General features: G+C 45.0%; 3 protein-coding genes across 4 annotated transcripts; all 3 read left to right on the top strand.

Moving 5' to 3' along the window:
* Window positions 1–67,216: 67,216 nt before the first annotated feature.
* On the top strand, window positions 67,217–79,662 carry PRDM8 (PR/SET domain 8). The gene is made up of 4 exons (XM_081207089.1): window positions 67,217–67,599; window positions 70,785–71,005; window positions 72,846–73,077; window positions 74,812–79,662. The coding sequence occupies exons 2-4, from the start codon at window positions 70,787–70,789 to the stop codon at window positions 76,311–76,313; spliced, it is 1,953 nt and encodes a 650-aa protein (XP_081063215.1). The 5' UTR covers window positions 67,217–67,599; window positions 70,785–70,786; the 3' UTR covers window positions 76,314–79,662.
* Window positions 79,663–128,525: 48,863 nt separating this feature from the next.
* Window positions 128,526–156,793, top strand: FGF5 (fibroblast growth factor 5). 2 transcript variants are annotated; one of them, XM_081207427.1, is made up of 4 exons: window positions 128,526–129,143; window positions 144,218–144,321; window positions 155,192–155,295; window positions 155,597–156,793. In XM_081207427.1, the coding sequence occupies exons 1-4, from the start codon at window positions 128,783–128,785 to the stop codon at window positions 155,724–155,726; spliced, it is 699 nt and encodes a 232-aa protein (XP_081063553.1). In that variant the 5' UTR covers window positions 128,526–128,782; the 3' UTR covers window positions 155,727–156,793. The 2 variants fall into 2 exon arrangements, with proteins under 2 accessions (XP_081063553.1, XP_081063552.1); XM_081207426.1 differs by having other exon boundaries at window positions 155,192–155,739.
* A 21,290-nt stretch (window positions 156,794–178,083) lies between these two features.
* CFAP299 (cilia and flagella associated protein 299) lies at window positions 178,084–519,572 on the top strand. Its single transcript, XM_081207447.1, has 6 exons — window positions 178,084–178,249; window positions 189,213–189,343; window positions 292,555–292,645; window positions 470,779–470,921; window positions 514,807–514,936; window positions 519,280–519,572. Exons 1-6 carry the CDS (start codon window positions 178,130–178,132, stop codon window positions 519,373–519,375), a joined length of 711 nt encoding a protein of 236 aa, XP_081063573.1. The 5' UTR covers window positions 178,084–178,129; the 3' UTR covers window positions 519,376–519,572.
* Window positions 519,573–524,355: the final 4,783 nt, after the last annotated feature.

Here is a 524,355-nt window from a genome sequence, read left to right as displayed (position 1 = left end):
GAACTGCCTAGGATAGAAAGTCCTGAGAACTTGCCAAGCAAATGCTCTGCCGTTGCATTACAGACCCTCTTTTAATATTTGCCATCATATTTTGTCCCCATCACACTGCTGCTGTAAAAAGCTAAGAGTGTGTAAAAGCACACAAGTATTTCCTACACCAACCCCTGTGGTTGCTTGTGGTGCTCATCACACACACACACACACACACACACACACACACCCTTGTGCAATTTCAGACCCCTTATTCTGGGGATTTTTCCAGACTCCATTTATGGCAACATTTTTTTACTTATTGCACTGTACAGTGGACGCTTGGGTTTCAAACGTGATCCGTGCGAGATGCAAGTTCGCAATCTGCAGCGGTGCATCTGCGCACGCGTGGGTTGCAATTTGGCGCTTCTGCACATGCGCTACTGAGGCATCAGGCATAAGCCTGCATTTTATTAATGTTTGATCAGGACTTGTATATTAAAGAGGGCTTAGATTTTCAAATGTTTCATGCCAGGCAAGAAGGCTAGCTGCTTAAGAAAACAGTGCTTTCTTCCTCTTAGACAAGGGGCCTCTTTTGATTGATAGCAGAAAGCAATTCTCAAAGTCGTAAAAGCTGAAATTACAGACTGAGTAAGAACACTGACCCTACATGTTATAGAAGATAACAAAGGCAGAGATAAATATAATTAGGAATGGGCAAATAGTAAAATGATACCATGGGCCTCTCTTAAACCTTGAGCTGTATTTTCTAAGGCCAGAGGCAAATGGGGAAAAGCATCTAGCTGGGAAGTCTTTTTAAAGCTGTTTTTTCCTTAAACAGATAATGGGAAAAGCAGCTTGCTGAAGGGGGGGAGATGTAAACTGAAGAGCCTTCTTCTGAAACTGTTTTAAACTGAGTTCTTTTTTTTCTTTCTCTCTCTACTTTAAAAAGGCCTTATTCCTTTTAAAAGGTTACCTATGATAATGTATGAAATATATTAGCTTAAATATATTGGCTTAAATGTAACTATGCAAAGGATTTAGAAAGTAACAAATTTAGATGTTAGATTCTTATTTCATAGAATCATAGAGTCCTAGAGTTGGAATAGACTACAGGGGCCATTGAGCTCAGCCTCTTGCCAGACAAGAAGACGCCATCAAATGCTGTCCAGATATATTAGCTGTCAGACATTTGTTTAGAAACCTTCAAATGAAGGATATCTTTCAATGTTGATGTGAAACTCAAGATCCTTGACATATGTTTAAGATAAAAATTTAAGATTAACCATTTGTTTTAAAAGGCAATAGGGCAGGGAGGGCAAGAGGTGAGCTGGTAATTAAGATTCCTTGTTGAGACACATGTAAGATATATTACTACTTATTTGTCATTTATAGATGTAACAATATATAGCTCTTTGTGTTCCTTATAAGGACAGGAGGATGTGGGTGTATCTTTTAGGATTGGATATAGCAATCAGCCAATAGGAAATCCAACTAGGCTGATTGGACAGAGGCAGCCACAGGAGGAGCAAAGGGGGGCTGGATTAAGGGAATATAAGGGCTGACCATAATGGCAGGAGCCAGGCCAGAGCTTGGTAACCATATACCACTGTGCCTCTCATTTATTTGTCTGACAAATAAATAATTATTTTAATTTCTCTATTGCTGCGTTGAATATTTCATTCCAGCTAAGCGTTAACCACAAGCAGGGTGCTACATTTTATGGTGCCTGCGACTCGGATAAGTGGTCTGCTGGAACGCAGCCCCTTCGCTCTACTGAGCAGGGTACAAGAGAGAGGATCTTTAAACTGCTTACCCAAGCGCGCACTGGTAAATTTTTCCAGGGGGAACGCAGAAGTCTCGTCTGTCTGATACCCTGCTCACTGGCGGCGACGGACCGGGGGGGAAACGGAACCAACCAGGGGTAAGTGCACAAAGGGATTTTTGGCCCTCCAATTAATTGGGAGGAAGAGAAGTCTTGATCAAACTTCTGCGTCTCAGTAAGTGGGAACTGAGTACGCTAGGTGGTTGGATACATCAGATGGTGATCTGGTGGGGGAAAAGGGAAGAATGGGAGGTAGTGTGTGGTGAAGTATCTAACGCATTGTATGTGTGAGAAAGTACAGAGCAATCTGTAGCTGACCTGAGTGTGGAGTGGGTAGTACTTCGGTTCCCAGTGAGGCGACTCCATCTGGGCAAGGAAACCCACGAAGCGTGTGTGTGAGTGACTGAGTGGATACTTCACAGGGCCATACAATGGGAGTTGGGGGTTCAAAAGGGGAAAATACACCTCTTGAATGTATGTTAAATAATTTTAAGAAAGCCTTCTCAGGGGCGTATGGAGTCAAAATGACGCCAGAGCGCCTGAGAACGTTATGTGAATTAGAGTGGCCGAAGCAAAATACTGAATGGCCATCTCAAGGAACCTTTGATATAAATTTAGTAAGCAAACTTTGGTCTAACATCGCCAAAGAAATTGGAGGGTGCCCAGAACAATTTTCATATATAGATTCCTGGCTGAGCACATTAAATAAAAATCCTCCATGGATAAGGGAATGCAAAGTCCAACGATGCAAATTATTGGCTGTAAAAGCCGAAGCTAGGAAAGGAATCTTGCCAAATAAACTCAAACCCATTTTTGAGGGACCAGAGGAAGAGCTGCTTCCACCTCCACCTTATGCTCCACATCGAAGGGAGCCTAATCCAAACACTCCACCAGTTGTAACCCCAAGGCAAGAAAGTGGAATGAATAATGGGGCTGGAGTCACAGAACTTGATTCCTTGATAGATTATGATAAATATCTTCAGGAGGCATTGGAGGCCTATAATAAAGCCCAAGCAGAAGTGGTTATTCCATCTGTGAGTCCCAGTAGAACTCCATCTACAGTCTCTTTTAGTGAAACAACTGATTGCCTACCCCAAACCCCTGTACATCCAAGTCCTAGAGAATTATTACAGAAGTTACAGGGAGACCTTAATCGGTCAGCAAGCAATACAGCCAGGCGTATAAAGCTGCTAAAAGAACGCCTTGGGACAAATACCATCCCCTATGATTTGAGGCCCCTAGAGCAAGGCGAAGAGAAAGATCACGTAGTAGCCCCTCTCAGAAGAGTATTTGATGCACTTGAGGAGCCTGTGCTGGTTAACGGGCTACCTGGACCACGGCCACCTCGAACTTCGACCCTGCAATATATTCCATTCACGACTACAGATCTGATGAATTGGAAAACACACACCCCATCTTTTGCAGAAAAACCTCAGGCTATGATGGACTTGGTGACTTCAATAATAAATACTCATAGTCCTACTTGGACAGATTGCCGCCAGCTCCTGAATACTCTGTTCACCACTGAGGAAAGGAGAGACATAATTGAAAAGGCACAGATATATTTGCGTGAGCAGGCCAGAGTGGGAAATATTTATAATATTGACCGTCATCTCCAAGACAACTTTCCCTTGGAAGATCCTAATTGGGATCCAAACAATGTAATTCACCTGGCCAGACTTACCACCTACCGCCAGACGCTTGTGCAAGGTATCCGCAGGGCATGCCAGAAGCCCACTAATATGTCTAAAGTCTCAGAAGTAGAACAGAAACCAAATGAGAGTCCAGGAGACTTTTTAGAGAGGCTGCAAGAAGCCTATCGTATATGGACTCCTTTTGACCCTGAAGCCCCTGAAAACAGCAGAATGATTACTGCTACATTTGTGGCCCAGTGCGCTTCTGACATTCGTAAGAAAATTCAGAAATCCGAAGGATGGGAAGGGATGCTGATGAGCCAAATTATGGCCATTGCACGCCGAGTTTATCGGAATAGGGATGAGGCTGAGAAACAAGAGAAGAAGAAGTGGCAGAAGGAAAAGATGGTAATGCTAGCCACAGCAGTGAAGCAAGACTACCGCCCCTTAAATGGAGGAAGAGGGCGGGGAAGGAATCCACCACTGGGAAGGAATCAATGTGCAAATTGCAAGAAGGAGGGTCATTGGAAGCGGGAGTGTCCTGAACCCCTGAGGTTGGAAGAAGTACGCCCAGGCCCAGGCTCCGGCCCAAGAAACCAGGGACGGGGACGGGGAATGATCCGAGATGGAAGATATCAGAGACCTGGACAAGGACGGAGTAGGGACAATGTCATTGGACTGGCAGAGGAGGATTTTACCCAAGACTAGGAAAGACCGGACTCCATAAAGTTAGGCTTCCAGGAGCCCACGGTCACGATCCAATTAGGAAGCCATTTAATAGACTTTATGATTGATACTGGGGCTGAATACTCAGTACTCCCAGAACTATTGCAGAAAAAGGCATCCAAAAGTGTAGTCATTAAAAGTGCCACTGGTCAGTCAGCTAAGAGGTCTTTCCTCCAACCTTTGGAATGCCAGATTGGGGGACATCGTTTAACCCATCAGTTTTTGTATATACCTGAGTGTCCAATACCTCTCTTAGGTAGAGATATGCTGTCCAAATTGCAGGCCCAAATCACCTTCACTCCTCGAGGTCCAGAAATGAAACTGCCATCAAAGGCAGCAGGAATAATTTCCCTCTCAGTACCTAAGGAACAATCATGGCGCCTAATGTCAGCCCTGCAAGTCCAACCCACATTGGATACAGAGTTAAACAAGCTCCTCCGAACTCTACAGGTGCCACCAGGAGTATGGGCCGAAAATAGCCCACCAGGAATGGCCAAGAATATAGCTCCAATTGTAGTAACCTTAAAACCTATGGCTACCCCTGTATCTGTAAAGCAATATCCTTTACCCCGGCGAGCAGCAGAGGGCATCCAGAAACATTTGGACCGCCTATTAAAATATGGTCTGCTTAAGCCCTGCCAATCAGAATGGAACACACCCCTTTTGCCTGTTCGAAAACCTGGGACAGATGAATACAGGCCAGTGCAGGACTTGAGGCTCGTAAACCAGGCTATCGAGACCTTGCACCCAAATGTACCAAACCCATACACCCTGCTGAGTTTGATCCCACCAGAAGCAACATTTTTTACTGTATTGGACTTGAAAGATGCATTCTTCTGTTGCCGGCTGGCACCACAGAGCCAACCTATATTTGCCTTCCAGTGGGAAGACCCTTTAACAGGAACAAAAGGCCAGCTAACTTGGACGAGATTGCCCCAGGGATTCAAAAATTCCCCAACTTTATTTGGCACTGCCTTGGCGAAGGATCTAACAAGTTACCCCTCAATACCTGGAGAAAAGGTGGTTCTGCAATATGTAGATGACCTTATACTAGCAGCAAAGGATTTTGATACCTGTAAAGAAGGTACAGAGGAACTGCTCCACTTGCTCTGGGAAGCTGGCTACCGAGTTTCCCAGAAAAAGGCACAGTTATGTTTAGAAAAGGTCAAATATTTGGGCTTTGACATCTCACACCAACGAGCATTGAGGCCAGAGAGGAAAGAAGCTATTTGCCTTATCAAGGAACCTACCACAAGGAAACAACTCAGAGGATTCCTGGGAACAGCAGGGTTTTGTAGACTATGGATACCTGATTTCAGCAGTCTGGCCAAACCCTTACATGAAAGCACTCGAGGTGCAGAAAAGGACCCATTCGTATGGGGACCTGAGCAGCAACAAGCCTTTTTAGTTATCAAACAACGACTTATGGAGGCCCCAGCCCTTGGACTGCCTAATTCGGAAAAACCCTTTCAGCTGTATGTACATGAACAGAATGGGATTGCAGCGGCAGTCCTGACCCAGAGATTAGGAAGTTGGAACCGTCCAGTAGCTTATTTGTCAAAACAATTGGACTCAGTAGCAAAAGGATGGCCTCCATGCCTAAGGGCAGTAGCGGCCACTGCCAGCCTTGTCAAAGAAGCTGATAAATTTACCTTCGGCCAGACGATGTATGTGAATGTACCTCATGCTGTTCTGACACTCATGGAATATAAGGGTAGTTATTGGCTAACGAACCCAAGGATGGCTAGGTACCAAGGCCTATTGTGTGAAAATCCCAGGATTCATCTACGAGTAGTGAATATGCTCAATCCAGCGACTTTGCTGCCCCTACCAGAGGTAGATGATGAAGAATCACATGATTGTCTCCAAATAATGGATGAAGTTTATTCCAGTAGACCCGATCTGAAAGATGAACCATTGAAAAATCCAGATGTTGTATATTATACTGATGGTAGCAGTTACCTGCATGAAGGTGCCAGACGAGCAGGATATGCTGTGGTCACCAATGAGGAAGTTGTGGAAGCTGAAGCTTTGCCTGCTGGCACCTCGGCACAAAAAGCTGAACTTATAGGTTTAACTAGAGCTCTGCAATTGGCAGCCGGATGTAAGGCAAACATCTATACTGATTCTAAATATGCCTTCTTAACCCTGCATGCACATGGTGCTCTATGGAAAGAAAGAGGTCTAATAGGAGCCCACGGGAAAGCCTTGAAATATGGACCTGAAGTAGAAATCCTGTTAGAAGCAGTATGGGCTCCAGAACAGATTGCTGTAATGCACTGCAAAGGTCATGGACGAGGAAGGGATCCAATAACCAGAGGAAATCATGCTGCTGACAAAGCAGCTCGAGAGGCAGCCCAAAAGCCTGTGGGTGGATTTATAGCAGCCCTCATACCAGAGGTAGTTCCAGAAGAAGTTAAACCTCACTATACCCCAGAAGAGAGGAAGTGGGCTGAACAGGAAGGAGCAGTTGTGAAGGACGGTTGGATGATCCTGCCAGACAATAGGATTTATGTACCTCATCATCTAGCAGGCACAATTGTAAGAAATTATCATGAATCTACTCACCTTGGCGGTACTGCAACCAGAGAGAGTCTCAGTCGGAAGTTGTATATTATTAACCTATCACAATTAGCAACTTGCATTTCACAGAAATGTGTTCTTTGTGCTAAAAACAATCCCAGGCAGGGACCGGTACAACCTCCTGGAATCCAACATGTGGGATATGTCCCCATGGAAAGCCTAATTGTGGACTTCACAGAGCTGGTCCCTTCTAAGGGATTCAAGTATCTCCTTGTGTTTGTAGATACTCTTACCGGATGGGTTGAAGCTTTTCCCACCCGAACTGAAAAGGCACGAGAGGTAACTAAGAGACTCCTCACTGAATTGATCCCGAGGTTTGGATTACCTAGATGCATTGGAAGTGACAATGGGCCAGCGTTCATTGATCAAGTAGTACAAGAAGTATGTCGAGTCCTACAAGTGAAATGGAGACTGCATGCAGCCTATAGGCCTCAGAGTTCAGGGAAAACTGAAAGAATGAATCGGACTCTGAAAACCCAATTGGCAAAATTAACCCAGGAAACGGGATTGGGATGGGTAGATGTGTTACCCATAACACTGTTTCGTGTTCGGTGTGCACCCACAAAAAGACTTAAGTTGTCACCTTTTGAGCTCCTGTATGGGAGACCGCCCTCCTTTGTTCAGGATATTTCAGCTGATCTTAAACAAATAGGAGACCATGTGACACAGGGACAAGTGCAATCTCTCTCCCGTGTTTTTGTTTCTCTTAACAGGTGGGCCCTCGAGCGCACGCCGTGCAGCATTGCCGAGCCGATTCATCAGTTCCAGGCTGGCGATAACGTATGGGTGAAAGAGTGGAAACGTGATCCACTTGCACCTAAGTGGCGTGGACCTTACACCGTCTTGCTCTCTACTCCAACAGCGGTGAAGGTAGCTGAGGTGACCCCCTGGATTCATCACTCCCGTTTGAAGAAGTCCGAAGGCAGTTGGACGTGCAAAGGTGACCCCTCTAATCCTCTTAAACTGACTCTCTCCAAAAACCCCTGTATCTAGCCCTACCGGGAACGGGCTAGGTCACGGGCAACATTTGACGACCGGCCTGCTGCAGCCACAACCTGGAAGCTGGCTGACCTGCGCACGCCTGAAGCTTGAGGAGCATCTGAACCAGCGATTGTGAAAGGAAAGATTCTCTTATACAATTAATTGACTGCCCACCCCCTTGTGGAACAATTATCAGATATTACTCATTGGGGATCCTCGGGATATATGTTTTGGTCTTGGTGGTTCCCCATTCCTGTCACTGGGGGAATTATATTGGGACTAATATTTATTTGCTATCACAATAAGGTAATCTTTTGTGGAAGGAATGCATATGCTAGACATCAACATGATTCTATTAATCCTGATCCCTTGGGAAGGGGAAGGGTCCTTGAATCTGGCCAAATTGACTAAATATGGATTCCACCATGACCACAATATGTGGGTAGGTTTAGCTGAAATGGTAGCCAATGTTGCAAATAGGACCAATTGCCTTGTTTGCTCTCTCGGGCCAGATGATTCAGAGGGAGGTATGCCCTTATTACCGATACCATTAGATGCCATTGGTATGGTAAGCGAAATACCACAACAAACAGAAGTACAGAATTTCCCCGGATGGAACTCAACTAAACCATTACGAGTTATACCTGTACAAGGGGAATTCTGTGTACATAGATCATCAGATGCAGCTGATTCTACCATGATAGGCTCTTCTCATTGTCACTATACTTGGGATAATATTAAGAATACCTGGGCACACGATACTACCTATCGAACTCGGGATGCCTTGCCCTGTGCACCTCCTTTTATTCATGCATGGAAAGTGGTATGGAACATAACTGTGACAGAAAAAGGCAATCTAACATACTGCACTGTGAACTCTCTACCTCTTTTGCTATTTCGCCTTCTGTACTCCACGTACCAAAGACCTCAGACACGATGGTTGTGGTGGATATGTGGAGAATGGGCATACAAGAAACTCCCCTCCAAATGGAGTGGGACTTGTTTTCTGGGATGGGTATTGCCACCAATGTGGATTATGCCCACTAATTTGGCCAAGCGTACACGAAGAAACGCTGATATTTCTCATATAGCAGGAGGAAGTACCCAAAGTTGGAGCGGTACTGATGATTGGCCACCAGAGCGCATTATAGCCTATTATGATCCTGCCTCCTGGAATCCTGGTGAGCTCATACAAGGGGCACGGGATCCTATTTATAATCTAAACAGAATAATTCGATTGCAAGCAGTAGTGGAACTTGTAACCAATGCAACGGCCAAGAGTTTGAGACTTATTGCACAACAGTTGGATGAAAGTAGAGCCGCCATTTTGCAGCTGAAAATGGGAATGGATTATGTACTTGCCAAGCAGGGAGGCCTATGTGGAGTCTTGAACTTGACAGGGAATGCCTGTTGCTTTAACATTTCAGATAATGGTGAGGCAATCCGTGTGTTGGCCACAAAGATGGAGAATATAGCACATGTCCCAGTACAAACATGGGAAGGATGGGATATGGGATGGCTCACCAATTGGTTACCTAATGTCACAGGACTCAAAGGGATACTATTGTCTTGCTTGTTTTTCTTGACAGTAGTGGTAATGGTTTTATGTATGATGCCATGTATCATTTCATGTTTTAGAAGTACAATTAGCAAGATGGTTTCAAATGAAACTCTACCTCATATCATGGCCCTATACAGAGCTTTACCTCAGGAATATGATGAAGGTCAAGCTATCAAGGACACTTGGGATGAAGGTCCTTGAGCTTGAAAGGGGGGAATGAGGCATCAGGCATAAGCCTGCATTTTATTAATGTTTGATCAGGACTTGTATATTAAAGAGGGCTTAGATTTTCAAATGTTTCATGCCAGGCAAGAAGGCTAGCTGCTTAAGAAAACAGTGCTTTCTTCCTCTTAGACAAGGGGCCTCTTTTGATTGATAGCAGAAAGCAATTCTCAAAGTCGTAAAAGCTGAAATTACAGACTGAGTAAGAACACTGACCCTACATGTTATAGAAGATAACAAAGGCAGAGATAAATATAATTAGGAATGGGCAAATAGTAAAATGATACCATGGGCCTCTCTTAAACCTTGAGCTGTATTTTCTAAGGCCAGAGGCAAATGGGGAAAAGCATCTAGCTGGGAAGTCTTTTTAAAGCTGTTTTTTCCTTAAACAGATAATGGGAAAAGCAGCTTGCTGAAGGGGGGGGAGATGTAAACTGAAGAGCCTTCTTCTGAAACTGTTTTAAACTGAGTTCTTTTTTTTCTTTCTCTCTCTACTTTAAAAAGGCCTTATTCCTTTTAAAAGGTTACCTATGATAATGTATGAAATATATTAGCTTAAATATATTGGCTTAAATGTAACTATGCAAAGGATTTAGAAAGTAACAAATTTAGATGTTAGATTCTTATTTCATAGAATCATAGAGTCCTAGAGTTGGAATAGACTACAGGGGCCATTGAGCTCAGCCTCTTGCCAGACAAGAAGACGCCATCAAATGCTGTCCAGATATATTAGCTGTCAGACATTTGTTTAGAAACCTTCAAATGAAGGATATCTTTCAATGTTGATGTGAAACTCAAGATCCTTGACATATGTTTAAGATAAAAATTTAAGATTAACCATTTGTTTTAAAAGGCAATAGGGCAGGGAGGGCAAGAGGTGAGCTGGTAATTAAGATTCCTTGTTGAGACACATGTAAGATATATTACTACTTATTTGTCATTTATAGATGTAACAATATATAGCTCTTTGTGTTCCTTATAAGGACAGGAGGATGTGGGTGTATCTTTTAGGATTGGATATAGCAATCAGCCAATAGGAAATCCAACTAGGCTGATTGGACAGAGGCAGCCACAGGAGGAGCAAAGGGGGGCTGGATTAAGGGAATATAAGGGCTGACCATAATGGCAGGAGCCAGGCCAGAGCTTGGTAACCATATACCACTGTGCCTCTCATTTATTTGTCTGACAAATAAATAATTATTTTAATTTCTCTATTGCTGCGTTGAATATTTCATTCCAGCTAAGCGTTAACCACAAGCAGGGTGCTACACTACCACCGAAACCCAGAAGTAACCTGTTCCAGTACTTCCGGGTTTCGGCGGTCCATAACCTGAAAAAACGCAACCTCAAGCATCTGTAACCTGAGGTATGACTGTACTTCCTCTGGTAGTGTCATGTAAACCTGCCATGTGGTATTGATGGGAATGGCTTTGATGTGGCAGAAATTGTTTGACACCCCACCATCCTGGGGCGCCCATTCCAACTCAACAATCCCATGAACCACACCTACACCACTTTTGACCTCTGACCTCAAGCATGTGGGTGTGGCATTTGAAGGAAATGCTGTCTGGGACCTTGGAGAACTTTTAGGTAACAAGTGGCCAATAAGTCCAAATAATAACAATACCCACCATCTTATTTTACTCATGAGATTGTCAGGTTTTTGGTTGCTTTTTTAAGTGCTATTTTCAAGAGTGCGCAACACAGACCTCTGCATCTGTGCATAATGTCAAAGTCCTTTTCCTCTTCATCATTTTTTTTTGGGGGGGGGATCTCAGTAGGGCTTTCTCAGCAGTGGCACCCTCCCTGTGGAACGCCCTCCCATCAGATGTCAAGGAGATAAAGAACTACACAACTTTTAGAAGACATCTGAAGGCAGCCCTGTATCAGGAAGTTTTTAATGTTTGGCATTTTACTGTTTTTATATGTGTTGTAAGCCACCCAGGGTATAAATAATATAAGTATTATTATTATTATTATTATTATTATTATTATTACTACTACTACTACTACTGCAGTGGTACCTTGGTTCTCAAACACCTTGGTTCTCAAACAATGTGGAACCCAAACACTGCAAACCCAAAAGTAAGTGTTCCGGTTTGTGAACTTTTTTGGAAGCTGAACATGCTCCGTTTTGAGTGTTAAGCTTCCGTTTTGAGTGCCACACTTCCGTTTTGTGTGTTCTGTTTTTGCTATTTATTTTGCGTTTTTCTTTTTTTGTGTGTGTGTGAGACTGTGTGGAACCCAGTTCAGCTACTGATTGATTGTGTAACTGCAGTACATTGTTTATTGCTTTCATTTTATGGATCAATGGTCTCGTTCAATAGTAAAAAATATGTCAAATTGCTGTTTGGGGGGTTGTTATTAAAAGTCTGGAACGGATTAATCCATTTTGCATTACTTTCTATGGGAAAGTGCAGCTTGGTTTTAGAACGCTTTGGTTTTGGAACGGACTTCCGGAGCGGTATAGGTTTGAGAACCAAGGTACCACTGTAATATTATTACAGATACATATCCTTCTAATTTGGAGAAGGTGGGTTTTTTGTCCTTGCTTTCATCCTCCATTTTGGGGGATGTGACATCCATCGCCTGCTGCATGCTAGAAACAGAAAGTGTTGCCATTCTAGTAGCTGCCGATTCATTGTTATCCAAACCACTATTTTGATGAAGAGGAAAAAGGGGTGACCGTGCAGCACTGAGACATAATTCTTCAATTATACAGCCTCCCACCACCACTGTATCCCTCGTAAGTAGAGGAAGATGACAGCCTTCTTTAATCCTTTTCCCAGGAGTAAGATTGCAGCCAAGGTCCACTGTTGAGCGCTTCAGTTCCACTCCCCAACATCTGTTGTTAGTCTTATTATCACATTTGTTTTAGCCATTCAGCGCCCACTAAGAGAACAGCCCTCGGTTAAAATTCGCTGCGCATATGTAGGCAAGCAACAAGTCATGTCAAGAAATACAGCTGTTCTGGAATGGAAGAAAAATGTGGCATTGCTTCATGTTAGATGGCTCTTGGTGACTTGAGCGTGCAGCAGATGTTCTGTGATGCAAAAAATCAGCTGCATGTGATAGTTTATTGCACCTTTCCCTCCACCACCTGTCAAATTTCAGCACAATTGGATTCAGCTATTGCTTTGGTACCCCAGTCTGAATTTTAAAAAACTTGATAATGAGACATCCTGATTGTGATGGGACTTTCTTCTGTGTAAGCAAGCTCAAGAACTTCATCTGAGGCTGCAGTATGCCTAAGGTAAATGTAAAGGGCCCCCTGACTGTTAGGTCCAGTCATGACCAACTCTGGGGTTGCGGCGCTCATCTCGCTTTATTGGCCGAAGAAGCAGGTGTACAGCTTCTGGGTCATGTTGCCAGCATGACTAAGCCGCTTCTGGTGAACCAGAGCAGTGCACGGAAATGCTGTTTACCTTCCCGCCGGAGTGGTACCTATTTATCTACTTGCACTTTGACATGCTTTCAAACTGCTAGGTTGGCAGGAGCAGGGACCGAGCAACGGGAGCTCACCCCGTCATGGGGATTCGAACCGCCGACCTTCTGACCGGCAAGTCCTAGGCTCTGTGGTTTAACCCACAGCACCACCCGCATCCCTCAAGCCTACCTCAAGCGTCCCACATGCCTGCCAGGAAGCAAATCCTATTTGACAGAATGTCACATACTTCCAAATCACCAAATTCAGGCTCAAGCTACTAATCTCATGCAGCATACCTACTCAACATATATCAGGTGAACACCTTAACTATCATGGCTTCCCAAAAGAGAATGTTAAGGTTTGAGGAGGCAGTGGGAGATTAGCGCAGTGCAAGTGTAGCAGCAGAACCAATCTGACACCGTGGCCACACTGCACTGAGCTCCCTGCATTTTGTCCTTCACCCTCTCAGTTACCAGCAGTGACACTGGGAATCTGGGAGAGCAACACTGCCTTGTTTGCACCACTATGCTGACACCAAGCAGGAACAGGCCTTCGGTTGGCCCTGATCTCAACCATATCTGTTGCATGCTGCAGCACAGCCAAAGGGCTCTTTAACCTCTTCCCACCCAGTGTGAACTGCAAGTTGAGGCTCCTGCCAGCGAGCTACAACAAACTGCTCGATCCTGTACTCAAGCCAGGAAGATGAAGAGGAAGAGTAGTGAGCAGCTAGAAGGAAGAGTTCCATTAAAACCTCCATTAGGTTGGGAGATAGAAGCATAAATGGCCTTACAGCTGGTGAGGGGCTATTTTTTTCAAGAGCAAATCAGTAGGTGAAGCACATGCTGTTGGCTCTTCTTAGAATCAAAGAGTTGTAGAGTTGGAAGGGACCCCGAGGGTCATCTAGTCCAATCCACTGCAATGCAGGAATCTTTTGCCCAACTTGGGGCTCCAACCTATGACCCTGAGATTAAGAGTCCTGTGCTCTACTGACTGAGCTATCCCAGCATTTGCTCAGCACTTGACAATCCAATAATCTGTACTCCAAGTTTTGTTTTGTTTTCTCAGTTGCGTTTGTGATGTTACTGTTAAAAACTAATAAAATACATTTAGAGGAAGAGGGGGGAGAAAATATGGCCCCTGTTCAAATGGAGTCAACGGCCAGAGATCTACAAAATGACTTGCAACCCGTAACATATCCTAAGGCCTCCACAATGGCCAGCTGTACTGTCTCTTAAGAGCAATGTACCTTTCTGAAGGTAATGGATGACAGCCAGTGCCTCTGAATGCCAAAACAATTTCCAAAGGGGAGGGAAGCTCATCTTTTACATGATACTCTTGCAAGTTTTGCAAATCCGTCTTTCAAAGCTTCTTGGCTTCCTTGAAAAGGCAGGGACTTCTTAGCAGAATTTCATCTGCTTCGATGTCCGAACATTGAGACATAACTCAAGAAGATCCCGACAGTCTAAGATGAATGTCACCAATGGATTATTTTGGACAAATATATTGCTTTACGGATTAATTGTTTAATTTAATTTTACATTTTTATTTTTTTTTACCCTTGTTAAACCTCCTCCGCTCTTTGAATTAAGATCTTTCTTGTTCGTACATGATAAAACACAAGAAGAATTGAGCAGCAGTTGCACCGGTGATAAGCTAGCAGAGTCAATATTTTTAACATCCGTCATTTCCTTGACACTTCTAACAAAATTCTTTCCCCAAACTGAATTGACAGTAAAAAAGAAAAAGGAGTGGGGAGGCACACCGTAAGACTTCACACAGAATTTTAAACAATGCGCTTGTTAGATTCAATCGCAACACCATTCCAATCTTGTGAGATCAAACACATCATTTCTGTTTTCCCTGATGTCGCCTTATGAGCAAAAGCAGCCATTTAAGCAAGAAACATACAGTTTCCAATGGAGCTATGAGCCCTTAGAATGCTTGGAGCAAGTGTTTCGGTTGCCAGAAACTTTCTTTGGGTGGTCCAAGGAGAAAAATGATTTTAAACAGCTGATGTGTGGCTAAGGTCTGCCCATCCAGATCTGCTATGCTAAAGAGCAAAGATATAAGGAGGCTCAATTCCTGGTATCTTCAGGTGGGACTAAAATAGACTCCAGCCTGAAACTCTAAACTCCTGCTACCAGTCAGGGTCAACTGTACTTGGCTAGATGGACAAGTTATCTGAGTCAGTAAAGGGAAGCTTCTTCTGTCCTAAATTGGAGAAGACATCCAAGGAAATCCATACCTGAGGGCACAGTCACATGGGGAGGAAGCAGAAGGATCTCCCGCATCTTTAGGAAGTCAATAGCAATCTGCAGAGAATGAAGCCTAGTATGGAGGCAAGCTGTGCTGGTCCCATGGGTTACTCAAGAGGTGAGGTCCAAGTCCAGTCTGTGGTCAAAGGTGCAACATGAAGGCAGTCCATAGTAGCTGAAGCTGGGTGCAGGGCAGGGAGTCAGGTGAAGTCAGGGAAAGGCATGCAAGCAGGGAGCCAGGGCAGGTCAGGAGCTCAGGCAGGTAAGCAGGACAGGGTTCAGGCAAGAACCAGCAACCAACAATGTTGCTCCCGCAACTTGGGACTGGGGCTAGCCGGCTTTTATCTGCCCGAGGCATAGGGCGGCTCTGATCCTCTGGTGACTCGTCTCTCCTGGCCTGGAGGCGAGCACTCCTCCTGCAGGAACTTAGTTCCCTCCACCTCTCTGCCCTTAGCCTCTGTAGCTCAGGAGAGGCTGGAGGGTTACCAGACCCAGAGGCAACCTCAGCTTCCCCTGGCGGGGCTGAGAGTGGAGCACCTGCAGGCAATGGGTCCTCAATCACCTCAGGAGCCAGAGCAGACTCAGCTGATGCCTGCACCTGAGGACCCAGCACAGGTGAGGACCCTTCAGGCTCAAGCCCCAGCCCCGGCTCAGTTGGTTCTGGAGGCGGGAATCCTGTGCAGGCTGGGATCCCTCAGGTTGAGCCTCCGAGTCTGAATCCAGGCCATCACACAAGCAGAACTTAAATTGGGTTGTCAACATGATGCCCTAGAGATGTTAGACTCCAACTCCCATCAGCCCCAGCCATCATGGTCAATGGTCAGGGATGATGGGAGCTGTAGTTAAATAACATCTAGAGAAGACAATGTTGGTTACCTCTCACTTAGTTCAAATCTGCAATTCTATGATTCTATGCCATCTGCTTATGTGATGTAGTGGTCAGAACATCAGATCCAGTCTGGGGAGCCCAAAGTTCAAATCGCCACTCAGCAATGGAGCATTTTGGGTGGCCATGGGCCAGTCATCTACTCCCAGCCTAACCTATCTACATAGTTATTGTGCAGAGGACTGTGTCTGCCACCTTGAATTATAAATGCAAGGAATATAAATGTGGCTTTGCATTGCAGAAAAATTGGTTGCAATCTGACCACCATTAACTGAGAACCCATCAAAGCTTCTGAGAACGTTCAGGGTTCTTGAGAATAGAGTTTGAAAACCACTTCCATATAGCAGAACACATTGAAAGGAATTATCTGTAGCCTGAGTACATCAAATGATTACATGAGGACTAGCCTCAGTGACTCATTTCCTGTGTTTTACAGATTTCAAAATCTGCTTTTATACACATTGTTTTTTGTAACTTAAGTGATGAGCCAAGCATCACTTATCATTTGCACCCTGGTGTTATCTGGTATGTCAGAGTTTATTTATCATTTATAGTTATTTACAATACATCACTTTTATTGCCGCTTTCATGTCCTGAGTGATCATTGCCTTGTTTATCCTGATGAAAACGGCTGAGGTTTGAGATCTTTTTTAAAAAATTACTGCTGTCTTTCACAGGCTCTGAAACTGGGAGATAGTGTCTTCATGAAAGCCATCCAATGGGTACACAAATAGGGGATAGTTTGAACCCAGGTTTTTGAGACCAGAGACTAATGCTACCCATAAAACCAAACTGGCTACAGTGGTACCTCGGGTTAAGTACTTAATTCGTTCCAGAGGTCTGTTCTTAACCTGAAACTGTTCTTAACCTGAAGCACCACTTTAGCTAATGGGGCCTCCTAATGCCGCCGCACCGCCGGAGTACGATTTCTGTTCTCATCCTGAAGCAAGGCTCTTAACCCGAGGTACTATTTCTGGGTTAGCGGAGTCTGTAACCTGAAGTGTATGTAACCTGAAGCGTATGTGACACCTGAGGTACCACTGTACTTTGGCCATATGAAAAGGTAGCTTTGAGCTTCTCTTGCACTTGTTTTCATCTGATGAATGATAGAAAATATCCCTAAAACAGCATCATAATGGAGCAACCCGGGGGTAGCTACTGTGATGTTGTTGGACTCCAACTCCCATCAGGCATGGACAATAATCAGGGATGTTAGGAGTTGTAGTCAACCAACATCTAGAAGGCACCATACGGTCTAGTCTTGTAGTAACCCTGCCTCCACCATTCCACTGAATGCCAGCTGCTGAGCAGAATGCTATTGCACTCATGTCCACCTTGTGGGCTTCCCACAGGAATCCGGTTGGCCACCATAAGGTTAGATGGTCCACTAGCCTGATCCAGCACGGCTCTTATCTTCTTATAGCTTTAGCTCCCCACAAACCCTGCAGCTTGTCGCCCTAGTGTGAACTCCTAGAGGAAGTGATGTTTGCATCATCCTCTCCCGTTCCTGGCCACACAACAAAAATGCTGGCTGGCTCTTCCCTGAACCTGCAAAATGTGGGGATTGTTCTGCCAGTCCTCACTCGAAAAGGAAACTGCACTGAGCCAGGATGTGAAGAAGATCAGTTCCAGGAAGGAGGGGAGAGCAGCCGTTGAATGAGTGCCTCTCCATTTCCTGACACTCTCACAAATTTGCACGCCACCTTGACTCTGCTCCTTCTTGATCTCAGAGACACAAGAAGCAACTGGAAACAATAGGTTTTTATTTTGCTTTGCCAGCATTCACAGTCCAGGTAAATGGAGGCTGGAGGAACATCGTCCGGCTGTGGGGCGTGAAGGCCGCTCCCTGCAAGGCCCTTTCCACCTGGCCTAGGGGGCAGAGCCCACACTCATCAGCCCTACTATGTTACGTAAATATGTATTCTGTAGTTGACCTCCTTTGTAATGTTTTATTTTGAAATCTTTAAGATAATATTTTAGTTTTCTGTTATGTTGCTTTGACTGTGTACTCTACTTTCTTCAGATTGTTTTATCTATGTTTTATTGATTTAATATGCTGTAAACCGCTTTGAGATTTTTCTTTAAAATATAAAGTGCGATAGAAATTTGAATTATATAATCTATAATCTATAATCTATAATCTATAATATACCTATCCATTTTTAAGGAAATCAGCCCTGAGTGCTCACTGGAAGGACAGATCCTGAAGCTGAGGCTCCAATACTTTGGCCACCTCATGAGAAGAAAAGACTCCCTGGAAAAGACCCTGATGTTGGGAAAGATGGAGGGCACAAGGAGTAGGGGACGACAGAGGACGAGATGGTTGGACAGTGTTCTCGAAGCTACCAGCATGAGTTTGACCAAACTGTGGGAGGCAGTGGAAGACAGGCATGCTCTCGTCCATGGGGTCATGAAGAGGCGGACATGACTAAACGACTAAACAACAGCAAAATATAAATGGGCCATCTTTGTATTGCACTCTCTGGGTGTAACACTGATTTGAACACTCTCCTTTTTAAATTCCACTCTTTTGGACCCCTTCAAAACCATTTCTCCTGACTGACAACAGAACGAGAAGGTGAGTAGTCAGAAAGGATTTGGTGCTATTTTTCCCAAGCTTAGTTTCAATTTTTGGGAACAATAAACATACCCTGGGTGAAATCCAGCCCTGCTGTGCCATTCACAGAATGGCTTTTGATCCAGCTGGGGCATCAGCTAGCACACAGTACCTCAACTTTGGATGCCCAGACTACAACACCCATCTTCCACAGCCAGATTAGCCAATGGCCAGGGACGAAGAGAGTTATGGTCCAACAGCATCTTGGGGCCCAAGGTCAAAGGACTATGCACTAACATAAGAGGAAAAACAGTTTCCTCCAGTCCCCCTTTCCATTGCAGTCCTCTGTGCCTCTGCGCTCCCTGAAATTCTATACCCTAGGATTGGGTTAAGACAATGTGGAAGGTGGCGTGGGTGGCATGGGGGTGCAGTGGGGAGGGGAAATCAGAGAACCTTGCTTCTCCTCCTCTTCCATTAGTGCTTGCTGTTGCTGGATCACCAGTGTGGTGCAGTGCTGTAGAAAGTTGGACTATGGTTCAAATCTCCAGGTGTTCAAATCTCCAGGGTTCATATCTCCATGAAATTGACCAGGCGACCTTGAGCCTGTCTCTGCCTCTTAGCCTAACCTACCTCACAGGGCTGTTGTGGGTATTGGACCAGTTTGTGAGGATTGTACACCACCTTGAACTCCTCAGAGAAAAGGTGGGATATGAAACACAAACAAACAAACAAACAAAGCAGCTGTTCCATAAGTAGGGCAGCAGCTCTGGAAGTGTTTCATGCATATTATCTCAATAACTCCTATTACAAGCCTATAAACAAGCCAAAACACAGCCATCTTTCGAAAATTCGCACTTCTTCAAATTTTGCAATGCAGTTCTCCAGTCAATTCGTGTTTATCTTTTAGTGAAAATAGCATACATAAATGCATTACATCAGGGAGCATTGCTTTGCAAAAAGGTGTGTAGATTGGGGAGAATTTCATGCAGACATATGCACATTGGGATTAAATTAACACTGAAATGTTGGTGAATTTCCCTCAGGACTGGTTTTAGTTTTTGTTTTAATGAAAACTGATATTGAAATGTGAAGCTAAGATTTGGGGGGGGGGAGTGGGAAACAGAAAATCCAAAATGATACTCCCATTCCTACCTGTAAGGTAAATCTTTGCTATTATCTCCACATGATGGGTTGAGGCTGCATATATACCATACTTTTAAAGTGCATGATACACGCATCCCAAGGAATCCTGGGAAGTGTAGTTTGTTAAGGGTGCTGGCAATTTTAGCACTGTGTGGGGTAAATTGCAGTTCCCAGGATTCTTTGGCAGAAAGTAATGTGCTTTAAAAGAGACGCGGGTGGCACTGTGGGTTAAACCACAGAGCCTAGGGCTTGCCGATCAGAAGGTTGGCGGTTCGAATCCCCGCGACGGGGTGAGCTCCCGCTGCTCGGTCCCTGCTCCTGCTAACCTAGCTGTTCGAAAGCACGTCAAAGTGCAAGTAGATCAATAGGTACCACTCTGACGGGAAGGTAAACAGCATTTCTGTGCGCTGCTCTGGTTCGCCAGAAGCGGCTTAGTCAATCTGGCCACATGACCCGGAAGCTGTACGCCGGCTCCCTCGGCCAATAAAGCGAGATGAGTGCCACAACCCCAGAGTCGTCCGTGACTGGACCTAATGGTCAGGGGCCCCTTTACCTTTTAATGTGCTTTAAAGGTATGGTGTTCAGGCAGCCTGGAGCCCAATGAATTGCCAAGAGCCTTCTTGCTGAGGTGAGCACATCATGAGGCAGGGACTTTTTACACCTCATTTTCATAGTCACTGCATTATGGCAGCAGCTGCACAGGAATGAGTACCAAAACTGCATGACCACGTTGGAGGTTTGACAGTTGTTTAATTTTTGTTTCGCTCTCAAGGATGTGATATACCACATCTGGGTTCAGTTGACCACATGTGGCTAATATGTTAAATATGGAGGCAAAGGAAATACCATAAAAAAATATTACAGAGATGACTGAGGTTCACAAGGCAGGAAGTTTGAAGTTTTCGGTGTGGTTGTTAGCAAACTGCTTTTAAAGGGTGTGGCGGGTGTCCTATCCTTTGATACAGTTCAGTTCTCTGAAACAAGATACAGCGCAGGAGAATTTGGCAATTGTCTGTGGTTCAAGGTTTCCAGAGCAGAATGCCTGAACCCTCATATCCCAGCTAGATCATTGAGATCATCTACAGGAGCAGTAAAAGGTAAAGGACCCCTGGACGGTTAAGTCCAGTCAAAGGTGACTATGGGGTTGCGGCGCTCATCTCGCTTTCAGGCCGAAGGAGCCGGCGTTTGTCCACAAACAGCTTTCCGAGTCATGTGGCCAGCATGACTAAACCACTTCTGGCGCAATGGAACACGGTGACAGAAACCAGAGGGCACGGAAATGCTGTTTACTTCCCGCCACAACGGTACCTATTTATCTACTTGCATTGGCATACTTTTGAACTGCTGGGTTGGCAGGAGCTGGGACAGAGCAACGGGAGCTCACCCCATCATGGGGATTCGAACCGCTGACCTTCCGATCAGCAAGCCCAAGAGGCTCAGCGGTTCAGTCCACAGCGCCACCCCTGTCCCCTAACTGCAGGAGCATTGTTGGTTGGACCCCAAATTATCGAAGCCCTTTGGACGGCAACAAGAAACTGAGACTTTAGTGTCATCAGCTGAATTCTCTGGAATTCACTACCAATTGAAAGTCAGCAAACACTTTCTGCTTCAATGTTTAAGTGCCTGCTGAAACCATATTTTTATTCACTCTGGCAATTAAGAACACATCTTTCCATAATACTGTTACAAAGTGTGTGATGCAGCAGCAAAAAAGCTAATGCCATTCTAGGCTGCATTAACAGAAGCATAGTGTCCTGATCAAGGGAAGTAATAGTACTACTCTACTTTGGTCAGACCACACCAGGAATACTGTGTCCAGTTCTGTGCGCCACAATTTAAAAAGGATGTTGACAAGCTGGCATGTGTGCAGAGAAGGGCAGTTCATGGAGGAAGAGAGTTCACAACATTACATCTCAAACCTTTGCTAATTGGCTCCTCCCCTTCTCCAAATCTTTCTGTTTTACAAGGGACACATTTTACCTGTATGACCCCATGCCCCTGCCCCTTAACCCTGACAATCCCTGTTTTGCACAGATCTAAGGATCTTTCTTTGCTGTTGAATGACCATTGTTTCATAATGGCTTGCACTTAACTAGCCCAGCCAAGCTAGTTTGCATAAGCTAAATCCAGGAATTTCCCCAGTGTTTGGCACAGCTCAGGAGAATTGCTGCAGCCTGTATTTTCAATACCCCAAGTATTAGCTAAATGCTGACATTCATTAATTTCTATCGTTCACCAACTTCCCAGAATTATGAGTGCCTTTGCACTCCCAGACTCTGGTACCACAGAGCTATAACAATACAGTAGTTAGCTGACCTCTGATTTTAAAATTTTATATGGTTTTTACTGTAGGGCTTTATGTGTGACTTTTGCAAACCACTCCGATGTTTTTTTTATGAATAGTGGTATATAAATATTTTTTATAAAGGCAGAAGTTCAAAAGGAGAAGGATCTTCATCACTGTCTCCATCACTGCTGGAGGGAATACACCTGTTGCATTTCTGCAAGACACATTCTTGTGGAACAGAACAGAGCCCTTCTGAAAAAAGACATGAGTTCCATGAAAGTGCCCAGCAATTCAAAAGCACCAGTGTTTTCTTATTTCCCTACAGGAAAACAGACAATAAATGATTAGCAAGCCTACACTATAATGCTAGAAACATCTGAAGATGCATGTACACACCAGAGTATAAGGCCACATTCAGAGCATACCTTGGAAGCCCCAAAGCACTTTGAACACTCATAGCTTCCTCCAAAAAATTCTGGGATCTGCAGTTTGTCTGGGGTGCTGGACATTGTTCCCCTCTTGGAGCTACAGTTCCTAGAATAGTTCAACTATCAACCCCTCTTCACATGGGGAACATCTGGAAAACCTTCCAAAAACTTGGAAAACCGTCTGGGGACATATCCTAGCCAGGCAAAAACATTCAAGGAAGGTGCCAAGCAGTGCCAGTGAGTCACATAGTCTTGGACAAGAAGATCTGGAGGGCCAGTTGGAGGCCTAGTGAGCTGCATTTGGCCTCCAGGCCTCAGACTCCCCATTCCTGCTCTAACCACTACACTGCACCAGCACTTGGGGTGTCAATTGACCATGAAAAGAAAACACAAGCCAGACTAGCCCTCATGCAGCAGCAGAAGTTACTGGCCACCAAGACCATATAACACTGGTCCTGAAAGACCTACACTGGCTCCCAGTACGTTTCTGAGCACAATTCAAAGTGTTGTGCTGACCTTTAAAGCCCTAAGTGGCTTCGGCCCAGTATACCTGAAGGAGCGTCTCCACCCACATTGTTCTACCCAGACACTGAGGTCCAGCGCCGAGGGCCTTCTGGCAGTTGCCTCCCTGCAATAAGTGAGTTACAGGGAACCAGGCAGAGGGCCTTCTCGGTAGTGGCACCTGCCCTGTGGAACACCTTCCCATCAGATGTCAAAGAGAAGGTAGCCCTGAATAGGGATGTTTTTAATGTTTGATGTTTCATTGTGTTTTTAATATTCTGTTGGGAACCGCGCTGACTGGCTGGGGAAACCCAGCCAGATGGGCAGGGTATAAATATTATTATTATTATTATTATTATTATTATTATTATTATTATTATTATTATTATTATTTTTTCTATACTGCACTTCATCCAAGGATCACAGGGCAGCTTACAATATAAACACACTCAAAATATATATACCATGATAATGAACAAAACACTACCTTTACACACACAGTTTAACAGGCTATACAGATTGTTTAATTAGCCAAAGGCCTAGGAGAACAAGAATGTTTTTGCCGGGCGCCTAAAAATATGTAACAAAAGCACCAGGCCAGCCTCTCTGGGGAGAACATTCCACAAGCGGGGAGCCACCACAGAAAAGGCCCTGTTCTCAGGAAAAAAGGCCTCGGGTGAGGAGAGGGTCTGGGTCGGTTCATATGGGGAGTTCTACGGAGTATTCCCATTGCATTGAGGAAAAACATCTGCCAACTGCTCGTGACTGCGTATCAAGCTACGGGAGCTGTTTGAAAACTTGGCAACCCTAATCCACCACGTGGCTGTCATGGACCACAACAGCATGTTTTGGTATCAGTCCTGCATATCCTGCCGTTTGGAGGTGAAAGGGAACAGGGTTAGACATGTTGAGTAATATATGACAGAGCAGTTGAGTAATATATGACAGATTAAAACTTTTTTTATTATTGGGGCAACCAAACGACTTAAAGCGGTCTTACGCAAAAGCAGTAGTCATACACCTTCTAGTGACTAAGTAGAGAAATCCTGTTGATCTCAATAGAATTTACTTTTGAGTAAGCACCCTTAGGGATTGTGCTGTTAGATTATTATTATTATTTTTAATTTTTGCCTAAAAGCTTTAGATAGACACCAATCTTCCAACAACAACAAAAAGAACCTATTTTTAAAAAACAGTATTCCAAAATGTCTGGAAAATAAATTTACAGAGGAAGAAAATATATTTGTATCCCCCAAGAGGAAATGCAAGCCCCAATGAAAAGAGTTTGTCTTATAAGAGTTTGAAAGATAAGTCATACTGGAGTTTCAGAAATATGGCAGGTAATGAATATCTGTCTAGAAAAATCAGGTGGGGCTTATGCAAGTTTTTAACTTCCCCACCAAGCGGTCTTAATGTGGATGATTAAAAATGTATCTATGCAGAGAACGTTTCATTAATTCATCAGATATTGTAGGTGGGGAAGTTCTCTACATGTTAAAGCCTGCTTGAAGAAATGGATTGCGGGGGGGCGATACAGCAACATTCTGTAGATCGTGCAAACTGATGGCCTGGAATACTGGCAACGCCTTATATACTTATCCAGCTGTTCCACACCTGGTGCCTCCAGAGGGTTTGAGGTTGCAACTCCCATCAGCTTCAGTTATCATGCCCTGATGGGAAATGTTGTCCGAAACATCTAGAGGGCATCAGGATGGAGAAGGCTGAAATAATCATAGAATCATAGAACTGCGTGGGTCATCTGGATGAGAGTCATGAAGCCCAACCCCATGAAATTCAGGAATCCTGCACACCCATCCCTGTAAGATCTGGGGCTGTAAGATCTTGACTCCCTCCATGCAGACTGAAGGCATAAATAGGTGAATAAACCTTATTTATTAAAGCTATGACAGTCTCCACTGTGTTTTGATTCTCCAAAGGAATACAGACTTCGGATAAGTGCCTGGAACCCTCATGGATTCTTATTCCCGCTTGGCAGAGAGAGGGGCACCCCAACTTTTGTAACAGTATGGAACATGTCATGCACACAGCTGACAGTGGTGGACTTGGGTATTATGGCACCCTGTGTGAGGCCAAAAATTAGCTGTGGTCTAAACCACAGAGCCTAGGACTTGCCGATCAGAAGGTCGGCGGTTTGAATCCCCTCAACGGGGTGAGCTCCCGTTGCTCGGTCCCTGCTCCTGCCCACCTAGCAGTTCAAAAGCATGTCAAAGTGCAAGTAGATAAATAGGTAGCGCTCTGGCAGGAAGGTAAATGGCATTTCCATGTGCTGCTCTGGTTTGCCAGAAGCGGCTTAGTCATGCTGGCCACATGACCCGAAAGCTGTCTGCGGACAAATGCTGGCTCCCTCGGCCTATAGAGCGAGATGAGTGCCGCAACCCCGAGTTGTCCGCGACTGGACCTAATGATTGGGGTACCTTTACCTTTACCTTACTCCCAGACCAGGGACTGCCTTCCTAAAGGCGGGTAAGAAGGTGTCTGGCTTTGGGAAGGAGGAGGCAGGGCTCTGGCAACCCTAATTTCGTCCCTGCTGCTGAAGTGTATACAGTGGTACCTCAGGTTAAGAACTGAATTCGTTCTGGAGGTCTGTTATTAACCTGAAACTGTTCTTAACCTGAGGTACCACTTTAGCTAATGGGGCTTCCTGCTGCCACTGCGCCGCTGGAGCACGATTTTTGTTCTCATCCTGAAGCAAAGTTCTTAACCTGAGGTATTATTTCTGGGTTAGCAGAGTCTGTAACCTGAAGTGTCTGTAACCCGAGGTACCACTGTACTGGTGTATGTGCAGAAATCATGTTTGCTGCGTACGGTGCAGAACTGCCTCGAGTTTTGCTCGAAAGTATCCCAGTTAAGAATAAACCAATGTTAGATTAACAGGGAGGGCATTCTTCCAGGGAAGGGGGGAGAGAGAGAGAGAAGTGAAAGTGAGAGAACAGGAGAGAAGGCAAACATTGGAATGTCAAGTAAGTTACTCTTTCTCAGGAACAGGGGAGGGGAGAGAAAATTGCACATGGGAAGAGAAGTGTTAAAAACAACTGCTTCTAGCGCTGCTGCCTGGAGAAAATTATGTAAATATTTATGCAGAGACATCTTTGCTGAGCACATCGAGTGGCATCGTCTTGCCAGGGTGCACATTCAGCAACACAGTTGGAGCAACAGCCTGAAAAGCAGATGTGCCAATTTCCTGTATCTGATTATGATGCTTCCTAACTGCAGCAGAGCTGTGGCAATGTCCTTTTCCTGGTGTGACTCCCCACCTTATTCCACTTTGGGCCATTGCTGCTGCAGTCAGGGCCCAGTTAGCTAGGAAGTCTTGCATTCCTAGGGGGAGCCCCATCAATGACGTCATCCCTTAGCTCAGTTGCTTCCAACTGTGTTTTGGAGACCCTCCATGCTTCTTCAGAAACTTATTGGGGGCTTCTCAATAAAAAGATCGGGAGTGTCAGAAAAGCTTCCCAGAAGACAGCTCACCACTACTGATCCTTCCCTGCAGTGTGCAGCCACATGAAATGCTGGGCATGTGCCAATGTTGCACCGCCTGTTCACATGCAGCAACGATGAGGCTGAACGATGAGTCTCAGCTAGAGCTCTGTGTGGAATGACTGTGTGCTGCAGGAAAAGGATGGGGAATCTGCAGCCAGTAGCTGACAGCATGGTAGGTCTGTCTGTAGGGATGTGTAGCAATAAATGCTAGGAGAAGATATGTTTACAGTATTAGATATTATCCTTCCTTCCTCACATTTGTGAGTTCAGCAGAGTGATTCCCTCTGCAGCTTAAAGGAAGCTTAGATAGGCTAGTTTTAGCCTTGTAGTTTAAGTTAGGGGTAGGCAACCTAAGGCCTGCGAGCCAGATGTGGCCCAATCGCCTTCTAAATCCAGCCCATGGATGGTCCAGGAATCAGCGTGTTTTTACATGAGTAGAATGTGTCCTTTTATTTAAAATGCATCTCTGGGTTATTTGGGGGGGCATAGGAATTCGTTCATTATTTTTTTCAAAATATAGTGCGGCCCACCACATGGTCTGAGGGACGGTGGACTGGCCCACAGCTGAAAAAGGTTGCTGACCCCTGGTTTAAGTAATCCAGGATGCTTTGAGGCAGGCTGGATTCTCCTGGTATTTCCCCCTTTTCTTCTCCTTGTAAAAGGTCAAAGTAACATTTGTTGAAGAGTAACAGATACAGCAGCTTTGTTCAGACAAGCTGAATATGGTAATTCAGTTGCAAAGGCATGCTTACCTCGAGTTTAAGATGGAGTCTAAGCTGTGGCTCAGGCTTAGCCTATTGTTTTCACATTTCTGGCTTGGTGGTGAGGTGAAGAGTGAAAAGAAGCCGAAAAGCAAAGAGCAAAGAGGAAGTGCCTGGCCCGGTGAGGGGATTATATATGGCTATGCCCTCCCCCTGTCAGGGCACAGTGGGAATGGCTCTCAGAGTTCTCTCTAGAAAACTACAGGGGAAAAACCTCTGTGAGCTTCAGCTCCTATCATGTGCCTATCTAGCAAACATGCATTGTTGGTTTGACTGCATGGTAAATATCCCACAAGGGCTTCTTGACTCACCTGATCTCCCATCAGCTGAGTTGCTGCTCTGTACCAGAACATGGAGGGAGAAAGACAAGGTCAGCATGGTGCAAACACACAGGCAGGAGTGTGGCAATCACACAGGGTCCCCGGACATTTCACCGTCTATTGATCCCTGTGCCACCACTTTATTTCTCGCTTCCACCACCCAGGCCCTACCTGGTACAATACTGAGTCCAGTCACGGTTAAATTGGAACATAAGCTTCTGTTTATTTATTGCAGTTTAACAAGCGTGTAGTTTCATAAAATGTATCGGTCAATTACAATCATGGGGTGCCTATCCAGACCTATAACTTCCTCTACCTGCTCTCCCTCACTAAACCACCTCTCAGATGTTTACTTGTCTTCCTAGCTCCTAACTGTTCCTGACTCAGCTTATTTCTCTACACTAACTCAACCTACCCACAGACTCTATCCCAATTCACTCCCACTCTAACTAACCACCCAACTCCCAACGAAATCCTCCCTTTGCCCCTCCCAGAGCTGGTTTTATAGTCCCTCTGACTCCACCCCCCGGGCTCTGATTGGGTGACTTGTTTAACTATTTCACCTCCAGCACTCTCATATGTTAACGTCACAAGGAGACCAGAGTAGAACGGCAGCCCCTCTCCATTCTGGTATGCAGCAATGACTCAGTCAGCCAGAGGTGAACTGTATAACTCCACTCCACTGTCCATTGCTCTCTGCAACCCTCCATATTTAGGCTTCACTATACACTATACCTTTAAAGTACATTTTATGCTCGTTCTTTCCTTCAAAGAATTCTGGGCACTGTAGTTTCTTAAAGGCTTCTGCAAATTGTAACTTTGTAGGGGGTAAACTTCAATGCCCAGAATTAATCGAGGGAAAGAATGTGTTTTGAATGTGCTTTAAAGTTACAGTGTGTCTACACAGGCATGGCTGGAGTACAATTCCCACCCCCCTTGACCATTGGCCACACTACCATAGGCCATCTTGGGCATACAATGTGCTACAAAATACTCTGTGATGTATAGGAATTATTGAGTAGACAAAGCAATGTAGACACTAACCTTGAGTTGACACCCTTCTTTGGAAATTAAACCAATGTCCAGACTTTAACATTCAAAAACTTTATTTGCAGAAATTTATAGCTACAGGTGAATTAAAACATAATATTTACAGTCACATGCTTGTTCAAGCATGGGCTCACAGTCTCTTCTTCTAACTTCCAAACAACTGTATCATTTCCTCTCTTTGCAGAGCTCAGCACTCAGCCGTCTGTATCTCAGTTAGACCATGCCTTGCATCTCCTGTGGGAGATTTCCACTTCTACCTTCTTCTGCAGCTTCATTCTCTTTCTTTCAAGCAGAGAAGAAGCACTCCAACGCTCTGTTCAAGTTAGCGGTGTTCAGAGTGGATTCTAAAACACAGTCAACTTGCTTCACATAAAATGGAGTCTCTCCTTCTCTAGATCACCTCCCAGGTGACCAGCATTAGCCAATCACATGAGAACTACTAGAGAACTCTCTAGAATTCAGTTACCAACATTCCAGTTTAAACACATAGCAATGCATACAAGCATTTACAAATTCAGTGAACTAAGTTACTATATTTAACAAAGATGGCCCAGTTGGCACACCATAAGCCAAGAGACGTAAGCCCAGAGTGTGCTTCTAATATAGGAATAAATGCAACAAGTAGGTGGCTCAACACAAATGCGGTATATGTAAACTCTGTGAATGGCACAATTCCAAGAAAGCGCAGAACAGCACAGGATGTGGTTAGAGGATGCAAAATTAAGCTTCCTTGGACTCCCAGCTTTCATTTTACAAAGCAAGAGTCTACTCCTTGCGGACAAGAGAAAAGAGAATGGGCATCAGATATGAGAGTGGGCGGGGCAAAGGGGAGCAACGAAAACTCTGCAAGTGATAACCAGGGTATACTGCAGAAGCACAACCTAACACATGGAGAAACGTCTGTCTCACATATCATGGAAATAAACGTGTTATGCCTTCATTTCCATTTTGTGGAGACAGTGCATATTAATTCTCCCCAGCACCCTAGGACTCCCCACTTCCAGGCACTACATCCCATCTGAGCAGAGAAACTCTGACAGGAGTGTGGGGGCGTGGGGGCGTTTAGGAGTGTGTGTTGTGCTAAAGTCACAGCAAATGTGCAGGCTTAGGAGAGGTGGGGGAGACTGGAGAAGGCCTGCAAAAAATAGATTGCCCCTGAATCTTAGATGCAGAGCCTGTTGCGGTCCTAGCCTCCCATCCATTTTGATTCTGCAGCATGTATTCCTTTGTGCTATGAGCGTGAGCGTGTAGGAGTGGCCCAGATGTCTTGACAGGGCTCCTCCTCCTTACTTTTCTCCTTGAGTACAGAAGGAGAAGCTCCACTACTTGGACCAATGTCACCAGAACATCCACAAAACCATGAGAGCCAGCGTGGTGCAGTGGTTAAGAGCAGTAGATTCGTAAACTGGTGAACCGGGTTTGCATCTCCGCTCCTCCACATGCAGCTGCTGGGTGACCTTGGGCTAGTCACACTTCTCTGAAGTCTCTCAGCCCCACTCACCTCACAGAGTGTTTGTTGTGGGGGAGGAAGGGAAAGGAGAATGTTAGCTGCTTTGAGACTCCTTCGGGTAGTGATAAAGCGGGATATCAAATCCAAACTCTTCTTCTTCATGGATTGCCTGTTTCCATATTCACCTGCCCAGACTTTACAGTCAAGTAGGGGCACCCTCTTAACAGTGCTATATATGTGATGGGTGTGACATTATGTATTTGTTTTATTTATTTCAATAAAATTTATATACCGTGTGACTGTTTTTTTATTTAAAAAACTCTCAACGTTGTTTACAAGGAGAATAAGAAAATAAAAGTATCAGTAAAAACAGTTAAAAGCAACTATTTAACACATTTAAAAAATCCCAGCAATAAACTAAAAATAGATTAAATATACAACATGCCTCTGGGTAGGCTTGGCAAAACAAAAATGTTTTTAGGAGGCACCAAAAAGAGTACAGGGAAGGTGCCTGCATGATGTCAATAGGCAGGTACGTTCCAAAGTGTACATGCCACCACACAAAAATATTTATTTATTACAAGCACAGAACAGGTATCATGGGGCACCTGTAGCGCTGCTAGTTCCGCAGATAGAATCATAGAATCATAGAATCCTAGAGTTGGAAGAGACCACAAGGGCCATTGAGTCCAACCCCCTGCCAAGCAGGAAACACCATCAGAGCACTCCTGACATATGGTTGTCAAGCCTCTGCTTAAAGACCTCCAAAGTAGGAGACTCCACCACACTCCTTGGCAGCAAATTCCACTGTCGAACAGCTCTTACTGTCAGGAAGTTCTTCCTAATGTTTAGGTGGAATCTTCTTTCTTGTAGTTTGGATCCATTGCTCCGTGTCCGCTTCTCTGGAGCAGCAGAAAACAAACTTTCTCCCTCCTCTATGTGACATCCTTTTATATATTTGAACATGGCTATCATATCACCCCTTAACCTCCTCTTCTCCAGGCTAAACATGCCCAGCTCCCTTAGCCGTTCCTCATAAGGCATCGTTTCCAGGCTTTTGACCATTTTGGTTGCCCTCCTCTGGACACGTTCCAGTTTGTCAGTGTCCTTCTTGAACTGTGGTGCCCAGAACCGGACACAGTACTCCAGGTGAGGTCTGACCAGATGGAGGTGGTCAAGCTGGCATATATGGGGAAAGGTGGACTTGCAGGTGTGAGAGGGCTTTCTCAATACCTGCATGGTTGTGGAACGTCCTCCCCTCACAGATTTGACTGGTCCTGATGGGCCTTCAGTACCAGATAAAACACAATCATTCACCCAGACCTTTGGCTGAACTGGATGTGGAGTTGTGTAACACACACCCCACATCCACACTGTAAATTTCAATCACTTTTATACCAAATAATAATAATAATAATAATAATAACAATAATAATAATAATAATAATAATAATAATAATAATAATAATAATAATAATAATTTATTATTTATACCCCACTCATCTGGCTGGGTTTCCCCAGCCACTCTGGGCGGCTTCAAACAAAACACTAAAATACAATAACCTATTAAACATTAAAAGCTTCCCTAAACAGGGCTGCCTTCAGGTGTCTTCTAAATGTCAGTTAGTTGTTTTTCTCTTTGACATCTGGTGGGAGGGCATTCCACAGGGCGGGCGCCACTACCGAGAAGGCCCTCTGCCTGGTTCCCTGTTACTTGGCTTCTCGCAGCGAGGGAACAGCCAGAAGGCCCCCGGCACTGGACCATCATGCCCCCCCCCAAGAATCCTGAGATTTGTTAGGAGACCCTTCCCCCCCCCCCACCAGAGCTACAATTCCCAAAGTTCCCTGAGAAGAGGGATTAATTGTTTTAAACCACTATGGGAATTGTAGCTCCCGCCAACAGGGTTGTTGTGCTTGCCAAGAAGGATGAGGCAGTGAGGAGGTTGTTGCGGTGCAGACACGGAGGCGGGATGGTGCCAGATGTGGGAATATTCAGGGAGGCAGGAGAGAACATATTGTGATTAATATCCTTCCTAACTTGCGCTAGCAAGTTCTATAACTTAGCAGAGTTTTAAACATTCCCCCTTAAATGCACAGCGGGTAGCTGGTTGCAAGCTTCTTTAAGCTTCTCAATATAGATTCCTGGTAAGATCCCTTATTTTCCCTCTTAAAAGAATGAACACACAACAATCTTATTTAAAGATATAAAAGTAGTTTACTCACAGCATCAACAGCTCACAGTTGGATCCCTGAAGGCAGACTTAGTTACAGATATATACATGTGAGTCTACCCCATATGGAGATAGTCTCTTTGTCCTCTGTTGGCTGAAAGCCAACAGGGCATCTCTAGCTAAAAAAACTGCCCCAACACTGAGAGGAAGTCAAAGAAGAGAGAGATATGGCTGCATGCCTTGTCCTTTTGCGTTACCTGCACAGGTAAAGTCATGCCCACCTCTAGTCACATGCAAGAGGAAGTATGCTCCAGGCCAGGAGGAAACAGGAAGTTTTTGACTGGCTGGAACAAACATCAGCAGCTCCTACCTAATCTCTTAAATCTTCTCTTTTCTCTGAGTTCCTCATTTAAATGTATACAGCATCTCACAGGATGCAGCTCTTGAACGATGATGAATGCATCTGATCTGTAAACAATATCTTGAAAAGAGGATGTTAGCAGATGTTTGCGAGGAGCGCGAACTAATTACGCTGCTTCTAAATCACAAAGCTGCTTTGCCACAAAAAATCTGCTTATTAGTGTAATTGCACAAAAATGCAAAGCAAAACACAACAAGCCACTCTAGCCAAACTTGTGATGACTTCACTAAGGCATGGAAATGTGTTTGCCACCTTGAGAGCAGCGGGTGTCCTGCGCTTTCATCGGCAGCAGGCAGGAATTCAGTGGATGAAGTGCTTCCCTACAATGGAGATTCAGAATGCTTTACCTATTGACTTTCTTCCTGGTATGCAGATCGTGGGCACAGGAACCTCCCCTGCATGTAAAACTCTTGCAAGATTTATACTGGATGAGAGCAAATAGGTGCAGATAGGAATGGAAGAATGAAGCATCCAGCCTTGCAATTTAGGCTTAGGTTTCTTACATTTATGTATTGTATGTATGTATTCTTAAATTTATGTATTAAGGAAGATTCAACAGGACAAAGGCATAACACTGGTGCTGCATTTGCCCAGGAAAACAAAAATGTATTGCAAGGTACCAAAATGATGGCAAGGTTGGTGCCAAACAGGCCTTCCTTGGAGGAACATTTCATAAATGGGGACCATTTCCTTATCAGCATCCTGTGGGCTTCCACTGGAGACAGCACACAAGGATGATGATCAGGTGATGATCTCAGTGTATTCCCCAAGCTACAACTTGCAGAGTTCCCTGGCAAGAGGGATCGATTGTTAAACCACTCTGAGAATTGCAGCTCTGTGAGGGAAAACTGGGTCTCCGAACAATAACCCTTAACAAACTACAATTCCCAGAAATCTTTGGAAGCATGACTGTCCAATGTGGTATGATACTGCTTTAAATGTAAAAGGTAAAGGATCTCTGGACGGTTAAGTCCAGTCAAAGGTGACTATGGGATGCGGTGCTCATCTTACTTTCAAGCCGAGGGAGCCGGTGTTTGTCCACCAACAGCTTTCCAGGTCATGTGGCCAGCATGACTAAACCGCTTCTGGCGCAATGGAACACCATGACGGAAGCCAGCGGAAATGCCGTTTACCTTCCCGCTGCAGTGGTACCTATTTATCTACTTGCACTGGTGTGCTTTCAAACTACTAGGTTGGCAGGAGCTGGGACAGGAGCTGGGAGCACACCCCGTCGTGTGGATTTGAACCGCCAACCTTCTGCTCGGCAAGCCCAAGAGGCTCAGTGGTTTAGACCACAGTGCCACCCATGTCCCAATGTATAGTACAGATGGAGCCTAAGTCTGGGGCAAAGAAAGCTTCACCACACATTGGACATTTTACCGTATTATTAAAGTTCTACATCTTTCCCCACCCCTTCCAGTACCATTTTGAGGTTTGCCTCCCTCTTTTTGCTGTCATGTGTTTGTCATTGCCAATTCCTACTCTCTGCCACCTCTCTTATTGCTAGCAGCTGCTATCTCATCAGATCCCAGGCTTCCTCTCAGACCTATTTGCATGGGTACAAAATGGACAAAGAGTATCCGTAAGTTTGGAAGCAGAGGATACATAAACAGCTGTGTGCAAATGCACAGCTGAGCCACCGCTGCCACAGGGACTCTATTGACCTCTCCTCACTTTGCTGGGTATCTCACCAGAATGATGCAGAAGCAAGACAATGAAGCTGAGATTGTGCAACAGTGTAGCCTGCATAGCGGATGCAACTTTACGAGGGAAAGCATTTAAAATCAAGCACTATCTGCGCACACATCTGGCTCCAGGTGTCAGCAAAAGTTCCTGCTGCACTCAGACATCTTTTAAATACCAGCGTGCAGCTGACAGAAACAACTTTTCAGCCAATCGGGTGTTTTGGAGTTGGCTTTCAAACTTTCATCTCACTCCACCTGCTGCTATTTATAGAGAATTGCATGTAAAGGACAATTCTGTCGTGTGACCGGATCTCTCTGTTTTTCTGCGTGGAAAGTCTGCTGCCATTTGAGCGTATGTTTGTGCACGCTGCATGGAACAATTTCTAGATGAATGAAGTGAGGCCAGTTCTTCTAATTTGGGGGGGATCTGTGTAGAAGGCAGTATAAATATGTATCGCACCCCACCCCAGTCAAATGTTATTAATAAGATCCACAGGTGTCAATTGAAGGTCTTTGGCTTAGTGGGGCAGAAGACATACTTTGCCTCTAGAATGTCTTAGGTACAATGCCTAAGGTTCAATGTCTGATATCATCAGGTTGGGAAGGGGAAGAGTTTAGATATATTGTTTTGAGCTTTTGTTTCGTTTGTTGCTGTGTTACGTATTTTTGTGTTTTCATACTGTAAACCGCCTTGTGATCATCGGATGAAGGACAATAATATAAATTGAATAAATAAAATAAAATATATATCCACAGCTTTATAGCAGCAGCCCCAGAACTGGTGCAAAGAATTTCCCTCCCATTGACTTCAACATCCTGCTTTAAGGTAACCACAACTCTTGATAACCTTTTCAGTGCCAGACAGATTAGGGAAATTATATATATACCCCTAAATGTTTTGTGAATCTAACGGGAGAATAAACTTTTTTAATAAAATAAAATAAATCAGTTTCTTCTCTAGCACGGTGAATTGTCCATTCCGTTGCTACCCTCAATGGTGACCTTTTGTCCATTTACTGTATTTTCCCAATTTGAACTATAAAGTGGTGATTTTCTTGAGTCAAAATGAGAGTACCCCTAAACATTTTTAAAAAGAAAAAGCACTGTATATATAGTGTTTTAAATGTATTGTTGTTATTATTATTAATACTACAATTTATCACCCACCCTTCACCCTAAGGTCCTAGGGCAATTAAAACACCACATTAGTCTAATGAAGGTGCCAAGTGCACCTCTGTGGGAAGGGAGTTCAACAACTTGGGGGCTACCACAGAGAAGGCCCTGTTCCTGGCCATTACACAAACACCCTGAGCTTCTGAGAGAGGTGGAACAACCAAAATGGCATCCTCCATCAATCTTAGCACCCAAGATGGTTTTTAGGGAAGGTCTGTCAAGTTTTTGGGGTCTGAGTTAGCCCTAAACACTAACATGAGCACCTTGCATTGGGCCTGAGAACAAACTGGCAACTGGTGCAGCTGGGTTAGATGAGATTGGAAGGAAATCTCAGCCAGCAACTTGGCCACTGCATTTTGGACCAGTTAAAGTTTCCATGTCATCTTTAAGGGCAGCCCCATGTACAGTGCATTGCAATGATCCAATCTGGAACTTACCAGCGCGTAGACTATAGTGGCGTATCCAACAGGGGCCATAGCTGTTGGTGAATTGGCTGAAGCAGAAAAAAGACAAATACAAAGAACAACACAAGATAAAATGCAGAAGAAACAACAGTGACCATATCAACCGTAATGACAACAGATGCCTTAGAAACAAATAAATCCAGAGAGAAGAGCACATCCGTATCGAGAAATTGGGAAGTATGGCACAGTTACGCTGTTGTATTATATACTATCTTGATATTGTCTTGTTCCCTTGCTATACTGACTGTAAAACTATTTCTATAAAAACAAGAAATCATCACCAGGCCCATAGGTGAGCAAACGCTGAAGGCAGTGAGAGGCCATGATCCACATGGTTAAAATCAGACCCAATGGATTCAAAAGCATTGTGTTTCTTTTGTCCTCAGGCTAGTGTCCCTTTTCCTTCTGGGTTACTCTATAATAAAGCCATTTGCCACACTTTATAATGCAGCAGCTCCAAATCTACCCTTGTTAAAGTCTTTCCAGCTGCAGCGATAATGAATCTGGATGCTGACAATGAACAGCAAATCTGTTCCTTCTGTGTCAAAACAAAATTGGGTCTGAGAGATGGGTTTAATGAGGCCAGCTGAGGAGAAGGGAGTGCCCACTTCCCATAATGGAACTGAATTCTTGAAAAACACCGAAGGCAGGTATTGATAAGCTGGTACCTCCAAACTCAGTATCTAGACAGGATACATCCTTTGCAGCATTTGCACTTAGCAGTTGTATGACCATTCCAAAGCAGGCTAGGGAGTCTCAGGCCTGCGGGTTTGAATGCTAGCTTCCAGGCTGTGGGATGTGAAACACAAGAGCAGTCAAGTACAACATTCCTAGAGGGAACAGGTTTACACATGGGGAGGAATGTTTGTCCAGCCAGCAGGTAAACTTCCTGTTTCCTTCTGGGCTGGGACAGACTTCCTCTGCATGTGACTAGAGGTGGGCATGGCCTCACCTGTGCAGATAATGACAAAAGCACAGGGCAGGGCAGCCATCTCTCTCTCTTTGACTACATGCATCGAAGAAGCAACATCTGCTTAGCCAAAGATGCTCTCTTGACCTCCAACCAAGAGAGGACAAAGGGACTGTCTCTTTATGGGATAGTTTCCAGGTGTATGTAACTTTTCTAAGCTAAGTCTGCCTTCTGGGATCCGACTGTGAACAGAATGTGAGTAAACTCTTTTTATACTTTTATAGAAGACTGTGTCGTGCCTTATCTTTTATGAGGGAATAAGGGGAAAATACCAGGACAGTTATTATAGAGGCTTTAGCGAGCCTGAGCAAACGCATCCGCTGCGAGTTTTAAAAGGTGAATGTTACTCTGCTAAAATTGTGAACTTGTTAACACAAGTTGGAAAGGCTATAATCAAACAATATATCCTCTCCTGCATCCCCGAACATTACCACACAAGCATCCCTCTCTCTAGCCCTCAGGAGCCCTCTAGCCACACGCCACCCCCGGCTACAACCCTCAGTGGCCCTGGTGGTGTAGGATAGTGGCAATGGGTGCAATTCTGAACACATTTACTAGGGAGTAATACCCATACCCCTGAACATTTTGGGACAGAAATTTGGGGCACCACCACCACCCCGCCATCCCGCTGACCCCATCATTTTCCTCCTCCCTGCCACCAACCCCTTCCTCGCCTGCTTGCTCATCACTGCAACCTGCTTGCTCTCGATCTCCCCTCCCTCCCCTCTCCTTGCTTTGCTGCCTTCCACCTCCTGCTCCCCAGTCTTGGGAGACGCTGTATGGATCAGACCTCCTCCTCCTCCTCCTCTTCCAGCACCGCAGACAAACTTCCAGAAGTGCCTCAGCCTTGGCCCACTATTCCTGAAGGAGCGTCTCCACCCCCATCGTTCAGCCTGGACACTGAGGTCCAGCTCCAAGGACCTTCTGGCCATTCCCTCCTGCCAGAAGTGAAGCTCTGGGAACCAGGCAGAGGTCCTTCTCAATAGTGGCGCCCACCTTGTGGAATGCCCTCCCACCAGGTGTCACGGAAATAAACAACTATCTGACTTTTAGAAGACATCTGAAGGCAGCCCTGTTTAGGGAAGCTTTTAAATGTTTAATGTTTTATTGCATTTTTAATATTCTGTTGGGAGCCACCCGCAGTGGCTGGGGAAACCCAGCCAGTTGGGTGGGGTATAAATACTAAATTATTATTATTATTATTATTATTATTATTATTATTATTATTATTATGAAGAGGAGTGGTAATGCACCAGGTCAAGGTAAGTTTCACTTCTGTCTTTTTGATCCTGTGCTCTGGGGTGAGCCAACTGACTCACACCACAGAGCTGAACCCCCCCAAAATGGAGGAGTTTGAGGAGTTTGGATTTGATATCCAGCTTTATCACTACCCGAAGGAGTCTCAAAGCAGCTAACAATCTCCTTTCCCTTCCTCCCCCACAACAAACACTCTGTGAGGTGAGTGAGGCTGAGAGACTTCAAAGAAGTGTGCACGGGAGCCAAAATGAGACACTGGGATCAAAAGCCTAGGCAGCTTCTGTCAATCAGGTATTGCCCCGGTTAAATCAGGACACCTAGGTGCTATGTTATTGTTCATGACTGGTATGAATCAAGAAGTCCCTGGCTTGGATATTGCCTGCCATGAGGCCACCAGGTGACCTTACACAAGCTGCATTCTCTAAACCTTATTCCTCCATATACAATAGGGTGGTGATAATAATAGCAACAACTTCACAAGGTTGTTGAAACTATTATATCGGTCGCTAATGCGGAACCCATGGACACGATGGTACCTTTGAGGTCTTCTCCTGGCACCAAGAAAGCTTCTGAGGTCCCACCCCAGCCCCTCAGTCATGTGATGGTAAGAGTGGTTACCCCTTTTCTCCCTTAAAAAGTAGAATGGAGGAAGTTGGAAAAGCGACGCTCTTTCCCACTTCCTCTTTCAGCTCTTTGTGCTCTCCAAGGCTCAGATTAATTATACCGGATCTGATTCTTACACAGATCTCTCGCAAGAGCAAAGCATGTGTGGTCTCTCTGAGAGGCGTGGTGGCTGATCTGAGGGAAGGTGTGAGAAGCGACTTAGGGCCTATGGGTCTAAAGAAGATTGCTGACTCCTGATCTAAACAGTGCATCCATGAAACACTCTGAGTACTCAAAAGCACTATCCGATTGTTAAATAGCACAGGCTACATCTGCGAACCACTAGTTTCTGGGTGAGCTGTTGCTGATTACAGCACATAAAAACAGGTGCTCGCCCCTATGAGAACACTCTCGCGTCCCAGCTTGTTTATTTCAGAGTATTTGTCTGTGAAAGAGTGGAAAGGAAACGCAAATGACTATCAAAAGCTTCATAAAAAGAAAGTGTCCCCCCCCTAAAAACACACACACATATATCCCAGAATTGAAGCGAATGTGGCTTAGTAGCTGCACTGGTTACAGAATGGACAGCATATTGTATGTGCTGTGTTAGGGTATGTTATGAATAACAAAATCACTGGAGCATTTACATATTTGTTTTCAGCAATTCTGGCAGTTGGGTTTCACCAATCCACGCCTCTCTGCCAGAATCGCTAAACAGCTCTACATATGGCTTCTGAAGTACCATATGCCCTGGAAAATGTTAGCTGATGCCTAATGCTGCTGCTGCTGGGGGCTGCAGCAGGCCACAGTCTTTATTTAGATTTGCATTTGCCGTTTCCGAACAAAGAATATCCCTGAGCAGGCAGCAAAAGAGCCAAAGTATTTGCTGCATACTCAGAAGGCACCAGAAAAGCAGGATGTGTGGGGTTTTTTTAACGAATTAGGTTGCACGAGTGACATTCGTCGTGTTAGATGCTAAGAGCTCCATGCTAAGCAGAGCAGATCACTGCCATTGCAAAGATGGCCGAGATGGCTCTCTGCCTGGCATCAGAAATGCCACATGCAAAAATGAAACAAGGGGAACATACATTCAAAATCCTGCAGAAACTCAGCTGTGGAGTCCGGCCACTCATAACACTGCAGCTGGGTACACAGCACCCTCTCCTTTACAAATGAGATGATCTGCAAAGGGGAAGGGGGGTCTTAACCCCTTCCATGCCAATAGGTTTGTCGTAAAGCTCTCCCTCCCTGAGCTGCTTTTACCCCCATGGGGTTCCAGATCTGTGTTCTGTCCTAATATGTATGTCAAGGGGAGAATAATGTTGCTACTTGCACAGCCAAATGCTTGCTCGTTTCCTATGATTTGGAGCACAACACTATCCATGTCTACCCAGAAGTAAGTTGTTGTTGTTTGTTGTTGTTGTTTCTAGAAGAAGAGATGCTGGAACTCACTATGAATGCCTCCCTTGTTCTCTTATACAGTCATATCTTGGGTTACAGCCACTTCAGGTTGCATTTTTGGGGGTTACGGACCGCCGAAACCCAGAAATACCGGAATGGGTTACTTCTGGATTTCAGCAGTCACGCATGCGCAGAAGCGCTGAATTGCAACCTGCGCGTGCGCAGATGCGCAGACGCAGGTTGCGAATGCTGCGGGTTGCGAACATGCATCCCAAACGGATCATGTTCGCAACCCGAGCGTCCACTGTAATAGCAATGGCGCCCACCTGAGAGGTTTCAGAGTGGAGTTTCAGCAAGTTTCAGCTGAAAAAAAGCCATGGTGATGATGAAAATTTCTATACAGACATTCATCTGAGGATCACAGGGTGGTTTACAATATAAAAACACAAAAATACATATCATAGGGACAAATGAAATTGATAACCCCACATGCATACCGTTTAAAAGGCCATAAATAAATAAATAAATAAAATCATTGCATTTAATGGGGGTTACTACCAGGTAAGTGAGTAGAGAAGCAGAGCCTAATTCAATTTTTAAGAACATAAGAAGAGACCAGGCCAGATTTAGGTTTGATGAGGCCCTAAGCTACTGAAGTTAATGGGGCCCTTCGTATGTCCAGCTGTCCTTTGTCAACAACAAATTGTTGCTTGTTTTTTGTCTTGAATATATGCTATATGGTAATTTATGGACCTAATAGGTATCTAAAGCCATTTGCGCATGTTGCCCTGCAACCAGTCCATGCAGAATGTAGGCACCCTATATATAGAAATGAGCAAACCCGTGATATTTTAGGGAGCAGGCTAGCAGGTGGGGCCCATTACTTACATCACAGGAGCCTACCCAACACAAAACACTGTTGCTGTATGTAGGTGTCAGAGCTGCTTCCAGATCCTAGCTCACAGAGGATCACGCTAGCCAGCGTTCACTTTATAAAAGTCTTTATTGAGTTACAGTTTCCATTCTCAAGCTGCTGCGTGCAGCTCTACATCTTATGGGTTAGACCGGCGAAGCTCCGTCTGAGTCTCCGCTTCCTGTACACCAGCTTAATACCCTAGCCTTACTCCACCTTTTCCGCCTGACCGTTCTTCTCTGGGTCCCTCTGCCCCCCGCTGTCTCTTCCTTCCTGGACTCTTCTGACGCGGACCCCCCGGACCCTTCTGTCTCCTTGCATCGGGCTTTAGGACCTGGCTCCCTTTCCGGGCTGCTTACTGCGCCACCTTCCTGTGCATTTGAACTTGGCGCGCGCGCCCAACCTTCCACTTTCCGCTTAACCGTTTCTTCGCTCCCCGATGGAGGTGTGGCCACTCCTGACTCATGCCCTCCTCCCTGCTGCGAGCTGCCAGAGCTTGGTACCTGGCGCCCTTCCTCTCCACTGCGCTCTGTTGGTGACGCTGGCCCCGATTTCCAACTGCTGCCCTCTGAGCCCCCTCTGGACCCTTCTTCCTGGGGTGTCCCCCTAGGCTCCCCCCTTGCTCTGGCCACTGGCGCTCCTTTCTGTGAATCTTCTGATTCACTGGAAAGACTCGGAGATCTCGGGTCGTCGTCATCACTCATCTTTTCTTCGGCCTCCTCCCCCTCGCTCTCTGTTTCCTCCCTTGCCCTCGCCTCTGCTCCTGAACCCCTGACAGTAGGTTTTATTTTATTTGTTTTTTTATCTTATATTTCGGAAATGTACACTCCGGTTTCCCCCCCTTTAAATGTTTTTTTTGGGGGGGGGGCCCAAGAGAGTGGGGCCCTAAGCTACAGCTTGTTTAGCTTATACGTAAATCCGGCACTGAGAAGAGACCTGCTGGGTCAGGTCAAAGGTTCAACATCCTGTCCACAGGAAGTCTGCAGGCAGGACCCGAGCACAACAGCATTTGACTCACCTGTGATTCCCAGCAACTGGGACTGAGATGCACATTGCCTCCAACAGTGAAGTGAGCACACAGCCATGATGGCCAGTATCTATTGCTAGCCTTAACCTCCACAAATTTGTCTAATTCTCTTTTAACGCCACCCAGTTTGGAAGCCATCGCTGCATCCTGTGAATGAAAGTCTGTTATGTTCTGAGGATCCAAACTGCAGCAGTCTGATTGGTCCTAGAACAATAGGATCCAGAATGCAGCAGTCTGATTGGTCTGCAGGAGCCACCCAATCCAACTCCAGGTGGAAGTGAATCTGCAACCTGATTGGCCTACAGGAGAATCCCGGAATTAGCCAATCACGTGGGGCCCATTGTGTAAATAATGTATATGAAGGAGACATTCTGGGGGAACTTCCATTCCTCCTCACCACTATGAGCTGAATAAAGAGCATGAAATCCACACTCGACTCTGAGTATATTTCAAAGTCCATAGTTTAAATATGTGCCATTGTGTACAGTGCTTCCTTGGGTTACAGACACTTCAGGTTACAGACACTTCAGGTTACAGACTCTGCTAACCCAGAAATAGTACCATGGGTTAGGAACTTTGCTTCAGGATGAGAACAGAAATCACGCGGCAGTGGCAGCGGGAGGCCCCATCAGCTAAAGTGGTACCTCAGGTTAAGAACAGTTTCAGGTTAAGAACGGACCTCCAGAACGAATTAAGTTCTTAACCCAAGGTACCACTGTATTGCTTTATAGATTATGAATGCCCCTCTTCTGTAGAACTTTCCTGCAGCATTACCTCTGCTCCCCCCAAAACCCCCACTTTGCACTCCTGGCAACAGCCATGCCTGGGATTTCTCCATCACCATATTCAGTGTCTGGGAGCTGTTAAATAAGTGCATGTTCCTCTCTTGGTGACCGCAGCATGAATGGCCCACCCAAGGCATCATGCCACAGGGACAGGACTTGCATTGTTGTAGGCTTTTGAATGGAGTTAGCTGAGATATTTAGCTGCCTGTTATCAAACATACAGTAACCAAGTGTTGAGAACAGGGGAGGGAATGGGAGGGAATTTGCGTGCCAAATTGGTATGAATAGGAGTACTAAAGTTGATTAGTACCCATGTATTACTCTAGGAATGGGGGAGAATTTTGGTTCCGCTCACATTTATAGGCAAACTCTGTCCGAAACACAGCCATCCTTCAAAATTCACACTTCTCCAAATTTTGCAATGCAATTCTCCAGCCAACTAAAGTGCACAAGATTGTAAACTTTAGGCTGAAGTGTTCTTGAAAATCAGTTATATATATATATATAGAGAGAGAGAGAGAGAGAGAGAGAGAGAGAGAGAGAGAGAGAGAGAACACGCAAAAGTGTGTCAAATTTTGGGAAATTGCTTTGCAAAAATTAGTCAAAAATTGCATACAAATATGTGCATATCTCAGCACAAAATGCTGATGAGCAGGTGTGCCAACTTGGATAAAATATTGGATGGGTCAGGTAAGCCCTGCCCCACATGATCAATCACCAGATGTGCTGCATGTACACTATTTGAATGGCAATGTCCACCAAACTGTCCTTCACAGGACCCATTTCTGCCCCCTGCCGGGACCTTAAAACAGGGGAAATGCCCAGCGTAGAATATGCTCAGCTAGTCCTGATGCGCCCTGAGCCAAGGTGTGGCAAGACGCCATCCCCAAATGGAATGGAAGCCTCTGGATTGGCAGAAAATGGGTGATTGGCATCGGGGACAATGGCTGTCAGGACTCTGGCTTCTTCGCGAGTCGAAAAACCCGGGCTAATGAACACTCTCTGCACCTCGCAGATGTGCCACCATCTGACATTCCAAATCTTTGACACACTAGAGCACAGCTGGACAACAGGCAGATCTAGGAAAGCATGGCAGTCTTCCACCCTGTTTTAATGGAGCTCAAAACTCACTGCAGGTGGGATGGGGGGAAGGGATGTACAGAGCAAAGGCACAGGGAGCAGGAATAAAGCAATAGCTCTCGCACCCTCCCACCCATAACTTCATGCTCTGCATAAATCAGATTAGCGTCGCCACCACACATACCAATAGACTCCCTCCAACCCCACAAAGCAAGAAACGTAGAATAGCAACACGCTTGCAAAACTGGCCTAACACCACGCCTTTTCTGGAGCAACTCCTACCAGTAGCTTCCTTGCCAGTAGGAATATTTCCGCTTTTGATGTTTTGCATGGATGTGCGCTCATGAATACTTCCTTCAGGCAAGTTGCTGAATCACAACTTATTACTAAACTAAAAACTATGGAGAGACCTGGTCTGAATAGAGATATTGAATTCTTGTCTCATTACATATGCTAAAGCTATTTTTGGTCATCTGCATACTATTCCATGCTTTTTCCTGTATTCCATGCTTTTTCTTCTGTTTCAGTGTATCTGAAGAAGTGTGCATGCACACGAAAGCTTATACAGTGGTACCTCAAGTTACAGAAGCTTTAGGTTACAGACTCTGCTAACCCAGAAATAGTATGGTTAAGAACTTTGCTTCAGGATGAGAACAGAAATTGTGCAGCGGTGGCAGCAGGAGGCCCCATTAGCTAAAATGGTGCTTCAGGTTAAGAACAGTTTCAGGCTAAGTACAGACCTAAGGAACAAATTACCGTATTTTTCGCCCTATAGGGCGCATTGGCCCATAGGGCGCACCTCGGGTTTTTTGGGGAAAATAAATAAATAAATATTTTTTCCCCCAGCCGTGGGGCTGGGGAGGGGGAAGCCCAAGCTTCCCCCGAGCCCAGCCCCCAGAACAGGCTGCTATCCACAAGCCTTGCGAGCCCGGCAGGCACTCCCGCAGGGCTACCAAGGCTTGCGGAGAGCTTCCTGAAGCCTGGAGAGCGAGAGGGGTCGGTGCGCACCGACGCCTCTCGCTCTCCAGGCTTCAGCAAAAGCCTGCATTCGCCCCATAGGATGCACACACATTTCCCCTTCATTTTTGGAGGGGGGAAAGTGCGTCCTATAGGGTGAAAAATACGGTACGTTCTTAACCCGAGGTACCACTGTAGCCAGAACAAACTTATTTGGTGTCTAAGGTGATACTGGACATTAAAAAAAGGAAAATTTCATTATTTTCCTCCAGGCAAGCAAGAGAAGTTGTCGCAATGCAAGGACACATTCCGTCCAGGCGAAAAGACTCGTGGAGAGTGCAAAACATGGCCTTTGTTAGGTGTGGCCTGGAGAAGATGCAGAGCTTACAGAGAATCCCGAGAGCCTTGACCTGATGCTCCAGAACAGTTTTACAGATTAGCGAAAAGCTTGTGGGTTTCCGGTTGACCACTGTGAGAACAGGTTGTTGGACCAGATGGGTCTTTGGCTCTACCCAACTGGGCTCTTCCTATCTATGGTCCTACAGTTATTTCTGACTTCTCTGAACAGCAGTGGCTCTCTGAGTGTACGTAACCTGTGAGCCTTCATTCAGAGCAGAGCTATAACTATGGCTAGTGGCCATTGATAGCCTTCTCCTGTGTGAACTGTGGGACCAAATTCCATAGTTTAACTTTGGTGATCAAGTACTTTCTTTCGCCTGTCCTGCACCTTCCAACAAGAAGGACGTGTGGCTTGACTCAGTATAACTAAAACCATGGAAGTATTTTTAAAATAACAACCTCAACCGCAGAGGCAACCATAGAATTTAGCCTGCAATCCTACATCTGTTCACCAGGGAACAGGATTCACTGAACTCTATGGGACTTTTCCCCCTTTTACTAATGGGACTTTTTGATTCATTAGAACACTCATCAGTCAATAGCCACATCCACATGCAATGGAAAGCCAAAGTTCTTGGCTTAATAAACTGTACCGTACATGAGCTACAGTCTAATGCAGCCCAACCAAACCTTGGCTTACTGTAGCATGTGGATGCAGGCAGTGTGTAGAATCAATCATTGGGCTGGCAAGACATACAGCTATTCTTGATGTATAGCCTGAAAGACTGGAGAAGGGACTTAGCTCAGTTTTTGTTTGTCCCAGGTTCACTTCTTAGCATCTCCAAGTAGGGTTAGGAGAGAACGCTGTTGGAAAATCTTGACAGCTGCTGTCAGTGAGTGTGAACAATACTGAGCTTCACAGATTGACCCAGTAGTCCTAAGGTTGTTGTTGTTGTTTAGTCGTTTAGTCATGTCCGATTCTTTGTGACTCCATGGATCAGAGCACGCCAGGCACTCCTGTCTTCCACTGCCTCCCGCAGTTTGGTCAAACTCATGCTGGTAGCTTCGATAACACTGTCCAACCATCTCGTCCTCTGTCGTCCCCTTCTCCTTGTGCCCTCCATCTTTCCCAACATCAGGGTCTTTTCCAGGGAGTCTTCTCTTCTCATGAGGTGGCCAAAGTATTGGAGTCTCAGCTTCAGGATCTGTCCTTCCAGTGAGCACTCAGGGCTGATTTCCTTCAGAATGGAGAGGTTTGATCATCTTGCAGTCCATGGGACTCTCAAGAGTCTCCTCCAGCACCATAATTGATCAGCCTTCTTTATGGTCCAGCTCTCACTTCCATACATCACTACTGGGAAAACCATAGCTTTAACTAAGGTTAGCAGACACTTTTCAACTTCAATGGATTTTGTATGGGGACTGATTTGTAAATCCAGGGACTGTCCCCAGGAAACATGGACATCTGGTAACCTTATCTTAATAAGTCTGCTTCCTAAGGCCAGCTGGGATGATTCAGTCAGTAGAGCACAAGACTCTTAATCTCAGGGTCATGGGTTCAAGTTCCACATTGGGTAAAAACTCCTGCATTGCAGGGGGTTGGAGCAGGTGATCCTTGTAGTTCCTTCCAGCTCTACAATTCAATGACTCTATGTTCCTATATGGGACGTGGGTGGCGCTGTGGGTTAAACCACAGAGCCTAGGACTTGCCGATCAGAAGGTCGGCAGTTCGAATCCCCACGACGGAGTGAGCTCCCGTTGCTCGGTCCCTGCTCCTGCCAACCTAGCAGTTCGAAAGCATGTCAAAGTGCAAGTAGATAAATAGGTACCTCCAGCGGGAAGGTAAACAGCATTTCCGTGTGCTGCTCTGGTTCACCAGAAGCGGCTTAGTCATGCTGGCCACATGACCTGGAAGCTGTTTGCCAGCTCCCTCATCCAGTAAAGCGAGATGAGCACCGCAACCCCAGAGTCGGCCACAACTGGACCTAATGGTCAGGGGTCCCTTTACCTATGTTCCTATATGAGTGTCTAGAACATAGGAAGCTGCCTTATACAGAGTCAGACTATTTGCCCATCTAGCTCAGTATTGTCTACACTGGCTGGCAGCAGTTCTCCGGGATTTCAGGCAAGTGTCTCTCCGAAACCTAGCAGGGGATGCCAGGGATTGAACTTGGGCCATTCTGCATTCAAAGCAGATGCTCTCCCAGTGTGTGTGTGTGTGTGTGAGAGAGAGAGAGAGAGAGAGAGAGAGAGAGAGAGAGCGCACATCCATCTTCCCTAAATGGAGCTCCTGAAGCTAGTTCACTAGTTTTTCATCCCCCACCCCCCAAATCCTCCAGTAAACATTAATCAAAATGGATAGTGAATACAAAATATGTCCTTTGCTATATCTGCTTCTTAATCCCAAGAGTAATTCTGAAAAGCAGCATTATACAATGCCTCCATTAATCCCTTACACGAGCAAATGCCTTTTTCTGACCTACTACATTTATGTTAGCAGGTCTTTAAAGTCTGCCCAGTTGTTAGGGAAATGCCCATATGCAAAATAAGAAGGGGGAGGGGAAGCAAAGGAGGACCATTAACATAATCTGATGCTCTGTGTTTTCTACCAAAACCCCTTTCCCTCTTATGGAAATGGATAGCTCAACACTTAATCCTGTATAATTACACTAGAGCGAAATTGAGAATATGGCTTGCATTGTCTTTGGGAGGGTGTCTTTGTGTGCCTTGGGTTGTTGGGTATGGTGGTCATGGAAAGTTTTTGTCAGCCTGGTGCCCTCAAGAGGTGCCAGACAACACTTGTCTTGGCTCAAACTGAAGGGAGTTGTAGTCCAACGGACTTTTGGAGGGATCCAGATTGGCAGAGGCTGCTTTGGAGTGAAAGTAGGGTGCCCTCTGGGTTTTGAATAGTGGTGGAGAGGAAGGAATATGAAATCATTGGGCTTCTTTGCAAGGGGATCTGGACACACAAACTAAGTGTGCACCCAAGAGATTTTCACCAAGTTGGCTTCATGCAAGTGAGCCAACTCACATGGCTAACTCAGGACGGACAAGAGAAAATACAAATGCACACAACAAATATTTATTAATAATAGTTTACTTATTAATTAGTAATGATTAACGCTGGAACTCATGGGCATCCAATGAACCAGAATGTCTCTTCCAACTCTATTATTCTAATAAGCCCATCCACAAACTCTCCTAAAAATAAACCAGATTTCCCCGGTTTGCATATATTATCTTTATATATTGTTTTAGCCTGAGCATCTGACACGAAGTGTTAACGGTACTTTCACCAGCTGCTCATCACTTTGTGGTTAGGAGCAAGCAAAATGGCATCCACAAGTGACTCAGGATGCCATCTCACGTGGTTCAAGTTTTGGTTCTGGTGTGTAAGCGCAGGAAAGTGCAGCCTGCTTATCATGCTGAAGTCTTCCAGGCCGAGAATCTGTTCCCAACCCAGCAGCTCTCACTCCATTCCAAGACTGGTCCTTTCCCAGCAGATACCCAGGGTCCCAGCTAGGATGGGGTGGGATCTGGGAATACTTCTATCTCCAAATAGCCCTCTGGTAGCCCTCATTCAACCCTTGCCTCTTGTTAACTTCAATTGATTGATTCATGTAGAGCAGGCATGTCCAACTCTATACAGACTGTGATCTACTCCCAGTATAATCAAACTGGCAGTGATTTACCCATTGTCATTGCCCATAGTTGTTGAGCTTTTTTTTAGGGGGCAGTGACCTGTTGAGCCTTTTTTAGGAAGAGAAACGTTTTGTAGGGAGAGAAAACGCAAAAACGCAAAAACGCAGGAGCACCAGCGGAGGAAATGGGGCAGAGCATTGGGGCATGTGAAGATCACTCAGGAAGTAGCGGGCAAACTCTTTCTTTACTCCCATGATCGACCTGGAGAACCCTGGAGATCTACCTGGAGATCACGATCGACCGGTTGGACATTGCTGTCATAGACCATAGGTAGCCAATGTGATGACCTCCAGATCTTGTTGACCTTTGACTCCTATTAGATACAGCGTGACCAATGTCCAGGGATGGTGGGATGCCATGCTGGCTACACTTGATGTAGAGCATCCCTTCCTTCAGGATGTGCTGCTCTTTCTTTTAACCTCACCTTTTAGAACAGACTTCCACCTCCCATGTGCTTTCTCTCTATCTTCCTATATACATAAAAATGTAAGGCTGTCGCTGTGCAGCCCCCATTGGAGGATTTTAGTACTGCATCACAGTGCTGCATTTACATGGACTCAGGGTGGGATAGGGGAGCAAAAGAGAAGGGCAGCTGCACAACACCAGTGACCAGTGGCGTAGCGTGGGGGTGCAGGGGGGGGCCGGCCGCACCGGGCGCAACATCTGGGGGTTAGGGTTAGGGGGCGCAAATCCACGGGTTAGGGGGCGCAAATTACTTGCCTTGCCCCGGATGCTGACAACCCACGCTACGCCACTGCCAGTGACCATGACCTGGGAGTGAGGAGGGAGAAAGGTGGTGGTTTAAACTAATGGTAGAACCTGGGAGATAGAGGGAACTGAGAGTTATGATTGTTATTAAATAAATATACCACTTACATGCACAAAATTGGCTTCCAAGTGGTTTACAAGTATGAAATCAAGTCTAAAATATCCACATGTCATAAAGGTGTACAATGAAACAACTCCATCGCAACATTAAAAACATCTGCAATTGAAACGTGATGAAGCAAGCCTGTTAAAAAGCATAAGAATGAAAACAGCTAAAAGAACAACTAAAACAATTAGATCAGAAAGTTCAGGTTCAGGAGAATGCTTGTCTGAAGAGGTATGAAAAAGCCCTTCAATTGAATTTGCTCATGCACTGCCTGACTGTAGCTCTGTGGTCCAGCCAGTCAAAACTTCCTGTTCCTCCTGGCCTGGAGCATCCTTCCTCTTGCATGTGACCACAGGTGGGCGTGACCTTACCTGCCCAGGTAACAAAAGGATGAGTCACAAAGCACGCCCCCCCTTTTTTTCCTCTTTCTCCTTTTGCCTGCTTCCAGCTAGGACTGCTCTGTTGGCTTTTAGCCAACAGTAGCACTTAGATTGTCCCCCATATTTGTAACTTTAGGTTTTTAAGCCTGCCTTCAGGATTGATACTGTGTACTGCCTGAATGTGAATAAACTTACTTTTTGTTGACTATGAATAGGATTGTGTTGTCTTTATTCTTTTAAGAGCAATTCAGGGGAACTTACCAGGAATGTAATGAGGCAGATTGAATTGCCTAATAGTAATGGGACGCTGTGGTCTAAACCACTGAGCCTTGGGCTTGCCAATCAAAAGGTTGGTGGTTCGAATCCCCGCTACGGGGTGAGCTCCCATTGCTCAGTCCCTGCTCCTGCCAACCTAGCAGTTCAAAAGCACTCCAAAAAGTGCAAGTAGATTAATAGGTACCGCTCCGGAGGGAAGGTAAACGGCATTTCTGTGCGCTGCTCTGGTGTCGGTGTTCTGTTGTGCCAGAAGTGGCTTAGTCATGTTGGCCACATGACCCGGAAAAACTGTCTGCGGAGTGGACAAGCACCAGCTCCTTCGGCCTGTAAAGCAAGATGAGCATCGCAACCCCAGAGTCATTCACAACTGAACTGTCAGGGTTCCCTTTACCCTTTACCTTTAAGAGGTTGTAACGAGCATGCAACCAGCTTTCTGCTGTGTTTAAGAAGGGGAATGCACTCTGCTAAGTGAACAAACTTGCTAGCGCAAGTTAGGAAGGATATTAATAAACAATATATCCTCTCCTGCCACCCTCAACATTCTCACAGCCATATTTATATGGTCCATTTTTAATGGCAGTTTTGAACAATGGGAGAGGTTTGAGTACAGAAGCTCTAGGGCAGTGGTTCTCAAAGGGGGTGATGCCCCTCACTGGTGTGGCAGGACAGCATGGCAACTATGGTGGGAAGGTTTAAGAACAATCAAGGAAACATTTAAACATTTCAGTGTAGTATGGATATACAACCAGAAACAGTATCCATGCCTCTCTTCAAGAGCATTGGCTGTTCTTCTACAGTTCTCCATGACATTGTTGTGAAGAGGGATTTTCAACTCTGACAAACCTAAAAGATCAGAAAAGAGAAAGGCTAATATTTGTGTTGATGTGGAGATGAGAGGTCTTTTGTGGGTCAAATTAGACCTAACATAAATGAGATTACCCAGCAAAAACAATTCTGGGAATGATTCGTGTTCTTATGTAGCTGCATCATTTTATACTTCCTGGATGTCTCATGATCATATTATAAAGTAGTTGTGTTCTGTGTTATAAATCAAGCACTGCTAGGAGTTGTCTGCCCTCTCGAGATATTTCTTATACAGTCATACCTCAGGTTACAGCTGCTTCAGGTTGCGTTTTTTCGGATTGCGGACCGCTGAAACCCGGAAGTGCTGGAACAGGTTACTTCTGGGTTTCGGCGTTCACACATGTGCAGAAGTGCTAAATCGCACTTTGCGCATGCACAGAAGTGCCGAATCACAACCCACGCGTGCACAGATGCGCCGCGGCGGGTTGTGAACATGCATCCCGCACGGATCACATTCGCAACCCAAGCATCCACTGTACATAAAAAAAATCTGGTGTGGCACATGTAAATTATTATTCTGAAAGTGTGGCCCAATGAAAAAAAGTTTGAGAACTACTGGGAGGGTGTAATGTAAGGGGAATGGCAAGTGGAGCAAGCAGGGGTCCAGCCGTTAATGTATACATACATACATTCAAGATCTTTGCATTCCAGTTTGTGCATCTCACAAAGTAGGCTATTGCCTGATGAACTTCATTGTCACACAAGACATATATTAGTCTCCCAGGTAGCATCAAGCTTTTGGTTTCTTTCTTCTTCTGTTTCATATCCTCTTGGAACTTGCGTAAATTTTGGATGAGAGAGATTGGGGTGGAGAGAATGGGAGCCCCACTCCAAACCAGACAAGGGGCACTTAGTCACAAAAAAAAAGGAAGGAGGGAGAGAAATTACTGGCTGCCGCTTGAATGGAGCTCGCACTGGGCTGACGAATGTGAAACATTTTGCCACTCTCCTCTGTTTTGCTTCAACCTCTTTATCTTGCGATTGAAAACCAATTAAAGGTTTCTATAAATCTGTTAGCCCCCCCTTTCACGCGGGGACCTCTGATGCGCGCTCCCCTTGCCCTTTCGATGCCTCGGCCCTTTTTGTTTTTTTGTTTTACAATTGTTGTATCAATATAATGCTTCCTTTCTTCCTCTGTCTCTATAGATACAGATTTACAAGGAAATCTAAAGGGCTTCCACTGCTATTCAGAGCTTCCTCGTTTGTGTGTGTCCCCCCTCCCAGCCCCAAACACAGTAGTGTCCTTTCTCTCTGGACTCCTTTCCCCCTCCTGCTTTGGGAGCTGCTGTTACGGTAGAAGCAGATGGCTCCTGATTGGGTGAGCTTTGTGGCTTTAATACTGAATACTTTATGGAAAAGGACTTTATCATGCTTCGTTGGGCAGAGGAACAAAGAGACAAGATTTACGACTGGAGAAAATAAATCCTTCTCCTCTTTTTTAAGGAAAAGAAGTTTCAAGCAAGTGCCTTCCACTTTTCCCTAGCAAGGCCACATCTCAAATCCTCTTCCTTCTGTCCTCCTCTCCTTTCCTCCTTCCTTCACCACCTTCCCCTTCTCTTTCTAACATGGGGAGGGAAAGGTCTGGACATTTTTAGGGCTTGCCAACAAGCTTCCTCTACTTGCAGCTGTCTGGGCCCTCCGGGCTGCTGTGGGGAGGCCATGCCAGCAACATAAGCTGCTCTGTCGTGGTGAAAAGCAAGGAAAAACTACAGCATTTGGGGGGTTGAGTTTAGAGGAGTGGACGGGGGGAGAAGACCAAACGGAGGCAGGAAAGTGGTTTATAAAATGATGCATAGTATATATACCCTCCAACATTTCTCCCATGAAAATAGGGATGTTCCTATTCCATAATAACAGTACAGTGCTACCTCGGGTTACATACACCTCGGGTTACATTTGCTTCAGGTTACACACGTTTCAGATTACAGACTCTGCTAACCCAGAAATAGTTGTTGATGTTGTTTAGTCGTTTAGTCATGTCTGACTCTTCGTGACCCCCTGGACCAGAGCACGCCAGGCACTCCTGTCTTCCACTGCCTCCCGCAGTTTGGTCAAACTCATGCTGGTAGCTTTGAGAACACTGTCCAACCATCTTGTCCTCTGTCATCCCCTTCTCCTTGTGCCCTCAATCTTTCCCAACATCAGGGTCTTTTCCAGGGAGTCTTCTCTTCTCATGAGGTGGCCAAAGTATTGGAACCTCAGCTTCAGGATCTGTCCTTCTAGTGAGCACTCAGGGCTGATTTCCTTAAGAATGTATAGGTTTGATCTTCTTGCAGTCCATGGGACTCTCAAGAGTCTCCTCCAGCACCGTAAATAGTACCTTGGGTTAAGAACTTTGCTTCAGGATGAGAACAGAAATCGTGCTCTGGCAGCATGGTGGCAGCAGGAGGCCCCATTAGCTAAAGTGGTACCTCAAGTTAAGAACAGTTTCAGGTTAAGAACAGACCTCCAGAATGAATTAAGTACTTAACCCGAGGTACCACTGTAATTTTATTATTTATACTCTACCCATCTGAATGGGTTGAGCCAGCCACTCAGGGAAGCTTCCAAGATATATAAAAACATAATAAAACATTAAACTTTTTTTGGAAAATAAAAAACCCTTCCCTATACAGGGTTGCCTTCAGATGTCTTCTAAAAGTTATATAGTTACTTATCTCCTTGGCTCAGAAGTTGCATAATTCCAAACCCTCCAACATTTCTCTGATGAAATTGGGATGTCCTAAGGAAACGTCGAAAGCTCATACCAAGAACTAACTTAGTTGGTCTTTAAGGTGCTACTGGAAGGAATTTTTTTATTTTGACTATGACAGACCAACACGGCTACCTATCTGTAACTAAGGAAACGTGGGGCATTCCAGGATCAAATCAGAAACTGGGACAGCTTCTATAAATCTGGGACTGTCTCTGGGAAATGGGGACCCCTGGAGGGTCTGATAGTATGGCATAGGGTTTTTTTGTACATTATAGTTTATTTATATACCACTTTTGGGGGCCCAAAACTTTCAAGGCATTGAATAGCATATACTGCAAGAGAAATATGCTGGTGGTGATGGATAAGATTTAGGAATGGCTTCACTCACAAATGCTACCCAAAGCAACTTACCAACCGAGTATACAAAAATAAAATAAATACAGTGGTGCCCCGCAAGACGAATGCCTCGCAAGATGAAAAACTCGCTAGACGAAAGGGTTTTTCGGTTTTGCGTTGCTTCGCTAGACGAATTTCCCTATGGGCTTGCTTCGCAATACGAAAACGTCTTGCGCTTTTTTAAAAAAGCCGCTTGAAGAGGCGCAGTTGCGACGGACCGTGCTTCGCAAGACGAAAAACATCGCAAGACGAAAAGACTCGCGGAACGAATTATTTTCGTCTTGCGAGGCACGACTGTACAAGCAGTAAAAACCTAAATATATACAGTAGAAATGCAATAAGTACGACACAACAATCAAAACAAGGGGCTTTGTCCAACCAACTAAGTGTTATTCAAAGCAGAAATCAATAGACCTAGGTTAGACATGTCCTATAGAACTTATGAAGCTACTATACCCTGATTCAGCTCTGTGGGAATGTTCAGGGAGGCAGTAGAGGATATATTGTTTAATAATATCCTTCCTAACTTGTGCTAGCAAGTTCTATAACTTAGCAGAGTTTTAACATCCCCCTCTTAAATGCACAGCGGTTTGCTTGTTGCAAGCTAGTTTTAGCCTTTCAATATAAGATTCCCTTTTGTCCCTCTTAAAAAGAATAGACACGACAATCTTATTTAAAGTCAGTAAAAAGAAGTTTACTCACAGTATCATCAGTTCACAATTGAATCCCTGAAGGCAGACTTAGGTTACAAAAGTATATACATGTGGAATCTATCTCATAAGGAGATAGTTCCTCTGTCGCCTGTTGGCTGATAGCTAACAGGGCATCTCTTAGCTGAAGAGCTGTTGCTTCTTCAACGAAATCAAGATGGAGAAGGGGAGGTGTGCTGCCTGCCTTGCCCCTTTTGTTACCTGGGCAGGTAAGGTCACACCCACCTCTGGTCACTTGTAGAGGAAGTTTGTCCCAGCCCAGGAGGAAACAGGAAGTTTATCTACTGGCTGGTGCAAACATCCCTCTTTATGTCCACTCTAGGAATGTTGTACTTGACTGCTATGTGTTTCACATCCCGCGAGCTCATTGGTCCATTTAGCTCAATACTGTCTGCACTGACTAGCAGAGACTCTCTAGGCAGGATTCACTCCCAGCTCTTCCTGGAGATGCCAAGGACTGAATATCACCACCATCATCTATTATTCATACCCTAGAGGTCCCGGGCCCTAAGAAAGTCAGATTAGCCTCAACCAGAGCCAGGGCCTTTTCAACACTGGCTCCAGCCTGGTGGAACACTCTGTCTCATGAGACCAGGGCCCTGCGGGATCAGATTTCTTTCCGCAGGGCCTGTAAGACAGAGTTGTTCCGCCTGGCCTTTGCCTTGGAATCAATTTGATTCCCTCCCCCTCTTTCTTTTTCCTTTCTCCTTCTGTGTTGGAACTCTTATTTGGGGACTTCCCTGGCTTTTTCTGGCCCATGTAGGACCAGTCTGGATAGCTAGCCTTGGTGAAGACTTGACGTTTTCATCCCCCCAAAAAAGTTTTTGACTGAGTTTCCACTGAAATGAGGCTGCATTTTTATGTTTTAATGTTGTATTTTAATCTTGTTTTTAAGCTGTATTCCAATCAATTGTCTTTATATTTGGTGTTAGCCGCTCTGAGCCCAGTCTTGGCTGGGGAGGGCGGGGTATAAATAAATTATATTATTATTATTATTATTATTATTATTATTATTATTATTATTATTATTACCCTGCCTATATGGCTGGGTTGCCCCAGTTAATCTGACCAGCTTCCAATACAATATAAAACACACATCAAGCATTGAAAACTTCCTAACACAAGACCCTCTGCCTGCTTTCCTGTAGCTTCACTTCTCACAGTGTAGGAACCGCCAGAAGGCCCTCGGAGCTGGACCTCAGCATCGGGGCTGGAGACGCTCCTTCAGGTATACAGAGCCAAGGCCATTGAGGGCTTTAAACATCAGAACAAACACCCAGCATCTCCAGTTAAGTCTGGGCCCGTCAATAAGCCCATCTAGTCCAGCAACCTGTTCTTACATTGTCCAATCTGCAAGCAGGACCGAAGTGCTAGAACACTTTCCCCTCCTGCAGTTCCAGCCAGTGGCGTAGCGTGGGTTGTCAGCACCCGGGGCAAGGCAAGTAATTTGTGCCCCCTAACCCGTGGATTTGCGCCCCTAACCCATGGATTTGTGCCCCCTAACCCTAACCCCCAGATGTTGCGCCTGGTGCGGCTGGCCCCCCCTGCACCCCCCACGCTACGCCACTGGTTCCAGCAGCTGGTATTCAGAAGCAGCATCACTGCCTCTGGCAGTGGAGAGAGAGCTTTTTATTATTATTATTCCTGCGTTGCAGGGCGTTGGACTAGATGACCCTTGGTGTCCCAACTCTACGGTTCTGTGATTCTATAGCCATCATAGCCAGTAGCCACTGATAACCACATCTGCCATGGATTTTTCCAACCCTCCTCGGAAGCCATCCAAGCGGGTGGCAGAGACTTTCATAGTCTAGCTTTGTGCTGTGTGGAGAACCACTTTAGTAGTTCTCTCTCTGCAATCCCAGGAAGCCTCTGTCAGTCAGTATAGTGGGCTGTCCTGATCTAGATAGGCCAAGGGTCTGTCTTGGTATGTTTCCTATATTCCTCTATCCCTCTCCACAGAAGTATTTGTTCTGGCAGTCCTGGTGCGCCTGTGCGCGCGTCATCAACCAGCCACACACACATCCCACCCATTCCCAGCGCGTGCCGAGAGGTTGGATTAAATGCTCAGGGCAATTAGCTCCGGCCATAATGAGCCAGTGCTGGTTCCAGCAGCTCCCCGGCCATCCACGTGGCCCCGGCTCGCTCTCCCTCCCCCGGGGCTGCGTTTCCTTTCTGCTCTCTCCAGCAAATCAGCTCTTCTCCACGCAGAAAGAGGGGCGCGCAGAGAGCACCCCCAAGGGATGGAGATCAGCTCCCGGTTGCGCCCTCCTTTCCCCCCTCTCCTGCTGAACTCCAGGACCAGCCGGATCCGGCCCCTCCCTCCTCCGAAGCGTTGCTAATGGCGCTTCCCCGGGAAGCGTCGCCTCTCCCACAATCCGGAACAAAGTTCCCATTAAGGAATTCGCCTCGCTCTGGGCTCTCCCTGGTCGAGGGTGGGGGCAGGGATGGGCGCCTAGCCAAACAGCTGCTGGGGCGGAAATGCCAGCATTCATGCCAGCCTCGGTGGCAGAGGGGTTTGAATGAATCAGGGGCTGGGGGCTGCCAGCTTTCAGAGACCCCTCTTTCCATTTGCAGCAAGGGAGGCGGCGGTGTCTCTGAGCATGTGCAGGGTACTTTTCTACCGCTGCGCTGCATACCAAATACCTGATTTTAGGCACACGCCAGCCTGCCTAACTATAAACAACTTTTATGCAACTATATAAAAACAACATTTATCCAGGGAAGAAGTAGCCAAAGACCTTTACACACAAAGCCTTAAGAATGCTTCCATTGTAGAACCATGGAATTGTAGAAGAGTCGGACACGACTAAATGACGAAACAACAACAAAGAGCTGGAAGGGACTCCTAGAATCATCTATTCCAACCCCCTGCAATGCAGGAATCTCATCTAAAGCATCCATGAGAGATAGCCATCCAATCTCTGCTTAAAAACCTCCAAGGAAGGGGAGTCCACAACCTCCTTTCATAAGTTACTCCTCATAAAATGTTACATGGGGGAGGGGGGAATATACGAGAGAGACATTGCACACACTTTTGTAAATCAAGAAAATCTTTATTAATAAAAAGAAAAAAACTGAGGGAAGGATCTGATGCTCCTGGAGGCAAATGAGATGAACCATGAACTTCCCTTTTGCAGTTACCTCCCTAAATATCCTCTAGTGCCTTTTTTGCTTATCTTAACTGCTATTTAGTGTTAAGTCTTTGCTTATTGTAAGTCTTTACAATGCTACCTCGGTTCTGGAGGTCTGTTCTTAACCTGAAACTGTTCTTAACCTGAAGTACCACTTTAGCTAATGGGGCCTCTTGCTGTTGCTGCGCCGCCGGAGCATGATTTCTGTTCTCATCATGAAGCAAAGTTCTTAACCCGAGGTACTATTTCTGGGTTAGCGGTGTCTGTGCGTATGTAACCTGAAGCGAATGTAACCCGAGGTACCACTGTATGTTGTAGAGCTTATTAGACTCTATTTTGTAGTATCATTATGTCTTACTGCTAATAATTGTCAGTCAATAAACCATTTTCTTATTCAAAAAACAAAACAAAAAAGTTATTCCATCATGGCAACTCTTTTCCCAGTTGGGTACCAGCTTTCCTTATAGACCAGGGGTGGAGAATGCTTTTCAGCCCCTAGGGCCACATTCCATTCTTGGCACCCCCTGTGCAAGTGGGGTCCAAGGCAGAAGAGGGTTGAACAACAACTGTACAATTTTAGCTGGGCTCATTTCTACATACACTGACCCCTCTCCATAGGAGCCAACTCCTAGGAGGCGAGGTCCCTTTTGCCACCCCAATAAAATATTGGAGGGGGGCCTGGTTCTCCCAAAATGAATGGGCCTACAGCAGGGGCCAGGAATCTCTGGTCCTGGGAGACAAATGCAAGCCCAAAGGCCTCTCTGTCTGATCATCAATGCTCTCCCCAGGCTACAGTCCTCATGGGTCTTTCTTTGCACCCCAAAGAAAATGTCCTTCAACTGTGATGATGCTCTTTGCTTGTCTGGATGGAGGATAAGAGAGGGGCAGGGGTGCCAACTTGAATAAAATATTGAGGAGGCCCAGGTAAATCCTGCCCTGAATAATCAACCGCAAGACAAGGTGCATGCATGTGGGGTGTGAAACACAAGAGCAGTCAAGTACAACATTCCTAGAGTGAACATGTTTACACATGGGGAGGAATGTTTGTCCAGCCAGCAGGTAAACTTCCTGTTTCCTTCTGGGCTGGGACAGACTTCCTCTGCATGTGACTAGAGATGGCCGTGGCCTCACCTGTGCAGATAATGACAAAAGCACAGGGCAGACAGCCATCTCTCTCTCTATGGCTCTTTCATCAGAGAAGCAACATCTGCTTAGCCAAAGATGCTCTCTTGGCCTCCAGCCAAGAGAGGACCGAGGGACTGTCTCCTTACGAGATAGTTTCCAGGTGTATGTTACTTTTTGCCTTCTGGGATCCAATTGTGAACAGAATGTGAGTAAACACTTTTATACTTTTATAGAAGACTGTGTCGTGTCTTATCTTTTATGAGGGAATGAGGGGGGAATACCAGAACAGTTCGAAGCTACCAGCATGAGTTTGACCAAACTGCGGGAGGCAGTGGGAGACAGGAGTGCCTGGCGTGCTCTGTTCCATGGGGTCACGAAGAGTCAGACACGACTAAACGACTAAAAAACAACAACAACTGGAGACCACAGGAGGGGAGAGGGCTTGTGTGGTCAGATCTTGCTTGAGGCATCTGGGTGACCACTGTGAGAACAGGATGCTGGACCAGATAGGACTTGGTTATGGTCCAGCAGGCCCTTCTTATGTTCTTATGTCAGCCTCTCCTCCCTCAACCCACCTGGCTGTCTGTACTGCTGAGTGCTCATTTGGCCTTCTTTCACCCCAGCCTCCTTTCCTGCTATTCCCTACACTGCACACCTCAACCCCCTGTCATGGCTGCACAGGAGCTCTCCATGGTCCTGCCTCCATAACCTTACTGGTGCTTTTCAATCTCCATGTGCTTCAAGGTCAACTCTGAGACGGCTGTTCCAACAGAGGCTTATGACCAATTCAAGGCCAACCCTACCATTAGGCAGAGGGAAGAAGCTGCTTCAGGTAGCAGACTCAGGAATGGTGTGAGGTGTTGGAGGACAGAACTGTGTGTGCCATGCAGCCTGCCCTGTGCCCCTTAAGCTAGCCTGCTGCCAATGACATTGCCCCATTGCCAATGTTGGAGTAAGATTCAAATGCCCACCCAGTCAGCTTCTGAAGCTAGCACTGAGGGTAGCCCCACACATAGTACATTGCAGCAATCTAACTAGGAGGTTACAAGAGCATGAAACACCAGACTGTTTCTGTCCAGAAGCTGCCACAGCTGATGAACTAGAAATAGCTGGTAAAAAGAACCCCATGGGACTCTAGCAGCAATGCTGGAACCCCAAGCAGTGAGCCTGTTCTCTGATGGGAAGTGCAACCTGATCCAGAATAGGTTGAAGACCATCTCTCTGGGATCAACAACCAACTACCCACATCATCTCCACCTGGTTTGGCTTCATCATCAGTTTATTGGCCCTCATCTGAACTGGCCCACTACTGAACCAAGACACCAGTTCAGACTTCCACAGCCTCACCTGATGCAGAAGGCACAGAAGGAAAGAATCTGATGGTGATAAACTCCAAATCCCCAGATGACTGGATAAGTCATCTAACATCCTGTTTCCTTCAGCAACCAAATGTGTGCCTCTGAGAAGCTCACAAGTGGGATATGAAGTCCACACTCCACCTGAGCCTGAGATATACTGCCCTTGCACATGGAGGTTCTGTTACACACCATGCCTAATAACCAAGTTTGTCTAATACTTTAAAACTTCACTTAAGCCAGTAGCCAACACCACAACTCCTAACAGTGAATTCCGTGATGTGAGTTAGTTATGTGACTGGTGAATAAGCACTTCCTTGCATCAGCCCCAAATCTCAGAACAATTCAATATAATTGGCTGGTCCCAAGTTTCTAGTGGTCATCTATCCCATTTTTATCCCACCCTTCTTGCAAGGAGATCAGGGCAATATGCATTGTTTTCCTTTCCTCCCTCCCTCCCCCCCATCCTCAGAACAACCCTCTGAGGTAGGTCTGGCTGAGACAGAGCTCCTGATTGGCTCACCCAGTCAGCAGCCTGGCTGATGGAAGATTTGAACACAGAACTCCACGTTTGTCCTCTGACATTCCACCCAGTATAGGATACTTTTTCTCTGGTACATGGTGATATAGATCTATGTCCCCACCAAAAAATCTGGTTTCTTGTCGTTCATTGATTTCAATAAGAGGGAGTCAGCTTGATCTGCAGCTTTGCTTAAAAGGCAAGACTCACTTAAGCGTGTCTATTACCGACCTGTTGCTACTTTTAACCGCCTGCTTAATCCTCCCGTTGAAAGTCACGTAGGGTTTGCCAGTGCTAAACTTTGACTGAATCACTCACCTGTAGAAATGAAACGATTAGCCTCTCGAGGCAGCCAGAGAAAAAAATGTGTCTTTTTCTGCCCACTTCTGAGACTAAACACAATGGATAGAAATAGTCTCAGCAGTACAGTGGCGCTTAGGGATTTGGGGTGCCAACGCTCTCCAAAGCAGTTGCGTCTAAAATCTGGGCGGATGTAATTGCTATGGAGAAGCTCCCGCATCGCTCTCCTCCAGCAAGATTTACCTGTGCGTAATATTTATTTTCCTGACTTTTCTCACAGTCACAACAACCCTCCGAGGGATCTTAGGCTAAGGGAGAGTGACTGTGCTAATGTTATCCAGTGAACTGGGTGAGTGGGGATTTGTACCTGGGTAACTACGCACCATGTGAATTCATTGGGTGCGAGTAACAAATCTCGCATCATTAAACATACCAGGAAAATAAAGGCAGGAGTTATTTGGAGTGTGTGTGTGTGTGTGTGTGTGTGTGTGTAAACAGACATGCTTTGCTTAAAAGGCAAGACTCACTTAAGACTCACCTTTCTCTTAACAAAATTAAAAGACAATGGGTTTTGTGCATTTAATGAGATAAATGCTGCTGATAGCATATTATGGGGTCCTTAATCCTAATGCAGGGAGGGAATCGCATTTATAGGGAAATATGAGTGGTTTTTGAAATCCTTCCAGAATTCCCTGAGTGCAGACTGAATTAAAACAGCAGTACTGTAGTATTTTACAGCCCAACCGTAACCATGTCTACTCTGAAGTAAGTCCTACTGAATTCAACGAGGCTTACTCCCAAGTAACTGGGGTTAGGAATGTATGTTTTAATGCTGTAAATCGCTTTGATATTTTTTTTAACAAGTAGCATTTAGGCACATTCCTCCAGGAAGTTATCTAGTTCTCTTCCCCACCCTCAATGAGGCTTGCGCAAGAGAACTTCCACGAGGCTTGTCCCTTTGCTGACTTGCAGGGAATACACCAAGACTTCCGATGGAAGAAAAGGGAAAGTGAAGCGGCGGGTGCAGGAATCACCTGAGAACTTCGTGATCCCCCACCCCACCCCAGAAAGTCACCGCCCCTTTTAAGGATGCGTGCGTAAAGCAGAACTGTTTGTTGCCAAGGATCCTGGCGAGGTCCTGGCCTTCACCCATCACCCCTGCTCAAAGGTCACCCTCCATCTGTGCTGCAGCAGGCCCGCTTGGCCAACCCAATGCCTTCCAGATGTTTTAGACTACACCTCCCGCGTCAACGTCAGGGAAGGGACGCGCCAATGGCAGCCCCGCCAGCCAGTTTGCGGGTCGCCTGTATAGAGACTAGCTGCTTGGGGAAGTCTCCTCCGGCTTTCATCCATTCTGCTGCTGCACAACTCGAATCTAGATTCCAGAATCTCTTCTTCCCATCACCTCTCCCTCTTTCGTCATCTCAGTCTAACGCCAGAGATTCCAGCCTGCCCCTGTTGAGATGGAGGTCTCTGCTGGTGGAGGGAGTCCGTCCTTTCCGCCCCATCTTTCTTTCCACCGGGAAAGTCTCGCTCGCCTTGAAGGGGGAGGTCTGAAGGAAAGCTCTGTGACAGAGCAACTGCTTTCCATGCGGAAGATCTCACGTTCAACCCCCCAGAATCTCCAACTGTGGGGACGCAACTCCTGTCTACACCCCTGCAGAGCTACTACTAGTCCATTAGACAATTCTGGACTAGCTGGACCAATGGTCTGACTCAGTATAACATGCCCAACCAACATTATTGCAGCATATAATACACTCATACAGTTGTGGGTCCTATTGTTGGTTGTACGGGCCATATAGGGACCCACGTTGCACACTGTAGTGCCTCGCTATAGGGCAGCTTCCTGTGGTGCTAGGAGAGAGAGACGGTCTCATGCTCAACAGATGAAGCTTCTCCCAGCATATCTGACCATCAGAAGAGCCTGTTGGATCAGGCCGGTGCCGGATTTACGTATAAACTAAGCAAGCTATAGCGTAGGGCGCCACTCTCTTGCCCCCCCCCCCAATTTCACTATTAATATACTTCTTCTTAATTGTATTTCAGTTCCACAATTACTTTGATAAAATACATATTTTGTTATGTGCAAATGGCTCTAGATACCTATGAGGTCCATAAATGACCATATAGCATATATTCAACACACAAAAACAGGGACAATTTGTTGTTGACAAAGGACAGATGGACATATAAAGGGCCCCATTACCTTCAGTAGCTTAGGGCCTCATCAAACCTAAATCCGGCTCTGGATCAGGCCAATAATGGTCCACCATCCAGCTCTCAAAGTAGCAAACCCTCAGGCAAGACCGGAGCACCAGAGCACTTCTGGCTTCCTGTGGTTTCCAGCAACTGGCGTTCAGAAGCATTCTTGCCTCCAACGGTGGAGACACAGAGCATAGCCCTTGTGGCCATTCATAGCCTTCTCCCACATGGATTTGCCTTGCTTTGATAAAGCGGCTAAATCTTGCCTGCCAGCAGGCTGCCAAGGTGCCCAGAAGAAATAGTGACTGTTCAAGTCGACATGCCCAGCGCTGTCTCACAGAGAGGACTCCAGCGTCTTAGATTCCTCTTACATGGAAATTCCGCAAGGCGTGGAACTGATAAAGGAAGCGCCTCGCCCAAGAGGACTTCAGAGGCTCAGAACCTCTGTAAGCTGCAATACTGTGCATGCTAACCCAGGAGAAAGCCCCATTGATTCAAAGGGATTTACTCCTGAGTAGTAACTACGTCTACTCAGAAGTATGTCCTGTTGAGTTCAATGGCGTTTACTGAGGGGTGTGTGTGTGTGTGTGTGTGTGTGTGTGTGTGTGTTAGGATTGGAGCCTCAGTTAAGTTCCATCCTTCCTTGGGAATAATTCCTACTGAACGCGGTGGGACTTACTCCCGAGGAAACATGCCTAGGTTCGATCTATAGCTTTCCGTTCAGCTCCATGCGTGTTTTCAAAGAGTCGGACTCCTCGTAGCCTAATAAGGCGAGTGCTGAGCGGCTGGTCAACTTTATTTCGGACAGAGACGTTTTGCAAAGTTTTGCGAAGACACCTTGGAGGATGCGGGGAGATGCCCTTGGCCCGGAAGGAGCCGCAGAGGCCTTGAAGAGGACCGCCACGTTCTTTAGACGTCCTGGGGGTCCTCCATGCTTTGACAGGGAAAAGCTAAATATTGTAAACTGTAAGTATTGTAATGAAAGGGGGGGGTTGAATATAAAGTATGCAATTAAACCCCGAAGGTAGTGTCGATTCGCGGTGGAATCCCAAGGGTCCCTAAAAAGATAAGAGAGCTAATTTTAGAAAGAGGAGTGGATAAAGTATTCAGGGGACCTTAACCAGTGCAAAGAAGGGAAACATCAGCAAATAAAATGAAACCAACTTTAAAATGCTGTGTATATTCAAAATGGGAGTGATTAGTTATAATCATTTAATGAATTTAAGGGAGGGGGTTATGTAGTATTAATTGTAGTATTAAATGTGCTGCTCCATCTGGTTCCATTGTTGCCACGAGCTTCAGCTAGACTTGCAGAGAGAGCCAGTGCGTGTCTGCTCAGAAGTAAATCCCAGTGGACACAATGGTGCAGACGTCTCACGTTAACCTAAACACATTTGCTTGGAAGCGAGTTCCATCACTGGGACGCAGGAAGCTGTTTTATGCCGAGTCAGTCCACTGACCCTCCTGGATTAGTATTGTCTACACGGGCTGGCAGTGGCTCTCCGGAGTTTCAGACAGGAGAAACTCCCAGTCCTGCCTGGGGAGGCCGGGGATTGAACCTGGGACGTTCTGCGCCTGTAGGCGGATGCTCTAGCACCGACCTTCCCGGTGGATTTGAATGGAAATCAATTTCAAGTCATTGGCCCCGGTTTAGAGAAAGTTAATTACCCATAAGGTTCCAGTCCTGTGCACATTTGCAGTACTTGGAAATAAACCCTTTTGAATACAATACGGGGCTCAGGTGTATAGGATGGGTCAGTGCGTCTGGCTGTTTACCAGAAGGTTGGTGGTTGGAGCCCACCGCGGGCACGTTTCTTGGATTGCAGGGGGTTGGACTAGATGACCCTATGGACCCCTTCCAACTCTACAATTCTATGAATTCAGCAGTCATAACTTTCAGTGGACCCAGCTTTCTCAGGGCCGGAGTTGAAGGACTCCAGGGCCAGAATCTGCAAGGGGACATGCAATGTTTGCATGCTTTATAACATGGCGAGGGTTGCAGAAGCAATGGACGCGTTGCAGAAGCGACCGTGCAATGGGAAAGCAATAGACGGCGCAGGTCAGGTGAGTAGTAGAGAACATGCTGCGAGCGCCGGAGGCCTCCAGTTCCACAGCTGGCACCTCCAGTTAAAAAGGACAACTGGGAAAAGACTCAGGCCGCTCCAGATATCTGCTGACAGTCAGAACAGAGACCCAAAACAGACCAGAGATAGAGCTTTTGGTGTGAAGGGGCTTCATGAGTCAAGAGGCCCCATGAGAACATGCTTAGAGGACCACACAGAGAAGAAACATGTGCGCCCCTCAATTCATGACAGCTCCCGCCCATTTGAGTCCCGTTTTCGTAGTAGACCAACCCTTCTTTCCCAGGAGTAATTCTATCGTATAGAGAGAGATTTGTGGGTGATGATAGCAGACAGTACAAACTCTCTGTGTGTGATTCAAACAGAATATATTTGCTCGTGTTAAACAGCATTGCTTTCTATATTTTCTCAGTTAATGCAAATCAAGAGCAAAGCCTCTGCTCCTTGCTTCGCTTCCCTTTCCCTTGGAAATCGCAATAACGCTGCAATCCCGTAAGTTCGAGGGTGAGCCGCCTCCTCGAACTTATTTGGGATCAAGCGGATTTGAGAATGAGGCTGTGCAGCGCGAAAGGCAGATTCCACCGAGAAAGTCTCCTGCGCAAATGTTTACAGGGAGTTTTAAGAGAGAAGGGCATTTAAAAAATCAAAAGAATTTTCACTGAACACCTATGGAGAAATGAATGGTTGCAATAGGCCATTTCTACCAGGAAGGAGTCCTCAGAAGTCCATAGAAATGAATCCGGAGTTTCCCAAGAGCAGGGCAGGGCAGAGCTCTTGGGTGACTCCTATTCATTTACATGGATCCTGGCCAAAGTCAGCCTCCTCTTAGATCCCCCCAATTCCAACGGAGCGGTTTACGCACCTCCAGTGACCTCATTCATTTCTCTCCCATTGTCCTCAATGGGGTTCCTCTCTGCCTGGGATCGCGCCCTCTCCCCCCTCCTTTTCCTTTGGCGCGCTTATTTTTACGCACACCCTACAAACAGGGCTCCGCAGGACCTGCTTTTGAGGTGTGGGGCTCTGAGCGAGGGAGCCAAAGCGCGGAGGCGAGCGGAGGGCGAGGGCTGAAGAGAGAGGGGGAAGACCTCTCCAAAATGTGCTCGGAGTGAGTAAGCGGGTGGGGGGGGGGGAGAGAGAAGAAAGCAGGCGAGGCTGGCGGCGAGAGGAGCAGCCGCTGGCGGAGCCCAGGAAAGAGTTAAAAGGGAAGGGAGGTGGGGCTGTCACGCGTCATTGGGCAGATTATGTGCAGCAAACAAAAACGGTGTGTCTGGGTGCCAGTCAGTCACTGCATCGGGTCCATCTGCACAAGTCTCTCTGCCTGCCTCCCTCTCCCTTCCTCCTCCTTCTCCTCCGAGCTCTTTTTTTTTTTTTTTTTTTTTTTGCACCAAGCCCACCAGAGACAGGGAGCGCTCCCAGCATCTTCTTCCCCACTGCCATGGAAAATATACACTGATACAATAGATCTGGGTGCTTCCCCCTTTCCCCCTCACCCCACTTCTCCAAAAAAAAAAAAAAAAAAAAGAACAAGGGGATCTCTCAACTCGTCATTTTTTCCTCTTTTTTGCCACTTTGTGCTGGGGATTATCAATTTTTGGTTTTGTTTTTTCGCTTTTGCTTTTCAATCCCCTTCCTCCTTCTGTCTTTAGGATTATAATCCTGACCTTATTCCTGGTAAGTAAAGATGCATGCGTCCTATTACAGCGCGGGGGAAAAATTGTTTTGGGGTTATTTCTTCCCTCTCTTTCCCGATCGTCCGTCCGCCGACAAAAAAACCAAACCCACCCCTTCTCTCTCTTCCCCTTCCTCCTTTCGGTTTTATTTCATGGCACCAAAAGGGGGGAAAAGGTGGTGGATGAAAGGAAGATGCCACGCCAGGCGGATCAATACAAAGGGTAGAGTTATAGGATGTGTTTGGGTTATTATTTTGGTGGACAAGGCAGGCGGGCAATGACTAGAAGTCGCGGTTGCGTGTGTCCTTTTTTTGTTTTGTTTTAGCAAACATCCCTTCCTTTCCCCCCGCAACCCACCCAAAAAAGAAAGAAAGATCGGAGCGCAGAGAGAGGCAGAAACAGAGGGGATGAATTTGGTGGCTGCAGATACGGTCCTTTTTGAGGTTGTGAGTTCGTAGATTTCAGAGAGACAGAATGGGTTGATTCCAGTTTCTTTCTTTCTTTCTTTCTTTCTTTCTTTCTTTCTTTCTTTCTTTCTTTCTTTCTTTCTTTCCTTGAGTTGCGTCCACCGGCTTCTTTTCCCCTCCAGGATGGCTCTCTCGTATTGTTAGACCGAATTGCATTTTAATGACCGTGTCCCCGCTGCTGCGCGTTGTAACGCGACGACCTCCAGCACAATTATTTAAAAAGGGATGCTGTAGAAAAAAGGGAAGCGTGTGTGTGTGTGTGTGTGCGTGTAGGATACATATAATTATTCACACACACACATACACACATACTGGCGTGAGGGGGTGCAGATTATCTCAGCTAAATGAAAAGCAGGCGAAAATAAATACACAAGTCTATTCCGCAGAGAGATTTGTTTCTTCTCTCAGTGCTTGATTTTTGGTTTTAAACTGGGGCGGGGTGGGAGGACGCCACCCAGAAACTATGACCTTTCAGCCGGGTAATTAATGGATGAACTTGGCACCAGCCGAGGGAAACTTCCCCCACACCCCGATCGCCTTCGGAAGACTGTAAATGTGGGGTAGAGGAGCGGGTAGTAACAGTTACATTGGAGCCCAGAAAGGATGGAGTATATTATTATTATTATTATTATTATTATTATTATTATTATTATTATTATTATTATTATTATTATTTAAAAATCCAGTTGATTTGCCTGTTTGATCACAAATAACGAGAGGGCAACAAGCAAGCCACCATAATGATATTGTTATGCAATCACCCATTTTCGGTAAATTATGGGGAATCTGCTGTTTCCTGCTTCCTCCGCCACTCCGAGCCAGTTTGCAAAGCAGTCGGGAGAACAGTGCCTTGTTACACTGCTCATGAAGGGAAGAATCAAAGACTTGATCCCTGTAAAATAAAAAAGTAAATTAAAGGTTTCGCGTGCAGTCCGAGTTGTGTGGAGGGGGGAGTTTTCTTTTAAGCACTGGGCCATCCCCGCTCGCCTTCCTAATAATGCACATAAGCCCCCTGTGAATGGGGCGACCCCATTCTCCGCCTGGTGGCCACGATCCGGGGGAGGGGGTAGTCTCCTGCGCACGCCCCACCGAAGTGAACGCCACCTCTCAGTCCTTGCCGCCGCGGGCCTCGCGCAGGAGAGCTTCCAGTGTAGTGCTCCCTGGAACGGCTTCTTTAAAACGGATCTATTTCCTACTATCCAAGTTTCCTTTTACCCCCGGGCAGATTTGGGGACAGCCCTACATTATTCATTTCCTATCCAATATCTTTTTCTTAAAAAAAGACAAGAAACTTATTTTATTTTTAAGGTTAAATTGGAAGCGGTTGTCGTTGCTATTCGCATTGGCCACAAATGCGTCCCCGCTTACCAGTTCCCAAGCCCGGCTGGCGTCGGGCTTGGACGCGTCCCCGTGTACAACAAGGGAGCTGGGATTCGCCCGCCTCCCATAAATAAGCGTGCCGAGGTAAGAAATAATTACCTCTGCTCGCTGCTTTTAATTAAAGTCTCCGAGGGAAAGTGCGGGATTATGGTAATGAGCAGACATACGTTCCCTCTTGTAGACTCCGGCGAAAGGTTAGCTGACATCAAATCAGCGACACTGACAAGGCACTCCAAATCCATTTGCCACGCCGGCCCGTCACCAGCCTCGCGCGGGGCGGGGAAAGGGAGCCCGGACCTTCCCAGGGACTGCTAGGGCGAAGGAGGCCCAAACGGACCTCTGCACTATTCTGGGACGCGAGCTTTCGAGGCGGGCGGAGGGGGGGGGGACGCGGGGACGAGGCCCTCCTGCTGCGAAGTTCCAAGAAATGCGTGCTGAATCAAAAGGAAGGGAGCTGAGAAGCGTCCGGGGAGTTTTGCCGCTGACTTTCAGTGGCGAAAGGCCGGGTGTGGATTTTATCTACATGACACAGGGCTGAAAGAGCTGCGTTAGATAGCGAGCCTGCGCTTCTATCTGTCTGTCTTTGCCTGTGCTTCATTCTGTCTCGATAAGACATCTCCATTCAGTCGCTAGGATCCCTCGCGTTTTGGTTTTCCCCTTTCCTTCTTTACTTTGCATCACCTAACCATTTCCTTCGCGTGAAGTGATATACCGACCCTGTTTTACTTCACCTTTCAGCCGACGCTTCTTTTGAAAGACGGGAACGTTACTTTCAAGTGACAGAGTTTAGTATAGGGCATCAAATAAGTTATCTTTGGGATTATTGTTATTAATGCTGCTGCTTTGACATTGTTTATCCGGTCAAAGTTATGCTCTTTTAAGTCCTGCTGATTTGAGTGAGACTTAAAAGAGAGAAGCTGATTTGAGTGAGAGAAGCATCACCCATTACTAGGAAAAAGTAAATCTTATTCTGTCCAGCGAGGCTTCCTTCCGAGTAAGCTTGCACAGGATCGCAGGTTTAAGCATACGATTAAATGAAATACATAGGACTTCAGAAGACATATCTGGGTGAATTACGTGTTGTTGTTGTTGTTGTTGTTCATACGATGCAATTCAATATGAAGTTCCTAACTGCTCCTTCCTTCCAAACGAGAGTGTTATTGTGTATGCGCGTCTAGATCTTTTGTCTCTTGGACATATTAGCTTAGGACAGACTTCCTTCCAGATAGTACCATCCTTCGGGAATGTCCCTCGGAGCCACCGAGGGCGCCCCTACCAGTTGACTGAGCTCTTTATCCTTCCTTCTTTCCTCCCTTCCTTCCTATCACCCCGTTTCCAGTGATGGAGGACAGCGGGATGCACAGAGGGATATGGGATGGAGACGCCAAAGCGGTCCAGCAGTGTCTGACGGACATTTTCACCAGCGTTTACACCACTTGTGACATCCCGGAAAACGCCATCTTCGGCCCTTGCGTGCTCAGCCATACCTCGCTCTACGACAGCATCGCTTTCGTCGCGCTCAAGTCCACCGACAAGAGGACCGTGCCCTATATATTCAGGGTAAGGGGGTGGTGAGGGGAGGATTGCTCTCTTGCCGACGCGAAAAGCACCGAGATCCACCAGCCCGCTAACCTTGGCTTTAAGGCAGCAGCTAGTCCTCCAGTCCTGAACATTATCTCCAAGTCAGGAGAATTGATAGGATCGCGAATCAGCATCCCTTTATAATCCTAATGCACATTAATTCGGAAGTAAATCAAATTGCATCTAAGGGAGGTGGGGTTTATTCTGAACATCCCAATCCTACATTTCTTATGTGGAAGTTTAATCGAAACGAACGAGTTACTTCTGAGCTACTGTGCTTAAGGACACCGGGGTCAAGGTGGCTTAAAACTGATGCGAAGCCAAACCGATACGCTTTGCTTCGAATAAAATCTTTAGGATCTAGGCTGCCAATCAGCTTAATCCAAGGATTGTGTCTTCATTGGGCTGCGGATCGAGAACTGTATGCTTTTCTCCCGCTTAGGGACACAGAAGCGATTTTAAAAAAATAAAAAAAATTAAAACATTTTAGCAAATGCCCGGGTGTGAATTTGAAATATTGTAAGGAATGGAGGATTCGGAGTGAACATTTCACCTGTTTAAACAGGACGTTTCCTTCCAACCCAAAACACCTTTCAGCTCTTGCGAGGGGGGTGGGGTGGGGAGAATAAGGGAGGGGAAAGACAGGGTCGAATCCTGCTGGCGTTTGCTCCGTGCGCCACCTGCCATGGAATAGTTCAAAGGAAAGGATCCGTAGGATTATTAAATCCCGAGGGACTTTGGTCTCCCTGTCAGCTGCTCCTTCATGCGCGCACCCAATTCATCGGGAAAATTAGGTGAAGACCAGTCGCATCCAGCCTCTAAATTAATCCAAAGTGCCTGGATTTCATTCAAGCCTATTTTAGGCTGCGACCTTAGACGGGGGGTTCCTTCTTAGTGCGCTTCATGAAGAAATAAATGGGGACCAGAAGTGCAAATGGTATTGACTTCGTGATTATAGAGAGTTCCCATTCATTTCAGGGACGATTTCTGAGTGATCTGTTTAGGGTGTGCGTATGCGTGTGAACTGGACAAATGTCCGAGCTGTGCTTGGTAATTGGTCTGAATACAGTGCGCGTTTCTCCTCATAATCGCTTTACCCCTAATGCCCAGACTTAAGCTCATTCAACAACTTTTGGTTTTTTTAAAAGAGTCTAGACTAGGAGGAACTGATTCGCATCCGCATCTGCACTGCTATGCCAATGATGATTTAGCAGGCGTTGAGGGGAGCCGCCCCGTTTTAAATCAATATACTTGTTAATGAGTCGAGATGGTTTGAAAGCGATCCTTCTGAAAACCTGTCTTTCAGGCTGGGGGGGGGGGGGCTTCACCGCAGCGCGTTTAGGAGCGCAGAGAGGGCTTTGCTTTCGCCTGCGAAATGCAGTTAAATGCAGTATAATTTTCATCTTATTAGCTCGATTTATTCACCACCACCCCACCTCAACCGCTCTCAGGGCACATCCGCCTCCTGAGCCCACGAAATAGGTCTAATAATGAACCAAATTTGTCACATTACTTTTTTTCCCCGTGCCTAGACGTCACGTAGTTTACCTGAGATTTTTATGCATAGGGACGTCGCCAGTGTGCTCAGGATTGCAGCCTAAGACTTAAACTCAGAGGGTCGTGCGCAGGTTTGGGCCGAAGCAGAACTCCCGTTCGTTGAAAAGCGGCAGGATTGGACCTTTTGGTTTTTAAGTCCATCACTCTGGAAAAGCTGGGGCTGCTGATCCAAGCGCTTTCTTCATGGGGGGAGTCTGGATTTGAGGAGGCTGGTGGGCGGAGAGTGTGCTGTTTTAATCGCGTCGCCGTTCCTCCCTTCCAGGTAGACACCTCGGCAGCCAACGGCTCCTCGGAAGGCTTAATGTGGCTGCGGCTGGTCCAGTCTGCCAGAGACAAAGAGGAGCAAAACCTCGAAGCCTACATAAAAAATGGACAATTGTTTTACCGCTCCCTCCGACGGATTGCCAAAGACGAGGAATTATTGGTTTGGTACGGGAAGGAGCTGACGGAGTTACTGCTGCTGAGCACCGCCAGGACGCACAGCAAAATGAATGGTAGGTAAAGGCTTGTTCCTGTGGGGTCTGTCGGGGGACGGGGAACGAGGGACGGGGGTTAATGGTTCTAGGTTTGCCTAGAACAGAGGACAGGGAGAAACCCCAAAACCAGCCACAAAATGGGGCCGAGCCAACTTAGCAGGGGCAAATAAAGGTTAGTTCCTTGCACTCTACCGCGTCCAACTTTGCACCATTTGGAAACACCAGATTAGCTGGAAGACTGCTAATACCCTTAAATTCCCACAGCATTAAAAAGGATAAAGGGAACTAGGGAGGGGGGCAACCCCCCCCCAAAGCTTCCTAAAACTTTGGGTGCTGAAAGGTTTTAGCAATATTATCCACAACACTCTGAAGAGAGAAAGGGAAACCTGATGTTTCTTTCCCTTCTGCTGTTCATTATAGTTACACTGGTCTCTCCTTCCCTGTCTCCTTGGAAATGCAGTTTGTAAGCTCCTCGGGACAGGGCCTTCCTGTTGGTTGGACATTCCAAACACACTGTCTGAGAGGAAGTCCCATTTAGCACAGTGGAACTGAGTAGACAGTGGCTTCAATATTCTTTCATGTGCCACTGTGCCTTGATACTGCTGGATTAACAACAGCCAGTTAGGGGGAAAAGTTGATCCTGGTGAAGGACTAGCTGCCTGCATGTTGCTGGAAATCTTGCAATGCTGGAGCAGGCAAGCCTTGATGTGTCCTGCAAGACAGTACATACCTCCTTCTCTAAGGAAGCCGACTCAGGAGCCCTTAACACAGATGGGTTGTGTTGGAAGCCCTGTGGCTTGAGGTATTTGATTTTGAGCATGTCCTGTATAAATACGAAAACATCTGTAGACCTCGGAAATTCCTGCAAAAAATGTAGGTCAAAAGGATGAAGCCATCTCTCTATTAATTAATAGTAATAATAGTCCAGGTCTATTCCTGTTTGTTGGGTGGAACTAATGCCCCAAATAGGAATGCTCACCATCTCACGAACTCATTCAATCTACATTCCTACTCAGATGGACACTTGTGTTACTCAACTGATCTCTTGATGGATTGAGATAAGTAATAAACGAGGCTGTTGGGGTTTTGGCACTGTAGAACTTAAAAGAGGTTCTATTAGTCAGCCAATGCTAGTCCTTGCACTGTTCTTAAAAACAACTCCTAAAGACTGGTTGGTCTCCTAAATTGCCTTAATTTAGTGCGACGCAGCAGTTGGCTTGGCAATAGAAAACAGTGTCCACTCCCTGCAAGAGAAAGCCACAACCTTGCAGGGTGGGGCTTTGTGAGAGTAAAACAGGCTCTGAGCTCCTTGAAGTTCAAGGCAGCTTGCATTTCCACATATGGAAGTAGCTGTGTGCCAATGATTTTTATTTTGACCATGGGCATTTTGTAGACTTCAAGGTCTATAAAATCCTTCGCAAGAGATTATCATGGCAAATGTTGTAGAGTCTTAAACATAACTCAGAAGACCCTCTGAGTCTGTTTCCACAGATGCTAGGTTTTCTGTGGATGCAAAAAGTTTCCTGCAAGGCACTGCTATCTCTGAGAGGTTATAATTCTAGGTGGATCCTAAAGGTGTGTGGATCCTAAACGGAGGTTTTAGATCAGTCGCTTGGTGGGGTCGCCCTTAGGTACAAGTGAGCGTTGCGCGCTATCTCCCTGCAAGGGATTATTTGGCGAGTGGACTTGCTGGAGCAGATGACTAACGGACTCTTTTCCTGTACGTCTGTGTTGCTTCCTCCGTCGCTCCAGAGTCGCCCCCTTATACTTGCATCGAGTGCAGCCAGCGCTTCCAGTTCGAGTTCCCGTATGTGGCGCACCTGCGCTTTCGCTGCCCCAAGCGACTGCACGGCGCAGACAGCAGCCCGGCCGACGACTCCAGCACTAAGGACAGCAACACCAAGGAGCAGGAGGGCGCCCTGGGGCCGGGAGCCACCAAGTTCCACGGCAAGCCCACCGGGGGCGCCACGCCTCAGCACCCGCCGCCCCAGCACCATCGCCACCACTACCACGGCGCTCAGGACAGCAACGGCAACGCGGGCGTGACCAAGCCTTCCACGGACTTCCACAACTTGGCGCGCGAGCTGGAGAACTCGCGGCACAACAGCAGCTCCCCCAGCAGCCGGGAGCAGCTGGAGGGCAACCCGGACGCCAGCCAGAGCCACGGCAGCAGAGCCAAGAGGAAATACCCGGCCGGGGAGCAGCTGGCGGAGGAGAGAGGAGCGGCGGCGGCGGCAGCGGCTAGGGGGCGCTTGGAGAGGCCGGTGCCTTCTTCGCCGAAGGAGGAGCTCGTGTGCACCCCGCAGCAGCAATACCGGCCGGCGGGGAGCTATTTCGGCCTGGAGGAGAGCAGCCGTCTGTTCGGCCCGCCCAGCCCGGAGACTGGAGAAGCCAAGCGGAGCGCCTTCGTGGAAGTGAAGAAGGCCTCCCGAGGGCTGGAAGCAGGCGACGAGGAGAAAGAGCGAGGCTCCCCGGGCAGCGCGCAAGCGGGCGGCGCGGCGGACAAGGCGCCCGGGCACCTGCTGGGCGCGCGCTCCGGAGGCAGCGCCTTCTCCACAGTGCCCTCCTCGCAGCCTTCCAGCGTGGGCAGCCCCGAGGAGAGGAAGAGCGCGTTCTCGCAGCCCGCGAGATCCACTTTCTCCACTTCGTCGGCCTCTTCGTCGGCCCACGTTACGCAGCTGGTGCTGGGCCAGAAGCTGAGCGCGCTGGTGGAAGCCGGCTGTCACGCGGGCGCGGAGGGAGGCGCGCGCCTTTACGCGCCGGACCCGCTGGCGGTCAAGCTGCAGGGCGCGCCCGGGGAACTGAACGGCGGCGGCGGAGTAGGCGGAGCAGGAGGGGCAGCCGGGGCTGGAGGAGCAGGAGGAGTTGGGGGCACCGCGGGAGGGGGCGGGCTGCCCAAGCAAAGCCCCTTCCTCTACGCCACCACCTTTTGGCCCAAGAGCTCGGCGGCGGCCGTGGCGGCGGCAGCGGCGGCAGCGGGTCCCCTCCAGCTGCAGCTGCCCTCGGCCCTCACGCTGCTGCCGCCGTCCTTCACTTCGCTGTGCCTGCCGGCGCAGAACTGGTGCGCCAAGTGCAACGCCTCCTTCCGCATGACCTCCGACTTAGTTTACCACATGCGCTCCCACCACAAAAAGGAGTACGCGCTCGAGCCGCTGGTCAAGAGGCGGCGCGAGGAGAAGCTCAAGTGCCCCATATGCAACGAGTCCTTCCGGGAGCGCCACCACCTCTCCAGGCACATGACTTCGCACAACTGAAGCTGACCTGACTCTGCGCGCCGAAACCCCAAGCGCAGCGCAACTTTCAGGGCCTCCTGCCCAACCCACTGCCACCCCTCTTCCTCCTCCTCCAAGGAATTCTGGGAATTGTAGGTTCTGGGAAATCTCTCTCTCTGGTGGAGAGTTTCCCGGACAAACGTTCAACTTCCCAGAATTCTTTTGGGTATGCTGTGAAGGCGAAACCGGTCTCAAGCTGGTCTGCATTTGCAGTGTCCAGGTTTCCAAAGAGAGGGGGAGCGCAATACGGCATATCCATGTGCACACACACCTATAGGCCTGCATCCCTGGGGTGAGAGACACACTCACGGGCACTTAAAATGTAAAGTAGCATCGCAGCATCAGCAAGGAGAGGAGCAGGGTGATGGAGGCTACGGATCAGGCATCCCAGAATAGTTCTGGAGTAGCCTCCTTGATTCCCACCAGGGCTTCAAGGAAGGCTTTAAAAGGCCCTTAAAATGGAAGTAACTGCAGAGTCTTTGATTTTTTACATGATACCTCCAGAATATTCCACAAAGCATTTCATTCTGGCATAGCTTCATCAACTTCTGATGAATTCACATTCACAACTTGCATAGTCCTACGTCATGCCACTTTTTCTGATTTATTTGTTTTTTTGGAGCAGTCACAAGATTTCAGATATTATTGTCGTCATCATTACTGCTACTACTATTGCTGTTTTGAGTGACTGGGTTGTAACCAGAGGCAATAAACCATTTTCACTGGAATAGCTCTGACTCCAAGTTAAGCTGTTGTGGGATGGGTCTTAAGCATGCCAGAGCCCTAAAATAATCTAATTAATTTTGGAATGAGACCTTCAAACCTAGGGGGATTTAGGACTACATGTGTGCAATCCTATGGAAGTCCCACTGAACTCTGGGAGCCCTTCTTAAACATGCATAGGATGTGACTGTAAAGTAGAATGGTTTTAGAGCAGGGACAGAACACCTTGGGCCTGTTGCCTGAATGCAGCCCCCTAGGCCTCTCTCTGGCCCTCAGGCCATGCAACCGAGGCCACGCCCTTCTCTGCAAACCACACCCCTCACTTGCCCTGCTGTGAATGTTCCTTGAGAACTTTTGCCTGGCTGGGATATGCCATTGAATGGTGATGGTGCTTCTTGTCCACTTACATGGAGAGAGATGTGATGTAGCTTAGCATACAAAGGTGAGCTGCTGTATCTGTTGCTCTGCTCACTATTGCTTCTGGTCCCACACACTTTTGCCTCTCCCCACTCTGGCAATATGGCGTGCCAAAAGCTGGAAGCCTGCCGTGCCAGGATGTGGCTTTAAGGAGGAAAAGGGTTTCCCAACCCTGAGTTGAGAGTGAGCCACGTGGCTGCTGTGTTCTTTGAAGGCATTCTTAGATAAGAACCGGCAGCACTATGAGCATCTCAACCCTCTCTTGGAGCTGACGGAAATGGAAATGTAATGGAAGATGTAAGCCAAGCTGGACGGGACATGGGTGGCACTGTGGTCTAAACCACAAAGCCTAGGGCTTGCCGATCAGAAGGTCGGCGGTTCGAATCCCCGCGATGGGGTGAGCTCCCGTTGCTCGGTCCCTGCTCCTGCCAACCTAGCAGTTTGAAAGCACATCAAAGTACAAGTAGATAAATAGGTACCGCTCCAACGGGAAGGTAAACGGCATTTCTGTGCAGTGCTCTGGTTCACCAGACATGGCTTAGTCATGCTGGCCACATGACCCGGAAGCTGTACGCCGGCTCCCTTGGCCAGTAAAGTGAGATGAGCGCTGCAACCCCAGAGTCATCCGCGACTGGACTTAACGGTCAGGGGTTCCTTTACCTTTAAGCCAAACTGAGGCATGCATGGCACCTCACCTTCTCCAGTACAAAACTGGGCATGAATTTTATCACCATATTGACTGGTGTTATGTGTGCCTGCTTCTGTTCTGATAGGTGTGAAGGTGAACAACGTGCCAACTGGTCCTCCTAAACAAATAGTTTAGGAGCGGATGATGAAAACAATGGGATATTTCATACAATACAGGTAGAAACGAGAACAGGTTGCAGACCCAGCCAAGAAAATCTGAAGCAAAGAGTCACCTAAGAACCCTTCATTTATTTATCCTTTTTTAAAGGATAGAATAGCTGCAGAACCTTGGAAGGTTTTTTCCACTCCAAAAAGAAAGGGAGGGCACTCTTGCTAAATCTGAAATAAAATAAAATGGGGAGGAACAGGACGTCGCCTTGATCTCCTTGGAGGAAGGGCAGGATATAATAAATTAAATAAAAGCACTTTCTCATTAGTAATCCCATGGCCATTCCAACAGCTGGAGCATTGCACCACAGCAGCACCAGAAGTTGAACAGTCACAGCTTCTTCTTCTTTTGGCTTATATTTTTTTTGGCCTCCTGTTGCCCTGCACATTTTCATGGTCTCTGCATTACTGCTATTTTATTGGAGTCCCTTGCAAATTTAAGCCTGAAATCTTGTACATGCTTACTCAGAAGAAAGTCCCATTTGGATGAACTGGGCTTGCCTCAGAGTACACACCTTGGCTTGCTTGTGCATTTAGGGTTATTACGGTCACTCTGTCTCTGCATATAGAGAGCCTTTCTGCTTCTCTTGGGCACCGAGGCCAAACACAAATGAAGCAAAACACCCCAAATCACTGTTGAAAATCTTATGCCTGTGCATAATATGTTTACCTTGCATAATTTTTTTTATTAAAAAAATAAAAGGTGGTGGGTGGGTTTCTTTGTTTTTTTCCTCCTTTCGTTTCAAATGCACGCATTTTCACTTTCCAAAAAAAGTAAATAACTTTTAATAGTACATTTTTAAAATGTCATATATTGCAACATATTGATGCATTTGTCATACGTTTCTACTTAAATTATTAAGCACTTATGGTTTAGCTGTAATAATAACTATATGTAAGGGTAAAAATTTTATTTTAGATATAAAGCAAAATTTAAAAAAAAAATACTGAAAGAGGATGCAAAGCTTTTCTTCTTTATTTGATGACAGTCTCTCTCTCTCTTTCTCCCTCTCTCTCTCTGCAAAAATAATAGTAATAAAATCCATACTTGAATTCGTTTTATGTTTCCAATGGGAAGAGTGCATGTTCCACATTAAAAAGGTTATGGACTTTGATGCAGAATGTCATCAATTCTGTAAATACGGGATTTCCTTTTAATACAAAGTGTAATTTTGTGCCAGTGAAATGAAGTCTGAATAACTAGTTAGGTGTTTCTTTTCTCTCCTTTTCTTGAACAACAACCACAACAACAACAACAAAGATTTATTAAACTTTATAGTTTATCTGGGTATGTTGGATGCTTTGACAATAAATGACTTTATTTTCTTCAAAAGCACTTGGATGTGATGAAGGACTTTTTAAGAAAAGGTGGGGGGAGTGGGGAGGGTCGAATGCTACAATTTCTTTGCAAAGCAGAGGTTGTGAAGAAATATAACTTCAAGTTCAGAATACCAAACAGTCAGGCAGAAGTGGAAATCGCGGTGTGGAGTTTTTCTTTCTTTCCCAAATTCTTGAAGGAAATCTGATCTATAAAGTGGAAGGAGAAGCCCATTTCCGGGGTGTTGCGATGGGCCAGTCAGAGTTTGCAATATTTCTGCTTCCCTGCGGATTCCTCCTCCCCAAACATCAGCGTCCCAGCGGATCTTTGAAGGCAAACGCAACGCGCAATCTTCGAAGGGACAAGCCACAGAACTGCTGCAGAGTATGGCATTTGATTACTTTAGCTTCGCGTTTCTAGCTGATGCGCTTGGCACATCCTTGCACAAGCTATTGGCGACTGTACGCGCTCTGACTTCCAGGTCAGCATGCAGAGACTAGGACTGCAATTCCACACGGAAGGCAGATCCCATTCAACCCAGTGGGACTTTTAAATAAGCACGCATAGGATCAGGCTGCGTTCCTAGGTGGTGGAAACACCTCCTGTTGATTAAAACCAGAAGCGGAACTAAGGTCCAAACCACGCGGTAGAGAGGGAGGTCTGTGACTGGGTCTTCTCGGCTTTCTGCTGTTACTTTAACGCACCCGCGATGGGACTTTTGCCTAGAGCTTTTAGATTGCCCTAGTTTGGCTCCTTGCTGCATACTAAGGTACTAGAAGGTAACAGCGCAATCCTAACTGTCTACTGTACTATTGAATCCAATGGCGTTAGGAATGCTGAGACCTACTGAAGTCAGTGGACATTTCATTGGGGTACCTTAGGATCACCTTGCGTGGCCGAAGTCCTATGCATGCTTCCTTGAGAGTAACGGCTCCTGTACGTGTCTACCCAAAAGTAAGCCCCACTGAGTTCAATGGAACTTGCTACTAGGTGTGTATATATGTAGGATTTGTCGCTGGGCACTGTAGGACCTGAAGTCTGATCCTATGCTAAGAAGCAAGCAACTTATTCCTAGGAGAGACTGCATAAGATTGCAGTCTTTCCAAGCCAGCTTGCATTTGGCTCTGGCTGCCGGGACACATGGCTTCAGAGGGCTAGAGTGCTACAATTCTGGCATTTGGTTGGCAACCCGATCTAAAAATACATTATGTTTGGAATTAGTCCCGTTGGCTTCAAAGCAAGGTTGTATTTTGGGCGTTTAGAAATCTTTGTCACACGACCTTAACTAGGAAGCAGTTGCCTCCGGTTGAAACCCTGTGGCACTTCGTCCAAGAAAGTAAGCTTAATAATTATAGCATTATTCTCTGCTATAAAGACCTGCATGGAGGGATCCTATTAAATTTAGAAACACTTAACTAGTTGAAATTTAAATGTCACCGTATTGGAGCCTTTATCTGAAATAGCCGCAGTGAGGTTACCACATAGCTACGGAATATCACCTATTGTTGCTTGTGTTTTCAGACGTTGCCTTAAACACGCGTGCCCAAGCCATTTATCTCATCCTATGCGAAGTGTAAATGCTGAGGTGTAGCCTAAGCCTGTTTATTCGCAAGTAAGTCCACTCATTTGCACCAACAGCTGCAACCCTATTTTTACTTACTGGGGAATAAACTCCATAGAACTCAATGGAACACTTCGCAGTAAACGCGCAAAGCATCAGACCGCGAATGCGAATCTAAGCACACTGACTTCGGAACAAGCCTCCATTCAGCTCCGAGGGACCTGCTTCCCAGTAAACCCAATAAGCAGGAGGTTTATTATATATTTGTTTATTATATTTATTGTTTATATGTGTGTGCTTGGTGCAAAGAGGCATTGTGAGTTCAGTCTTTGTGTCTGCTCTACATGTGTAATCAACTGTCAACCCCCAAATCATATCGGTTTGTGTTGGGAATCAATACCGTCCTTCCAAAGCGGCACATACTAATCCCGATTCACAGGTCCAAGCGCTAGATTGTAAACCGGATTCGTTCTATTAAGCAAGGCAGGAAATGTCAAAACGCCACCCCACCCCCGGCACCCAATACGCTAGACTGCGCGCATTGATTCCATTTCATGAACGTCTAAATCTTATGTATATACAGTATATTTTAAAAGCAAGCACAACGTATGCTTTTAAAATACACTAATTTTTAACATATCTAAGAGCGGGGCTTTGACGTTTGCCATCAATTCTTGACTGTCACTTCGACACCTGAAATTGCGCCCCCGGAATGAGCCACGGGTACTGCAAGCTAGGGCGGAAAAAAAGAGGCGCAAAGCCCGTATTTATTTGGATCCCAGCGGGGCTGAGGGATGGGTAAATGGGCACTGTATCGCCAGTTAGAGAAGTAATATGAAAGCAAAAGAAAAGGGGGAAAAGAACTGGGGTGGGAGACCAAAGCAAACCTTACACCGAGTCACACCGTTGCTTCATCTAGCTCAGGGACTGAACCTCGTACCTTTGAGCTTCGTGCTTTCACCCACAGAATCCTGCACTGAATGTGGATCCTGGTGCAAAACTGAAAAAATTAATCAGTCCAGTTAGCAATAGAAAACGGTAGGTTCCTTCTGGTGACGGTTTTAGGCTGCATACAAACTATATACCTTTAAAGCACAACTCGAAGCAAACTCTTCCCCACCGAGAATTCTGGTCATTGTAGTTTACCCCTCGCGGAGTTACAACCCTTAATAAATTACAGTAATTTCTGTAATTTATGAATTGGGTTGTAACTCTGCGGCTTGACAGTGCAATCCCAGAATCTCTACTTAGAAGTTAGTCTCCTTGAGCTCAATGGGGCATGGTCCCCGGTAACTGGATCTAGGTTCTTACACCAATTTGGGAGCAAGCCTCGTTGAGTTCGGAGGGTTTCACGGATGGATATTTACTCAGGAGTAGGTACGAAGGGATGCAATGAGACTTTCTTTCTAAGGGAATGTGCATTGGGTTGCAGTCAGGCGGTTCAATCCTACTGGTGTTTACTTGGAAGTAACTGTCTCACGGTGTACAGTGCGATTGAAAAGTAAGCGTGATTAAGACAGTCCTCGAAGAAACGTGCGCAATGCGGGTTGCGTGACTTGCAGCTCCGTAGAAAGCTCAGAGTCCTTAGACTTTAAGTTCAAAGTATTAGAAAACGTTAATGGGAAAATCCAAATGGCTAAAGGGCTTGTGGATTTATGCGTTTTGTGGATCGGACGCCTTCTCAGTAGTGGAATGATTCCCTGGACGATTTTTAAAGTCCTGACTTGTTTTTGCATGAATTGGAGTCATCTGGTTCTTCAACTCCATTTATTGAACTTTATTTCCCCCAATACAAACCGGAACAAGGTGGAGATGTGGGAGGAAGGCCCTCATCCATCTAGCATCAAAGAAAGTGTTATTTGGAGTTGGTGGGGGGGAGGAAGAAGCACGTGCTCCAAAGAGGATTCCAGCGCCCATGAATCTTCAGTTCGAAGGTTCCATTTGGGGTGTTCGCGACGTTCCATTTGGAACCTTGGCAGCAGGGTTCGAACGTCCCGCGTCGCTCTTTGCCCTCCCTCCCTTTTCGAATGAATGAGATGAATCGCAACAGTGCAAGGCTGCGAGCCGGCGCTTGCAACGACGGTGCCTTTTCAGGCAGGCAGCTGCGGGATTCGAGTCTACAACGCACCTCCGTCGAGCCCTGTTCGTTTTGCCAACCCGGTTGAAGCTAATGGAAGAAGTTGCATTGATGGCAACTCCAGTTACCAGTCAATACTCCATATAAAGAGCAAGTGAGGGAGTATCTTCACAAAAACATTCCCAGCGCGCGCATACACTACACACATGCAAACAGGTCACGTTTAAAGTTCTCTCTTGTTCTGGATTTCTTCCTTTGCTTCTCACGTAAATGCATTGGAATTTCTGCATTTCTGAAAGGAACATACTGTATTCTCGTGATTAGGCTCTGCATGCCTAGCACAATCCAGGCGCCTGTCATGGCTAGGGCTACAGAACCGAAGCAGCAGCTGTGAAATCTTGACATCCCGGAGGAAGGGTAGGTGCACAAAGCATTATCCCCCTTCCGCCAATTTCCCATCCCTCTCCCTGCTTCAGAAAGAAGTTCCCGTCCTCCAAAAATTACTAGTATAGAAGGGGTTTGCACCCGAGGAAGGGAGTGCCAACTGCAGCCAGCTTCCCCATTCACCTCTATGGAGCGAAGATGTAAGCGGAGGTGGGGGGGCACCTGTAGCTTTCCAGATGTTGCTGGACTAAAGCTCCCTCCCTCCGCTCCACTGGCCAAGCTGGCTGAGGGGTGATGGGAGTTGTAGTTCAGCAAGCCAGCGTAGTGCTGTGGTTAGAGAGGGTCAGACTAGGACCAGGGTTCAAGTCCCTAGTGGGCCATGAAGTACGCTGGGTGACCTGGGGGGGAGGGCAGTCACCACCTTTTAGTCTAACCTACTTCACAGGGTTATTGTGGAGCTTATATGGGGGGGGGGTTGAACCATGTATGCCGCCTTGAACAAAAAAAGGTGATATATAAATGCAATAAAATAAAGAAAGAAACCAGTGGAGAAGGGCACACCCGTTGGCTTCGCTGCTTAAATTTTACTGAGAAGAAAAGGCTCCTTCCCCCAAGGATATGCGCAGGAGAAGGCAAGACAGCAATAATTTCGGCCTAGGGCAGTAAAAAGCTGAATACACATGAACACAAATACAAGGGGAGTGAAAGTAAGGTGTTTGGGGGTTTATTGTTAAAGAGCACTTGCAAATCAAAGCGAAGCTGGGTGTCTACCAACGGCGCTGAAACTGTATTCTACAGCTCATGTTAAGGGACTTGAACCCATTTCGACAATAAGAATTGGATTTATGCTTGTTTTTTGACAGACCAGTTCGCAAGTCCCTTAAACATGAGCTATGAAGATCGCAGCCTTTTTACAGGTCACACGGTCTATAAAACCGCCAGAGAAGGCAGCAGCGCATCCCTCAAACAAATACTCCTTCACCTTTTCCCCACAGGAGGCTGATGCCTGTTTCCAGCTCCTCCTTTCTAAGAAAAGTCCAGAGCAGAGGCTGAATGAGCAGTCCCGAGGATGGACGGGAGTTGAGATGTTCCCGCGCAACAGTAGACGCTTCAGGACGCTCCCCGTGTATATTTTCATGACTGGGTGGGCGGGCGGGCGTTGTTCCCATCTAGTCCCATTGCAATTCACTCCCACCCAAACTCTTGTTTTTGCGCAAATGCGCTTTAGGTGACAGTTACCGCTCAGGAACTGGGGACCGCCTTCTGCAGGCGATTTTGCGCACCGCCATGCGGAACCTCTTGAGTTCAATGGGGTTAGATTCTCAAGGGTGTCTGGGGAAATGTTCCTAGGGAAACGTTCTTAGGGTGTTCCTAGGGAAATGCTTTCCTTATGGGAGTTTGGGGGCGGAATGCTGGACTAAAACACCTCCGAGGTTAATTGTGAATAGCATTTTTAAGGCGGATGTGTTCATTGATTTGATGAATGACTTGCCCAGGCTTTATGGGAAAAAAGTGTGTGTGTGTGTGTGTGTGTGTGTGTGTGGGCAGAGAATCAGCCGATCTTGTCTTCCAGCGCTCAGCTAGGGTCAAAAATGAGTATCAACGTTAATATTATTTTGCGCAAACGCTTCTTTCACTCCATTCAGGTGAAACAATTCAAAGCAGCCACCACGCCCAATTTCACACAAAGGTACTTTTCACAAAGAACCTGGGCTACCTCCTCCCACCCCCCCACCCGCTTCCAGAACCTGTCAATCAGATGCCGCCCATTCACCACCCAGATTGTGGCCACTGCAGTGGAGGCCAAGGAGCGTTCATCCCCGTAAAGTAAGGGACGGGCAGCCAACTCAGCGGGAGAGCAGCTGCCTTGCAAGACTGCCAAAGGCCTCAGGTTCGAATCTCTGGAGAGCCGTTGCCAGCCAGTGAAAGCAAGACTGAGAAGGGTGGTCCGTTGGTCTGACTCTGCATTAGGTATTTTCCTAATTCTCTCTCTCCTCCCCGTTCCAAGTGCAGTTTCAGCATCTTAGACTCCTACTTTTCCCTAAGCAACTTCAAACTCCATCCCTGGTAAAATAGGGGGGGGGGGGCAGAAGCTGCCTTCGGGAACCAACTTTTTATTTTTCAAGACTTCAGAAAAGTCCCCCGGTATCAACTGGTTTTGGGTCAGAACAGCTGCGACCCGTAGGTCACACCTAAAACTCATTCTTGGTCTGTACCTGAGGCCCGTTTGCCTTCCTTGCTCAACGTTTGAGCGATTGTAGATCGCCTTGCTGCAATTCCCAGCACGCTTAACAAACTACAGTTCCCAGGTGTTGTTGTTTTTTTTGGGGGGGGGTATGCTTTGAATGCATGGTGCGCACCTGTCTGTCTTATTTAAGGGCGAACCATTCACAGGCGCTTGTCCAATGACTTTTATTTCCCCTCGGAGTAGGGTAGCTAAGCTGTCCTGAAAGTGTGTGCGCGCAGTGAGAATAACAAGGGGAGACTCCAGGAAAAGGAGGGGTTAGGAACTAAATCCTGGATATAAAAGAAAACTCCGGAGAAGACCTCATATTTCATTTACAGGCGCAGCGACTAAGGCGCTTGGTTGGATTTCTTAACTTTGCACAGCTAAACGTGAATTCCCGCAGGTCATCTAGCGCTAGGAAGGTTACAGCGCCCTCTTGTGTCCGCTAAGCATATCCTGAGGCTGAATTCAGCCTTCAAAAAAACAAAACAAAAAACAGGAACATTTTGAGAAAAGGTGTTTTCAGTTTCTTGTCTCTTACACATCACGGACTGAAACTAGATATTCCCTTTCAAACTGGGGACGGACAATACTTCCATTGGGGAAGTGGGGTTGGGGTGGAGTGGAGTGGAGTGGCTAAGGGCTCTCTAACAGAGATATCAACATCCTCATCAAATTATTTGTATTTTCATCTATTTATTAAATGTGTATACTGCCCTTCAACCGAAGATTTCAGGGCAGAGCCTCCCCAGGATTTTCAGAAGCTGTCCCGGATTCTGATTTGATCCCAGAATGTACCACTTTTCTTTACGGCGTCTCTATTTTCATCAGAGAAATGTTGGAGGGTATGGAGTTATAAGACCCCCGAGGCATCTGAGGGCAACCCTGTAAAGGATCATAACCAGCACTTTGAATTGTGCCCAGAAACAGATCAGGAGGAACTGGAGGTGTTGTAACAGTTATCATAATGTAGTATTATTATTGTGCAAAATGTGTGGCCCACTTAACATAAAAATACCAAACACCAAATCGGTGCACAGAGAAGTGGGGAAATACGTAAAATAATAACATTACTGTGGATGTGAAACACTGAGCAGTCAAATACAACATTCCTAGAGTGGACATAAAAGGGATGTCTGGACCAGCCAGTCGGAACTTCCTGTTTCCTCCTGGGCTGGGACAGACTTCCTCTGCATGTGGCCAGAGGTGGGCGTGACCTCACCTATGCAGGTAACAAAATACCTCAGGGGAGGCAGCCACCTCTCTCTTTGACTCCATTCCTTGAAGAAGCAACATCTTCTTAGTCTGAGATGTTCTCTCCTTATGGGATAGATTCCAGGTGTAGATGTTTTGTAACTTAAGTCTGCCTTCTGGGATCCATCTGTGAACAGAATGTGAGTAAACTATTTTATATACTGTTATGCAAGACTGTGTCATGTCTATCTTTTTTTGAGGGAATAAAGGAGAAATTATCAGGAAACTTACTTTAGAGGCTTATACAAGCCTGGCAAACGTTATCCGCTGTACAAGTTTAAAAAGCGGAATGTTATTCTGCTAAATTATATAGAACTTGTTAACACAAGTTGGGAAGGATATAATTTAACAATATATCCTCTCCTGCCTCCCTGAACATTCCCACAATTACAATATCAGATAGAGAGATAGGATGAAATTCACATGATCACAATGCTAGTTGTGGACAGAAATTAGCAATACTAATACAGTACAAAGCTGGGGAAGCCTGAGTGAAAATAAAAGTTTTTAGCACACACCTGTTCCTACTGGTTTTGGCTTAGCCTTAGTGCACAATCAAAGCCTGTGCACCATTACTCTGAAGTAGGCTCCTGAGCCTGAATAGGATGAACAAGAGCAATGCTTTGCACACCCTGGTTTAAATGAGGCTGCAGTCCTATGTACACTTGCTTGGGAGCAAATCCATCAAAACTCAGCAGGGCACATGCCTGAGTAAATAAACATTGCTTAGGACAGCACTAAGCATGGCATGACTTGAGCTGACTTTGGTGTAACTTGAATGCAGGATCAGGTCCTGAGATGGGTGATCTGGATAGAGAGGGTAAGAATCAAACACAGTGGCCTCCCTTTGCTGAAACTCCCTTCATATAATTTCTTTCCACCATGTGAAAATCTTTCTCTTCTCCTTTGCCACTCTTTATTTCCTGGGGTGAAACAACTTGTCTGGCTTTAAGCAGCAAAGGGCTGGGGGAAAGGAACCCGGGGGGGGGGGGGAGAGAACCAAAAATAGCCAAACAGCGACACCCAGCACAGAAAAATGTGCAGCTCACTCAGCTGGGAAAATCTGCCTGGCTGAATACAAGGGCTTGGCTGTGCTGAGATTGCTAGCTCAGCAGTGTTTTCAGTCAGAGGTTTCTGCTGGTTAGGAAGCAGAGAAGACAGGACTGCTGAGATCCTTAGTTTATGACCCAGGAGAAAGGCTGGATTGAGTTTCCATTTCCAGCCCTTGTATTTGCAACTAGAAGAAGAAGAAGAGGAGGAGGAGTTTGGATTTGATATCCCGCTTTATCACTACCCGAAGTGGCTAATATTCTCCTTTCCCTTCCTCCCCCACAACAAACACTCTGTGAGGTGAGTGGGGCTGAGAGACTTCAAAGAAGTGTGACCAGCCCAAGGTCACCCAGCAGCTGCATGTGGAGGAGCGGGGAAGCGAACCCAGTTCACCAGATTACGAGTCCACCGCTCTTAACCACTACACCACACTGGCTCTAAGAAATGATCACCTTTAAGAACATTCTTCAAGGTGAGGAAGAGGGCTTGAACCCTGACATCTCCAACAAAAAGAAACAGGCAATAGATGATGAGAAAGAGCTTTATGCCTTAAAGCCTACCAATCAGAGTAGATGATTGTCACAGCCATGCCTTGCATTTAAAGCACACGACTCCCCCCCCCCAAAGAATCCTGGGAACTATAGTTCATTAAAGGTGCTTAGAATTAAGAACAGCCTGCCAGATTAAGCCAATGACCTATCTAGTCCAGCATCCTTAAAAATGGCCAGCATTTATAGTCAGTTCAGGCCAGACTCATCTCCCCTTGCTTGCAGTCTGATCAAGTAACACTTGGTGGACGTTGTGGCTTTGGGCAACCAAGGAGGAAATGGTCCAGAGAGTCTTTTCTGCTTGCCTCCTGCAGTCTCAGGGCAACTGGCAGTAGAAGTAGAGTGTTCTCTCTGGTCGGAAGATGGGAGGGAGGTTCTCTGCAGCTGTTGCTGCTGCTTCAGCCAATGGCCAGGTTGATCTTTTCCTTCCTATGGTGTCCTTCCTAGGAGGCATGGGATATCCCATCCCTCTGGACCTTGGTGCCCTGGCTGATGGTAGAAGCCAGCATGTGCTGCCTTTCAGCTCTCCAGCCCCAGAACCACTGGAAGTGTCTGTTCTGTCATGGAGGGAAAGGATGCTATTCTGATGGTGATATATAGAGAGAGGAGAACTAGCCCTGCTGTACATCTGGGAGGGCTGTGTGGAGAGAGTCTCTTCCTTTAAATTCCTAGGCCTTTATCTCAGTGAAGACCTTACTTGGAAAATCAATACAACCCAGGTGGTTAAGAAAGCCCAACAGAGACTCCATCTCCTCAGAGTATTGCAAAAGAACAATGTCAATCAACATTTGATGATCTCCTTCTACTGGTCCACAATAGAAAGTGTCCTTTCATACTGCATCACGGTGTGGTACGCTGGTTTGACATCAACTGATAGGAAGTGCCTACAGAGGGTGGTGAATACAGCACAAGATATTATGGGCTGTCCCGTGAATCCGCTGGATGACATCGCGGGAGAACGTTGCCTCAGGAGAGTGAGGAGAATTCTCAGGGATGATTCGCACCCTGGCCGGCACTTTCTTGATCTCCTGCCCTCAGGCAGAAGATATAGAAGCATGATTAGTGGCACCAACAGGGTAAAGAATAGCTTCTATCTGTGGGCTGTTAGGCTGCTGAATGAAAAGATAACAACAGGGCAACTGACTTTCGGGTTGAGGGGAATTGAGACTAAGAGAGCTGAGTGGGGGGTGCTCGTGTAATCTCACTGTATACAAATTGTATAAGTGACAATCAAGTATTTCAATATCAATATATTGCCTACAGCTGAGATGGTCTGTTCTACAGCAGATAGCAGTCACTATTACATAGCTTTGGAGTGCTTTTTTAAAAAAAACAATTTGGGTTGGTTTGCCATCACCACCCGCTCTTGAGGACTGGTGATTCCAGGTCAAACCAGACGTGTTTGCATTTTACCCAGAAGTTTTTAAAGACGAAAATGACAACAGCTGGAGTGTGCTTCGTTATCAGGATCACAGCAGATATGGAGCGGCAATTGAGCTCACCCCTCCCCCACCTCAATCTGGAGGGAAATACCCTCCCATTTGCATTGAGAGGTAATTCCATATTACCTCTGGAATCTGGCACCACTCAGGTGACGGGTATTTCCTCCCCCCAGCAGTAGGATCATAGAATTGTAGAGTTTGAGCAGCCAGAAGGAAGAGCTCCATCAAAACCTCCATTATGTTGGGAGATGGAAGGATAAATAGCCCCATGGCTGGTGAGAGGCTGCTTTTTCAGGAGCAAATCAGTAGGCGAAACACATGCTGTTGACCAGGCATAGGCAAACTCCGGTCCTCCAGATGTTTGGGACTACAATTCCCATCATCCCTAGCTAACAAGACCAGTGGTTAGGGATGATGGGAATTGTAGTCCCAAACATCTGGAGGGCTGGAGTTTTCCTATGCCTGCTGTTGACTCCTCTTAGAATCATGGAACTGTAGAGTTGGAAGGGGCCATGAGGGTCATCTAGTCCAACCCCCTGCAATTTAGGAATCTTTGGCCCAACGTGGGGCTCAAACCCGCAGCCCTAAGATTGAGAGTCTCATGCTCTGCCAACTGAGCTATCCCAGCACTGCTCAGAATAGACCCTGGCAGGGGTGGGACATTTGTCAAAGGATTTTAAGAAGTGTGGATGTAGATTATGAACTGGGTAATCCTGAGCTTCATCAAAACAACATTAATTTCCTTCCTTAGGAACAGAGGAAGCTGCCTTATACTGATTTGGACCATTGACCTATCTAGCTCCATATTGTTTACACGGACTGGCAGCAACACTCTTTCCTCTGCCCTACCTGGCGATACTAGAGACTGAAACTGAGGCCTTCAGCCCAGTGAGCAGATGTGCTTCCACTGAGTTTCCTTCCTTCCCTATGTTAGAGTTAGCAGCATAGCACTGGTCTTAGAGAGTCTCTACATTGAAGAAACAGAACAAAACAGTTAATTGTGTCTTCCTGTCTCTCCCCGCCCCCTTTCCTCTTTTCCCTTTGGTCAGAAATTGTAGTATGAATGAAGACATCAGTCTTTTCTGGTAACATTCCGTTTCCTGATACATGTGAAAAATTATATGCTGCCCTAAAAATAGCTCACTCATGTGCTTATAAGCTCAGTGTCACACGCACATATATCATAATATAAATAGTCTTCAGTGTTCCTGTGTGTGAAGTCACCCTAGCCAGGAAAAATCCGGGCATGCAAAAGGTTTCTAAGTTTACCTTTTTGTTTTCCCAGCCTGTTCAGAGAATTTTATTCCCTGATGAAATTGGTTTTCATGCCTCTTTTAACCTGCTGTCTTCATCTGCTGTTCATTTTATATAGCTGCGTTTCTCGCTATTGGATGCATCCTTTCCTTTGATTGCTTTGTAAAGATGTCCTGGAACATTTCTTTTTGAAGGGCTGGATAAAAACAAACAAGCAACAGGTCCTTAATTAATTAATTAATTAATTAATGCAAATGGGGTAAAAGAAAGGAGGAAGGATTGCTTCAGTTTAGGGCTGACCTTTGGCCAATTCATGATTTGTAAACTAAAGAGAGAAATTCCATATATGCACTATATACTAATATTGCATATACTGTAGAATATTTTATAATAACGAACTTTTTTAAAAAATGTATTTTTATTAAAGATTTTCTTGATTTACAAAAGTATGTGTAATCTCTCTCTCTCTTTTCCCAAGTAACATTTTTTTTACAGATCGGTTTTGTTTGTTGAGACATTAGGAAGAAAAGGGGGAGAGAGGTGGAGGGGGGAAAAGGTGAGTGGGGTTGGGGTTGGGTGGCAATGTTTCTATTTTACTTAATTTATGTGGGGTTTCGTGTCAGCGTCGCTTGTACAGGTTCTCTGCTATTCACTTGTGTTCCTTTGGTGGTGAGAGAGGTTGGGGTTGGCCTAGGGTGTGGGTGGTTGTTTGTGGTTGGCTCTGGTGGTCTTTGTTTTCATGTGTGAGTGGAGTGGGTGATAATAACAAACTTATTCTAAGCATAGATCCTTATCGGTGCCGGATTTACATATAAGCTTAATAATAATATAAATAATTTATTTATACCCCGCCCATCTGGCTGGGATTCCCCAGCCACTCTGGGCAGCTTCCAACAGAATATTAAAATACAATAGTCTATTAAACATTAAAAGCTTCCCTAAACAGGGCTGCCTTCAGATGTCTCCTAAAAGTCTGGTAGTTGTTTTTCTCTTTGACATCTGGTGGGAGGGCATTCCACAGGGCGGGTGCCACTACCGAGAAGGCCCTCTGCATGGTTCCCTGTAACCTCACTTCTCGCAGTGAGGGAACCGCCCGAAGGCCCTCAGCGCTGGACCTCAGTGTCCGGGTAGAATGATGGGGGTAGAGACGCTCCTTCAGGTATACTGGACCAAGGCCATTTAGGGCTTTAAACAAGCTATAGCATAGGGCCCCCTCTCTTGGGGGCCCCCCAAAAATGTAAAAAACCCAAAAACCTGGATGTACATTCCCAAAATATAAGATAAAAAACAAATAAAATAAAACCTACATACAGCAACAGTGTTTTGTGTTGTCTAGGCTCCAATGATGTAAGTAATGGGCCCCTGATCATTTTAAGTTAGAGCTTGATAATTATTTCACTATTAATATGTGTCTTCTTAATTGTATCTCAGTTCAACAATTACTTTGATAAAATAGATATTTTGTTATGTGAAAATGGCTTTAGATACCTATTAGGTCCATAAATTACCATAAATTACCATAAATTGCTCATTGTCTAACATTGTGTATGCCATCAAATGCCAACAGTGTCCTTCAGCTCTCTATATTGGACAAACAGGCCAAACCTTACGCCAAAGAATAAACGGACATAAATCTGACATCAAGAATCATAAAACAGAGAAACCAGTAGGAGAACACTTCAATCTCCCAGGACATTCTATACAAGATCTCAAAGTAGCTGTTTTACTACAAAGGAATTTCAGTAACAGACTGGAAAGAGAAGCTGCTGAATTACAACTCATTACCAAACTTAAAACAATGGAAAAACCTGGGCTGAACAAAGACATTGGATTCTTATCTCACTATACATGACTAAACCATTTCTCACCTCCTCACCCCTTGCCTTCTCCTGTAAGACCTATTACAGTCGTTAAGAGTCGTCAACAGGCTCTCCCAGCTATCTGCCTATCTCCCATTCCCACCACCCTTCTGAGTAACACCCCTCCCCACCTTCTCACTATATAGAAGGATCTGGCAACTTCTGTTTCAGTGTATCTGAAGAAGTGTGCATGCACACGAAAGCTCATACCAAGAACTAACTTAGTTGGTCTTTAAGGTGCTACTGGAAGAAATTTTTTTTCATAAATTACCATATAGCATACAGTGGTACCTCAGGTTAGGTACTTAATTCATTCCGGAGGTCCGTACTTAACCTGAAACTGTTCTTAACCTGAAGCACCACTTTAGCTAATGGGGCCTCCTGCTGCTGCCGCGCCGCAGGAGGCCAATTTCTGTTCTTATCCTGAAGCAAAGTTATTAACCTGAAGCACTATTTCTGGGTTAGCAGAGTCTGTAACCTGAAGCGTATGTAACCTGAGGTACCACTGTATATGGTATATAGCATATATACCATATAACAAATATTCAACACAAAAAACGGCGACAATTTGTTGTTGACAAAGGATAGCTGAACATATAAAGGGCCCTATTACCTTCAATAGCTTACGGCATCATCAAACCTAAATCCGGCCCTGATCCTTATGCATAACAAAGGGTGCAATCCATCAGCACTCTCAGGGAAATCCCACAGCTTTCAGAAGCACAGACTTATTTAGGTGGAAGGACCCCCAAAAAGGTAATGAGGACTGCACACGCTCAGTGAGTGTGGAATGCTTAACGACAGTTTTGTGGGGAGGAATCTGAAAACCAGGGAGGAATGAATGGTGTACTGTATCTTGGGAAAAGGCATCGCTGGCTGGCTGGAACCCTGCACAGGAGCCCTTCACGCTGCAACAGTTTATTGCCAATTTTCATTCATTAATCCTCTGTTCTTTAAGGATCTTTATACAGGTGAGAATTCAGCTCTTCATTCCTCACTTAAGAAGTTCACTACGGACCTGAAAAGAGCCAGCATGTGGTTTGGGGGCAACTCCTACCTTAGGGAATAATATAATTCAGTCAACCAATGTTCACACTGTTGTTTATGGCACTGCTTTTTTTAGCAAACGCAGATACTGCTCAGTGAGAGAGCGGGGAGGGAGAATACACACACAGAGAGACACACAAATGCTCAATAAAGACCAGACACAGGCCCCTTCTGAACGGTGCATTTAAAGCAGGGTCCTGCCACTTTAAGCACCCGTGGTTTCCCCCAAAGAATCCTGGGAATTGTAGTTTGCTGAGGATGCTGCGAGTTGTTAGAGGAGCCCAATTCCCCACACAGAACTACAATTTTCAGAGAGGCTTAGCAATCAATCCCGCTTCCTCCAAGAATTTGTCTAACCAATTTGTCTAATCCAGATTGGTGACCACTCAGTTTCACTTGCGATACTCGAACCATATTTCCTGTGATGAAATTCAGAGTGAAGTGCTCTTCCTTAAGCGAACTTTCGATACGAATTTCAAACTTAATTCTCCGTCACTGAAAGAAATTGCCGATCAGATACTAAACTTGAATTTGGAAAACGTTTTTCCAAATCTTCTAATTGCATTACGCATTTTCTTATCATTACCAGCTACAGTGGCCTCCAATGAGAGAAGTTTCAATATATTAAAATGAATTAAGTCTTTCTTTCGATCAACAATGGCTCAAGAATGCCGAAATGGTTTAGCAATGATAAACATAAACCACGATAAGGTGGAGTTGCTTGATTTTTCCTGTGTAATTCAAGAATTTGTAGAAAAGAAAGCTAGAAAGAATTTTTAAATGTAAATACTTAAAATAATCCTTTTCCCTATGTATTTTTAAAAAGCACTATTGTATATCTATATTTTCCATTTTGTCTTTATATGCAGATACGTTCAAGCCTTGAAATAAAATTGTCAGCATAACTTTTGTGAAAATTATTTACCGTATTTTTCGCCCTATAGGATGCACTTTTTCCCCTCCAAAAATGAAGGGGAAATGTGTGTGCGTCCTATGGGGCGAATACAGGCTTTCGCTGAAGCCTGGAGAGCGAGAGGGGTCGGTGTGCACTGACCCCTCTCACTCTCCAGGCTTCAGGAAGCTATCCGCAAGCCGTGGGAGAGCTGCGCAAAGTCACGCAGCTCTCCCACGGCTTGCGGATAGCAGGCTCTTCTGGGGGCTGGGATTGGGGGAAGCTCGGGCCTGGGGGGAAATAAATTTTTTCCCTTTATTTCCCCCCCAAAAAAAACTAGGTGTGCCCTGTGGGCCGGTGCGCCCTATGGGGTGAAAAATACGGTATATACTTATTTATTTATAAGACTTCAGTTATCCCCAGGGTAAAAAAGGGGGGGGCGCATTATTTACCTGGCCTGGGCCTCTGCCTGGCTCTGCAAGGCCCTGGTGACCACTACCCCACATCTTGTGGCAGTAAATTCCCTAATTTAACAATGTGCTCTGTGATAAAGTAGCTCCTTTTGACTTCCCTGAATCTCCTGACATTCTGCTTCATAGGAAAACCCCAGATTCTTGCACATTAAGAGATGGAGAGAGACCACATTTTCTGCATTATGCATAATGACATGTACATGCATATATACATGTAATTGTGCATATATATTTCCAGAATCTTATCTTATCTTTCTTCACAGGGGAGTTGCTTTTGCACCTTACTGATCATGGTCACTCTTTTCTGTAACTGAGTAAATGAAGGACATTACCACATTTCCTGTGCCTTCTGCTCCTCTGAAAGGGGACGGGGAATTGGAGAGTCAGCATAAAGTAAGCCACTGGATTTGAAAATAAATTGATGCAGCACCACCTTGTGGAAAGCAGCCGACATTTCGTCCTCTTCCCCCTCTGTTGTCAATTTGTTAAATCAGCATGGGCTTCTCCTTAAAGCTCTCGCATTGGAAAAGGTTGTGGCTGCATCTGTTGGCCGGCACCAAACATGCTGGCATATTTGTTAGCAAATTCTGAGCATCGTTATCAAACCATGGCGGAAAAAATTCAGTGCACCTAGTGTTTTGCACTTTTGCCTCCTTCCAATCTTCAGCACTTTTCAGTGACAGGCTTGTGCTCACGCTAGTCATAATGTTTTGTGTGTGTGTGTCACAAAATATTCAGCAAAGAAACCGTGGGAATGTTCAGGGATGCAGAATTCTCCCACTGAGCAAACGCATCCGCTGTGAGTTTAAAAAGGGGAATGTTACTCTGCTAAAATTGTGAACTTGTTAACACAAGTTGGAAAGGCTATAATCAAACAATATATCCTCTCCTGCATCCCTGAACATTCCCACAGAAACCTCCTGGTTTCAATACCTGAGAAGGTCTGGAATAAACGGGACTGTACAGTGCAGGGAGGTCTAAGACATTTTGGCACCTGAGACAAGTCATGAAATTATGCCTCCCCACACACCCCAGTTGTGAGAGGGAGGGGATAGTGTGGAAGAAGTTTTGCTTCATTTGAAAAAAGGGCTGTAATGAAGCAGACTTCTAAAAACAGTGCTTTTAAGAATTCGGAGCACATCTCATATAATAAATAACATGGTATTTGAAGAATCAGTAGTAGATGCAGAAAACTCCACTATATGCAGCATGGAATGAAGTCAAGCTCTGTGTATATTCTGTGAAACACTCACATCATGCAAGTACTAGATCTGGAATTTGGCAGAGAACCCAGCACCCTGAAACTATCTTGAAAATACTGACTTTTATTATTATTTTAAAAAAACAAGATTCCAGTCTTCATTGGCCTCAGTGCTCTTCACAGCCATCAACCAACAAGGCAAGCTGAGTATCATAAGCAAAACAATTTCCTGCCTCACCACATTGACCGTAGGGAGGAAAGGAAGAAACAAACTTGAAAACATGTGGGTGGTATTTGCTGAAACCACAGAGATTGGCTAGGAAAGAGCTGGAGTGATTTGAGGGCAAGGCGCTACTGCATGGTAGTCGAAGTCACGTGAAAACCTTTTCAGATTTAAGTAGGCGATTTACATCACAGAAATGGGACTACCTTGTCTTAGCATGAAATGTAGGCTTGATTGATTGATTGATTGATTGATTGATTTTTTGCATGCCTCTCAGTGTATGATGATATCTGGAGCACTAGTGACTGATACTAGTTTGGACCAACGCTTTGTGTGCTGCTGCTGTCGTTTTTCTCCCAATGGAACATGCTATGTTTGTATACAGTGAAACGGCCATTACCACTGACAAAATTGTAACTGACAGGTCTGCAGGCTGCGAAGGAAGTGGGGATTATCAGAGCATCCCTTGCCTATTTCCTTGGCTGAACTTAACTCTGGGGTGATTCATGTTGCAGAGTACAGTTTCTGATTACACTCCCCAGACCTAAATATACCGACTGCATAAAAATATCCGCCGTGTATGTGCAACTAGATTTGCCGAGCCTTGTTATTTATAATGGCAAAGGTAAGAGAAACTGGTCTTGAGCAGGCGAGATGGCTATTTTGAGCCAGAGTTGTGACCTCTAAAGGTACACACAATTTAACCATCAGCTTTTCCTCTTGGGTCTCAGTCAGACCTGAAGAACTGCACTCTTAGAAATTATCCCTAAGATTCTTTCTGGTATGATCCTGAACATTTGCTGGATATTCTGTTAGCATTTGCTAAAGATTCCCACTAGTGATCGCCAATTAGATTTGGTTTCAATGCTTTTTATATTTGTATTTGATAGCTCGCATGCAACATATTTTATCTTTGACAGCAGTCATGTAGCAGCATTTAATAATTAACCACATTTGCTAGTACGGATGCAGTTTTATTTAGTATCTATTTCCCGGCAGCTTACAATGGCTCACATTTTATATCACGTATTGTTTTCAAAAGCTCCAATAATCCCCACTTCCTTGGATTTTTATTTATTTATAATATTTTTATTCATTTTCAAATACAAATTTATATAACCAATATCAGAATTTATCACATAATCTTCTTTTTTTTTACTTCCCCCAGTTTCTCTGCCAATCTTTCATTTTGTTTATTTATTGACACATTTTCTAATTTTAATATTGCCTTTAAAATATAACCTCCCCAATCTTATTCCCTTTTTTACAATATTCCTCATATTTTCACAGAACATCTTGAAAGCCTACAAGCGTTGTCTGTTCATCACATATACTTTTCAGATAATCTGTAAATTTTCCCCAGTCCTCGATGAACTTCTGGTCTCGCAAATATCAAATCTTCCCCGTTAGTTTATCCAGTTCTGCAAAGTCCGTCAATTTCAATCTCCATTCTTCATTCTTCCTTGGATTTTCTTGGGGTTTTTTGTACACTGTTTTGAGGTTCTGCTCTTTCTTTCTTTCTTTCTTTCTTTCTTTCTTTCTTTCTTTCTTTCTTTCCAACCAAGCGGTATATAAATTTCATGAAATAAAAAAAGAAATAAACAATATTGTTTCCGAAAATGCAAATCAGATACCTTTGCATTTAAATACAAATGGAATCAATTGTTTCCTGCATCGCTACAGATCACATTTGCTCATCAGATCAGTATGAAAGGAAACCAGGGTTTGCTTCCTGAAGCTTGTGCAGTAGAAAATAGTCAAGGGCTGCAGATTCTCAGACATTTCACTGGTTTAATTGTTTGTGTTTGTTTTTCTAAAATGATCTTCTTTGTAGGTGGTTTTTAGCCACAAGAATGCCTAATTAAGCATTCCTGGATGCCTTCCGGTCCAGATCATTCTCTTTGTCTCCACCTGGCTGAATAGAATTAATACATGACAACTGGGCTCTCGAGAATGACAACAGATGAAGCTTGCTCAGGGGTCCCCCAGAAGTCCCAGCAAGTTGCTTTCTGACTGACTAATCGGAGATAAAATGAAATCAGTTCCAATATGCCTAATGCATTCCGATGCAAGGCTGGGGTTCATCGGCATTCTAAACGCATCATGTTTAGAGTGGGACACCAGAAATTATCTATCCAAGATTTTGACCTCTTATACCTGACAAGGCACAAAGGTATGTTAGTGGTTTGGGAGAGTAGAATAAATCCACAGAGCTGGGTGTTCAATGTGTTTACAAATATCACTGGAATTAGAATCATAGAATCATAGAGTTGAAAGAGACCACAAGGGTCATCGAGTCCAACCCCCTGTCAAGCAGGAAACACCATCAGAGCACTCCTGACATATGGTTGTCAAGCCTCTGCTTAAAGACCTCCAAAGAAGGAGACTCCACCACACTCCTTGGCAGCAAATTCCACTGTCGAACAGCTCTTACTGTCAGGAAGTTCTTCCTAATGTTTAGGTGGAATTGTGGGCCAAGGTGAGCAAATTCTGCACCAGAATAAACCAGTTCTGAACTTAATCACTAACTTTCTCAGTTATCAAAGGAAAAGCAAGACTACATTCTGTGGAATGTTCAACTACACAATAGAATCTGATAAATCACATGCCAAGGTACAGAGTTTGGTATTTCTGTAATAATTTTTATAATAGTCTATCATCAAAACAAAATACTTTTAGCAACTTAGTACTGCAGGGGGTTAGACTAGAGCAGGGGTCAGCAAACTTTTTCAGCAGGGGGGGCGGGCCACTGTCCCTCAGACCTTGTGGGGGGGCCAGACTATATTTTGAAGAAGAAAAAAGAACGAATTCCTATGCCCCACAAATAATCCAGAGATGCATTTTAAATAAAAGGACACATTCTACTCATGTAAGAACACACTGATTCCCGGACCGTCCACCGGCCGGATTTAGAAGGCAATTGGGCCGGATCTGGCCCCCAGGCCTTAGTTTGCCTACCCATGGACTAGAGCCTGTGTTTCTCAACCTTGGGACCCCAGATGTTGTTGGACTACAACTCCCATTATCTCTGAGTTCTGGCCTTGCTAGCTAGGGGTGATGGGAGTTGTAGTTCAACAACATCTGGGGACCCAAGGTTGAGAAGGGCTGCCAGATCCTTAGGTCTCTTCCAACTCCACGATTCTATGTTAAATCGGGTGTGTGAGGAACCTGTGGTTCTCCAGATGTTGCTGGACCACAGCTTCCATCGTCAGTGGCCCTCGGTCCAATATACCTGAAGGAGCGTCTCCACCCCCATTGTTCAGTCCAGACACTGAGGTCCAGCTCTGAGGGCCTTCTGGTGGTTCCTTCACTGCAAGAAGCCAAGTTACAGGCAACCAGGCAGAGGGCCTTCTTGGTAGTGGCACCAGCCCTGTAGAACGCCCTCCCACCAGATGTCAAAGAGAAGAACAACTACCAGACTTTTAGAAGACATCTGAAGGCAGCCCTGTTTAGGGAAGCTTTTAATGTTTAACAGACCACTGTATTTTAATACTTTGTTGGAAGCTGCCCAGAGTGGCTGGGGAAACCCAGCCAGATGGGCAGGGTATAAATAACACATTATTATTATTATTATTATTATTATTATTATTATTATTATTATTATTATTATTATTATTATTTATTGGCTATGGTGACTAAGGCTGATGGGAGTTGGGAGTCCCACAATGTCTGGAGGACCACAGATTCTTCACCCTGTTTCACAAGTAAATAAATGCACAAGCTTGGATCTGTGGAATGTGTCACCTGGAACAGCATACAACAGGACTATTGACATCTTGGCTAAGGAAAATTCCATTGGTTTCAACTGCAGGTCATGGCCAATTAAACAGTTTATGGCCTTTTAAATGTGTTTGTGTGTCATTGGTTTTTGTTGTTGTTGTTATGCATTTTGTGTTTTCATCTTCTATTTTTATCTTGTAAACGGCCCTGTGAACTTTTGGATGAAGGGTAATACTCTAATTTAATTGATTGATTAATAATAGTAATAGGAATAATTTTCAAGCCCACCATAGAAAAACAAGCAGGGAAGGAGTGGAGGAATTAGAGAAACCAGTTTCAAATCCACACCTTCGAAGAAAATGAATGGGGTTATAAGTTCTGGCTGAATTAAAATGCACACCTGTTTCTATAGCAACTATTAATTATCCTTACGTAAGTTTCACTTCAAGATAAAAAAAACCCTGAAAAACTTAAAAATGATAATGTGTGTTCTTGACAAAAGTATACCATTCTATTTCGGCAATTAGCAGCCTGCTGTGAAAAATTCCAGTGGAAATTGAATACATTTTGTGGCATTGATGTGATTGCTCTCCACCGCTTTTAATAGGAAGCACTGAGTCTTTCAGCTGAGGGAAGTTCCACCTGCAGTACTTGTACTTAATTAAAGGCAAATTACAGTTGATAAACAGCAGTCCCTCTGGCAAGAAGTCTGTGATAATGTTCTACAGTGAAACCTTCAGCAGAAACTCCAGTCAAACTGCAAGAAACCCCTGCCTAAGTTCAGATTTTGTCTCTGTATTGCATCCACCATCAGGAGGGCCAACTTGGACCCACAACTGTGGGTGCCTAGGGTCATGGTTGCCATGCAGTGTGCATGCCCCTGGAACTTAAATTTGTGGGTGCCCAGCCCCTTCATGGGGAACTTTTGGGTGCTCAGATACCCAGGGCCACAGGGGGTTGGCACCTATGCGCCATATCAAAGATGGATGCATTTTGCAAAGGTTGTTGATTGGCTGCCGGTGGAACTCCATTAAATTGTGGTATGCTCCAAGTAATCCATACGTTCTAATCTTAGGGGGCCAACCTTAAGACATTTTCTTGCCTGAGGCACAACAGCGAATGGTGCTTCCTTGCTTGCACACATGTCATGGTTCACAGAATCCATGTCTGACCAAATTATCTGGGCACCTGAAAAAGAAAATCCCACATCTTCATTTAGCTGTCTGTGATGACTCCAAGATTTCATTTGTGACATTAATTTGACGTTGAAGGGACAGTGACAGAGGCCAAACCAGCTACTTCTCCATTTTTCATTAATAATAATAATAAATAACAACAACAAATTATTATTTTATTTATTCCCCAAAAACAATGGGCGGCTCCCCACAGAATATTAAAAACACGATAAAACATCAAATATTTAAAACTTCCCCAAACAGGGCTGCCTTCAGATGTCTTCTAAAAGTCAGGTAGTTGTTTATTTCCTTGACATCTGATGGGAGGGCGTTCCACAGGGTGGGCACCGCTACCAAAAAGGCCCTCTGTCTGGTTCCCTGCAACCTCACTTCTCACAGTGAAGGAACCACCAGAAGACCCTCAGAGCTGGACCTCAGTGTCCGGACTGAACGATGGGGGTGGAGATGCTCCTCCAAGTAGAATCATAGAATCATAGAGTTGGAAGAGACCACAAGGGCCATCGAGTCCAACCCCCTGCCAAGCAGGAAACACCATCAGGGCACTCCTGACATATGGTTGTCAAGCCTCTGCTTAAAGACCTCCAAAGTAGGAGACTCCACCACACTCCTTGGCAGCAAATTCCACTGTCGAACAGCTCTTACTGTCAGGAAGTTCTTCCTAATGTTTAGGTGGAATCTTCTTTCTTGTAGTTTGGATCCATTGCTCCGTGTCCGCTTCTCTGGAGCAGCAGAAAACAACCTTTCTCCCTCCTCTATGTGACATCCTTTTATATATTTGAACATGGCTATCATATCACCCCTTAACCTCCTCTTCTCCAGGCTAAACATGCCCAGCTCCCGTTCCTTGACATCTGGTGGAAGGGCGTTCCACAGGGTGGGCACCGCTACCAAAAAGGCCCTCTGCCTGGTTCCCTGCAACCTCACTTCTCACAGTAAAGGAACTACCAGAAGACCCTCGGAGCTAGACCTCAGTGTCTGGACTGAACAATGGAGGTGGAGATGCTCCTTCAGGTATACTGAACTGAGGCCGTTTAGGGCTTTTTAAAGGTCAGCACCAACAGTTTGAATTGTGCTCGGAAACGTACTGGGAGCCAATGTAGGTCTTTCAGGACTGGTGTTATGTGGTCTCAGCAGCCACACGTCAGACGAATCCTGAAAACGTGGTCCCATGTGGGGCTTTGCCTAGCTTTGTGCACCTTGGCAGTTTATGAGGGGAACTCACAGCCTCCTGTTGCAGCTGCTGGTTGTCATCTGTCCCTCCCTGCACCCCTCCTTCCCCATAGCCTAGAGATGTGCAATCCAATCTCTTTCCCCTTCTCCTGAATGCTTTGTTTAGGCTCTACAAAGCCCCGGAGCTTGGACCGCGGCTGATCAGTCTAGAGGCTAGACTGATGCATGGACTACAGCGGATGTCCTGTGATGGTAACCTGAATCCAAGACCCAGTTAATTTGTTTGAGAAGAGCAGACAACTTGATGCTGCAAATTTATACGCCCTGAAACCTGCCCCCCTCCCCTTGAGCACCTGTTAGAAGCCACAGAAGATGAAACAGCCTTTCAGTGATTCCTCTTCTCTCTAAATACTCTCAGCAATGTCAGGAATCTCGGGTCAAAGAAAAGCAACGAAAACAACAGACCTGTGGTCTAACATTACAAAGCCAAGCTAGTTGAGGGAGATGAACCTGCTGTCCTGGGGCAGGACTTCTGCAGCCATTTCAACTGCTTAAAGGATTTTTACTTGTCCAAAGAGCAGAGAAATGAGGCTGTAATATGCAGAGTATAAACCAGTCCTCTATCAAGCTGTCCTGCTGCTAGAATCTCAAGACTTCAGTGATGAGAAAAGGTAAAGGTAAAGGGACACCTGACCATTAGGTCCAGTCGTGACCGACTCTGGGGTTGCGGTGCTCATCTCGCTTTATTAGCCGAGGGAGCCTGTGTACAGCTTCCGGGTCATGTGGCCAGCAAGACCAGGCTGCTTCTGGTGAACCAGAGCAGCGCACGGAAACGCCGTTTACCTTCCCGCTTGAGCAGTACCTATTTATCTAATTGCACTTGGACGTGGTTTTGAACTACTAGGTTGGCAGGAGCAGGGACCGAGCAATGGGAGCTCACTCCATCACGGGGATTCGAACCACCGACTTTCTGATCGGCAAGTCCTAGGCTCTGTGGTTCAACCCACAGCGCCACCCGCGCCAGTGATGATAGACAGATGAAAAATGGAGGGGTGCAAAATGAGCATGCAATAGTCATTCTTTTCAGTGTGAAATCTTAGTCATACTTTCAGTATGAAAAGTGAGGTGACAGAGGCTTAGTGAGGGCAGCAGGCCAGGCGGAGAAGCAATTCTGAAGGTTCTCCTTGGCTTTCCACCTACCAGCCTATTACAGTGAAGAAGTTCATCTACTGAACATAACAGTGCGTGGAATTTCCCCCTTTAAAAAAGGCGTTTGTGGCTGGAATCCTAGCCCCATTTACCAGGGAGTAAGTCCCACTGAATTCAATAGGACTTGCTATCAAGTAGGCATGGTTAGGATTTCAAGATGATGAGGTCCTCCTGCACTCCAGAGTCACTCCAGCTAAGCAGCTGCCCATTATTTTCCAGTGAGCTGGCAGAGCTATTAGAAAGCTTCTGGGTTATATATGGAGTTTGCGTGGACACTAGTTGGCCTCTCTAGACCTTCTTTTCATTGTGCATTTATCATGATTTCTGCTCATGATGCTGTCGGGGCAGTGAAGCCTTTGCAAAACTGTTTGCCACAGCAAATGTTTTTGGGCAGCCAGACTGCTTTGTTTCCAACTGGTGACTTTGCAAAGCTGCTGCGGCATCCTGCTAAAATCCCATAACCTTTTAATATCACCAATGCTCCAGGATTTTCTTCATCCCCCTTTTTTAATTTTGATTATTTATTTCAACAGCTCATAAACCACTTAAATACAACTGTCTCTAAATGTAACTCAATATATAATGGGGGGGGGAATCTGTTAAAGCCATAAAATCAGAATTTGATTAAAATGTCAATAATAATAATAATAATAATAATAATAATAATAATAATAATAATAATATCTTCTTTGCCATGCTGATAGTGAATGCAGATGGTTATTGGGTAATCTGTGTATGGTGAATGATCTAGAGTAGGGGCATTGTTGTATGCATGCAATTGTGCATTCCCAGTGTCAAAGCAATGATTCTTTAAAATCAACTTCATTGGACTGGTCGTGTTGTGCGGATGCCTGATTATCGTCTTCCAAAGCAACTACCCTATTCCGAACTTAAAAATGGAAAGTGTAATGCTGGTGGCCAACAAAAGAGGTTCAAAGACTCTCTCATGGCAAATCTTAAAAAAATGTAGTATAAACACAGACAACTGGGAAACACTGGACTGTGAGTGCTCCAGTTGGAGAACAGCCTTTACCAAAGGTGTCATGGGCTTTGAAGATACTTGAACTCAGGATGCAAGGGAGAAACGTGCTAAGAGGAAGGCATGTTTGGCAAACCCTCACTGTGATCAGCTCCCACCCAGAAACCTATGTCCCCATTGTGGAAGGACATGTGGATCCAGAATTGGCCCCCATAGTCACTTACGGATTCACGGTTAAAACCGTGTTCATGGAAGACAATCTTACTTGGCTATGAGTGATCGCCAAATAATTGTGTGTTCCCATTAATCTGCACCAATGGCATAAATGCACAGAAAACTCCTGAGGCTTGGGACGAGGGTCTGTGGCTAGCCCAGGAATATCCTTCAATCTGGGCATGCCTGTTTGGATTGCTTAACTAAAGAGATTCAACCAAATCTGCACATTAGCTTTCTGCACTCCCTAGCGTGAGTTAGGAAGGATAGAATTTAATCAATATATCCTCTCCTACTATCCACAGCATTCCCAGACTGGATTTCCTGGTATTTCCCCCTTTACTCTCCCTTAAAACAATACACACAAAAACGGTAAAGATAGATTTACTGCCTCAGTTTCTCAGTACCAGTCTGGAGGCAGGCTTAAAATGTAGCTACAGACATACCGTACTTTTCTGTGTATAAGACTATGTTTTTTTCTTTAAAAATCATGCTAAAAATTGGGGGTCGTCTTATACACGGATAGTGCATAGAGTGGATGTTTGATTGGTTGCTGCCGTGGCTTTCAGCGGCTATTGTGCGTGTTGGTTGCTGTGTCAATGGGTGGTGTTGATTGGCTGACGCTCCGTCAGTTGAGTGGGTGATTGACAGCTTCTGCTGGCAATGAGACTGACAGGAGGCGGATTTTGCAACGCGTGCAGGTGTGCGATTTTCGGCAATCCCCCCTTCAAAAAGCTGAACAACCATGGGTAACCCCCCCAAAAAAGCTCAACAACTCTGGACCATCCTCAACTGCCCCCCCCATTTTCTTAAATTTGAGTCCCCCAAAATAGGGGCCGTCTTATACATGGGGGCATCTTACAGGTGGAAAAGTACAGTATATTATAGTTTAGATTAGGATTGGAGCCTGCGTTGTGACTCAGACTCAACACATGTCCTACATCCCTGGTCATTGATGAAGCATCGAAGAGAAGAGAGCAGAGAGAGAGCAGGCTGGGGACATGACCAGCTTATATAGTGAAATATACTTGGGAGTTGAGAGTGGATTTCATGCTCTTTATTCAGTTCATAGTGATGAGGAGGAATGGAAGTTCCCGCAGAATGTCTGCTTTATATACATTATTTACACAATGGGCCCCACGTGATTGGCTAATTCCGGGATTCACCTGTAGGCCAATCAGGTTGCGGATTCACTTCCACCTGGAGCTGGATTGGGTGGCTCCTGTGGACCAATCAGACTGCTGCATTCTGAATCCTGTTGTTCTAGGACCAATCAGACTGCTGCATTCTGAATCCTGTTGTTCTAGGACCAATCAGACTGCTGCCTTTTGGATCCTATTCAACTCAATACATAACATATAGGTTGCACCCCTTTACCTGGCTGGACACAGTGGGAGTGGCTCTCACAGGGTGGATTTCCTGCAGACCCTGTGAGATCCATCTTCCTCTGTTGTGTGTGGCTTTCTAGCAATCAGAAGTAGTGGCTTTGACTGCCCTATTTTAGATATCCCCCAGTTTGTTCCCTGGTTTTCCTTGCCTTTCCCCTGATGTTCCATTCATTCGCGGTACATACAAGACAAGGAGGACTGCCAACAAGTTAGAAGACTTTTAATCAGTTAACTCCCTGGCTATTAATCACAGAACAAATTAACGACTCAATTGAATTTCATGAAATGTACATCTATTAGAATGTCAGTACAAATGCTTTTCTGAGGACTTTAAAGGAAAGAGAAGATTTGTTTCATTTAAAAAGAAAGGAAGAAGCCAACACTCATTGCTTCTGGTGCCTTTTTAATCAGATTTGTAGAAATGAATAATGTCCTTTTCGTAGCAATATGATGAAGCAAAAATGACTTTGCAAAAACACAAGGAACTGCAAAACCTAACAGTGTTGTGGAAAATTCAGATCTAGAAGATGTGCTGACATTGGTTTCAGCTGAACAATCTTTGATTGCATATCATTCTTATGGCTGGAAGAAAAGCCACAGGCCCCAATCCAGAAAGTTAGTCATGACAAACTCCTACTGAAAGTAATCAAACCGAAGTTGGTTATGACTAACTTGTTCCAAAGAAAGATGGAGGGCACAAGTAGAAGGGGACGACAGAGGACGAGATGGTTGGATAGTGTTCTCGAAGCTACCAGCATGAGTTTGACCAAACTGCGGGAGGCAGTGGAAGACAGGAGTGCCTGGCGTGCTCTGGTCCATGGGGTCATGAAGAGTCGGACACAACTAAATGACCAAACGACTAAACAACAACAACTTGTTCCATCAGCTTCCATGGGAGTCACAACTAAACAGTTTGAAGAACTTTCTCGTGGTATGCAAGAGCTGTTCAACAGTAGAACAGACCAAGATAATGATGCCCACTCACACCATAAAGAGCTCATAACCCACCTCCTCTCAGCAGCCAGGAACGTCATAGCCAGACACTGGAGAGACCTGTCAGGAGTAAGCATGGACCAATGGTATCAAATAGTATGGGAAACAGCCTTATTAGAAAAACTAACCAGTAAACTGAAACTGACATGGGGACAAACAGAAGAAGTAGCCTTCACCCCAGATTTAGGTTTGATGAGGCCCTAAGCTACTGAAGGTAATGGGGCCCTTTATATGTCCTGCTGTCCTTTGTCAACAACAAATTGTCCCTGTTTTTTGTGTTGAATACAGTATATGCTATATGGTAATTTATGGACCTAATAGGTATCTAAAGCCTATTAGGTATCTAAAGCACATGTAGAATGTAGGCACCCTATATACAGAAATGAGCAAATCAGTGATATTTTATGGAGCAAGCTAGCAGATGGGGCCCATTACTTACATCATAGGAGCCTATACAAAACAAAACACTGTTGCTGTACATAGGTTTTATTTTATTTGTTTTTTATATTATATTTTGAAAATGTACATCCATTTTTTTCCCTTTAAATTTTTTGGGGGCCCCCAAGAGAGTGGGGCCCTAAGCTATAGCTGGTTTAGCTTATAAATAAATCTGGCACTGCCCAGTATGGCTCCCCTTTATCACATACACAACCCCACAAGACAATGGGGAGAATTTGCCAACAGTATGTGAATCAATCTGGTTAACCTGATTCAAAAACACCCACCCACCTACCTCACTCACACATGAAAACAAAGTTCACCACAGCCAATCACAAACAAACAACTACACCCTAGGCCAACCCCAACCTCTCTCACCACCAAAGGAACACAGGTGAATAGCAGAGAACCTGCACAAGCGACGCTGACACAAAAGCCCATATATATTAAGTAAAATAGAAACATTGCCACCGAGCCCCAACCCCACTCACCTTTCTCCCCTCCACCTCTCTCCCTCTTTTCTTCTTAATGTAACACTAATGTCTCAACAAATGAATCTGATCTGTAGAAAATGTAACTTGAAAAGAGACATTGCACATACTTTTGTAAACCAAGAAATCTTTAATAAAAATATGTTAAAACAACAACAGTAGAACAGACTACTTGGGAATGTTGTTGGACGTAATATGATTCTATGGATGAAGCCATTGTCTTTCTTGCTGTATGATCTACTAGTTTAGGTGCAACCTGAAAGGCAACATTGTCTAAGCTGATTTTCTCTTTGATCCAAAATGTGAGTGCACTGAAGCCAGGGAGTCACAACACAATAGTATCAAGCTTTTTGTGCCCTTGAACCACAGCTTGTTCATAGAATCATAGAAGGGACCCCAAGGGTCATCTAGTCCAACCCCCTGCAAGGAAGGAATCTCAGCTAAAGCATCCATGACAGATGACCATCCAACCTCTGCTTAAAAACCTCCAAGGAAGGGCAGCCCACAATCTCCAGAGACAGACCGTTCCACCGTCAAACAGCTCTTGTTGTCAGTCCCCATGAAGCAATGAATCATGGGTCAAATTTTAGCCCGTCAGAGTTAAAACATTGGGTGGAACGATTTCACCAGTTAAAACCTGCAGACCCAAGATAGCGATTTCCTTTTTCTTAATGCAGCTTTCTCCAGCTGATGCCCCTCAGCCTTTACCACTCTCTCCCCTCCAAAATAAAATAAAAAAGCCCCTCTCCTAAAAGGATCTGCTAATAATCCGCAAAGCATATGAACCGCTAGATGACTGGCAATCCTCAAATCCGTTCCGCTCTATTCTTTTCCAAAGGAATGTCTCCAATCTGACGGCACTCATTCCCCTCTTAACAGATGTTGGAGCCGCGGGCTGCTGGTCCTAAGGGGGGAAGAGGCTGGGTTGTCCTTTATTGACATCCTCTGTCAGAAGTCAATAAACTGTCATTGGGTCTTCAGTAGTCCCAAACAGGTGTTTTCTTTTCCTCTCTGTCTCACTAGCAAAACCTCCTAAGATCTTGCCTGTCGATGGTCCCCCGGTTACCACTTACCGCTCCCAATGACAGGTGTTCCTCTCTATTACCAGACAACAGGTGCTCCCTTTCTGACTACTGCCAAATGCAAAGAAGACTTGGTGGCAAACAAAGCCCATTTGCAAAAACTGATTGCTGTAATTAAAAGATGCAGGAAGTCCATATTGCGAAAGGTAGGAGCATCGGTGAGGAGACTTATAGGCCACAGATTGTGTTGCTGCGCATTTCTCCTTCCAAGGCAGATAACATCTGAACGCACATCTTCCTTTAGTTTGAAAAGGATGGGTTTAGTCGGAAGGGAGCACTTAGCGATGGGGAGGGTCCCTCGCACCCTGAAATGGAAACAGAGCTCGTTTTCCATCTGTTTGCAATGCTCCTTTCATAAGCTTTTTTTTTGCATTGTGTCGGAAATTGCAACCGCAGCCCAGCATTAGACTCTAATAGAGTCTTAGCAGGGGTGATGCCAGACTGAAATTGTATCTGCACAGGGCACTTGTGCCAGTTTCTTTTCTCCCTGGGAAGTTACTCCCACGTAGCACTTGCCTGTGCTTCACTTTCATGAGGATGCACCAACCACAGACCATTTATTGCTAACTAGCTAAAGGCCTGTCAGGTTTGTCAGCCAGGGATGCGGGAATGGGGTCTGGAAATAGAACAGCTAACTCAAAGCAAAAACAAAAACTACGGCATGATAATGATTACTTCCAAGCTGTGAAAGCTTTGCATGCTGATTTCTGCAGATCAGACTTCTGTTAAGAGCATAAGGGAAATGAAAGAGCCTTTGCTCTGCCCATCTAGATGAGGAACTGTATAGCTCAGTAAAGGGCAGCTTGAGGTCTGGGGTTCCCATGAGGTCCCCATCTCAGTTTCCCAGAAATAACTTTTTTTATTTCTTTTTAAATGTCTAACCTGGTTTTTCCTCAAAAAATATAATCCGAAGGGCACTGGCGGAAGAAGAGGAGTGCGGGGGGAGCGCATTGCCCCCGGCAGCGCAATCCCGGTGGGGTGCCATCGCGGCTGCCCCCCTGTCCGCACTGAGTGCCACGCCCCCCAGGACGGACGCCACACCCCCAGGATGCGTGCCAGCCCCGCCCCCGCCTGCTCTTCACACACCCTCGGTGCCAAAGCATGAAGCTCCGCCAATGCTGAAGGACTTGTAAAGGTAAAGGGACCCCTGACCACTAGGTCCAGTCGCAGACGACTCCGGGGTTGAAATCTTTAAGATAATATTTTAGTTTTCTGTTATGGTGCTTTGACTGTATACTCTATATTTATAGACTTTCTTCAGATTGTTTTATTTATGTTTTGTTGATTTAATATGCTGTAAACCACTTTGAGATTTTTCTTAAAAATATAAAGCAGTATAGAAATTAAATAAATAAACAAATAAAAGTAGATACAATATAGGTAAAGGTAAAGGGACCCCTGACCATTAGGTCCAGTCGTGGCCGACTCTGGGGTTGCGGCGCTCATCTCGCTTTATTGGCTGAGGGAGCCGGCGTACAGCTTCCGGGTCATGTGGCCAGCATGACTAAGCCGCTTCTGGCAAACCAGAGCAGCGCACGGAAACGCCGTTTACCTTCCCGCTGGAGTGGTACCTATTTATCTACTTGCACTTTGATGTGCTTTCGAACTGCTAGGTTGGCAGGAGCAGGGACCAAGGAATGGGAGCTCACCCCATCGTGGGGATTTGTTTTTGTTTTTTTATAGAATATTTATTAAAGTTTAAACATTACAAGAAAGAAAAGAAAAACAAGAGGAAAAATATACAAGACATCAACCATACCAAGAAAAAAGAAAAGAAAAAAAAACAAAACATTAGGGGAAAAAAACCCAAAAGAGAACAGACAAACATACAAAAGAGCCCCATATTTTCTTATCCTTATCTTTCATTAGCTTATTTCCTCGACTTCCTCACACCTCCTTTTTTGTATTCTAGTTCAATTAAATGTTCTAGCAAGTCCTTTCCCCCTTTCACAAATTTAGTTCCATAGTTTAATTTAACAAAGTTTTAAACTTAAATTTACATCTTTACCCAATGTCAGCTATTCATACTTAATTCTTTATAATATTTCTACTAAAGTCATATAACTTCTTTCCAGCATCTTTCTAACATTCATTAATTTTAGAATATTTCTGTAAATAAGCTTTAAATTTCTTCCAATCTTCTTCCACCGACTCTTCTCCCTGGTTTCGGATTCTGCCAGTCATTTCTGCCAATTCCATATAATCCATCAGCTTCATCTGCCATTCTTCCCTGGTAGGTAGGTCTTGTGTCTTCCAGTGCTTTGCAATGAGTATTCTTGCTGCTGTTGTAGCATACATGAAAAAACCTCTATCCTTCTTTGGCACCAATTGGCCCACCATGCCCAGGAGAAAGGCCTCTGGTTTCTTTAAGAAGGTATATTTAAATACCTTTTTCATTTCATTATAGATCATCTCCCAGAATGCCTTAATCTTTGGGCATGTCCACCAAAGGTGAAAGAAAGTACCTTCAGTTTCATTGCATTTCCAACATTTATTATCGGGCAAATGATAGATTTTTGCAAGCTTGACTGGTGTTATGTACCACCTATAAATCATTTTCATTAAATTCTCTTTTAAGGCATTACATGCCGTAAACTTCATACCAGTGATCCATAACTGTTCCCAGTCAGCCATCATAATGTTATGTCCAACATCCTGTGCCCATTTAATCATAGCAGATTTCACCATTTCATCCTGAGTATTCCATTTCAGTAGTGGGGATTCGAACCACCGACATTCTGATCGGCAAGCCCTAGGCCCAGTAGATTAGAACAGTGTTTCCCAACCACTGTTCCGCGGCACACTAGTGTGCCGTGAGATGCTGCCTGGTGTGCCGCGAGATGTTGCCTGGAGGGAGGCGGGCGAGTCGGGTGGCGAGAGGCGGGGCGGCGGCGGCGAGGAGAGGCCGCCCAGCGCGGGGCTCTCGCCGTCTGCCTGCCTGGCTGCCTGCGAGCTCGGCGGGCAGCGCCTCCGTCCGCAGCGCCCGCCTCGCGGCTCTCATTCCCTGCCAAAGCTCACCCAGCCAAGCCGCGCTCTCCTTCCTGCCTCGCTTTGCTGCTTCCTCCCCCCCCCCTCACCCCCAAAGCTTGGAGGTTCCCCGGCAAGGGGGAGGGAAAAAAATTGAAACTTACACTTTCGTGCGTCCCTCCCGGCGTGACGCTGCGCGCTGACCGGGGCTGTAATGGTGGTGTGCCTCGAGATTTTTTTCATCAAACAAGTGTGCCTTTGCCCAAAAAAGGTTGGGAAACACTGGATTAGAACACAGCGCCACCGTGTCCACCAGCCTCTCTGTGTAGTCTTGGCACTGACTCCTGCCTGAAACCTTGAGAGCTGTGGTTGTGAGTGTACAGAATCCTGAGTTAGGTGAACCAATAGTATGATTTAGTATTTCTCAGCCTCTCAGCTCTGGTTCGCCAGAAGCGGCTTAGTCATGCTGGCCACATGAACTAGAAGCTGTATGCTGGCTCCCTCGGCCAGTAAAGCCCAGAGTCATCCTCAACTGGACCAGATGGTCATGGGTCCCTTTACCTTTACCTTTACCTTTACCTTTACCTTTACCTTTACCTTTAACTTTAACTTTAACTTTAACTGTAAGTTAGCCAAGTGTTTCACTCTCTTTCCCTGACTTGCAAGCGACCTGCTCTCCTGCTCTCCCTGATATGACCACATCTCCTGGTGGCAAATTCCATAGTTTAACTGAGGACTGTGTGAAGATTCTTTCGTCTGTCTTGAATCTCCCAGCATTCAGCTTCATTGGATGGTCTTGTTCGGTTCCAGTGTCATAAGAGAGGGATTAAACTAAAACCTATCTCTGTCCACTTTCTCAATGCCGCGCATCATTTAATAAGCCTCTCTCATTACCTGCTTGCTCACCTTTCTACTAAAATAAGAAGCCAGTAACATTGCAATCTTTGCTCGTACAGGTGTTGCTCAGGGAACGGGAGCATAGGAAGCTGCCATCACACTATGGGTCCATCTAGTGCAGTATTGCCTGAAGTATTCAGGCAATACCTGAAGGAGCGTCTCCACCCCCATCGTTCAGCCTGGACACTGAGATCCAGCGCCAAGGGCCTTCTGGTGGTTCCCTCACTGCGAGAAGTGAGGCTACAGGGAACCAGACAGAGAGGGCCTTCTCGGTAGTGGCACCCGCCCTGTGGAATGCCCTCCCATCAGATGTCAAAGAGATAAACAACTACGTGACATTCAGAAGACATCTTAAGGCAGCCCTGTTCAGGGATGTTTTTAATATTTAACGCTGTACTTGTTTTTAACACTTGATTGGGAGCCACCCAGAGTGGCTGGGGAAACTCAGCCAGTATTAAAGTATTCTTATTATTATTGTCTACACTGATGCGATGTCAATACAAACTCTTTAAATAATCTATACAGAACATTGAACAATATGAAATATATGAAATATGTACTCTCTGCAAAACCAAATAAAAAGAAATCTTCTAAATCTGTGAAAGTTACAGAATGTGACACTCTTGATGGATTCTCTTGAAAACATAGAACCAAATAAACATAAGTCTTATAGGTCTCTGAAAGTCTTTGTGGGCTATGCAAGTCTCTGAAAGAAGCAATAGGCCAGATTCTTATCTGGAGAAAACAAGCCGTAAAGCTTTGTTTTATGACATCCAACACTGCCGAAGTGGTCCGCAAACAGACATCGTGAACAGTGATTCCCGATATACCCACTGTTTCATGGAATTCTTCTTCAGCGCAGCAGAAGGATACAGAAATGCTTCGAAAACCCATCTATATGGTGAATGGAATTGTATGAATAATTGCTATGGAGCTCTACTCACCATGGGACTGTCCCCCCCGCTTGGGGTGCGGTTGGTTGGGTTTTATCTTCTAGGGATACTTACCCTATCAGACCTCCACCTCTTTCTCATACCATTTTGACCCAGGAGTCCTGGCCCAAGGATGACTTGTTATTGAGAGGATGTTACCCATCTATTGGGGAGGCTAGTATGGGATCTAGGATTTCCACAATTGAAGGGCTAGGGAGGAATGGCGGTAGGGCTAGATATCTCTATCGGCGAAGGGTTTCGAGATGCAGTGATCCTCGAACCCCTTCCAATCTACGCCCCATCCCAAGGGATGAGGGTAGGGAGAACAAGGATTACACACCTCCGTCATTGGTGCTGTGCAATGCCAGGTCCATAGGCAACAAAACTGCCACCATGCGTGACTTTTTTGTCTCGCAGGGGATTGACCTGGCTTGCGTGACGGAGACCTGGGTACGGGAAGGCGAAGTAGTCTCCCTACATGAGATAACACCCCCAGGTTTCTCTGTCCTCCATCAATCGCGGACTGTAGGTCGGGGGGGAGGAGTAGCATTGTTATTCCGGGAGGATTGCTCTTTCAGAGCTCTGCCATCACCGGCAATCTCCGGCATTGAATGTGTTGGTCTCGTGTGGGGCACCAAGGAGAGCTTGGCTGTCTGGCTGGTGTACCGACCACCCAGCACATCTGCAGCCACCCTGTCAGATCTGCTGGAGGTGGTGGCGGGCTGGGCCTTGGAGTTCCCAAACCTACTGGTTTTGGGAGACTTCAACGTCCATGCCGATGCCGCTCCCTCCTCACAGGCTCTAGACCTAGTGACTTCCATGGCAACACTTGTTGGAGTTGGAACTTAACAGGTTAAGTTGTTCCCATGATGCCTCACCATTCTGACGTCAGCTTTAGAAGCTGGGAGGAGTTTTGGGAGGAGTTTGTCAGTCCCACTGTGTACTCTGTGGGGAAAAGACGCAGTCTTGGTATGGCTGCTAACAGTCCTGGAAATTCCTGAGAAATGTTGGAATAAATGCTGTATATAGACAAACGGGACTCTGTGTGTTTGTCTGGAAGCTGAATCAAGCTGGTGACAGTTTTACACCGCTGTGCGAAGCTCTGCTGAGTCGTGACGGAGAGGAGCAGGGGCGGAAGCGTGCCGGGCAGCCATAAAACGCTAATCGAGGTTCGTAAATCAATTAGCGGGAGTCACGGCTGATAACGAGGTGTCACAGGTTATGGGTCCATAAATCATCGCTTGTAAAACTGTCACGGAAGATACTGCCGGGAGCTTTGATCTGCGGTGTCGAGCAGGGGGCCGGCAGGAGGCGGAAGGACTTTTTGCCTGGTGTTAAGAGGCAAAGGAGCAGCTGCGGAGTTTGAAAGCAGCTGGCTGCAAACCGCAGAGAGTGCCTGTGTTGCGAGAAAAGCCAGAGGAGCTGAGAGCAGCAGGGAATCGTTTCTCCGGACGGGTGCTGGATGAGCTGGTGATCTTGTGAGTACAGCTTGGGGCCCCTTGGGAGAACGGAAGAGGATGGCAGGCTGCCAGGTCTTGGAGGACTGTGGGAGGCTCACTTTAAGAAGTTGGGCAACCTGGCTGCTGATCTAAAGTCTACTGTTCTGGGTGCCAGGAAGCCAGAGGCCGTTCAGCGCTCCAGGGTGTCTGTGAGGCTGGAGGCGGAGAGCAAGGGCCGGGAGATGGCTGCTACAGAACAGAAAGACAAGATGGCGCTGATCACCTATGTGAGAGCCGGTGCACAGCTGGGAAAGGCTGTGGGCCCCAGAGGGGGGGGCAAAGGGACTATTGGCACTTGGAAATGTCCTGCTGTGTTTGCTGTGAAGCTGCAGCAGGAGGCCAGAGCCCTGGAGAAGGAATACAAAAGCCTAAAGACGGCTGGAGCCCCTGTCCCTGATGCTTTAGCCACAAGGAGTGCTAGTGAGCATGTCGGGGGGGCGGAAAGTTCCAAAGGCAAGTTTGAAAAGTTTTCCACTGTACGTGCTGGAATGAAGTGGAGGTTCAGAGGGGGCGGAGCTGGCAAGGAGTGCTTTTCCGGAAGAAGGAGAAGGAGGCCAGCTGGGAGGAGCCCCGGAGCAGTGTTTTTCCACTGGAGTTCGTCATTGCTACAGGCTTCAAGGCCAGCCATCTGCTGCAGCGGGAGATAAGGCCTGCAGAGTTGTCTGGGAACTCTGAGATAAGTCCAGTCTTCAGAGCAACGCAGGATGTTGCGGCTTTCGGACGCTGCCGAGGACTGAGGCAGCGGGACGTTTGTTGCTTCTATGGCAACTGGGAAAAACAACTCCAGCCAGGACACGATGACACGCTGGGTGTTTTGGTTTCTGCTATCAGGCAGCACCTGATAGGCAAACTGCGGAACTGCAGGGCTGTTTTCAACAGGAACAATTGTTTTATTCACAGACGGAGCACACAAAAAGGCAGTCTGTGGTGTGGCTAACGTGTTTTTTCTCTCCTTCACAGGAGGAGCTAGAGATCTGCGTTGTGCCGGGACTGAATAGTTGTCAGTTATCTGTATCTGCTCTAACGAAGCAGGGGTTCAAAAATGTGCTTTGAAAATGACACCTGTTCCATTTTCAGAGGGGGGCGACAACGAGTCAACATGGCGAAGAGCAAGAACAATGTCTTTGTTCTGGAGTCACCTAAGGAGGGTGGTGGGAATGCTGGAAAAGCACAGGTGCAGTGTGCTAAGGTTCCCAAAGATGTGCAAAAGTTGCACAGGTGCACAAAAGGGTGTAAAACCACAAAATGTGGGAGGAGGTCCCAAGGGTGCAGGGCATGCAAAGGTGCAAAGGTGCTTGGTTTTCCCGGGTTTGGGAGGGTAACCAAAGAGCCCTTTGAGCAGGTTCACACAGATCTGTCAGGACCCAAGAGGTCTGAGAGTCTGGGTGGGGCCAGGTATGTGCTGTCGCTGACAGGTAACCACAGCCAGGTTGGCTGGAGTTTCTCTCTCAAATCACAGGGGGAGGTGGCGCAACTGATCCAGGATTGGGTTGCGGAGGTGGAACGCAGTTTCTCCACCAGGGTGCAAGGGTTCAAGAGCGACCGAGGGTCACAGTTTACTGGGTCTGCTCTGAAGAAGTTTTTCAAGGAAAAGGGAATACGTCACCAAGTGACGGGTGCAAAGTCTCCTCAAGGGGAGGAGAGGGAGGCTGTGGCTGAACCCAGTGATGGGGATAAGGTCCAGAATCAGGGTTCAGATCCCGGTGATGGGGACCAAATCCAGGGTCAGGGGTCAGGGCAGGTTTGGGCATCTCCAAGGGTTGTGAAAGGAATGTCCAGGTGTGAGGCTTCATCTCCGGTAAACGTAATGGAGAAAGCTCACGGACGGGTTGTCAAGTCAGAGGGGGAAACGTCTAACCGAGAAGACACAACTGCTGGCCCAAGTGGGTCAGGGGGGTTTCAGGTCACGGGTGCGTGGAAAAGTGTCGCACAGTGTGATTCTGGGAGTGTTGAAGGGGTTCAACAGGTGCCTGGGAAAGATGCCGGGAAGAGGCTCAAGTCAAAGGGGAAGGTGTTGAACTCAAAAAGGTCTTGTCAGAATGTGATGCAAGAGGGGGTGTTGGAGTTGGAACTTAACAGGTTAAGTTGTTCCCATGATGCCTCACCATTCTGACGTCAGCTTTAGAAGCTGGGAGGAGTTTTGGGAGGAGTTTGTCAGTCCCACTGTGTACTCTGTGGGGAAAAGACGCAGTCTTGGTATGGCTGCTAACAGTCCTGGAAATTCCTGAGAAATGTTGGAATAAATGCTGTATATAGACAAACGGGACTCTGTGTGTTTGTCTGGAAGCTGAATCAAGCTGGTGACAGTTTTACACCGCTGTGCGAAGCTCTGCTGAGTCGTGACGGAGAGGAGCAGGGGCGGAAGCGTGCCGGGCAGCCATAAAACGCTAATCGAGGTTCGTAAATCAATTAGCGGGAGTCACGGCTGATAACGAGGTGTCACAACACTAGGGCTCTCCCAGTTTGTTTTGGGCCCCACTCATCAAGCAGGCCACACGCTGGATCTGATCTTTGGGGCTGGCATAGATGTGATCATGCTCCCCGCTGTGAAAGTGCCATGGTCTGATCACTACGCTTTAAAAGCCAAGATTGACTTCCCGCTCCTCCCCGGCTCGGGTGGCGAGCCTATTTGGGCTCGTCCGCGAAAACTGATGGATCCTGATAGATTCCGACAAGCCTTGCGGAACCCTGCTCCTCCTGGCGACTCATTAGATGACCTTGTTGAGGACTGGAATAACCGGCTCTTGGCAGCCATTGATGAGATCGCGCCTAAGCGCCCTCTGCGACCCCGTCGAAACCGGGCCCCTTGGTTTACTGAGGAGCTCCGGAAAATGAAGCGGGATCTCAGACGGCTAGAGCGAGTATGGCGACGGACTCGTGACGGAGCCTCAAGAACATCTTATAGGACGCTTATGAAAGCCTATGAGATGGCTATGAAAGCTGCTAAGAAATCTTACTTTGCAGCTTCTATTGCATCCGCTAGCTCTCGCCCGGCACAACTTTTTAGAATAATTAGGTCAATAACGTCCTTAGGAGGACAACCAAATTTAAGCACAAATTCGACCCACAGCTGTGAGGCATTCACGAGCTTTTTTGCGGAGAAAGTCCTGTTGCTCCGCCGTGACCTCCCTGCCAATTTAGATACAGTGACTGAACTGGAGGCCCCTCGACTGACTTCAGGTCCAGTGTTGGACCATTTCGATCGGATACTCCCTACTGATGTGGATAGATTCCTCCAAGTTGGTAGGCCCACCACCTGCCTCCTTGATCCGTGCCCGTCTTGGCTGATTAGGGAGTGTCCAGATGTTGCGCGGACCCCCCTGGTTGAAATTATCAATTTGTCCCTTGACACGGGGACATTCCCAGGGGAACTGAAGGAAGCAGTGGTGCGTCCACTCTTAAAGAAAGCTTCATTAGATCCCTTAGACCTATCCAATTACCGCCCAGTTTCAAATCTTCCATACCTGGGTAAGGTAATTGAGAGAGCGGTTGCTGAACAGCTTGGTAGGTTTCTGGAGGAAACATCGGCATTAGATCCATTTCAGTCCGGTTTCCGTCCTGGTTTTGGGACGGAGACGGCTCTGGTTGCCCTAACAGATGATATCCGTAGACAACTGGATCGAGGCGGGTCAGGACTGCTGATCCTTTTAGATTTGTCAGCAGCCTTTGACATGGTTGATCATGATCTTCTGGACCATCGCCTTGCAGACGTGGGGATACAGGGCATAGCCCGTAACTGGTTGTGCTCTTTTATCTCTGGTCGGGGACAGAGGGTGGCACTGGGGAGGGAAATGTCGTCACGCCACTCCTTGGTGTGTGGAGTGCCGCAGGGCGCAATTCTCTCCCCAATGCTTTTTAACATCTTTATGCGCCCCCTTGCCCAGATTATCCGGAGCTTTGGGCTGGGCTGTCATCAATATGCTGATGACACTCAGCTCTATCTACTGATGGATGGCCACACCAACTCGGCCCCTTACACACTGACTAGATGCTTGGAAGCTGTGGCTGGATGGTTTCGTGGGAGCCGATTGAAACTAAATCCTTCGAAGACAGAGGTCCTATGGCTAGGTCGGGATAGCATGGGGATGAGGGACCAACTCCCTTCTCTTGCGGGGGCCCAATTAGTGCCATTGCCTTCCGTTAAGAGTTTGGGTGTAGTCCTTGACGCCTCCCTTTCCATGGAGGCGCAAGTCACAGCAACAGCCAAGGCGACATTTTTCCACCTTCGCCGCATCAAGCAGTTGGTCCCTTACCTTTCCCGCCCCGACCTGGCCACAGTGATCCATGCGACAGTCATCTCCAGGCTTGACTACTGTAACTCGCTCTACGCGGGGCTGCCCTTGAAGCTGTCCCAGAAACTCCAGCGGGTACAGAATGCTGCAGCGAGGCTCCTCACAGCGTCTCTGCCATGGGAGCATATTCATCCAGTGCTTTTCAAGCTGCACTGGCTCCCGGTGGAGTACAGGGTCAGATTTAAGGTGCTGCTTTTGACCTTTAAAGCCCTTCACGGCCTAGGACCCTCGTACCTACGGGACCGCCTCGCCTGGTATGCCCCACGGAGAGCCTCAAGGTCCATAAATAACAACACCCTAGTGGTCCCAGGCCCTAAGGAAGTTAGATTGGCTTCAACCAGAGCCAGGGCCTTTTCAGCACTGGCCCCAACTTGGTGGAACGCTCTGTCTCATGAGACCAGGGCCCTGCAGGATCTGATCTCTTTCCGCAGGGCCTGTAAGACAGAGTTGTTCCGCCTGGCCTTTGGATTGGAGCCAATTTGATTCCCTCCGCCCCCTTTTTCTTTTTTCTTTTCCTTCTCCTGCAATGAGGCTCCATTTTAATATTTTAATGTTCCATTATTTTAATGTTGTATTTTATTTTTGTTTTTAAGTTGTAATCACTCATCTTGTTTTTATTATTGCTTGTAAGCCGCTCTGAGCCCGGCCTTGGCTGGGGAGGGCGGGGTATAAATAAAAAATTATTATTATTATTATTATTACTTCCTTGGAGATTTTTAAGCAGAGGTTGGATAGCCACCTGTCATGTATTCTTTAGCTGAGATTCCTGCATTGCATGGGGTTAGACTAGATGACCCTTGGGTCCCTTCCACCTCTACAATTCTATGACTCTATTATTCTAACCCTGACATTAAGCATGTTGGTTATATGAGGTCGGTCACCCACAAAATGCCAGAGCATCAAAGTCTCTTTCCAGCATCCGAGAATGTGCACAGATTTGTGGACAGCAAAGGAATGGTGAGGGTTAATGGGTTCCTGTTATTGTTCCTATTGTAAAAAATGTCACGCATGAGTACTTTGGAATCCAGTGTGTGCAACGTATATCTGTATATTGGGAAAACATAGATAAACCTGTTGAAAAAGAAGAATGTAAAGGAGAGATTTGGGGAGATGAAAACAAGGACTATCGTAATAATACGCCAGTGATTTGCTTTCATTAAGACACAACATAATGACAAAGCTATAATGCATTTCATGGATCATTGAAAGCAAAATATTATGTATTAGAATGTGAATAATGAATACGTTTGCCCACAAGTACTATTAACGCTGTGATGTTGATTGATGTTTCAGTTTAAATGTAATACATGGTGGTTTTAGGAGCTGCTATTGTTTTTTTAAAAAATATTTGAAAGTATTGATGATTAAGTGTATGTATTTTGATTGTCCTCTTGAGAGCGGCTTTTTGGTGTATCGTTGTTTTCAAAATGTATAAAGAATTTTATTAAAGGAGAAGGTTGTGTTTCTGAAGGAAAGCCAGAGAAAGGAAAGTTGGAAGAGGAGATGAGTAAGGGAGAATCACAGAATCATAGGCTTGTAGAGCTGGAAGGGTCCTGAGGGTCATCTAGTCCAACCCCCTGCAGTGAAGGAGAGTCCACCACCTTGCGTGGGAGTCCATTCCACTGTCGAACAACTCTTACAGTTGTTTTTCCTGTTACTTAGTTGGAATCTCCTTTCTTGTAACTTGAATCCATTGGTTCAGGTCCTGCCCTCCAGAGCAGGAGAAAATAAGCTTGTGCCATCTTCCATGTGACAGCCTTTGAGATATTTGAAGATGGCTATCACATCTCCTCTCAGTCTCTTATTTCCCAGGCTAAACATACCCAGTTCCCTCAACCATTCCTCATAAAGCTTGGTTTCCACACCCTTGATCATCTTGGTCGCCCTCCTCTGCTCACACTCCAGCTTATCAATATCCTTCTCAAATAGAGGTGCTCAGTCAGTTGAGAGTGGATCTGTCAGCAGTGCAGACAGCATGGTGGAGCAGAGGAGCCAAACTGATGTCCCGGCAGGTGAGTTGCTGCTGCTTACTGAGAGGGTGAGGAATGAGTTGACAGACAGTCCATTGTGGTGCAAACACACCAGTTGAACCAATCCAATGTTCCTGCCATTGCATTTCCACCTTGAAGCTCTCACTAACCCTTTGCTTCTCCCCTTTTCCCTCTCAGTAAGCAGCAGTGATTCACCTGTCAGGAGGTCAAGGAAGCACCTCCTTCCCAGCTTGCCACCTGCTACTCTCAGTAGGTAAGTGCTAGAATAGTGACATATGAGACCTCAAGATGGAAACCTGTTTTACTTTCATTGTTTGAAATTCCAAACAGTGAGGGTCCCTGAGGAACCCACTGGCCTGTTTTGTCTGCATTTCTTTGTGCTGTCATTCCCCCTCGCCCTTAGTCATGTCAATTTGTTACTGTGGTTTGTGAAACACAAGAGCAGTCAAGTACAACATTCCTAGAGTGAACATGTTTACACATGGGGAGGACTGTTTGTCCAGCCAGCAGGTAAACTTCCTGTTTCCTTCTGGGCTAGGACAGACTTCCTCTGCATGTGACTAGAGGTAGGTGTGGCCTCACCTGTGCGGGTAATGACAAAAGCACAGGACAGGGCAGCCATCTCTCTCTCTTTTTGACTACATGCATCGAAGAAGCAACATCTGCTTAGCCAAGGATTCTTTCTTGGCTCCAGCCAAGAGAGGACAAAGGGACTGTCTTCTTATGATATAGTTTCCAGGTATATGTTACTTTTCTAAGCTAAGTCTGCCTTCTGGGATCCGATTGTGAACAGAATGATATGTGAGTAAACTCTTTATATACTTTTATAGAAGACTGTGTCGTGTCTTATCTTTTATGAGGGAATAAGGGGAAAATACCAGAACAGTTATTATAGAGGCTTTAGCGAGCCTGAGCAAACGCATCCTCTGCAAGTTTAAAAAGGAGAATGTAACTCTGCTAAAATTGTGAACTTGTTAACACAAGTTTGAAAGGCTATAATCAGACAATATATCCTCTCCTGCATCCCTGAACATTCCCACAGTTACATCATTTAAAGGCCAATTGTTTTTCTTTTTTCTTTTTGTAAATACAGTTTCACTTACAATACACGCTGCATTGTGGGTTTTGTAGTCTTAAGGGCTGCATAAACAGTCCTTCTTGCGTATGCATCTCTTGCTCAAGGGAACAAAAATGGTTTGTTGTGAAGGGTTAAAAAAAAATCACACCAACACAGATGGTTTGGCACAAAAGAGGTTAAAATAGCATGAGAAAGCGCAGATGGCTTGGTGCAAAAATGTCAAAAAAAATATTGCGAGAATGCAGATATTGCAAGAACACATGATGGTTGTTCTTGTAAGCACAACTCGTAAGTGGATTTGTCAAAGGCATGGTGGATTTCTATGAACAGCTGCCAACTTTTTTGGATCTGGGGTTCAGAAATGGCAGAACTGCTATATTCAACCCAAATTCCACTGTTTTCAAATTTCAAGAGCAGCTCTAGGCTAAACTGTTCCAGGAAGAACTTTTATGGAGTGAAGGTCTGGAGAAAAAGCCTTGCAGATTGGAGAAAAACATACAGCTGCTCCTATATATGGAAAGTATCATATAGAACTGTAGTCCCCCACCCCACCCCCATAGACCACTTGAAGATAGCTGAAGGTTTTGGTGGACCACTTAATGATTTTTCTGCCTGTTTTAGCACTTGCAATGCACTATGTAAGATGCTGGGTGATTTTTAATTACGGTATATGCTTAATGCTTCTACTTTTTCTTGCATATTGTCTTTTCTATTGTATTATATTGCATTTTCTCGTGGGTATGGGGGCAACCCGGGCAACCCGGGGTGCCAACTTGAATAAAATATTGGGGTGGCTGGTAAGCCCTTCCCCACATAATCCATCACACTACAGGCACACTATTTGAATAGCAATGCCCATCAACATGGGAGAGGGGCAGCCTCCTCAAAAAAAGATAATTTATGGGTGACCAAAGACCTTTAGGCCCCTAGGATTTGAAAGCTATGAATCGGTGTGTGGCTTTTGCACTTCAAAATACCATTAAAAACAAACGCCAAGACTTCAGGTTGACTTGAGGCCTAGGGTGTCGACCCCTCACTCTACCCCCTGCTTCTAGGGTGAGATGCTAGTCCAAGAATATCAGCAAAGTATATATATATTAGGGGACGCGGGTGGTGCTGTGCGTTAAACCACAGAGCCTAGGACTTGCTGATCAGAAGTTCAGCAGTTCGAATCCCCACGATGGGGTGAGCTCCCGTTGCTCGGTCCCAGCTCCTGCCAACCTAGCAGTTCAAAAGCACATCAGAATGCAAGTAGAGGTACACAGGGACGCGGACTTAGAAAAAATATTGGGGGGGGGGGCCCGGGAAAGCTCATGAATAATAAATAAGCTCATGAATATGCAAATAAAGTGGCTCCGGCCCTAAATAGGGCAAGCCACGCCCCCAGCCAGCCGATTGGCTGGCTGGGAGGTGTGGCCAGTCGGGATTCCCCTGTTCTCACGGGATTTCCGGCAGTGCCTCCGATTAGGGCGCGCGGCTGGCTGGCTGGCGAAGGAGCAGGTGAGGAGGAGGCGGGGGACGGCGGCGGCGCTCTGCTGAAAGGGCGCCCGCCCGAGATTATTGGGGGGGCTGAGCCCCCCCAAAAAAAATTTTGAGGGGGCTCGAGCCCCCTCAAGCCCCATGGAGTCGGCGCCTATGGAGGTACAGCTCCAGCGGGAAGTTAAACGGTATTTCCGTGCGCTGCTCTGGTTTGCCAGAAGTGGCTTAGTCATGCTGGCCACATGACCCAGAAGCTGTACGCTGGCTCCCTCGGCCAATAAAGCCAGATGAGCGCTGCAACCCCAGAGTCGGTCACCTGGACCTAATGGTCGGGGATACCTTTACCATACACACACACACACACACACACATATTACTTTACCATATAGATAGATAGATAGATAGATGATAGATAGATAGATAGATAGATAGATAGATAGATAGATAGATAGACATATATATTACGATCAGTCAGACACTCTGTGTTTTCGCATTCTGGAGAACATTCGCAGCCGCGCTGGGATTATGATTATTTTGTTAAGGTAGCGCGCAACTTAATGAATCATATACATCAGGGAAAGGAGAAAGTGGAGAGCGCGTGGGACGGGATAATTCCCGGCTTCTTGCAGGCGAAGAGACAGCCAAGGTCTCACGCACAGGCGTTGTCCTAACCGAAGGGAGTGAGACTCCTGGTGGCGTCGGCGGTGTCTGGATGGGAGCGCGCGCGCGCCTTGAGCATCGCACACGTCGGGTGAATAATTCATTGGCCAGTCAGGTAGAGGCGGGCGGGGTGAGGCGCGGCACGTAGCAACCCCGGGCCAGTCTTGTTCTGGAGGAGACTCTCATTTGCAAAAAGACAACGTCGGGCGCTCGAATCCTGAGCGTCGCCAGGACGGCCCATTGACTTCACTAGGGCCACCCGCGCCTGCCAACACACCCCACAAGGCGGCCAAGGAAACGGAAGTTTGCCCAGTCGGTTCTTAACGGCGTGAACATACATACACACCTGGGGAGGGGGTTTGATCCCTGGTGGTTTTAAGGAGGAGCAATGACTTCCAAGCGAAGGGGTTCAGCTAAATCTTGTACATTATTTTAAGATAATTTTCTCCCGAGGCCTCCCGATCCGCAACTGCGTTGGAGGCAACACGAAGGCCAAACAGGTGATTTCTGTCCCCCGAGGGTTCGATCCCGGATCCCGTTTTGCAACGTCATTCCTTGCGGATAGGAAGAGCGTTCATCTGGGCATGTACAGAGCAGCATCTCTCCTGTCATTAACCACAGCCAAACTTAATACTTTTTGGAGGTAAAGAAAGGAGGTTGGTTGTTAGTTCAGAGAAGTCACGGTTCTCAAAGTTTGAGCCTATGTATCCTTTTTTATTTTTACAGCAATTCTAGTTTTAAACAACAGTGCTTATGATAAATAAGATTCTGAATTTGGGTTTAGTTTCTTTTCCGTGAAGATGCCACTTTAAACACAGCCGGTGGAGCGTCTCACCGATTTCAGTGGGAGCTGCTTCGGAGTAAAGTCCACAAAGACCTGGCATTTTCCCAGTAGTGATGTATGGAAGTGAGAGCTGGACTATAAAGAAGGCTGATCGCCGAAGAATTGATGTTTTTGAATTATGGTGCTGGAGGAGACTCAAGAGTCCCATGGACTGCAAGAAGATCAAACCTATCCATTCTGAAGGAAATCAGCCCTGAGTGCTCACTGGAAGGACAGATCCTGAAGCTGAGGCTCCAATACTTTGGCCACCTCATGAGAAGAGAAGACTCCCTGGAAAAGACCCTGATGTTGGGAAAGATGGAGGGCACAAGGAGAAGGGGACGGCAGAGGACGAGATGGTTGGACAATGTTCTCGAAGCTACCAGCATGAGTTTGACCAAACTGCGGGAGGCAGTGGAAGACAGGAGTGCCTGGCGTGCTCTGGTCCATGGGGTCACGAAGAGTCGGACACGACTAAACGACTAAACAACAAGACCCGGGCTGCTTACAGATTGGGCGGACAGTGAAACGGTGGAAGGCCTGCCTAGTCCAGCATCCTGTTCTCACGGTGGATAAGCAGATGACCATGGGAGACCCGCAGGCAGGATCTGAGCGCAACAGCGCTCTCGCCTCCTGCGCCTCGCAGCAAGTGGTATTCGGAGGCGAACTGCCTCTGTCGGTGGAGGCAGAACATAGCCACCGCAGCTAGGAACCAATGATAGCTTCGCCGATGCAATCCAAACATCAGGGCTTCAGTGGTACCTGCGCTGGCCTGCCAGAAACATGCCTATTCCGAGACTCTTCTCCAGACCTGAAATAGCTTTCCACCTGGATTTTCCTTTCCTTCCAGCGAGGAGGAGCGTCCCCTGCCCTATTCCGCAATCTGCAACCGGATCCACTGCCTAGTTAAACCAGAGTCATGTCGCAGCCCTCAACACGCACACACAACACTCCTGTCCGTCAAATGTTGTTGGACTACAACAGCTCCCATCGTCCCTGACCATTGGCTACGCTGGCTGGGGCTGATGGGAGTTGGAGTCCAACAATACCTGGAGAGCCACACAGGTGTCCCCCATCTCCTGCACAAGGGCGCAAGTAATCTCCACTTCCACACACTGAGGCTTACTTCTGAGTAAACATGTTTAGGGTGGCGCTTCCGCGCGCGCACACTTTCCGCCTTCCTTCCTTATTTTATTCTTCATCCCGACCTGCCAAACCGGAGTGAGCTATGCAAGACCACTGGACGACTATTCTTTTCTAGAAGAAGGTTGCCCCAAGAATACAACACCCTTGTTACATTTTTTTTAATATTAAAAAAATCAACGTCAGCTCTATTCCAAAGGTAGACTGCCTCTAAAGGTGGACGTTTAGCTATCTCACTTACTGATCGCTCCTCCTCAAGGTGGCTCTAATCTTCTCTAATCTAATGGCCATCGCCAGTACTGGTGGCAGGGAATTCCAGGGACCCCGCTCGGCGGAAATCATCCCGACCTAAGTGGTTTGTGAATTGAGCTGGCTTGATCCTTTTCCCCAACATCACATGAGTATTGGATCCATTCTGTCCCACTCCCGTTCAAGTTGCCTCCAGAGAATGTGGGCTGGCTGGGGGTGGCTATATTTCCCCCCTCCTCTGGGGAGCCCCTTTCGCTTGTCTCCGTTTATGAATTATTCGCAACCCGCGAGCCTTGACGGGGGCGGCGCGGGGGGGGGGACCCGGAATCAGCCTGCTGGTGCGTAAAAGCGCTGCTGGCGCCGAGGGCCGCGCGTCCCTGGTGCGCTCTGCGCTTCTCCAGCGTGGCCAGGGGTGACCCTCGCCTCTCCGCCGCCGTCTTCTTCCTCCTACGTTCCTTCTCCCGCCGGGGGTCTTGCGAGGCGTCCTTCTCTCGCCTCCCCCCCCCCAGCCCAGCCTCGGAAGGGCTGGAGAAGCGAGCCTCGTTTAGACTCCAGGCATGTAGGGGAGAGCTGTGAGATCACCCGGGTTATAAATATCTCCGTGCCAGCAGCTCCGCGCTCTCGGATCGCGCTCTCCCTCCAGCGGGCCGACGATGCCTTCCCTGCGCGCCGGAGCGCACGCCCGTTTGCCCCAGAGGTGCCGCGGCATTCGCAGCCGCCTCCGCAAAATGCCCTGCGCGTCCCTCCCGCTGGAAGAATGAGCTTGTCTTTCTTCCTCTGCCTTCTCTTTCTCAGCCACCTGATCCTCCTCGCTTTGGCACAGAAGGAGACGTTGCCCCCCAGAGCGCAACTTGGAGACGCGGCTTTGCGTGCCAAAAACAGCAGCAGAAGCAGGTTTCGAAGTAGGAATACTTCCTCCTCCTCCTCCTTTTCAGCCCCTTCCCCTTATTTCGCCCCCTCTTCGGGAGTTCAAGGCAGCGGTTCCGAAAGGAGCAGTTTCCAGTGGAGCCCATCCGGGCGCAGAACCGGCAGCCTCTATTGCAGAGTGGGCATCGGTTTCCATCTCCAAATCCACCCCGATGGGCATGTCAACGGCTCCCACCAAGGCAGTATCTTAAGTAAGTGCGTTTCGCTCCTCTCTCCGCCCCTTGCCTGGGGAACTGGGGCCACTCGGGGACATAAAATTCAATGTTGCAGTTCAGGGTATTCATTCTTTAATTTTTTTAAAAAAAGAGCATTTTTGCTGGTTGGTTTTATAGGAATCTCTGTGTAGATGCTTATTCCTAAACGTTCTTTTTAAAAAACAAAATCGTACACATTTTTAGTCTTGCTCGGTGTAAGTGCGGCTACCTACCTGCCCAGATCCCTTGGGACCCTAAGACTAAGAACTTTATGCATTTGATGTAAATTCGGTTATAATGAAAAGCTTGGCTTCTGGGTACACGCTGAAGTCCCTGTGTTGCAGCCCAGAGCCGTTCAGAGGGGCGCAGCTCAAAGAGATGGAAAATTCGCCAGTGACTTCGACAGCAAGTAGATTGCTTCCATAGCAGGTGGAGATCCTAATAATCTGTCTTCAATTTGCCCTCTGTAGGGAATGCAGAGAAGCAAGGTGGACTTCCCCACCCCCCACCCAAAACCCCCCAACTCCCTGGCTTGTTGTTATATTGTTGGTCCTTCTTCATAGAAGTTTACAGCCTGATTGGGGAGAGCTGGGAACAGAGGCCATTCTATGCGGGTGTCTGCATGTGGGATACACAGCATTTTGTAAATGGAAAAGTGCCATTAATAACTTTATTACTACTAATGATGGTGATAATGATAACAACAATAGTGATGGCTTTAAGCAGGGCACAGACTACTGCAGGTTTTTCTTTGCACAAATCAATGTTTTGGTGTCTTCTTTGCTTTTGAGTGCCTTGCCTCTGCTCACTTCTATTTGAATTGTGGATTCAGACTGCAGTCTGATAACCCTTTATCTGGGAGTAAGCTCCTTTGAACACGTTGGGCCTAGCCTCTGAACGGACAAGTTTAGGATTGCATCACACTTCCTCTGCACACTTTCCCAGAATTAAGTTCCGCTGGGATCTACTTAAAAAGTGAAACAAGCCAGTATCAGCTATAGTACAGTCGCATGTGAACAGCTGAATAACACAGCATGTCATGTTCACCTGTTGGTGAATATTTTATGTTTGGCTGATAGGAACCATCAGAAACAGACTGATAATTCCAAATGCAAATGGGAACAGTGATGGGAATAGTGGGAAAGGTCGTGGCTCGGGAGCATACACAGTTTGAATAGCCAATGTCCAGCTTATATAGCCAGCAGCCAAACGTTAAATGTTTTTCCAGGGCTGTGGCAAGAGGGAAGATCATGTATTTAAATGTTCCCACCATCCAAAAATCCTTGTACGTTGCATGTCAGGAAGGAAGGTTTAGATTAGCTAAACTGTATTTCTACATAGAACCCCCACTTTTAAAAGCATCCCCCACTTTCTCAGTTATGAAGTTATGAAATATGCAGTTCTCTGTCAGCAGTCTGATACAGGACAAACTATACTGCTCAAGTTTCTGTTGCAACTGATTAAAAAAAGGTGTGGGGGGGGGAGCAAACTACTGAGAATAACAGTGCTTCTTGGGACTTAGCAGAACTGAAACTATTTGCAAGGAGTGGTTAGATTTCTCCAGCAAATTCTAAATGACAATAGGTTTTGTTGTAATATGAGACCATTTTGGCACATTAAGTGGTATTTTTAAATAAAATAATTATGATAAATTTTATTAGGATTTCCCTCTTCAGCATTACTGAAGATGCAAAATCCTTGAATTTAGTAAAATGAAAAGATTACTGTCATAAAGTTTATCGAGAGTTTTAAGTTTTCCTCCTGCAGTGCAAAGGGATTAGTGACTATCGCTGAAAGTTTAGTTTTTAAAAAGGAAAAATAGTAATGTTTTAAGTATCTCGCAAGTCCTATTGAGATTCTGGAATGCTGCTGAAGTATCTGATTTCCATGAAACTTTGTTTTGGCTCTATTGCCTAGTGCAGGTGTCCTAGGCCTAATTCTCACTGGGGTGGCAACTTGTATGTCACTCCAGACTGTAGGTTGGAGAAGATTGGACAGCTTCTCCCTGCCCCCCCCCCCAAAAAAACCTCATTGCACGTAGAGATCTAGCATATCAGGGTGATTGCTAGAGTAGGACCCTTCTCCCTAACCTGCTACTTTTCTGTATACAGAGGCGGAGTTATAGCAAAGAGCCACTCCCTGCAGTCTGGAATTGTGTATCCCTAACTGAGGGATGCGGGTGGCGCTGTGGGTTAAACCACAGAGCCTAGGACTTGCCGATCAGAAGGTCCCGTTGCTCGATCCCTACTCCTGCCAACCTAGCAGCTCAAAAGCACGTCAAAGTGCAAGTAGATAAATAGGTACCACTCTGGCAGGAAGGTAAACGCCGTTTTCGTGCGCTGCTCTGCCAGAAGCAGCTTAGTCATGCTGGCCACATAAAGCCCTCCATCCTCTCTATCTGACCTCTCAAACTCTCTTGAGGCCACACACCCCACCAGCCATGTTCTGTGCTTTTCTCTGGCGGCTAAAATGTGTCCTTGAACTATCACAGCCCCTCTAGCCTGAATGGAGAGATGCTGGGATGGTGATACAGAAAGTCCTGTTGGCTCTTGCATAGCTGGGATGTAGCCTTCCTGTCTCTTTTGTTGCTCCACCCACTTTTGGCTCCGCCCCCACCCATCACTTGCACAAATCAGTGGGCCGCAAATCAGCCTGGTAAAACAGGGGTCAGCAAACTTTTTCATCAGGGGGCTGGTCCACTGTCCCTCAGACCTTGTGGAGGGCCAGACTATATTCTGAAGAAGAAGAAAAATGAGTGAATTCCTATGCCCCACAAATAACCCAGAGATGCATTTTAAATTAAAGGACACATTCTACTCATGTAAACACATGATCCGGCCCCCGGGCCTTTGTTTGCCTACCCATGCAATAAAAGGTTAAGTTCATAACCATGCTCTCCCCACTGACTTCTAGGAGAATAATTCTGATTTAAGTAAGATTAGATTAGATTAGAGGATCTAACCTGCTTACCTCTGGCTTCTTGTCCTCTGTGCTCACACCTCTCTCCTAGAATACCTTTGTGGCTCCCTCATTCTCTTTTCTTTATTACTTGTTAATCATTGGAACAAAGACGATGTACTTGCGACATCATTTCCTTTGCATTCAGAAGGTCCCAGGTGCAATCCCTTTACATCCCAAATAACCAAAATCCTACCACTTATTAATTTCTAGGATTTATTGTACTCAGGTTCTGCTTTTGAGCTTCCCATAAGCATCTGCTTGGCTACTGTGAGAAGAGGATGGGGGACTAGATGAGTTTTCAGTCTGATCCTGCAAGGCTTTCCTTGTTATTAAGAAATAATAATGAATGTTCAGGAAAGGAGCCTGGCAGCCGACTGATGGTGTTGACTCCTGCAGAATCAAAGTTGTGCATTGGTTAGTGTTGGGCTAGGATGGAGGAAATCTGGCTTGAAGAATCCCTGCATCAGCCATGAAGCTCACTGCATGACCTTGGGCCAGTAACTATCTTTTACCCTAACCTACCTCAGAGGGACACGGGTGGCGCTGTGGGTTAAGCCACAGAACCTAGGACTTGCTGATCAGAAGGTCAGCAGTTCGAATCCCCGTGACGGGGTGAACTCCCGTTCCTCGGTCCCAGCTCCTGCCAACCTAGCAGTTTGAAAGCACATCAGAGTGCAAGTAGATAAATAGGTACCGCTCTGGCAGGAAGGTAACCGGTGCTCTGGTTCGCGAGAAGCTGCTTAGTCATGACCCGGAAGCTGTACACCGGCTCCCTCGGCCAATAAAGCGAGATGGGCGCCGCAACCCCAGAGCCGGTAACGACTGGGCCTAATGATCAGGGGTCTCTTTACCTTTACCTTTACCTTTACCTCAGAGGGCTGTTGTGAGAATAATGTGTGTGTGCAGAGGTGGGGGAAAGCTGCATATATCTTATTGAGCTTCATGGAGTAAATATAAAATGAACGAATGAATGAATGCAGCTATGCACATTATTGTTAGGGAAAGGTCATTGGTCACATGTATTGCTGCCATGTATTGCTGAAGTGCTTTAGCATTGTGGTTTCTGAGCTATGGTTTGTTTGGCCTTAGCCCAGAAGTTCTGGGATAGGAGCAAGTCAGGCATTGCTTCCCTATAGGGCTAGAGATGGGGTCAGCAAACTTTTTCAGCAGGGGGCAGGTCCACTGTCCCTTGCACCTTGGGGGGGGGGACCAGACTATATTTTGAAAATAAAAATAAAAATGAACGAATTCCTATGCCCCACAAATAACCCAGAGATGCATTTTAAATAAAAGGACACATTCTACTCATGTAAAAACATGCTGATTCCCAGACCGTCTGTGGGCCGGATTCAGAAGGCGATTGGGCCAGATCCGGCCCCTGGGCCTTAGTTTGCCTACCCATGGGCTAGAGTTACAAGGAAGCCTTGGGGGGGGGCTGCTTCCTTTGGGGATATTCCGGCTCCCCCACCTGACTCTCAGGTATTTTCCTCTTTCTGTTTAAAAAGTAAGTTCCTAGACTTTACGTGTAAAAAGTAAAGAAGGACAACACACAGGCAGCAGTTCTAACCAACTGCCAACTAAGAAGCAAGAGAGCCTGTGGTGCAATGGGTCAGTGCGTCTGGCTGTTTACCAGAAGGTTGTTGGTTTGAGCCCACCCAGGAATGGTGAGGGCCTGCATTGCAGGGGGGCTGGACTAGATGACCCCTGGTGTCCCTCCCAACTCTATGATTCTATAAGCAATGCAACTAAATAACTTTGTGCTTGCTGTGCTGCCTGTATTTATGTTCTGACCATTCTGCAATAATTTCCAGTCCATTAAAGCCCCTTTGTGATACAATTCCTGGCTAAGGGTCTTGCTGCTTAATTCCTTCACTACCAGGTCCTGGGCCCAGTGCACTTTAAGTGGATTGGGTCCCTTGGTCCACTGCAAAAGAAGGTGCTGATCTGCATAAGATTTGTACCTGCTTTGTGTCCTGTTTTGCAGATTTAGGAGTAAGTACCTTTAAACACAAAGTGACCTGAATAGACATGTACACCATTGTACTGTAAGTTAGCTATACAGTTAATTCTTAAGAACGCAGGTGGCGCTGTCGGTTAAACCACAGAGCCTAGGGCTTGCCGATCAGAAGGTCTGCAGTGCGAATCACCGCGACGGGGTGAGCTCCCGTTGCTCGGTCCCTGCTCCTGCCAACCTAGCAGTTTGAAAGGACGTCAAAGTGCAAGTAGATAAATAGGTACTGCTCCGGCGGGAAGGTAAACGGCATTTCCGTGTGCTGTTCTGGTTCACCAGAAGCAGCTTAGTCATGCTGGCCACATGACCCGGAAGCTGTACGCCGGCTCCCTCGGCCAATAAAGTGAGATGAGCGCCGCAACCCCAGAGTCGGCCACAACTGGACCTAATGGTCAGGGGTCCCTTTATCTTTACCTATTCTTTGTATCCTGCACAGTAGGAAACATGCCTAAGCCTCTTTGCAAAGTTTTCACATTTTGCATTTAACTTTTTTTTTGTGTTGGGGGTTGGTTAACTACCACTTGTTCTTCTTGTGTTTGGCAAAAATGACATCTAGGGAGTACCTGATCTCAGGAGAACCCACCACAGGAAATATACTTCTTTGCTGCTAGGGGAGAAGGAAGGGGAAACTATGGAGTTTCCAAGTATTTGAAAATGAGACAGAAACAGGAAAAGTGTACCAAAGGGTGAAACAGAAACTCATTAGGACCCCACGGATTCCTATGGCCCGGTATCTAAGCCACTCGCTCATCAAACACAGCTCTGACTTCACTCATTGGTTAAAAACACTGATAGGCAGTAGCAGTCAGACTGACTCATCTCACAGAAATTGCATAGGCGGTACCTGCATATTTTGCTTCACAACCTTTCTTCCAGGAGAGCTAGAAACTTTAAAAAATGAGGCCCATTCTGGCTATGAGCCTAGGCTGATCTCAGTACCCCTGTACCCTGTGTGCAGCATTGGTGCCGGCCCTACCATTAGTGAGTGTCATGAAAGGTCAGCATATTGTTATATTATCCCATTTGTGATTGCTGTTGCATTCTGAGCGCACAGGAGAGGTGCTTGTTGGATTTTCTGCCTTGGGTTCCAAAATAACATAGCTGGCCTTGGGTACAAGGCAGCACGAGTTAGCAAGGGGTGGGTTGGTGCCATTTGCTGTCCTGGCTCAGGTGGCAAAATGTCTTGGGTCATTCCCTACCCATTGCGAAGGTGTGTTTAGCATGAATTTGTAGAACAGGGTTCTGCAACCCTGTTCCCATCATCCCTGACCACTGGTCCTGTTAGCTAGAGATGATGGGAGTTGCAGTCCACAAACAGCTGGTGTGAAGGATCAATTTTAGGGCAGAGATTTGGACTATATGAGTTTCAGGAACGTTCTCATTCTGAGGATGCAATGAAATTACTTCCAGAATAATGGGCTTTGGGGTAACTTGCTAGACAGCTTTTATCTCTGTTACAGAAGCATCCTTCTAAGTTGCACTGGTATCACTGCTGTTTAACCAAACCTTTTATTTACGCAGCAAGAACTAGAACATTTGAGTCGCTGCTGAGCAGTTCCTGCTGGAAAAAAAGTGCTTATTGTGTCAGCAGTTTACTGCGATTCATCCCACTTTCCCCAGCCTCTTTATTTCACTGCATTGTTCGCCTCTCCTTGAGTGCTTAGTTTGAATTATCCATCTGCCTCCAGCTGTTCCTTGTCAAATCTCTCTCTTTTTATTTTTCATCTGCTCATTTTCTTTCAGTATCCATAAATATTTACACAGTGACAATGAACTATAAAGATAGTAAGGACCAGGCAAAAGCAATCGTTCACAAATGGCAGCATCTATTGGATTCCCTCCCCACAAAAAAAACCCCACAACCCAAAGAAACATGAAAAAAATAAAGAAAGGAAAAAGGGGAAAGAGGAACATGCCCTCTTCCATGTTTATTTATGCCTTTGGCTATGCATGATTCCCGCATTCCAGGTGCCCAGTTTAATGGCCTCATGGACAGTCAGTGCCATTCCATAAATAGTTATCTGGTACTAGAATCACATTATGAGGGTTCCAGTACTGTGTCACTTACAAATTTCCATGAACAAATCATAGGGGCCACTTCTGGACTGTCGTTATTTTGTAGGTGGGATTCAATTTCATACAAGTAAATTCAGGTTGTGCAATTGAAGTGGATCTGGTGGTCTTGCACAAACCTTTTCAATCATTACCACCTCTTGTGGTCAGGAAAGTGACAAGGAAAATCACTGGAAACTGTGGGGGAAACCATTGTTTGACATGACATGTCCTATGTGTGTACATTTATGGGTCCGGGGGGGGGGGGTTAGTCTGTGTGAGAGAGTGTGTGAACAGGGTAAAGGTAAAGGGACCCCTGACCATTAGGTCCAGTCGTGGCTGACTCTGGCATTGCGGCGCTCATCTCGCTTTATTAGCCAAGGGAGCCGGCGTACAGCTTCCGGGTCATGTGGCCAGCATGTCTAAGCCGCTTCTGGCGAACCAGAGCAGCGTACGGAAACACCGTTTACCTTCCCACCAGAGCGGTACCTATTTATCTACTTGCACTTTGACATGCTTTCAAACTGCTAGGTTGGCAGGAGCAGGGAGCGAGCAATGGGAGCTTACCCCGTTGTGGGGATTCGAACCGCCGACCTTCTGATTGGCAAGTCCTAGGCTCTGTGGTTTAACCCGCACCACCACCCGCGTCCCTGTGAACAGGGTAGCCACCGCCAATTATGGCAATATGTACTACTGTTATGAGACACACAAACACCCTGGAACCTGGGAAAGGGTTTAAACAACCCCAACTTTAGCTCCAGATTTCCAGCCTCAATGGCCAGGGCTAAGGGGTTTATCTATCCTTTCACTTGACCTGTGTTTTGGACTAGGATCTTATCAAAGATGCATGGAAAATGCAAAGAGAGATTTTGCTTAACCAAGCTTTGATTAGGAGGGCAATATCGGATTTTTGCAAGGCGGAGCCACATAAGAAGAAAAGCTCTTGGACCTGGGGGAATTAATCGGGACATAATATGAGCAAAATAAAGGTTAAGCGGGACTGTGGATCAGCCCCAGAGAAACACCCTTTGCACCCACCAGCACTGTACAGAATGGTTTAACAACCAATCCCCCTTCACAGGGAACTCTGAATGCTGCAGCTCTGGGAGGGGAATAGAGGGTCTCAGTACCCTTAACAAACTACAGCTCCCAGAATTCTCTGGGGGAAGCTGTTTAAAGTGGCATGATGCTGCTTTAAATATGTATAGTACAGATGGGGCATTTTCCAGCATACGTCTTCTCTTTAGAGAAGGAGAGGTGTGGAGCAGAGCAGCCCATAGCTGCTTTTGCTTTAGAACGTTCTGCATCAAGTAATAATATGCTTTTAACAATTTCAACCATTTTTCCTTTTGCATCTCGTCTTTCATGTTATGACCCCCTAATAGCTAGTGCTTAGATTGTTCTTTCCAGGCTTTCGTAGCCCTACAGGGGAGATTCAGAATGTGCACTGCCATGTAAAAATAGTACCCGCTGCACTCCCTCGCTCTCTCCTTTTAGAAAGAACTGATCTTTTGATAACCCCCTGAGCCAGAGCAACAGAAGACAAGAGGAAAACGTGCTCTCTTCAAAAGCAAACCACCAAAAGATTTGAGAGGCAGGATGAAGCGAGGACAGCAGCAGGGAAATGGAAAGGCAGAGATGGGCTTCTGATGTCGTGGTCCATCACAAAGGAGGGACGCGGGTGGCGCTGTGGTCTAAACCACTGAGCCTCTTTGGCTTGCCAATCGGAAGGTCAGTGGTTCAAACCTGCGATGGGGTGAGCTCCCATTGCTCTGTCCCAGCTCCTGGCAACCTAGCAGTTTGAAAGCACACCAGTGCAAGTAGATAAATAGGTACCACTGTGGTGGGAAGGTAAACAACATTTCCGTGCGCTCTGGCTTACTTCACAGTGTTCCGTTGCTTCAGAAGCAGTTTAGTCATGACTCGGAAAGCTGTCTACGGGCAAACACTGGCTCCCTCAGCCTGAAAACGAGATAAGCGCCGGAACCCCCACAGCCGCCTTTGACTGGACTTAACTATCCAAGGGTCCTTTACCATCCCAAAGCATTCAGTTCAGGATTTGACCACACTTCTACTTGTCCCATGCCTAGAAAGCATGGGTCTGAGCGGTTTCCCACTTGCCCTGCTCCTTTTTCAGGGAAAATCCACTCTTTAGTTCCAAATCAGAACAAACAGCTATCAACCAAAAGCCCAATTGCCGTTTGCTCCGACTGAGTGCTAAAGAGTAGTTTTCCCTGCAGGAAAGCGGTAGGAGAATCATAGAGTCATAGAATGGTAGAGTTGTAGATCTGGCCACTAACTTGTTAGCAGGAATGCGGCAGTCAGAATATATTGCATGGATATTATACCAACTGCATTGCTTACATAGAATCGTAGAATCTTAGAGTGGGAAGGGACCCAAGGGTAATCTAGTCCAACCCCTGCAATGCAAGAATCTCAGCTAAAGCATCCATGACAGATGGCCATCCAACCTCTGTTTAAAAACCTCTGAGGAAGGAGAGTCCACCACCCCCTGAGGGAGGCTGTTCCACCATCAAACAGCTATTTCTGTCAGAAAGTTTCTCCTGATGTTGAAGAATCTCCTTTCTTGTAACTTGAAGCCATTGGTTCAAGCCCTGCCGTCCAGAGCAGGAGGAAACAGACTTGTTCCCTCTTCCATGTGACAGCCCTGGAGATATTTGAAAGTGGCTATCCTATTTCCTCTCAGTCTCTTCTTTCCCAGGCTAAACATACCCAGCTCCTTCAACCGTTCCTCATAAGGCATGGTTTCCAGACCTTTGATCATCTTGGTCGGCCTCCTCTGCACACGTTCCAGCTTGTCAATATCCTTCTTAAAATTGTGGTGCCCAGAATTGGACACAGTGTTCCAGGCGTGTTCTAACCAAGGCAGAATAGAGTGGTACTGTTACTTCCCTTGATCTGGATACCAGACTTCTGTTGTTGCAATATGAGAGCCCAAAGTCCGCAGCTGCAGAGGCTGCACCATACCTGCCAGTTGCATGGGCCAATGTTCTGTCAATGTAGTAGAGTGATCAGAGTGCTGGCTAAGGCCTGGGAGACCAGGGTTCAAATCCCCGCTAAGCCATGGTGCTCACTGCATGACCTTGGGCCAGTCACCATCACTCAGCCAGAGTTGTTAGCAGAAGAAAAAGAGGAGACTGGGGAAACACCTCGAGCTCCTCAAGCAAAGATGGGGTATAAATTTAACAAATAAACAAAGTCCTGACTCCTGAATATAGAGAGGACCAAGTAGCCCAGTGGGCTAGATCCCAGCATCGGGAAAAGAAGCTAAATGTTTGGGCTATTGTACATTGGCCTCTTCTAGTTTTATGTTGAGCAAGATGTGATTTAAGTGCTCATTTCATCCTTCTTCACTGCTTTAAGGAGAGGATGGTGGAGCTACAACTCAGGATGTTAAACCTGGGCTGTTCCCCAGAGCCACCAGAGATCCAGTTTCTGCTTTTCCTGTGTTTGGAATGAGTGTCTGGGATGAGTTCAGCATTACTTTTCTCCTGTTTGGGATAGCTCAGTCAGTAGAGCATGAGACTCTTAATCTCAGGGTTCAAGCCCCATGTTGGGCAAAAGATTTCTGCCTTGCAGGGGGTTGGACTAGATCAAGGTTACCAGATTTCCCCCCCAAAGAATCTGGGGACCCTTTTTTTAAAAAAAAGAGAAAAAAGTTATTTTTAAAAAATTATTATTATTATTACTTTTAAAAAAGAAGTAATATCTTCTCTTCTGTGGCCTCCTCTGTTGCACAACCTTCCTCTGGGCCCCGGCCTGCTCTCTAGGAGCGCTAGCTACATGGAGTAGGCTCGGGTCAGACATGGGCTTGGCCACGTATCCTTGCCCTCCCGGTGCTCTCCTACATCTCATCAGTGGCGGCGGTGGCAGCAGCGTGGCAAGGTCGGGGCTCCCCTCTTTTTTCTCCTTCCTCTTTCTCTCTCTTCCTTCTCCTTCTCCTTCTCCTTTCCTTCTCCTTACGTCGGCTCTGGCATTTTCCTGGCCCTGGAGCACCACTGGAGAGTCGGCCGGGTGGTCGGGCGCTCTTGCTTCCGGTTCAATTTGGGTCATGGGGGGTAGCGGTTCCCCCAGTTGACGCACTGGGCACCCCTGGTTCCTTCTTGGTAGTGGCGGCAGCAGCGGCAGCCTCAGCAACCCGTAGGCAGCCTGGTAGCACAGTTGGCTCTGGCTGGCTCCAAGAGCTACTCACTGCCATGGCGCCTGCCATTTTCCCTCGCCAGAAGTCCCCATATGATGTGTCTTGTGCCACTGAACCAATCACACAACATCCATTCCCTGATAATAAATCTACAACACTTAAAATATGAATCCGGGGACATTAAATGAAATCCGGGGACGGATTTTGTCCGGGGACATATTTGTAAATCCGGGGACTGTCCCCGGAAACGGGGACGTCTGGTAACCATAGACTAGATGACCATTGTAGACCCTTCCAACTGTATAATTTTGAGAATGCTATGAATGCATAGCCAATGAAACTGGGTAATGACAGCAGGGTGCTCCTTGTTTTCTTCAACCTAACAGCTGATCGGGGTTCCAACAGTCACATCTTGCTTCTCTGCATTCTACCAACAGACCATCTGTCACCAACCCTTGTGAGCTTGCAGTTGTCTCTCCTCATGAGCAGTTAGAATGACCATGACACTTCCATGGTGTCCCACAACTCATCCATCTGCTGGGGAAAACTGCATTTATTTATTTTTTGCGGGGGTTGGAGGGGGAGTGAAGCTAAAGCTCTTCAGCTAATTGCTAGGGAACTTTCAAAGACTGAAGTCAGCATGCAACCTTGGTAAGTTTCCTAAACTCTCCTCCAGAGGCTTGCTTCCTTTCAGCTGCTATCGATAATATGAATGTGATGGCTCTGTGTCAATATAGGGTAGGAAGGGGGTGGCATAGCGAAGAATGCTTATCTTGCTTTCATGTATCTGATGAGCAGAAGGATCCATTGGTCTTTAGCTGCAATCAGGTGGAGCTTGGGTAACCCCAGGCTGCAATGGTAGATATGCTAGATGCATGCATTATAATCAGGAAAATTCCTTGCAGGCATGTGCATCTTAGCCGAAATTGCATACCATAATGTGTATATTAGGAGAAAGTCATGCTAAAATGCTAAAGAATTTATCATTTTTTAAAAAAGCATTTGCAAACTGATTTGGAGAACCGAACGTAAGATTAAAAAAAAACAGCAACGAGGAAGTGAGAGACCAAAGCAGACAGATTTGCCAGTCCCTAATTGCACTTGGCTTATTTCAAATGCTCCTGGCTGCTTCCAGATCTGCCTTTAACATGTTCAGGGGTGAATGTCTTCTTCTGCAAACAATATGCTTGGTGATCAGTAGAGTCTCAGCGCTCCCCAGCACTGTGCAAAGCAGCTGGGTGTGTGTGTGTGTGAGAGAGAGAGAGAGAGAGAGGTCCGGAGTGTGTGTGTGCATGTGGTTAAAATCATTTGCAACGGATGCAAAAACCTTAGGGTATTCTGGAGGCTCCAGCCTGCTGGGATAGGGTGCTCTTTATTCTGCAAGAACTGCTCCTAAACCCAGATGTATGGAAGCAGCTGCGTCATGTTATGGTTTATTTATATACCCCCAAGTGGTGAGCATCATATCAATAGGAAAGAAATACGGTATATACTAAAATAAAAAAATTCCTTCCAGTAGCACCTTAAAGACCAACTAAGTTAGTTCTTGGTATGAGCTTTCGTGTGCATGCACACTTCTTCAGATATACTAAGAGTACCAATAGATGCAGTCAATCAAAGTGATATAAAATAGCAAAATTACAACATACCCACCTGGATATGTGTTAGGAACACTAGTTAACCTCACAGCAAGGAAACAGAAAAACCATAAGGCAAGCCAGCCCTGTCTCTCACCTGGGGTGAACACACTCCCTTCCCATCTCTGACCTGGGGTGTGTGTTTTACTAACTGAGGTTAACACCCACACCATATATTTAAAGCACTCTTCTTATTCTTTAACAGTCACGGCTTCCCACAAAGAATCTTGGGAACTGTCGTTTGTTAAGGGTGCAGGCCTGCCGTCCCCAGCACCCTTAACAAACTATATTTCTCAGGATTCTCCACGTCTGCTAAAGCGGTGTAAGAATGATGTACAATGTATGTTGTGGGTGTGACAAGACTTTTTCTCTGGCACAGAAACCACTTCCCCTCTCTGGCTGCCGTCAGCCAGTCAGCTGACTCATTAACCCCAGATTATAATTGCCAGAGCCTGGAGGAAAAAATCGGAAGGAAATCCTACAAGCCTTCTGTCTCCCACCCTAGGGACCCACAAAACGCCGTGGTTATCTGCTGGCAAGAGAAACGCACTCTGTACATCCTCAGAGATGCTCTCATCTATCTAACTATGTCACTTGTTCCAACGTTACACACAACCACTGAAAACAAGTTTCCAGGATTGAGCCCAGAGGCTACAGGAATCAAGCATGGGGGCAGGGAGTGGTCCTGGCTTAAACAACCCTTGCCGATTTTGAAGGTTTGTTCTCTTCCCCCCACACTGGTGGTTCTCAACCAGTGTGCCGTGGCACCCTGGGGTGCCTTGAATAATAGTCAGGGGTGCCATGGGCAACACTGGCCTCTGTCCCTCTTCCCTTCCCTCCCTCCTCTGATGAGCAGTGGACTCGTAATCTGGTGAACCGGGTTCGATTCCCTGCTCCTCCACATGCAGCTGCTGGGTGACCTTGGGCTAGTCACACTTCTCTGAAGTCTCTCAGCCCCACTCACCTCACAGAGTGTTTGTTGTGGGGGAGGAAGGGAAAGGAGATTGTTAGCCACTTTGAGACTCCTTAGGCTAGTGATAAAGCAGGATATCAAATCCAAACTCTTCTTCTTCTTCTTCCTCTCTGCCTCCCCAAGGCTTGCACAGCTGTTTGTTGCAGAAGCCCTGGCTATAAGCTCTCCAGGCGAATGGCGCCTCTGGTGCTGGCCAGGGGGTGCTTCCCAGGCCCCTGTGGGACAGTGCAAGGAGGCACATCTCTTTGGGGCAGGAGGGGGCAGCTGAGAGACTAGGGGTGGCAGCTGCAGATGCCCAGAGGACTCCCAAGAAAAGGGGAGAGGAGGTTGAGGGCACACCCCACAAGGTAGGCTGCTTGAAAAAGGGTGAGAGGCTGCCAGCTCTGCAGGCAAAGGGCTCTTGAACCCAGGCCCAGACAGGGGGGGCATATGGGCCTCCAATTCCAAAGGGGCCTCGGTCAGCATATTTATCCATATTTATCCGTATTGTCTTTATATGCAGATACGGTTCAAGCCTTGAAATAAAATTATTTGTCAGCATAACTTTTGTGAAAATTATTTATGTACTTACTTATTTATAAGACTTCAGTTATCCCCAGGGTAAAAAAAAGGGGGGCACCTGGCAGTGGCGTAGCGTGGGGGGTGCAGGGGGGCCGGCCGCACCGGGCGCAACATCTGGGGGTTAGGGTTAGGGGGCGCAAATCCACGGGTTAGGGGGCGCAAATCCACAGGTTAGGGGGCGCAAATTACTTGCCTTGCCCCGGGTGCTGACAACCCACGCTACGCCACTGGCACCTGTCCCAGGCCTCTGCCTGGCTCTGTAAGGCTTTACTTGAACCCCACAGAGGAGTCACAGAAAGAATGTAGTTGGTCAAGGTAGCCGTGGACCCAAAAAGGTTGAAAACCTCTGCCCTAAACCGTCTCCTGATGCCTTCCTGTTTGAGGGCAGGTGGATAACCCCAGAGTGAGCAGCCATTAAATTCCACTCACACCAGTTGTGTCCTTTAAAACCTCAGGACGTCTATAAATAAATGTATATTCAGATAACCCGAGCAAGCAAGCAAGAAGCAATCAAGCATGAAATCACAGTTTAAGCCTAAAATGACAAAGCTAGTTTTTCTTCTTCTTCTTCTTCCTCCTCTTCTTTTCCCTCCCCCCTTTTTTAAAAATAAAAAAGACCTGACAATGCATAAGATTTCTTTCTCTCTTCTTCTTTTCTTTGCAGTGCTGTGAAAAAACGAATTGTGTTTTATTTTGGGATTTCTGTCATCCTAGGTATTTTGGAAATATTTGCTGTGTCTCAGGGGATTGTAGGAATACGAGGAGTTTTCAGCAACAAATTTTTAGCGATGTCAAAAAAAGGAAAACTCCACGCAAGTGTAAGTAAAAAAAACAACCAAGACGAAATAAAATACTGCATTTCCAGGGTATGTGAAAAATGTCTCTTGTAGCTTGCAAAAGAGTGAAAATATTGCAAGGTCATCTGCGCTGCACCTTGTGAGATTTGAGTCCACAGCTCTACATATCACTTCATTCATTTCCCACCATTTCTTCCAAGGGGTTCAAGGTGGTATATGTGGCCCTTTCTCCTCATTTAATCCTCACAACAACCCTGTGCGGTAGGTTAGGCTGAGAGACAGTGACTGGGTTCAAGGTCACCCAGTGAAATTCATGCCTGTGTAGCGATTCGAACCCTGGTCACCCAGGTCCTATTTCAACAACGCCACGCTGGCTCCCTGCTTATGAAAATAGAGAAGAATGAAGTCCCCCTTGACCTTAAATTCCTCATCCCAGTCCAGCATAATTTTTGACCCAGCGTGCTGGGATAGCTCAGTGTGAGGTTCCAGTGGCGTAGCGTGGGGGGTGCCAGGGGTGCCGGCCGCACCAGGCGCAACATTTGGGGGGGCGCGTTTGGCCGGCCCTCCTCGAGGAAGCAGGAACCCCACTGTCCTCGGACCTCCTCCGAAGGCTGGCGGTGGGGCGGAGAGACCTTCTCCCCGCGCCAGCCTTCGGATGGCTGCTCCGAAGCCTGGCAGTGGGGCGGAGAGACCTTCTCCCTGCGCCAGCCTTCGGATGGCTGCTCCGAAGCCTGGCGGTGGGGCGGAGAGACCTTCTCCCCGCGCCAGCCTTCGGAAGGATGCTCCGAAGCCTGGCGGTGGGGCGGAGAGACCTTCTTCCCGCGCCAGCCTTCGGATGGCTGTCCTGAAGACTTGTGGTGGGAGCAGTGGCGTAGCGTGGGGGTGCAGGGTGGCCTGCTGCACCTGGCGCAACATCTGGGGGGGGCGGAAGAGACTCGAGTGCTAAAATCCATGGGTTAGGGGGCGCAAATTACTTGCCTTGCCCCGCGTGCTGAGAACCCACGCTACGCCACTGTGAGGTTCTTGATCTCAGAGTCATTGTAACTCACTCTACATGGGACTGCCCTTGAGACTGACCCAGAAACTCCAGCGGGTGCAGAATGCCGCGGCGAAACTCCTTATGGGGTCCTAGCCGTGGGATCACATTCACCCAGTGCTAGACCAGCTGCACTGGCTCCCAGTGGAGTACAGGATCGGATTTAAGGTGCTGGTTTTAACCTTTAATGCACTATATGGCCTAGGACCCTTGTACCTACGGGACCGCCTCTCCTGGTATGTCCCAAGGAGGACCTTACAGTCTTCAAACAAAAACATCTTGGAGGTCCCAGGCCACAGGGAGGTTAGGCTGGCCTCAACCAGAGCCAGGGCTTTTTTCGGCTGTGGCCCCGATCTGGTGGAACACTCTGTCACAAGAGACTAGGGCCCTGCGGGACTCGACATCTTTCCGCAAGTCCTGCAAGACAGAGCTGTTCCACCAGGCCTTTGGCCAAGGGACAGTCTGACCCCCCCCCATAGAACTCTAGCCCAATGGTTGCCATTAATTTGATTTTGAATTGATTTTAGAATGAATTGATTTTAGAATGCTGTGTTACTTTTATTGTTGTTAGCCGCTTTGATCCCAGTTTTGGCTGGGGAGGGTGGGATATAAATAAATTATTATTATTATCATTATTATTGTTGTTGTTGTTGTTGTTGTTATTACATCGAGTCCCATGCTGGGGGAACAATAGGATTCCTGATCTTGACTAGATGACCCTCCATCAACCATGTACGGCGGCAGCCCATCAAGGATTTTGTTTCAATATCCCAATGCTGCTGTCTGCCCAAGCTGTGTTGCACCAACTCTACTCCAAGGGTTCAGGTTTCAAAGCCCTAACAAATCACTGAAGTTTCGTTGTCTCTTACTGGATCCATATAGGCATACAGCAAAACTACTTCTACTTCTTTTGCCAAATCCGACATGGGTGGCGCTGTGGGTTAAACCACAGAGCCTAGGACTTGCCGATCAGAAGGTCGGCGGTTCGAATCCCCGCGACGGGGTGAGCTCCCATTGCTCGGTCCCTGCTCCTGCCAACCTAGCAGTTTAAAAGCACACCGGTGCAAGTAGATAAATAGGTACCACTCCAGCGGGAAGGTAAACGGCGTCTCCGTGCGCTGCTCTGGTTCGCCAGAAGCGGCTTAGTCATGCTGGCCACATGACCCGGAAGCTGTACGTCGGCTCTACTTGCACTTTGACGTGCTTTCGAACTGCTAGGTTGGCAGGAGCAGGGACCGAGCAACGGGAGCTCACCCCGTTGCAGGAATTTGAACCGCTGACCTTCTGATCAGCAAGTCCTAGGCTCTGTGGTTTAACCCACAGCGCCACCCACGTCCCAAATCCAGGTCATAGGCCCACCCTATTCATACACAAATATGCCCTTAACACAGGATTTGCAAGCAAAAAGACAATGGGAAGGCTCTCAACCATTTGCCTCCCTTACTGCAGAGTAATATTTGAGGAGAGTCAAAATGGCTTCAGGACTGCTTTCCCATACTATGAATATTTATTCTATATTTGAGACCTTAATTTCTTATAACAGTGGTATGTGAGCATGTGTAGAAACTAGCCTCCCGAATAAGGTTAAGTTGTACAATAATTTCCCACCCACTTTTGCCTCTGGCTGTTCCCATCCTGGCATGTGGCCCCATGGAGGTTACCCAGAAGAGAATGTGGCCCCTGCAGAATTCCCCATCCCTGCTGTACTGGAAGAGTCCATCTCAAGTGCTGCCTTGGCTGATGCCCATACAAAGATGGCGGCCTTCCTTTGGTGTAGTGGCCCACAAGTTGAGCCGTTCCGCGCCCCCCCCCATATGAAATCGTCTTGTTATTTCATGCTATGAAATTCTGACGTGATTCAGCGGCTGCCGAAATTAAATAAGCCCCCTTCCTTGGCTTCCGGCTAATTGCTGGGAGCAGGACGTGGTTAGTTCCAGGAGGACCAGACATGATGACCTACTTCAGACAGGTCACCAGGAAAGGTTAAGACCCCCAATTCTTCAGCCAAATCAGCGCAAGAAATTAGTTGAAACCCGAGCCAAATGTCTAAAGTCCACTGGGCTAAACAATGCCGATAATGTAAAAACAGCATCTGTTGTTCTTTGCTGCTTTGGCAGGGCGCGTTTATTTTGTGGGATAATGAGTTCGAAGAGGCGCAAGGAAGTGCTGTGCCTGTCACTCAGGGAAGCTCTTTGATTTTAACGGCATTTTGATTACTTCTAGCTGAACTAGAGATAAAATCAAGTCCCACTGTTGTTTTTGGGTTGGGGGGGAGGAAGCAGAAGCAATTCTGTGGGCTGTAATAGGTTTCCCCTTCTGTATCTGAGGTCTGGCCTTCCATTTCAAGTGGTAATCTAATTAAATTATAAAGCAGTTTATTTTTTATTTTTTTTAATAAGGAAACTGGATTCAGGAGCAACATTAATCCTGGCAATTATCATCTTCCCAAGCAGATGGCTCAATTTTTTGTTCTTAAAGGAGCACCCATCCACCCCTCCTGTTATAATGTTTCAGGCTAAAACCCAATGCCCACATATACGAGGAGCAAGTTGCAGTGAATCTGAGGACATTTTTCTCCTGAGTAAATATGCATGGGGTCAAACTCAACATCATCCTGCCCAGTGGCTTTTCCTTTTGTGAGGTTGTGTTCTCAGCAGAAGCTTTGCCGTTTGAGGAAAATATGTATCTGGAAGAGGACATTTCTTTCTCTTCTTTTTACACTTAAGTTTGCGGGTGGCGCTGTGGGTTAAACCACAGAGCCTAGGACTTGCCAATCAGAAGGTTGCCGGTTCGAATCCCCGCGACAGGGTGAGCTCCCGTTGCTCAGTCCCTGCTCCTGCCAACCTAGCAGTTCGAAAGAACATCAAAAGTGCAAGTAAATAAATAGGAACCGCTCCGGCGGGAAGGTAAATGGCATTTCCGTGCACTGCTCTGGTTCACCAGAAAGCGGCTTAGTCATGCTGGCCACATGACCCGGAAGCTGTATGCCGGCTCCCTCGGCCAACAAAGCAAAATGAGCGCCGCAACCCCAGAGTCGGCCACAACTGGAGCTAATGGTCAGGGGTCCCCTTTACCTTTACCTTGCAAGCAAAAGTGCGAAAACAGACGAGACACCCGTAGGGCAGTTAAGGGTTCCCTCAGTGTGCTCGGTTCTAGCAAACCTTTCCCACTCGTATATAAGATAATAATCTGTGGGGTTTAACAACGCTGAACTCAGTTGTCATGCTCGTAAGGGAATACCCATTAGCAAGAAAGAGGCTGCCTTGCTGATGTTCCCAACTTGCACAAAGGCAAAATTGACAGAGGCATCTTCAGTGTAGCATCCAGTTTTAATAATTCTCTCCTCATTGATTGCAAAGGCAGCTGAGCAAAATTAATGCCCCGTGAGACAAAGGATTTGCTCTTCTGGTTGACACAGATCTTGGCAGGAAACAGAGGACCTGCTTCAGTAGCTTCAGACAAGATCGCATCGATACTTTTTCATCCTTTTGTACTAGCCCGGATGGCCAGACATAGATTAGAAAGGAGGAATGACCTTCAGAAGAGACATCTGTTCTATTGGATGTATCCCACTGTTAATACTCTCTCGGGATCCATCCGTCAAACTAGTATAGTGTTAGAAATCCCAGAAGTCAGTCTCTCTCTCTCTGGAGCTTATGTCTAGAAAAAAACTTTGCAAAATCTAGACACCCCCTCCTGTCATCAAATAGCTGAAGGTAGATAGAGAAAGAAAGTGATAAAGAGCAGCAACAATGTTTCTGTATGCTCCAGTGGCATTGCGGCTTTTGCTGCTGCCCGGAGCATACATGCACATGCTGAGCAGGGCATGGAGAGTGAACAGAACCCACCACGCCAGCCTGGTCCTTGCCACCGACACCAGTGGGTGGGGGCCAGGCATGGGCATAGCCAGGATTTATGTTGAAGGGGCAGGGTTCATGTTGGATGGGAGGGCAGAACCTCAGTTAAGTATTTACCGTATTTTTCGCTCTATAAGACGCACATTTTTCTTCCTAAAAATTAAGGGGAAATGTCTGTGTGCCTCATGGAGTGAATGCGTGGTCCCTGGAGCCAAATTGCCCAGGGGCGAAAAGCAGATCGTGCGGTTTTTTGTTTTTTGTTTTTGAAAGAGGGAAGTGGGTGTTGAAACAAAGCCGCTAATGGGCAAGCGATCAGGGAGGGAGATAAGGGACGCTAGAGATAAAGGAGGCTGCCTGGGAGTGGGGAGGCAACGACAGCAAACTTACAAAGGGGGGAAACAGGAAAACTAAAGCAAAAGAGAGAAATTAGAAGAAAAGGAGGAGCAAAAAACTGCTCCAGCTAAGGAAAAGACACTAAGGCAAACAAGAGGGAAGGGAGTGTTGAAAGGAAACAGCTGATCAGTGGGATCAGAAGAGAGATAAGGGACTCTAGCAGCCTCTGCAGAGGCTGCCTGGGAGGGGGGAGGTAAAAGCCCATGGATCCCCTGGATTTTTACATTGGGTCACCCCAAATTCACCATCAGATCACATAGCATGTCCATGGCTACAGCCTTCACCAAAAAAACACGCATCCAGTTTCCTGGGGCTGCAATGGTGCAAAAATGTGGTTACAAAGCACGGATCCACATGGTTCTTCAAGATTTTTGCATTGGGTCACCCCAAATTCACCATCAGATCCTCCTCCAAAAACTAGGTGCGTCTTATGGTCAGGTGCGTCTTATGGAGCGAAAAATACGGTATGTTGATTTGCTTGGCTACGCCCATGGGGCCAGGTGCAGAGGGTTCAGAGAGCCCACTGTGCCTGTTCAGCCATCACCACCAGAGCCAAGTGGGGCTGCAAGGAGGAGTGTGGCCGGCTGACCCGGCCCTTGGTAGGTGAATTCCCCCCTGGTGCTGACTGGGCAGCCATTCAGCAATGGGGCTGGGGATGTGGTGGCAAGTCCAGGCAGGGCTCCAGGTCCCAGAGACCCCTGGTGGCAGCCATGGCAGGCCTGCATGGGGGTGCCTGGTTTGTGCCCCCTCAAAATTATTCACCCAGGGCTAAGCCCCCCCCCCAGCCTCCCCCACTATGCCTCTGGTGTGCCCTACAGTCATGTTTGAACTATCTCTTAGGTTGTGCATGTATAGGAGAGTGAGGTTTGGGTGTTGCAGGCTCTGGGAAGGTACCTACTGTGGGAATGTTTGGGGATGCAGGAGAGGATATATTGTTTGATTATAGCCTTTCCAACTTGTGTTAACAAGTTCACAATTTAGCAGAGTAACATTCCCCTTTTTAAACTTACAGCGGATGCGTTTGCTCAGGCTCGCTAAAGCCTCTATAATAACTGTTCAGGTATTTCCCCCTTATTCCCTCATAAAAGAGAAGATGCAACACAGTCTTCTATAAAAGTATAAAAAATGAGTTTACTCACATTCTGTTCACAATTGGATCCCAGAAGGTAGACTTAGCTCAGAAAAGTAACATACACCTGGAAACTATCTCATAAGGAGACAGTCCCTTTGTCCTCTCTTGGCAGGAAGCCAAGAGAGCATGTTGCTTCTTTGATGCATGTAGTAAAGAGAGAGAGAGAGATGGCTGCCCTGCCCTGTGCTTTTGTTGTTACCTGCACAGGTGAGGCCATGTCTACTCTAGCAAAACAAGGAATGTTGTATATGACTGCTCCCAGTGGACTACATCCCACATTTATACGGGGAGGGAGTTCCACAATTTGGGGGCCACCGAAGAACATGCCTTCTCCTGCTCTATCCCCTGCCCATCTTCTGAAAGTGGCAGAGGCAGCAAGAGGGTCCTCTTTGCCAATCTTAGCACCCAAGGGGGGGTCTGTAGGGAAGGGGGCAATCTCTCAGAAATGTGGGACCTGAGTTGTTTAAGTTTTAAATGCTAACGTGTGCACCTTGATTTGGTCCTGGAAATGAACTGGCTGCTGGATTTATATGTGATCGCAGTGAAACCCTGGCCAGTAATCTGGTCGCTGCATTTTGGACCAGTTGAAGTTGCCAAATAGTCTTCAAGACCAGCCCCATGTACGGTGCATTGCACTAATCTAGTCTGGGAGTTTCCAGTTCATGGTGACCGAATCATTTCTGTCCAAATAGGGCTGTAGAGCAGGAATGGAGAATGTTTTACCAGCCCAAGGGCCACACTGCCTCCTGAGCAACCTTCCAGGGGCCACATGCTGTTGCTGGGCAGGGAAAGAGACAAAAAGTGGGTGGAGCAAGAGTTCTGGCTCTTACATTAGTACACTAGTCTACATTCTAGCTATGCAAATATCAGTGGTTTCTACACAAACACACCCCTCTTTATCCTGAGGGCAAAGGACAAGATGGTGTGATCCCCATTCTGTGCACAAAATCTAGATAGACTAGTGGTTGACTCTGACTTCAGCATTGGTGATGGAACAGGGTAGCAGAGTCTTCCACCACTACCACACATTTCTTGCCACTTTCAGCCCCTTAGAACTTGCCGCCTGAAGCAAGAACTTGTAAAATTCTGCCTCTTGGAAGGGCCAGGCTTGTGGTGAGGCCTGGGGAGAATCATAAGGGCCCAGCAGAGAAGTCTGGAGGGCAGCCTCTGAGGTTCTCCACACCCAATATGGAGAGTGGGTTCCCCAAAGCCAACCAGCTCCAGTCCATTTTTCAACCCTAGAGATTCCATGGGGCGTCACAAAATCCATGATCCCCAGATTACTGGGGCAGGGAGCGAAGAGGCGGATTGTCACAGGCCAAGACCTCATTGTAATCAGAGAAGGAGAGGAAGGCCATTCAGCTGCTAACCTCTCCATTACTCTTTCCTCCTCTCCCTTAATGAGTAGACCCTTGACATCAGGACCCTCTCCCATCTACCCAGACCTATTGATGGATGAGACACGCATTTCCGTGCCAAAACAATCCAAACTCCTTTGGGAGGCAATCATGTGGAATTGTGTTCTCAGATTTATAGTGAGCAAGTCAGCAATGCTATCGTCTTTCAGCTCCGCTATATTGTTAAGTAGCTACTTAGCTCAATCTCTCTCCTTTTTTGGTGGGGAAGAACAAGAGGAAAAGGGAGCAAAAATGGTTCTTCTTTTCACATGCAACCCATTGCGATGGAAATTTTGAAAGTGCTTCATTAAAACCATTGTCTCCCTTTCTCTCCAGCAAAATGTTAAAAGGAGATGAAAGGTTGTCAGGAAAGTTTTGTTTTTTTAAAAGACTCTCTGAGGGGAAAAGCTTTTATTATTTATTTTGTATATTTATATTCCACCTTATCCTCCATTGGGAATAAGAAGGCATATCTGTGTTTCCGCTGCCCATGTTAGCCTTACAACAACCTTGTGAGGTGGGCTGTAAGACACTGAACTAGTCCCAGGTCAGCCAGCGAACTTCCTGGGCGCATCTGAATTCATTACAGTCAAAGAAGGCCCCCTAAACCAGACCTTTCATATGCACAAGCGAATACCAAATGCCACTGTTTAACAAAAAATATAATTTCTGTCCATGTGCCCATTGTTTCATAGAAGCATAGAATCATAGAGTTGGAAGAGACCACAAGGGTCATCGAGTCCAACCCCCTGCCAAGCAGGAAACACCATCAGAGCACTCCTGACATATGGTTGTCAAGCCTCTGCTTAAAGACCTCCAAAGAAGGAGACTCCACCACACTCCTTGGCAGCAAATTCCACTGTCGAACAGTGTCGACAGTTTTGGACATCAGCTTAAGAGATTGGATAATTCTGGATAATATCACTTTGATCACTGGACTTGGGCATTTTACAGCACTTTCCCCCACCCACCCCAAGGCCTGCTGGACACCTGATGCGAGATTTTATGGCCTATATCCATTGATTTTCCCCCAGGATCTTGAACAGAGTGGCCATATGCTCTCTTTTGCAGAGGGCATTCCTATTCGAGTAAACCCTCTGCTTAAAGGACTGCCTGGTCCAAGTCCGGTTGAAAGATAAAGAACTCTAAGGCTGAGTAAAGCACAATACACCGTCATGTGATAGACAACAATCCCATGACTGCAATCATGGAGCAGGAATTCTAACAGTTTACCCCTTACAGACCTACAATTCACGGCACCCATAACAAACCACGGTTCCCAGTATTCTTTGGGGAGAAGTCATGTGCTTTAAGGAAGGAGAGCAGGGAGGTGGTCTTCAACTTGCCCATCACAGGTCACCTGACCACAGTCTTCCCCATTACAGTATTTTATACTGTTGCACGCTCCACCAGGAGCCCCATACACACTGCCCAGGCTTGCACCCCAGGAAGGTCATTGCTAATGCAGCGGTTTGACTTCACCCCCAGAGGCGCACTCCATTGTCTCCTGAGGCAGATGGATGCCAACAACTCCCAGCAAGAGCTGCATACCACCCATCATGTCTAAATCTGCATCTGTACAATGATTAGCATTTGCAGATTGTATGCAAAACCATGTCCACCCTTTGGGGAAATGCTTAAGTGGCTATCCTAGCCCCATGTGAAAGTGGGGCTGGTGTGTACTCTGAGTGGCCAGATGAGATAAGACTAAAAAAAACAACCCAATAGATTTACCAACCCTTTAGATTCAGGGCTTTTTCATCTCAGAGTAGCCTGTGGGATCAGGCCAAAGGCTCATCTGCCTCCATATACGTTTCCCATCTATGGACCAGCCAGAGATGTCTCTGGGATTCTCACCAATAAAGCATGAAGGCAAGAGCACATCCTTTTTTTATTTCCACCTATGGCTTGCCACTGGGTATATAGAGCCCTGTGGATGGGCTCCAAAAGTACTTATCTTCAATAAATCAAACCTATCTATCTATCTATCTATCTATCTATCTATCTATCTATGACCCCTGACCATTAGGTTCAGTCGTGGCCGACTCTGGGGTTGCGGCGCTCATCTCGCTTTATTGGCCGAGGGAGCCGGCGTGCAGCAGTCATGTGGCCAGCATGACTAAGCCGCTTCTGGCGAACCAGAGCAGCACACGGAAATGCCGTTTACCTTCCCGCCGGAGTGGTACCTATTTATCTACTTGCACTTTGATGTGCTTTCGAACTGCTAGGTTGGCAGGAGCAGGGACCGAGCAACGGGAGCTCACCCTGTAGTGGGGATTCGAACCGCCGACCTTCAGGATCGGCAAGTCCCAGGCTCTGTGGTTTAACCCGCAGCACCACCTGCATCCATATATGTGCTTAGCATCTCACTCAGGTTACAGTTAAGTTGCACATTATTTCACCTCCCTCCCCCCCCCCCATGCATCTTAATAGTTCAAGACATGCAAATAAAATGAATGATTATGTGTCACAATGGCCAGCTCCCCTCCATTAGGGGGGAAAAATACTCCAATCCATTGTATTCTCACATAGGGTAAAATTAGCTTTACTGGTGACTTGAAGCATCAATATGGTGGACGTGTGCACTCTATATGCCCTTTATGGTTAGTTAAGTGACTGTTTCTTACCTTGCATTATGCTAGTCATGCAAAAAGAAAAGGCGTTTCTGCAGCCTCATGAGAAATTTCAGGGAGCTAATCAGGAAGTGTGGACAAGAGAGAGTCTAAGGAATAATTTGAAAACGGGGGGAACACGTCTATAGTAATAATAATGATGATGATAAAATAATAGTACTTGCTGGGGCTGATGAGAGTTTTGGCTATGCAACATCTGGAGACCCAAAGGTTCTCCACACCCTGTCTAGATCAATAAAATGGGCTTAGAAGTCGGGTTGTCATTTATTGGTGTTTAAATCATATTGTGCATTTATATGCCATAATCCACTTTGAGACCTTCAGGCGAAGGTTCGATAAGAAAAATAAGAAATAATAATTATATGCCAACACAGGTACAGTGACAACCCTTTTATAAAGCCAGCATTTGCTGCTATTGTCGTTTCCTTCTTCTAATTCCCTAGGCCAAATTCACAGACGACTGCAAGTTCAGGGAGCGGTTTCAAGAAAACAGCTACAACACGTATGCCTCAGCAGTTTACAGGACTGAGAAGACGGGCAGAGAATGGTACGTGGCCTTGAACAAACGGGGCAAGGCAAAACGAGGGTGCAGCCCCCGGGTGAAACCCCAGCACATCTCGACGCATTTCCTCCCGAGGTTCAGGCAAGCAGAACAGCCGGAATTGGCTTTTACTGTCGCTGTTCCTGAGAAGAAGAAACCACCTGTCGCCATCCCAGCAAAGCCAAAGGTCCCGTTGCCGGTGCCTCGGAAGAACTCGCCTCCAGTCAAATATAGACTCAAGTTTCGCTTTGGATAGTAATGGCCCAACTCTCTTCCACTGAGGAATGATGTTTTCTTTCTTTCTCAGGAGCGGTTGCTGCTTGTATGCGACACCACAGGGCAGAATAGCGGATGGGATTCTGCTCTGCGTTTCACTGCGCCGGGAGGTCCTTCTGGAAAGCGTCGTGTTCATTTGGGTCCCTAGCGCCCGAGTTTAATTCACTTTTTTCCAGTAGCTACAAATGAAGTGGAATTCTCCAAGTGCTCAAATGCGTAGGGCGCCAAAGATGAGCGGAAAGGTTGTTTGGGGCACGGGTGGGGTGGGGACGCCTTAATTTTCAGTCTCATCTCTCTGCTTTCCAACTGCTGAGCATGGATTGTGCTTAAAACGGCTGTTCAAAACTGGCAGGCACTATTGCTGCAGTAATGTGTTTTCCTGCCTCGGCAGGGATTGGACGATATGGCCTTCGGGGTCCTTCCCAAATCTATGGTTCTGTGACTGCTGCAAGATGTGAAAGATTACCTCATATGTTGAGTCTATTTTTTCTTCAAATTCCTGATAATTGTTTTCTTACTGTGATCTTTTCCTGTGAGAAGGGGGAGGAAATTGCTTGTGTCATTTCCATGACCCCCCCATCACCTTTTTCTGCACTTTTAAGATTTCCCCACCCCCGACATACCTCAGACAAACAGAAGGTGGAGTCACCCAACTGGTTTCTCTCATGATTTTGATTTTAAGGACAACCATTAACTTTGGAATCCAGCAGGGGGGAAATAGTGGCACAGCAAATTTGAAATAGTGATGCAATAAAAATAAAAAATAAAAAGGTTCTATATGAACCCACAAGGCCAAAGCTTGTGGTTTTAACATTTGCACGGTGTTTTGTATACACCTGCTCTCTCCTGGAAGTCCTCAGTAGCGGAGTAGCCATGAATTTTTTTAGACGAAAGCAAAATTTAGAACCAAATTGGAGTGTTCCTCTTCAGTCAGAACAGCCAATGAATTTCAAGGGAAGCCAAGACAGTTGGCTAGCAACATTTCATGAATGGGGTGAAATTGTTCATTCCTACTTCATAAACACCATGGGCTCCTCCAGATTACCATTTTGTTATTAAGCATTCATCCTGATTTGCTCGGCCAGTGGATATAGGTCTTCCTGTTAGTCATTCATTTATCCTAAACCTTTCGGTGTTCCCCTCATCACTTTCCTAACAGCAAAAGGTCATTTTGCAAAAAAGTGGGTTTCTTGTGCCAGGATAACAGAGGGTCTGGCCTGGCCCACTGATGAGGGGAGGCAGCAGAAGTCTAAGAAGTGGCACCCAGCTCACCTCTCCCACCCATTCGCCCCACCACCCCTGCTGCCAGCAGAGAGCTATCATTAGCAGGGTGTGCAAGATCGCATTGAAATTTCACGAGATCTCACTGAGCACTTGAGATCTTGTGAGATTTCAGCGAGACCTTGTGAGATTTCAGCAAAAGCCAGCAACGTCATGCCACACAGGTAAGAGATGTGGGAATGTTCAGGGAGGTAGGAGAGGATATATTGTTTAATAATAACCTTCCCAACTTGTGTTAGCAAGTTCTATAATTTAGCAGAGTAACATTCCCCTTTTAAACTTACACAGTGGATAAGTGGTTGCCAGGCTTGCTTTAGCCTCTAAAATAAGTTTCCTGGTAATTCCCCTTTATTCCCTCCTAAAAAGAATAGACACGACAAAGTCTTGTATAAAAGGTATAAAATAGTTTACTCACACAGTCTGTCCACAGATGGATCCCCGAAGGCAGACTTAAGTTACAAAATATATACACTTGGAATCTATCCCATAAGGAGATAGTTCCTTTGTCCTCCCTTGGCTGGAAGCCAAGAGAGCATCTCAGGCTAAGGAGATGTTGCTTCTTCAAGGAATGGAGTCAGAGAGAGAGAGAGATGGCTGCTTGCACTGTGCTATTTTGTTACCTGCACAGGTAAAGGCAACACCCACCTCTGGTCACATGTAGAGGAAGTTTGTCCCAGCCCAGGAGGAAACAGGAAGTTTATCTACTGGCTGGACAAACATCCCTCTCTAGGACTGTTGTATTTGACTGCTCTGAGTTTCACATCCTACAAGAGAGGCACCAGCAGTGGGGCACCAGCACACCCCTGCTTTGTGGGGGTTGGACCCTCACAATTCTGTGACCCCCCTTTCACCTCAAGTGGTGAAATGGGACAAAGCACCCTTGCAAAGGACTTTGGTCTGCTTTAATTGTCCAAACCTAAATTTCCGGTATGCACTTGAAACCTTAACCTTTTCTGCAAAAGAATCTGGAGGAGACCTGGATGAATTGGTTGCTGTTGCTTTGCTTTGATAGCATATTTCCTCAGATCAGCTGATTGGAAAACCTCATTGTTCCTGGTAGGTCAGATGATCAGCGATGTGCTGTGCTCCAAATAAACATATGTTCACAACATCCTCATGCCTCTCACCATCCTGGGGAAAAGCGTGGAACACCGAGGCTCCACATTGTGTTGAAATTTGTTCCCAGAAAGTAATGAGTGGACAATGTCAGAGATTCCCCCTCCCAAATAAATATGTACAACTTTCCTAAAAGAGGACAGGCCAACCATTGCTCCCCAAAGTTCCCCATGCATATATATGTGAGCCCAGGGGAATTTTGGGCAGCGCTCATAACGTGAAGAGGGTAGAAATACTGTTGTGTGACTCCATCCTTACTTCTGTGTTGTTATTGTGTTGTTTTATTTTAATTTTTTTTTTAAAAAAACAAGGATTTATTCCACTCTTTGTAAAATTTAGTTCATGTTTCTTTTTTTCTCTAAAGAAAATAACAGTACCTACCTTTGGATTCCATGCTATCGCATAGATTTCTGTCTGTCCAGATCTTTTGCTCTCTGTCTTTATTCTCCCCCTCCCCACCCTACGGAGAGGCAAATGAGGGGATCAAGATTGAGGAAGCAAAGCTCTTCCGTTCCAAATGACCCTGATTCCATTCCCCCTCCCGCTGTTCCTTAGACAGCTGGAAGGACAAGTCTTATTCTGTCCATCAACCTCATCGCTTCAATGTCTGCGTTTAAAATACCTCTGCCATGAGCCTCTGGAATTCCTGCTATTATAGGTCCAAAGAGACTAAGCTGCTTTAGAGGAGAGAGATGGAGGGAGGCGAGACCCACCCCAAAGGTGGATCAGATAACAACCGCTGCTGTCTCCTCCTCTTAACAAGTGTTTTACTCAGCGTGAAAAACACCCCCCTGAGACTCCTTTTCCGAAGGTGAATAGTCCTTGTTGCTCTTCCTGCTCTCCTCGCGACTATTTAAAGGCTGCTCATGTGTCACATAGGATCAGACCACCTCTGAAGATACACTGGGCTGCTCTTGACACCCAGACAGATTGAACACACACACACACACATACACAAAGAACCGTGTGTTAACATACGGGTGATTTATTGCTGCGGCTTCAACTTTAAGCTGAGAACCATCTCTGTAAAATAGGGATTTCCCCCCCGCCCAGTGAGACTGACTCAGGGTCCCTTCCAACTCTACAATTCTATGTGCAAATAACGATCTGGTCACAGTTTCTTCGTTTGCCTGATCAAGGACTGTATACAAGCATGCACTTTGGCAAAGAAGGATAAAACTTGATGCAGCAGTACGGAATAAGTTCTGCAGGAAGACAATCTGCGTTATGTGACATGCATACATTATGCAAATCTCTCCCCACTTCACATGGTTTATTCTGCTTTTTGAGGAAGGGGTCTTATATGTTTTTTTCTGTACAGTGGTACCTCAGGTTACATACGCTTCAGGTTACAGACTCTGCTAACCCAGAAATAGTGCTTCAGGTTACAAACTTTGCTTCAGGATGAGAACAGAAATTGTGCTCTGGCAGCGCGGCAGCAGCAGGAGGCCCCATTAGCTAAAGTGGTGCTTCAGGTTAAGAACAGTTTCAGGTTAAGAACAGACCTCCAGAACGAATTAAGTACTTAACCCGAGGTACCACTGTACTCCTGTTGGTCATGGCGAAGGAGCTCTAGAGAGCACTGAAGCAAAGCCAGTGGGAACTTTAACTCCTGAAGCCCCTCTGGCTCTTGAGATTTTAACAGGTGTTTCCCGCACACTTGTAAACCCATCATTCCATCTGTAAGGAGTAGAAACCTGAGTGCAGGCTGAGAGCAGGATTTGGTTCCCTGTCCTGCTCAGTCGTAGCCTGGGACTGGTGTAAACAGCTCCAGCTCCGATGGAGAGTCACTTTGCTGCCTTTACACCAAGGGCTCAAGGGAAGGAATATTCAACCCTGCGAAGCATACTTCTGCCAGCTTCCCAAATGCAATCCGTAGGATGCTCATATGCCTTTGAATCGCCTGCTGCAGCAGAACAGAGCATAAGAAGAGGAGTCTGCAGGATCAGGCCTATGGCCCATTAAGTCCAGCATCCTGTTCTCACAGGAGCTAACCAGGTGCCTGCAGAAAAGCGGCACGCAATGCCTGAGCGGTTCCCAACAACTGGTATTCAGAAGCAACCTTAAATACTCCTCTGTTTGCATTACGATTGCCCTTTCCATAACCTTTTCCAGCTCCTACATCAAGGGAAGTAATAGTGCCACTGTATTCTGCTCTGGTCAGACCTCACCTGGAGTACTGTGTCCAGTTCTGGGCACCACAATTCAAGAAGGACACTGACAAACTGGAACGTGTCCAGAGGAGGGCAACCAAAATGGTCAAAGGCCTGGAAACGATGCCTTATGAGGAACGGCTAAGGGAGCTGGGCATGTTTAGCCTGGAGAAGAGGAGGTTAAGGGGTGATATGATAGCCATGTTCAAATATATAAAAGGATGTCACATAGAGGAGGGAGAAAGGTTGTTTTCTGCTGCTCCAGAGAAGCGGACACGGAGCAATGGATCCAAACTACAAGAAAGAAAGAAGATTCCACCTAAACATTAGGAAGAACTTCCTGACAGTAAGAGCTGTTTGACAGTGGAATTTGCTGCCAAGGAGTGTGGTGGAGTCTCCTTCTTTGGAGGTCTTTAAGCAGAGGCTTGACAACCATATGTCAGGAGTGCTCTGATGGTGTTTCCTGCTTGGCAGGGGGTTGGACTCGATGGCCCTTGTGGTCTCTTCCAACTCTATGATTCGATGATTCCTTTTTTAGGAGAGGCGACCAGAGCTGTCAGGAGATAAGCAGGAAGTAAGGCAACTCTTTCCCTACCGAGTTCCATCATCTGCCCCTCTTGCAGATACTGTATTTTTCTCTCTATAAGACGCACCAGACCACAAGACGCACCTAGTTTTTGGAGGAGGAAAACAAGAAAAAAAATATTCTGAATCTCAAAAGCCAGAACAGCAAGAGGGATCGCTGCGCAGTAAAAGCAGCAATCCCTCTTGCTGTTCTGGCTTCTGGGATAGCTGCGCAGCCTGCATTCGCTCCCTAAGATGCACACACATTTCCCTTTAATTTTTAGGAGGGAAAAAGTGAGTCTTATAGAGCAAAAAATACGGTAATTAAGGTGTCTGGAAAAGAATTGGAAAGTGGGAGCAGTCGGCGGCTGCCTTTCCCCCCTGCTGTACTGAGAAAATTCAGATGCATCGTATTCTCTAGACTGCAAACCTGGCAAACCAATTCTGAGTCCTCAGAGGTTAGAAGGGAAAGGATGAGACCCAGTGGAAGAAGGTGGGACACCTACAGCTTTTCAATATGTAATCGAAGGTGAAGTGTTTTTATATTATTCTTTCTCTTAAAGAAGAACAGAACAGCCAGCGGAAATGCCCAACTCTACTCAGATACAACTAAGTGCAGGACCAATTCACACGTTCGTTTGCTCTGTGATTTCTAGTCATGGGTCTGATAGGTTTGGGGTTTTTTGCTGTCCCATTGCTTTCCTCGGGAAAAAACCCTGTTCACTGCTGAATTGGAACAAACGCCAGTCAGTTTTTCTGTGGGCTGACGTTTGTTTTAATTCAGACAAACAATAGTGTGGGCGATCCCTTAGTGACTACACTCTATAACAATAATACAGTTGTACCTTGGTTCTCAAACTTAATCCATTCTGGAAGTCTGCTCCAAAACCAAAGCGTTCCAAAACCAAGGAGCGCTTTTTCATAGAAAGTAATCCAAAATGGATTAATCCATTCCAGACTTTTAAAAACAACCCATAAAACAGCCATTTAAGATGAATTTTACTATCTAATGAGACCATTGATCCATAAAATGAAACCAATAATCAATGTACTGTACTATAAAATAAATAAAACAGTATTGTAGATGATAAAAATGAAAATTATTATTATTTTCTTCCCTGCACTGATGATAGTCATTGTTTGGATGGGGGGCTTTTATCCATTTCTGCAGTCACACAATCAATCAATCAATCAATCAATCAGTAGCTGAACACAGTTACAAAAACAAATTAACCAAAAAAGCCTCAAAAGCAAAAACACAAAATAAATAGCAAAAAACAAAAGCACCAAACTTAATCCATTCCAGAAGTCCATTTGACTTCTGAAATGTTCAAAAACCAAGGTGCAGCTTCTGATTGGTCCAGGCGCCCTGGAAACAATAGCCAACAGCTGCATCAGATGTTTGGCTTCTGAAAAACATTTGGAAATCGGAACACTTACTTCTGGGTTTTCGGTGTTTGGGAACCAAAGTACCAAGGCATTTGAGAACCAAAGTACCACTGTACAAAAAGATTAACTGGAAGACAACCTGGATGATGTCATCAGGAAGGGACCGCATTGTTAGTGAGTTATGATAAAGCACTTGGAAAAGCTGGGCATTTTAGGAAATGAAAAGAAAAGAAAGCTGGGATAGACCTGGCTCTTCTGAGTGCCTTTTTACAAGAAGGCATTTGGAAATGAGACATAGGCTGTCATAGAATCTTAGCATGCCTAAGATTCAGGTTCAGTCCTTGACATTTCCAGGTAGGGTTGAGAGAGACCCATCTGAAACCCTAGATGGCCTCTGAGCTGGGTGGACCAATGGCCTGGCTCCATATAAGGCAGCTTCTTAACTCATTAATTGGATACAGGGCTCTATAGTCCATGTTGCTTGCAATGCTTGCTTTTGCAGCAGGGTCAGGGATCTAGGTTCACAGTCATCACATCACACCTCCCTTGAGTCAAGATCTACAGTATACGTTCTCCCCTCTCTACTTTCCTTTTGGAAGTTAAATCATTCTAGTGCCATACATTCAACCCCAACTGGAATTTATGCTCAGTTGCACGAAAGAGAACACAATTTGCTGTGACTTAGCACCTATAGGATTCATCAACCTGCCTGGAGGTCAACATGGAAGCAACTGAGGGTGTGGCCTACATTTGCTTGGCAATAGCATCATGTTTCATCCCTCATCTCCTAGGCCTTGTGCGAAACCAGGGCCGATATGCAAGGTTAGGGCTGCGGCTGAGAAAGGAGGCTGCTGCAAATGTCCCACGGTGTCCACCATTTCCTTGATGGATGAAGGCATGATAAGTATTAGAGAGCAATGCATAGATCTTGAAACTGTGATGTTCACTTTGTTTATGGAAGGCACGTACAGTAAGTGTCATGTTTGGAGAGACATCCTAAACTTGGCAAAGTCCCATATTATACTAAAAGGCCTTTTGAAATGTTGGTAGAAGAAAACCCTCTAATGCTTTAAAAATAATAACAAATGTGAGATCTGCTTGATAATTAAAGGAAGCGATGTTCAAGAGCAATATACCTCTTCATACCAGGTGGTGGAGCAGATGACACAAGGATGGCTTTCTTGCATTCATGTCTTGGCTGTGAGCATCACAGAGGCATCTGTTTGGCAGCTTCTGCAGGAAAGAGAATTCTGGGCTCAATGGATGCTATTTGAGCTGATCCCCTTTGCTGTCTTGCAAGGAAAGTTGTTCCATGGACAATCATTAATTTGTGTGATTTTTATCATGTATTTATAATCCCTAACACTGTGTATGGAGAAAATGCGATTTATTTTATTTCCAGCAAGGCATTTTGGGCAATGAGAAGTGGTGCTGGTATCTGAAAGGCCTTTTTCCAAAACCCATGGTGAATCTGTGCGGCTTCTACATTTCAGTGGTGAAAGCATTTTATACAGACGTTCGAAGTAAATAATTATGCATAAAACCTCGCTGTGTTGTATAGGTCAAATGAATATCAGAAAACGGAACCAATCACCAAGTAAGCCTTAACAAATTTCCTTTTTTTTAAAAAAAAGAATGGTTTGAAGTTGGGATGATCAGCTTCTGAATAACCGGTCCTTTAACAGCAGTTTGATCTGCAGCGAGTGAAACATTTAACTCTGTGCCATTGAAAGCTTCATCAGCTGAATTTGGCAGATCGGACCTTTGCTAAGGCAAAGGGCAGGACTATGACTGCCTCTCCGTGTCCCCTGACCAACCAGCAGTCGTGTTTGCAATAATGGAACATACGCTTCAATCTTGTTACTCATACTAATATCTTTAAGTTGCATATTGGCAATAGCAAAAAGCCATGTGGTCCATTTAGAGGTTGACTGCGAAATGGAAAAATAAATGTGCAAAACATTACCACCAACACACACTTAGGAAGTGTGAGTTTTCTCTCTCTTTCCTGAATGATGACAACCCCCCTTTTTCTAACAGTGTCTCATTTCATACCAAGTTTAAAAAACAACACACTGTTCAGTGTTCCTATTAATAATGGATGAAAAGAGGTTTCCCTAAGCTTCTCCACCACTAAGAATATTGCAAATAACAATGATGCCATAATAAAGTACACACCTATGCTGGCTTGTAAACAACACGGTATGGTTTGGGGCCTTTTCTTTCTAAATTACTACAATACAATTGTGCTTCCAGTATGTGTTTATAGTTGTTGTTGTTGTTTAAAACCCGCATGTGCAAGTCACACATCTTAATCCTTGCAAGTGGGCATAGTATTGAGCTTTCCACAGGTGGACATTTGCTCCAATTCGGGGTGGGTTTTCCCAGGGAAAGTGGCGGGGCAAACGGAAAACTGCTCAGACCTGTGCTTACCAGGTGCAGGACAATCAAAGAGCGGGTGATCCCTTAGTCCAGGCTTCCTCTAACTCAGCCCTCCAGATGTTTTTGGCCTACAACTCCCATGATCCCTAGCTAGTAGGACCAGTGGTCAGGGATGATGGGAATTGTAGTCTCAAACATCTGGAGGGCCTACAGCTCCCATGATCCCTAGCTAGCAGGACCAGTGGTCAGGGATGATGGGAACTGTAGTCTCAAAACATCTGGAGGGCCGAGTTTGAGTAAGCCTGCCTTAGTCTATCACCCTATCCCTTTCCCTAGGGAATCCAAGGAAAATATTCTAGTCCCTCTCTTTCAAAATAAAACCAACTGTGAAAAATATACAGTGGTACTTTGGGTTACAATGGACGCGGGTGGCGCTGTGGGTTAAACCACAGAGCCTAGGGCTTGCTGATCAGAAGGTCGGCAGTTCGACTCACCGCGACGGGGTGAGCTCTCATTGCTCGGTCCCTGCTCCTGCCAACCTAGCAGTTCGAAAGCACGTCAAAGTGCAAGTAGATAAATAGGTACCGCTCCGGTTTGTGGAAACACTAATTGAGGGGTAGGGAATAGAGAACATCATTGCACACTACTTTGAAAACATGTCCATCGGCGTACAGACGAAATTCATAGCAGCTGCAACTTTAGATGACATTATAGACAGAGGTGCCAACTTGTGAGGGACCTGTGGGACACACGTCATGTGTGTGACATCCTGGCATTGAGTCAGGACGTCGGGAGGAGCTAAGGGGCAGAACTGAACATGGCGGCAGCAAAACTTCAACGGCTGGCAGCTCCTGCTGCTCCTGCTGCCGCCACCACCAGCCAGGGGTCGCTTCCCCCTCCTTCCCCTCTATAGCAGGAGAGGAGGAGGAAAAGGACCTGGGCACTGAAACCACGCTTGGCTCCATGCTTGGCCCTGATTCTTTTGAACATTGCCCCCCCCAAAAAAAATATTGGGGAGGGAAAGGGTTGGGGCCCCAGGCATTGGCCCCCCTGCACAAAGGTGTGTACAATTGCAAACTGCTATTTACAAAAGTGTGAAGGAAATGATAGGTTTACAAAATACAATTACCGTAGTTTGCTTGTTATATACATAAGATGGTTAAGTTCAGTCAAAGGCAAGTATGGGGTTGCGGCGCTCATCTCGCTTTCAGGCCGAGGCAGCCGGTGTTTGTCCACAGACAGCTTTCCGGGTCATGTGGTCAGCAGGACTAAACTGCTTCTGGTGCAACGGAACACCGTAACAGAAACCAGAGCTCACAGAAGCACCGTTTACCTTCCCGCTGCAGTGGTACCTATTTATCTACTTGCGCTGGCGTGCTTTCGAACTGCTAGGTTGGCAGAAGGTGGGACAGAGCAACAGGAGCTCACTCCGTTGCAGGGATTCGAACTGCCCACCTTCCGATAAGCAAGCCCAAGAGGCTCAGTGGTTTAGACCACAGAACTCATGCAAGCATGCCCCACCCCTTTTGAGCTCCATGATCTCACACGGGTTGCATGACTTCTGTGGGAGCACAGCCAGGACGATGTGATTCCCAGTTTGGGGACTCAAGACATTGGAGGATATGCGACTGAACCTCTGCATGCAAAGCAGAATTAATCAGCCAATTAAAACTAATCAAAGTTTTAAATGCACAGGCTTTCTGCACCCCAGAGACACTGGCAAACATGCAATCTCTAGTTAATTACTCATATCTCAGGCTGTGGCCTCAGCCCAGAACAAAACACAGGATATCATGAGACCATCTGGAACACTTTGTACACCACCTTGGATTCTGTGGAAGGAAGAAGGGATATAAATGCAATAAATAATTATTTTCACTTTCGTCATTTTCGCCTTTGATAGGAAAGGAGTTAATTTTCCAGACTTCAGTGCAGCCTGGTGAGATTCTGCAGAAGAAGCAATATGCCTCTTTCCCTTTTTCATCTTCATTTTCTTCCTCCAGGGTACAATTAAAGTAGTGCTCCCTTAGCATTATTTTACCTGACTGCAGGTTTCTTTCCGGTGCTTTAGAATTCCGAAACCTAGCCTGACACTTTTGTGCCTCTCTTTGAAAGAGGAACACGGAAATCTTTTCCTAATTGGTACGTGCGTTACAAAGACGTGCCATCCACACAATGCGTCCCTATGAAATCTCATTGGGCTGCAGAATAACAAGGCTCCTTTTTTCTGAAATTCTGCTATTAGGCTGGTCTGCCCTTGGCAGCAGATTTTTGAGGTACCATTAAACAGCAGGAAATTGGCTATCATTTAGTTTATTCTTACAGTTTGTTAAAACCAAGGAGAGGGAGCATTTGGCTTTTCTGCCTCAGGCACCAAAATGTCTTGAGCCAACTGAGATGAAAAAGATGCACCATCTAACATAGCAAAAGACTACTGGAGACAGAAAAGTTGAAGACTGCAACTGGGGAACAGAGGAAGACTGGAAGTGAAATGGATTGGATGGTCTTAGGCAGGGGTCAGCAAACTTTTTCATCAACAACATCTTGAGGGGCAACGCTGACACCAAACCCTACATACCGTATTTTTCGCTCTATAAGACGCACCAGACCACAAGATGCACCTAGTTTTTGGAGGAGGAAAACAAGGAAAAAAATATTCTGAATCTCAGAAGCCAGAACAGCAAGAGGGATCGCTGCACAGTGAAAGCAGCAATCCCTCTTGCTGTTCTGGCTTCTGGGATAGCTGTGCAGCCTCCATTCGCTCCATAACACGCACACACATTTCCCCTTACTTTTTAGGAGGGGAAAAGTGAGTCTTATAGAGCAAAAAATATGGTACATTAAGCAAAATAGAAACATTGCCACCCGACCCCCCCCACCTTTCCCCCCTCCACCCCTTCTCCCCCCCCCCCAATGTCTCAACAAATGAAACTGATTTGTAAAAATGTTACATGGAAAAAATGCGAGAGACATTACACATACTTCTGTAAAACAAGAAAATCTTTAATTAAAAAAAACAAAAAAGACTTCGGCCCTCCAGATGTGTTTGGCCTACAACTCCCATGATCCCTAGCTAGCAGGACCAGTGGTCAGGGATGATGGGGATTGTAGTCTCAAAACATCTGGAGGGCCGAGGTTGAGGAGGCCTGATCTAGGCAACACTGAGATGGACCCCAAGTCTCCGTGTATAAGGAAGCTTCTCGTTTCAGTGGCCTTTGGCTGCCTGTTGAGGGTGCTTAGCTGTGTCTTACACTTGTATATTTGAGTAAATAAATAAAAATGTTACAAAGCAAAAAAAAACCCAACAAAAAAACATCTTGAGGGCACCAGGTTGGGAAAGGCTGGTGCAGAGTATACTGAGCCAGATGGAACAATGGTTTGACTTGGTATATAAGGCAGCTTCATAGAAAACCAGATTCTGCCAAAGATGGACATTTATTTTGATCTAGCAGGTCTTACATCCTTAGGCTGTTTGGGAAACTGCAGTTACAACACGCATATTTGATATTACTGTAATGGGCTTTTCCCTCCTTTCGCATTAGCCGTAATGACCCTATCTCAGAACAGCTGCCATGGCAATTCAACGCATAGGCACCCATCGCTGCAGCTTGCGGCTTCTGAATAGACACAAGGCAAACAACCATGGGATTTCATGTTGGGAATGTGGACCGTTTGATCTTTGAAGCCAGCTGGTGAAACGCTTCCATATTGTTGCAGGATATAGAATGCGCTCTGTCAGTCTTCAGACTTTGCCAACCGGGTGCCCTCCAGATGTTCAGTTCTGCAGCTGGCACCAGCCTCAGCCAGTGCCAAGTTGGTGAAGGCAGAGTTTGTGTATATTAGAGGAATGTGTGCAGGAAATTGCATATAGTAGCAGAGGCAACATTTCCCAGTAGTGATGTATGGAAGTGGGAGCTGGACCATAAAGAAGGCTGATCGCCGAAGAATCGATGCTTTTGAATGATGGTGCTGAAGGAGACTCTTGGGGTCTGAGAGCGGGTGATCTTCATAAAGGGGAGGGGGAGGGAAGAGAAGGGAAAGGAAATAAAAGATCAGGCTGAATTCAAATTAAAGGCCAGGTGGAATAGCTCTGTCTTACAGGCCCAGCGGAAGGAGGTTAAATCCTGAATGGTCTCATGGGACAGAGCATTCCACCAGGTTGGAGGCATCACTGAAAAGGCCCTAGTCCTGGTGGAGGATAGTCTGACTTCCTTAGGGCCCAGTACCTCTAACCTAAAGATATATAGCAAAGGAACAAAGAGCATTCCTGGGAAGAGCATTGCATACCCTCCAACATTTCTCCAAGGAAAATAGGAACGTCCAGTGCTATTTTTCTAGAAAAAGAGGTAGAAGAAGAGTTTGGATTTGATATCCCGCTTTATCACTACCCTAGGGAGTCTCAAATCGGCTAACATTCTCCTTTCCCTTCCTCCCCCACAACAAACACTCTGTGAGGTGAGTGGGGCTGAGAGACTTCAGAGAAGTGTGACTGGCCCAAGGTCACCCAGCAGCTGCATGTGGAGGAGCGGGGAAGCGAACCCAGTTCCCCAGATTACGAGACTACCGCTCTTAACCACTACACCACACTGGCTCTCTCACCATGAATGTACCAGAACTCACCATGAATGCCTCTCCTGTTCTCTTATAATGACAATGGAGCCCACCTGAAAGGCGCCGGAACTGAGTTCTGGTGAGCTCAAGCTGGAAGAAAAAAAGCCCTGGGCATTGCACAAGAGGGGAACCACCGCAGAAAAGATCCCTTTTCTGGAGCTCTTGTGGACATGAAGAAGAGCTTCAGAGGATGATCACAGGATCTGGACTGGTTTATATGGAGAGAGGTGATCCTTGAGGTATTGCAGTCCTGAGCCATTTAAGGCTTTACAGGTCAAAACCAGCACTTTGAATTGGGTCCAGAAACTAATTTTGTCACCAGGTGAAGACTTTTCTTTCTTCCCAGGTCTTTTAACAGTGCAATCATTTTCACAAATCTGACTGGCTCAGTGTTTCAGACACCATGATGTATGCTGTATCCCTGTTGCACACTGTTACAGTATTAAGAAGTATGCAAATAAATAATAGGTAATAGATAAATATCAATAAGCAGATGAGGCAGCAAGCCAACCTCCCAGCCATCTTTTGCATTTCAGGGTGGAAGTCCAAATGGAAATATTCCGAATAACTCAAGCGTCTCATCCTGGCATTTGCCGGTGTCTTCTAAGGTGAATCATTCTTGAAGCTGAACTCATTTTCAGAGCCAGCTGCAAAGAACAAGCAACAATCTGAACATGTACGGGGAGCCACAAACAGACACATTTGATGAAACAGAAGTGCTCTGGGAGGGGCTGCTGTACAAGGTTTTGCAAAACCCATGAACTGTGATCAAAAGCCTGAGCCGACGGAAGAGACTCTCCCGCTATCGCATTTATCCTCAAGGACAGATAGATTGCCAGGACTGCATTATTTAGGGATGCACAGAACCGAGAAAGCGATGAGGGATTCAAAACGCAGAACCTCCTCTCAACTCTGAAGGCGGCAATAATAAAAGAGCCTTACAGGATTGTTTCTTTGAGAATCTTAAGTTGAAAATATATTGTCCTTTTCACGCTTGCAAGACTTTGCTCCCCTAAGGTTACACTGCATTTAACTTTAATGGAACCAGGTTCTGGAAGGGTGGGGCTCAGGATCTAGGGTCCCAAATCACTAGCAGGGATGAATGAATCTGTCAGTTTCTCATTTTCATGCCCCCCCCCAAAGTCTTAAGGTCAGTTCTCCACATATCTGCGTCAGGTTGCAATTCTTTTCCTCGTGAAATTTCGTGAGCATTTTATTGCAAATTTTTCCTGATATACATATTTTTGCATGGACTTTTTCCAAATATGCATGTTTTGGCAAGCAATTTTTCCTCATATGTTGCAGTTTCCTATGTTGCCTCTGCTTGTTGTTGTTGTTGTTTAGTCGTTTAGTCGTGTCCGACTCTTCGTGACCCCATGGACCAGAGCACGCCAGGTACTCCTGTCTTCCACTGCCTCCTGCAGTTTGGTCAAACTCATGTTGGTAGCTTCGAGAACACTGTCCAACCATCTCATCCTCTGTCGTCCCTTCTCCTTGTGCCTTCCATCTTTCCCAACATCAGGGTCTTTTCCAGGGAGTCTTCTCTTCTCATGAGGTGGTCAAAGTATTGGCGCCTCAGCTTCAGGATCTGTCCTTCCAGTGAGCACTCAGGGCTGATTTCCTTCAGAATGGATAGGTTTGATCTTCTTGCAGTCCATGGGACTCTCAAGAGTCTCCTCCAGCACCATAATTCAAAAGCATCCATTCTTCAGCGATCAGCCTTCTTTATGGTCCAGCTCTCACTTCCGTACATCACTACTAGCAAAACCATAGCTTTAACTATACGGACCTTTGTTGGCAAGGTGATGCCTCTGCTTGGGGAACCTTATTTATTTATTCATAAAGGGTATTTACAGACTTCCCTCTCAGAAAACGTCAGGGTGGAGTAGCACAGCATCGTAAAAATCTTTTAAAAACCCATTCAAAACAATCGTTCTGTATTGACCAGCTACTCCAGAAAGATTTCAAACTGCACGGACCAGAATTTATGGTGCAGATAGATAGATATATGTGGGAGGAAGCAATCTTCTGGGTGACATCACAAAGAGCTCAGATCGTGAACTGAATCAGCATATTGGATGGTACAAGAGAGATGTAAGAAACACAGCTGTCATTTCCTCCTTTTTTTGATTGATGCAGAGAGGCTTCTAATGGATATAGCTCAATCCGGCCCGTGGACAGTCCGGGGATCAGTGTGTTTTGCCATGAGTGGAATGTGTGCCTTTATTTAAAATGCATCTCTGGGTTATTTGTGGGGCCTGCCTGGTGTTTTTACATGAGTAGAATGTGTCCTTTTATTTAAAATGCATCTCTGGGTTATTTGTGGGGCCTGCCTGGTGTTTTTACATGAGTAGAATGTGTCCTTTTATTTAAAATGCATCTCTGGGTTATTTGTGGGGCCTGCCTGGTGTTTTTACATGAGTAGAATGTGTCCTTTTATTTAAAATGCATCTCTGGGTTATTTGTGGGACCTGCCTGGTGGTTTTACATGAGTAGAATGTGTCTTTATTTAAAATGCATCTCTGGGTTATTTGTGGGGCCTGCCTGGTGTTTTTACATGAGTAGAATGTGCCTTTATTTAAAATGCATATCTGGGTTATTTGTGGGGCCTGCCTGGTGTTTTTACATGAGTAGAATGTGTGCTTTTATTTAAAATGCATCTATGGGTTATTTGTTCGTTCACAGGAATTCGTTCATTTTTTCCCTTCAAAATATAGTCCGGCCCCCCACATGGTTTGAGGGACAATGGACTGGCTCATGGCTGAAAAAGATTGCTGACCCCTGATATAGATGTTTGCTTGCTGCTCCAACTGTGCTCAACATATGCTTCTTGTCCTTATAGCATCATTTTTCATGTGACCTATTTTTCTCTTTGCTAAGACTAGAATTCTGGAGTTAAATGCTGGTTCTGAACCACCAGAGCAAATACACACACACACACCCTCTCGGAGCACTGTGTGGCTGTAACTAAGAACCTACCACAAAAGGTGGCCCTTTTCCTAAGCTTGTTAGTTACCTTACATCTAGCCTTCATTGGGCTTTCTCCCATATTTTTGAAGAAACACTTCCAGCGTGAGTTACACTAATAATAGGAAGAGAAAGCTACAAGAGAGAAAGTCACATCAGGTTATCCTCGCCACATGCTTCCAGACCATCAGACGGTGAGAGAAAAATCTCTCCGGTACTGATCAGGCAGGGCGAAGATTCAACTTGCTCCTTAGGGAACCTCTTGGGAAGGCAAATGGTGAATGCTGTCACTCAGTAGAGCTCCTTGAGACTTTGAAATTAGATTGTTGAACGGTTATGCACTGGTCCTGAGAGATCTGCACTGGCTCCCAGTACATTTCCAAGCACAATTCAAAGTGTTGGTGCTGACCTTTAAAGCCCTAAACGGCCTCGGTCCTGTATACCTGAAGGAGCATCTCCACCCCCATTGTTCTGCCCAGACACTGAGGTCCAGAGCCGAGGGCCTTCTGGCGGTTCCCTCACTGCGAGAAGTGAGGTTACAGGGAACCAGGCAGAGGGCCTTGTCGGTAGTGGTGCCCGCCCCGTGAAACGCCCTTCCTTCAGATGTGAAGGAAATAAGTAGCTATCTTATCTTTAAAAGACATCTGAAGGCAGCCCTGTTCAGGGAAGTTTTTAATATTTAATGCTGTATTGTTTTTAACACTCAATTGGAAGCCGCCCAGTGGGCTGGGGAAACTCAGCCAGATGGGCGGGGTATAAATAAATTATTATTATTATTATTATTATTATTATTATTATTATTATTATTATGCTGGAAGAGCACTGTGTGTGAGACTTCTGATGGCCCCTCCAGGAAGTTTGCATCTGGGGAACAAAGCTGGCCCTACCATTAGACAGGCTGCCTCCTAGAGATAACAGATCTGGGGAATAATTGAAGCAGGGGTGCCAACTTGAATAAAATAGGTAAAGGGACCCCTGACCATTAGGTCCAGTTGTGGCCGGCTCTGGGGTTGCGGTGCTCATCTTGCTGTAGTGGCCGAGGGAGCCGGAGTACAGCTTCCGGGTCATGTGGCCAGCATGACTAAGCCACTTCTGGTGAACCAGAGCAGCGCATGGAAACACCATTTACCTTCCTGCCGGAGCGGTACCTATTTATCTGCTTGCACTTTGACGTGCTTTTGAACTGCTAGGTTGGAAGGAGCAGCGACCGAGCAATGGGAGCTCACCCCGTCGCAGGGATTCAAACCACCGACCTTCTGATCGGCAAGTCCTAGGCTCTGTGGTTTAACCCACAGCACCACCCATGTCCCAAATACTGCCCCACATAATCACATGCCATGGCACACATACATTTGAATGGCAATGCCCATCAGCTTTGGGGGCCCCTGGGCCCCTCAAATATTTAATTGGGGGAGGCAAAGGCCCCTAGGAGTTGGAGGGTGACTTGTGTTATCTGCATTTTTGTTTTGTTTCACTAGAATCCCTGTAATGGTGTTTAAAGGTTTAAGACCAGAGTGCATTGGATCTCTTCATTGTTAAAACATACATACGTCGCTTATCTGTGTTGAGTGATCCAGAGGATGCAGCTTTTCAGTTTTAAACATCATGTGTACCTTCCTGAATCAAACTGAGCTCCACCTGGTCCATCTCTAGTTGCAAGAACCCCAGCAATCAACAAGCACAATGGATTCTATTCTATGCTAGTCAAGCTCAGAGGATACCCATTGAAATAAATACTCGGAGTCCATTAACTGGTATGCTCAAAGTATAAATTAGTTGGATATTTCACCCAGTTAAGGTCTACAAAAAATGGAGCCAATGGACCACAATCCAGCTACTCCCCCATCCATGTTATTATTATATTTTAACCATCAAGCAGTGTGTGTGTGTGTGTGTGTGTGTGTGTGTGTGTGTGTGTGTGTGTGTGTTGGAATATTTTTTTTCTCAGGCTCTGGCAATATCATCTGTGTGTAAGACACTTGTTTCTGGTGCCTAGCCTTTTGGTTTTATTCTTTTAATTTCTAGAGAGAGCTTTAAAAGGAAAGAAAGGTGCATTATGGTATCTTGATAAAGAACTAAAATACCTGGATGTAGACTAAGAAGGTAACAGGAAAAGGTGCCACACTTAAGAAGGATCCGGGCACCTCACCAAAATTGGGGATGCAATCCTATACCCCCTGGCTTGGGAGTTAACCCCATTGAATTCAATGGGGCTTACTTCTGAGCTTTGAACTCTGAATTAGGACCAGCCCAGTAAATTTCGGCACCTTAGGCAAACCACATTATGGCGTCCCTGCCAGGGAAGAAGGGATGAGTGAAGAAAAAGCAGAGCAGGAATCAAATCAACCTTACCCAATATTAAAGTGGAAATCAAAGGTCATTGCAAGGGGGAAGGGGAGGAATATACACAAAGTATCAAATGTGGTGACAGTAATAATAATGCAACAAAACAACACCACCACAAACTGGCTTATAACTATAAAACCAAATTTACTAGAATAATAACTAGATTAGAGATAGACTTGTAACTATTCAATCAACAAACATACTAAGGTGCCATGTGCAAAACAAAGCCTGGAGATACTGTAAACATGGAGTGGATAAATGTACAAGTGCATCTTAACAAGTTACATGTGCAGTAAAAATTATACAGACTGGATAAATGGACCATTCAACAAGTAGCGTAAATCCAATCACAGAACGGCAACCCCGTGCCTCCACAATGGGAAGGCACTGGAGAATATGAAAAAGTTTTTCAAAGCTGTTTTTCAAAGATTGAACTGGCTGAGATGTTCTTCAATGGGTCTTGAGTTGGAAACACAAAGCCGTATGCATGGATCATTCACAGGAAGGCAAATCAAAACCACCACCCTGGTGAGAATAACGCAAGTGGGCAAAAGGAGACCTTTTCTTCGGATATATTACAGGTTTCGCTACACGCTTCATCAGTCCGAAAAGCCAGTCATACAAAACTTTGCTCAGGATAAAGAAAGTATTCACAGGCACAGGGGGGAGAAGGGGCCTGCTCTGAATCAGAGTCCAGGAGACTCCAGAGGGCAGCCCCTGTTATTTCCCCCCTGGGGTGGGAGAGCAGCAGCACCTCCTATTCGCTGAGAGGCCACTGTTGAGGCGGCACATGGGTGGTGGGGGGGGGGGGGCGCCAAGGAACTGGCAGATCCGGCCTCCAGGATGTGCATTGCTGGTGTTGTTACCACCGCAGTAGCAGTGCCAGGCAAAGCACTTTTGAAAGCTAGATCTGCTGCCCCTGTGGCTCTTGCCACCCGAGGCAGTTGCCTCACCTTGCCTCTTGGTGGGGGAAGCCCAGCTCTGAACCACGATGCGGGAAACTACAAAAAGTTCCCTTAATACTTCAGCGTCAGCAAATCAATTTTAATTGTGCTCTGCCTTGGGAATCTTCGATTGAGAAGCAGGTTAAAAATAACCTTATTAAATAAATAAACAGCCAACGGTCACAGCATGCTTTGAGCTAAGCAGTTCTCCAATATGGCACAAAAACTGATGATCTTCCGTAAGGAATTGGTATGTCAGTGATGAAGCCTGACACTCAGTTTTTACCAGGGATCGGCAAGGTTTACCTCGCCTGGGCCGGTTCACTCCAGCGGAGATCCCGCTGTGAGCCAGATTGTGTGCGCACATGAGCGCCCGCAATTTCCAGTGTCTGCGTCTGCGCAGTTGCGATTTTCGGCGCCGCGGAAGCAAGTCCCTGTGCCGTGCTGGTTTAGCGCAGTGCATGGGGAATCGCTGAGCGGGCGGCTTGGTTCGGGGGCCGGTTAAATGACCCCCGTGGGTCGCTTGTGGCCCATGGGCCTTAGGTTGCCTACCCCTCGTTTATGCATTGGGAGGTACCACTCTTACATAGGCGTGTTTACATAGAAATGATATGGGATTTGTGGGTTAAACCACAGAGCCTAGGACTTGCCGATCAGAAGGTCAGCGGTTCGAATCCCCATGATGGGGTGAGCTCCCGTTGTTCGGTTCCTACTCCTACCCACCTAGCAGTTCGAAAGCACGTCAGAGTGCAAGTAGATAAATAGGTACCGCTCCGGCAGGAAGGTAAACAGCGTTTCCGTGCGCTGCTCTGGTTCACCAGAAGCGGCTTAGTCATGCTGGCCACATGACCCAGAAGCTGTATGCAATCTCCCTCAGCCAGTAAAGTGAGATGAGCGCCGCAATCCCAGAGTCGTCCACGACTGGACCTAATGGTCAGGGGTCCCTTTACCTTAGTATACCAAGTAAGTATGCGGGTGGCACTGTGGTCTAAACCACTGAGCCTTGGGCTTGCAGATTGGAAGGTCGGCGGTTCAAATCCCCGCGATGGGGTGAGCTCCTGTTGCTCTGTCCCAGCTCCTGCCAACCTAGCAGTTCGAAAGCACGCCAAAAAGTGCAAGTAGATAAATAGGTACCACTCCGGCGGGAAGGTAAACGGCGTTTCCGTGTGCTGCTCTGGTGTCGGTGTTCAATTGCACCAGAAGCAGCTTAGTCATGCTGGCCACATGACCCGGAAAAACTGTCTGTGGAGCGGACAAATGCTGGCTTCCTCAGCCTGTAAAGCGAGATGAGTGCCGCAACCCCAGAGTCATTCGCGACTGGACTTAATTGTCAGGGGTCCCTTTACCTTTAAGCATGCATTGGATTGCAGCCTTTCAGGCAGGTTGTTTGCAGGGTAAGGTGTGTCAAAACCCATTGATTCCCCCCCATAGGTTAGGTGCACCTGACTTCCATAGGACTGAGCTTGAGTGCAACCCCCATGAAGACAGTGGGCCCTATTCTGAGATTCACTTAGCTATGCATTGGCTCAGGCTGCTAAAGACATAAAACTAAACATCAGTAATAACTTTCTGACAGTAAGAACTCTTCTTCGGGAGGTTGTGGGCTCCTTCCTTGGAGGGATTTTAGCAGAGGTTAGGTGGCCATCTGTCATGGATGCTTTTGTTGAGATTACTGCATTGCAGAGGGTTGGTCTAGGTGACTCTAGGGCAGGGGTCAGCAAACGTTTTCAGCGGGGGGCCGGTCCACTGTCCCTCAGACCTTGTGGGGGGCCAGACTATATATTTTGGGGGGGGGAATGAATGAATTCCCATGCACTACAAATAACCCAGGGATGCATTTTAAATAAAAACACACATTCTTTTATTTAAAATTAAATGTTAAAACAGAGAAATCCTAAGGTGATGATGAAATTCTGTGACAGAGATGTTTCCACTTCCCTGTACCAGGCAGGGCAGAAACACCCCGCTCCAACACCTCAATTTTCTAATTCTTTCTATTCAACCTTATTTTCAATTCCCCTCCCATTGACACCAAGAGGAGGAGAGATACCTGCACAGCTGCAGGTGTGCCATATACTAGTTCGGCCTTTGTGTGGGTGTGTCAGGGGAACGGGTGGAATCTGGGTCTGGCGGGTCCAGTTTTTAGGTTTTGATGCATTGCAGTATATGGATAGTTTAGGTTAGAGCAGAGGTCAGCAAACTTTTTCAGCAGGGGGCCGGTCCACTGTCCCTCAGACCTTGTGGGGGGGCCAGACTCTATTTTGAAAAATAAATAAATGAACGAATTCCTATGCCCCACAAATAACCCAGAGATGCATTTTAAATAAAAGGACACATTCTACTCATGTAAAAACATGCTGATTCCCGGACCGTCTGCGGGCCAGATTGAGAAGGCGATTGGGCCGGATCCGGCCCCTAGTCCTTAGTTTGCCTACCCTTGCTCTAGGCTAGGGGTTCCTTTCCAGCTCTACGATTCTATGATATACAGGTGGGAGGAAGGTCCACTGAAGGCAGAATGGGGCTTACCGCGGGGAAAATAATAATTGCGGAGAACAGAAACTGCTACAGAATCCAGCCCCTAAAAACACCGGGGAGCTGAGTGCTCAGACCAAATGCTATCAGACTGCCTCTTCGGGTTCCATTCATAAGAAGAGCGCTGGCGAGCGATTGGTCGCTTCGACGCAGAGGGCGTGGGCAGCCACCAGCGCCGCCGAGCCGATTGGCTTCTCGGAGAGAGTGGGCGGGGTTTCCCCGCGGCAGGGAGACGGTTGCCAGGGACGCCGCGGCCTCTGAGCCTGCGCAGCGTCGGCGATGGCGGGCATCGAGGGCGAAGACGCCAGCGCCACTTTGGACCACATCCTCACCCAGTTCAACACCTACGAGGATTACCTGGATTCGCAGATCACCACGCAGGACCTGTATTACTTGGAGGCGAGTGTCTGTCTCTGTATGTGTTTTTTGGGGGTTGGTGGCTCGCATTCCTGAGAGTCGAGAGGTCGCCCGAGCATGTGCAGAGTGAATTGCAACCCTGGAGCCCGGGCGGGGTAGGGGAGGAACCCCAGCAGCTTGAGGAGCAACTGCAGAGCAGGTTAACATTTGCCCCTCCCTGCTCTGCTTTTGCTGCAGTTCTTCTCCCTGAGGGGAAGGAAGACGGACTATCTCTTGAGGGCTAGACCCCTCTGATACGCAGTAGCTGGGCTCCACGCCAGACTTTGCAAAACGCCCCCCCCCCCCAACGCAAAAAAGCCCTTTTTATTATGGGTGAGGTGATTAAAAAGCCAGTGAAAAAAAGAAACACGCTGGGATGACTTGAATTATTTTGGGGCTATTGAGGGAGCAAAGTCAGTTTTGGAATTTTTTTTAAAAAATTGCAGGATAGTGAGGACAGGGGTATCGTTCCATTTACTGTGAACATCCTGCTTGAATGTTTTCTATTGATGTCATAGTAGCCAACTTTTAGGGATCTTCACTCCCCCCCCCCCAATTTTTGATGGGCATGGCCAGGCCCTCCCAAAACTGATGGGCATTGCCATTCAAATGGTGTGCGTACACCGTGTGTCATTTGATCAATTATGCAGGGCGGGGCTTAGCTGCTCCTCCGCCTCAATTTTACTCAAGTTGGCTCCACTGATTGCTGCAGTGGGTGGCTGGCTGGCTGTGTTAATATTCTATCTATATTGTATCTAGGGACGCGGGTGGCGCTGTGGGTTCAACCACAGAGCCTAGGACGTGCCAATCAGAAGGTCGGCGGTTCGAATCCCTGCGACGGGGTGAGCTCCCGTTGCTCGGTTCCTGCTCCTGCCAACCTAGCAGTTCGAAAGCACATCAAAGTGCAAGTAGATAAATAGGTACCGCTCCAGCGGGAAGGTAAACGGCGTTTCCGTGCGCTGCCCTGGTTTGCCAGAAGCGGCTTAGTCATGCTGGCCACATGACCCGGAAGCTGTACGCCGGCTCCCTCAGCCAATAAAGCCAGATGAGCGCCACAACCCCAGAGTCGTCCACGACTGGACCTAATGGTCAGGGGTCCCTTTACCTTTACCTATATTGTATCTACTTTTATTTGTTTATTTATTTAATTTCTATACCGCTTTATATTTTTAAGAAAAATCTCAAAGCGGTTTACAGCATATTAAATCAACAAAACATAAATAAAACAATCTGAAGAAAGTCTATAAATATAGAGTATACAGTCAAAGCAACATAACAGAAAACTAAAATATTATCTTAAAGATTTCAAAGTCAAACATTACAAAGGAGGTCAACTACAGAATACATATTTAACATAGTAGGGCTGGGTGAGTGTGGGCCCCGCCCCCTAGGCCAGGTGGAAAGGACCTTGCAGGGAGCGGCCTTCACACTCACAGCCGGGCGATATTATATACTGCCATCACACTATATCAAGCTTCTGTACACTATAAAGCCTGGTTTAAAATGTAATAAACAAACAAACATGGATAATCATTCAGGCAACTATTGATTATTATTATTCAGTTTCTTTATATCCCACTTTTCTGCATATATAAAATAATACAGTTAATATGTATTTTTAGGGCGGGAAACGATCAGTGTCGATAAAAGCAAATAAAACAGTAGGGAAGGAACAGTTTTCAAAACCAATCTTAAAGCTGGAAGAAAAGGAGCCTGTTGGATCTTTCCATGGAGGTAATTTCATAGTTCTGGAGCCACCACCAAGAAGTTTCTGTCCTTTGTATCTGCCAGTCGAATAAAGATGGCTCAGAGAGCAGCCTAATCTTGCAGGCCAAGCAGTGAGATAGTTCTTAAGATCACCTGGCGCCAGGCTATTAGGACTTGGCAAATACCAGCACTTTAAATTAAGCCTAGAAATTAATATGTAAGCAATGCAGTTGGTATAATATCCATGCAATCTGTTCTGACTGCCACATTCCTGGTAACAAGTTAGCAGCCAAATTTTATACCAGTTGTGGTTTCTGAACTGTCTCTTTAGGCAGCCTCATGGGGAGAACATTGCAGTACAGTGGTACCTCTAGATACGAACGGGATCCGTTCCGGAGCCCCATTCGCATCTAGAGGTAAACGTATATAGCGACGGCATGTCTGCACGTGTGTCGCTTTTCGCCGCTTCTGCGCATGCGTGTGACGTCATTTTGAGCGTCTGCGGCAAAACCCGGAAGTAACACGCTCCATTACTTCCGGGTTGCCACGGAGCGCAGCTCGAACGCGCTCAACTCGAAGCGTATTTAACACGAGGTATGACTGTAGTCCAGTCTAGGTATAACCAGGGCACAGCAACTATAACGGTACACAAGGTGTGACACAAACTGCCTAGCAGGGCCTTCCCCTGCTTAACTGTGCCTTTCTGAACAGCCCAACCCTTTCAAATGCTTTTCTGCCTTTCTAGCGGAAGTTGCCTGTTCACCTTTTGTCGCGCATTCTTTCCTGAACTTAAGAAAAGAGTAATCTTCCCCAAAGAAAGTCCAGCTTTCAGCAGCAGAGACTAGTCCTGTCCCCTTTCCATTCTGTAGACTTGATGAAAGTGCAGCTTCTGACTTTTACCAATAAAATGCTAAGTGCAAGACGCATTATCCTCCGGGGGCGAAAGTCAGTTTTTGGAAAAAGTCCCGACATAGTTTAATCCTGCAGGTTTTTATTATCTCCTCTCTCCTCTTCTGACTGCACATCATATCTCGTCCTTGCCCTTCATTAATCTCTTTTTGTTCCCTTGTTCCCTTTCCTGTGGCTTTCCTTTTTCGTTTTCTCTAATATGCTATGCCACGTGCTTTGACAATGAGACTCCAAGGGCGAGCATGTGGTGCAAGCGTCTCCAAGAGATATTTAAGAAGATTGCGGAGAATGTGGAGGAAATTTGGGGCAGGCAAGGGACTAGAAAGGGGGAAGAGATGAGTCATAAGACTGACAGGACAACTGACAGCTTAAATCAGGTGTGAGGATGTACACGGGTTAGTCTTAGAATTAGATATATTAAATATAATTAGCTGCTTCAGTGGAGCAGTGAATTAAGAGCTCACTGCAAAAACAATCTTTCCGCGTGGTTCTTTATGAAGAGGAATGCTAAGCTCTGCTCTTGAGATTAAAAATGTGGGAATATGAAGGATAACAAAATTGGAAGGCAGTTTTGGAGCCATGGTGCATTGGCATTATTTTTCTCCATAACAGTAGAGTTGGAAGGCATACGCAGTTGTCCCGTACGGGGATCAAACCTGTAACCTTGGCATTGCCAGCGCTATGCTCTAACCAGCTGAGCTGTCAAGGAAGTGTTTGCTTTAGGCCAGGTTTGGGGGACCTGTGGCCCTCCATAATTTGGTGAACTCCAACCCCCTTCAGCCAGTGGTCAGGGATGGTGGGGGTTGTAGCTGAACAACTTCTAGAATGTTGCAGGTGAGCTGGAATGTGTCCCTTTATTTAAAACAGCTGGTGCCCAACCACATCTAATTTCCATTTCCCCAAATAGCTTGTGTCATTTCACTGATGGGAAACAGAAAATGCCATGCCCCATCAGTGAAATGGCACCAGCTGTTTGGGAAAATGGAACTTAGATGTGGTTGGGCATTGGGGTAGACAGTTCAGGGGTCAGCAAACTTTTTCAGCAGGGGGTCGGACTATGTTTTGAAAAAAAATATGAACAAATTCCTATGCCCCACAAATAACCCAGAGATGCACTTTAAATAAAAGGACACATTCTACTCATGTAAAAACATGCAGATTCCCAGACCGTCCACAGGCCGGATTTAGAAGGCGATTGGGCTGGATCTGGCCCCCAGGCCTTAGTTTGCCTACTCATGGGGTAGAGGATTTGTAACTGAATCATTCTGGTCTTCCCGAGTGCTTTTTTTACCTGGAGGTAGAAGAAGGGTTTGGATTTGATATCCCGCTTTATCACTACCCGAAGGAGTCTCAAAGCAGCTCACAATCTCCTTTCTCTTCCTCCCTCCCCTCACAACAAACACTCTGTGAGGTGAGTGAGGCTGAGAGACTTCAGAGAAGTGTGACTAGCCCAAGGTCACCTAGCAACTGCATGTGGAGGAGCGGGGAAGCGAACCCGGTTCACCAGATTACGACTCTACTGCTCTTAACCACTACACCACACTAATCTGCCCTCACCCCCAGCTTTGGTGTCATCCCCCTCCCCCTCAGGCACCTTTTTCCTAGAAAAAACCCCACTTGTCTTCTTGTAGCTCAGACCATACATTGCATTTGTACTGTGAGTAGTGCGTTATCAGTGAGGCATGGATGTTAGGATCTCATGGACATATGCCACTCTCTGCCCCCTCCACAGAGGCTGTTCACGTTCTTGTGGAAAGTGCCTACTGTGGGATGTGAAACACAGATAGCAGTCAAATTCAACATTCCTAGAGCGGACATGAAAGGGGATGTTTGCACCAGCCAGTAGAAAACTTCCTGTTTCCTCCTGGGCTGGGACAAACTTCCTCTACATGTGCCCAAAGGTGGGTGTTGTCTTACCTGTGCAGGTAACAAAATAGCACAGTGCAAGCAGCCATCTCTCTCTCTGACTCCATTCCTCGAAGAAGCAACATCTCCTTAGCTTGAGATGCTCTCTTGGCTTCCAGCCAAGGGAGGACAAAGGAACTATCTCCTTATGGGATAGATTCCACATGTATATACTTTTGTAACCTAAGTCCGCCTTCAGGGATCCATCTGTGAACTGAACGTGAGTAAACGTCTTTTATACTTTTTACACAATATTGTGTCGTGTCTATTTTTTTTAAGGGGGAGTAAAGGGGATTACCAGGAATCTTATATTGAGAGGCTAAAACTAGTCTGCCACAAGCTAACCGCTGTGTATTTAAAAGGGGGAATGTTAGAACTCTGCTAAGTTATAGAACTTGCTAACGCATATATTGCTAAACAATATATCCTCTCCTGTCTCCCTGAACATTCCCACACCTACGTGATCCAGGGAATCCACAGGATCCAAACATACATATAGCGTTGATGCAGCTGCAAGCAGGATATTTTGAGGCAGCAACCATGCTTCTAAGATAATGCGTGAATTAGAGCCACGTTTGCATGTGAGAATAGCCTAGAGTTCCTGGGGTACCATGGGTTGTTGTGTATGAGCAGTGTGCTTGTGCATACTGCCTGCTCGCTCCTGGTTCTCTCCTCCCTTGGTGTAATTGGGAGAAATAAACCTGGAAGTTATAAGTAAGCTTTGCATACCATTGCACCTGGACCCTGGATTGTGGCTCCCTAACGAGCCAAGAGATGTAAGCCAACAACAGACCATGGTTAAAGGCTGGCTAGCTATCCTAACTGGGTAGGAATCAACCAATCGGCAGCCCAGCAAAAGTTAAAGCAGTGAGTAGATAGGATGGAGGAAGTGATACAGTTTGCAGACTGATATGGGGAAAATGAAAGGCAAGTTGGCAGGAGGGGGGAGGAATATAAAGAACCTGCTACAGGGTGCTGTGGGGTAACTGAAGACAGCAGTGCAGATTGGTGCTGTCGACAAGGGAAATATCTATGGGGAATGTGGGGTTTCTCTTGTAAAATCTCGGGGGACAGACTTAGTGGGGCTGATCTGAAGTGAAGTCTGTGGAAATGAATTGCTTCTGCTAGCCAAGGTGTGAAGTTTTGCATCTTTGCTAGATGACGTGAACATAAGATTTGCATAAATTATGGATGCTGACTTATGGTATTATCCAATATATAGAAAGCAAAGGGTGACTGTGCGGCCGCCATGCTCACAATTTATTTCCTGTCCTTGGTGATAACCCATAATTCCACCTTGGCTGCCTTTTGGCCCCTGGATTAGCTAACTGGGGAGTGAAAGAACTTCTGGGTGATTGGAGCAATCCTATTTTAGCCTACGTTGCATAGTCTTTATTATTTTCATAAGTCTATTTGTAAGTGCGTGCTCACGTTTAGAAGTGCCTAGAACAAAGACTTTAAAAGGTCTGTATTGTGCTAGGCTTTATGAATAGCTTAAAATCAACCCACCACTTTTGAGTCTTATTTCCAGCAGGGAGCCATCAAATCCCAAATTGCTCCTGCAATCAAAGTCAAATCGGCAGGCTTTTTTGCTGAGCTTTGCCAAGTACAGTATGCAAGTCTTCTCAATGGGATGGAAAGCAAGCCAGGCATTCACATTTCAGCTGAAGTTTCTTGGGTCACACTATGCAAAGGGGGGATAATGCTTAGTGTGTTGTCTGAATCCAGGGTCATGGTCCTTAACCACAACCTATAAGCACAGGACAAACCATGGTTAGTTATTGGTTATGGAGGAGAGATCTTAACCACATCTTGGCTTCAGACACACTAACCCAAATCTTAGCATAGTTGCTGGGCTGACCTAACAAATCTGGGGAGGAGTAAAATGGCTGCAGTCTTCTTGGGAGTCAGTGAGTTTGAACTAAACCATGGTTTGTCTGTTCAGGGAAGTTTTTAATGTGTGACATTTTGATGTATTTTTGATCCTTGTTGGAAGCCGCCCAGAGTGGCTGGGGAAACCTAGCCAGATGGGCGGGCTACAAATAATAAATTATTATTATTATTTGTCTCAGCTTGACATGTGACTGTGGCACCTGCCTGTTCTTTGTTCATGGGCCTTCATTTAAAAAAAAATAAAAATGTGCAAAGCATCCATATCCTGCTTGTCCAAAATATTCAGGGCAGTTAGCAAAAAAACCAAAGCAAAGAGATACAATAGGTAAAGGTAAAGGGACCCTTGACCATTAGGTCCAGTCGTGACCGACTCGGGTTGCGGTGCTCATCTTGCTTTATTGGCCGAGGGAGCTGGCGTACAGCTTCCGGGTCATGTGGCCAGCATGACTAAGCCGCTTCTGGTGAACCAGAGCAGTGCACGGAAATGCCGTTTACCTTCCTGCCCGAGTGGTACCTATTTATCTACTTGCACTTTGACGTGCTTTCGAACTGCTAGGTTGGCAGGAGCAGGGACCGAGCAACGGGAGCTCACCCTGTTGCAGGAATTCGAACCGCCGACCTCCTGATCGGCAAGTCCTAGGCTCTGTGGTTTAACCCACAGCGCCACCCGCATCCCTGAGAAATACAAAAGACTTAGATTAAAAAAAATAGCAATACTTTTGTAAAAGGCTCCTTCTTGGGTTCTTATCTCTGGCGGTTTTTCCTCGACTCACAGTAACGACCCCGATCCAGCAGTTCTGTGATGCTGCAGGAAAGGGGTGATTGCCCTCCCCCAACTCTTCCTTTTGTGATTGCTGGGTTGCCGAAAAATTGTCTTCAGTGCCCACATGCCACAAGCTGTAGCATCTCTAGAAGGCTAGATCTTTTGAATTAAACTGGAGTGGTTGTTCTTCAAGGTTGCCACTAGGTGGAAATGTTATTTCACTTTTGTTTAAATGGAGCACTAAGAAGGTTGGCAGTAGGAGAAGATTGCTGTGGGTTGCAGAAGTGTGGGCTTGATCAGTCTTGCCCTATAGCACTGCTCCATAGTCGGTGATTGACAAGCCATATCATGCCTGTCAAACCTCACCCACTGTTGCCCCTTCTCCTTCCTTTGGATTATTGATAGAGTGCTGTGCAGTCTATAGACCTACTTTTCAGAGCAGCAAATGCAGAGCAAGTTTTCTGTACTTGGGACATCACCAAAGTAATTTTGAGGTGTGGCAGCTGCCCTCCTCCACCCCCCCCCCCGAATCCTACCTCTTAGATTTCCCTGTGATCCTGCACATATCACAGGCCACAGGGCTGTGGCAGCCACTATGAGCAGCAAGATTAAAGCTTTGACCACCATTAAGCTGCCTCATGCATAAGACTTTAATTAAACATTAGGAATAGCTGCAGAGATAGTGCAGGATAGTGCGCACCCCGGAAATGATCTCTTTCAGCTTCTGCCTTCTGGAAGAAGGTACAGGGTTATAAAGACTAAGGACTAGCCGCCTGAGAAACAGTTTCTATCCAAATGCGATTTTGGTTTTAAACGCAGTGTAAGGTAGTCTCTATGGGAGTATATTGTATTTAATTATGGGGTATCAGAGTTTTTAGGGGGCTAACCAGGCTGGGATAGCAGGCATGTTAGTTTTTGAATGTCTGATGTAGATTTTTTTTATTTCGTTTTTCTGTATGGGACAATGACAATAAAGATTATCGTATCGTAGCTGGCAATGTTAAGGAATCCATAAAATAATCCATTTTAACAGCAATTTCTTTTTTAAAAAACCAGAGTAAGGTTGTATTGTCTACAAAGCCAAGTGAGTACAATGCTTGACGTGGACAAAGGAGATGCAAACTGAATTCCCAGCTCTGCTGTGGCCTTTGATAAGCCACCATTTCACAGAATCATAGAATTGGAAGGGACCCCGAGGGTCATCTAGTCCAACCCCCTCCAGTGCAGGAATATGTAGGTGGCCCATATTTCTCAGCCTTTGTTCCTCATTGGCAAAATAATAGGAATAACAGCAGTGCACCCCATGTTGGGTGAAATATTCCTGCCTTGCAGCGGTTTTGACTAGATGACCCGTAGGGTCCTTTCCAACTCTACAGTTCTATTATTATTCGACTATTCATGTGAGGGGGAGAGAGGCAGCGACATGCCAGCTGCCCCAGGTAGGCAAGGATGAGACTTCATTTGTTGTCTGTACAAATGTAACTTGGATGTTTCCTAGACCGGGGCCCTTGTATTTCTCTTTCTAGGCGATTTTTTTCCTGTGGCTATGCTTTTTAGTTTATCTAAGCTGGCATTTATTTCCCTTTTTACCACACCCTTTGATCACCCAAGACTCTTAGGGCAGCCCACAGTTATAACAAATGTTACAACAAGAAGAATTTGCACGTGTTTTTTAAAAAAACAATCCATTTGAAAAACAGCATTATAGCTGCACAATTGAAAGTCTACCAGAGTGCCTTAAAATGGCACATATTTAGAAAGATATATTTTGAAAATTGAACAGTGTAATGACTATAATTATTGCATATATCATATACAGGTATATAAATTGAAATTCTCTATTTTCTGCTTTTTGTTTGCTTGTCTGTATAACTTTGCTATTTGAAAATGAACTTTATATTAAAACAAGAGAGAGAGCAAGCTAGGAACCACAGATAACGCTGTTCCTTATAGACAGCAAGCTAGCCTCTGATGCCAGCTTTGGATAAATGTGTGGAAGATTAGAAATGATTTTTAAAAATTACTGTAAAACTTTAAAACTTGCATGTTCAGACTTAGTGGCAGAAATTTTCAGCAGACCACCAGGGAATCAGCTGAGAGGCCATCAACATGGGATAAAACATCCCCTACACTCTTTGGAAACCATTTGGATCCATTAAGTGGTCCTACTTCCCTGTGGAGGGAAAGGGTTGCAGAGAAGTCTAGTTGCACCAGGAAGTGATCTGACCATGGCACTTCTTTTGTTTCACTTTTACTTAATGTCAGTTCACCCACGTCCATAGAAGTGAACAGCCGGTCTAAGGCATGTTCGCGGCTATGGGTTGGGTCAAACTTATTCAGGGACAGCCCCATGGAGGCCATGCTTTCCACGAAGTCCCCTTGTAAAGTTGTGTCAACATGGATGTTAAAATCCACTAGGACAACCAAACTAGGTGTCTCCAGGAGCACATCCGCCACGACCTGAAGCAGCTCGGGCAGGGAATCCATGGTGCAGCGGGGAGGTTGGTACACCAAAGGGAATCCTGTACTGCCCCTATCACCCAACTTCCAGAGCATGCACGCAGAAAACTGGGTCTCCCCGATAGGATGCCTGGTACAAGCTAATGACTTCCTAAAAATCACTGCACCCCACCTTCCCTGCCCATATGACCTGAGTTACTGTGTGTAAGAGAAACCTGGTAGACAAAGCAGTGGCAAGAACAGGCCCATCCGCCTCGTCCAACCAAGTCTCTGTTACACATGCCAGGCCAATTCCCTCCATTCATGATCAAGTCATGGATGGCAGCGGTCTTGTGAATCAATGACCTGGCATTTCACAGCAGCAACTTAAGGTCCTGTGGGTCTCCCTTGTTGATTCTAGCATCCTTCCAGTCAGGACCAAACTTGGAGGCAGGGACAGTCTTCAAACGACGACTAAACCTGCCTCCTCGGTAATAACACGATCTGGTCCTAGCGTAACTCCTCTTCCTGTCCGTGATCACTGAGATCGGGTGTCCCAATGCATAACATGCCCCCCCCCCGATAGAACCTGCCCCAGCCATCCTATTGGCTAGGGCCCACTTCTGGGGCAGCCCTGAACCTATCCCTTAAAAAAACGTTTTCTTCTGGCAACAACAGAACTAAAGAACCCACTAAAACCACGAAACGCAATTTACAGTTACAGACAGATTAAAATAACCTCCACCCCCCATTAAAAACATTGAAAACAACCCCAAGCTAACTAAAACAAAACAAGATAATATTTGAAACCTAACAGATTAAAAGGTGCTTAAAAACGTTTATAAAACACATTAGACACTTGGAGCAGTGAAAAGATATCAGAAGCGCCCCACCTCACCCCAGCTAGCAATGTCCCAAGAGTTTGGTCCAGCGAGTAAGGTCCCGCTCCCTAGGCCAGCTGGTGACAGCCTTGCAAAGAAGCAGGGCTTTCAAGAAAGTAGGTAAAGTCCTTGCAGGGAAGCAGGCCCCACAGTCCTCGCCATAGACACGTAGTGCGCAAGCAAAAAAGGCACGAAGGTTATTTCAGTCAAAGCAAGATGAAGAAAGTGAAAATAAACCAAATGAGGCCTAAGTTTCAAGAGCACCTTATAATGAGTCATCTGCATAAGATGTTTTTATACTCCACCCTTTAGCCAAAACGGCCCTTGGAGCAGCTTTTCAAAAACCAGTATCCGTAAGGTCTGGCCATAAGTGACCCTTCTGCAGCTCTCGCCTCAAAACATTGGTGACTTGCTAAGTTCACAGTTGCTCCTTCCAATTCAGTTGATCTGCCGCTTTTTGCTTCTTCAGAACGAAGAAATGGCTCGCCAGCTGGTGGAGCTGGGCTTCCGAGGAAGCGGCGAAGTGCTGAAGAGGGAAGATTTCATAGCTAGGAAATTGGCCGCCGAGGCTTCGAGGCTCTCAGAAAGGCAGCAGCAAAAGTAAGTGTGCGTTTGTGTGTAAAATGAACCGTATCTCAAGTTCAGGAAAATGGAAGTAAGAGAGGATTCAATGTAAATTTTAAAGCACAACCTCAGACCCTCCAAGTGTCCCTATTTTCCAGGGACAGTTCTGGATTTACAGAAGCTGTCCCGGTTTCTGATTTGATCCCAGAATATCTCGCTTTGATCCCAGAATATCTCGCTTTGATCCCAGAATATCCCGCTTTCCCTTAGGACGCCCCTATTTTCATTGGAGAAACATGGGAGGAGGGTATGGAGTTATGCGACGCCCCGAGCCAAGGAGATAAGTAGCTATGCAACCTTTAGAAGATATCTGAAGGGAAGCTTTTAATGTTTTATTTTGTTTTTATATATGTTGGTAGCTGTCCAGAGTGGCTGGGGCAACCCAGTCAAATGGGCAAGGTATGAGTAAAATAATAATAATAATAATAATAATAATTGTGTTACGTATTAAGATTAACTGCAGTTCTCACTCAGGGCCACCAGTATGCAAATGAAGGATTGAGAACTGTCGCTCACTGATAGGTTAGTTAGTTGCAAGTTGTTACTGTTACAAGTTACTTAGTATTATATAAAGCAGCCAGCTAGGCCGCAGTGTGTCAGACTCTAGGAGCAGTTCTAACTGCTGTACTAAAGAGCTGTGAATCTAACAGAGCTGTGTCCTTTGTCCATCTTCCCCACTATTTAACAAATCGAATAGGTAAAGGTAAAGGTACCCCTGCCCGTGCGGGCCAGTCGTGTCCGACTCTAGGGTTGTGCTCCCATCTCACTTAAGAGGCCGGGGGCCAGCACTGTCCGGAGACACTTCCGGGTCACGTGGCCAGCATAGGCGCCGACTCCATGGGGCTTGAGGGGGCTCGAGCCCCCTCAAAAAATTTTTTTGGGGGGCTCAGCCCCCCCAATAATCTCGGGCGGGCGCCCTTCCAGCAGAGCGCCGCCGCCGTCCCCCGCCTCCTCCCCACTGCTCCTTCGCCAGCCAGCCAGCCAGCCGCGCGCCCTAATCGGAGAGCCCCGGCCGGAAATCCCGCGAGAACAGGGGAATCCCGACTGGCCACACCTCCCAGCCAGCCAATCGGCTGGCTGGGGGGGCGTGGCTTGCCCTATTTAGGGCCGGAGCCACTTTATTTGCATATTCATGAGCTTATTTATTATTCATGAGCTTTCCCGGGCCCCCCCAATATTTTTTCTAAGTCCGCGTCCCTGGTGGCCAGCGTGACAAAGCTGCTCTGGCAAGCCAGCACCAGCGCAGCACATGGAAACACACATGGAAACAAATCGAATAGGACCTCACTATTTTCATCAGATAAATGCTGGAGGGCTGTATAAAACCAGTATGAAAATATGTTGGAAATGGCATCTAGGCCTTGGGTAAGATGTTGAATAAAGCCAAATCCATAACCACCCACACTAGCTGCTTAGGCCAGTAATTCCAAACTGTGTTGCAACAAAACCATTTATTTCCATTTCTTCAGACACACCAACAGTTAAAGGTTTCTGCCCACTGCAACTTTCCATGATTCATTGCTCTGTGTGCAGGTTCAGTCCCCGGTATCCCCAGGTAGGCCTGGGAGAAACTCCTTGCCTGAACTGTTATGTACTGAAGTTCTCACCCTGGGCCAGCAGGGGGATACTGTAGATAGTTTTCACTCAGGTCCACATATGCAAATAAGGGATTGAAAGTGACGTTCAGTGTTGTAAAACCAATAAAAATTTTATAAAAAAAGAAAAGAAAGTGACATTCAGTGATTGGATAGTTAGAAAAAATGGCGACTGTTGCATTCTAGTGGAGCTCTATATAAGCAGGCTGGCTGAACCCTTCAGTTCAGTTCTGTTCTGGCCTGTGAATAAACAAGAGCTGTTTGAAGAATCGCTGGGTTGTCTGATATGTTCACCCACAACTTAACATGAACCCCTGGAGAGCCACTGCCAGTCAGTGTAGGCAATATTGAGATAGAGGTATGCATCATCTCACTTGGTCCATGTTCCTATGTTCCTGTGAGTCGGAGGTGGAAAACTCTGTTGCATTTTTCCATTTGGTGCAATTGCACCTTCACCCCCATCATTCAGCCTGGACACTGAGGTCCAGCGCCGAGGGCCTTCTGGCGGTTCCCTCCCTGCGAGAAGTGAGGTTAGAGGGAACCAGGCAGAGGGCCTTCTCGGTGGTGGCGCCCGCCCTGTGGAACGCCCTCCCATCAGATGTCAAGGCAATAAACAACTATTTTACTTTTAAAAGACAACTGAAGGCTGCCCTGTTTAGGGATGTTTTTAATGTCTAACGCTGTATTGTTTTTAATATTCGGTTGGAAGCTGCCAAGAGTGGCTGGGGAAACCCAGCCACATGGGCGGGGTATAAATAATAATAATTAATAATAATAATAATAATAATAATAATAATAATAATAATTATTATACTGGGCTTGTGCTACACCCACCCCATGCACTTGAAACACACTCCCAAAGAATTATGGGAACTGTAGTTTACCCCCACAGATTATTAGTTCCCAACACCTTTAGCAAACTACAGTTCCCAGAATTCTTTGGGGGGAAAGACATGCTTGAAATGTGTGCGTTGGGTGCAGCCATAGCTACCACCAATGGTTTTGAGCACGCCCTGTGGTGGAGGTTTTAGGCTTTTTCTCTCTTCCAGTTTTTTTTCTTTCTTTTTTTGCAAGACTCTTAGTTTGCTTGGACAGCTGTCAAGCATATGCTATCACGTTAGCTGTCAAACTGAAGCATGTGCCAGAGCAAAACATTTTCACTTCTTTCGGTCCATATCTTTGCATAATTGGTAATTGACCTCTGCCTTTTGCATACTTTGGGAGAACACAGAAATAAACGCTCGAAACCATGACCGCCAAAGCATTGCTCTTAAATTTGAGCTAACAATTTAAGGAACATTTTTTTTAGGTATTAAAATTGGGTTGTTGTTGTTTTCTAAAGGAATTTGTGTCGTTTGGGCAATTCCCGGGCTTTGGCTGCTGATTCTGGTTTCCATGCCTCCTTATTCTGGATTCACAATTTGCCTCCCAAAATGCGTTAATATACCGCTTGTTCAGACAAGAGCAGTTGTGGAATTCAGATAAATGAACTGAATTAACATGATTTTTAAGTATTCATATTTTTCTCCAACGTTGCAGTTCCTGTTCATGCAGTGTGCAGCTACTCTGAGTGACCTCTAATATACTTGCTTTCTTTCTCTTTTTATTTTATTTTTAACAACAATTTGAGCTCAATTCTCAATCCTGCACATTCCTGGATTCTCTAATCTGAGATGAATGGGTTTGTGAAGTATAGATACACTTTACAAGATGGTTTAGTAACCAGTGAGCTCATATAGGTGGTGACAACATCCCCCCAAGCAGAAAAGGAGACAAAATCTGCTTGGGGTAAGCAAGTCAGAGTCAAAACATTATGTGAATGTGGTCTTTCCTTATTTCTAATCAAACTGGGTACAAAGGATGAGGAGATAACCTTACACAGGGCCTACAGTCAGGAAAGCATATCACGTATTGCGTATGGATTTCATATAGCTGAGCCAAAATAAGCTGACTAATCTTTAGTTGCAGGTCTCTGTTTTTTATATATATATAAAAATGCCAGAAATGTACCTTCTTTCTTTTTGTTGCACACATGGGAGGCAGTTCATAACTGCAGCCTCCCAGTTATCTAAACCTTGTAATATTATTTTGCTTTTATTGAAAACAAAAATGACAAAGAAAAACTAACAATGAAGTTATTTGGGGATTTTATCACATCTTCATGTATTGTGCTAGCTAATGAAAACATTACTAAAACGGTTGTAGTTGTGCACCATCTGTACCTACCCTTGCAGAAAGGGTTTTGCAGTGTTCTCTAAAAATGCATACCGTATTTTTCCATGTATAAGGCTATGATATTTTCTTTAAAAATCATGCTAAAAAGTGGGGGTCGTCTTATACACGGATAGTGCATAGGGTGGACGTTTGATTGGTTGCTGCCGTGGCTGTCAGCGACTATTGCGCGTGCTATTGGTTGCTGCGTCAGTGGGTGGTGTTGATTTGCTGACGCTGCGGCAGGTGGGATTGACAGCTTCTGCCAGCAATGGGACAGACGGAAGGCGGATTTTGCGGCGCATGCAAGTGAGCAATTTTTGGCAATCCCCCCCCCAAAAAAGCTCAACAACCCTGGGTAATCCCCCCCCCAAGCCATCTCCCCCCATTTTCTTAAATGAGAGTTCCCCAAAATAGGGGACATCTTATACATGGAAAAGTACGGTAATTTTACCTACTTGAATAACTACGAAATGCAAATGTGCGTTCTGACTAGTAGCGGCCTGTTTTAACCTGTTTAATTGAGAATTAAAAAATTGTCCTTCCTTCCATGAGATGAGAGATAGTTTTCCTTTTCCAAGGGGGTGGTCTTGTTTATAGGATGTTTTGGCTAAAAAAAAACCTTTTCTCGAAGAGGCTGCCAGGTTGTGCCTTGTTTGCTAGATCTCATGTTGTGCAGGGAACCAGCTCCTTTGCTGTAGCAACAAAAAACCAGAAGAAGAGGAGTTTGGATTTGATATCCCACTTTATCACTACCATTAGGAGTCTCAAAGCGGCTAACAATCTCCTTTCTCTTCCTCCCCCACAACAAACACTCTGTGAGGTGAGTGAGGCTGAGAGACATCAGAGAAGTGTGACTGGCCCAAGGTCACCCAGCAGCTGCATGTGGAGGAGCAGGGAATCGAACCTAGTTCACCAGATTACGAGTCCACCGCTCTTAATCACTACACCACACTGGCTCTACACCACACAGGGTTTGTTCTCCGCCCTTCCAGTTGGTTTACGTGGTCCTGCTTACTTACTGATGACCTTAATGCTTCAGGGGTGCAAGGAAGGACCCAAGGAACAGATCAGCAGAACAAAAAGCAAATGGTTGGAAAAACATCTGGGCCTTGGAGTGGGTAAATGCTAAGGGCAGAACATTTTTGTGTGACAGAAGTTAATCAGACATTTTTTTCTGGTGGGATAAAAAAAGAGAGCAAAACACACGAGATCGGTTGCTGGTTCTTCCTGTCACAGGACTTGTGAATCAGCTGCTTATGTCAACATTCTTGCATCTTTCTACATGCCTGGAGAACACCTGGATATTTGTGTTGCCGTTTTCAGAAACCGTGGATCTCTGTGCAGTTGCCAAGCTGCTTTGCGTAGTAAGGTTTCGATGTGGACAAACCTTTTCTGATTCAACTGATGATTGATCCTGTGCCAGTGCGTTGCCCAGGAGAGGATTATTTCCGAGCTCCTTGTATAAGTGGCTGGAGAACAGAGCCACTGAGCTCCTACAAACCGGTGCTTCTTCCTTTCCCCTGTAGGCCTACGTACATCTGTCTGCACATGCCAATTCAGCCTTGAGATGCTGTCTGCCTCTTTCCTCGTCCCACTGTGCCAACACAATTCCCTAACCCTAAAGTCACCACTGCATACCCGGAATTGGGGTGGGGAGACCTCCATATTTGGAACTATTGATTCCAAGGGGTCTTGAGTGCTCACCTGTCTCACCTTTTAGAAAATAAATTCAAGCAATTGTTAATTAGACCTACTCGCCAGGAACCAGGGTGGATGAAAATCAATGATTTTTTTTAAAAAAACAAAACACAAAAAAGATTCTTTGATTTAAATCTGATTTTTAAATTTAAATTGGATTTTTAAAATAAAATGCTTTGGGAGGAAAAATCTTTCTCAAGATAGTTTTCTATTTAAGTTATATTATAGTCCAAAGGCTATTCATCAGGAAATAAGGATTTGTTTTAAGTTTTTCATGTGTGCTAAAACTCAGCCTAAGTTTTTTTAAAAAAACAACCCTGTTTAACCACACCAGTTAACAAACGTGGATACATATGCTATAATGTTGTTGTTTTAGTTAAATAAATTGTTTAAATTAAGGAAATGATTATTTTTCTCCTTCCAATAAAGTGCAGCAGAAAAGTTGTCCAAATATAAATAGTTAACTTACTAAACTTCACAATAATTTCATAATTATCTGTCTATGTATTTCTAATAGTATAACCATATCAATAATTTTTGATACAACTGTAAAAACTGCTCTAAAAATTTATTATTCCAAAAATGAGACTTTCATTTGCTTGTAAATATTAAGATTATGCCAACAAGAATGAGTCTTTTTGTAAAAAAGAAGATTTAAATGAAGTCTTACTGACTAGTGATTTAAATCAATTTGATTTAAATCAAATCCACCCTGTCAGGAACATTCAACTTGGCTTTAGTGAACACCCATCAGCTTTTTGGAGTTGTGATGCCAGCTATCCTGGATTTGGAGTTGTGATGTCAGCTATCCTGGATTAGCAGTACCTCCTGTCGTAATTGCAAGCCCAAAGTTACAGGGCCACTTTACATATTACACCATGGCAAACATGCATGTTCCAAGGTTCTGTGACAAATCTCTGCTTCTAGGCGTGTGAACCTCTATCATACACAAGGTTAAAACTATGTTTAAATGCTAAGCTTGTAGGAGTGCATATAAAATGCTTTCGTATGTATGTGGTCTAAACCACAGAGCCTAGGGCTTGCCAATCAGAAGGTCGGCGGTTCAAATCCCCACGACGGGGTGAGCTCTCGTTGCTCGGTCCCTGCTCCTGCCAACCTAGCAGTTCGAAAGCACGTCAAAGTGCAAGTAGATAAATAGGTATCGCTCTGGCAGGAAGGTAAACGGCGTTTTTGTGCGCTGCTCTGGTTCGCCAGAAGCAGCTTAGTCATGCTGGCCACATGACCCAGAAGCTGTACGCCGGCTCCCTTGGCCAATAAAGCGAGATGAATGCCGCAACCCCAGAGTCGGCCACGACTGGACCTAACAGTCAGGGGTCCCTTTACCTTTATGTATATCTATTGGCCTAGTACTAAGATGAAGGTCTACCAGGCTTGTGTGCTGAGCACGTCTTTATGAAAGTGAGTCGTGGGCAACTTAACACTCATCAGGAGCGTCGCTTCAATGCCTTCCACACGCACTACATCAGGAAGATTTTCGGCATGTCATGGCAAGACAGAATCTCAAACAAGGATGTGCTCTCCCGAGCCCATATTCCCAGGACCTTCTCACTCCTGTCTCAGCGACGTCTATGCTGGCTTGGTCATGTACACGGAATGGAAGATGGCAGGATCCCCAAGGACGTTCTCTGGCATCAACCACTAAGCCTGCTGGCAGACCAACTCTGCTTTACAAAGATGTCTGCAAACGTGAAATGGAGGCTGGACACATGAGTCAACAGTGTGATGCAGCAGCAAAGAGAGCTAACGCTATTCTAGGCTGCATCAACAGAAGTATAGTGTCCAGAACAAGGGAAGTAATAGTACCACTCAATTCTGCCTTGGTCAGACCATACCTGGAATACTGTGTCCAATTGGTGTGTGTGAGTGTTAATTGGGTTATTGTTTTTACTTTGATTTTATATATTGTGATCTTTTGTGTGAGACCTCTGGGTATAGGGTGGTATATAAATTCAAATAATAATAATAATTCTGGAAGCCACAGTTTAGGAAGGATGTTGACAAGCTGGAATGTGTGCAGACGAGGGCGACCAAGATACTCAAGGATCTAGAAACCAAGCCTGATGAGGAACGGTTGAAGGAGCTGGGTATGTTTAGCCTGTAAAAGAGGAGACAGAGAGGAGATATGCTAGCCATCTTAAAATATTTTAAAGGCTGTCACATGGAAGAGGAAGCGTGCTTGTTTTTCCTGCTCTTGAGGGTAGGACTCGAGGCAATGGCTTCAAGTTACAAGAAAAGAGATTCCGACTAAAGCTTTGGGAAAACTTTTTGACAGAGTTGTTCGTCAGTGGAACAGACTCCCACAAGAGGTGATGGACTCTCCTTCCTTGGAGGTTTTTAAGCAGAGGTTGGGTGGCCATCTGTCATGGATGCTTTAGCTAAGATTCCTTCATTGCAGGGGGTTGGACTAGATGACCCTTGGGGTCCCTTCCAACTCTACAATTCTATCATTCTATGAACCCTGCTGTATGGAAATCCCTTGCAGACGATTGCAGTGCCTGGAGACAGACAGACAGGGCTTGTATCCATAGCAGTGACCAGAGGAGGAATGACCAGTGGGAGGAGCGCAGAGAGAAGAAATGCCATGGTGCTCCTGTCCATGATGCCTTCATCTGCCCCGGCTGCAACAAAACATGTCTCTACCCTATTGGTCTCTACAACCACAACATACACTGTAACTCTCCGGCAGGGTGAATTTACTCTTGAAAGCACGCTCCCAAGACAGATGGATGGCAACAACAACAACATATTTAACTAGCTTCTATTTTCCTCTGATTATATTGTCCTAGTGCTTGCTTGCTTGCTTGCCTGTGAATTAGTTGTTTTCCCCCTGGATGTTATTGTAGTTAGCCATCTTAGGTTTTTTTTTTAGTGGAAAGGTGGTGTATACAGTGGTACCTCGGGTTAAGTACTTAATTCATTCCGGAGGTCTGTACTTAACCTGAAACTGTTCTTAACCTGAAGCACCACTTTAGCTAATGGGGCCTCCAGCTGCTGCCGCGCCGCCAGAGCACGATTTCTGTTCTCATCCTGAAGCAAAGTTCTTAACCTGAAGCACTATTTCTGGGTTAGCAGAGTCTGTAACCTGAAGCGTATGTAACCTGAAGCGTATGTAACGCGAGGTACCACTGTATATGAAACAAATAATTAATACATTCCACACATACAGTCTGTTGATGAAGTATGCCAGTTCAAGTTGATCCATATAAACATGTTAAGACCAACTCTGTGATCCCAGTCCCAAGTTTCTAAAGTAGGAGGCAAAGTTATAGCATACAGAACTTACCTCCGGTACTGGAAAGACAATTTAGATTTATCCGCCATGCATCTGTTGCCTAGCCCTTGCCAGGCTTCTATAGCGTTGCAAATAAGTCTGCACAAGTTGCTGCCCACAGAAAGTTTCCTAGTTTGCCAGTTGGTACACAAGTATGCTAGTTGTTTGTGATATATTGATGTCCTGAAAAGAGGGGGCAAATATCTCCTTCCTAATTTGCAAATGTTTTCCTTCTGTCTGATCAGCCGGAGGCAGTTCTGACTCCCTGGAAGCAACAAGGCAAGGGCCGTATTCAAATCTGCCTTATAGCAAAGCAAGCAAAGGGTAGTACAGTCGTACTTTGGAAGTCGAATGGAATCTGTTCTGGAAGTCTGTTCGACTTCCAAAATGTTCAGAAACCAAAGCGTGGCTTCTGATTGGCTGCAGGAAGCTCCTGCAGCCAATCAGAAGCTGCAGAAGACCTGTTGGACATTCGACTTCCAAAAATTGTTCACAAACCGGAACAGTCACTTCTAGTTTTGCAGCGTTCGGGAGCCAAAATGTTCGAGAACTAAGCTGTTCGAAAACCAAGGTACCACTGTATGGGACTTTGGAAGGGAAGGTCAGAGTTCAAATTTCTATTCAGCCATAAAGCTCACTGGACTTGGACCGATCATGCATTCTTTCAACAGCCTTGCCAGATATGTTAGGCTATGAGGATAAAAACCTGCATCTATGTATGCCACCCTCGTGAACCCTTTAGAACAGTGTTTCCCAGACTTTCCCAAACAGCAGGGTCTCCTGCTGTTTTCGGACTACAAGTCCCATCATTCCTGACCACTAGTCTTGCTAGCTAGGGATGATGGGAGTTGTAGTCCAAAGACAGCTGGAGAGCCAAGTTTGGGAAACACTGCTTTAGAAGAAGTACGAATACAAATGTGTTTATGACGAGGGCACTATCTTAGTGTCCTTAGCCCCAACACTGCATGCATTTTTCAGTCTTAGCGCTCATGTAGGGCACAATACTTTAAGCTGAGCACAAATGAGCGCTTAACTTAAAGACACAAATGCAATAAGAAAGGAACTGGATACGTCTTCACACTAGGTCAGAGTTATGTCTTTGAGTTTCGTCTTCCATATGTAAAGTATTTGAATATAGCCTCCAAAGAGGAAAATTGAAGGGAGGGGAAAGAGGATGTGTCTTTTCTAAACATCGCCTTTTGGTTTTGGTGTCATAAATTCACCCACCGAAATACAACGGAAGGAATTAAGCACCGAGGATCTGAAGTTTCTTATTATTCTAACCGTTTCCATGTATTTGAGCGGCTGGGGCTACAGGAAATGCCAAGTCGTCCGTCCCCCCAAGCAGTTGTGTACGCAGTAGAGAGATAAGATATCTCCAACATGATTAGCTTCATGTGAGGGAAACTTTGCCTCCTTCTGCATATGTGTGTCTTGAAGGCATTCCCCTGGCAATCCAAAAGGGAGGATGAATTGCAGAAGACTCAATGCAGCATTAGAAACAGAGTCTTTGAACACCCTCTGACTTTGAATCCCACTCGAACTGGAGCATCCCTGACAGTGTATATAAGTTCGCATTGTCTTTAGTTATAACTCTGTGTACAGTGGTGCCTCGCAAGACGAAATTAATCCGTTCCGCGAGTCTCTTCGTCTTGCGGTTTTTTCGTCTTGCAATGCACGGCTATTAGCGGCTTAGCGGCTATTAACGGCTTAGCGGCTATTAACGGCTTAGCGGCTTAGCGGCTATTAACGGCTTAGCAGCTTTAAGAAAAAGGAAACAAACTCGCAAGAACTCGCAAGACGTTTCGTCTTGCGAAGCAAGCCAATAATAATAATAATAATAATAATAATAATAATAATAATAATAAATTATTATTTGTACCCCGCCCATCTGGCTGGGTTTCCCCAGCCACTCTGGGCGGCTTCCATAGAAACCAAAAAACACTAAAATATCATACATTAAAAACTTCGCTGAATGTCTTCAGATGTCTTCTGAATGTCAGGTAGTTGTTTATCGTTTTGACATCTGATGGGAGGGCGTTCCACAGGGCGGGCGCCACTACCGAAAAGGCCCTCTGCCTGGTTCCCTGTAACTTTGCTTCTCGCAATGAGGGAACCGCCAGAAGGCCCTCGGCGCTGGACCTCAGGGTCCGGGCAGAATGATGGGGGTGGAGACGCTCCATAGGGAAATTCGTCTTGCGGAACGACTCAAAAAGCGGAAAACTCTTTCGTCTTGCGCGTTTTTCGTCTTGCGAGGCATTCGTCTTGCGAGGTACCACTGTATTTTGCATCCCAATTGGGTGGCTAGGAACAGATGGAATCTAGCATTTGGTACAGGCATCGAAACCTCACGACCATGGCTCTTTGAGTTTTTTGGTTATTTTTCTTTTCATACCCTAAATTTCTAAGCCCCATTTGCTCTGGAGTTGGAAGCCAAGCAGCTGCTCAGGTGATGGCATGGAAGTTTCAACAGGTCCTGAGCAGCTTTCACCCTCAAACTCAGCATGTCTATCTGGTCGTGCAAATTGCCCCTTTGTTTGTATCAGGAAGGAGACGTAATGTTGAGATTCACTGCGAGCTGTTTATTTGATTTTTGGTCAACGTGAGCTTTTGTAGGCAATAAAGCCCTACAAAGGTTTTGACATATGACACTGAAAATGTCTTGGAACCTCTTTTTGAGCTCTTAGTACACACATGTGAAAGTTATTGCAAGTGGGCCAGTTTTAAACTAAAGGTATATGTTGATCAATGGACCTTCTCCGTTTATGGCCCAGTGATAACAGAAGTTGCCTTTTGGCATTGTATTCTTGCTTTTGAGGATAACACATTGCATCTTAGTTGGTAAATACCATCTCACAAGTGGGACCTAAAACCAAATACCGTGCTGCCTCGGGTTACAGATGCTTCAGGTTACAGACTTCGCTAACCCAGAAATAGTACCTTGGGTTAAGAACTTTGCTTCAGGATGAGAACAGAAATCATGCAGCAGCAGTGGGAGGCCCCATTAGCTAAAGTGGGACCTCAGGTTAAGAATAGTTTCAGGTTAAGAACGGACCTCCAGAACGAATTAAGTTCTTAAACCAAGCTATCACTGTACATTCTCATCTCCTAATAGGAGCGCTCCTCTTCGAGCTCTCTGCAAAGCTAGCCATGGCCTCCTTCAGCAGGCTATGCCAACCATCTGCACCCCCATCGTTTAGCTCAGACACCGAGATCCAGCACCGAAGGCCTTCTGGCGGTTCCCTCACTGTGAGAAGTGAAGCTACAAGGAACCAGGCAGAGGGTCTTCTCGGTAGTGGTGCCCGCCCTGTGGAACGCCCGCCCATCGGATGTCAAGGAGATGAGTAACTATAGAACCTTTAGAAGACATCTGAAGGCAGCTCTGTATAGGGAAGCTTTAAAAAGTTTTATTACGTTTTTATATCTGTTGAAATCCTCCCAGAGTGGCTGGGGCAACCCAGTCAGATGGGTGAGGTATAATAATACAGTGGTACCTCGGGTTACATCCGCTTCAGGTTACATCCGCTTCAGGTTACAGACTCCGCTAACCCAGAAATAGTGCTTCAGGTTAAGAACTTTGCTTCAGGATGAGAACAGAAATTGGGCTCAGGGAGCATGGTGGCAGCAGGAGGCCCCATTAGCTAAAGTGGTGCTTCAGTTTAAGAACAGTTTCACGTTAAGAACAGACCCCCGGAATGAATTAAGTACTTAACCCGCGGTACCACTATAATAATAAAACAATAATAATAATAATAATTAATAATAATAATAATAATAATAATAATAATAATAATAATTCAATTCCAATTGACACTCAACCTTCTATGCCTACTGAGGGTGCTCCGTCCCATTAGACCAGGGGCCAGCAAACTTTTTCAGCAGGGGGCTGGTCCACTGTCCCTCAGACCTTGTGGGTGGCCGGACTCTATTTTGAACAAAAAAGGATGCAAGAGCACCACGAGCCCTGGTGACTGCTTACCTGTGTCTTGTAAGCGGCAGGGGCTGGCGGGGGGGACGGATGATGAGCAGTGCATGCAGGGCTCCGGAGAGGGGCTGCTTAAAATGGCGGCCACTGCTGCTGCTGGCACCAAGAAGGCCCAGCCCCCTTCCTCCTCTAGGCATGGCAGGGAGAAGCCAGGAGGAGGTGCCGCCTCCGTGTGAGGGAGATGGAGGGGGAGGGAGAGGGAAAGAATGCATGTGCGCTGGCGATCCATGCGGCGATTCCCGGACTGTCCATGGGCCGGATCCAGAAGGCAGTTGGGCCTGATCCAGCCCACGGGCCTTAGTTTGTCGACCCATGCATTAGACCAGCTTTTCTCAATCTGTGGGTCCCCAGATGTTGTTGAACTACAACTCCCATCACCCCTAGCTAGCAAGGCCAGAGCTCAGGGATGATGGGAGTTGTAATCCAACAACATCTGGGGACCCACAGGTTGAGAACCGCTGCATTAGACTGTTTATGCTCCTTTTAGGGTGTGTGTGTTTTTTTTTGGGGGGGGGGAGGTATTTCAGTAAACCCTGGTGCTCCCTTGATCATGCTGACAGCTCCCTCTTCCGTTGCCGCTGTTTGGCTTCTATGTGCTGTCACTTTTGTTTGCTGTTGGAGGGAGTGACAGTCCGTGGGATTTTCCTTTTTCCCTGGGGACATGTGGGCGACTGTTTACACAGATACATTGGGTATAACTATTTCGGAGATATTTTCTACTTGTGACGTTCGCAAAAGGGTTATCAAAGTCTTCCATGTCTTACTGCTTTATGGCCTCTGTCAGGGAGGGGGAAGCAAATGGTGAAATCTTAAATGGTTTGCTGTTTACCTTGAGCAGCTCAGGATGCTTTTCGGTTTGTAGCACAAAGAAGACAAGAAAGCCCTTCCTTTTAAATAGCGTGTGGGGGCCAGGAAATTTTTTTTGATGACTCCAAACGTTCTTGTCCTTAACATGTTTACTTTAATACAATATTAAGCAAGCTTTTTTTGAAAAGCTTGCGGGGGTGTTTGGGTAGCTTTCCACTCTGTGCAAGTGAATTTGTTACATTAACAGAAATGTTTTTGCACCTGGAAATAGGCAGTGATAATCAACATGCTCAACCTTAAGAATAAATTGCTCCTGTTCTTCCTTGACCCCCTTCTGCTTTTAAAATTCTGAATGGTTTGGTGGAAATACCCTGGGAAGAAAGGAAATCTGTTTAGATAGGTATTGCAAAATATGTCTGTTTTGTAAAGAAGCATTTGTGGGGCTGGGTTCTTTTGTCTGTGCTTTTGGTAACAGTTTTCAAGTGAGTTAAGCCAGAGTTCAAATAGGATGTTTGTAAAAGATTGGAATTCTTGTGACCTGTTCTGAACCTTTTGGGGTAAGGTAGGATAAAAAAAAGCAGAGACATCACCTTGCCAACAAAGGTCCGTATAGTTAAAGCCATGGTTTTCCCAGTAGTGATGTATGGAAGTGAGAGCTGGACCATAAAGAAGGCTGATCGCCGAAGAATTGATGCTTTTGAATTATGGTGCTGGAGGAGACTCTTGAGAGTCCCATGGACTGCAAGAAGATCAAACCTCTCCATTCTGAAGGAAATCAGCCCTGAGTGCTCACTGGAAGTACAGATCGTGAAGCTGAGGCTCCAATACTTTGGCCACCTCATGAGAAGAGAAGACTCCCTGGAAAAGACCCTGATGTTGGGAAAGATGGAGGGCACAAGGAGAAGGGGACGACAGAGGACGAGATGGTTGGACCGTGTTCTCGAAGCTACCAGCATGAGTTTGACCAAACTGTGGGAGGCAGTGGAAGACAGGAGTGCCTGGCGTGCTCTGGTCCATGGGGTCACGAAGTGTCGGACACGACTAAACGACTAAACAACAACAACAAGGATAAAAATCTAAATAATACTTGAATTTGATCAGTGACATTGAAGTATGAACTTCACCACAATGGGAGTAGGAGAACTCAGTGTAACATGTAGCCCTGCATTCCTTTTTTTTGATAGAGTTACAAGCATGGTGGATCAGGGGAATGCTGTGAGGGTTTTGTAGCTGTTGACTGACCAAACTCAAAGAGTGTTCACCCATGGTTCCTGGTCATCCTGGCAAAAAGTGGATCTGTCCTGGGCCCATTGTTGTTCCAAGAGGTACAAATGTAAAGTTCTGCACCTAGGCAGAAAGAAGCAGCTGCACAAATATAGGACGGGGGCCCTGGCTTGCCAGTAGCAGATGTGAAAAGACCACAAACTTAACATGAGCTAACAGCATGATGCAGCAGCAAAAAAAGTGAAAGCTATTCTAGGCTGCATCAACCAAAGTGTAATGTCCGGAGCAAGGGAAGTAATAGGACTATTCTGTGTTGCTGTGGTCAGGCCGCACCTGGAATATTGTTTAAGAAGGATGTTGACAGGCTGGAATGTGTGCAGAGAATGGCAACCAAAAGGGTCTGGAAACCAAGATTTATGAGGAATGGTTGAAGGAACTGGGTATATTTAGCCTGGATAGGAGGAGACTGAGAGGAGTTCATATGTGTTACCTGCCCCTCTGCCGTCGCGATACTGGTGGCCCCAGACATGGCTCTGATGGGTTGGTAGCTAGTCTACAGTGCTGGATTCCCTCTTTTCTCCTTTGGCTTTTCTCATTCCTATGTGAACTGTTTTCTCAAGAGCTACTAGTAGTAAATCACTTGGACAGATCTGAAGTGAAGCTGTCACATTATTTAAAGCCTGTTTTTTCTGTTGTTGTTTGTTTCTTCCTGCTGATTCTACAGCCAACTTTTTTTTTAATGTTGGCTAGTTTATGCCATTGTGCTTGTGTATGTATATATGCATAATTCCTACAAATGTTTTAAGCTACAATGCTAAAGGCAAGCTCTTGTTGTATATACCTTTAGGTGTCATTGCATTAAACCTCCTGGAAGGGGAAGAAATTGTATCTAGTGGCACTAAAATATGTTCCTCTTCTGGGCCTGGAGCTAAATTTCTCTCTCTCTGTCTCTCATGATGGAGCTAACTATTTCCTTGTTTTGGTCATTGGTTTTGGAGCAAAGGCTGCTTATTCTTTGCCGCCAGACGTTTTGCTAAAGATAGCTGTTGCATATTTGAGAGAAGCCGCTGATCCTAAGTTAAAATGCAGAAATGCAGGAAAAAAAGAACCAAACAAAAACCGGACATTTGTATTTCAAAGCTTCAGGTGAAGAACAACCGCCAACTCAATTTGTCTTGCCTCTTTCCATTTTTAGCAACTGCAAGCAAGAGATTTTGCTGATCTTCTTCTGGCTAGAGTTGTGTCTTTTGTGATTCTTGTTGTGGCTGCCTTTCACTTTGTATTTATGTAATGCTAGGGGCTGCTGCCCCTGCTCAGGCCGCTCTCCAATTCCCTCCCCCCATACCTGGACAACCCCTCCTCCCTTTGCACCTCATCCACCACCTCGCCTATCCCAAACTTCCCTTCTGGCTCCTCTCACAGCTCACCCCAAACCCTTTTAAACAGGCTTCCTCAAACTCAGCCCTCCAGATGCTTTTGGCCTACAGCTCCCATGATCCCTAGCTAGCAGGACCAGTGGTCAGGGATGATGGGAATTGTAGTCTCAAAACATCTGAAGGGCTGAGTTTGCGGAAGCCTGCTTTCAAAGGATGGTGAAGGTGCTTCAGATAACAGTTGGGCAAACTGCTTTCTAAAGCTTTACACCTCCTCCATTAAACAGCTTTCCTAGGCTGCCTGCTGTCCTATTCTTCTCTCACCTACCTATTATCCTTTCCCATGTGAGTCTGGAGTTCACTAATTTGTATTGTATTGACCCTCTGAACAAACCCTGTGATGTAGACCACTGCTGTCCCCATTTTAGGGGTTTATGTGTGTCCAGGGCTTTTTCCCCAGCTGGAACTCAGTTCTAAAACCTCTCAGGTGGGCGCCATTGACATTATAAGAGAACAGAGAAGGTGTCCATGGTGAGTTCTGGCACCTCTTTTCTAGAAAAATAGCACTTTCTGTGTCACATTTGGATCTGGGCTTTTTACGTAGACTAGAAAAGGCTTCCAGTCCTCCTTGAAAGATTCTAAATCTGCGTCTCTTCTTGTTGCTATCAGTTTTCCCATCTCAACATATCCCATGATTTTCATCAGCCATTTATCCTTTGAATGTATTCTGTTCTCCTTCCACTTGTGTGCATACGGATTCCCCTGTGGAATCTACTCCTGAGGAGGCATACATAGGATTGTGCTGTGAGTGGCTTGGTCGCACCCACTCACAAATGGCTTAGGAGGGGGGGGAAACAAATTATTTTAAGTAGTGTAAGACTCTTGAGAGTCCCATGGACTGCAAGAAGACCAAACCTATCCATTCTGAAGGAAATCAGCCCTGAGTGCTCACTGGAAGGACAGATCCTGAAGCTGAGGCTCCAATACTTTGGCCACCTCATGAGAAGAGAAGACTCCCTGGAAAAGACCCTGATGTTGGGAAAGATGGAGGGCACAAGGAGAAGGGGACGATAGAGGACGAGATGGTTGGACAGTGTTCTCGAAGCTACCAGCATGAATTTGACCAAACCTCAGGAGGCAGTGGAAGACAGGAGTGCCTGGCGTGCTCTGGTCCATGGGGTCACAAAGAGTCGGACACGACTGAACGACTAAACAACAACAACAATGTTCAATAGAGCAGCCCATCACTGAAAATTCAGTCCTTTATCTCTCTCACTCTCTGTGTATTATTACCGCAGGTGCACGGCAGCTCCCAATCAGAGGCATGCTGTGGGCAAGATTGCTATTAATTGAAAGCAATTCTATTTATACACCTGCCCCCCCAAAAAAAAAGATTCCAAAGGTAGAGCGTATGCCAGAGGAGGGGAAGCGCAAGAAAACAGCCCACACAGCATTGACACAGTTATAAATTTAATCTCCTCCTTAGGGGAAATAGATTGGAAGGGTACAAACAATTCTCCAAACCAGCTTAACTACTACTCCAGAGGAGCAGGTGTTCGAAAACCATTTCGAGGATGTTTACCCATCGATCCCTGCAGCTGCCAGAAAGGTTGCATCCAAAATCGTTTTGGAATAAAAAAATGTTTAGAAGCAAGCAAAAGTGCTCAGCTGTAGTTTTGCTGTCTTTTCTATTAGGGGAAAGGAAAGGAGGAAGAGATGTTTTCTGCAGTGTGGCTGCCATTTGTGATTTCCCTCGCAGTTTTCAATTGCACATTTCAACCATTTTGTCTCCAGTCTCGAGTCATGGCATGTTCCAGTGCCTCACATCGTGTTTTAAATATGAATTAAAGCTGTAAATTTTTCCGTTCTGGCAAGGTGACAAACTTTTTCCAACCATTCCCAAGGAAGTAGGTGAAATGTCTCCATAATGTTGAAATTCCCATTCTGACGATTAAGCTGCTTATTCAGCACTCCCCGCAGTACAGCCATGGCGTTCTTTTAATGTTATGCCCAGTTGCTTGGTGAAAGTAAATGAATCCCAACACTTTTGACAGGAAAACACCCTTCCCCCCCACACACAATTCATATCTAAGACTTAGTCTAGATTAGCCATTGCCAACCCTAACCCTTACAGATGTTTTGAACCACGTATAGCCCCCATCAGCGCTGGGCAACACAGCCATGCTAGCTGAGACTGATAAGAACTATAGTCCGAAACACACCGTTTAGACTTTGGATATACATTATGAAGAAACCCTTTCTGGGACCCCACATTTAAATTCTTCCCTGGTCTCCTTGTAGGGCTAAATGTAGTAGGACCAACTTGGACAGTTAGCCCTGGTGATCATTTGATATCTCCTGGCTGGGTCCCCACCCACCAAATGACCCCTGAATTTTTGAATTTTATTGATATTGATGCTGCATTTTATGTTGCATTTTATGCTGTTTTTAAGTCACATTTTAATCAGTGTTTTATATTTGCTGTTTGCCGCCCTGAGCCTGGTTTTTAAACTGGGAGTGGTGGGGTATAAATAATTTTGTTATTATTATTATTGTTATTGATCTTGTTCAGCCATTGCAGTGTTGGCAACTAGTGAAATGGCACCTTGAGTTGAGATTAAAATAATGTTAAGCCCATGATTCTATGATGGAGAGAAATGCCCATTCATCAGAATAATTCACCCTTGGCCACATGAACCACTTGGGTTAAAACTAGTCAAGTTCAGCGTTGTGGATGAGATATGCCATTATAGTCACTAGACCAAGCTCTGTGAAATGGTATTGTTGAGGCGGTGGTCCTAGCTCTCTTTCCCACCAAGACCCCATTACCCCCTGGCAAAGGACCTCATTGATCCAGAGTGGATTAGTTGGGTTGTCTTGCACCCTTATTTTCCCTGCATCACCCCGATAGGATTTGAAAAGAGGAATATAGCAGGGAAGCATTGTTCTGGTATTTATCCACATTTTCTAATGCAATTGTGAGATTACCGCCCCGGTTTCTACCCACAGGTTGTATGCATGCAGGCAAGTGCAACAGTCTCTGCATGTTCACCCTTGGAACAGAGTAAATTTATACAGGGGGACCTGAGTTTGAAAACTTTGAAAGAAATACATATAAAGTTATTGGTAGGGAGTGTAGCCGCATTTTAAGGAATGCCACAATATAGCATCTGCTTAAATGAGTTAAAGCCCAAAAAGGTTAAAGGACTTAAGTACAGTGGTACCACGGGTTACATACGCTTCAGGTTACAGACTCCCCTAACCCAGAAATATTACCTCGGGTTAAGAACTTTGCTTCAGGATGAGAACAGAAATCGCGCTCTGGTGGCACGGCAGCAGCAGGAGGCCCCATTAGCTAAAGTGGTGATTCAGGTTAAGAACAGACCTCCAGAACGAATCAAGTTCATAACCCGAGGTACCACTGCATACTTAAATCAGGGTTGGTTATGACATGAACCTTACTTCATCATTATTAGAAACTCAGATATATAAGCTAGGTGCCAAATTGTTCCTTAAACCTGGGTTACAGTTGCCAAAACAGAACGCCTAGTTTCCATTTGGGGACCAGATGGCTCGAAAGTCGTATTTTTCAATACGACTTTTTGGTTCCTGCAGTTCATTCTGATTGTGCAGATAAAATATAACAGACAGGATTCTACAGGATGTGTTGCTAGTGTGTGAAAACAGGCAAGGTCCAAGGATCCCCAGGCATGCACCTCCAGATGGTGGGGACGTCTGACACCATCTTGGCACCTGGGCATCATCACTTGGTCGCAAGTGGCCGATAGCCAGGTGCAGAATTGCGCCAGGCCAACTTCAAACACTGGATGTGTCTGTGTTGTTTTGCTACAACAAATTAACACGTGTATGCATATTTGCTCGGAAGTATCCAGTGGGGCGGGACGCGGGTGGTACTGTGGGTTAGACCACAGAGCCTAGGACTTGCCGATCAAAAGGTCAGCGGTTCGAATCCCCTTGACGGGGTGAGCTCCCTTTGCTCGGTCCCTGCTTCTGCCAACTTAGCAGTTCGAAAGCACGTCAAAAGTGCAAATAGATAAATAGGGACCACTCCGGCGGGAAGGTAAATGGTGTCTCCGTGCGCTGCTCTGGTTCGCCAGAAGCGGCTTAGTCATGCTGGCCACATGACCCGGAAGCTGTACACCGGCTCCCTCGGCCAATAAAGCGAGAGGAGCCCCGCAACCCCAGAGTCGTCCGCGACTGGACCTAATGGTCAGGGGTCCCTTTACCCTTTACCTTTATCCAGTGGGGCATTCACTCATGCGTACAGGTGCACAGAATTTCAATCACAGCCTATTGGAATTATGAGATCCAACATATACGAAAAACCTACCTTTCCCCTCGTTGTGTAACTGGGGCCTCGGATATATAAAAAGAAATGATCTCTGCCTAACCAGAGATCAAAACCATATTCTGTGCCCTAGATATATCAATAATCTGCTTTGAGCGTTGTGATATGTGGTTTCTTTGGAAACCAAACAAATAAACCAGCAGTGCTCATCCTTTGTTAACCACCAGAGTGTACTTCAAATGATTTTTAACAGGTCCTTTTCTGAGTGTTTTCTTTTTAAAAAAACAAAAGGATCAGCCAGCGTGGATTTTTTTCTTCTCACCTGAAGCAACTCTGTACCTGGAGTTCTTTACTTGGGGCTGTTTTCATAGCAACCTAGCGGGGAGGGGGTTTTAAATAAACTTTGCCGCTCAATGTGGAACCCCTCCAAGAGAGTTTTGCTACTCTTTTTATGGGAGCTTTTTTGGCTTTCCTTGAAATTCCTCAAGCTGTCTTGGCAGATTTTGCCTTAGGTGAAATTTAGGCGGCTACCCTAGCGAGCAGCAGCAAAAGTTTTGGCAGAGCCCATCATTACATACATCAGCAGGTCACTCCCAAGACACGAGGGCAAGGGCACTTCCCTCGCTCCCCATCTCCTCCCACCAGTGTGAAAAGCAACAGAGGAAATGTCAGAATTCTTCCCTCCTGTGTGCAAAAGGAAGCAAGTTGATGAAGCAGAGAATTCTGACCAAACCTCTGCCGCAGTGGATGGAATACAGTAAAGCATTCCATGGAGAGCCAGTGTGGTGTAGTGGTTAAGAGCAGTGGACTCGTAATCTGGTGAACCGGGTTCGATTCCCTGCTCCTCCACATGCAGCTGTTGGGTGACCTTGGGCCAGTCACACTTCTCGGAAGTCTCTCAGCCTCACTCACCTCAGAGAGTGTTTGTTGTGGGGGAGGAAGGGAAAGGAGATTGTGAGCCGCTTTGAGACTCCTTCGGGTAGTCTGGTTAAGAACAGCTTCAGGTTAAGAACGGACCTCCAGAACGAATTAAGTTCTTAACCTGAGGTACCACTGTATAGCACAACTTTCAGGACCAGCAATTCCTAGCATCTTTGTAGGCCTATCTGCATAGCTTTTATCTAGCATGGGGATGGGGAACTTGTGGTCCTCTAGATGTTCCTGGACACTGACTTCCATCAGCCCCGGTCAGCATGGCACATTTAAATGATTTGTCCATGCTGTGGGTCTGATCCTTGCAGGCAACATGCTGAGAACTTCAGCCTGACCTACACAGAGCAGAGCTCCACATTACCACAAATTTGCATGATGGAAATGTGCCTCTTCAGGAGGAGGAGATTTGAAACTAAGAAATGGGGTCCCTGGTTTTCTACTGTATCTCCATCTGCGTAGCTTCCCACCCCATTGTGGCTTCTCATACATATTTATTGCATGTGTTACCAACATATTGTTCAGCCCTAAGTACTATTAACTATGTGATTTTGCTTCATTCAGATAAGTGAGTTTGCTTTTTCTATCTAGTTCTCGGTGCCCAGCTGTGAGGTTGCTAGGGTGGCTGCTGTCATATGAATGGCTTTTTTTTGAAGTGCCAACCCTAGAACTTCTTTCCTCACTTGCAGTCGCAGACTCACAGCTGTCCATGGAGTCGCAGGTCAATTCTGTATCCAGGGCAGCTGTCTACCAGCTCCACCTGGTACGCAGGCTGAGACCCTACCTGCCCACGGACTGTCTCACCAGAGTGGTGCATGCTCTAGTTATCTCCCGCTTGGACTACTGCAATGCGCTCTACGTGGGGCTACCTCTGAAGGTGACCCAGAAACTACAACTAATCCAAAATGTGGCAGCTAGACTGGTGACTGGGGGCGGCTGCTGAGACCACATTACACCGGTCTTGAAAGACCTACACTGGCTCCCAGTATGTTTCCGAGCACAATTCAAAGTGTTGATGCTGACCTTTAAAGCCCTAAACAGCCTCAAAGGCCCAGTAGACCTGAAGGAGCGTCTCCACCCCCATCATTCTGCCTGGACGCTGAGGTCCAGTGCTGAGGGCCTTCTGGCGGTTCCCTCATTGCGAGAAGCAAAGCTACAGGGAACCAGGCAGAGGGCCTTCTCAGTAGTGGCGCCCGCCCTGTGGAACACCCTCCCATCAGATGTCAAAGAGATAAACAACTACCTGACATTCAGAAGACATCTTAAGGCAGCCCTGGTCAGGGAAGTTTTTAATGTGTGACATCTTAGTGTATTTTTGGTCTTTGTGGAAGCCACCCAGAGTGGCTGGGGATACCCAGCCAGATGGGCGGGGTACAAATAATAAATTATTATTAATATTATTATTACTTGCAATAGCATTATAAAACGCACGAATTCAGCATGAGTACCCACAGCAGGGCATTTCCACAGGCGATTATAAAATCCAGTGTTTCCCATTACTGGGATATATCTGAGCTATGAGATTGTTTCAAACTGGCAGTGTGTTGTGCACATCACAGATGATCTGCAGGATTGCAGCCCAAAATGGCAGGCTGTTCGTGCAGATTTACTGCGATGACTTATTATTTGCAAAGACAGACTTGTCGGCATGATAAAACATTCCCCTTGCGCAGCTCAAAAAGCATTTTTGATGCAGCACCATATGATGTAAACGTTGAAAGGCTTTATAAATGACCTTCCTGTGCAAGGACTACCTCATGGGAAAATCACCCAGTATTTTTCAATTTAAATAATAGATTTCCCCCCCTGAAGAACATGTGTTTCTGTGATCTGGTACCACGAAAAATCAGCTGCCTTTATAAACAACTTAGGAATACTGATCCCATGCTATGATTTATGATCTCTTAAGTCATGCCACTCAAAAAACGAAAATACAAAAGGAATCATAAAGCTAAGTTACTTTCTATTCATTTCTTCGTTTTTATAGCTCCAAGTAATGTTGCTTGCTTTTAGTTGCATTATCTGAAATAAAAACACTTCAGAGCAGAATGATACCAATGTTTCACTTGTTGATGCAAGCATTACTCCGTGCAAAATTGTGGTATTGGAGCCTTTCTACAGGACTAAGTCTGTGCTGGTGCTCACCAGAGCTGAACTGTAGAGACTCCTTTTGATGTTTGGGAGTGTCTCTGAGAAAGAACAGTCAGATTTCTTGCATTTGAGGTTAGAGCACAGGTTTCCAAGGCTGAGGTCATGACTTCCAGGAAGGCTTAAGATCTTGAACATTTCACCTCTATCCTCTTTTCAAAACTTCCACCATTCCCTTCGTTGGTGATGCCATTTTAAGTCACTTAACTATAGTTGTGGAAATATGATTAAGCTATCCAAGTAAAGCACAAGATCACACTGATTTCTTGAATGTGAATGACTTTGGCGACTTGCCACAAAGGATTTATAGAGGAACAAACAAGGGCAAGACCTTTGTTTCCCTCTCTGTAACCTTTTGTGGCAAGTTTCTCTTTCTCTCCTATAATACTGGAGCCCGGAATGAAAGCTGAAAGTTGGAAGATCAAGAGCAGATAAAAGGAAGTACAGTGGTACCTTGGTTGTCAAATGCCTTGGTTCTCAAACTCTGAAAGTCCAGAAGTAAGTGTTCCAGTTTTCAAACAATTTTTGGAAGCCAAATGTCCGATCCAGCTGTTGGCTATTGTTTCTGGGGCACCTGCACCAATCAGAAGCTGCACCTTGGTTTTTGAACATTTCGGAAGTCAAGCGGACTTCTGGAACGGATTAAGTTTGGCGCTTTTGCTTTTTTGTTTTTGAGGCTTTTTCTGTTAATTTGTTTTTGTGACTGTGTGGAACCCAGTTCAGCTGCTGACTGATTGATTGTGTGACTGTGGAAATGGATAAAAGGCCCCCCCCCATCCAAACAATGACTATCATCAGTGCAGGGAAGAAAAAAAAATTAAATTTTCATTTTTATCATCTGCAATGCTGTCTTATTTATTTTATAGTACAGTACATTGATTATTGCTTTCATTTTATGGATCAGTGGTCTCTTTAGATCATAAAATTCATGTTAAATGGCTGTTTTAGGGGTTGTTTTTAAAAGTCTGGAGTGGATTAATTCGTTTTGCATTACTTTCTATGGGAAAGCACACCCTGGTTTTGGAACGCTTTGGTTTTGGAACAGACTTCCGGAATGGATTAAGTTTGAGAACCAAGGTACCACTGTACTTCTCCATGGAGCACATATTCAGCTATGGAATTCACTCCACTGGGTAGCTCAGTTGGTTAGAGCATGGTGCTGATAATAGCAAGGTCACAGGTTCGATCCCTGCATGGGACAGCAGCCTATAGATGATCCCCAAGGACCCTTCTATGACTCTAAGACAGCCTTTCTCAACCTGTGGGTCCCCAGATGTTGTTGGACTACAACTGCCATCATCCCTGAGCTCTGGCCTTGCTAGCTAGGGATGATGGGAGTTGTAGTCCAACCCAACAACATCTGGGGACCCACAGGTTGAGAAAGGCTGCTCTAAGATGTAATAATGACACCAGCTTGGATCACTTTAGATGAGTATTAGACAAATTCACAGAGGATAAGGCTATTCATGGCTACAAAACATGATGGCTCTGTTATTCCTCTAGGGTTGGAGGCACATGCTGGCTAGCTTTACCTTTCCTGACTGAGTAGGACAAGGTTGCAGTAATGCCAAGCTGAGCTTTCAGGATCAGGGCCTCAGAAAAGTAGCTAGACTTTAGAGGGCAATGTAAGAGTCATACATCTACTCTTCAGCCTGGAATCAATAAATAGTGGGATTCCTCCCTAATTATGACCTTTGCTGCCATGTGCAGTTGGGGAATGATCTGTGTCTTCCTTTTAACAAGATATCTGTTGTTTGTCTCTCATCGGTAGAGGTTTGTAGCCATATCCGTTTCCTCTCATTGCAAACAGGGCTTTTTATGGCTTATGTGCATTCATCAGCTGTTCGGTAGATTTTTGTGGAACGAAGCCCTTCCCACACATTTCTTTACTACAAAAGCAAGCATCTGGTTCTTCCTAAGTATCTAAACAGTAGTGGTTTTGCAGGAAAGCTTACCATCTGTCCTCTTAGTGTTCAAGACTGTGTCTTGCAGGAGTAAACTAAGATGCAAAAGACTGCTGCATCTCCATTATAAACAAGCCCTAACTCAATTTCGACCTGAATTACGTCTTGCATCTTTTCAGAGTAAGATGGTTTTGCCTTTAGATCAGCCTTCTGCTTCTTCTTTTCAGGTTTATAGACCTCATCGCTAGAGCAGTGTTTCCCATCCTTTTTTGGGCAAAGGCACACTTGTTTCATGAAAAAAATCTCGAGGCACACCACCATGCCAGATGGGGAAAGGTCACTTTTTACTTATGTAAAAAAAAAAAAAAAATAGTAACAGCATAGAAGGTAATGGTTAGGCTAGCATCCCTCTTCCAAATATGCTAGGTTTTTATTTGCAGGGACTGTTCTACATGGGAAAGCATTCAGCACTGTCATTCTCCCATCTGCCATCTGAATTGGTACTATTCTGGGTCAACTTACTCTGCTGCATGTGTAGATGAAAATGGCACCAAGTGTGCGGGAGGGGGCAGAACAGGTTTCAGATACAGGATATTAAGCATACACGTACTTCAGATTGAACTGGTTGCTTGCTTTGCAAGTTTTCATTTCCCAAATGACTGCCTTGGCAAGCGCAATACCTACCAGGCTCAACGCCGGTCTCGCGCTGCCGCTTCCCGCGCTCTCAAGGACCCGGGAGGAGGAAGGCGTGAAGGGAATCCCGAAGGCGCGAAAACCTCGCGCATGCGCAGGCCTTCCGCCTGCGACAGCCCAGTAGGCCGGCCGAAGCGAGCGGCGATGGGATGTGGGAGCTCGCTCGCTCGCCGCCCCGCGTGTGCCTATGTGGGGCACGTTACAGCCCCGTGACGTCAGCGCCACGCAGGCAGCCAGGCAGGCAGACGGCGAGAGCCCCGCGCTGGGCGGCCTCTCCTCGCCGCCGCCGCCCCGCCTCTCGCCGCCCGACTCGCCCGCCTCCCTCCCACGGCACACCAGGCAACGTCTCGCGGCACACTAGTGGGAAACACTGAGCTAGAGACCCAGTACAGAGTACTCTGCCCTGCTGGCTTTTGACTTCTTCATTTACCGATTAGCAGTGTTCTGTCTGCTAATCATGGTGCTTTTTTCAAAATAAGTTATATTAAGGTTTTTGTGTGTGTGTGTTACATAGCAAACAGATAAAAAAGGAGCAATACACCTATTGTCTCCACTACTCTTTTTCACAGTTCTTGACACCTGAGAACGCCAAAAGTAGTTTGCAATACAGATTTAGTTATTGCTCTTCAAAGCAGAATGTCCAGTCCCACTGAATGTTGGACAGTCTTTGCCATGCTGATGAGAAGGGGTCTTTGGAAACATTGGCCATCATATAAAGCAGTGTTCCCCAACCTTGGGCCTCCAGCTGTTTTTGGACTACAACTCCCATCATCCCTCGCTAGCAAGACCAGTGGTCAAGGATGATGGGAATTGGAGTCCAAAAACAGCTGGAGGCCCAAGGTTGGGGAACACTGATATAAAGGACCCACACATCGGCAATCGCTTGTCAATTGGACCTCCTGTGTTGCCACCTCTTTGGGAAATTCAAAACAGCTTCTGATATGCCTAGGGCTCTTGACCAGGTTCCATGAACTTATGATAAACTGCTGGCCTTCCTTTGTGGTGGCATGGAGAAAATTGCCCTGGCCACATGTTGAACTGGAGTGATTTAGTCGAAACAAAATATAAAATTTCTTTCCAGTAGCACCTTAAGATAAAGGGACCCCTGACCATTAGGTCCAGTCATGACTGACTCTGGGGTTGCGGCGCTCATCTTGCTTTATTGGCCAAGGGAGCCGGCGTACAGCTTCCGGGTCATGTGGCCAGCATGACTAAGCGCCTTCTGGCAAACCAGAGCAGCACACGGAAACACCGTTTACCTTCCCGCTAGAGCAGTACCTATTTATCTACTTGCACTTTGATGTGCTTTCACGGGGATTCGAACCGCCAACCTTCTGATTGGCAAGTCCTAGGCTCTGTGGTTTAACCCACAGCGCCACCCACATCCCTAGTAGCACCTTAGAGACCAACTAAGTTTGTTATTGGTATGAGCTTTCGTGTGCATGCAGGGTATCTGAAGAAGTGTGCATACACATGAAAGCTCATACCAATAACAAACTTAGTTGGTCTCTAAGGTACTACTGGAAGGAATTTTTTTATTTTGTTTCAACTATGGCAGACCATAGTCTCGTAATCTGGGGAACCGGGTTCGCTTCCCCGCTCCTCCTCATGCAGCTGCTGGGTGACCTTGGGCTAGTCACACTTCTCTGAAGTCTCTCAGCCCCATTCACCTCACAGAGTGTTTGTTGTGGGGGAGGAAGGGAAAGGAGAATGTTAGCCGCTTTGAGACTCCTTAGGGTAGTGATAAAGCGGGATATCAAATCCAAACTCTTCTTCTTCTTAACAGATGTGTTGACTGATTATTCCTGCATTGACTAATACATTTCAGTTTTCTTTGGGGAACCTTCTCTCTCCACCCCGTTCCTGGTTTCGCATCCCTTATCTCTTGCATCATGTCATACAGGTGAATTTGCATGTTAATCACTCAGCAGCAGATATATGGCTGGCTAAATGAGATTGGACAAGTCCTTCCTGCAACATGGGTCACAAGTGACCTTATTATTTCTTCTCAAGTGCCATTTTGGACAAGGTTTCTATATAGGTTATGTCACCTCCAGGTATGTCATTCAGTATCTGTTTTATAGCCAACCTGAACGGACCAAACCAGATGAGAATTTTAGGTGTTACTGGATGGCACGAGGGAGCTATGCTGAAGCTTCCCTGTGATTTCAAAATTAGATCCACAGTTCATAACACCTTACGATTAAATGTATTAATCTTACCCTCCAGCCCCCATAATAAAACTGCATTCTTGGTCCGTAGTCTGATTTGCTTCTCTAGTGGAAGAGTTACAAAATGCTTCATATATCAGTGATTTTTTATTTGTTATTTGGACTGAAATCCCATCACTCTCTTCCTTCGGTGGTCAGATTATAAATCTAGACAATTGTATTATTATTATTTTAAATAATGTTATTACCCAGGATCCAAAGAGTCTTGGAACCAGTTCGTTAAGCCCAAGGGAGCCGTAGACTTGCTTTTCATTATACTCATCTGCTCCTCCATGCCACATGGCAAACGGTTTTTGAAATCTGAAGGGAGTTTCAAAAGCACTTTGTGATATGGCATCGAGGTGGGGGAAGAGCGTTCAGCTGTTCAGAGGGAAGAGAACGATAAAACATTCCACCCTGCTAGCACAAGTCCCTTGCGTGAGCCTAAGCAACTCTTTGGACACTGGCCTAACCCTTATTTTAAACCTTTTTTAAGAGATCTGGGTATTGTTCTGCCAGCAGACCAAAAGTATTGGGAATTACAGTTATTTGGAATTGCTTTCTGTAATTATTTCTGTACTGCGTTCCAGTATTTTTTGCTCCATGCTTCGCTTTCAAGATTTTGAATGAGTCTTGTGGCTTTCATTTCACTTGTAAATTTATGGTTTAGTCTGACCTGCTCCTTACTTTGTCAAAAATAAGCAAGTCACTTTTTTTTGTAAAAAAACCCATACCCAAATCTTCATTGATATTTTTTATTAAATTTCTATACTGCCCTTCATCTGAGGATTACAGGGCAGTTTATAGTATATATGAAAATACACAACATAGTAACAAACAAAACAATAATTCCGCTGCTACAGTTTAATTAGATTGTTTAATTAGCCAAAGGTCAGGGAGAAGAGGAATATTTCTGTCTGGCACCTAAAGATATATAATGCGGGTACCTGATATATAAAGATATACAAAGGTGGTATCTGACTCGGTTGCCCCAGCCACTCTGGGTATCTTCCAACAGACTATACAAGAACACAACGGAACATGACACATTAAAAGCTTCCCGATACAGGACTGCCTCCAGATGTCTACAGAAGGCCATATAATTACCGTATTTTTTGCACCATAACACTCACTTTTTTCCTCCTAGAAAGTAAGGGGAAATATCTGTGCGTGTTATGGAGCGAATGCCTGCAGGTGGCAGGGGGGATCTGCTGCAGTCGTGAGCAGAGGATCCATGGTTCCCTTTCCTTCCCTCCTCTGGTTACAAAGCATGGATCCACATGGATCCTCAGGATTTTTGCATTGGGCTACTCCAAACTCACTGTCAGATCACATGTCTGTGGCCACAGCATGAACCACAAAAATCATATATCCACTATTTCGTTTAGAATATTTTTTTTCTTGTTTTCCTCCTCTAAAAACTACGTGCGTGTTATGGTCTGGTGCGTGTTATAGAGCGAAAAATACGGTATTTATCTCTTTGACATCTGACAGGAGGGCGTTTCACAGGGTAGGTGCCACTAGCGAGAAGCCCCTCTGCCTGTTTCCCTGTAACCTCACTTCTTGCAATGAGGGAACTGCCAGAAGGCCCTCGGAGTTGGACCTCAGTATCTGGGCTGAATGATGAGGGTGGAAATGCTCCACCAGATATACAGGACCAAAGCCGTTTAGGGTTTTAAAGCGTCTCATGTTGTCACCCTCTGGACCTCTGTATCATAGCTGTCAACTTTTCCCTTTTCTTGCGAGGAATCCTATTCGGAATAAGGGAATTTCCCTTTAAAAAAGGGAAACATTGACAGCTATGCTCTGTATGAGGGCAGTAATGCTGGCCTACCTCACAAGGTGGTTGTAAAATTGCAGAAAGACAGTGCATGTGAAGCTCCTTAGAGTCTTCAAAGTGTTTACAGATGCTAAGTATTATTATTTTGAAACTAATATTACAATGGAAACAGCAAATGGTAAATAACAGCATAGAAGAAGTCATAAACCTTTTTAATGGATGTTATGTTATAGGAAATATTAATGTATTATACCATCCCCACTTTCCCCTATGGTTTTATATATTGTATATCTTCTCTCTTTTTTTGCTGAAAGTCGCTCGGAGACTCTTGGGTGACAAGCGACTAAAAAGCTTAATAAATGAAATGAAAATAAATGAGAAATATCTTTAAATGTGACATTCCAAAATGTGTCAATCTTCCAATGATTTCCAGTCCATGTTTCTACAGAGCTTTTGTACTCCTATTCATTTTACTTAGATATGTTTTCCACTGTATTCAGTTTGATTTACTCCTGTGTGATTGTGTACAAAATCGCAGCCTCTGAGAAAAAGTCAGTTTTGACCTTAAAGAAATGGTCCAAATTGTTTTGAACCAGTCAAGGGTGGTCTTGCACTATTTCACTGAGTAGCTGCTGTTCTTAATAACTTTAGAATTAACTATTGTACACTGATATAAATGGAAATTCTTAAATAATGCTGCGAAAACTTTACAGAGTCATGAGGAATTAAATATCCCGATGTTCCCTTAATTATGCCAAGTATTTTCTTTCAGATATAATTGAATAATTGGGAACATTAACCTTATTATTGCGGTAGTTAGATAATTGGCCTTATTTGGGTTAAAGGAGCTCCTTACATATTCAAGCATGTTTTATTATCTTTTGCTTACTGCACTTTACCACAGGAATTGCAAATCTCTGCCAAATTCACTGTTGTCCTGCTGTGAAACCCACTGACTTTCATTGTAGGGCAGAAACCTGCAGAATTTCTCGGACTTGATTAAAAGCACTGTCTTGCTGCCTTTTTCTTTTCTTTTTTACAGCTGTGATAGTTTTTTGGAGGTCATCGATTTGAAAATATGGCAAGGTTTGTTCAGCGTTTGGAGATGTTTGTGTGTGTGCAATTTAAATTGTTTTAGACCAAAAGGATTAGAACAGGTCAGGAAAGGAATCTGTGATTCATCTAATTCAGCCAACCTAATGACATGCCCCCCTCTCCATCCAGTTTTCTCGATATCCATTGGGAAGATCAACTTTCTTTTAAGACCTCGGTACTGATGATATTAAACTGGCATTGAATATCAAAGCCAGACATTCCCCCCTATTCCTTTTTCCATCACACGCTTGTTCCTGGAGGTGTCTGATCTCATCCTGGCACCTTTAAGGTCCTGCCTTCGTTGCATAAAAGCGAAGGAAATAAGTGGTCATCCCCGGCTGGTGCTGAATGCAGAGAAAGTTGATGGGCCATGAGCTTTGGGAACTGCAGAAGCCAAGAAACAAAGTCGCATGCAATAAACTTCTTTTCCAAAGGGGAAAGAGAGATCCAGCAGAGTCTTAAATACAAAGTCCTCTGGAGACGCTATCAAAAGCCTTTTCAACACTGAGAATATTGGCATAACTCGGCGTATGTGGGGAATGTTGCCCGACACCTGCCTACATTATGCCTCAGCCCAGCCAACACTATTAATCTCTCGCTTTCAAGTATACTAAACTTCTCAGAAATGATCGGGAAAAGAATTTATATGGGGGGGGGGGGGCAAACAACCAGGTTGACCAACCAGGTTTGCTCATCTGTGAACCACTGATAAAGAACATAGTCTTCATTTTTGGCCTAGCCAAAAGCTGTTGCCTTCCCTCCTCATTCATTGAGAACTTAATTCTAACTGAAAGCTATTGATAGCTTGACTGGCAGGTGTGTGACTAGCTTACATCTGATTTGCATGGCTCCCCCCCCCCTTGCTCCCTTCCCCCTACTTTGGAGGGAGATTTGTGCAGATTTTTCCCATACCTGCACAGGGCCAGCCCTTCTGTTAGGCGATCTGAGGCAACTGCCTCAATCGGTGGACTCATGGAGCAGCAAATTGGCACCCCTGGCCCCCTCTACTTGCTACAGCTGGGCTTTGCCTGCGCTGCTGCCTGCCTGCTTGATAGCAAGCCTCTCTGCCTTTCCCTAGGAAGGGCCATTGCAGACTTTAGTTACCATTAGCCTCAGCTACAGAACAAGCACTTTCTTAGCCACTGGGGCGATCACACAGGGTCCCCGGACGTTTGACGGTCTATTGATTCCTGTGCCGCCACTGTGATTGCTTCCCTGCTGCCACCAACCTGTTTCTCTCGGGTATACACGGAGTCCAGACAGTTGTTAACATTAAACCAAATAAACAAGTTTATTTTATAAGCATTAACAAGCTTATGGTTTCAGATAATTTTTCTTGTCAGTTTTCTTAATCTTAGTTTCTTTACCGGCCTATACCTTCCTAATAACTTCTAACTGATTGTCCCAACTGTCTACCTGACTCCTCTTAACAGATTCTCTCACTCTCTCACATCAAACTATCCCAACCCATAGACTTATCCTCCCTCTCTCTTCTCTAACACCCTGACTCACCAACAACTCCAACTCTAACTCTAACTCCTCCCCTTGGGTTCCCATTGGCCAATCACTTCACACTCATTTAACCCTTTCCTTATGACCCAGCATGATATCACACACCCAGGAAGGCAAACGCCATAGCCACCCTGTCCAGAATGAATCTAGTGTGGTGCTAGATGTGAAAAGCTTCCCAGCATTTAGTCTGGCTTTTCCTTTGGGCTGCTAGTTTTCCATGCACAGGGAGGCCTTGTGGGGTTAATGTATTTTGTGTGCATGCATGTTCTCGCCCTGTGATTTGTGTCTCGGTCTGAAGTGGTATAGTAGCCCACGCAGACTTGAGCCATGTGCCGTTTCTGCGCTTCTCAGATGGCTCCTCTGTTGACTTATTTCAAAAACATGTATGCGTAAGAAAATACACAGCCTCCTGACATTTAGCAAAACTGGATGCTCCAAAAAGGCAGGCGAGGCTTCAGCCTCCTACATATATAAAATAATCTTTGTTAAATGCCAGTAAATGAGGTGGTAATAACCTCAGACAACTTTGCAGGGTACGAAAAGAGGCCTTGTGGAGAGGAGGAAAAACCCAGTAAGGCGATCTTGGCCTCTCTCATAAGCAACAGAAATGGCCAGGTGGCTTTCGGAGCGTGGGGCCACAGGTATAAAAGCTGATTTAAAGCAATAAGATTTGAGGTATATATTTTAACACCCTCCCTCCCCTCCTTTCTGAAACTAGCATTCAAATTCAGCAGTGCGGCTGCCAGTGTTTCCCTGGCTGCTGGATGGAGTAGCCCATCCACTTTCCTTCCACAACACCTGTGTTTACATTGAGGCCTTGGCAGTACACGACCTTGCCGCAATCCTTCACTCACAGCTTTCAGTTTGCTTTCAGCCATGGCAAGAAACGCTGGCCCGGCACTTTCACTAGCTAGTACCGTTGGCATGTTGATTTAGTAGTCCTAAGCTTGGAATCTGATATAAATCAGTTTGCTGGAAGCTCCCTCCCAGCGGAGAATGCTGCCCAGACATCTCAGATGGGAATAAAAATTTGTCTTGTAAACCTGGCTGAACTTATTTTTTTTATATGATAGGCTTGTTTTTCTGGGGTTGTTTCTCATGCTCTGTTTTTGTCTTTTCTTTCGGGGGTCTTGAAAGCTTGGTTTACCTATTTTTGCTTCCCCACGCCCTTCAGATGTGGTTACAAACACTACTTTTTTTAGAACAAGTCATATGAAACAGTTTTGGTGTGTATTCAACAGGAAAAGAAACAATCCAGTCAGTTCTAAAGCCACAATAGGGGGAAGGAAGCTTTGTTGACATAGAAGGGGGTACCCTCTGAATGTTGTGGACCATGACTTTGCCATCATCCCTGACCATTGACCATGCTGGCTAGGCCTGATGGCAGTTGTGGTCCATAGCATCTTGTGGGCACCAAAATAGCTCCCCCACCCACCTTGAATTTTCAGGTTTTATTTAAATTTTTAGCCTTCCTTGTTCTTGAGATACAAGGAAACAAATGCAGGCCTTTTACTACTCAACTGCTCAGTAAGAAGCAAAGCTGCCTTGCCTCCCACTGTAAAAGGGACCCCTGACTATTAGGTCCAGTCGCAGACGACTCTGGGGTTGCGGCGCTCATCTCGCTTTATTGGCCGAGGGAGCCGGTGTACAGCTTCTGGGTCATGTGGCCAGCATGACTAAGCTGCTTCTGGCGAACCAGAGCAGCACACGGAAATGCCGTTTACCTTCCCGCTGGAGCGGTACCTATTGATCCACTTGCACTTTGAGGTGCTTTCAAACTGCTAGGTTGGCAGGAGCAGGGACTGAGCAACGGGAGCTCACCCTGTCGCGGGGATTCGAACCGCCGACCTTCTGATCGGCAAGTCCTAGGTTCTGTGGTTTAACCCACAGCACCACCCATGTCCCTCCCACTTTACTGGTCAGTTAATGCCAAGGTACTGCAATTATGACAGGTGTATACAGTGGTACCTCTGGTTACAAACTTAATTCGTTCCAGAGGTCCGTTCTTAACCTGAAATCATTCTTAACCTGAGGTACCACTTTAGCTAATGCGGCCTCCCGCTGCCCCGCTGCCGCGCAATTTCTGTTCTCATCCTGAGGTAAAGTTCTTAACCTGAGGCACTGCTTCCAGGTTAGCGGAGTTTGTAACCTGAAGTGTTCGTAACCCAAGGTGTTTGTAACCCGAGGTACCACTGTACTTAAAAATAATAATATTATTAACCTACAATATAGTTCCATTTCAGTTTCAGACACTGCTTAATTTATAAGCAACCTTCGTCACCTGGCAGATGAAGTATGCTGGAATTAGGTCCCTGTTGGGTCAGTTCATATGGGGAGAAGTATTTATTTATTAGATTTATAATAAATAATATAGATTTGAAAATAATAATATCACTTGTTTATTTATCTAATCTGAATCAGTACCTGGAAGATCCACACCTTCTGAACTGTCACTTTGAGTTTAATGGAGTTCAGAAAATGAAAGCTTTGCATGCATTCAGATATGGTCTTCAACTCTTTTCACATGTTATCTTGATTTTTGATTGCATGTGCATTTTCAAGAGTCTCCCACCCCACTTCTCCCCTTGATGTAGAGGAATATGAGGCAGGAGAGAATCTGTGGTGTATAAAGGCTTTGCAACCACAATTGCATGATGTTTTACAAACTCTCAGATTTCAGTATTACACCAAATACTTGAAGATGTTGTCTAGGTTGCAACATTTTAAAAGGATCCCCTAAATCTACATCCACAGGCCCACCCTAGCTCTAATGTGTCTCTTCACATGTGGGAAAGATGGTAACCAGCTCAACGGGCAGCTTAGTGAGAATAGCGTTTTGAACACAGATCTCAAGCCAGCAATCTGTTTACTTGACTGTACTGGCTCAGCAGCTAATTATTAAAATCTAGCACGTAGAATTCCTTGTAAAGATCTTCCCACACCTGCTGCTGCTTTTTCTCCCAAATGGTAGGGATGGAGGAGTCATCGCTTCAAAATGAGGTGTGTTCTTCCAACCTGGGGCTTCCTGGGGAGTCAGCCAAGGGCACTGCTGTCAGTCATGTGTGGTCAATAGTGGGCTTGGTCAATCAGTGGTCTGATCAGTATTTAGGACAGCTTCATATGTTCATCTGTTGCCTTAGTCTGCTTTTCATTCATAATGTGATGGCCTGGGACTTGGGCTCGGGCTCAGAACCAGAGGAGACTCAGTCTGCACCGGATCCTTTGCCTCAGGCATCATCTGAACCAAGTCTGGGGTCTGATCCTGGAGAGTCCCAGTCTGCACAGGTTCCGCTGCAACAAACACCAGTTGGGCCGAGTCAGGGGCCTGAGTCTGCCCTGGCTCCAGATGTGGGGATTACCTTGTTTCCTTCAGCTGGGCCATCACTTACAGCTGCTCTACTACCAGTTTGGTCAGGGGAGGCTGAGGTGGCCCCTGGGTCTAGTAACCCACCAATGTCTCCCAAGCTGCAGAGACTCAGGTCTGAGAGAAGGAGAGACCTGAGTACTCACAGGAAGAGTGCTCGCCTTCGGGCGAAACAGGGAGGTGAGTCTCCGGGGGATCAGGACCGGCCGTTACCCTAATAAAGATAAAAGGCTGTCGGACCCTGCCCCAGGGTTGCGGGAGCAACATTGCTGTATGCTAGATCCTGTCTGAGATCCTGTACCTGTCATTGTCTGGTTTCCTGCCTTGTGTCGGACTGACTCCCAGCGGAACTTCGGATTCTGGACTGGTCCTGGACCGTGTTTCATGGGTTACCCCCGGGCCCAGCACACATAAACAGCTAAGTTTCCCCTTTGCAAATATTGTAATGTTTAGTGCAGAAGCAGGCAAAGTTTGGTTCACAGCCCCTCTGTTGTGGCCCATATGTTCTCTATAGCAGTAGTATATTATTCCACCTTAAAGTCTCAAGAACCGTATGAGAGAGGTTAGGTGGAGATATTGTGACATGCTAAGTACCATCCAGCTACCCTGTTACCATAGCTGTACTGAGAGTGTTGGTGATCATTGGTGGTCTTCTCATTTGCTCATACAATTTAGAATAGCTTAATAGTGAGGCGGGTTTTGAACCCATTGTGGGGATAATTCAGAACAATGCAAACTGCCCTGCCTGCATTTGTTTGAGGTTTTGCACCTGGTCTTGGCAGCCTGGGAGCAGCCATGAGAGTAGTGGCTCTCACACAAGTACAGTTAATTTATTTTAAATCGAGCCTAATTTACTGTATAGGACATTACAAAGAGGAAGCATCTGTATCACCTGATTCATCCTTGAACCAACCAACCACATGTGGCCACATTTGCCTGACATTATCCCTTTCTATTGCTGCTTCTCACAAGAAAGTGTCTTTGTTCAGCCTCAGTTCCCCAGAGCATTTTCGGAGATATCTGAAGTTGTGACTTGAATCGGGTGCAAAGCCAGGAGCAGAGGATTTGGGACCCATTCATCATGAGGGTGGAGATAAGATCAGCTACCTGCGGTTTTATAAATATGCCCCGAGAGCAGGCAACTAATTATTTTCCATGTTTCTTTCCTCCAACCGTAAAGCACTCAGGGCATCTTCTCCTCACAACGAACTTCTGAAGTATATTGGGATGAGAGTGACTTGTCCAAAGCTACCTAGGGGGGGGGGGGGTTTAAAAATTTCTGCAGCAGTTGGATTTGATGTGGGCAACATCTGATGATGTTAACATGAGATGCTGGCATGGGGGGAGCCAGGATCCAATTTGGACTTCTGGTGTGCTTAAGGATGCATGCCTGTCATTCACAGTTTTAGAAGTGTGGGGCTGCTCTCAATGAGCTTCATGTCTACCAAGGAATTTGAACCTAGTGTCTCCAGCCTGCATTCTGTACTCTTATCTAGTATACAACACTGCCTTTCAGATGTGATAGTTAATTTGTGTTAAATGTTCTTGGCCCTGTGTTCCGATAATCTGGGTTATTTTTTCATTTTAAGCTTCTATTGACAGTTGTTGGGAAGTAAAAGGGATGCGAGTGGCGCTGTGGTCTACACCACTGAGCCTCTTGGACTTGCTGATCAGAAGGTTGGCGGTTTGAATACGCACAATGGCGTGAGCTCCCGTTGCTCTGTCCCAGCTCCTGCCAACCTAGCAGTTCAAAAGCACGCCAGTGCAAGTAGAGAAATAGGTACCGCTGCAGCTGGAAGGTAAATGGTGTTTCCGTGTGCTCTGGTTTCCCTCATGGTGTTCTGTTGCACCAGAAGCAGTTTAGTCATGCTGGTTCCATGGCCTGGAAAACTGTCTGTGGACAAACACCGGCTCCCTGAGCCTGAAAGCAAGATGAATGCCGCAACCCCATAGTCGCCATTGACTAGACGACTATGGGTCTTTTACCTTTTTACATGTCGGGGAGTCATATAAAGATTCTACCAAAATCACCTGCTTTGGTGATGAGAATCTAATATGTCTGAAGGTCGATCACAGTTGTGACAGCTTATGAATGGAGAAACAGGAGTTTAGCACATAAATATGAGAAGTTGTGATCTGACTTCAAAAAAGCAACCACACTTCAGAGGAAATGAGAGCAAATAATTCAGCGAGAACGGGCTTTTGTATTCCACCCACTCTTTAGAGTTTGGCTGACTAGATGAGGCATATCGCTGAGCCTTATTTATCAACCCCTTTGGCCAGGGTGGAACCCAGTTTCTGTCATGGAACACTCATGCATTAGAATTGGCTGCCTGGAGAAGGGAGTGTCCCGAGGCCATGAGATGGGATGGTTTTTCCTCAAATGCTCTTCTTTGGCACCTGATTGTTTTGAGAAACATCACAGCATTGGATGAGGCTCATTATCCAGGTGTGTTAAATTAGCCTTGTTGATGCAAACTTTCCAGTAAATGTTTCAATTAACTCTTTTGAAGTTTAGAGCCTTAGTTTCGTACACGGATGCGCTTGAGGTCAGAGTTCCCTTTTAGCCTAAATGCCAAGGGGCGAGGTGGATCGCCCCTCCCCACACCTGTCTTCTCCAAGCCAAAAGGGTAATGCATCCAGGGACCCTAAGTACAAGAGTCAGGTAGCCCCCCCTTGTCCTTTCAATGTTCTTACAGTCTCCCTCTCCGTTCCTAGTGTCATTCCCTGCTCCCGTTTGCTCTCTGTGTGCCTGCAACCCTAAAGTGGACATGTGCCATGGGACCACATAGCAAACTGTGCCTCTACTGTGTGCCCACCAGCCTTGTGTTTTTACAGACTCTGTTTTTGCAGCCACTGTTTTGCACGGTGTCTGTGGTGGAAAATGCCAACGAACATGCGGCAAACATGCCTGCTCTGTAAATTGTGGAATGGACTTGTTTGTTTGGTGCCCTGTAAACAGAAATAAAATATTTCAGGTTTCTTGAATTTATACATGGGCTTTACCCTCAAGCTTCATGAGCTACACGCAGCCCCAGCTGCTGAAATGTTTTCTGCCCTGGGTGACAAAGCACCAAGGCAAATTAAATAGCAGGGTGCCACTCTCCCAGGATGATAGCTCCCCTGATGTCAGGAACTATGAGAGTCTCAGAGAAGGAGGACATCATCTGAGGAAAAGTGCTGGAAGTCTTTTTTTTTTAATCATAATATTTTATTAGGTTTTTACAATAGAAAAATTTAGAAAAACACAAAGACAAAAAAGATACAAAATTACAAAATACAAAAATACGAACATTAAACACGAAAAAGGGAAAAAAAGAAAAAACACACATAAAGAAAAACAAAAATCCCCTCTTTCTTAATTTCGCATCTTTAGTTAACTTATTTTCCTGACTTCCTCACGTCTTCCATTTTTGTATCCCTTTTAAAAATTGATTCAGCAAATTCATGTCCTATTAGTTTACCTGTTATTAATCCAATCTTACATTTAACCTTGTTGCTAGAACCCCTGCAATTCATTTCAATGTCATCAGCATTCAGAAATTTTACAATATTTCTGCAAATAAATTTTAAATTTCCTCCAATCTTCCTCCACCAACTCTTCTCCCTGGTCTCGGATTCTGCCAGTCATTTCCGCCATCTCCATATAGTCTATTAGTTGCATCTGCCAGTCTTCCAAGGTGGGTAAGTCTTGTGTCTTCCAATGCTTTGTGATGAGAATTCTTGCTGCTGCTGTAGCGTACATAAAAAAAGTTCTATCCTTCTTTAACACTGATTGGCCAATTGGAAGTGTTTATTTGCTAATGCTAGAATCATCTCTGACCATTGGTCCTGCTAGCTAGGGATGATAGGAGTTGCTGGAGACCCAAGTTTGGGAAACCCAGAGCATATGCACAGCTCAGCCAGTAGCAGCCAAAGACCTGACATGTGGAGAGCAGCTCCATCAATAGGAGTCAGAGACAACTCACATATCCTGCCCTATGTGATAGTAGAACAATGGTGAATCTCACAGTCATTTCCATGAACTTTATCTTGACTACCATTCAGTCTGATCGCCAAAGAATTGATGCTTTTTAATTATGGTGCTGGAGGAGACTCTTGAGAGTCCCATGGACTGCAAGAAGATCAAACCTATCCATTCTGAAGGGAATCAGCCCTGAGTGCTCACTGGAAGGACAGATCCGGAAGCTGAGGCTCCAATACTTTGGTCACCTCATGAGAAGAGAAGACTCCCTGGAAAAGACCCTGATGTTGGGAAAGATGGAGGGCACAAGGAGAGGGGGACGACAGAGGACGAGATGGTTGGACAGTGTTCTCGAAGCTACCAGCATGAGTTTGACCAAACTGCGGGAGGCAGTGGAAGACAGGAGTGCCTGGCGTGCTCTGGTCCATGGGGTCACAAAGAGTCGGACACAACTAAATGACTAAACAACAACAACAAACAACAACAACCATTCAGTCCCTTAATACATTACAATGCAGAGGGGTTTGTGTGTGTGTGGTTCATGTATATTTTTACCAACCAGTCAACCCAGTTTTTCCTCCCTTTTCCTTTTTGTGGTAGAACCCAGCTGTGTCAATTTGTTGTGTCTGTGGTCTACCAACCAACAGAAGCTGGTTGATTTATCTTTTTGTTAGTCTTCTGTGCTTTGAACACTTGGGGAAATAGCCTCCCCCATGGAATGAACAGGTGCAAAAGACCTCTTCCGCTGAGCCTTTCCCTCCCCTTCTATTAAAAGCAGTCAAAGCCCTTCTTGTTGTTGTGTTAGGTGATTTGAAATGCGAGAGGCCTGCCCAGCTCTCAAAATGAGTGCAACCTTTTATTACTTGGTTTCCATCACTTGACTTGTTTGTAACTAAATTTGTCCCCGGCGTATTTTCTTAACCTGACGAGGGCAGTTTTGTGTGGTTGGCGAGGGCGTTTTAGGGTTAGAAATACAGAAATGGGATGGCTGTCAAAATAAATAGGCCCAAGTGTGATACAGGATGCTGGTCTGAAGCTGTTGCCATGTAACACCTCTGCAGCAAACAAACAGGTTGGAAGGTTAACAATAGCAAACTGACACATCGGTGTTGAGCGCAAGCAACCCAAGATGCAGGTGCTTCTTCTGCGTTCATCCCGCGTGTGGCTGCAAATATAGACAGGTGTGTCCAAGTCACAGTTCCTGTGCAAAACAGGCATGTATTCACGCCACTGAAGTTCCTGCTGAAAATGAGCACTGCATTCTGTTTGGATGCTACAAGCCTGGTCTACCCAACTTGTGTGATACACAAAGCTGAATGCAGCCCCCTTGGTAGGTTTTGCCAGATACTGCAAAAAGTGGGTGGGGGGAGTTTTGATCAAACCGGGATACGATCCTGGCTTGTGATCTTGGGTTTCTGGAAAAGCTAAAGTTTACTGCATATGAACACATTGATATACTGAGGTTTGCTGAGAACCAGGAAGTCAGTTTAGAAACTGCAGTATGTAGAGGGAGGCAGGAGTGGAACGTGAATCTGAGGCTCACTGTTGCTCATGCATGCATTGTGGGAAAACTCCACACTGCTAAGCCCATTTCTGGGTGGGACTAACACAGATAGACAGAGACCAATCTATAAAGCAATGGCATGCATGAGGGTGGTCTTTATTAGTGCTCCAGCAGGACCCCCAGTCCACCCAAAGTATGGTGAGCAGGCAAGAGAAGTCTTCAGTAATTCACCTAAGTTGAATTCTGCACCAGCGTCAGAGAAACGTCTGCCATGGCTTGGCCAGGCACAAACTGGAAGCATGGTCCAGGTATTTACTGGCTAACGCCTAACGAAACATATTGGGTTTGCGGTACTTATGTGTAGCTCTGGTTGCCCCATGGCGAGCGAGGTCGTTGCTATCTGAGATTCCTTCGGGTAGCATACAGAACAAGGGAAATTATATCCAGTAGTGAGATTTTAAACTGGTGAACCTAGAAAGGAAAAGTGGGTGTGTTCAACGTGTCTTTCCTTCACTTACTGCTTTTAGCAGCTCTCTCTAGGGTTTAAGGGACGTGGGTGGCGCTGTGGGTTAAACCACAGAGCCTAGGACTTGCCAATCAGAAGGTTGGCGGTTCGAATTCCCGTGATGGGGTGAGCTCCCATTGCTCGGTCCCTGCTCCTGCCAACCTAACAGTTCAAAAGCACGTCAAAGTGCAAGTAGATAAATAGGTACCGCTCTGGCGGGAAGGTAAACGGTGTTTCCATGCGCTTCTCTGGTTCGCCAGAAGCAGCTTAGTCATGCTGGCCACATGACCTGGAAGCTGTACGCCGGCTCCCTTGGCCAATAAAGCGAGATGAGTGCCGCAACCCCAGAGTCGGCCACGACTGGACCCTAATGGCCAGGGGTCCCTTTACCTTTTACCTAGGGTTTAAAGCTGGCCGGATCCAGTTCGGCACCCTTCCACCAGACTGCTGTGCTTGGTGATTTGCTGCCTATAGGTGAGCTCTTAAAGACCTGGCACTCATCCTGCTTCACATTTGAGCTCTTGTGTGGTGTCAGCTAAGCGAAGAACTGGAATTCAGGTCAATGTAGTTGTGGCATATAAAACTATCTCACAGTAGCTTGCTAAAATACCCATTGCATCCCAGCCGTAATGAGGAGAACCTACTTCTTTTATCAACACAATGCCTGTCCATGAAGAGTATAACTTAACTGAGATTCCCAGCTGTATCTCTTGATAACTACCACCTGCAGAATCACTCTGTGTGTGTTTATTGGGAATACCCCTGATCTTACCGGGGCTTGCTAACAAACAATTGTTCATAGGATTTGTTCCCTGCCGACCACAATAATATTGAAAGTCAGCTCTGAGGACTTTTGTTTTTCCTGTTTTCGCACCATCATAGATTCTTTCTATTACGTGTGTGTGAATTCACCTGAGGTCAAGCAAATTTGCTGCGGAATAGAGTCTTTACTAGGCCAGTCAGGCGGAACTAGACCCAAAACAAGCTGTAGTCTGCAGCCCATAGACTTTAATGGCGAGGAAGATGTCAGAGCTGAATTGTCTTATGTGGACTTTGACATCTGGCCCGACAAGAGCTTACCTGGTTGTTTCAAGTGCAGATGGGCAGATTGCTGCTAAGTTTTAGCTTTCCCGAGCTACGGTTTGCATTTGAGATAAGAAGTGTCCCACAGCTGGAATTTTTGCATGGGAGAAGAAGCACAGTGGAAAACTGGATAGCAGTAAAAGTAACTGGTGGGGAAAGCAACTCCAAAAAGCTTATAAAATGGCTCAATAAGTGCACAGGTGGCAGCTCTGTCTGGGAGTATAGAATTTGAGGCTGTTTTTTTATGGCCCGTGAAATCCCTTTACCAGAGGGTGTTGTGTGGGGAGTGAGGGCAAACGATACGTTTTTTCAAACGCAGAGGTATCAGTCCACCCAAGTTAAATGGCACCGTCCCTCTTCTATTCTTCTCTCTTTTTTTGCATAATATAAGAGGAACGTAGTGGGGAAGTCCCAGGGAAAGTGTGTCTTTACCGCAGCACACAGTCATTTCCTTAATTAGCAGCATTCCCACCATTGTGATGGGTGCAGGGGGAACGGGCGTTTTTGCATGCAGCATGCCTGTGTACTTTGTTTAAAAACACTTCGTCCATAGCTACAAAATCCTTTCTAGTGAGGCCAAGCCCCTTATAATATCAGGGCGGGGGACAGGTCTTGCTCCCAGTTGTAGCACTTTTATTTCCTCACATGGGAATAACTACAGCCATTCTTTTATATGGGCGAACGTAAAGGGATGCAATTGCAGATGCCATTCAGGAAAAAAAAATTCCAAATCTGTTTCCTGCACCTGGAACTTGAGGCTTTGCTCCCTCTTAATTCGGTCCCAGCCTGTAGCTTATTCACTTTGTATGGGAACAATTGAAAACCAAGTACACATCTAATACAAAGAGAGAGAATGTTTTTATTGACTTGGTAAAGACTGGGAGTGGTCACCCTGCTACAGGAAATGATTTGCCCCTTTTAGGTGTGTGTTTATGGTATTTGGGGGTTTTTTCATGCTGGTTCATCTCTGCAGCTTCCAATTGGGAGTAGCTCACACATCTGCTCTGACTGAATGTTGCATCTGATTGGAACTCGAAATCATTCTCTGCATAATATTGCGGACAATGCTATCTCTTGTAGTGCCTGGCCTTTTGACCTCACCGTATATGAATCCATATGTTTCCTCCCCTGCTGTCATCTTATATAATATAAGAACATACCGTATTTTTCGCTCTATTGGACGCACCGGACCATAGGACGCACCGGACCATAGGAGGGGGAGAACAGGGGAATTTTTTTTTCTTGTTCTCCCCCTCTAAAACAAGGTGCGTTCAAGGTACATTCACCAGAGCTTGTGGGGCTGGCGGTGGGGGGAAGCGCTGCTTTCCCCCACCGCCAGCCTCAAAGATCCCTGAAGCCTTTGGAGCGCAGCGCCCCGCTGCCCTGCAGAGGTTTGCGCGCAACCATCCCCAAGCTAGAACAGAGAGACGGAGCCCTCCGTCTCGCTGTTCTGGCTTGGGAACAGCCTTGCTAGCTTCTGCAGGACAGAGGGGTGAAGGCACCCCGCTGCCCTGCAGAGGTTTGCGCGCAACCATCCCCAAGCTAGAACAGAGAGACGGAGCCCTCCGTCTCGCTGTTCTGGCTTGGGAACAGCCTTGCTAGCTTCTGCAGGACAGCGGGGTGAAGGCACCCCGCTGCCCTACAGAGGTTTGCGCGCAGCCGTCCCCAAGCTAGAGCAGTGAGATGGAGCCCTCCGTCTCGCTGTTCTGGCTTGGGAACAGCTTGCTAGCTTCTGCAGGACAGCGGGGTGAATACACCCCGCTGCCCTGGAGAGGCTGTGCGCGCAGCCATCCCCAAGCTAGAACTGCGAGGCGGAGCGCTCCGCAGTGCTCCGTCTTCCTGTTCTGGCTTTGGGCTTAGCGGCGCAGCCTGCATTCGCTCTATAGGACGCACACACATTTTCCCTTAATTTTTGGAGGGGAAAATGTGCGTCCTATAGAACGAAAAATACGGTAAGAAGAACTCTGAGGAAAGCCTATCTGGTCCAACATCCTGCTTCCCATAGTGGCCAACCAGATGCTTAGGTGATTAGTTTATGCAGTTATTATTTATTCAGTTTATATACTGCTTTTTATCAAAAGAATCCAGGGCCGTGTACAACATTAAAAACATATTACATTGCCCCTTGTATTTCATTAATAACAGGATTGTTACCTGAAAAAGAAAAAAGAAGAAACACATTATAGAACATAACTGATGAAAACACAATAAAAACATTATAAAAAGCATAAGGTAAAGGTAAAGGGACCCCTGACCATTAGGTCCAGTCGTGGCCGACTCTGGGATTGCGGCGCTCATCTCGCTTTATTGGCCGAGGGAGCCGGCGTACAGCTTCCGGATCATGTGGCCAGCATGACTAAGCCGCTTCTGGCGAACCAGAGCAGCGCACGGAAACGCCATTTACCTTCCCGCCGGAGCAGTACCTATTTATCTACTTGCACTTTGATGTGCTTTCGAACTGCTAGGTGGGCAGGAGCAGGGACCGAGCAACGGGAGCTCACCCCGTCGTGGGGATTCAAACTGCCGACCTTCTGATCGGCAAGTCCTAGGCTCTGTGGTTTAACCCACAGCACTACCCGTGTCCGTATAATAAAAAGCATACTGAGAGCCTAATAATAAAATAGTCATCATAATAACAGTCCTCTCCCCCATGCTTTTAGAAGCCATAGATTATTCAATAGCCACAGGCCTGGGTAAAGAGGAATGTTTTTGTCTGGCATCTGAAGACATGTACTGATGGTGCCAGGCAAGCATCTCTGGGGAGAGCATTCCACAGTTGGGGAGCCACCACAGAAAAGGCCCATTTCTTCTGTTACCACTCTCCAAACCTCTCTGGGATGGAAGTCATAGAGAAGGGCCTCAGACGACAAGTGCAGGGTCTGGGTCAGTTCTTATGGGGAGAGGCGATCCTTAAGGTATTGAGGTCCTGAGCCTTGCAAGGCTTTATAGGTTGACACTAGTACAGTTGGCTTTGGCCCTCCATACACATGCCTCTTTAATATTGGTCTTTAAGGTGCCGCAGGACCCTTTGTATGCTTCTTTCTCTGAGTTACATGAAGCTTTTAAAGGCAAAGGGACCCCTGACCATTAGGTCCAGTCGTGGCCGACTCTGGGGTTGCGGCGCTCATCTCGCTTTATTGGCCGAGGGAGCCGGCGTACAGCTTCCGGGTCATGTGGCCAGCATGACTAAGCCACTTCTGGCGAACCAGAGCAGCGCACGGAAACGCCGTTTACCTTCCCGCCAGAGCGGTACCTATTTATCTACTTGCACTTTGATGTGCTTTCGAACTGCTAGGTTGGCAGGAGCAGGGACTGAGCAACAGGAGCTCACCCCGTCGTGGGGATTCGAACCGCCAACCTTCTGATTGGCAAGTCCTAGGCTCGGTGGTTTAACCCACACCGCTATCCACGTCCCTTCGTGAACCATTTACTAGTCAACAACAGCAAAAAAACCATAGATGGATATCGTGGGAGGATGTTGCTTTGCCATGTCATGCCAGGAATTATTAGGTCAGGCTACAGTCAGGCCAGCTTCAAGAGGTGAAGCAGACTCCATTTCAAAAAAAAAAGAGAGTTAAAATTCACACAAAGAGCATCAAGCTCTTACTTTTGCTTGGAGTTATTCCTTGGGCTCCCCTCCCTCTGCTCAAGTTGTGCAGAATGTCTGGCTTAAGTACAGGCATTCAAGTTCTTCTACCCCTAATTTCTTTTTCATTTTTTGGTGTGTGTTTTTTTTTGCTTTGGGCTGCCTACTGTTTGAATTGGCTGCATTTGAAAGTGCTTGCTTTTAATAAGGCCACTTCTTTATGTTGTGTCGGTGTATAACTCTCGCCCTCCATGCGTCCTTCATATTTGGCTCTTGGGCTGGGGGACTGTGAAGGACATACTTTTTTTGTGCCCTGCGAGCACGACTCTCCCTTTTGTGCCCCTCTTAGGCAGAGTATTTGTTTTGACACGCTAATTTTGGGATGAGGTAGCTTGACACTTCTAAGTCAGTTCATTTGCTTGGCACACTTTTGGACGAGTTGGTCTATTATCCTCGTCAGTCATGGCTGGCATAGGCTACTTCTACGTCAGCCAAAAGCAACTGTATGACTGACTTCTGGCTGATCCTGAAACACTCTGGCTGCGGCTGACCTAGTAAAGAAGAGTGCAATGTTTAGGGTGCTGCCAGCTTCCATTCGTTCTGAATGTTGTTTTATCTCATCAGATTTCTGGTGTTATAAACAAAAATCTGCCCTTTTTTCCCTTATGGGGTATCCAAGAGCCCATATATAGAGTCCTTATGCACCGTATTTTTCTCTCTATAGGATGCATCTGACCATAGGACACACATTGTTTAAGAGGGGGAGAACAAGAAAAAAATAATTCTCCCCCTCTCTGCTCAGCGCCCCTTCAGCGAAGCGGCAGGAGAAACGGAGCCCCTTCCATTTCTCCTTCCGTTTCACTGAAGGGGCGCTGCGCAGCTCTCCCTCTCTGCTGAAGCCAGGAGAGTCTTGCACTCCCAGCTTCAGTAAAAGGAACCCGAAGCCTCCAGAGTGCTATCTCTGAAGCCGATCCTGGCTTCAGCGAAAGCAACACAAAGCCTCTGGAGCGCGGAGGGAGCGCTCCCTCTGAGCTTTGGAGGCTTCGCGTTGCTATTGCTGAAGCCAAGGAGCCTGCATTCGTTCCATAGGATGCACACACATTCCCCCTTAATTTTTGGAGGGGGAAAAGTGTATCCTATAGAGCGAAAAATATGGTAGGTTCCCTATTGGTAGGAGAAAATAAGAGGCCAACCAGAGAATACTGAGAAGCAAAGCAGCTAGTAAGCCTGATCTTTATTGATCTGTTGCAACAGGGTCCTCACTCACCACACACAGGAGGGAGGAGGAACCCAGAACAAAAGTGTGCCTGCCCTTATATAGACATTTTAAATTCCCTCCCTGGAGTCCAGGACCACCTCCAGATACATCATACCTACATCACAGAAAGGGCGGTCTACAGCAGAAATCTGAGTGCTTTGTTTACCTCCTGTCTGCCAGGTTACCTGTTTAATGGTCACTTGATTGGATTGCCTGGGGAGCCTGGTCAGTCTTTTGTAATGATAAATAGTTCCTGAGCCAGGTCACAGGCTCACACCCTATTCATATATTAAATGTGCCCTTAAGACAGGATTTGTGAAGGAAAGACAACGGGGAGGCTTTTCCAATGTCCTTTGACCTTGCAGAGAAAACATTTGGTCAGTTTGGGAATCAAAAATGGTTTCAGGTTGGTCTTCCTGTGCTGACTATTGTTACCTTTGAAGCCCTGTAACATGGATGGGGAACACGCTGAGCTTCCCTACTTCCCATGGGAAGGAAGGAAGGACTGCTACCTGTCAATCGCCATGTGTCAGGGACTGGCTGGACAATGAGGAGTGGTGGGAGGCAGTAACCAGGGACCCTCCGAGGGAAATCCCAGAGGAAGAAGGCTCAGAGCCCGAGGATTGGTGGTGGGACACTGAGGAGAGGTCAAAGGGGGAAGGTGCACAGACACAGTTGGTAATCTTGGAATCAGTAGGTCAATATTTCCCTGTAGTGCATCAACCCAACATCCTGTGCTTCCACACTGGTGAACCAAGTGCCGATAACCAGGACACGAAGAAGAAGAAGAAGAAGAAGAAGAAGAAGAAGAAGAAGAAGAAGAGTTTGTATTTGATATCCCACTTTATCACTACCCGAAGGAGTCTCAAAGTGGCTAACATTCTGCTTTCACTTCCTCCCTCACAACAAACACTCTGTGAGGTGAATGGGGCTGAGAGACTTCAGAGAAGTGTGACCAGCCCAAGGTCACCCAGCAGCTGCATGTGGAGGAGCGGAGACACGAACCCGGTTCACCAGATTATGAGTCTACCATTCTTAACCACTACACCACACTGGCAGTAGTAGCTGTCTTGCTGCTATTTTCCAGCAACTAATGATTCAGAGGCTTCTGAATCTGGAGATTGTAGTCTAGGTTGGTTCAGCTCCCAGCATTTCCCATTTCCCTCCGGAACTGAACTTCTGCCCTCTACTTCTTTAATCCCCATTTCTTGTCTTCTGCCTGGATCTAAAGCTCAACGTCTGCCTGGAAATGTGTAATTGTAGCAAGCCATAGAGCAGCATGGCTAAGCAGCGTTCAGGTGGAGGCTTTGGCTGAGCGCAAGCCAAGCTACCACTCTTCCAAGAAGCCAAAATATGTTGCACTGGAACAATTTTTCACCTGGTTGTTCTCAACCTTATTTCCAAGAACAGTTGAATGTCTGAAATTTATTTCTGATCTCTGCAACATTGTCAAATTGATGGAAGTTTAATAATCGGTGGTGCTTGAGTATTGTCTCAGAAGCAAAGTAGCCAATGACTTCCAGATGTGCCTTTTCTTGTGTACCTCTCTTGCTCATCTTCTTGAAGATAGCTATTATCCAGTTTGAATTCTTTGTTGTTTTCTTTTAATTTTTAACTGCATTCTGGTGGAGCAGAGTGGAGGGAAAACTGGGTGAAATATCAGAGATTAAATTCTATGCTATAGATGTCAGTTGCGATCAATGTTAGTGGCAATCAAAGTTGATATCAAAGGTGCAACACTTTAGGATGTAACACCTTTTGACTAATGATGGAATGAAGCAATACTAGGCAAAGAATATCTTGATGGCCGGGGATGATGGGAGTTGTAGTCTAACAACATCTGGGAACCCAAAGATGAAAAAGTAGACTGTTGTTTATTTTGGCATAAAACAAGTAAGTTAACATAGAGTAACAGGATGCTCTGGAATTGCATCCATTACTGTAACTAACTTTTTTTGTTCCGAAGGGTTGCATCTAAAGCTAGTCCTACTTTGGGACTAGAGTAGACCCATTGAAATGAATGGGCATGACTAACTTAATTCATTTCAGTGAGTCTGTTGTGAGAATGACTGGCATTGAATGCAACCTGAAGTATTTTAAGACCACTTTTCTATTCAGAATACTCAAAAGTGATGATTCTCATTTCACATCACATAATAACCATAACAACAAGCTAATCGCTTTGCATACAGCAACGAAGAAATAATTTCAAGCATATCAACCAACCAGAGGATAAAACAGCAGATTTGGCATGTTGCGATTGAAATCCGGCATCTAATTAACTGATAAATATTATGAATGCCCAGAGGTTGATGTGATTTTACTGCCTTTCCAAAGGCAAATGGACATGGAACCAGGTGAAGGGTGGATCTCTAGACATTATGAGGGAAACATGGGGTTTGGTTCAGATGTGGAAAGTGGTGGTGGCAGGTGTAGGAGAGAATTGACAAGTGGGTAAGGTAAAAAATGTAAAGGACCTCTGGACGGTTAAGTCCAGTCAAAGACGACCTTGGGGTTGCAGCGCTCATCTTGCTTTCAGGCCGAAGGAGCCGGTGTTTGTCCACAGACAGCTTTCCAGGTCATGTGGCCACCAGGACTAAACCGCTTCTGGCGCAATGGGACACCGTAACGGAAACCAGAGCGCACAGAAATTCCGTTTACCTTCCCACCGGAGTGGTACCTATTTATCTACTTGCACTTTGATGTGCTTTCGAACTGCTCTGTTGGCAGGAGCAGGGACCGAGCAACAGGAGCTCACCCCGTTGCGGGGATTTGAACCACCAACCTTCTGATGGGCAAGCCCAAGCGGCTCAGTGGTTTAGACCACAGCGTCACCCACATCCCTACTGAGAAGTGGACAGGAATGCTTTTATTGCCCCCCCAAGCTTGCAGTTTCTATCCTGCAAATGCCTCCCTCCCCCGGGTATTTTCAGATGAATTTTTTTTCCACCCAGTTGGGCTCCAAAACCAGAAGCAAAAGTGGGAGCACACAAGCCTGCTTGAGCTCATTGGCTCAGCATCACAAATTTTAGCTGTTCCTCAAAATGTGAAGGTTGGTGGTCTCTAAACTGTGTGTGGAAATTACTCTTTTTGAAGATTTCTCCCACCTTTATGTATCAAAGGATGCTACTTGGGCTGTTTCTTGGAAATGCATTTTAGTGATTTGAGGAACCTTTTGATCCACTGTAAAAACAGTGCCGTGCACTTTATGAATTAGTACAGTTTGAGTTTTATGTTCAAGTTGTTTTATTTATCGTCAGCCAAATAGGTGCTTTTATATCCAAATGGACGCATACTTTTATATCAGAATGGACATACAATGGTACCTCGGGTTAAGTACTTAATTTGTTCTGGAGGTCTGTACTTAACCTGAAACTGTTCGTAACCTGAAGCACCATTTTAGCTAATGGGGCCTCCCCCTGCCGCCGTGCTACCGGAGCACAATTTCTGTTCTCATCCTGAAGCAAAGTTCTTAACTATTTCTGGGTTAGCAGAGTCTGTAAGCGTATGTAACCCGAGGTACCACTGTATACTTTTCGATTACTAAAAAATGCTACTTATAGAACTTAATGGAAACAAGTCCTAGAAGGGTCCTGCGTCACCTTTAAAACTGGTCCACAAAATCTTATGCCAACAAATATACTAGTCCTAAAGGGGCCACAAGGCTGTTGTTTTTGACATCTGATTTTGGATTCTTCAGGTACCATATTTATCCCCCCCCCAAGTTGTTTGTTGAACATTGAGTTCTTTTGTGCCTGAAGCAACGTTAACATTTTTGCACCAAGTCTGTGCGCATCAGAGTTGAGTAATTATGCAACTGGATGACTTGAAGGCCAATTTCCACCTTGCATTTAAATGGTACTAAGACTGCCCATCAAATTAGGTGCAGCAGAAACAACACACATGAAAACAAAGACCATCACAGCCAACCCCAAATGAACAACCACACCCTAGGCCAACCCCAACCTCTCTCAACACCAAAGAAACACAAGTGAACAGCAGAGAACCTGCACAAGCGACGCTGACACAAAACCCTACATATAGTAAGTAAAATAGAAACATCGCCACCCGACCCCCCCATTTCCCCTCCCATCTCTTTCCCCCCTTTCTTCCTAATGTCTCAACAAATGAAACTGATTTGTAAAAATATTACATGGGGGGGGGAAATAATAATAATACGAGAGAGAGACATTGCACACACTTTTGTAAACCAAGAAAATCTTTAATAATAATAATAATAATAATAATAATAATAATAATAATAATAATAATATTAGGTGCATCAGCATCCCGAGCATGTTTACTCAGAAGTGGGTTGCAATGAGTTCCAGGAGCTTTTCCTCCCTAGTAAGTTCCTTTGGCATTTTGCAGTCTTTGCAGCATTGCTATTTATTTAAAAGATCCTTTTTATTCCGTACCTCCATAGTTTTAGGCAGCTTATTTAAAATCACAATAAATAAATAAATTAACCACTACGTTAAAACCCATTCTTTCTGAAAAGAGCTTGGAAAGGATAATTATAAGTATTCAAAACTAAATCAGAGGACTGGGAAATAATTACTGTGAGGAAGCTAGTATTTAATGCAATACAAAGCAAACATACAACAAAATTAAGTTCCTAGAGGCCACCATTACATTTGAATTTTGAGAGGTAGGACTGCTATTACTGGTATTTTCACATAGGGGCTGAGGCAGCAAGTGTGAGTTGCTTTGTGAGTCTGCTGATGAAACTGAATATAGTACAGTGGTACCTCTGTTTGTGAACGGGATCTGTTCCAGAGGCCCGTTCGCAACATGAAAAGAGCACAACCTGAAGCGCCATATCTGCGCAGGTGCGCGTCACAATTTGGTGCTTGTGCACATGTGCGAAGCGTGATTTAGTATTTCTGCGCATGCGCGAGTGGCGAAACCTGGAAGTAACCCTTTCCGGTACTTCCGGATCACTGTGGGACGTAACCTGAAAGAACGTAACATGAAGCAAATGTAACATGAGGTATGACTATACTTCAAAATCCAACACTTCACTAGGCTGGAGAAATATGGCTGCTAATATGCCCATTAAGATATATTAAGGATTCCTGTTTCTTCATTATTATGGACAAGTAATGTGTGCATGGGTCAGTACCTCACCATGCCTAGCTGTGGTGTAATAAAGAACCTTGAAATAGATTATAGTGTGCCTTTTTTGTCACTTTACGTAAACACAACAAAACATTGTTCTCCATTTCAAATAGTTCATGTTTGGTTTTATTTGTTTCGAAATTGGAGGTTATATGAATTGAACCGATCGAAACATGTTAATATTTTGACTAAATAATATTTTGGGCTTAATATTGGGTTAGCTTCAGATAGTTGAGCTTAGGTCCCATTGAACTCAATAGGACAAATGAGTCATAACGTGAACCCCACTGATTTCAGTGGGAACTTCCTTCCACTTAGCCTGCATCTAACTCAATATTATTATGGCTAGGGCTGTCCCAATCAATTTAGTAATGTAAACCAGATAAGAGTTTTAATCTATCAAAATAACAATCTGCATTATTTGTTTTTAGATGATATACGTGCATGTCTCAGGCATTATTGTAGAAGAAATATTTTGTCTTCTTCACTTCTAAAACAGTGCATCATATTTGTGGTGTGTGTGTGTGTATTGTTAAAAATTAAAAACTTGATGCCTAATTAATTGGGAGTTTCTTTTTAGACTTCAGTCCCATGCAAACTTACTGGGAGTAAATCCATTGGACTCAGTGGCCAATGCGGTGTCAGTGTCAGGATTAGATTGTCGGACTAGGATTTGGGAGACAAAAGTTCAAAACCCCACTCAGCCATGAAAGCCCACTGGGTGAACTTGGGCAAGTCACTGTCTACCTCACAGGGTTGTTCTGAGGATGAAATGAGAATGTTGGGAACAATGCACACCTCTTTGAGCTCCTTAGAGAAAAAGTTGGGATAGAAATACAATAGTAAATAAGTAAATAAATAAATAATCATCTCATGGTAAATCAATCAAAGTGTTTTTAGTGATGAAACTAATTGATTGACTGAAGATTTCGGCCTTTACAGTGGTACCTCTACTTAGGTTCACCTCTGATTATGTATCCTTCAGGATACGTACACGGCAAATGCAAACCCAGAAGTATCTTTCTGGGTTTCGCCACGTGCACATGCACAGAAGTGCTCTATCACACTGCGCACATGCGCATAAGTGGTCCCTTGGGTTGCGGAAACCTCGGGATCCGACCGGAGCTCCCAAACGGATCCTGTCCGCAACCGGAGCTACCACTGTACTTATATTACTGGTATACAGAATAACCCTACCATAAGTGGTTCTTGAAATTGAGAAGAATTTGTCTTGTCTGAGAGCTGATTGTAGTCTTCATGTCAGAGCTCTCAGAAAGAAACTGAGAGCTCAGAAAAATGCATATGTTATATCCAATGTATTTGAATAGTAACACTAATGCGTTGGGATCTTTTAAGATAATTTAGTGTTCCTGGGGAGTTCTTAGCTCTGTTCCTAAAGTGATGTGGAAGATGAAGGGGAGCATCTATTGGAACACGTCTGCAACGTTCACCTGAGGGTGTGAAAACTATTAAAGGCTTTCTTGGCCTTCAGGCATGTGTAACGTGGAACACGGCCACCTGGGAGTTTGCGAATTAAATTCCTGGGTTATTTTCTATCAGAGGAAAGGAAATGTTTGGTGTTGAATGGCAGATCACTACAAACTAGCCACAAGTTTTTGCTGTAGCTCTTCTCAGATCTTCTTGTAATTGCTGTTTGAAGCTTGAGGGGTTGACAGCGTGCAGGTCAATTGAAGGTATAAAGAACTATTTCTCAAACCGTTTGTTGAAGTGATCCATCCTGCTTGTGAACTCTTTTCTCGATGAGCCAGAAACCCTACAGCAAAATTAACTCTTGTTTATGTTTGGATGCTTTTCATAAACTGCTGATTGCAAGGTAGTTTTGAGTTACATGTCTGTGAGGCTGTTCCAGTTGGGAATATTCTTCTTCTTTGGCGATCACTCGTAAGATTGTCTTGCATAAACACGGTTTTAACAATGAGTCCGTAAGTGACTGTGGAGGCCAATTCTGGATCCACACGTCCTTCCATAGTGGGGACATTGGTTTCCAGGTGGGAGTTGATCATGGTGAGGGTTTGCCAAGCGTGCCTTCCTCTTAGTCCGTTTCTCCCTTGTGTCCTGAGTTCAAGTGCCTTCAAAGCCCATGACACCTTTGGTAAAGGCTGTTCTCCAATTGGAGCGCTTGCAGGCCAGTGTTTCCCAGTTGTCAGTGTTTATACTATATATTTTTTTAGATTTACCTTGACATTCTTTAAACCTCTTTTGTTGACCAGCAGCATTACTCGGAATAGAGTAGTTGCTTTGGAAGACGATAATCAGGCATCCGCACAACATTACCAGTCGAGCGAAGTTGATGTTGAAGAATCATTGCTTCAACACTGGGGATCTTTGCTTCTTCCATTACACTGGTATTAGTTTGCCTGTTTTCCCAAGTTTTCCCAAGTCTGTTTGCTAACAAAAAAGTTCTTGAGGGTTCAGTAGAGCATGCTTGAGGGAGAGTGTGCATAGGGTTGGAGCCCTAGGACTAAATATAAATGTTTATTTAGCCTTTGAAGGTTCAAATGTACATGACAAACCAAACATGATGTAAGAAAAGGCCAATGGTTTGTTTCTTTCCTATCTTTTAATACGACTACTAATTAATTTATACGCTGCACATCTGGCTGGCTTCCAACACACATAAAAATAATAGTAAAACATCAAACATTAATAGTAACAATCTGATCCAATATAAAAAGTCACAATAACTTTAAAATAAACACCTTATATGAAATAAAGCAGTATCCATTAAGCCACTGGAATCCAAAAGTAAACAGTAAAATTAAATATCAGCAAATAATTATTAAGCAGGAAGTGATTTGGAGTGAAAAAGTTGCATGGAGTTACAGTGGACATCGGGTTGTGAACGTGATCTGTGCGGGATGCACGTTCACAACCCACAGCTTTCGCAACCCACAGCGGCGCGTTTGCACATGTGTGGGTTGCAGTTCGGCGCTTCTGCACATGTGTGACCACCAAAACCCGGAAGTAACCTGTTCCGGTACTTCTGGGTTTCAGTGGGTGCGTAACCCGAAAAAACGCAACCTGAAGCGGCTGTAACCCGAGGTATGACTGTACTTACATCTTTCCCAAACTGAATTTTAATGCAGAAGTAAATGGGTCCCTCAGCTCTTTGATGTCTGGGAAACAGTGGAGTTAAGGAGGTCTACGCAGGCATTGGGACACGGGTGGCGTTGTGGTCTAAACCACTGAGCCTAGGGCTTGCTGACCAGAAGGTCGGTGGTTTGAATCCTCACGACGGGGTGAGCTCCCGTTGTTCGGTCCCTGCTCCTGCCAACCTAGCAGTTCGAAAGCACGTCAAAGTGCAAGTAGATAAATAGGTACCACTCCGGCGGGAAGGTAAACGGCGTTTCCGTGCGCTGCTCTGGTTCGCCAGAAGCGGCTTAGTCCTGCTGGCCACATGACCCGGAAGCTGTACGCCGGCTCCCTCGGCCAATAAAGCGAGATGAGTGCCACAACCCCAGAGTCGTTCACGACTGGACTTAACTGTCAGGGGTCCTTTTTTTTTCTTTCCAGGAATTAAATGCAGTGATAAGACCAGAGATTTCAATCCACCTCATCATCTGCACTCTGAAAATGAGCAATGGCTGCTCCTGAACAAGTAGATGAATAGCAGACTTTCACTTTGCATGCAGACTTTCACTTTCTTTTTCGTTAGATTGGTAGTCGTGTGGATACTGCCAGAGTGCAGATTTCTAAGGTACATAGAACTGGATGAGTTTTCAATCTATTAAAAGTACATCTGCATTTTAAGAGTGGACAGCCTTAGCAGGTGGGTGGTGCCACTGTGACTTTCTGTTCCTGCAAATGCAATATTTTCAATTGGTGAACATCCTAGATAAAGCGATGCAATGGGAGGCCGGGGAGAAAGTCCTAGGAATTCGCCAAATGATCATCCTAAGTGAAGTTTCTAATTGTATGGAGTGGCTTCACATTTAAGGTAAGTTATTTTTGCTGATATGCTTGGCATGAAGAGGGCTTCCTTCTGCCTACAGGGAAGAAGAGAAATTGCCTCTAGTCTCTCCATAGCGCTGCATGATAACCTCTGGCTGACCTCATTTCTTACCCAGTTAGGTGAAAACATGTGTCTTAAGATAACTTGGTAAGAAACGTTGGATGGGGTGGAGGGGGGGGGAATAATTCAGAAACGATCCCCTTACGACACTACTTTTAAGACTTATAAAACAAAGTCCTTTGCATTAACATTACCTCCAGGGCTTCACATTAATAAAAAGAGACACAATGATGAAGACTTCACATTCCTGAAGAGCTGCCTTGAAATTTATTAGGAGACAAAGATTAAATACTTGAATTTCAAGAGTTTTGCATTTGCACTTTATAGCCAGGTGGCTTGGATTGGAATTCTCATGGTGGCAAGTATCCAACCTTGAGAAGATACAGCCCAGGATGTGGAACTCAAGCTGGAAAATGATAGAGTATTCTAGTGCGTTCCCAATATGATTTCATCTCGTGAGCTTCGAGTACCTGGCTAAAACCGCCTATGCTTTAAGCCTGTGCTTAGATAAATTCAATATTAAATTGCAAAAAAAGAAAAGAAAAGAAGGGGGAAAGCAGTGCATTTAAAGAATTTTTGAGGTAGTTCTTTTTAATATCTCATAAAGCAATGACAATCCTAGACAGCATCTTAAAAAACAGAGACATCACCTTGCCAACAAAGGTCCGTATACAGTGTTACCTCAGGGTAAGTACTTAATTCGTTCCGGAGGTCTGTACTTAACCTAATGGGGCTTCCTGGTGCCGCCGCGCTGCCGGAGCGTGATTTCTGTTCTCATCCTGAAGCAAAGTTCTTAACCTGAAGCACTATTTCTGGGTTAGCGGAGTCTGTAACCTGAAGCGTATGTAATCAGAAGTGTATGTAACCTGAGGTACCACTGTAGTTAAAGCTATGGTTTTCCTAGTAGTGATGTATGGAAATGAGAGCTGGACCATAAAGCAGGCTGATCGCCGAAGAATTGATGCTTTTGAATTATGGTGCTGGAGGAGACTCTTGAGAGTCCCATGGACTGCAAGAAGATCAAACCGATCCATTCTTTAGGAAATCAGCCCTGAGTGCTCACTGGAAGGACAGATCCTGAAGCTGAGGCTCCAATACTTTGGCCACCTCATGAGAAGAGAAGACTCCCTGGAAAAGACCATGTTGGGAAAGATGGAGGGCACAAGGAGAAGGTGAGACAGAGGACGAGATGGCTGGGCAGTGTTCTCGAAGCTACCAGCATGAGTTTGACCAAACTGCGGGAGGCAGTGGAAGACAAGAGTGCCTGGCGTGCTCTGGTCCAGGGGGTCACGAAGAGTCAGACACAACTAAATGACTAAACAACAACAACAAATGATAGCAAGATAATAGACAGAGTTCACACAGTTGCGTGTACGTATTTGAAGATAGCAGTGGATAGCTCACTTCTTTCTCAAACCTATTATTGGCAGTGCATACAAACATCCATAGCAAATCAATACAGAAGTACCACCTTCCCAGTGACACAAAACATTTGTCAAATGAAAGAGGCAAAGCAGTCTAACATTACATCTCTAGGTCTCCAGGGAGATCAGACGTCTGCAATGTGTTTTGACGACAAAAAACCAGATAAAGATATTTAGCCACTAACTTGGTGAGCTCCTGATTATTCCCCAATAATAGAAAATGTATGACCTCTAACTCTGGTTTCCATTTGGGGATGCAGATTTGACCTAGGAACTGCTGGCAGAGATCAACATGTAGTTTACATTTAAGAACCATATGTGTAAGAGTTTCCACCAGGTGGTCTTCACATGGGCAAATTCCTTCTTCCACCATTCCCAAGAACCTTCCCCATAGGAGGTTTGAAGGATTGGAATTAAACCTGGCCAGCGAAAATGCCCTTCTTTCTTGAGGATCAAGCAAAAATTCAAGATAATTGTGGTTAATTTCATGTGCCCAAGAAAGCTGAAAGTTAAGAGGGGAACATGTTTTCTGATAGCTCAGTTGGTTAGAGTGTGCTGCTGATAACACCAATGTTGCATGTTGTATCCAGGGCTGGATTTAGGTTTGGTGAGGCCCTAAGCTACTGAAGGTAATGGGGCCCTTTATATGTCCAGCTGTCCTTTGTCAACAACAAATTGTCGCTGTTTTTGTTGTTGAATATATGCTATATGGTAATTTATGCAATCTAAATGCAACCAGTCCATGCTGAATGTAGGCATCTTATATATAGAAATGAGCAAGCCAGTGATATTTTAGGGAGCAGGCTAGCAGGCAGGGCCCATTACTTACATCGTAGGAGCCTACATAACCTGTAAAGGTAAAGTTAAAGGGACCCCTGACCATTAGGCCCAGTCATGACCGACTCTGGGGTTGTGGCTCTCATCTCGCTTTATTGGCCGAGGGAGCTGACGTATAGCTTCCGGGTCATGTGGCCAGCATGACTAAGCCACTTCTGGCGAACCAGAGCAGTGCACGGAAACGCCGTTTACCTTCCCGCCAGAGCGGTACCTATTTATCTACTTGCACTTTGACGTGCTTTCGAACTGCCAGGTTGGCAGGAGCAGGGACTGAGCAATGGGAGCTCACCCCGTCGCGGGGATTCGAACCGCCGACCTTCTGATTGGCAATTCCAGGGTCCAGGGTCCTTTCCAACTCTAGCATTCTGTGCTTCTATACTTCCTCACACACCCACATTCTTTTAGTATAGGGATTTGTTACTTTGGCCATAGACTAATACCCATCTGCTCTAGAACCAGCGGATGGATGGAATTCTCCACTGCTCTCTTTAAATGGCGCCCATGGATGAGATATGGCCAACTGTTTGCTGCATAGTGACTTCTCTTAACTCAGCGTGGAATCACTGCAGCCAAAAGAGAAGCCTCTTTCTGGGGGTTTGTTGTATTTTTTTTTAGTTGTATAACTAAATATACAATATGGAAATGGCAAACACATTTGGGAATAAAGAGCCAAATGCAAACACGTAGATCAGCGTAAGTGTACAATCGGTGGCAAACCCAGGGCTGCTTTTGTGTAACGTGTGGAATTGTTCACAGCTGTGTCCTTTCAGGTTCTTTTTGTTTGTTTTTATAAGATATTTATTAAAATTTTTAAGATATTACAGTAAAAATGAAAAAAAAATACAAGAAAAAATACAAAATAAAAACAGTTAAAAACACCTTAATTTTCCGTTGCATATTTTTCTTACACTTATTTCCCCGGACCTCCTCATACCTCCCTTTTTTGTATTCCACTTCAATTTGTTAGTTCAGCAAATCCTTGCCATTAAGCTTTTACCCATTTATAAACCTTTTTTTATGCCTCTTAAAGCATTGCAGCAGGAAACCACTTAATTTCTATCCAACATCATTCTAACATTCATTAATTTTACAATATTTCTGTAAATAGTCTTTGAATTTCTTCCAATCTTCTTTCACCGACTCTTCTCCCTGGTCTCGGATTCCGCCAGTCATTTCTGCCAATTCCATGTAGTCCATCACCTTCATCTGCCATTCTCCCAGAGTGGGTAGGTCTTGTGTTTTCCAATACTTTGCAATGAGTATTCTTGCTGCTGTTGTAGCATACATAAAAAAGTTCTGTCCAGGTTCTTTTTGAAACACAGTTGGATGGGCACCTTGTTCAGGACTGAGAGACGAGGAGCAGCATAAGTCAGAGGACAGCGTATTTCCATATGCTTCCATATTTTGGCTCCATGTGGTTTAACATAAATTGTGTATAATCATGGATTGAGGTTTCTTTTTGCCATTCCTGCCAGGTTCTGAATCTCTAGCTACTGCTTTTTTTCAAGCTTATTCCTGCATCCATGAATACAAGAACCCTTTTAAAATGAAAGCTGGTATTCTCCAAAATTGAAGAAGAGCCCAGTGGCCACACAAACAGCATGTTGTCTACCAGTTCATATGTTGTTCTAAGAAAAAGAAAAACTTAGGTTGATTGGCCACCGTTTTCAGACAACATATTCTGGGAGCTGTGACTAACAGTAATTAGCTTTGCCTTCTAGAAGGGATGAGTAAACTGTTGCCCTTCAAATGTGGTTGGAGTCCAAGCTCCCATCAGTTATAGTCAGCCTGGCCAATGGTCAGATACTATGGGAATTGTAGTTCTGCAATATGCGGAGGCCCCAGCTTCCCCATCTCTGCCTTTCTACATGAAAAACTCTGGGCCAACCTGACTGCAGAAGTTCACCATAGAGCAGTGATGGCTAAACCTGGCCCTCTAGCTGTTTTGGGACTACAACTCCCATCATCCCTAGCTAACAGGGCCAGTGTTCAGGGATGATGGGAATTGTAGTCCCAAAACAGCTGGAGGACCAAGTTTGGCCATCACTGCCATAGAGTGTATTGACACTTCATCAGCACAGAACAAAATTAGATTATTTTATGTTCATTAAGGGAGCCAGAGAGTCAAATATGGACCAAAGTTATGTAAGTACCTGAACTTTAAGATTGTCCTTGGAGATCCTGCTCCAGGTGCAATCAGGGAGATGGTCTTTTTGGTCGAAGCACCTAAGTCACAGAACAGAGAGGTTCACCTTTGCGATCTTTTTGGTGACAGGTGGACATACCATTCTGTTTACTCAAGAGTCCCCTGTGCATAGTCTGCGCCCTTCAGCTTTTTAATTCTGTGTTTTCAGTCTTGCAGATGATGCACGATTTGCTTCTGTTGTATCTATTTAGTTTTGATTTTATGCTTTTGTGTTGTGTTTTATATTTACATTGGGGTTTTTTTATTTACTAAAAGCCCTCCCAGAAAACCTTGTGTTATGAGGTAGTATACAAGTGCCAAAATTAAAAAAAATAAACAAGCGCTCTGAGTTGAAATACCTACTTATCCATAAAAAAACCACTAGGTGATCTAAGACCACTCACTCTTTGTCCACCTAATCAACTTTCCAGGGTGGTTGTGAGGATTAAAAATAATAATGATGATGATATAACTTTGTTCATTACTTTGACCTTCTTAAAGGGATATAAATATTATTTTGGTTATTGTTGAATATTGTTTGCCTTTCTCTCCTTTGCCAAAACTTTATTAGTCCATCATAAAACACCCGTGTGTAACATTTTGAAATATATACAAATAAACAGCCATGTAAAATATATAACAATGAGGTATTTCATTGGGGTTTCTTCCCACTAAATTGTGCCATTCACCACTCTTAAGAGATACTATTGACAAAAACTCAGCAATGTGTAGAGCCACCTTCGCCAGTCTGGTGCCCCCCGAGGTGTCCAATGCAGAACATCTGGAAGATGGCAGATTGGCAAAGAGTATTAAAATATCTGGGAACATATTAAAAAAGCTTTTGCCTGGCACCAAAATGGTATCAAAGGAGGTGCCAGGCAAGATTCCCTTGGGGAGAACATTCCACAGTCAGCATGCCACCACCAAGTCTTTTTATGTTGCATCTCACATTGAAGAGGAGCCCTGATGGATCAGACCAAAGACCTATCTAGTCCAGCATTAAAAAGGTAAAGGGAAAGGACCCCTGGACGGTGAAGTCCAGTCAAATGTGGCTATGGGGTTGCGATGCTCATCTCGCTTTCAGGCCGAGGGAGCCGGTGTTTGTCCACAGACAGCTTTCCAGGTCATGTGGCCAGCAGGCCTAAACTGCTTCTGGTGCACGGAGGACTGTGACAGAAACCAGAGCATGCAGAAACGTAGTTTACCTTCCCGCTGCAGCGGTACCTATATATCTACTTGCATTAGCATGCTTTCAAACTGCTGGGTCGGTAGGAGCAGGGACCAAGCAATGGGAGCTCACTCTGTCGTGGGGATTCAAACTGCCAACTTGATCAGCAATAATAATAATAATAATAATAATAATAATAATAATAATAATAATAGTAATAATAATAATAATAATAATAATAATAATAATAATTTATTTATTATTATTATTTATACCCCGCCCATCTGGCTGGGTTTCCCCAGCCACTCTGGGTGGCTTCCAACAAAATATTTAAATACAGTGGTCTGTTAAACATTAAAAGCTTCCCTAAACAGGGCTGCCTTCAGATGTCTTTTAAAAGTCTGGTAGTTGTTCTTCTCTTTGACATCTGGTGGGAGGGCGTTCCACAGGGCGGGTGTCACTACCGAGAAGGTCCTCTGCCTGGTTCCCTGTAATATCTGTGGGATATTCAGATTCCCTGGATTAGTTGTAGTTTCCAGGTCACATTCAAAGGTAGCCCCACACAGAGCGCATTGCAGTAGTCCAAGTGAGAGATAAATAAGAGCATGCACCACTCTGGTGAGACAGTCTGCAGGCAGGGAGGGTCTCAGCCTGCATACCAGATGGAGCTAGTAAACAGCTGCCCTGGACACAGAATTGACCTGTGCCTCCATGGACAGCTGTGGGTCGAAAATGACTCCCAGGCTGCGCACCTGGTCCTTCAGGGGCACAGTTACCCCATTCAGGACCAGGGAATCCTCCACACCTGCCCGCCTCCTGTCCCCCAAAAACAGTACTTCTGTCTTGTCAGGATTCAACCTCAATCTGTTAGCCACCTTCCATCCTCCAACCCAGGAGGCTCAGTGGCTTAGACCACAGCGCCACCTGTGGCCCCTAGTCCAGCGTAGAAGCAGGGTGTAAGGCTAATAATCATATCTCACAGTTGCTTCCCAGTGGCAGGGATTCTGAGGCGTGTGGTCTCTGATCCTGGATTATACAGCTGCCATTACTAATCCCCTTTTAAAGACATCCAAGTTGGTGAGCATCGCTCCATCTTTTGGCGTCAAATTTCACAGTCAACTAACTGTGTGCTGTGTAAAGAAGTCCTTTGGGGGGGGGTCTCTCTCCTGAATCGTCCACCCTTCGGTTTCATTGGATGACAATAGGTTATAGTTTTATTATGAGGGAGCGGGGAAAATTCTCTCTGAACGTCTTTCATGTTCACTCTTACTTGCCCTGCTTCCTCCCCCCCTCCAAGAAAACCACACCTGTTGTGTACTGAGTTGAATAGGATCCAAAATGCAGCAGTCTGATTGGTCCTAGAACAATAGGATTCAGAATGCAGCAGTCTGATTGGTCCTAGAACAATAGGATCCAGAATGCAGCAGTCTGATTGGTCCACAGGAGCCACCCAATCCAACTCCGGGTGGAAGTGAATCCGCAACCTGATTGGGCTGCAGGAGAATCCCAGAATTAGCCAATCACGTGGGGCCCATTGTGTAATTAATGTATATAAAGCAGACATTTTGGGGGAACTTCCATTCCTTACTACTATGAGCTGAGTAAAGAGCATGAAATCCACACTCGACTCCGAGTATATTTCAATACCTCTCCCTTTTTAGTTGCCACAGCCCTCTGATCATTTTGGTCGCTGCTTTCTTCAGCTTTTCAGTACTGAGGGCACTTGAAGAAGGGCCTCTCTTGAAGATTTTAGACACACAAGGAAACAAATAGCACTTCACATTCCAAAGTCTGAGGCTGGGAAGTGCCTGAAAAGGTCATAGCCAACACTTTGAATGGTACCCAGAAAGAATGGAGAGCTAAAACCCTTTCAGCTGTGCTTTTTGCTACTATTTTCATGTTCTACTGTATGCAGTATGTCATGAACTGTCAGGACAATGGGGAGGAGGAGGGAAAAGATCCTGGCAAGGGGTTTAGCCGGGACTGGGGCAAGCTTGGGGGTCAGTGCTGGATTACCAAATCCAGAGTAGGTATGGCCTATGGGCCCCATGGCTTTTTAGGGGCCCCATGGGACCAGATCAGAACAATATTGATGTGATCTTGTTAGTTGATAAGAGCTAATTTTTTAATTTATACTTTTCAGGTTTATACATTTCACTGATTTTACAATCATTTTGACATTTCAAAACTTGACTTCCTTCCCCTTCTTTCTGCAGTTCCTTAAAATTATTTTTAATCACTTCTGCATATCCAAATTAACTTAGTTTGCTCATTTTTTCATCTTCTTTAAATATATACTCTTATGAAACTGCAGGTTATTGCAATAATCCTGCCAATATTCTTAAAGGTAAAGGTAAAGGGACCCCTGACTATTAGGTCCAGTCGTGACCGACTCTGGGGTTGCGGCGCTCATCTCGCTTTATTGGCCGAGGGAGCCGACGTTTGTCCTCAGACAGTTTCTGGGTCATGTGGCCAGCATGACTAAGTCGCTTCTTGTGAACCAGAGCAGTGCACGGAACACCGTTTACCTTCCCGCCGGAGTGGTACCTAATTATCTACTTGCACTTTGACGTGCTTTCGATCTGCTAGGTGGGCAGGAGCTGGGACTGAGCAATTGGAGCTCACCCCGTCGTGGGGATTCGAACCGCCAACCTTCTGATCGGCAAGTCCTAGGCTCTGTGGTTTAACCCACAGCGCCACCCGCGTCCCTTGCCAATATTCTTACCTGTTTGCAATTTATCTGTAAATATTCAATAAACTATTTCCATTCTTTTATATAAAAAAATTTATCATCTTAATTTCTTATTCTTCTGGTAAGTTTCACCATTTCTGCATGTTCCATAAGTTTTGGTATCCATTCTTCCTTTGCTGGGATTTCTGCTTCTTTCCACTTTGGGGCAAGTAGCATTCTTGTCGCTGCAGTCATATGCATGAATATGTTTCTATACTGTTTCTATACTGTTCTGTCCCTATAATTCCAAAAATCGGAAGCCGGCCTTGGTTTCCAAACATTTTGGAAGTCAAACAAACTTCTGGAATGGATTCCATTCACCTTCTGTTCACCAACTGTAGTCTGTCGTCTAACATTTGTTTGTGTTCTGCTTTTTAAAGTAATATCTATACTATCTGTTCCAGAAATTTCCCCCTCAGCCTAGTACTGTTACTAGTTGTTTCCCTACTAGTTTTAGCTACACACAGCAGGGGCTTGTAAGGCTAAATAAGGCCGGAAACTTGTTTTGTCCTCTACCAGTTGGACCAACCACACCTGTTTTATGTCAGAAATAATATAGTTTGCCAATAAGTATAATACTGCCAACACAATTTTGGCCACAGTTTTAGAAAACACAGTACAGGAACCGTCATACAGGGCAGGAAACGTTCCTGATCTGAAAGCTGCTAATGTTGTTTTCGTGATCTTTGCAGTTGTAGTGAGTTGTAGTGATTGTCTGCACAGAAATATTAAAAATTGGATAAATTCAAGGAGGATAGCCACTGGATAGACATGGTTCCAGTTACAGGTAGGTAGCCGTGTTGGTCTGCCATAGTCAAAATAAAAAAAAAATTCCTTCCAGTAGCACCTTAAAGACCAACTAAGTTAGTTCTTGGTATGAGCTTTCGTGTGCATGCACACTTCTTCAGATACACTGAAACAGAAGTTGCCAGATCCTTCTATATAGTGAGAAGGTGGGGAGGGGTATTACTCAGAAGGGTGGTGGGAATGGGAAATTGGCAGATAGCTGAGATGAGCCTGTTGACGACTCTTAACGACTGCAATAGGTCTTCCAGGAAAAGGCAAGGGGTGAGAAGGTGAAAAATGGCTTAGTCATGTATAATGAGATAAGAATCCAATGTCTTTGTTCAAACCAGGTCTCTCCATGGTTTTGAGTTTGGTAATGAGTTGCAATTCAGCAGCTTCAGAAATAGACTGGAAAGAGAAGCTGCTGAAGTAATACCCCTCCCCACCTTCTCACTATATAGAAGGATATGGCAACTTCTGTTTCAGTGTATCTGAAGAAGTGTGCATGCACACGAAAGCTCATACCAAGAACTAACTTAGTTGGTCTTTAAGGTGCTACAGGAAGGAATTTTTTTATTTTGGATAGACATGGTAAGAGTAGACCCTCCATTTACAGAGGCAGTCTGACTCTGGCTTTCTGATACTCAGTGCCAGCAGCTGGAGGTGCCTCTGACAAATCATGGGTTGGTTTTGAACATCTCTGGAGTACAGTGGTACCTCGGATTAAGTACTTAATTCGTTCCGGAGGTCCGTTCTTAACCTGAAACTGTTCTTAACCTGAAGTACCACTTTAGCTAATGGGGCCTCCCGCTGCCGCCGTGCCGCCGGAGCACGATTTCAGTTCTCATCCTGAAGCAAAGTTCCTAACCTGAAGCACTATTTCTTGGTTAGCAGAGTCTGTAACCTGAAGCGTATGTAACCTGAAGCGTATGTAACCCGAGGTACCACTGTATCTGGCTGCCTGCTGTTGGGAAACTAGTAGGACAGTTTTTGTCAACTTTGATATACATCAGACAGACAGTTGGGTCTAAAATGTGTTGAAGATGTTTTTGAAGCCAGCAGTCACATACATTGTAAGCGTTGTTAGTTTGCTTGATACCTGAATCCAGGATTTGTGTAAGCCAAAGTGTGGGCCAAGTCACACAACCATTTGTGTTTGCGCGTGTTGGAATTTGTGCATTGGAATTTGCTAGAAACGGACAGTTTTCATTGGATATCAGCATGCTAAACTTGTTTACCCTAAAAAAAATATTGAAGATTTTCCAGTACTTGTTGCTTTGTGGGTATGGGCATTTTTAATACCCATTCAGCAGTTGCAAATGCACCAAGAAAGTTAGCTAATGTTGACTTCAACATTAAAATGTTTATGTGAGCTGCCCCTATGTCTTCTGATTTAAATGAGCGTCTTTCCATGTGCATAATCGAATTGCTGGCTTCCTCCCTGCGCAGACTGGCTTTGGTAAGTTCTTTGTGTTCAAGATGTTGTTGTGTTGTGGTCGAATTATTAGCTTCCTTAGTGTGAAGAGTGCAGGTATCCTGGGAGACCATTCCAAAGTTGGGGCGCCATAAAGGAAAAAGCCCTTTGACTTCTGAAAGTGGGGAACCTAGAGAAGCTTCAGCAATGGTGTTTTTCCAGGGCAGTTTTTGCACTTGGTGTGCAGTTACCCAATGACACATGTGTTCCCAACCTTTCAGTGTTATCCATATGAAAATGGGCCGCAAGCCAAAAAGTTAATACCGGCGCCTTAATGAGCCAAGCTATCGCAGAGGCCAAGATAGGCAGTGAGGCATTGCTTGAGCCCAGAATTAAAACCAGCGTTCATGCTGCCAAGGTTGCAAAGTTTTAATCCTGATTGTAGGCATATGGGCAGCCGTCATCACATGTTACTTAAAATGAATAACTGTACATAGCCACAGGTGCCGATTGAAAAGAGGCTCATGCGTTTCCATATGCAAGTTTTTCTTTTGAAAATTCAGCTGTCGGATCCTATGTCATTGTTTCTAAGGGAAATGAACCATAGAGAAGTATGGGGTTCCCTTAGCCAAGTGTAGAAAGAACTTGTGACTTTTGGCAGTTAGGAAAATGAGAATCTAATTATTTTGAACATAAACTTTCAGTAATCACTTAATGCATCCTTTGTGCTGCAAACATATGGGGCAAATGTTTCTGCATTATTAATACTCAAGGATATATCAGCTAATAATTTTCCTCATTCTCAGTCAAAATATTTAGATGGTTGATTTTTAAACTGATGTCCCTCAGGGATCAGCATGATCAATTGGGTTTATTTTGAGGTGTTAGAGGGTCTCACAGATGATGTCACAAAACAGCTGTACTGAGCTTCACGTTGAAGCTATTTATTGACCTTTGACATTTTGCAAAACAGCGGAGAAAGAAATATTAGGATTCTGTTTCTGCTCCGTTCAGAAGAGTGAGAACCTGTGCCACAGACAATCTGAGGACTTTAAAAAACTCATTAGAGGTTGCTCATGATTTTGGCTTTGGACCACTTGAGAGCTTTGACACTAGGGCCAAATTTGTTGCTCTAAAAATGAGGAAAGTTAAAAACTTACTCATAGGTCGGACTGCAGAAATTTCTGAATGCCTCTTGTGGCTTGATGCCTCATTGATCTTTCCAAGTTAGTTTTGTAGAGCTCCTTCCTGCAAAACTAGGCACAGAGGCCAGGAGCAGTCTTCAGTCACAAATATTTTTGGGGGAGTTCTTGAAAATGAAAGTGTGCCAAGATTTGCACCAGCAGATTAACTGTCTAGTTAGTGTCTACTTGCTAAGAAGTTCTCTTTTCTGCAACTCGTGAGAGGAAAAAATTGTGAAATGACATGGCCTGAAATGCCTTAGGACCAGGGGCTAAACTGACATGTCAAGCCAGATGCACGTAATATTCTTTCCTGGTGGTGATGATGAAGAAAAGCATCTGTGGGATATTCAGATTCGGGTAGAGGAACAGAAAGGGAGGCAGGTTTATTAACCCCAAACTTTTTTTCTGCTCTGTGAAAATATATATACTTATATTAAAGGTAAAGGGACCCCTGACCATTAGGTCCAGTCGTGACCTACTCTGGGGTTGTGGTGCTCATTTCGTTTTATTGGCGGAGGGAGCCGGCGTACAGCTTCCGGGTCATGTGGCCAGCATGACTAAGCTGCTTCTGGCAAACCAGAGCAGCACACGGAAACGCCGTTTACCTTCCCGCTGGAGTGGTACCTATTTATCTACTTGCACTTTGACGTGCTTTCAAACTGCTAGGTGGGCAGGAGCAGGGACCGAGCAATGGGAGTTCACCCCGTCACGGGGATTCGAACCGCCGACCGTCTGATCGGCAAGTCCTAGGCTCTGTGGTTTAACCCACAGTGCCAACCGCATCCCCAATACTTATATTAGGGTAATGCATACTCTGACATACTATAGGGTCAGTTACAGCTTTTCGAGTTCTTGCCTTGTTCTCATCTTTTAAGGAGATTTACAATTGTCCCTGGGCAAGATAAAGTGACTAACAAATTTAAATAATAATAATAATGACGACTCTGCTGCCTGGGGCCGATGGGGGTCCAACAACATTCAGAGGGCAGTGGCAGACCTTAAAGTCTCAAATTTCAGTGGTGCCCTGTGTGATGCTAAAATTTGGCACCTCTCACCTTCCAATCTTCATTGTAGTTTTGGTGCCCCCTGAGGCTCCATACCCAGTGCGTCCAAACCTGTTGCTCTCCCCTAAATCCATCTCTGCAGAGGGCCACAGATTCCACATCAGTGTAGTGGAAACATCAGAGAAATCTTTGACTCTTCAGGCATTTTCCTTGACGCCCTCCTGAAAGTGCACGCTTGACAACAGTTTGATAAAACACCACTCTGCAACCATCTAGCTGGGCATCACTTTATCATAGCCTCCAGCTGTTTCTGATGACAACTCTTTGACTAGTGTACAAAAGTTCTGCTTGGTTGGTCCCATTTTTTAAGATCTGTCATTTGGGGAAGATAGTATTCCTTCACACATGGGTCTCATTTCCTGGATTTATGTGTGGAGTTCTCTTGTAAAATCCTGTTCAGAGAAACTATCAGGGATAGAATATATATGTTGGTGTCCTGAGAGTCACAGCTTTATTATGTTTCTAATGTGTAGCCCTGTAATAGATGAGCTTTACACCTGATTTCTATTTATATGCACGATCACCACTGATCCTTAAGAATGCAGGGATTGTTTGAGGCTGATTCTTGGAATCCTGCTAGTTCCAGTGTCTCTGCTTCAGAAAGTTTGCATGTAAGCTTAAGATGTTTCAGGTGCACACCAACAAATCAAAAGTATGAATGCAACAAACGTGTGTCCGCAGGATTGTGCATCATACAGAAACACTCATTGTGATTGTCTGCATCTCCCTGTTAGGTGTATATAGCCAAGTGAGACAGGACGTTAATTGCATAAATGCAGTTTAATGTACATTTTTTAAAATATGCAATCATCAGTGGTGGAAGAACCAGAGTAGCCCTGGAACCTCAGGGGGGTGAGGAGCGAGAGTTTAACCCTCCACCCAATGAAAGTATCTCCTGGTGACTTTTCAAATTCCACAATTGTGGGGCCACCACTGAGAAGGCCTTGTTCTATATGCTGCTAACCTAATTATCTTTGTCAGTGGGCACCTAAGCAGGGCCTCAGAATTGAATCTGAAGGCATGGATGTGCATGTGAGGCATAGAGGTGCATGTGGTCCCTCAAATAATCTGATCCCAAATTATTCAGGGTTTTAAAGGACATCGCCAGCACTTTAAAACTGGGCCTGGAAACGCACTGGCAATCAGTGCAAGTGGTAAGATATAGATGTAAATGAGCTCCAACCAGCCAGCTCCAGCTAGCAGCCAGGAAGCTGCGTATTGTGTGAGCTGAGGTTTCTGAACCATCTCTAAAGGCAGCCCTACATAGTACATGCAAGTTCCTAGGAGAAGACACAAAGCAGGGAGAAAGATGCTGTAATGGTTCTAGGGGTTGCTCGTGCGTAAGCCGGTGCAAACACCTGGCTGGGTTGCCTGAGTGAACCCTTTCTGTCCGGACAGCCACTCGCCCATGGCTGTCTCAATCGCTGGCAGAATCCGTCAGTGGGCGTTTCTTAAACTTCTTCCAGCGAAGAAGCTCTTTGACGCCCAGTCTCCTCCTACTCTCTCTGCACGAAAGCCTTCTGCGCAAGGAGGGCGTAGGCAGCGGAGGACCTCTACTCTCCCCGCTGGTCCCTGGCAAGGAGTCATGGGACCGCCTCGCCGCTTCCCCCATCTGCCCCCCTTCTCCACTGGTGCTACGCTGATTCTCTTCCCCAGAAGATGGGCTGCCTCTCCCACTCCCGGGATGCTCTCTGGAATCCCTCTGGATTTTGCTCTCTCCCTCCGGCACTGATGGCAGTTCCCTGACAGATGCCTACTTAAAGAGACCCAGTACAAGGTATAGAAGAACTTGTTGTAACCTAAAATAAATTGTTGAGCCCGATGAAGAATTCTGTGAAAGGCCAGAGCTAGCATATTTCTCTGTCAGTTTGTTGTTGTTGTTTAGTCGATTAGTCGTGTCTGACTCTTTGTGATCCCATGGACCAGAGCATGCCAGGCACTCCTGTCTTCCACTGCCTCCCGCAGTTCCTCAAATTCATGTTGGTCCCTGTTGTTGTTGTCCATGGAGTTTTCTTGGCAGGGATACTGGAGTGGATTGCTGATTCCTTCTCCACGTGGATCACATTTAGTGTAAACTCTCGGCTATGACCTGTCTGTCTTGGGTGGCCCTGCACGGCATAGCTCATAGCTTCTCTGAGTTATTCAATCCCCTTCGCCACAACAAGGCAGTGATCCATGAAGGGGATATCAGTTTGTAGAGTCCCCCAAACTTATAGGTACCACAAATAATCACAGCAAATGATTTTTAAGATTAACCGCTTTGATATTTTTTTCTGCAGTCGAGCACTATATAAGTTTTAATAAACGCATAAAAGGGTGGTGTACTCTCATTCCCTTCCCTTTCTAAAGCACATGAAAACAGTCACCAAAAAGAAAAGTCTCTGGTGTGGATTGTACTGTGTCTAATCTCTGTGAGAAATTGCTTGTCCAAGTCTGTAGGACTATGTACGAATTACCGTATATACATACATAAATACTTTTATTTGTATGCCACCTTTGTACAGTTCATGCTCAAAGCAGTTTACAATGTGAAAAGAATACATAACTACAACATAGTGAAAGTATCCATAAACAATAAATGAAACATTAAAAAACACACAACCAAACTGAACAATTTCTGTATAAATCATAAGATACAAGATAAAGATACAAAAAAACACACCAACAAACAGTCCCCTGCAACGAAAAACCCCAAACAGTACCCTAACCCAAATGAGATGGACTTTGATTATAGAAGGATTCTACTTGCCTTTGAACTAAAAAAAACCCCCACCTATCTGTAGTTTATCCTGGCTGGGGCTGATAAAGCATGGGATGGGCACCAGGTTGATGAAGCCTTGTCTGGCAACACAGGGTTTAAGCCAATGACACTCCGTTACAATGAATAATATCCATTTATTTGGTTGCTATTTTCCAATTGAAAATGCCTATGTATGTTTCCATTATCCTAAACATCTGAAAAGCTATAAAGTGCCTAAGCAAAATGTTACACTGTGTCTCTAGGGACAACTTAGTTCTGTTAGGCTGTGGAATTTTTCAGAAGGCTTGAAACTGCTTAACAGCAGTTATCGGCCAGGCATCAGTTTCTAGAGAGCAGATTTTTTTTTTACTGTAATAAACACAAAGCTTGAGGGATTCAATTTAGTACTTTTAAAAACCACAAAATTTGTCTTGGACGCAGGGTCCTGGGGTCGATGGTGGTTGAATTACAGGTCTGCTCAACTTGTGACCCATTAAACCAAACATGGCCACATATTGTTACTCCTCCATTTTTGCAGTTCTAGGCAGGTAGCAAAAATATGGTTTATTGTGTCTCCGGAGGGATGCCATAGATGGTGTGTCAGCTGCACTGGTCTATTGTACTATGTCAAATCAGTAGAACAGTAACAGAGAAATTATATGCGTAGGGAGCTGAATTGATGATTCAAAAGCCCAACAGCTGTGCAGCCAATCCTCTCCCCGCCCCCTTAGTGTAGCATAATTCTTGGGTAAAGGTAAAGGTAAAGGGACCCCTGACCATTAGCCCGACTCTGGGGTTGCGGCACTCATCTCGCTTTATTGGCCAAGGGAGCCGGCATACAGCTTCCGGGTCATGTGGCCAGCATGACTAAGCCGCTTCTGGTGAACCAGAGCAGCGCACGGAAACGCCGTTTACCTTCCCGCTGGAGCAGTACCTATTTATCTACTTGCACTTTGACGTGCTTTCAAACTGCTAGGTTGGCAGTGTGTAGGGGCAAATTAATAGGGACAATGAGCCTCAATCTACTGTTGTTTTGTGTTATGAGAATGGCTGTCTTCCTACAACACACTAAACCATGGTATAGCATGGCACGCTGGAATGAGTCAGAGCATTCCTTTCTCTTCCCTTAAATATCATCTTGTTGTGTCTCCCAGACCATGGGTTGTGGTGTGAAACAAAGAGAAGGCTATCTGAGAGGTCAGGTGGTGAGGTTTCGCTAGGAAGTTTACTGCCTAGGTGTGGCCTCAGTGAAGAGAGAACTTCACTAGAAGTTCTTCATGAGTGACCAGCTTCATACACAATTAAGGCTCGTGTAAAACCAACAGGCTCATATAGAATTAAGAATACCACTCTCTTATTTCATGTCTGTTAGATTATATGACATTGTTTTAAAATTATAAAACTTTAAATAAACAACTTGTTTTGCAATGGACAGCTAATAGGGCATATGGTAAAGGTAAAAGGTAAAGGACCCCTGGACGGTTAAGTCCAGTCAAAGGTGACTATGGGGTTGCAGCTCTCATCTTGCTTTCAGGCCGAGGGAGCCGGCGTTTGTCCACAGACAGCTTTCCAGGTCATGTGGCCAGCAGGACTAAACCACTTCTGGTGTAACAGGACACCGTGACAGAAACCAGAGCGCACGGAAACACCGTTTACCTTCCTGCCACAGCGGTACCTATTTATCTACTAGCACTGGTGTGCTTTCGAACTGCTAGGTTGGCAGAAGCTGGGACAGAGCAATGGGAGCTCACGCCATCATACATATTCAAACTGCCAACCTTCTGATCAGCAAGTCCAAGTCCAACCTTCTGATCAACAAGTCCAAGAGGCTCAGTGGTTTAGACCACAGCACCAGTCGCATCCCTTTTACTTCCCAACAACTGTCAATAGAAGCTTAAAATGGAAAAAATAACCCAGGGCCAACAGCACAGGTTGGCAGGAGCTGGGACAGAGCAACGGGAGCTCACTCCATTGCAGGGATTCGAACCGCCGACCTTCCAATCGGCAAGCCCAAGAGGAACATGGTCTGGATTGCTCTCATCGTTCATGTGGGTGCAAGTGAAACCCAGTAGACTTGGGTGTATGCTGTCGCTAAGAATCCTTTGTGATAGCTCCTCAGCAGACATGGCACCATAGCAGACAGAAGGCATCAACATTTCCAGAATTTCAGGACTGTACCACTCCTAGCAGAGGTGCCGAGTTCTGCCTAACGGGGGGGAGGGCTCGTCGCGTGTGTCTGGTGTCACATGTGTGACACACATGTGACTTCATGTGCGTTGGGAGGAGGCTTGGCCCCTCAAGATTGGGGGAAGGGGCTCAGCCCCATCCCTACATACTTTAGGGTCGGGTGCTGAGGTGTCCTCAGCCCCATACAGTTGCAGCAAAGGTACTTTTGCAATGTAATGCAGCGTATTCTAATTTCACTCATTCATTTGCTTGCTCTTTCATATACAGCTTATGTATTTTGTTTTCATCTTATCTCTGGAAGTTACAAAACATTAGTCAAAATTCAAGTTGAAAGTCAAACAAAAATTTGAAAAAACAGCTGCAAAATCAATTTGAAGTGACCACTACAGGCCTGAGGTCCATATTATCTGCTCTGAATGCTTTGCCACATAATGCAACTGAAGAGCTCTCTGAGCCTAACTGATGCAAGAATGACTTGAAAATGTTGCAGGCCATTTTTTAAAAAACTTCACTTTTTAATAAGAATTCTTAAACATTATTTAGGGGGAATGAGGAGTACATTTAAACCAATTTAAGGTTTGTCTTTACCTTGGCTTTTTACCTCACATAATTAGCTCATGAGTGCTGAAAAGCAGTGGTAAATTTGTTTTTTGCTTCTGGTTGTTCCACAAGACCAGCAAATTAAATGGGGAGGCTTATTGAAGTAAAGATTACGTAGACAGGGGGAGGGGGGGACAGCCCCTGTATTTTTGATTGAATAATGAAGCATTTGCTCTAAGAAACTCCATCACCAATGTAGCCTATTTTAATATGTTTTAATGGGGTAGAAGTAAAGGAAAGACCTCGGAAAATCTTTGGCTCTTTGCTTCAGAGACGCATTACATATTATTTCTATAAAAGTTTTGCATTCCAGATGGAGTTGCTTGCCTAATTCATGTCACAAACTTTGACCCTTGAGTGTGAGCTTTGGTTTTGTATATAGTGTGTTCTTTTAGAAACTGCTCGTTTTTGAAACTGGGTAACTAGCAACACAGTTTATCAGGTAATAAATTATTGGAGAAACTTTACTCCGCGAAGGAATGTAATTAATACTGCTCCACGTAGAATTAACTGTTGCAGATGTTAATATTAGCAAATCGGCAATGGAGCAGGCTTCATATTTTTCTGGAGAACGAAAGGGATTCTTCTGTCAAATATAACACACACATTTCTTTTTTGGGTTTGAGTGGTCGCTCTCAGAAGTTCTGAGTTCCAGAATCTGATAATTTCACCGTGGATTTTAAGCCAATTGTCAACACATCTCTGCCTTGCTGCTGTCTTGAAAACACTTGAGAAGCGCCATTCACTAAGAAGCTAGGGCTCAACCCATCAAGTTTCTCCTGAATAAGCTCCATTAAAATGAATGGGAGCAACACAAAAGCAGGGCCATTCCCCTGACAGGATGGACTCCAGCGCCTTACAACTCTTGCTGTGGAGGGTTTATTCGTCTTCAAGTGTGTCGCAGCCAGTGAGTGTGTCTTGAGAGAACTACAGTGGTACCTTGGTTCTCAAACGCCTTGATATTCAAATACTGCAACCCCAGAAGTAAGTGCTCCAGTTTGCGAACTTTTTTTGGAAGCCGAACGTGCTCCATTTAGAGTGCTACTCTTCCGATTTGAGTGCCACACTTCCATTTTCAGTGTTGTGCTTCAATTTTGAGTGTTACACTGAGATCTGTTTTTGCTGTTTATTTTGTTGTTGTTTCTTGACAGCTCTTTTTGTTTTGTTTTTGTGACTGTGTGGAATCCAGTTCAGCTACCGACCGACCGATTGATTGTGTAACTGCGGTACCTTGTTTATTGCTTTCATTTTATGGATCAATGGTCCTGTTAGATAGTAAAATTTCATGTTAAATTGCTGTTTAAGGGGTTGTTTTTAAAAGTCTGGAACGGATTAATCCATTTTGCATTACTTTCTATGGGAATGCGCTTCTTGGTTTCGGAACGCTTTGGTTTTAGAATGGTCTTCCGGAACAGATTAATTTGGAGAACCAAGGTACTACTGTACTGGTATGTTAATAATAATTAGAGGGAGCTGACAGCTATGTCTCTACATGATTCACTGTTCTGCCCTTGCCACCTTCCCGTTTCCTTCTGCTAGGTAAGGGCTATTGACTCTTTTCATCTCCGTATTGGGTGTCCATGCACTTTCAGTGCAGAGATGCTGCAGCTTAGAGCAGGCTGCCTCGTTGTACAGTGGTTCTGTGATTCTCTACGTCTAGCGGTTTTTTCGTCTTGCGAAGCAAGCCCATTGAAGGATTAGCGGATTAGCGCTACTAGCGGCTTTTAGCGGCTTATCTGCTGATCGGATCAGCTGATAAGTGGCTTAGCGGCTTAGAAAAAGGGGGGGAAGGAAAAAAAACCAGCAGGAACTCGCAATACATTGTCGTCTTGCGAAGCAAGCCCATAGGAAATTCTTTTTGCGAAGCACCTCCAAAACGGAAAACTCTTTCGTCTAGCGAGTTTTCCGTCTTGCGAGGCATTCGTCTTGTGGGGCACCACTGTACTTACACATGTTAATACTCCGGGTATATGTCATTTAAGTCTAAGTGTAATTTCCATTGCAATTCTAATGTCATCACTCTGTAAATAAGTGGAACCTAGGGCTGGGCGATACCTGTTTTTCAACATTGTGATACATCAGCAGCTAAATATCATTATGTACTGATATATCACAATGTCTGAAATTGCCCAGCCCTAACCCATACCGCTCCTGCTTGCAGGAGCCAGAGCGACATGGGGTTTGCTTAGCTCAGTGAGCTGGGCAAGGCCTCCCCGCCCCCCAGCGTTCTGGCTTCCGTGAGCTGGAACTGTACGGTGGCTTCATCAACAGGGAAGCCACAATGTATCGCCAGCTCAAATTGCCAAGATCAGCTGAAGAGGCAGGTGGTTTAAGGAAGCCCTCTTCCCAACTGGTCAAGCAATTAGATCTGGCCTCTGTCAGTACAGAGCAGGAAGGAGGCAGGCAGACTAGAGTGAGTGTGTTGGCGGAGGCCAGGAAGCCGCGATGTATAACCAGCTCAAAAAGTCTGAAACTGGTACAGTGGTGCCCCGCAAGACGAATGCCTCGCAAGACGGAAAACCCGCTAGACGAAAGGGTTTTCCGTTTTGGAGGTGCTTCGCAAAACAAATTTCCTATGGGCTTGCTTCGCAAGACGAAAATGTCTTGCGAGTTCCTGTGGGGTTTTTTCCCTCCCCCCCTTTTTCCCAAGCCGCTAAGCTGCTTATCAGCTGATCCTAAGCCCCTAAGCCGCTTAACAGCTGATCCGCTAAGCCGCTTATCAGCTGATCTGCTAAGCCGCTTTTCAGCTGATCCGCTAAGCCGCTTTTCAGCTGATCCGCTAAGCCGCTTATCAGCTGATCCGCTAAGCCGCTTAACAGCTGATCCGCTAAGCCGCTTATCAGCTGATCCGCTAAGCCGCTTATCAGCTGATCCGCTAAGCCGCTTATCAGCTGATCCGCTAAGCCGCTAAGCCGCTTATCAGCTGATCCGCTAAGCCCGCTAAGCCGCTAATAGCGCTAATCCGCTAAGCCGCTAATGGGCTTGCTTCGCAAGACGAAAAAACCGCAAGACGAAGAGACTCGCGGAACGGATTCTTTTTGTCTTGCGAGGCACCACTGTATTGCAGTTTGGCCGTCGTATCTGTTTCAGTCAATTAATTGTAATATCACCCAGCTCTAGTGGAACCACCTGGTTCAGAGGAAGCATCCATCTGAATATGAGTTGCTGAGTAACAGCAGTGGTGATGGGTTGTTTCCTTTATCTTCTGCTTAATGGTTTCTTATTTATTTAATTAAGCAATGTATATAAGCCTTCATATTACAAGGAAAATCTCTAGGTGACTTGCTACATCCCCCAAATATTACAAATACAGTGGTACCTTGATTCTCAAACTTAATCCATTCCAGGAGTCCGTTCAACTTCCAAAACTGTTTGAAAACCAAGGTGTGGCTTCCGATTGGCTGCAGGAGCTTCCTGCACCAAAGCGGAAGCTGCGTTGGACTTTCGGCTTCCAAAAAACGTTCGCAAACCAGAACACTTACGTCTGAGTTTGCGGCGTTCGGGAACCGATTTGTTCGACAACTAAGCCATTCCAGAACCAAGGTACCGCTATATAGTGGTACTTCGGGTTAAAAACTTAATTCGTTCTGGAGGTCCGTACTTAACCTGAAACTGTTCTTAACCTGAAGCACCACTTTAGCTAATGGGGCCTCCTGCTGCCACACAATTTCTGTTCTCATCCTGAAGCAAAGTTCTTAACCCGAGGTACTATTTCTGGGCTAGCGGAGTCTGTAACCTGAAGTGCCTGTAACCCGAGGTACCACTGTAATACCTTCTTAAAGGCATCTAGTTCACAGCTGGACATTTCTTCTCATCTAGAAGGGTTCTTCTTCCATTCCAAATGTCCTCTGTGTAGGTCCTACTCTTCCATGCACAAAGCCATAATTAATGTTTAACTATGGCTTTACGTGAATGTACAGTTTGTGGTTGTTCCTGCCACTGCATGGCCAGAAGTCAGGAAGGAGTGAAGTGGGGACTTTTGAGCAGCTTGCTACTCATTCACATTTAAACATAGTTAAACATTTACTATGGTTTAAAGTGATGGGCAAACACAGTTGTAACCCCTTTCCTCTGTGAGCGAAGAGTCGGAGGCCTCCAAATGCAATTTGCAAGAGTCTTTGTTCAGCGCTCTCTTGCCAAATTTACTGAAATGGCAAAAAAGGAGATGTGGAATAAGCATTAGTATTTCAGGAAAGGATTAGAAATAGCATTGATTGTTGAGCTTCCAACATTATGCAGTTCACCAACTGTGTTAAAATCTGAATGGAGAAAATAAATGGGAAGCCAACATTTGCTATTTATTTCGCCTTTTTATTATATATATAATGTTGTTATGCTTCTGATTAATGGATTTAGGAAGTTTGAAAGACTGTAAATAGGAAACAGATGCCACAGATCTTTTGCTCGTAATTTTTATTTCCTTTATTTTACAAAGAACACTACTGTGTTTTGAAAAACAAAATTAAACCACACTAGTCACTACCACTTAGCCACTATCCTGAATTACTGTAGTGGTAAGAATGTCTAAAGTACGGTATTAGGAAAAGATTTACTTCTTGGCAAAAGTTGAGATGCTTGGATTAACAAAAGTCAACAAACCTATTTGGGGGTTATATTTGAAAGTTGAGTCTTCTACAGCCTTTAAATCGGAAGCAATAAAAACCAATTTTTGACTTTGAAGAATTCACGCAGCAGTTATTCAGATTCTAATTGATCTGGCTTTTGTTGAAACTCTTATCCCTTTATAATATTTACAAGCTGATTAGCTCAGCCTGGATAGTTCATCTGGTTAGAGCGTGGTGCTGATAATGCTAAGGTTCCAAGTTCAATCCCTGTACGGGACAGCTGCATATTCCTGCGTTGCTGGTGGTCAGACTAGATCTTCTGGGACCCTTGCAACTCAACAATTCCATTATCTTACTCTTCGTTCATTTGTATTTGCTCTATGACTCATAATTAGAGTGAATTTAGGGAAGTGGTCTTCCTCAGTTGAGTTCTAGCTGGGCAGGGTTGGATTTTCTGAGTTCTGAGAGTATTTGATATTGATCCAGAGAAGAACTCCAATGTACAGTGGTACCTCGGGTTACATACACTTCAGGTTACAGACTCCGCTAATCCAGAAATAGTACCTCGGGTTAAGAACTTTGCTTCAGGATGAGAACAGAAATCATGCACCGGTGGCAAGGCAGCAGCAGGAAACCCCATTAGCTAAAGTGGTGCTTCAGGTTAAGAACAGTTTCAGGTTAAGTACGGCTCTCCGGAACGAATTAAGTACTTAACCTGAGGTACCACTGTATAGTTAGCAGAGTAAAAACTTCAGCATGTTGCAGGATTCCCCAAAAATAGACCAGAGGCAATTAATATTTCATCCAGCAGAGCTTGACTGCTACTGAAGGCAAATGAGCATAAATGGTCACAAATCCAAGGCATTCAGGATTGGCACTGCCCATAAGAAATCCATTTGCAACAGACTTAAACTTACAATAACTTATACTAAGACTAAACACCACACCAGAAGGAAGAGAGATAGAAGGAGAAAGAGCTCCTTCTGGGCTTTTATAGTCAGCATGACCTTGATAGAAAAGATAACAGAACCAGTTTAAGGCAGCTGTTCTCAGCTTCTCTGAAGGAATAATCCAAACATCATGAACATTCTGATTGTTTCTTTCACACAGAGAAGCTTCCAGAACCCTCTTGAATTAATTAGAATAGGAAAGATCTCTACACATCAGATCAATACCTTCACTAAGAAATGCAAAGTGACAGTTCAGACTCGGAGACAACAGTATATTGCATAAAAGTAATTGGGATGTACCGTAGTTAACATCTCTCATGAGTTTTATCATTGGATTCCTGTCCCAGTAATTTATATAGGCCCTTACAGTCACCCCTTAATACATGTTGCATAGACCAAAGTTTGTATTGGGGTGGGGAATGAAGGTTGAATCTGGCCTCAATCATATTCTTGTTTCTTAATTTCCCATTGTAATTATACAGAATACAGCTTCAAGGCTTTTTCTGGTTCTTTTCAATATTGGCTGAAGTTAACTTGTTTTGTGATGACTTGACTGTAAAGCTTTATTAGAGCGTTTCCGTCTGAATAGATTGAGGTTTGCTTTGTTATTTCCAAGTGCTGCATTTACAGAGCTCTTAATATTTGTTTTGTTTTATTTCATTTCTGTGAGTTCCCCTTGGGTTCTAGGCTCGAGGAATAAAATGTGCGGCAAGGATGTGGACATTTTTCATTAAAATGGAGCTACAAAATAAAATATAACATTTAAAAAGTCTCTCCAATTGAAGTATAAACATTGCTTTTGAATTCTTTTTTCTCAAGGGTGACTTCTAACCCAGCTGTTTCCCCCCACCCCAGAGCTGATTCCTTTCCTTTCGGCTCTGTCTAGATGGTTTTACTACCAAGAAAAACACAGGCAAACTTGTACAAACACACACATAATCTTTGAAAATCCCGAGGAAAATGTGTTGCACGTCAGTGTCATAGAAAGATATATTTGACTGATTATCTCCTTTTTTAAAAAACAATAACCAACTATCATCTTGGGAATGTTGAGGGGATGGAACAGAAATATCGCTATTTGCAACACATAATTTTTTTTGTCCTATGTTTTAGGACAGGCTTACCCAACATCCAGATGTTGTGACTCCAGGTACCATCAGCCCCATGGCCAGTGGTTAGGGATGATGGGATCTGAGGTCCACTAAATCTGGGGAATGGCTACTCTTCTTTTAGAAACAGAGCCCTGCAAAGAGATAGCTGAGTATGTTATACGACTGGCCAGCTTGGCTAAACCTGTGAATGGCAGTGGCTCTATGGCAGCATTTGCCAACGTGGCTCCATCCAGATGTTTTGACCTACATCTAGTTCTGCTGAGATCTTTTAACTGAAGATGCTGCATCCGGAACCTTTCATATTCAAAACAGGGGACTCTGTGGTTCTTCTAGGCCAGTGTTTTTGAAACTGTAGTCCAGCTGTTTTTGGACCACAATTCCCATCATCCCTAGCTAGTAGGCTCAGTAGTGAGGGCTAATGGCACTTGTAGTTCAAAAACAGCTGGAGACCCAAGTTTGGAAAACACTGTTTTAGGCCAACCTGCTTGAGACCAGGTTGCAGTCAGGTTTTCTGCGTTGCTGCGGAACTGCCAACTATGTCAAACCCATATAATATATATTGGTAGATATTTCCGTTGCACTAAGTGGTCTTATTCCCAAGATCAAGGCGAAATGTTCTGCATCCCTTTGAATTCTTTGCAAACGATTGTTCCAGTTGAAAAGGTACTTCACCTGGCTGACCGTAACCTGAGCTGAGCATTCCTGCACGCTTCTCTGCCGCAGAACAGGGTTTAAAACCTTCGTAGGAATATTAAATATGGAGGCGAGCACAGCTGCATGACTTCTGGCTTCCATGTTATTTGCATAATAGTGGGCTACTAATTGAAGTGGAGAATGGTCAGGCAGCCAAGCAGGAAGAGATAAGAGCTTTGTGGCGAAGTGTGCTCACTTAAGGCTCCCCTTCCCCTTTACGAGCGCTGTATTCATTCATTGTTGCTAACTGCACCACCTGTTAGCTAAAGTGCACAGGTATGCATTTCTTCCTGCCCTTTTCCTCGCTGAGATAATTTTAAGTGGAGCGTTGGCCAGTCATCTTTGGTTGAAGCCTTCAGCAGTTGAGAGAGGAAGAAAGCTATCCTCAGAGGTGTTGTCCATAATCAAGACAAGATGTTGGTTTCTGTTGCTGGAAATGGAATGTGGGGGAAAGTGTCTGTCGGGGATGTTAACTTTCACTTGCTGCAAAAGGGTTTCAGCTGGCTTAAGAAAAATACTCTTAACATAACGTTCTTATTTATATGGCTCGGGACCTGGGTACTTGAATAATAATAATAATAATAATAATAATAATAATAATAATAATAATAATAATAATTTATTATTTGTACCCCACCCATCTGGTTGGGTTTCCCCAGCCACTCTGGGCGGCTTCCACAGAGACCAAAAACACACTAAAATGTCACACATTAAAAACTTCTCTGAACAGGGCTGCCTTAAGATGTCTTCTGAATGGCAGGTAGTTGTTTATCACTTTGACATCTGGTGGGAGGGCGTTCCACAGGGCGGGCGCCACTACCGAGAAGGCCCTCTGCCTGGTTCCGTGTAGCTTTGCTTCTCGCATTGAGGGAACCGCTAGAAGGCCCTCGGTGCTGGACCTCAGCGTCCGGGCAGAACGATGGGGGTGGAGACGCTCCTTCAGGTATACTGGGCACCAATGCTGAAAAGACCATCTTTTCTCTCATGTACTTTCCCTTGTATTAAGAACCTTTGCAGGATTTTTTTCCGGCTGGAACTCTCCAGAACTCATTTCTGACACCTCTCAGGTGGCTGTCATTGCCATTACAAGAGAACAAGGGAGGCGTTCATGGTGAGTTCCAGCACCCCCTCTTTAAAAATAAGATGCTCTTGCCTGGGCACCCTCACTTTCCGAATTTCGGTGAATAGCAACTGTTCAAATGGTCTTTTGTGCTGTGGTACCTTAAACCAAGGGATGCGGGTGGCGCAGTGGGTTAAACCACAGAGACTAAGACTTGTCGATCAGAAGGTTGGCGGTTCGAATCCCCGTGACGGGGTGAGCTCCCCTCGTTCGGTCCCAGCTCCTGCCAACCTAGCAGTTTGAAAGCACCTCAAAGTGCAAGTAGATAAATAGGTACCAGTCCGGCGGGAAGGTAAACAGCGTTTCTGTGCGCTGCTCTGGTTCACCAGAAGTGGCTTAGTCATGCTGGCCACATGACCCAGAAGCTGTACGCCAGCTCCCTTGGCCAATAATGCGAGATGAGCACCGCAACCCCAGAGCCGGTCACGACTGGACCTAATGGTCAGGGGTCCCCTTTACCTTTACCTTTACCTTAAACCAAGAGAGGCTTGCCTGGCACTTATTATTACGTGTTTCTTGTACAAGGTAAAATATTTCTAGTGCAAGGCTTTCTAGAATAGCTGGAATATAGTTTTATTCTGCCTCTGCAGTTTTATTCCTATTTTATTTTTGGTAAGGTTACTGATTTATTTGTCATTCTTTTTTAGTGATTGCCATGCTACCCTGAACAAGGTTTTCGAGTGGGGTGTAAGCTGCAAATAAATGTTAGTTTATTTATTTTTTACTGACAGAAAGCACGTTGAACCACTAGGCACTCTACACATTTTAGTAAACATCTGTTCCCTGCAGACTTAGGGTTGCATCCAGATTAAGTGAATCGTTCTTATATCCCTCTGAAATTGGGTGTCATCATTGGTGCTTAAATGGGGAAAGGGTAAGGTGGCAGTGAGGTCAGGCTGCACAGTTGTACTGGTGGGAACATCGGATGGGTTTTGTCACATAGGCTGCACCTGTGCACCTGTGCAGGCCCAACCTTGCTGCCACCTTGCCCCTACCAGTAAGTGGCAGGAACTCACCAGCTGGTAGGCTATTGGTGTGGCTCCACCCCAGAGGAGAGCTGCTCCCAGTGCTGTGCAGAAGCCTATTTTAATTCCAGTTCCAGCGGATTGTGGAAATGTAGTGTTTCAGCAAACCTAAAGGACCATCAACTGCATTTTGGCTTCCAAGAGTATGCTTGGCCTAGTTCACTCAGCAGCCCCCACTGATTTACCATTTGCTATTATATTCTCGTAAGAGCCAGTGTGGTGTAGTGGTTAAGAGCGGTAGTAGTCTCGTAATGTGGGGAACCGGGTTCGCGTCTCCGCTCCTCCACATGCAGCTGCTGGGTGACCTTGGGCCAGTCACACTTCTCTGAAGTCTCTCAGCCCCACTCACCTCACAGAGTGTTTGTTGTGGGGGAGGAAGGGAAAGGAGAATGTTAGCCGCTTTGAGACTCCTTCGGGTAGTGATAAAGCGGGATATCAAATCCAAACTCTTCTCTTCTCTTCTAATGGATTATTTAAAAAAGGTAAAGGACCCCTGACAGTTAAGTCCAGTCATGAACAACTCTGGGGTAGCGACGCTCATCTCGCTTTACTGGCCTAGGGAGCCGACATTTGTCCACAGACAGTTTTTTCGGGTCATGTGGCCAGCATGACGAAGCCACTTCTGGCGAAACCAGAGCAGCGCACGGAAACACTGTTTACCTTCCCGCCGGAACGGTTTCTATTTATCTACTTGCACTTTGACGTGCTTTCGAACTGCTGGATTGGCAGGAGCTGGGACAGAGCAACAGGAGCTCACCCTGTCGTGGGGATTCGAACCACTGATCTTCCAGTTGACAAGCCCTAGGCTCGGTGGTTTAGACCACAGCACCACCCACGTCCCAATGGATTATTAAACAGTGCTTTATTTGAAAGAAGTTGTTTATTTTAAAATTGTTGTGGGATTTTTTTGGTATTACTATGTGTGTGATCTTTGCTGTCTATTTTGTTGTTTCTTCAGCTTCCAAACCGCCTTGTGCATAGTAATATAGAAAGGTAGTATATAAATTCAAAGGGAAATGAAGAAGAAGAGAAGGAGAGTTTGGATTTGATATCCTGCTTTATCACTACCCAAAGGAGTCTCAAAGCGGCTAACAATCTCCTTTCCCTTTGTCCCCCACAACAAACACTCTGTGAGGTGAGTGAGGCTGAGAGACTTCAGAGAAGTGTGACTGGCCCAAGGTCACCCAGCAGCTGCATGTGGAGGAGCAGGGAAGCGAACGCGGTTCACCAGATTACAAGTCCACCACTCTTAACCACTACACCACACTGAAATTATTGTCAGGCCTTAATGTACTTGAGTCTATCTGTTAAGTAGCCCAGAAAGTTTTGCATGCTGGGTCAGTATGAATCATGCCAAACTTAGCCTCTGCAAAATCACCTTTGCAGGAGAATTCTGTGTGTGCATGCCCATGGAGGATTCCTACTGCCATTTTTGCTAGTCAGATGTTGTTCTCCAGCATTTGCTGTGTCAGCCCTTTTTGTCGAAATGAATTTCTTTCTCATTTCTCCTTACAACCTCCCTTGTGATCTTGAATATGAATATTTCAGGTGGAAATTATGTAAGAAATGACTAGATTTTGCTATTTTTCTGAATAAATCTTTGTGATTTTTGAGCAAGAGTTGCAATAGCCGATTGCTTGTTTGCATAGCTTCTTAGGAACTTTTCACTTGGGGAGCGAAAAGTTGAAAATCTCTTGAGGTTATTATTACCATTAGTTTTTGCTAAGCTTTTAATTTGTTACTCTTCCGTAAGTGTTGTTTAGGTCTTGATAAGTATCTCTACTTTGATGTGATGCTTTCCAGGGGCTGCTATGTTACTAGGACTGAAGCCTTGTATCGCAAAAGTGCTTAATAACAGATGCTTTATTTTTCCTTAAAATAGATTAATATTATGATTTGATCTAAAAGTGTTTATTTTTAAAAGTGCCTTTTACACAGTGTGATCCAAGGTTCATGCACTCCTGATACTTTTGATGTCTGTGCTTCTTAGATTTTGCGTAGTTATTTCTCCAATTGCTGCCTGTGAAAATATATTTATAACAAGATTCCAAGGCTCTTGAGACCACAAGCTTTTCCCACATGCATCTTTGAAAAAGCAAGTTTCGTGTTAGGAAAGCTCATACTTCCACAGTTTAGAGGGCTTCAAACATGAATGGAGAAATACTGAAGTTGACCCATTGCTATGTGTTCTGTTCTCTAATCGTGTGAAGAGTAGAATCATAGAATTGGAATTTGGAAGGGACCCTGAGGCTCATCTATTCCAACCCCCTGCAATGCAAGTATCTCAACCCCCGGTTACCCTTCCAATTTGAAACCACACCGGACCCTGCTTAGCTTTGCAAACGTGCTGGAAGCTTTATTGCTGTACCACATCAACCCATTAAACAATAATAGACACAATAGCTTCCTTGTGGGATTTTTATCTTTCAAAATCACATTATGTGGGATATAGGGGTGTTATCCAGTGTATGGACATTACTGATTTGTCCACACTGATTTGTGTCTAACACTATATAAACCACAATCTATATATGGTCAAAACATTAGGATAATCAAATCACTTGTTTCTTCATTTATCCTTTATGCGTGCTTCCAATTTCCAGTTCTTAACAGTGCAAACCTTAAAACATTTACATATACATTTAATACAAGTGTCACATTTTAAACTTATATGTCAGCGTATAATAGGGAAATGAGAGTATATTGGTTATCACTGAGCCAGTTCTTCCCCAATTCCATCTGCTTTTTTGAGGCAAGATTAATCATTCCAGTCTCCATAACACTTCCTTGTTTTTTAACCTTACCCAGAAATAAGTGATGTTTCTCCCGAGTATAAATATTACAGTGGTACCTCGCAAGACGAATGCCTCGCAAGACAAAAAACTCGCTAGACGAAAGGTTTTTCCATTTTCGATTTGCCTCGCAAGACGAAATTTCCCTATGGGCTTGCTTCGCAAGACGAAAACGTCTCGCGGCTTTGTTTCCTTTGTCTAAAAACAAAGACATGTTTTGTTTATAATGTTAATTTATTTTCCCTTCAATTTTTGAACTGCTCTTTACAGTATGTGTGACTTTAAAGAGCAGTTAATAAACTGTTGTTGTACCAAATTTGGCTTTGTTTGGACTTTTTTTGACCATAGGAACGCATTAATTGATTTTCAATGCATTCCTATGGGATTTCGTGATTCGCAAGACGAAAAATTCGCTAGACGACAAAAATTGCGGAACGAATTAATTTCGTCTTGCGGGGCACCACTGTAACTGTTTAAGATGGCAAAAGGCAATTATTGCGAATAAAAATTACGGACAGCAACTAAATCTTTACCAAATACAATTCAGCCATCTGGTTTTCATTTTCAAAAGTATTGCTAAATTATACCCACTCAGCAATCCTGCCTAATAGCTATTGAAGTGACCCTGGGCCGGCCTAAGACATTTTGATACCTGAAGATGGCACTTCTACTCACTCCATGTATTATGAATGTTGACTGGTTTGGAAGTTGAGTTTTACTTAAAATGAAGAAGAAGAAGAAGAAGAAGAAGAAGAAGAAGAAGAAGAAGAAGAAGAAGAAGAATAGTAGTAGTAGTAGTAGTAGTAGTAGTAGTAGTAGTTTGGATTTGATATCCCTCTTTATCACTACCCTAAGGAGGCGGCTAACATTCTACTTTCCCTTCCTCCCCCACAACAAACACTCTGTGAGGTGAGTGAGGCTGAGAGACTTCAGAGAAGTGTGTCTAGCCCAAGGTCACCCAGCAGCTGCATGTGGAGGAGCAGGTTCACCAGATTACGAGTCCACTGCTCTTAACTACTACACCACGCTGGCTCTTGATGAATGCTGAGGCAGCATCTTCCAATGACAGCTGAGATTTATATTTGTTTATATTTATCTATCACCAGCCCAGGGACGCGGGTGGCACTGTGGGTTAAACCACTGAGCCTAGGGCTTGCCGATTGGAAGGTTGGCGGTTCGAATCCCCGCGATGGGGCGAGCTCCCGTTGCTCGTACCCAGCTCCTGCCAACCTAGCAGTTCAAAAGCACATCAAAGTGCAAGTAGATAAATATGTACTGCTCCGGCAGGAAGGTAAACGGTGTTTCCGTGCGCTGCTCTGGTCATGCTGGCCACATGCCCCAGAAAAACTGTCTGCAGACAAACGCCAACTCCCTCGGCCTGCAAAGCAAGATGAGCGCAGAAACCCCAGAGTCGTTTGCAACTGGAGTTAACTGTCAGGGGTCCTTTACCTTTACCTTATCACCAGGCTAACACCAGAATACAGTTGTACGTCGTGATGTTGAAAAGCGGAGGGCGGAACAAGCTGCATTGGCCCCACGAAGTGCTGGGGTGAAATCGCCTCAGCTTTGTTAGTGGGAGGCAAGTTCCACCCGCAATATAGCACTGGGTGAAGGCGCCATTGCGCTATGGCCCTCAAACTGTTCCCGAGTGATGTATCAATACATTGCCCAGTCCTAATAGCTAGAAGCCATCATTGCATCTTAAGGTAACAAATTCAATAAATCAGGCATGTCCAACAGTCGATCCTGATCAACCCCCCCCCCAAAAAAAAATAAGCAACAACTTTGGGTCTTTCTCCCCCCAGAAAGCTCAACCGCTTTGGGTCTTCCTCCCCAACAATATTGGTCAATCCAATGAGTAGATCACTGCCAGTTTTTTTTTATAGTGGGAGTAGATCACTATCCCTTAGGAGTTGGACATGCCTGCAAGAAATGAATGATGTGCAATGCCTCGTCAACTGATTTCTGATAATTTGCCTCATTTCCGATAATTTATTGCTGTGAGTTGTGTGTTTTATCGTGAATCCAGAATTCAGGGCAAGGTCCTCTCTTCATGTTAGCTCTGCTAATCACATTAGGAAGCACGCTGAAACACTTCCTTAAAATAAAAATTTAAAAAAACCACCCTTGACAGCAGTGATGTTTTTTCTTTTTCTTTTAATGAACTTAGCCTAGAGCTGATAAAAGAACCTTTTAAAAAAAGTTGTGAATGTTGGATAAATGACAGGACCACGTTGCTGGTAGCTTGCTGTTAACTGTTTGTAATATCAGTGCCAATATTATGTCAGGTGTAGGTTTCTCCTTGTCAGCCAAAGCTGTGATAACCATGGAAACTGTTCAAATAAAGTGCATAAGCAACCAAAATATTTTCTGAAAAGAGAGAGAGCCTTGGCTTTGTAGAGTTTCGCGTATCAAATACTGAGTGTAGTTTTTGCAATTACTTGTTCATTTTATTAAACAATAAAATACGTGGGATTAAGGCCCTTCCAAAGGTATTTCCTGTACATTAGATTATGTAAGTAGCAATCAAGAGTTTTATAGCACATTTCTCAATTGAGTGTGTGCCAAATATGTCAGAAATGGTAAGAGTTTAAGCTTTCTTTTAAAAAGTAACTTCCTAATCCAATTAGTCATTGTAAAGAGTAGCTCTCTCTTAACCCAATCCATGTGCAGGGAGAGTGAAAGCTTATATTTCTTCCTTCATAAATAGAAGTGCAATGTTCCACTTGTATGAAATTCCTCTGTAACGCAAGGGTGGTTTGCCCTGGATGGATCTCTGAATGCTTTAGGCCAACTCCCAAGAGACTGCGATCTACTCACAGAATAAAAAAATGGCAGTGATCTACCACTTTTTGGTAGGGGTTCAGGTCAAAGTTGTTGAGCTTTTCTTAGGGAGGAAAGTCAAGAGTTGTTGACCTTTTTGGGGGGTTCAGATCAAAGTTGTTGAGCTCTTTTTTAGGGAGGAAAGCCAGAGTTGTTGACATCATCATCATCATCATCATCATCATCATCATCATTTATTTATACCCCGCCCATCTGGCTGAATTTCCCCAGCCACTCTGGGCGGCTTCCAATCAAGTGTTAAAAATGATACAGCATTAGATATTAAAAACTTCCCTAAACAGGGCTGCTTTCAGATGTCTTTTAAAAATAAGATAGCTGCTTATTTCCTTCACATCTGAAGGGAGGGCGTTCCACAGGGCGGGCGCCACTACCGCTATTTTCACCAATATATTAGTGAAAGTAAAGTAGAAGTTCAAGAGCTTCCAGAAGAATAGAACATGGAGTTAGAATATGCTCCCCCCAAAAAATAATAATCAGAAAATTGCTTTAGAAAATTGCTTTAGAAGCCATGCAGAATGTTTATTTAGATTTAAAATGGAGATTGGCTCAGCAAAAATTGAAATTCCACGTATTCTGTACTCTACAGTGTCTTTATAGGAAAGCACAGTGGTGCCCCGCAAGACGAAATTAATTCGTTCCGCAATTTTTGTCATCTAGCGAATTTTTCGTCTTGCGAATCACGAAATCCCATAGGAATGCATTGAAAATCAATTAATGCGTTCCTATGGTCAAAAAAAGTCCAAACAAAGCCAAATTTGGTACAACAACAGTTTATTAACTGCTCTTTAAAGTCACACATACTGTAAAGAGCAGTTCAAAAACTGAAGGGAAAATAAATTAACTTTATAAACATGACAGAAAAACATTTAAAAATCAACAAAGTGTACAGTACATTTTCTAAGACTCTGGGGGACCACTCGAAGAAGGCTCCTCTTCCACTCTTTGCTTCTTGCTCAAGAACCTGTCCATAGTCTGCTGCTTCATCCACCTTTTCATCAGCTCCCTGAGAGGCGACATGACCCTCGTATCATAAAAGTTCCCAGCGTCATGTGCCACATGCTTCTCAGGGTGGTGTAGATCTGCAAAAGTCTGCACCTCCTTCCACTTCCGGCAAATGTCCCACAGTCTTTCGGAGGACAGCCGTTCCTCAGTTGCTTCCTCCTCTTCCAGTGAGGCCTGCTCCTGCGCAGCCTCTGTCTGCAGTTCGACCAGCTCCACGGTGGTCAGCTCGTCGTCGTGCTCCTCCACCAGCTTGCAGACGTCCTCCTCCGTGACCTCCAGGCCCATGGTCCTCCCCAAGGCAACAATGTCCTGCACCACTGTTGACTCTGGTGCATCAGAGTCACTTGGTGCCACACAGTCCGGCCACAGGCTGCGCCAAGCGCAATTCAAATTTCTCTGGCTGATCCCTTTCCAGGCCGTGTTGACCATCTTCAAGCAGGTGACGATGTCGAAGTGGTCCTTCCAGAATTCCCGCAGGGTGATGGTGGTGCAGTCAGTCACCTCGAAGCATCGCCTGAAAAGCTCCTTGGTGTAGAGTTTTTTGAAATTGGCGATGACCTGCTGATCCATCGGCTGGAGCAGTGGCGTGGTGTTAGGCGGCAGGAACATGATGTTGATGAAGCTGAACTCCTCCAACAAGTCCACCTCAAGGCCTTTAGGATGGGCAGGAGCATTGTCCATCAGAAGCAAAGCCTTCAGCGGCAGGTCGTTGTCCAGCAGGTACTGCTTGACAGCAGGGCCAAAAGCAAGATTGACCCAGTCCACAAACAGCACACGTGTGACCCAAGCCTTGCTGTTGGATCGCCACATGACACTCAGCCGCTCCTTGTCGATCTTGTGTCTCTTGAAGGCCCGTGGGTTCTCCGAGTGGTACACCAGCAGGGGCTTGATCTTCAGGTCGCCGCTTGCGTTGGCACAGAAGAGCAGGGTCAGACGGTCCTTCATGGGCTTGTGGCCAGGCAACTTGGACTCCTCCTGAGTGATGAAAGTCCTTTTGGGCATCCTCTTCCAAAACAGCCCGGTCTCGTCGCAGTTGAAGACCTGCTGTGGAACGTAGCCCTCCGTCTTCACAACCTCCAGGAACTCCGCTGCAAAGTCTTCAGCCGCAGGAAAATCAGAACTGGCAGCCTCTCCATGCCTGACCACGCTGTGGATGCCAGATCTTGTCTTGGACCGGTCAAACCAACCTCTGCTAGCCTTGAAGACTTCTGGCTCGGCTGAGGTTCCTGGCTGTTCCCGGATGAGGTCAGCGTGCAAGGCCTTGGCCTTCTCACAAATGACGGCCTCAGACACTGTGTCCCCTGCACGCTGCTTCTCTTCTATCCAGATGAGCAGCAACTTCTCGACCTCCTCCAGAACAGCTGGGCGGTTCTTCACGATCCTGGTGACTCCCTTGGCTGCATCAGTCGCCAGGATCTTCTCCCTCATCTTCAGGATGGTCCCGATGGTTGATGGATTCCTCCCGTACTCCCTGGCGATGTCCGTCACACGCATTCCGCCGTCGTGCTTCCGGATGATCTCCTTCTTCATTTCCAGCGTCACCTTCTCCTCCTTCTTCTCGCCGGACACTGCAGCAGCAGTCTTCTTGGGTCCCATGGCAGCACAGCTCTTACCTTCGTAAACTCAGAAAAAGAAAAAAAAATCAGTGATGTGCTTCAAATCCAAAAAATTCAAAAGCACCCAGCCACCCACCACACAGAAATTAAAACCCAGAACCAAGGCCTTGAATCCCAAGCACCCCAACCCAAAATCCAAAATCCAAAAACCCCCCAAAAAGTTTTAAAAGTTTAACTTACCAAATGGATGAAAGAGAAGTTCTGGAAAAGCTTCAACAATCAATCACCGAAGTCTTCAGAAACCTCAAATGGCTGCAAAATAAGTTTTGGAAAAGCTTCAAAAATCACCAATGTCTTCAAAAACCTCAACTGCTCCCACAGACACCCACCCACCCACAACACAGAAATTGCAAACCCCTCCCCAACTGCTCCCCCAGCCCCTCCCCAACTGCTGCAAACCCCTCCCCAACTGTTCCCCCAGCCAGCCAGCACTCAGAAATTCAAACTCAGAAAAAAAACTTTAAAAAAAACACCCTTGCCCAATGGTCACAGAAAATCATAAAAATTCCAAAAAAAGGCCCACGAGCCCACAGATTCCTGCAGAAACCTCCCCAACTGTTCCCCCAGCCAGCCACCACTCAGAAATTCAAACTCAGAAATTTTTTTTTGAAAAAAACACCCTTGCCCAATGGTCACAGAAAATCATAAAAATTCCAAAAAAGGCCCACAAGCCCACAGATTCCTGCAAATCCCTCCCCAACTGTTCCCCCAGCCAGCCACCACTCAGAAATTCAAACTCAGAAATTTTTTTTTGAAAAAAAACACCCTTGCCCAATGGTCACAGAAAATCATAAAAATTCTAAAAAAAGGCCCACAAGCTCCCAGATTATCGCAACCCCCCCCACAACACCAAGTCCTTGAATCCCAAACACCCCAACCCAAAATCCAAAACCCCCAAAAAAGTTTTAAAAGTTTAACTTACCAAATGGATGAAAGAGAAGTTCTGGAAAAGTTTTGGAAAAGCTTCAAAAGTGAGCAAAGTCTGAGAAAAGGCTACCAAACCACGTGCTAACAGTTGCTCCTCGAAGTCAAGTCGCAACTGCAGCTGTTCAAGCTAAGCACCCTTGGTTTTAACGGTTTTTAGACAAAGGAAACAAAGTCGCGAGACGTTTTCGTCTTGCGAAGCAAGCCCATAGGGAGATTCGTCTTGCGAGGCAAATCGAAAACGGAAAAACCTTTCGTCTAGCGAGTTTTTTGTCTTGCGAGGCATTCGTCTTGCGAGGTACCACTGCACTGTCTAATTCAGATAGATGCTGGAAGTGTATTGCTTTAGGTCGTTTATATACTGTCGTCTTTTGTATATTATTTACTACAAAGGTATGTCTCAATCATGCATTCTCGGTGTATTTTAATTTTTAATTTTCCTTACTCTACTTGTTAATTCATTGCAATTCTGTTATAATTGATTTTGATAGTTCGATGACTAAGCCCTTTGGGGACAAAACGTCTGATTACCGGAGCGACATCTGAGCACTGAACCACTGGTATATTAAAAGTGGACTCTTTATTTACTGTGATTGCAATTATTTAAGATAAAACCTATTTTGGAAAGAAACTGCTTTTGCCATTTTATGGGCGTTTATCGTTTGTTTACAGATAGTTGCCTTGATGATATTAGCTTTTGTCTGTTGGAGGTGTAATGCTGACAATTCCTCAGTGATACACATGATGTGGGCATGTCCAGTGATACTTTTTTTTTGGTCTAAAGTTGTTGTCCTTATCAATTTTGTATTAGTGAAATCCTTGAAGTTTGTGGACGTTCATGTACTTCTAAATTCATAGAATCATAGAATCATAGAGTTGGAAGAGACCACAAGGGCCATCGAGTCCAACCCCCTGCCAAGCAGGAAACACCATCAGAGCACTCCAGACATATGGTTGTCAAGCCTCTGCTTTAAGACCTCCAAGGAAGGAGACTCCACCACACTCCTTGGCAGCAAATTCCACTGTCGAACAGCTCTTACTATCAGGAAGTTCTTCCTAATGTTTAGGTGGAATCTTCTTTCTTGTAGTTTGGATCCATTGCTCCATGTCCGCTTCTCTGGAGCAGCAGAAAACAACCTTTCTCCCTCCTCCATGTGACATCCTTTTATATATTTGAACATGGCTATCATATCACCCCTTAACCTCCTCTTCTCCAGGCTAAACATGCCCAGCTCCCTTAGCCGTTCCTCATAAGGCATCGTTTCCAGGCCTTTGACCATTTTGGTTGCCCTCCTCTGGACACGTTCCAGTTTGTCAGTGTCCTTCTTGAACTGTGGTGCCCAGAACTGGACACAGTACTCCAGGTGAGGTCTGACCAGAGCAGAATACAGTGGCACTATTACTTCCCTTGATCTAGATGCTATATTCCTATTGATGCAGCCCAGAATTGCATTGGCTTTTTTAGCTGACTAAGGAATATCTTGGTGCACATCACTGAGGATGAGCCAGAAGCTCCACATCATCCTTCATCTCCTGCAACAAGAGCTTATTGCCCTCTTAGACTGTAGATATTTAAAGCACAAGCTGTTCTCCCATCACTTTCTACAAAGCATCGTTTGGCCATGCCACTGAGCTGGACCAGTCCAGCTGGAACAACCAGTTCCCGGACTCCGATTCCTCCTCCAGCTCATCTGTGAATCCTTGGAAGTCCTTTGTCCCAGCAGTAGATAATTCTAGCAGATTTTTATTTATTTTTTGCTTTGCATCTGGCAAATTGCTGACCTCCAACGGTTTACAAAAGGCTGTTCTGAGCATCTTAGCGTGCGGCCTGCTGATCTCATTTGAAGATCAGTAGTGAATATACTTCCCCTAGAGAGTAAGGACAGTTTCATTATTGCTTCTTTGAAAGCTGAAAGTGTATTAGGTTAGCTCTTTTAAAAATAAGTTTTCGTGCTGAAGTGTTAGCTTTAATGGGAGAGGAAATGCTTGTGGAGACCTGTGGAGAAGCTGAAGACTGGCTAAGAGGTGGTTTCTGAAATAAGGTTTGGTGGCCCATGGCTGAAATTTTCTTATGTAGCATAACTGATTCTTTATGTCCTCTTTTCCTGTACTGTTGATCCATCGACTTGATGCTAATGGGTCACACACCACTTCTCCCCTTCCTTCTGCTTCTTGTCAGGGTAGGGTGGGGACCCAAAGTGTTGCAGTTGGGACTCCTCTTTAATCACACTGATTAGGTATTGAAATGGAGTGCCTAATGTTAGGTGATAATATTTGCAATGTGTTATTTAGGCTGTATCAACAGAAGAATAGTGACCAGAACAAGGGAAGTATTAGTGCCACTCTATTCTGCCTTGGTCAGACCACACCTGGAACACTGTGTCCAGTTCTGGGCACCACAATTTTAAGAAGGATATTGACAAGCTGGAACATGTGCAGAGGAGGTATACCAAGATGATCAAGGGTCTGGAACCAAGCCTTATGAGGAACAGTTGAAGGAGCTGGGTATGTTTAGCCTAGAAAAGAGGAGACTGAGAGGAGATATGATAGCCATCTTAAAATATCTCAAGGGCTATCACATGGAAGAAGAAGCAAGTTTGTTTTCTCCTGCTCTGGAGGGCAGGAATTGAACCAATAGATTCAAGTTACAATAAAGGAGTTTCTGACTAAGCATCAGGAAGAACTTTCTGACAGAAAGAGCTGTTTGACTGTGGGATGGACCCCCTCAGGTGGTTGTGGGCTCTTCTTCCTTAGATGTTTTTGGATAGTCATCTCTCTTGGATGCTTCCGCTGAGATACCTGCATTGGAGGGGGTTGGACTAAATCAGGGGTCTGCAACCTTTAAGACAAAAAGTGCCACTTGGACCCGTTTCCGAAGAAAAAACAAATGGGAGCCGCAAATCTCGTCATTATAAAAATAACTTTTTTGTCACTTTTTATTATTTGTTTGTTTGACCCCTCAGAATTACTCCTCCTCATAGAAATAAACGTTAAATTAATAAGTTACCTTTTTGTGTGTGTGTGTGTTCTTCACTCCCCTTCAAAACAGTGACCAGCATACATGCCCCCTTTCAATGCAGTGACCAGCGTATATGCCCCTTACAATGTAGCGGGCGGGCGGGCAGGTGACGTTGGGACCATGCGACGTCCCCATGCGACGTCACAGCCAGTACAGCGCCCGCCACAGTGGGGAGTGTCGGGGCGCACAATGCGCCTCCTCCCCTCACTAGTATCCGCCCCGGAGCTGCGGCAAAGGTGTAAAAGAGCCACATGCGGCTCCAGAGCCGCAGGTTGCAGACCCCTGGACTAAATGATCCTTGGGGTATCTTCCAACTCTATGAATATTCTATTTAAATGTCAAAATCCCACCTTCCTCCTGTAGGAATATATAACTGAAACGAAAGAAATCATTAATATATCTTCAGTGTCAGCATTTTGAAACTCACACAAAGCTTTGCCCTGACTCACAAGTTTCCTTTGCGCCATAATCAACTGCAAGCCAGTTCTCCAGAACAGGAGTCTTGTGGCCATCTTTTTTTGGGGAATCCCTTCTTCTCATGGGAAAAAAAGATAAAAACAATTGATAATGTATGGAAAAACTCACTGTTTTTATGACTCTTGATGATTAGATACAAAAATATGGTATGTACTCACCAAGCATATTTTCCCTCTTGAGTGAACACCTATTTCTTAAATGAGATTAGGTTGATGTATTTCTGGTTGGTGGAATCTGTGCAGCCATAGTACTATATACCCAACTGCATGGCTTTCATTAATAATGTTCCCACACAGTCATTTCATCTGGCCGTAACAATTGTTGTTGTTTAGTCGTTTAGTCGTATCTGACTCTTTGTGACCCCATGGACCAGAGCACGCCAGGCACTCCTGTCTTCCACTAGCTCCCACAGTTTGGTCAAACTCATGCTGGTAGCTTCGAGAACACTGTCCAACCATCTTGTCCTCTGTCGTCCCCTTCTCCTTGTGTCCTCCATCTTTCCCAACATCAGGGTCTTTTCCAGGGAGTCTTCTCTTCTCATGAGGTGGCCAAAGTCTTGGAGCCTCAGCTTCCGGATCTGTCCTTCCAGTGAGCACTCAGGGCTGATTTCCTTAAGAATGGAGAGGTTTGATCTTCTTGCAGTCCATGGGACTCTCAAGAGTCTCCTCCAGCACCATAATTCAAAAGCATCAATTCTTCGGCGATCTGCCTTCTTTATGGTCCAGCTCTCACTTCCATACATCACTACTGGGAAAGGCCGTAACAATGGAGGAGGCCAAAGAAAGAATTCTTGAAATGATTAGAAGTGCATCCTTTGTTGAATAAGGTATTGGCTCTGAAGATGTAGGATGTTAGAAGCCTCCCAGAATGGCTGGGGCAAGGCAACCTAGTCAGATGGTCAGGATACAAATAATAAATTATTATTATTATTATTATTATTATTAGCCATTATCAGCCAGTGTCTAATTTATATTTTAGGGCAAGAAAATCAAGCATGTGGGCACAGTTTAATTCCAAATACTGCAGGTAGCTTTGTTCATTAGAAAATAATCAAATGTAATAATAAAGTAATACTTTTATTACGACCAACCGAAAAGTCACAAAGTGGCGCAAAAGCTTTTGTGTTCTTCTGAAGCCAAATGGGGGCAGGGAGAAGAGTGGAGCAAGCAGCGCGAGAGCCTTGTTCCTAGAAGTAGTATGTTCCTGGGCTTGGAAACCGCATCTACAGTTGTAAAATGGAGTGGATAAGGTGTTTGGAAGACTAGGTTATCTTAACTAGCCACAGCAAGAGACAGTAATGCTTCTGAACAGGGCTGTAGGTAGGGGCTGGTGAGGTGGGCCCCCGCCAGGGGTGCAGGCGATGGGGAGCGCGCACGCAAAATCAGCTAAAAATATCTTCTTGCAGTCCATGGGACTCTCAAGAGTCTCCTCCACCACCATAATTCAAAAGCATCAATTCTTCGGCGATCAGCCTTCTTTATGGTCCAGCTCTCACTTCCATACATCACTACTGGGAAAACCATAGCTTTAACTATACGGACCTTTGTTGGCAAGGTGATGTCTCGGCTTTTTAAGATGCTGCCTAGGTTTGTCAAGAATAGGAATACTGGACTACTAATTGGCCTGATGCAGCAGTTTCTTCTTATGTCCTTAAATCTAGGCCATCCAGTATTTTACACAGATTTCCTAGGTGCATTCTGGTCTGGTCTTAAGAGTTGGCTTTTGCCTGGGGCTCTTTTGATTGCCATGGAATCATAGAATTGTAGAGTTGGAAAGGACCCAGGGGTCATCTAGTCCAACCCCCTGCAATGCAGGAATCTCAGCTAAAGCATCCATGACGGATGGCCATCCAACCTCTGCTTAAAAACCTCCAAGAAAGGAGAGTCTACAACCTCCCAAGGGAGGCCTTTCCACTGTATGGACCTTTGTCTCACAGGGAGCATGACTTTGCGGGAGGGAGAGACTTTTCAGACTTGGCAGTTGATACAGGAGGTGGTGAGGATAATGGGAATTGCAAAATTCTTATTTTGCAACTGAGGGCCACCAGAAGCAACCCAAGCAGCTGCTTTGCAGACGTGCGTTTTAGAGTCAATGTAGCGAAGTAGTATCAGACACAGAATAGTGCTGCAAAGAACATACTCATAACGCAGAAGTCTGCTTCTGGCTGGGTAGCAATGAGTGTTTCGGTTTAATGGGTGGCACCATTTTATGTGCACTTTGTAATGGTGTTCCATTAATTAATGACTTGCACCAATGCTTTCCTGCAGAACGAGGGCAGCAAGTTTCAACAAGGGCTTGCCCTGATTTGGCCTCAGTTTCATTGTCATCTTATTGAAGCCTCTGGTGGGGATTGTCATCATTAGTCTGCGATGTCAACTGTTTGCCAATAACACTTAGCTTCGGGTGTGTTTGTTTTTTTGCCATCTTTGTATCCAGAAAAATTCAATCCATCTTTTAATAGACAGGCTGTCTTTGTTTACAGATATGTGTGTGTGTGTGTGTGTGTGTGTGTGTGTGTGTGTATGTGTGTATGTGTGGTATATATATGTGTGTGTGTGTATGCGCGCTGCCCATCTGACTGGGTTGTCCCAGCCCGTCAGGGACACAACCACTTCGGACGGTTTCCAACAAATTAAAACTTTCAGCACAATAAAACATCTAACGTAAAAAGCTTGAGCTTCTCATTCCCATTCCAATATGGTTTGCGCAGAATGATGTCCCTGTGGAACATTCCCTTTTCTAATAAATTAGATTACATTGAAGATTCTGCAATGGAAGGACTGAAGAAATGGGCTTCAGGAAGGGAAGGGGAAGACCTTTACTTGTTAGATTGTATGTGTGACATTGTAATAGCATGCATAACTTGCTGGTTAATCGTTAAACACAGCTTTCAGTTTTTCTCTTGCCTTTTTTTGCATTGCCCTTATACTGCATCGAAAGGGTGCAATTGCGTGAATATGTTAACAATAGAATAACTGAGTGTTTACATGCCAGTAAAGTAAAGTGTAGCTCTAATCCTTTGTAAAGAAATTACTCTAGCTTCCTTTCTTTCTTTTTTCCTTTTTGAGGAAATAACTTCTTTTTGGTATTTATTTTTACAAGCTTTTTCAGGTCACTGAGTGTTAAGTAAACTTAGTCAAACAGGAGAAACGCATAGCAGGGGCTAAAGAATCCCTTCCAACCGTTTTCCCTTTTCTAGTTGCCACTTCTCCCTTCCTTGGGAAAACAGAGAGGGCATAGGAAGACTGTACAAAGCTTGACTATTCCCAACACAAATATATCCAACTGTTCCTTGTGGGCATGGGGGCACCCATTTCTCTGGAGGGTTAGCTTTTTGTTAAAATTGATGAAGAAGGGCAGTCGTATATTACCATTGGTGTGCATTGATATGAGATGTGGGTGCATGCACACATATATTTGCCTGTCAAGGCCCCCAAGCCCCCACACAAGGACACAGAATTTTAGGTTAATGTTAAAGGGCAAAAGTTAGGCCAGGGGTCCCCAACCTGTGGCTGATGGGCCAGAAGTGGCCTAGGGAGGCCATTTAACTGGCCCCTGAGCAGCCCCCGAACCGAGCCGCCCGCTTGGCGAGTCCCTGCACACTGCGCTAACAGTGCAGCGTGGGGGCTATCTTCTCAACAGACTATATCTGACTCCTACCCGCCTTGCAGGAAGTCTGGTAAGGGTACACTACCAGTAGGGGGAGCCCCGGTGATGCGGATCGACTCAAGCACCCCCTCAGTTCCCGTCAGGGTCATGGTATGGCCCTGGCCCCTCCCTGGGCTTTGGACAAGATCCACACTCCCGAATTCCTTTAACGGAATAACCTTAATCTTGGAGGGGCAGGTGATGGCCGCACCTCCTCTCCCCCACACAACGCTATTCCAATGCCTAACCGTCAAACCTTACAAAGTTGTGATGAGGTAGGCGAAACCCAAATGGCTGGTGCCAATTTGCCAAGTGGAAAAAGTCCTACCAGGCCCCTCAACGGCGACAAACCGAAGACCATCACAAGGCCAAAGACGCAACTTGAAAAAGGGTGGGAGGGCAGGAGATCTGTGGCGCGAGGCTGAAAGGGAAGCCTCAGAGTCGTGCTGCGGCATAAATCGGCCCTGGCCACGCTCCCGAGCGACCTGATTGGCCGCCTGGCGAAATGAGGGGGCCAGGGTCTCTCCCAGCAGGACGCGGGGCGCCGTCCCGCCCCCATGTTGAGGGGGGAGGAGGCTAGGTGGCCCAGCCGTAACCTGGCCCCACCCGGAAGTGGACCCAATTTGTAATAGGACAGTAATGTTTGGACGAAATATGCTAACAGTCCATGGCGACAAAATGTGGTCCATGCCAGAACTTAAATTTGAGTTGATTGCAAGCAATATGTAGCTCATTCTCTATCTGCTGTGAAGACCGGTTTATTGGAGTTCCCTGTTTATTTTTCTGCATTATAATATGGTCTGCTGTGCTTTAGATATTTATATTCAGCACAGTGCACAGGAGAATCTGGTTTAATTATATGGCATCTTCATAAGGAACTACCTTATCAGGAAACACACCAAGATCACCCCTCATTTTGGGGACTACATAAATTGTTTTGATCCCTGCAGTCTAATCACAAAGGTGCTTCAGCTGGTTGCCACATAGTATGTACAACTGCCATTGACTGGTGGATGCGTATCATGGTGACATAAGACGGAAGTCCTATCTAGTTCAGCATTCTGTTCTTAATGGCCAACTAGATGCCTATGAGCGGGACGCAGGTGGCGCTGTGGGTTAAATCACAGAGCCTAGGACTTGCCGATCAGAAGGTCGGCGGTTCGAATCCCCCCGACGGGGTGAGCTCCCGTTGCTTGGTCCCTGCTCCTGCCAACCTAGCACTTCGAAAGCACGTAAAAGTTCAAGTAGATGAATAGGTACCTCTCCGGCAGGAAGGTAAACGGCGTTTCCATGCGCTGCTCTGGTTCGCCAGAAGTGGCTTAGTCATGCTGGCCACATGACCTGGAAGCTGAATACCGGCTCCCTCGGCCAATAAAGCGAGATGAGTGCGCAACCCCAGAGTCGGCCACGACTGGACCTAATGGTCAGGGGTCCTTTTACCTTTTAGTTGCCTATGGGAAGCCCACAAGGATCTGCTGGGTTCCAAACCAGTCCAGCTGCTGGTAATGGGCCTGATCCGGCCTTCTCTGCTGCATTTGCTTGGAGTTGACACAGCAAAAAAAAATACTGCCCCCATTTGTTGCCCTGTTTGACTAAAGCATCATGGCTTTAGATGCAGTGGCTCTGCTATTCTGTTCAGCCTTGCCGCACACAGTGTGTTGGAGTTGTGTTTATTAATTCAGACTTTTCTATAAAAACAATCTGCAGTCCTTTTTGAAATATGTAAGGTTGGTTTGGAACATTGTCAAGGTACTGATGAATCTTCTCTTGGACTGAGCTCTTTAAATTTTTATTATTATTATTATTCACTCTTGTTTAAATGTTATTTAGATGAGGAAGAAGAAGATAGAAAGAGCCAGAAACAAACATTGTGTTCTGTCTTTCCCTTACCAGAGCTCTGGCAAGTGCAGGAAAAGAGCTGAAAGACGACTTTCTGAAGGCATTGGCAGAAAGGGAGGAAGCCAACCGCAACGGCAAAATGTCTGTAAGTAAATTTGAAAGGAAAGTTCTGTAAAACAATGTGAGATTGCAGTGAAAAGCTGCCATCCGAATACTGCGACTATTATGGGTTCTCAACATGGAAATGTTAAATAGAATGAAGCTTATGGAGGAAATTGAAGTAAATTTGAAAGGAAAGTTCTGTAAAACAATGTGAGATTGCAGTGAAAAGCTGCCATCCGAATACTGCGACTATTATGGGTTCTCAACATGGAAATGTTAAATAGAATGAAGCTTATGGAGGAAATTGAGGGAAGGCTCAGAAATCAATTGATCAGAGCACAACTTGATTTTTTTTTTAACATAAAAACAATGTCAGTAGGTTGTGTGAAGACTTGGAGAGTAAAGAATAGAGCAGATCTATTTCCGTATAGACATATAAGATCTGTATGAAAACACAACTCTGCATTTCATATGTGTGCATATGCGCATGGGACGGGGTATTCTTGTTTTCCTAAATAATATTACGGGAAACTTTCACAAGTTTTGACAGGGTCCTTTGGTAAGTGCAGCTGAAATGTACGCACTTAAAATTTCATACTCTTAATGCAGATACTCATCAGTGCAGCCAAATGTTAAGATACAAAAAACTATGTGTAGTGGTGTATTTACATTTTTCTGATATTTACATTTTAGTACTGTACTACAATGATGAGCATTCTGAACTCTTCTTTATCCTTAGATACTTGGCTGCTTTTGAACAACTTGGTAGAAGCCACTGAGTTGGCCCACATGTGCCTTGAGTTCTCTTGGTTGGATCAGGCTAGACTTTAGGTCTCCAAGACAGTGCCCTCATACACCCCCTTTGCCAAGACCTGCCTTTCCCAGTTTTTAAAATGAGGGTTTTGCGGGTTTTTGTTGCTATTTGCTTGTGGGGGTGCCTTTTTTAAAAAAATCTGTTTTATTTGTTGTGTGTATGGGGGGGTCAGTGTTTTGCCTGTTGTTTGCCTGTTTGTTTGTTTGTTTGTTTGTGTGTGTGTGTGTGTGTGTATTTCTGACCATCACCAGAAATACACACACACACACACACACACACACACACACACACACACACACACAAATACAATCATACCTCGCGTTACATCCGCTTCAGGTTGCGTTTTTTTGGGTTGCAAACCGCCAAAACCTGGAAGTATTGGAACGGGTTACTTCTGGATTTCGGCGCACATGCACAGAAGCATCAAATCGCAACCCGCGCGTGCACAGACGCGGGTTGCGAACGCTGCAGGTTGCAAACGTGCATCCCGCACGGATCACGTTCGCAACCTGAGCATCCGCTGTAGATACTTGGCTGCCTTGAATGGTTTTGTATTATGCTGTTTTTCATTTTGCTTCTGACATCATTGTGGCAGAAACAGTATGAGGAGTCACAATCCTTACCTCCTACTTAGGGGGCTAGAAGAAGCTGTGTATGGCCCCATGCAAAACATGGTTCATGCTTCTGGGGGACTGCCAAGTTTTTATCGTGGAACAGCATCCTGATAGGCTGGGTCAGCGATGGCCTTCCTTGCAGGCCATGCGACACAAGGTGATATCAGGCTTTGTTTATCATGAAATTCTATTCGATAGTGATCCAGAGCAGAACTCCAATGTATAGGTAAAGGTAAAGGGGCCCCTGACCATTAGGTTCAGTCGTGGCCGACTCTGGGGTTGCGGCGCTCATCTCGCTTTATTGGCCGAGGGAGCCGGCGTACAGCTTCCGGGTCATGTGGCCAGCATGACTAAGCCTCTTTTGGCAAACCAGAGCAGTGCACGGAAACGTCGTTTAACTTCCCACCAGAGCGGTACCTATTTATCTACTTGCGCTTTGACGTGCTATTGAACAACGTAAACACGCTGCAGGATTCCCAAAAAATAGACCAAAGGCAATTGTATTTCATCCAGCAGAGCTTGACTGCTAAGGAAGGCAAATGAGCATAATGGTCACAAATCCAACACATTCAGGATTGGCACTGTCCATAAGAAATCCGGTTGCCGCAGACTTAACTTAAACTTACAAGAACTTATAATAAGTCTAAACCTCAACACTAAGCATACTGTCTACAGCAGGGGTCAGCAAACTTTTTCAGCAGGGGGCCGGTCCACTGTCCCTCAGACCTTGTGGGGGGCTGGACTATTTTTTGTGTGGAGGGGGGGAATGAACAAATTCCTATGCCCCACAAATAACCCAGAGATGCATTTTAAATAAAAGGACACATTCTACTCATGTAAAAACACACTGATTCTCAGGCCGTCCGCTGGCCGGATTTAGAAGGCGATTGGGCCGGATCCAGCTCCCGGGCCTTAGTTTGCCCACCCATGGTGTACAGAACACCACACCAGAAAGGAAACAAAGATAGAAAGAGAAAGTGAAACTCAGGCTCCTTCTGCCCTTACTACTATAGTCAGCATGACCTTGACAGAAAGAGATAAGAGAACCAGTTTAAGGCAGCTGTACTCTGCTTCTCTGAAGGAATAACCCAAACATCATGAACCTTCTGATTGTTTCTTTCACACAGAGAAGCTGCCAGAGCTAATTGAATTAACTCTTGAACTACCGGTAATTAGAATATGGAATATCTCTACACATCTGATCTATACTTTCTGTACTAAGAAACTGACAGTGTTATGTACTATTTCACATGTAGGCACTACTCACAGAGTATGTGTGATTTGATCACCCTCTAAATAATAATAATAATAATAATAATAATAATAATAATAATAATAATAATAATAATAATTTATTATTTATACCCCGCCCATCTGGCTGGACTTCCCCAGTGTACTTCAAGACCTGTGAAGGACACATGAATGCCTCTTCCACACAAAACTTAGAAGTGGAGGGTGGCCAAGCCACCTGCGAAACTTCTGTATGTTATTCCAAATAATATGCAGTGATTTTCCTTTCAAAAAAAAAAAACCCCAACACACCATTGGATACAGATACTGCTTCCATGGCATTTCACTTTAACTGGAATTGTGGTGGTGGAGACTGAGTACATTAGAAAACTTGCTATCTATAGTCCATTGGGCTACAATAATCTAAACTCATTATAATGTCTACCATATGTTGCTATAAACCCATCCATCATGTAACTTGGGTACCGTCCCCCAAAATGAAGTTATCAGATGCCTTAGACGTATGGAAGTGCTTTTTCCATAAGTCAGGATAAGGATTTTATCCCTGGTCTTTTCAAATATCTAGAGTTTTGTTAACAAGGTTCCAATGAATGGTTGGGTTGACATGATAAATAGACTTTCATACTTTAGGTCTTCTAATTTGTACATTACTGAGATGTTGCAGCTCTTGGGAAGTTGGCTAAGGTTTCAATCAATTAGCAAGTTACAAATAATATAGCTTGAATGATTAGGAAATAATCTAAACAAAATGTGCCTAGACAACGAATTCTGAGATCAGGTTGGTCTAAATTATGCTTTAGCTGCTAAACTTTAGCATGGGGCATTGACATTATCACTGAATGTTGTCTGAGTCAGCAATTAACAAGCATGGACATCTTAAGCCAGTGTAAAAACAGCTTGTTTCCATTCAAAGGAACCACAAGTCCTGATTCAAGCGAAAGAAATGTGAATTGGATTGTTTTTAATACACCAATTTCCTGTGTTGAAAATGCTATGAAACACAAGATTGCATTGTATATCACCAGAAATATTGTGCTGACATGATCTTTTTCTGATTTTTTTTCTTCCAACTTTTATTGGGGGGGGAAGTATGTGGGGGGGGGAGGGATGCTGGTATGCTGCTGCTGAAATAAAACGTGCATTGTCAAAATATTCCTTTCTCTTCTGATGGAACCCATGTCTGTGCAATTAATATTTCCCTGCAGAGATGATATGAGTCATGCAGGTAATCATAATTTAATTTCAAACAAATCACTTTTGTGCTTAGAATATGAATTGCATATCACATTCCAATTCTCTGCTAGCAGGGCACCATAAAAAGACGTAAAACTGTGCATTTCCTGGAAATAGCTGCAATTTTTCTTCTAGCAGCACAGATATCAATAACTGCTTTCCCCTGCATGTTTAGAGTAAAAGAAATGTCAAGCAGTTTTAACGAGAAATGGCCTTTAGGCAGCTTAAATATCTGATCTTTGCCAGAAGGCTGATCATGGGTTTCAGTCATAAAATATATATTTTGCTTTCAAATTTTTCCAAAAAATGGTTTACTTTTCCTTTGCTCTTTGTTTTTTTAAAAGTTTTTTTGTGTGATGCTTGCATGCTGTCTGCAGCAAAGGTAGCCCCAATAAAAGATATCTTCTCAGCTTGCAAAGGTGCACTCAAATAACCCTGAAGGTCCCTTCTAGATATTTGCTAGGGCAGGAAAAACACCACTTAGGCAACCTTGGACATGTATAGTGAGATTTTGGAGGGGAACGCAAAGCTGTGCTCATCCAAGTGTTGAAACTGCAGTGGTTTCTGAACCTGGAGCTGGAAGGATGTCAAACAGAGATTCAGCTGGAGCATCAAACCAGAATAAGGTTACAAATTTCTTAGACAGCACTAGGCCACACTAGTGAAAGCTTGCAGGTGAAATGGAGCTTTTATATGAATTCAAGGGAATGCTGATGCCCTTATTTTTCTCTTCCTTAACACACATACTCGCCTCGCCCAACTTTGACTCATTCCCAGACTTTGCCTCCTGTGTTGCCAGAAGTTGGGTGTAACAGCAAGCACCTGGGTGCAAAGCATGCTAGTTCTACTTTAGTTTGCACGGCAGAATTGGTGCCACTCGCAGAGGGAAAGAATATGCAACAGCTGGCATGTTGGGCATTATGCTTCCTGAACTAGAGACTTCACTTTAAAGCACTAAACTGGGAGTGCAGAGAAACTCTGCTGAGGCCGTGCCCATGCACTGGGTAACAGGCACAATCTACCAGCTACTGACTGTACAACTTAGAGTGGTTCATTGACATACAGTTTCCATCTTGAAGTTAGGCTCATGGACAGTGCCAGATTTACATAGAAGCTAAACAAGCTATAGCTTAATAATAATAATAATAATAATAATAATAATAATAATAATAATAATAATAATATTTGTACCCCGCCCATCTGGCTGGGTTTCCCCAGCCACTCTGGGCGGCTTCCACAAAGACCAAAAATATACTAAGATGTCGCACATTAAAAACTTCCCTGAACAGGGCTGCCTTCAGATGTCTTCTGAATGTCAGGTAGTTGTTGTTCTCTTTGACATCTGGTGGGAGGGCGTTCCACAGGGCGGGTGCCACTACCAAGAAGGCCCTCTGCCTGGTTCCCTGTAGCTTTGCTTCTTGCAATGAGAGAACCGCCAGAAGGCCCTCGGTGCTGGACTTCAGCGTCCTAGCAAAACGATGGGGGTGGAGACGCTCCTTCAGGTTGTTGGGATACTGCCAGGGAGATAAAGTCCATCGTGGCCCCAAGCCGTGTGCCGGACGTCCATCGATCTCCCGTAGTCACGCAGATTCAGCAATTAGCGACATGAGTTTCTTCTAGAGCTCATGCACGCTCTATCAGCAGATAATGCACAGCCAAAAGTCGCACCCTGGAGAGCATTATTTACAAGCCTTTATTCAGCGTTGATCAGAACAAAGAAAGACATGACTGTACTGCGTCAGTGTCTCCGACAGACTGAGAAACGAAAGCAATAGCAACATAAACATCCTGTGAACAGGAAATACGCAGGCTGTGACACAAACATCCTGAGCCGAGGCCGTTTAGGGCTTTAAAGGTCAACACCAATACTTTGAATTGTGCTCGGAAACATACTGGGAGCCAATGTAGGTCATTCAAGACCGGTGTTATGTGGTCTCTGCGGCCGCCCCCAGTCACCAGTCTAGCTGCCGCATTCTGGATTAGTTGTAGTTTCCGGGTCACCTTCAAAGGTAGCCCCACGTAGAGCTTAGGGCCCCACTCTCTTGCCCCGCCCCCCAAAATACTTCTTAATTGTATTTCACTATTAATATACTTCTTCTTAATTGTATTTCAGTTCAACAAATACTTCAATAAAATACATATTTGTTATGTGCAAATGGCTTTAGAATAGGCATAGGCAAACTCCAGCCCTCCAGATGTTTGGGACCACAACTCCCATCATCCCTAGCTAACAGGACCAGTGGTCAGGGATGATGGGAGTTGTAGTCCCGAAACATCTGGAGGGCTGAGTTTGCCTATGCATGGTTTAGGGCCTCATCAAACCTAAATCCAGCCCTGCTCATGGAAGCCAGCCACGTAATAATGAGAATTTCTGGGTTTGTTTGTTTTTTGCTTTACGGGGAAGCAGTGTAGAGATTCTGTGTGTGGGTCACTCAGCGGTGATGCTTCATGAAAACCTGAGAACCAGTTGATACGCTCAGCAGAATCCAGTGGTGAAACTTCTTGTGTGCCACTCTAAGATGGAGGTATGGGATTTCATATTAGAACGTTCTGCCATTAAAAAAAGGAAAAAGGAAATAACCTCTCTGCACATATAAAACTAGTGTGCTTTGCCTTCTCTTACACTCTATTATTTTTCTGTGTGCTGGGAGTCTTTTTCCTGCAGGAGTATTCAAATATCCAGCCTTCCTACCACCATCATCTTCAGCCAAGTTTTGCTACTTGATCCTGCTAAATGTGTCAAGCTGTACCTCTTAATCCTGCTAAATGCATAATTTGGTCCTCAGCAATTTAGGAAATGATTTCAAAGTAACCTTCCTCATCTCATTAAGCAATTAGTTTACTGACTTCCAAGTCTCAAATTCTGGACTCTGAATCTTTAAATTGCTACTACATTTCCCAAAGGTTACCTTGATTTAAGACGGAATAACTTTATTTTGAGTAACGGACAAAGTCGGTTGGGGATTTGGAGGTTTTCTTGCCCAATTGTCAATGTGGCAGGATTCCTTGAGCCCTTTCCAAAAGGTTCCCAACCTTTTGCATTCTTGAAGATTCATTGTGGCTATAATTTCACTATTTATTTTAATATAAATCTCTAAAAACAGCGGGTGTTTGCGTGGAAGATTCATTCCTGCCAAAAATGAAAGCAGAATGTCAAGATAAAGCAGATTACAGGCGATTGTAACCACAGCTTCCCAAAACTATGCAGTAGCCATTTAGTGGTGTATATTGGTAGAGAAGCTCCAGAACTTATTTAACATCAAGCATATGAAATGGGGGCGGGGGGCATTCATCGCAGAGTCATGGATTTGGGGAAATAATATTCTCGGAACAAGGAAGTGCCTTTGAAGTGGCTAACACTAGAGTGCTATAAAAATCACATCTCTTCAGAAAGAAAATTACAAGTTGAAAACGAAAAAAAGATAACTCATAATTTGAGGGCAAACTCTAGTAGCTAGAAGACCGCTCAGCTGCCACAATATGAGCTTGCAATATTTTCTACAAAATACACCCTGAAACAATTACTTCCCTCATGGTGATGACAAAAATGGCATTTCTGCAGCAGTGGGTCCAGTTTGAAGGTACTCGCATGGCATTCCGTACAGACATTTCTGCATATACCGTATTTTTCGCTCTATAAGATGCACTTTTCCCTCTTCAAAAATTAAGGAGAAATGTGTGTGCGTCTTATGGCGCGAATGCAGGCTCCTTGGCTTCAGCAATAGCAACGCGAAGCCTCCGAAGTGCAGAGGGAGAGCTCCCCCCGCGCTCCAGAGGCTTCGCGTTGCTTTCGCTGAAGCCGCCTCAAGCCCCCGGAGCACAGTGCAAACTCCTGCTGCACTCCGGAGGCTTCAGGCAGCTATCCGCAAGCCTTCGGAGCGCAGCAGAAGTTCCCGCTGCGCTACGAAGGCTTGCGGATTGCCGCCTGAAGCCTGGAGAGCGAGAGGGGTCGGTGCAGAATGATCCCTCTTGTTCTCCAGGCTTCGCTTCGCTGGAGAGGCGCTGCACAGTTTTCCCTCTCTGCGCAGCACCCCTTCAGCTAAGCGGGAGGAGAAATGGAAGGGGCTCCGTTTCTCCTGCCGCTTCGCTGAAGGGGCACTGAGCAGAGAGGGGGAGAATTTTTTTCCCTCTAAAACAAGGTGCGTCCTATGGTCAGGTGCATCCTATAGAGCGAAAAATATGGTAATTGATAATCATAGAATTGTAGAGTTGGAAGGGACGCCAAGGGTCATCTAGTTTAACCTCTGCAATGCAGTGATGTTACACAATATAGTCAAACAAACAGGCTATTGCCTAATTCAAGCTATGAGAATGCTTTAACAGTGTTGAAGACAACAACAATTTGATTGTGTACATTAAAGTAACCTACTAGAAAGGTGACATCATACTGGGGAATTTGTATTTAAAAAAATTCCCTCACTTATTTTCATATTATGTGATATTTGCTTTGAGCTTTTTTGTTGAATCAAATATAATTGTAATATTCTCAAGAAATATAATATGTATGATGATGATGATAATGTAAAAAAACAACAACAGTGGAACATTTGCATTAGATTTAGTGGGGTGTGATACCCATCTGAGTTGCTCTCCTAGTTAAAAGGTTTTGCAAATTAATTACAAATTAAGGGTGTGTCACCAACTGCTCTTGATATTTACCTGTTCCAATATGCTTCTGATGTTGTATTTGAATGCACTGGCATGTTCTAGCAGTCATCCTTAGGCAAGTGCAAATAAACCTCTATCAGATCCCTTCAAAACACACTGTAAATCTTTATAGCACTGCAGCCAAATGCAAAACCGCATGACCACATGGTTTAATTCTCCTGAGATAGTACATGTAATTCCGTCAGGTTTTTCCATGCTCATTCATCAGTTTGGGGCTTTCATCTGCTTTTAAAGTCGTGGATTTTCAAGCAGGGGTGAAATTGCTCCTGTCACTAATATATGTTCTTGTTACTCCATCATTCTGTCAGTTTGCTAAAGAAACTATGAAAAGGGGCGTGCTTCCACAAATACCAAGAAATGCAGGTTTTTCTGTTGGGCTAATTTGACAGTGTTAATCTCATCACAAATGCAAAAGGATTTCATTTTTGTTTTACAGCAGCTGTAACGGAAGCATATTGTGTTTGTGTGTGTGTATATATCTATATATCTGTATATCTGTATATCTATCTATCTATCTATCTATATATCTATATATGTGTGTGTATATCGATTTTACATTTCCAAATAAACATTTTACAAATATCCAGTGACTTCCCTTCTTCTCTTTCTATGGTTCATTTTACATATCATACATCCCTGTGTATTTTACTATAACCATTCAAATTAGTTTTCCACTTTTACATCCATGAAAAATTATTTACTCTGTTGAATTTATCTTAATGCGGCCAGTGTTTTCATCAGCTGTATGCAGTTATTTTCCATATAGTCAATAAATGTTTTCTAGTCTTCTTTAAAAGTATGTTCTTCTTGCTCTCTGATTCTATATGTTAAGTCTGCAAGTTCTGCCAACTTAAGTTGCCAATCTTCTTTAGTTGGGACCTCACTCCCTTTCTATTTTTGGGCTTACAAAACATGGGCCGCAGTTGTTGCATACAAAAATAACCTTTTTTGACACCTAGGAATTTCAGTCTGGGTTATCCCCAACAAAAAGGACTCTGGGTTGTTCTTTTTTTGGGGGGGGGGGAAGTAGTTTTAAACATTTTTTTCAGTTCATTAGACATCAATTCCCAAAACACTGGAAGCATATTGATTTACCATTAGTTGTAAAACTAATATTTGCTCCCTTTGCTTATGCTTAGACCCAGGAAGAGATCTGGAGGGGGGGAAAATCATTTAAAAAATATTTGGTATCACAAAGTAAGCTTTCTGGGCCCAGGGACACATTTGAAAATCTAACAAATACAGTGGTGCCCCGCAAGACGAATGCCTCGCAAGACGGAAAACTCGCTAGACGAAAGAGTTTTCCGTTTTGGAGGTGCTTCGCAAAACGAATTTTCTATGGGCTTGCTTCACAAGACGACAATGTCTTGCGAGTTCCTGCAGGGTTTTTTCCTTCCCCCCTTTTTTTCTAAGCCGCTAAGCCGCTTATCAGCTGATCCGATCAGCAGATAAGCCGCTAAAAGCCGCTAATAGTGCTAATCCACTAATCCTTCAATGGGCTTGCTTCACAAGACGAAAAAACCGCTAGACGAAGAGAATCACAGAACGGATTCTTTTCGTCTTGCGAGGCACCACTGTAGTCATGGGACCAAATAATACTATTTTACAGAAGAAAACCAGATATTGCCCAGCACTAATGGGTTCCAAAGTTCAAGAAGCATTAGATCTTCTTGATCCATCCACCCACCCCAAACTTGTACTCCGTCTCAGTTATAGAAACCCATTATAATGGTTAAATTAAACCCCAAATTGGTTCTGCTTAATTTTGTGGGTAACCTATTCTGCTTGCGTTGTTCAACTTAACATCAGTGGATGTCTAGATGAATAGTTCAGCATAGTTATTTCTTTTATTTAGTTTTCTGCTGATATTGCTTCCAGGCCCACAGCAAAGATCACAGAAACAGGTGCACCTGAAGAGGTTTCTTAACAGTGGAAGCAAAGTTAATGTTTTACCCAATCCAGATTATGCCTGGGCTGACATAGAACTAGTAGGTCAAGGATCTGCCTTCAGAAATATTTGTGTGTGTGTTTTATATTCAGGCCTGGAGAAATTGATTTTCCCATGACACCTGGTGGTACTAAGGAATAGATTGGTTAAGGTTAGGCAGGCAGGCATTTGTATTTTGCTTTTAGATGCCAGACTAACTTGTGATGGGTAAACATCCGCCGTAAATTGTTAGTTCTGTTCTAGTGCCACATGAGTTTTTACAGAAGTGTTTGGTTTTAGTTTTCCTTCTGGAGAAAATGGAAAAGCTAAACAAAAAGAAAGCTGGGGGTCATTGTAGATAATTGGATGATCTAGCAATAAAGTTCTGTCTTGGAAATACCAAACCAAGTGGTCTCTACTGTCCGCATCATTGCACAGAAACACTCAGCCAGACACGAGCAAACACTGTGTATTCCAACACAAGAATGTTTTCCTTTACAAGGTCAATGCACATTATGGTTTCTGATGCAGAAGACTGCATTGGCACAGTCCCCCAGGTATTTGAATAGATTTGTAAATAGGTATCTTGGTTTCTCTCAGAAATGAATTACTAGTTCCCATAAATATCTCTGGGTTGTTGTTTTTTTGTTTTTGTTTTTTGTTTGCAAAGAGAGTGTAGAGTTTTCCTGGAGTCTATGTGTACATGCTTTAATCTCTCTCCACCAGGTTTTGGTCTCCAGCTCCACCTTCTCCATTTTGCTGAGTTTGAAGCATTACCTGCTGTTGTTGTTTATTAGCTAACAATACGTTAGCTCTTGCATTGCTTTGCAACTCATGTTTTCTGCTTGGGCAAGCTCCAAATTGTTAATAATAATAATAATAATAATAATAATAATAATAATAATAATAATAATTTATTATTTATACCCCACCCATCTGGCTGGGTTTCCCCAGCCACTCTGGGCGGCTTTCAACAGAATATTAAAATACAATAGTCTATTAAACATTAGAAGCTTTCCTAAACAGGCCTGCCTTCAGATGTCTTCTAAAAGTCTGGTAGTTGTTTTTCTCTTTGACATCTGGTGGGAGGGTGTCCTACAGGGCGGGTGCCACTACTGAGAAGGCCCTCTGCCTGGTTCCCTGTAACATGGCTTCTCGCAGCGAGGGAACCACCAGAAGGCCCTTGGGCAGAACGATGAGGGTGGAGACACTGCTTCAGGTATACTGGACCGAGGCTGTTTAGGGCTTTAAAGGTCAGCACCAACACTTTGAATTGTGCTCGGAAACATACTGGGAGCCAATGTAGGTCTTTCAAGACCGGTGTTATGTGGTCTTGGCAGCTGTTCCCAGTCACCAGTCTAGCTGCTGCATTCTGGATTAGTTGTAGTTTCCAGGTCACCTTCAAAGGTAGCCCCACATAGAGTGCATTGCAGTAGTCCAAGCGAGAGATAATTAGAGCATGCGCCACCCTGGCGAGACAGTCCCATCCCATTTCTGATTTGACTCCACAGTTTTCAGCTATATTCTAAATTCTTTCTTTCTAAATTCTTCTAAATTCCGGTGGTCATATTGCCGTTAAGATACACAATCCATAATGCTGGAGCCTTGACAATTCACTGATTGGGTTATCACATAAGGCTGTGCCAAATCATGGCTTAGGTGGTTGCACAGGATCACAGAGAGGAGATGGTTGGTGCTTTGCTCTTCCTCTGGTCCTGCTGTAGTGGTGAGTTTAAGTCATGGTTTGGCTTAGCATAACATTCAAACCTGGGCTTGTGGTTTGTCTTTGCTTCAAGCTCTAACCAAAGTTTGTTGCTGATTTACAGCTAATGCTTTGTCAAGGGAAAACAAACAATGAGCCTAAGTTTCAATGACAGGCAAAGTCAAACCAGCCAGACTGGAAGAGGAGCGATGTGACAGTTAAAGCCTATCTGAATATCCGTTTGTGCTAATCTGGGGTTTTTTTGTGGCATGGTATTTCATAGACAAGGCACCAGGCACGTGGTGAGACCATAGCTCACTTTAAGAGTTCATGCTTTACATGTACAGTGGTACCTCGGGTTAGGAACTTAATTCGTTCTGGAGGTCCGTTCTTAACCTGAAACTGTTCTTAACCCGAGGTACCACTTTAGCTAATGGGGCCTCCCGCTGCCACCATGCCACAGGAGCACGATTTCTGTTCTCATCCTGAAGCAAAGTTCTTAACCCAAGGTACTATTTCTGGGATAGCAGAGTCTGTAACCTGAATCATCTGTAACCTGAAGCGTCTGTAACCCAAGGTACCACTGTACAGTTAAAAGGATCAGGTGACAGGTGATGGAAAAGACCTCTACCTGAGACCCTGGAAAGTTACTGCCAGTCTGAGTAGACATTAGTGGTCTAGGTAGACCAGTAGTCAGATCTGGTATAGGTTAACTCCCTATGTTCCTACCAAATGTGCGATGAAGAAGTTCTCTATCAATCAGATTACCTCTTCCTCTTCTTTCAAAGTTTGCTATGTGGCTGCCAGGGTTTACATGCTGAACCATACAGTTAGATTAGAGTTATGAACTGGGAAGAACTGGCTTTCACAGTTTGTGACCCACCAAGTTGAAAGCAACCTACAATTAGCAAATTTGCGGGCCTGGAGTGGAATAGCGATCATTAGAAAACTTGGTGCTGATCATTGGGCAAGTTGCTGGATTTACATACTTCCGAATATTTTGTAACTATAACACATGGCATGTTTGTACCATGCCTTTCACTATTTTTTAAAAAAGAATTCTCCAGCAGGTGGCAGATGCCTGTCTAAGGAGCTGTTCCGAATGCCAGCGCTCCTTGGGGTTCTTCCCTCTCGTTGGACACTTGCTTCCTCTAAGTCTGCCAAGATGATTTTCCTTCCTAAAGGAAAGTGTTTGGTACACTGTCTTTCCTCCTTCCATCCCCCTGAAATGGCAGTTGAAGTGGAAGGAATGGGGAAGGAGAAAAGTACCAGGCCATCTCTGTGAAGTCAAGAAAATACTTCACGCTCATTTGGTGTTCCGGAGGCTGTTTTGTCACATCAAATATTTTTGATGCTCAAATTAAAAACACAGACAGCTTTTTAGAACAGCAATTGCTCAGGAAGCTTTGGTTTGTAAATAACCAGCAGCGTGGATCAAGGAGCTGGTGGGAAATTTCAGGAGAAATGTCTTTCTGTTCTAGGTTGGATGGGTACCTACTCAGTAACCTTAAACAAACTGCTCTCTCGTACACACTGTGTCTTTTTCTGTCTTGAAATTTGTCTGTCTGTTTAGCCTGTATCTTAAGCGAAGCATTTGCAGCCCCTTGTAAAGATGTGAATGCCTTGGACCATTCTGGCATATTGCAGTCACTGTGAAGTACTGTATCTTGGGGGTTATTTTTCCACCTGCTGCAGAGGTATCTACACTGTTGGTTTAATGTTCTTATGAGTTACTGTTTTGTCTTTATAATCACATAAGTTTCTGAACTGTAGCAGTCTGAAATCTTCTGCTCAGATCCTGCTCTTGTCTTGGACCTCTTTGCTGGACGTGGGGTCTAGTTTCTTGCTAACCATCTCGGAATCTCATCTAGACATACTTGAGTTTAAACTCTTTCAGTCCTTTGATGTAAGAATGGCACCTTAGTTATGCTAACTTGTTAATTGTCCAATCTTCATTATGGTTCCTTACTCTGCAGATCTGAAGTTCTGTACATCCAGTATTTTGTTTCAGTTATCTAGTCATATCTGGAAGCTCACAGGCAAGGCGCAATGGGAGATGCACTCCCTATTTTCTCTCTTTGTGTGTCTCTCCCCCCCCCCCAGCATCTAATAATCAGAAGCATATTGCCTCTAAACATAAACATTCTTTTTAGCAATCATGTTTAACAGCTGTTGACAAACAAATGGATTTTTAACATCCTTTCAGCACTGGGCCATATGCAGCCAAGGTATAGCCAAACCTGAATACCTGAAGGGTTATTGCTTTGTGTTGGCAGGAAGCTGCAATGGCTGTTGACCCAAGATTCAATGTACCACTCGTAAAGGAGCTGTCCAAAGACTGAATCAATCACTAGCTAGGGTCAGTGCTTGATATAGTAGTCCAAATTGGAACGAGAGGCAGTAGAAAGTCAGAAAGCAGTCTAATGTGGTGCACAAGGATGTGTTGAGCCAGAAAGGCAAGGCCTGAACTAGACAGTTGTCCTCGTCATAGAGTGCCAATATACTGTCTGAGATGGGACCCTGTTAGTGCTTGATGGGGACATATTGGGGGAACCAGTAATGCATATCAGGAGAGATGGCTCTGGTTTAAATTTCAACAGGTCCTGACAACTCACGTTTCTTCCCTGCCCATTTTAAAGCTAGCGGCCATCCCCACCTCTTGTGACAGGGAATGATATAACAAATATCTGCATTCATCTGCTACAGCACATTTTGGTTGCACCCATCCTACTTTGGCGTGAGCAAAGTGAAGCCCTTTCTCACCACACAATTATTCAGTTTTGCACAATCCTGATTATGTCATGCAAGGTCAATTCACCAGATCTTGTTTGGGCAAATGGAATTTCCTTGGGGATTTTCATCGTTTCCCCTTATCTATTTTACTTTGATATAATTTGTCTCCCCTCCCTTCTTGTCAGTTAAGCTGTTCACGTTCCCCCTCTTTTCTTCTATACATTTCTGAAGTTCCTTTGTTGTTCGTGTCTATCACCATCTGTTCTGTTGCTTTTGCCATGGAGGCCCACTGAATCAGCACGCCCTGGGGCATCCCCTCTCAGTCCACTGACTCACACAGGGTGCTTTTTCTGGCAACATCGCCCCAGTTCTCCTGGGGAGGAAGGAGTGTCAGATGCAGCTGTGGTAGCTTCAGGATGAAAAATAGCTCAAGCTCTGAATCACGCAGTAGGAAGGGAAATACCAGCACGCTTGGGATGTGTAATTTTTATAGACGAAGCAGCAAAGACACACCTTTCTTATGTGTGCATGGATTTACGCAGCTGCTCATTAAAGCTGTCTTGAAAAATATACTGTTCCTTGAGCATACAGCTTTTACTGGTTATCATAAAAAGCAGATTTGACGCAACATCTTTCCACAGGCACATGTCCACATGAACCAGAGACCAAGAGAGAACTGCTGAACTCCTGTTCCCTTCAGATTCTACATCAGGTTCTTCACCCAGAATACGTTAGATAGCTTTCCATGTGCTTGGCTTCCCTGTGTAGCGATCGTTGCATTTGGCTTTTCATAGCATCTTCTTTCTCTCTCTCTCTCTCTCTTTCTCTCTTCTCCTGCACTCACTCACACACAGTGTTGGCCAGTGCGGAGAACCAGTGTGGTGTGTTGATATAGCAATTGCTAATCAGGTTCAAATTCCAGCTCAGCCACAAAACTCTCTGGGAGGCCTCAGGAAGTCACAATCCTGTAGCCTAAACCAGGATGAAACAAAATGAGATTAAGCTGTTTTATAACCCCCGTTGAATCTTGAGGATAAAGTGGGGACAACATATAAGAAATAATCAAAGAGATAGTAGTTGATAAATCCCTTTCCCCTAATTTAGGCAATGACTGTCAAATATCATTCAATTTTGCTTTTGCAAACAATTTTGGGGGAACTGGCCTTAGTCAGACCAGGAATTGTTTCCCAACACTCTGATCCTCATTACACACTGAATAGCCAAGCTGGGTTCTTTGAAATTCAGATGTTAGTCTGACTTAATTCCTGTTTTAATACATGGGAGGGAGTGTTGGGGGATACAAATTGGTAACAGGAAGTAGCCTATTTTGTCTCCCACTGATTTCAGTGTGGAGCAGCCCCTCCTCCATAATTAACTGTTTTCGTTACAACCTTGTAAAAAATTAAACCAAATCTGAGGATTTTAAAGTAAAATATGACACTAGGAGTTTAGAAAGAAGAAATCTGCTAACAGGTTATTCCAATTTATGATGGGTGTAACCATACAAACCTAATTGTTAATATAATTATTATTTTCATTATGTTGAGAATGTTCTTTAAGTAGTTTTGAGAACTCACTTATTGCTAGAAGCAAAAAGAGGTATATTTATAGCACCCAGCCACATTTTAAAATGCATATCACATCACATCATCAGAGAAGAATGTACGTATTAAAAATCCATTAAAATCATACAGTATATATAAAACTTTAAAAGACAAATGTTACAAATTGTTGAAATGCAATGCAGTTCTAAGTACAATAACTGAATTATCACAATGCATAAAATACCACAATACATTTAAAACATGTAAACGGATCAAACTAAGAAACAAAGACACAAAACTTATAAAACTTTTTTTAATAGAAAAATCTGTGATGCCACTGAAAAACTAGTGATGCAAAGTATGTACTTTAGTACTGTGTTAAGATTTTTCCCAGCAGGCTTTGGCCTCAACACTGCTCTTTTTGCCACGTGACAGTTGCCCATAGTTAATTCTTCTTCTTCTTTGGCAATCACTTGTAGTCAAGTAAGATTGTCTTCCATGAACACGGTCTTACCAGCGAGTCCATGAATGACTGTGCAGGCCAATTCTGGATCCACACGTCCTTCCACAGTGGGGAAATAGGTTTCTGGGTGGGAGTTGATCATGGCAAGGGTTCGCCAAATGTGCCTTCCTTTTCCTCCTTTTTTCCCTGAGTTTGTGCTTCTTCAAAGTCCACGACACCTTTGGTAAAGGCTGTTCTTCAGTTGGAACGCTCGCAGGCCAGTGTTTCCCAGTTATCAGTGCTTATACTACATTTTTAAAGATTTGCCTTGAGAGTGTCTTTATACCTCTTTTGTTGTCCACTGGTATTTCGCTTTCCATTCTTAAGTTGGGAATAGAGTAGTTGCTTTGGAAGATGATAATAAGGCATCGGAACAGCATGACCAGTCCAACAAAGTTGACGTTGAAGAATCATTTCTTCGACATTGGTGATCTTTGCTTCTTCCTGTAAAGGTACTAGGGATGTGGGTGGCGCAGTGGTCTAAACCACTGAGCCTCTTGGACTTGCTGATCTGAAGGTTGGCGGTTTGAATCCCTGCGACAGGGTGAGCTCCTGCCAACCTAGCAGTTCGAAAGCACGCCAGTGCAAGTAGATAAATAGGTACCGCTGCTGCGGGAAGGTAAACGGCATTTTTGTGCGCTCTAGCACTCGTCATGGTCCTCCGTGTGCCAGTAGTGGTTTAGTTATGCTGGTCACATGACCCGGAATGCTGTCTATGGACAAACACCGGCTCCCTCGGCCTGAAATCGAGATGAGCGCTGCAAGCCCAAAGTCGCCTTTGACTGGACTTAACCATCCTGGGGTCCTTTACCTTTTTTTACCTTTGCTTCTTCCAGTACACTGACATTAGTTTGCGAGTCTTCCCAAGTGTTGTGTAAAAGTTTTTGGAGGCACCATTGATGGAATCTTTCGAGAAGTTGGAGATGGTGTTTATAAGTGGTCCATGTTTCTCAAGCATACAGTAAAGTTGGTAGTACAGTGGTACCTCGGGTTACAGATGCTTCAGGTTACATATGCTTCAGGTTACAGACTCCGCTAACCCAGAAATAGTACCTCGGGTTAAGAACTTTGCTTCAGGATGAGACCAGAAATTGTGCAGCTGCAGTGGGAGGCCCCATTAACTAAAGTGGTACCTCAGGTTAAGAACAGTTTAAGATTAAGAACGGACCTCCAGAACGAATTAAGTTCTTAACCCGAGGTACCACTGTACAATGTCTTTGGTCCCAGCACTGCTCTTTTTGCCACGTGACAATTGCCCTTAGTTAATAAATAATTGTCACTTAAGAAATGCAGACTGAAAAGCTTTGGAATTTGAGAGCGCAAGAGTCCACACAAAGTGTTCCTCCATAACAGAGGGAAGAGTCTACCTGTCCTAAGAAAAATAGCACTTTCTCAAGGAGAAGACTGAGCCAGAACACTTGTTCTAATGCAAGATTTCCACACAGAGGTGTTTTAAAAAAATAAAAATGGAGACGCTTTCCTTCATGTAAGCCACCACTCTGAAGTGTTACAGCCCCAAAGTGACACCTCTGAAAACTTGAAACATGCACCATTACATATTTTGTGGAGCTTGTAAGAAAATTTGAAATCACTTGTTAACCAGAGAGCCATTGCCCATTAATTTTTATTTCTTTACAAACACTGAAGTAAAGGAGAGAACCTGCCACAAGAGTATAATAACAGAGGCATCTTCTTTGAGGACATGTAAGTGTTTTGAAGGACACTTTTATAGCCCCATGCAGAATGATGGGCTATGTTCCAATGTTCAGTAAGTGATTAAAAAATATGTCCTCTGACTCTGAGGGAGCGAAAGCTTTGTTTTCCTTCCCCCTCCCCTTTTACTCTCCGAGTCAGTCTTTCATCATGGCATCATTAAACTTTCCTCCATGTGGACAAAACTCCAGGCACAGAAGGAGGATAGTGTGAGATGCAGATAGAACCTTGAAAATTCCGTGTAAACTAAAACGAATTAACAAAAACACGTTGGGCCATGGTCCATTTAGCAAGGCGCTGAAGCACATAAATGGGTGTATCTAATGTTTCCCTAGTCATCTCTGTGGAGAATCTGCAAGACTTTTTATTTATAACCCCCTAAAAATAATAATAAAAATCATCTGGAGTGATGGTTTTGACTCAGATGTCCCAGGGCTTGAATTGAGACAGGATACACTGGACAGGTTTGAACTGAGACAGGACACACTGGAAAGAAAAGTTAATTGGGGCCGCCTTATTGAATTTTCTTCCCTGTGTGTGTGTGTTCATTAGCAAGTTGAAACCATGATGGCAGGGGCTAATGGACAAAATGTCCCCACACAGAAATGACCATTCTGACTAAGCTGTATTGTGTTTATTTCAAATATAAGATTTTGCACATTGGAACTATATGCCAGAGTTCTTGCAGTAATTGTTACCTATATTCTGACTCTTGTGCTACACTTCCAGCAGATGTAGGTGTGAACTACACTTGCACACAGGTGATGTGAGGACCCTAGCCTTTCATTCTTCCGGTCCCACATAGTCCATATTTCCTGCAAAACAAAACAAAAGCTACTTGTAGCATCCTCTCCTCTTTCCTCCCTTTCCTCCAGCCTTTCTTTCCACAAGAGTCTGATTCTCCCTGAATTTTCTTTTCTCCCGTTGGCTAATTTCCCTATCTTGAGAACGAGGGCTCGGGAAAGAACAAATTAAGTAAGTCCCAGCCTCTTGGGTTTAATAGAAGAGGAGATATAATCAGGCATGCTGATTCCTTCCTTCCTGTTCTGTAATTAGGGGCGCTTAGTGCTTGTGGAATTACTGTGTGCAATTGCATAAAAACAAAGTCACTCAACGTGAGGTGCCGGATTGTACTAAGGAAAGAGCAGTGTTGATGGAGAACTAATATTTTCCTTTAGATAAGAGAACTACACCTGTAAACCCGGAAGGTGTAGATGGAACATGAACTGCAGTAATATAAAGGCAGATTAGAACCTACTTTTATGGCTAAACTCAGTTACAGTTTAATAGAGATGGGGGCTTTGTCATTGCTGCACCCCATGACTGGTACATATGTCATGAATACACTCAGGTCAAGGTGTTACTGCCAGTGGAAGAGTATGTTCTTTATACTTTTGCCAACATTCTAAAAGGGATGTGTAGGAAAGAATTACCTAGACAGGTAATTCTTAGTTGCTTTCTTAGTTCAGTGCAGAAATTCCCCACGGCTGAAGAGACAAGCCACACTGAAGTTCCAGATGAGGCCTGTCTCTATGGCAATGCAAGCTGCTGCATCACAGCACAGAACCCTACTGTGTGTGCCTAATTACTACGATTCTCTCATCTGAGGAGAATATAGATTACAGGCTCAGCACAAGTTAGTGAAGCATCAAATTTTTCTTTGCAAGTAACATGTTTGGGCAGCCTTATCACGTATCAGTGGTGAACAGTGGTCGCTCTCCACATCAGGAATACTATCACCACAAATTCAGTTTTTTTTTTTTAAGTTAAAAAGCAGACGGTCTGATTCTAGCACAGCTTAACATATAGGCTCTATATTTTAGATCAATCAGTAGCCTCCTGGGTGTTCTAGATCTTCTTATTTTATTCATCCCATTCTTTTCATTCATCTCCCAGTCTCTGTGTATGTGTGCTGCTTGCAGGACTTATCACATCAGTCTAATTCCATGGCTAACGAGAGAGACTTTGCCGAGCTGGTTCATCTAGTTCCAAAGGTCCCATGGTGCCCATTTGATGGGGTCAGAAATGCCCCAGAGCTATTCCTGCTACAAAAAAAATCCTTGTAATGTCTCTCTATCAAATTCATAAGTGCCCAAAGCCATTCAGGAGGCCAGAGTTTTGCTGGCAGAGGCACATGGTGGCTGCGGCAGGTGCAGGGAGAGCAGTGGACACAGGAGACTGGTATTGGGTTAAATTAGGACACAACTTTATTGATTCCAGGAAAGAGTAGGTTTGGCTAAGGCTTTGGGCATGTATCCAGCATCAGGCAGCCTGTCCACCACCTGACAGGAACCTGGTGGGGTTGACGTTGTGTTGGGGAGTGAGCCCCGACATGGTGCCGCAACACCATACAGGCCACCATTGGGCGAGGTGTGTTGGCCCCCCAGCCCCCCATAGATTCCTGGACAGAGTTCCCCCTCCTGGACCCCTCTATTAGGCTACCTCCATGGCTAAGGATCCAGCCCAATGCCTTATCCACCCAAGTTGTGATGGTGGTTATGAGGTAGCCGAAACCTGCAAGCCAGCCAGTTTGCTTGCAGGAGAAAATTACTTCCTGACCCCAAATATGGCGACCAAGTAAACCAAAGCAACACATGCCTGCTCCCCCACTGTGGGTGACACTAACACACTGGGTGGGTGGGCAGGTGGGTGGGTAATCGAGTGATGAACATTCCTGCTACTCAAAAACCTTTTAATGTCTCTCTTACCAGTGCCAGGAGGCCATGTTTCTGTTAGAAAAATCACTGTTAGAAAGCCTACAGCTATGGTGAACATACGTTTCTAATGGGATTTCAGAGATCCATTAATTTGCCATTAATGTCCAGTATCAAAAGCAGTATCCGAAATGAATTATGTGTTTTGCTGGAGCTCTAAATCCAGTAATGAATGTGGATAAAATGTTTTATCTAATACTGCAAGTATTTTATTGGTACTTTAAAATCTGTCCATTGCGTTATAGCAATTACAGGCCAAGCTGCAGAGGCTGAGAACTTCAGAATTGTGTGTGTGTGTGTATGATAAATATCTTCCAGATATTTCCAACAATGATAAATCCATTTTAATGTGTTTGGTGCCTATATTTTATTCCGCTTTTCAGACAATTATTGTTGAGGGAGCGATATGTCCTGCTAGTAAACTTACAAACTAAAAAGATAAGGTGCACATTGGAGCAGGAGTAGAAAGTAGAGGAGGTCGTTCAGAAGCTATAAACATTTATAACCCACTCGGACCACTGATGTTCATGCTTGAAAAGCAATTAGTGGCTGATCGATGGGGCCAGAGTACCTTCCCATCTGCAGCCCCAGGGCAACAGGGAAGGGGAGCAAAGTGTTCTTTCTAGCCCGGTGGTGGAGAAGCAAGATCTTTGCAAGTGATGCTTTTCAAGTCAACGGAGCGAGCCCAGTGGGTCTACTTTGTGCCGTGATGACCTTCCTAGGAAACAGGGGATGGAGACTCCTGATGGCCCTTGGTCTCTTGTCCAGTGGCAGAGATCAGATGTGCTGCCCTCCAGCTCTGCAGCCCTAGAGCAACTGTGCATCACTTTTCAGCCGCAAAAAAACAGTGACTGGTATATTGACGGTCCCTGTTCTCAGGTTTATAATCTAAAAGGCATGACACAAAAGGAAAGGGAATAAAGAATGAGGAGGGAAAAAGACTCAGGCACTAGTTGCAGAGCTTTGTAAAAACCATCCAGAATTTAAAGCGAGCTTTGTGTGACCTGTCCTTTAACTGAGCACTTGTAGACTTGGTTTTGTGACTGCTTATTTCCTAACTATGCAAAATATAACATTTTAAACTTAACAAATAAAACCTCTTTGTTCTCTGCTGTATTTTTATATATATTTAAATACTAATAGTTTTTTATATATATTTAAATACTAATACTAAAATATAACATTTTAACCTTAACAAATAAAACCTCTTTGTTCTCCGCTGTATTTTATATATATATTTAAATACTAATAGTTTTTTGGGAAAGGGATATTTTTATTTCAGAGATGTAAGCCTAAGTACATATAATTGAAATAAGGGCATGCTCTTCCCTCTTCTTCCAATTCTTTCTCCTTCCTCTGTGCTTTCCCTTGCTGTTGAACTTTAGATTGTAACCTCCTTGGGGCAGGGACCTGCTGCTTTGTATTCTATAAAGCACCATGCATTCTGAATTGAATGGATCCATGTGCATAATAATAAATGTATAGCTCACTTTTGTGCAGAAATAAATCCCATCAAATTCAGTTGTACCGATTCCCACTACTTTTCGTTCCCTGACTGTAAAAGAGAGAGAGAGAGAGAGAGAGAGAAATCATTGTCAGCAGCTGGTAATGGATACAACATAATGTACACTAAACGGTGGGATTGATAGACAAGCATGTCCTCTCCAGCAGAACTCCCAGGCTTTGGACGCAATGGTTGTCAATGCCTGTGTATTTTCTTGACAGGAGATACCATGCCGTACAATGGCTGTGTTTGTTTTTGGCCTATGGGCCTGGGACTCCCTGTGTCGACGGGACCTTGTTCAGCAGAGGGGATAATAAGGTGGTCAGTCATGCAACCAAAAGATCAGATTCAACGTTGAAACTAAAGATGAATTCCCAGCACTATTCTCTTTCAGCTTCGTGTAAAAAAAGGGGGGGAAATATCATTTCACTTTGCCCAAACGTATGCCCTTGACGTGGGCCTTGTAGAGGTTGGAAAGTTTGCCTGAAAAGGCAGACTTGGAAAAGGGGAAGCAAAGTCATGCTGCCAACCTCTCCACTTAATTAATTAGACAATGAGTGCAAAGCAGTAGTGTCAGGAATGGGGCTTCCGTTATTTCAGTGAAATTACATTTTGAAGATAATTCACATCTGGGTCTCTCTTTTTGGTAGTGTGTGATGGCCTGGGATTCGGACTCGGAGGCTGAACCTGAGGAATCCCAGCCTGCACAGGAGTCCCCGACTCCAGAACCAGCTCAGCCGGGGCTGGGGCTTGAGCTTGAAGGGTCCTTACCTGTGCTGGATCCTCAGGTGCAGGCACCAGCTGAGTCTGCTCTGGCTCCTGAGGGGATGGAGGACCCATTGCCTGCAGGTGCTCCACTCTCAGCCCCGTCAGGGGAAGGTGAGGTTGCCTTTGGGTCCAGTAACCCTCCAGCCTCTCCTGAGCTGCAGAGGCTCAGGGCAGAGAGGCAGAGGGAACTAAGTTCCCGCAGGAGGAGTGCTCGCCTCCAGGCCAGGAGAGGTGAGTCACCTGTGGACTGGGGCCGCCCTATGCCTCGGGGCAGATAAAAGCCAGCCAGCCACAGTCCCAGGTTGTGGGAGCAACGTTGTTGGTAGCCTGTTCCTGCCTGCACCCTGTCCTGCTCTTCTGCCAGAGTTCCTGACCCCACCCGCCTTGGACCCAGCTACAGCTTTGACGGACAGCCTCCATACCGCACCATTGACCTCGGACTGGACTCGGACCTCGCCTCTCGGTTAGCCCCCGGGCCAGCACACTCATGCTGCCAACCTTTCAACTTAATTAATTAGACAATGAGTGCAAAACTGTCGTGTCCGGAATGGGGCTTCCGTCATTTCAGTGAAATTACATTTTGAAGATAATTCACATCTGGGTCTCTCTTTTGGTGAATTTGTATCTCCTCTCTCGATCCGCTAATCAGACTTCATCCTGGCAGGTGCGGCATTGCTGTTTTCCCAGTGTTCACATGAGACCACTAATTAAATTTGCTGGTTTCTAGTGATTCTGAAACTTCCAGGCAACTCCCTGTTTTGCTGCGGAGGCAGATGCGTCGAGAGTGCCTACCGGATGGTCCTATGGTGGAATTTCTGATAAGTGTCTCCTTAGCCCCTCTCTGGCCACAGCATTTGCATGACTGCACTCCCAATTGTTGTTCTCCTGTTTTGTTGTTGCTGTTGGCACCCGTCTGTCTTGGGAGACAATGTGTGATGTCCTGGGATTCGGACTCGGAGGCTGAAACTGAGGGATCCCAGCCTGCACAGGAGTCCCCGCCTCCAGAGCCAGCTGAGCTGGGGATGGGGCTTGAGCCTGAAGGGTCCTCACCTGTGCTGTATCCTCAGGTGCAGGCATCAGCTGAGTCTGCTCTGGCTCCTGAAGTGATCGAGGACCCATTGCCTGCAGGTTCTCCACTCTCAGCCCCATCAGGGGAGGAGGAGGTTGCCTCTGGGTCCAGTAACCCTCCAGCCTCTCCTGAGCTACAGAGGCTAAGGGCAGAGAGGCGGAGGGAACTAAGTTCCTGCAGTAGTCCTCGCCTCCAGGCCAGGAGAGGCGAGTCACCTGTGGACCGGGGCCACCCTATGCCTTGGGGCAGATAAAAGCTAGCCAGCCCCAGTCCCAGGTTGCGGGAGCAACATTGTTGGTAGCCTGCACCCTGTCCTGCTCTTCTGCCAGAGTTCCTAGTGATTCTGAAACTTGCAGGCAACTCCCTGTTTTGCTGCGGAGGCAGATGTGTCGAGAGTGCCTACCGGATGGTGCCTATGGTGGCATTTCTGATAAGTTAGTCCCTCCCTGGCCACAGCATTTGCATGACTGCACTCCCAATTGTTGTTCTCCTGTTTTGTTGTTGCTGTTGGCACCCGTCTGTCTTGGGAGACAATGGAAGAGTGCGCCTTCGGGGGTAAAGTCAAACCATTGGAGAGTTACAGCACCTGCTGCGGTTGTAGAGACCGATACAGAAGAGACATGTTCTATTGCAGCTAGGGCAGATGAAGGCGTCCGGTTCTGCTGCAGATGCACCATGGTGTTTCATCTTCCCAGCGGTCACTTCTCCTCGGGTCACTGCTGTGAATACACAACCTGACTGACATGTATTGTGACTACAATACAGTGGTTCTGGTTTTCGAACTTTATTTCGGAAGCCAAACTTGCTCTGTTTTGAGTCCCCCTGTTTCCTGTTGTGCTGCTAATTTGAGCCCTCCCATTGTAATTCAAGCCTTCCTTTTCTGATTGCAGTGTTCTGAGGTGATATTTGGAGCTTATATTTGGTGCTTTTGTTTTTGCTATTTATTTTGCATTTTTTGTTTTGAGGCTTTTTCAGTTAATTTGTTTTTGTGACTGTGTGGATCCCAGTTCAGCTACTGATTGATTGATTGATTGATTGATTGATTGTGTTAACTGCAGACATGGATAAAAAAAAACCATCCAAACAATGACTATCATCTGTGCAGGGAAGAAGAAAAATTATTTTTTATTTTTATCATCTACAATACTGTCTTATTTATTTTTTACTACAGTACATTGATTATTGCTTTTATTTTATGGATCAGTGGTCTTGTTAGATAGTAAAATTCATGTTAAATATTTGTTTTAGAGGTTGTTTTTAAAAGTCTGGAACAGATTAATCTGTTTTGCATTACTTTCTATGGGAAAGTGCGCCTTGATTTTAGATCGCTTTGGTTTTGGAATAGACTTTGATACAGATTAAGTTTGAGAACCAAGGTACCACTGTAATAGCAAATAGTTTCCCAGTAATGTATTCAATCTATGTCAAAGGTGATCAAACTGGATTTGTGAAAGGAAGTTTCTTAAATGATAATATAAGAAGAGCAGTAATTTAATTTATGAAAACTTACAAAAAAACCTCAACCACCTATATTTACATTTTTAGACTCTGAGAAGACATATTTTTGGTTGGAAAGAACATTTCTGTTTAACGTTAAACTAATACTGTATCAGTTAGGACTTTCAGGATTGGGTAATGATAAGTTGTCAAAACGCAAGCGCTAAAATATTAATCATTGGGAAATAAATAGGTATATTTAGGAAAAAGAACCAGGCAAGGATGTTCCATGTCATCTGTTCCCTTTGTTATCTTTATTTAAAGCCTGGATTAGTGATTAAGAAATATCTTGATACAAAAGGAATAAAATTGGCAAATGAAAAAAATAATGTTTTGCTATAAGCAGATGACGTCACGTCAAGCATTTCCAATGCAAAGTATCCATTGAGCAAATGATAAGTGAAATGCAGGATCAGTTTCTGGGAACACAATAAATGAATTCTAAGACAGAATCTATGGGGTATTATTTGAAGGATGGTGGAAATGTATAGCATGTTAGGAATAATTGGAAACAAATCACAACACAATATTTGAGAGTTAAATTAACAGCTAAAATGGAGCAGTTAATAGTAGCCAACTCACTGAAGAAATCTAACTTGAATTTTGAAAAGTTGGAAGGGGCTGAAACATTTCTAGGTTTTGAAAGTTAGACTTGATAAAGATAAGTATTGTGCTTACGGTACTTAATTTCAGAGTTTAACTTTTGAAATATCTGAAAAAAATATTAAAATCTTAGCAAGAAAAGGACACAGAGATTTTGTTCTAATGGGAAAAGCAAGCGAATAAAGATGAATGTTCAGAAGAAGCAAAAGCAGAAATGAGGTTTGGGGAAGTGAGTTTTGGGGATGGGATTTCAGAGGCTTCCTCAGTTGCAGGCCAAGTCCACAAATGGAATCACTGTGCCCAGAGGTTCCATACTGGTGACCCAGGGTTAAGTGGAACAACACTTTTCATTCTAGATTGCTGCTGTTGCGTGTGGTTCCTTCCAACTTTGCATTTGGGTGTGCTATTCTCTGTTACGTTACAGTGGATTTTTATTAATTTTTATTTGAAAACTTGGTATTAATCTTAATTAGAAAATTCTCTCCTTCCTTGGAGGTTTTTAAGCAGAAGTTGGGTGGCCATCTGTTATGGATGCTTTACCTGAGATTCCTGCATTGCAGAGGGATGGTCTAGATCAGGGGTCAGCAAACATTTTCAGCCGTGGGCCGGTCCACTGTTGCTCAGACCTTGTGGGGGGCCGGACTATATTTTGAAGAAAAGAAGGAATTAATTCCTATGCCCCACAAATAACTCAGAGATGCATTTTAAATAAAAGCACACATTCTACTCATATAAAAACACCAAGCAGGCCCCACAAATAACCCAGAGATGCATTTTAAATAAAAGGACACATTCTACTCATGTAAAAACACACTTATTCCTGGACTATTCGCGGGCCGGATCTAGAAGGCGATTGGGCCGGATCCAGCCCCCGGGCCTTAGGTTGCCTACTCATGGTCTAGATGATCCTTGTGGTCCTTTGCAACCCTACAATTCTATGATTCACTTTTAATAAGAGAAGAAGTTGCAGCAGTTGACTATGTAAGGCTCTGTCACAGTGCAAACAATCAAACTCTGGTCCTCCGCTCTTGTGGATTTTAGAACTTCCAGTCTGGTGGGCAGTTCCTACCTAAGCCATACTCTTAGAGATGGGATTATGCTGTTAAATCTTAAATGCAGCTGCTTTCTATCCTAGATGTTTTCCTTCCTTTTTTTATGGACGTGGGAGTGGTGGAACACCAGGATTATCTTTGTCAGAGGAGACTGTGTTGGAATGTCTTGTGGGAAGGAATGCACTTCCTTTCTCACTGCTTTAACTGCTGAAACATCATCCCTCCAAAAGCATCCAAGAGGCCTGAAGTCAACACTGAGCATTCTTTATTCTGCCACCAACCGAAAAGAAACCAGGGTCAGATAAAATGAATGCAAGTTTGCGTATGTGACGAGCACGTGGCACCTTGCAGGCATCCGTAGGAAATTATTTCATACCTGTAAGCATTTGCATGGTGGCCTGGAGGTTTGGTTACAATGGGCGTCATGCTATGCTGAGCCTCTTTTGAGCAGACTTGGCTTAGCCTGGTAATTGATTGGTAGTGAATTGCTCCAAACTTCTTGTTATTGTTGTTGTTGTTGTTGTTTAGTCGTTTAGTCGTGTCCGACTCTTCGTGACCCCATGGACCAGAGCACACCAGGCACTCCTGTCTTCCACTGCCTCCCGCAGTTTGGTCAAACTCATGCTGGTAGCTTCGAGAACACTGTCCCACCATCTCGTCCTCTGTTGTCCCCTTCTCTTTGTGCCCTCCATCTTTCCCAACATCAGGGTCTTTTCCAGGGAGTCTTCTCTTCTCATGAGGTGGCCAAAGTCTTGGAGCCTCAGCTTCAGGATCTGTCCTTCCAGTGAGCACTCAGGGCTGATTTCCTTCAGAATGGAGAGGTTTGATCTTCTTGCAGTCCATGGGACTCTCAAGAGTCTCCTCCAGCACCATAATTCAAAAGCATCAATTCTTCAGCGACCAGCCTTCGTTATGGTCCAGCTCTCACTTCCATACATCACTACTGGGAAAACCATAGCTTTAACTATATGGACCTTTGTGCTCCAAACTACTGGAATGCAAATCTTGCCCAACTCCAAGGATGGGTGTTTGCTTTCCATGTGACGGAAAAGAAAGTGCAGGCAAGTCACACTTTATCTCCCCTAATTTTGGGGTCAAATCTAAAGGGAGAAAGTGCATATGATTCCCATGGGAAGTCGGGTGATTTGCTCCTGTATCAGGAGGATGAACATCTCTCTCTCTCTCTCTAGCCAAAATGGGTATATTTCCACCTTTGGATGAGTCCCAGGAAAGGAAGTGCGAATCATTTGCACTTGTTTTCTTACTTTTCTCCTTCTGAGCTTTCAAAACATTTCTGAATTAGTCAGAATTCTAAGTGTTATTGTATTGTGGGCTTGGAGACAGTGTGGAGGACATGCAAACAGTGGGCACAAGAGGGATTTGTGCTGGCATTTAAGCAATGCCAAGTACTGGTAAACGTATCTTCAAACAAGTGAGGTTTTTTCAGCTGGAACTCAGTTCCGCCACCTCTCAGGTGGACGCCATTATAAGAAAACAAGGGAGGCGGTTCATGTTGAGTCCTGGCACTTCTTTTTCTAGAACAATAGGTAAGGTAAAGGGACCCCTGACCATTTGGTCCAGTCGTGGCCGACTCTGGGGTTGCGGCACTCATCTCACTTTATTGGCTGAGGGAGCCGGCGTACAGCTTCTGGGTCATGTGGCCAGCATGACTAAGCCGCTTCTGGTGAACCAGAGCAGCACACGGAAACACTGTTTACCTTCCCACTGGAGCGGTACCTATTTATCCACTTGCACTTTGACATGCTTTCGAACTGCTAGATGGGCAGGAGCAGGAACCGAACAACGGGAGCTCACCCCGTCACGGGGATTTGAATTGCCGACCTTCTGATCGGCAACTCCTAGGCTCTGTGGTTTAACCCACAGTGCCACCCGCGTCCTTTCATACTGCCTTTTTATAGTGTGCCTCTTCCCTCCTCCCCAGTTCAGCTGAACTGGTGCTGTTCTCCTTACTTGAAAAATCTTTATATCCTTCATACTAAATTAAGCCCATTCTTTGTGTGGTGGAGACTTCAGGTCGCACATTCATTAGAATGGGAGATTCGATAGGCCAAACCACAACAGTGATTTTCAAAGTCTTGAAAAAGGGAGCTGATACAAATTCTGCATATGTTCTGCATGTGTATGGAAGGGCTGAGCCCCAACATTCCTTCAACCCATGCAATATTTGTAAAATAATAGAAGAATAAAGAGTCGGCTATGCTTCATTCTGATGTGATATTTAGTCAGCTTGGAAATCTTTTGACCGTGGTTTTAGTTTGCAGTACCCATTCCTGCACCCACCTGTCTTTAATTTAAATTGATGGCTTGTTGTGACTTGCCACAATCTCATATCATTTTTTAATTATAGGTCTACTGTGCAGGGACAGAACGTGTGGCAGGCTTATAACAGAATACACAGCCAAACTAAATCAAGTTAATTGGGAATAAATGTGTTTAAATTTGCTTATATCCTGGTCTTCTAAATTGTGATACTATATGGAAAGTGCAGCCATCCGCTCCCCCCCCCCCCCCGCCAGAATATAATCCATTCATGCCCTCTCTGTTTGCAAAAACCCTGATTGCAATAGATGTGTTGATCTTCAAAGCTGTTCTTTTAAAAGTCTAACTATCTGTTATATGCAATTGGAAGTTCCAGACATCCCCTTCACCCCATAAAGTAGAATTCAGGGTAGGGATGTGCATGTCACATGGTAGGGTTCAGTTTTCGACAGCCTTTATTATGCTCACCGAGACATAGTAAATAGGCTGCCATCTAGATAACATTTGTGTAGGATTCTGCCACATAACAGGGACGTGGGTGGTGCTGTGGGTTAAACCACAGAGCCTAGGACTTGCCGATCAGAAGGTCAGCGGTTCGAATCCCCACAACGGGGTGAGCTCCCGTTGCTCGGTCCCTGCTCCTGCCAACCTAGCAGTTTGAAAGCATGTCTAAATGCAAGTAGATAAATAGGTACTGCTCTGGCGGGAAGGTAAATGATGTTTCCGTGCACTGCTCTGGTTCACCAGAAGTGGCTTAGTCATGCTGGCCACATGACCCGGAAGCTGTACGCCGGCTCCCTCGGCCAATAAAGCGAGATGAGCGCCGCAACCCCAGAGTCGGCCATGACTGGACCTAATGGTCAGGGGTCCCGTTACCTTTTACCTGCCCCATAATATCAACCAGACAGCATGGGAAACAGCAGAGCAAAACACTAATGAGGCCAATGATTTCACTCCAATGTGTTGTTTTTGTTTTTTAAAAAAAATCTAAGTAGAAATCTTACAACGGGGATAATCTTGTAGCTTTAATAATCTAATAATGTTACAGCCGGTAGTTACCCTTGCGCTGGTTGTCAGCTCACTTTTGGATGGGGAACAGTTGCTGCAGAGAAACTGCTCATGCTGCGGGGATGCTGGCAATTCCAGTGTCAATCACACCGTGATAACAACAGCGAAGCTGTACTGCAGATGCTGCCATATAAATTTGCCATGGAAGCTGGATAGTCTGGAGAACGGCTTTGAGGATTGTTGGTCCTTAGCAGCTAAGCTATGTGAAAGAAACAAGAAACCCTAACTAATTACTCTAAAATCTACATGGAAAATATTTAGACACTGGGGAAAAAACAGCCAAAGGCCAAGAGTTTCCTACTTGGTGCATCTGTGCTACAGTGTGGAGGAGTGAGAAGGAGAGGGGAACAGGAAGGAGCAAAGCCCTCTAACCAGTCAGAAAACCCAAACTAGAACTGTATAGCAATAAAGATGATCAGCATACATGCAGCAGCAGCAGCAGCCTACATTTCTCAGACTTTGAAAAGGACAGAAAGGGTTGCTTTTTAGGCTCAGTTAGTAGAGCGTGAGGCTTTTAATTTCAGGGTTGCAGGTTCACATTGGGTGAAATATTCTTGCATTCCAGGCCCCTTGTGGTCCCTTCCAACTCTACAATTTTGTGATTCTAAGTTGTAAACTCCACCTTGCCTTCTTTCCCTTCTCCCCAAAGAATGGCGATGGTGGAGTTTAGGTCCAGGCCGTAGGTTGGCTGGTATAGTGTCCAAAGCTGTTAAACTTGGATCTGGGAGACCTGAAAAAACGCTGCTCTGCTTTGGTCACAAAGCTGTTGTAAGATTAAAAGGGGATGGGTCTATGTATGTTGCCCTGAATGTCTTGGATCCAGAGGTAACAAACTGAGCAAGAAGATCATTCCCCTGGACTGACCTAAACGTAGGCAGGATCAGATCTTCTCATTCTATTTCATAACTAGTTCAGAAGTTTTAGCATCCCAGTTTTAGCAGAGAGAGGTTCATTCTGGACTGTTCACCAGCAGTCTGCATATCGATAGTTGATGGTCAGGCAGCAGCATAACAGTAAACCTGGGAGTGGGGGTAGATGCAAATGCATGGACATAAATATGTATACTCGGGAGGAATTCTGGAAAATATAACTGGAGAAAGCTGCCTCAATTTGTTCTGTTCTGCATGCAATCCAAGGCAGTTCGACATATTAGAGTCTGGAGAGAGTCTAGAAGAGAAATTTAGGAGCGTTCCTACCCAGAGAGAATTGCCAACTTTTGTGTTTGTTGAGAAGCACCTCCCAATTTTATTGGGGTTTTTTTTATACTCGTGAAATGTTTATGATGTTTTCATGCTGTTTTGTGCCCTTTTATTCCCCTGGCCGCAGCTGCTCTTTGTTCCATGTTTCCATATTCTTCTTTGCTATCGCTGTCCTCTGGCTCCCGTGCCCTCACTGCCATTTAATCCAATTGGCTGTGCCTAAGGGATGGGATAAGGAGATTTGGTTCAGTTCACATTTAAAGGTGAACTTGCCTAACTTCCACTTCCTGAAACGATCTGCGAACCGAACAACGGCCACCTTTCAAAATTCACACTTCTCTGAATTTTGCAGTGCAGTTCTCCAGCCAAGCAATGTGCATATAAATGCATAAAGTAGGACAAAGTGTGCATAAAAATGCATGTATTTGAGGATATGTCATACAAAATGCATTAAATTTGGGGAAATTCTTTTGCAAAATGTGTATAGTAGGCAATGACGTACCAGTATGCGTCTATTAGGAGAAATTTGCTTCATGAAGATTTTTTTTTTAAAAAAAAGATGCTAAGTGATATGGATTTAGGATTGGAAAATTGAGAAACCAAAATCAACAGAGTTGCCCATCAATAGCTGTGGCTATCTGCATGATCTTGTCTCAGTGGCACACTAATAAACGGTCTAATGCAACAACATGGTGGGCATCCAAAGTGAAGGTCATCAGAGTAAATCCAATCAAATGGCAGTAAGTGAGGCTAAGTAAAAGTAAAAAAAGAAGAAGAATGGTGCTACGAAGCAAAAGGTTGCCAAACCGCATCCAACAATGTGAATGCTCATTGGGATGAGTATTTTTCCAGCTATGGCTTGGATGTATTGAATACTTTTCAAAGTAAATATCGAAATTAGAAAATAGCACAGTCCTCATGAATTACCCGTTTTCTCCGAATTACATTTCATAGAATCATAGAATAGTAGAGTTGGAAGGGACTCTGAGGGTCATCTAGTCCAATCCCCTGCAATGCTGGAATCATGACTAAACCATCCATGGCAAATAACCACCCAATCTCTGCTTTAAAAGCTCCAAGGGAGAAGAGTCCACCACTGTCCAAGGGAGTCTTTTACACTGTCGAACAGCTCTTGCTGTCAGAAAGTTCTTCCTGATATTTAGTCAGAATCTCCTTTCATGTAACTTGAGTCCGCTGGCTCGAGTCCTGCCCTCTGGAGAAGGAGAAAACAAGTTTGCTGCTTCTTCCATGTGACAGCCCTTGAGATATTTGAAGATGGCTATCATATCTCCTCTCAGTCTCCTCTTTTCTAGGTTAGCATACCCAAGTCTCTCTGCCATTCCTTACAAGGCTTGGTTTCCAGACCCCTTGATCATCTTGGTATACCTCCTCTACACATGTTCCAGCTTATCAATATTCTTCTTAAAATTGTGGTGCCCAGAACTGGACACAGTATTCCAAGTGTGGTCTGACCAAGGCAGAATAGAGTGGCACTAATACTTCCCTTGATCTGGTCACTATTCTTCTGTTGATACAGCCTAGATAATACATTGTAAATATTATCACCTAACATTAGGCAGTCCATTTCAATACCTAATCAGTGTGGTTAAAGAGGGGTCCCAACTGCAACACTTTGCGTCCGCACCCTACCCTGACAAGAAGCAGAAGGAAGGGGAGAAGTGGTGTGTGACCCATTAGCATCAAGTCGATGGATCAACAGTACAGGAAAAGAGGACATAAAGAATCAGTTATACTTGGTAAGAAAATTTCAGCCATGGGCCACCAAACCTTATTTCAGAAACCACATCTTAGTCAGTCTTCAGCTTCTGGTTTCTCTATATCAGCGGTTCTCAACCTGCGGGTCCCCAGATGTTATTGGACTACAACTCCCATCATCCCCAAGCTCTGGCCTTGCTAGCTAGGGGTGATGGGAGTTGTAGTTCAACAACATCTGGAGACCCACAGGTTGAGAAATGCTGCTCTATATACTGGTCTCCACAAGCATAAATGGTGGTGCCCAGAACTGAACATGGTATTCCAAGTGTGGTCTGACCAAGGCAGAACAGCAATGAGTGACTAAATTCCTCACCCAACTCAAATTGGTCTTAGCATTGCTTCCTACAACAACATTTCCTACACACATACAAACATGGGTGACAAGCTTGAGTAGGCTCCTGGCATAGCACTGCTCGTGCTCCAACCCAAACCTCAATGATGTCAGCTAGTGCTATATCACCGACACTTCCTGGGAACCCCTTGGCAGGCTTCATTGGCATAGGATCACAGAGGTCCAACTGCCCTGCAATGCAGGGATATGCAGCTGTCCCATACAGGGATTGAACCTGCAACCTTGGTGCTATCAGCACCATGCTCTAACCAACTGAGTTATCTGGGCTCTTTGTATATCGACACCAGAGGACCCTGCTCAGCTGCATGGCCCCAGCAGCTGCCCAAATATTCCAGGTTCTGATGCTGAACCTGGTCACCACACTGCACAGGTTAAGGTATAAAATGTACCATAGATTCTGCCGTGGGACGGGGGTGACACTGTGGGTTAAACCACAGAGCCTAGGGCTTGCCAATCAGAAGGTCGGCGGTTCGAATCCCCGTGATGGGGTGAGCTCCTGTTGCTTGGTCCCTGCTGCTGCCAACCTAGCAGTTTAAAAGCATCTCAAAGTGCAAGTAGATAAATAGGTACCGCTCCAGCGGGAAGGTAAACGGCGTTTCCGTGCGCTGCTCTGGTTCGCCAGAAGCGGCTTAGTCATGCTGGCCACATGACCCGGAAGCTGTACGCCGGCTCCCTTGGCCAATAGAGCGAGATGAGCGCTGCAACCCCAGAGTCGGCCACGACTGGACCTAATGGTCAGGGGTCCCTTTACCTTTAGATTCCGGTGTATTAGGCGACTGGGCATATAAAACAACCCCAAACTTTTGCTGTTCAATTTTAGAGTTTTAGAGTTTCAGCACCACCATGGCAGAGCGTGCACCCCTCCGCTGCCTCTGCCATTGCAGCAGCAGCAGCAGCAGCAGCCTGAGGTGAGGCATTTAGCTGGCAGGCGGGAAAGCGCCACGCTCGGAAGGACTTTCCGCGTCCCCTTCTGTGGGGAGGGAGGAGGAGCGACGCCAGAAGGGGCACCTCTGCTCACCGTCTCCCTCTCCACACGAGAGCCAGTGTGGTATAGTGGTTAAGAGCGGTAGACCCGTAATCTGGGGAACCGGGTTCGCGTCCCCGCTCCTCCACATGCAGCTGCTGGGTGACCTTGGGCCAGTCACACTTCTTTGAAGTCTCTCAGCCCCACTCACCTCACAGAGTGTTTGTTGTGGGGGAGGAAGGGAAAGGAGATTGTGAGCCACTTTGAGACTCCTTTGGGTAGTGATAAAGTGGGATATCAAATCCAAACTCTTCTTCTCTTCTTCTTCTTCCTCCTTCCCAATGCGTATACCCAGCATATAAGACAACCCCCGACTTTTGGAGCGATTTTCCAGGGATTAAAAAGTCGTCTTGTACGCTGGGACATACGGTAACTGCTGAACATAGTTTAGGAAACTGCCCTGAGTTTCCTCTTTCTCCATCTTGGACCATTGGCACAATATTTTCTGCAATTTCTCATTTGCTACTGCAGGACCTCATTGAAGGTGAGCTAGAGGCCATCCAAATAATTTGGTAGGGGGGGGGAGTTACAATTGGATTTGGGTTGGGGGAGTGCTAAGTTGACACAATGGAACTGCCTAGCCATGCATTCTTGGGCAATTTTTGCTGAAACATTGACTTACTAAAGTAAATATTTTGGGATCATTACAGGAAATAAATTTCATGGTGTTTTTAACTTGTATCTATAAAAAGCTAGAAAGGATACTGAGCAGACAGCAGTGGTCTGGTGAGTAGACCCCGCAGCTGTGTTGGCTTCATAAATGTTTTGCATGTGCCTTTCTTCAAGAGCAGATAAGCAACAACAACAACCCCTTCCTCACATACACACAAAAAAATCCCTTCCCAAACGCCGTTGTCTTCCAAGATCATGAGAATTTTTAATGTAATAATTTTATCAAAATAGGCTATGCATTTTCCCCCATTAAATGTTTGAAATAATTAGCAGAGATTTCAGCACCAAGCAGCAGCTGTTGAGAAAATCAGGCATAACAAAATCTCCAAAATATTTGCAAGAAGTGAAATTGCAATTATGTAAATCCAGGCTACTGGAATTGTAAACATGGAAACCCAGGAGAGAGCCGTCAGCTGCATCTTAAAGAAAAATCTTCATTTTTTATTTTATTTTTTTGCAAGTCCCTTGCTAGCAACAGATCATCCCCCTGATCTCTCAGCCACTCGCTTCTTTCTTCTCTCTTTTTTCTAGCCTGGAAGTGAAGTGGCTGGAAGCTGATTCCTTGAACGATTTTGTCCTCTTGTTCACCGCAGTGTGAACAGCTGTGCAGAATTCTCCAACACCATTTTCTGTATGTACCGGCCAATGGTCAGCTGAGATGAAAAGGGAAAACATTCATCTTCCAAGATGTCTTAGGGTTTGCCCTTGAAAGAAATGTGGCGGCGGGATGTGGGGGGGGGGGAGTATTACAGTGCTGAAGCAGATGCAGAACAGATTCCTGTTACAGTTTTGACACCATCTGAACCTAAATCTAAACCCCAGTGCAAGGAAGTTTTTAGAACCCTGTTTCAAACAGCTGTCGGGTAGACAGGGGACCAGGTCTGTAGTCATCCCCGCAAAGTTGACATAGATCAGCATCAGATCAGTCATAGACAACGAGGGTTATGGTGTATATATATCCTTATGCAAGCTTTTGAAAACCAGGGAAATTTGCCTACTTCCTTGACAATAATTAGCCCAGCCCCTGCACCTATACTTTGGCCCCTGACAAAACAAAAGGCAATTAAAAATGGCAGCTATATTTTAATATCTGTAGCAACATCAACATTGTTTCAAGTGATGCAATTAAAGTGCAGTGGTACCTTGGGTTCATTCTGGAGCTCCGTTCTTAACCTGAAACTGTTCTTAACCTGAAGTACCACTTTAGCTTATGGAGCCTCCTACTGCCGCTGCACTGCCGCCACGCGATTTCTGTTATAATGATTTTATTGCATTAGCCATGCGGCCATAGCATAATATACATAGAAATAACAACATAAAATGGGGGTGGGGAGATAAAAGTGTATGCCGTTCTGGGCGAATACTTTGAGAAAATGGGGATAACAAAGGTAACGGGAGATTTAAAACATTGAGTGACAGAGAATACAAAAAACAGGTTCGATTGTGCGGCGTATCGACTACATCTGTGGTATTGAGGAAGGAGTTGGTGCCGCTTTCCTCTTCATCACACTAAGCAGGAAATTAGCTGTCATCTCGGTAATCCAACAGTCAGAATCCTGCAGAAGAAGGGACACTATCCAAGGCTGGATTGGGAGATGAAGCTTGTTCACGAGAGGGGTTAGGAACCGAGATCTTTCATCTGTCCAGTTGGGACAGAAGAGCATTACATGTTCCATAGTCTCCAGAACCGTGTCATTGCAGGAGCATGTTCTATTTGCGCTGGGGACTCTGGAGTAACGACCCGACAGAACTGCTGTAGGAAAAGAGTTGAGACGGGCACAGGTAAAGGCCCTTCGTTTAGCCTCCGAAGGAATTGTAAAGCAGTATAGAGGGATCCCTTCAGGGGGTGGAATAGCTAGGGCTAAGCCTGAACACGGCCCTCTTGCATGGGAAGCTGTGTTAGAGAAGTCAAGTTGCTGCAGCTTCTTTTTGATTAGAGGTAGGGCTACCGGGCTTATACACTCTAAATTAAAAACAGTTTTGCGGTTCAAATTGAGAAGAGAGCGGAATTTGAGATTAATTGTAGTTTTCCAAGGAGAATTATGAGTATCTCTTAGGATCAGATTGGAGAAACCACCTCTGATTCGAGCATCCGATGGTAGTAGGTGGGAGCTGTAGGAAATGGCTCGACTCCATGCTCGTTTTACAATTGAGGGCTGGGCGAACTCAAGACGTAAGGCTGCACCTGAGACACATCTTGGGACGCCGGAAAGAGATCTCAGAAACATGTGAAGTGGGCGATCCAAGTTACCTGATATTGCTGTAGTCCATACTTCGCAGCCATATAATAGTTTAGGGACAACTTTGGCATTAAACATTTGAATTGCTGCTGGAAGGTGTTTGCCGCCCTTCTGGTGATAAAATTGGACAATGGCATTAGAGGTTGTAGTTTCAGCAAGAGAGGCAGATTGTAGATGGGTGGTCCAGGAGAGATTATAAGTAAATATTAAGCCTAGATATTTAAAGGCTTTTACCTTTTCTAAGTAGCCACCTGTGATCTTAAGCGGCTCCAGCTTGAGTTTGCGGGAACGAGTGAAGTGGAGAACTTTCGATTTTTTATAATTAATATTAAGAGCTTCCACCTTACAATAGGCGATAAATGCATTAACTGCATTTGCTAGGTCCGCAGCTGTTCTGGATAAGATGACGGCATCATCCGCATAGAAAAGGGAAGCAACGGGGTGACCTGCTAAGTGAGGAGGGTACTTAGTTGCTAGCTTCAAAGGGGAAAGGGCGTCATGAAGATAAAGATTAAACAGTAAAGGGGCCAAGAGACAACCTTGTCGGACGCCCCTGGCCGTTGGGAATGGGGTGGTAAGGTAGCCATTGGGACCAATTCGAACGCGAGCTGTGGTGTTTGAATAAAGGGAAATAATTAGGGAAAGGAGGTGTGGATCAATTCCCAAATGGGCAAGTTTGGACCATAATCTCTGTCTAGGAATGGAATCAAAGGCGGCCTCCAGGTCCATGAAAGCGGCAAACAGGTGGCCTTGCCTTGGTGCAGTGTATTTACTGGCAAGGTGATAAAGAGTTAGACAGTGGTCCATGGTTGATGCTGACTTCCGGAAGCCAATCTGTTCTGGCGGTAGAATGTTTCTCTCATGGACCCATGAAAGAAGTTCTTCCAGTAAGACAGCAGCAAATATTTTCCCCGGAATAGATAGTAAGCTGATGGGGCGATAGTTCCTAGGGATGTTTGGCTGGCCGCCTTTGAAAATCGGGACTATTGTAGCTTCTCTCCAGGAGTCGGGGATGTCTAACGCGGAGGAGATAGCGGTGAATACAGAAGTCAGCTGTTCACTCCACCAAAGAGGATCAGTCAGGAAAAGGTCCAACGGGACCATGTCTGGGCCGGGGGCCTTATTCCTACGCATGGACATTATGATGTTGAAGATGCGGGTTGAGGTAAAATTTACTGAGGAGGTGGAGCTAGGAGAACGGGAACAGAGGTCCGACGGGGATTGAAGGTGATCTGTAAGATTATTTGGAGAAGCGAAACTGGCCGAATAATAAGCGATCCATTCGTCAGCGGAAATCAGGATAGCTGAATTGGGTGGTGCCGAAGGCCTAACTAAGCGCCAAAAGGAGCGGGAGTCATGCCTCTCTACAGCTGAACGAAGAGTGGACCAAGCCTCAAGGATGTGTTGCTGTTTCTTGCAATGAATCATGTTTCTGTATGTCCTTTTAGTAACTAGAAGCTCTGCACGGGTTTGGGGGTCGTTGGAAAATTTGATGATTCTGACCATTTTCCTAATTCGCCTTCTTAGGACTTTACATTCCTTGTCAAACCAGGGTGATTCGGAGAAGAAGCGTTGGTGGGTAGGCGAGGTAATGGTTATGTAAGTTGTTGAAAAAGCATCAATTAATTTCCGGTATTGGTCAGCGGGCGGAATTGAGTCAGAAAGAACTGTAGGCATATCAAGTGATTTTTGTATGTCCAGGGCAAGAGAGGAGCTGAGGCTTGTCCATTTCTTTGTTTTATATACAGGGTAGCTTTGTACGGTGGAACTATAGTTCGAGGGGACTGAGAATGGCTCTATTAGGCTTAACATTAAAGTCAATGGAAGGTGGTCACCACCAAAATATTCAGCCACTTCCATTTTTGTAGAAATTGAGAATAGCCCCGGCGTCAATAGAATGTAGTCGACAACACTGGTCCCCCGGGAAGAAATGCACGTTAACTGCTGCGAGGACAAGGGAGTGACGTTGCCATTTGCAATGCAAAGATCGTTTTCGATGGCCAATTGGGCCAACAGCCTCCCCGACGCATTTGTTATGGGATCAAGAGAGCATCTATATCCCCAGGGGTGCTGCAGGGGATTGTCCAGAAGTGCTGCGGAAGATAATATAGCATCGTCGTTGGGACCTATTCTTGCATTAAAGTCACCTAAGAGGATTTGAGGAAGTCCTGGGTTAGTTGTTTGAAGGTCATGAAGCCAAGACGAAAGTTCAGACCACCTTTCATTACGGTCGGAATCATTAATTGCTGGAGGCAGATATACTGTAGTTATCAACCATGGGCTTTTGGTCTTTGGAAGGTGGATCTTTATAGTGAGAAAGTAAGGGGAAGATTTAAGTTCCTCGCAGATAGTGAGGGATAAGCTGGTTGAGATAAGACAGGCGAGGCCAACTTGAGGGCGACCCCTGTTAGCTAGTTTGCGAGCACAGGAGCTAAAGGAACAATAATATGGGAGAGTGATACTTTGTTGGGACCAGGTCTCTTGGAGGCACACAATGTCAAAAGAAGAGATAAAGTTTATTGCCTCAGGATCCATTTGCTTTGTCGCCCAGCCGTTAACATTCCAGGAGACAATTTTAAGGCTCTGGGGTGGGTTGGATGCGCCTTTCAGGGAAAGAACTGCTTTTGCTTGGTTTGTAGGTAAGGATTGAGCCTGTTTGTTTCTAATGGTGTCGAATTTCCGCGGAGATAGGGAGCCGGCTGGTGTTTGCCTCTGGTCTGATCTTTGTCAATTATTTCCCAAGGAACTTTTAGGGATTACACTTTTATGAGCCGGCCCATTGTTTTCCGGGCATGGCAAACTGGCCAAATGTTCTATAGCTTCGGCTGGTAAGTGTTGAATACTGACATTAGTGGTCACCGGGCCTTTGAAGTATGTTATCTCTTTCTGTAGGTGTTTTTCCGGGACTTGATTGTGGCCTAACTCTGCCTCATCTAGGTACCTCAGTTTGTCCCAAGAGCCTGGTGAGTTCACCTTGGGGATGGATCTCCCTATTGGAGGTGATGTAGTGTACTCTTCGGTGTACTGGGCCTCCTTGATTGGGAGCAGATTAATCTCAGCCATTGTCTGAAGGTAACGTGGCCGACAGGCCGCCGGGTTTTGTTCTTGTATAGAGTTCAAATTAAAGAGAGTCTGGTCCTTTTTGTGGGCGGCCACATTGATTTCCTTATTTATATCTCTCCCAGCCAGCTTAATTCTTAGCAAGTCTAATCTTTCTAATATTTCAGTTTGTATTGAAGATGGAAATTGGCAAAATTGCCTGATTAAGGTATTTTCTTCCACAGAGAAGGGGTCCTCATCTTCGTTCGCTTGGAATTGTGGATCTTGCAGGTGAACGTCTTTCCTTTTTAGGTTTAGAGGCACTTGTTTCTGGGGACCAGGCTGGGTTTTGGGAGGTTGTTTCTCCTTACTAAGGTTTGCGGGCTTAGCTTCCAGAAGGGGATTCAGTGGTGCCTTATTTTCAAAAAATCTGAGAATTTGTATCTGGGCCTTTAAGAATATATATCTTGATCTGTAAATAAACTTGGCCAGGTTCAGGTCTCTAAATGTGATCATTGCTCTCACAGAACAGCCATCATGATGCAAATAATCTACAGAAGTAATATCATTTGGCCTTACTGCGCCTGGCAGTATATCATTCAGAATGTTCAAGGAGCTCATTCTTCGATCTTTCCCTGTAAGAAAGCCCTTTGGTTTTGGGAAGTTTGTAAATACCAATTTTTGGGGATTTAAGATCAGCTTCCAGCATCTTGTCTGAGTAAAGGCTTGCTCATCTTGTATAGTGTTGTCATCGCGATTGAGCGTTGCATTGTCCCCATTTCTCAGTTTGCTAGGTGGTTCGCTGCCTTCATTGTTAGGTACCGCTTCACCCCCAATGTCAAGTTCACTGAGTGACCTATTATCAGGGCTCTGGGGCGTTGCTTCCATCCTCCCATTTAGTTCTAAACTCCGGTTCGGAGATACCTCCTTAGCCATTAGCTGTGGCGATGACTTCTTTTTCCCCTTCTTGCCTTTCTCTTTTTTATCTCGTACAGCAGATTTGTTTGGGTCCGATGGAAGTAGTTTGAATAATTTCTGCCATTGGTTATGTCGACTTGTCTTTATTTTCCTTGTTGTTTTAATGTTCTTAGTTTTCTTTTCCCTGGCTTTTGGTCTATTTTTTTGTAATTTCTTGGTTGTTACTGCTTGTCTCATCTTCGCAGGTCCTACTGGTTTATGCATTTGGGGTGCATCCGTTGCTATTGTCTCTTTTGGTTGAGGGATAAGGTTTTCCACAAGGGTCAACAATAACCCATTTGTTATTGTCAAATAATTTTTTATGTTGGAAAGGTCTGTATTTATGTCTTGGAGGTGGACCTGAAAGAGGCCATCACTCAGTTCAGTTTGAGTATACTTAAAAGTGGGCGCCTGGTCTTGATGGAATGTTGTTAATTCTGCCGGAGGCCGCTGATTATTGATGACAGAAACATTTTCCTCAGGTTTCTCCGCTAGGGCTAGTTCTAGCGCCAAGCTTCTTGGAAAGCTTGTGTTTCCAGAGTTTTGTTGAAACTCTTTGGAGTAGTGTGACCAGTCAGGATGAGTAAGGGGGGGAGGAGTGACTTCATCAATAATTAGTTCAGTTTGTTCACTCATGCGCTCCTCCCTCTTAGGGAAATAATTTATAATTTTACTTTGTCTCTTTCCAGGTCCCGGGGGGTTGAGTGACGATTCTGGCAAAATACCCAACTCCTTACATATCTTTCTGGTGAGGACCATGTTGGGTAGTTGGGTAGTTGTCTTCCAATTAGAGAGCCAGTTGTCCCCAAGTGTTTCTTCCTAATTTGCAGGGCCGGTGGTAGAGTAGGGGTGTATCTGCAGCTTTCTCCTGCTTAGCTCGTCAGCGAGCACTGAGTCTGAATATGTTTCTCTGCATAAATATAGGTACCAGAAGGTAAAAAGGTGCCAGGAGGTAAAAAGGTAAAAAGTAATAAAAATGTTGAAGCGCTAATGCAGTAAAAGAGCGGAATTAAAAAAAACTGCCTTGCTGAACAAAGAGGAAAAAGAGGAGAAAGAAATGGCTCTTCTGTTGTAGGGTGTAGGTTTTAATAAGGTGCTTGGGTCTCAGGATCTGTTCCAGAGTCTAACAGCCACCTTCCTGCAGGTCACTTGTGCGTGCTGCTCCGGAGCTTCGAGGGAGAGAAACTATCAGTCCCAAGAGGGAATACTATCCGTGAGTTATTAAGGCAGTTTTGGTGGGGCTGGAAAGGGAAGGAAGGGAGGAAAGCTTGAGAGTTCTTCCGTCGGCTCCCAGTTTCCTTTTACTGATAGAAGCTGATAGAAGCTGGGGGTTTTTCCAAGCTGCGCCTCTTATCAGCCTAATTTGCTGAAGACGCTCTTACTCATTCCGGCAGGACTCGGAAGGGGGCTTGTTTCAACCCCATTTTACGGTGTTTCCAATCACCCACCTTGAGTTATTCCTTTCCCAGTAACGGGGGTCCCTTCACGACGGGGGAGTCAGGCCAGGCCTCTTTTCCTTCCCCTCTCACTCGTTTCAGGAGATTACTCAGCTCCACAGCACCAAAGTACGGCGGGGGGTGCGACAAGGCAGCAAGGCTAAAGCTCGAGTCCGGTGATAAAACAATAAAACAATAAAACGCTAATGCTAAGAAAAGCGGAGGCAGTGTTGAGGAGATAGTACAGCCACTAAATCATTAGAATTAAAAGATAAACCCCCAAAGGGTTTGAAAAACTACTTAAAACTACTTAAAACTTTATCTAAAGGCAGACGAGGTTAACTAGGCTGCTACCTTCGTCGCCATTTTGAAACCAGGGAATAGGTTTCAATTTCTGTTCTTATCCTGAAGTAAAGTTCTTAACCCGAGGTACTGTTTCTGGGTTAGCAGAGTCTGTAACCTGAAGCGTCTGTAATCTGAAGCGTATGTAACCCGAGGTACCACGGTAATGTGTTAGGCCCAAAGGCATTGTTCTTCCCACCTTTCTAGGGAGCTGATTTTACAGAAGTATCTATCTATTTTCTTGTAGAAGAGCTAAGGTCTTGCAAGAGGCTCTCATCTGATTATATGGCTTGGTTTCCTTAATTTTAATGAGCTTGAGGAGTTGCTGTCTGGCAAAATATTTGCTGTGTTCTAGAAAAGTCAGCTATTGACAAGCTTGTTTTAACAGTCACTAGCATTGATGGAAAAACTTCAGGGAAAGAAAATAAACCTAACTAGTGTTTTATAGTTGGTGAACATTGACTGTCGGCAGCGGAAGGAGGTTCTAAGATAGAGAAACCTTTCCTGCTTCTACCAAAGGCAACTGGTTCTTAGCAGCAAAGAAAACTGCAAAGCCTTTGGTTTTCTTTTGTGGTGCTGCCATTGGAAGACCTGATACTAACCAACGATGACAAGAATGGAAACAATAAAACCAAATAAAAGTTGCATTGCTTAACCATAAAAAATGAAGCCTTCACAGAAAAAGATAAAACAGAAAGCATATTAAGAACAAGGGACGACACATGATATTATGTGGATTAAATCAAAATTGAAACCAGATATTAAAAATCTATTCCCAACAGGTTAATAATCACTGCATGAATCCAAAAGCAGTGCTAAGGGGGGACATATACTAATTGACTGGAAGATCGTTGCCATTTACTGCATTAGATTCAACAACAACAACAACAACAACAATTTTATTATTCCCCAGCCACTCTGGGCAGCTTCCAACATATATAAGAACATAATAAAACATCAAACATTAAGAACTTCCCAATACAGAACACATTCCAGCAAATCAGGGCTGCTTGCAGGTGTAGCTTGGGAGGATGTGTGGCTTGGGGAGAATCCTGGGGGCCAGACTGAAAGGCCTGGAGGGCCACATTCAGCCCCAGGTCTGATGTTTCCCGTCTCTGATGTTCACCATCTCTGCCCTAGGGAGTTCATGGCAGAGGTGGGATTTGCATTGGCCTTTCCACCTCATAGTTGTTCACTTGGCTTCACCAGCTCTTGTTTTCCTCTTCTTATTCCTCTTTACCTTATTCCTCAAGTGTAATAGGACTTCCCTATTCATCCAGCCTCTCCCCTTCTTTTGAGGGGTGATTCATGAATTCATGGCAATATCCAGTGACAGGTAATTATGATTACCCCATAGAAATACATAGGCTTTTAGCACATCCCTGCATGTAACAATAACAACAGCAATCATTTTATTATTTATATGCCACCCATATAAATTGCCCCAGCTGCTCTGGATGGCTCCCAATAAAATATCAAAAACACAATACAGTGGTACCTTGGTTTACGAACTTAATCCGTTCCGGAAGTCCATTCTTAAACCAAAACGGTTCTTAAACTGAGGTGCGCTTTCCCTAATGAGGCCTCCTGCCGCCGGTGCCCTTCCACTGTTCGGATTCCATTCTTAGACTGAGGTAAAGTTTGCAAACTGGGACACTACTTCCTGTTTTGCGGAGTTTGTAAACCGAATCGTTCGTAAACAGGACTGTTCTTAAACTGAGATACCACTGTAAAGCCTCCGACATTAAAAACTTCCCTGTGCAGGGCGTCTTCTAAAAGTAGCATTCTTTGAATGGCACACATGGTACCATCCTATTCTTAAAAAGTAAGATTCCATACCTCTGCTTCACTGCTTCCAGGCACTCACCTGGACAGTAATTCTGCATCCTTTCCCACATTTTAAGCAGTGGGTTTCTCTTTCATTTGGAAAAGGCCTTTTCCTGGCCTCCCCCCCCAAAAAAAAGAAAAAAATTCAGCTGCAGTCTTTGTTGCTTGCCACCCACATGGAATAGGGAGACAAGGCTGAGCACATCAAAGCAAAAGAGCTGTTTAAAGGGGCATGCCTTCCCTGTGAGTCAGTGTCAGGTGCAAATGTTCTCCCACCTCAACTCTTTTCACCTTAAACAGACACTGTGGTCATACCGCTTTGTTTCCTTTCATTTGGAGTTGGAAGGATTCCTCCCGCCTTCCGCCTCACACACACTTTTCCCCACTGTGATCTCCTTTGTCTAATAGAGGCATGTGTGTGATACTCAATTCTGTATTAGAATCAACCCCCCTAAACTCTATATACTCAAAAAAAACCATTTTGCGTAGAAGGCAAACTAGAACACTTCTCACTTTGTTAAATTTGTAAATTTTCTATGGGGACGAAATCAGCATTCAGGAGAATTCAGTTCTGTGATCCCAGTGTGGTGTAGTGGTTGAGAGTGGTAGCCTTGTAATCTGGTGAACCGGGTTCGCGTCTCCGCTCCTCCACATGCAGCTGCTGGGTGACCTTGGGCCAGTCACACTTCTCTGAAGTCTCTCAGCCCCACTCACCTCACAGAGTGTTTGTTGTGGGGGAGGAAGGGAAAGGAGATTGTTAGCCGCTTTGAGACTCCTTCGGGTAGTGATAAAGCGGGATATCAAATCCAAATTCTTCTTCTTCTACTACTTGGAATCTCAAGTAATAGAACCCAGACATGATTTTTCCACATCAAGAGCTAAAGACAGGCCTCATACTTTTTTGCTCAGTTTTATCATCTCTGCCACTAGGCATGATTTAAGGCATCATTCCTTTAAGTTTGGAGCCTCAAAGTTACACAGGTGGGGGTTTTTTTGCCACCAAAATTATGGCAGCTGCCAACATATTCCATAACAGGTCTTGACTGTTTTTTCTTTCAGTATACTCATCCAGATGTTCAACGGAAGTGACCGTAGGGTCACTAATTTGGGATCTCCTGATCGTTTGGACGATATTCATGTAAAGCTATTTTTAATGCAGCTTTAACTGCTCTGCCTCCACGGTCAGAGGCAGCGAGAGGAGGATGTTCTGGTGCTCAGGTTCTGCTTGCAAGTTTCCCACATGCAGGACCTGGTTGACCACTCTGCATACAGGATCCTGGACTAGGTGGTGCATGTTAGCATGCAGAGGGCCTGGAGGCCAGCTGGCTAGCCCCAGCTGGGCCATCTCCTTCCAGTGGCCCAGTGCAAAGACCATCACCTCTGCTCTGACGTAAATCAGCAACCCGGGCTTACGCAGCCAGGGCACACTATCAGCAGATCGAACTGTGCACACAGAATAGGCGTGAGGCTTGTGGAAGCATACTATACAACTACAGATTTATTAATCATAAATCAGGACAAAGTAACATGTTGTCTCTTGTGTCGTCTCAGAGAGAACAGCTAAAAGCAAAAGCAATACACACAACGGAAGTTCCCAGCACACTGTGCTGGAATGTAAACAGACATGTGACACGCAACAATTCCACACGTCTGCTCCTTAAGGTGGAATGGAAATGTCAACAGACCATTGGCCTGATTCAGCAGGCTGTTCTTATGTTAATACAGTTTACAATGGATCAGACCAATGGCCCACCTAGTCCAGCCTCCTCACAGTGGTCAACAAAATGCCTGTGGGAAACCAGCAAGCAGCACTTGAGCACAACAGCACTCACCCTTTCCATCTGCAGTATGGGGATAATAAGACCGACTTCTTTTTATTACTGAGATAATAAACAGTGCTTTGGACACTCTCTGAAGTGTTGCTATTACTGCAGATGCCATTTGCATCCCCCACAACACCTGCTGAAAATCAGGCAGGCTTGTGTATGTATACTCAGCCACGTCGATGGGTTTCCTTGCTCCTGAGTTTCTGTTGATTGCCTCCAATCGGTTGTCGATGAATTGGAAGTTCAATTCCAGCTTTCCAAGGAATCGGGCACCACTGGTCCACACTGAGCGCCGTAGAGAAACAGAAACAGCCCGATGGGGAATGTGACCCAGTGCGGAGGAACTGAACGCCTGCCAGTTGCCCTACATCGCTGCATTCATTATGTCATACCACACACATCTGATAAGGGAAGGCCTAATGCCTCTGGATAAGTTCTTGTATACAAGAGCTCAGCAGGTCAAGCAGAGAGAGCAAGAGAGCTGTTTCTTATTTAATAACTGGAGGTATGCAGGTGCTAATTTAAACCACATGGGGAAAGTGGAAAACCAAGGAGCATCGCCGCAGAGCACAAAAGCTGTGGTGTTTGAGGACAGTTGAGGCCCTTTCTTACTCAGTTAACTTTTTTATTTGTGAAAATATGAATTTGTCAGTTATTAAATTAACATTTTTGTTCTTTTTCTTTTGGCTGCCATTACTACTTGTCTTTTAGTTCCCAACCATACTGTGGGTTGACGATGGATGTGTATTTCATGCCCATTCTCCCCTCCTTGCACTGTCCTCCCATACTGATGAATGGTGCTACTCTGGCTGCTCATCTGCCTTTCCTTCTTCACCCCACCAAAGGGAGGAGAGGGGTGGGGATAATCAGTGGGTGGGGGCAGCTTCCAGACTGCAGTTCATACACCAATCACTTGAGAAAAGTACCTCTTTGTCTTAATAGCTGTGAATATTTGCAGACCCCACCCCCAAAATGAAAAGAAGAAGCAAAACTGATAAGCTGAAACTGGATATAAATGCAATGTTTTCTTCAGCTTTCCTTCACTTACTCTATGACACCTGGTGTCAAAAGCGAATATAGGAAGATGACTTACCGGTACTTTGATCCAGCTAGTCCAGGAGTTATAAATCTGACTGCTGGTGGCTCTCCAAGGTGTAAGGCGGAGATGATCTTTCCAAGCCCTGATATTTGAGATCCTTATAGCTGAATATATCATATACTGAACTTGGGACCGTCTTTGTGCAAGGTATAGTAAGGGTAGATTGCTGTTGTTGGCTGTTTTAGGGACATTGTTAGAGTACATAGAGGTAGTTGTTGTTGTTTAGTCATTTAGTCGTGTCCAACTCTTCATGACCCCATGGACCAGAGCACACCAGGCACTCCTGTCTTCCACTGCCTCCCGCAGTTTGGTGAAACTCATGTTAGTAGCTTCAAGAACACTGTCCAACCATCTCATCCTCTGTCGTCCCCTTCTCCTTGTGCCCTCAATCTTTCCCAACATCAGGGTCTTTTCCAGGGAGTCTTCTCTTCTCATGAGGTGGCCAAAGTGTTGGAGCCTCAGCTTCAGGATCTGTCCTTCCAGTGAGCACTCAGGGCTGATTTCCTTAAGAATGGAGAGGTTTGATCTTCTTGCAGTCCATGGGACTCTCAAGAGTTTCCTCCAGCACCATAATTCAAAAGCATCAATTCTTGGGCGATCAGCCTTCTTGATGGTCCAACTCTCACTTCCATGCACCACTACTGGGAAAACCATAGCTTTAACTTATACGGGCCTTTGTTGGCAAGGTGATGTCTCTGCTTTTTGTTCTCCCACAAAGATTTTGCTCTTCACTTCAACAGGGAAGGTGGAGTTCTGCATAAGGAAAGGAATGTATGCATGGACATGTACCCATGTTAAAATGAACCAGAAAGTCCATGTACTGTGTATCGCTGAATGATCATTGGAGCATGTATATACTGTCTACTCAGGGACATCGTTTGGGTTGGGAACTCAACTTGACCCTGTTCCGTGACCCTGTTCCATTTGTTAGGGGAAACAAGTTGTCAATGGTCTTGCTGATTGTAGCCTATGTTGTTCCATAGAATTCCGGGTTGGAGGGAGAGAATTACATTATTCATCACTTTAGTGGAACAATATTTTATGCTGTCTTGTAGGAATCACCCTGCTGGAAAGAAAACCATAACAGCAAAGTTGTTTTACGGGGATTTTCCTTGGTATCTGAACCAAAGGGTGGGATTTGAAAATTCTGTTGCTATCAGACGCATTCAGCGTGATCTTATGGGAATGGAAAAGCTGAATGATGAGGTGAACTGCTGAGATACAAGTGCTTTTAATTTACTGTAATTGGTAGCTTATTCATGGGTCAACAAACCTAATGAAGATGTAATACGTGGTCAGTTTGACATTGCTCACATTCACTCAAACCATCAATGGGAAGGTGTTTGATTTTCCCTGTGATTTACCTCTGCTCATATAGCCAGATGGAGATGCAATAGACTTCCACATGGACTAACAATGGACTAAGGTGATGATATCCAGACTTTGACAACGACCAGCTGTGCAGCGTATTCCGAGTCAACACGTTTCCTCACACATTTACTTAAGACTTTTTTTTTTTTAAGTTCCAATACCTGTTTTCCAGGTCAGGTGGACCCCTGCTGAACAACTTTATGAAAGAGGTCTTCATTTTACCATAGCAAATACCAAGGTAGCCTTTGAACAGGACGGTTCTGCTTTTAGAAAATAAGGCATGTGTTGTGGGCTCCCTGTTTTCATTTAGTCTTGCTGATTTGAAGCAGGTTCTTCTTCATGCGTTGTGTTTGTTCAGGTAAAACAAGTACTGCCCCCAATAATGTGTGAAGAATGCAGCTGGGTGGCGAGAGAGCAGACAGGGTGCTGCAATGAATAAATCAGCTCAATAGCCAAATGTTCTGGCCTATGGGCTCAAAAGTGTATCCCTTCAGAGAAGAGAAAGGAAAGCTCCCAGGTGAGAGCACTGGGCATAAAGGCTAAGCACTTTCTTCCACTCAGTTTTCAGGTCCTGTTTGTGTGAAGGGGCTCTAGCTCACTCATAAGCATGCATTGCACACAGAAAGTCTCTGACTAGTCCAGTTAAAAAGATCTCAGGTAATGGAACTGAGAAAGACCTCAGAGAGCCATTGCCAGTCAGATAGCACTGCACAAGATGGGAGGGTGGTTGGATTAATTATAAGGCAGCTGATATATGTTCGTCCTCTCAGATCCAAAGAGCATTGACTGAGTGGGACTTAAGCAGCAGTTTCCAATACATAAGAGTGCAATTCCAGTGCGATTTTCAGTGTGGCTGCACACACAGAGTCCGGTGAGAGAAACACAAACGCGGAGAAAAGAAAATACACCTGGAGTTGCAAAAATGTCCAGGGCAAATACAGAGCAGTACAAAGAAAGAAAAGCAGATGTTGCCCAGAGAGCATTAGTCACGTCTCATATCAAAACGTGGGTGCGTTCTGTTTGGCTTTCAGCAGAAGCTGTTAAGGCAAATTCTGCTCTATAGGAACCACAAGTTCATCCTAGTAAAAGCACATGTATGAACACGGGTGCAATTTGAAGCCAAATCACTAAACTTTAGTTTTGATATTAGCTCTCTTCCATCCTTATGTGGGGGGAAAAATCAAGTTATGCAGCACTCTTTTGGTTTTGAAGGTGTGTTATAAATAATATAGGCAGATATGCATTCTTTATGCTGGTACAAAGTTACACCGCTACACATTTCATAGAATCATAGAGTTGGAAGGGATCCCAAGATTCATCTAATCCAACCCCCTGCTATGCAGGGATTTTAGCTAAAGCATCCATGACAGACGGCCATCCGAATTCATATTACTATTAGCTGGGGCATTTATTTTGTCATTTTGACAACAACTCACACAATAATAAACACACTTCTTCTTTTTTAGTTAGAGCAATTGCAGTTGAATGATTTTTTCCCCCCAAGGCAAAAATGTGGCTATGGCATAGCCAAAAAGCAGTGCAAAACATCACCAGCCACACAATCAACTTCTTTTTTAAACAACAACAACACTCTTTTGCAGTAGTGTGCCAATAGCACCGTGGCAATCTGCACTGGACATGCCAACCTTGTAATTGCATTCAGTGGGGTGTATCCAATATACCACCTGTTTAGTTTTGCTGTGGCAACGGGGTTTCCATTTCCTCTCCTCCCTAAGCATGTCCCTAAAACCTGCTCTCCAACCCTCTGAAGCTGATTTCGAGGATGCATGGTAGACTGGAGGGTTGCAGACAGGGGAGCTGTGTCACACTGCAGCATTGGACCACCCCAATTACAGTTACATTTTGCATCTGAAAGATGAGCATAAACTACCGTAGTTTTCACTCTATAAGACGCACCTAGCTTTTAGAGGAGGTAAACAAGAAAAAAAATATTCTGAATACCAGATGCCAGAACAGCAAGAGGGATCACTGCGCAGCGAAAGCAACGATCCCTCTTGCTGTTCTGGTTTCTGGGATAGCTGAGCAGCCTGCATTCGCTCCATAAGACACACACACATTTCCCCTTACTTTTTAGGAGGGAAAAGGTGCGTCTTATACAGCAAAAAATATGGTAGGTTTCTACACAGGTAGGAGAATATGAAAATGACAGCACATGGCAGGGTGGCCTGTGATGTTTTCTAGATGCTGTATTCTAACTAAGCCCAATATGGCCAACTGGTGGCCCACTTGCAGCCCTCGTGAAGTCTGTGGCTTGCTGAATGCCCCATGCTTCCAATTTTTTCTGCCACCAAATTTTGTGACACAGTTGTGAAGGGAAGGCTCACCCCTGCATGCACGCACACCCAAAAAACACGGCAGACAGCTGTTGCTAGGTAAACAAAACAGGTAGAGTGAAAGCAACGATGTAAAGTAAGGCTAAAGCAACCAGCATAACAGCAAAAAAATAAGATAAAATAAGAATAAAAATGTCGGGCTCCCTCAAAGTCCAGAGCGAAACACATTTGCTTAGTCTTTATAAATGAGGTGCTGAAACCTTGATTCAAGTGAAATTGTGGATATTTATCAAGTCCACAGAATGTTGTGGGTGGATCAGACCCATATGTAACCAATTGACAATTCTGCAGGCAGAAGAATGACGCCTGCATGTTCCAAAAGTAACACCTGAATCTGCTCACACATTTATAAAAAGCTGTGGAAGGGCCTGGTGTCTCTCTTGCAGGATCGGGGCCTCTAGGGAATCAGACAAGGGGGCAGACACTACTGCCAGGACATAGGGTGGGGTGGGTGTCTTTCCAGGAAAGCGAGCCAGGCCAAGGTGCTCAGTGCAAGGAATTAAAACGCAACTGTGGCTGAGAAGCTGAGCCCAAGTCGGCTACGGAAAAGGAGGCTGGGGAGAAAGTAGATAGAAGAGGGAGCTGGTGGGGCTGAGGATCTAGCAGGGCAATGCAAGGAGCCAGGAACAAGGTGAGGCACTGGACTTGTGAGGAGCTTTGCTGCACAAGAATTGTCAACTGTAGAGTCGGAAGGGTCAACCTCCTGCAATGCAGGAATCACATAGGTCTGCAGGGGAGCAAGGAAAGGCAGTAGCTACACACAGAGAGAAAGGGTAGAGCAAGGCAGATGCTGCTTAGGGCCTAGGAAGCTACAGTTTTGAATAGGAGCTCAGAGGGAAAAGTTCAAGGCCAGCTCTGAGAAGTCGAATACAGTGGTACCTCAGGTTACATACGCTTCAGGTTACAGATGCTTCAGGTTACAGACTCCGCTAACCCAGAAATAGTACCTCGGGTTAAGAACTTTGCTTCAGGATGAGAACAGAAATCGTGCTCCGGTGGCGTGGCAGCAGCGGGACGCCCCATTAGCTAAAGTGGTGCTTCAGGTTAAGAACAGTTTCAGGTTAAGAACGGAGCTCTGTAACGAATTAAGTACTTAACCCGAGGTACCACTGTACCATCAATGTATCTGGCACGGCTATAGGCAACAACTCCTAGGAACCCAAGTCCCTTCACACACACCCCACATAAAATATTTGAGGCACACCTCCCCCCCCCCCAAAAAAAAATAAGTTGATGGGCATTGATGCCTGTCTTCCACTTCCACGTTTGGACTTTGTTTCCCAGCAAGCCCTTGCAAAAGGGTTGCAAGAGAGCTGGAGTTGGGCAAAGAGAATGAATCCACAGGGCGGCTTCACAGAGCTATGCTAGGCTGAGAGAGGAAGAGACTCCTGGTTGCTTATTAAAAAAAATTTAAACTAGGACTCCTCTCAGTTAAATCCTTCCCAGACTTGAAATTTCAACCACCAAGGGAGGAGGGGAGGGGAGAGGGATATTGTCTAGAACAGGCTTCCGCAAACTTGGCCCTCTAGATGTTTTGGGACTACAACTCCCATCATTCCTAGCGAACAGGAACAGTGTTCAGGGATGATGGGAATTGCAGTCCCCAAACAGCTGGAGGGCCGAGTTCCCCGTCCCACAACCTCTCTCCCACATCACTGTCCTTGTTACCCCCCCCCCCAATATTTTCTTCAAGTTGTTGCCCCTGGGCAGGGCAGAAGTAGGCCTTCTGTTGTTTGTAAAAGAAAAGGGCGGGTGGCGGGTGCTGAAACTCCTATATTTCCCCAACTGAAGCGAACCTGGATGGGAGAAAATGGCAGAAGGATTCTGGAGAAGTTCCCAGGCCTAGTGGAGGGTTCAATAAGTTGGAGTTTTTGTTATTAAATATACCAAGAAAAAAGCACACCAAGAACTCAGGCCAATGTAAGCTTCAATAGTGGGAGTGGTCCCTACTCGCAAGTAGGGACCACTCCCACTGTTGAAACTTACATTGGCCTGAGTTCTTGGTGTGCTTTTTCCTAGTGGAGGGTTGAGCACCCCAATGCCCACAGCCTCTTGGCAAATTTAACCATCTTATTTTGGGACATGCTTGGGGTCTAGCCATGGTTGAAAGTCATAGGCCGGCTGCCCCCTGCATCTGGTTTGGGTCTGCAGCATTTGGGATTACCACGTTGCGAGAGGAAGGGATTATAGCTCCCTGTCCTAGTCAGCCTTGCCTGCCACGTCTTTCTCTTTCACTAGCTATTAAGTTTCCCCGTTGGAAACGCTGCCCAAAGGTTAAGTGAAGCTAAAACGTTTCCATTTAATTAGGCACATGCGGCCATTAAGATCCTATGTGGCCAAGGCAGGCCATAGTTTATAACTTGCGCATGAAGAAATAGAGCAATCAGCTCGTAAAGTGAGGAGAAGGGGACACGGATTGTCATTTTAATAGCATTCCCTATCATTTATTTTCACATGAAAAGACAAGGAGAGCTAAAATAGGTTGTTTGGGGAGGCAACCCTAACCCTCTTCCCCTCCACCCCCCTCGTCCCCCCATGCTATTCCCCCTCTTCCAATTAGACTCTGTAGCACCATTAAACTTCCCCGTTTCCAAAAGCTGCTCCGGCTGGAGGCTCCAGGGCCCCAAACGACAATAATTTTGCTCCTGGCTGTCACTTGATATTGCATATACAGTGTGCTTACAGTGGAGCCCTGGAAATCCCACATGGAGTGCATTCTTTGGAATCGTCTTTGTTTTATCATTGCAGAGCAGCCCACAATGATTTGTATTATTGCACCTGAATAAACAGAGCTCTGCCTTTCACCCATTGAGGTCAACGTGAGCATCTTGCGGAGGGGGGTGGCATTCTTCACATCTTCTCCTACTGTTTCCACCGAAGAGCAACAGCTTCATCAGTCGTGCCACCTGACCGAATGTCTTATCTTGAAAGGCCAGCTGCTGACCACCAGTAGTTTTATATACAGGGCTATTTTTCCTCTCGTGGGCAGAAGCGGTGCGCTTCGGCGTAGCTCTCTGTTGAAACTACCAGCATAGTTTCTAAAGGGTAGGCCTGCCAAATTCTCCAAATATTTTAATTTCATTGTCATGCACAATAGCAGGTGGACAGTGTTGCTGCCAGTTTCTTTGTGCTGGCGGGAGAGCAAATTATTCCTGGCCAAGAGAGAATGGTATTTAATTGATATTTTAGGATGGAAACCAATAACAGCCAAATACACAAGCTTCAGCAGAGATTTCCTGCTTATTATCTTTTGAGTGGAGGTTAACCACTCCTTTGTGTGCTCGATGGGGAACAGGGGAAGCTACATCTTGAGTTTTTTCACAAGTGGGGTTAAAGACATCATGGTGCAACGTTTGGTATTCAGATTGTACTTTCGGTTGATGTGGGTGATGTGGAGGTGATGGGTTTTTCCCCCTTGGGGTTTAGGAATGCCCCCGCTATGGCAATATGGTTATTCTGTGACTCCAGCTATTAACGTGGGCCTGAGATAGAGGAGTTCCAATCCCTGCACACACCCCACACTTAAATTAAAAGTTAACACACATTTGCTGTTTAACAAATGTCAGGATTTTAACTGACAAGAGTGTGATGACAACGTTGTTGTTGCTGTTGTACCTCAGAGCTGTACCAGCTCCTTAACATTTTCTGCTGGAAGGGGATGTGAGACCAGGATTCTCCTTGCTGACCTCCCCTTGTTTCTGTTTCCTGAAGCCTAACTGTAACTCACTCTACGTGGGGCTGCCTTTGATACTGACCCAGAAACTCCAGCAGGTACAGAATGCCACGGCGAGACTCCTTACGGGGTCCTCGCCGCAGGATCACATTCACCCGGCGCCATAGCTTCACTGGCTCCCGGTGGAGTACAGGATCAGGTTTAAGGTGCTGGTTTTAACCTTTAAAGCCCTATACGGCCTGGGACCCTCGTACCTACGGGACCGCCTCTCCTGGTATGTCCCACAGAGGATTTTACTGTCTTCAAATAAAAACATTTTAGAGATCCTGGGCCACAGGGAGGTTAGGCTGGCCTCGACCAGAGCCAGGGCTTTTTCGGCCGTGGCCCCGATCTGGTGGAACGCTCTGTCATGAGAAACTAGGGCCCTGCGGGACATGACATCTTTCCGTTGGGCCTGCAAGACGGAGCTGTTCCACCAGACCTTTGGCCAAGGCACAGTCTGACCCCCTCTCTCCTTCTGTAATCCACCTAGAACTCTAGCCCAGTGGTTGCCATTAATTTGATTCTGAATTGATTTTAGAATGTATTTTAATTAATTGAGTGTGTGATTTTATGTACCCTGTGCTATTTTTACTTGTTGTTAGCCACTCTGAGCCCGGCTTTGGCCGGGGAGGGCGGGATATAAATAAAATTTATTATTGTTATTATTATTATTAACATTGAACCATCAGGCAGTGAAAGGAGACCCCCTCTAGATTTAATGGAGTGTTAATGCCATATCTGCACCAATCTGATTTTATTGTCTTCATTTTACCCCTGTTTCGTATTTCATTATGAAGCCTTGGGAGCTATCTGGTCCAAGGACAGTGTTCAAATACATACAAATAAAATAAAAAGCAGCAACATGCTGTGTTGGACAGGTCTCTGGATAAGCTTGTTTGCATCAGGAAGCACCATTGAACCCCGTGGGAATTATATATAAATATGTTAAGTTTACAAAATGGATATATGTGTGTCTGTGTGTGTGTGTTTTAAAACTATCTTTCTAAGTTGTAATGTATTGCCTGCTCTCTCCCACCCTCAAACCATGTGACACTAATATATGTTCTCTTTGCATAAGCAATAACAGATGATGGGGTTATGCATAGAGATTCCAAGGCCAGGTTTTTCTGGTGAACTTAGCATACCAATGGATCATTGCATGCCCATTTATCATGTGCAATTATTGTGACCGCTTTCAGTAATCTGTATGAATCCTCTTGGATGCATGCTTGGTCGTTCTCAAGTCACTTCCCACGTGATAACTGCGTGCCCAATTTAGGACGTTTTGAGCATCTGCCTGGTAGAAACAGAGGTTCCAAGACAAAACTACCAAAACTATTTTAGAAGTAAGTTCAGCAGTCCAAGAGCCATCTCAGTTTACAGCCACTAAAGTTCTAGGCCCAAATATCCTTCTGCAGCTATTGTTCAGGTCTCTCAATGTTTAGCCTGGAGCTTTGCCATTCCATAGCTTTTCTGAATGCTCCCGTTGCTGAGATCATGAGCTTCCCAGGCAGACTTTACCTGTCAGAAGAACATACCTAGCTGCTCCGATTGTGGAGTATGGCTCCAGTACAGCAGCGCTAAGCAAAATGCAAACCAAAGAAAAGTCCCCCAAATTGTTTTTAGAATTCTCATTGTTATAAAAGACAGTTTTATTATTTTAGTGGCCTGATTTATAGCAGTTACATAGTTGGTGTTGACAACTCCTTTTCTGCTGTGTGCAAAGGCTTGAGTTTAAGATTCATTTCACCCCCCAGAAGACATGACTAAATCATATTGCAGAGTGATAGGAATTTCACGTTATTTCCCTGATCAAGAAAATGGTTTATATAGCCTTCAGCAGTTTGTGCACCACAGGGAGAGGCCAGAAATCCATTTTAGAAATTCTTTATGCTCGAATTCATAGGCTGAGTCTTAAACGCAGAGTTTCAGAAGGCAAGAACGATTAGTCGGCCAGTGGGCTGGGACTAAAATGCGCAACTCTTGAGAGAGTAAAAAAGTACTGTGAACGCATCGTAACCTTTGTCTCAGTGATACAGCATCCCTATCGTGGAAAGTGATCCATGATTCTGTTTGTCGCTTTTCAAACAAGCTGGGAATTTAGAATACCTCCATATCCCCATAGCAGACGAGATGCAGTTGTGCTTGTGGGTGGCTAATGTAAACAGCTTTTTATATGCTTGTGGAATTCACACACAAGCCCAGCAGCCTCTGAACATCCTTTGTTTGTCCAGGGACTGTGGAGCTACAGTGGGGATATGTCCAATACACTATTTGTAACACAGTGTCATGGATTGTTTGAAGAATGATGGGAGGAACCAGCTGGACAATCCCTAGGGGAAGAAGGCTCAGAGCCCAGGGAGTGGTGATGGTGGTGGTAGGACGATGATGGGTGGTCAGAGGGAGAGGAGGGAGAAGACTGGGAAGAGGAGGTAACAGGGTTTAGTGAGCAGGGAGAGTCTGTGGCAGAAAGAAGTCCAGAATTGAAGGCCAAGAGGAAGAGATGAGTCAGGCTGGTGAAGAGTCGAGGGTGTCTCCCCATCCTGCTGCGACCAGCTCCCCTCCCCCCCCATCTCCCACAACATAAGAGGGCTGAAATGGGCGGAGCAGCAACAGACTGCACACAGGCGCAGTCTCTGATTGCTTGGGAAAAACCCTGGAGAGGAGGGGACTGTAAGGGTATCAGGGGGTTGCTCGAGAGCAATCAGGCAATGCCTCCCTAGTCTGTTGTAAAGCCTTGTTATTGGTGCCAAAAAAACCTTCACCATTCAGAGTGCCACTATTCCGTGGCTCGCTCATTCACTGGCAGAATCTGAGAGTGGGCGGTCCTTAAACCTTCCCCAGCAGAGTAGTTTCTTGACACCCAGTCTGCGCTTCCCCTCTCGGCGTGGAAGCCTACTGCACAGGGAGGGCGTGGGTAACGGAAGACCTCTCTCCTCCCCATTTTGCTCAGGCAAGGTGTCCTGGCACCGTCTCACCTCCTCTGAGCCCTGCAGCTCCTCTCCACTGGAGGCATGGTTACTCTCCTCCGCTGAGGAGGTGCTGCTTCCCACGATCTTTGGGGGCTCTTTGTAATCCATCCGGCTTTCCCCCTCTTGCCCCTGAGCCGATGGCAGTTCCCTGACAGGGGAGGTGGGGATTTTCCGTCTCAGCAACTGATTTTATGGGGTAAGACCTACCGGGATGAGCTGCTGCACTCATTACGCCTAACAATCAGCCAAGGCTGTGATGGTGTTTACAGTGGTACCTCGGGTTACAGACACTTCAGGTTACAGACACTCCAGGTTACAGACTCCGCTAACCCAGAAATAGTACCTTGGGTTAAGAACTTTGCTTCAGGATGAGAAGAGAAATTGTGCAGCAGTGGCGTGGCAGCAGCGGAAGGCCCCATAAGCTAAAGTGGTACCTCAGGTTAAGAACAGTTTCAGGTTAAGAACAGACCTCTGGAATGAATTAAGTTCTTAAGCCAAGGTACCACTGTACTCCAGCTTGAACAGTGTGGTTTATGGGCTGTGCGCTCTGTGACACACAGACACTGCTCTTCCAGCTCTGTAGCCTCCACCGTCTAAAGGTCTTTTGTGCCCTGAAAATACATTGCCCTTTCTTTCTTTCTACCCTATGTGCTTGGAACTTTCCCCCAGTTCTAACCCTAACCCTAAGCTTAAGGTCAAGGTAACAGAACCCCTGACCATTAGGTCCAGTTGTGACCAACTCTGGGGTTGCGGTGCTCATCTTGCTTTATTGGCCAAGGGAGCCGGCGTACAGCTTCTGGGTCATGTGGCCAGCATGACTAAGCCGCTTCTGGAGAACCAGAGCAGCGCACGGAAACGCCTTTTACCTTCCCGCTGGAGCAGTACCTATTTATCTACTTGCACTTTGACGTCCTTTCGAACTGCTAGGTTGGCAGGAGTAGGGACCGAGCAATGGGAGCTCACCCTGTCACGGGGATTCGAACCGCTGACCTTCTGATTGGCAAGCCCTAGGTTCAACCCACAGCGCCACCCGTGTCCCTTAACCCCCACCTTTTCCTTGAAGCCTCCGGCACTTCCAGCTAGTTCCCATGTCTTACTACAGGGATGGGATGGGGAGCCTGTACCCTTCCAGATGTTGTTGGACTCCATCATCCCTGGACTGGCTGGGGCTGATGGGAGTTGGAGTCCAGCAGCATCTCGAGGGGCCCCTTGCATTGCAGAGCCCAAGTATGTGCAACTGCTATGAACAAAAAAGAACTTCTCTGTTACGCTGCCTCCCCTTCCTCTATGTGTCAAATTTTAGACTGTAAGCTAAGCTCCTTGGGATAGGCTCCTGGCCTCTTGTACTCTTTAAAGTGCCTTGCACCCTGTTGGTGTGACATAAGTAGCAATAATAAGAATAACAGAAGGCAGCTTGCATGACCTTAGCTGGATGCGTGCAAATGGCTGGTGTCTGTGCAATTCCCCTACCTAGTCCTCCAGCCGTGCATGACCCCAGTTAGAGACTCCGTGTCTTCTGGCTTTTCAGGGCAGGAAGTGGAGGTGGATTAAATAATCATGGCTATCCCTTCAGCACCAAACAGCTGATTGGTGTTCTTCAGGGTCTCTAATGGGGACCATGCACACACATGCATTATAACTGGGGCCAAAGAGTTCTTTTACGGCTGCTCAGCATGCTCTGGCAATAATATATCCACCTGTCACAGCACCTTGTGGAATTACTTTAAGAACCCTACCTATAATAAAATATATATATACATTCTAGCAGTTTAAATACAAGCACAGCTCTGGTGCACACTGCTAATAAGCATCTGTTTATATAAAACTGGGCATTGCATGATGTCATCCAGTTCAGTATGATTGCCTGGAATCATCCATGCGATTAAGCAGGGAAGAAAAAAGAGGCAGTAATTCTAACAGGAGGAAATGGTGCTGAATCAGCAGCAGAGAGGGAAAACTCTGTCAGTATTTTTATTTTTTACATTTTTATAGCAAGCTTAACAAAAACAAAAAAGGGAAAAACATCAGCTCACGTTAATAACATATCAGTCAACATAAGCCATCCAAACGTTCTGATAGATATCCCAACCAAATTTATGTTTATAAGCTATACATTCAAATGTAGCAAGGCGATAAGGTTGTATAATAGATGTTGAGCATTTGCCATTGCAAGTTTGAAGTATAAGCCTCTTGGTGACCGTAAGGGATTGCAAACTCCACTTTCGTTCAAAAATTCTTTTTTATTAATTTTCCACATTTATAACAAAAATGACATGTGAAAACACAAAACAAAGCGCCTTACACTACTAAAAGAAAGAAAAAAAGAATAAAAACACTTATTATTTCTAGAATCCAAATTAGCTTTCATTGTCATCTGACTTCCTCGATTCCCTCCCAACTGAATTTCATTGTAACACCTTTGAAACAGTTTTCCAAAACCATCTTTCTAATACAATTAACTCCTTCAATTTGCTATCTTCCTCTCTTTTCTTTTTAGCTTAAATCCATATTACTATACCACATTCTTATTCTAATCCTAGGCCTATCAGATACTTTCAAGTATCTTCTAATTATCCTATATTACAATATTTAGCTAAATAGTCTTTAAATTTCTTCCAGTCTTTTTGGTGCTCCTCTTCCTTCTGATCACGGATTCTCCCAGTCAGTTCAGCCAGCTCCATAAACTCCAATATCTTCATCTGCCATTCTTCTACCGTTGGGATTTCTTGGGATTTCCAGTTTTTTGCTAATAGCAGTCTTGCCGCTGTAGTGGCATACAAAAATAATCTAACACATTTTTTTTGGCAATTCCAACCCTATTATACCAAGTAAAAAGGCTTCTTTTTATAAAAAAAAATTATTAATTTACAACAAAAACACAAACACACAGTAATTTCACATCCAGTTTTTCACAGAAAGACTCTCCTCCTGCAAGAGAGGGGAGTGGTTGTGGTCGGGAGCCGGACTCCGCCTCAAGCAGGGGACGTTAGCCCCCTGCCTCCCACTCACCTGGCTGGCCTATGCCCACGGGCAGGCACCCAACCAGGTGCCTGCGAGGGGGCGTGTTTAGCAGCCCAAATTGCTGCGGCACCAGCCTTCCGGCCTCACTTTTCGTCGTCCTGTCGTGAGTCACCCACCCTCCACTCCCTTAGAGCTCAAGGTCTCAGTTTTCTTTTGGCCTTGCTATGGACCTTAGGTTGGTCGCCCTGGTTGTCCGGGGGGCCTGGTAGGAATTTTTTCATTTGGCATTAGGCTTTTTGGTTTTTTCACCTACCTCGTAGCAATCGTCACGACTTTCGTGGTATGGTGGGTAGGTTAGGCAATGGAATAATGTGTTGTGGTGTGTCGAAGGGCTAGGTGTGGCCATCGCCTATGCCTTCAATTTTTGGGTATTCCGTTAAAGGAATTTGGCGGTCGTGTATTCTGTCCGATGCCTGCTTGGTGGGAGGCCATGGCACGACCCTCGGTGACATCAGGGGAGAGCTTATAGTTGGATTAGCATCAACAGGCTCCACCTACTGGTGAATAAACCCCCCTGTTTTAGACTCACCCCTCTCTGAGGGGGTGGAGTCAGCTGATGTAATCCAATGCCTAAGCCAATACCTTTTCACTTGCTGTAATCAATAAAGTTGTGGCCTTTTCTTGCCCATTAACCTTATATCACGTGTCCTCGTGTTTTCATTCCACTATGTGGGGATCGGGTCCTCGAACCACAATATTTCTTTTCTGGACTTCCTTCAGCTTTTCCGAGAATCATCCATAGTCGTTATTTAAATTACGCATTCCTTAAGTTTGTATTGTCATTATTTAAACCTTTCCCTTTCTATTCCCTTTTAACAATACTTCTCAAATTTCACAGTGCTTCTTTAAATCCCTCTAGCGTTATCTGTCCCTCACTTATACTTTTCAGATATTCCACAAATTTTCCCCAGTCCTCGATGAACTTTTGGTCTCTTGAGTATCTAATCTTCCCAGTCAATTTATCCAACTGAGCATAGTCTAACAGCTTCACTCTCCATTCTTCCAGTAAAAAGGCTTCTGGTTGCTTAACAAATGTATTTTTCAACATTTTTTTCAATTCATTATTGCAAACTCCACTTTCGTTGTCCTGTCGTTTGTCCCCATGCCGCAGGAATATAATTTAAAAGTGTGTGGACACCTGCAAATATCAAGGATTTCTCCACTTTCAAAACTAATGCAGACAATAACATCAGAACTAAAAGAAAATATCACTGGAGAGGAATGAAAGCTGTATATTAAGTCTGGAAATCAAAATGGGCAAATATTCTTATCTGCCATCTTTCTTTTGCTAACCAGCTCTATGTGACCTTGTTCTTGTTTCCTGTCTAGCTGCAACATTATCCTTTTTCCATTTTTTTCATTGAATGCCAGAAGAAAAATAAGCACCAGCAAAGTACAAGACGGTACCATCTACAGAAATTTGACCAAACTCAAATACATCATTAGTGCTCAAAGTATCATTAGAATTTCTATTTCTGATCAATTTTATGAGGTTCAACAGGAAAACCCCCACCATTTTTGTTAATGTAAGAATTTGGAGACGTTTATTTCAAAATAAAGAAACTGTCATGGTGAGTTTTCAACAGATTGCACAGTCTGTTTTCCCCTTCCTGATGAAATTACATTATGAGATCTCTGACTGATGACTGCTTTGCAGCTCACCATACAAGGCTAAAATTTCCCTTGTGTTTTTCCCCTTAACACATTTTTCTCTCTTGGGCTAGAAACTAAACAAATGAAAATCATTACACCATTTTGGAAGATGGTGTAAAAAGGCTGAAAATCGGTGTCAGTTTTGGAATTACTGCTTAGGTAATCCTCCTCCTCCTCATAAGCAAGATACATTAAGAGTGGAGATGGAGAGAAAATAAATTCAAATGAGCACCTTATGAAACATTTACCAGGACACAGGGAGCATTCGTTTTAGGGTCAGTGCATTCTAACAAGAATGTTTAATCCTTTAAAAAACAGCACCAACCACATTCAGGGATTAGTATTCTGCTTTGATGTTTGATTAATGAAACAAAGGCCCCTGAAGTTAATGTTTCATTAACAGTTTTAATATTTACTTTAGACAAAGTTTAATGTTCAGTTGAAATTTTTAAGTCTATTTTTAATATTCTCACATTCAAATTATTTATTTATTTATTTATTTATTTATTTATTTATTTATACATACCATGCCCATCTAGCTGGGTCCTCCCAGCCACTCTGGGCAGCTTCCAACAAAATATTAAAATACAATAGTTCTTCAGATATTAAAAGTTTCCCTAAACAGGGCTGCCTTCAGTTGTCTCCTAAAAGTCTGGTAGTTGTTTTTTCCTTTGACATCTGGTGGGAGGGTGTTCCACAGGACAGGCGCCACTACCGAGAAGGCCCTCTGCCTGGTTCCTGTAACTTTGCTTCTCGCAGTGAGGGAACCACCAGAAGGCCCTCGGTGCTGGACCTCACCAGTCTAGCTGCCGCATTCTGGATTAGTTGTAGTTTCTGGGTCACCTTCAAAGGTAGCCCCACATAGAGCGCATTGCAGTAGTCCAAGCAGGAGATAACTAGAGCATGCACCACTCTGGTGAGACAATCCGCAGGCAGATAGAATCTTAGCCTGCGTACCAGATGGAGCTGGTAGACAGCTGCCCTGGACACAGAATTGACCTGCGCCTCCATGGACAGCTGTGAGTCCAAAATGACTCCCAGGCTGCGCACCTGGTCCTGTAGTGGCACAGTTACCCCATTCAGGACCAGGGAGTCCTCCACACCTGCCTGCCTCCTGTCCTGCAAAAACAGTACTTCTGTCTTGTCAGGATTCAACCTCAATCCATTAGCCGCCATCCATCCTCCAACCGCCTCCAGGCACTCACACAGGACCTTCACCGCCTTCACTGGTTCTGATTTGAAAGAGAGGTAGAGCTGGGTATCATCTGCATATTGATGAACACCCAGTCCAAACCCCCTGATGATCTCTCCCAGTGGCTTCATATAGATGTTAAAAAGTATGGGGGAGAGGACGGAACCCTGAGGCACCCCACAAGTGAGGGCCCAGGGGTCTGAACACTCATCCCCCACCACCACTTTCTGAACACGGCCCAGGAGGAAGGAGCGGAACCACTGTATAACAGTGCCCCCAGCTCCCAGCCCCTCAAGACGGTCCAGAAGGATGTTATGGTCGATGGTATCAAACGCCGCTGAGAGATCCAGCAGAACTAGGAAACAGCTCTCACCTTTGTCCCTAGCCCGCCGGAGATCATCAACCAGTGCGACCAAGGCAGTTTCAGTCCCATGATGAGGCCTGAATCCCGACTGGAAGGGATCCAAATGGTCTGTATCTTCCAGGCGTGCCTGGAGTTGTTCAGCAACCACCTGCTCAACCACCAAAGCACCAAAGAAAGCTGATGGGTTTTGTTGTTGAATTTCTGCCCCTTGTCCTGGCCCTTTTGTTCTTGCATCCTCAAGCTCAGCCCCTGAACTAATTGACTGGCTCTATTTTGATCAGTAGTGGGTTCTGTGTTGACACGTGGAGAGCAGCCTTTAGCTTAATTGCTCTGGTACCAGGGATGTCTGGGGAGCTGTGCTAGCAGGGAGACAGTCAATAAAAAAGATCTATGAGCAACTTGAAAGACTTTGTGTGCAGACCATGCATGGTCCTTCCAATGCAGATCACTTGAGCAGTTCTGGATCTTAAGTCAGGTTCAGCCATCGCTACAGATTAGGTTTGCTGCTTATGACACATAATACCTTAAACACAGCAGTTCTCCATCACAAAACCTTTCCTGCTTGCTGATCTAATGACCTGGCCTTGAGTACTAGGTGGAATGGACAGTGGAGTGAGTGTGTGTGTGTGTTTTGTGTGTGTTTTGAATAAAGCCAAAGGCATTTGGCTCACATTTTTGTCTGCAGGACTTTGGTTTTGAAGTTTTATTGGGAGAATTCTTAAGAGCAGATGTATCTACAGGAGCTTGCCATCACAGACAATTTCCTGCTTTGTATTCTCTATTTTCTTTTCCCTCAAGCACTGTATAAATTCTCTCTTTGAGCAAAACAGGTGCAATCAGATTTAGGGATGTTTAATGCAGCAATGGCAGAATTTACACAATGTTCGAAGAGGACCATATGGGGAGGGGGAGGAAAGCCCATCTCATAAATGTAAACTCTAAATTATGTTTACATGCTGGATAGAGGACACCAGAATGTGCAAGCAAGCAGAGCTGTGCAAAGACAGATATCTTGTTCTGTAGTCTCCAGCGAAGTTATCAGTGTTTAGCCATTGAACTTCAATCCACCCAGATAAGTTTATGACTAAAATCTTTGGTTGTTTGAACACCTGGCTATTGTGCATATCTTGATTAAGACAAGTAATATTAGGGTAGCAGATTCCATGCAGGATTTACATAGTCTTTAAACCCCAAGGATACAACAGCTCATCAAGGAAGCTGATGACCTTGTTTTGTCTCTTGGCTACTCGGAGGAAGAAGTTATCTGTCAGCCTGTAGGTTCATCCAGGTTTCCTTCACTCTCGGTAGAATATACACTCATCCTTTGAGGGTTCTCCAGGTGTGCCTGGAGTTTCATCCCTGGGAAATTCTTGGTTGTCAGGAGCTGTTCTCAGTTGGCAGCTAGCTTTGCCTTGCTTCCAGATGTTGTCCAGGCTGCCCAGTTTCCAGGATATATAAGCTTCCTCTGACCTTGCCCCAACCCTGGAGGTGCCAGATGTCTCTCTTAGATGTAGGCTTTTCAGGATTTTTGGCATCTTTGCAGCCAGTTCCCTTAGCATTGGCACTCTAAAAAAGACTGCTCTGGGCTTAGCTGAGCAGGTCACATACGTTCATCATCCCTCCATGGGTGCCCCAGGCATCACAAGATGTTGTCATGAATCACATGGAGGTGTCATGGTGGAGATGGTCAGGCCCCTAAGGAGGAATGGGAGGAACCTGAGGAACTCAATCTGGAGGACCCTGGGGTGGGTTGCAGTCGGTGAGGATTGCAGATTCTGAACCATAAGAGATGTCTCATCCTTGGGAGAGTCCTAACGGATTAGGAGTTGGAGATCGGCTCTACAAAGGAGGCTCTGACAAACTTTCAGAAGTGCCTCCTGTTACCTACCTGCTAGGTGTGATGGCCTGGGACTTGGGCTCGGACTCAAAGCCAAAGGAGTCTCAGTCCGTACCAGATCCTTTGCCCCAGGCGGCATCTGAACCTAGTCTGGGGCCTGATTCTGAAGAGCCCCACTCTGCACAGGTTCCCCTGCAACAAGTACCAGCTGGGCAGAGTCAGGGGCCTGAGCCTGCCCTGGCTCCAGATGTGGGGATTACCTCATTGCCTTCAGCTGGGCCATCACTTACAGCTGCTCCACTACCAATTGGGTAAGGAGAGGCTGAGACGGCCTCTGGGTCTAGTAACCCACCGACGTCTCCCGAGCTGCAGAGACTGAGAGAAGGAGAAACCTGAGTACTCACAGGAGGAGTGCTCGCCTTTGGGCGAGACAGGGAGGTGAGTCACCGAGGGATCAGGACTGGCCGTTACCCCAACAGAGATAAAAGGCTGCTGGACCCCGCCCCAGGTTGTGGGAGCAATGTTGCTGTTTGCCAGAACCTGCCTCTGATCCTGTAGCTGACCTTGCCTGGTTTCCTGCCTCGTGTCCTGCCTTGGCCCTGTCGGACTGACTCCTCGCGGAACCCTTGGATTTGGAACTGCATTACTCAGGTTGCCCCCGGGCCCAGCACACTAGGCATGCCTCCCTCATCTTCTCCAGCACCTTTTTTACATAGAAGCCTCTCCTTTCAGGGAAGGCCGCTGGGAGTAAATCTCATGCCGAACCAGTTTCCATCTTGTCTCCATTTCCTCAGGCATGGAGAGCCAGAGCACACAAACCTCACCTAGCCAGCCCCCTAAGAAGGAGTGCCTGCTTGCTTGTTCAAGCTCAGAACTCCAGCTGCCTTTCATTCTAAATGCTATACCTGCCCTGTCCTTCGCTTCTTGGTTCAGTGTCCTAGCTTGCGCTTGCCCAAGCCTTAGATCTCTCATCTAACTGCTGATATTTGCAGCCTGTGACTGCTTTATGTACGGTTTGAATCTGAAAAAATAAAAATAAAAACATTTTGCAGAACTGGGGTTGTGAGTTCTGGTTCCTAAATGGGCGAGGAGGACTAGGATAGATGTCTGAATTGAAATCTTGCCAGAATAAAAAGTCTTGCCTTCTTGGGAGCTGCCTGCCAGCTTACAGTCAGTTACTTGCACTGCCAAACTGGCCTGCCTAACCTTTCCAATATGCCCCCCAAATGCCATCCCTACATTGGTGTTGGTCTTCTTTGCCAGTGTTCAAAAATCCAGTGGATGTGGACTGTGCAGAACATTTCACTGTTCAGAACATTCTGTGAATGATTTTAGAGGTGGGGAAAGATAGTGTTGGCAGAAAGGAGGGGAAGTTCTGTGTCTGGCTCCTTTTGTGTGGATCTAATCTGTGTTATGAATTCCAGCAGAAGGAAGAAGCCTGGATCAGTGAGCAGGAGAATATGGTTCTCTGTGGGGACCCTGTGCTTTCTTAGCTGCTTCTGTTTCCAGACACCGATGCGATTGCATTCCTGCCATAACAGTTTTGTTGCATGTACATTTCCTTGCATGGCTAAAGGGTATTTCATAAGGGGTTTGCCGGGTCACTTTAGGACACTCCCGCAAGGTTGAGTTAAGCTACACGAGCTCATTATGTTGTCTGGAGAACTTAATTTGCCGCTGGAGTTAATAAGTGAGCAGAGCATCCAGCTAAATCCGTCTGCTCGTTTGGGGATGTTTTCTTCAGTCTCCTTAAGCAGGTTGTGTCTGCGGCTGCTGCCAAGGGTTGATTTGAATGCATGTCTTGAGCAGGCCATTGCCAGAGCGCGCGCACACACACACGTTCCAGTACCCAGCAGCAGGGCACTGAAACAAGCAGAGACAGCTGGGTCAGGATTTTAGTTAAGGTTTGAGAGCCCATGGGTGGGGTACGGAGAGGCGTCCATGATCAGCTTTCCAGAAACCAGAGAAACTCATTGTGGAAAGCAGTTTCTTCTCCCATGATGGGGGTTGTTGCAACCACTTCACTCAACGAAAGCCTTGCTTTGGAAACACTTTTTTGCTTTGGTCTTTAGATGCATGGAGCCTCCCAAATCCGCATGGAAAGTCTGGAGAAAATTGGGAAAATCTCTTTGAAGAGACAGTTTGTATAATGTAATTGCCATCATTTGAAATGGTGGTTTTTGCCCAGTGCTGGGAGCTGAAAGATGGCTTATGGTGCTATCTCCAAAGCAATTAAATCATAGGGTAGCAGATACCTGCAGACATTCATGGTGACTGCTAAAATGTTGTTTTCAGTTGTCTTTGCTTCTTTCCCCACTCACTTTATCCCCCTGTTAATCTGAACTCTTAAATCAGCTGGACAGATACTCCTGTTCTCCAGTAGTGGTGCACAATTATCTGATTGGACTAATCTCATTGGTGATTACACCAGTCCTGCCACAATTCTGTCTTTTCATCTCCCATCCCCCTTTTGGGAAGAGTCATAGTTCAGCAGCAGAGCCCACGTTTTGCATGTAGAAGTTCCTAATTTCACTTCCTAGGTTCAACACCAATGTCCTAGCTCCTAAATCTACACTGCTCTCCTGCCAGGCTGCTTGTTTCCTTATAAGATCCAATCTAAATGTTCGATTGAGAATAACTTAATTAATAAAAGACTTCTTTATCTCAATGAACAGTTAACTTACTAGCAATCAGATCTGATGGAGGTTCCATTGCAACATCTGGAGGACATAGAAATATTCTAGTGGGCTGCTAGTGGTGCAGTGGGTCAGTGGGTCTGGCTGTTAACCATAAGGTTGGTGGTTGATAATTTGAGTCAACCTTTTTACAAGCATTTGCAACCCTGAATCATGGCATTCATTGTCTGATGATGATGGTAGACCTGGTGAGAATGTGCATTGTCAGTGGTTCAGTATTTTTCTTCATGAGGTTTCCTCTGCATATCTTATAATCTCTTGTCGTTTTTGTAATATTTTAAAAAATATGTTCCAAGGTAAAACTATTTCAAACCACCCCCCAAAAGATCAAAGAGTGTAACGGGTCACCTGGACTTTAGTTCAGGAACTGAAATCAATCAGAACAGCAGGTGAATTGAGAACACTAGTGTCAAAAGTCCTAGGAACTTATGAATTGTTTTCATAAGCACTACTTGTGGTAGTGCAATTAAACTGTGAGCACTACTTGTGGTAGTGACTTCTCCTCATGTTGTCTGGGACCAGAATAACAGCCTGTCTCTTGCGCAGCTGGAAAGGGAAGGAGATGCAATAGAGCCTCCCAGGGTCATCGTAGCCCAAACCTTCAGACTGCTTCTGCCAGCAATTTCATGTCTATTCTAAAAAGAATGGGAGACAATCTAGGCCCATGCGGAACCCTGTAAATCAAAGGCCTTGGGGCAGAATTAGAGTCCCCCAGCACTATCATCTGGGTACACCCATTCTCAAAGGACCAGAAACACAGTAAAGCAGTACAGCCCCAAATCCAACCCTGAGCACTGATCCATAGCATGAATCTTAGTTACATATTTTTGTGAAAAATACTGGCTGATGAAGACTATCACAAAACAGTAGTATTATTCCGGTAACACTGTCCTTGAGACTTTTGGGACGTCTTCCATTGAAACTTTTGAAAGACTATTGAGAAAACTTCACTTTTTAGACTTTTGAGACATCTCCTGTTGAAAGCTTTGAATACCAATTAGGCCTAGGACAAAATTAGATTTATATGTATAATTAAGAAAATGCACTATAAGAAAGGTAAAGAAAGTGGAATATAACTGTAATATTGTTCTATGAAATAATGAATTTGGAAACTGCTACATTCAATTTTAGAGGAAATTCAGATGGAGGAGATTAGAGGAAGTCAACTAAAATGTTTATGAAAACGGATTCTAATTAATTGATTGATTCTTTTTTTGTTTTGGTTTTTGTGGGGTTTTTTTGTTTGTTTTGTTTAGGTAGGTCTGTTATTCTTTCCTCTTTTTTATTTCTATACTGTTGTGGTTGTTATGTTGTTGTGTTGTTGTATATTCTTTTTTGTTTGTTATGTCTATTGAAAACTAATAAATATTATTGTAAAAAAACACACGAAAGCTTTGAATAACCATTGTGAGACTGACCTTTGACACCTATCTTGAACACATGGCTTGACGTTCTGTGCCACTCCTCTGTTACATTGTATATATGAACTCTAATAGATTTATTTCTACTTTTTGAATGATATCATTATTCTATTACATATGCTTTAACAGTTATTAGCCTACCTGTTGTGTTGATATTTCTGTGATTGGTTCTCATTGCAACAAGGGGGTTTGCTTTTGCCAAATGCAACCCTGACAGACGATCCAAAGAGAGACCATGGTTGATGATACTGAAAGCTGCTGAGAGCTCCAGGAGAACTAGCAAGGTAGTGCTCCCCAGGTCACCAGTGTATGTCATCTACCAGGGCAACCTCAGCCATTTCTGTTCCATAATTGGGCCTGGAGCCAGGCTGAAATGGATCCAGATAATCAGCACAAATAAGCTTTAACAAGCTGAACCATGGGCCTGGATGGTGCATGCTCTTCGGGCGTTGAAGACTCTTTGGACTGAAGGCTCCTGCCAATTTTCTAATTTTATGCTTTATCTATAGTTACCATGCATGAGCATTTCCTGTCGTTTCTCCTCCAATGTAGGATATACCGTAACTAGTTCCCGAAGCAATGGAGTGTTTTGGTGGTAGCTGCTATGCCTTGTTAATGTTCTATGTTTAATTTGTCAACTAAGTGGTTGCTGTCACTACCCAAAGGAAGCTCTAATTATTTTGAAGTGCAACTATTTCACAGCCTAAATTCTTACAGCGAAAGAGAATATGAAACAGCTTTGCTAAAGGAGAGGAACTTTGGCGTCGTTGGTCTGTGACAAATTTTAAGCTGCTAGCTTAAAATCAACACTGAATTAAGCCAAGAAATACTGGGATTAGCTGGTATAGATTGCCTTTGCCTGCAAAAACCGAATACGCTAAATGGACTGAATAATTGTTAGCAGAAGGCTTTGGCCTGTAGCTGTGTTGGTGGGCCTGAATAATATCTGTGTACTTATATTACATCCTTTCCTGCTCCCACCTTTCCTTTCCTTTTTCTTTCTGGCTGCAGCAATGTTTTTGGTGGGAAGTCTATACCAGGTCATGCTGAGCATCCCGCACACGCAGTCTGCTGCATCAGTTTTTGCAGGCATTGTGAAAGGGGAGGGAAATGGCAAGCTGTACAACACAGCCCGACCAACCCTTACGGAAAGGATCAGGGAGGAAAGCAGGCCAGGTTGAAAAGCTTCTTGAAGAGTGTCACAGCTGGCTGAACTGTAGAAGGCATTATGGTGCCTTAAGACAAGGGTGACTACCCTGTGGCCCTCAATGTGTTCTTCGGCTTAACTCCCACTGAAATATACTCAGAGTCGCAAAGTGATTTCATGCTCTTTATTCAGCTCATAGTGGTGAGGAGGAATGAATGAAAGTCCCCTCACAGTATCTGCTTTATATACATTATTTACACAATGGGCTGCACATGATTGGCTAATTCCGGAATTCTACTGTAAGCCAATCAGGTTGTGGATTCACTTCTATCTGGAGCAGGATTGGGTGGTTCCTGCCAACCAATCATACTGCTGCATTGTTCTAGGACCAATCAGACTGCTGCATTCTGAATCCTATTGTTCTAGGACCAATCAGACTGCTGCAGTTTGGATCCTATTCAACTCAGTACATAACACCCACCATCCCTGTACCTTTGGCTACGCAGGCAGGGGCTGGTGGGAGTTGCAGTCCAACAATGTCCAGAGGGCCACATTGTCAGGGCTGGTCACAAAAACCAGTCCCCCTCTGGCTCCATGCCTGAAAACAGCACATCAGGGCATGGGCAAAAATTGCAGAGTCACGTGAAGGCCCATGGAGAGTTCCAATGTAAGAAAACACACACACACAGAGAGAGAGGGGGGGGCAGCAAAAGTTATTCTTTAATATTTTACTGAGGTTCTTAGAGCATAAAATGGTCACAAAGTCCAATATTCTTCCTGGATCCCCAGGCAAGGCGCAAAACTTCGCTCAAAAGAGCGTGTCCACTTACAGAGGCAAAAACACAGATAGACTGTACAGAAGATGAAAGATAGAAGGAATACAGAACCTCTCAGTAGCGGGATATTTATCTCCTACTCTGAGCATTTTTATCTTGAGTCTCACGTGACTCTGATAAACACAGCCCTGAGCATGTACAGAGAAGCTTTGAGAAAATTCGGAAACATTCTACACCCATAAAACACAATCCCTGACACACATATTCCCCATCTATGTTCCAGGGACAGGTTCACTTTGAATCTAAAGCACCAATAGCTATCCACCTTAGTGTCTGGTCCAGAGGGGGAGGAAAATAGTGAACCCAGCATCCAGGGTCTAGTTTCAGCAGAGGCTATGGCATCTTCCAAAATATGAGAGGGTAGGCCCCTGCTATGACGGGGTTGCTGTCTAAAATTTGAAATGGGGCAAGCAACAGAGGGATGGGGAGTTAAGTGGAGGTGCCCACTTATTTCACCTGCATGTTTTTGTACATACTTAAAATGGCAATGCTTATTAAGAAAGTTAGTAGGATATAGTTGCTAGAGTGGACCACAGGGGCCATGTCTCTCCTCAAACATGAATCTTTATGGGTAGCCTTATTTCAGTCCGTGTCTCTCCACAATCCTCTGCCTCAGAGGATTTTTGTAAGGTAAAATGTGGCCATTCTTATCAAGCAAGCAAATTTTTATTACAGTCATAGACCAGCACAAGTAGGGTGGGGTACAGTCAATTAGAATCTGTAAAACCTTTTGGAAAGCTAAAAAGTATTAAAAGAAAAGGTATATCTAAAGGACTATAAGTCTAAAAGAAACTGAAAGAATCTAAGAAAAGGGTTAGGAGCATCAAACCGATGTGGAAGAGCATAAAAGACTAGTATATAAAAGGCTATGGCAATCAATTTAGAGAGCACTCTGATGTGAGTGTTCATTACATCTAGTTTGTGGCACAAGTCATCATCTGACGAATTTTGAACGCTACTGTGAAGAATCTGACAACATTGTATTTTGTAGCAGGGTTGGTATCTTAATGATGATGATGATAAAATTTTATAACCTGCCCATCTGGTTGGGTTTCCCCAGCCACTCTGGGTGGCTTCCAGTAAAATATTAAAATACAATAATTCATCAAATATTAAAAGCTTCCCTAAACAGGGCAACAGGGAGGTATAGAATTGTCCTGTGCACCCTGGGTACTTATGGAGTAGTGGGGTAAAGGTACCCCTGACTGTTAGGTCCAGTCACAGACGACTCTGGGGTTGCGTCGCTCATCTCACTCTATAGGCCAAGGGAGCCGGCGTTTGTCCGCAGACAGCTTCCAGGTCATATGGCCAGCATGACAAAGCTGCTTCTGGCGAACCAGAGCAGCACACGGAAACACCGTTTACCTTCCCGCTGGAGTGATACCTATTTATCTACTTGCAATTTGACGTGCTTTCGAACTGCAAGGCGGGCAGTTGCTGGGACCGAACAATAGGGGCTCACCCCGTCACGGGGATTCAAACGGCCAACCTTCTGATTGGCAAGCCCTAGGCTCTCTGCTTTAGACCACAGCGCCACCCGTGCCCCGGAGTAGTGGGGAGATGAAGCTAATATGGATGCCTCTATAATATAGGCACTGGAGAAGCACATGCTCTAGTGTTTCTGTTTGTCCAGAGTCACAGGGGCATTGCTGGTAATTCTTAAATACACTACCCTTTGGAGGAAGGGCAGGGTAAAAACAAGTGTAATTAATAAATTATAAAATATTATTATTTCTTGCATTTTGTGTCCCACCCTTCCTCCAAGGCAGCGTTTTAGTCTCACACCAACCCTGAAAGGTAGGTCGTACTGAGAAAGGATGGCTTGCTTAATGCTGACCCGTGACCTTCACAGCTGAGCACGGAATTTAAATGTCGACTTTCCGCATCCAAACTCAGCCCTGCGGGGGTGCATATTTGTGCACAGATATTTTGTCATATAGGATGATACTGAAGGTGACCGTCTGGGGGAATGTTTCTCCGTACGCCCCGGTTGTGTGACCAAATCGGAGAGAGGGAACAATATCCTGATCTGTCACTGGAATTCATTCTGCAGGTGCAAAGAGAAAAAAGAAAAAGAAAGAAAGAAAATACCACCTGCAAGAAAATCTCTTCCCCCTCCCTATACAGCTGGCCTCCATTCTTTATGATGATGAGTGCCTAGGGACAAATGTGGTCCTTCAAATTTCAATTTAGGCAGGAACCTTGTAGTTCTTTTCTTTTACAGAATGATTGTGGAACGAGATAATTTTTCTGTCTGAACACAGTTGTCCTTGGGCAGCTTCTCTTATCACAGCTGCCAAAAGAGTGTGTCATTCCAGCTGATGGTTTACTTTTGATGGCCGGGGGGGGGGGATGTACAGCCCGGCCTTTATGAGCCCTGACATTTGTCCGCTTCCCTCCCATTTCATCCCGCTCAAAGAATGACTCGCATCATTAAAAAAAATGTCGGTGACCCTACTAAAATAATTGTTTCAAAAGCCCGTCGTTTGTGGCCTCTGAGAGAATCGTACGCAGTTTATTTAGCCTGTGGGTGCTTTTGTGCCCCTTTTCTTTTTGTAAAGGTGTTTACATTGAGATGCGTTCCTCTGCAGCTGTAGCAATGCTTTTTTCTTCTTTAATCCCACCTGAAGACCCGTGTCTTCAGCAAGGCATTTCCTGAACTGTTCCAACTTCACTTTGCCCAAGCCACCCCTAGCTAGTGAGGAACGAGCCCCTAACCAGGAAATAGCTAGCAAATTTTAGTCATACTACGCCCAGTTCCCCCATAAATCTCCAAACTCTGTCTGCACTCACCTCTCACCCCCACACCTGCAAGTCTCCAGCCTTTATTCCCTTCTTTCTCACCCACCCATTTACCTTGCTATTACAAGAGGAAGGAGCGGTTTCCTCTCCCTCCTTATTTGGCATCTGGGTAGGGAGTATAGGTATAGCAGCAAATCAGGCATCAGGAAGAGGGGGGGGGCAGAAGAGAGAAATTGTCCTCTTTTTCTACCTCCTGTGATTAGCAACATAACAGCAACAAGGTGGGAGGATAGGAGTTCTTCTCTGGCTTGGATTAAAGTCTTGAGTCTGAGCTGGAGAACTACTTGGGGAGTTGTATTTGTGGTGTAATAAAAAAATTAAGGTCTTATATATATAATAAATGTTCATAAATGTGCCAACCAAGCATGTACACAGATATGCTGACCACATATCTGGAGCAGCACAGGAAGACCGTCCTGAAACCGTTTTGACTCCCAAACTGACCAAATGTTTTCTCTGCAAGGAGGGAGGGGGTGAGGGAACCTTCCCATTGTCTCAGGAACTGGGTAATCACCATCTCAAAGGAATGGGCAGACTGCCAGGAAAGGCAATCAGATAAGGCATTATCAGATAACCTGGCAGACAGGAAAAACAACAGCATTCAAATTTCTGTTGTAGACCGCCTTTTCTGTGATGTAGGTATGATGTTTGTGGGGTGTGGTCTTGGGTTACACCCCTTCTGTGATGTATGTATGATGTATGGAGGGGTGGTCTTGAGCTCCAGGGCAGGGAATTTAAAACGTCTATATAAGGGCAGGCACACCTTGGTTCTGGGTCCTCCTCCATCCTCCTGCGTGTGAGGGGAGCACCCTGTTGCAACAGCTTTAATAAAGATCAGGCTTACTAGCCTCTTTGCTTCTCAGTATTCTCTGGTTGGCCTCTGTTATTTTCTCCTACCGATAGGGAACCCACTATACGGGCTCTTGGATACCCCATAAGGGGAGAAGGGCAGATTTTGTTTACAACAGTGGTGAACATTATGAGTTGCTGAGGTTAGCATTCCTAGCTTCTGGGGCCATCTGCACCCCTAAACTAACCTTGCTTGAGCCATCCTACTCCCACTTTGCCTTCATTTCCACCGTAAGCCCTCTCAGTGGGGACTATAGCAGTTGTCTTGAAGCAAGCACTGGAGAGGAGGTTGTCTATATAGTCAGCAGGATCAGCACTAAAGTGGGGGATTAATCTCCCCATCTGCAGCCTGAAGTGATATCCTCCAACAGAGACAATTTGTTATACAATCAGACTATTGATTGTATAAAATGGCCCAGGTTTAAAAAGTACTGACCAAACCTCCTAGCATAATCATAAGGTAGATCCATTTGCCAGACTGCCGGTGATCTTCAAGGGCGGTAGCTTCTGAGAACCATTTGCCTATCTACCATACTTCAGAATATAAGGAGATCCCTGCTGGATCATATTGAGGCTGCATCTAGTCTGGTATTGTATTTCTCACAGTGCCCAGCTAGATGCTTCTGGGAAGGCCACCAGCCAGGCATGAAGACTTCTTCTTCTTTGGCGATCACTCGTAGCCAAGTAAGATTGTCTTCCATAAACACGGCTTTAACAATGAGTCTGTGAGTGACTGTGGAGGCCAATTCTGGATCCACACGTCCTTCCACAGTATGGACATTGGTTTCCGGGTGGGAGTTGATCACGGTGTGGATTTGCCAAGTGCGCCTTCCTCCTATCACGTTTCTCCCTTGTGTCCTGAGTTTGAGTGTCTTCAAAGCCCAGGACACCTTTGGTAAAGGCTGTTCTCCAACTGGAGTGCTCGCAGGCCAGTGTTTCCCAGTTGTCAGTGTTTATAGACCTTTCCAGAAGAATGTGTAGCCTTGGCCTTCTTTTTCTTCCTTCAGTTGTCCCTTGCCTGCTGTTTGAGTCTCTTGCAGCGCTGCAATATCTATGTTAAAACATCACAGCTATCTTGCAATGATGGCAGTTCCGCGTTCAGGACGCTCGCTGTCTGTGTTATCTGACAAAGTCCGTATATTCCATGTTCCAAAGTTCATTTGTCTTTTATGACCGCTAGGTGGTGACTCCACTGGGTGTGGTAATCCAGTCAGGGAAAAAGGGAGGCAGACTATGTTTAGGGCACCTTTTCTAGCCCCTCCCCCCTCTCTCCCCCGTCCCTCCTTCCCAATGGATACCAAGAGGTATATTGCCACTGATAGACTCCCCCGCCCACTGCCTGATTTTGAGTAATTCTTTTTTAAGCTAATGACCATTTCTATATCTTCTGCAAGCAAACCTTCCTTTGGTCTGCCTTGAATCTTTTGTCAGTTTCAGTCAGTGCAGCATATTATTTAAACAAAAAACACCTTTGTCACTTTTGTTCTGAACCAGGGATTCTCAGACTTTCCATCCCCAGGCCCCATGAGGTGACAGAAAGCTACCGAGGCCCACAAGTCACAAAATTTTGCTCCCCACGAGGTTTCTTTCCCACCTTGAACTCACCTTAGGACAGAGTTAGCCACAAAATATGATGCTTAGGGGCAGAGTTTGGCCTAAGCAGCTGGCAGTTACTGACATCACTTTCTATTGATTCCTAACCCACCTTTAGAAACTGATAAATTCTTTGCTGCAGCATTTTTCTTGTGGCAAGCAGTTCCAAAGCTCAACTTCCCTCAAGCTGAGTACGGACATTTGCTCTGGAGATACTGTGGCTCAGCCTCCACATTTTAGGCAGAATTTGCTGAACCAGAGGCTCTTAAGTAGGGAAGGCTTTTCTTCTATATTTTCCCCTTTCCACTTTTCACATGCCTCTCAAAGTATTTTTACCCATTAAACACCTGCAATTTCTTCCTCCTTTCATACTCAACCTGTGTACCTTAACCCCCCACCCAAAAAAAAGTCTGTTTATTTAATTTCTCCTCCTGGTCCTTTCACATTCATTTCTTTCTCTTATAACTGCTTTCCTCTCTTATCCCCTTTATTTCTATCATCATCATCATCTAATCAAAATAAATATTAACCTTTCATCTCCCTTTATATTGTATTATCGCCATTTGACATTTAGTGGCTCTTAAAGACTCATATGTATTACGGAGGCAACGAAATCCAGACTGATGCAGCCCCAATGAACTGTGTTGCATAACTCTCAACATTTTGGGTTGGCCAAGGATCACAGGTTTCTGAAATTAGAAGAGTGACATGCCTCTTCCCAAAACTTTTAATTATCTGCAAGAAAAAGGAGAGTAATTGTTGCTGGTAGAAAATGTGCCAAGTTTCTATTAGCATTTACAAAAGTGGCCGAATGTATAGGGAGCTTTCCTTTCCTTTGGAAATTTAGCCCGGCTTTGGAGAAACCGTTGAGGACAGTGTCTGCAGAACAATCTCATTGTCAACAACTGACCGAGTTTGCCACTTTGCTGATCGTAAGTCTCTCTTTGATTTCAATATATTTGACTGCTCTTCATTAGAAATCCAAACAGTGTGTCTGATTAGACTTGTAAATATAAGCATGTCTGTGCTGTAAGCTTTCTGCTTTGCTAGGGGCTACAGTCTTCTCCTCCTCCGTTTTAAATATGCTTAGTTGGTTTACTAAGTAATTGTCTCTCCAATGCCAAAAATAAGCTGTTAAAGAATAGCCTTCTCAAAGTATGTGTGCCATTTTTCATAGGCTCAGTCAAGGATCTGAGCAACCTGTCCGGTACTGAAGGCTATAGTGGAAATGTATCATGAGTTAAGGTTAGGAGGTAATTGAAAATATTTGCATTACTATGCAGAGGCATTCTCTTGTCTCAATCCTCACAACAGCCTTGTAGGCTGAGTGTTCTCCTCATATTTCTAATGGAAACTCTGAGGCTGAGAGAGGGAGCATGCTGTGGAAGAAAGGAAGTAACTTTGTGAGTTTAGGGCAGAGATGGGGTTCAGATTGGGGGCTTCAGCTCAGTTCCTTAACCATTATATGCTACATGTGTGTTGCCAGCAGTTAACCATTAATGATATTTGCATTTCATTTTAATGACTCCACTATGTAACACAAAAGGTGCAAAAGTTAAACTAATTGGGCATGCTGTGTTTATTTGACAGTTACCTTAGAAATTCATTCGCTAGAATTGGGGAGAGAACTTAAGTAGGAGGATGTATCTCCAACCCTGTCAGATCCACTTTTAACTCAAACATGCATTTTGCAGACCCATTTCTTAATCTTTCACCATTTATTTGCATGGTGGGAGTGTTCCTGTTTCAGTCCACCTTGGGTCAGGCCAAGACCCACCTTAGATCAGGTTGAAGAACAGTGTTTTGCAGCACATGAAACACCCTCAGTAAATGTAATGTGGTGCCTTCTATGTTACATAAAGCACATGGCCCATGAAAAAAATCTTGAAAAGTGGAAATAGACATTGTGAGACTTAAGAAGCAAATTTATTGATTCCGGTACTTTTGCATTATTTTTGCAATGCTTTCAGACTTATCTCTGCAGCTCTGAGAACTAGCAATCATTCTTTGTGAAAGCTTCTATTATTGTGTTTCAGAGCTGTTTTATTTTGTAACAGGGAGTCAATTTTTAAGTGGTAGAATCCTGGACTGTAACACTTCAGACTACAGATGGGGGGGTGTCAAACCTTTAAATGTGTGTTCCACACAGTAAGGAGATGCAATACTTGTCCCCGTCCCCCCCCCCCCGCATGTAGTAATCTAGCATCAGGGATAAATGCTTAATGCAGGAATTGCTGCTGACTGACAGGCCTTTGTCTCTTGTTATCTCACCTGGCTAATTTTCCCAGCAATTGAGAAGCAGGAGAAATTAGCAGAGCAAGATAAGCCGAGAAGGAGCCTATTAGCAGTTCCTTCTTTCTCGCAGTATAATGTCAAGCATAAAAATAAAAATAAAAGTCTGGCTGCTTTTCACAGGACGAGTGTAATGTGTAGTCTGGTTTTAACACTAATCTGAGAGGTAGGGTAACAGCACTGCAGAGTGTATTTTGCCTAAATCAAAATGCATTGTCTTATATTCACGGTGCTAGGAATCTGTAAAAAGTTGGGGGTGGTATGTCCAAAGTCCATTTTGGGGGCCTAATCCGTCCCGCTGGTCAGTTTAATCCGGCCCCTATGGCAGTTTATTTCTCAACAACTTCAATCCTAAAAAAAAAAGGTCAACAACTTTGGTCAGCCATTTGGACAGCATGTTCACTTCATCAAATCTGGCCCTCTTTGAAAAAAGTATGGATACCTTCCATAGCGCGAGATACTATGTGGCCAGGGTCACTATCTCAGTTTTGATGCCCTCCTTTTTCCTCAGCAAAACACTCTAATGTCCTCACACCCAAAATGGGATGAGTCCTTAAGGCCTCATGGAAAATGGGGGCACCTGGCAGCAGGACTGATGAGCTATATTAGTGGCTTGTTAGGACACTTAAATAGGGAGAGAGACTATTTTTTAGCAAGGGTGAAAGGCTCGCTTGCTTATATTGAAGACTAAATTGCAAAAAGAAAAAGAAAAGAAAACAGCTATTCATGCAAGATCATTTATTCTGAGACACAAATAAATAATCACAATAACTATTGTTGCTTTATCAGTACAAATCAGTCATGCCCCACTATCCCAGCCAAGCAAAAGGCTTTGGTATTCCTACCCAGTACAGAGGCCTTTTTAATAGTCACTCAACGTATGAAACTTGTCCAATGTCCACAGATAAAGTCCTGAACAATAATCACATTGGTAATATGACCTCTTCCCTACCTTATACTCTACAAATGGTGGATGTGAGGGCCTCAGCCTCTCCACTCCAGTCGGTGGGGGTAGAATTGTGGAATTGTGCAAAGCAACATTTGCTTTCATACAAACTTGTTTTCCTTCCTATGCTTCTATCCGGTTTGTTTGTACTTTTTAACACCTCTGTACTGTGAGATCTTTTGATGAAGGGTGGTCTATAAAATCTAGTAAATAAATATCTCAGTTAAATTGCAGTTACAGATAGGTAGCCGTGTTGGTCTGCCATAGTCAAAATAAAAAAATTCCTTCCTGTAGCACCTTAAAGACCAACTAAGTTAGTTCTTGGTATGAGCTTTCGTGTGCATGCACATGAAAGCTTATACCAAGAACTAACTTAGTTGGTCTTTAAGGTGCTACAGGAAGGAATTTTTTTATTTCAGTTAAATTGGTTCAATTTAGTACAGCTAACATATCAGGAGATCTATCTGTTGGTTGCTATATGGGTTTGAAATCTCGTTTACAAACCACGTGTGCCTCATTTCAGGTTATGTCCTATTGTTAGGTTTCCCTAAACAGTAGCATTAAAATAGTTTCCCCAATGGGTACTCTGGTATCCAGTCTTTTAAAAGGGCAAGGGGCTGCAAGCAGGATACTCCACACAGTGAAGACAGACGTGACAGTTTATTGGAGACCTTGCTCAAACATCATAATCTCTCGGTAAACCATGAAGGTTACTCTGGTACGTCCAGGAAGCTGATACTGCATATTATTACCCTCCTTCCCAGAAGTTGACAGTAAGAATCTCAAGCAAGTTTCTACCCATCATTGTTGGGAATAATATTCTTTGAAGCACAGAGCTTCTAACAGTGAAAGGCTTTAATGGTTGGTCGTGAGAAAAAGATGAACATGAGACTCAGAGATTAAGGTATGGAGAATGGTTCACTGTAGGTTCTCCCCTGGGTCCTCTTTCTCTACTGGCTTAGTCCTGTTTTTCCTGTACTCCAGATTGTCTCCTTGCTTTGTTTCTGAGTGGGCATGAGTAGGGGGAATGGGGTCATGTCTGTTTGATATCCTTTGGTTTAGCTCCTCTGATGACGCAGAGGCATGGCAGTTTTGCCGGCCTTATTCTCCTCTGGCATCATAGCAGATCAGCTACTGGCATCAAGAGGTTCGAAACCCATGAGCAACGTTTGTGAAATTAGACCATGGATTTTCTTAGAAACCACAAGGTTTCACATGACACCTTCTTGGTGCAATTCAGTTGAATGGGTAGTCACTATAATAACAGTATTACATTCTCCTATCTTTTAAGATGGATCATATAGCAAAGACAGGACGTGAGAGGCTTCAGCGTTGATGGAGGAGCCTAGATCTTCCTTGTTTTTGTTTTTATCCTTTTCCTGTTCTTGTTGATTCCCCATTTCCAAAGAGCAGGTATTCTGCTGATCTGGATGAGGAACCAGCTCTTGTCTGCTCCCCTCTCCGCATCTCCGTCCTGATTCTTCCTCCTTACCATCCCCTCCTGCAGTTTCTGTTGGTGTTTCATAGATGTGGCAGCAGAGACGCAGGTCTAAACCACTGAGCCTCTTGGGCTTGCCGATCAGAAGGTTGGCGGTTCTAATCCCTGCAACGAGGTGAGCTCCAGTTGCTCTGTCCCAGCTTCTGCCAGCCTAGCAGTTCGAAAGCACACCAGTGCAAGTAGATAAATAGGCACCGCTGTGACAGGAAAGTAAACAGTGTTTCCATGCGCTCTGGCTTCCGTCACAGTATTTATTGCACCAAAAGTGGTTTAGTCATGCTGGCCACATGACCCAAAATGCTGTCTGTGGTCAAATGCTGGCTCCCTCAGCCTGAGGAGAGATGAGCACCACAGAGTTGCCTCTGACTGGACTTAACTGTCCAGCAGTCTTTAAAAAGGGACCCCTGACCATTAGGTCCAGTTGTGACTGACTCTGGGGTTGTGGCGCTCATCTCGCTTTATTGGCCGAGGGAGCCGGCGTACAGCTTCCGGGTCATGTGGCCAGCATGACTAAGCTGCTTCTGACGAACCAGAGCAGCACACAGAAATGCCATTTACCTTCCTGCCGGAGCGGTACCTATTGATCTACTTGCACTTTGACGTGCTTTCAAACTGCTAGGTTGGCAGGAGCAGGGACCGAGCAACGGGAGCTCACCCCATCGTGGGGATTCGAACTGCTGACCTTCTGATCGGCAAATCCTAGGCTCTGTGGTTTAACTCACAGCGCCACCCGCGTCCCTTTACCTTTACCTAGATATGGCAGCCATGATCCCAGCTGCAGTGGGAATAGCTAACAGCTGCTCAGCACTCCATCAGGGCCAGTAAACAAGGGGAAATTCCCCATTTGCATTCTCATAAATCTCCTCACCTACAAACAAGATTGCCAAACTCTTTAACATATAAACAGGTACATCTATCTACATGGGAACCCCAACTAATCTTCAGAAACTGCTCCAATACTTTTTTTTAGCCAACACTGGGTGGCTGTATTATGAACTATTTTTTTTTTTTTTTTTTTTTGGCAGGGGGTCACAATCTTGCTCACCAAATCTCACATTCTCTCTTTTTTAAAAAAATAATCAGTAGTATTGAATGGAAATCACAGCTTTCTTTAAGGCGCAGGAGGACAGCGGAGTTACTCTATCCGAGTCAAGGAACTGGCATGAGATATGTACCGTCGATCATAGTTGGCACTTCTTCTCCTTTGTGATTTTCCATTTCTCTGTTAATTAAAAACACTGTGAAGGCTGAGTGCTTTTATTTCCCGTAATGAAGATTATGAAAACAGTAGGCCAACATGAAATGCTAATCCTACCCATTGCAGGTGGTGGTATTATGGCACAACAGCTTCCGAGAAAGGAATGCATCAACTTGTTCCCAAACGTTTTGTTCTGGGTAGGGGAGATTGAGGGATGGTTCATGGGTGCATTGCTCCAAAACTCACAGATTAGACTGGGGTGCCAAATTTCCCATTGGAGGAAATGAGCTGTGGCGTTCCCTTTTCATTGCTGCGGTGCTACAGTCTCACCTGGGCTTGTATAGTTTACAAGAGTGTCTTGACCTTCCTTTGTCCACAGTTACGTTGCCACATTCTCTGCCTTTTTTTTTTTTTTTACACAGCTTAGAGATATGAAGTGGTATAGCAATTAAATAATTAATCAAATAAGCCACAAATGCAAATATTAGCAAGGAAATAAATAAATAAATATAAAATACAGAATGTATCTGAAGAGAAAAGGCAGGGAGAAAGGAGGGGAGGTTAAGTAACGGAGAAATAAAAACACAAAACGTATTTACAATATTCCCAACAATATTTGTGACTCAGCTTTCTCCTGTATTTGTTGTACCACTAAATGATAAAAGATGTCAAGGTTTCAACAAAATAGTTAGCAAACTGCCTACCCTCCCTTATGCTAATAATGTTTCTCAACATTAGACCACATTTTTCTTTTCTTTTTGTAAGCTGGTTGTCTAACGTGCAAGCATTTATTTTTCTCCAGTAAAAACTAATTGTCTGTAGAGCATTGATTAAAAATACATTGCCATTTCTCTACTGACTAACAAAATATACTCTCTTGTAACCAAAAAGTACTATTATGGGGTCTATTGGAAAAGTGTATCTTAATATATAGTTCATGTTTCATTTAATACAGATGTCCAAAAAATATTTTATTTTGGGGCATGTCCAAAATATATGTCCAGTGTCAGCCTTTAAAGATTTACAACTCTGGCAAGTATTATTAGATATGGGATAGATCTGATTTAACCTAGTGGGGTAAGAAACCATATTATTATTATTTATTGAATCTAAAAAAATGTATAAAAATCAGTTTGTAAAAAAGTATTTTAAGGTAACACTGTTTATTTATTTGTTAGTTAGTTTGTTGTGGGGTGTTTTTCCAGGACCGTTTCTAAATAGAAAGTGGAATGTCCTGTCCTAAACATCTTTCCTATTTAGATAGGTAATGATTTGATGTTATATCTAATAAACTCGTAATCATTTTCTATATTTTGTTTTGTTCAGTTGCATCTCCCCTATGTTGGTGACTATTTAGAGTGACAACAATATCATTCAAAAGTCTTGATAGTTGCATAATTTGGAAATGTTTCCTCTTGAATCGTAGAATTTTAGAGGTGTGGTCATAGCTTCAGGCTTGGAAAATGACTGAAAGAGAGCTGAGCTTTGTGGGCTGAGGAGAGGGTCCTGTGATGTGGACAGGGATGTCTGACTGGGAAAAGACCTCTTAAGAATAAAAAGGCAGATTTTATATATTTGGACACATGGATACACAGTATAGGTGTCCCCCCCCCAGCCATGTGCCATACCATATAAAATTTAGGTTTTAGGGCACTCTATAAGTTTGATTTTGTATGGAAATATTTCCTGACACATAAAATTTTGTATGAAAATATGTCCTGACACATAAAATAAAAAATCTGAGATTGTTTTAAGGGAAACTTGTCTAGATCAAATCAACTCAGATTCCTTTTATTTATATTATGCCTTATAGCATAACTGTCCAAAGGTTGCTTAGTACAGTGTTTCCCAACCTTTTTTGGGCAAAGGCACACTTGTTTGATGAAAAAAATCTCGAGGCACACCACCATTACAGCCCCGTGACGTCAGCGCGCAGCGTCACGCCGGGAGGGACGCACGAAAGTGTAAGTTTCAATTTTTTTCCCTCCCCCTTGCCGGGGAACCTCCAAGCTTTGGGGGTGGGGGGGGGGAGGAGGCAGCAAAGCGAGGCAGGAAGGAGAGCGCGGCTTGGCTGGGTGAGCTTTGGCAGGGGCAGGGAATGAGAGCCGCGAGGCGGGCGCTGCGGACGGAGGCGCTGCCCGCCGAGCTCGCAGGCAGCCAGGCAGGCAGACGGCGAGAGCCCCGCGCTGGGCGGCCTCTCCTCGCCGCCGCCGCACCGCCTCTCGCCGCCCGACTCGCCCGCCTCCCTCCAGGCAACATCTCGCGGCACACCAGGCAACATCTCGCGGCACACTAGTGTGCCGTGGAACAGTGGTTGGGAAACACTGGCTTAGTAAGACTAAGATCTCTGGTATACCTGTGCAAATGTCCATCTGTTGCAGAAACTTTTCCCATTGTAGGATCTGAGCTACAAATATCTGCTTAGCCATGAAGCTTACTTGATTTCATTTAGCAAAACAGTAACAGCCCTATGTACACTTACTTGGGAATAAGTCTATTGACTTATTGAAGTCAGTTGGGCACATATAGGAATGTACTTTCAGCCTAGCATATATAACATTATTTGGGGTGAGGATAAAGAAATTAAGAATGTATAAGCACTTTAGTATGCAGTTGTAAAAAATAATATCTGTCCATAACTACAGAAAGATAGGTTTACTCTAAAAACGTTAGAAGTTGTTAACAGCATTTATATCTTTGAATATTGTTTTCAACTCTATTTTGTCACCTCTCTCATACGCATTTCTTTTCTTCATTTTGTTTTATGTGCGGTCAGCTCTACTGAAGCTGCAATCCTCAAAAATCAGGACAATTCACATTTATTTATTTGTTTTATTTGAACATATTCCACCTTTCAGTAGAACATTCTCAAGTCAGCTCACATGATCTTGTTTCAAGTTGACTTTCCACACTATCAGCCCAGTTAAAATTAGCAAACAGCGAGGAGTTATATGAGTAGGTGCTACTAGATCACCAGTACATGTATAAAATGCCAGTTTTTGCATCAGAAAAGTCATCGCAGCCACTGATCCCATTCCAGCTGGGCATGTGATAGATTCTAGAACTCTTATTCAAATGTTAGCATTCATTCTTTGATTTCTTGCCCATTATATATGAGTCTTGTGCAGGTCACAACATGTACATGATTTTGAATTTATGTTGTTTATCCATATTGGATTGGATTTTTAAAAAACAGCTTAAAACCTATAACTTCAGCTAAACGTGGCTGTGTAGGACATGCATGGATGCTGCTCAGAGAGCCATTGTTGTAGGCTAGCTCAGAATCAAGAAGGAGCTGTTCTGTTTTGCAATAGCCTCAAAATCCTGGGTGAGATCCAAGAGAGGGAACCATCGGTGCACCTTGTTGAGGAAACGTCTGCTAAGCAAGCAAATATGTTTTTGGTCCACCACCACCCCTCTCATTTTTTTGCTATCCTTCTGTTTTAATGTTATGGCTGCTGACAAATTAATTCGAACTTGGAGTGATTTTAAGCACGATTGTTTGCATGATCAATATCTGAAACATATCGAGCCATTGATCTGTCTCAAGGTCAGTACAGTGGTACCTCGGGTTAAGTACTTAATTCGTTCCGGAGGTCCATACTTAACCTGAACTTGTTCTTAACCTGAAGCACCACTTTAGCTAATGGGGCCTCCTGCTGCTGCTGCACCACCAGAGCATGATTTCTGTTCTTATCCTGAAGCAAAGTTCTTAACCTGAAGCACTATTTCTGGGTTAGCGGAGTCTGTAACCTGAAGTGTATGTAACCTGCGGTACCACTGTATTGTCTTCTCCAAGTGGCCACATCTCTCTCAAGATTCCAGGTCTTTGGTTCCTGAACTCTTTTTAATTGAGGGTGCTTGGGACCAAATCTGATCCCATGTATTCTACAACTTTGCTATAGGTCCACATGTTTTAACGCCTGTTGTCCGTCTCTTTGTGCTCTTTGGAGAAGCAGCGTAGGAGAACCTCAAATTAATAACATTTCTCTTTTGTGCATTGCCCATTTGGAAACAGCCTCCCTATCCAAAGGGGTGGACTTGCATTAGATTTGTACCTGTGTGGCCATTTTGGCATGTGTGGCACTTGAAGCAGGAAGTAGAGGGAGACCCAAATCTGATTGGAAGTGAGCCAGAAGAGGAGGGAGCTTTGAAGGAAGCAATTCAGTTGCACGGCTTTCCTTAATAAATTTTCTCATGTTTACTTGGAGGAGAGCCATAGGTTTTCAGAGGGCTTGGTTCAAACGGAGCACACCTGGAACTGTTCAGCTATGTTTACAAGCTCCTTTCAGAGGCACACAGTGTCCTGCCACTTCGCCCTCTTGAAGCACCAACCCGACCTGTTAGTATTCAGCCCTCACCAAATAATCCAGGTTGCCAAGATCTTTCCCCATACTGGAGATCCAGAGGCAGCCAAATTAGCTATTACGCTTGTTGTTACCAACACAGAGAGAAAAACACATTTGGAACATTTTCTGGCTTCCCGAGTTCTGAGCATGCAAAGACTTGTTGGCTTAGCTTACAGGTGATGTGTTCTTATCGCTTGAGGTCTGGCAGCATTCTGAGAATAGAAACTTTCCCTCTTTAATCATCAGTCACAGTGAAAATATTGAGGCCAGTCTTAGTCTTTGCAATAACATTATTCTATAGGACAGTGGTGTCCAAACTTTGTTCAAAGAGGGCCAGATTTGATGAAGTGAAGGACTGTGAGCGTCAACCAAAGGGCCAACCAAAGTTGTTGAGCTTCTTTTAGGATTGAAGTTGTTGAGGGTTTTTTTTTAGGATTTTACCCTAGGAAATAAACTGCCTCAGGGGCTGGATTAAACCAACCGGTGGGCCAGATAAGGCCCCCGAAACAGACTTTGGACATGCCTGCTATAGGAGAAGCACAAGGTCAGCTGTAGCAGTAATGACACCTGTAAGACTCAGGCGCCCCATACGTTCTCTATTCCCTCATTTTTACTCCATCTTTTGTTGAGGTAGAAGAGCCATAATGAGAAGATAGCTGAATTCCCAGCTTTTTGCCCAGTACACTGAGAACTGCAGTTAGTTACGATAGACAGAACTGGACCGCATGGACATATAGTCATCTGTGTGTCTACAGAGAAGTACCATAAAAATGAGCAAAACCAACTTGGTGGTCCATGAGAGGGACTGATATGTGCCTTAAAAATTAAGACACCACCCTGTATGCATTGGGTCATTCTGTGTCCATTGGAGTGTGGAGGTCTAGTGGAGCACCCACTATATATGGGCAGTAGCACTGTCAGGATTTCCCTGACACAGCCCCACATGCAAGCAAGCAAACAAGCAGGTTTGTGGGAATGCTAAATGGAGATAAAGCTCCTGTACCCAAGTCCTGCTTACTAGTTTCCTTGTGGCATCTGCTTGGCCACTGTGAGAATATGATTCAGGACTAGATGGGCCATTGGCCTGGTCCAGCAGCCTCTTCTTAGTGCGATTTCTGATAAATGGAAATTTCACCCCTGATTCCTGACTAACTAGGCAAGAGGGAGGCCATATTAACTGTGTGTCGGAGCTGAACCATAGACAACTAATGTGTGAGAGCCAGGAGCCATTCCAGGGTTAACCCTCGTACCTACGGGACCGCCTCGCCTGGTATGCCCCACGGAGAGCCTCAAGGTCCATAAATAACAACACCCTAGTGGTCCCAGGCCCTAAGGAAGTTAGATTGGCTTCAACCAGAGCCAGGGCCTTTTCAGCACTGGCCCCAACTTGGTGGAACGCTCTGTCTCATGAGACCAGGGCCCTGCAGGATCTGATCTCTTTCCGCAGGGCCTGTAAGACAGAGTTGTTCCGCCTGGCCTTTGGATTGGAGCCAATTTGATTCCCTCCGCCCCCTTTTTCTTTTTTCTTTTCCTTCTCCTGCAATGAGGCTCCATTTTAATATTTTAATGTTCCATTATTTTAATGTTGTATTTTATTTTTGTTTTTAAGTTGTAATCACTCATCTTGTTTTTATTATTGCTTGTAAGCCGCTCTGAGCCCGGCCTTGGCTGGGGAGGGCGGGGTATAAATAAAAAATTATTATTATTATTTATTATTAAGATCTAGAAGTATTCCTTTTCAAAGAGAAGATGAGATTCGCAGAATGCTCATTGGTGCACTTTTTACCAGTTATTGCACTTTTGCAGGGCATATATGGAATTGTGGAATATGAAGAGCCTTGAGCATAGTCTCCAAACCAGCTTGCGATTAAATTATTTGCTATCATGCTATCTTCAGTGCTCCTGAAGATTACGTGGCCATGTTAATGAACCATTGAGAGACTAATAAAAGAGAGCTGACAAAAACCATTGTATCATAGACATCAAATAATGGTTAAATGCAGGATAATTTAGCTGAAAAGGGTAATGATCTGACAATTATGTCTTATGATTGTTTAAGTGCTAGCTCTTTGATGCTGCGACTGAGGAGAATCTCATATTAATGATGGAGCTTTTAAAGTAGGTACTAAGAAATTTACGTAGCTATGAGCACCAGCTATCAAATTGCACAACCTTGTTATTTTATTTTTTTAAAGCACAGGACATTTGATAACCAAAACAAGTGAAAAAAAGAACATTTAACCTTCCTTTTACTGTCAGTTTGATTGACAAAGACACTTTCGTTTGGGTGATTTCCTTCAAACTCCAATCTAAGAGCCAGGATAGGATGTTTCTCCAAGTTAAAGAATTGACATCCATCTACAACATGTTGTGGCAAGAGTTCATAGTGTCTTGCTGGGAGAGCAGAGGAGACAAGAAGGGGTAGATGAATGACAAAAACCTGTACACCTTTCTAATTAAACTGCTCAGAGGCTAATGCAGATGGTTTTGATTTCTTGCTGTACTGAGACGTTCAGAATTTAGATGGAAAAAGACCATACGTTTCATAAATTTAAAATGGTTTACCTACAAACTCTCCAAAGGTCAGATTCATGTGCTTTTCCATACAGCATTCAGAAAAAGTTGCACAGGCAAGAAAACTTGGCTTAGTTTCATTGGTGTAGGAACTCAAGAAAGGCATGTTAGAGCTTTGCTATCTGAATTTGGAGCAACCAGTTCAGACCTCCTCACATGCTAAGTTTCTCAGGTAGATGGAGGGAACAAAGGATTGATTAGCTAGCCCTTCTTAAGGTGAGCTAAACCTGGCAGGACAGCCTACTCTATGGCATTAACCCCTTCATGCGTTAATGAGACTTGGGTATGTTGGTTGTATGAGGCTGGTTATCCCACAGAGATTCACAAGGCTAGAAGGAATACAGTCCTTTCCCCCATCTTGGTCTCATGCCTCTTTCCCTCCATTGCCCTCCCTTTTGTACTCACATGATGACAGCCCCCTCCCCCCCCCACACACCCAGATCTTCTCAGCAGGCAAAACTCTGGAGAGTCCATCTGCACATCTTGAAAGCAATTGGGATCTAGCAATAGCCTTTGGAGAACTAACAGGTAGGAAGGCATAGGAAGCCCAGCACCACATCTCATGAGGCATATGGAGATGGCAACTGACTCCCTAGAGTTGTGTCTCTCTTACTACCTCTTGTTCATGATTGTTTTCGTGCATTATTTGTTAAGCGTTTTGATGTTTTGTTATATGAAAAGCATCTGAGAAATGCTCAGCACGTCTACTGTATACCTTCCTTCCTAGCCCCTACCAGCTTCACTTGGTTTTCTTCTACCAAGAAGGTTTTTGGTTACAGATGTATGCATGTTAATGCATGTATGCATGATCTCACTTGCTTGGGTCGTGTACTGATGTCAGAAGCAATAGCAGAATTACAATTTTTGGCATCTTTTTATCTCACCACATTAGAAACAGCAATAATTCAGTTTTGGAGATCCCTTTGCCAGTAATTGGATTCCACAGCCGTTAATTGGATTCCACCTGTGGTGCTGGAATCCTGCGGTGGTGATGATGATTCAGTAAGAGAGCACCTGTCCCTCAAGATAAAGAGACCCCAGTAAACCTTACTTATATCCTTCCTTTCTAGTTTTTAATTACCTGCGGCTTTGGAACTAATAAGCCTAATAGCAGCTGAGCTACTCATTGCCTATGTTTTGTTTGGTCATGTTGTGTATCTCACATTGTGTAAAGAGACTTGAGCTTACAAATTAGGAAACTCGCCTCTGCCACGAATGCCTTGGCCAAGTCCCTCTATCTCTCGGCCTCAGTCCGGCATCTGGGTGATGGTGAGGAGCAAAACACAACAATGCAGTGATGGCCAAACTTGGCCCTCCAGCTGTTTTGGGACTACAATTCCCATCATCCCTGACCACTGGTCCTGTTAGCTAGGGATGATGGGAGTTGTAGTCCCAAAACAGTTGGAGGGCCAAGTTTGGCTACACCACAATAATGTATATAATGTATTTGAAGTGCTTTGAACACCGGGACTGTGGTTTTGTCACTCACAGGTGCCAACTGGGAGGGGAAGCACATTTCCTTCAAGAGTAGCAAATGACTAGTAAGCAAGTCACCCCCCCCCAAAAAAAAAAGAAAACAGAGGGACAAGCCCAGTGGGAGATTGAAGTGCATGCTTGATGCATAACTGTCTAGAGGAGTTGCTAAATCGTGTTTCAAAGGGGGGGGGGCTTCAGTTCACTGCCCTGCCCTGCTGGCAAAAACAGTTTTGCAAAATGTTAACATTGCAAAATAAATTCTGCAAAATATAAGAAAGAGGAAACATTTGCAGGGACACAGTATTAATGTTTTGACTGTTTTAACATGTTGTTGCTAATTGTTTATTTTTAAAAATTATTTTTTTATTCTTTTTTTAAACCACTTTGAGGTTTTGTACAATCAAGGAGGATATACATTTTATTAAACAAATTAACAAATAAATGCCTGGCAGGAGAGAGGGGGATACTGAGGCTACTACTCAAGGCTAAGATTTGAATCTGATGCCTGCGTGCAGGTGGTGCAACAGAATACCTTAAAACCCTCCATGCGTAGCTATTCTAGGTGCCATGTTCAACATACATTTCAAAGTGTTTTGTTCCATCTCACGGTCGTTTCAGAACACGGTGCTTGCATAAAAGACACAGTCATCACTTAGCTTGGTTGTTGTTGATTTCATTTATTAGTTCCCGAATGTGGGATGATCTCTAGGTGATTTACATTCAGGATAGAAAGAGAATTACCGTCAATAATTAACAATAAGAAACTCTCCAGAACATCAAACACCATCAACAATAGTAAAACATCATTAGCACGTAGCTCATCACATTCCATCAAATGCCTGGGAAAAGAGGAAGGTCTTAACCCAGCACCAAAAAGAGATTGCTGTGAGTTGCCAAGTCGGCCTCGCATAATCCGCTCAGGCAATGTTGGTGGCAACAGAAGCATTCCAGCTGACTTTAGCTTGGTGTATTTCCAGTACTCAGACCAAATTGCAGTTGCTATGAAACTTGCCCCCAGAAAATGCGTATGAGCCTATAAAGGTCATGGAGGACAGCCCCCTTGAGATATCCATCATCACCACTTTATTGGTATGTTGCCTTTTCATAGTTAACACTATGCTCAAGACGGCTTGCAACACAAAAAAGATTTACAGTAATTACAAACATAACCGAGGTAGTCATGAACAATACAGTGGTACCTCGGGTTAAGTACTTAATTCGTTCCGGAGGTCCGTTCTTAACCTGAAACTGTTCTTAACCTGAAGCACCACTTTAGCTAATGGGGCCTCCCTCTGCCGCCGCCTGAGATTTCTGTTCTCATTCTGAAGCAAAGTTCTTAACCCGAGGTACTATTTCTGGGTTAGGGGAGTCTGTAACCTGAAGCGTCTGTAACCTGAAATGTATGCAACCCGAGGTACCACTGTAAATGCAACACATCCAAAAGTATGCAACCAAGTCGAACCATTTCATTTCCTCATAAAGATATAAAAATAAAGATACAAAAAACACAACAACATCGATAAGAGTAACAAGCCTCGCCAAACAATACCCCAGCCCAATGGTCTGCTCAGTAGTCTCAGCTTTTGCAGCTGGAGTCAGTCCGGCCCCGCCCTCTCAGGCCAGGTGAGAAATTAGGCCAGCAAGGCAGGGAGCATGTCTACCAGGACTCACAACCAAGATGGCCTCTTCCCTCTTCAGCAGCCTCAGCTTTTGTAGCTGGAGTCAGTCAGGGCCACTAACGTCAGAAATGTCTTTTGTTGTATCTGTGCCTGTGCTTTCGAGAAGCCACCCTCCTTGTTCTATAATGGTTCTCATTGTATCTTAAGGACCTTCCTTTTAGAAGTTTCCTTTGGGCCATAAGGTTCTTTGTGCATCATTTAGGGCAGGCATGGTCAAACATGGCCCTCCAGCTGTTTTGGGACTACAGTTCCCATCATCCCTGACCACTGGTCCTGTTAGCTAGGGATGATGGGGTTGTAGTCCGAAAACAGCTGGCGGGCCAAGTTTGGCCATGCCTGATTTAGGGTAACTCCTTAATTGTTTTGCAGCGTTTTGTTTTCTTGGGCTCCTATTTTAGCTGGTGTCACTCTTCTATGTTATTTATGATATATTGTGCTGCCTTTAGCTTTTTGTTATTATTTTAGATATAGCAGGTGGTGGTGGTGTATTCTTCCAAATGTTCACTGCCTTGAACTTTTGGCTGAATGGTCTATTAAACGAATGAATAAATAATCATGTGTGGGTTTGTTTGTTTTTTCCTGTGGGACTGATTATTGTGTTGGTTTCCTGAAGAGATGATATTCCACCCCAGGTGCATTAGAAACTCCACCGCTCCTTACCTGCACTGTTCTGCCAGCCATCTTTTAATTGTTTTTGTTGTTTTCTAATTCTAGGCTGTGCATTCCCTTTCTTCCATGGTCAGACACAAGCCTCCTCTAATTAAAAACTATCCGCCCCCTCCCCCCTTGGCAAAGTTAGCCCATTATGCCAGGATGGAAGAGTCACTTCATGTCTACTAGCACATCAAAAGAGAGAAATGCAACCCCTCAGGAAAATTAGAACATCTGGAATTTTTCCTTATTTTCTCCACAAGGGCTTGTTTTAGATTAGCAATATTTTATCATAGTGGAATGAAGCTGGAGTGTAAAGTACTTAATGTTCCCTTTCTTTGTACCAATAAAATTGTGCTTGCCAACAGAAAACCTGGGTTGTTGTTTTTTTAAAAAAGGGGAAGTATTAGGGAAGTATGACAAGAGAAGACTTAATCTTTTAGATTAAATTCTTGAAAAGGGCTTCTTGTTGAAGTCTTTCACTTCAACCTTGCAACCGATAGTAAACAAATTCCTCCAAGGGCCAACTTGATCTGGGTGGGAAGTGGAAAACCACTTATAATCCAATTAATCACAAAGAACTGGATGATCCTTTCACGACGCGAAAGCAACTTCCACACTTTGCGTGCTCAGCTGTTATCTTTCCCAACGAGTAGCACAGTTGCCATTAAAAGCCTCCTGCTAGCAAAAACATCCGTTGGGTTCATTTTACCTCCAAATATTTTTGCACTTCTGTTCCAATAAATATAAGCTGCCCTAACTGGAACAGACAGACTTTCGGCCCTCCTCGTGGCTGTAGCCCAAACTATTTACTCTGGAGCCATCTTCAGGCATTCCATAATGTTCAGCATGAGGTGATTCCAGGATAAAGGAGAGGGGGGAGAGCCTAGGCTAGTTCTGATTCACATCGGCTTGATCCACAAGCCAGGAAAGCCAAGCTGAGGGGAATTTTTAAAAAGCAATTAGCACAGCATTTAACACCCACTTCCGGCCAATGCAACTTAGGACCCAGCAAAGAGCACCAGCCTTGTGGCCCACCAGGGTGCGACAACTCCTTGTTCATTTCTTATTGTCCCAAACAGGCATGGACAAACAGCAGGTCCTGTTTACCAGGGGACCCAGGAGGCTGCCTTATCCTAAGTTCATGTAGCTCAGTATTGTTGACTCTGGCAGGCAGATGCAGGGCTTGCATGTCCATTAATAGTTAGTACCTGGATGGCAGAATGAGCAAGAACCCGGTGCGTTTTTATTTTAAGTTACAGTGATTATTCATCTATAAGTGTTTAGCGCATGCAAATCCCCATTTGGTCTTGGTTTCCATGCAGTTGCTGTTTGTTCATGATGTGGCTGCCCTAGCACTATAGAGTGGTACCTCGGGTTACATATGCTTCAGGTTACATACGCTTCAGGTTACAGACTTCGCCAACCCAGAAATAATGCTTCAGGTTAAGAACTTTGCTTCAGGATGAGAACAGAAATCGTGCTCCGGCGGCATAGTATCAGCGGGAGGCCCCATTAGCTAAAGTGGTGCTTCAGGTTAAGAACAGTTTCAGGTTAAGAACGGACCTCCAGAACAAATTAAGTTCTTAACCCGAGGTACCACTCAAATGCCTTGGTTCTCAAACAACTTGGAACCCAAACACTGCAAACCCGGAAGTAAGTGTTCCGGTTTGCGAACTTTTTACGGAAGCTGAACACGCTCTGTTTTGAGTGTTACACTTCCAAATTGATTGTTACACTGAGGTCTGTCTGTTTTTCCTATTTATTTTTTGTTTTTTGTTTTTGCGGCTCTTTTTGTTTTGTTTTTGTGACTGTGTGGAACCCAGTTCAGCTACGATTGATTGATTGATTGATTGATTGATTGATTGATTGATTGAGTGACTGTAGTACGTTGTGCTCTGATGGTGTTTCCTGCTTGGCAGGGGGTTGGACTCGATGGCCCTTGTGGTCTCTTCCAACTCTATGATTCTATGATTCTATGTTGTTTATTGCCTTTATTTTATGGATCAATTGTCTTGTTAGATACTAAAATTCATGTTATATTGCTGTTTTAGGGGTTGTTTTTAAAAGTCCGGAATGGATTAATCCATTTTGCATTACTTTCTATGGGAAAGCACGCCTTGGTTTTGGAACCGACTTCTGGAACGGATTAAGTTTGAGAACCAAGGTACCACTGTAGAGGCCATACACAGATCAGTACAAAGGGAATTCCACCATGGAGGGCCACAACCGTCTCTCAGTGAGGAAGGGATGCATCGTGACTGTAGTACACATTTATTGCCACTCCCAATTCCTATGTCACCTAAGAAGACTGGGGACGGGACTTGATCCTGCTGGTGGACCAAACCCTTAATTTCCCCACCCTACCTTTGAGAAGTGGGCAGGACTGCCCACCTGTCCTCACATGATGTAATAATGATTGACAGCTCTCAAAGTTAGCTTCCCGTCACACCAACTTCCTTTAAAGGCTAATGGCACCAATTAGCTGATTGGCGCTGGGAATGTGCCTTCAGCTGGGCTTGCAATAACCACCAGCCATCTAATTGATGGTTACAGAGAGCTCCTTTAGAATCCACTGGGAGTCTGAAGAGGGAAAATGTTGCGTTTGCAGGACGTGGTCTGTAGCCGATCTAAGTCCTGCAAATCGATCCAAAATGGCTCCCTGTAATTGTGGAATGGTGGCCCCTTTGAAAATGGGCTTCTAGCACCAGTGGGGCTCCCTATCAATGATCTCCACTTGCAAAAGTACCACATGAAACTCCCTTTATCCTCCTCATTTTTCCTTTGTACAGTGGTACCTCGGGTTAAGAACTTAATTCGTTCTGGAGGTCCGTTCTTAACCTGAAACTGTTCTTAACATGAAGACCACTTTAGCTAATGGGGCCTCCTGCTGCTGCCGCACCGCCGCCACATGATTTCTGTTCTCATTCTGAAGCAAAGTTCTTAACCTGAGGTACTATTTCTGGGTTAGCGGAGTCTGTAACCTGAAGCACCTGTAACCTGAAGCATCTGTAACCCGAGGTACCACTGTACCTGAATCTGTAACCTGTCTCACACCTGCCCCCATGTATGATGTTATGAATTGGGCAGTTTTGTGCGGCTTGTGGGGAACAGCTTTGTAGACCATGCTGGGGCCTAGGTTGCATCCAGTGCTAGTCCTACTCAGCGTACACCCACAGAGATTCATGGACACAACTAACTTACTCCCATAATTTTAACAGTCTACTCTGAGAAGGACAGTTGGATACAACTGAATATTTTTTGTTCCTGTTTGTTGTTCTAGAGGGGTCAGCTCCAGAGGATAGGGCTCCTGGCTGTTGCCTCTGATGGGCCCCTCAGCTTTTCTGGTGTCAACAGGCAGAGACACCAGGGCTCCCATCGATGCCAGCCAAGAGTCAACACTCTGAATTTGCCGTAATGTCCCCAGCATAACTGTCACACATGCAGCATTTGGAATTCTGGCAGTAAACTGGAATCTCTTCTGTGGTTTATTTTCACACGAGCTTGGTTGTATAATATCTCTAAAGCCTTCGGGATTTTGTTGGGAAATCTTTCTACTCTGCTGCCATTGTCTCCTTTTTTAAAACCCTGGCATTGTTCAAGGGCAAGTGTTTGGTTCCTAAGTGGGACTGGAGTTTGCTGCTGCGTCCTGAACTGAGGTGAAGGGTAAAGACCAGTGGTTTTTTTTATATATATATATATTTTATTCAGGATTTTCTTGTTTTACAGAAGTGTAGTGCCTCGTTGTTTTTTTTCCCCATGTAACATTTTTACAAATCTGTTTCATTTGTTGAGGCATTAGGGGTAGAAGAAAAGAAAAAAGAAAAAAGAGAGGGGGTGGAGGGAGGGAGGATGGATAGGGGTGGGGTCGGGTGGCGGTGTTTCTATTATGCTTAATGTATGTTGAGTTTGGTGTCAGCGTTGCTTGTGTTGTTCACTTGTGTTCCTTTGGTGGTGAGAGAGGTTGGGGTTGGCCTAGGGTGTGATTGTTTGCTTGTGATTGGCTGTGGTGATCTTTGTTTTCATGTGTGGGTGAGGTGGGTGGGTGTTTTGGATCAGGTTAGCCATATTGATTTGTATGCTGTTGGTGGATTATTGTCACTGTCCTGTTGGGCTGTGTATGTGATAAAGGGGAGCCATACCGGGGTGAAGGCGTCTTCTTCTGTTTGTCCCCGTGTCAGTTTCAGTTTGTTAGTTAATTTTTCTAGTAGGGTTGTTCCCCATACTATTTGGTACCATTGGTCCATGCTTACTCCTGACAGGTCTCTCCAGTGTCTGGTTATGGTGTTTCTGGCTGCTGAGAGCAGGTGGGTTATGAGTTCTTTGTGGTGCAAATGGGCATTGTTGTCTTGGAAGATGTTTAGTAGGGCCAATTCTGGGGTGATGTCTATTACTTGCATAGTTATTTTACATATTTCTTGTATGGCTGTTGTCCAGAATAGTTGGATTTTGGGACACTCCCACCACATGTGGAGATCAGTGTTTTAACAAGCAGTCGCAGTGTAAGAACATAGGGAGAACTCTGCTTTTGTGATGTCACAGGGAATAGGGACTCAGAAAGCACATTTGACGGTGTATATTCCCCTCAGCTGAGCCATAATGCAAAGCCATAGAGCCAGCTTTTTGGACTTCAACCAGGAGAACGAAAGGAACATTTGTCCTGAGGGCGCTTCCAGGCCAACTCCCTGTTGCTCTAAAATTGCTGCATCCATCTTCACCCAGTTGACCACCTGATGAAGTGAAAGTGCTCCTGTCATTGGAGAGGCTCAGGAGGAGATATCGGGAAGCCAGTTGGAACTGGGTTTGAATGCTGCTGAGAGATTTGCCGTTTTAAACAATCCTTTCCACCTCACGGAAATCTGACAGCTCTCATTGCAGTGATTTAATTACATCAACTGCATTTCTCCACTCAGACATTTTTTGCATTGCTGACATCCACAGGTTCCCCCCCTATTTTTTTAAAAAAATATTTTTATTTCAAAAGCTCAATTTATATAAACAAGAACATATGTATAACTAAACAGCACTTCCCTCCTGGAATCCAGCTCTTTGCTTCTGGGTGGTCACTACACTATTCATTACTTGTATAAGATAGGAAAATACAGTAAGGGCTCTCTTACCTAAATTAAAATACAATAAAATTCCATTAACAGTTAAAGTACTTAAGTAATCACACCACAACTATCTGTCATTTCCAGTATCTGTCGGGGAGATGACTGATTTCTGATTGCAGTGACCAGTTTTCAGACCATGCGAATAAGATCAAATTTCACTGTTAGCGAAAATAGAAATTGTGAACAGGCTGTAAACACAAACAGTAGTCTACATGTTGCAGTTCCTTAGGAAACACCTGTGACCGTTCTACCAAATACTAACATGGCTCAGTTGGTAGAGCACGAGAGCTTTAATCTTAGGGTTGTGGGTTTGAGCCTCACGTTGGGCAAAAGGTTCCTGCATTCCAGGGGGTAGGAATAGATGACCTTTGTGGTCCCTTCCAACTCTACAATTCTATGAATTGCTTGAGAAGGGCCATAGTTCAGTGGTAGAGCATCTGTTTTTCATGTAGAAAGTTCCAGGTTCAACCCACGGCATGTGGACTGGGAATGTCTGCAATACTGGAGACCTGTAGGCCAGTCAGTGTAGGCCAGTGTTTCCCAAACTTGCGTCTCCCCCAGCTGTTGTTGGGCTACTACTGCCATCATCCTTAACTAGCAGGGCCAGTGGTCAGGGGTGATAGGAATTGTAGTCCAAAAACAGCTGGAGACCCACGTTTGGGAAACACTGGTGTAGACTGTAATGAACTCTCAGGGATGGCCAAACTTGGCCCTCCAGCTGTTTTGGGACTACAACTCCCATCACCCCTAGCTAACAGGACCAGTGGTCAGGGATGATGGGAACTGTAGTCCAAAAACAGCTGGAGACCCACGTTTGGGAAACACTGGTATAGACTGTAATGAACTCTCAGGGATGGCCAAACTTGGCCCTCCAGCTGTTTCGGGACTACAACTCCCATCATCCCTAGCTAACAGGACCCAGCGGTCAGGGATGATGGGAATTGTAGTCCCAAAACAGCTGGAGGGCCAAGTTTGACCACCACTGAGCTAGATGGACAAAATAGTCTGACACAGCACCAGGCTGCTTCCCATGTCTCAAAATGTAGTGTTAACGTCTCACCAAAGTATATGCAAGCATTAGGGATGAGGAACCTTTCAGATGCTGTTGGACTCCAGTTTCCATCACCTTTGACCACTGGCCATGCTGGTTTGGGCTGATGAGTATTGACATCCAATATCTGGAATAGATTTTGGAGTCCCCAACTCTGGACTGTGTAATGCTTTTTCATGTGTGGGTGGTCATTACAATATATGACTGAAGCAGATAAGAGGTTTATAAAATATAAATAGCATTAACGGATGAGAAAGAGGGAGAGAGAGATTTATCCCTTACTCACAGTGCTATAATTTTCGGGCCCCTTCCAGTTGGTGTTTATTGTGGGCAGGAGCGCCATCTTGCCCTCAGGGTTGTGGGTGCCCGCCCCTGTAATGCGGATGTGCAGCATCTTACACGACACACAACGTCGTGTCAGGTTTTTGGAGGGGGGCTGTGGCAGAGAGAGCAACAGTTCAGCTCCACCCTCCGCTGCCAGCAAGACACCCTTTTCCACAGGGCGGGGCCTTGGACTCTGAGGTAAAGAGACTCTGCTTCCACAGCCGAGCCCCCACTCTGGAGAAGGGTACCTCGCTCGCTGGTTGGCTGCAGAGGGTGGAACTTACCGTATTTTTTGCACCATAACACTCACTTTTTTCCTCCTAGAAAATAAGGGGAAATGTCTGTGCGTGTTATGGAGCGAATGCCTGTGGGTGGCGGGGGGATCTGCTGCAGTCGTGAGCAGAGGATCCATGGTTCCCCTTCCTCCTCTGTGGTTACAAAGCATGGATCCACATGGATCCTCAGGATTTTTGCATTGGGCTACTCCAAACTCACTGTCAGATCACATGTCTGTGGCCACAGCATGAACCACAAAAATCATATATCCACTATTTCGTTTAGAATATTTTTTCCTTGTTTTCCTACTCTAAAAACTACGTGCGTGTTATGGTCTGGTGCGTGTTATAGAGCGAAAAATACGGTAATTGCTTCTTTTTCAGAGGCAGCGCAACAGAGGCTGGCTGGATAGATAGATCGATAGATCGATAGATAAATAAGATAGATAGATAGATTAGACAGACAGACAGATAGACAGATAGATAGATTTTATTTATACTCTGCCCTCCCTGGGCAGAGCCAGAGCCAGGCTCAGGGCAGCTAACACCAATAAAATCACAGTAAAAACATAATGGGGGGGGGCAATTTAAAATACAGGTTAAAATGCAATTTAAAATGCAGCCGATAGATCAAGACCATAAGGGGAGGGCAACATAAGGGTCCAAATCAAAGGCCAGGTGGAACAGCTCTGTCTTGTAGGCCTCTCTCCAGCCTCCTTGACTTTCTCGGTGCCTGGCTCTCAAAATTACATTATTGTGGGTGCCCAAGTACCCACAGCCCCCTGGCATTGGCTCCTATGATTATGGGATACATGCTGCTCATGCATGCCTTGTTCATAGCACCTACGCTGTGTTGCCAGCCTCAAAGTACCGGTCTGTATTTTTTGCCCATTTAATCTGGATTTTGCGCATTTAATCTGGCAGGGAATTGATATTAAAATAAAAAACAACAACTGTTGCCAACCACCCATCTGCAATATATGAATGGCCCAATTGCAATAGGAAACCCCACCCAGAAGCACCCCATGAAATTAATTAGCGGTTGATCCAAGACAGACAAAATACTTCTTCATGCAACACATCATTTACTCATGGAATTTATCACTACAACGTTGTAATTTTCAGCAACCTATATGGATTTAAGAGAAGATTAGATAAAAAACTTAGATAAATTAAATCAAGTTGTTTTGTTTTTTTTATCAGTGCCTATAAGTGCCTATAAGCTATGATATCTAAGTGAATCATTTTCCCTTCAGGGAAAATCGCTTGACTAAACCCCCGAAGAGTTACTGTCAGTGCAGGCAAATACTGAGCTAAATGGATACTAGTGATGTAACTTAGGATAAGGCACCTTTCTATATGAATCACTAGATACTAGGTGTTGGGGACAAATTGCAGCCGAGAGCTATCAACTCCATGTCCTTCTTGGGAGCTTTCAGAGGCATAGCTAGCCCTTTTCTAGACAGAATGGAACTTTTGGCTAATCTAGCAAGACAGTTTTTTTCATTATAATAATAATACCTTTATTGTCATTGTAGGGACGCGGGTGGCGCTGTGGGTAAAACCTCAGTGCCTAGGACTTGCCGATCGTATGGTCGGCGGTTCGAATCCCTGCGGCGGGGTGAGCTCCCGTCGTTCGGTCCTAGCTCCTGCCCACCTAGCAGTTTGAAAGCACCCCTAAGTGCAAGAAGATAAATAGGGACCGCTTACTAGCGGGAAGGTAAATGGCGTTTCCGTGTGCTGCGCTGGCTCGCCAGATGCAGCTTTGTCACGCTGGCCACGTGACCCGGAAGTGTCTTTGGACAGCGCTGGCTCCCGGCCTCTTAAGCGAGATGAGCACGCAACCCCAGAGTCGGTCACGACTGGCCCGTACGGGCAGGGGTACCTTTACCTTTTATTGTCATTGTACAACCTGTGTACAATGAAATTAAACAAGCCTCCCTCCCCCACCCAAACACTCAATCTCTTATCGAACAACACACAACCTAGCAAGTCAATTTCGCTATGTTATTTTTCGTTCAACAGCCTAACAGCCCACGGATAGAAGCTATTTTTTAGCCTGTTGGTACGACTGATTATACTTCTATATCTCCTGCCCGAGGGTAGAAGATTAAAGAGGTGAGGGCCGGGGTGTGAATTTTTCTCGCTCTCCTAAGGCAACAATCCCTTGCGATGTCATCTAGCGGACTCAAGGGACAGGCCATGATATCATGTGCTGTATTCACCACCCTCTGTAGAGACTTTCTGTCCATGGCTGTCAGGCCAGCATACCACACTGTGATACAATATGAAAGGACACTTTCTATTGTGGACCGGTAAAAGGAGTTCATCAGTTGTTGTTTAACATTATTCTTTCGCAAGACCCTGAGGAAATGGAGTCTCTCTTGGGCCTTTCTGACCACCTGAGTATATATTGATTTTCCAAGTGAGGTCCTCACTAAGGTAAACTCCCAGGAATTTAATGATATGATCCCCATTTTTATTATTATTATTATTATTATTATTATTATTATTATTATTATTATTACTACTACTACTACTACTACTACTACTACTACTACTACCCTTCACCACAAGATCTCAGGGCGGTTTTGAGAATAAAATACAAGATAAAAGCACAAGTAAATAATTAAAAGAAAAACAACAAAATAATACCCTCCCCCCTTTGCCACAGACACTTTAAAAAGACTGTAGAATTTTAATCAAAGACCTGGTTGAAGAGGAATGTTTTCTCCTGGTGGCTTAAAATATATAATTGCAGTCCTGAGCTGTTTAAGGCTCAGTAGTTGATGTTTCCCTGCAGCAAATTTATATGTGGCCACCATGATGCAATCAGTATTATAAATGATATGGGCTGAATGAATGCTAGCAACTGACAGCACTGATAAGAGTGCATATCCTAAATACACATACGAGCATAGAAATTACAGGTTTTAAATAGTGTAGCATTGCAAGATGTGATAGCAGACTCTACCACTGCAAAGAGTTTCTCATGCAAGAATTAAACTGGAAACTCCGTTTCCCAGCGGTGCTGAGTTTTGCTTCTAAAATTGCTCCTTCTCCACATCCGCTGTTGCTGGTTTGCACCTACACTTGGCCACTGTGGGGAAAATACCACATTGCAACTGGACTTTCCCGTGCTAATGTGAATAAAATCTATTTCAGTCCGCTACTGACGGAAATAATATTGCAAAATAAAGTTGCTCTTTTCAGCTAGCAATTGGAGATTTTAGCAGGGGATGCGATACTGTGCCCCCCGCAAAAATAAAAAATAAAATCTGACGTTGGTTTGGCATATGGCCAGGTGAATAGTTCTAATAATATATATGTAAAAAGCTCTAAAACCTGCGTAAATATTGGAGTGCAGCAACAGCCAAACCACATTCCACAATGGTATCTAATGTTTGGGTTCTAAGCAAGCAGAAATGTTAATCAGTCCCACCAGATGCTGTTATACTGGCCTCTCTTCCCAATCTTACCTGTATCTTCTCGGGTCTATTGGGCAATACAAAACATTTTAAACAGATACATAATTTTATCCTTTTGGTACATGTGGTCCTGGCACATTAAACATCATATTCTTCCACGTTGGACAGATGAAAGCAGTTTAAGCATTAACATGGCACAGTATTTTCCATCTACTAACTGTCCATTACTGTGTAGACGTTGCTTCATGCACAGTTATAGAGAATCAAGTTCAATAGGATTTACTCTCAACTGTAGGCTTACAGTTGTCATTCACAAAGAGCTTTATACTCTTCACTGTGCTTACCCATTCAGCAAGAAAAAAAATTACTGTTCAAGACGACAGTATGAATTCAAAGGAAAGTTTTGGACCCAGTTTGCACTTCATGCAAGAAGCTAGTCTAGCTTTCCTGTCAAGTGACTCCAAGAATACCCATCATGTCTGGCAGACAGTAGAGCATTTTACTGCTTTGCAAACTCATTGCTAGAAAGAATGGGCCCAAAGCAGGTTTTCTTGAATATATTCATTTATATATTAAATATATGTATATCCCCCCCTTCCACTGCACTTGTAGTGCCCAGGGTGGCTAACAGCAGTTTAAAGAGCAATAAAATGGAGTAGAAAATTATTATTTAATGTTCTCACCTAGCTGTTTCATATTTACATAGCACTGCTTGTCCATCACTACAAGAGGTGTCAGATTTGTTGCAGAAATATATACCTAGATCTCCAACACTCTATTCTAGACGCTTACATTTAGGGGCTCACTGCAAACCCAATCAACATACGGTTTTTATTGTTACTTAACCCGAGGTACCACTGTAAGGTCTCCAGTCAGTGGATTCTCTGTCCTCTGTCATGTGGTCTTTGTCTTTGGGAGAAACTCTTCTCTTTACAATATTTACCTTTGATTTGTCCTGAGGCTAAATTGTAGGGAAAGGTGTGGTAAACATTAGCGCGCTCTCTCTCTCTCTCTCTCTCTCTCTCTCTCTCTCTGCATTTGCTGCAGAAGCTACAGCTGCATAACAGAAGACAGCTGGAAGCTGCTTTTGTATGGAGCTGGTTTGAGCGTTATGCAAAACTGACAGGTTACTCAGCGAGTAAAAAGAAAAAATCACCTTAGATATTCAGAGGCCATCTACTACTTCATATTTATTTGCTTAAAAAGCATTACTAAACTATTCAACCTTTCAAAAATCACTAGGCAATGTACACTACATAACAATGCAACAGCAATATCCATTAGAACAGAAGTGAAACATAAAACCAATAAAACAGAATAAAAGCAAAAATAACAGCAACAGATATCAGGGGAATCGTACACATCAAACAGGGTCCAATCTTATGAGTCAATTGAAGCTTGGGCAAAAAGATAATATTGGCAAGATCTCTGAAGTGGGTAATGTTTGATGTATGGCAGAGAGAAGAAGGGAATTCTGTCGTACAGAGGTGGCAGCAGAAAATGCACGCTCCCAGGTTACTGCTGTAAGGTGATATTCTGTAAGGTGAAGTGCCACAAGTGGAATTTACCCAGATCAGAGTTTCCTAAATTTGGGTCTCCAGCTGTTTTTGAACTACAGTTCCCATCATCCCAGCCCCCTGGTCCTGCTAGCTAAGAGGGGTGGGAGTTGTAGTCCAAAGATAGCTGGAGACCCTAGTTTGGGAAACCCTGTCCCAGATGATCAAAATGATTTTACACATTTATACAGGGGCAGGTGGTCTTTCAGGTAACCTGGCCCCCCAGGTTCTTGGACTGAGCCATGGGGGTTTGGGGCGCAATTCTAAGGGCAAAATTCTAAGGGGTGCTGTATTGCCATATAGACTGGACTGGGTTTTATTGGGGGTTGTTGCTGTTATTGATATTAATTTTTGTATCTTTATTTAAATCTTATGATTTATGCGGACATTGTTCAGTCCAATTGTGTCCTTTTCGCTGTTTATTGATTTATGACTACTTTTGTTATGTTTGATAATTATAATTTTTTAAAAAGATTTCTTGTTGTAAGCTGCCTTGAGTGTGGTTTTGGAAAGGCGGGATACAAATAAAACGATGTGTATCTGTATTAACATGCAAAGACTACACAGTTTTTTGTAAATAGGTGCCAGTTTGGGCAGAACAGATTGTTTCTTTGATCAGACAAAATCCGTAGAGGGGAACTGGCAATGAAAGGCAATTGTGGCTTTGTGTCTTATATATATATTCTTTTACATCATAGTAAATAAACACATTAATCCCCAAGTATTCCACTTCTTTTGGATTTCTTTAGTCCAATTTTGTATTTTGGAACAGCTAGATATTTTCACCTGTGTTTTCCCATGAGCATCACTGATATTCTTGGAATCATACCTTTCAAATTTACTCGCATATTAGTAGATGGGCTACTGACATATAACTATTAAATTTTGGGATTTCTTTTCAAGGTTGTAGATATGCATCCTTTTATTTCATTAGCCATTGGTAATATCTATAATCCCTCTCCTTGCAGAGAGAGATGCTTGTAGGTTAGTTGTCGGTTTAGTTGTTTATTGTTTAGGAAGATAAGAGAAGTTAAGGAATGCTGATTGATTGAGGTCAGCATATAACAGCTGTGCTCAAAGATCTGCATTGGTTGCCATTTTTATACCAGCCCAGGTTCAAGGTGTTATTCGAGGTCTATTCTATATCTGACCTTCTTCTGCAATGTCTTATCTTGAAATATTTGAGATAATATTTTGTTTGTTAGTTAGTTCTGTTGCTTTGAATGCATATTTGACCTTCTGTACTGCTTTATTTTGCAGTGTCTTATTTGATGTTTTAATGTAGGTTGTAAACTGTTTGATATTCTATAAAGTTGTATAGAATTAATAATAATAATAATAATAATAATAATAATAATAATAATAATAATAATAATAATATCCCTCTCCTTGGATTATGTACCAGTAGAGAAATTTATAAGCATTATTTCACTCATGCAATAAGCATTATTGCACTATTGAGATTACTACTATAGTGTAGAAGCACTGGCCTTGGACAGTTCTAAACTTGGTGAGCTGTGGGATTTTGAAGCCTCCTCAATGTGTCTCTCCCCAACAATTCTGAGATTACCTTATAAGTTGTTTGGTTTTTTCCTATGGGTGAGGGGTATCTGCAATTCAGACTGATGGTGTTGGAGCTTCCATCGTGCCTTAGATTCCCTGCATATACTTTGGGTTGATTCATGTGGTGCACCTGAGAGAACAGCAAAGGCATGAGATAATGCACCTCCATACCTTGTTCTCTCCACACCTTTGAGCCTAATTATACCAGTGACATTCTGTTATTCTGGAGCTTATGTGCATGCTAAGTTAAACCAGAACTTTGCACCTGCTTTTTTCCCCATTCATGGATACTGTTTACAGCTGGCGATAAGACGATTAGGCAGAGAGCCGTAGCCCACAAGCAAATAATAATTGCTATTTAGATATACCCTTAAACCCAGCATGGTCTAGTGGTCAGAATATTAAAATAAGCCCTGGAACACCTGGCTCCAAATACCTGTTTCAGCCAAGGACTCAGTGGGTGGCCTCAGGCAATCTGTTTAGTTCAACAATTGCACAAAAGCCGAACACTGGAAATAATAGCACAGTTTGCAAGGCTTTTCTGTGGAGATTAATCAGATGATGTTTACAAAATATAAAGAGGTTTTGGGAGGAGGTGGGGGGTTAAAAGATAGGTTGGAAGCTGACCATATTCTACTATTACAAGGATAAAGGAATGTACATGTTGGTTCTTGCAAATCATTTTTTCTGAGAGTTATTACCAGGAGATGAAAGTTAAAGACTCACCTTTTTCAGATATAGAATTGAGTTCCAAGTGGTTGGTTTTTTTTAAAAAAAGTTATACCCTAGCTTTTGAGACTTGTTGATTTTTTGAGGAGTCAATTCATACGCTGTTTTGCAGTTGTTTCGGTGTTAAAAAGTCTCTGATTTGTAGTATTTCCCAAACATCAAAATGTTAGAAAACTTTCTGAAATCCATTAATTATGAACAGAGAGGGATTGAACTGGATTGTTTGTGCCCATGCCAGCAAATAATCTGGCCAAGAACATTTTGCTCCAACCAGTTTTTACTTTTCCCTCTTCCACTAAGCCAGATAAGAAGTACTCCATCCATAACGAACGTTCATCCTTCCACCACTTCCATCCTCCTTGGAGCTCTTAAGTCAACTTTAAATTCCTTCCTCCTGGAGCAAAAAGGTCACAAATATTGCCGATAGCATGTTCTACTTCAGGCAACTTCAGATCCGTGTCAGTTCTTAACCTCAAATATTGAACCAATTTCCCCACAGATAATAAAAATAGAGTCTAAGATGGAAAAGGCACAACCTTGCTTTGGATATTGTTTTCCTTCTGCAAAAGTCACATGAAAATCGCTATGTGGGATTTCCATTAAATCTTTCCACATGGAGACCATCACCAGATGGTTAACTACTTATTTGCAGCGGTTCAGATTGGACAGTTTTCTCCATATCACCAAAGACATTTCCTTTTTACTGTGGTGGAAAGGGGAGGAGGGGAAATTGCTCAGTCTACAAAGTGAGCCACTGCATAGGCCTTAACAGACTAGGACCCTAGAGTATCTGAAATACCACCTTCTTGCACGCTCTGACTCCACTAGGTAAAGGGACCCCTGACCATTAGGTCCAGTCGTGGCCGACTCTGGGGTTGCGGCACTCATCTCGCTTTACTGGCCGAGGGAGCTGGTGTACAGCTTCCGGGTCATGTGGCCAGCATGACTAAGCCGCTTCTGGCAAACCAGAGCAGCGCACGGAAATGCCGTTTACCTTCCCGCTTGAGCAGTACCTATTTATCTATTTGCACTTGGACGTGGTTTTGAACTACTAGGTTGGCAGGAGCAGGAACCGAGCAACGGGAGCTCACCCCATCGCGGGGATTCGAACTGCCGACCTTCTGATCAGCAAGTCCTAGGCTCTGTGGTTTAACCCACAGTGCCACCTGTGTCCCCTGCCTCCACTATTAGAGACCTAATAGCATGCCTCTGAATTCCACTTGCTAGGAATCACAAGTGGGGAGAGGGCTGTTGGGCTGCTGTGCTGTTGTACTCATGTCCTACTTGTGGACATTTGGTTGTCAGCTGTGAGAACAAGCTGGTGGACTACATGGGCATTTGGTCTGATTCAGCACGGCTCATTTTATGCTCTTATTCTTCATAATGTATAGAGCGCTGTGGTCTAAACCACTGAGCCTCTTGGACTTGCCAATTAGAAGGTCAGCGGTTTGAATCTGTGCGATGCAGTGAGCTCCCATTGCTCTGTCCCAGCTCCTGCCAACCTAGCAGTTCAAAAGCATTCCGGTGCAAGTAGATAAATAGGTACCGCTCCACCAGGAAGGTAAACAGTGTTTCCATGCTCTCTGGTTTCCGTCACGGTGTCCCGTTGCACCAGAAGCGGTTTAGTCCTGCTGGCCACATGACCCGGAAAGCTGTCTGTGGACAAACACTGGCTCCCTTGGCCTGAAAGCAAGATGAGTACCACAACCCCATAGTCGCCTTTGACTGGATTTAACTGTCCAGGGGTCCTTTACCTTTTACCTTTTTAAAAAACTGATAAGCTGAGGATAAGCTATCATTTACTACTAGTCATGATGGTCATATATTACCTCCATTATCAGAGTCAGTCTTGCCTCTATATATAGTGGTACCTCGGGTTACAGATGCTTCAAGTTACATACGCTTCAGGTTACAGACTCCACTAACCCAGAAATAGTACCTCGGGTTAAGAACTTTGCTTTAGGATGAGAACAGAAATCGTGCTCCGGCGGCAGCGGGAGGCCCCATTAGCTAAAGTGGTGCTTCAGGTTAAGAACAGTCTCAGGTTAAGAACGGACCTCCGGAACGAATTAAGTACTTAACCTGAGGTACCACTGTACAAGTTACCGAGGAGCACAAGTCAAGTCAAGTAACCTTTATTGGCATCACTTAAGAACATTCAGAATACATTCAGAATAGATAGGCCAGTGAGATCTCAGTGACTGTGCTGAGGAGCACAAATAGGAGAAGTGCTGTCCTCCTGGGACCTCCCATAGGTAGGTTGACCATTGTGAGAACACAGTGCTGGAGCAGTGCCCTGTCCTACCTGTCTCTCCGTTGCTTCAGAAGTAGAGCTTGCTTTCTGTAGGGAAGGGATCCCTGCCAGCCTCCCCCAAGGCTCATGGATCCTTCTTGGGTGCTATTTGGGGCTGTTCCTGAGTTTCTGGGGACGCCATTCATTCATTCATTTTATTTGCTCAAAGCATCTTACAACAAAGGCAACAGGAACACATTTCAAACAAACAATTCATAATAACATAGCAAAGCAACAAAACAGTAACAATTTCATAATAGCATAGCGAAACAATAGCAAACATAGTAGCATTTTAAAAACTTCAGTTTGGTACTATAAACAACAAGATGTCTTAGACTACTTGCAGCATCTAATAGCAAAAGTAACAAGGAAGCTTCACAGTTTTACCCTGGTTTTAGGAACACCCCTCTCATGATCACAGTCCTTCTCCTGCAGAAGCTCCTTACAGGGTGGATTTGGTTTAAATCAAATTGATTTAAATCATGTTTTAAATCATTAGTCAGTAAGACTTGATTTAAATCATTTTTTTTTACAGAAAGACTCATTCTTGCTGGTATAATCTTAATATTTACAACCAGAGGAAGGTCTCATTTTTGGAATAATAAATTTTCAGAGTAGTTTTTACAGTTATATCAAAACCTACTGATGTGGTTATACTATTAGAAATACATAGACAGATAACTTATGAGGTTTAATAAGTTAACCATTTATATTTGGACAACTTTTCTGCTATACTTTATTGGAAGGGGGGAAATAATCATTTCCTTAATAACAATTTAAACAATTTATTTAACTAAAACAATAACATTATAGCATATGTATCCATGTTTGTTAACTGATGCGGTTAAACAACTTTTAAAAAACAACAACTTAGACCGAGTTTTAGCACACATGAAAAACTTAAAACAAATCCTTATTTCCTGATGAATAGCCTTTGGACTATAATGTAACTTAAATAGAAAACTATCTTTAGAAATATTTTTCCACCAAAAGAATTTTATTTTAAAAATCCAATTTGAATAAAAAAATCAGATTTAAATTTTTGAAAATCAGATTTAAAATAAATAAATCAGATTTAAATTTATAAAAATCTGATTTAAATTTTAAAAATCTGATTTTTAAAAAAATCATTGATTTTTATCCACCCTGGCTTCTTATAATGCTTCCAGATCATCCATGCTCAGATCTTCCCTGAGCATGGTGTGTGGGTGACAACTAGATGGTCCATTGGCATATTGAGGTTATAATCCAGTTACAGAGGCACAGTCTTGGGTGTATGATTTGGGATGTGGTGGGCAGGGATGAGGGACAGAGCCTCGCTGGTGGACCTCAGATGTGGAATTCCTTTCTGTTAAAAGCTCAGTCTGTTGGCTTTTAGGCACCAGGTGAAAACCAGGTTAACTTCCCCAGGTTTTAACGCCATTTATTTTGTTTTGTGGTTTTGCTGCTGCTTTTAACTATTGCTATGTGCTGCTGTTTTATTATCATTGTATTTTACTGTTTAAAGTGATACCGTAAGCCACCTTGGGGAATTTGAAATTGAAAGGCAGAGTGGAAATCTTTCACAAAGTAAGAAAAAAGGAATGACTCACAATATATTTACAGCTTCCATGTGAAGTGGTCTCCACATAGTAGCTGCAGTTTGACCAGGATCTTATCGAGGAAGTTAATTACATCAAAGTGGTACTTTAGATCTGAAGTACTACTGAAAGAGGTGATTTTAAGCAGGCTTGAGGTAGATATTTCTGCACTAGCCTCATATTTGGATTTTATATGGTGTGATATGTTTAATCGTTTATCTTTGCACTTTTTCATACATGAATTGTTGTTTCAGATGACATGTGTAAGCTACCTTCATAATAATGCCTGATTTTATCTTGTTGGGTTTTTCCAGTACCTATTTTTAAATTTATTTAGTTTACTTGTTCATTCTGAGACAAGCAGGGCTGACAGATCAGCCTAAGCACACCGTTCCACACGATTTAAAGAACATGACTTCTCCAAAGAAACCTGGGAACTGTTTGTTAAGGGTGCAGGAAATTCTGTCTCTGTGAGGGAAAACTGTAGTTTCCAGGATTCTTCAGAGGAAGTCATGTGCTTTTAATGTATGACCTTATTGATAGGTCCATTTCACCCTGTTTTGTGCAGATTCTTTGAAGTAATGTTCCCACCTAAATTGTACACATTACTGTATGCATTTATTCTAAGAAGCTAAAAAGGTAAAGGACCCCTGACAGTTAAGTCGAGTCGCATATGACTCTGGGGTTGCAGTGCTCATCTCTCTTTACAGGCCAGTGTTTGTCCACAGACAGTTTTTGCAGTCATGTGGCCAGCATGACTAAGCCGCTTCTGGTGCAACGGAACACCACAACCAGAGCAGCACACGGAAATGCCGTTTACCTTTCCGCTGGAGCGGTACCTATTTATCTACTTGCACTTTGATGTGCTTTCAAACTGCTAGGTTGGCTGGAGCTGGGACTGAACAACTGGAGCTCACCCCATCGCAGGGATTTGAACCGCTGACCTTCCGACTGGCAAGCCCAAGCAGCTCAGTGGTTTAGACCACAGCACCACCCGTGTCCCTAAACAACAACAACAACAATGTATTTTATACTGTACACATCTTTGCCATAAAGTATCATTTTGTGCACACTTTTTGTACATTGCCACAGCATTGCAAAATCCGGAGAAGCACATAATCTGATCAAGAGTTATGTTCCAGTCCGCAAATGAATTTGGGATTGTTGGATTGGGTCAGTCGCCTGCAAAAAGCAGACTGAATGAATTCTTCTTCTGTCCCTAAAGACGAGCAACAGCTGAGATGTGATCTTGCAGGAGACAAATGTGCTTTGGAAAACTGTTCAAGACTGTCATCGCCCAGCCCTTTGTTTATTAAGAAGAAGAAAAAGATGTCAAGCAACCAACCAAATTTCAAGGAAGGTATACTTCAAGGGAAATCCGGCGTGTTCTGCTCAGGTACATTTTTCTGCAGGAATGGGAATTTATAAAAGTGTAAAGTAGGGGGGAAAATCCTGTTAGTTTTGCAGGCATTTCTCATGAAAGCTGAACTTCTACACTTGTCTGCTTGAATGTAGTCACAGTATATGTGCCTAAGAGGCTACGCTACAGCTATGGAATATAATAGCCCTTACCTTTTCCTCTCCTGCTCTGCTAAGATGAGGAGTCATGCTATTTCCACGGAGAGGGGATTGTTGCTGGGCCCTGAGCAAAAAGAACAAAATCAGGAGCAAGGTTTGGGCTTGCAAGAGGGTGGCCTGTAAAAACAGGATTTTCTGGGCTGCTCATTTGTAAACAAATGTATGTTGCAAAACGAAAGAGATCACATTTGTGTTTTTATTACTTCTTATTCCTGTTACTTCTTACTCTGTTTATTAGACTTATTCCTGTAAGTGATCTGAATAGCAATTGAGAAATGCACTGAGTCAACAAAATAGATGCTCCCATTTGCGCTTATTCTCAATGGCTCTGGCAACCGTTAAACCTTAAAAAGCGAAAGCAAAAAAGCAAGCTTGTTTTGTTGTTCAGTGTTGAAACTGGGGCCATCCCAGCCGAGCTCAGGCATTCTCTTGCCAACAGTAACACCACGGCAAGCTATTTGAAATTAAAACTAACAGAAGTGGCAGCAAGCGATCCCAAGGCATTAGTTTCCTCCCCCAAAAAATACCTTTAGGGATAAGCCATGTGCTTTTTCGTTTCACCCAGAAGCTGAATTAGCAAGTGTCTTAAAGGTAACACACAAGGAAATGCCACCTCCTAGACCCATGAAGCTTTGTGTGCACATACAATGAGGTCAGATGGTTACCTTCCAACCTGGAAACCTTGCATAAATACCTTGATGAAGAGAGAGACAGGGCAGCTGTAGTTTCTCTCACTGATTCCCTTCCCACTTTTGCCTCCTGTAGTGTGCAGGTATGCTGCACAGCATCGGGGTGGGGTGGGGGACAGAACAGGCGGGAGAAGCGACAGCTGCCTTATTTCATCCTGCGTCAGAAAACTGAAAGGCGCAACAACGGTGACCGGGGTGAAAAATGGAAGCCCTGATGGAGCTACCATCTCTTTATCCTGTCCCAAAAGTGTCCAAATCTTGAAGAGGCCTCCATACCTGGCCACTTCATTATACACTGGTACCTCTGGATGTGAACGGGATCCATTCTGGAGCCCTGTTCACATCCTGAAGCAAATGCAACCCACGTTCCTGCACTTGCACGGGTCACGATTCGCCACTTCCGCGCATGCGCATGACGTCATTTTGAGCGTCTGCGCATGCACGAGCAGCGACACCTGGAATTAACGCGCCCCGTTACTTCCAGGTCGCTGCAGAGCACAACCCGGAAATATTCATCCCAAAGCTACTTCAACCCAAGGTATGACTGTACATCAAACAGATAGATCCATATCTTCACTGGCTGCCGATTTGCTACAGATCCAAGTTCAAGGTGTTACTATTGGCATATAAAGCCCTTAACAACTTGGGACCAGTTGGCTTATGAGATTGCCTTACCCTACATGTGCCCTGTCGACTGCTTCAATCAGCATAACTGGCACTACTGTAGGTGCCACATAATGCCATTTCTGCATTTGTAAAAACTCGATCATTTAGCATGGCAGCAGCCGCACTTTGGAACTCCCTGCCTATTGAGATCAAGCAGGCACCTTCACTGTGCTCTTTTCAGTTCCTCCTAAAAACCTTATTGTTTAGAGTAGACAAGCCTACCCAGGTGATTAGAAAGTGGAGATAATTTTAATCTGTTTTTAGATTCAGGTAGGTAGCCGTGTTGGTTTGACGCAGTCGAAATAAATAAAACATTTTTTAAAAAATGTCCAGTAGCACCTTAGAGACCAACTAAGTTTGTTCTGGGTATAAGCTTTCGTCTATCTGAAGAAGTGTGCATGCACACGAAAGCTTACACCCAGAACAAACTTAGTTGGTCTCTAAGGTGCTACTGGACAATTAAAAAATAAAATAAAATTATTTAATCTGTTTTAGTATTTTAACTTTTAACTAAAGTATGGTTGTGATTTTCCCCCTCAATTTTTATCTTACGTAAATTGTTTTCTGGTTTGTTTGTTTGTGTGTGTGTGTGTGTGTGTGTGTGTGTGTTTTACAATCAAGCAGTATGTAGATTTTGTGAAATAAATAAGGAAAATGAATATCCAACAAAGCAGGATTTTATATGGCGAGGTGGCTCAGTCCACATCCCAGAATTCATTGCTGTTTAGCATGTCCTCCCACTTCTAGGATTGCCCTGTCTGTTGCTCTTCTCTTCACCAGCTGCTTATTCTTGCTTGCTTTGTATGCTTCTGCCAAATTCACAGCAGTTCACACCCATGCAACTTTTAACGCAAGGCTGAGGGCCAGCAGCCAGGTCTGTATGTGTACCTACTCATGCTGGCACATGAGTGAGTGGTGTACAGAACTGAGTTGTATGTACATGAGCACATCTGCACATGCATCTTCAAGTAATCCGTCTCCACCAGAGCTACACTTTCTCTTCCATTCGTTACCTTAGCTCCACCTGCTATCCCAAGTATCTCTTCATTCTTGGACAGCCCATTCTCCGTAATCTTGTCTATAATCTCTTGGCACTTCCTATACTGGACACGTCACAAGTTTATGCTACGAAATTAGAGCAGTGGTAGCCACTATGCTGCCCTCCTAATGCTGTTGGACTCCCACTCTTACCAACCCAAGCCAGCATGGCCAAAGGTCAGGGTTGATGGGAGTTGTAGTCCAACAATATCTTGAAGGCACCCATATTTGTTGGCATCTGAGAGACAATGGAGGAGCACACCTTGTGGGTAAAGTCAAACTGTTGGAAGGTTGCAGCGCCTACTGTGGCTGTAGAGACTGATACAGGAGAGACATGTTATGTTGCATCTGGGGCAGATGAAGGCATCAGGTTATGCTACCGCAGATGTGCCATGACATTTCTTCCTTCTGTGCTCCTCCCAGTGGTCATTCCTCCTCTGGTCACTGCTGTGGATACCCGACCTATCTGTCTCCAGGCACTGCGGTCATCTGCAGCCTCTAAGGCAGCTGCATAGTAGAAATTATTACACATTTCTTTAATACTTCAAAAATTGCACGGTGACTACTCTTATAGCTAGTAGTTTTAAATAGGGCACCCTCTTCAAAGGTCTTAAAGTGGGTAATAATAATGATAATTTGTTCTTTGTACCTTGCCATTTGACTGGTTAACAACTCCTAATACAGTGGGGGGGGGGAGTATTTGATCCCCTGCTAAATTTGCCCATTTGCCCTCTGACGAAGAAATGACCGGTCCATTATTTTAATTGTAGGTTTATTGTAGCTGTGTGAGAGAGAATAACAACAGGAAAACCCCCAGAAACCCAGAAGACAAAAGTAAGAGATTGATGTGCATTATACAGTGGTACCTCGGGTTACAGACGCTTCAGGTTACAGACTCCGCTAACCCAGAAATAGGACCTCGGGTTAAGAACTTTGCTTCAGGATGAGAACAGAAATCGTGCGGCGGTGGCACGGCGGCAGCAGGAGGCCCCATTAGCTAAAGTGGTACCTCAGGTTAAGAACAGTTTCAGGTTAAGAACGGACCTGCAGAACGAATTAAGTTCTTAACCCAAGGTACCACTGCAATGAGTGAAATAAGTATTTGATCCCCTATCAACCAGCCAGATGTCAGGCTACCTGGTATCTTCACTGTATGTAACGAGCTGAGATTAGAAGCACCTGCTGTAAGGGAGCGGTCTTACCTGTAATTCCAGCTTGTTACAGCACCTGTACAATGGGCAAATTTAGCAGGGGATCAAATACTTCCCCCCCCCCACTGTATATTGATTTTGTGTGGGTTCCTGCTCTCAGAGCAGTTCAGTTGCGTTATAATTCCAATGATTTTGAGGCTACCAGCAGCCAAGTGTTAGCAGTACAAACTGTTAATATTCTCAGAATGCGAATATTTATTTACTAATGGCACATAAACTAAAAGGATCAAAATCCCGCCTAAAGTTAATCTCATTGTCACAAGCCATCTTGCCTTTCCAGCCTTTGCTTCCTGGAACTCTGATGAGAACCTTTATACCGCTCATACCATGATGATCTGAATTTTACGCTAGGTAATTTCCAATTCTCCAGTCATTTAAGCTCTTGACAGTTTTGAAAACAACAGCTGATCTTAGCATAAGCAGGCCTCCCTCACATGCCTGCAACTTCAGTTGATTGTGTTTTCTCAGTGCACCCAGATATTATGCTGAGTCATGTCTGATTCATGAAATGGAACAACCAAGTGGGAGAAGAGGCCGAGAAAATGATGAATCGGATAGAATCCTGTGCAGAAGGCAGTACAGTGGTGCCTCGCAAGACGAAAAGAATCAGTTCTGTGATTCTCTTCGTCTAGCGGTTTTTTCGTCTTGCGAAGCAAGCCCATTGACGGATTAGCACTATTAGCGGCTTTTAGAATCATAGAATCATAGAATCATAGAATCCTAGAGTTGGAAGAGACCACAAGGGCCATCGAGTCCAACCCCCTGCCAAGCAGGAAACACCATCAGAGCACTCCTGACATATGGTTGTCAAGCCTCTGCTTAAAGACCTCCAAAGTAGGAGACTCCACCACACTCCTTGGCAGCAAATTCCACTGTCGAACAGCCCTTACTGTCAGGAAGTTCTTCCTAATGTTTAGGTGGAATCTTCTTTCTTGTAGTTTGGATCCATTGCTCCGTGTCCGCTTCTCTGGAGCAGCAGAAAACAACCTTTCTCCCTCCTCTTATCGGATCAGCTGATAAGTGGTTTAGCGGCTTAGAAAGGAGGGGGGGAGGAAAAAAACACCAGCAGGAACTCGCAAGACATTGTCGTCTTGTGAAGCAAGCCCATAGGAAATTCGTTTTGTGAAGCACCTCCAAAACAGAAAACTCTTTCGTCTAGCGAGTTTTCCGTCTTGCGAGGCATTCGTCTTGCGGGGCACCACTGTATACTGGTTATTCAGAGGAAGCTCTTGCAGAGCAGCTGTCAGGGAATGGGAGGCAGAGAAGGGGGAGAGAATGGGACAAAGATCCACTAATTAGTAGTTGCTCTTCCTCGGACAAGGAAGGTGACGAAAACCTGTCAGGAGGCAATGAATCTGAGAGGGAGGAGGCACTTCTGGGGCCAAGCTAATCTCAGAAGAGAGGAAGGAGGGGGGTTGGGCTTCGGAAGTGGTTATGCTGGGGAAAACCGAAAGCAAATTTAGTCGAGGCAACTGACCCGCCATGACTGGAACGGACTTTCAACGCTGACTGTAAATAGCAATAAATCTTTGTAAATATGGCTGGATTCCTGGACTCTTATCTCCACTAGCACTCACAACTCATTCCTGACAGCAGCTAGTAGAGTTACCTACATACACATTGCTCCAGTTTATCGGGCAGTGGGGGAGAAGGGACAGGATGAGAATTGTGCCCATGATTCCCAAATTATTATAATATGGTGTTCAGAAGTGCAGTTCACCCGGACTCAGCGGAAGCTACCTGTAGATGTGTCGTAGGGAGGTCAGTTAGAATAGCCCTGCTCTGCTCTTTGCAAAAGGGGAATGGCATGGCAAAAGTTGCTTGTGTGGGCTCTTCTAGCCATGGAGACATGGGGGGTGCAAAGAAGAGGATGAACTGAAACCATCTTGAAACCATTTACAAGGTGGTGAGTATTGCTGCCTGTTTATCAGGAGGCTTGTTTGTGTATATTACCTGCACAAACAGCATATTTCTGCCTGTGCCAAACAGAGAGGAATTACTTTCAGAAATTACCTTGCTTCAGCAAAGCTAATCCATGGATTATCCCACATATATCTTGGGTCCAGTGGATTTTACTAGTGATGGGTGAACAACCCTCAACTCAATTGAGAATTGACTTTTTTTCCTTCATAATTTTTGCATTATTCTTAATCCAACCTAGAACTCACATGACAGTAACACATTTTTACTTCTCTCAGAGTTTTTTTTAAGGGGTGCTCTTTCTTTTACACAACTTCCTCTGGCAACTGCTTCCATTGCATCCCAGAAGAGGTGGTTTGTTATGTTTTCTACATCTTTTTCTTTAAAGTAGTTTTGGAGGGTCTTCAAGGGACTCTCTCTTGTTGTTTTCCTTGTAGTCAGTATGGGGCTGAAAGACCATGATATGTTTTGGGGGGAGGGGTTGTATTTCCTCTCCTAATTTGAGAGTGACTTGGTCTGTAATCTTAATGTTGCCGATATTTGTTTTGACAAAGGGGGTCAGGCCTGGTGCGACTAGGACCTTGTGCCATGATGTCCTGGCTGGAACATGTGATTGGTGTCACCTGGGTTCTCCTCTCCCCCCCCATGTAGCCTCCACCTTTTAGTATTTTAGTAGTCTGTAGGTAAAAGGTAAAGGGACCCCTGACCATTAGGTCCAGTCATGGCCGACTCTGGGGTTGCGACGCTCATCTCGCTTTATTGGCCGAGGGAGCCGGCGTACAACTTCCAGGTCATAGTATGACTAAGCCGCTTCTGGTGAACCAGAGCAACGCACAAAAACACCATTTACCTTCCTGCCAGAGCAGTATCTATTTATCTACTTGCACTTTGAGGTGCTTTTGAACTGCTAGGTTGGCAGGAGCAGGGACCAAGCAACGGGCGCGCACCCCGTCGCGGGGATTCGAACCGCCAACCTTCTGATCGGCAAGTCCTAGGCTCTGTGGTTTAACCCACAGCACCACCCACGTCCCTGTCTGTAGGAGGCTTTGGTTTTTCTGGATTTCCCTTGGAGAAATGTTGGCCCTCAGGTTGTGGGGTGTATGTCTCTCAGGGAGATGCAGAACATGAGGTTTTTATGACTTAGGGACAATGGCTGGCACCCATTGTCCATTCCTTTTGTAGCAGATAGAGCATGGCAGTCTAATAAGTTTTGCCTCAAATGCTTCTGTTGATGGTTGTTTTGGTTCTAGACCACCTGGGCAAGTTGACATTGGACTTGGATGTCACTGACTGAGAAAGCAAAAGAAAAGCATGTTAAAAGCTTGATCTTGGGGCAATAAAACAGCAGTTAATTATACTGGACATGTTAGTTTCTGGTAAGCTTGTTGGCAGGCTTCGTCTTTAGCCTCATGTCTATCATACTTTCCTCCGCTACATTAAACATGTAAATCTAATCAAATTATTATTTCATGAACTTGCAGATATTCTGTTAGGTTCATGCTCTTTGAGCGGCCAATGCAAGTGGGATTTTTCACGCCAACCTGGTGGCGACCAGCAAATACTACTGATTTTCTTGCCCTCGATAAACATTGGAATAGAAAAGGAAAACATGCAAGTAGTGAAAGAAATGTAACATAATTAGTTAGTATGGGACAAGGAGAACAGTAGCGTGTGTGTTACACTGCCCAAATGAGACTATTTTTCCTGCCCACTTTTTTTTATGTAGATGGAAGAAAAGGCAGTGCATTTATTCAGTCATTCTGGAGGAAAGCTGTGAAATTATTGAATTATGTAAAATAGCCCATCCACGAGTTCCTTAGATAGCTACCCTTCAGTGGCATGTTGTATGCAAGCAGAAGGGCCTAGCTTTCACTGGTCACAATACCTTCCAAATTATAAAAATTACAAGCAATAACCATGGCCATGACACCTTTCTGAGCATGATTAAGAAAGGGTTGCATATGAGCATGTGAGACAGGGTTGCTAGAGCCACAGTAGGGAGGTGTTAAAGCACACGGGAAACGCCAGTCTCTACAGACTGTCTTGCCAGAGTGGTGCATGCTCTAGTTATCACCCGCTTGGACTACTGCAATGCGCTCTACGTGGGGCTACCTTTGAAGGTGACCCAGAAACTGCAGTTAATCCAGAATGCGGCAGCTAGAGTGGTGACTGGGAGTGGCCGCCGAGACCATATAACACCGGTCCTGAAAGATCTTCATTGGTTCCCAGTACGTTTCCAAGCACAATCCAAAGTGTTGGTGCTGACCTTTAAAGCCCTAAACGGCCTCGGCCCAGTATACCTGAAGGAGCGTATTCACCCCCATTGTTCAGCCCGGACACTGAGGTCCAGTGCTGAGTGCCTTCTGGCGGTTCCATCGCTGTGAGAAGTGAGGTTACAGGGGACCAGGCAGAGGGCCTTCTCGGTAGTGGCGCCTGCCCTGTGGAACACCCTCCCAGCCGATGTCAAGGCAATAAACAACTATTTTACTTTTAGGAGACAACTGAAGGCAGCCCTGTTTAGGGAAGTTTTTAATGTCTGATGCTGTATTGTTTTTAATATTCGGTTGGAAGCTGCCCAGAGTGGCTGGGGAAACCCAGCCAGATGGGCGGGGTATAAATAATAAATTATTATTATTATTATTATTATTATTATTATTATTATTATTATTATTATTTTACAAACGTTCACCACCATCACCCCTTCCCTGCATCTGCAAGGACCTAGCTTTCAGCATATATGCCCTCAAGTGGCTACTTTGGGGAATAGCTTTTCCCCAGTGAACTCACACCAGGTATGTGTGTGCTCAGGAGTGCCATGGAAGGCTTTCTTGTGATTACATCAATTGGGCAGGGAATCATGCCAGGAGAGAGTGGGTATCTATGGCGGTGAAGTTTATCCTTGCCAAAAAAAGGAAGAGAGCATGGGACAAACCCACCATGGCAGTCTGCTACTGAGACCCTTCAGATATTGTTGGATTCCAGGAGTTCCCACCAGGCCCAGCCAGCATAGATAGAGACTTGGGGTGATATAGGATATAGTTCCCCACCACTTCACCACAGTATGAATGTGAGTGAATGTATGGGTGCGCACATGTCTCCATGTTTTTGCTCAGCGCAAGTGAAATGGGGTTGGGACAGAAGGGGTCTTTCCATTCCTCTCCTTGCCTTCCCTCTTCTATCCATGTTCTCCACCCCATGGTCTGCTCAGATTGGGCCCAGGGGGTGCTTGTGGGGTGGTTGAATGGTTAAGCGCCCTCCCCTTCCTCCCAAATACATCTCACGTACAACAAAAATCTCAATTTTTTAATTTTTTTATTGATACAGCAAGAAAAGAAGAAAGAGAAAACACAAATACCAAATTACACACAGGAATAACTATAGACACATAATTTTCTTAACAAACAATAAAACATAAATTGGTTTTAACGCTATAGACCCAACCTCCCGTCTATTCCATATTTTGATTTCATATTACTTATTGCCAATACACACTTTTATCATAATTAAACTTTTTCTTAATATGTCTTAATTCTTACATCTACCTTGCAACTATTGCTGAAGTTCATCGAATGCTGCAACAGAGTTTAAACTACTAGATTTATATTTGAAATATTCTTTGAAAACCTCCCGAATTTGAGACAAATTCCTGTTCTGATTTATTCTTTATTTTTTCTGATAGACCGTCTAATTCGACATATTCTGTCAGCTTTTGGATCTAATCTTGTATAGAGGGGATTTCATTACTCTTCCATTTTGCCGCGATAAGAACTCTTGTTGCTGCCGTAGCGTATAAAAAAATACCCTTCCTCTTTTGCAGAATATCCAGATCTGTAATTCCCAGGAGGTAGGCCTCTGGTTTTTTATTAAAAGAGATCTTTAGCATTTTTTGCAGTTCTGCATGAATACTCTCCCAGAATACCTGTATTTTCTTTCATATCCACCACATATGGTAGAAAGTTCCTCAGTTGTCTCCGCATCTCCAACATTTGCTTGACACATTTTTGTACATTTTCGAAAGTTTCCATGGTGTTAGGTACCATCGGTGTTGCATTTTTTGAAAGTTCTCTCTAATCGTATAACAATTTGTGAATTTCCAATGGATCTTCCATAATCTCATTTTGTTCTTAGTGCATGCACACACTTTCCCTGAAACTCCACAAAATGGACCTATTAAGAGTCTGGTCGACAGATAGCTTGGCAAAAGGGCAAAACCCACCTAGAAACCTCTTGCGATCTTTGTCTCCAAAATGTGAGCAGTGTGTGCCTAGAGAAGACTTAAGAGAGAGAGCGCAGTGGAGACCTTCAGCCCCCAGCCCTGGTCCTGGTTCTCTTAGAGAGCAGAGATAATAATAATAATAATAATAATAATAATAATAATAATAATAATAATAATAATAATAATAATAATAATAAATTATTTATACCCCGCCCATCTGGCTGGGTTTCCCCAGCCACTCTGGGCGGCTTCCAAAAGAATATTAAAATACTGTGATACATCAAACATTAAAAGCTTCCCTAAACAGGGCTGCCTTCAGATGTCTTCTAAAAGTCTGGTAGTTGTTGTTCTCTTTGACATCTGGTGGGAGGGCGTTCCACAGGGAGGGCGCCACTACCGAGAAGGCCCTCTGCCTATATTCTGTCTTGAGGGCAATATTGATTCTTGTCTTCCCACGACGCTTTCTTTCTCCCTTTCCCCTTAGCTCCATTTTCAAAAGGATATGTAGCAGTTCAGTTGCTCAGAGGCACAGGGCGTTAGCGTGATATAAATATTTGCTATTGATACTAATAGCTGAGCAAGTACAATATAAAAAAAAAAAATCAAGTGTGACTCATAGCATGTTAGCATGTGTTGTGAATACACTGGCTTGGCTACAGCTCTGCGAGTTGAATTCCGAATGTTCTTATTTTTAGCTTTAAAAAATCGAGATTAATAATATACTGGGTGGGGGAGGCAGAGGGAGGCTGCTGTAATAGGTGTGTTTTTGTTTCTATAATGATTAGCCTGAAGTTATGAGTTGAAGTCATCTACATTTTATAATGCAGGTTACCAGGATGGGGCCTTCCTGGTGTTCTTAGAACCCCCATCATCTCTGACCGTTCGCCATGCTGGCTGGGGGCTGGTGTCCAACAAGGTCTGCAAGTCACCAATACAGTATACACTTTCCATCACTTTAGACAAATAATAATAACAACTACCATATTTTTCCGTGTATTAGACAATGTTTTTTGACTCAAAAAATCTTTTTAAAAAAACTGGGGTCGTCCTATACAGTGGTACCTCAGGTTACATACGATTCAGGTTACAGACTCCGCTAACCCAGAAATATTACCTCAGGTTAAGAACTTTGCTTCAGGATGAGAACAGAAATCGTGCTCCAGTGGCGCGGCGGCAGCAGGAGGCCCCATTAGCTAAAGTGGTGCTTCAGGTTGAGAACAGTTTCAGGTTAAGAACGGACCTACAGAACGAATTAAGTACTTAACTAGAAGTACCACTGTACATGGATAGTGGCATGGGGGGGGGGAGCTGTGCGCTGCCAGACTGCTGGATGGCGGGTGCGCAACTCCCCCCATGCAACTGCAGGAGGGACGTGCTCTAGGGAGCTTCCTGCCCGCAGTGGTGTGGGGGGAGCGGCTGCCCACTTTGCCAACCCCCAGCAACGGCCCTGTTGGGGTAATGGGGTGCACGTGTAGTTCCCCCCTAAAAAATGCTCAACAACTTTGGGCCACCTCCCCTCATTTTCTTTAAATTTAGTTCCCAAAAAATAGGAGGCGTCTTATACATGGGGCATCTGACAAATTGTTCCCCACACATCTGACTTGGTTGCCCTAGCCACTCTGGGTGGCTTCCAACAGAATATAAGAAAACATAAGAAAACATCAAACATTAAAAGCTTCCCAATACAGGGCTGCCTTCAGGTGTCTTCTAAAAGTTAGACAGGTGTTTATCTCTTTGACATCTGGTGGGAGGGCGTTCCACAGGGCGGGCACCATTGCCGAGAAGACACTCTGCCTGGTTTCCTGTAACTTCGCTTCTCGCAGTGAGGGAACCGGGAAGAGATAAAGTTGACTCATTCAGCACTTAAATGCTGTAGCATCAAGTGGTGGTTTATATGTGTGGATTCTTTTCATTTAAGTTGGTTTGCATATTAAGCCTGAAGTTATTTGGTACTGAGTAATCTATGAGAAAACAAAGGATATGCATAGCCCATACAGTTTTGAATATTCACACAAGTTATTTGCCATTGTGCCTTGCCTAGTTTTCTGCTTTCTCCATCTATATGCTGAATATATTCCACTCTTTGCCACTGGAATTTTGCCTGCAGCATATTGTGAAGCAAGTTTGGGAAAGTTTCTCCTCGTGGGAAGCATATAGAGAATTTCAAGGCTAACCGTAAGCATCTTGGTAACACCTGATCAATTTCTTGAGGGTCATTTTGGATGCCTCTAACCTGACACAGGATTTCACTTAAAGTGAAATTTGAATATTCCACTTGGTTAAGGAAGCTCAAGGGACCTCATAAATGTGTCGAGAAAACTAGCAAAGATTGGGGGGGGGTGCTCCTATATTTCTGTTTAAAGTAGAGAAGTCTGTAAAATTAGTTAACCTTGGGAAGCTGTGATCATGCCATCAGTGTGAAGAATGAATCCCATTTTTGCCTTTGAACATCTGTTTAAGTTCAAACATGTTCTATAGTCATTTTGACGGTTTGGCTTTCAGAATAACGAGGCTGTCAAAAATACAGTAAATTACCACCAACACTGTTAACTTGTTTTTCCTTCTAGCAGAAAACATTCTTTTCAAATTGAAATGTGATTACAGGCTTGATCTCCTCTAAACATTTTATTTAACCCAACTGAAAACGATGTTTTCCATAAGCTGCTTTCAAGCCTGGATTGGGGGTGGCAGGGTGTGTGTGTGTTGGGGAGGGGGGAGAGAGAGAGAGAGAGAGAGACCAAAACAGGGGGAAAGCAAAAAAGCCCTCACCTAATTATAGGATCAGTATTCTTGAGGAGGTTTGTAAGTATACTGTGTGACACATTTCAACAGCTATTTTGTCCTGGAAAATGTTCAGTGTCATCACAGACCATGATGCTGAAATACTTAAAATGACAGAATACCAAACTTCTAACTGTCTTAACCATTGTAGGCTAAACATATTTAAAGACAAACTATATGGCTGATTTATCAAGATGTGCATACGTATTTTGGCCTCTGTTTGTCTTGGGAGACAATGGAAGAGTGTACCTTCGGGAGAGTCAAACCCTTGGAGAGTTACAGCGCCTGCTGTGGCTGTTGAGACAGATATGGAGAGCCTCTCTTTTTTTAAGTGTTTAATGGATTTTCAGTGAGACATGTTTTATTGCAGCTGGGGCAGATAAATGCATCTGGTTTAGCTGCTACAGGTGCACTATGTCATTTCTTCTCTGTGGGCTCCTCCCAGCGGTCATTCCTCCTCTGGTCACTGCTATGGATACACGACTTGACTGTCCGTCTCCAGGCCACTGCAGTCGTATGCAAGGGATTCCCACACGGTGGAATTGATGTTGCCAGCCCTCCTATCTCATTTGCAGACTTCTTTGTAACACGGGGTTGGTCTGCCAATAGGCCTAGTGCCTGAAGCCAGCTCCCCGTAGAGCAGGTCCTTGGGGATCCTGCCACTTTCCATTCTGTGTACACGACCAAGCCAGTGTAGACAGCCCTGAGACAGAAATGCGAACACGCTGAGAATATGGGCTTGGGAGAGCACATCTTTGTCCTGCCATGCTATTGGAAAATTCCATTCCCCCTTTAGTTGCAGACATGGAACTGTTGCATGTCACATGTCTGTTTACATACCAGCACAGTCTGCTGGGAACTTCCGTGTGTGTATAGCTTTTGCTTTTCTCTGTCTCTCTGAGAAGGCAAAGAGAGAGACGACATGTTTCTTTGTCCTGATTTATGATTAATAAATACGTAGTTGTAGTATGCTTCCACAAGCCTCACGCCTATTCTGTGTGCACAGTTTGCTCGGCTGATATAGTGTGCCCTGGCTTTGAAGCCTGGGTCACTGATTTTTGTTGGAGAAGAGGCCAATGGGTCTTCGCAGTGGGACGGCTGGAAGGAGATGACCCAGCTGGGGCTAGCCAGCTGGCCTTGCGACCCTCTGCATGTTGACAGCGATCACTCAATTGCTCATTCTCAGCCTAACTTACTTCACAAGGCTGTTGCAAGGATAACACAAGGAGACCTATATGCACCACCCTTCGCTCCACAGAGGACATGTGGGATATGAATGCAATACATAAATAAAATAAATCAAGTTAGAACTTTAATAAGTATTGAGAAACACTGGTGCAAGGTCTCCTTACCCCAGAGCAGTGGCGTAGCGTGCGTTGTCAGCACCCGGGGCAAGGCAAGTAATTTGCGCCCCCTAATCCGTGGATTTGCGCCCCCTAACCCTAACCCCCAGATGTTGCGCCCCCCCGGTGCGGCCGGCCCCCCCTGCACCCCCACGCTACGCCACTGCCCCAGAGCTGTATTTCTAGATGGCTGTGCACCTGAAGGCAAGGGTGAGAAACTTGTGGCCTTCCATATGTCTCTGAACAGCAACTCCTTTCAACCCCAGCCAGGGTGCCTGATGGTCAGGAATGGTGGCAGATATAGTTCAGCAGAATCTGGAGCATGGGTAGGCAAACTAAGGCCCAGGGGCTGGATCCGGCCCAATCGCCTTCTAAATCCGGCCCGTGGATGGTCCGAGAATCAGTGTGTTTTTGCATGAGTAGAATGGGTGCTTTTATTTAAAATGCATCTCTGGGTTATTTGTGGGGCATAGGAATTCGTTCATTTCCCCCCCGTTCAAAATATAGTCTGGCCCCCCACAAGGTCTGAGGGACAGTGGACCGGCCCCCTGCTGAAAAAGTTTGTTGACCCCTGAATTCTGAAGGGTCACAGTTTAGTTGTTACAGAAGGCCTGGATATAGCCCCCTGCTCAGTCATGAAGCAGGGCTTCTGGACTTAAATGTCATTCTGTGCAAATGCAAAACATTCTGAAAACAGTTTTTTATTTTTTAAAAAAGCAACAGGTGCACTTTCCTTCCCTTTCAGGTGCTGTGCTGTGAAAACCGGCACCATTTTTTCCTCTTCACCATTACAGGCTTCTTAGGAGAAAAAGTGGAAGCCCTGGTTATGCCTTATAATAACATAGCCGTGTGTCAGACGGTCTTTGGTGAGACCTTTGAGGAAGATGCCCATCCGTCCAGGTTACATCTTAAGCATTCCTCCACAACCAGATAGTTAGCAAGCATTTAGTATGTAAACACAGTTATGTACATTTGCTTTTGTAGGTTGCCAGCTGGGTTTTGGCTTACGTTCAAATATATATCGGGAGATAATTTTTTTTGCCACTGGAATGATTTTACCGTTTGGTTTCGGTCTATAACAAACAGCAGCTCAGGCGTTCAACAGATACTTAGACTCAGGGCCCGTATTTAACCCCATTCTACTTCAGCTGAATTCCTAGTTACCAACTTGGCTTAGACTTTTCCCATCATGGCCTCGAGAATGACAACATCTAAGTGGAAAAAGGGGGGATTTCAACACTTTTGTTTCCTTCTACCTGAACCCAGTAGAAATGCATAGGGGGTAGGTTGGGGGAGGGGGGGTCACTGGTCCAGGAGTGGTGCTTAGAAGCTTTTTAATTAGATTTTATGAAAGGGGACAGAGAGCTGCTTCTGTTTACTCCACCCCTATATTTTTCTCTGCATTGAGGTGAGGCTCAGGTCTACAGCACTTCTGCTTGTAAGCTTCTGCTTGTGAGAGCCAGTGTGGTGTAGTGGTAAAGAGCGGTAGTCACGTAATCTGGGTAACCGGGTTCGCGTCTCCGCTCCTCCACCTGCAGCTGCTGGGTGACCTTGGGCCAGTCACACTTCTCTGAAGTCTCTCAGCCCCACTCACCTCACAGAGTGTTTGTTGTGGGGGAGGAAGGGAAAGGAGAATGTTAGCCGCTTTGAGACTCCTGAAGGGGAGTGAAAGGCGGGATATCAAATCCAAACTCTTCTTCTTCTTCTTCTTCTAAGCTAGCTGTTGCTCATTTTTCTTGCTGGCATAACCACAATGCACTAGGGTTGCCTTCTAAACTTCCTTCGTCCTTTCATAGAATCATGGAATTGTAGAGCTGGAAGGGACTGCTAGGATCATCTAGTCCAGCCTTTCTCAACCTCTGGGTCCCCAGATGTTGTTGAACTTCAACTCCCATCACCTCTAGCTAGCAAGGCCAGAGCTCAGGGATGATGGGAGTTGTAGTCCAACAACATCTGGGGACCCACAGGTTGAGAACCCCTGACTCTAGTCCATCGGTAGGCAACCTAAGGCCCGGGGGCTGGATCCGGCCCAATCGTCTTCTCAATCCAGCCTGCGGACGGTACGGGAATCAGCATGTTTTTACAAGAATGTGTCCTTTTATTTAAAATGCATCTCTGGGTTATTTGTGGGGCATAGGAATTTGTTCATTTATCCCCCCCCCCACAAAAAAAATATAGTCCGCCCCCTCCCAAGGTCTGAGGGACAATGCAGTGGCGTAGCGTGGGGGGGTGCAGGGGGGGCCGGCCGCACCGGGCGCAACATCTGGGGGTTAGGGTTAGGGGGCGCAAATCCATGGGTTAGGAGGCGCAAATCCACGGGTAAGGGGGCGCAAATCCACGGGTTAGGAGGCGCAAATCCACGAGTTAGGAGGCGCAAATCCACGGGTTAGGGGGCGCAAATCCATGGGTTAGGGGGCGCAAATCCACGGGTTAGGAGGCGCAAATCCACGGGTTAGGAGGCGCAAATCCACGGGTTAGGGGGCGCAAATTACTTGCCTTGCCCCGGGTGCTGACAACCCACGCTACGCCACTGGGACAGTGGACCGGCTTCCTGCTGAAAAAGTTTGCTGACCCCTGTTCTAGATTTCCTTTTAAACTGGATTTAAAGTTAGGCTTCATCAAAAGATGTTCAGTGTTGGCGGGTTCATGTGTTGAGGAGCAGATGCCCAAGCCTTTCTGCGAAATCTGTTCTTAGGCTGAAACAAATCACAACCCGGCGTTCAGAAACAATGCCAAACTGTCCTTTTCCAGTTTTCAGCAAGAAATCCAACAATAAATTTCCACCAGCAAGCAAAACGAACAAAAAATCTAAAATAAGGAGAATGAATCAAGCACTTTAACACAAAAGGAAACAAATGGCCACACAACATTATGTAACAGAGGAAAAACATCTGACACAGCAAAAAGGGACCAAAACCAGTTTTTCTAGTTTGAAGGGCTCTATTCAGAATTTGAAAATATTCACCCTGTTCTTGCTAAACTAGATGCACTATTTCTGCCCTGTAACTGTAGTACTTAGTAATAATATTAATATCTATGTAGTTCTGTGGTTTTAATTTTGTTTCAATTTTGCCTGAGGGGAGACAAATGAAATAACTGGTTAAAATCATTATTTACCACTTCCCTTTGTAAAACTAGTTTCTCGAGCCCAGGAAATGTCTGACAGAAATGCAAGACAGACTTAATTCCTCCCCCTTACCCACTTGAGCTGCTTCGAGGAGTCTCTCTCTTACGAACTAGAAATGGTTAATTTTATGTCTGAACACATGCCAGTACTTTTTGCCAAGGCATTATTGCATGTGGCAACTTAGAAACACTTTAGCACCTATTCCTCCAAGTTCCAGTTTATCCCTTCATTTGTTTGAGATAGGGATGTTTACCTAAAAATAAAGAGGGTGGAGTGGATTTTCTTTCTTTCCTTTTTCTTTCTGGTGTTCTGTTCTCCTCGCTCTGTTTCCCCACCCATCTTGAGGGGGGGGGGGACTTATGCTACAGTTTCTGCACCTAAAATCCTCTGTGTTCCTCACCTGAAATTTTAATCCTCAGCAATCAAAGAGCAGATTTTGGTTTCAGGTGAGAAAGGAAAGCGGGCTAATCCTTTTTAAAGAACCAAAATAAGTTTACCAAAGAAAGCAAAAGGAAGTTTAAAAATCACAACTCTCTCACGGGAGACTTTTGCAAATTCAGAAAATACATCTGGAGGATCAAGCTATCTTCTGCCACAAAAAAGCATAAACAGGAAACACCATGTTGACTCAAGGCAAGATCTACCTATTCCAGCATTCTACTTCCAACAAATACTGGCTTACTTCTGAGAAAGAACATGATGACCTATCTCAGTTGTGGGTACACAGGATTTCTTGATAGCTCTTGACATAAGATATCAACCCATAGTTTCAGGGGGGCAAAAAGGGGGGGGGACTAAGGGATGTAAATCACTGGGTGATAAAGGTAAAGGGACCCCTGACCATTAGGTCCAGTCGTGGCCAACTCTGGGGTTGCGGTGCTCATCTTGCTTTATTGGCCAAGGGAGCTGGCGTACAGCTTCCGGGTCATTCTGGCGAACCACAGCAGCGCACGGAAATGCTGTTTACCTTCCCGCCAGAGTGGTACCTATTTATCTACTTGCACTTTGACGTGCTTTCTAACTGCTAGGTTGGCAGGAGCTGGGACAGAGCTCACCCCGTCGCAGGGATTCGAACCGCCGACCTTCTGATCGGCAAGTCCAAGGCTCAGTGATTTAACCCACAGCGCCACCCACATCCCACTGGGTGATAAACAACTTGCCAAATATGTATAGTGCAAGTTAGGTCTTCCCTATGAGAGAATAATATCCAGCTATGTGTTTCTTTCACACTGACCCAGAATTGATTCATTCTTCTGTGGCCATAGCACAATGATGTTCTGGGAGAACCTTGTGCAAATTGGCTCCCAGGTATTGTTCAGATCAGGAGACGGGGAAAGCTACAAAGGTGAGTGTGAAGATGTTTCAACATCACCCCACCTTGGCTGGTGAATGGGATGTAGGATTTACTTAGCGTATGAGCAATAGAACAATTGCTGCAACTCTGGTAAAAGGCAAAAGGACTGCCAAGGACAGCTTAGTGGATGCTTTTGTGGTAGGGTGAGAGTTGCACCTGCAGACGGAGCGTGGGGGGGGGAGAGATTGAAGGGCTACCCTGCTGAAATTCAGAGTGCCTAAAGCTAGACACCTGAATCTGTACGCAGGCAGCCAAAACAAGCAATGGCAACAGCAACACAAAATCTCCCAGGAAAGCAAAGTCCATTCATCCTCATCATTTACACCTTTTGACAGAACTTGCTGTAATCCTGTGGCAAAGAATCTGAGCCTTTTCCTATCGTTAATTTCTATAGTGCATTTCATATGCAAAGCTCTGTTATTTTTATTTGATTTACTATCACTTGGTACACAGAAGATTATCATAAGGCTAAAAATGAAGTTGCAATCCCTAGTGGTGGCTTATGGCAAAATGGGATGGGGAGAAATGGGGGGGGGGGAATACGTAGTACGACCAGATTTTTCGAAAAGAAGAACTGTTTATATTGGCTCCAATCCAGCTAAAGGAAGTTGTGGTTAATTCCTTTTCCCCCATTGCTTTCACTGGGCTTTGACACGACTAACTGTAGCTAGATTGGGACATTTGGCTTTCTTTGTGTTCAAGAGGGAAAATTAGGTTCATCTGGTAAATAGCTGGCTTTGCCCCAAGGGCCTAGAGTAGGTTAAAGAAAACAGGGCACAGTTCATCAGGATGTTCTCATGCAAAGGCACAATTCAAAGGAAGAAGAGTTGCAGGTGGTGTATTGTGCTCCTGTACTAAAGGGACCCTGACCGTTAAGTCCAGTCCCGGATGACTCTGGGGTTGTGGCGTTCATCCCGCTTTACTGGCCGAGGGAGCCGGCGTACAGCTTCCGGGTCATGTGGCCAGCATGACTAAGCTGCTTCTGGCGAACCAGAGCAGTGCACGGAAACGCTGTTTACCTTTCCGCCAGAGTGGTACCTATTTATCTACTTGCACTTTGATGTGCTTTCGAACTGCTAGGTTGGCAGGAGCAGGGACTGAGCAACGGGAACTCACCCTGTCGCAGGGATTTGAACCACCGGCCTTTTGATCAGCAAGCCCTAGGCTCTGTGGTTTAACCCACAGCGCCACCTGCGTCCTGCACTTCTCCCTCTCAATTCAATGGATTATTCTCCTTGCTTGTTTCTCTGCCCTGCTGCTCAGAGACGTCTCAAAAGACATTCTAGTGCCTGCGTCCAGCTCACCTCCTCTACGGGCAAAATCCTGCTATGGCTTCCTCTCACCCCTCCAGCAATAACAATAGAATAATACATTTAAATAAGTTCATATCCCAAGATCTACCTTACAGCAGGCTCAGATCACAAAGAAGATAAGCATCACCACTAATGATAAGGATGCTTGAAATCACAGCACCATCCCATAATGAAAACACTGTGGAAAGATAACGTGAAGCAGTGGGTAAGGCTGCATTCCCCCAGCTTGGAGGAGACAATGAGCTTTTTATCTAATCGCTGTAGCCACAGGACTTGGTCAGAATTAATGTATGTATTCAAAGGGCAGTTTTCTGTTTGGTGCGGTAACATGGTGTACCTTTCCAACTTGCTTACTGGAGGAAGCAAAGCTTGTACCTTAGGCACCAAAGTTGTAGCTATAAAGCACTGGGACGGCCCAGTTGGCTAGAACACGAGGCTCTTAATTCCCAAGGTTGGAGGTTCGAGCCCCGTGTTAGGCAAAAGATTCCTGCATTGCAGGGGTTTGGACTAGATCAGAGGTTAGCAAACTTTTTCAGCAGGCGGCCGGTCCACTGTCCCTCAGACCTTGTGGGGGGCTGGACTATATTTCGGGGGGGGGGGGGTAGGAACAAATTCCTATGCCCCCCCAATAACCCAGAGATGCATTTTAAATAAAAGGACACATTCTACTCAAGTAAAAACACCAGGCAGGCCCCACAAATATCCCAAAGATGCATTTTATATAAAAGGACACATTCTGCTCATGTAAAAACATGCCAATTCTTGGGCCGTCTGCGGGCCAGATTTAGAAGACAATAAGGCCGGATCCAGCCCCCGGGCCTTAGTTTGCCTACCCATGATCTAGATCAGTGTTTCCCAACTTTTTTCTGACCATAGCCCCCTTCCAACCTTGTTTCCTTCCTGTGCCCCTCCCCAGGAACAAAGCCAACGGCGGGGGGGGGGGGGGGCAGCTGCCCTCCCCTAAGTAAAAATCAATACAAATCTGAGGTTCTCCCCCCCCCAACAAAAGCTTGCCCCCCTAACAAAAATCCTGGCTATGCCTTCCTGCCCCACTCCATCCTACCGGTAGAAAGGTAGCTATTTAAGTATTTTGTTTATAAATAGAACATCTTTTATTTATAATTTTTATAATTTATACAAAATACAATTACATAAAATGATGGGAACATAATGAAATATTGTTGAAGCAGAAAAACATAGACTCATAGAGCTGGAAGAGACCTCAGGGGTCATCTTTCTAGTGCAACCCCCCCTGCAATATAGGAAACTCAGCCAAAGCTTCCATGACAGATGGCCACCCAACCTCTGCTTAGAAACCTCCAAGGAAGGAGAGTCCAGAATCTCCTGAGGGAAATCCATCTTCCGTGTATTAGAAAGGTAATCAACACTTATTTGACCCCAGTTATTTGACACAGGGCGGGGGGGACCTACAGATACAGCCCAAAAGGCACACAGGGAGTTCTGTATATATGGTAAAGATAAAGGGACCCCTGACCATTAGGTCCAGTTGTGACCGACTCTGGGGTTGTGGCGCTCATCTCGCTTTATTGGCCGAGGGAGCCGGCATACAGCTTCTGGGTCATATGGCCAGCATGACTGAGCTGCTTTTGGCGAACCAGAGCAGCGCATGGAAACACCGTTTACCTTCCCGCTGGAGTGGTACCTATTTATCTACTTGCACTTTGACGTGCTTTCAAACTGCTAGGTTGGCAGGAGCAGGGACCGAGCAACGGGAGCTCACCCCGTCGCGGGGATTCGAACCGCCCACGTCCCGTTCTGTATATATTGGAGAATTTTAAAATGCAAGTGATCCTCACTGACCTGGGGCAAAAAAGATCTTGTCATCAGAAGGAGCCCTGGATGCCTAGATAAAACACTATAGCCCCCCCCCCCACTGTTACCTGGGAGTAAGGCCCACCGAACTCAGTGCGGCTTTCTTCTGAGTAGCAGTTATTTACTAGATGCAAGTCAGTAGCACCAGATGACCCCACTTGGCTAGGCGCTGGGCTGGATTTCACTCCACGCCTTGCAGAAGTGGGCTGACACTGTCAACAGGCGCTGTACTCCCTGGCGACATCCGAAGGCCCTGATCCTCTAGGCATGGGGTGGATTGCACCCTACGCCTTGCAGAGTCAGGTCCAGGCAGCAATTGGGCTCAGCGCTGGCAGCAGCAACAAGCAGCTCTGGCTCACCCAGCCCTAATAAAATAATAATAATAATATTTTAATTATACCCCGCCCTCCCCGGCAGCTCCTCAGGGCAGCCTAACACCAGTAAAATTACAATAAAAACATAATGGGGGGCAATTTAAAATACAGGTTAAAAATACAATTTAAAATGCAGCCTCATTTTAATAGTAGCCCATAGATCTATTGCCACCCCACCACCGTGCTTACCTGACCTGGGGGTTCTGGATCGTGGGTTCTGCTGATCAAAGCAGGACCCTCTCCTGTCAGAAACAAACCCAGGACTGCTCCAAGAAAACATATGTGGCAAAAATGAGCATTACGCCCTGGTGGGCTACCCCCTTGCCCGCTTGTGATTGGCCAAGCGGATAGCCAGCCAATTAGGATTTTTTAAAACAAAAATTTGATCTCCCCCATCACTTCTCACTTCCCTCTGTGGCCCTTTGCCTCATGCTTTGCCCCCCCCCCCATTTACATGATTTTTACCTGTGGCCCTAGTGGAATATCCTGGGAGACGCCAGGGGGCCACATTGGGAAACACTAATCTAGATTAGCCTGTACTAGAAGCAGTGCTCGTTCTAAGGCAGTGTTTCCCAACCTTTTTTGGGCAAAGGCACACTTGTTTGAGGAAAAAAATCTCGCGGCACACCACCATTACAGCCCCGTGACGTCAGCGCGCAGCGTCACGCCGGGAGGGACGCACGAAAGTGAAAGTTTTCAATTTTTTCCCTCCCCCTTGCCGGGGAACCTCCAAGCTTTGGGGGTGGGGGGGGAGGAGGCAGCAAAGCGAGGGACTGAGGGACGGCGGCAGCTGAGGCGGCGGCGGCTGTTGTGGTGGTGGCGGCGATAGCGGGCGGAGGAGGGGGCGGCGGCGGGGCCGAGGTGGCCGCCGGCGGCGGGGGAGGCGGCGGCGGGTGGAGCAGGAGGGCGGCCGAGGCCGGTGAGGGAGTAGGGTTGCCCGGGGCTTGAGGAGCCGTCGCCGGAAGTTGCTGCTGCTGTTGTTGCTGCTGCTGCCCGGACATGCCGGCCTCCTCCTCGTCCGCTGTCTCGCGCTCCTCCCTTTTGCACGCGCTGCCCCGCCGCCGCCCCATTGGCTGGGTCCTGTCAGCTGATCCTGTGTTATTTCCTGTGTGTGTGTGTGAGGGGAGAATGGAGAGAGAAACCTCGGCACCACCACCGCGGAGCCGCCCCCGGCTCGACGCGGATCCTCGCCGCCGCCGCCTCTCACCGCCCGACTCGCCCGCCTCCCTCCCACGGCACACTAGCCAACGTCTCACGGCACACTAGTGTGCCACGGAACACCGGTTGGGAAACACTGTTCTAAGGTAGTAAAGCAGATATGTTGTATAATGTTTTTCTGTGTAGCGTATACTTCCTGCAGGTGTGCTTCTTATCTGTATGTGTAAACACATATATGAGATTGATGGGATAAGGCAACCTTGCTCTGTGCCTGCAGAAGACTGAGAGATGTTGTGTCACAAAAATGACATGAGGTTTTTTTCTGTAATGGAACTGGCATAGTTATGGGGTACGCTGCTTTTTCCTTCTTTTTTAATCCCTGAGAGGATCAGCATTTGTGTGAAGGTCTCGCTACACAATGGATGAAACTCTTTAGTAATGTGTGCATGACTATTTTCAAGATTGCATTAAAACATATACGATTCTGTGGTGCTTTCATCTCCCCTTCCCCGCCATCTTCCTTCCTTTCTCCTTTTATCTTGTTTCTTTTCTAAGGAGAAGCAAATTAAAGGTTTCTCATAGAGTTTTCAATAACATCTGCAGCATAAACAAGGCTGACGTTTGTTTCGTTCGGGCTGGTCCTCAAGCTCTCTGAAAACTTTGGAGCCCTCTTTGCAGTTGAGGCTTTCGGCTGCTCTGGCGTGTGGTTTTATATGCCTTTCAGCTTGGAATGCTGCCACCTTTGAAAGAACCTCCAAGAAAGCTATCAAAAAGAGTGAAGGGGGAACCCCCAGAAAACATTACAGTCCTTGAGAAGACCTCCCACTCCTCACTTCAATCCCCCTCGCAATGGGAGTCCTGCTCCTGTTTTCAAAGTGAAAACTCTTTGGCAGCGAAGAGCGAGCTTCCAATTTGATAGTTAGTTGCCTCCGGAAGTAGATGCTCTGTGGGCTGTGGAGGGCTCAAATGTGGATCTGTGTGTAGGAAATGACTTCTGGAACAGGTTTCAGTGCTCAGTAGCCTATAACATGACACAAGTTAGGATTTCAGCATCTGGTTTGCTTAATTTTAGAGTAGAGTTCCTCAGCATCAGAGAACTGAGGAGACAAAATAATGGCCAGCCTTTCAGCCGAGGCTTGTGGGATATTTTTAAAACAGTCATACAACTACAGTGGTACCTCGGGTTACAGACGCTTCAGGTTACAGTCTCCACTAACCCAGAAATAGTACCTCAGGTTAAGAACTTTGCTTCAGGATGAGAACAGAAATCGCGTGGTGGCTGCTTGTTAGCAGCAGGAGGCCCCATTAGCTAAAGTGGTACCTCAGGTTAAGAACAGTTTCAGGTTAAGTACGGACCTCCAGAACGAATTAAGTTGTTAACCCGAGGTACCACTGTACATGAATCTTATTCAGCGAATTATACAAATGTTAATCAGCTGATTGGCAGAGGAACCCTAGACATGTTTATTTTGGTTCCATTGGGACTTGCTCCCAAGCAAGTGTTCATTTGATTGTGTCCTAATTCTGCATAATTCTCCATGAAATTTTAGAGCTGGGGGTGAGACAAAGCATTATGAATGGAAAAAGACCAGAGTTTCTTTGTTCTTGGATGATGCATTCACACGTTACAGCAGGCAACTTAGCCTTGCCCCTTCGTGGGTGCAGAATGGAAGACTACTTTAAAGCTGCAGCTGAAACCTTCAGGGTTTTTTTGTATTTTACTTATTTAAAGCAATTTATATACCACCTGTAATTTGGAAATGTTAAGGCAGTTTGCAGCAAGTGGAATGCAAATTCATTTAAAATGGTATGTTAGGTAGCAATTAATAGCTAATTAAACTATAGCATCCACAGTGGAACTGAAGCGCAAGAAGTACTAATGAGCTCCAAAAAGACTGTCTAAATAACAAGTGTCAGAAACATAGCATCGTTGGTGTTTGTCTAATTTCGGAGGCACTCATGCTAAAACAAGGTTGAAACAAACGTTGGCCAATTAATTGGGGGCATATTTTTAATAGATCAAAAGATTGTAACCACTTAATCAACCAAGCATTGTAGCGCTAGATATTTCTGTAAGCTCCTTCCCCCATCTCTCTCCAGGTGCAACAGGGATGCAGAACTCTTTTTTTGCATTCTTTTCTGGGCAACTTTCTGGGGACCACATATCAGTGGTGGGTGGGGCCCAATGCAAAAATTAGCAAAACAATGGACATGACATAAAGTCCATTCCACCCATGCAGGGTTATCTATTCATATACACACACCCATACCCTTCATGTTCCCTGCAGGTAAGCAAGGGGCATTGTAACAGTTGAAGGACACATTCTAGCCAGACAAAAGCAGCCCATCAGGTTGTGTCCTGGGCCTGGAGGGCTGCATTTTTTCCCCTGGGCCTGAGGCTTGGCACCCCAGGTCTAGGGCAAGGTTAGTGGTCCAGCATCAGGCATGCTTGGAGGCAGCTGAATATCTGCATCCATCTCAGTCAGGCTTCAGGCCCAGTCATAGTACTGAAACTGCTTTCATCCTACTTGAACTCTTAGTGGCCTTTGATACCATTGACTAAAAGAATCCTTTCAGAGCAGGTCAGGAAGGTGGGAGAAGCTCAGGAGCTATATCTGAAGGAGCGTCTCCACCCCCATCGTTCTACCCGGACACTGAGGTCCAGCGCCGAGGGCCTTCTGGCAGTTCCCTCACTGCGAGAAGCCAAGTTACAGGGAACCAGGCAGAGGGCCTTCTCGGTAGTGGCGCCTTCCCTGTGGAACACCCTCCCACCAGATGTCAAAGAGAACACCAACTACCAGGCTTTTAGAAGACATCTGAAGGCAGCCCTGTTTCGGGAAACTTTTAATGTTTGATGTATTATAGTATTTTAATATTCTTTTGGAAGCCGCCCAGAGTGGCTGGGGAAGCCCAGCCAGATGGGCGGGGTATAAATAATAAATTATTATTATTATTATTATTATTATTATTATTATTATTATTATTATTATTATTATTATTATTATTATTATTTCAGCAGTTCTGCTCCTACCTCTTGGGCTATTTCAATGAAGCAGTTATGCTGGGCCATTGTTAGGCACCATGGGAGCTTCCTTAGGGTTTCTGGCAAGGTCTCATCCTGTTCCCCCACTGGGAGCTGTAATCAGGAGTTTCAGAGTGACAATATGTGGATAACACCCAGCTCTGTATCTCTGCTTCATCTGAATCAGGAGAGGCGGCTGAGGTGATAAACAGGTGTTTGGAGTCAGTGATAGGCTGGATGTGAGCCAACAGATAGATGCTGAGTGCTGAAAACACAGAGGCGTTGTGCGTTCCAAATTCTCGAATCCAGGAGGTGGGAAGAAGGCCTGTTTCGGATGGAGTTGCACTCTCCTGGAAGGAACAAGTTCGTAGCTTATGGGCATTCCTGGGTCCAACATTATCCCTTCAGACTGCAACCCCTTTTGGACAGAGATGAGTTGGCCACAGTACACCATACTCTGGTAAAGGTAAAAGGACCCCTGACCATTAGGTCCAGTCATGACTGACTCTGGGGTTGCGGCACTCATCTCGCTTTATTGGCCGAGGGAGCCAGCGTACAGCTTCCGGGTCACGTGGCCAGCATGACTAAGCCGCTTCTGGCGAACCAGAGCAGCACACGGAAACGCCATTTACCTTCCCGCCGGAGTGGTACCTATTTATCTACTTGCACCTTGATGTGCTTTCGAACTGCTAGGTTGGCAGGAGCTGGGACCGAGCAACAGGAGCTCACCCTGTCGTGGGGATTCACACCGCCGACCTTCTGATCGGCAAGTCCTAGGCTCTGTGGTTTAACCCACAGCGCCACCCGCATCCCTACCAACTCTGGTAACTTCCCTTAAAAATGATTTGGAAATTTCAGCTAGTCCAAAATGCAGTGATGAGACTGCTAGCTGAAGTTGCCTTTAGAACTCCTATCACACCTGTTCTAAAGCAGCTGCCTTGGTCGTCAGCTTGTTCCCAGGCCTTATTCAAAATGCTCATACCTTGTTTAAATCCTTAAATGACATCAGTCCCAAATATCAGGGACAGGACTGCCTCCTTCCTTACATACCCCATGCAGGTTGTGAATATCAACTCTTGGTAGCTCCACTGTTTTCAGAAATTTGGGTTTAGCAGATTTTCTTGTTCAAGATTTGCATTTCTGGTCATGGCAGAAAGCTTAATCTTTGCTCACTGCCGTATGAAGAGCCAGTGGAGTAAAACAGGCTCCTTGGATAGGATTGTAATAATGCGAATTGTATTCCCGTTTCATGCTTGCACCGCACACCTCTTTGCTCAACATGCAAATCCTGAAACTAGTTGCCTCTGGATTCCCTCCCTCCTCTTCTCTCCGCAAACAATTAAACGGTTTCACCACAGCAATGAATTCATAATGACAAATTGCTGGTTGGTCATGGCGATTTACTTGAAAGTGAAACAATAATCCACCTCTCTTGGAAATGTGAATCTCAATTAACATGTTGTGGTAAGCACTAAAGGCTGATAAGGGAAAGTTTTACAGCTTTTCATCCTATTTGTCTGCAGCATCACCCGGTTATCTTTTGGCCCACTCGTTATCTGGTGCTCTTGTTAACTAAGAGCCACTTGCATAATTTTTATTGCCAGAATTATACATAAACCAGAACAAATCCGATATGAATTGCAAGACGATAGGTGGAGAGGAGGAAAGGTTTGCACATACACAGCACCCCCTTATCGCTCTCTTTCTTGCTCTTTAAGTAGTAACCTCAACCTCTGGGCCAGTCCTTTATACCTAATCCCACTGCCTCAAAATTGTGCTTTAAATAACTGGGTTATATGAAACGGGGACAAACAGAACCCATAAACTTAGTTCATGGGGGGGGGGGGTGGAAGGAGAAGGGTACAATTTCCTCTGATCTTCACTGCAGATACAGTCTTGCAGTTTGCCATCATGTCTTGCGATTTGCCTCTGAGGCGACTCACCTTAGCTACTCTGAGCTTTCCAAAGAAAGATTTAAACAAAAGGGCTGTAGTTAAATAGATAAGAGAGACAGGACATCTAACTGCCCCAAAGAACGAATTACAAACAGGAAGTCCCCTGGGCAAATCTTGTGTCTGCTATTAACCCACTGTGGTCTTTAGAAATCATGTGTCCCTCCATTGCAGCCCTGGTGAGGCAATTTGGACTGGGAGCGTGGAACTGAAGCAGGTGGTTTAACTGTACACACATACACGCATGTCACCATTTTCCTGATTAATGTTGTTGTTTACTTGTTTAGTCGTGTCCGACTCTTCGTGACCCCATGGACCAGAGCACGCCAGGCACTCCTGTCTTCCACTGCCTCCCGCACTTTGGTCAAACTCATGCTAGTAGCTTCGAGAACACTATCCAACCATCTCGTCCTCTGTCGTCCCCTTCTCCTTGTGCCCTCCATCTTTCCCAACATCAGGGTCTTTTCCAGGGAGTCTTCTCTTCTCATGAGGTGGCCAAAGTATTGGAGCCTCAGCTTCAGGATCTGTCCTTCCAGTGACCACTCAGGGCTGATTTCCTTCAGAATGGATAGGTTTGATCTTCTTGCAGTCCATGGGACTCTCAAGAGTCTCCTCCAGCACCATAATTCAAAATCCTGATTAATACTGCCACTCAAAAATGCCCCATGTTGCAAAATATATGGATACCTCTTGCTTGCTGTCCTACAGGGTAAATAGCAGCCTGGGGTGGGGTGGGATTTTTATCAGGAAAATGGTACAGGGGGGAGAACTCTCCCTGGCCCTATAGTCCCAATGTGATCTTGTGATCTTTCTTTCTTTCTTTCTTTCTTTCTTTCTTTCTTTCTTTCTTTCTTTCTCTCTCTCTCTCTCTCTCTCTCTCAATCTGTCACATACACACATGCATGCGTGCGCGCGCACACACCCACACACACCCATTTGGCTGCTGATAAACTTTCTAAAAGCAGTTGGAGATCCTATCACCGTTCTCCTGCTGTCATGCCTCGCCATGCCCTAAGGCATTAACATGTGTGACACATCTTGGAACTCATGCCTATTACACTGGGGAAGGGACCTTGTGCAATGCTCTGTCTATTCTCTCTGGTTCTAACTGTTCTTACTCACTTAAAACCTTGCAGGAAGATGGCAAATGCAGCATCTTGCAAGTAGTGTGTTTTAAAACACAATCTGTTCCACATGGATCAGGACCAGATGGCTGCAAAGAGTGCTGCAAAAACAGTTTTTGTCTGAAAACGCCTAATTACGGCAAAGACACGGTAGCTGTGTAAACCTCTCTTGCTATTTACACCCAGAGCTGTCAATTTTAAAAATAAACTTCAGGAGGAGGCGTCCCCCCTCCCCGCCCCAATCTATTTGGTGGTAACCGCATTTGCTCTATGGTTCTTCTTGTTAATTGTGGACTGCTCCAGCTTTCCATGAAGACATCTGCGCAGCGGCACACCCTATAATTACATGGGAAGCAGGCATCTCTATCACGTGATTTTGTTGATAGCTGTTTCTTGACTGGTGTTCAGATGAACACGATTGGGAGGAACAGAGCGTTTTCACTAAGCTGTGATGGAGGACTCACTGCAAAAAATTAAAATGGTGGGGGGGGGGGAGAATGAACAAGAGACTGAAGACAGAAGTTCTCTTTACAAGAGTAGTTATTGCTCATAAAATATCAGTAGCAATATCAGTCTTTAGCAACCAGCCTTATGGTTCCACAAGTGAGAAAGAGTACATACGTCCTTTGGTAAGGTGCATGCAGAAATAATAATACTGTGGGGGTTATTGCTTTCGTATATATTATGGTATGCATTAATATTGTGAATTACCCTGTGATCTTTGGATGAAGCGCTGTATAGAAAAGTAAGTAAGTAAGTAAGTAAGTAAATAAATAAATAAATAAATAAACAAACTGGCATGCAGATTTTATTCTGCGTGTGCCAGGCATTTTCACATACAAAAGTTCAGTGAATATTTATGATATTTCCATTCCTTTGGAGTTTGTAAAATAATAGTAATAGTAATAGTTGTTGTTATTTGTACCCTGCCCATCTGATTGGGTTGCCCCAGCCACTCTGGGTGGCTTCCAACTTATATAAAAACATAATAAAACATTTCACATTAAAAGCTTCCCTATACATAAATACTACACACACACACACATCATGCACTCCTTTGCACAGTGCATGCAAGCATGTTCCAGTGGCATTGGTCCACTGTCCCCAGCTCCCCACACGAATAGGACTTTTTAAATGTCAAGCCAAATTGAACAACACTATGTGCACCAGTTTCAAGAGCTATTTCATTTTTTTTTTTTTTTATAAAATTTTTTATTGCGTTTCTTTCCATAGATAAACAAATTTGTTTGGACAACAATATACAAGAAACATTTTCCATATATATATAAAAAAAAAAACATAGAAAATAGAAAAGATCGTCACAAAATTTCTTCGACAACTTTTTGGACCTCCTCGCATCCTCTCAGCATTGCGTTCATCATTCTAACCAATTCAGCAATTTATTATCTTATTTCCCGACTTATTATACCTTTGTATTTATTATGTTACCAGTTTCAAAAATTTGTAGTTTAATTTTAACACTCTTAATAAACATAATATTTTGTTTCTAATTTGTCTCATTTTTTCCCATCAATACTTACTTTATCATTTACTTAAAATAAATTGCAGAAGCATAACGTTTCTTAATCGTGCACAGTCTTAGCACTCAAACAACTTATAATGTTTTTGCAAATAGTCCTTAAATTTTTTCCAGTCCTCCTCCATTGTTTCTTCGCTCAGATCTCGAATTCTGCCGGTCATTTCTGCCAACTCCATGTAGTCCATCAGCTGCGTCTGCCAGTCCTCCAGTGTGGGTAAATCTGATGTCTTCCAGAACTTTGCGATAAGAATCCTAGCTGCTGTGGTTGCATACATAAACAAGGTTCTGTCCTTCTTTGGCACCTTCCGGTCCACCATGCCCAATAGAAAGGCCTCTGGTTTCTTAGAAAAGGTATATCTAAATACCTTTTTCAACTCATTATGTATCATTTCCCAAAAGGCCTTTACTTTCGGGCAGGTCCACCAGAGGTGAAAGAATGTCCCTTCTGCCTCCTTGCATTTCCAACACTTATTATCAGAAAGATGGTATATTTTAGCCAACTTGACTGGGGTCATGTACCACCGGTATACCATTTTCATAATGTTCTCTTTCAAGGCACTACATGCCGTGAATTTCATACCGGTGTTCCATAACCTTTCCCAGTCCTCAGACATAATGTTGTGTCCTACATCCTGTGCCCATTTTATCATAGCAGATTTAACTGTCTCATCCTGGGTGTTCCATTTAAGCAGCAAGTCATACATCCTCGAAAGTACCTTAGTCTTTGGTTCTAGTAACTCCGTCTCCAGTTTCGATTTCTCCAACTGGAAACCCACTTTTTTGTCCATTTTGAATACCTCTTGAATTTGAGCATAGTGTAACCAATCTCGCACCTTACCTCTTAATTTGTCCTGGCTTTGGAGCTTCCAATTGTCTCCAACTCTTTCAATCAGTTCCCAATATTTTGGCCAATAGGCCTCCATATTGGGCTTTTTTTTAGAAATCTTGGCTTCCACAGGTGATAACCACCTCGGGGTCTTGTTTTCTAATAAATCCTTATACTTCATCCAGACGGCAAAAATTGATTTTCTGACAATATGGTTTTTGAACAATTTATGAACCTTCGCCTTGTCATACCACAAGTATGCATGCCAACCATACACATTATCAAACCCCTCCAGATCTAGGACATCGGTGTTTTCCAACAGGAACCAATCCTTCAACCAGCAGAAGGCTGCAGCTTCATAATACAACCTTAAGTCCGGCAGGGCAAACCCCCCTCTTTCTTTTGAGTCGGTTAATATTTTAAATTTTATTCGGGGCTTTTTGCCCTGCCAGACAAACTTAGAAATATCCTTCTGCCATTTTCCAAAACATTCCATTCTGTCCACGACCTGAAGGGTTTGAAATAAAAATAGCATTTTTGGCAAAACACACATCTTTATAGCTGCGATTCGGCCTGACAAGGTAAGTTTCAATCTTGACCAAATATCCAGATCCTTTTTAATTTCCAACCAACATTTTTCATAGTTATCTTTAAAAAGATTTAAATTTTTGGTGGACAAGTATACCCCCAGGTATTTCACTTTTTTAACCACACTTAGCTCTGTCTCTTTCTGATACCCCTCTATCTCTGTAGGTGTCAAATTTTTGACCAAAACCTTAGTTTTTTGTTTGTTTAACTTGAATCCCGCCACCCGACCAAACTCCAGGATAAGTTCCAAAACTCTTTTTGTGCTAGATACTGGCTCCTGTACTGTCAAGACTAGGTCATCTGCAAAGGCTTTCAGTTTGTATTGTTTCGCTCCGACCTCTATACCTTGCACCAACTGGTCCTCCCTAATCATATTCAGCAATACCTCCAGAACAGAGATAAATAGCAGAGGGGATAAAGGGCACCCCTGTCGTGTCCCTTTTTCAATTAGAAGTTCATCCGACACCACATTGTTCACTATCAACTTGGCTTTTTGCTCTGAATAAATTGCTTCTAGTCCATTTTCAAACCCCCGTCCCACTCCCATCCCCTTCAAGTTTTTCTTCATAAACATCCAAGAAATGTTGTCAAAAGCTTTCTCCGCATCAATAAAGATTAAGGCAGCCCTTGTGTTTCTAATTCTCAACAATTCCAATATATCAATAATGTTCCTGGTGTTATCAGACATGTGTCTACCAGGGAGAAAGCCTGCTTGGTCCTTGTGAATTACTTCGTTTAAAACGTTTTTAAGTCTACTTGCTAAAATGTCTGCAAATATTTTGTAATCCACATTCAGGAGTGAGATGGGACGGTAGTTCTTGAGCTGAGTCTTTTCCTTCTCTGACTTAGGAATCAATGTGATGAATGCTTCTTTCCACGTTTCCGGTGCCCTTCTCCCCTCCATAATCTGGTTGCAAACCTCCAACAACGGTTGTATCAAACAATCCTTCAGAGTCTTATAATATTTGGAGGTGAGACCATCTGGGCCTGGAGATTTGCCAAGTTGCATATTTTGGATGGCACCTTCAATTTCCTGTTGAGTTATTTTACTATTGAGAATTGATCTTTTATCTTGACTTATTTTAGATAGTCCATTTGTCCTCAAGAATTGGTCTATTTCCGATTCTTTCTGAGGCCCCTGTGCATAAAGTTCCTTGAAGTATCTGTGGAAGCACTTTCTTATTTCTTCTGGTTTCTGAACTATTTTTCCTTGAATCTCCAGGTTTGTGACTGTGTTTAACTTTTGTCTTTTTTTCAATTGCCAAGCTAACAACTTTCCACATTTATTTGCTGATTCAAACGATCTTTGCTTCATTTGTTTAATTTTCCACTCAATCTCTTGATTAATCAATTTCGAATATTGTGCTTGATGGAATTTAATCTCTCTTAGCACCTCTTTTGACTTCGGATTAGTTCTCAACTTTTTCTCTCCTTCACTTATTTTCTCAAGAATTTTTTCCTTTTTTCCATTCCAAAATTTTTTCTTTATTGTATTCTGTTGTATCAGAAACCCTCTCATTACAGCTTTGCTTGCGTCCCAGATTATTCTTTTCTCCACCGTAGTGTTCAAATTTATTTCAAAGTAGTCCTTTAGCGTTTTTTGGGCCTTCTTAACAATCTCTTGATCTCTTAGCAAGGTGTCATTCATTCTCCATCTGAAGGATCCAGTTGGGAAAAGTCTCAATTCCATTTTTAAGGCGTTATGGTCGGAGCAGGTTTTTGGGCAGATTTCCACTTTTCTCGTTTTCGGGGCCAGCCCTCTAGATATCCAAATTTGGTCGATTCGTGTCCATGACAAGTGGGCATCAGAAAAAAAGGTTCCTTCTTTACCCAAGGGGTTCCTTGTCCTCCAGATGTCAATCAAGTCCATATTGTCTGTCATTTCAAAAAAGGTTTTAGGGAGTCTGCCGTCTGTTGTTAAATTTTGATTTTGAGATTTGTCCATATTTGTAGACACCACCCCATTCATATCTCCCATCACAATAATATTAGAATAGTCCAGGTAGTCCATCATTGTCTCATGCAGCTTCTTATAAAATTCTGATTTTCCATCATTTGGCGCATAAACTCCTAATATCAAAATCTTTTCCCCTTGTGTTTGGATTTCAATTGCGAGAATTCTTCCATGATCATCTTTGAATAAGAATTTTGGTGATAGGTTCTCCTTTGCATAAATTACAACACCTCTTTTTTTGACTTTGTCTGATGAGATAAATTCTTGACCAAGTCTTTTATTAATTAATACTTTCCTATGGAGCCTGGTCACATGTGTTTCTTGAAGGCATATTACATCCAATTGTTCTTTTTTCAAAATATGGAATATCCTCCTTCTTTTTTCCGGAGAATTCCCGCCATTTATGTTCCAGCTAAGTAGCTGCAGAGACATCTTGTTCTATTTTAAACGTTCTTAAGATGGGGTGCCTTCCTTTTGCTCAGATCCCGAGGGTGCAGGCGTTGGCCCGCTTTCAGGCAATATTGGTGCTGGTCCAGCTGGAAGCCAATCCACTCCTTTTTGGAGATCTTCTCCGTGGTCGTGAAGGAACTTTTGGTTATCTTCAGGTGTTCTAATTTTAACCTTCCTTTCTTTGTAGGTGAAGGATAGTCCTTGTGGAAACTCCCACCTATAGGGAATTGCGTTGTATCTCAGCAATTTTGCTAGTTCTGAATAGGTGGCTCTAAGATCCAACAGCTGTTTCGGGATATCTCTATAGATTTCCACCCTTTTGTCTTGTATTTCAATTGCTTTTTTGAAATGAAGACCTAGGATCTTATCCCTCTCTTCCTTTGATCTTAAAATTATCAAACAGTCTCTGGATCTATCTTTCTTTACCACTCTTCCCAGTCTATATGCCGAAACAATCTTAAAATCTGTGTCTTCCTTTAAACCCCAGAACTTCGAAAATTCTTGTGTTAAGTATCCAATCAAATCTCCTTGCTCAAGTTCCGGGATGCCTCTCAATTTGATGTTACTCTCGCGATTTTTCAGTTCCACCATTGACAGATAAACTTGTTGTTCACTCACCTGTTTGTGCAGGGGCTTAACTTCTCCTTTTATTTCTTCCACTTCTTTTTGTAGAGCTCCCACTTTCTGGATTGCTTCTCCAGCCAATTCCCGATTTTCCGCTGTAGCTCCTTGCAAGTTCTCTATAGCTTGTGTATGCTGGGAAACTTGATCAGTCAATTTTTGAATCGAGGAAGTTGCTTTATCTATCTTCAGAGACTGGTCGTCCACCTTCTGGTTTAGACTTGATAGTTGCTCCAATATTTGTTTGAGTAGTGTATCCGACCCACCTGCTGCCATATCTTCCTCAGTGGACTTCTCAGTTGTTTCCCTTTGTTCCCTTTGGGTCACCAGTACAGCTGGAACCGACGATCGGCGTCCTTGGGTCAATGTTGTTTGTAAAAATTGTGCTGGTTTTCTTTCCTTTTCTTTCTCCTTAGCCTCTTTAGATTCCTTAGCTTTAGATGCTCTTGTTCTCCCTGCACCACTCATTACACATCTGTCATTGTTCAAGGTCAAATTGTCTATTGTTCCATGGGAAAGACAAATTCAATTATAAACAACCGGTAAAGTGGAATTCAAAACAAAAGTCAGTTCCCAGGATCTTATAATCCGAAAGCCCTGTAGGGGGAGTGCCACCAAGTTTCAAAGACAAAGAAGGAAGTAGTCCGCCATTAAAGTTCCAGAAATTTTTGGCTCAGTAAGTTCAATATCCAAAAGTCCCTTCACAAATTCAAAATTCCCCAGAGCACCTTTTAAAGTTCAACAAAGTTTCACAGGGGGTGCTTGCAACAATGTCCCAACCAAACTTTCCTGCTCAAATGTATCAATTATACTCCAGCAAAGTTTTCACAAAATTTGCAACTGTTTCCGCAGTTTAGCACAGTCTCTCTCTCCGGCAGCCCGACGATCTGACTCTTTAAAAATCACCCCAGGGGGGGGGAGGTAGGAGGAGACCCCCCGTTACTCGTTCTTTTATGATCAAAGTCCCTTTCCACCTTCAGTTCAACAGTAAAAAGGGCAGATTTAATAGCACGAAAAAGTTAAAGCTTCCCAAAGTCCCGTTTCAAACGCTTCCGCTTTTAAAAGCGTTGCTTTGATCTTGTCAGCAATGTCGGAAGACGGACTTCCCTTTTTTTCGTCTCCCGCTTTCAGCCAGATTTACGAAATTATTTGCCAAATTTTAGTCCCCTTTACTCACGGGTATGTTACTTGTAGTTGGTGTTGATTTTAGGAAGAAGGATCAGCGCTCATCTGTAACAGCCGCGCGGCTTCGCTTCCGCGGAAAGAGCGATGAACTCACAGCACCGCCACCCCTCCTTCACTCCGGGTCTCCTTACGGGGTCCCTTCTGTGTTTTCGGAGCAGCTTCTGGTGCCCGCCGAGTCCCACGGCCACGGGCTCACTCTACCCGTGGTTTATCTTGATGGGTCGTCGCTATGCCGCAGCGAACGACCCTTTTCCGCAGAGCCCCTCTTCAGAGCTCGAAGAGGACCGCCATTACAGTTTCGCGCCGCCCCCGGAAGTCCCCCTCAAGAGCTATTTCAAGCTCTGCCACATACAATTTAACTGCGCCAGCACTTCTTGCTGCTGTTTTTTTTTAACTCAGATCCATTTTATTGCTATTTGTGCAGTTGGTTCAAAAGTGGCTGCACAGTAAAACAAACAAACAGATGACATATGGATAGGTAACTTTTAGCCTAGTATCAAAATACGTGGGACACACCCGTCCCGTGCTCATTTTGGGGACTGCATGTGACCATACGATGCACCCAATTTCCTGTAGCCTTTGTTCAGAGAGAATCTTCTGCCTCTGCTCGATTCTCCAAGCATCTCCATGGCCGACCGAGACGACACACCTCCAAATTGCTATTTAATTACCTGTGGCTGGTGACAGAGGAGTTCAGAGTAGAAGGACTCCTTTAAATCTGGGAATTTCCCACACAGCAAACACACACCTTGGCAATAAAAGCCACCGGTGTAAAATACACAAGGAGGTGAAAACATAATTGCCATGATGACAGTTCTGTATCCATAATGCACTTCAATCAAAGGGCAGTTGGCACCAGTGTTCTGGGCCTCATCCAAGGCTCTCTTAAGAGCAATAGGAGTTTCCCCCTGACTTCAGTATGCTTTTGACTGAACACTTAGACACCACGTGGATTCACATGGCGATGCTAGGGGTACATGGCTGGAGGTGCAAGGGCCGAATCCAGCTCCAGAGACTTCCCACTTGGCCCACCAATGTTCCAAGGATCTCATTCCAAGGATCTCCCACTACAAGTATAACTCACTTCAGTCCCTTTTCTTTTGAGATGCTGTTAAATGGCTCTTTAACTTCTTCCTCCCCAGCATGAACTGTATCAAAGGTTCTGTCGGAGCTTCTCCATTACGCACTGCTAGCTGTTCCAGACCCTTCAAGTGTCCCTGTTTTCCAGGGACAGCCCCAGATTTGCATCCCGGTTTCTGATTTGATCCTGGAATATCCTGCTTTTCCTTTGTTGTTGTTGTTTAGTCGTTTAGTCATGTCCGACTCTTCGTGACCCCATGGACCAGAGCACACCAGGCATTCCTGTCTCACACTGCCTCCCGCAGTTTGGTCAAACTCATGTTAGTAGCTTCGAGAACACTGTCCAACCATCTCGTCCTCTGTCGTCCCCTTCTCCTTGTGCCCTCAATCTTTCCCAGCGTCAGGGTCTTTTCCAGGGAGTCTTCTCTTCTCATGAGTTGGCCAAAGTATTGGAGCCTCAGCTTCACGATCTGTCCTTCCAGTGAGCACTCAGGGCTTAAGAATGGATCAGTTTGATCTTCTTGCAGTCCATGGGACTCTCAAGAGTCTCCTCCAGCACCATAATTCAAAAGCATCAATTCTTCGGCGATCAGCCTTCTTTATGGTCCAGTTCTCACTTCCATACATCACTACTGGGAAAACCATAGCTTTAACTATACGAACCTTTGTTGGCAAGGTGATGTCTCTGCTTTTCCTTAGGACGTCCCTATTTTCATTGGATAAATGTTGGAGGGTATGGAGTTATGTGTCCCCCAAGCCGAGGAGATAAGTAACTGTACAACCTTTAAGTAAGCATGGACTAATGGTACCAAATAGTATGGGAAACAGCCCTACTGGAAAAATTAACCAATAAACTGAAACTGACATGGGGACAAATAGAAGAAGACACTTTCACCCCAGTATGGCTCCCCTTTATCACATACACAGCCCAACAAGACAATGACAAAAATCCACCAAAAGCATACAAATCAATACGGCTAACCTGATCCAAAACACCCACCCACCCCACTCTTACATGAAAACAAAGACATCCACAGCCAACCACAAATGAATAACCACACCCTAGGCCAGCCCCAAACTCTCTCACCACCAAAGAAACACAAGCAAACAGCAAGGAACCTGCACAAGCAACGCTGACACCAAACCCTACATATAGTAAGTAAAATAAAACCATCGCCACCCAACCCCCCCCCCTCATCTTCCCCCCCCACCTCTTTCCCCCCTAATGTCTCAACAAATGAAACTGATTTGTAAAAATGCTACATGGGGGAAAAAATATGAGAGAGAGACATTGCAAACACTTTTGTAAATCAAGAAAATCTTTAATAAAAAAAACAACAACTATACAACCTTTAGAAGACATCTGAAGGCAGCCCTGTACAGGGAAGTTTTGTTTAAATGTCTAATGTTTTCTTACATTTTTATATATGTTGGAAGCCACCCAGAGAGGCTGGGGCAACCCAGTCAGATGGGTGGGGAACAAATAATAAAATACCATACTTTTCCGGGGTTTTTTAGGGGGAATTGGAATTGCACGCTCACCATTACCCCAGTAGGGCCATTGCTGGGGGGGGGGGTTGGCAAAGTGGGCACCCGCTTCCCCTACGCCACTGTGGGCGGGAAGCTCCCTAGATGGGCAGGGTAGAAATAATAAAATTATTGTTATTAGTAGTATTAGTATTACTGTGGAATAGGACATCCCTATTTTCATCGGAGAAAAGTTGGAGGGTATGCTATTCAGCCTTGTTTGTTGACTGAGCATTTGGGGTGCACTGCCAAACATAAAGCACTGTTGCTATCCATTCTGGGAAAGAAGGAGGAGGCTTTTGCCCCCATTATAGGCCCTCCAAATGGTGTTGGACTCCAACTCCCATCAGCTCCAGCCAGCCTGATCGATAGTCAGAAATGATGGGAGTTGTAGTCCAACAACATCTGCAGAGCCAGAGTTTCCCACTCACATCCTTATGACATGGCCTGCTTGGGAGTAAATCACTGGGATGCTGGGCCTTCGGCCCTTGCCCAGTGCAAAGTATGACCGTTGTTAAAAATTAGTTGCTGACCGGGGGTTATGCACTGTGCAGAAATGCTTAAGGCAAGCCGATAAGGCAAAGTTGAACGTCCCAGTGAAAAAGTTAACCATTAACAGCTATACTGCCTAAGAGAAACCAGGGGTAGGTTCCCAAGAATAAGCAGTAAACACATGAGGAGGTCATAAAAAATGGACTTGTTACCATTCCAAATTATGGTTTCCAGAGACTGGCTTCACGTGGTTACTGTTTATTCCCACCCTGTTCTTGTCAAACTTGGCTCTTGGCGCAGCATTAACCATGTGAAACTGTGGAGATTGCCTGAAGGCTCTCACATTAGGGCCAATCCACGTGTCAGGGGTTGGTTCCATATTTGTTCCCTGAAATACCCCACCCAACCTTAACCGATGATAGAGATGTGAAGGACTGGCAGCTGATGGCTTGTGGACTAGGACTTGTCTGTGGACCACCACTGAGTAGCACTGTTTTAAGTGGCCCAAAATATTCCATGTTTCTAACTCTTCTTGTACCTACTTAGTGTCGTCCGTTCCCCTGGTCCCTGCCTTGGAAATGTTTTCTGTTTGTTTAGGTCTTTTTTCTTTATTCTATGCTCAAATCCCCCCCCCCTATTTTTCTGAAGAATATCTGATTTAGATAGCATGATTTAGACAGCACCTTAAAAGAATAAGGAAGAAAATTTATGAAATGGCAAAAAAATAGTAACAAAACAGAAGATGTCTTAAGCGAAAAGCAAGTTTATTCTACATAGCCATAAATTACAGGCCACTAAGCCCTCCCTGAGATATACATGACTTTTCATGTAAAATAGCAGCCAGCTATAACCAGAGGAGCTACAGGAATACTGGGGCATCAGTCCCTACATTATAAGTCTGTGAAGTCAGTTCTTGAGTCATCAGTATCATTGTCAAATAACGAAGAATCAACCTTAGATTGGACACAATACATTTGCCATTCTCTAACTCCACTTGCAGCATAGGATCACCAGGGGTAGATTCCAAGCTGGAGGGAGGCGGGGAATGGCTTTGCAGGGACCTGTACCATTCCTTCTAGCATAAGGTTACCAGATTTTCTTCAATGAATCCGGGGGGGCACTTTAAATAAATAAATAAATACTACTACACATTTGGGACGTTGATGCTGCAGCGATGGCGGTGGCAGAGGGGCGGCCACCGCCTTGACCTCAACCGCCACGTTTCCCCTTCCTCCGAGGCTTCTATCTCCTTTCTCCATGAGCCTGGGCAGCCCCCGAGTTGTTGGTTCTTCGGTGGGGGTGGGGGTGGGGAAGCGGTGTGCGGTGGAGAAGGCATGGAAGGTGGAGAAGGAGGGCCGAGAGCGGCAGCAGTGAGGCTTGGGCAGTGTGATGCCTCCCTTCCCATCAGAGCAGCCCCAATCCCATTCCTACCTGCGTGCAAGCAGGAGGGGGCGGGGATCCCTCAGCTGGGATGGGAGGCTTCCCCTTGCTTAACTGAGAGATCCCTGCCCCCTCTGCTTGCACACGAGCTCTGATAGGCCACGTGAAGCCTCCCTTCACAGCTGAGAGATCCCCGCCCTGCTCCTGCTTGTACGCAAGTAGGAGTTGGGAGGCTGCTCCAATAGGCAGCATGAAGCCTCCCTTCACAGCTTAGTTGCTGGAGTCAGGGAAGGTGAAGGCAGCCCGGAAGCTGCATCTTCGAGCCCCTGCACCACCATCATATGGGGACTTCCGAGTAGCTCCTGGAACCAGCCAGAGCCAACTGCTCCAGGCTGCTGAGACTGCCGCTGCTGCGTTTCCCGGGGACATTAGATGAAATCCGGGGACACTCCGCGGATGGAATTTGTCTGGGGACTTATTTGCAAATCCGGGGACTGTCCCCGGGAAATGGAGACGTCTGGAAACCCTATTCTAGCAGACAAGATCCCTTGGAGTGAGCCTTTCAAGGCCACCCCATTTGGGTTACATAGGCCAATCCTTGGGGAGTAGGAAGTAACTCTCCTGCGAGGATGCTGAGCACCACATCCTGGTTGGAGGAGAGGACCGAGAATCGAGCATCACAGAGATGTATGGACCACTGTGTCAGGCTCCGAGTGCTGCTACTTGCACACTAGCTGTGTGGCAAAGGGCAAGGCTTCTTCTACACTGAAGAAGGCGCTCCCTCAGGGGAAAGCGGTGGCTATGGTGCCTGAGAGCTCTTGAAGCTGCGGCTTGGGCAGATGGAAGCATACAGAGAGGTTACCTCCGCATCTTGCGGAGGAATCTCTTCGCTTCATCTCTCGATCCTTTCTTCTAGTGCTTCAGGGCCCTGAGACAGTGCCAGGGCAGGCTGGCAAAAACTACAATGATTTTTATAAAGGTTAGAAAAACCATCCGACTTCCCTCCTGCCCCAGTGGTCGTAAGAGGATCAAAAGGCTTAGGAAAATATTTATAATGAAAGGCAATTCCCCTTCACCCCCTACCTTTGTTTCATTTGATTATAACAGAGGTTAGATTCCTTCTCCCCACCCCCTTAAAAACCCCCGATCTCATCTTAATGGAAACGACAACGTTTAAAAAAGATGCAAATGAATGCTTCTGTTATTTTTTGCAGAATTTCTTCCCGGGTAGAAAACAAATTGTACAAACAAACTTCTAAAGAGAGGCCGTGGAGGGGTGGGAGAGGGACACCCACCTCCGAACCCAGCCGAGGAAGTATTCCTCCAGCAGAACATAAATGAAAAGGGCAGCACACCTGCTCCCATCTGGTTTCTGTCCTGCACATGTCTCACACGGGCCTCTTTTTTTTGTGAAGTTCCTTCCAAGTCAAACAAGAAACAATTTTTAAGTAGCACCTCAAGAGGAACCGGAGTAAGGCCTTGCCAAGCAGAGCCACAGACCCTACAGTTTCCTCGCTGTACGGGCTTTGTTTTCATTGCCTTGACCCATTTGCACAGATTTGTTACTGGTGGCCTGGCCTGCCTTCCTGTACACAGCAAACCAATAATAAACACAGGCCAGCTAACACCCGGAGACACCTGCAGCAGCAAACTGCACAGTGCGTGATTGTTCGCTCCCAGAGGAAAGCCTCAGCGGGGGGAGGCCTCCACAGGCCTGGAGGACACGCAAGTACACATACACACGCTGACAAGGGTTGTTGGGTTTTTTTAGCAAGAAGGCTTCAGAAGCTCAAAAAAAGAATGACTGCGAAAACATTTCCACTCTCCACCCCCCGCCTCCCATAGGGTAGAGGGGAAATGGTTCTGTGTGCTATGTGTCTGTGTGTCTTATGGGAATAGTAGTACAGTAACCTCAACAGGAGGGGTGCGGGTGGCGCTGTGGGTTAAACCACAGACCCTAGGGCTTGCCAATCAGAAGGTCGGCGGTTCGAATCCCCGCGACGGGGTGAGCTCCCGTTGCTCGGTCCGTGCTCCTGCCAACCTAGCAGTTCGAACGCACATCAAAGTGCAAATAGATCAATGGGTACCGCTCCGGCGGGAAGGTAAACGGCATTTCCGTGCGCAGCTCTGGTTCGCCAGAAGCAGCTTAGTCATGCTGGCCACATGACCCGGAAGCTGTATGCTGGCTCCCTCGGCCAATAAAGCGAGATGAGCGCCGCAACCCCGGAGTTGTCCACAACTGGACCTAATGGTCAGGGGTCCCTTTACCTTTAACCTCAACAGGATAGCGTAATGCAAGTTCTGGAGTCAACGTACCGTGTTGGCATCCATCTGTCTCTGGAGACAATGGAGGCGTGTGCCATTGGGTGGTTGCAGCACCTGCTGTGGCTGTAGAGACTGATGCAGGAGAGACATGTTTTGTTGCAGCTGGGGCAGATGAAGGTGTCCAGTTGTGCAGACCCACCGTGGCGTTTCTCCTCTCTACGCTCATCCCCAGCGGCCATTTCTCCTCTGGTCACTGCTATGGATGCGCAGCTTGACTGTCTGTCTCTAGGCACTGTGGTTGTCTGCAAGGGGTTCCTAATAATAATAATAATAATAATAATAATAATAATAATAATAATAATAATAATAATAATAATAATAATAATTTATTATTTATACCCCGCCCATCTGGCTGGGTTTCCCCAGAATATTAAAATACAATAGTCTATTAAACATAATAATAATAATTTATTCCCACATGGCAGACTTGATGTTGCCAGCCTTCATGTTAAGTTTGCAAGCATCTTTGTAGCGCAGAATTGGTCTGCCAATTGGCTTGGTGCTGGAACGTATCTTGCTACTCAACTGAAGCTTGTCTAGCCCATTCAGAGGTGGGGAAGACACAAGAGGGAGCCTCTCTTAGGGATTCTGAAAGCTACCCACCTGGTCCAGTGGTTGCCTGAAGGCTTTATGGGTTCATATGGGGTCCCCTCTCTCCCAAGCAGGCTTCCGGGTGGCTGCAGCAGCTAATTTTTGATCAGCTGCAGCATCCACATTCTCAGCTATTATTGCTGTGTGTTTCAACTTGTTTAATGTAATTTGCATGTGATTATATTTTTGACTCGTAACAGGCTTAAAACACAATAGTATGCAGTTAAGGCACACCATCAAACAACAACTTGTATTGGAAAATGTATTAATGGTGGCATACTTTGCACAGGGCCCCAAATTAGGAGGTAGGATCCTCTTTTAGAATCATTTAGAGCCCTGGCTCAAACATGACAACAGCTGTCTGACTGGTTGAAGTGCAAATGATGACAGCCATTCAATGCACAGTTACTCTCCCTTCACTCCCATCGACATCAAAGGGGATTGTGCCTTGTGCCCTTAAAAGCAGCATCAGTGTGATGCAGAATGACCTGGTGCCAAGCTGAAGATGCAGATCTTGTGTGCTTTCTGTGCTGCTCCAATGGGGGAAATCTCTCTTGACTAACACTTGGGTAGCTCTTGCACAGTTTTGATCTCCAAGCATGACCTTTAAGCCCCAATTTTCCAGGCTTTCTCTGCATATATAGTCTGTACCTGGCCAATCAATGTACTTTCAGACTCTACTGAAGAACAGCCACCGCCTCTGCTGAGATACATAATGCAATACCTGAGGACTCCCACCAATCAGCAGCTGAAAGGGCTCATGGAAATACTAGCTGCTAGCAACTGCCAGCAGACCACCTTCTACTGAGTCAAACTATTGGTCTCACTAGCTTAATATTGTCTACACTGACTGGCTGCGAGTTTCCATTTCAGGCAGGGATTTGGGAACATCAGAGGAGTCCTGCCCAATCAGGACACAGGGCCATGTGGTCTAACACTCTGTTTTCGCAGTGGCCATCCAGATGCCTGGATGTCTCTCTAGCTGGAGAAGCATCAAGTGCTTAGATTGAGGAGGTGGTCAAACCATCTGAAGGACCAGGGCCCTAGTGCTCACCTTTCATGAACTGTCCAGACCGAGCTATATATAAAGCTATGGGGCATAGGATTGGTTGCCTCCGGTCACATGAGATTCTGGTCTGCTGGCTTAGCATCCATGTTTGTACTACCTATCTAGAGGCCCCTTGTTGGTATGGTTAGTAGAGAATCAATGCCTGATCCACAGCTTTCGAGCTTTGCTGTGTTTGGGACTCTTTGCACAGTGTAGGTTCTGCCTTTGCAGAGGCCCATAGCAGTGTACACAGGTGGGTAGCATCACTCGTCTTTGCTGGCTCAAGTCCTGCCTCTTCAGGTGCCACTCAGCAGTGCTGGCAAGTACATGTTTACCTCACCGACTCAGCCTCTATTTGGCAGCAGCTGCTGCCTCTGGTGAAATCCACATATGAAAGATCTCTGAAAAACCTTAAACAACGTTTGCAGATGTTTGGAAGTTTTCTTCAAATTCTTGGAAAGAGGATGTTTGTTCTTTAATTGCAAAGCCTCAAACAGGAAATCTTTTATTAACAAAAGCATATCAATATGAGTTGCTCGTTTCGATTAACAAGGAGGAAATACATTAACAAAGATAATTTAAGCAATTACTCCAAAGAACTTCTGAAGATGATGGGCAGATGTTGCCTTCATGCTTTGGGGGTTTGGGTTTTAGTGTGTGTGTGTGTGTGTGTGTATTCTGCAAATGGTATGGAAAGGTTGTTGAAGAATTTTGAATATCTTTCATTTTGAAAGATAGTGTTTTTATCCCCCTTTCCTTTATTTCCACCCTATGTATATCACATCTGTTTAATGCAATTATCCCTTGCTTCAAATTGCACATTATGGCAAATTAACCAGTTAGGTTTTTCTGTTTGTATAATGCCATAATCCAGTTCCCTGATGGCTGCCATGTGGCTCCAAGAGAGTAAAGGGGTATTCAGAGGCAGGCAGGCAGCTGAACCATTAAACTTACGCAGAATTGGACCAGGACCTGAAAGCAGAATTGAAACTTATCCTTGAGCCTTCTTCTCACATTGCTGTGATATGATCCCAAAGCTCCAGGCATTACCCATCAACGGTGTCTTCAAAAAATTTTACACATCACATGGGAAGACAGGCAAACTAATACCAGTGTACTGGAAGAAGCAAAGATCACCAGTGTTGAAGCAATGATTCTTCAACATCCACTTTGTTGGACTGCTCATGCCTGATGATCGTCTTCCAAAGCAACTACTTACTGCGAACTTAAAAATGGAAAGTGTAATGCTGGTGGTCAACAAAAGAGATTTAAAGACTCTCTCAAGGGAAATCTTTAAATATGTAGTATAAACACCATCAACGAGGAAACGCTGGCCTGCAAGCGCTCCAATTGGAGAGCAGCCAAAGGTGTCATGGATTTGAAGACACTCGAACTCAGGACAAAAGGGGGGAAAACGCTAAGAGGAAGGCATGCTTGGCAAACCCTCACCATGATCAACCCCCACCTGGAAACCAATGTCCCCAATGTGGAAGGACGTGTGGATCCAGAATTGGCCTCCACAGTCACTTATGGACTCACTGTTAAAACCGTGTATATGGAAGGCAATCTTACTTGGCTACGAGGGATCACCAAAGAGAGAGCATGGAATCCAGTTTTTCCAGATCTGGACATGTTTTGCTCATCAAGTCTTCTCCAACCAGCACTGCCAAGTTGCCACCAGGTCTTCTTCCTGCAGATTATTCTGTAAGCATTGCTGCTTTGACCAACTGCCATCCATGATGACTACACAGTAAGGCCACAATTTATGCAGGGGCTCCCTTCCAGAGATTGCGCTTGAAGTCAAAACACATTGGGTGCCATGATGGGTGGGGTTGCCAAAGCTTTTTTCCCCCTGGACGCCCGCTTCCTTGTGCATAAAACTTAATGCTCACAAGTTAAATGTGCATAAGTTGCAGGCTGACTGCAATGGCTAAATATTGACATAGCTTCCTCCAATCAGACACTCAAATCAGCATCCATGTCACACTGTGGTTGATACCAATATGTCTTGCCTGTTCCATGCCCCTTCTCAGTCCTGCCTTCAAGTTTTTTTAACCTTAGAAACTTTAAAAAAATGAGGTGTCAGTTCTCATATATTGATTAAAGTTCCATGGGTGAGATGGCAGCAAGAAAAGAGGTGTCAGTGCTCCATACCAGTTAATACCATCTCAAAAAACACCGTCCTAATTCATTAGTAAAAATCCTCTAGGAAATCTTCCCCTCCTGTCTTTAACCCAGTCCTAATGATGGGAATACTGCCTACAGCTTCACGTAGGACATTCCTTGATTTCCTAGAAACAGGTGACATAAGGGTACAAGGCTCTTGAGCTGAGTGAACGAAAGAGAACCTATTTGCTGATGCAGAGAGCTGTTATTAAAACATCGTTAGAAATCAAAGGAGAGCGTCAACATCTGTCAAGCCAAGTTCGCTGGATTTTTTTCCTCTTCAATGTATTTGGCTAAGTGTGCTCTGACGTGGGAGTCCACTGCAAAAAGGAGGAAGATTGAAAACCCAAGTGATGTTTTGCCACCTGAAGATACCTGGAGCAGAAAGACATAAAATGTTAAAAGAAAATAGCAAAGTCAAAGAAGCTCTTGTTTGGAGCAGGTAGAAAAGATCTTTCAGAAGTTTTACACATCAGCTGGTAGCCAATCTTTCTTTATTATTATTTAAACCATATCTTTCACAGTCTTTAGACTGGCTTTAGGCAAAGCAAATTGACAGCACTGATCATGTGGCTTAAGGATAATTTTCGCATTGCAGCTTAAACATTCAGGGCACCACAATTCAAGAAGGACACTGACAAACTGGAACATGTCCAGAGGAGGGCAACCAAAATGGTCAAAGGCCTGGAAACAATGCCTTATGAGGAACGGCTAAGGGAGCTGGGCATGTTTAGCCTGGAGAAGAGGAGGTTAAGGGGTGATATGATAGCCATGTTCAAATATATAAAAGGATGTCACATAGAGGAGGGAGAAAGGTTGTTTTCTGCTGCTCCAGAGAAGCGGACACGGAGCAATGGATCCAAACTACAAGAAAGAAGATTCCACCTAAACATTAGGAAGAACTTCCTGACAGTAAGAGCTGTTCGACAGTGGAATTTGCTGCCAGGGAGTGTGGTGGAGTCTCCTACTTTGGAGGTCTTTAAGCAGAGGCTTGACAACCATATGTCAGGAGTGCTCTGATGGTGTTTCCTGCTTGGCAGGGGGTTGGACTCGATGGCCCTTGTGGTCTCTTCCAACTCTATGATTCTATGATTACCACAAGCTCTTTATAAGACATTGCACTCGGACCACACCATCAGGTCTTAATCACTTCTCAAACTCTTAGTCATACCTCACCTACTAGACTTTCTTGGGTTATAGTCCAGAGAACTGCTGTGCAGCTGAGAGAGAGGGTACAGCATGTGTTTCACCTACCCCATTCCTTTTACTCTCGTTGTGGTAAGGAATAACTGGGAAAGAACTTTGGTTCTGCACACAGTTGACCAAGTCTGCCATTTGGAGCACCTTTAAGGGCAGAGGTAGCCAACATAATGTCCTCAAGATGTTGTGAGCTACAATTCCCGCCACCCCTGAAAATTGACCGTGATGGTCAGGGCTAGTCATGTACCCCAATTCTAGTGCAGGGAAGTAACCTTGGGCTGTGGATTGGGCCCACCCACCTAGGCTAATAATTGAGGACTTTTGAACAGGAAGCATGCCTAGCCCAGTGCCATCAGTGCACAGCAGACAGCGCCCAGTAAAATTTTGCCATGCCCCCTCCCTTTAAGAAGTGGCTGGAAGCTCCCACCTAAATTTCCAACAATGCCTTGCCACTCTGGGACATTTGGGGAAACTAACATGGCAGCTTCAAGCTGCCCAGCGCTGATTCGCACCACCACTGTTGGTGCCCACCTCAGCTGTCAGATAAGCCCACTGGAGTTCCCTGACCCACAAAAGGGGTCCGCCAGAGGGCACTTTGCCTAGGTGACCCTGACAGGAAGGGTGTAAAGAGCTTTCTGTTTGGGCTGAGGCTTTGCCTGAGCAACAACAGTCTTCCTGCATCTGTTGGGTTCCCGTTTGCTTCTCCGTCTGACTCCTGTCTCGATCCTTTTGGGGCTCCCGTCCCAAACACTATGACATAATCTCTTCCATACAAGTAAGAAAGAAAGCATTAGTCAAGGCTGGCAGTGGTACAGATTACAGACACAGGGATGGCTAAACAGTTAAGAACAGTATCGGGAATCCCAGACTCGCAAGGATCTCCTTATGAGAGTGGTTTGCTCGGAGGCGAGGACTGTGGGTCTGTTACCAATGGCAGAGGGGGCACCTGGTTCTTGGCAGTTGGATGGAAGATAGTCCCCTGGGCTCCTCCTCTTCTTCCAGCTGTCCATCACCCCCTCCCAACCCTCTCCTGTTGCTACGAATCTCTCTGCTCTACGGTGTGATAGGAATTTTGAGGTCTTAAATATATGTTAAATGTTCATAAGTGTACCAACCAAGCACGTACATAGATCAGCACAGGAAGACCAACCTGAAACCATTTTGATTTCCAAACTGAGCAAATGTTTTCTCTGCAAGATCAAAGGAAAACGGAAAAAGACTCCACATTGTCTTTTCCTTCACAAATCCCGTCGTAAGGGCACATTTAAGATATGAATAGGGTGTGAACCTGTGACCTGGCTCAGGAACTAAGTCTTTATCATTACAAAAGACTGGCCAGGCTCCCCAGGCAATCCAATCAAGTGATCATTAAACAGGTAACCTGGCAGACAGGAGGTAAACAAACCACTCAGATTTCTGCTGTAGACCGCCCTTTCTGTGATGTAGGTATGATGTATCTGGGGTGGTGGTCTTGGGTTACACCCCTTCTGTGATGTATATATGATGTATGGAAGGGTGGTCTTGAACTCCAGGGCAGGGAATTTAAAATGTCTATATAAGGCCTTCCACGCCATTGTTCTGGGTTCCTCCTCCCTCCTGCGTGTGGTGAGTGAGGACCCTGTTGCAACAGATCAATAAAGATCAGGCTTACTAGCTGCTTTGCTTGTCAATATTCTCTGGTTGGCCTCTGTTATTTTCTCCTACCAAGAGGGAACCTATGTAAGGACTCTATATGGGCTCTTGGATACCCCATAAGGGGAAAAGGGCAGATTTTTGTTTACAACAATGGATGGGGCAAGACAGGGAGCCAGTGGGACTGCCTCTGCTCCCCCAGCCTCTAAAGGTGAAGGAGTGGAGAGACCCTTCTTCCTGTTCCACACCAACGGCACCCTGCATGTCCTCCTCTTCTTCTTCCTCACCTGAGAGCACCATAACCTCCAACATTTCTCCGATGCAAATAGGGGCATCTTTAAGAAAAGTGGGGCATTCCAGGTTCAAATCAGAAACCGGGGGCAGCTTCTGTAAATCCTGGACTGTTCCTGGAAAATAGGGACACTTGGAGGGTCTTCTGACCAGCCCCAGCCCCAAGCTAGTAGGGCTTGCTGGGCTCATGGTTAAGTCCCTTGGCTCTGACTTTTTAGCCCAGCTCCCCTCTGACTGTTCTTACTGCTTAGTCCTGCCTGCCTGCTGTCCATGCTTCTTTGGTGGTGCATGGGAAGTACAGAAAGCTTTTTCAGTTTTTAGTGCCATCTGAATGAATACAGGAACGCACACTCAGGAGCCTGTTCTCACTGTGAATTACTACTTGCAAATGCAGCCAACACCCTGTTTACACAGATAAGCAAATCCGCAGTCTGCTGAGCTTCCTCCAGTCAGAGCAGCAGCTGTGGAACACTGTGGATAATAGTTGACTGGAAAGCACATGTTGCACACACAGGGAAAACAGTTCCTCTTCTGTACAGGGAAGAAGCTTTTCTTTTGAAGACTTAAAAGCTGCGACATCTGCTGCTCAGCCAGCCACTGTCTCCCCTGCAATCTTGCTTCTGAGATGCAAAAGGAAGGGGGGGCGGTTGGTGGTGGGGGGTTGATTATTGTTTTTTCATGTGTGCCTCTGAACTTTTGTGCATGTGGTGTGTTTTTTTAAAAAAAAATTACACAAAAACTCAGGAGCAATGGCCTAGGGAGCAAGCATCTTTTCCTTTGATCCTCTCACTTGTTGGGGTGCAGTTAGCAACTCTAAACATTTCACAAGGTGTTCTGATTTTATTCTCTTTTCCGAACCCATCTTAACAGCCACCGGGGTCACTATAGAACAAGTCCTGCAGAGCAAAAAGCTTTCCAACTATTTTTTAGCCTTAGCATTATTCATTTCTCCAGCTTGCTTTTTTTTAAAAAAAAAGAGCAAAAGGGGGTGGTGGAATCCACTCACAAAAGCGAGAGCTTGAGAAACCTGCTTCTTTTTAGCAACGAAAAAGCCAAGACCTTGAGTATTTCAGATATCTGTTCCGAATGCGGCAGGTTCCATGTGCACAGCTATATATGAGAATCTGTGTGCATACAGTACACCTGCTATGCTGACAGTCCACTTTGTCACTCATTGCCTGTTCAGGAGGAAGAAACAGGTGATGAACACTTTCAAAAAGGGGGCTTCAGTAGCTAAACTTGCAGCCCTAGATGCCCAAAGAAGTTGGTTTCACTTATATTAAATTTCACTAGGGAAGGGGGGAGTATTTATACAGGAGCAGATGAGAGTCTCCTCCTAAGCGGAGATCACTGTATTGGGGTGACAGCCTTGCGTGAATCTTCCAGCAAAAGTGTTTTGAAAAATTAGCCGCTAACAATTTCCTTTCCTTAAAACCAGCACCCTTGTATTTCATGCAGGCAACATCGTGAAACGTGAGATAATATTCTAGTCGGCTTTCATCCCTCTTCTAGGCAAATCCGTCAGTTTCAACATTTTTTCCAGAGCAGAACAGCTAAGGCCATCTGTTTTAAAGATATGGAAGTGAGGTCCGCTTCCTTTGCTGCCGTAGCCTGGTGGTATTTTTGCTGGGTGTAACCTGATCCACAGGTGACAAATTAGGCCAAACAGTATTCAAGAAAAAATAAATGGTCTGTCATTAAGAATTTATTTTAACTTGTAATGTATTTTAAGCCTCTCCTTTTCAGTCAAATTGTTGTTTCAGGGCCTTGGGGCAGCACCTGCAAAACTGTCCGTGTTTTGGTGGGTTGTGTGTGTGTTTTTTTAAAAAAGAAAGCTTCCTCAATGAGTTAATAATTGACTCCTAAATATTGTCTCCCTTTTGCTTTCCAGTCGTTTACCTTTTATTTGGCACCTCTTCAACTTTTTCCCCCCATTGAAGACTCTTTCACCAGGTGGCATGGCTGAGGCTTCAATTTCCCCACCACCCCTGATTTTCTTCCGTCCCGCTTTTCCACTTGAATACGTACACCAAAATAGGATATCTCATGGAGGACTATTTGCTATTGTGTAGGCCAGGGGTCAGCAAACTTTTTCAGCAGGGGGTTGGTCCACTGTCCTTCAGACCTTGAGGGGGGGGGTGGACTGTATTTTGAAGAAGAAAAAATGAACGAATTCCTATGCCCCACATATAACCCAGAGATGCATTTTAAATAAAAGGACACATTCTACTCATGTAAAAACACGCTGATTCCCAGACTGTCCGTGGGCCGGATTTAGAAGGTGATTGGGTCGGATCCGGCCCCTGGGCCTTAGTTTGCCTACCCATGGTGTAGGCCCTCAAAGGAGCAAAACGTTCTCACAAAACTAACTATACACTGGCTTATACAGTCAGTCAAGGCATGAGTGACATAGCACAGTAAAGGATTGGTGTGAGTCTCTACCCTCCGGTGCAAAATGAGGCCCGTAGTGTGGAGGCCTATATTGTGCTATTTTTTCCCTTTGGAAAACACTGTCCAACCATCTTGTCCTCTGTCATCCCCTTCTCCTTGTGCCCTCCATCTTTCCCAGCATCAGGGTCTTTTCCAGGGAGTCTTCTCTTCTCATGAGGTGGCCAAAGTATTGGAGTCTCAGCTTCAGGATCTGTCCTTCCAGTGAGCACTCAGGGCTGATTTCCTTGAGAATGGAGAGGTTGGATCTTCTTGCAGTCCATGGGACTCTCAAGAGTCTCCTCCAGCACCATAATTCAAAAGCATCAATTCTTCGGCGATCAGCCTTCTTTATGGTCCAGCTCTCACTTCCATACATCACTACTGGGAAAACCATAGCTTTAACTATACGGACCTTTGTCGGCAAGGTGATGTCTCTGCTTTTTAAGATGCTGTCTAGGTTTGTCATTGCTTTTCTCCCAAGAAGCAGGCGTATTTTAATTTCATGGCTGCTGTCACCATCTGCAGTGATCACTGAGCCCAAGAAAGTAAAATCTCTCACTGCCTCCATTTCTTCCCCTTCTGTTTGCCAGGAGGTAATGGGACCAGTGGCCATGATCTTCGTTTTTTTGATGTTAACCTTCAGACCATATTTTGCGCTCTCCTCTTTCACTCCTTCTCACTTTCTGCCATCAAGGTTTGTGAAGTTACCCATAGGCACCGACTCCATGGGGCTTGAGGGGGCTCGAGACCCCTCAAAAAAATTTTTGGGGGGGCTCAGCCCCCCCAATAATCTCGGGCGCCGGGGGCGGGGGCTCCTGCCTCGCTGCTTCGCAGCAGCACCGCCACTGCCAAGGCACTGCCGGGGGGAATTTCCTTCCTCCTGGCGGTTTCAGCCCCCGCGAGAACAGGGGAATCCCGACTGGCCACACCTCCCAGCCAGCCAATCGGCTGGCTGGGGGGGCGTGGCTTGCCCTATTTAGGGCCGGAGCCACTTTATTTGCATATTCATGAGCTTATTTATTATTCATGAGCTTTCCCGGCCCCCCCCCCAATATTTTTTATAAGTCCGCGTCCCTGAAGTTACCTGATCCTAAATCAAGCAGACTTTCTGGATTCTTCATCCATATACCAAATACAATATGGAGGTGGGTTGTTGTTGTTGTTGTTTGCAGTAATGGCTACAGTGGAGCTGAGAGGGTGGGGATACATGGCTCTCCACACTGGGGATACACCACACTGGGTGGGGAGCCAGTGTGGTGTAGTGGTTAAGAGTGCTGGACTCGTAATCTGGTGAACCGGGTTCGCGTCTCCGCTCCTCCACATGCAGCTGCTGGGTGACCTTGGGCCAGTCACACTTCTCTGAAGTCTCTCAGCCTCACTCACCTCACAGCATGTTAGTTGTGGGGGGGGGAGGGAAAGGAGATTGTTAGCCGCTTTTAGACTCCTTCGGGTAGTGATAAAGCGGGATATCAAATCCAAACTCTCCTTCTCCTTCTCCTCTTCCTCCTCCTCCTTCTTCTCCCAGCATCCCAACACTGTGTGTTGCTGGCTTTTATGGAGATTGGGGCAAGACAGCTGGAAGCTCAGCACAGTGTGACCGCAGCATCTGGAGCATCAGATTGTCTTCGCAGCCACACCATGCCTTTAAAAAAAAAAAAGATATTTATTAGAAGTTTAAAAATTACAGAAAAAAGAAGAAAAGAAAACAACAAAAAATTTGACAGGACATACATTACAATATATAAAAAGAAAAAACATAAAAAAACAATACAACAATACAGGAAAAAAGAACAATAACATTAAAACACACATCCAATATTCCATATCATTATCTTTCATTTACTTGTTTCATCGACCTCCTCACACCTCCCTTTTTGTATTCTAGTTTAATTAATTGTTTCAGCAAATTCTTTCCATCTTTCTCAATATTGGTTGTATAACGGTCTAACCGATTAAATAACTCAGCAAATCCTTTCCATCTTTCACTATATTCTGTCATTAAATTTACCTTAATTTATTTTAACCTTATCTTACCATAAAAAGCCTTAAAACTTAAAACTTAATACTTATTTGTACATAACTCCTTATATCATTTCTACTAAAGCCAAATATTTTCATTCCAACATTTTTCCTAACACTCATTAATTTTACACTAATTCTCAAAATAATTTTTTAAAAACTTTCTTCCAATCTTCATCCAACGTCTCTTCTTCCTGGTCTCGGGTTATGTCAGTCCTTTCTATCCATTCCATCTAGTCCATCAACCTGGTGATCTTATGTCCGAGGCTCTTAAGTCTTTTCCATGTCCCTTCTGCAGATCTTCTTCTTGTTTATACCTGCACTTTACTTTGTCTTTTGTTGATCTTTTTCTTAATTTCTTTCCTTTCTCATTGAGGAGTAGGTCTCGGGGAGACTCCAACCCAACTATATCTCCGTCCCCCCTCGACAGGTCAACCCATTCTCCACAGTCAGCACTGTAATCCAGAAAGTATTTAAAAGTATGTTTCAAATTCCCTCCAAATTTAAGAGCCCCCACAACTCTAGACCCCCCCCCCGGCCCAAAACCAAATCCCAAAAGCCAAAACGTCCCTGCCTAGGGGGATCCAACCAACTTCCCATCTCCAAGCCAAACAATGCTCCCTCTCTCCAAATCTGACTTTCTCCAGGTTCAGTCTTCAAAAACAGCAGCTTATGCTCCTGCAGGGCCTCGGGTCTCTCCATTTGTGTTACTTGAGGTTCAACAACAACCTCCTCCGTTATCTTCTGCACTTGCACTTGCCCTGTCAAAACAGATTCCTGGGTTGGTTCCTGAATGGTTTCTATGTGAGTATTCACTGTTTGTCCAAAATTATTGACTGCAACAGTCATCAAATCCATCTTCTCATGCAGCTGCTCCAACAAAGCACTTGTCTTGCAAAGAGCAAGCACCAAAACTTCTTCTAAACACATTCTTATCCAAGGTCAGAGTCTGGTCTCATGATCCTTAATCTCCACAGCTGTGAAATTCCCCAGATCGACTCCAGCAACAGTTTAACAACCTCCCTCTAGAGGAGACAATTTCAATTTGTATCCATCTTTTGAAAGCAGGTCCAACAAAAGGAAATTACTTTCATTTTTCAAATATTTTGTTTCTTTTGGATGCAAAAGGCAACATTGGGATCAATATGTTTCTCTTTTTTAACTATCTGTCAAAAGACGTTCCATTCACAGTCAATGAACTTCCCCAAAAATTTCTGTCTCTGACACCCCGTTCCCAGGTTTGAGACGGTGGAAATTTATCTTTGTTTACTCTCTCTCCTGCAAGCTTAAACAATCTAAGATCCCCCCCCCCTCTTCTCCTGCTTCCAAGAGGGGTTTTGGTGGTTTTAACTGAAGGAAATTTAGTCCTTTATATACGACTTTCCAGACTTTAGCTTGCAAAATTTTTGCTTCAATCTATTTACAAAAGCGGAAGGCAGACTTCCTGTTTAGAACCTTCCCGCTTCGGTACTAAATTAAAATGTTTCATAGTCCAATTTTCCGTTCTACTCACGGGTACTTGTTTAGAATCCAATTGTCCACAGGAAAAAGTCAGCACTCTCCAGCAACGGCTGCGTGACTTCACTCTGTAAAAGTAGCGGTCGATTCAAAACACCGCGCCACTCACCCCACTTCGCTTCGGATCCCCGAAAAAGGGTTTCCCTACGAGTAGGGGAGGCGCTCTTGGTGTCAGCCAAATCCCACGTTCCCAGGCTTCCTCCGCCTGGGATTTTTGAGGGGTCTCCGCCTTCGCCGCGGCAGCAAGACCCGATTTTCGCGGAGCGGGTTCCTCTCGGTCAGAGGAACTCCGCCTTTGCCGATGGCGCTAACCTGGAAGTCCCCGCAGCCACACCATGCCAATGTCCCTCCAGCCTTGCCCCTCTCCCTCTTGCAAATGGCAACAGCATGGGGCGTTGAAAGGCTGGAAAATCAATGCAGCCTCGTCTTCTTTTCTGAACATGCTGAGAAACATTCCCCAATTTTAAACCATCTAATAGCTATCCCTCGCTTTTTATTTGATCTAGGTGTCTTGTAGCATTATCAAAGCCACCTTTTCACACACACATATATATCCTTCTATATCTGATCCTTTTATTATGAGAGTTTAAACCCATGGCGCTGAGTGACATAACTTATATATATATATATTTAATCCCCCTCAGAAAGTGCGGGGGGAAGCGTAAAAAGAAAAATGATAAAAGATTTTATCAAATATGAAAGAGCCTATGATTTTGTCATGGAAGAAGCAGGAGTATCATTATCTAAAAGTTGTTGCGCTTTAGCCTGGGCAAAAATCTACATTCAACTTAAACAGTGTCCCACATCAATAATGATTTTTTTTTCTTTTTTATAGCATATTGTTAAAAACTATAAATCCTTCCATTTCTTGGAAATTTCCGACTGCAGATCTAAAAAGACTTGAATTTCTCTATCCTGTATTTTAAAGGGAACACCTGCCCAATTTTTCTTTTGTATCTTTTTATTCACCCTTAAACTAATAAATGTTACGTGTGATGGGGCTTTAAAAACAAACAAACAAACAAACACATTGTGTAATCTGAGTTAATTTCCTGTTTTTATTCCTACTGCATATTCTTGATTTATTTATTTTTAGAAGACTATTCCAACTCTCAACCGTATCCCCACCACCACCCATGGTTACTCTTAAGACTCTTAAGACAGTCTAGGATCCCCAAATATCCAAAGATATTTGGGGATCCTAGACTGTCTTAAGAGTCTTAAGATATCCAAAGAGCCCTTGGTTCCCATTAAAGCTGCCCTGATATTAAGCTGCTTCTTAGAGGCCTAGGTCTGGGTGTCGCAAGGTGGTTAGACTGGTCTCAACTAGGGCCAGGGCCTTTTCAGTACTGGCCCCAACTTGGTGGAACGCTCTGTCACAAGAGACTAGGGCCCTGCGGGACTTGACATCTTTCCACAGGGCCTGCAAGACAGAGCTTTACCTCCTGGCCTTTGGTTTGGTCTGACCCTTATGTTTCCTTCCCCTTATGGTTTTGATCTATGGGCTACTTTTAAAATGAGGCTGCATTTTAAATTGCATTTTATCCTGTATCTTAAAATGTCCTCCCCCCCCCCCCATTATGTTTTTACTGTAATTTTACTGGTGTTAGCCGCACTGAGCACGGCTCTGGCCGGGGAGGGCAGGGTATAAATAAAAATACATACGCTTCAGGTTACAGACTCCGTTAACCCAGAAATAGTGCTTCAGGTTAAGAAGTTTGCTTCAGGATGAGAACAGAAATTATGCAGCGGCGGCGTGGCGGCAGCAGGAGGCCCCATTAGCTAAAGTGGTGCTTCAGGTTAAGAACAGTTTCAGGTTAAGTACGGACCTCCGGAACGAATTAAGTACTTAACCTGAGGTACCACTGTATTATTATTATTATTATTATTATTATTATTATTATTATTATTATTATTATTCCTGAGTTGACATGAGAGGATGCAAGAGAAGAACTCCCTTCCCTTCTTTATGTGACAACCAATTTGAATGGCTTTTAGGTGCCAGGTGGAAACTGTCTAACTTACCTGAGCTCTTGGTGATTTTTTACGTGGCCTTCTATTGTTTTAGTGATGCTTTCGACTTACCGTGTGTTGCTGTTCTTCTGTGTGCTGTCTTGTTTCATTGCGATGTTTTAACTGATATCGCAAGACCCCCTGGGAATTTTGTATTGAAGGCAGAGCAGAGATGTATGTTGCAATGAGCCAATGTGCTTTGCGTGCAAAGTGCTGGAGGTGAGCTTGGGATGGGAGCAAGCGCCATGTAGACTGAACTGGTTGTGCATCCCATCGCCTCGAAACGGCTTTGCACCCACACCCTTAAAAGTCATCTTGTGACATTCGCACTGACTGTTTAATTATCAGTACTGTATGAAACACACTGTCTGCTGTTGGTCACGCTAAGGGGAAGATGTTGAAAAGACTGCCTATAAACCTATCTCCTCTGAGGCGGAAAGGTGTGGCAAAACTGAAAAGCGATAGAACATCTTAAGAGAATCCATCCAGCGCACTTGTAAGTTTTATGAATGAAAGCTTTATAAGTGGTTATAAAGTGCTTCTAAATGAATTTTTTGAAAGGGGGCGAAAAGAACAATGAAGTTGAATGCTGACAGGTGATACAGGATCAAAAGCAAAAGGAAGCCTTTGTACCTTTATCACAGGATTTCTTTTTTCTTTCAAATATTTTTGATAGAGTGTTTGAAGACATATATTTTTTTAATTTTGTTTTTAAGAGACACTGATAGACATCCCGGCTGCTTCCCTGTAGAGCTGTGTAGCTTTTGTCATTTTTCACATGGCAGATTTGTGCGAAAACACCTACTTTAGGAAATTAATTTTACAATCAGATGAGAGTTGAAAGATGTCCTTTATGTTGTACACTGAACATAAGACAGAGTACACTTTGCCAACTTTTTAAACATTGGAACATCCCTTGTAATTTAAGGTGTTTGCTTTTAATCTGATACTTCTGCTTTTTTTTTTAATGAAGCAATTATTCATATACTCACAACAAGCTTTCTGTCTTTTATCCTCGCAGCTTCAGTGTATCATTTATTACAGTTCTTGCCATTCAGAGGAAATACTTTTCTGCTAGGAGTAGAAATTCTTTTATCACAGCTCAATTTTTCCTCTTCTGAGGCTTTTTCTCAGCAGTGGTTGGGGAGGAAAATACGTTTCTGAGTTTTGACTCTGAGGCACCTCCCCCCCCCTTTTTTTTAATAGAATCCTTCTGGTTTTTCCAGTCTGGGATATTTACAGTGGTAAATACCCTAGCCACATATGCACCATTATTTTAATGGTGGTATCATGGCTTCCCTGCTCATATTCTTCCCATCCTCCAAATCTGACTGATCTCCCTGATGTGTGGAAATGGCAAATGTTTGTTTTACTCCAGGAGCCAAAGAGAGTGACTTTCAGCTTTCTCAGAACATGCAATTATTGTGTTGCATTCCCTCCTCTGAATTAGTTGTTGTCTCCCACACACCAGTTTCACATGCCTCCATATAAAAACACAACTCCAGGGTTCCTTCTTCTGCCACCAGGATCCTGCTTCCTAGTTTTGACATGTACCCAATTATAAAGAACACTGCTCTATGCCTGTTTTGGAGCTCCTATGCTTTGTAGAGAGTGCAAAATGTGGTCTGAAGCTCAACATCAAAAAAACTAAGATCATGGCCACTGGTCCCATCACCTCCTGGCAAATAGAAGGGGAAGAAATGGAGGCAGTGAGAGATTTTACTTTCTTGGGCTCCATGATCACTGCAAATGGTGACAGCAGTCACGAAATTAAAAGACGCCTGCTTCTTGAGAGAAAAGCAATGACAAACCAATATTTTCAGTCACTATTGGCTCCCAAGGGGCAGTAGCAGCAGCATGGTTGCACAAGAGTATCCTGTTACCTATTCATACCAACCAAAGATGCAACAGAAACATTTTTGCACAATTGTCCCCTATTTGGAATACAAACAAAAACTATTCAGATTTTGCCAGGGAATGTCTGTACCACATGTACTTTCTCTTCCCCAGGATTCAAGACAGGAACTTGTTCTTACTGTCACTGCTCAGTCCAAGAATATGTGTATTATTAGATCATGGGTAGGCAAACTAAGGCCCGGGGCCCGGATCCAGCCCAGTTGGCTTCTAAATGCGGCCCACGGATGGTCCGGGAATCAGCGTGTTTTTACATGATTAGAATGTTCTTTTATTTACAATGCATCTCTGGGTTATTTGTGGAGCATAGGAATTCGTTCTTTTTTCCCCCTTCAAAATATAGTCCGGCCCTCCACAAGGTCTGAGGGACAGTGGACCGGCCCCCTGCTGAAAAAGTTTGCTGACCCCTGTATTAGATAGTCTCTTAGCATTTCTAAACTGCCCCCCCAAGTAACTCAGATATTCTCTCTATAAAAGCAGCTTCAAGGCTATTTTCTCTTAAGGCAGCTGCAATTTCCTAGCGAATTCAAATAGGTAATTAGAGCTCAGGTCACACCTATCCCTGTGACAGCCTCAGGGCAAGGAAAAGGTAAATGAAAGGAGATGAGGTCCTCTCAGAAACAAAGACCACGCTCACAGAGCAAAGTGAAATCCACGTATTCCAAGTCTTCAGCTTCGTTTACTGGATCTTGTTCAGCACAAAAATGGACAGAAGCCACAGAGCTTCTTGCAACCCGGAGCAGGATGCTCTATCCTTCAAAGGGCTGGCTCAATATTTGACGACAATTCAATCAGAACCTGACTGAGCTTGCCCAGTGGCTTCGGTTTAAGGGTAAGATTCAAGCATAGGCTGTGAGCCAAAGGCTCTTGAGTCCCCCTCTGGTTGTCTCCGGGCAATTTCAGATTGCAAGTAGCTACCAGGTAATTCGTTGTTTCCCCGCTATTGGAGTAAGGACATATTTCTGTTGCCTGTATATCTTTGCAAGATGCCATGTATAATGTAGGTTTGTTAAACAAAGGCACACAAAAGCTGCCACTCTTTCATAATAAAAATACGTTTGGAAACAAATAATAATAATAATAATAATAATAATAATAATAATAATAATAATAATTTTTTATTTATACCCTGCCCATCTGGCTGGGTTTCCCCAGCCACTCTGGGCGGCTTTCAACAGAATATTAAAATACAATAGTCTATTACAGTGTTTCCCAACCGGTGTTCCGCGGCACACTAGTGTGCCGCGAGACGTTGCCTGATGTGCCGTGGGAGGGAGGCGGGCGAGTCGGGCGGCGAGAGGCGGGGCGGCGGCGGCGAGGAGAGGCCGCCCAGCGCGGGGCTCTCGCCGTCTGCCTGCCTGGCTGCCTGCGTGGCGCTGACGTCACGGGGCTGTAATGTGCACCACATAGGCACACGCGGGGCGGCGAGCGAGCTCCCTCCCACATCCCATCGCCGGCTCTGCACCAGGCGGTAGAGCTCGGCGAAGTCGCCGCGCTGGAAGGCCAGCAGCGTGTGCGCCTTGGCCAGGCTCTCGCCCACCTGCGCCTCCGCCTCCTGGGACGCGCGCCCACCCCCGCGGCCCCCCAAACTTCGGAGCAACTCTCCAGACGCTTCTCCCCCGCCTCGGTCTCCCTCCTTTCCACTTCTCTTCCCCCCTTCCTTCCCTCTTTCTTTCTCTTTCTCTCCCACCCGCCTTTCCTTCTATTAACTTTCCTTTCCCCTCCCTTCGTCCTTCCTACTTTTACTCCTGGGCTCCTCCCCCCTTTGCGCAGCCACAAATCAATCTCTCTCTCTTTTTTCCCCTCTCTCTCTTCTTTGCTCAGACGCAAAAAAGCGCCGCTTTTTGGAAATCCGGACTGCTGTCCCCACTGAAACGATACTTTAAAAAGGAAGAACCCACTGGCTCTTATTTCTGTTTAAAGCAGTAGATCCCGAACTCTTTTGGCCCACTGCCCCCTTGGTTCCACATCCCCCAGTGTCCCCTATGCTTACTCTATAGAAAGCATTACAGGGGTTAACGCGGCTCGCTAAGGAAGATATTAATAGAATTCTGCATTTGGGGGGAGACTCTAACAGTCATCTACCATTACCTTCTATGCTGTTACTATTTTTTAATTTTTTTTTACATAAGTAAAAAGTGACCTTTCCCCATCTGGCATGGTGGTGTGCCTCGAGATTTTTTTCATGAAACAAGTGTGCCTTTGCCCAAAAAAGGTTGGGAAACACTGGTCTATTAAACATTAAAAGCTTTCCTAAACAGGGCTGCCTTCAGATGTCTTCTAAAAGTCTGGTAGTTGTTTTTCTCTTTGACATCTGGTGGGAGGGCGTTCCACAGAGCGGGTGCCACCATCAAGAAGGCCCTCTGCCTGGTTCCCTGTAACTTGGCTTCTCGCAGCGAGGGAACCACCAGAAGGCCCTCAGCGCTGGACCTCAGCGCTGGCAGAACGATGGGGGTGGAGACGCTCCTTCAGGTATACTGGACCGAGGCCGTTTAGGGCTTTAAAGGTCAGCACCAACACTTTGAATTAAGCTCGGAAACATACTGGCTTCCTTTTGTATTGGCTTCCTTTTGTAAAGATGGAAAGACAATGTATGGAAAATAATGAACTAAATAGGAAACAGGCTGGAGCAGAATGTAAAATATTACTTCACTGATTAATTTGGGGCTCATTCTAACAGTGGGTCTTCAAGGCTATGAGTCAGTCTACTACTTGTTAGATACTATAGGTGTTTTCTGGGATGCATTTGCTATGAAAGCCAGACCGTCTTAGTGCAAAAGCAGTGCAAGCTGGGTCCAGGACTTTTCCATGAATTCCCTCTTTGGCCTTGAGTGATCTTTTTCTCTGTCTAAAGCAGAGGAACACGTTTCTGCAAGAACAGACACACTGATATTTGCATAACTCTTTGCAAATGCAAAATGCAATCTAACATGCTCTTTTCTGTGAGTAAGCCCTACTGAACTCAATGGGACTTACTTTGGAGTAAACATACACTCTGTTGCGAACTGCCCTGGGATCTTCGGAGGAAGGGCAGTATACAAATTTAAAATAATAATAATAATAATAATAATAATAATAATAATAATAATACTACCTTGGGCTTGGTTGGAAAAGTACAGCATGAAATATAGTACATGTCCTCAAAAGCAAATAATCAATATGAATAGCAAAAGTCTGTCTTGTTTGGACACTTTATTTTAATCATACTTTTCTGTCCCCTTCCTCTCTCTCCCCCATTCCCAGTCCATAATCTTCATTCGGGATCATAATATCCGTGGCCAGGAAGTATCTGCATATATCGATTATGCACACCGGTTAAAGGTGGACGAGTTTGAAGTCTATTTCAGTGGCAAGAAGAAGCTTTTCCCCAGGCGCTCTGATCTGAGGTTGGTTGCTCATTTTCTTCCTATTTATGAAATACAGACGGTTAGCATAGCAAGTTTCCATTGACATCTGTGGGAAGGCCATGACCTGTTCTCAGATCTCTGCCTTTTTAGTTGGAACCATGCATGCCCATAGCCTTCTGGATGGTGGCCATTGACTTCAGTGAGAAGGTATCGATGTTAATTGTTCATACAACCGAGCTACAAATATAGTGGTACCTCGGGTTAAGTACTTAATTCGTTCTGGAGGTCCGTTCTCAACCTGAAACTGTTCTTAACCTGAGGTACCACTTTAGCTAATGGGGCCTCCCGCTGCCTCCGCACGATTTCTGTTCTCATCCTGAAGCAAAGTTCTTAACCCGAGGTACTATTTCTGGGTTAGCGGAGTCTGTAACCTGAAGCATCTGTAACCTGAAGCGTATGTAACCCGAGGTACCACTGTAATACAGTAACATGGAAACAACAGTAATCAAATCAAATTAACAGCAACACACAATCAATTTACATAGTAGCAAAGGGGCATGAGGACAGTCCAAACAACACATTACTAGTTGTTGTTTTTAAAAAGCCCAGTGGAAAAAGAACAGGCCCACCAGGAAACTGAAAAATGGGGAGTGAAATACAGTGGTACCTCTGGTTGCGAACGAGATCCGTTCTGGAGGCCCATTCGCAACATGAGCAGAATGCAACCCGCAGTGGCGCGTCTGTGCACGCACGGGCTGCGATTTGCCGCTTCTGCGCATGCGTGTGACGTCATTTTGCGCATCTGCTCATGCATGAGTGGAAGTAACCATTTCCAGTACTTCTGGGTCGCCGCAGGATGCAACCTGAAAAAACGTATCATGAAGCAAACATAACACGAGATATGACTGTACAGTTCTCGAGGGAGGCCATTCTAGAGCCTCGTAGCTGCAGCAGTGAATGCCTGCTTACCAACTTAACCTCAGACAGAGACAGGACATGGAACAGAGCCCCTTCTGAAGGTTTAATTGGTGGACAGTCTGATATGGAAACCAGTGGTCCTGTAGCTACCTGGGCCCAAGCCATTTACGAATTTTGCACTGGACTCTGAAAAAAACACACCAGGGAACAGTATAGCTGGAAGAGTAGTGGAGTAACATCAAGAATGTGGATCAGAAAGCTCTAACGCTTGCTTATGTGTATATGTCTGTTGCTTAATTTCTCATGCACTATTCAACATTTCCCCCTGCAATATAACCTGAGGCCCTTCTCCCTGTGCCCCCTTCTCAAGGTGTTCATAGGGTGGCAACACAATATTGGGCCTTTTTAGTGGTGGCCTCCCATTGGTGAAATGCTCTCTTTTTTCTCTTTGCTCTGGGTTTTTGGCCCTTAATTTGAATGGGGGCAACATGGCCTCTTTTTGGTGGTGTGGGATCTGTAAGTCCTGCCTTTTACCTACTTAGATATATTTGTGGGGGGTTTTTTAATTGGTTCTTAACTGATTTTAATGTACTAGATTCAGGTAGGTAGCCGTGTTGGTCTGACACAGTCGAAATAAATAAAAAAAATAGAAAATTGTCCAATAGCGCCTTAGAGACCAATTAAGTTGGTTCTGGGTATAAGCTTTCGTCTGAAGAAGTGTGCATGCACACGAAAGCTTATACCCAGAACAAACTTAGTCGGTCTCTAAGGTGCTACTGGACAATTTTCTAAATTTTTTATTGATTTTAATGTAGTCGCTTTGGGCCGCCCTGTGAGAAAGCAACTAACAAGTACAAACAACTAGAGCAACAACCGTTTGGTGACTTGCAGCTGAATGTGTGAACTTAAGTGTACTGGAAAACATTGTGCTTTGAAGTTTGGCAATCTATTTGTAGCATTTTATCTCTGAAAGTAGTTGCACGCATGCATGTCATGACTTAATCCTGCAGCTATGAAGTCTGTGAACTTGCCTTCAAAATACATATTTATTTCATATTCCTTTGCCAGAGCCTCAGATCCAATTAAAAGCTTATTCCTGGTTATCAAAAGCCAATGTAAATAGAAATGACCTTGCATATATTTTCAAAAGGCATTCAAGGCAAGCTCCCGCATTGTTGATTCTCTAGGGAAAAGGGAATGTACAACAGAGGTACAAGCACCAAAGTTGTTTCTCTGTGTGCCCTTGTTGTCCAAATTTAGCATGTAGATGGGATAATCATGAACATGTATTTGATAGAAAAGTATTTGTATTTAAGAGAAGTAGATCAGAGAATGTAAATGAGGAGGTGGTGGTCTTAAAGGTGCAGAAGACCAAAGCCTTGTACAGGATAAAGCCACAATCCTGATAGGGCTGAGTGAAATTATCTGAAAGCAGGGAAGAAACAGTGCAGATGGTGGAGCATTGGTCTAATACAGGCATAGGCAAACTCGGACTTCCAGATGTTTTGAGACTCCAATTCCCATCATCCCTGACCTCTGGCCCTGTTAGCTAGGGATGATGGGAGTTGTAGTGCCAAAACAGCTAGAGGGCCAAGTTTGCCTATGCCTGGTCTAATGTGTTCCCAGCCGTGTGACGTCACATGTGCCGGCCACCCACAATGTCGGCTGGAATCTGGTGTGCCTGTACTGTACCTTGGAAGGCAAGAAGGCAAGAGGGTCATTGTCAGGTTCAGTGTGAGGACCATAGAATGTTTAATCCTGTTTATAATCCATAAAGGGACGCGGGTGGCGCTGTGGACTGGCTCTGGGGTGGACCGACTCTGTGGTGACTGACTCTCGGGTTGCGGCACTCATCTCGCTTTATCAGCCGAGGGAGCCGGCATACAGCTTGCGAGGCATGTGGCCAGCATGACTAAGCCGCTTCTGGCGAACCAGAGCAGTGCACGGAAACGCCGTTTACCTTCCCGCCGGAGCGGTACCTATTTATCTACTTGCACTTTGACATGCTTTCGAACTGCTAGGTTGGCAGGAGCAGGGACCGAGCAATGGAAGCTCACCCCGTCGCGGGGATTCGAACCACCGACCTTCTGATCAGCAAGTCCTAGGCTCTGTGGTTTAACCCACAGCGCCACCCGCGTCCCCTTGGACGACAATATATAGGAGTTGAGGATTAGAATCACCCTTTCCACTCACTTTTATCAAGAGACTGGCGTTCCATATGCTTTCTGCTGATGTCATCATTGGCTGATTCTCCTGTCAAAGTTGTATGGCCCGCCCCCCATCCAGCCACATCCAGAGACACTGGGGAGCCCTTTTGTTTGAGTGCTGCTGCGTGCAAGAGGTGTTACTATCCTCTTTCTGCTTACATGTCTTGAACTGGAATGGCTGTTTAGCAAACTTCTTATCTTCCTAGCTTCTGTTCTTGGCAGCCAACAGTGGGGTACAATTCCCTCTTTGCACTCCCCCTTAACTGCTTTGGTTTGTTGTAGCAAGATTAAAGAGAAACCCAGCACAAACTCATAATGTCCCTGCAGTGCTCTTCTGAATTTGGAAGGTGTCCCCTTTCACATCTTTCTAGGGTCATTTCTTCTTCTTTTGTCCGTAGTGCCACTCTATGTGGACTGGGGCGCACACATTCACATGCACACGATGTTACCACAGTTCTAGCAAACTTACCAAGCCCCACCACATGGGCACAGGAACATGGGACAGTAGCAGTCCCAAAATTATTATGGGTGACGTGGTCAGATAAATTGTAAGGTAAAAAGGTGAAGGACCCCTGGACGGTTAAGTCCAGTCAAAGGTGACTAGGGGTTTGTGGCGATCATCTCGCTTTCATGCCGTTTGTCCACTGACAGCTTTCCGGGTCATGTGGCCAGCAGGACTAAACCACTTCTGGCACAACGGAACACCATGATGGAAACCAGAGCGCACGGAAACGCTGTTTACCTTCCTGCTGGAGTGGTACCTATTTATCTACTTACACTGGTGTGCTTTCGAACTGCTAGGCTAGCAGGAGCAGGGACAGAGCAATGGGAGCTCACTCCGTTGCGGGGATTCGAACTGCTGACCTTCTGATTGGGAAGCCTAAGAGACCACAGTGGCAGCAAATGCATCTCATTAAATCAGGGACAGGGAATCTGTGGCCCACCAGACTGTAATTCCCAACATCCCTGACTATTGCCCATGTGGTCTGGGGCTAATGGGAGTTGGAGTTCAGCAACATTTGAAAGGCCACAGCTTCCCTGCCTCTGTATTAAGCAGTCTTCCTCTACGTTTCTCTGGTTCCAACTGCTTCTGCAGAAGCAGCTTTTTTATTGAAAAGATTCTGTCTGAATAATATTGTGCACATGTGCATATAAACTCTCTTTTGGCATTCAGGAGCTTATTGTTGATTAATATACCCGGTCACTGATTAATAATGGTGACGTCTAAAAAAATATGAACATGCCCCAAAACATCAGTATATTTGTCTTTTTGAGATACTGAAGGAGAACTTAAAATCTAATTAACAAAAAGAGCCAGTCATTGTCAGAAGGAAAGGCGTCTTTGAACATTTTCTCTTAAACTGTTTATAAGAGGGAAACACCAAAAATAGTCTCACAAAAATAAATAGATGTTTCCCTCGCTGGCAGACTTCACTGATCAAAATTTGCTTTTTCCAGTAGGGGAACTGCCACCCCCCCCCCCGGTGATTTTGGTTGGCCTCATCTGCACCCTGTCCTGATCCACAGTTTCCTTTCTGAGATGTGGGGACCAGAATCGTGCGCAAATTTCCAAGTGTGACCACATCATTTATTTGTGGTTTTATGATATTGGCTGTTTTATTTTGGATTTGTTTCCCAGTGATTCCTAGCATGGAATTGGCCTTTTCTCAGTTGCACCACTCAGGGTTCGCATTTCCACTGAGCTATCCACCATGACCTCAATATCCCTTTCTTCCTCAGCCATTGCCAGCCCAGACCCCATTAGTGTATATATGCAGTTGGGGGATTTCTTTGCCCCCAGATCCATCAGTGGACACTTACTTGCATCGGACCACATTTGCAATTTTATTGACTGTTCATTCAGATTGAAGATTCCTCAGAGGAAAGTGGGGTTGAGACAGATATGTGCTTGTTCCGGTTATACACACTTTGACTTAGTACCAGGAGTGTATGGTGATGAATGGTTCTGCAAAAGATTTAGAATCATAGAATTGCAGTGTTTGAAAGGATCCCAAGGGTCAGTTCTTCCAATTCCCTGCAACGCAAAAATCTCAACTAAAGCATCCATTACAGATGGCCATCCAACCGCTGCTTAAAAGCTCCAAGGAAGGAGAGTCCGCCACTTCCTGAGGGAGTTGGTCCCACTGTCAAACAGCTCTTACTGTCAGGAAATTCTTCCTGATGTTTAGTTGGAATCTCCTTCTTGTAACCTGAAGCTATTGGAGTCCTACCCTCCAGAGCAGGAGGACACAAGCTTGCTCCATGTTCCATGTGACAGTGCTTGAGATATTTGAAGATGGCTATCATATCTCCCAGTCTCCTCTTTTCCAGGCTAAACATACCCAGCTTCTTCTTCTTTTATTTTTTTTATTTTTTATTAAAAAAATTAACAATTTCAACACAACAAATTATCAAAACAAATCAACTTCATTATTTATCCCCCTTTTTTGCCCCCACCTACCCAATGAACCCTCCCTCCCTCTCCCCCAAAACTTCCCTCAGCTCCTCTCTCTGATTTCTCAACTCATGTTGTTCTTTGCATACTGTCAAATTGTATACATCCTTATATTATCTATCTACTGTATTAACCCTCAGTAAATTGGTGTATGTTTATTCAAAACCTGCCAAGGAGTCCGGGTCATTTTGTTGTCTTTTTAAATAATTTGTAAAAAGTTCCCATTCTTCTTTGAAGTCACAGTTGTCCTTATCTCACAATTTGCATGTCAGTTTCGCCAGTTCTGCATAGTTCATCCATTTCTCTTGCCCCTGTTCTTTCGTTGGAGTTTCCTCGTTCTCCCATCCTTGTGCTATCAAGACTCTTGCTGCTGTTGTAGCATACACAAATAAACATACCCAGTTTCTTCAACTGTTCCTCATAAGGCTTGAGGCCTCAAAACTCATAAAGCCTCAAAACTCATGGGAATTTTGTTCGTTTGTTCGTATGTACAAAATTAACACACACACATACACAAAGATATATATTCTTTTGGCGTACAATGCCCTTGCCATCCCAGTGTAATTTTAGACAGTTCTGGTGTTTGTGGTTTTCAAATGTGGTGTTTCAAGGATCCGGAACACGCCCTTTCCACTTCCTCTCCTTGCCACATTCATTGGTAAACAGAAACCTTTGTATTTAGCTGAACATTTATTTTCATTTAACCCGGGGAATATGATAAGTAGTCGTCCTTGCAGACAAGTGGTGGGCAGAAACAAAAAAAATGCCCTCACACCCCAAGAAGAAGAAGAAGTTCTAATATAAAGTATTTGTGTATTTTCTGAGGGCTCTGTTTCAGCATACCTTCAGGCTATTTCCCTTGCTAATGAACTCATGTGTGTCTGAAATAAAATGACTGATGCTGAAAGGATATTCTAAAGTAAGACTTCAATCAGTGATAGGATAAACCAGTAATATTAAGGCCACGATGGAAACACGAGGTTCAAACTGGTCTTTTGCCTTGGGACACTCAGAATTATAATCTGGATGTAGAACCCAAAATGGTGGGGATTTTCCCCCCTTTCCAGCAGGGTTCCTACTCCCTCTTAATGACATGCTCTTGGGAAAGTATTTCCTTTTTAGCCACATTAAATTTGTTGCCCTTTAATTTCACTGGATGCTTTTCTGTGCTTATAGCTACGGAGGATGCATAGGTCTTTTGGCTGAAAGTTTATAGCAGGGCAGACCAACTTCTGGATTCTTGTGGCTGCTCTGTCCTCTAGTCTATGGTCCAGATGCCAGATGTGTGTTTTGTCACACGGCCTAAACATCTTACGGTTGGTTGGGCTATGTAATAAAGCTGGCACCATTTTAGAACAAGGACTTCGCTGTTCAAGAACACAGACTCCTGCAGAGAGCAGGTTTGAACCCTCCACTCCTTATGGGTAGGGACCAGTCATACCTGTTCTTTGCAAAGTATTTATTATTATTATTATTAGTAGTAGTAGTAGTGGTAGTAATAGTAGTAGTACACTATACCGTATTTTTCGCCCTATAGGACGCACTTTTTCCCCTCCAAAAATGAAGGGGAAATGTGTGTGCGTCCTATGGGGCGAATGCAGGCTTTCGCTGAAGCCTGGAGAGCGAGAGGGTTCGGTGCGCACCGGCCCCTCTCGCTCTCCAGGCTTCACCGACCTCTTCGCAAGCAGCGGGAGCCCGTCGCTGGGCTCCCGCTGCTTGCGGAGAGTTGCCTGCATGCTGAAGCCTGCGGTGCTGAGCTCAGCACGTCCAGGCTTCGTGCACCTCTCAGCAAGCAGCGGGAGCCGGCGCTGGCCTCCCACGGCTTGCAGAGAGCTGCCTGTTTGGGGGCTGGGGTCAGGGGAAGCTCGGGCTTCCCCAGCCCCGCGCCTGGGGGGGGATAATTTCCCCCCCTTTATTTCCCCCCCTAAAAAATAGGTGCGCCTTATGGGACGGTGCGTCCTATAGGGCGAAAAATACGGTAATCTTCTCTCCTATAATTTTCACATATTTCTAAGACCACACCAGTTGGGTTTGTTTGTACAGCCATACCTTGGGTTGAAATAGCTTCAGGATGAGTATTTCCGGGTTGCGCTCCGTGGCGACCCGGAAGTAACGGAGTGTGTTACTTCCGGGTTTCGCCGCTTGCGCATGCGCAGATGCTCAAAATGACGTCATACATGGAAGCGGCGAATCATGACCCGTGCATGCGCGGACACGGGTTGTGTTCGCTTCAGGATATGAACGGGGCTCCGGAACAGATCCTGTTCGCATCCAGAGGTACCACTGTATATGTGCCATTTTAAATTGCCTACTTGCTTAACACAGCTTGAGAAATATAACTCTCTTTTCTCTCTCTCTCCATCCTCTTTCCAATTCGTAATGGAATCCATCATATCTTTCGGAATCTTGATTTTAAGACGCTGCAGTGGAGAATCTTGCCACAAGCTTTGGAAATTGCTTCCAATGGTTAATTAGCCTTACTGCTAGGCATTGCTGATTTCCACATCTTAGCTATCAGATTTTGTCCAGCTTTTCTTTATCTGCTTGCTCAAAACAGTTCTGAGCCATCACCTGTGATCTCTTGCCTAGATAAGATTAATCACAACCTGACCTTCCCTTCCCTTCAGTAAGCTAATTAGATTGAACTCTCTTAAACTCTCAAATCAGATGCCTGCACAAAGAATCCAGGCACCATGACACTTAATTATTATTACAACACATACAAACCACAGCAACATTAAGGCTTTCTTTCAGATGGAAGCACATGACTGGTGAGTTTGACAATAATACCAGGGAAGGACCTAGAAAAGATAATTCAACAGTCGGTCTGTGAACACATAGAAAAGTGATTATTAATTGACTGAATATGCTGAATTAGACAGTTTATCGAGGGGGGGGGGATAAACCGAGAACTGAATTTGTATCAAAATGAGAGGCCTTCAGAACATATCTTAAACAAAATTATACCGTGTTAAGATCTGTAGCAGCTTTTGAGTGATCCCGGCAATTTTTAGCAATTGCTTATATAAACATAAATTGATATATACATTGTGAAAATATTAACACAAAAAATAGTATTTTGGTGTGGCAGTAAAGTAAAAGGAATAAATGGGGATTCGGGTATAAAAGATAATGAGTTTTTTATTTTTATTGTAACATGAAATTGCAATCACAAATTTATGTCAAACTTTTCATCTTAATAACAGATTGTGTAAGTTTTATTATTTTTATTTTCCCTCCCCCTCTTAAGTTGTACCCTTTTTCGGTATTGTTTTTTGTATTATTTTTCTTGTTATGTAACAAGCAAGGAAAAAAATAAAAATTATATAAAGAAGAAGAAAAAGAAAAAAAGAAAAGTGATTATTAAGACCCAGTAAGGGTTTCTCAAAAATAAGTTATGTCAAATGAATCTCATTTCTTTTTTCTTTTTTTTTTGATAGAGTTACAAGCTTGGTGGATCAGGGGGGTGCTATGGGTATAGTGTATCTTGATTTCACTAAGGCTTTTTGACAAAGCCCCCCACGATATTTTTCTCACATCCCAGATTGCAATGCCACCATCAAACTAAATGTCTCTGACTTATGCCACATATCGGCACCATTATTGAGGGAGTAGGTGGCATCTCAGCACAGTGCTGGGTGATCTGGATTCTACCTGAAACTTTATTTTGAAACTGGATGTCTAGCTGAAACTTTAGCAAAGGTGCCAGGTGAAGCCCTTCCTCTTACAGTCTCTCACCCTGTCGCCACAGAAGCAGACAGCATTATTCTAATCGGATCAATCTCGTACATGACATTACAAGATATTTCCTCATACTGGGAGAGGCGTATGCCAGCTAGGAGATGGCATGGAGAAAAGTGTGATTCAGAGTGTGACTCTTCTCTGACTGAACTTGCAGGGTTTCCCTTGCCAGCTATAGTACATAGAACATGGCACTCATAGGGTGCTTTCTCCTGCCACCCTTGACAGCAGGAGTGTGTGCCCCACTACCACCTTTTTACCAGTAGACCTGTATCACTAGACCTCTTCTGCCACTACCCTTGGTCAAAGCAGTTTCCTCCCATCCAGCATCTCAGGCATTAGGAAAACTGACCTGTGAATTTTTGGAAGTACAGTGGTACCTCGAGTTAAGAACTTAATTCGTTCCGGAGGTCCGTTCTTAACCTGAAACTGTTCTTAACCTGAGGTACCACTTTAGCTAATGGGGCCTCCCGCTGCCGCCGCACGATTTCTGTTCTCATCCTGAAGCAAAGTTCTTAACCCGAGGTACTATTTCTGGGTTAGCGGAGTCTGTAACCTGAAGTGTCTGTAACCTGAAGCGTCTGTAACCCAGGGTACCACTGTATAGAACTAGGCATCTGTAGCAGAACTGTGAAAAGATTAATTTTTCGCTGTGGAAATTAAGGCATCCTGGTTGTCTCAGATTTCCCCATTCTGTGGGATAATTTCTTCCCTCCGAGGCTGTCAGAAGACACTAAACCATATGTTAAGAGTGCCACCCAGGCCAGGTTCTCCTCCCCAACAGAGAAAGAAAGATTTGGACAATTAAGAATTTAATGTAATAGTCATATTTTAAATCCTTTGGGCAATTCCAAAGGGTCTTGCATTTGATGTATATGGTTCCTTGGGCTTCATTTTCTGTGGTATAACACTCCTTTACAGCATTATTTATGTGCTGTAATATTCATTTGGTTCTAGCCTGTTAAAGGAAATGACTTTATTAGCACAGGCATTTGAACTGAAACACGGGCCTGGAGTCTGGGCTGTAATTTAATCCATTTCTCCTCTGCTAATTTGTGTAATCTGAGTGGGTACAAGTACAATTCTGTTTTGTCAAAGAGAATACAATGTTTGCTTGGACACCTTCAATGTCGCTTGGAGACCTTCGGGTGACAGGCAACTAATAAGTCAAAGAAATGAAATGAAATGAAATCATATCCCCTTTCTTTCCCCCTCAAAAGAACCCCTTATTTGAATATGTCATTTATTTATTTGTTTATTTCATGTACCACCATCACCAGTAGGCCCCATAACAGATTACATCAATTAAAATATAGAGCAATAGGATAAAAAAGCAAATGGAATAAAAGCAATTCCATAACTCTTATCGCACAGAAGGCGGGGGGCAGCGAAGCAGCATTAAATTGTCCATCAGTTCCATGAAAACCCAATTGTAAAAAGCTGAGAATTCTTCACCCCACGTATTCTCCAAAGGTGTGTCTTGACCTGTTTCCTAAAAGTTTGGTGAAGAGGCTAGGCACACCTTGGAAAAACGCCCGGGAAGGCCACCAACTTCCCAAGACACCGGGGCGTCTCTCCGGTGGACACACTCTGGCTCTAAATCTCCCTCAGTCCAGAGAGACTGGTAATAAGCGACCCCTCCCTTCTGCAAGGAGCACACTTTTCTTCTGGCATCTCACTGCAGAAGAAAGAGTCAATCAGTAGCTCTAAACTACTTTATTTTACTGTCTACATACAGAGACTTCATCAGCATGTCTGTGCTCTCAGCACCAGTACAGAAGAGCATCACAAACAGAAGTGAAACTAACTTCCAACAGTATTGAGACTTCCTGTCTCACGTTCTCTCAGACACTCACATGATATACACACAAAACATAGTGCTACTACTGGAGCAGCACGGATGGATAAAAATCCTAACGGGGGAACAGGATTAAATTGTCCATTAATTCCATGAAACCCCAATTGTAAAAAGCTGAGAATTCTTCACCCCACGTATTCTCCAAAGGTATGTCTTGACCTCTTTCCTAAAAGTTTGATGAAGAGGCCAGGCACACCTTGGCGAGGAGTGAATTCCATAGCTATGGAGCCACCTTGTATTGGACAGCCTCATGCTCAGTTGCCTTCTTCCGCCTCTACAATGTGTAGTATAATTCTTCTTATCATTATGTTGTTGTTGTTGTTGTTGTTGCTTAGTCATTTAGTCATGTCCGACTCTTCGTGACCCCATGGACCAGAGCACGCCAGGCACTCCTGTCTTCCACTGCCTCCTGCAGTTTGGTCAGACTCATGCTGGTAGCTTTGAGAACACTGTCCAACCATCTTGTCCTCTGTCGTCCCCTTCTCCTTGTGCCCTCCATCTTTCCCAACATCAGGGTCTTTTCCAGGGATCTTATCATTATACTGAGTGTCAACACACTTTCAGAAGTGGCCAGTCCAGCATTTCTTCTGGTTGGTTGGTTTGCCCCAGGTCAACCTCCTCTCTGCGCCCCAGACAGAAACAGTGACACACCTGCTGGGAAGTTAACGGAGTGTCTCCACCCTGCCCAGTGGCCACTTCTGCATGTTTCTTCCTTCTGCAGAATCTAATGGATGGCCTCTATGTCATACATCGTAAACAGAAACAAAGTCAAGTCCCACCAAACTAAGAGAGGTGATTATGAACAAACTGAGATCTGAACTTCCAAATAATGCAAATTGACTTAACATAAAGCTGGTAGTGTGGAAGTGTTTTACTAATATGAACAATTATAAGCAGGCAAAATATTAAAAAATAATCCACTTGGCTCAATAAATACAAAATGAAATACAACCAAACCTGTTCTGACCCTGTGGTCTTCCTTGGATACCAAGTTTTGATCCCAACTGGTACATCATCAGCTTTATTTTAGAAATTGCAGCACTGAAATCTTTTCTGATCTAGCAGTCTTAAATCCAACAGCAAGACAATACTTAGGGAGACAGATTACCATTATTATGAGTTTCAATATGGGTCCCAGTCCTTATTACGCAAAGCTGATAAAGCGCTTAGTTAACTTGTTACGGTGAATGCTAGGAATTACTGCTGATGAAACAGCCGTTGCCTCTTTGAAATGAAATATATACAGCAATCAGCTAATCGAGAAGCCCAGCAAAACTAGACTAGCTACTTTCCAAGTACAGTTCCAGATATTTCGTAACAGAAAATTCAAGTGGTGAAATTTTGAGACTCGGCATTTGGGCCCACCAGTCAGGCCCTTGACCTTCTCCCTACCAAGAGTGACATCGTGAGGCTGTTCACATGACTCCACATAAGTTAGTTGTGTGTGAATGGGGAAAGGCTGGGATTGCAACATCAAACCCTGCCATGGGCACATCAACATCATCATCATTTTTAATTTGTACAGTGGTGCCCCGCAAGACGAATGCCTCGCAAGACGGAAAACTCGCGAGACAAAAGAGTTTTCCGTTTTGGAGGTGCTTCGCAAAACGAATTTTCTATGGACTTGCTTCGCAAGACGACAATGTCTTGCGAGTTCCTGCTGGTTTTTTTTCCTCCCCCCTTTTTCTAAGCCGCTAAGCCGATCCGATCAGCAGATAAGCCGCTAATAGCGCTAATCCGCTAATCCGTCAATGGGCTTGCTTCGCAAGACGAAAAAACCGCTAGACAAAAAGAATCACAGAACGGATTCTTTTCGTCTTGCGAGGCACCACTGTATACCGTCTTTCTATCTCACAATACTCAAGGCGGTTTACAAGCTGAAGAAACAAAAAATGTACATCTTATAACTAATGCAATACAAAAATGTGATAATAAAATATAGCTTTAAAATAAGCATCAAATTGTTACATCTTTCGTTTTGTGTTTGGACCATTTGGCGAGGCCTCACTGTCATTGCCTTAGGATTTTCCCAGAGTTTCCCCCTGAAGTTATGATGGGGCGGATTGTGCTGCTGACTGAGAGGAGAATACCTGTTTGGACCAATGCAGTTATAAAATACTATGTTTGCCGTGAATTAAATAGTTGGACCATTCAGCAATGTCATACATTCTTTAATCTCTCCAATATTTATTTTTTTCTGACTTCTTTCCAAAATCAAAAGCAACCCAACGAAACATGGTTGGTATCAGGCCAAGGGTTTTATGCTTTTTTATTTTATTTTTAATAATGGGCATCCAAGAGAAGAAGTGGTTTAAGAGATTGTGGGAGGGAGGGAAGCAGTTGTTTCCAGAATTAAGAAATGCTACTTAATTCTTCTCATTGATAGGGCATTTCCACAATGATTTTTGCTCTTTTTACGAGGAGTTCTGGGAAAGGATCCCTCCTCCTCCACTCCCACCTAATTAGTATCCAGAGAATATGGATTTAGAATGAAATTCCAACTTGCTCTAGTAACAAGTTTTGGAAATGAAACAGCAGAGCAGAGATCCAAGCTGGCGGGCAGGCCAGGCCAAAAATGCATGTTTGTGTCCTGCGTCTGGGTGATGCACCTGCGTCTATACATTACAGCCACCACAGTGGTGGGGGGGGAGGGGAAATCCCTGAATGCTGCTTCTCATTACATCCCTGGATCAAAATGTTCCTAGTAACGATGTGGTCAGAGGCCAGTTTTCTCTGCAGCACTGGTATGCCCTGATGTTTGCGGGATACCGATTCAGAAACACTGCGAGGAGTTCAGACGCTAAGATAAACGTCTGGTTCTTTGGATTTATTATTGCGGCACCTCAAAATGACAATGAAAATAATTTGAGAGAAATAATGGAGAGGTTAGAAAATAACAGAAGTCGGGAACAGAAGGTCCTTCCATTCTGGCTTAGATCCCATTCCCATGGAAGTGGTAAATCCAGTCCTTTTTTTCTGGGGGGGACGCAGAGGTATGCATACCCCTAAACATTTTGTGAATCTTTGTACTTTTGTCAATTTACTGTACAGCGGTACCTCGGTTTACAAACTTAATCCATTCCGGAAGTCTGTTCTTAAACCGAAACCATTCTTAAACCGAGGCGTGTTTTCCCTAATGAGGTCTTCCGCCGCCGGTGCCCTTCCACTATTCGGATTCTGTCCTTACACCAAGTAAAGTTTGCAAACCGGGACACTATTTCTGGTTTCGCGGAGTTCTTAAACTGAATCGTTTGTAAACAGGACTGTTCTTAAACCAAGGTACCACTGTATTTATTTTTCCCCATTTGAACTATAAAGTGGTCATTTTCTTGAGTCAAAATGAGAGTATCCCTAAACATTTTTTTTAAAAAAGCACTGGGTCAATCTGTATCGGTCCTGGGCCACTTCAGACTGAAGTGGGGGGGGGGCCTCTTACAACTGAATACTCCACATACGAAAAAATGATCCCTTCACACAATAAACTGGAAGTCAGCAGGAAGGTTCCAATGCAGCTTTCTCCTGGGCATGCATGTTTTTAACATGCAGGGATTATATATTACAGTCGTACCTTGGATTCCAAACGTCTTGCAAGTCGAACGTTTTGGCTCCCGGCCGCCGCAAACCCGGAAGTGAGTGTTCTGGTTTGCGAACGTTCTTTGGAACCCGAATGTCCGACAGGGCTTCCACGGCTTCTGATTGGCGGCAGGAGCTTCCTGCAGCCAATCAGATGCCGCACTTTGGTTTCCAAACATTTTGGAAGTCCAACAGACTTCCAGAACGGATTCCGTTCAACTTCCAAGGTACGACTGTACTTGGAGAAGCATTCAGACGTGCATTCCACTTGCATTCTGAAGTGGTGCAGCCCATTCACATGTTTATCACCTGAATGTGAACTAGGCCTCTAAAGTAGGGTCATCACCTAAGGGGTGTTCAAATGAGCCCCCTCATGTAGTCAGCGAACAACTGGGGGTAGTGAGAATCTTCCTGCTGTCCATCCTTATTCTTCCAACATTCAACTTAATTTGATGGCACTAGGTTCTAGAATTATGAGAGGAGAAAAACATCTGTATTCACTTTCTTTACACCATCAGGAAAAGCTTTCTGAGAGTAGATTCAGGTAGGTGGCAGTCGAAATTTAAAAAATTTAAAAATGTCCAGTAGCACCTTAGAGACCAACTAAGTTTGTTCTGGGTATAAGCTTTCGTGTGCATGCACACTTCTTCAGATACACTGAAACAGAAGTCACCAGACCCTTGTGTATATTGAGGGGTGGGTGGGTTGGGGTTTTTCTCAGAAGGGTAGTAGGAGATGGGTGATTGACTCAATGGTTATGGTAAACGACAGCAATTAGTCCTACAGGAAAAAGCAAGAGGTTGCTGAATTACAACTTATTACTATGATTCTGTAATATACCTGCTGCTTCAGAGAAGCAGACACGGAGCAATGGATCCAAACTACAAGAAAGAAGATACCACCTAAACATTAGGAAGAACTTCCTGACAGTAAGAGCTGTTCAACAGTGGAATTTGCTGCCAAGGAGTGTGGAGGAGTCTCCTTCTTTGGAGGTCTTTAAGCAGAGGCTTGACAACCATATGTCAGGAGTGCTCTGATGGTGTTTCCTGCTTGGCAGGGGGTTGGACTCGATGGCCCTTGTGGTCTCTTCCAACTCTTATGATTCTATGATTCTATGACCTCTGCCATGTCCCCTCTTACTTTTGTTTTTATAACCCAAAAAACCTAAGGTTGTAACTCTTTATGGTGGAGTTGCTCCAGCCCCTTGACATTTTTGCTGAACTCCTTTCTTAATGATCCCTAAAATCATTGTGTGTCTGTGTTTTGGCTTTGCTGTTTTTAGTTTGTTCATTTGTATTTTATCAGTTTGGATTATTGTTGTTGTTACATTTGCATTTATATTTGTAAGCCGCTTTGAGCAACTCCTTTGTGGAGGGGGAAAGCGGCATACAAATGATGATGATGATGATGAACTCACACCATTGCACCTGATGTGTTTTGACTATACAGTCATACCTCGTTTTGCGGCCGGGATCCGCAAAAGTTGCAGACTTGCTGTATATCAATTTGCCTAATGTTGCTTATAGCTTCTCTGTTAAGTTCTCTGTTTGCAAAGGGAAAGGGGCAACAAATAACTCTGTTCTAGGGAAATGGCAGGAGCTCCATAGCTATGGCAAACATTTTCTGTATATTGCACTGGGAGCTGTAAGTTCAAATCCCTGCACATCTGGAGCAGAGCATACCTGCCTCTATAAATATTCCATTTAGCACACTGGTATTCCATACTGCGCATAGCAATACCTCTCTCAAAACTTCCAATAATCAAATTACACTTAACTGCATTAAGCAGACATCGAAAACTAGGTGATTACATCAGCTACATAAACAAAAACACACAAGAATCTAATTTGACTCATTGTGCAGTAGAACAATTCCGAAGCATGTTTTTCTTAATCCTACAGAGTGGGGTTGTAGACTGCCAAAAGACAATTAACCCCGCTGGGGTTTAATTTTCCAGTCATTAAATTTGTGTATTGAATTTAGTCAAGTTCCAAATTCTTCTTTTGGGAGTAATTTACTTTCTTTGTGCTTTAAAAGGGGGAAAAAAGGAAAATGATAACTCTACCTCCATAGGAGACATGTTCCTATAGTCTGCGTGTGTTTTTTTACTCTACCTTTGCCTTTCTGCCTCTATAATGATGAAGAGATAAATATATTAATAAGAAGCCTTTGCTAGTCCTCCTAGTTTCACTACCTGTCCTGCAGCCCCTCATACTTTGTCATTGACTCTGTTGTCATATGAATCTGTCCTGCTGTCCTGACTTAGTTGCCTACAAATTGATAGTCTTGACATCTTAAACTTACCTATTTCCATCCTGACTTCAGATATTTGTTTTTCTACATCCGCCTATAGTGGCTGATGTCCATTGGGGCTGGTGGAGTGGAAGGCGGGTAGACTGATCCAGTAAAAAAGGTAAAGGTAAAGAACCCCTAGACGGTTAAGTCCAGTCCAAGATGACTATGGGGTTGCGGCGCTCATCTCGCTTTTCAGGCCAAGGGAGACGGCGCTTTCCGGGTCATGTGGCCAGCAGGACTAAACCGCTCCTGGCGCAATGGGACACTGTCATGGAAACCGGAGCGCACAGAAACACCGTTTACCTTCCCACCAGAATGGTACCTCTTTATCTACTTGCACTGGTATGCTTTCGAACTGCTAGGTTGGCAGGAGCCGGGGCAGAGCAATGGGAGTTCAGCCCGCTGTGGGGATTTGAACCGCCAACCTTCTGATTGGCAAGCCCAAGAGGCTCAGTGGTTTAGACCACAGTGCCACCTGCTAATCCAAAGCCGACTACAGGCAGGGAGCCAACTACTTCTATTCTCCACCCACTCATGGACCCTCTCCTAGTGGCAAAGGCAAGAATAGGTGTAAACAAACGGCACACAAGACAGCATTCTGGGATTTAAAATTGGCCGCAACTTTATTGATTTCAGATGTTAGGTAGGCTTTGACTCAGGTACTGGGTGTATATCTATTATCAGCCTCCAGATGGAAGGTGGAAGCTTGAGCGTGCCTAGGATATGGACCACAACAAGATGGCGGTCAACGGAGGTGGCCCTTCTCCAACCGCTGCTGGAAGCTCTGTGGCCCATCTGCCCTAGGCTTGGCTTCTAGAAAGAGACTGCCACTTAGGGATACTCTGAGGTCACACCTGCTTGAGGTTGGGGTGATGCACCAATTCCCCCCAATGAATTGGGCCATTTTTGCCTGTTTTTACGACTATATAATCCGCATAATGTAGATGATTTAGACATCTTCCATTGATGTTGATTCCTTTTTTCTGACCATTCCTGCTTTTTAAACACACCTCTGAATACAGTCAAATAAATATTACATGCCCGCTCAAACACCGGGTTGCATCCAGTCTTATTCTTACTCAGAGTAGACCCTGTGACCTTAGCGGACATGACTTACAGTCATTAATTTCAGTGGATCTGCTCTGAGTAGTTTGATACAACCCTGTGTTTATCGTCAGAGACTCTCCTCCAGATAGTTCCCTCGCTTCTCACAATACAAGTCTACACTTGTTTACTCAGATGAAAGTCTCACTGTGTTCAGTGGGACCTGCTCCCCAGTAAGTGTGTTTAGGACTGCAGCCTCAGCTATGACACTCTGTCTGTGGAATGCACAATCCACGAAGGCTCATCTGGGGCCAACTTTAATGTCATTCTGACATGTTTGTTTGCCCAGGCTTTTAACCAGGAATATTAATTTACTGTTAGCTGCTTTTGCTGAAATTTTACATCCTTACTCCACTCTCCTTGTTTATTTGTGAGTTTATACTGGTGCTTTCCTATTCTGCTCTAATAGTTTGACTGAAGGGCACTTAAAATATTTTAAAATAAATCTGTGCTATTGCATGTCACCTGACAGATGCAGGGCCATTTCTCAGACTGAATGGCAGCAAACCTGGCTCTTGCCTCTGAGTAAACAGCACAGGCCTAACTTCCATGCATGTCAGCTGGTATCAAATGTCAAGCCGAGAGCAAACAGCAAATATTTGGAGATCATCAAAACTCAGATGAGGATTTTTTCAAGCCACATTTTTGAGAGCAAATTCGTTTCAGCTGTACCACAGATCACTTGAGGACACAGTCTAAGATGCTAAATCAAGGATCTGTAGCCCTACAGCAGATTATTGATCTCCCTTGCAGCCTCTTTTAACAAGTAATGCACTGAAGCTTTTCCAAAACCACCAGGAAGTGACACATTCTTAGTAAAGCTAAAGCCTAATGAAGATGTTTCTTTGATACAATCCGGATTCGTGAGCACTGTGGCTTAAAACCCAATGAAATTAGTGGAACGACTTCAAATGGGGCTTATTTCTTCCTGGTTCCCCACACCCATAAAAAAATCCTTTTTGCTTTTTTTTTTAAGATTGAGTCATAATAGTGCTTGACACTCTCTCTCTCTCTCTCTCTCTCTCTCTCTCTCTCTCTCTCACACACACACACACACACACACACACCATTTGCACTGGAACATCTACAGCGTTTGAACATGCTTCAAATCTAACAAGATAATGCACCCCAAGATGGAGTCTCACATTCGTGGATAACGCATGTGCATAATTTGAGCATGGAACGCTTGCCCTGCAACAGAATCGAGACACGAGAGGATTTGATTTAGGCCCCAGGCCTTCCTGGAAGTGTGGATTTGGGGAGAGATCAGTTCAACCCTTTGATCAACACCACTAAAAGACACTTAAATATACACACGCATGGATAGTGGTGACAACATATCCTGTGCATTTTGAGAGATGATACTGCAATGATCATAGCTTCATGGATTCTGGAGTCTACTTCATACACTAAGCAGGCTCTCTGTCTTATTCGGCAGAGGAGCAGAAATGCACCACCATCTATAGACAAGGTACTCTGCAATGTGGGTGCAGTATATGTGTCAAGAACTGATTCATGTGATCTTTCATCCTCACTTATACAAGACAGTGTGTAATCAGTCTTATGTAAAGGTAAAGGACCCCTGGACGGTTAAGTCCAATCAAAGGCGACTAAGGGATTGCGGCGCTCATCTCGCTTTCAGGCCAAGGGAGCCGGCGTTTGTCCACAGACAGCTTTCCGGGTCATGTGGCCAGCAGGACTAAACCGCTTCTGGTGCAACGGAACACCAGAGTCCATGGAAACGCCGTTTGCCTTCCTGCCACAGTGGTACCTATTTATCTACTTGCACTGGCGTGCTTTCGAACTGCTAGTTGGCAGGAGCTGGGGCAGAGCAATGGGAGCTCACCCCGTTGTGCAGATTCGATCCCCCAACCTTCTGATCAGCAAGCTCAAGATGCTCAGTGGTTTAGACCATCACCACCCACATCCCATAAGTCTTATGTGTTGGGTGAATGTTAGCATATTCCACCATGGTCACATGATACTTTGAATACATAGTAAGCTGCATGCATGCCCACTTCTCAGACTCATCTGCAACTGGCAGATGGTATTAAGGCTATGGATTGGTCAGGTATGGTAGAAGCACTCGGAGCCAAGCCTTCTACTCTTGTTAAGTGAAGAGAGCAATACCTTCTGTCTACTTCTCCTTGGGTTGGAGGAGACATATAAAGTCTGTCCAAAGAATTGGACTATTCCTAACATTAGGAAGTACACATTCCAGGGAGCTGGGTTTGAACCCCAGCCATGGCTTGTGAAGTGGTCCTTGAAGGCATCTCTCCAGGTCTAGAACAGAAGCCTCTTCCTTCTGTGGTTTGCCAAACCCCGACCTTTAAATGTATGGTGTGTATAACATTTGAAGCTGCAATTTTGTGTTCGCGAAGCTGTTGCTTGCCCTGAACCTTTGTGGAGAAGAGGAACTGTAAATCATATAAAGAAGACTTATAGAGGCAGCAAGAAGTGAGTGGTCTCCCCTCAATAGGATGAAAACGACATTTTCAAGCAAAAGCACTGGATTTCCTTTTCACCCAAAGTGGCGGAAGTGTTTGAAACAACAACAAGGGAGAGGAAAAACCCATTAGCTTGGCTGGCGATTAGAAGTTTTGTGCACAATTCTGCGACTTGAATCTCTCCGGATGAAACTTCTTCAGTGCCTAAGGAGATTAGAAGGGGAAAAGCAAGAAGCCCCTTTGAAGAAACCACAGAACTAGAGGGAGAGATGTGTATATTATGTGTGGCTTTGAAAACATGCCTTCAAAAAGATCCAGAGTTTCCATCTTGGAGAGCTCATCAGCCTTTGATCAAAAAGACTGATTTATTCATGGATGTTAAATGCTGCTTCCTTAAAAGGGGAAATCATTCATGAAGGTGGCCCAGCTCCAAAAAAAGTTTTAAAAAAGAAACGTATCAGAATCAAATTGGCCAGGATTGTCACAGAACTGTGATACTTCCTTTCATATTTACGATTCCCTGTCCCCCAAGGTCTTCCTGCCTGTCATCATGGCTCCAGCGTACCAAAGTCTCAGAGGTTTGGTTTTGCCAGGACTTAATCTCGGGCTTATTATGTACTTCGCAAGAAAGGGACCTTTATTGCATATGTATACATAAGGTTGTTGTAAAAGAGAGTCACAAATATCTGTTTGGCTATCTGTTAAGTCTCTGATTGTACCAAACATTGTGCATGACCAGTATACCTGAAGGAGGGTCTCCACCCCCATCGTTCTGCCCGGACACTGAGGTCCAGCGCCGAGGGCCTTCTGGCGGTTCCCTCATTGCGAGAAGCAAAGCTACAGGGAACCAGGCAGAGGGCCTTCTCAGTAGTGGCGCCCGCCCTGTGGAACGCCCTCCCATCAGATGTCAAAGCGATAAATAACTACCTGACATTTAGAAGACATCTTAAGGCAGCCCTGGAAATTTTTAATCTGTGATATTTTACTGTATTTTTGGTCTCTATGGAAGCCACCCAAGAGTGGCTGGGGAAACCCAGCCAGATGGGCGGGGTACAAATAAATTATTATTATTATTATTATTATTATTATTATTATTATTATTATTATTATTATTATTATTACCAACCATTGTTTTCATGAATCACTTAATTGGCACATATATATTTATTTATATATCAGTCTGCAGGCACAGAACAAGATGGTAATCAGGTGTTGGGTGGGCTTCTCAGCTTGCTCTGGGAAAACAAGGCACTTAGAACTGCTTCCCAGGTTAAAATTTCAGAGCTCAGGAGTGTCAGATTGTCCAACAGCCATAAAGAAGGTATCTGTGGCCGCTCTATAGCTTGCAACTTGCAGTGGCATAGTGGAGAGTGGGGCCCACAGGGGTGGTTGCCCCAGGAACAAAATTGTTAGGGGTGCAAAATTTCGACACCCAGTCAGGGGTGAACGGAGGCATCATGACACCCGGGGCAGGGCATTGCTACGTAGGGTACACGTGCGGTGTCACTACGTACGGCACATGCGTACAGCACATGCACTGCTCGCGGCTGCAGCCACGAATGGAGGATCTTCCACATGCGGCTGCAGCGGTGCAATGGCTGCTCATGCCGCTGCGAGCCCCCACAGGGTGCCTTCTTGTCACCCCCGCCCCCAGACATGGCACCCGGCACGCACCGCCCACCCCCCGTTGCGACGCCACTGCACTCAGTGCTTCCTCAATACAGCTGCATGCTTCCTTCACTGGGCTTCATTGAAAAGGCTTCTCCATGCGAGCCAGGAAGTGGCCTCTCCAGAAAACAGAATGGCTCTTCTTTTCTTACCTCTGTGGCTACGATCTCCTGAGTGATGCAGACGCCATTAGAAAGTTGAATGTGCACGTGTACTCCGTCTGTTCCCCTCCTTCCATGAGGCCCCGGGTGTTAGCAACCCATTCTACGCCACTGGTAATTTGTGTTGTAACATGGCTGGCTGGCTAGCTAGCTTGAGAGCGATTTTTAGAACAACAGGTGAGTCAGTTAATTTAATAGGGTTCCACGATGGGAACCTTGTGCTGCTTTATCAATAGCAGAACTGAAGCGGGGAGATCAGCCTGGTGCCAAGATCTAGTGTGCCAGGGTGTAAACTCTGGCTCAGCCATGGCTTCTGACCTGTCACTGCCTATCTGTCTCCACTCCCAGTTCCTTGTGGAGGTGTCATTTGTGCCCATAGATGCCTCCATGACGGACAGGCTGTAACCATTTGCACATTCATGGTGTCACAGTGATCACAGACAGCATGGAAGCTACTTATAACAGTCCCAATGTGGAAGCACTAAATTCATACCAATGGCTACCCATGCGAGTAGCCATCAAGGGTAAAGGGCCCTTGGTTATTTGCAATTTTGTTTAGGTTTTGGGTGTAAACGAGGCAACCAAAACCCACATTTAAATCCCCGTTTTCCATAGATTTTCACAATACAGTGGTACCTCGGATTTCAAACAGCATAGTTCCCAAGCAACTTGGAACTCGCACGCTGCAAACCCGGAAGTCAGTGTTTCGGTTTGTGAACCTTGCTTCGGAAGCTGAACGTGTTCCTGAGCTTCCGTTTTCACTGTTGCACTGCTAATTTGCATCCCCCCATTGTAATCAAAGCCTTCCATTTCCGATTGCAGTGTTCTGAGGTGATATTTGGAGCTTTTATTTGGTGCATTTGTTTTCGCTATTTTTTGTGTTATTATTTGTGTGGCTGTTTTGTTTTTGTGACTGTGGCTTGTTCTTCATTTTATGATTGATTGATTGATTGTGTGACTGCAGAAATGGATAAAAGCCCCCCATCCAAACAATGACTATCATCAGTGCAGGTAAGAAAAAAAATATAATTTTAATTTTTATCATCTACAATACTGTCTTATTTATTTCATAGTACAGTACATTGATTATTGCTTTCATTTTATGGATCAATGGTCTCGTTAGATAGTAAAATTCATGTTTAATTGCTGTTTTACGGGTTGTTTTTTAAAGTCTGGAATGGATTAATCTGTTTTGCCTTACTTTCTATGGGAAAGCGTGCCTTGATTTTAGAACGCTTTGGTTTTGGAACAGACTAAGTTTGAGAACCAAGGTATTACAGTTTTGGTATGTATTTGGGGATGACTCGTCTCATTGTTTATTTCAGCCACTTCATACCCATTTACAGTGGTACCTCAAGTTAAGAATTTAATTCGTTTTGGAGGTTGTTTTTAACCTGAAACTGTTCTTAACCTGAGGTACCACTTTAGCTAATGGGGCCTCCCGCTGCTACCACGTGATTTCTGTTCTCATCCTGAAGCAAAGTTCTTAACCCGAGGTACTGTTTCTGGGTTAGCGGAGTCTGTAACCTGAAGTGTCTGTAACCCGAGGTACCACTGTACAGTGGTACCTCGGGTTAAGTACTTAATTTGTTCTGGATGTCCGTACTTAACCTGAAACTGTTCCTAACCTGAAGCACCACTTTAGCTAATGGGGCCTCCCGCTGCTGCTGCACCACCGGAGCACAATTTCTGTTCTCATCCTGAAGCAAAGTTCTTAACCTGAAGCACTATTTCTGGGTTAATGGAGTCTGTAGCCTGAAGCGTATGTAACCTGTAGCGTACGTAACCTGAGGTACCACTGTACTTCTTTGGCTTTAGTCAAGAGCAATCCAGTTTCCATGGCTATAAATAACACACACCTTGGTGGAGTGAACTAATAAGATAATAAATTTTGAGTAGATTACCAAATAGCTTCTGGAGACTGACAGTAGTTTCATCATTTTTGGGACTGAGCCTATACCCCTGGGGACTTTAATTTCCTTTCCTTTTTATTTCTCTTTTTTATTACTGTTCCTCTTCATCCTCAAAATGCAAACGTACCATAATGATAGCTCCAAAGGAATTCCACAAGTAACTGAGCACAGTACAGAACAAAAAGAAGAGGAAACACTGTAGCTGTTGGTGGATTATTATTATTGAAACACCGCCACCTCCCATTTGCCAGACCTTGGTTAAACTCCCATTTATCTAAGCTCACAAGCTCCTTCCACTCCATTCGACTGCAAGTTCAAGGCTCATTTTAATCTCTTTTATTGAAACTTAAGTTACAGCCTCAATTTTTGGTTTCTCTTTAGTTTCTGATTTTTCCAATCTTAAATTCAGCTCCCCACAATTCCACATCATTTTGTGATTTATTTATTAATTTAGGAAAGCCCTCGTGAAAATTCATGAGCGTTTTCTTGAAAACCTAATGTGCTCATTTTTGCATGCAAATTTGCCTAATATAATGCATCTCCCTAGATTATTTTCACTAATAGCACACTTCACCCTAGTACATGCATTTTTGCACCCATTAGTTTTTATTACAGTATATACCTTTTGTTAAATAAAAATAAATAAGTCACTTGACTGGAAAACCATTTTATGTTGTAAACATAAGATCTACGAATGAAGGGTCATATACAAATTTAGTAACTAACAATAACAACAACATTTCAAACTTTGGAGAAATGTGAATTTCAAAGGATGGCTATATTTCACAATGTGCAAATCAAGTAGGTTCACCTTTCCGTGGAAACTGAACTGAATGGCGGTTGCATCCCATAGGACTTGGCAGGACCATTTTTCACTTCCTGGATTCCGAAAGTCAAGGCATAATTACCGTATTTTTCGCTCTATAAGATGCACCAGACCACAAGACGCACCTAGTTTTTGGAGGAAGAAAACAAGGAAAAAAAATATTCTGAATCTCAGAAGCCAGAACAGCAAGAGGGATTGCTGTGCAGTGAAAGCAGCAATCCCTCTTGCTGTTCTGGCTTCTGTGATAGCTACGCAGCCCGCATTCACTCCATAAGACGCACACACATTTCCCCTTACTTTTTAGGAGGGAAAAAGTGAGTCTTATAGAGCAAAAAATACTGTAGTTTTTGATGATGTGTTGCTTATTTTTAAACATTTTATCCAGTCACAGTAACTTGCCTTAACTCTACAAATGAAGTATAAGTTACAAATCTGTCAACGGAAGTTCTGATAAACCCACTTGCAGTTCATTGAAAATCAAGAGAGCCAGTATAGATCAGATGGTGGCAAGTTGGACTTCAACCTGGGAGATTCAGGGCTGTTGGAGGAGCTAATGAATCACATGGGCCAATTTCTGAGCAAGTATGTTTACGATTGGATTGTCACTGTGTCTCCCAGTGTTAGGCAAAACACCTTACGGTTGCATGCAGCTTTAATTAGAAGAACAGCCTTCTGAGACTTGCAGGTGCCTTTCACCTGATTAGAATTAAGTCCCATGCTCAATTAATACACCCGCTTGATAATCCTAGAGGCTATTCTGATTTAAAACTGAACTATCCAGATCAGGCATCCCCAACCTGCGGCCCTCCAGATGTTTTGGCCTACAACTCCCATGATCCCTAGCTAACAGGACCAGTGGTCAGGGATGATGGGAATTGTAGTCCAAAACATCTGGAGGGCCAAAGGTTGGGGGTGCCTGATCCAGATCATAGCTGGCACTATAGACCACATCTGTGAGAAGAGAGACAGGCACCATTTTGCCATAGGTCAATCAAGATGTAAGATGTCTTACACCAGGCTTCCTCAACCTTGACCCTCCAAATATTTTTTGGCCTACAACTCCCATGATCCCTAGCTAGCAGGACCAGTGGTCAGGGATGATGGGAATTGTAGTCTCAAAACATCTGGAGGGCCGAAGTTGAGGAAGCCTGCCTTACACCAATATGAAATTTGGATGCTTGGCTGCAGTGGATGGCTTCACACTACAAACAAACTAGAACGTGTCATATTAAATCCTGGTGTACTGTCCTCCATTCAGAGCTTGAGTTCTAGTCCCCCAAAGTTAAAGATGTGTACGCGAACACAGAGGAGGGACCATTGAGACATTTAGCTACTGAAACATCTTACATTTTCCTTAGAACTGTATTGACGGTTGGCCAGAGGTTTGTATTCTTCTCTAGGCACTTTTGAAATTTCACTAGTCTTATTGAAATTTGTTTAGCTTTCCTTGGAATTTCTCAGATGTTTTGCCAAGTCAACAACTTTTGGATTTGCCTCGAAATGTTCCTTCAGGTGAAATTAAGCAGCTTGGAAGGAAGGCTTCAATTAATGAACTAATTGAGAAAGCACAGTTGTTTCAGTGGGGGCTTTTTTGGACATCACCAGGGGTCAGCAAACTTTTTCAGCAGGGGGCCGGTCCATTGTCCCTCAGACCTTGTAGGGGGCTGGTCTATATTTTGAAGGGGGGGGGGAAATGAACAAATTCCTGTGCCCCACAAATAACCCAGAGATGCATTTTTAATAAAAGGACACATTCTACTTATGTAAAAACACGCTGATTGCCGAACCGTCCATGGGCCAGTTTGAGAAGGCAACTGGGCTGGATCCGGCCCCTGGGCCTTAGTTTGCCTACCCATGACCTATAGCAATGGACCAAGCTAAGGAGAGGGCATTCAAGCTACTAAATGCTCACCCTGACCCCACCAAGGCACCTTTTCTATTTTAAAATCCTCACCTTTTTTTTAATTCTCTCAGTCAGTAGAGGTCTCAGTCTATTGCTTGATGTTTTAAATGCCTGCATAATCTCATCTTCCACCACTGCATTTTTGGTGACATACTTAACCAAGAGTGAAACAGCCAGGATTCAGATTCCGTATCTAAGGAGATATTCAAATTGGATGCAGGTGTGGTTGCTTTACAATGTACATGGTCCTTATCACACTTACGTTCTGAACAAGTGCTTGTAGGTGTGGCGAGGTCAGCACTGTGTTATGTAGGCCATCCCAAACTCAGGCTGATGAAGCTGCTACATCACACCAATGGCCAAGTTTCCCAGGGGACCTTTTCATTTGGTGTAAATATATTTATATATATAGAGAGAGAGATAACTTTTTGAGAGGAGTGAGGACATTTTGTATGAAACATTCAACAGTGACTGCAAATTAAGAGCTTAAGAAGAGGCCAAAGACCCATCTCGTCCAGCTTCTTCTTCTTTGGCGATCACTTGTAGCCGAGTAAACACGGTTTTAACAGTGAGTCCATAGGTGACTGTGGAGGCCAATTCTGGATCCACACGTCCTTCCACTGTGGGGACATTGGTTTCCGGGCGGGAGTTGATCATGGTGTGCATTTGCCAAGTGTGCCTTCCTCTTAGCACATTTCTCCCTTGTGTCCTGAGTTTGAGTGTCTTCAAAGCCCATGACACCTTTGGTAAAGGCTGCTCTCCAATTGGAGCGCTCGCAGTCCAGTGTTTCCAAATTGTTGTTGTTTATACTACATTTTTAAAAATTTCCCTTGTGACAGTCTTTAAACCTCTTTTGTTGACTACCAGCATTATACTTTCCATTTTTAAGTTCGGAATAGTGCAGTTGCTTTGGAAGACAATAATCAGGCACCTGCACAACATGACCAGTCCAACAAAGTGGATGTTGAAGAATCATTGCTTCGACACTGGTGATCTTTGCTTCTTCCAGCACACTGGTATTAGTTCACCTTTCTTCCCAAGTGATGTGTAAAAAATTTTTGAGACACCGTTGATGGAAACTTTCGAGGAGTTGGAGTGGTCCATGTTTCACAAGCATACATCCCAAGGGTTATCTGTTGTTGTTGTTTAGTCGTTTAGTCGTGTCCGACTCTTCGTGACCCCATGGACCAGAGCACGCCAGGCACTCCTGTCTTCCACTGCCTCCTGCAGTTTGGTCAGACTCATGTTTGTGGCTTCGAGAACACCATCCAACCATCTCGTCCTCTGTCGTCCCCTTCTCCTTCTGCCCTCCATCTTTCCCAACATCAGGGTCTTTTCCAGAGAGTCTTCTTCTCATGAGGTGGCCAAAGTATTGCAGCCTCAGCTTCAGGATCTGTCCTTCCAGTGAGCACTCAGGGCTGATTTCCTTAAGAATGGATGCGTTTGATCTTCTTGCATGGGACTCTCAAGAGTCTCCTCCAGCACCATAATTCAAAAGCATCAATTCTTCGGCAATCAGCCTTCTTTATGGTCCAGCTCTCACTTCCATACATCACTACTGGGAAAACCATAGCTTTAACTATACGGACCTTTGTTGGCAAGGTCTCTGCTTTTTAATATGTTGTCTAGGTTTGCCATCGCCTTTCTCCCAAGGAGCAGGCGTCTTTTAATTTCGTGACTGCTGTCACCATCTGCAGTTATCATGGAGCCCGAGGAAGTAAAATCTCTCACTGCCCCCATTTCTTCCCTTTCTATTTGCCAAGAGGTGATGGGCCCAGTGGCCATGATCTTCGTTTTTTTGATGTTGAGCTTCAGACCATATTTTGCACTCTCCTCTTTCACCCTCATTAACAGGTTCTTTAATTCCTCTTCACTTTCTGCCATCAAGGTTGTGTCATCTGCATATCTGAGGTTGTTGATATTTCTTCCGGCGATCTTAATTCCAGCTTGGGATTTATCCAGCCCAGCCTTTTGCATGATGAATTCTGCATATAAGTTAAATAAGCAGGGAGACAATATACAGCCTTGCCGTACTCCTTTCCCAGTTTTGAACCAATCAGTTGTTCCATATCCAGTTCTAACTGTAGCTTCTTGTCCCACATAGAGATTTCTCAGGAGACAGATGAGTTATCTAGCCCAGTGTTTCTCAACCTTTTCCCAACCATGGCCCCCTTCTGACCTTTTTTCCTTCCTGTGGCTCCCCTGCCCCACCAGTAGAAAGGTTGAACATGTTTTATTTATAATTTATACAAAATACAATTTATATATCTACAGTCATACCTCGGGATAAATATGCTTCAGGATAAGTATTTTCGTGTTGCACTCCACGGTGACCTAGAAGTAACGGAGCACGTTACTTCCGGGTTTCGCTGCTTGCGCATGCGCAGACGGTCAAAATGATGTCACGTGCATGCGCGGAAGCGGCGAAATGCAACCAGTTTCAGGATGTGAATGGGGCTCCAGAATGGATCCCGTTCACATCCCGAGGTACCACTGTATATCTGTACATACATACATTCACTTTACGTATTTCTCAGTTAATGTGACTTTTACGTTTGATGGCCAGAAACAAGCCTTCACAACAGGAAAAAACAAGCTTGCCACATCTTCCATGTAACAGGCTTTTAGGCTATCCTATCTCTTCTCAGTAGCCAAACAGATACCCATAATGGGAAGACTGCAAGCAAGACTTGAGCGCAACATTGCTCTCCCCACCCACATCCCAGAAACTGGCATTTAGAGGCATACTGATAGTTTCCTCAGCCCCTTTACATCCCATCTCCCTTCCTAAGCCCCTTCATGCACCAGCGTCCCCTCTACTTGCTCATCAAGACACCCCGCTCGTCTGCTTCCAGCACTTCCTTGAAATAAACCACACCTGCAGAACACCTCCTAGACCATCACAGCCAGTGCCGGATTTACGTATAAGCTAAACAAGCTATAGCTTAGGGCCCCACTCTCTTGGAGCCCCCCCAAAAATTTAAAGAAAAACAACCTGGATGTATATTTCCAAAATATAAGATAAAAAACAAATAAAATAAAACCTACATACAGCAACAGTGTTTTGTGTTGTGGAGGCTCCTATGATGTAAGTAATGGGCCCCGCCTGCTAGGCTGCTGCCTAAAATATCACTGGTTTGCTAATTTCTATATATAGGGTGCTTACATTCTGCATGTGCAAATGACTTTAGATACCTATTAGGTCCATAAATTCCATATAGCATATATTCAACACAAAAAACAGTGACTATTTGTTGTTGACAAAGGACAGCTGGACATATAAAGGGTCCCATTACCTTCAGTAGCTTAGGGCCTCATCGAACCGAAATCTGGCCCTTACCACAGCCAGTCTTTTCCCACCCCACCATACGTCCCTCTTTCTACTGCTAACTTTCCCTCCCAGCAACATTTCTTCCCTCCGATGTGCTCCTTTATCACATGCAATGTGTGTTTTTCTCTGTAGTGACAGGTGACGGGCGTTGGGTTATTTTTCTTGTGGTGTTTCAATTGCACAAAAGGCTGTACCACTCATGCATGCACATGCACACACACACAAACACACCCATTGTCTATGGTTAGTCCTCAGGCGCCATAAAAATAGTAATTATCGTCATCGAGATCTTGTTTTGTTTGTTAATTTTATTTTTCTTAGGGATATTGAAGGTTGGCACAGCCCAAGGCAAGGTGTTTGGCTGCACCTTCTCCTCTCTTCCTTCTCTTGAGGAGACTTTGTGGCTGGGCTACCAGTGTTTTCTGCAGTCCAGGGATGGATTACTGGTTCTGAGGCAGCCGTGGGTAATTGCCTCTCTCATTTTAGTGTGCGGCTTGGCTAACTCGATTGAGTCATTTGGGGCAATCTGTCTGCAGATATGTTTGACAGGCGCTGCTTCCTTGCAGCACAGCATAATCTATATGATGAGGATTTAGGGCAGGGCCTGAGCTTTCTGGCAGGACACGGGAAAAGTCTCCTTCTCTGTGTGCTTTTATTTGTATGATTACCTCTGTGTGCTTATATGAATGTATGGCATATGGGTCAGAAATGTGTAAGCCTTCCCCAACCTGGTGCCCTCCAGTCTATTTTAAACTACAACTCTCATCATCCCTTCGTTGGGTGGCCAACCGTGCAAGGTTGAAATTGTGCAAATCAATTGTACGCAATTGATAAGGAAAGTCCCCTTCAGCTCATCGAGAGTTGAAATGTTATATTTTCCACTGTGCTCTACCTGTATTTTAATGGGATTGGCATTTTCAGATTTTGATCAGGCCCATTTCTTTAAAAAATAAATAAATAGCAAAGGTCATCTTTAAATTTCACTTCTCTTCCCTATCTTGTTTCAGTAGCTTATCCGTCAGTGTGATAAAAACCAATCTGAGCCTGCGGGTTTGTGCGCAGAATAGTTTTGCAGTGTTTACCATGTGTAAATTAAACACTAACCAGCTGTCCTCATGTTACTCATGCTGGAGGCCAGCTGCAGTTAAGATTCGTGCTTACCTCTCTGCCTCCAGCCCCAGCTCGGGAGGAGGCTATAACCTGGGGACAAATTGCACTGTATACATAAGCCTTAGGCCTGCGGCTTTGAAATGCAACGAGGGATACGCACAACTCCAAATAACATCAAAAGAAGCTGTGTGTGCTTTCGCTGAAAACCAGTGTTCCATCTACCCCACCCCTGTTCTTTCTGGGTTTTGGGGGGTGAAAGCAGAACCCAAACTGGAGAGGGAGGCTCCATGCTGTGGCTTCAGGGATATCGGGACTCCATGGAGAGAGATGGCAAGATCAAAAAGGAACAATGCTGACAGGAGCTGTACAAAACCCTTTGATCTGAAAGCTGCTCCAGCACGCCACTCAATATGTTAAATAAAATCAAGGCTGAAAGCCAATCTCTATAGCACCCCACTGGACACCTCCCACCTTTTTAATAAGAAGATATTGCCATTAATCTTCCCCCCTCTGTTTACATGGCAGGGTTCTCTGGAGGAAGACACACCTGGCAGTGTGCGCCTGTGAATCCTCACTTTGCTGGCGCCGGTGCAGGATTTGGCCATCTCCGAGTATTACCATTTCCTTGGGTTATTAAAATCCAATGGAAAGCTGATGTAAGAGCGTTGTAGTGTGACACATGACTTGACTGATTAAGATCTGTCACGTAGGGTGTATTTGTTGACTAAGGTTGCAGGCAAGGCTTGTTAATTTGAGGGTTTATGAAACCACACAGCAAAGGGTAGTCAAATCCAAGAATCTCTTTCGAGCGAGCCCATTTGGATAACAGCATAATGAGCAATTAAAACTAAGAAGGTAAATGCTGCTTTAAAAAAAAACAGTGTAAATGAATTGGGTAGCCAAGCTGTCTTATCTGAAGCCACGAGTATGTTGTTGGTTTGGCTCTATCCAAAGACTCCAAAACCACCCAATTAATCAGCACAAGTCAGGGATCTTCCAAAGGCCCAAGTATTTGAACGGTTTGATCTAACAGTATTTCTAAAGGATTTGGAATTCCAAGTCTGCAGCCTCCTGAGTCTTCCTCTGTTGCCTGTTTGAAGGCTGCCCAGGCACTGTGAGACAGCAGAGGAGCTTACCCCGTGATAGTCAGAAATACCAGACCCACGTTGGCATCGCTGCAGATCAGCTCGTGGCGACACGGCAAACAAGAGGAGGTGCTTAACAGAGTAAAAGTGCAGAAGAGGGTGACCGTAAACAAGGGCACCTCACCACACTGACGGGCTCTTAGCCCTTGTATAAAGGTAAAGGGACCCCTGACCATTAGGTCCAGTCGTGGTCGATGCTGGGGTTGCGGCGCTCATCTTGCTTTATTGGCCGAGGAAGACAGTGTACAGCTTCCGGGTCATGTGGCCAGCATGACTAAGCCGTTTCTGGCGAACCAGAGAAGCGCACGGAAACGCCGTTTACCTTCCCGCTGGAGTGGTACCTATTTATCTACTTGCACTGGTGTGCTTTTGAACTGCTAGGTTGACAGGAGCTGGGACCGAGCAACGGGAGCTCACCCTGTCGCGGGGATTCGAACCGCTGACCTTCTGATCAGCAAGTCCTAGGCTCTGTGGTTTAACCCACAGCGCCACCCGCATCCCTTCAGCCCTCGTATAGGATAACCTTAAATTACATCTCAAACACAGCCTAAGGCTGCAACTATATTCTGCGTTAAAGGTGTGGCTGATGAAATCAGCATTTGTGCATTTAATTATCCCATCCTCCATAAACCCTAGGACAACTCACCCATCTTCTGCCCACCTCCCCAGCAGTGGCATTCGGTGACACAGAGCAAGTAGCAGCAGCTGTGTTGGTTTTGTGTTCCAGCTGCAACCGCTGGCTCTCAGCTGGATGCTGCTCTCGAAGGCCTCTCAACACCCCGTAGCTTTCAGAGGGGCACAAGAAGCTGTGGCAGGAAAAGGAGCCCTGGAAAATCCCAGTGCATGCCTGATTTTGAGATTCTGGCAGGGGCATTGCATGGGACTTTTTAGCAGCTTGGGGCAAACGTTTATGTAAAATGTGCATATTGTAGTTTGTATACAGAGCTGCAAATTAAGATGTTGGAGTCTCACCAGCACTGAATTTTTCAGTGCCAAAGATCTGGAGTACCCACCTCCTGACAACAACCCTGGAACCTGGCCAGAATGTTTTCTTTTAGCCCATATTTGTAGTCTGATAACTAAACCCATTGATTCATCTGCTATATGGCAAGTACTTCTGTTTTCTTTTCAGTGTTTTCTAGTACGTGAGAGGAGCAGTTCCCCCATCTCCTCCTGCTCCTCTTTTCTGCAAGCTGAAAAATATCCACTTCCTGCAGCCTTCCCTCACAGAAAGAAGTCTTCTAAAAACTGTTTTTGCCCATCCTTTTCACACACACCCCTTCTGAATCCTTCCCAATGAGACAACAGCCCTTTAAAAGTTGCTCAGACTTGGAAAAATAAGGGACAGCTGCAAGGCCATCTTGCTTTTTCAAAAGCAAGACAAGAAAATTAAAAACTTGCACTATATGCACTATTGTAAACATTGGACAGCTGCTGTTATTTCAACAAGGTATGCCCGGTGTTGCTAAACAGATACCGAAACCCAGTATTGCAAACTGCTTTCATGGCATAAAATGCTCCTCTGAATTCTGAAGATGTGCATTACCCGGTGTGTATGCCCTTACATCCCTCTGAAGTAAGCAGGAATATCTGCCCTGAAAAACTGATGGGCTGAATCCAACCTCTGTGCAATGCTCCTCCTTGTGCTATTTGGCAAAGCCAGGAATGGTGCCAGCAAAAATGATTATATAATAGCAGTCAGATATCAGAAAGCCCGATGGGTCTGCTTCACGTTTCTCATCTCCGTTGCCCTCCTTTCTGTCTGCTGTCACCACCCTGTTCTTTCACCACTCGCTTGAGAGAAGGCAGTAGTTTCAATGATGGGAGGTGGGAAGTCGAGCCGGATGACTGACATCATAAACTCGTGGAACCACAAAGTGAAAAAAGCTGTTGAGCCATCATTGTTTGTAATTAGCTTTTGACTGGATTCCCATTCTGCTATAGGGAATAGTTTTATCTGGATGCATTTGTGTGGGTGGGGAGAGAAACTCGGAGAACCGAAGTGGAGGAACTCTTCTTGGCTTGGTGAAAGAGATTGAGAGAGACAGAAAAGGGAGCAGGATTTAAATAACGCAGTGTGCCACGGGGCGGATCAGCCATAGCCATCTCGACAGCGTTCTGCTGTTTAAAACGGCAGGTACCACCTCATTCATTTATATACACATATTACATCTAGAGGGACGCGGGTTAAACCACAGATCCTAGGACTTGCTGATCAGAAGGTCGGCGGTTCGAATCCCCGCAACGGGGTGAGCTCCTGTTGCTCGGTCCCTGCTCCTGCCAACCTAGCAGTTCGAAAGCACATCAAAGTGCAAGTAGATAAATAGGTACCTCTCCAGCGGGAAGGTAAACGGCATTTCTGTGCGCTGCTCTGGTTCACCAGAAGCGGCTCAGTCATGCTGGCCACATGACCCGGAAGCTGTACTCTGGCTCCCTCGGCCAATAAAGCGAGTTGAGCGCCGCAACCCCAGAGTTGGCCATGACTGGACCTAATGGTCAGGGGTCCCTTTACCTTATTACATCTAGAGGCCAACCTTCTGAGGAGTTCAGGGCATGGTATATATGGGATATTCCATATATACCCATGGTATAAGATGGCATTATCCCATTTGGTTCTTCACAGACCACTGAGCTTCATGGCCGAACTAGGATTCGAACTAGGGCCTGCTCACCCCACATTCAACAAAGGATCCATTATGCCCCACTGGCTCTCTGTTTGTATAAGCTACCTGGAACATTCCTAATTCGTAATTTTGGTCTATTCGCTGTAGTGTTACATTGCCAAGAGGCTTACGTTTTAATGGCACATAGCTTTAATCTACCAATTTACTAATTTGGCAATTAGTTTTAATTTGGCAAAGCCATTATGGTGTTTCGGTAGTCTTTCATTCTAGAAATGGTTCTAACAATTACTTAAACAAACAAACAAACATGATAGGGTGCTTACCTGGGAGCAGGTAAGGGCCAAAGCCTGGTGTTTGCAGCAGTAGAATTTTCCGCTGATCCAGACGTCTGAATAAGCAGATCAGCCTATTCCAGCAACTTACTATTTCAGGTATGTAGACTATGCAGCATTGAGCAATGCCCACTGGCCAGCTGCAAGGGTAATGCTTCTTTTATTGTGAAGGGAAATGGCTGAGGCTGTTGCAGGCTGTAGAACTGCATGCTGACCCAGATGTCTGAATAAGCAGGTCAGCCTATTTCAGCAACGTTGCTGAGTTTCCTTCCCTCAGTTATTTGCATGTGTGTACTGCACATGTGTGCAAAGAGCATCTTACTTGGTGAGGTGGTCACATCACAAGGAACCATAAACACACCAAGAGCAAAAAAGAAATTAAATTAAAAGCAATAAGGACCAGTGCCAGGAGCACCCATGTCTCCTCCTGCAACGTTGATGTTGATGTTAAGAGATTTCTTGAAATATAAAGCAGTAAGCAAGTTCAATAAATAAGTAATATAACTACATGGTGCCTTTCTCAGACACCAGAGAAGATAGGAGACAGGGAAGTGCTCTGATATTTGGCATCCTTCAAACAGAGAAGGAAATATTTAAGTAGTTCTTCCTAGCCCAAGTTTGCATTGGGGCATAAATATATTATATGATTGCTCTGATTAGCATAGATAGCTTGGAGTTAAATGCGTTTGCTAATATAGCTGAAGTTACTGTAAATAAATTGTTAATCTGCAGAAGAAAACACCAGAGGAGCAATTTATGTCTTCTATTCCCAGCCCATTCTGATGACATTGATAAGTAAATTGTGGAAATTAGGTACGTGTGAAAATAGGTTCTTGAGATGCTCCTGAAATTGACAGAAGCAGTTGTAACCTGAGGCTTGTTTTGGTCAATTACCACTGTCAGTTGGTTGGCAAAACTTCTGTTGTTTACAAGGTAAGGTGAGGATGAAGTATGATAGCTAGCCAGCTTAGTTGGCCTTGAAATTGAACAGAAAGTGTTGGAATTTTTGTGCCACGAGACTTGTTTCAGTTTCCAGCTGGCTGCCATGAAAGGCAACTTTCGCTGATAAACGTTGGAAATTGTGGAGAAAATTTGCTCATTTTGGCACTTGGACAGCCACAAAATAGGTTGCATTGGCCAAGTCATACTCAAGAGTAGACCCTTTGAAAACAAGGGGTCACGTCGAACTTCATTCCGTCAATTCATTTCAATCTGAGTACGGCTTCTAGTTGGATCCAACCTATTGTCCATGCCAGGGTGGAGAAACCTGTTTCAGCCCAAGGACCACATTCCCTAGTGGGCAACTTTCTGGGGGGCTGTGTGCCTGTGGTGGGTGAGGTCAGAGGCAAAACTGGATGGAGCAATGGATTCAGCTCTTAACTTTGTGCAAAGGGCTGCATTCCAGCCACACATACGTCAGAAGAGGAGGAGGAGTTTGGATTTGATATCCCGTTTTATCCCGGGATCACATTCATCCAGTGCTTTACCAACTGCACTGGCTCCCGGTGGAGTACAGGGTCAGGTTTAAGGTGCTGGTTTTGACGTTTAAAGCCCTATGCTGCCTAGGACCCTCGTACCTACGGGACCGCCTCTCCTGGTATGCCCCGTGGAGGACCTTAAGGTCCACAAATGACAACACTTTGGAGGTCCCAAGTCGCAAGGTGGTTAGACTGGTCTCAACTAGGGCCAGGGCCTTTTCAGTACTGGCCCTGACTTGGTGGAACACTCTGTCACAAGAGACTAGGGCCCTGCGGGACTTGACAACTTTACACAGGGCCTGCAAGACAGAGCTATTCCGCCTGGCCTTTGGTTTGGACTTATTCTGACCCTTATGTTTCCTTCCCCTTATGGTTTTGATCTATGGGCTACTATTAAAATGAGGCTGCATTTTAAATTGTATTTTTAACCTGTATTTTAAATTGGTTCTCCCCCCCCCTTATGTTTTTATTGTAATTTTACTGGTGTTAGCTGCCCTGAGCCCGGCTCTGGCAGGGGCGGGTGGGGTATAAATAAATTATCATTATCATTATCATTATCATTATCATTATCATTATCATTATCATCACTACCCTAAGGAGTCTCAAAGCAGCTCTCAATCTCCTTTCCCTTCCTCCAACACAACAAACACTCTGTGAGGTGAGTGGGGCTGAGAGACTTCAGAGAAGTGTGACTGGCCCAAGGTCACCCAGCAGCTGCATGTGGAGGAGCGGGGAAGCGAACCCGGTTCACCAGATTACAAGTCCACTACTCTTAACCACTACACTACACTACATACTTCTCCAACCAGACAGGTGAGCAAGAGGCACAGGACAAGCGCACACAGGACATGATCAGGACAAGGGCACATTCTAGCCAAGCAAAAGCACCCAAGGAAGTCGCAAAGTAGGGCCAGTGTGGGGTATGGCCTGGGCTACCCATGAATCTTTGGCTTCCTCAGATTCAGATTATTTTATTCATTTCACTGGAGGCTGATCTTAAATACATTTTACTCTGATTTTTGTATTTGCATTTGGAGCGGCTGTTTTCACCCTGAAAGGCGTTTTAAAACTGCTTTTCCATTGTTATCTTTTCAGCTTGTCTTTATTTTTTTGTCGCTCAGGACAATTTGATTCACTCTGGAAAAATAACAGCCCTTGTTGTAGCACCAAATTCAACTCAAGAATCACTACAGCCCTAATGCAACTAAATCTAATTTGGATTAATAGAATTAGAGATGCTTTTTAAATGCTTTAAATCTCCCTGACAGAGAGAGGGGGGGAAATGCTATCAAATTGACAGCAATGAATGCCAAAGCGTTTTAAATATTTCCTGCGTAGATTTCTTCTTCTTCTTATTATTATTTTAATAGATTTCCAAATGTTCCAAAAAGTATTTGATACTCTTCAACAAGGGGCTCAGGTATGTGGACTATGCGACATTGAGCGGTGCCCACTAACCAGCTGCAAAAGGAATGCTTCTTTTATTTTCAAGGGAAATGGCTGAGACTGTTGCCATGCTTAATGAGCAGAGTGTTGTCCTTTGCAAAGCTGGAGAGAAGAATGCAAAGCAGTCTTATCTCCACACTGACCAGCTAGGAAGAATTTGGAGAGGGAGCCATGCTTGCCCCTCTGGGGCAGCTTGTCTTGGCTGATGCACCAGGGAATCAGCTGAGGCGTCTCCAGCTCGAACAACAACATTGGACATTTTAGGGGTTCGCCTGTGATGCTGCCCAGGGAAACCAGCAAGGACCGAGACCTGGAAGAAAATGTATTTTTCATCCGGGCAGTGATACAGGGAGGGGCATCCCACCATACCAACCCTGTTTTTTTTCTCCAGAAGCAAGGGGCAGACTCTGCAAATGGCAGAAACCTCCCCATGCCCTGCATTCTCACCGCCCACCTTGTTAGGTAAATGGATGTCCACGTGGCGAGCATCTCTCCACTACAGAACTGTCAGAAAATGGCAAGTACAGTGGTACCTTGGTTCTCAAATGCCTTGGTACTCAAATAATTTGGAACCCAAACTCTGCAAACCTGGAAGTAAGTGCTCCAGTTTGCGAACTTTTTTTGGAAGCCAAACGTGCCCCATTTTCAGTGTTACACTTCCGATTTGAGTGCCATGCTTCCGTTCGGAGCAGCCTTTCTCAGCCTGTGGGTCCTCAGATGTTGTTGAACTACAACTCCCATCACCCCTAGCTAGCAAGGCCAGAGCTCAGGGGTGATGGGAGTTGTAGTCCAACAACATCTGGGGACCCACAGGTTGACAACCACTGGTTGGAGTGTTATGCTGAGGTCTGTCTGTTTTTGCTATTTATTTTGCGTTTTTTGTGGCTCTTTGTGTGTGTGTGTGTGGAACCCAGTTCAGCTATTGACTGATTGACTGATTGTGTGACTGCAGTACATTGTCTATTGCTTTCATTTTATGGATCAGTGGTCTCGTTAGATAGTAAAATTCACGTTAAATTGCTATTTTAGGGGTTGTTTTTAAAAGTCTGTAATGGATGAATCCATTTTGCATTTCTTTCTATGGGAAAGCGTGCCTTGGCTTTAGAACGCTTTGGTTTTGGAACAGACTTCCGGAGCGGATTAAGTTTGAGAACCAAGGTACCACTGTACAGATGACTGTTGTAGCTTAGGTTATGTGCCAGTTGAGCATCTGGTGAAAACCCAAAGCCAGCCACATAATGGTTATACTCAGGCTTGCTTGTCGTGTCAAGAACGGGCTTGCAGAGGAGACTTTGATGCACCAGCAGTGCATGTGTAGGCCTGGGGTTGCCCAGTGCACAAGCCCTCCAGGATGAAACCATGCTGCCATTCGCTGCATGCGCGTAGGAAACTTGGCAAATGAAGGAAGTGATTATTCTGCAGCTGATTAGGGGTTCTTTCCCCACAAGTCTAATTTATTTTTAATGATTGGGGGAAATCCTTCACCGAAGAGCTTTCTTTTCCCCTGTTTCATAGCGAGAGGTGGAAAGCTTTTGCCTGATAGCATCCCCCCCCCTTCCTTCCGAGCACCTATCCAGTTGCACAATCTGGCTATTAGCTTTGCCGCTTTATGGTGAGTGAAAGAGATTGCAAAGCAGCAACGCTAGATGAAGAGATACATTCTATGTAACACCTGCAACCCCAAATGTGGCTTGCTAGTTCAAATCTATGTGTGAAACTGAGAGTGCACATCTGCACACAGAGAGATTGCCTCTTTGGTCTTTTTTAGCCCACAGTTTTCCCATGTCTGCCGTTTCTCTTTCTGGGAATATCACACTGCTTATCTCTAGGTTCTACTGATGTTTCACCCCAGTGCACCTTTCACGTAGGCCTCTCTTTTTTAGCACCACATATTTTCTATTCCTCTTTCCCTCCTGTTCTTGCCTCCTCCACTTCTTCTGTACTTCAATTCCTGCTTTCAGTTGCTCTGTCCATTGGCTCCCTTTCCCAGAATTCAGCCTCCTTTTCTTCCCTTACTTCCGTATGCCTCCCATCCAAACTCACGTTTCACTACCCTCATATAAGCAGCACTGCCTAGCAAATGTTCTTTTGCTGCTGTTTCTGTGATGAGGACTTAGAATGGGTTTGCAAAAATAAGGGCAAGAGTGCACCCACCTTCCATATGAGGTAGATCTGGCTGAGAAGTACTGCCTACTTAAGTTACCAGCAACTGCCCCCACCCATATTATTCAAACACCTGTAATATGGGCGTATGAGGACTGAGACCTGCAATATTTACTTGTGGAGAAGAGACAGGCTTTAGCAAGCTCCTTTTAACTCCCCTAAGGTAGCTTCAGGATGAGCAGCCCAGTGAAATGGGTGAGATCAATCCTGTGATCTAGCAACATTAGTCAGCTTTAGACTTGTAATTCCAGATTTTATTAAATGAGTGAAGATGAGTGAGCAGGAGTGAGAAGCGTGGAAGAAGGAGGAAAAACAGTGAGTAATTTCTAGCTAACGTAGACTATTATCATCATCTCCAAGTTACCGTATTTTTCGCTCTATAAGATGCACCAGACCACAAGACGCACCTAGTTTTTGGAGGAGGAAAACAAGAAGAAAAAAAATTCTGAATCTCAGAAGCCAGAACAACAAGAGGGATCGCTGTGCAGTGAAAGCAGCAATCCCTCTTGCTGTTCTGGCTTCTGGGATAGCTGTGCAGCCTGCATTCGCTCCATAAGACGCACACACATTTCCCCTTACTTTTTAGGAGGGGAAAAGTGAGTCTTATAGAGCAAAAAATACGGTAGTTTCAGCAACTAGCATAAAACACAGCATTCTTGGCACATGCAAAGCCTGTTTTGAGGTTGAAGCGAACAAGCAGAATTCCCCAGGACAAAACCATGTTGTGGACCAAGAGGGGTGATGGTTGATGGGGGCAAATCAAGTCAAAAGGTGGTAAGCAGAACCACTATTGGCCCCACATATTTTCTGTAGGCCTCCAGTCTGACAGTTTACTGGGCGTCTGGACATGCTCCAATCAGAAAAGCTAGGGAGACCACAACAACCAGCCATATTTTCCATTTGGCACAAACTTCAGTAAGAGTTACAAATCAAACCATTGCCAGCCCCTCTTCAGCCTCCCTTGCAAAAAAATGGAAAATAATGCCCTACCCTGTGCCACTCCACTAAATGAGGGAAGTCTCATTGGTTTTACTTCTTCTCCTTCTTGAACCGTCACTCCCTTATTGTCTCATCCCAGCCATTCCGACCATACACACTTGAGGGACGCCATGAATGTTCCTTCCTCCATACATCCTGGAGAAAATACCAAATTGCAATAAAGTTGTCATGGTCCAGTTCTTCATGTGAAGCTTGTAGATGGTTAGTTAGCTTCTCCACAGACTTTGCAACCATGCAAGTATCTCCAAGTCAGCCGTTCGCCATCTTGATGTGCCCAGAGGCACTTGTTTCCCTTTAAATATGTACGTAAGCAGCTGTTCTTGCCAACAGATGATGGGTGGGGTCAGGGCCGGATTTAGGTTTGAGGAGGCCCTAAGGTAATGGGTGAAGGTGATGGGGCCCTTTATATGTCCAGCTGTCCTTTGTCAACAACAAATTGTCACTGTTTTTTGTGTTGGATATATTCTATATGGTAATTGATGGACCTAATAGGTATCTAAAGCCATTTGCACATGTTGCCATGCAACCAGTCCATGCAGAATGTAGGCACCCTATATATAGAAATGAGCAAACCAGTGATATTTTAGGCAGCAGCCTAGCAGGCGGGGCTCATTACTTACATCATAGGAGCCTCCACAACACAAAACACTGTTGCTGTATGTAGGTTTTATTTTATTTGTTTTTTATCTTATATTTTGGAAATATACATCCAGGTTGTTGTTTTTTTCTTTAAATTTTTTGGGAGGCCCCAAAAAAGTGGGGCCCTGGGCTATAGCTTGTTTAGCTTATACGTAAATCCATCGCTGGGTGGGGTGGAAGGTCCGATCCACATAACTGCATACTGGGCTCAACAAATCCTATTGGCACCTCCAGAGTTCAAACTAAGACCTCACAGCCAGAGTTCTCCCCCCCCCCCGCTCTGAAAACCTGACTCAATTTGCATGCAGATATTATGCAAATGTATGCCATGGGCCTCTGCCCCTGAGCCTAGAAATGTCCCTGTGGCATAGGTTATGTGAGGTGCATATAGACTAGGACAGGTAGAATAGACATATTAGCACAGGCTATTTACTGGCACTTGAGAAAGAGAATTGGGAAGGATTTCTGTCACATAGGATTAACTAAACACCTATTGTGCATTCAGACAAAGTACAGTATCTGTGTCTTTTGGTTTGCTTCCTTTTGCTATGCTTTGACAGAGGGAAGAATCTTTGGGCAGAGTTGGGCATTTCAACAGTGACAGAAGGGATAGGACTCAGCTTTCTGAAATCTTGCTTGCCTTCTGCACAGCAAGCCAGCCATGAAACTGCAGCAGCCTATCTAGTGGCTAGGGAGGCTTGCCAGTGACAAGTAGCCAATGTTTTGACTGCCTTTCCAACATGATGTCTTGGAAGCTATAGGCATATCTGCAGAGTAACTTGTTTCTTGGGGTTTCTGAGAGAGAAGAGAAAGAGTTAAATGAATTTGTGTTAATAGTGCAGACATGCCTTTTCCCCTCTGCCAGCATTCAAAGGGCTGGTCCTGACATGATGCCATTTTTCTCCACGGTAACGCTTTGAAATGATTCCCGTGGAGACATTCAGATGGAAAACATGAGTAACCGTTCATGTAGATTTCTTAGGATAAGAGCTAGAAGCAAGATACCAGGTTCACGGTGGCTGCTGCACACAGGATTTCTAGTCCTGCTCTGGAACTATATATTATTGCTGAGATATTGCTGCTGATAAATACCATGGACCTGTGTCGCTTCATTCTGTCTGCTTGTAAATGCAAAATGTCACTGCATTGCAAGTTCCCCTTTCCATCACTCTCACTGATTGGCTGCTGCTTATAGGGGCATGGAACCCTAGGCACAATGATGCCATGACAAACATTTTGCTGTTGTAAATGTCACTGAGTGAATATGTGGCATTGTTGGAAAGCCACTCATGAATGACTGCTTGGAAGAGCGCAGAGGGGAGCAATGTAGTGGCGCATCTGCAGCAGTGCAACAGGGACGCCTTCATCTGCAACCCCGGCTGCAACAAAACATGTCTCCTCCGTATCGGTGTCTACAGCCACAGCAGATGCTGCAACCTTCCAACAGTTTGACTTCACTCCCAAAGGCCCACACCTCCATTGTCTCCCGAGACAGGACGGTAGCTTTGGGGGCAGCACAAGGCTTGCACAACGTTGCAAACAGATGTTTTGCATTGTCTATTCTTTGGATTGTTGTTGTTTTTTACAGTTTCTACAACTGGGACAGGAATATCTGCTGCTTGAATTCAAGTCCAAATTACCAAGTGATTGCAGAAAATGTGTGCGGCCTCCTCTTCAAGAACAAGTCTGACAGGAAGGTCATCAATGTTGACCCCAAGGTAGCATTGTCACTTTTGTCATTTCCCTGAGACAACAGGCCTGTCTGTGTCAAACATCCATGCTTTTATTTTTACTACTCATTTCATGGATCAAGGGGCAATGTCTGGTTTTTGTCCTGTTAAGAAGTGATGTTCCATCATGACCAACATTTCTTATATTAGTTGGATATATGATGTTCTTCAAATGGGACATCTTGTAAATGCAGCCAAGGTAGAAACAATCATGTAAGCTATCGCATGAACATATGAATCTTAAGTACTGCTGAAACAAGGTCCATGTACTTTGCTTCTATCTGAAAGCAACAGATCTCATTGTGGGTAGGTCTTCCTGTAAAGCTGTAGGCCTCACAAGATGGAAATGTCATCTTTTAATTCTTTTTGAATGAGACTTTTTTCCCATGGATGACAGCAGTGGGCCTCAGTTTCATTAAGCATAAGGCATATCTAGAGAAGCATCTTAAACTCCCCACATTCCCTTGGGCACTTCCTTATGTAATAGTGCAGTAATAATAGTTCAGTAATCCTGTGCAGAAACTGGGTGCACCTGCAGTCTTAGAGGCAACAACCAACCTACACAAAGCCAGCAGCACTTCTCCTTCGCTTATTGCAGTCTCTGGGAGCTTGGGATCAGGAGCTCGTGAACAGGACTTGCAAACAGGGGCATTTGAAGGAAGGAGGAGAATTGGAGGGATTGGAATTGGAAGAGACTGAAGAGAGTGAGATTGTGTCTTTTGGAATAAGGTTGCTTGCTTGTCTGAGCTGTTTGGAGACTTGATTGTGAGTTTGTTTGTGGTTGTGGTCATGTGACAGCACATGGTCTGAAGGAGAGGGGCTGCCGCTGAAAGGAAGGCAGACAGACTGAATGAGAAAGTGAGTTGAGCCAGCAGCAGGTCTACTTAGCTTCTTGCAGTCTCCGGGAGCTCATGACCAGGACTACCTGGTATTCCCAGGTAGTGCTGGGAACAACTCCTGCTTGAAACTGTGAAGTACTACAGCCTGTCAGTGTAGACAATATAATGGTCTGTCTCAGTATAAGGCAACTTCTTATATTCCTATTTTATGGGTAGGTTCAAGGCCAAGGCAACTGAGATAATGTATGAGTCCCCCAGCAAGCACTGGGAAACTGGTCTCCTATGTTGCACCCTTAGCACCCAAAAGTGTTGCTAAGAGGACTTAGAATCATAGAATTGTAGGGCAGGAAGGGACCCTGAGGTTAATTTAGTCCAATCCCCTGCAATGCAAACTTGGCCCTCCAGCTGTTTTGGGACTACAATTCCCATCATCCCTGACCACTGGTCCTGTTAGCTAGGGATGATGGGAGTTGTAGTCCAAAAACAGCTGGAGGGCCGAGTTTGCATTGCACTGCCCTATGGGGATCGAACCTGCAACCTTGGCATTATCGGCACCACGCTGTAGCCAACTGAGCTATCCAGAGTCATTACACCTCTTAAAACAAGCTACATACAAAACCACACTGGTTGTGCCCTCCTTACCCCACTGCAATGGCTCTATTTCAAGGCATTTCTCTCTCTCAGACAACCACATTTGACAAGCTGATTTTTCACTGTCTTCCACTCTTCCACTTACTCCAGGTTACGACACCAAAACAGTTAAATGCTACATTACCTTCTTTTTACAAATTGGTTTAAATATTTTCAAAGAGTGTGCGTGGAATGTGTGTGGGGGGGGGGACTTAGGAAATCAGTTCCATATACTCCTGTTCCACGTGAATAGTATGCAATTTACAATTCTGTCACTGCAGGGGTGGTGTGCCCCATTTCATCGCTTATGTCGAAACAAAAAGGTGCCATCCCACTTTGCCCCCGCATCGAAGCCTCCCTTACCTGGGTTGCAAAGCAGCAGCAGCAGGTGCTGATGAAATCTTGCAAAGCACATGAGCAGTGGCGTAGCGTGGGTTGTCAGCACCCGGGGCAAGGCAAGTAATTTGCGCCCCCTAACCCGTGGATTTTAGCACTCGAGTCTCTTCTGCGCGCCCCCAGATGTTGCGCCCGGTGCGGCCGGCCCCCGCTGCACCCCCCATGCTATGCCACTGCACATGAGATCTTACATGAGTCCTACATTGGACTGACCCGAGATTACACAGTGCGCTCTGTGCACTGGATTTCAGGCAATCCCCCCACTCCAGTAAAACAGCAGAGAAAAATGGACAAATGGCCGTGATTCAAACAAAGGTAAGCATTTTATGTCCCTTCGATTCCATTTGAAGAGAGGTAATAAAATGCTTACACCTTTCTGATTGAAATAAATGGGACTTAAAATACTGGGATTTGTTTGGATTATATCCCTTTTTCCATTGCTTCTTTGCTGTCTTGGTTAGAGAGTTCCGTTATGAACAATGGCCCTCTGTTGTGATCTGAGTGTGTCCATCTGCAGTGATCTGAGTGAGTCCATCTGTTCTTCATTGTCCCTTTAAAAACGTTGCCTCTTAAGTCCTTGGACTATAGATTGAATATGGCAAACACGCCCATGCTTTGGTTCCTCTCAAAACCAACGCAGAGTAAGCCGGGCAGTAATTTGTTTGGGTTTGCACAGAACAGCTCTCGGATGAGGGTTTCTTTGAAGTACTTCCCACGAAAGCTGGTTGCATATGAATAGCAACGGGACCAAATATCAAATTATACACATCTTAAAATGGGAGTGTGTTGGTTTGCAAGACATTTAAAAATGCATACCTAAAAAGAAGTGTATTTGGTTGCATTCAAAGTGGGTCACTGGTCTAACTTCCTGCAGCTGTGGAACATCTGTAACAAATAAGCAGATACCCTATTGCTGTGTGAAATATATACTTTTAAGAATTGAGGACCAAATCAAGCACAGAGGGGGTTTCGGCTCTTTAAAGCCGTACACATTGCATTTCTAGCTTCCTTGTGTGTCTCTACTGCACAGAGGCATAAATACCCATGAAAATGGTCAAAATTGGATTCCTACATTGGAGTGTGTAATGGGCCGGGGAGGCTGAATTCCACAAAATGGATTTGTGAAACAAAGAATCACCACCCACTCAGGACCTATGGGACAACATGGAGGACTGGTAGTTTTGGGAGGTGATACCTTTCCCTCCATAAAATCTAATGGAGACATTGAATTGAAAAAAATATTTAGAAATGGTTGCTCCTCCAAATTAACCCTTCTCTACCAAGCCAGCTACTAGGGACGCAGGTGGCACTGTGGGTTAAACCACAGAGCCAAAGATGTGCTGATCAGAAGGTCGGCGGTTTGAATCCCCGCGACAGGGGGAGCTCCCATTGCTCGGTCTCTGCTCCTGCCAACCTAGCAGTTCGAAAGCATGTAAAAGTGCAAATAGATAAATAGGTACCACTCCGGCAGGAAGGTAAACAGCTTTTCCGTGCGCTGCTTGGTTCACCAGAAGCGGCTTAGTCATGCTGGCCACATGACCCGGAAGCTGTACACCGGCTCCCTCGGCCAATAAAGCGAGATGAGCGCTGCAACCCCAGAGTCGTCCGCAGCTGGACCTAATGGTCAAGGGTACCTTTACCTTTACCAAGCCAGCTATGTGATGCTTACTAGAGAGGATAGAAGACAGCAGGTTGTAAACAGGGAGGCTGCAATACCCTCAAAGTGTGGACAATCAGCTCTCATTCCACTTGTAGCAGACAGCAGAATGAGTGTGTAGCACTTGGGGCCCCTTGACAGCTGCCTGCCCAACTTCCTAGCCATTATGCATCCAGGTAAAGGTAAAGGTACCCCTGACCATTAGGTCCAGTCGCAGATGACTCTGGGGTTGTGCGCTCATCTCACTCTATAGGCCAAGGGAGCCAGCGTTTGTCCGCAGACAGCTTCCAGGTCATGTGGCCAGCATGACTAAGCCGCTTCTGGCGAACCAGAGCAGCACAAGGAAACACCGTTTACCTTCCCACCGGAGCGGTACCTATTTATCTACTTGCACTTGACATGCTTTTGAACTGCTAGGTGGGCAGGAGCTAGGACAGAACAACAGGAGTTCACCCCATCACGGGGATTTGAACTGCCAACTTTCTGATAGACAAGCCCTAGGCTCTGTGGTTTAGACCACAGTGCCACCCGTGTCCCTTATGCATCCAGGAGCTATTGCAAATCAAACATTGCTCCTGGCTAGGCATTCCATGCAAATTGGGCCTTTCACAAGATCAAGCTCTCAAGGTAGACTTTGGAACAGAGGGCCAAAGTTGGCATGTTACGTGATGCATGTCATTGTGAGCTGGCAGTATTCCAGTGGTGCGTAACCTCCCAGGATCTCATGCTGCACAGATCGCAATGGTGTGAACTGAAAACATGTTTGATTTGAGTTTCTGGTTTCTTTCTCGCCCTTGTTCCATCCTCAGGCTTATCCAGGGGACAACACAACACGGACTCCAATCGAAACAGACCTCTACCTGCAGGTGGTCATTTATGATCATGTCCTCAGAAGAAAGCTCTAAACATCATTTCTGATGAGGAATAAATACACTGGAAGAAGTCTTTAATATGTATACCAGAGGTGGAGAGAGAGAGAGAGAGAGGGTAGTTTATTCCAAGGACTAAATAGTCAAGGGTGCCTTAGGCTGTTAAGGAACAGTTACCAAATAGCACTTTTCCTGAGGTTGCTTATTAAAGAGATTTTGCCTTTGTTTTCCTATCTGCATAAGAGTGCTTTAAATCATTTTAGAACCCTAAAATACAGCACCCCTTTAGAAACGTGTGTTAACTCAGTGCACAGTTACTTCTAATTACTTTTTAAACCACAGAATGCCTTCCGCATTAGGGCTTTGTAAATGCCATTAAAGGGGAAGGAATGACAGGATCACACCTCTGGAAATGTGTGCAGGTTTGGGGGAATGCAACTTTTGGTGATGCATCAAATGTGTGTGAATCAGAACAGGAGGAGGTGAAACTGAATTAACAAAATAAGATAGGGCAGGGTGGGGTGGGAAGAGAGCTCTGCACTTAATGATATTCACTAAATGAGTGCCCTGGAAACTCAACGCCAAACTTCAAGTGATTTTACATGTGTCACCTTTGAGATGGGTGGATCCTTTAAAGCAGGGCTTGCACAGCCTGTGGGCCTTGAGACTTGGCTGCACTACAATGTCCATCGTCTCTGACTGGCTGGGTTGCTGGAGTCTATGGCCCACAGGTTGGCCACTGATGCTTTGAAAACTAAATCAGAGGGGCTAGGCAGCCAGCTTAGGTAACTCATTCCTTTCATGATGTGGTCCCTCTCCTTCCCACCCCACTCAACAAAAGACAATTGGAAGGGGAGCTCACAGATTGCACTTGGAAATGCTAACTGAGAATTAATTTAATCAGTGACAACTTACTACAGTTTGAACGCTGGGGGAAAATTTGGTACCTTGGCTCCCACACAGCAAATCATTTGACTATAGAGTTGGAAGGGACCCTGAGAATAATCTAGTCTAGGCATGTCCAACTCCCAAGAGACTGCGATCTACTCCCAGTATTAAAAAAAACCTGGCAGTGATCTACCCATTGTCATTGGAGGGAGGAGGTGTGTGCGTGGGGTGGGTGGGTGGATTACCCAGAGCTGTTGAGCTTTTTTAAAGGCGGGAAGTGCCCAGACCTTTTTGGGGGGAGGATTGCACAGAATTTTTTAGCTTCCCCCCGCCCATATTTTTTTGTAACCAAAAAGGATCCCGCGATCTACCAGGATCAGCCAGGGATCTACCGGTAGATCGCGATCTACTGGTTGGACATCCCTGCTCTAGTCCAACCCCCGCAAACAATGCAGAAATATGCCGCTGTCCCATATAGGGATCAAACCTGTGACCCTGGCATTATCAGCACCCTGCTCTAACCAAGTGAGCTAGAGCAGCTCTGTGTGGAAATGCCCCCAGTGTGGTCCTACCACCTGCATGGCAAAGCTAGAGTATTAAACGCAAGATTTCTCCCTGCCTTCCCTGCTTCCTTTCTCCTTGATATAGGGTCTCACGCCTCACCCAGAAGCCCAGGAAACTGGATCTTTGCATCTCGAAAGGAACAGTTCCCTTGTCAGTTTGCAAATCTCTAATTAAAAGTACCCACCTAGAAAAATGCGTCTCTTCCTGCAGGTGGGGGGCAGGTGATGCTACGGGCCAAACGCTCGCAGGGAGGGCTGGGAGGATCCAGCTTGGGAATGAGCAAAGAGCCAAAGAAATCACAGAGCAGAACAGCTCCAGGGGAAGGGCTACTGTCAATAAGCCCATAAAGAGGACACCCAAAGGGAGGGCTGGGATGTCTCCCAGTGAGTAGTTAAGTGCTGTGCTGCTTAAGAGGCGCTTGGATGGAAGGAGACTCATTAACAGGTGGGCACAGCTCCAGCAACATAGCAAGATCTAGGCCACGCGGGAGGAGCCCAAGACACGGTTCCTTCTCTTGCCAGGATCGTCTCTGCTCCCAGGAAGGGCAAGGGAAGGAAGCAAATTGTGAGCAAGAGATGAGGGTGAAACCAGAGGGGCAAGTGCTTCTGTGTCTCCCCCACCACCAAGGTAGCCTTGGGTTTGACTACTTACCTGATGGCCATGGGCAATCAGGAATTCCATGCAGGTGAGTGAGGAGGCTGAAGGAAGAGGGACAGGGTGCCCCATTCTTCCTCCAGCAGTCCACTTGCTTTCCATGTGAGCCACAGGAGAAGGAAAGCCTTTTCCCAGTGACCATTGTGGAAATCCATAGGTGTGGCTCTGTCCCCTCTGCCAGTCCCCTCAATAGAAGGCTTGAGGTGTTTTTTACCAGCCTGACAAGAGGCTAGGAGCAGGATTCCATGCACCTCTTTCCACAGCCAGCATGGACATCCTGGCTACAGCCTCAGTGCAAGCTGTATTTGTGGATTTGTTTATAACGCAGTGCGAAGGAGACATCAGGAGGGGGTTGGTGCAGAAATGCTCAATGCCTGTATGCTCACTGCAGTCACCATGCAAAGGCTGCTTAAAGGAGATGTTGTCATGTGGCAGGCCAAGTATGTGCAGCAGCTCTCTATGTGGATCACATAATTTATTCGTGCCCCCCAAAAGATTGGCCATTTGCCACAGCATGGGGAAAACAGTCGGTTGCATATAATGAACGGCTGTACATGAACAGGGGTTGTGTTTGCATTGCACCTGGAGGAAGGAAGCTGCTCCATTTATGAGTGAGGAAGAGCTTTCAAGGTGTGAATGGTTGGTCTTTCTCAGAGAATGTGCGGCGAGTTTTGTTCACCTCTTCAGACTTCGCTTTGCCTGTTTTCCTGCCTTCATTTAACCAAGTGCCCAAGTGGTTCTTGCCCATATGCAGAGTTTAAGGTTGCAGCCAGAGGGGAGAGGAAGGGAAACAGAGAGATCAGCTTCCCCTGATTCTGTTTGGTGGAATTTAATAGCATGGAGGTCACCAAAAGAATGCTCAGACAACTGCTTTGGTGAGGCCCATTGATGGAAGACCGAAAGGAGAAGACATAGAAGCCTAAAAGGAAAGTTGATGAGGGTGAGTTTTCTTCATTTGCCTGGACTAATAGCTGTGAAGCGTTACTAAATTAATTCTCTGCTAATCTTGGTTCAATAAACCTTGGGATTCAAGAGATATTTTTAGATGATTAATTGAAGAATGATTTGATTCTGGACTTGGAGTCATGCTATATAGCTGGGGGAAGTGGTTTGGTATATATTCACAATGAATACTTGGAATACGACTATAAGTTCCTGCAAGGTTTAAGCAAGTTGGTAATAAGGAAATTCAGTCTCCAGGCCAATGTGTGCACAAGGCTGGGCTCCATTGCTGGGCTTATGTGAGCTTACTTGCTGGTGGGCAGGAATGAGTACCTTGACCTAGACACCGTTATAATCTCCAGCAATGCCCCCCAACTCACTCTGAGAAATTGAAATGGTGTCCAGCCCCTGTCAGCCAGCATTGTTCAGAGCATTTAGCCAGAAAACATAATGTAAAGGTGGGCACAAGCACCAGTGGCAGGTCCCATGGGGAAGCTGGAGCCTAACCTTGACAACTGTCCAAAGATTCCAGGTGTTGACTGTGTAGGGACAGTAACTCCATGAGCAAGATTTCTCCCTAAGAGATGAAATACAGTATATTAAGCTTTCAGTATTTAAGATGGTTATCTGCTGAACATTTAGTTCAGCGGTTAAATTAGAGGTTCTCCAAACCATGGATGGTTATTTGAAACCATCACTTGAAGAATGCCAAACCTTGGTTTGAAGGCACTTCTAGTTAGCATTAACCATAGTTTACCCAGTCCAGATGTCCTGGATAAACCACAATGCAAGATGCCTTTGACATATTATCACTCCTCCGAACCATAGTTTAAAGAATTGCTGACATGGAATCTGAAGAGACTCAGAGTATGCTGCAATTAATTAGGGCATATCAAAATACACTGTAATCAGTTTGCATGGATTAACTAGATTTTAATATTCTTGTTTAATGTATGTTATTCATTTGGACTGCAATAGTTAGATTGGTTAAAACAGATCTTACTCTTTACAAGTTTAATATGGTTGGATTGATATATTATCAGTTTGTCTAGAAATAGTAAATTAATTACATTTGGAGAATTAATGTGCATTTAATTGGTAAGCGAGCTGTTGTCTGTTGTCATAAACTTTTCAACCTTTATAATAAGAAATGCTTATGTAGGCATTGTATATATAGTTTTCTTCTCTTAGAAAGCAGCCTAATAAAATCACTTCCATTCCTACTTTGTACTTAAAAACTTGATTCTCTTTTTTTAAAAAAAACACCCTTAAAAGTGTATTCTAAAATACCCTGTTATCTATATCTATAAAACTAATTAACAATACTAACTGTAAAATGTAAACAAAGCTATTGGTATTGGCTCAACGCATACAATCAAGTTTCTGAATACTAAGTTCCCCAATACTAAGTGGCTTCATATATTCATATATTACGAAAACTAGCACACAACAGAGAGACAAACTGTAATGTGAGAGAGCTGTTCACACACATTCTTCTTTTTGTAAACCATGCGGTCCTGAGGACCCCAAACCAACTGTGGTTTCCAATAGTATATATATCGCTACAGGAAATGTTGTGGGTACACTCTACTATTCTTGTAACACAAACTCCCTGCAAAATCATAGAAGCTGGAGGAACAGGAAGTGTTCAGGTCCACTCCCCTGACGTATATCAGAATACCCCATGCATTCCAAAATCTAGGTGCATCTAGATGCATCAGGAAGAGAGTGCAGCAACAATGGAAGTGTGCCCCACTTCTCAGGGGCATCATCTAAGTGTGTAGTTGCTTACTGGCTAGCAGTGCCCAGGAGGCTGGCATCAGGGGGAGCTGCTAGTCAGTAGGAAAGCAGTCATCTGCCCAGTGCTAACTTCGAAAACTCCTGCTTCACCCTCTGCCTCCTAGGGTGTAAGGGTGGAGGTTCTCATTCATCTACCTGCCGTGAGAATAGCTTAATTGGTTGTGGCAA

The sequence above is a fragment of the Podarcis bocagei genome, assembly GCF_964188305.1.
Source record: "Podarcis bocagei genome assembly, chromosome: 9".
NCBI classification, from domain to species: domain Eukaryota; kingdom Metazoa; phylum Chordata; class Lepidosauria; order Squamata; family Lacertidae; genus Podarcis; species Podarcis bocagei.
This window is presented reverse-complemented; position numbering and strand designations above follow the sequence as displayed.

What these genes read in the sequence shown, in the direction of transcription:
- PRDM8 (XM_081207089.1), top strand. Translation starts at nt 70,787, where the DNA reads ATGGAGGACAGCGGGATGCACAGAGGGATATGGGATGGAGACGCCAAA. An exon ending in CCGTGCCCTATATATTCAGG is followed by an intron (nt 71,006 to 72,845) that starts GTAAGGGGGTGG and finishes CCTCCCTTCCAG; the next exon opens with GTAGACACCTCGGCAGCCAA. An exon ending in GACGCACAGCAAAATGAATG is followed by an intron (nt 73,078 to 74,811) that starts GTAGGTAAAGGC and finishes CCGTCGCTCCAG; the next exon opens with AGTCGCCCCCTTATACTTGC.
- FGF5 (XM_081207426.1), top strand. Translation starts at nt 128,783, where the DNA reads ATGAGCTTGTCTTTCTTCCTCTGCCTTCTCTTTCTCAGCCACCTGATC. An exon ending in CCACCAAGGCAGTATCTTAA is followed by an intron (nt 129,144 to 144,217) that starts GTAAGTGCGTTT and finishes CTGTCATCCTAG; the next exon opens with GTATTTTGGAAATATTTGCT. An exon ending in AAGGAAAACTCCACGCAAGT is followed by an intron (nt 144,322 to 155,191) that starts GTAAGTAAAAAA and finishes CTAATTCCCTAG; the next exon opens with GCCAAATTCACAGACGACTG.
- CFAP299 (XM_081207447.1), top strand. Translation starts at nt 178,130, where the DNA reads ATGGCGGGCATCGAGGGCGAAGACGCCAGCGCCACTTTGGACCACATC. An exon ending in AGGACCTGTATTACTTGGAG is followed by an intron (nt 178,250 to 189,212) that starts GCGAGTGTCTGT and finishes TTGCTTCTTCAG; the next exon opens with AACGAAGAAATGGCTCGCCA. An exon ending in TCAGAAAGGCAGCAGCAAAA is followed by an intron (nt 189,344 to 292,554) that starts GTAAGTGTGCGT and finishes TTCCCTTACCAG; the next exon opens with AGCTCTGGCAAGTGCAGGAA.